At 38.4% G+C, this 557,510-nt stretch overlaps 4 protein-coding genes, 3 long non-coding RNA genes and 1 other non-coding gene across 11 annotated transcripts; 4 read left to right on the forward strand and 4 right to left on the reverse strand.

Annotated features, from left to right (window-relative positions):
* Window positions 1-7,139: 7,139 nt before the first annotated feature.
* LOC125235819 (neurobeachin-like) lies at window positions 7,140-354,982 on the reverse strand. Of its 2 annotated transcripts, none has more exons than XM_048142410.1 (2): window positions 354,721-354,982; window positions 7,140-7,217 (listed from the first exon to the last, which is right to left on the reverse strand). In XM_048142410.1, exons 1-2 carry the CDS (start codon window positions 354,877-354,879, stop codon window positions 7,161-7,163), a joined length of 216 nt encoding a protein of 71 aa, XP_047998367.1. In that variant the 5' UTR covers window positions 354,880-354,982; the 3' UTR covers window positions 7,140-7,160. The 2 variants fall into 2 exon arrangements, with proteins under 2 accessions (XP_047998367.1, XP_047998368.1); XM_048142411.1 differs by lacking the exon at window positions 7,140-7,217 and adding an exon at window positions 332,203-332,289.
* LOC125235822 lies at window positions 121,439-121,840 on the forward strand. The gene is made up of 2 exons (XR_007178137.1): window positions 121,439-121,516; window positions 121,721-121,840. It is a non-coding gene; the product is annotated as an uncharacterized LOC125235822 (long non-coding RNA).
* Trnaa-agc lies at window positions 132,013-132,085 on the reverse strand. The gene has a single exon. It is a non-coding gene; the product is annotated as a tRNA-Ala (tRNA).
* On the forward strand, window positions 148,523-153,850 carry LOC125235820. The gene is made up of 7 exons (XR_007178135.1): window positions 148,523-148,757; window positions 149,432-149,872; window positions 150,252-150,510; window positions 150,645-150,810; window positions 151,429-151,624; window positions 151,712-151,833; window positions 152,932-153,850. It is a non-coding gene; the product is annotated as an uncharacterized LOC125235820 (long non-coding RNA).
* LOC125235821 lies at window positions 235,013-235,748 on the reverse strand. Its single transcript, XR_007178136.1, has 3 exons — window positions 235,654-235,748; window positions 235,440-235,567; window positions 235,013-235,206 (listed from the first exon to the last, which is right to left on the reverse strand). It is a non-coding gene; the product is annotated as an uncharacterized LOC125235821 (long non-coding RNA).
* Window positions 354,983-357,096: 2,114 nt separating the features above from the next.
* LOC125235829 (septin-2) lies at window positions 357,097-377,460 on the forward strand. The gene is made up of 9 exons (XM_048142425.1): window positions 357,097-357,189; window positions 357,561-357,678; window positions 363,780-363,922; window positions 364,862-365,048; window positions 369,782-369,900; window positions 372,705-372,897; window positions 373,124-373,287; window positions 373,828-373,965; window positions 375,043-377,460. The coding sequence occupies exons 1-9, from the start codon at window positions 357,160-357,162 to the stop codon at window positions 375,208-375,210; spliced, it is 1,260 nt and encodes a 419-aa protein (XP_047998382.1). The 5' UTR covers window positions 357,097-357,159; the 3' UTR covers window positions 375,211-377,460.
* On the forward strand, window positions 360,391-363,187 carry LOC125235830. Of its 3 annotated transcripts, none has more exons than XM_048142427.1 (2): window positions 360,391-361,346; window positions 362,877-363,187. In XM_048142427.1, exons 1-2 carry the CDS (start codon window positions 361,033-361,035, stop codon window positions 362,893-362,895), a joined length of 333 nt encoding a protein of 110 aa, XP_047998384.1. In that variant the 5' UTR covers window positions 360,391-361,032; the 3' UTR covers window positions 362,896-363,187. The 3 variants fall into 3 exon arrangements, with proteins under 3 accessions (XP_047998384.1, XP_047998386.1, XP_047998383.1); XM_048142429.1 differs by having other exon boundaries at window positions 362,880-363,187; XM_048142426.1 differs by having other exon boundaries at window positions 360,391-361,216.
* Window positions 377,461-380,409: 2,949 nt separating the features above from the next.
* On the reverse strand, window positions 380,410-540,056 carry LOC125235816 (GAS2-like protein 3). The gene is given in 14 exon segments (XM_048142405.1): window positions 380,410-382,101; window positions 382,104-382,136; window positions 382,139-382,622; window positions 383,070-383,198; window positions 383,968-384,101; window positions 384,964-385,007; window positions 385,245-385,437; window positions 390,015-390,156; window positions 390,993-391,117; window positions 420,542-420,716; window positions 424,881-425,096; window positions 451,073-451,110; window positions 490,229-490,300; window positions 539,883-540,056. Coding segments are annotated over 11 exon segments (2,049 nt in total). The 5' UTR covers window positions 425,085-425,096; window positions 451,073-451,110; window positions 490,229-490,300; window positions 539,883-540,056; the 3' UTR covers window positions 380,410-381,715.
* Between the last annotated feature and the right edge of the window lie 17,454 nt (window positions 540,057-557,510).

Genomic DNA, 557,510 nt, shown 5'->3' on the forward strand with positions numbered 1-557,510 from the left:
ACCAACCGCCGTTTAGACTGTTTAGTACTATTAGTTGTGCGTAATTCATTGCGGTGATTTGTTTCGTAAATGTTTTAACTTATTTACAGAATTATCATTTAGAATAGAAAAAGGAACTAAACATTGTGACATGTGTGTGACTTAATTCAGTAGGCAAATTTAGTGCTGATGCTATTTAGAAGCAAATGCTTTCAAACTGAGTTCCTGAGTCTGTGTTTCCGAATGAGTACAATCCAGGTCTCTTTAAAGCAAGAGTAAATAGGTTTCTCATAGGTAAGCGTGCTCCACCGTAGACCGCATCATCACTTATCGTCAAGTGTGATTGTGGTCAAACTTCTACCTATTCATACAAAAAAAAAACACAAGTATGTAATACATACTGAACAGGCAAATACAAGAAGCTTTTTTAATCTACATTGATGAGGTTGCAAGTTCTTTGTGTCTATTTTCTTCCTCAATGCATAAATCGAACATGAGCCATACAATACATTTGTATTTCGTTCTACCATCAAATCTTTACTCTCAAAACCTCGTAAAAAATTACGAGTAGGTAAATGCTTTAGCTTCATCGAGTTGCATTATCTTAGAATTATTAACGGTGCCGTCATAAGAAAATAGCAAATAAACTCGATTTTCGAAGGACGCTATGACATAACTTTGAATTTTAGAAAATTAAGATAAGAGTAAATAATTTTCAAGTAAGGAAGTTACAGCCTACACCGCTTCGAGAGTGTCAAGTGAGATTGCGGTGAAATGCACATTTATCCAATAAAAAAGTAGCTTAACAAAAAGAGGCAGTCTCATTCCAACTTTCAAACATCCCCCTCGCTACGTGTCGGCAAACCGCCAAAATAACGAATGGCAAAGCCAAGATTCAATTTGCTGTGCACTCCTGCCGCCCTGGTGCGCTGGATCGCTCCGAATTGCCAAATAAGATAATCTTACTGTCGAACTGGGGTTTAGACTTTTTGAATTCAGAATACGAGTATCCGGGATATTCGGGATGTTATGTTCGCATTCTGGCGGAAATTTCAATAAAAATTTAAGCATGACATTGTTATAGAGACATATGATACTGTCATCGACGAAACGAAAGCCCGCAGACTTCGCCGGTTCGGTCACTTAGAATGATAAAATGATCGGACTGTCAAGACAGCATTATGGGGTCAACCGGCTGGTGGCCGTCCGGCGGATCGGCCTAGGTATCGCTAAGAGGACAGTGTGGCGGCCTGGCGGCGGACCTGCGTCAGTGACTTGCAAGAGACTGCGCAGGATTGGGACTTTGGATCACTGAGCCAAAATAGAAGACTATTGTCAGTGTTTGTGGTACAAATTGTTAATTTTGCTTTGTTTCGAACGTATCCTAACCGCAAATATCATTCGTTATTTTAAAGCCAAGATTCCATTTGCTGTGCACTCCTGCCGCCCTGGTGCGCTGGATCGCTCCGAGTTGCCAAATAGTCTTACTGTCGAAACTGGGTTTGGACGTTTTTGAATTTCGAATAGGGATGTTGCTTGTATCTGCAAAAGCAGTGACGGAATTTGCAAACCAGAATTTGAATTTATCAATGCTCTGCCAAACGCATGACTAGCTAACCTACTGGATGAGACATGTTCGCTTTTACTCGTAAATGATTCTGACATTCTTAAATCTGAAGTTTAGGCGTAGATTAATCTAGACAGTTTATTTTACCTACCCGGGATAAGTCTAATTGACGATACCTTGTACCATATTTCAAGAAAAGTAAAGTTATTTTGTGTGTTGTGTGTTTTCTCTATTTTGACAGACAACCACCAAAATATCGTTGCTTTGGGTATAGAGATGGGTAGTGAGTAAATACTCAAGAGTAAATATCGAGTAAATACTCAGTATTTACTCAAAATACCCGTATTTACTCGTTTTTACTCAAATTGATGGGTATAAACTATTTCGCGTGCTGAAATGGAAATACAAATTAGAAATATTGGTGTATTTTGTTATCGACTACTAAGTTAAGTAATCAAATTTATATTAATTTTATTTTAAAGACGTGCTCTCCATACATGTAACTATTTTTCACAAAAATAAAATTCAGAAATTACCAGTGTGTTATACATCATCTGATAGGTCTTTAAAAATTAATTGAATGTTTCTAAAAAAGTTTTTTAATAATATGAACAGTTTTGGAATAAAACGATAATTAAGGCCGAAATAATGTTTATACCTTTATAACTTTCGAATTCGTTGTTGGAAAAATATCCAGAAACCGTCAAATTATTGGCCATATAATACAAAACACAAAACTAGTAATTTAAACGTCACCAGCTGAGCCATTTTTGAGTTTTCTTTAGAAAACCCTTAATAAAAGGTCGTAAGTGCCACATTAACAATCACTTCCGAACGTCATGCCGTTATCTAGAACATCAATTTCATTGAAGTCTCATACTTTTACTGTAAATACCTGCTTTCTTAAAACAAAACTGCTAACTAAACATTATCACTATTTTTTTCTCACAAAGATTACCTTTTTTTCGACAAACTAAGACTCCCATAAGCTTCTAATAATATAAATCTCATTTAAACATGTCCACACAGTTAAAATAAACACGACTAAGTACTTAAATCTCATTTTTTAAATTATTTTTAGGTAACAGTTTATACTCACCCAAATGAGTAAATACGAGTATTTACTCGGTGCTTTGAGTAAATTACGGGTAAATACTCAGTATTTACTCACCCCTACCCATCTCTATGGGTATCAAAGATTGAATTTTCTGTGCACTCTTGCTACCCTAGATCGGCCGGAGTTGCCAAATAGGATAATAATACTATGGAAACTGGGTTTTAGATGTTGCTCGTGTCCGCTTTTGCAACAGCGTTTGTGCATTTATTTGAATCCGTATTATGCTTTGCCATAATATCTACTACATTTATATTATACATAGGTAGTTCGCGAATCGCGATACAACTTTGGTAGTTTTTTCAGAAAGCGATGTTAATAAAAATTCGTAGCACTTTATTGGATATCTCATGATGCAATCTTGAAGCCTTTCTCGGCAGACTTTATTTATTCGAATCCTATTTTTTTTTAACTTGACCGCGATATTTTTTGTTCTTAAAATAAAATAAAATCTCTTTACAAAACAGCTTATCTCTTGTACCTATCAGTTTCTTTCACATAACCAAGTATTAATCGAAGATCCCGATATGAAGAGCTCTCAATGAAAACGGCGACGGAACCCGATCCGTTTCATTAAAGGCTGAATGTGATCCCCAGTGCACGATTCGATCTAATTGGCAACTTCGATACGGCCGATTTCAATTAGCTGTCAATAGCTAATATTGCTCAGCATTTTCAAAGACATATACTTATAACTCCGTACAGATAAATTATAAGAAAAAAACGTAGGTATCTCGAAATCATCAAGAAACATGTATGGTCATCTAGATGGCGCACACGTTTGATTGATTCTCGGCTGGATGCCGCTAATATTAATATTTGACAAGTTTAACACATATCAAGTTAAGAATATGGGTCAAATCGTCAACACTGACTTGAAAAGTTTTAATCCTGTGTAGAGATATGATATACTTTGACAGTAATTTTCTATTATACTCGATCCTCTTTGGTATTTATAAGAGGCTCTCTCGTAACAACAAGCGCCCTTAAATGTCATAATAACGTGTGTATAAAAATGTTCCATTAAGATTGAACATCTTAAAGGCTTACTTTCTTTGCTCGATAAGTCGGTCGATATAAACTGTGCGGGTAATCCCGCAGGCGGTCAAACGACTAGTGGAACTCGTAATTCTATGTTTGAAAATCTCCCGCACCCCGCATGCGGGCTCTGACGACCAATCAAAACGGTACTATATCATCATCATATATAACTGTTTAAAACTCCTTTTGACGCGACCTTATTTTTTCACACCAACAGGTAAAAAGCTCTCTTGATTCTGCGATCCGTTTTCGCAAAATTGCATTTTATGCCCAAGAGTGCAAAGTAATTTCATACAAATTTTAGTTTGATGTCTTAGGCTGGCTGGTAGAATTTGCCTATCATGATTTTGAACCTTCATATCACGTACATTCATGAGAGTGAGTGACCTTTGACGTGACACGCACACGAGTTTAACGTATAAATCTTTTCCTAATTACAAATACGTGTTTAATTTTCGTTTATGAGTTTGTTCGAGTTTTGTTAACAGAGGAACGTTACACGTTAAAGGTCATTGCTTGTTGACCTTTGACCTCAAGCTTTGGAACAGATGAAACAGATCAGTTTCAGTTCAACTTCGCGTTTGATGTTTTTGGGAAAAGCCATATTTGAACGGGGCTGGTATCGGAGGGGAACGCAATTAAAAGTTGGCCAGCAGAAGGGGGAATGACGGGACCTTTAGCGGCTTGACTTAGATACGTTCGCATGGACAGCAAACAGAAGCATAAATATCGCATGAAATGACAAGTTATTAACTTCACAAAGTCCACACATATAGAACAATTATTTACATACTAACACTATGCCCTATAGACAACTAGCGTTTTACAGAGAAAAAAAAAACAGGCGCTCATAGGACCAAGTGCAAAACCCTGGGGTATTATCGCGATATTGATCTGTAAGGTGAAAGAAGACTTTGATATGCAAAAGATTTCAAGTTCGTGAGATCGTTGAGGAAAAACGCAAATTAGAAGACTAACAGCAATCGAAGTGGTGTAGAATGAAACCTTACCTTTTTAAATCTTAAATATTGGGTTGTAAACGTTGTAAAAAGCAACGCCAGCAAAAAAACTGCCTTTTCAGACCGTCAGCCTAATTCACAGCGACATCTACCGGCCCAACCTTCACTCGCCTCTTCCGACGAATCGATCTTGTTTGAGCTCGCGACACTGGTCTGTGTAACCGATGCAAATAACGGCTTCCGCACACAACTTGCTCTAGTTACACGCCTTTATTGCCTAGGCAGCAGGGCTCAGAAGAATCGAGGGGTCAGTTAATAAACACTCGGCACTGGACCTTTTCCGATTTGTTTGGCAAATACGCCTGCAGTAGCATCGTCCACAGTGTCTTCCGCCCTGTCTACGTCCCTACTGCATGGACATAGAGTGTATCAATGGTGTTTAAAATATGGTTGGTACCCTACTAAGAGTTTACAGTGACCGGACTCAATGGATGACAGTTGGATTTGTCGTTTTTTCTTTCGTATATGATATCTATTCAAGTTTAGGTATAAGAATTATACACTTCTCACAGGATTTTTAAAGTATTTATATTTTTTTATGAAGGTTGACGTGATACCAAAATCATAGCACTCAGTGACCAAAGCGAAAAATCCACTTCCAACTACAGTGTATCTAGAATAATCTAGATAACGTTGTAAATGTTAACGATTGATGTTACACGTTTAGTCATATCGTGAAAATCTTTGTCTCGTTCCCAGAGGCTCTTCAGCGTTCGCAAGGCTCCTTTTTCTGGCCAGTTAGGTCTTCCACTAGGAACCACTGAGCTAATCCTGACTGTCTATAGGTTTAATGTGATGCAAGCCAAAACATTACACATAAACATTACAATCTTTCAAAAATTACGTTCGGCCTCAGACATAAATAAAAATCAGGCATAACATAAATTGATTCCATAATGTTTCGAAGCTCAATTACTCGCTATCAAATATTTTTCAACCGCAATTCATGGCGATGCTACAGACACGAGCGGATCGTCCGGTGCAGTCTGTTGATCCAATGCAACAGCGGACGCTACTGCACCACTCGAGCTCGCATGCGGGCGTTGCCGAGTTGCACATAATTGGTGGAATGGGAAACCTGATATCGTCAAGCAAGCTGGGCATGCAGAACGCACAGTGGGGCTAATTTGAAAACACTGAAAATGTTTCAAAAAATGCGGCTCGTTTTGATTTTTCATATTCATTTATTTATTGCAAACATAATTTACAGCATTACAGTCGAAACCAAAGCACTGTACAATTCAGTTTATAGATATTATTAGATGATTAACAAAAGAAACAAACATATACAAAATACGACCACCTTTCGTCCATCACCTCACAATACCGCAGACACATTTGACACACAATCATCCATCTGCTTGCAAACACATCACATTCTGGAGCCCATGACAGAAACGAGTTCAACTGTTTTAGAGGTGGTGAATTTCTATGCGCGTGTAATTGGGCGCGTGTAGTTCGTGTAATTGGGGCTGCTAAAAGGTTGTGATTCATGGCATTTTTAATATAAACTTGCAGTATTGTTTTTGAAGCGCGGAAGCGCTGGTGGCCTAGCGGTAAGAGAGTGCCCCTGTCAATCCAGAGGTCGCGGGTTCGAACCCCGGCTGGTACCAATGAGTTATTCGGAACTTATGTGCGAATTATCATTTGATATTAAATTTACCAGGTGCTTTTGGGTGAAGGAAAACATCGTGAGGAAACCAGACTAATTCCAATAAGGCCTAGTTACGCTTTGGGTTGGAAGGTCAGATGACAGTCGCTTTCGTAAAACTAGTGCCTATGCCAAATCTTGGGATTAGTTGTCACAGCGGACCCCAGGCTCCCATGAGCCGTGGCAAATGCCGGGATAACGCAAGGAGGATGATGATGAGTATTGTTATTGATACTAACAAACATGGACCCATAAATTAAGTTTATTCTTTATTTCTTTATTCTTTATTTCATTTGTATTCACACTAACACACAAAATTGTGAAAGCTAAAGATCTGGGTCATTTTAGGCGCTAGTACCTTTTGCGACAAATATTAGAACTACTCGTAAGTATGAGATATTATTATAGATCAGATACTCCAGTTGCGCAAACACATTAAAGGACTCCATTTTTTCAAAATCAATATTCTCCGCGGTCTTCAGTTCCTCTTAATTCTCTTTACATTATTTCGTAACTACATAGAAAATCTACGTTATCACCGCACCTAGTTCCGCTCCGTACCTAGTATAAGTAAAAATTAAACGTTTCATCGGGGATACAAACGTAAACTATAAATGGATAGTTCACCTCATTTTTTGCGAATGGTCATTAAATGAGAAGATGATGTCAAAAAGATTGCATGCCCACTTCGGAGTAAAGAAGCAATCAATCGGGGCAATTGGATAAAATCGGCGAAAGCCCAACAATGTATTGATAAAGTTACGTACAGTTCGCACCCATATTAAACAGCTACATATTTGCTGAGCTAGAAATACATTTCCCCCGCAGCGGTGTTGCGCAACTTACCTGGAACAAAATAAAGGAGCATGTTATTGGAAAATGAACTGGAGCAACGAAGAAGCCCGTACAGTAATGTGTTAAGTTTGTAATAAATCAACATTTTTAGTAGTAAACTTGGAACCCTTATAGTTTCGCCATTATGGAGTGGAAAGTGGAAAAAATTGTTTTATTAGGGAGCGTTTTTTTTTTCATTTCAACCCTAACGTGTGATATATCGTTGGATAGGTTTTGAAAAATGAATACGGGTTTACGTAAGTCATTTTTTGATATTGTCAATATTTTCGGTAATAATCGCTTCTGAAGTTAAAAAATTTGGTTCCCCTCTCCCCCCCCCCCTTTCACTTTTGAACCATAACTTTAAATAATATTAAAAAACATCATAAAAGGAGAACTTTCTAGAACTTGATAGGTTGAACAGTTATTGAAAAAAAAATGCTTCGAGAAAAGGATGGTACGGCCGTGCCTCTTTTTGCTCGACTTGGCGGGGGCACTACCGTGCCCCCAGATACGGGAAACTACGGAACCCTACACTGAGCGTGGCCCGACAGGCTCTTGGCCGGTTTTATAATAAAGGAAGAAGTAAGTAGAAGTAGGTACGAACATGTAAGGCGGAGGTATTTCCCCAGTTGGGCTCTGCTCTAGATTCGAGCTGCATGATATCCGCTGTGCTGTGCTGTGCTACCACACAAAGCGGAATATCATTCGCTATGCCCTACCTCCTCCAATGATTAAGTAATAAAAACTCCTTGCTATTTTCCTGAAAGAGCATACAAGCACAGAATATACACGGTGTTTCCGGTATCACTCAAAAGCTCAGACACCCCAACTGATTTTTATTTTTTAAACGTATCTAGAATGTTCATTTTTTAATCTGATGATTATTATTTTTTTAAATTGAGTTTTAAATTTTCTGTGCAGCTCTACTCGGCTTTAAACTCTACACTCAATAAAATAATTGCTAGCTACCATCATAAACCTTCAAACTGTTTAATTGTGTACGTTACTGCAACGACATAAGGTTTACCAATAGACAGCTTTACCAACCTAGACAGCTATGTCAATGTAAAGCACTTTAACCTGTGTCACAGTAAACTTCAAATTGGACAGGTGACTCAGTAAGCAAATTTAAACCTAAGTTTCAAAATGACAAGGTTGTAATTAGGTACGAGTTCAATTTGTTATGACTTATGATAACCATTTAAAATTAAACTGACCATCACAACGTCTATCTACATACGACAGGTCTGAAAAAAATAATCGAAGAGGCATCCAAGTAACCAGCGCCATTTCATCCACCCTGTATTAATATATCCCAAGGTTGTAATTAGGTACGAGTAAATACTGAAAACTTTAAAATTAAACTACACAACCTATCTAACAATTAATACCCTTATATGCACAATGTTGTATTACAAATTTGTAGAATGGGCACGTAAACAATAACTAATAATACAAATTAAAACAAAAAATATTACCCCAATCAAGATATAGCTCAATCGATTCTACTTCTTCTGACTCTTTTCAGGTTATTAATTGAGATACTTGAACATTAACATTGTTTATTATGTTTTAATAACGTGAGTACAACCGTATCTCAATTAATTATTTGAATATGTCTCACGGAAGTTTAACGTGTATAGTTTTCAGGTTTTTAGTGTTAAGTGAAACACGGTGTATAATAGTACAAGTACAGAAGGCCCACTGCTTTGTTGTTTCCGAAATGCCGCCTTTTTAAATACCTACAACATTCTTACAAAGAAACGAGCCGCACGTGCGCGGCGTCCGGTGATAGGGTTACCAATGGATCCAAACGAATTAATACTCACATTAAATGTTATATTATTATATTCAAGTCTGAGTACTTTCTAGGTATATACGCTGTATTTATATATTTTTGTTCAAGGTTCCAACATCACAAGCCTTATTGAACTTTTCCGTGGGACTTAATCAGTAGTAGATCTGTATAAGAATGTCTTTTGGTATTTATTTTATTCAATATGTCTGCAATGCCACAGTTTCATTTTCTTTTAACCCCTTATTTGCCAAGAGTGGCACTGAAGCTTTAGTAGTTTCATGTGCTCTGCCTACCCCTTTATGGGATACAGGCGTGATTGTATGTATGTATGTATGTAATACGTCTATTTAACTAAGTATTATTAGCCATTCCACCCGCGGACATCGCTTAAAAAACCTCGCGACGTAAAGTAACAATAGAAAGTGCGAACGTGCATTCCGTGAGAATGTGCGCCACCCCTGAGTAGGCCGCGAACTCGCGGCCGCCAGGATATAGATACTTGTAGCGCGGCGATGGGATCGCGGAGTGAGCCGCCCTGATACAAGTTACATTAAACACTATACGTTAGTAGAGCGTTCATTCTCTAATATTACTTCAACCTAGTTTCGGTTCGTGCCAAAATTACAAACTATAAATTTCCAAAGTTCTTAAACTTAAACAACATGCAGCAGGGTTAAGCAAACTGTATTGATAAGTGGCGTTCCCCATCTAAAGCGATCTAACTATCAGTGGTGAGGAGAGAACCTTATTACAAACGTAAATAAGCCTGTAACACCAAAAGGGCTAAGCAAAATACACCAAAATGATTAAGCAATTAAGACGATACAGGAGGGGTCAATTCTCTATACAAATGCTCTCGACTATTTCCTCCCTGGTTTTTGAAGATTTTTTTCAATGCAGATTATTATTATTTTTATCTGTGTCGGACCGTATTGACGTTTTCGATATTCTTATTTTTAAAGACGCTAGAGTCCATTAAAAATGTCCAAAAACGGCCTTATTGATTATTGCGCAAAAAAAGGTGTGATATTCAAAATTGGTAACAATTAGCCAAAAAAACTAAACGGTCCGACACAGATTTTTCATTGTAATTCAGATTCTCAAATTTCGTTACGATTGCTTAAGTTTTGAAGGAGGAAACAGTCGAGAGCGGAACCTCGATTTTGAAGATTTTTTCGCAATATATTTTAACTGAGTTGTTCTGAATGGACAATTTTTTTCGATAAATCTAGTTAATAACACTAGTATATTTAACTAAAATTCCCAAATGAAGAGGGGGGCTCCTTTCCATTTTAGCATTTTCGCTCCTGGGGGTCGATTTTTGAATCTCACGGCGTTCGAATTCAGAAAATTGTCACTGAAAATAGTAGGCAATTTCGGTGACAATTTTCTGAATTCGAACGCCGTGAGATTCAAAAATCGGCCCCTTGTACCGTTTTAAGGGGCTGAAAGAAAACGAAATTGTGATTGTGACATTACTGGGAGAGGTTGCTACTCCATCGCGCACATCACGATTGAACCCATTAGCCCCACTTACTTATAGCTAAGTTGATCAAATATAAATATAATTATACAGAGTTACTGTCTAAGTAAAATGTGCATAGACTGCCATCTCTCGACAATGGCTTAAAACTTTTAAAACACAGTTTTGACAATTTGGACCATATATATGTGTCAAAAATGTCAAATATTAGCGACATCTAGCCGAGTGAACCAAAGGTGCAGCGCCATCTAGGCAACCGTAAATAAATCTTGATGGTTCTGAGGTATGTTTCTTCCTTAGAATTTATCGGTCTTTTACACAGAATTATATTACCGCTTTGTTCTACAAACATGATGTAGTGTAGATCTATAGCCGTCATATATTCTGCGTTGCGTTCACGGGCGTATTGCGTAAGTTATGAACTTGAGGCGTATGCCTTTTGATCTGAAAACTTGAAACGACAGGTTTCCAGAATAGGCGAAATCGTTTGGCATGACCTTGGCAAGGTCGTTGACATATGGTGCTAACTCGTTCGTGGAATGGATAGAAAAATATTATACATTATCATCATCATCATCATCATATCAGCCCTTTATCGCCCACTGCTGACCATAGGTCTCTTCTAGTACGCCACTTTTCCCGGTACTGGCCTAGTCTCATCCAGTTGTGACCCGCTATTTTCCGGATGTCATGAATAATACATACATACATACATACATACATACAAGTTATGTCAGGGATAGGCAAAGCACAAGAAAGTAATCAAGTCTCAGTGCCACTTGACCTCGACAATTAAGGGCTTGATAGAAAATGAAATTGTGATAGATATTAAACCCTTTATAAAATCCTAGCTTTTGATCACGGCTTCGTTCGCGTTAGAAAGAGACAAAAAGAAGCCTATGTCACTCTCCGTCCCTTCAAATATCTTCACTTAAAAAATCACGTCAATTCGTCGCTCCGTTTTGCCATGAAAGACGGACAAACAAACAGACACACACACTTCCCCATTTATAATATTAGTATGGATACTTCTTTGTTGTTGTTTTGTTTATCCCAATATCAGATTTCGTGCATTCTTAGTGCGTTTCACATTATCCGATCCGATATCGGATGTAGGAAGGATTTCAAAGGCAAAAATCAAAAATGGCGGTTAAAAATATATGGATATCGGTCTTACATCCGATATCGGGTCGGATAATGTGAAAACGTACTAATAAGGTTCACGATTTCACGATATGGCGCCGCGCACTATACATGACGTTTAGAAAGTCTCAAAGTTTCATATTGTGTGCTTTTTTCACTAAAGTTTATCTGCAGTACCATCGTAAAATGTTTGAATCGAAATAAAACATTACAATAAACGCATGTAGAATAAATACATTCATGTTGTTATTCTATTTAGCGAATGTTCTGGTGCAATGATTCAAACGTTAGTTATGTAAACTACGATGCAGATCTCATAACAACAACAACTGCTGGTCTAGATGCACGGTTTAACTGAAATGTTGTTCTCTGATAAATCGCATACCAAGATAGCAAGAACAGTTGCTTATACACAACGACGCAAATCTCGTAAATAACAACATTTTCCGTATGATGTCCATGTTTTCTGACTGCGGTTCTTGCAGGCTGCCTTTATATAGGGGTCTACAGTATGGCGTCAAGAGAGAAGAGTGCAAGTGTTTCATGGGCCAGACCCTTAAAAGCAAAAGGGGAACACCTCCGTAGTTACAGACGCCGGTAGCCTACGTAAGTTCTTACCATTAGATGGGTCGTATGCAACGGTCGTATGCTAGATTGTCACCGTCGTAATATTTAAAAAAAAACACACGTGGAACCTATTGGTGGGACTCTGCAGCCATAATCAGAAAATTGGATATTGCAGATAACAGTAGGAAAACAAGAAAACAGTTCATCAATGTGAAAAATCACTAGACTTACACTCACAGGTTGGAATAAAATTATGGAATAAAACAGCATATAAAAGTTGTTCTTTACAAACATTAGACCTCATTAATAACGAGAACTAGCTCTAGTACCATAGATAACCATTGCATATTTCCGTACAATGTACTATCAATGTCATTCACTTTGTACCAGAAGCCTCAACCTCATTGCTACAACATAAGGTCTTACAGATGGTTATTGAGTGTTACCATTAGAACTAGCTAGTTGCATCCAACGCTAATGATAATGACCCTACAACTACATTTGTCCCGTATAATTCACTTATCTGGTGATTTTCCCCATAGCGAAAATGGAAATAATAATAGTAGGTACGTAACTAGTAATGGACAGGTCAGTATGGGGTTCTTCAAAAAAAGGAGTGTACAAGTTTCTAATGGGTCGGCAACGCGCACGTGACACCCCTTGAGTTGCAGGCGTCCATAGGTTACGGTGACCGCTTTCCACCAGGCGGGCCGTATACCTGTTTGCCACCGACGTGATATAAAAATAAAAAAAAGGGTCATGACATTTCGGAAAATATCATCACTACATAGTATAAAACAAAGTCGCTTTCTCTGTCCCTATGTATGCTTAAATCTTTAAAACTACGCAACGGATTTTGATGCGGTTTTTTTAATAGATAGAGTGATTCTAGAGGAAGGTTTACATGAAGGTATAGTACCCGTGCGAAGCCGGGGCAGGTCGCTAGTAACTTATAAATATCAATGCTTTTTGGTGTCCAATGGTAGATTTTCGATATAAAATTGAAATAAATGAGAGGTGATGTTGAGTTTATATATGTATTGTGTTGAGGATTGATTTTGAAAATCTAAGAGTATCAAATGTAAGATACATCTGTTTGAAGCTATATAATTATGTATACCTATTCTACTCGCTTGTTTGGGCATTTGGGCAGTTTTTTATTTGGGCATTTTCGCGAGTACAATCACAAAAAAAAATTGCTAAGGTTCCCCTTTCGATCTAGGACAAAAAACAAGAGACAAAAAATGGTCCTAAAATATAATATTATTTTGCATACTTTCCACTTTATAACCTGTGCACAAAGTGTTTGAAAAATGGTAACAAAGTAAAAAATTAAATTTGGGACGCTTTTTTTACCTAGTAGGATCGAAAGGGCTCGTGATTCTGAGTAGGAGAAACATCAAATTTACCTATTTTGAAAAAAAAAGTTTTAAATTTTTTATCGCGAAAATGACAATTTCCCAATAATACGGAAGCTTTATTCTTACTTTAAAGATAGTGTTTTTGTTTTTCAAAAGGGCATTCATATTTGCAGTAACTAGGTCAGCAGCAACTCGGAAGCGATGAGAACATGTCGGGATGAGCGAATCAATACGCAATGGAAGTGTCGCCCGCAGACCCGCAAGCATTTTCGAGGGGGACTCGATTTGAGCGCCGCGATTATTTCGTGTCCTTCGGATGTCCTGGTAATGATGCCGGGAAACAATATTTATTTATAGGACGTATATTTATAGATAAATCGATATTATGTGTACAAGGTATATAGTATATTTGATGTAGCCCTACGTTTCAAAATGTGCTGTTTTTGATATTCGCAAAATGTCTGCGACTGCAGTTATGCGGTAGAAAATAAGTAAATATGATACAACGCACGAGAAAAGTTACAACTCTGAAGATTAGTACTATTATATACATCTCGACAGTCTACCATTGGAAAGTTCTTTATATGGACATATTAATAACTAACTTTTGCCCGCGGCTTCGCTCGCGTTAGAAAGAGACATATTAAAAAGTAGCCTATGTCACTCCATCCCTTAGAGTAAGTATCTCCATTTAAAGAATCATCATCATCATCATCATCATCAAAACTTAAGAACTGGGCTCTTGTCGGTGAAGCAATCTCCAGCTATATCTTTCCTGGGCTTTTTCTTTGACAGCCTGATACGACACGACATTCACTTTTTCTTTCACTTGGTCCATGTATGCCCTCGTTGGCTTTCCTCTCTTTCTTCTTCCTTCTACTTTCCCTTCTATGATGATCTTGATGAATTCGTCGTGTCGTAACAGGTGTCCCAACATATTTCCTCTTCTGCATTCAACAGTTCTTAAAATACACCTCTTTTCTTTCACTCTATTTAAGACTTCTTCGTTTGTGACTTTCTCTGTCCAACTTATTTTCTCCATCCGCCGCCAGCACCACATTTCAAATTACACATGCATAATATCTTTGGTTAAATTAAGGGCCCCTCTTACTTAGCGCCTCGCGAGCGTATCGTCGGACCAACCTTATAAGAAAGCTTGACCGCGTTGGCGCGACACCCACGCGGTCTTTTTCCATACAGTTAGCCCGACGCTGCGCCCGCGACATGCTGAGAGGGGCCCTAAGTGACATCGTGAATGACACGCACTACTCAATCTCCAGACGAACCATCCGACAGAAACAGCTGTATCTCCCTCTCCCTCTCACGTCACAGCTCGTGTTAGTAAACAAGGGAAATCAATCACCGCCGGAAGTCGTCCAATGACGTTTATTTATATTTGGAACACTTCCGGCGCTTCCTTGTCGCGTTAGATTGTTAACGCGAAAACAAAACGCTTTTCCGATCTCATTCGAAACGGAGTTTTTTAAAAAAATCAAGTGCTGTGTAACTTTTTAAACTTGAGAGGATTTATGAGGAAAGTTAAAGTTGATGAAAGTAGTTTATTGTTTTTTTTCTACTGAACCATTTTCATTACAAAGATTAGGCTGTTTAACAAAAATACACCGATAATTTTCAACTACGAGTATATGTTTAATGTGTGGCTTACAAAATGGGAATGGGAGGTTTTAGGTCTTGCTTTAATGTATTGATATTATTTTTGAACGTAACAACATTTTGAGGAAAAACATCAAAAAATGTCCATTTAAATTTTAGTTATCCTGTAGGTATACTCGTAATTGAGAATTGCGTTTAATTACATTTCTAAAAGATAAACTGAAATAGATACCATACACTAGAGAAAAAGCGATCAAGCCCACTGGTGGCGAAGCCGGGAATCGAACCCGGGTCTCCAGCTAACGCGGCTGACGTGTTCGACCGCTACACCACCCCGACCGCCGAGGTACCCGTCGAAATTTCTCTAGTGTATGTTATCTCTGAAGGCTAGGCGCCTTTCTAAAATATATTAATATTAAAGACAATAATGTGCGAAATGTGCTAATGTGCGAATATTCATAATTTCGCACTATGAACCCAAATGTAATGATAACTAGATCTCTCAGCCCCTCAAATTTTAATGACCTCAGACATTCAAGTCTGCACTCATTTGCATTAGATTAAATATAGGTATGTAATGTATATAGATACATAGATTACCTAACAATATACTCCACGTTAGGTCAGTTTCCAAAGTCAGACTCAAAATATAATAGTTTACCTGTCTATTTGTACCCAGTAGCAGATGTAACTTTAGAAAAAACATCGGATCTTTACTTTGCAACTCAGAAATACTGTACATTATCTTTGACACTTAATAAAATTTTGTATTTTCTTCTTCAACTAAATCACTGATAATATTTAGCAGGGAAGCTTGAACATCTCCCGTGTTTTATACCAAACTTAGAATATAAAAACACAATCTACAATTTAATTTTGACATCAACTTCATCTCACAGGTAAGTGATCAGTATGAAACAATATCGTATATCGCGTGGTACATTTAGGTTTAGATTAATAATGCTACACGTGTATAATACATACTTAAGCAGATTACAATATATTATGTCAAGATTATCTACAGGTCCACAAGATCAAGTTAACCTGTAAGATGAAGTATCTTAGTTTGTATCTTAGGCGGAGATATCAATGATTCATCAGAGCAGAATTAATAACCTGAAAATAATGAAGAAGTATCGATGTGGTTTAAGGAAACAGTGTGAAAGAGGATAATTATGAGAAATAAAGTGAATGGAAGAGGAAGACAAGTTATACCGACTCTACATAACGTGGGATGATTAAACAAATAAATATAAATAAATAAATATTATAGGACATTCTTACACAGATTGACTGAGCCCCACGGTAAGCTCAAGATGGCTTGTGTTGCAGGTACTCAGACAACAATATACATAATACACAAATACTTATATACATAGAAAACATCTATGACTCAGGAATAAAATCTGTGCTCATCAAACAAATAGATGCCCTTACCGGGATTCGAACCCGGGACCGTGGCATAGCAAACATACGCGCTAGGCCAGACCGGTCGTCAAAAATGGTAGGAATAGGAAGAAGAGTAGTTAAAGTAAATCAATATATAGTTAAAGTAAATTAGAAAGAGATCGTGATTCAACCCAATTCAAATTCATACCAATGCATTTCCTATCTCCAGACAGCGTTGCAGATATTATAACAGCCTACTTATTCAAATTCCGAGGTTTTAATGGACCCCGACCGAATCGGTGTTTCGGGACTCCTTACTTCGGCCATGAATAAAACATGCACCCGAGGAGCTTGATGAATTCTCTGTTTAAGAAATCTTGAAACAATGAGTCGTATTTTAAGTGCAAAGCTATTAATAAGTTAGAGGAATGCTGCTTATAATATTAATGTAAAATTTTGTTATTAAATCATTTACGCTTCGTAGTGTCATTGTAGTTATAAATTTCTCTGAAGCGCTCTTACTCCGTTGTTTGTGTGGACGATGGTCGCGCAACGGCGATCAAATCAAACCTTCGATCTCTATGGAAGTGTCTTAGGTGGGCGACGTCGGTGAACTATCGATGATAGGCGATGCGATGCGATGCGATGCGATGCGATGCGATGAGATGCGATGCGACGCAAGCCACGGCGTTAGGTATCAGCGCTGAAGTCGCCAGCAATATGCTTAGAGGAGGCCATTTCGTTACACTTAAATCTTTTACGTTAGTTCTAAACATCTAAATTGGTTCTTAGATCAAATTAAAATATTTTAATTTGTATTTTTTTAGTAGTCTCGCTACTATTATACTATAAACATTAAATAAATGTCATATACAAAGAAAAAGTGACCAAGGCCTCCAAGGACTCAAGGCTTTGTGATCAGATGGCAGAGTGGTTTTACAGGCATAACGGAGTACGCTGGTTCGATACCAGCTCGGAACACTTGGATTTTAATGATGAATTATATTCCAAATCTAACTTTTGCATGACAATAGAATAAAACAGTCTCTAGTACAAATACATTTTACATAAACCCCGAGACAAAATGTATTTAATAAAATGAAGGTACTTAATGAGAATAATGAGTGTGTGTTCAACTGAAATTTAATAAACCAGTTACAAGAGAAAACAGCACTTCAATAAGTTTTAATGATCTGTCTAGACGTACTGTTGTTTACTGAACAATAAAGGTAAAAAAGGTCAGCATTTTTACGTACATCTATATAAAAAGATAAAAGTTGAAATGTAGTGGACATGACATGGGCTGTCAGTCTTTTGTGTGAACAATTTTAAATGTCAATAAATGTGTATAAAGGTTAAGGGATGAATAATACTTGTAAACAAGAAGAACAATTACTAAATAGAAAATTATTGTACTTCGTACAATATACTTCTCGTTTCATTATCATTAGTATTCTTATGTAATCTAGACGACCTTTACCTTATACTTTTAAACGAGCAATTCTTGTATATTTATTTATTTATATATACCGACGATCTCGGAAACCGCTCTAACGATTTCGCTAAAATTTGTTATGTGGGGGTTTTCGGGGGTGAAAAATCGATCTAGCGTAGCCTTAGATCCCGGAAAAAGCGAATTTTCGAGTTTTCATGACTTTTTATTTCGCGTTAGTAAACGTAAAATATGGTCGTTAATTTCGCCGCGCACGCATCGATTCCGCTTAGCTCAGTCGTACGAGGTCGGTCTAATGTACGCAGATAGATCGTAGGTGTCAGGGTTTCGAATCCCGGCCAGAAATTAAGTTTTTGTTTTTTGTCTTTTTTTTTGTTTTTGTATTTATAAGAGTTTTTTTTATCTAAAGACGTGATATATTAAAATAGAACCGAGCGAAGCTCGGTCGCCCAGATATTAAGTATAATGTATGTAAAACATGGTTAGTTTTAATTTTGTATGATAATGACCCGTCTAAACTACGTATCGCAGGAACAAGTCCGACATAATTTTACGTCAAAATAACAATTACCCAATTAAGTTTATAGCACCTTAACAGGTCATGCCACGTTTTACGAAATTATCAGGTCACTGATAATTGTACAATTTACAAATAATAAAAACAATCCAAACACAAGGAAAAGCAAAATTAAAAACTTCCAGCAATAACCTAACCACAAAATTAAAATTTTGAAAAAACCCCCGACCGCGACCTAGTGGACCGATTTTCATGAAACATGGCTAAGAACACTCCCGACTAACTCAGCTTTCAGACAAAAAAAACTAAATCAAAATCGGTTCATCCGTTCGAGAGCTACGATGCCACAGACAGACACACACAGAGACAGACAGACAAACAGACAGACAGACAGGCAGACAGACAGACAGACAGACAGACATACACACAGACAGACACGTCATACTTATAACACCCCTTCGTTTTTGCGTCGGAGGTTAAAAAGAAAATTTTCGAAAAAAATATAAAGAACTTGAGCAAATTCCATTTTAATTAAAAACCAGCCGTAATATCCAGCTTTTCAGTATATTTTTCACAATTTAAAAAAACAAATTATAATAAAAAAGATGCAACAGTCGTTATTCTTAGTCTATGATCATTACAGTGAGTTGTGTTATTCTTTGCTCGGAATAGAATACACCTATTATTAAAATACATTTCGCTTTAGTTTTTTGTTAAAACTTAAACTATTTGGTAGAAAAACATTGTTTTATTGTAGTGAATGCAAAAACTATGCGTTTAACAGTGCAACATAAGTGAAAACAGTGACAAAATATAATTTAAATGCACGGTAATCAAACGGGTTTAACTTTAACTGCGCGGAAGCTGCAAGCGAAACTCGCGGTTAAGTGAAGTAGATAACCGTGACAGTCGTGTGCGCGGAGGCGCGCGCGTCATCGGTCGTCTTATCGCTGTCCCGTGCGGTGATTAGTTAAATAGAGACTGGTCAATTAGGTACAATCCTCTGTGCGGCATAACTCGGTGTGAGATTGAAAATATGAGGTGCCACGGGTGTCTACAAGTGACAGATCGTAATGACTTTTTGAACTGTAATATGTGCAAGGCAATATATTGCCTTCAATGTTTGGGTGTAAATTTAAACGATTTATCTAAAATTAGTCAGAAAGACCTAGCCTCCATTGGTTGCCCCTCCTGCACCAATATCACCCAGCGCAGGAAAAACACTGATGAGACACCGACTCGCCGCGGACCGTCATTCGTCCTTCGTGATGAATTACAAAGTGCGAATACATCTGGACCTGCTTCTCCTGTCAACGTAAATTTATCATCGCAGCCACTGACTATCGAGACAATCAGTGCTCTACTCGATCAAAAATTGTCACCTTCTTCTGCCTACATGACGAACCTGAGGAGAGTACTAAAAGAAGATATTAAACAGATGGTAGCTGCTGAGGTAAAAGATGTTACTCAAACATTAAGAGATGAATTTACAGCTACAACTGATTTTCTTGGTGCTGAACAACATGACTTAAAAGCGAGCATTGCCGAGCAAGACAAAAAGATTAAGCAACTTGAGAGTGAGAAAGTTAACCTGGTATCGCAGGTAACCGTCCTTAGTAGCCGTCTTGCATCTGTTGAGAACATTTCACGCAGTCGCAACCTCGAAATTCAGGCTGTTCCTGAGAGCAGAAGTGAAAATGTCCTGTTGCTACTAAAGTCTCTGTGTCAGGTCATCAATAGCCCTATTTTGGAATCAGACATCCATGCGTGTCGCAGAGTTGCGAAATTCAACACATCGTCGGAGCGGCCTCGTAATATCCTGGTGACTCTCTCCTCGCCGCGTTTACGCGACAACCTGATCTCCGCCGTGCACCGCTACAATAAATCACACCCGAACGACCTGCTGAACTCGAGCCACCTGGGCTTGACGGGTGAGACGCGCAGGATATTCGTGTCGGAGCACCTTTCCCCTGAAGTCAAGCAACTGCACGCAGCCGCGAGGAAGCGGGCGACGGAGTTGGGTTTTAAATACGTATGGGTACGATACAATCGAGTTTACATGAGGAAAGACGACGGTTCCAGTGCGCTACACGTCAAAAACATGGACACGCTTGCAAAATTAAGCTGATTAACAGAATATTATATTTTTGGTCTTAACTGTGGGATTTGGGTGAAATTGTGGCGTAGGCGAGAGGCTGGCAACCTGTCACTGCAATGTCACAATTTTTCGTTTTTCGTTTTCTTTCAACCCCTTAATTGCCAAGAGTGGCACTGAGACTTTAGTAGTTTCATGTGCTCTGCCTACCCCTTTATGGGATACAGGCGTGATTGTATGTATGTATGGTCTTAACTCAGTCTCTATATCCGGTTATTTCACATTTACCTAGTTATGGTTGTGGTCTATTATCAGAATGTTAATAGGTTTCGCACAAAACTAAATGAATTTAGCCTGAACGTTCTGAAGTTCGAGTATGATATTATATGTTTAACTGAAACTAATTTAAATAACAGTGTGTTCGATAGTGAGATATTTGATCTACGGTACAATGTGTTTCGTAGAGATAGATGCCTTTTGTCCTCTCATAAAAAGGATGGCGGCGGGGTGCTGATTGCCGTAAAAAAGCATTTTAATGTTATTCGTCAGTACTCATGGGATAGTCGATCGGAGGATATTTGGATTAGTGTTAAATCGATTAATCATAATGATCCTATACTTAACTTATGTGTCTGTTATCTACCACCCGATTTGCCACTTTCTGAACTTGAATCTTTTTATTTAAATTGCCAGAAAATTATTTTAAATCAAAGAGGGAATAACGAATTTATCATTGTAGGCGATTTTAACACCCCTAATATAACATGGACCCTGTCTTCCAATTCCACTATACCTGTACCCAATTATCCACAAGATCGTAAATCTGATCTGTTATTAGAAACATTATCATTATGCAATTTAAATCAATTTAATTATTTACCTAATCAAAATAACAGATGTCTAGACCTTGTTTTGTGTACCTTGTCTTCGGTAAAAGTAAGCGGTGTACAGCCTCTTAGCAAAATTGACGCTCATCATCCCCCAATTTCCATCGATATAAAAACTAGTTTTACTACTAAGTCTTTGAAAAATAATGATCTTAAAAAGCTCAATTTCAGTAAGTGTAACATGGATAAAATTCGATCTGAATTACTAGATATTGATTGGGAACTTGTTCTCTCATCAACTGATGTTAACGAATGTGTTGAGAAATTTTATGATATTTTGAATGGCATCGTGGATAAATATACACCTAAGACTAGCAAAAAATCCGAGAAGTATCCTTACTGGTTCAATAATGCTCTTAAAAAATGTTTGAAGGAAAAAATAAATACCATAAGCTATATAAAATGTACGGTAACCCCAGAGATTATGATGTTTTTTCACATTTGCGCTCTAGAAGTAAGATACTTATCGACGAATGCTACACTAGAATGTTAAAGTCTACAGAAGATTCTTTGCTAGTAAATGTTAAAGCATTTTGGCGATTTGTTGGTTCTAAAAAGGGTCACGCAAGCATTCCTGAGACAATGACATACAATGGGAAAAAAAGTTCGGACGGTACTGAAATATGTGAACTTTTTTCAGAATATTTTGGATCAGTATTTGAGAACAATTCGCCTGTAAGTAGCAATTATAATTGTACTATGTCTCCTCGGGATTCTACTCTGTGCTCTGTGAGGCTTGTTGAAAAAGATGTAGCTAATACGATCAAACAATTGGATGGTTCAAAGGGTGCTGGTGCTGATGGTTTTCCCGCTTCATTTATTAAAGCCTGTTGGAGGGAACTCTGTGGTCCCCTTTGTATTATTTATAACAAATCATTGACTAGTGGTGTATTCCCTTTGACATGGAAAACAGCACATGTTGTACCTATATTTAAGTCTGGCGATAAATCTCGATGTGAAAATTATAGGCCAATTAGTATCCTTCCTTGTTTTGCAAAAGTGTTTGAATCATTGGTGTATGATTACTTGTATAACCATGTCAAGCCAGTTATATCAGAAAACCAACATGGATTTGTCAGGAATAGATCTGTCATAAGTAATCTGCTTACATATAAAAATTATCTGTGCAACGCTTTCGCTATTAGAGGCCAAGTTGACGCCATTTACACTGATTTTTCCAAAGCTTTCGACAAAGTTGATCATTCGCTGTTATGTCATAAAATCTCTCTTTATGGGATACATGGGTCATTGTTTCGCTGGGTTTGCTCTTATCTGTATAATCGTAGCCAACTTATTACTCTCAAAGGTTTTAAGTCAAGTCATCCCTTCAGAAAATTACATCTGGCGTACCACAGGGATCTCATTTGGGGCCGTTATTTTTCATAATGTTTATAAACGACCTTGTGAGTCATCTGTCTTGTCCTAGCTTGCTATATGCTGATGATTTGAAAGTATATTCAACTGTTGAAAATATTCAAGATTGTATTAAATTGCAAAACGATATAGATGTGATTCATGAGTGGTGTCTTAAAAACCGAATGTCCCTTAATTCTGCTAAATGTTTTGTAATATCGTTTACTCGTAAATGTAACCCTTTAAAATATTCTTATAAATTATCGTCCCATGTATTGGAAAGGAAGTCTGTAGCTAAAGATTTGGGCGTTCTTTTTGATAATAAGCTATCCTTTCATGAGCATTATGAGTACATAATTAATAAAAGTAACCGTCTTCTGGGATTTATTATACGTATCACTAAAAACTTCAGAAACCCTCAAAGTATGCTGCTATTGTATAATAGTTTGGTACGCAGTGTTTTAGAATATGGGTCTGTTATATGGTCACCTTTCTATGCTATACACTCTAATAAAATCGAAGCCGTACAAAGGAAGTTTCTTAGAACCTTGTGTTATCGATGCCATTATGGGCGGTCTGTCTCGGGATATAATCAACGTATGGCAAAGTTTCATGTCACATCACTTCAAGTAAGACGTAAGCAATCGGACCTTCTACATTTGTACAAAATTGTCCATTCTCATATTGATTCTCCATATCTATTGTCGCTGCTGAATATCAACACAGCTTACAGATTTCGATCTCCGAATACGTTTGCTTTGGCTGTATATAAAAATAATACCTCATACTATAATCCAATAGTTCGCATGAGTCGGGAGTTTAACGATATGGTTCGAGTCTGTAAGGATTTTGATATTTATGTTTCCAAGATATCTCAATTTAAAAAGTCTGTTTATTTGGTCACAAAAAATATTTGATTAAAATTTGTATAGTTAAGCGCGTTTGTAATTACCTTCTGTCTTCTTTTAATTTAAATTAATTTCAAAATTTTGGTATCTTGTTCTTCTTTAAATTTCTTTATTATTGTCATATAAAAATTGTATTAACATGCTATAAATTATAATAAGTATAACTCATAGTCATGTTGTGTACATATAATTTTGGACTGTAATCTAGTTCTTAAGCTAACCTAACCTAACCTGTATCTCTTATGTTATTTCGATTACTGTCTGTTTTATGTACCTTATGAAATAAAATAAAAAATAAAATAAAATTATTTTTCTCCTGTTTTTTTTTTTCAATTTTCATTATTTTTTTTATTTATATAATAATGGCCTATGGTCCCGTTTTTCATACAGAAATAAGATTTTTAATTAATTTTATCTTACGAGCGATAGAACAGTTTAACCGTGTAATATGTAAAAGGGAAGGATGCAACAGTCGTTATTATTTTTCTCCTGTTTTTTTTTTCAATTTTCATTATTTTATTTATATAATGGCCTATGGTCCCGTTTTTCATACAGAAATAAGATTTTTAATTAATTTTATCTTACGAGCGATAGAACAGTTTAACCGTGGAAGAGTGGCCGCTCAAATATTCAGAAGGGTAGCATCCCCCTCGTTTATAAAAATAAGTATGACGTCGGAATACAGCCACTCATATTGCAAAACACATAAATGTTAGGATAAACATCCCTCTCTTTTATGTACTCGTCCCTTTGCTGTTTTACGACAAAGACGTGAGTTATTTTTAAACATTATCGTCATAAAATGATTTGCAACCAAAAATTATGAAATAATATTTTCTCAAACATGCAATGAAATATTGTCTTTACGTTCCTTAAAATGGGCTGGGAAGTATCGCTTTTTGGGCGCAACAACTCGAGAGGACTGTAAAGGGATTTCATATTATTTTTTAGGCCTAGGCCTGCAAAGTAACTTTTTTTTATAAAATATTGTCCTTTAGAGCATTTTTTTTTATTTCATTGTATGTTTGAGAAAAGCACTATACATGCCTCGGCGTGAAAACGGATTCCCGGCCTCGTATCCCTATCCGGCCTCGCTCGCACGCTCGCTCGGCCGTATATACCCACTTGGCCGGAAATTCTCATTTTCCCGGCCTCTGATGTAATGTACTATTTTATATATGGTTCGACTTATGTAGTATTTTTACACAAAGAATTTTAAGCTTTTTTACGACGAATTATCATCTGACTTTTACAAAAAGTCTTCTTTTTAAATTGAATATGTACAAAACAAACTGTCATTTTTCCGTTATTAAGGATGCAATTTACAAATTAGTTTTATGTTATCTAAACATTTTGATGTCTGCAAGAAACACGACCGAGATAAATGAAAGGTGGAAAAATTCTCTGTCTCGAGTGGGACGTGGAGCCACCATCATCGCTAGCCTAGTGCTTTTCCACCCGGTAGATGTCGTTGGGGGTACCAAGAGGCGCATATGATGGTCAAATTCGCCATATTGGTTGATGTTTTGGTAGCTCGATAGAAAGCAAGCCAGTAATTTTTTTCCACTTTTATTTGATCTGCTTCATGCCATCGATTGAAACATTTCTGCTTATTTACCCATGTCAAGGAGTGATGAACTGTAAAAAGTTCTTCAATAAGTATACTCTTTTTATTTGAATTTCCATCGTAATTGCAAGTCCCCCTAAAAAGTTTACATCCGCGAATTCCGCGATACACAACTGCCCTCAAAACGATGACCGGAGGGAACCAACTCCTAACTTCCAAAACGGGGCATAATCACCGGAACCCAAGGAAAAATCATCCCATGATCTCACTGCTGGACCTTAAGCCGTTTCTATAAGGTTTAAAATCTTAAAGGACATGACCACTCTAAACTCACCTTAGGTGGACCTTAACAAGACTCCATTCAACATTGATGAACTTTAAATCATTATCATAGAACTCAAAATCTAGTAGTAAAAACCGCCCGGACAAGGACCGCCTTAAACTGACCTTAGATGGACTTTGACGTCGTTCGTACAAGGTTTATATTGTCCAAGTGCCTGAAACTTCTCGCATCACTCCCAGGGGGCGCGGGGGATACTTGTGACGTCATTATGTCAAATTAAACTTTTTTTGAACGACGGGACGGCTTCCGAATTTGGCGAATTTTAAGTGTCTAAGTAACCATTTTTTTACCTACTTCAATGGGTATTTTTAATTTGGAAAAAGAAGGCAAAAGAACTGTGAGACTGCAAAGCAACACGTTTTTACATAACGCTGGACGACGAGACTGGAACTACGAAAGCGTGGGGTGTTATTCATATTTTAATTCAATAATAAGAGAGTGAAAGACGAATAATAACATAATTATTATTCACTCAACAGATACGTCACGTATCATAATAATACAAAGTTCAACAAATTATAAAGTTGGAATACTGCTCAACGTTCGATCGCCGCGGGGCGAACAGTTTGTGATCTTAAACAGACGTCGGGCTACTATTTTGATAGCCCTCTACTAACAAAAGCTTTAGACGTCGATCAAAACGTTATCAAATTACGCTTTATTTGATGACCTTTGAAAGGCGCCGCCGGTTAGCCATCTTCAGGTAATTCATTTAGCAAATTCGTAAACGTTTGTTCAGAACAAATCTTATTAACCCGGCGTAAAATATAGCAGATCTAAATAATTTTATCAAAAAGTGTGTGATAGTATAATCAGTAATATGTTAACACACGGTTAAATCCGTAATCCTGTAGAAACTTGACAAAGCTTTTTAAAATCTATCGTTTTGAACATCACACGTCGGATATCTCACAGAGATTGATTGATTGACTGAGATTGATTGGAAATGTTTTAATTATAACGACCAACGGTTATCAAGCTTATCGAACTTGGCGTTTATACATATTATGTAGATAAAGTTATCCATACTAATATTATAAATGGGAAAGTGTGTGTGTTTGTCATTTTCTAACGCGAGCGAAGCCGCGGGCAAAGGCTAGTTCGTGAATAAAGGTCCACATGACAACGAATTCATCAATTTCATCATGCACCTAGTAGTTTTAGGTACCAGGCAAGCAGAAGTAAAGGTGAAAGGTTAACTTAATTATATTAGCACCTACCACAGGGGTTTTACACAGTACGCTCGGCGCACAAGCACCTCTTGCTGACAGCTCGTAATTTCCTTTCAACGCTTTCCCGGGTTTACTTATTATACCTAGTGTTATATTGTTAACTGACATATCCACGAATAACATGTTTAAATTCTGTGCTTTTATGTTAATTGTAATGTATGGCTCATTTGCTTGAAATATTTTTTTTGATTGATTTTTTTTTATACCACGTCGGTGGCAAACAGGTATACGGTCCGCCTGATGGAAAGCGGTCACCGTAACCTATGGACGCTTGCAACTCAAGGGGTGTCACACGCGCGTGCCGACCCATTAGAAACTTATACACTCCTTTTTTGAAGAATCCCATACTGTAGTTCATCGGGAGTACCTCGGCAGGGAGAGCTCATTGATTGGGGATTGATTGAATAACACTAAATAAACCTATGATTTCACAAGACAAAATACTTTGAAAGAAAAAATATATAAGTGTACATAGTTACACAAGGCGATATTCCGGCACATTTTAAGGACAAAGTCGTCAAAATTAAATTTTAAAATTGAATTAGACGCGATTCAATCCCATGTTACAATTTTAAGTAATGATACCTGAGGGCTTACTTTAATCATTTTAATCGTTCAATAACCTGCCAGTTCGATTGTAATTTCTCTTTTCATTAGTCCACAGACTTAGTATTGGCAAGTCCTCAATAGTTTCGAGCTCAAAGACTTGGCTAAATTGAACTTATTACTGAGAAGAAAGACAAGCAACGAATTAAATAGAAAATTGCGACGCGAATGTTCCAACTGAACGTTAGTCTGTGAAATTAAATGAAAACTTTAATTTGTTTCCATCAATATTTCTCTAGGTATCGATAAAAAAAAGCGAGCTGACAGACATTGTCAAGTAATTCGTTACATGTACAGCTCACAGACCTTACATACGCTGTTACGTCGTCGCTTAAATTAAATCTAAGTGCGTTCTCATTTCACATTATCCAATCCGATATCGGATGTCGGAGTGATATTCCATACATTACAGGCGCCATCTTAGATTTTTTCCATTGGAATCCTTAAAAATCTTATAAAAACTCCTTCTGAAAGTAAGGCAACATGCAAATGTTTGCTAACTAGCATAAGACAACAACAAAAACTATAATTACTCACTAATTTTCACAGAAAATTTGATTGAGAAATACGAACCGTAGACAAGAACATCCGCGCAACCGAACAGACAAAGAAAAGAATTATCATTCAAACTGAGAACGACACGATTTTGGTTTATCAACATATTTTATAGGGATCACGGAAGGACATTCTGAAGGGGATCCTCGAAAATTTAATCGAAATACTTCGACCGTATTCGACATAATTAAAAGTGACTGACCAATTTCAAACATATTTAATAAATTTGACCTTCCCGGATTTACAGTTAAAACTTTCGTCCTTACTGGGCCAAATATCAGTTAAAATTATTTCCAGCCCGCCATACTTGTGCAGTTTCACTAGAATTTCCAAGGGATATTTGAGAATGCCGAAGTTTGTCAGTGATTTAAGTCTTCCGCGAAGGACTGAAAACTTGCTGTTATGGTACAAGTTGTATCGTTTTCGAAGTACATATGTTTATATTCAATTAGTGTCCTGTTTCTCTCCCCCGGAAACAATTATAGGAAATTGAATTAATTGTATAAGATCTTAGGAATGGTGTTGAGAAAATAACAATAAATTTAACTGTACTCCCATTACATCCCGTTCCCTATTTTAATGTTTAAAATATGCATATTCCAAATTATGTAAAACTAATCATTCAGTTTTGTTTTGATTGTCTGCTGAGTGACGATGATGTGTCTGTCAAATGTGGTTGATGCAACTGGCCCTAAATCAACTTACCGAGAAAGCTTTCAGGATGACGAGGTATAATTCCCTCCGAGGTGTCATCAGTCAGACAAAATGTGCCAGTGAGACAGCGTCTCTTCTTGTCGCCAAGGGCCGGAGCTGCCAGGCTAGCATGTACCAGGGCGCCACAGACTTTCATCTCTCAATACTATTAGTATAACTCACCGAGAAAGCTTTGAGGAAGACGAGGCACTGTATGATCCCCTCCATGGTATCGCCAGTGAGACAGAAGGTGCCAGTGAGATGGCGTCCCTTCTTGTCGCCAAGGGCCGGAGCTGCCGCCAGGCTGGCATGTACCAGGGCACCACGGGGGCGCGCGTCGCGCGTGGCGCCTAGCACGCCGGGCAGCGGCGCGCCCTCCATCAGCCGAGCCAGAGGGTCCATGCCCTCACACTACAACCACTTGGAGGTCATTTCCACCACTACCCTGAGGGTTTAGTAACACACTATACACACTTCACAAGAGTGCTGCTGTAGATTCCCTAGATCGTACGCACTTAAAATACTCTGGGCTCTCAGAGCTACCACCGATTCACTTTACTCACAGTTGATAGTAACACACACTACTCTGGGCTCACAGAGATTTGATCACAAGTTGATCGTTAGGAAACTGTACCCTGGCCATTCTGCAAAGACTAAGAGCTACTTGGCACAAGAGAACTTTCAAGAGTCTTTGACTACAGAATTTGGAAGTTTACTGCTCGATATCGATCCTGGAAGACACAGAGACAACTGTAGGTGCCAACGTCAAGCTCTGGCAGAGGCTCTGGCACTCCTCGCACCTGCAGCGCTGTTCCTTCTTGCTCCAGCACTCGCTGTTCACCACCACGCTCATGAAGGTGTAGATGAGGATAGCCATGCCCATTATTATGTATATTTCCATGCTGGGACTTTGACACTGTATTTGGCACCTGTGGAAGAGACTGCGTTTTCATACCATACCAGTTCCGCGCGTGATATTAGTCGATACACTGGTGCGAGTGTGGTAGCCATAGATAATCGAAACGAGGAAGAAACGACGTTTTTCACACATCTTCTACATATGCCTATTCGTTTTCCGAATAAGAAGTCTTAATGTTACTTTTAATAATATATACGAAGAAAAATAATGCGCTTGAACGCGAGATTTAAATAAATTAAAGAAGCAGTTGATTGATTGTCCAAATTCACTGTCTTTCCCTTATTACAAAACTAGTCCGCGATATAAAACTTATGTTACCTTCAAAAGGAAAAAAAAATATGTTTGAAACAAACTTTGAAACATCAAGTCTTCGGGATCGATATAATTAAGCGATGATATTGATTTCATTAAAAGTACGAACAAAAATATCGTCAACATTGTTTTTGCATCTTCCCTATACCAGAAAATCGAATTTCCGCACGTTCATTTGTCATTTTAACGGCGTTTGTTGAAAACAATAACGAGCGAGCGAGGGGTGTATTCAGATATTTCAAATACGATGCCAAAATCGCATCACCGTAAATATGTTATTGTTATGTTACAAGCTTTTATCTAACTTTGTAAGCAATTCAACTATGGGTCTATGTAGGTAATAATATTTTTTTAAAACTGATGACATAGTAATATTAACATGGATCACCATACCATACCCACAGTACAAGCTTTGATTGGTTTGGGCCGTTTGGGGCTGGGTTGATCCAAGTAAGGTGTCCCCGACATTTATTTATTTTATTCTAAAAGCCTGAATAGGTCCACACAAGCGTGCGGTTGGACCCCACAATTTCCATAGGACGCGCGAACGTGTTCGATTTTAACAACGAAATCATCGGAAACATGCGCGCTGCTTTGCATATAAAAACCGAATATGTCGGCTGGCGGCGCGATTAAACTAATAACGGAAATTGGTTAACCCAGAGCAAGTTTTTTCAGCTATTTTTCACATTTTGTTTTATGGTTATTATCATTTTAAAGATTAACAAGCGACTTAAAATTAATATAGGAAACCGAAAACTTCCCTTTTGACACCGACAGATATGCATAAAGTTGTTCCATCTTTAACGTGTATCAAAATAAGAACTAAGAAGTAATACCGAATGTTTACAGTATATATTACATACAAACTGCAGATTGATCGAAAATCACTAGCAAATGTACCTATTTCAAACTAATTGCAGAAACCAGTGTAAACATTTATGTTATCCTAATATTACACGAGAAGATCGTATTAAAATGATCATATTAGGTTCTCCTGTAATTAAATACTGCATACAAAGCTGTTGTATAGGAATAGACGGAAGCACCCTCAACGCTTCAAGTGAGGCGTGAACTGTACCATTAGCTGATCGCCGAAGGTTTTAATCAGGCCCAGTGGCCTCAAACAATGGCCCGATCGGATTATTCCTAGTCCGAGTGTTGAGGGTCACCACGCAATAACTGGGTTATATGAAGCAATTCGTTGGTAAACTGGAAGTACCAATAGCGCCAGTATCGCGTTTGAGTGGCGGTCTCAAGGAGAAAAGCCAGTCCGCAAACGCCCCGTATTACACACCTGGAGCGGAGGAGCGTATATAGAGAACGAGCTGCAAGAATTCGGATTGAGCTGGAACGAGGCCAGGCGGTGGCTCAAGATAGAAAGGCGTGTAAGGACGTTGTAAAGGCCCTATGTAACTATGGGGTGTACCAACAACAACATGGAGCAATTTCCTTTAGAAATTAGCTGAACAACGAACTGGCTCACGAGGACGTCGCTATGTCATGAATACGTTTGCCATGCCCGAGGATCATCTACTCAGACCGCGGTGCATCACGGCAATTCCTACACGAGGCGACTCACTCTGTCTTATAGTTATATCTGAGGACCACTCGCAGTTTAAGAGGAATTTCCTCCCGCGGATGCTCCGGCTTTGGAATGAGCTACAAGTACTATTTCCCCGAGGGTCTGAAATATAGGGACAAGGCAATGTACAAGAAGGTACAAGAAATGGCATATTTGAATGATAAAACCAGTGTTGATATAAAAAATTTTTTTTTTACTTGAAATATACCAGATAAACCGAACTGGGTACTAGGAATTCAGAACACGCACGGACGACAGCCCTGACCTAAGACGCCGCACCTACGATAAGGGTAAGGAACTCATTTCCGACTGATTGGCCCCATTGTTCGGCGATCGCTCGCGCTGTTCGCCAATACAGCCAATCATGGGCCAGTACAAATCAAATCTTCCATTACGTATTATGGTTACCTAATGTGGCTTTCTACAGAATTTATTGGAATTTCCAATGAAATAAGTCACTATTGCACCCACAGACCGCAATAGGAATAGGGTTGCCACCTTTTTGCGCTCCAAATAAAGAATTTCTTGTCTGGCGGCAAAAAAACAAAGTACTTACAGTTTTGAAATTGCATGTGTCGCTTAAAAAAATAGAATTCAATAATAAAGTATGTAGGCGTACTTTATGTGACATCGTTTTTAGCTTACCGAGCTAAGGATACTGACGGAATGCAATCCATTTACTGCAACTTGTACGGGGACCGCACGCAGAGTGCAGGAGAATCGCATCGTCGTCCTGCAGTTCCCTTACAAGTTATAAGCAGAGATCGGACACAACATAAGGTTCATTATTCCGTGAACGTCATACAAATGACGCCCAACGGTCTCTGGTTATAAGTTAGGTTGCAGTCCGTCTGTATAGACTCTTACACGACAATATCTAGTAATTATTAGTATTGGTATTCTATCACGACAATACGTCGGAAAGGGACAAACGAACTTTAGCGGCTAGATAACTTTAGTGAACGTTAATGATTAAGGGGGTTAGTATGTACTATCAGCTGCAAAAAGTGCATGAAGAAATTATGAGTGAATTCATTGATAAATTCGCCATCTACTTAGTACATATGCCGTTTGGAAAACAAAGCGCTTTTCTAAAATAAAACATAAAATAAAATGATCAGATTTTAGAATTTTAGCTAAAAAGATATTTGTAAAGGCGAATGCACATTGATTTGCGAATACGCCCGGCCGGCGTACGATGCTCATGCTCAATCACCATGTATTCAACGACTCAATTTTTACGCATTTTTGCATCACCCGCCTGCCGGTAACATGAACATCCTGTCTAACAATACAGGGTGGAATTAGAGATGTGATCGGAATATTTTTCTTAGGACCGCTTTTTGAACAATAATTGTGAATCACGTGCAGTCTTGGTTTGCTATCTTAGACTGCATATAAAATAATGGATGAAAGAGGATATTTGTCCATCTAACTGTGTGTTATATAATAAAATAATATAGTTAGGTACTAATATCCAAGCAAATATAAATACAAGCTAAATACATCCACGGGAAATAATATTTTGGTGCCATAGGAGGTAAACGAGCAGACAGGTCGCCTGATGGTAAGCGATCACGCTCTTGGACACCCGAAATACCAGAAGGGTTAGACGTGCGTTGCCGACCTTTAAGATGGACCAAGTATCTTTAGCTATTTTTTTTTTTTTTCAGTAGCCTACCTAGTGTCCCACTGCTGGGCAAAGGCCTCCCCCCTAGATTTCCAATCCTCCCGATTAAGTGCAGCATCCGTCCAGTTGTTAAGAAAGGAGTCCAGGTCATCCCGCCATCTCTTTCCGGGCCGACCCCTCGGGCGTTTTCGTTTTGGCACCCACTCCGTAGCTAGCTTAGCCCACCGCTGTGGATGCATACGCCGTACATGGCCTGCCCAGTCCCACTTCAACCTGGCGGTTTTGACCCCAACGTCGACAATGCCTGTCTTGGCGCGCAACGTAGTGTTTCGGACCCGATCAATCCTTTTCACCCCAAGCATGTAAGCTATTTACTCGTATTATAATCAAGTTTTATTTCTGTTCACTTCCTAAATCTCATGCCGTATACGTATATAAGTATTTCTTAAATCCAAACAAACCCTGCAACAAGCCCGGGTCGTGAGGTGGCGACGTAAATCAGTATTCAGCGGGCGATCCTCGCACAATAGCGCCGGAGCCGACAATCCGATACTGCATCATATTTCAAATGCCACTTTCTCTACTACATGGAGAATAAAATAAATAAAATGTCTTTCAAAAATTTTTGATCGTTCCGTATTTAGACGAATTAGTATTACTAATCAGAGAAGGAAAAGTGTAAAGATAAAGTAATTTCAATACCAATTAAAATATATAATACCCACCGCATTTAAAGATACTAACGTCAATACATACTGTGGTAGCACGTTACACGAACATTTACTTCTTCAGTTATCAAACACGTCAATAACAGATCAACAACAAGCTTATGGAAACCATCAGTTTAAAGTAAAACTGCATAAATTATCATCATAAAAAGAGCACTGAAATGTCAAATTACTACGAATTATTTATAATCCTTGTTTCTTTTTCAAGAAATCAAAGTTCATTTCTGATCACATGCCACATGCCACCCTGTATATCCTCAAGTAGCATTAGTAGGTACGATATAAAATCCCAGTAGTCGGGGCGACACAAATCTCTATTCAGCGCGCGATCCTCACACAATTGTACCAAAATCCGATACAGCATCATAGGGCAAAACAAATACAAACTTTATATGTATTTTTACTGAACGTTTAACTTTGAGGGTAACACAATTTTGTAATAGAAACAATACGCGGAAATTACTTTTCACTGCAACTAGGGAACATATCAAATTATTTTATTGAATGTTTTTTGATTTGTTCTTTTTTCAAGTAGTCATACTACTATATATAAATTATAAATTGAAATAGATATCATACATGAAAGAAAAAACGACAAGGCCCGCTGGTGGGCGAGCCGGGAATCGAACCCGGGTCTTCAGCTTACGCGGCTAACGTCATTACCACTAGACCGCGGCGGGCGGGCTCGGCCACCAGTCGTTTTTTCTTTCGTTTATGATATCTATTCCAATTTATAACATTTCTCTGGTTTATTATAGAATAAACACAAATTAAATGCAACTCGCGACATGCGATGGCCATGATCAGTCGAAGAAGGAAGAAAATGTTGAAATGTTTAGATACATAAAATTGGCAACAGAAAAATTGTCACATATACTTTTTGTTCTTGAACACAATTTATAACATTTCGATGTCAAATTTATGTCAACAACCAGTAGGCCTCACCAGAGTGACACTGAACGCTGACATTCTGTGCCTACTTATTTCTGGGTGGATAAGTAATACTGACTCAGCGTCAATATTGTTGAACAGGCAATGAAGGACAAAGTGTCACTGTCGGACGACAAATTATTGTGAAATAGGCCACAGCACGTCATGTTATTTTCCCTCGGTGTCTATGGTATATCCGCGCGCATAAAATAAACAGTGCAACGTCGCATCAAAATACCGTTAAGTTATAATAATATTGGCGTTGGGAACACATTTTTTTGTTCGAGCGCCGGATTCAGCAGATACATTTATTTCTGTATGTGCAACTGTGTGTGTGCCTTTATATTTATACATTTTCAGACACTATTCCTATTATTTGCAAATATTGAATAACTAGAGTGTTTTTAAAGCAAGCAGTAGATACTCATTGCGGGCAATCGCAGTAAAAACAATGGCGGTCGCGCTCGGCTGAGCGTCGAGGGCCATCGCAGGAAAACAATCGGTCGAGATCCGATCAGGGCCATCGCATTACATTCCCATTTATAAATGAGCTTCGTTTACAGAAATCATGTCCTTGTGTGCCATGATACATTTCAAATAATTAATTAAAATTGACGTTTAATCACCCACAAAACAATTACTTACTAGGAACAAAACACTCTTGATTTGAAGGTTGCCGGGTTAAGGGTGAAAGTGAGAGTAGAGAGAGCAAAAAGAGAAAGCAAAGTAAGAGTGAATTGAACCGGTGAGCTCCATCTTAGACTCTTTGGACCAGATAGACGTAGGTGAAGAGTAGGGGCGGGGCGGGCGCCTGGCCCACATGGTGCGTTCATTCTTGGACCGGGTATGACTATTTGACTAATTTACAAATTTTATTTGCATTTAAAAAGGGTTAACATGATAGGTCTAAGGTCAATCTTCAATCAGTCCACAATAAGAAAAATTTTACAGTGCCCAGAAAAAAATACCTCCTTTTTTACGACCTACCATAAAACTTTATATTTTTGTAGTTCACATTACTGACAAATATATACCTGACAACGCCTGCCAGCCCTGAAGTTTCTGAACCTACGAGTTAAGGATTACGCCAAGCCGATATCCTTAGAGAAACAATACGAAGCCCCCATCTCACTAACGCTAGAACCAAATAGAATAAAATCAATCCAGTTGTTATGAAACTTATAGACGATTCTGAGTAATGAAAAGTGTGAGTGAAGTCGGTTATTGATCGAATTTTAGCTCATCATTAGTAACAAATTGAATAATATTCACAGTATCTAGATTTATCTTCTAAATTAGAATAGTAAAAAAAACTATCTATCGTCGCTGCGCGTGCAAATTTCGCTATGTGTTTTTAACCTACTTTACAGGAGACACAAAAAAACTGTTTATTTCGGCAATTATTTAACATAAATAAATCAATATTTTTATGGCATAAGTATTTTCACTTTTGCATACATTAAGAAATTACTTGAAATTATATTTTAGTTATTATAAGGTTAAAAAAATATTTTTTCATAAATATGTTACATAGCGATTATAATTTGAGTCGTAAATAACCGGTATGTGTCTTACAATCACATAACTAGATTTTATTCTTAAGGAACAAAATACAATTTGTGCACTTTATCCTCACATAGTTATTTAATCATATGATTTGAATTAACTATGTTGTTGTTTATTTGTAATTTATCAATTCATTTTCGAATAAATTATTTCAGAAAAACCACGATTTAATACTATAAGCTTAATACACAATACTATAATAAAAAAACTCGATTTAATTAATATATCACTTTACTACCAATATATTACAACTATAATAATATATTTATTCCATTAATTTTTATGAATGGAGGTTATTTCAGTTACAAAGTTGCTCAATGTGGTATTATGTAAACATTTACGTATTGAATAAGTTTTCATTATGCATGTTTAACTATTGGAAGTGTGCCAAGAATATGCTGTGGAACATGGTTTAAAGTACAATGAGAAGAAAAGTGAATTTATGGTAATTACAGGTAAAAATAAGGGTCCGGCGACTGTGCCTCCTATAATCTTAAATGGAACTGCTTTGAACCGTGTTACCAATTTCAGATATTTAGGTCACATAGTGACTGAGGATTTAAAAGATGATATGGACATGGAGAGGGAGAGAAGGGCTTTATCTGTTAGAGGTGGCATGTTGGCGCACAGGTTCGCTAAATGTAGCATTGAGGTAAAAATTACTCTATTCCGATCATATTGCCAATGTTTTTATACTAGCGGCCTGTGGACCAACTTTAAGCAGAAAACCTTTCACTCTCTTAGGGTTCAATATAATAACATCTTCAGGGCCCTGTTGAGGCTTCCCCGATATTGTAGTGCCTCTGGCATGTTCGCGAATGCGCATGTAGACGACTTTTATGCCATTATGCGAAAGTCTAATGCTTCAGTGGTGCACCGTATGCGGGGGAGCGGCAATGGGATCCTGAAGATGATAGCAGAGCGTTTCGACTCTGACATTTTGGGGCGATATATCGAATTACATGTGTACAAGCATGTGATTCGGTAAATCACTCAATTCACTTTGTAGTCGTTAAAATATGTTAGTAGATTATAAGAACGTAACATAGCATGTAAGTGTACACTAACAACTATGGACTGTAATTGTCTGAAAATAAACAATTTTTATTTTTATTTTTTTTATTTTTATTTTATTTTATTTTAACTTGAAAAAACCGGATAATGCTAGTCTGTCATCAGTAGTCATTTTACTATTTTTTTCTCACAATTATATATTAATAATCATGTATGTATGGTGTAATACGATTTATTTTCGAAATTTTATAGTTTAGGTCAACCGGAAGTACCCTATTAATTTTGACTTCCTTGAGAGTGTAGATTTTTTTTCAACTTAATTAACATATGTTGTATTTACTTAGAAATAAGGTTTTTTTACAGCTTCAAGGAACGGTACAGTACACTTGAGTATAGGGTTTTTCCGAAATAAAGAATATTGACAAATAGATAAACGGATAGACAAGAAAGTACATAATTGTATAAGGGTTCCATTTTTTTCATTTTCATTAATTTATTGTAAAATGTTTCCAGAAAGGATAGGTAGATCTTATCACACAAAATTTCATACAAAACGATGTCTTGCCACTTCAAGGCAATGATAAATCACTTGCTATTTTTTTGAGTTACTTAGCATAAATTTATCTTATTTCGATAGTTTGTAATATACGTTTACACACACTGAACCCTACACGAAATTTGTCAATATACTAAACACTATAAATTTCTGACAGTTAATCTTAAAAATCTATTTGAAATGATTTATTTTTAACTAATATTAAAAAAATAACTATTCGGTCAGAGTGAGTACTTTCAGATATAGTCTCAATAAAAAGGGAAACTACACTCTGTCTCATTTACAGAGGTTATACTTGACGACAAACCCAGCTACCATACACCATTTAAACAAGTTTTAAGAGATTTTTATAAGAAAAGCCTGCTATGTGACGCAAAACACACGATCTGGAAACATTCACGATTTCTACAAATAGTACTAAATTATCGCTATGTATGAGATTGTACAAATCGGGCACAAACATCTAACACATCTTATTATACAATATTTCCAAAAATATAGCTATGTATCATAATTCACATAGCAGGCGCAATTCCAAAACTGCTGTTATAAGAAGATAATGTAGTTATGTGATTTATTGCAGTTAGCGATTATAGGAAGAACATTCAATGTATGGGCGTCACATACCTACTTTTGATAAAACCTGTAATACTGAAATGAGCTCGACGCTGTTTTTGGAGCATATGTATCTAGAAATAAGGTTTAAAATGGCATTGAAAACGAAAAATCGTTAAAAATCACATAGCGAATTTTGCATGCGCAGCGACGCTATGCCGTTTTACAATAGTTATTTGTTATACAAGGGGGCAAAGTTGTATTTTAACGCCGAGTGTGGAATTGAAAAACGAGCATGTGAAAGGATTCTATAGTTGAACCACGAGCGAAGCGAGTGGTTCGAGAATAGAATCCTGAACTTGCGAGTTTTTTAACACACGAGAAGTAAAATACATTTGCACCCGAGTGAAACACAAAACTTTTCCCCTCACTATAGCGAGGAAACTACAACGCAAAAAATGCGTTTATCACTGCTTCCAGTAGTTTCACAGGTGGTAAATCATCTTTATTACTACACTGAGAGAAAATACAACCAGTTTTCATGTTCGTTCAACAAGTTTTTTGGTTAAAATAGCGCCTACGTGCTCTTTGGTTCAAACAACAAGCTACTTGTCATTTGAATCGGCAATATATTTGAATCAACAAGTCGATTTTATAAAAACAACCTGACACATATTGTTTAAAACATACGTTTGGCTGATTCAAACGGATAAACCGCAACAAGTTGAACTTGTTAAATTCACAATGCAAATTTCTCTCAGTGTAGATTCACCTACTTTTATCAATTTTAAAGCAATTAATTTGACTTTATTCAAGGTCAAATTACTTTACCCACTAGTGGATAAAATGCGTTTTTACCCGCTGGTATTAAAGGACAAAACACGTGTTTCCGAGCTAGTGAGGGGAAAAAGTATTTTTTTTTCTTTGCTAAGTCGAGTCCTTATTCAACTGAATGAAGAGAACGAATAATAGATAATTAAATTAACCCTCACAATTTCATTATGGGATTATTTACTTGACAGTCTAAACTTCTCTACACACAGTACATTTTTCTTAACTCTCTTATTTTATTTATCTCTTAATAAAAATAACTCATACGTATATACGTATAGAATGGATCCTTTTCTGATGGAAACGGCCTAAGCTATGCCGCCTAACCCACCATTCCACATAAATTATCCCTTCCTTCCCCTTCTCGGAAAATCACAAATATCCCACCAAACTACTGATAAACCACACGAAACTGTAATTTCGAACCATTATCCAATTACAGTAGGCTCGGCAGACGCTGAATTGAACCAAAATACATACAAAACCATAGACATGAATTCGTAAGGACGTGGCATACGGACACCAAAAGTGGTGACAGCACAGCGGAGTCAGTAACAGCACTGAGCACGAATGCGAGCCGCGAATGCAGTCAATGCACCAATCACGCGCACGATGCGAACTTATCAACCAATCGCGATGCAGCGTTCCGCCATGGCGCATCAAACGAGAAAGCTCCATCGGAATTATATTATTAGATTTGATGTGTGTATCAAATTTCCAGGAATTAGGTATTTGCGTAGCCACAGCGGTTTTGAATGGCTCGGTACACAATTATTTGATCATCGAGTTGGTGCGGACTAAACTCTATAATACTCAGTTATATGGACTACATCGCTTAGATTATACGCGTATAAGTTTTGTTATACGCGCATGAAAGAAAATGTTTTAAGTTCAGAGCCGGTGCCGTTTAACGAAATTCTTAAATTTTCTGCTCTGAATCTATATAAGGACACCAATATAATTGTATACCAATTTTTAAACTTAATAACAGTAAAGATAAAATAGATGTTCTTGGATTATTTGAAAATTTACATACAATTTCAAAAGATATAAATTGAGAAACTGTAATAAGAACCTCTTTTATAGAGACTGTCTATAAAGTTCAAAAGCACTTGAGCAATAAAATTAAAATCTGAAAACCTCAATTTATCCTTAAAGCGGAGGTCGCAAAAGAACTGGAATCTTCCTACACTATCTGGTTATATTGTAGAGTGTGTTCCATCTATTTAGAGTGATCTTTAGCCAAATCCTATCCTTTGGATTTCCCGGTATTATAGCCACAAGCCAGTGATTTTCGAGCTGTAGACCCTTTTACAAGTGGTTCCCGCAATTAAATTATTAACAAACAGAGGATACCTATAGGAATGATCGGGAATTGATATTTAGTTTATACAAAGAAACATACAATGTTAAATAATCATATGAGATAAAATTAAAAAAAAAATGCTAAAAAATTAGTACTAATTTACGAATGTGAGAGATAATACAAGTTTGAATAAGTGGAAGGACAGGACAATTATAGGGTGTGTAATATTTTTCACAAAACATCATTTCGTTCAAATCAGCTTAAATTATACTATCTATCTATATCTTAAGTTGCCATTTTTATTTGTTGTATTTATGTATGTATGTATTCTTTTTATGTATATTTATTTATGTATTCGGTATATATGTATGTGTTGGTTTTCTCTATATTTTTTGTTCTCGCACTGCCTGTTAGCTTTTGTTTCTGTTCCGTTTTTCCAGCTATCCTAAGGTTGTCTCGAAGAGATCGCTTTTTAGCGATTAGACCTGTGTTACCTAGTTATACTCTCACTCAACATTCTGTATATTTTTCACATGTAAAATGCTAAAATGGTGCAATATAGAATATTTACTTACTTACTTACTTACTTACTTCGTTGACTGATGGTGATGTTATTAACCATAATTATATTATACACAACTACTCTCCGCGCAAGTTTCGCATCATGCTATCATTAATTTTATTAATTAGATACCAGGCTATCAGAAATATCTAAAGATAGATTGGAAGTCTACGATCAAGCACCTAATCAATAACTTGCTCCCACATATGATCCGATTATTATCATCATGTCTACATTAACACACACATAATCCATGCATTCAAGACTTTATTACAAGGGCATCAAGTCGATTTCAGCTTACGCTTTAGTTACTGAACAACCAGCCTAGCCAAAATGACAGTCGTTGACGCTAGACAGCTAGCTAGCATTTGTAGACAAACATGGCAAAAGAAAGTAGTATAACCAGGGGCGACTCACTCCGCGATTCTATCGCTGCGCTACAAGTACATGTCAGCGGCCGCGAGTTCGCGGCCCATTCATTGGCGACGACCTTCGCGCGGCGCAATAAAATTCAATGTTGGCTGCTCGCGTGCGGTTCGTTTATTAATGTAGGTAAGAATTTAGAATGGCGGCATTTTGTGAATATCGAAGGAGTGAGCCTTCTGTACTTGTACTATTATATATTCTGTGGTATAACACACCTTATTTAAGTAGCCCAGACACGTTAACACATAATTTACTTAGTGTATACATACAGTTGTCGCTTATACCTTACGTCCTTGGGTACTGCAAACCCTTGGATATATTCGCAGCCCTTTGGAAACATGACCGAAAATACAAAGGGACCAGACTGAAAATCAGCGCTAGTATATACTAGCGCTGATTTTCAGTCTGCATATGCACACCACATATCTAGCACAATCTGAGACTGGGGCCCATTGCCTAAAACTACTTATACCTATATGAATTTGGAGTTTGTTTTCGAATAAGAACTGTTATTGTTTAAGTAATTATTTAGGATAAAGCTGTATTTTAATAATTAATTGTTTAGCTTGTATAGTATTAGGATTTCTAGTTTGTGGCAATAAACTTTTTATTATCTTTTTATCTTTTTTTTATCTAGACGCCGATTGAAACACAGTCTGGCTCTGTCGCGATAATACGGAAGAGCGATAGAGATAGCTGGCTACAATAACGATATTATCGCAAGCGTTTGTGCATTTGGCTAGATATCCAGTAGCGTGTAGATTACTCAGGACTAATGCGTGTGGCGTCACCGATATTTCACAAATAGGACAGATACTATTAGACTCTGTGCTCTATGTGGTAAGGTGCAGTTTGATGGCGATATTATTAAGGTTGGCTCCCGATCCGTCATAGTCTGGGTTTCGAATTTCATCTGATATCTACTTAATTATGTACCTATTACGCGCCGTGCGGTGAGGATTTCATCATTATATCTATGTTTTCAGGTTATATGATTATTGGGAAACTGAATATTAAGTGAACATGTATAATGTGCTTAGCATTAATTGGAATCCCTTCACATAGCCCGGAAACCTGCAAATCAAGAGTGAACAGGCATCTTATGGGCGAGCTCACTCCATCGTAGGCCACGTTTTTGCCTTTGGCTAGTCTGTGGCCAAGAGTAAGCCCATTTATAATTTAAAAAAAAGACGCAGAACATACATGGTAGCGCAAAATGATCTCATTAAAAATAAAACGAAACTTCTCTAGATATTTAGCTTGGATCTTTTTAAATCAAGATTGAATAGACATCTTTTGGGTAAACAATAAACATGCTCCATCCTAAACTGCATCGGCACGCTCCATCAGGTGAGATTGTGTCCTTTAAGCTATACCTGTTTCCAAAAATAAATAAAAAATCTAGTCATCCATGTAATAATTATGTAAACAATAAAAGACTGCTACGAGCTACCGCGTAGCTGCCGCATCTTTGCGTAGCACTGCATCGGTGAGCTACGGAATCAGATAAAATCAAATGTTTCTTTTTGACCCAGTGGTTGACTAGTAGAGAATGCCTTAACGCATTAAGTCCACCATTTGTAGTCATTTTATGTGCAATCTAAATATATAAAAGAAGAAGCTGACTGACTGACTGACATATCAACGCACAGCCGAAACCGCTGGTCCTAGAGATCTCAAATTTGGCACGTAGGTTCCTTATATAGTGTAGAGGAGCACTAAGAAAGGATTTTCCAAAATTCACCTCCTAAGGGGGTCAAATGGGGGTTCAAAGTTTGTATGGGGAAACAAGATTAGTTTGACTATTTTATTCGAAACTTCACAGGAAGATTCCTTAAGACATATGACTGAATACGTGTTTCAGGTTTTTTGAAAATTTAACCCCTAAAAGGGTGAAAATGGGGGTGATAAAGTCAAAAAATCAATATGGGTATCGTTTTTATGGTTTATCGGGTCGCTGATCACGATAAATACAACGTTTTTAAAATCTAACGAGGCGGAAGTGAAATACCTTCTCCCCTGTTGTGGTGCAATGGGGTTTAAATATCAAAAAAATATATAAAAGAAGATATTGACTGACTGACTGACATATCAACGCACAGCCGAAACCGCTGGTCCTAGAGATGTCAAATTTGGCACGTAGGTTCCTTATATAGTGTAGAGGAGCACTAAGAAAGGATTTTTCAAAATTCGCCTCCTAAGGGGGTTAAATGGGGGTTCAAAGTTTGTATGGGGAAACAATGTTAGTTTCACTGGTTTATTCGAAACTTCACAAGAGGGATCCTAAAAACATATGACTAAAGACGTGTTTCAGGTTTTTTGAAAATTTAACCCCTAAAAGGGTGAAAAGGTGGTGGTAAAGTCAAAAAACTAATATGGGTATCATTTTTAGGGTTTATTGGGTCGCTGATCACGATAAATACAACGTTTTTAAAATCTAACGAGGCGGAAGTGAAATACCTTCTCCCCTGTTGTGGTGCAATGGGGTTTAAATATCAAAAAAATATATAAAAGAAGAAACTGACTGACTGACTGACTGACTGACTGACATATCAACGCACAGCCGAAACTGCTGGTCCTAGAGATTTCAAATTTGGCACATATGTTCCTCATATAGTGTAGAGGAGCATTAAGAAAGGATTTTTCAAAATTCCTCTCCTAAGGGGGTGAAATGGGGGTTCAAATTTTGTATGTGGAAACAAGATTAGTTTGATTATTTTATTCGAAACTTCACAGGAAGATTCTCAAAGACATAGACTAAATACATCTTTCAGGATTATTGAAAGTTTAATCCCGAAAAGGGTGAAAAGGGGGTGATAAAGTCAAAAAAACAATATGGGTATCGTTTTTATGATTAATCGGGTCGCTGATCACGATAAATACAACGCTTTTAAAATCTAACGAGGCGGAAGTGAAATACCTTCTCCCCTGTTGTAGTGCAATGGGGTTTAAATATCAAAAAATATATAAAAGAAGAAACTGACTGACTGACTAACTGACATATCAACACACAGCCGAAACCGCTGGTCCTAGAGATTTCAAATTTGGCACATAGGTTCCTTATATGGCGTAGAGGAGCACTAAGAAAGGATTTTTCAAAATTCTCCTCTTAAAAGGGTGAAATGGGGGTTCAAAGTTTGTATCGGGAAACAAGTTTAGTTTGACTATTTTATTCGAAACTTCACAGGAGGATTCCTAAAAACATGTTTCAGGTTTTTTGAAAATTTGACCCCTAAAGGGGTGCAAAGGGGTAAAGTCAAAAACACAATATGGGTATCGTTTTTATGGTTTATCGGGTCGCTGATCACGATAAATATTTAAAATCGAATGAGGTGGAAAAGAAATTTTCTCCCCTGTTGTTGTGCAATGGGGTTAAAATATCCAAAATAGCCATAAGTATAGGTTTAGTTTTTATCTTTACTTCTGGTTCAAGAGATTTCAAATTGACACGGAAGTTCCTTAGAGGAGCACTAAGAAAGGATTTTTCAAAGTTCACCTCCTAGCATGATAATTTGACAGGGGCAAGGACAGGGACAGGGACAGGGACAGGGACAGGGACAGGGTCAGGGACAGGAACGGGATAGGGTTAGGGATAGGGAAGGGATAGGGATAGGGGTAGGGGTAGGGGGTAGGGGTAGGGGTAGGGAAGGGGTAGGGGTAGGGATAGGGATAGGGATAGGGATGCGGATGCGGATGCGGATGCGGATGCGGATGCGGATGCGGATGCGGATAGGGATAGGGATAGGGATAGGGGACGGGGATAGGGATAGGGGAGGGACAGGGGCAGGGACGGGGACGGGGACAAGGATAGAGATAGGGACGGGGATAAGAATAGGGATTGGGGTCGGAATAATCGGTCGGCAATCGATATCTAGGCAGTGTAAAATGCAGGTGGCTCAGTGGGAAGGGATTAGTAAGTATGCATCGGCGAGTATCCTGCATCCGTAATAACTATTACATTCAATGTGCTGTAAGAAGATCGTTGTTTGCTTGCCTTTTATATGTTTACGTTTGCAATAAGTATAAGCAAAATGGAAAAAATTGTAAGCGATAATGCAAGGAAGTACTTTTTACCCTACCGACCATAGCGTCGAGATACTGGCTATGTGGGTTGTATGAAGTTTCCCCAGTATAAATATTTATATAGGTAAAATACATACATATTCGTACCTACTACCTACGCTGTGGTCGCTGTGTAACAATTCTACAATCATTGCAAGAATTTCTTTTAAAACAATAGTAATATGTGTAAGGTACAGTCAGCCAAAAAAGTGGTTTACCACTTTTTGATCAATAGAGTCGAAAAGTGGGAAACCACTTTCATGGCTGACCGTACAGCAAATAGATCAGTTACAATGGCCCCCCCAGTCGAGAATTGCCCCGCTTTACCTTAATCGAAATAATCGCGGACAGATGTATCTACAAAGAAACCTACGGATCCAAATGAAAATCTTATTTTTTGTAAACGTTTCAATAAGAATACTTTTATTACGCGGGCGAAGCCGCGGGTAAAAGCTAGTAAAGTATAAATAAACATAAACATAAACATAATTTTTATTGAAAACAAGTATTGCATATTTACATTACATCCAACAAATACTTAAAATTATCGATGATTTACATTTGCCCGAACTAGGGAAACCCTGTGTATCAAAAATAAATACTTAAATAAAAGAAATATGGTGAAAAATGATTGAAGCAACGCTGAATAGGTATTCACTTTTTTCAACCACTCCCGGCGGTGTTAAAAAAATGCTTTGACGGGGATGCTTTCGAGGAGAAGGGGCAGTTTCTAAGATACCTTCAATAGTTAAAGTTTAACTGTCAAAGCAGCTAAAACAAAGATGAGACGAAACGTGTAAGAATCAAGCAATAGCATAGAATCCACTTACGTCTTCTCAAATCTCATTTTATACAAAACTGTGTGATGTCTGACGCGACAGTGTTATACGTTTTATAGTAGTATACTACACTTTGATCAATTATCAGTAATTATAATACGTAATCCGAGCCGTCGACGGATCGCGTGATGGATCACTCCAGGACATTAGTGTATATTTCACCCCCGCCCGGCTCCCAGTCCTATTGGTCAAGCAAGAAGAGTAGTTTTTTCACCTCAAGGTTCAAAACAGTGGCCCCAGTATACATTATTTTAGAATGCACTGTGTTTGTAAAACTTGGCGCAATGTTCACGCACGCACTTAAATACTAGAAAATATCTAAGTTATAAGACTACTCAACGACCGAAACAAGATTATCCAGGTAAAGAAACAGAAAAAATAAAATAATTTAAAACCTGATTTCATAAAAACTGGCAGTTATATTTCAGAAATGAATACCCTAAAATATCGTTTTGCGTGCCTTATAAATTAAACACGCTTCCTTTTATCCTCGCATGGTATGCATCCTAATTTATTAAAAAAATCCCTTGTCTCTGTAAGTTTCCGGAATGCGAAATATTTACGTGCCAACATAAATATTCGTCAGATCCTTCGTTTATTTTGGCCGTTTCTTCCGAATATTTCCCTCTCATATTTCTATCTTATTCATGTCGCCCGAGGAACTTATTAATCCATGTATCGTTGCGCGTGTGTGTGTGTTTCGTGTTCATGTGTGAGGCTGCAAGTTCCTTTGTAAGAAATCCGGGAATTCTTCAGCCGAGTCCGCAAAAGTTCGTAGTTATTTTCTGTATGCCTTTATATGAAATATATTTATAGACAGACATAAGCTGATTTGATTCCTTTCCTTCATAAGCTTTACTGTTAAAAGCTTCGCAAGCCAGCTTATTAATTATCGAAATCATCTTAAATCATTCTAGGAAAGACGTACGTTGAGTTTGTCTCAAACAAAAAAAAAACAAAACAAAAAGAATTGCTGTTAACGTAGAATGTGTAGTCACTGAACCTCATTTTGGACAATTTTGCCCATATTTTACGCGTCTGTGTCAAAATTACGTTTTTTACAACTGAAAATTTGTGTTAGTGGAGCCATCTCGCCAAGAGTCGACAAAAGGTTTAGCGCCATTACGTACCAACATTTCTCTTGATGGTTTCGAGGTAAGTTTTTCTTAGACTTTCTCTATCTATACAGAATTATACAGGTTTTTTTAATTACATAACAACATTTAAGAAAAAAAAATCCGTCTATTTTCCTTTGAGTCGTCGGCAACCCGAACCCTCGTTGGAACTTGTGCACTCCTTTTTACTGTGTATTTTTGTGTTGTCTGAGTACCCACAACACAAGCCTTCTTGAGTTGACCGTGGGCCTCAGTCAATCTGTGTAAGAATGTCCTATAATATTTATTATTATTATTTATTATTTTATTATTTAACACAGCAAAAGGGAATGTACAAGTTTCTAATGGGGTGGCAACGCGCATGTGACACTCTTTGAGTTGCAGGCGTCCATAGGTTACGGTGACCGCTTTCCATCAGGCGGGCCGTACGCTTGTTTGCCACCGACGTAGTATTAAAAAAAAACTAAATACCTATACCTAACCAGGTCACATTTAATACAATTCTCCGTTAATCTGGAGTTAGTTGTTACCTCTGATATTAGTACCGGCTGTGATCTGATTTGACGTAAATTGCCTTTTACGGGTCACTGCTCATGCTTCCACAATCACATCTACACTACTCCCACATTGTTTACATAAGGACCTCTTCAAAAGCCATTCATATAAAAATACAAAGAAAACTCGTCATTACTACTATAGGGAATTATCCTGTAGTTACTTAAAATAACATACTATGAACGGAATAAAATCCATATCCATACTAATTTTATAAATGGGAAAGTGTGTGTGTCTGCTTCTTTGTCCGTCTTTCACGGCAAAACGGAGCGACAGATTGACGTGATTTTTTACGTGGAGATAGTTAAAGGGATGAAGAGTGACATAGGCTACTTTTTGTCTCTTTCTAACCCCCCCACTTACCTAAAATGGGAGGTGAACGTTTGTATGGAGCATTCCAATTTAACGCGAGCGAAGCCGCGGGCAAAAGCTAGTACCATATAATGATTTTGAAAATATGGAGAGGGAGGAATCGGGTGGGTAAAACCGAAGGAAAGGTGGATGGACTGCGTGAGAGATGATAATATTTCAACCAATGCATGTGAATTTTTTTTTTTTATATACTACGTCGGTGGCAAACAAGTATACGGTCCGCCTGATGTAAAGCGGTCACCGTAACCTATGGACGCCTGCAACTCAAACAGTGTCACATGCGCGTTGCCACCCCATTAGAAACTTGTACACTCCCTTTTGCTGTGTTAAGTACACAGCAAAAAGGAGTGCACAAGTTCCAAGGAGGGTTCGGGTTGCCGACGACTCAAAGGACAATAGACGGAACAAGTTAGTTCCGTAAGTCCTCCCGTCATCAGCACATCGCACCCTCGTATGATGAGATTACCTCCTAAGGTACAGCGGGGCAAATCCCTGCTAGGGGCCAAATGTAACTGATAACTTTTTTCCATGTTTTACAATGTTATTAAATAGTGTCCAACGGTTATATACGGTAGACGTGTTTACTGGATAGATGTAAAACTCAATATCATAGTGTAATAATAGGAAAAATGGATCAGTTAGAATTGCCCCCCTGATGGCAAGCAAACAATGTTAATTATAAGAAAAACTTGGACAGTAGTAATTTCAGACCCAATTTCTATTTTGTAAATCTGATAGAAATATAAAAAGTAATGAAGTGACCGTGACGTCACTATACACGTTCTCATATTAAGCCCATCCCATATTAGCATACTGTTTTGACAGTTCTTAAAAAGATTTGTCCAAGTAGGAATGAAGCTTACTTGTAAGCGACAAAGTAGAAACATAGACTAGGCTTCCACACATTAGAAAGTTAAATCTGCTCAAATGTAACACAATAGCGAAACCTCAATACCAGTACTAATACTAACTTTAATGAAACTCCGAAGTACCTGGCGCCGTAGCCGAATGGCATTTCTGCGACGCGAAACGAAAACGAAACGCCGCGAAAGGTAGTCTGTCTCTGTCGCGCCAATGCGCAAGAGCGATAGAGATAGATATCTACGAGCGTTTCGTTTCGCGAGCGTTTTGTGAGCATTTTGTGAGCGTTTGTGCCATTCGGCTACGTACTCTGGACATTTTAGTACCTGTAGCGTGAAAGTTACACGAATTTCAATGAGCAACGACAATTTAGATTCAAATGTTTAACGATGCTTGGTGTGTCAAATGAAATAGTACATTACACAAATAGTACATACATAAATACATACAACATACATACAATCACGTCTGTATCCTATAAAGGGGTAGGCAGAACACATGAAACTACTAAAGCTTCAGTGCCACTCTTGGCAAATAAGGGGTTGAAAGAAAACGAAACTGTGACATTGCAGTGACAGGTTGCCAGCCTCTCGCCTACGCCACAATTTAACCCGTATCCCATAGTCGCACCCACGGGAAGAAAGGGGGTGGTGAAATTCTTAACCCGTCACCACACAGGCAACGATACATGTTTTTTTTTTAATACTACGTCGGTGGCAAACTAGCGTACGGCCCGCCTGATGGAAAGCGGCCACCGTAACCTATGGACGCCTGCAACTCAAAGAGTGTCACATGCGCGTTGCCACCCCATTAGAAACGTGTACATTCCCTTTTGTACAAATGCGTAAAAAAGGAAGTATGAAACGAGTGGCGATAAATTAAAACACGACCGTGTTTCAAATCGACACGAGTTACGAATTTCCTTCTCGCAAGTGTATCGTACGACGTTTTTCAGTACAGATGGCCCTCCGAAGTTTCGACCTGGCATATAATGAACCATTTCTCGCACTAGTGCGTAAAAAATACACCATCTGTACTGAAAATTAAATTTTATTACCTTTACCGTATTAACAGTTATTTATTAAACATGTTAATAGAGGTACATTCGTTTAACAAGACTTGCATTGCATATACCTATACTAAATAAATAACATATTATATTGTTTTTCTTGTTCTTCAAATCTGTTCAGTGAATTAATGAAAGTGAATCCTACATATTCGACTCGCTCCGGCTTTGCACGTATACACAAAACAACAAATATGACATAACGCCAAACTTTAAACTTTGTAACACAAAGCGGCGATATGTAACGAAAGGACAATATTTCAGTCAACTAAAAAAACATCGGATTAAGTATTGTTCAACTACTTATGTAAACCGTACTCGTCGAAATGGCCGTATGCAGTAAGTCCGCCGTTTCGCAACGACCCAGATACGGCGAAACACATAATTAAAGGCAGGAACTCACAACCGCACAAAGAACCGCTCACCGGCTAATGGCCGCGGCGTATTTTGGCGACGCCACCGCCGGCACAGTCTCGCGGCCTACAATACTGACAGAATAATCATGTACGGCACAATGAAAATGATTACTTTGCTAATCCGCGAATATAATGCTAGTCAATCAGTGAGCTAAGTATTTCACAATACACAACAGTGACAATTGTCGCCCGACAGTGACTCTTCACCGTTCATTGCCTGTTCTACAAGGAAATATTGACGCTGACTAACAATGTTACTTATCAACACAGAAATAGGCACAAAATTCAGTTCAGTTTTTTTAAAATTAATCAGTCCATTAGAACTATTTCGCCAGTGTCGAAGTAATATGAGCTAATATTTATTAGTGATTTTGGTACGGTAAGTACGACAGTGTACAGTGAATTAGCGACAGTGTACACTATTTAACACGTCCGCTAAGTAACGGCTTATCCTAACAAACACATAATTTAACGCTAAGTAGCGATAGCAGATCAGAGCGGCGGGTCGACCCAGGTACCGCTGGGAGGACAGTGTGGTGGAGGATCTGCGTCGGCTTCAAGTCAGAGACTGGCATGAGGCTGCGCAGGATCGGGACAGGTGGCGATCTCTCGTTTCGGAGGCCAAGATTCACTTTGGATCACTGAGCCACAATAGTTAATTAGTTAGCGATAGCAGATAAAAAACGCAAAGCAAACATATTTAAAATTAAACTTGAGATGCTTTAAAAAATCAAATCATCGAATACAAAATTCTAAATAGTATGTCTCCGGTTACCTATGATTCAAGAGTGACACAGGGAAGTATTTTGCAGTGCGTCCTTTGTGTGGTGAAATCCAATTTATGCAAAGCTAATATTTGGAGAGGCCCATTAACAAGTTGGTGGAGGGTTCTAATGAGTCGTGTTAGTTATTCAGGGCCGATAATGGACCGTTTGCCGTTACTTATGTATGAACTACTATTCCAGCAGGACTAGCATATGAATAGCGCGAATTAACAGATGTAGTGAGAATATTTTTCCTTCATATTTTCAGGGAAACTTACAAACGTGTCACGCTTTTTCAGTCAGTCTCTGTACAATAAGTCCTCTGTACATTAAGGCTCAGTCGGTAGTGACCCTGCCTGCTGAGCCGCGGTCCTGGGTTTGAATCCCGGTAAGGGCATTTATTTGTGTGATGAGCACAGATAGTTGTTCCTGAGTCATGGACGTTTTCTATGTATATATTTGTATATTATATATATCGTTGTCCGAGTACCCACAACACAAGCCTTCTTGAGCTTACTGTGGGGCTCAGTCAATCTGTGTAAGAATGTCCTATAAAAAAAAGTACCTACTGATGTTGACCGAACTTGTGCTACTAATACGAACGTTACCGAGAAAATACAAAATAAAGGCAAAGTCGAAGAAGAAAGTCAAGATACACTCATATTGTACTTATAGACTAATAATCAAACATCAATGAAGTTTTTCAGATATTGATTTACAATAAATAATAGAGTTCTCAATATTGTGAAATATAAACTCCCTTTTTCTAATCAAGGTTCACGATACAAACAACCAAAGAAGTAAACAATCTTATGTTTCTTTACAAGGTCGCGGCAAGGAACAACTTCATCCAACCAAGTTATATCAGGCCATACACAACCATTGCTTACACGAGTGCAGCCTCATTCATCCAACGAAACTAGAACTTTACATCTCTAAGGATTATTAGTAGTTGAAGACCATTTTACGCTGGTTTATTGTACTGCGGTTGGAGTGACTTGAGCGACAGAAGCGTAGGAGGAATTGGAAAAAGTTTCATTGTTTAAACGTCGACGTCGAAGTGCTTTCCAGCTCCAGTACCGACATAGTCTACAGATCAGATATACAGAGCAAAACTCGACTTACAGTCAACACGTTTGACCCTATTACTTACGAAAGCGTTATAATTTTTAACTGACATCACAGATGTCATATATACCATTGATCAAGCAAACTTAGCGTGTCAAATGAACTTAGTAAAACCCACTGAGTTGCCCGTTTTTATTCGCATCTTTTCGGGCGTCAATTTTTGTAAGTTGAAGTCAACAAAAAAAAATGCCTTGTTAAAGTGATATTTAATTGCAACAACACAAAAAATATGAACACTCAAGGGCCTGAGATATATTTAAATCACAGGCAAGTACCTAACAACTTCAGTACAAAATCTGACACGCTCGGCCCCTATACAAATAAATAAATTTGTTTCTTCTATTTAAATCTAGTTCTGTGACTGACATAATTTCTGGAGATAATACAAATCTTCTTCCTTCTTTGTCCTACCCATATTCCCAGTTTATCTGGGGTCGGTAATCCAAATCAATATATTTATTTCCGAAATCGACCTAGTATACATCATCCATACTTTGCATCGTATTGTAATGAAATATTAGATTTGTAGTCGTTAAACAGTTCAGTCATTCCAAATACAAAATATCACGAACAGTCTTTTGGGATTACCTAACCAGTATAAGCACACTCTTCGTTTGTTTATTTATTTGTAGATCTCTATTCTCAAGTTCACATTACTCTTGTGGTCTAGAACTCTCGTCCAAGTCACACACGCGACAAATCCTCCGTGGCAGCTAAATGAGACGTCCCGCAAGATTAAATTCCGTTTATATCGGTGACCGTTGCAGTGGCCATTGTAACGTCAAACAATAACGTTACAAAGTACGTTACGATGGTTTCAATTAGAGTTACGACCGGCGGCATTTCTTTATTGTTTCTTAGTGAAGTCAAGACTTAAACAATAAAGAGTTTAATACTAATTTAATATTAACTAGAATAGTTTTAAAATTAATTAGAATAGGTACTTTTTGTTTGCATTGTTTCAAACCTAAGCCGCATAGCCTGTTAATCCGTTATTGCTTCGCCTAGTGTGGGACCATAGAACAAATTGTCTGTAAATCTTTATGTTAAATAAATATTTCATTTCATTTCATTTCATTTCACTTAAGGCGAACAAAGAGGCCAATCATAAAAAAGTTAGTATCACATTGAAATGTTTTCGTGTGTGCCAGTTATTTATAATTTAATGACTTTATTTTTGTTATTTGTCTCTCAAAAACTTAATGGGTGTATGTATATTTTTTTCTAAGATATTAAGCATTTTTTTAAATTGTTTCTATACGTCCCAATAAAGCCAGCTGTAAGTTCCGAGAAATATGGCTGATATCTACCAGCGCTGCAGCTTCATTGTTTGCTACGAGTAGAACACTGATTATTTAATTACTATAGGTAGATAGAGCGTTCACATAATGAGTTTTTATTTTTAATGAGTTAAAAGGCTAAAAATAGTATTCCCAACATTAACGCAAACAATTAATCGCTTTAAAGTAATCACTAATCCATGAAAACGTATGAATCTTTAGATTCTTCGGGATTAGAACATGAATGTACAATTCTTTAAACGTCCAATTCCTAGAATATCCAATTATGCTCAAATATAAAACACACCTAGAACGAAAATGACACAACTCAATAGGGATTCGTTTCAGCATTAGTTCACCTTCGTTCTAAAGATGCTAATCTCGAATATCCATGTATACAAAAAGACTTATTCATTTAGTAATATTACAATTAACACAATATCTAAAGTAGAAAATCCATGTCTACAAACTTCCGAACAATTGTCCCGGCGAAGTGACTTCGACGCAGCTCAGCGGCTAAGCCTAAATTATGGCTGTTGTAAATCTAGGCGTAGATTCACTGAACCAATAAGTTGCGGTATTAACTGCTCCAGTCATTTATCAAGCTTTGGTGTATAGCAAAAGAGCGAATTTTGAACTTATCAGATTTTCATTAATTTTTTATCCGGAAAAACAAATATGACTGTAAGCGCTTTTCCTAGTGAGTACTAGCCTTCTGAATTGTTTTGTTACAACCAGTCTTATATACAGGGTGATTCATGAGTTGTGAGCAGGAGTGAACAGGGTACTGGGGAGGGTCACACTGAGCAACTTTCATAATGGGGCAACACTAAATTGTGATATTTTTTTTTCTTAACTATGACTTAATTGATAGTTAATCATCAATTAAGTCATAATTAGAACATAATTGATAATTAGCTATCAATTAAGTACTTATCAATTAAGTCATAGTTAAGAAAAATAATCACAATTCAGTGTTGCCCCATTATGAAAGTTGCTCAGCGTGACCCTCCCCAGTACCCTGTTCACTCCTGCTCACGACTCATGAATCACCCTGTATGTAGTTTTCAAAAGCCCCAGGTGACACATTAAAATGTCGCATATACTTGAGATAAAGCAACTAATGCCGCTATGGCCCGGATGGTCGAATTGTCCAGGCCCCTATTTCTCCATCTTGACAAATGTCGGCGACATATGTCGGCTGACAATCCGACACATTGTCGACGACATGTGACAATCTCATAGAAAAATTGTGACAGTTGTCCCCGACAAATGTTTCGTGAAACAGAGGTCAACTTTTCCAAGTTGACACTTTTGTCGAAATGTCGCTAATTCTTGACAGGACTTTAGAGAGCGGTCGAGAATTTCTTGACAATTGTCGAGTTTTAGGGATAGTTACAAAATGGCGTTATATAATTATACCTAGATATTTTTCTGGCACGAACGAAGTGACACTAGTGACTTTTAGTATAAGCTTGCTTGCTTTTAGTATAAATTTGCTTCCTTCCGATATTTAGTCCATAGATAACTTACATTATAATATGTCATTAATTATTAGAATTATGTCGTTAATTATTGCCCTGACTCTTGAGTAGTTTTATGTGCTCTGCCTACCCCGTTTAGGGAATATGGACTTGAATTTATGTGTATATAACATAAAAGGTTAAAAACAAATTTCAAATGTTTGTAAATAAATTGACAATAATAATAAAAAGAACCACATTTTAATAGTTTACATAATTTCTTACATGATTATTCAAGATTTTATGTATAGATATTATCATTGGGGGTAATTAATAACCTTATGTTATGTAAGGCTATTTGTCGATAAACGGATTGTCGATGTTTTTGTTTTGTCGAATACTAACAACGACGTTCGTGCCAGAAAAATATCTAGGTATAAATATTATATACTATATATTATACTTTGTGGTTATAGTTCAAATGGATTGGGTAGTATTTTCGATAAAATATTCTAGTCAGCTTAGGTTTTTCCTTTCTTACAATATCGTTTTCAACCAATTCACACAAAAATTAACAAATTATATTAGTACCTAAACCTTCCTCATTCAAATACTTTTGTGATAGATGAAAACCATAAGAAAATGTGTTTAGTCGTTTTTGAGTTAATATCCCTAAGTTTAAAGATATATATTTTGGTGGGGTTTAAAGTATTATTTATTTTATGTTTAGCGTACTCTTTGGTTATTTGATAACATATAAAACGTCCGTGATTAAATTACCTAATGTTATAAATTAAACACGTTCACGTTACAAAAATATGACTATTTAAAAAAGAAAAGATAGTTTATTTATAATTATACCTATAAAACATTACGCGTCTACGTTTAAGAAAGTAAAAATATTTTTTTATTAAAAGTTCCATGAGATTACCCGACGAGTACCCGTTAGCTAATAGATATTTACTATTTTGGCACTTCGGTAGCGACACATTTGCTTTTATATATGGCCGGTATGGATGATTTATTATTTTTGATGGCAAGAAAAAAAAATAGCTAAGATAACCGCTCGCCGCAGACATAACACGACGAATATTAAATGGATTTTCATGATGCCGAATGTTACCTATAGCGAATCCATACTAATATTATAAATGGGAAAGTGTGTGTGTATGTTTGTCTGTCCGTCCTTCACAGCAAAACGGAGCGACAAATTGTCTTGATTTAAAAAAAAAAACATTTATTTCAGACTCAAGGTCCATAAACGGTTAGTAGAACATTAAAACTTTAAAGAACTAATATTAGTGTTAGTAAGACATTTCCTAATGAAGACTTAAAAAACCGGCCAAGAGCGTGTCGGGCCACTCTCAGTGTAGGGTTCCGTAGTTTTCCGTATTTTTCTCAAAAACTACTGAACCTATCAAGTTCAAAACAATTTTCCTAGAAAGTCTTTATAAAGTTCTACTTTTGTGTTTTTTCATATTTTTTCTCTTTTTTTTCCTTTAGGAGCGATTTCCGAAAATATGAATATTATCAAAAAACGATTTTAGTAACCCTTTATTCATTTTTAAATACCTATCCAACAATATATCACACGTTAGGACTGCAATGAAAAAAAAGGTACTCCCCACTTTACGTGTAGGGGGGGTACCCTAATAAAACATTTTTTTCACCTTTTATTTTTGCACTTTGTCGGCGTGATTGATATACATATTGGTACCAAATTTCAGCTTTCTAGTGCTAACGGTCACTGAGATTATCCGCGGACGGACGGACGGACGGACGGACGGGCGGACAGACAGACATGGCGAAACTATAAGGGTTCCTAGTTGACTAAGGAACCCTAAAAACTAAAACAATTCAAACTTAAAACCTACATAGCGACAGCGTGCAGCATTTGCTATCGGTTGAGCATGGGGCCATTTTCACGTGGAGATAGTTGAAGGGATGGAGAGTGACATAGGCTACTTTTTGTCTCTTTCTAACGCGATTCGCTCGCCGCGAGTAAAAGCTAGTATAGGTATAAAGTACCGGGCAATGATAGTACATTAAGTATGACACAAATGTGCTAGTTTGGTCAATGTCAATACACATGAAGTGATATTGTGCGTGCAAGCGAAGCGAGTGCGCATAAGAGAGCCAATGTGTGTAATTTTTATTTATTTAAAACCTGTGTTTAAATAGTCATTTGTTATACAAGGGGGCAAAGTTGTATTTTAACGCCGAGTGTGGAATTGAAAAACGAGCAAGTGAAAGGATTCTATAGTTGAACCACGAGCGAAGCGAGTGATTCGAGATTAGAATCCTGAACTTGGCGAGTTTTTCAACACACGAGAAGTAAAATACATTTGCACCCGTGTGTAACACAAAACTTTTCCCCTCACTAAAGCGAGGAAATTACAACGCAAAAAAACGCGTTTATCACTGCTTCCAGTAATTCCACAGGTGGTAAATCATCTTCATCACTAAATACATCCACTTTTATCAGTTTTAAAGCAGAAAATTTGACTATATTCAAGGTCAAATTACTTTATCCACTAGTGGATAAAATACGTTTTTACCCGCTGGTATTAAAGGACAAAACACGTGTTTCCGAGCTAGTGAGGGGAAAACATAATTATGAATATGTGGTTCGTAGATCAACAAATCCTATCTAAGTAAATGACCAATGCACATGTGTTTCATACGTTTTACGAAAAAACAAACAAAATTTACATATTAATTAGATTTTATTGGCTAAAACAGTTAGTAAAAGTCCAAAATGTGACACGTTGTCCGCCCCACCCGGCGCTTGCTCCACGGGTATAATGTGAGTGTGACCAATTTTAAATGGAGCCGTATCCATGTTGTTAGCGGCTAGTTTCAATATCAAGTCTATCGGGTTATCATACAATACCCGTAACACAAGTGCGGTAGTGTAATAAAAAGCCACACAGTGTAATTTCTTATGAGCCTAAAAACGGTTCAATAATATCATTGTTATGAGCAAGTGTGTTGAAATAGTACATTTCGATATAAGTGCGATTAATAAGAAATTCTAAAAACGAGTGGCGATAAAAGTGGCGTTACACGTTCATACAAAAAAATCAAAAAATGTGATAAATAACATTATATTTATTATATTATATACCTACCCGTCATAAATTTGATACAACCCGGTACTGTACACGTAACGTCAAGCGTAAAAAAAAAATGGGTATACAGTCGAGTTTATAAATATGTGCACATTTTTCACCTTATTGCAACGAGTTAAGGTGAAGAAATGTACACATATTATTATTAATAAACTCGACTGTACACATCTTACCCAAAAATATGTCCCATAGCATCTCAGTCCGGTGTGATAAGAGCGTAGTATATGAGACATATTTATGAGACGATTATTTCGATACCTATTTTTGCACTTGACTGTACTATAGCAGCAAGAAGAGCGCGATTACTATATTTGTCTCGCATTAATAATTTGCGCGTATAATTAGAACGACGCGACGCAGGTACATTGCGGTCCTACTTAGTTGACCGGTTTTTTCTGTCTACGGGTTAATTTATCGTGTGACAATTGTAGATTTTGGTGAAACCAAAACAATATGTCAATGTCAATTTTTCTTGGTATGGCCACAAATAGCAATGGACATAAATGATCCTGTGGTCTATTTCACCACAGTGACATTGACACTTGACACTGACAATTCTGGGCGTATTTCTGGGTTGGTAAGTGACATTGTTAATACTCAGCGATAATATATCCTTGTTGAACAGGCAATGAAGTGTGAATTTGGCCACTGTTTGATTCAAGAGCTGTGCACTCGAGGATTTGCTCAACTTTTGTATCTCTTATATTAAAACCCTTCTTCTTCTTCTTCAACCTAGCGTTTTACCGGCCTAGCGCCAGGGTCCGCTATATATTAACCTATTAATAAAAAATGAAAATGGCCTCCAACCCTTGAAACTTTGAAGATCGATATTACTCTTCTAAAGTTGTTCGGTATTTTTTATCTTTTGATTACTTTGAAACGCGGATGGTAATTTGCAAGTACAATTATCGATAGTCCGATTCCAGCCGGTTTGAGCATAATGTTAATGCTAGATAATTACGCGGTCTAATACGTTTAGTCAGCACTAATGCCAGATGAGTCCATATAATCCGCTGTAACAGTATACAGGGTCAGCCATCTAAGTCCAGCAAAATATATAAGTAAACAAAGAACAAACACTACATCTTATATGTGTAATATAATATAGTAAGTAGCCCCTTCAGTCAAATTTAATTTAAGGAAACGTTTGGAGATTTTTCGACCAAAAAAGAACTTCATTGCATACTTAGGAGAAAGTTATTTAACTCATTTATAAGAACTGAAGATAGAAAATGGTTGGGGAAAAACCCTGAAAACTCATATGCAATACTCAGGGTTAACAATTATTAGTACCTAACTAGCTTTTGCTCGCGACTTCGCTCGCGTAAAATCGTAAATTGCGGAGGGATCTATACAAACTCCCCCCATTTTAGGGAAGTGTGGGGTTGGCAGGAGACAAAAAGTAGCCTATGTCACTCTCCATTCCTTCAATTATCTCCACTTAAAAAATCACGTCAATTCGTTGCTCCGTTTTGCCGTGAAAGACGGACAAACAAACACACACACACACTTTCCCATTTATAATATTAATATAGATGTTACAGGATTAAACATTGTACATTGGGTTATATCAAATATCTAACCCCAATGTGAAATATGTTCTCCACGGTCAGCTCAGTTAAATTCATAATTGTCTAATTATAATAATCAATTCCATTGAATGCAAAGAATCCCATGTAATCCTCAGCAAGCCAAACTAACAGTACCTTATCTCCTATTATCAAGGTTAAAAGTTAATCAACAGTCACCTGACCATTCCAACCGATCATTAAACCATATGCCCTCGAAATAAGATCCAAAATCAACAAACAAACAATGGTGCAACATTAGTCCGTGGATAGCATTACGGCCGCATTCGCTGGTAAGCCCGGGATGAGCGCGATCTATGCCGCGCGGATTAACTGCGCTAACGCCGACGTATTTATGAAATCCTGGTACACGGGCTTGGCTAGGGTTTTCGGGAGCCTGGATTTACGTCTGGGATTTTTGAGGTAAAATGGGATTTACAATCTGCACTAACCCCTATTAATATTTCAACTACTTTCCTGAACGCTTATGACAAAAGTTTTAAATAATTTACAGTTAGTTTAACTAGACACATTGACTGGTTAATCACGTAACTGGATTAACTAGCTATAATTTTTTTAGAATGCCAAAATTTTTCATAATAAAATATCAAAGTCAGATCCTAAAAAGTAACTTAAATATAATTTAACTGCAACTTTAGGTGCTTTTATAAAATTAATATGCATACTTTTTTATTTTTATAGCAAACAACGTTGCATTGTAACAAAATATCATCCTGAGTAACGATGATTAGGATGACTACGTTATTTATTTTAGATGACTAAACTTACATGTTTTGCTGCAAAAACAATTTAATAACCCCGCATACAAAGCACACTCCACATCCCAGTAACCAAACAGAAAATGATTCTCGTATAGGTTTTGCAAGTAAATTTGCGTTGTTACACCCGTTCTCCATATATTTCGCCAGCGAAACCATTTGCGATGTAGGTCGGGAGCGAACGCCATTAAGATAAACCGGAGGATGCAAACACTAAATTCCCTGGAATAATTTATCTCCTTTAATAACACATTTGCCTGGATCTGGACCTAGTGCATTAGTGGACTGGGTCACCTGTAGGATATTTCACCACAGTAACATTTTTTATTTATTTATTTAAACTTTATTGCACAACCTAAGAAACATGTACAAATGGCGGACTTAATGCCAAAAGGCATTCTCTACCAGTCAAAGATTGGGTTAAACAAAGACATATATGTTGGTGCAGGAGAAATAATAGCTAACAAAGACGAATATAATCGTGACACCAAACACAAATTTACAAAACTAAGGTTAAATACTAATACTTATATAAATTTAGATAGAGATAGACTAATATACAGGGTGTAAACCTAATACGGGCGAACCTCTTAACGGTGGTGAGTATAGGACATAAAAAATGGAATTAGATAACTCGAGTCCAATGCGCGCAGCGGTGCAGACGCATTGATGGTTTAATTAAATTATAATTGCGAAAACAGCGCGCGCGCTTTGCCGCGATCGGTAATCGACACTATGGCAGATTCCAAACCGAATCAAACCATCGTAAATGAATTCCTCGCTTTCCTTCAAGAAAAAGACAAGCTGTTACTGGAAGGGGCGATGGATGCGGCAGCTGCTTTCCGGATGTCTTCGCATGCGTCGAAGTTTTCCGTGGACGACATCTGTGAAGCGAAGAGAGTGTTGTGCGAGTCCCTTGGGATTGCCGGCACCTATGTACCTCACCGGAGAGGCGACGAAACCGGGAAGAAAAGTCTCGACGACATTAAGAAGATCCTGAAGGAGTACAAAGACCGGATTCCGGAGTTTGTTGCGACGGATATCATCGTTCCGCCGTACGATCCGGATAACGTCGACGTTCGCAGCTTGTTTAGGGAAATCGTGGCCCTAAAAACAAGTTTAGCCGCAGTTATCTCGAAGTTTGAAGCTAGCATGGAAACGATTACCGAGTTACGCAACGAAATCAAATGTTTGCGTTATGCTCCAGCTCGGTCAGCTGTTTCAGACTTGGAGTGCGATCATCGACCTACGGACACTCGTGTCGTGTCGGTTAGTTTGCACGCTGCTGACGCTGTAAAAATTGCTGCACGTGCCGCCGCCCCGCGCGCGCCCTCCCTCCGCGCGCGCGGCCGACTCCTATTTCGTCGAAATCACGGTGTCAGCGTGCATACGCTGACGTCACCGCCGGCCAGTCTACTGCAACTAGCCGGGTCAATGCACCAACTACAAAGGGATGTGAAGTACGGGCACCTGCCAAGGAAAATACTTCCCGCACCTATGTGGATGAAGAGGGGTTCGCATTGGTGGAAAAGAAGAGCAAGGCGCGCAGAGCGGCTCGCAAGACTATGTGTGGCTCTGCGGAACCGGTGAATTCTGGTCTACGTATTGCCACACCGAGTAGGGCGCTCTACGTGTCTCGCCTGCATTACTCCGCCATGGCTGACGAGGTGGTGGACTACGTTCGTCGGAAGACTGGCTACACGCTGAAGGTGCAACAGCTGCAGTCGCGTCACTACGTGCACTTCAGCTCGTTCGTTGTGCGCGTGCCGCGGCCGCTGCAGGACACCATCGCGAGCGCAGACTTCTGGCCGAAAGGTGTGGTTTTTCGGCGGTTCCGGGGCAACCTGCCAAATCCCACACCGGGGCAAACGACGCAACGGAGCCACGCTGTGACGTCATCGCCCAAATCAATTGTTTAATTTTATTTTTAATTTTGTTCTATTTATTTTCTCTCTTTTTTGTTAAAATCTAAGTTTCGTGACGCATTGGTTTTACTGTAATGTCATGTAAACATGTTTTTACTAATAAATAAATAAATAAATAAATAACTTTTACTTAAAATTGAAATATTTTTTTATCCATACAAATTAATTCGGCCCGCAACGTAATGCAAACACATTCGCGTTAAACGCTCGTCGACAGTTGTCATTGATTGTCACCGCAACCACGTTTACAGTACATTGCTGCTGGGAAATTTTTCAAAAATTAATTATGGGGTGAAAACTAAGAGTAAATTAAAAACACCTCTTAATTAATGATAACTGTACTCTCAAGTATACGGCTCTTCGTCCCCAACGATTATGTGCGAGCGGGCGCTAGACGTCGGCACGCGCTGTTCGCAGTGCCTGCAACGCGCACGCAATACGCGCGCCGAGCGCCTACGTCTAGAGCCCTTTCACTCCTAAATGGCTTCGTCAGCTCGGTCCAGGAGGCTGACCTATTTAACGACAGGTTGGGTGTTTTACACTCAAAACTGTGTACTTTCCTAAATGGTTTTGTTGGTCGACCCTAAGCGATGGTAGGAGCTATGCCATTATCTTATCTTGTGAATTTAAATTTTTCTTGATTATTATTATTATTATTTTTGCTATTGTGATTTTATGTTAATAATTATTGTGAAATATTTTATTTTAATTATTATTTCTTGACTGTTTAATTGTAATTTTGTCTCTGTGTGTTTTGACTTTTGTCCATGTTTTGGCGTTTGGTCCGCTGTAAGCCAAACATTAATGTAATGTAAAAATAAAATAAATAAATAAATAAATAACAATATTGAATTATATGCCTGGTTTCATTAATCGCCCTTATTACGTTTACGCACTGTATATGGAGGTGAACATTATTTGAATTATTCTGTCAGAAGATGCTAACATTGGCACTTGACACTGACAGTTACAGGCCTATTCCAGCCGGCCTACCATGCTTCCAATTTTATCACTTATCCACGTGGATAAGACATCTGTCACTTTCACACTGACATACTTGCTAAAGCGTGACAGACGTCTTATCCACGTGGATAAGTGATAAAATTAGAAGCATGATACGCCGGCTGGGTTGATAAGTAACAATGTTATTCAGCGTAAATATTACCTTGTTGAACAGGCAATGAGCGGTGAAGTGTCACTGTCGGGCGACAATTGTCACTGTTGTGAAATAGGCCACCTGAATACTAGATGAAGATGAAGAACACTACTGTGATGTATATTTTTATTCATATCATATACAAAAGAAAAGTGATGAAAGCTAGAATCGAAGCTAGAAAGAAAAAGTACGCCTTTAGCTTACGGTTTGACCATGCTGTGAATACTTAGGAGGACACTTGAAGACTCAAGCGATTATTTTATAACAACGGATATTTTCAGATTTTAATAATTTGATTTTAATATTTTGTGCTAAGTACTGCAGCATATCTGTTTTTAACCATTTACAAAATAAAACACCCTCGTAATCTCCCGTATAAATCTCCATGTTGATGATCCTAAAGAGTTCACATTGTATATGATTCATAAACAAGCCCCAGCCGGGTAAACGTGCAAACGCAAAAAACACACACTCATCGTGCGTTTAAAAAGGTATCGTGTGTTCAAATTATGACACGAATTTTCTATTTAGATGGTGATATTTAAAATGACGAGTCATTGTCGTCATTTTCCGAGTTATTATGATTTAACTTAATATATCAAAGATCCTATATGACGAGTAATACGATCGCTTTGAACTAAGCTACCAAAGCTTTTCAGCTGATTACAATCTTATTCCTCCCTTTGTTTACAAGCTTCGAGAGATGTATAGCGTCATCTATGTACTGAAAGAAAAAGAACAAGTCATTGTGATTTTTCGTCCTTATGACGGAATAGCAAAGAAAATATAAATATACTTGCTATATTGATTAGATAGTAAAGTATTCAGTAAGCGCGAAGGCTTATATTCAAACTTTGTCAAATGGATAAAAACTAGGGAAGTGTGGTTGTCTGGTAGAGATCGCTCATTAGCGATAAGACCGCCTGTTGTCTGCCTCTATATATAATCATCTGTTTTGTCTCCACTGTATCTTCTTTCTGTATCTTTTGCTGAGGTGTGCCAATAAAGAGTATTCTATCTGTCTATCTAAGCACAATAACCCTATTTCAACAACAACAAAACACATTGCACCTGTTAAAACCTCACGGCGTTTAAGTATCTATAGTACTCATTATACTTATATAAAACATGTCCTTAATTGAATTTGCTCGAACATGTTTGTACATAGTCGCGTCCCGCGCAAGCATGTAAACAGTGCCGCGAAGTGCGGCAAACAGTCTTTGATGTCGGCGTTGTGATTGTGTGATTAGCGACCCCCCTTCCCCCTATTGGGTACTTCACAATACATGCTGGTACACATATTTTAGTACTTACCCACTTTACCTATCATCGTGTAAAGTCACCGTCAATAGAATTTGCGAACAATGTAAACAAACCTTGTAGTCAAAATGTCTTTGATTAGTTTGATTTCCATTCTAACTCATCAGATACTGGCTAAATCCATGTGTTATTTAATCAATTCATCTCACATTATGATCCTCAACCTTTAAAATAATAAAATTGTGCTCAAATATTTATATTGTATACAGAGTGGGGCCTGTAACAAAGGCGAAGAATTGAACTCTAGGCTATTCTCCTTATACTGATCAACATTTGTTCGGCGACTTTTAAAAATAACTTGTATTTTGATTTTTATCACCCTTGAAAGTTTTTTCTAAGAGGTAATGTATTGCGAATTATGTTAAGTCTAAAGTGTGACAGACAACGTCAATGACAACAATAATGGCGTACATTGAAGGTAATATTTATTTTGTATGAAAAATTAAAAATTTAAAGACTTCATAATTTTTAAAAGTCACTGAACAAATGTTGATCAGTATAAGGAGAATAGCCTACAGTTCAATTCTTCGCCTTTGTTACAGGCCCCACTCTGTATAATGGTTTGTTTACATTATTGTCAATTTCTATTGACAGCGATATTATATTTTATATTTTGTTTAAACTTTTAAACATTAAAAAATGTACAAAAGGCGAACTTGAAAGGTCTAAAAAATATGACAATGACGAGATATTATTTAATACTAGATAAAAGGGCATTTGTGGCGGCAAACGAATTTCTGGAGAGAGACGCACCGTTAAAGACTGCCGTATTAGTGCGACAGACATACGATAAGGTGCACGCACGACAGCCGGCCTAGTCGAAATGTCAAACGCTGACGCTACGTGGCAATCAAAACGCAGTCTGGCTCTGTCGTGCCATTGCAGTAGACCGACAGAGAGAGCTGACTACAATACTCATACTCATTTATTCATAATATTCTTAAAATATTACAGGGAATAAATTATCTTATTAAGAGTCAATATTACAATAACAAATATTATGTAGGTTACATTTAAATAAAATTACAATTCGAATAGAATATTTGAATAATGAAATTGATATGATAGTATAAGGATTATGAATAAATTATTGTTTAGTGGATATGTCAATGTCGAATTATTGCGTTACAGTATAAAAACATTTTTTGGTTAGCCAATTTTTAAGTTTGTTTGAAAACATATTGTTACTTTCTAACATTTTTATGTCATTTGGCAGCGCATTGTAAATTTTAGGACCTAGAACATGCATTGTCTTGACAGATTTGCTTAGTCTGTGGGAGGCTGGCAATACACTTACGAAGTGTAAGTAATCGTGACGTTGGCTATGCCCTATCCTCTCGATCAATCGACGTGCGTATTCGCGGCCCGTGCTCAACGCAAATAAACCGTAATTGTAAGTTTACCCCAAACCTAAATTACCATATTCATGAGCTTCACAATGTTCTGTTTGCCAAGACAACTTCTTGCATTGATCAGTTCTTTACTACAATAATTTAGGTGGAACACATAAAACGACCATTAAGGTAAAGCGGTGTTACTATGTATTTAAAAGTAATTCCATTCATAACTTACACTTAACTTTACAAATTCATTGATGAAAGGAAAGTAAACAGCTTACAAATAATTTATCCGCAAATCAGTGCTATATCCATAAATAGTAAATTGATTCAAAATAAGCGTTTTCTAGTTTCGATAATGAAAATCCTTCTTAAGAATAAAAGATGTACGAAAGAACGGCAACTGTTTGATTTTGCGGACAAATATGCAAATGATGTTATACTCGTATGTGGCGGCGTTTTCCTTCACCGAAAAGCGACTGGCAAATATCAAATGACATTTCGCACATAAGTTCCGAAAAACTCACTGATACTAGCCGGGGTTCGAGCTCGCGACCTCCGGATCGAAAGTCGCCCGCTCTTACCGCTAGGCCATCAGCGCCACAGTATAATAAAGAGTACTGTACTATCGTACTGATCGTACAGTATGGCTACTCCTGCTCCCCGCTGAAAGTGCCGCCCACTTCTTCTCGGTTACCTCACAGTTACCGCCTCAAAATAAAATCTAAAATAAAATCACGAACAGTCGACCTGTCATATTTCACTCATCCAAGCATAGTACGCGTTCACCTACACGAGCTTAGACTGTGTGCGTAGTGACGCGCCTCTTTCAAATATTTGATCGCCAGTGTCCCAGGTGTGCCAGCGTGCAGCGCTGAAGAAAACGTCCTTGTGGCACTTAAAGCCCTTTTGTAATAAAGTTTCATATTTTTTGTTAACTCATCAGAATAAGTATTTCCGAAAGGCGCCAGCTAATAATTTACGTAATATTCTTGTTCGGGAGCAAACAACTCAAAGAATCCGAGGATGAGTCCGCAGTTTCTCGCGAAGATTATTGCCAGCGAAGCGAATTTGCAACCTCGCTATATTGACGATGGCGTTTTTAGGAAAAAATACTCGCAGAGAATATTACAGGATCTGTATAAAAAAAAATGTCAGAACAAAAATCAATAATTAGGGCCACTTGCACCAACGAAAATGGAGGGTTGACCCACCATTTTATATGGAATTTGACAGATGACAGCCCACTAACCCTGAGTTAAGTGGTTGGTGCCCGACTGCCCGTGGGTCTTAGAAAGAAACATGAACGGTGTAAAACAGTCCTGAATTAATTTTTGGCTGAATAAAAAAAATCCGTTCCGTAACTAGCCAAAAATTTTACCACCCCCTTTTTTCCGCAGGTGTCGTAGAAGTCGATTGCAAGATTTTGGCGTAGGCGAGAGGCTGGCAACGTGTCACTGCAGTGACAAAATTTTATTTTCTTTCAAACCCTTATTTACCAGGAGTGGTACTGAAACTTGAGTAGTTTCATGTGCTCTGCCTACCCCTTTATGGGATATAGGAGTGATTGTATGTATGTATGTAAAAAAACTAAAGCTGTAAGGTTGTGAAGCAAAGTTGACACAGCTTGCAAAGTGTATTTTAACCGTCAAATTCCAGTAGGCCGGTATTACCCACAGACCGTTTAAGGCAACTAATTGAGCAGCGCCCCCTACCGACGGTTGTAATCACCGCTAAACGATTTACTACCGATGCCGCGGTATTGATTCCTGTTACATGCGATTGTGTGGCATATTGTAAGGGAGTAGGGTGGGTATTGATAGATTTAAGTAACAGTTTGACAAGTAAATTGAATTTAATGTTTAACTATTATTTAACGTACTGAGCGTTTACAGGATTTGTCTAGTTTTGTTTCGAGATACTTATGAAAAAAGAATATTTATATGGATACAACTTTTCAAATTTTTTATTTCTCTGTTTCTTATTGAAATTGAAATTATTTATTGCCGGAAATACATTCCATAGATTATTACTAATATAACATAATAAATTAACTAAATTAAATTAAAATTAATAAAACTAAAACTAAATTAATCTAGTAGGACCCGCGGTTTCGGGTCACCCCGACCCCGATCCCACAGGCCAGTGGTAGGCCCTCCAGCGCTCGTGCAGCGGGCTGGCGTCCCACTCTCTGACCGCGGACAAAAGCGTGTTGGAGGAGGCGAAAATTGCCTTTCTGGCGGTACCACCAAAATCTTATTTACCAGCAAAAAATTGTAAGTCTATTACTTGGTGTTTGGTTTTGTAGCACTAAAAAGCGGTTTATAAAAAACAACTTGTCAAAATGTATAATTACTTAGATACATACATACATATCATCACGCCTGTATCCCATAAAGGGGTAGGCAGAGCACATGAACTTACTTAGATACATGACTTAAATAAAGCAAAACAATGATCGTATATAACTAATAATAATTGATACACATTTTACCTTTTAAAATGACACGTCAAATTCGCTTACATTATCTAATAATTTTCAAAAAAAAATACTCGCATATAACATACTGCACGTGTATATGTAGTATACAATTACAAGTAATCTGTGTGTGCGATGTCAACCCGAATATATCTCTCTGAATAATGCGTTACATTTATTTGAAAAAGTAATTACCCGCGGTTTAAATCAAGCCATTGCGAGTGATATATGAATACGTGAGGTTACTTTTATGCCGGGGTTTTTTTAAACTGGGAACATTTTAAATACTTAAAATAACTATTAAAACATTTTATGACGGACAAACAATATGGATCGTCGATCGATCTCTGTAGTATGTGAATCGCATCTATTCTATCTACACCATATACCTACTTATCGTTTATAATAAATAAAATATGCCAGTGATCTGATCTTCTAGGAAGATTCACAGGCGAATTTTATAAATGAGCATTTGCCATTTTTTCTATTTTGGTTTTTTTAGGGAATTTTAGGTCGATTGTACTCTGAATCACGAGTACTTTCAACCTCACTGGGAGACAAAAAGTGTCCCAGAATTTACATACTTTTTTGTTACTTTCCTCTTTTGTTACCCCACACAAAATGTACGGAAAATGGTAACAAAATAAGAAAAAATCGTATGGGACAAATTTAATAACTACTAGGATTGAAAAAGCTAGTGATTCTGAGTAGAAATAGCACATTTTTTTTTCAAAAACATTTCATAAAAGTGGCGAAAAAAATGAAATGCTCAAATGTGATCGCAAAAATAATTCAGTAGGTAGCATGATTTGGTACATGTCCAACGTTCTTGTGCTTGGTTCAGTAATTGTGACGTAAATAGCCTTATCAATAGTTAACTAATCGAATTACTTTACTCCCTGCTTCCCAAATTATAGCTCCACATTTCATTGACGTTTATAAAAATGTTTTACTAAAATTGTGTTTGCAGGAAATTGATTTTTTTTATATTCTCGAGTGATCTCGAGCGGCCATTGTCGTATTTTCCTCAAAACTTGCCAATTCGGAGTAACACTGATGCCAGAACGAGGTCTTACTGTTGTATTGTCCTTGTCTATTACATTAGTGTGAGCAAGACAGAGTCAGGAGGTACATTTAGACGTTACACTTTCGTGAGACATCCATAACCATACTAATACTAATATTATAAATGGGAAAGTGTGTGTGTCTGTTTGTTTGTCCGTCTTTCACGGCAAAACGGAGCGACGAATTGACGTGATTTTTTAAGTGGAGATGGTTAAAGCGATGGAGAGTGACATAGGCCACTTTTGTCTCTTTCTAATGTGAGCGAAGCCGCGGGCAAAAGCTAGTATTTAAATATACGGATGTTCTCAGGATAAATCCACGTAAAAATAACATGAGCCACGACTTCATTGAGTGTTTATTTGAACAACAGGCGACTTATTTTTTGATGTGATAGGAGGCAAACGAGCAAACAGGTCGCCTGATGGTAAGCGATCACTGCCGCCCATGGACACTCGAAACACCAGAGGTGTTGGAGGTGCGTTCCGGCCTTTAAGATTGGTGTACGCTCTTTTCTTGAAGGTTTGAAGGTCGTATCGGTCCGGAAATACCGCTAGTGACAATTCAATCCACAGTTTAAAATATAAATTGAATTTAAAAATAACTACTGTAGACACGTTTTTCTTATATTAATTATTAAGTTTAGTAGGTACTACTATCGTTATGAACTGAATATCGTTTTATAAGTCTCATTTTGGTGTTAGTTCGAATGGCCCGCTGTCGCCGCTCGTTCGGGTGATGGAAGGCGGTAATTTTAACTTGATGGGGATTTTGGCCGTATTTTTTTTGTCTCGTTCCCATCCTGTGAGGACTCGTGCTTAGTACAAGCGGCGTTGCAATTTATGAGGATTATTGAAGAAAAAAACTGGATCTTATCCACATTGTAGTCAAGCAAATAATGATTTCCAAGGATTAAGAAAATCGATCTAATCCTTACCTAATCATTTACTTGTTTTTAGAGGGCGTTTGGTCGAACTTAGGAACTACAAAATATACACAAACATGTCTTTATTAGTTATCGCACCCATCACGTGCTCAGTGCAATGAATGATAACTATTAAACTGCTTGTATATAGTTTGTATTTTTGGTATTACCTCATATTTATTATATATGACATCTCCAAGGATATGACGAAGCTAGGCCTCACGCCAGCAATGACTAAAGATCGCGCAAAATGGCGATCATGTATCAGGAGGGCCGACCCCAAATAGGGAATGTGCTAGGAGAATGATGATAAGATCTACGGAGCATATTTTCGTATGATTTAATTAAAAAATACTACTTTTATTTTTCCATACAAAATAATTCAGCACGCAATGAATGCTATGTTTGTTAGCCGACTTGACGAACGAGCTGTCAATTAATTTCGCGTCTTCGAGATGTCAAAATACTTAGCTAAACGCAATACATTGCTTCTTTTTTTTTATTAATTACGCTCTGGCAGTTAGGACAGAACTTATAATGTATGTAACTTGTTGTATGAGTTCTTAGCACTACGACTAAAACTTGGTCTGGTTAAAGTTTGAGGAAATATCAAAAATACGCCCTGTATATGTATATCCGTACAGTCACCGGCATAGATATGTGATGATTTCTATACCTTTGTCACAATAACGTCTTGTTTGAAATGTCATATGAAATTGTCAAATGATTTAAAGCAACAAGGTACAGAAATCATCACTTATTTATGCCGGTGACTGTACTGCAATACTTATAGTATTCTAACACAGTCATAAATAAGAACGTGGTCGCTTCACTTGACACTGCTCGTAAAATGTATGTATAATCTGTTCTACCCGTAGCCTTGAAAGACATCGATGAAAACTGTTTTTATGACAAACTGTAAATTTATTTTTACTTTCGTTTGTTGTGTAAGCACAACGCTTTAACAAAATAACATGAAACAATTCAAATTATTAAATACATTCAGCTTAAACCTACTAATTTGGGTAAATCAATGGCTGATCAAATAAAGGATTCCCTTGATCATTAAACTAGCAAAAATGTGCGGCATTTTAAACCAAAGGGTTATTAGCTAACAATAAGCCTTTTCAAATAAAGTTACGCATAATTACAAATTAACCTTATCAGTTACAATGTGACCCATTACCTGAAAATGACACATGGAAAACCAATATTGGGATATAGAATACACAGTGTGCACTAAAAACTTACAAATATTCTGACGTGATATAAAAATAAATGCAGTAATGTTTGATGATTTTTTTCGTATGTTTAATTTCGTGTTATTAATTAGGTGAGGTATATACATATATAGGTACTGAACCAAACATCAAAATGAAATACGGTTTGTTTAAAGTAAAAGTGGCCTTATAGGTATCCATTTCATGATTCCCAAAACATATCCCTGCCCTAATTACAACTTGAAAGTACTCGTAGAAATCATTTGCTATTGTTGGCATTGGCTCTTTATTTACAAAACATTATTTTATCCAGCGAATCCTATTTGTTTACCCAGGCCCAAAGTAAATAACAATGTATAATAAAAGGGGAAATAATAAATTACCCGACACAAAGCGATCTCGATAACGCAAAATAACGATATTAGGTAGATATCGAAATTAAACATATGCGACATACAGTCCTTAGATATATCGAAGCTCCCATAGCTCTCAAAAATATCGGAACAAGCACTCTGACGTCTTGACAATAGAGGCGTGCATCGAGAGCTTCGCCAGCTTCGATATATTCGATGGCGACCGTACGAGGCCCCTGTGTGCGTAGTCGAATGTACAAATGATAATATATCTTTTGTAGGTATCTATCTCTATCGCTCTGGCGTATTGGCGCGACAGAGCCAGACATCGTTTCTGAGGCGTTTGGCGTCGCAGAAATGCCATTTGGTTACGGGCCCTGGATTTGTTCAATTAGGTGGAAAGGGGGACAATAGAAGGGGTTTGTGCCGGCTCCATACATTTTACAGGCTTTTGCGTTACATCAAATTTGGCAAGTCAATCGAATTTATTAAGGTAAAAAAAAATTCTACTGCGATGTTTATCATAATGAAAATATATTTGATGTTTCAACGCTAGCGTCATTACGCTTGAGATTGAGGTACACAACATATTGGTCAAGAGTTTCTATTCGACCTCATTTCACATATTAACATATTGGTCACATATAACATTTAACATATTGGTCAAGAGTTTCTATTCGATCTTGGATCATTGAATATGTTCACATTGGTCATGGTCATGCTAGTTCAGTGTGACCCGTCATTGCATCTCGAACGCAAGGAGCTGCATCCGAATTACGTCATTCAGTACACAAGCGTACCAAACAGTTTAAAAATGGCATTTAATACGATATCTCGTATAAGAGACAATTCCTTATTAGTTTTGTAACTTTTTTTTGTTGAAAATGTTCACGTTTAATATGATATCCTACTGACTGCGACATATAAGGATCGATTAAAACAATGTTTCTTAATGACAGCGGAAAGATATCGTCATATCAAGTGTCTAAACTAACATTTTTACAACTATAAATGACCCTATTGATACACACATATCGTTTTGACATGTTCTAAATGAGCTAAAAGTTATAATTATGCTTGCGAATGGAAGAATATAATAGTATTCGTTTTTTAACTGTATATGTCGGCATATAGGAAGATTACATTAATAACATCACGATTTTACTTGTAATAAACTATTTCCTAATATGCTCATAATACGTTTTGTTCAAAATATGTACTCTATCCTACTGACTGCGCCATATACCATTTAAATATATTCTATCCTAGTTGTCAGAGCGGACCCCATGAGCCGTGGCAAAATCCCGGGGTAACGCAAGGAGGATGAGTATCCTGCCGACTGCCCCCTAGAGTTACGATTCAAATCAAACAATACTTCTAAGACGTCATCTATCTGTCATATCGATCTGTCCGTCATAAGTGACATTTACTCGATTACGTATGCCACTTTTGACACAAAAACAAATAGTATCGCTCTGACATATCATAAAGGTTCTACTAACTATTCTTGCGAATGGAAAAATTGAATAGTGTTGGTACTTTAAACTGTATTTTATGTTTACTATTGATTGCTATGAACAGTCGCATCGTCGCAACCAAATGGAAAACGTGACCGCCATCATTCCATCTCGGGCGCAAGGATTCGAGCTGCATCCGAATAACGTCCCCAGGGAAGTTTACCGAATACATTAATAAGATCACGTTTCATACGTTTTCTTTTGGAACTCCCCGTTTTCTGGTCCCTACTTGTTTTAGTACATATTTTAACGGTTAGAATGCTTTACCGTTTCCTGCTACATAAGGTATGTTTACTCTACCGATTGCGCCATATATCTAACTAATATATGACGTTTAAAAAACTACATTTAAGTTATCGTGACATACTTATTGAAAAACGACCGCAAAAATACTCTGCTGGTGTTTGGTACAGTCACATCCATTAATTTGATACTTTTTTGAAACCTAACATATTTGACAACCTCTTTGAGCCCTAAAATCATATTACACGACACGAGCAATATTTTCAGAATTAACAGTAGCTAGTTTCACTGCAGAACGAAAGGTCCGGCTTTGAGAAAACCGGAAAAATGGGAGAATATAACCCTATCGCTATCAGCTCATCTTACCACAAATCTTTTCCCTCTAACCGTCATAACGCTTATCACAAATCACCAAGGACCCAAAAGGGCAGCACCACACTCGCACCACTGATATCGAATCACGTGTACAACCAACCTTGGGAACAATGCGGGCGCGCTCGGAGGCGTCCCGCTGAACACTGGTACTCGCAGGCTCCCGGGCACCCCTCCCCCTCTCTTTCCGCCTTCCACCCCCCGCCCAAACTCTCAATTATTTTATTGGGAAAGCTAATGAGACGAAAGCCATGCGAATCGTTCTATAGCCATGGTTACAAATGATTACTGGTTTACATGAACGCCGATCGTGTGTGTTTGAGATTGGATCAATCGCGGCGTTCCGGGACGTTCGCCAACATGACTGTACAAGATCGACACTTGAATATTGATGTATGTGTGTTGCTAGCGTGTGAGCAACTTACTTTAGCCTTACTAAGAGTTCGACAAAGATATATTAGATAGTATGTGAGCAACTAACTTTTATATGAATTTCGTACTTTTGGCATTATGGTGAGTTGAATAGGAAGTAATTTACACTAACAGAGACTTGTGGCAAGGCTACAACACAAATGAAGTTCCAAGTACATTTTTGACTAATATAACGGAGCATAAATTTGTTTTTTTTTTTTTATCATGCAGAAACGTCTGCGAGTATATTGCATATTTTTAAATTAAAGGAAAAATGGAAAAATTCATACCTCCGGCAGGACTCGAACCTGCGACTTATGGCCTTGTCCAAGCCCCGCGGGTGTGAATTTTTCCATTTTTCCGTCAAATTAAAAATATGTAATAACGGAGCATACCTATACTCGTATCTCTTTTCAATAAATAAACCCAGTCTATACGTTTGAATATGCTTATCCATTTTTGATATATTCAAAGCTGTGTTAAACGTTTTAACAATTTTCTAGTCAATAAATATTTGGTTACTAAAACAAATGTCCAGTTTTGATTAATTTTCTTGGAATTCGGGCATCGACTTTTTCCAATAGAATACCAGGAATTTTATACAACATTCTAGACTTGTTTTTGAAATTTTGATTATATTTTACATCGGGTTACAGTTGTTATTGTGGGCCAGTTACACAGTCATGTTATTAGAAAATATAAATAAATAAAAATTATAAATAAATGGTTTTTCAAAAGAGAAAATACACTATATTAAGTAAATAAATACCTAATGATTAAGATTGCAAGTTAAACCTTACTTTAATATAAACTTTTCCATTTCTCAGGACCATAGGGTCCCGAACTTTTGGGAGGCGTGCGTGGGGCCGAAGCCAACAGCGCAGAGGCCCTTTAAGACAGTTTAATCTAAAAAGGAATGTGACACCAACCGGCGATTATCCCTGTCCGCACTATGATAGTGCACCCAACGACAAGCCCCGGTTAATGTAAAGCTATTGTAGGAGAAAGTACAAAAAAAACCGGGCTATTGGGTTGAGTTGCTGGTGGATTGGTAACCGGTACTATGGAAAAAACTATGGCACCTGCCTTGCTCATATGTTAAAAACATGAAAATTTAAACGTATTATTTAAATTAGGTACCATTTTCTAAGTAGATAGGCGTTCAGATTTTCATCCCATAACCCAGTATTCAGGATATCGCTTTCACCCCACTTACGTTACAGCACAGTATAATAAAGAGTACTCTCGTACAGAATGGCCACTTCCGCTCCACTGAAAGTGCCACCCACCCGCTCTCGGTACCTCGCAGTTACCCCCTGTCAAAAACGCGAACAGTTGACCTGTCATATCTCACTCATACAAGCATGGTACGCGTTCACCTACACGAGCTTAGCCTGTGTGCTGGAACGCGCCTCTTTCATATATTTGATCGCCAGTGTCCGAGGTGTGGTTACAGTGTTTACCTTGGCGGGTGCTGCGTCAGCGCGCGTTCCATGTCACGTGCGTATCGTCAAAGTGTCAAAAGGGACGTATTGACTTCGGCTCCGCGCACGTCTTAAAAATGTCGGGAATACTATTATTCCGTAATGGGAAAGGCAAACTAAAAGTATGCTTCCTTCTTGATTGGTTGTTGAGGCGAGCGTTACCGTAGTCTACAATTCGTAGCTCTACGCCACCGTTACGGCGTAGCACTTCGTAGTACAGTCACGGCACAGAAGTCACGGACTTTAATTGTTGATCCACTTGTAGCTCATTTCATACTGGAATTTCATAGCTTAACTATGAGATGTCCAGTATAACATGAGCTACAAGTAGATCAACAATTGAAAGTCCGTGACCGTACGAATGGGACATATTATTAGGTTTGTGTTTAGGTATGTCAAGTCAGACGCGTGCCTTGATTCGTGTTGTCATGACACTAAAGGTTAGATTTGTCAAAGGACACGGTCTAGACTATGTATAATTGTATATGATAAATTGATAGTTAAAGTATACTCGTATCGCTCGCAACAGGCAAGTTCATAAAAGCCTTGCAACGCACAAAATTCCACTTTTCAAACAAATCGCTACGCTCGTGGTTCAATATTGGAATCTTTCAAACCGGGAATCAAACCCGCTACACGAGAAAAAAAAATCCTGTAATTTTGTCATACCGATCGATAGGCTTCATCATAAAGATTATCTTTCTCTAAATAACATAGTGTCGGAGATAAAAGGAAGACCATGAATTTTAACATTTTACATGGCAGACTCCTTAGCCTTAAAATTTGTCCATACGTTAAAAAAAAAAAAAATTTTTTTTTGAATGCAGTTTTACCAAGTTTTAAAAATAAAATAAAGTCTTCTTTCAGCAACATATCCTATCTGTGATATTTTAGGTACTTTCCCTTCATGTCCCATGGTCTTGGGACACCCTGTATATCTTTTCTCTTAGGCCACACCTCGGACACTGGCGATTAAATATATGAAAGAGGCGCATTCCTAGCACACAGTCTAAGCTCGTGTAGGTGAACGCGTACTATGCTTGTGTGAGTGACATATGACAGGTCGACTGTTCACGTTTTTGACAGACGGTAACTGTGAGGTAACCGAGAGGGGGTGGGTGGCACTTTCAGCGGGGAGCGGGAGTGGCCATACTGTATGATAATATTCATATTCATATTCATATTCATATTATTTATTCACAATATTTGCAATATTACATGTCATTTTTACATTCAGTAGTAGAGTTAGATTCAGTAATCATATAATTATACATTCGTACAGGGAATTACAATAAAGTAAGATAAAAATAATTGTTGTCACTTAACTATAGCTTAACACTGAGAAATTCATCATAGCTGTAGAATGTGTGCTCGAGGAGCCAAGACTTCAGCCTAGTCTTGAAAGATTGGAGTGACTGTGCCGAGGTCACTGTCTCCGGCAATCTATTGTAGACAGTTGGACCCATTATGTGGGTTACCTTATTGGATCTCGCTAGTCTACGTTTTACAGGGAGGAGTTGATTAGGGTGCCGTAGCGTGGGGGCTAGGTCAGCGCGTTTCTTATATTGCGTTAGGTTGGTATACACGTAAATAGCGACCTGCTGGATTACTATTGACGGCAGGGTGAGTATACCCAGTTCTTTAAAATAAGCCTTCGCTGAGGTATCCTGGCTTACCTGCGCTACACACCTCACGGCTCTTTTTTGTAGACGGAAAACGCGCTGCCAGTCGGCGGCACGCCCCCATATCTCTGCACCATACTGTAGAACGGAATGTATTGTCGCAAAATAACAATTTCGTACGACATGCCGTGGTACAACCCATGCCAGACGGCGAAGGGCAAAACATGCACCGCCCAGTTTCCCACACACCTGGTCGATATGGGACAACCAAGTCAACTTCTGATCTATTCGAAGCCCCAAAAAGGTTGTGAACTCAACCTGCTCCACTTTGATGCCGTCAGCCTGGATCCGAAGTGGCCTTGGTGTCCGACCTCCGACATGAAACTGCAAAAAGTGTGTTTTGGACAGGTTAAGCGCCAAACCATTCGCGGCAAACCACTTAGATAGCTGGTCTGCAACGTGGTTAAGGCGTGTCTCCAAGCCATCTGTTTTATTATACTGTGCTTAGGCTAAGTTTTTTACAATATGAGTAAAATATATTCTATCTATTTATTATTGTTACAATAATATCGAATTATCAACTGCAGAACTCTCTACTCAAGGTAGATTAAAGTTATTCTAGATTTCTAGAACTAGTAATTAGGCATTCAGCTTTGGTAACTGAAAATCCCCGTGGGCCACAAGTCCCAGCTTTCTAATCTCCTTAGAAATCTATCTATAGCTTATTTGTTAGTACAATTTTAGTCTAATTTGTTTTCTAGCTAACTTATGCCATTTTGCCTTTTTAACCCATGACGCAAAAAGATATAGATATCTGTCTATCTGCCTGTTTGTCTGTCAGTTAGTTTATTTTGTTTGAAAGCTGAATTAGTCGGAAGTGTTTTTAGCCATGTTTCAAGAAAAACGGTCCCCTATGTCGCGGTCGGGGGTTTTTTCAAAATTTTAATTTTGTGGTTAATATATAGTGTTATGTGAAATGTGTATAAATGTTAATAAAGGACCCCCTCCCTTTTTCAAATAATGTGGAAATAGTATTTTATGCAACTGGTGGTTAAAAGAGGTCAAAAAAGGTGAGTGGCGTGGGTAACAATTTGAGGCGAAGCCGAAAATTGTTAATAAAGACGCCACGAGCATTTTTTGACTCAGTTAAACACCGTTGCATACAATACTTTTTCTACGACCAAGCACTTATTTTGAAAGAAAATTATAAATTCAACAAATACCTACTTTCAGTCATCTTAGTTATCTAGGTGGACCGTCTACCATTTTGAATATGCAGTTTGAGTGCAAACATGAAAATAAAACTGTCTATGGTATGGTTCTTTGAAGCCTGGCCACTAAGACGAATCGAGCCGAGTTGAATCGAGTTCTATACATTTGAATGCGATTCGACGCGTCGCCAATGAACGCAGCAGAAACGAAGGAGTCTCGACTCTGCGAATTGGTTTGTTAAGTTGGTAGCAATGTATTTACTAAACTGTAAAACAGCTATATCGTGCGACTGCTACTAAATGTTTTCAGGGTATAGACTAGATAGACTTGTCCTGACATCTTTTATGTAGGGTTTTAAAGTTCTATGCACGACCTTGTAACTCACGAATAACAGTACGGGAGTAGAAAAAGTAATTAATAATAATATTGTTATAAAAATGATTCTTCCACGTAAAAGTTCAGTTGCACGAAAGCGTAGCGTAATAACATAGAACAATCGTAATATTACTCACTTGAAATCATGTTTTACAAAATATTGAACAACTGGTAATGACGTGTTATAGACCAGGAAAAATAGCTTGACCTGGACATAATTCGATAACCGTAATTTTCTTTTTCTGTCGTATAAAGTATCATTAGTGATAGTTAAAATACAAATTATTAATCAAATTAGGGTTCTGATTCAATTTAAAAAAAAATAAAAACGAACTTTGAATATTTTTTGATTTTATAACTAAAGTATTAAATGTAATCCGGAAAAAGTGCTTGTATTATGTTGTGACACCTGCATTTCATATAAAAACATCTAATTTTTATAAATAATTCATACAGAACTATCATTTATAAAGAAGGTTTAGTAAGTTACACATTTTCAGGCGTATTTCACTAGAAAATATTGTTAACCGTAATCCTGCAATTTATTATGAATATAATATTACGTGTGTTGATAAATTATTAAAACTTATACCAATACTTTTGGCGCTTGTTCAAAATCTTAAATATTGATAATTTTAGGAAAGGAAAAATACCTAACTAAATTGAAAGATGGTAAATTTTGCCGTTAATATATTCTTAGTACTATACGAAATCAATTAAACAACAAATATGTAAGATTCATTACTTAATTGATATTTTTCTTACTTGCGCTTTAATATGAACGTTATTACCTGCAGAATAAGGTCGTGCACAGAGTAGGTATAGCTAGTATAGTAGTAGCGGGAACGGGCGGCGAGTCGTCAACACGTGTTTCGCTCGGCGATATCAAGGGCGCCGCGTTTTCAAAACGCTTCGATAACAAATATTTCACCGTCCAGTATAAGAGAGCTCCCTTATTACAAGTGACAAAAGTCATACAAATCAATTAGTCCGATAGGTCACGTTAAACTGGTCAAGTCGTTAGCTCAATAATAGTACCTATCGAGCTTGACGAGATGCTTGGATCACAACAACGTAATATGTATGAAAGCTTGCGGCGCTTAAGACTGTATTCTTTCGAGTCGTGTGTAACGTATTTTGGCGAGGCAAATTTGAAGCACAGTGCGTGTCTGTCTCACTCACTCTTACGGTAAACCTAATGAACTGTTTCACTTTCAGAGGATTTTTGAAGTAATTTGGGTAATGTGACATTGTCGCGGTGAGGTCTTTCCGGTACAAATTTATCGGTGGATCTTTTCGGATTTGTGGACGATGAGCCGATGCGATGTCGCTTCATTTTGAAGTGTCGACTCTCGCGAGGGAGTTCTTAGAGGACCGCGAGGAGCGCGTGTGACTGTTGAGTTTTTGAATGATTTGAAGTTTGTGAATGATTTTATTTTGTGTGTATTTGTGTGGGCATGAGGTGTTTGTGTTGCGAGAGTCAAATCAATAATATGAGTGGTACAAATTTTATTAGGGGGCCTCATGTGTGAGAAACTCAACACTCGAATGCTGCGTAACAATGCGAGCCGAAATCGCCTAATCGGAAGTGTCCGACTTGGTATCGACTAATCTATACACGTTGTAACATGAGAAACCAGAAATCAAAACCTGGTTTCTGGTATCTGGTACCCGGTAACCGGTAACCGGTAACCGGTATCCGGTATCCTGTATCCTGTATCCGGTATCCGGTATCCGGTATCCGGTATCCGGTATCCGGTATCCGGTATCCGGTATCCGGTATCCGGTATCCGGTAACCGGTAACCGGTAACCGGTAACCGGTAACCGGTATCCGGTAACCGTAACCGGTAACCGTAACCGGTAACCGGTGACAGGTCTCCGGTATTCGGTGACCGGTAACCGGTAACCAGTAACCAATGACCGTTAACCGGTATCCGGTAAACGGTGACCGGTAACCGGTAGACGGTAACCGGTATCCGGTAAACGGTAGACAGTAACCGGTAACCAGTATCCGATATACGGTATCCGATATCCGGTTTCCCGTGTTCGGTTTCCCGTTTCTGGTTTGGTTTTGGTTTTGGTTTTAGTTTTAGTTCTGTTAGTTTAAACAAAAACAAAACTGAAAACGAAAACGGAAACCGAAACGGGAATGGAAACGAAAACCGAAATCGAAACCGAAACCGACACCGAAACCTACACCAAAACCGACACCGAAACCAAGACCAAAACCGAAACCGAAAAAAATATTTAAGTTCCTAGAAGTAAAGAGTGACAGAGATAGCACTATAATCATTTAAGTTCCTGGTAGTAAAGAGTGACAGAGATAGCACTCATGTTAGTCAAACTCGTGGTATGTGCACTTCCCGCACACAGTAAAGAGTGACAGAGATAGCACTATAATCATTTAAGTTCCTGGTAGTAAAGAGTGACAGAGATAGCACTGTAATAATAAAATTTATGTTCCTGGTAGTAAAGAGTGACAGAGATAGCACTATCATAATTAAAGTTCCTGGTAGTAAAGAGTGATAGAGATAGCACTCATGTTAGTCAAACTCGTGGTATGTGCACTTCCCGCACACAGTAAAGAGTGACAGAGATAGCACTATAATAATTTAAGGTCCTGGTAGTAAAGAGTGACAGAGATAGCACTATAACAATTTAAGTTCCTGATAGTAAAGAGTGACAGAGAATAGAGATAGCACTATAATAATTTAAGTTCCTGGTAGTAAAGAGTGACAGAGATAGCATTTTTGTTATTTAAATTTCTGTTAGTAAAGAGTGACAGAGATAGCACTATTGTTATTTAAATTTCTGTTAGTAAAGACGTAAAGAGTGACAGAGATATCACTCACGTTGGTCAAAGACGTGGTTTATGGACTACTATTTGGACCCCCCAATGTCACGCTTTTTTAATCCTTTAACATGGATTGTCACATTTAGTATGACGTAATATATGAATGACGCCTAAAGATTGAGAGAGACAGCAATATTGTTCTTCAAATTCGTGGTAGTGAGAACAGGGTGCGTAGCCGAATGGCACAAACGCTCACGAAACGAAACGCTATAGTAGATATCTATCTCTATCGCTCTTGCGTATTGGCGCAACAGAGCCAGACTGCGTTTCGTTTTCGTTTCGCGTCGGAGAAATGGCATTCGGCTACGGGGCCTGAACAGAGACAGCACTATGTATCGCGCGGCCGCCGACTACGCAAGTCACCGCGTAATTATAATAACCGTTCGGCTCCTTTTTAGATCGTGTACAGTCAACAACACAGCTGGCAAGACAAAGTGCCAAAAATATGTATAGAGTATTTTATTTCCTGTACAAGTGTTGGTACTTGGTACATTAAGGTGTGTGTATACATATATTTGGCACTTTATCTGTATTCACAGCTGAGTTGCTGACTGTACCAATAACGATCAACTATGAACTTTTGTGGTTTGTTTTAAATAGTTCTATGCAGATATAGATTAGAATACCTATTCTATCGGTACTTTTTGTATAGGTTATTATAATAACTGGACAAAATAATTATAATCAGTGCCGGCGCACTCCGCGATCACGATTCTTTCGCCGAGCTACAGGCCTTGATATATAGGATGTATTATTTTATCAGCAACAAAAATATGTGATGATATTGAATTAAGGCAAAACAAGACATATAAACGCTCTCCATTATTTCCTCCCTGGTTTATGAAGCTAGAACAATGATTTTTAACACATACGAAATTCGTACACTGAAATAAAGTGATGATACTATAAATATACTCGACATTCAAAGTCGATAATCTAGTGACGTGAGAAGTTATTGATATAACAGAATTTTGCACAAAATAGGCTCACCCTTTGATGTTGAAAATGCCGCCACTCTATAAAACAAACAGACCGCACACGAGCAGCCGACATTAAATTCTATTGCACGGCGCGAAGGTCGAAAGCCGCGCCCGCACCTGGGCGTAGGTAGCGAGATCGGGTGCACGTGCGCTTACCTTTGAAATCGCCGACACGCAGGTGTCGCCGTTCGCCCTCTCTTTTCATTTATGTTTCTGTTTCAATCGGTTAGCCGTTTGCCGGCCGGCAATAAAGGTTGTTTTTTAACCGACTTCAAAAAAAGTAGGAGGTTCTCAATTCGACTGAATGTTTTTTAGGGTTCCGTAGTCAACTAGGAATCCTTATAGTTTCCCCCTGTCTGTCTGTCTGTCCGTCCGTCCGCGGATAATCTCAGTAACCGTAAGCACTAGAAAGCTGAAATTTGGTACCAATGTATCAATCACGCCAACAAAGTGCAATAATAAAAAATGGAAAAAAATGTTTTATTAGGGTACCCCCCCTACATGTAAAGTGGGGGCTGATTTTTTTTTCATTCCAACCCCAACGTATGATATATTGTTGGATAGGTATTTAAAAATGAATAAGGGTTTACTTTTACTAAGATCGTTTTTAGGGTTCCGTAGTCAACTAGGAACCCTTATAGTTTCGCCATGTCTGTCTGTCCGTCCGTCCGTCCGTCCGTCCGTCCGTCCGTCCGTCCGCGGATAATCTCAGTAACCGTTAGCACTAGAAAGCTGAAATTTGGTACCAATATGTATATCAATCACGCCAACAAAGTGCAAAAATAAAAAATGGAAAAAAATGTTTTATTAGGGTACCCCCTACATGTAAAGTGGGGGCTGATATTTTTTTTCATTCTAACCCCAACATGTGATATATTGTTGGATAGGTATTTAAAAATGAATAAGGGTTTACTAAGATCGTTTTTTGATAATATTAATATTTTCGGAAATAATCGCTCCTAAAGAAAAAAAAAAGTCCCCCCCCTCTAACTTTTGAACCATATGTTTAAAAAATATGAAAAAAATCACAAAAGTAGAACTTTATAAAGACTTTCTAGGAAAATTGTTTTGAACTTGATAGGTTCAGTAGTTTTTGAGAAAAATACTGAAAACTACGGAACCCTACACTGAGCGTGGCCCGACACGCTCTTGGCCGGTTTTTGATCATATTAATATTTTCGGAAATAATCGCTCCTAAAGGAAAAAAAAGTGCGTCCCCCCCCCCCCCTCTATATTTTGAACCTTATGTTTAAAAAAATATGAAAAAAGATCAAAAAAGTAGAACTTTATAAAGACTTTCTAGGAAAATTGTTTTGAGAAAAATACGGAAAACTACGGAACCCTACACTGAGCGTGGACCGACACGCTCTTGGCCGGTTTTTTTGTATGTATGTTACTCGATATCTCCGAGAATCGTGGACCGATTTTCAAATTATTTTTTTTAATCGAACGGGTATAACCCCGAGATGGTCCTATTGGCACCAAGTCGGGGTCTGATGATGGGATCTTGGAGAAATCGAGGGAACTCTTCAAATGTTATAGGCACATGTAATGTTTTTAGTGTATTTTTAATAGGTACACCAATATTTACGATTGATGGTAAAAATTTTAATGTCGCTGAGCTGATGATGGAAGGTCAACTCCTCAATGGTTAGGAGTTAAAGGATAATTCTTTCACTACTGTACGTATATAATATCAATAGGAACCACTAAAATCAATAAATAAATAAATTTTTCTTTAATATAAAACCGCCTTCAAAAATAAGCGCGTTACAAAACACGGAGAAACTAAAACGCAAAAAATAATAAACCTTTGAATTCAGATTTCTTATCGTATTGCAATAATCTAAACATCCAAATTATAAACAAATCAATTATTTTTGGAGTCGGGGCCAGCCTGGGTATGGTTGGGTGGGGCAAACAGGCATGAGGGATAAGAAATCTGAATTCAAAGGTTTATTATTTGCATTTTTATTTGACATTTTATAAACTGTACGAAAAAGATCCGGATATTCATGCAACTTTTCCATGGTTTCGAAATATCTGTAATGTTCGGATAATTTTCGCATAGGGTGAACCCAATATCTCCTGTGCCTCTGCATATTGAGAATTTGCAGCAAGGCAAACGCATCTTCATCATCGGACGAGGAAGACGTTTCCGCAACGAAATCAGCCTGTATAATGACGCATCGAGCCGTGTTTTCACCTCTTGTGTGTAATTTAGATTGCGTCCGCGCCCCGTCCGCGCCTCGTCCTCGCCACGCCCGCGCCACGCCACGTCCGTTGTGTTTATTTTAGACGTAAGACGCGCCCCCAGGCGGCGCGGCGCGCGCCACGCCGCCGCCACGCCGCCTGGGGCGCGTCTTACGTCCTTCCTATACAAAATGTACTGAGGAGACGATTTTTGAATTACACTCAGGTGGCGTGGCGCGGACGTCCGTTGCGCGCCCCGAGACACGCGACGCTCTGGTGTGGCCGGTACCTTACGTCCCTAACCTATTAACCGATCCGCCGCGGTGACGCGGCCGGTGCGCGGCGCGCTCTCCCAGGCCCGCGCCCCGCGCGCTCCCCCCGCCCCGCGACAGCCGCTCTACGACAACTTTGCACCCTTTTAAATTACTGACATTTACAGTTTCTTAAGCGCGACCTTCACAGTATTAATTTTGATAAAATCATGATTATAGTACACAAAAACCTGGTCTTAAGCAAAAAAATCTCAGTTACAATTTATACCTACTGAGAAATTCATGTTTATTTAAGCGTTAAAAATATATGTTTAAGATCGGTGTTAAATGTCTATATATACTTAATACAATGCAAATTGATATATATATCATGGTCACCATTTTTACCTACCTAGATATTCACATTAAATGAAAACGGTAAAAAAAAGTACACAATCAGATTTATTTTCTGTGTAATATCGCTAATAACTGATCGCATCTGAGTGCACCACAAAGTTAATCTAACAAAGTTTTCGGTTAACTATTTTGCTGTTAGCGAAAAGTGGGATAATGTACTTTATCTCATGATTTTTATAAGATATGAATACGATCGTATTTTTTTTTATCTATGTACATAATTACTATTTGATGCTTAATAATAATACCCAATAAAATATCAAAAAGGACGAGTTATTGAATTATGTCCAGGGTACCTTACTTTTACTCCACTATGAAATTCAAATGATAATCACCCCCCGTGATTTCATAGTAATAAGGGTCCCTTTTCGGAATTTACCGACGGTTTTTGACGTTCGGAATTACCCGAGTACACCTTAAGCATAATTATAGCATAAACTATGGTAGAAAGGTAGAACAGGCACACAATGTTTTTACCTACATATACATACATAAGGTTTTTAATTTGAATTTTAGCGTAGTCAAAAATTAAGTAGGTAAATCATGTATTTTTAAGGCAAAGTACTCATAAAGTAGCCAATTTCTAGTCTGAGAATATAAACAAACCTAAGAAAATATCAATAAAACATTGGTCAAATTATGAAAAGAATTTTCAAGAGGTCTTCTTGTATCATAGTTTAGAAAGGTCGACTAGAACAACGTTTCTTCAAACAATACTATCAATTATCTGTCGGGTTAAACAAGTTATCACAAACCATCACAAGAATCATTAACAAAATATCATTGTTACCTTGCGCTGTATACTGTAGATTTAAGTTAAATCTAGTAATCGCTGGACAATGTTGTTGGTCTCACACCTTACTATTGTTAACACTGTAATTCTCTATTATAACCTTGTGTGTTACTGTTTGTTGTCCCAAATAAATTGAAAAAAAAATGCCCCTTACGCTGACATCATGCCTCCATTCAATTCAATTCAATTTAATTATTTATTGATAAATAAAATATAATTCAAAAGATAAATAAAATAAAACCATAATTTTACACGTAATAATAAAAACAATACGATACAATAATTATTGGTACATGCGTTACAGTTATTAATTATTAAACATTCAAATTGCAGTCCGTTTATCGATATCGTCTTTCATTTATTTGACAATGACCAAGCTTCCTACAAATTCTCAAACGTGCTAACAACAATGTCTCCTGTATCTGTACTGTACTCACCATTGACTGAGCCTTGATACCTCGTCAACAAAGTTTATCCTAGTTTGCCAATACCTCCAAGATACACGACTCGTAATACCCTTCCCAATGATCGAGAGCAACAGTGTAACGATACCGTCTATGGCTCGGATCTTATTTGTGAGCAAATTCACAAATAGAGATTGGAACAGATAGTGCACGTGCAACCCGGTTACGGATTTAGCCAAGATCGAGGCTTAACAACTTACTACAGACTACAGAGGGTTAGATAACTATACTTCGTTATCGCGGGTACAAAAAACGATTTGACAGTACATAAAGTTTATGAAAAACAAGCAAACTTTTTATCAACATTAGTTATTATCTAATTTCCAATACCCAACCTATTAGTATTAAATCATATTAACTATGCAGTCGCAATGCAAACTGCTTTAGTCACTTTTTCTATTTGACATTGTTCGATCAATTTATAAATAAATAAAGTAGATATGTTGTTTTTGTACGTAATGCCAATATTTATGGACTACTTGTAGCTCCTTCTTAGCCAGCGTTCCCACTTAAGCGTCGCGTGTCTCGGGCACGCAACGGACGTCCGCGCCACGCCACCTGAGTGTAATTAAAAAAACGTCTCTCCAGGTGGCGTAAGGCGGGTGGCGTGGTCTCCTCAGTACAAAAAATGTACTGAGGAGACGTTTTTTGAATTACACTCAGGTGGCGTGGCGCGGACGTCCGTTGCGCGCCCCGAGACACGCGACGCTCTGATGTGGCCGGTCCCTTAGACGACCACTATGTTACCAATAACTCAAATCCGTCAAAAATGTTAGTAATGTTGTTTTGAAAACATGCTTTCAATTTTTATAGACCATTTCTAGCGAAAGCTTTCCATATGTACAGAGCTTCTGAGATGCTTAGTAGCTGTAGGCATAATATGTCCGTTTCTACCAAATAGACATTCTGTTTTATGTGCTCTTTATCTGATTTGTTATTGCACCCGCGATAACGACGTACGAGTATGGTTATAACGCACTGCATTGGATTTGTTGTCTACGCATTTGTGAATTCGTATAAAAGCATCGGACGTCGGTGGAGTAGATCTTTAGTTTTGATTTTGCTTTGGTGCCTAACGATCGTCAATATCGCTAGTTAGTATTTAAAAGAAAATGAAAGTCACGTGTAAGATATAGTGCATTGTGCACAGTCATGCAGACCATCAGACGGGACGTATGCTTGTTTCCAACGTGCGTTATAAAAAAAAATACGCGGTAAACAAGGCGCAAGTTTTTAACGTGATCAAGGTGAGCTGACTCGTCTCTATGACGTAATATTTAAATGAATGACGTCACAGACGCTAGTGTGAGATGGGATGAACAATTGCAATGGCGGCCTGTCGATACACGTTTCTCAAGGGATGAATATCTCTCGATATTCATTGGGCTGCGACTTCAAAGAATGAGCATTTGATACGTTTGAGCGCAGGAATATTGGCAAATATAATAATAGAAACGTAGTAGAAACACACTAATGAACAATTGCAACCAGTCTCGATACACAATATTGAAGGAATGAATATTGTTCGATATTCATTAGGCTGCTTCTTCAAAGAAAGAGCATTTGATACGTTTCAACGCAGGAATATTGGCAAATATAATCTCAGAAACGTACTGTATCGTAAAATCAGACTAATGAACAATCGCAACCAGTCGATACATAATACTCAGGAGACGAATAGTGCTCGATATTCATTGAGCTGTATCTTGAAGCGAACAGCTCCGATATATTTGTGCAAAAAGTGAAAACTGTCGCCTTGATAAAGTGTAATGGCAAACACAAGTTGATCATTTATTTTGCTTACATCAATTATCAGGCGTTATAAAACATGTTATAAAAGAGTGTTAAATATGAAGCTGGATGGATACAATGGCAGTGGAAGGCCGAAGAAAAGATTGATGGGATATGTGAACAATGACATGAGAGTGAAAGGTATTAGTATGGAAATGACGGCTGATAGAGAGGAATGGAGGTAGATGATCTGCTGCGCCGACTCCAAATAATAGGAAAAGGGCAAGGGAATTATGATGATCGATTATCAGGCGTTGCATCAAATACCTCACATCCTTTCTGCTATGTTTAATTAAACATACCTAAATTTACTATCTGCATTATTTCAGCGGTTTAAGCATGAAGAGCTGGGAGTAGGTACGAGATATCAAGAGAACAGTTACCATCGCATGTAACATTAAGTAGTAAGGATATTTATTGACCAATAGAATCTCGTTTTATTTATCCTTAATTGCCATTAGTGGCACTAAAGCTTGAGTGGTTTCATGTGCTCTGGTTGCCCCTTTATGGGCACATGCGTTATTGTATGTATGTAATCTTAGAAATAGAACCGTAGGTATTAGAATCAGACTAATGAACAATTGCAATACGAAGAGAGGTCAGTCGATACACAATACTCTCGGGATGAATAGTGCTCGATATTCATTGGGCTGTGTCTTCAAAGGAACAACCGATACATCTGAGCCCACACGAATATGACGTTCTCAATGAAATGGTGCCACAGCCGGCGTATCATGCTGCCAATTTTATCACTTATCCACGTGGATAAAGCATCCGTCACGCTTTAGCAAGTATGTCAGTGTGAGAGTGACAGGTGTCTTATCCACGTGGATAAGTGATAAAATTGGCAGCATGATACGCCGGCAGGGCGCGGTTTATGCTAAGCAAGGCTTTGGCCTTTCGGTTGAGGATGTAGCAAATATTTAATTAGAATAATAGAACTATTTCAGTCACTGCGTGTTTTACTGTTTTAAATTGCTTAATATTTTGCCAATTGCTGATTACAACATTAAAAAAAAAACAGTTTAGGTACCTTAAAATTGTACATGTTAGGAACCATTGAGAATGCGACTCGATCTTAAATTGTCGGCTGAGTTTTTGTTTTACTTATCACTTTTAATTAGAAGTCCATTTATAAGACATGCTTTAATTCTTCAGTAACCGAAACCCAGACAGTAACATTTTAATGCAGCCCTCCTTAAAATGGTGTAGGTAATTGTCCTTCTTCGCAATAGTTATGACGTTAAATTACAAATTTAGTTTCTCCGCTGGTCCGTCAGACCGTCTCCCGGGTCTAAGCCAGTGCGGCTAAGAGTTCGCAACTCGACCATAACCGGATTACACGGGCCGCTCTAATGCGCACACTTATATATTATTCACGTACACTTTGCGAATTGTAAGCCTTTTGAGTCTTAGTTATGATAAATTCGGACGGTGTTGAATAAGTAACAAAGTTTTAAGGACGACTTAATACGGCATTTGTGTCACCTACGCACAGCGTCAAGAACGAGACTACTATTAAGCATCAGTCCAAACAAACATGGCTTAAAAGTTGCCGTACCGATGTACACATCATCGGTACGGCAAGGAAACATAATTTGACTCGATTCGACATACAAGTTGTTTACAAGTTTGGCTCCCTTTATACATATAATATATCGTCAACCGTAACAAAAAAGCATAACATATGACACACACATTATATATAGGTATTATAGATTAACAGGCTCGCTCTTTTATTTAATTATTCCTAATCCTAACTTAATATGACAAATTACGATGAAACTACTAGAGTATTCAATATTAAAAAAGTCCACCATTCTGATTTAAGATAAGTACTGGAGATATAAAGATTTATTATTACATTTGAAATCTAAGTAGCTCAGACAGTAAATTGGATATTTTATTACACATTTTCTTACTTTCAATCCACGTCGCTCGTATTTATTACGAGAAAGGAAATGGGAGACATAAAGACTAATTCAGTATGAGTCTCACAATAGGTTACAGGCTGTCAGAGTAAGTTAGGTTTCGCAGGTGCAAGTCTTATTTCATTAAGGTGCATTAAGGTAACATTTTATAAAAAGGATTTATTTGAAAAATTGCATAAGGGATTCTCCTAGTGCGTCCTGTATAATATTAAACAAAGCTCGACAGAATACAGAACATCGGGTCATTTTCTTACATAGATACACTCACCCCTGTTTCCCAGAGGGGTAGGCAGAGATCACGGATTTCTATTTGCTACGATCCTGACAAACCATTCACACATTTTCATTGTTATTAAATGTAAATGTGCCAGAGTACCAACTGATACGAAGTTCAGTCATATACCATTCATAAATGCATATGTAAGGAACAAAATGTTGCCTATCTAAATATATAAAAGAAGAAACTGACTGACTGACTGACTTATCAACGCACAGCCGAAACCGCTGGTCCTAGAGAGAGTCCTTATAAGGTGTAGAGGAGCACTAAAAAAGGATTTTTCAAAATTCGCCTCCCAAGGGAGTGAAACGGGACGGGTATAAAGTTTGTATAGGAAAACAAAATTAGATTAGTACGCGGGCGAAGCCGCGGGAAAAATCTAGTACAATATACATGTTGCTGATTTTACGAATTAATCTTTGGCACAGTATTTTAGTGGTATATTTTTTCTTTAATACAGAAATCAAGACAAGTCTTCCATCTTAACAAAATACACCTTTTGATAAATCTAACTCGTTAGAGTTTGAACAGTTGCCAAGTAGGCCCAGATTTCGTTCAGTATTTTGGCCTTAAGGCTCATTTATTTGGCGCGCCAATTCGCAAGCGATTTGAGTCACATTACTATTAAGGTTTCATACAATTAACACACTATAAAAAAATCCTATTACGAATTGAACGGAATAAACGTAAACTGCTGTCACTGTCAAAGTAACACGTGCAATTCAAGTAAGGGGTTTTCCATTTAAGGGCCGATAGAAAAATTAATAACTTTGAACTAGTTATGAACGATCACTGAAAATCGTGAATCGATCGAACACGATGACTGTTATATTATGTTATGATCCATGCAAGTCAAAATAAAAATCGGTCCAAAATTGACGAAGTTCTGTCATATCAGATACTTACAAAACCAATAATTAAATTTATAACCACCTTATTATGCACCATCGTATTTGAAGACGGTTTTAATTAGCCATTAATATTCACTACCTGGAAAGTTGATGAAAAATAATGTTTAGCGGCCCGCTACTTGGTGGCCCAGGTACATTTCCACAGTGATACCTGTGCAATAAACAAACTATCCGACAAAAACGATTTTTTAATTTCAATAAATATACCATAACGTTTTGTGTTGGAATTTATTTTCGTTTAAACAGAGTCATCATTTGTGTAATGGAATATGTAAAGATTTTTATTAAACTTGTAAAATATCGGCAATTTTTATATACAAATTTTTTATAGCACCGGCCACACCTTTGTTGACAATAATTCCGGCTAATTCAAAATAGGAATATAATCAGATACCATGAAACTCGTATGCAAGTTCTTACATTCAATAAATGGGCCCTTTCAGCAGGACAGACTATCTGTCCTTTCCTAACTGTATTAATTAAAGTGGGACGGGTGTACTTGCCCTGCTAATAAAGTTAACTCCGCGTTAATTCTTTAAGGATATGAACGCTTCCGTAAACAACTTTTAATGTCCCAAAGTTTATAATGTAATTTGGTTTAAAATCAGTTACAGGTCAATCGGAATGTACATTGACATCTAAATGAATTCGTTCAGATACCATGTTTCATTTTATACGGAGCCGAATCGAACGCACTACACGGACACAGACTTAGACGCGTTCATGTAGATCGAACGCTTCGCACTGCCAGGGCTAAGTGAGCCTTAACACATAGAACTACTAAGGAATTCTTTACTGATGTGTAAGCCCTGAGTGGACGCTCGGAGCGGAGCGGGCGAGCGTACGTTCACGCTATGCAGCGTCGACTCAGGACACTTGTATGAGTTTCAATTTGTTTGATATGCACGCCGTACGCCTCGCCCCGTCGCACGCCCAATATGAGCGTGCACTCACTCTGTGCAGTTTACTGTGCTGGATCAGCGCCGCCGCGGTGCTGGAGTCAGGTGGCTGTGACTTGTTGAGGCTTGGTTAGTTGTACACTCACGTCCGCTCTTTTCACTTACTAAATTGCTTGGCCTATGAGTCGTTTGGCTATTGGCATAAGACTATAATATTGTCTTCGGTTACTTCGATAGTTACTCATGAAATAAAACTATGGAAACGGCTTAAATCGCGTATAATGAATTTACAATTCATCCCGACGTTTCGAACACTTTAAAGCATTCGTGGTCAACGGGTGACCCGTTAAATTCATTATACACGATTTAATCCGTTTCCATAGTTTTATTTCATAAAGACTATAATTCAAAAATAATTCTGACATCAGTAGATACTCGAATAAGCGTAAATTTTAAAACGTATTTTGTTTTAAAACGCCGCAATGGCGTCCAGCGCGTAAATGAAGTGGCGTTAATGGGATCAAACGTGGAGCCAACTGTGGAATCGCTCGGGGCGTAAATAAATCTCTGTATTTATCGCAATAACGAATGATGCCATTACACGTAATGGATACCTTCCCTCCCTCCCCTAAAGGCTATATTGTTTTTTTGGAGCCTGCCGAGTCCCACTGTTAGGTACAGGCCTCCTTCAATTTCTCAACTGATTTCTAAGTATTTACTTATTTCGTGCTATATCTGGTCAGTAGGCCTAGCTGAAACGATATTGTATTGTATTGTATTGTTTTTATTCACCATAAAGTAATATGTGCAATACATGGTATGTCGTTACAAATAATTAAAGTATGTACATTTAAATATAACATTGAAAACTAAATTTGATGACAAGCGAAATATTTTTTTTTAAGAACATGCGAATTTGTTCATGTCAATATCACAGTTTAAATATTCAGTGACAGAGTAGAAGGCATTCTTCCTAAAAAACATAGATATTTTGGTCTTAAAACTATTTGTTTGGAGGTTAGTTATTTCTAGTGGCAATTTATTGAACAGTATAATCGTTGACGCTAGACGCCAGTCGAAACGCAGTCTGGCTCTGTCGCACCAATAAGGAAGAGCAATAGAGAAATTTATAGTAAGCATTTGTGCATTTGGCTGCGCAGAAAGTTCTTCAAAAATGACTAAAAATGGACTTGCCGTCGTCAACGTAGTTTGTCGGATCTCTAATCTTGTAAATCGGACTCACACTGGTATTTCACTAGTTTACGGTATCCAAAATTATCACCGAAAACCGAACCCAACATACATAACCCGTCTAGTTTGTATAAATCAGTAACCTAATTCATCGAGAGATGGCTGTGTACTTTGGGCTACTTCGTGTTGTGAAGATTTTTCCTGAGTTGATAGGGTCGGAAAGGGTGTGAACTACCGTAATTTGTAATAAAATAAACGTCAACACTGTGGAACTACCAATAATAAATTTACTGGACGATCAACTGCGGCCTTCAGGTAGAAATGAGGCGAAATCATTTCGTGGTAAACCATCTATTTATTAATGTTACATTTTCCTTACTTTTGTCTGTTTATCGTGAATCTGATCAATTCTTATTCTTAAACTATAAAAATACAAGACCTAATAACGAGAACAGGAAACCCCAGAAGATATGTTATACGAATACTTGCAAGAAAAAAAAGTAGACGCTAAACATTCTCCTGGTAGTTTTTTGAAGGCTCAGATTTTATATTACTAAACTAGCTTCGAAATTCGCCAAAAAGATTTTTAAAACATCATAAAAACTATAGGTATATTTCTGAATTCATTTATATACTTAGCGCCGATGTAAATAACCTCAGCGGAGCAAAAACAAGACTGTCTGAAAACCTTTTAAGATATTAAGTTGCACTCCGTTGTACTCTCAGCTTTACTTCTGCGAAATTAATAGATAAAAAACGTCTAGTATTTACTCAAGAGGACTTTATAAAGAGGTAGATCGAATTTCCGTACAAAGTTTGTCCTCATTTATCTTCTAATATAATATTGACATTGTTGAAATATTTATTATTTCGATGTACCTATTTATTATACTATATCATCATGAGAGCAACAAAAAACTGGACGCCCAACTGCTAGGCACAGGCCACCTTTCACGCGTGAGGTATAATGGACTATAGTCCACACCTTAGCCCAAGACCGATTGGGGACTTCACATACATTCATATGTAGGTTTAATCACATATTTACGACATTTTCCTTCGCCGAAAAGATGTTTTACGTACGTACAAGTAGGTATATACATCGTATACACGAGGGCATAGCTATAATAAAAACATATCAAGTTGTGTAAAACATTTCCAAAAATATCAATAACCAGGAAGGAATTTGAGCAGTTTGTATGTTCAGCCGGTTTTAGGCTTTCGTCCTTTTCGTCTTAAAGCAAAAATGCTCTAAATTTTACGTAAGATATTTAATAATGTTGAAAATACATTTCATATTCGGATATATTGGAAGCAGACTATATTAGTATGAGAAATATGTGGTTCAACGTTCTCCATATATGAGATTAAATATTAGCTAGATGCCTTTGAGATTCCTGGTATACGTATTGAAATTCAGCAAATGTTGCTGAAAAACATGAGTACCTACCTATTGGCTTCGTGATAACCTAGACAGATTTATTTATGCACAAATATTTTTTAACCCCTGACGCAAAAACGACGGGGTGTTATAAGTTTGACGTGTCTGTCTGTGTGTGTGTGTGTGTGTGTGTCTGTCTGTGTGTGTGTGTGTCTGTCTGTCTGTTTGTTTGTCTGCCTGTGTGTGTGTGTGTGTGTGTGTTTGTCTGTGGCATCGTAGCTCCCGAACGGATGAACCGATTTCGATTTAGTTTTTATTTGTTTGAGCTGAGTTAGTCGGGAGTGTTCTTGGCTATGTTTTATGAAAATCGGTCCACTATATCGCGGTCGGGGGTTTTTTCAAAATTTTAATTTTGTGGTTAGGTTATTAGTTGAAAAATATTGATTTACAGCAACAAATCTGGTTTTAATAGTATTACAGTACATATGTGAGTGTGTTTAGTAAAACGTCCCACTTTGTCGGTTATCATTAAGGCGAGATTTACTTGTATCTTTATATGAATAAACTGACAAAGCAATCGACAAAGTGGGACGTTTTCCCGTGCACACTCACGTATAATGTTAGTCGTCAGTTTTTTTTTACGGTATCAACATATTTCATATTTATTTACTGCATCCGTAGTATTATAATTATACGAAAGAGGCAAGAGTGAACAGGTCCCGTAGCCGAATGGCATTTCTGCGAAGCGAAACGCTACTGAAACGCCGCAGAAATCTAGTCTGGCTCTATCGCGCCAATACGCAAGGGCGATAGAGATAGATAGCAACAAAGAGATATTATCCTGAGCGTTTGTGCATTCGGCTTCGCACACAGGCATCTTCTGGGCGAGCTCACTCCATCGTAGGCCACGTCTTTGCCTTTGGCTAGTCTGTGGTCAAGAGTAAGCCCATTTATAATAAAAAAATAGGTTACATTTTTGCATTTATCGACAGTCCATATTAAGCTACGGTGACTGTTTACCATCAGGCGGAACATATTCTTGTTTGCCACCACGTGGAAAAAAGTAACATTTACCAATGTAAAAAAGTGTGTAACTTTCTTAATTCAGTACGTACGTTAAACCGTTCAAAGACGAAGTAAAATACTTTCATTGTTAAAGACTGCCATTAAAATAGACCCTTTACTTTGTCTCATTCCTTAGAGCGTATTGACGTAGGTACCATTTAGGCACAGACAGCCTTTTGGCTAAAAACCTGGAGCCTTCACATGCCCAATTTACTTCGACGAAGATAAATACAGGCCCGCCTGATGAGATAGGTTAACTCATAAGGTGGGATCAAGAAAGGGGGCCAAGGATGACAAGGGCAGGGTTGCCATGTAGTAGGATATACCCTGAAATGAGAGGTTTTTAGATTTGTTCAGATTGCGGTAAGATAAATCGCGTATTTTTTAGTGTAATCATTTGATTTCACCTCTGATTGTCCTTAGGTTAATGCTGTATGTATACCTATAGAAGATTTAAGGGGTTTGAATTACTTATAGAGGATATTCTGAAAAGAAAGGATTCCGATTCTCATTTTAGCAAGGCACCGGTAAATTGTGGATATAAGTGTCCACGATACTACAAATAAATACCACTGCACTTATAGGTAAGTTACAGCGGGGCAAATATCGACTGGGGGGCAAATGTAACTGGTCCATACTGCGTCGAAATATCGGGAGCTCGACAAAAATCAAAAAGGTAATCACGGTCTATATCCCGGTCAATATAAGTCTAATGAAAATAACCGTGAATCATTCAAAACTCTTAATGTTTTATAATGTTTGCATTATTAAGTGGAGTGTCCACCGGTTATATATGGTAGGCGTGTTCAGTGGATACATGATAATAAAAAAATGGATTATTTACAATTGGCCCCCAGTCGAGATTCGCCCCGCTGTACCTTAACTAAATTTAGAGCAATACTTTATGTTTTTATATTAAAGGAAAAAATGGAAAAATTTACGCTTCCGGCGGGACTTGAACCCGCACCATTTTTGCAATCCGTGCAATGCTCTTACCAATTGAGCTACGGAAGCCACGCCGGACCTCGCAAATCTTTCCATGCCTTTCCTTTTTGTACACACGTCTTGGGGTGACGTCTTGGGGGCCGGAAGCGTAAATTTTTCCATTTTTTCCTTTAATATAAAAATGTTTAGAATCGTTAGCAGACGTTTCTGCTTAATAAAAATTAATTCAATACTTTATGGTTTTATTTACACAGTCTGTAAATATACGATTATTATATCCATGTCCGGAAATTAGAATACACTACATTTCTAAACACGGCAGCCCTATTGAAGGCGGTCCCGCCAGGTATCGGCAATCACTAACGGCACGCGGGCAGCATCCTAATGCGCCGGATAAAAACGGATCGGCCCTCCCTTACACCCGGTCACAGACTACAGATAGACACCGTATCATGAAGCGTTTACGAAGGGCGGGTCACCAGTTAGTTTTATTGGGCATTTTCCGCAAGTCGACAATAGATGAGGTATCACTACTCTAGCCACCTCAGCTCCTCTACGAAACCTAGCAGTGTTTTCATGTTGCTAAATACCTCTTTCAGTGTGTTTGGCGTACCTAATAAGTGCTTATGTCTGTATCGGCGGGGCATATGTACAATTTTACTGGTAAAATTACAAAGATTTGAACAGCATCTTACTTACACCTTTACATAGTTTAACAGCCCACATTCAACTCTAATACTCGTATTTATAAATATTCAAAAATTACACGAGTGCGGTGGCCTATTTCATCACAGTGACACTGACATATTGTGTCTATTTCACTGTAACACTGTGAATGATACGTCCACTGATTTTAAACGTTGACACAACTGGATAAAGTATGTAGTTGCATTCCATACTAAATTACCACGGAATAACGTATGTGTGGTGTCTTTGGCTTGAATGCTCCGTCTAGTAGTTGAAGTGCTCTGTGTCCTCGTACACGACTACCAGAATTGTTATTGTATTGCCATGAATGCTTGTATTCCAACTTTTGGCGGAATTAGATTCCGTGGGCGTGGGCGTATATTGCTGCTGAATTCACAGATTATTCCAAATCAGATACGTGATCGGCAGTATTATAGGTAATGTGGAAACTTATCGGCATATCAATGACCGGTATATAAGAAATGCACGCTTTTGATCGGGAAGCAAGCGGGACATAATACATATAGGTATATTAAGTTCGTAAGGACGTTACCCACAGGAACTAATAGTGGTGACAATGCAGTGGCGTATTTCGTGCACAATGGTGTCAAAGACGCACGCGGTCCAAAGCCGGACACCTTCAGTGTCCTCAAAAGGAATCGGGAGTAGAGACTATTAGTTTCCGCCTTCAGCGTCCTCATACCTGAAGAGTCAGGCGAAGCCCACGCACGCGGACCAAAGCAGAGCACCTCAGGTGTAGCCCGACGCACGCGGACCAAAGCAGAGCACCTCAGGTGTCTGGTGTATCCCGACGCACGCTGTCAAAAGCAGAGCACCTCAGGTGTAGCCCGACGCACGCTGTCAAAAGCAGAGCACCTCAGGTGTAGCCCGACGCACGCGGTCAAAAGCAGAGCACCTCAGGTGTAGTCCGACGCACGCGGTCAAAAGCAGAGCACCTCAGGTGTAACCGGACGCACGCGGTCAAAAGCAGAGCACCTCAGGTGTAGCCCGACGCACGCGGTCAAAAGCAGAGCACCTCAGGTGTAGCCGGACGCACGCGGTCAAAAGCAGAGCACCTCAGGTGTAGCCCGACGCACGCGGTCAAAAGCAGAGCACCTCAGGTGTAGCCGGACGCACGCGGTCAAAAGCAGAGCACCTCAGGTGTAGCCGGACGCACGCGGTCAAAAGCAGAGCACCTCAGGTGTAGACCGACGCACGCGGTCAAAAGCCGGGCACATTCGGCGTCCTCATACTTATAGAGTCGAATAGGGCGAAGCGGTTCAAAGCCGGGCGCCTCCGGTACCTTCATATCATAAGAAATCGAAAGTAGAGTCTATCAGATTGTAATTCAATTAATATATGCGACAAATCGCGCGCGCGATGCGTGCTCATTAACCAATCGCATTGTAGCATTCCACCAACGCCCATCAAGCGAGAATGTTCATATGATATTTTCTTTTATGAAATAGGCAGCAAACGAGCAGGCGAGCCGCCTGATGGAAAGCAGTCATCGCCGCCCATGGACATAAGCACTCACTTATGCGTTGCCGACCTTTAAGAACCCTAAATACCTGCTTCTTGAAGAACCCCATGTCATAGCGCAAGGGAAACACCTCAGAAGGTAGCTCATTCCACAACTTGCATGTTGATTTGGCTTATCCCTCAAAATATTGACTGCCAATCATTTTGGTCGTCCCATCCTTTGTGCCATTATGTAGTAAAACGAACGTCACGTAAATATGTAACTGGTACTTTATCGAGCGGGTGGAGTTTTTTCGTGAACGTCGGAGGCACAAAGGGACGGAAATGGGACGTTTGCCGCTCAGCGGTGTTAATTAAAGGCTCTGTGGTTATTGTCTATGGATTCATTTAGATAACATAAGATATTTATTCAATTATTAAACGCTGATTTTGTAACATTTATTCAGAAAACAAACGCAAAATCGGATTTTCCGGGAATTTGAAAATACTGGGCAACATTTTTAGCAGTGTTTGATATCAGTTATATTTTCGGTAAAATACAAAAAATATTAACACGGACTTGAAACGCAATAACGTATCATCAAGTTTATGAAACAGGTGTGCTTATTGTTATTAATAGGTACATGTTTCTTGATATCCATCAGTTTGGATTACCGATTAACACACCACACACACACATTAATATACACTGGGAACGCACTCTATTTTTTTATACACATTAAAAATGTGATCAATCGTACTATTATACTTAAAATGGTACACTCTCTACTCAGTGCAGTAATAAATTCAGTATACTCCTTATTATCCACTTCGCCCAGTAATATATGAAACAAACATGTAATAACTCAACACAGCCAACCGGGACATAAATATTTTTGCCGGCCTCGGCGCGAAACGAAGGAATGTTTGCAGGAGCTAATTAACACCGCTACGGGACTGTTCATAGATGAACCTAATAAATAATCTCATCAGGCGGGCTATTATGCTTACAATTACACTTATCAACATGGATAAGACACCTGTCATTCTCACGCTGACATACCTACTTGCCAGAACGCGACGAATGCTTTATCCACGTAGATAAGTGATATAAAATAAATAATTAAAAAATTAAAAAACACGACTGCGGTTTTAAAGCGAACTGAAAAGATGAAAATAATCTTTAGATATGCTGGTCAGTCAACTTGATTAATATAAATTAGAATAATGAGTGTTTAGTCAGGTTCATAAATAGCTAAAGCAAAAGTTAATGGTCATGGAGGATATCGTGACCGTACCTGGATCTTTTATTTCCATTGCAGTCGGGGGACAATGGAGAAAAACCTGACAAGAAGGTCCCCCGACTGCAATGAAAATAAAAGATCCAGATACGGTCACGATATCCTCCATGACCATTATCTTTTGCTTTAGCTATTTATGAACCTGACTAAACACTCATTATTCTAATTTATATTAATCAAGTTGACTGACCAGCATATCTAAAGATTATTTTCATCTTTTCAGTTCGCTTTAAAACCGCAGTCGTGTTTTTTAATTTTTTAATTATTTATTTTATTTCTTACATTTTAGTGACCACACAAACGAACCATAATTTAATATTGTCTTCGGTTACCGCGATAGTTACTTATGAAATAAAACTATGGAAACGGATTAAATCGCGTATAATGAATTAAAAATTAATCCGTTTTCATAGTTTTATTTCATGAACCATAATTATTTTATTTAGGTCATGGTGTTGGTTCTTGATATTTTAGCATAAAACGTGTAGGTAACTTTATTTAACGGCATTCGCTTTTAGACACTTGTACTTTTGTTCTGTGCTTTAAGCACTGACAACATATCTATTGCATAGCCATAACTCGAGTACGGAGGACAGAGAGAATGGCACACCGTAACAACAACACTCTTTCTCTGCATCCCCACACAAACAGATCCTTCACTTGCCCGCAAAACTACAAATACTTACGCTTTTTTTAACTAATACTAATGAGTTACCACGTAAAACTCAGCAGAATAGTAGTGACGCAGCCCTGGCCCGGCGTTGGACCTCGTACATGATGGCCTCACTCGATTCTAACTATAGGAGGGCCTTCAACCACGTGCGTCGGGCTTCGCCCGACTCTATCTATGAGGGCGCCTTAGGCGCCCGGCCTTCAACCGAGTGCGTCGGGCTTCGTTCGACTCTATGTATGAGGGCGCCTTGGGCGCCCGGCCTTCAACCGCGTGCGTCGGGCTTCGCCCGACTCTATGTATGAGGGCGCCTTGGGCGCCCGGCCTTCAACCGAGTGCGTCGGGCTTCGCCCGACTCTATGTATAAGGGCGCCTTGGGCGCTCGGCCTTCAACCGCGTGCGTCGGACTTCGTCCAACTCTATGTATGAGGGCGCCTTAGGCGCCCGGCTTTTAACCGAGTGCGTCGGGCTTCGCGTGACTCTATGTATGAGGGCGCCTTGGGCGCCCGGCCTTCAACCGCGTGCGTCGAGCTTCGCCCGACTCTGTTTATGAGTGCCTTGGGTGCCCGGCCTTCAACACCGCGTGCGTCGGGCTTCGCCCGACTCTATGTGTGAGAGCGCCTTCGACCGCGTGCGTCGGGCGTCGCCTGATTCTATGTATGAGGGTGCCTTCGGCGCCCGGCCATGGACCGCGTGCGTCGGGCGTCGCCTGATTCTAAGTATGAGGGTGCCTTCGGCGCCCGGTCTTGGACCGCGTCCCTCGGGCTTCGCACGACTCTAAGTACAAGTATGTGGGCGCCTTCCGGCCTTCGGCCGAATGAAATTGGTCAATATGCTATCTCAGGCTCGGAATAAATAGCTTTGAATAGGTATAGAACTCTCAGATATTTAGAAACTTTTTAGAAAAGTTAAAGGTAGTAGCTTCTTGAATCCATACAACAAATTATACGCGAGTCCCAGAAAACTAGCAGTACCTAATGCCAAATGATCTTCAACTACAGATGAATATTATACTATGCGTAATGAGATTCTTCTAATTGTTATTCAGCCAAAGAAGCCGTCGGCGAACCGCTGTTGGCGTGCCGAAAATGATTGTATTTTTTCCCGGAAACTCAGTCGGGCACCTGCTTTGATCTGTAAGTTAACGCAGATTTCTTTTGTATCTTTATGATCGTATTGCCTAATAAACAGACGTCAATGTACCTAGATTAAGTTTTAACGTTTTCAACCCTATTCGCGCGATTCATAGTCTATTAACTATTAGGTCCCCGAATAACACCTATTGTTATTCCGGATACCTATATTTTCTATTATCCTCTATCTAAAGTCTTCATTTTAATGTCTCATTCGATAATATTTGTTTTTATTAGATTTGTTTAAGTTACATATTTTGAAAACTCTTAATCTCTCAAAACAAGACATAAACGCATATAATGTGTACATATTATTAATCGCCTTTAAAAGCTCTTCATTTTGATACCCCACTCGATAGGTTTGCAAAAAAATGTTTTCTAAAGTTTGCGCATTATGACGTAATACGCCCGCCATATTGAATTTTAAGTGACGTCACATATCCTATGTTCATTGGGGTGACGTAAGGATTCAAATGATATATCATTCATTTAAATCGGTTAAGGCATTCAGAAGTTATGGTGGAACAAAGAAACTCACATACATACATACTTACATACAAACATGAACGCTGAAAACAATACACTCTTTTTTTGGGGCAGTCGTGTAAAAATGTCGTAAACATACAAAGAGATGGACCAATCGATATACTTAATACATGTATTCTTTATGTGAAACAAACCTCCCTTTAGATTGTTCATGGCTATGCTAAATTAAAAGTAAAACTAACCCTTTAATGCCTAAAGTAATCAAACTATATCAACGACCGAGATGTATCAACCCAGTGTTTTAAACACGATGAGTATTTTTAGAAGACATTCCCAAAGAAAAAAACTATACGATATGCATTTAAAGGTTAAGCATTTTTACCACCATAGGGATGGTTTCGTGGGATCTGGGGGCATGGGCACGGCAGTGCACACGCCAAGTCGAGCAAAATGCGGCACAGCCGTACCATATTTTTTACAACCGAATAATTATATTTATTGACAACTGTTAAAGTATGCAACGCTGCACAAGTAGCAGTAACGAACGCATCATTTATTTGCGCCGCGAGATCACATCGGTCGAAAATAAGCTTTGCACAGTAGATTAATTAAATTTTCAGGCGCACTATGCGCTTTAAATCGATTTCCTACCAATTTGCGAATAAATTTGAATAGGGAAAAATTGTGAATGTGTTTAGTAAAACGTCCCACTTTGTCAGTTACCATTAAAACGAGATTTAATTGTATCTTTATTTATGATGAATAAACTGACAAAGTGGGACGTAACATCCCGCGAACACTCACAATTATAAAATTTTTGCAAGTAAGGATTAAATAAGTTTTCTTTACTATTAATAGATATTGATTTATTTAATCTTTATTGCACATCAAAATAAGGTACAAATGGCGGACTTAATGCTCTAAAGCATTCTCTACCATTCAACCAATGGTCTAAATCCGAAACAATAATATGTCTGCGCGTCAAAGTAAATGAAAATAGATTTTTGTCATTTTTTATGAATTTCTATGCTTCTGCAATAATGGAAAAGTACTTATAATAGAATCATTTTCCTACTTTTTGTGTTTTTTTTTATACGATACAGAAGGCAAACGATCAAAACGTTCGCCTTATGTTAAGCGATCACTGCCAACCACGGATCGACTTTTTTATGTTAGATTAATCGTCTCACACACGGATCACAATATTTATCCCAAAAAAGATTTTTATTTTGTTTGCGAAGAAAAATATGTTAGGACAACAGTACCTTTCCTAGCCATCCAGTAGAATAAAACGGAACTTTCTGTAAAGCCCCAACTTTTCCGCAAAACCTTCAGTTCTATAAATAGCGAGTTTCCATCAGGATTAGGTGCTCTGCACCGGAAGTCGCTGCAGTCGTCCGCGGCTTAATTACGCCAGTGCTTCCGGTGCTCATTAAAACACCAATTTCGCGAAAACATTCGGACTTTCGGACCGGCAATGCAGTACACAGTTACGCTGCAGTATGATATAAATAGATAGATAGTATTGTACATGAGTTACAGAGATGTTAATCTAATGCACAATGGTCTTCATGTCCGCACTTGTTCTTGATTATTCACTTTTGCGCTAGGGTTGTCACTTTGCCTACACACAACACTCACGATATCAGCCGGTAACATCATCATCATCCTCCTTGCATTATCCCGGCTCATGGGAGCCTGGGGTCCGCTTTGACAACACCGCTTTGATATCAGCCGGTAACGTCGGGCCAAATATAAATGTAAGTGTTTACGAGATTAAGTCCCGTTTTGTTCTAAAGTTACAATAAATATAACCTGAGAATGATAAGAACAACGTAATATCGAATTGTGTTTTTTTTTCGTCATCATGGGTTATTACTACATTAGACATTCTACCGGTTGAGATCATAAAAAAATTCAAGATTCGGTTGAGGAATGCGACTTTATTATTAAAGAGAAGCGACTTCACTAGGACAGTGCTCGATTAATTTATCGAAACGTAAACTACTTCTACGAGTAAGGTGGATGTACCACTGCTCGACAGGTTAAGGGAAAATATTTATGTGTTTCGTGATATTACGATAATTTACCCATCTATACAAAACATATCCATCTTATTTGGGAGATGTGACCTTTAACTTTGTTAAATGCAATTAGTTTCATACAGTGATAATATAAAAAAATCTCAAAATTAAATAAAACGTAAGTCAATACGCTTGTCCGAATAACTGACAGGTGCTTTTGCTGGCAGTCCTAATAGATGACATCTAAGTATGATTCAGGAAAAACAGTAAAAAACAAGTGTTTTGGGTTAAAATTTACTACAAAATTAAATAATTTAATAAAAAAAACGTATTCTGTTGATAACATTTACTTTTTACGTGTTACATTTATGTAATAAAATAGAATAAGTCGGCTCCGCATTTTGAGCAAAATAAATTATGTAATGAACTAAAATAGGGATTCCCCCAAAATAAAAATTGTATTCCACAGGTTCTGCAATACTTTGCCGGCTACACTTCTTCGTCGTTTAAATCCACCTCTGTATCTGGAAGCATCACGAAGAACAGATCCAGGAAAATGTGACGCGGTAAATCCAGGACAGCAATAATTTCCTTAACTTTTTGTGCCTGAAAAACGAAAGTAAGTTAAAAACAATAATGTGCGAGTAACTAACACAGATTGCTGGGGTTGAATAGGGTAATATAATGAGATGACAAAAACTTTTCTGAACAATACAATAAGTACTACAAACTACAGAGATCTTACTTAATCGTGATATCCTGAAAAAACGGCTCGACAAACATTGGGACTTGGAAAATAACGTAACAGTCCCAATAAATGCCAGCCGTGTCGAGTTTTAGACTTGCGACGGTTTTCAGTCCTAATAAATGACACGCTTGTTTATCACTGTAACAATGAACAAAATCGACATTTAATTACTTAAATATCTTCCCGCACATTCTAGCACCAACATAATTATAGAATATGTTCACAACTTACCGTGAAAGTATTTTAAATAAGTCAGCAAATACGAGCAAAGCTTAACCAAATCGCTAACAAAATTGAGAGATTGATTGCTCATGACAATGTCATCACATATATTATTCATTAATTGAAAAAAGTTTCTATATTTTATAATATGGCGTATGAAATGTGAAGGCTACAAACATTTCTCATCTAATAAATCTAATTACGATGAATGTAACGGTAATCTTATCTTATTAATCGCTATTTAAACCATGGGTGACGAGTACTAGTACCGCGTCGAGCACTAGTACATCCACCTTAGTTATATTAAACCAATATTATTCGATAAGGGCATCCCTGTTGATACCCGTACAGTGTGTTCGTCATTTGCAATTCGTTATAGGTAAGTATCAATTAAAATTATTATGTATATTTCCCAGTGAACAATTTCAACTTATCCCTACTGTCTGACTATAGGGTGGTATGAACTAGCGTGAAATTTTTACCGAACGTCGGCCGTCGACTTGTCCACGAGTATTCGCAAGCTGTTTTGTGGGCCATGGCCCATGACTAATAGTTCTAAAACTATCTTTTGGGCTTTACCGATGAATGTACAGCCAGCTACAAAATTGCATAGTCATTGTATTAAAGGTTTTTCATGTGTCCATGTAATTTTGACGCTAGCTGTACAATCAACACCAAAAGTAACGGGTGGGATTACGGTAATAACTTTACATGAAAAAAATATTATACCAAATCACTTCTAAATATATTCGGTGTTACAAAAGCAATTCATCTCATCACAGGCGAGTAGTTCGTTGGCTTTTCGCTTAATACATAATAATGCATAATAATTCTTTTCATTTGCGAAAACAAAAACGAGTCAACAGAAGGTATTTGTCTAATCAACCCTTGTATCAGTAATATTCTGCATATTTATTCGAGTTTCAGTACTCAGCGCAGCAAATTAGATAACGAAATCAAATTTCCTCATTCCCAAGCACACCCGCTCTCAAAACAAAGAGTGATCTATCTACGTTGAATAAAGCGTTTATCTTAAACCGTTTTAAACACGCAAAATACGTTTCGCTAGCATAAACAAAATCGGTAATTCGCGGAACTCGCGAGACTAGTCATGTACCGTTCCCGAAATTTTCCCGAGAACAGTGCAATGAAAGAGAAATTTCCGGAAACGTTCTCCGTGAGTTGAAACCATTGTCACAAACTCGACAAATATTTTTTTATCGCATATTAAAAAAAACAGCAAAAGAAAAAAGTCAAATAAGTACCATACGTAAATATTTTGTAAAGTTTATAGAAATGTTGAATAAATTAACCAAACCAAACCAAAGTTACCGACATAGCTCACCGGATTAGCAAACTGAAGTGGCAGTGGGCTGGTCACGTTAGTCGCAGGACAGACGATCGGTGGAGCCGAGAGGTTCTTTAGTGGAGACCGCGACTCGGCAAACGTGGTGTAGGACGCCCTTCTTCGCCCATCTTGTCACATGGCACTCCATGTCACTACGACATCCGCAAGTTGGCTGGTGCGGGCTGGATGAGATTAGCTGAAGATCTGGAGCAGTGGCGTGCATTTGGAGAGGCCTATGTCCAGCAGTGGAAGAGGATAGGCTGATAATGATGATGATTAAAGACCTGCAGTAAAACCTCACTAACTTCACAAAAAAACACGTTATTTAAAACAAAAGATGTAAATTGAAGAAAAGAGAATAAAAGTAACATAGTGCACAAATTTTTACTAGTCACAGAGAACGTTCTCGAGAAAGTTTGAAATTTTCTGGAAATAAAAGGAATTCTCCGAAACGAGAATATTCTCATCGTCCCATCACTACGCGAGACGCTGTTATTCTATCATCGCTCGTTGTTATTCTTTATAACGGCCCACTATGCCGCTCACCTCCGGCGATATTCATATTGACGTCTTTCAGCCTACAAGCCCCCACAGCCCACTCTCTTCCTTACACATTTTAGACTAAGGTTGAAAATATAGCGAGAAGTGTTCTTGTTTGTCAAGGCATACTTGTCGAAGTATCGCTTGTGTGGAGTCACTTGACGTTGGAGCGGCCGTGTTTTAAAACAGGCCTCTTGGAGATTGAATGAAGCAGCAATTTGGTGATTGAAATAGAAAAGGAAGTGGTTTATTATAGCACTTTACAAATACCTGTATTTTAATGACGAGAGATTATTGATTAACATAGAATTTACAAAAATAACATTTTGCCCCCCCCCCCATCTATAAGTAGCGTCTCGCGAGCGACGTCGACGCGGCGTCTTTTTCCATACAGTTGGCCCGACGCTACGCTCCCGAGACGCTAGATGTATGGGGGGGGGCTATTCAGCTGCCCGTCGACATCTATCCATCTATCCCAACAAGTACATAGTAGTACGTCAGTTACTGTGCGAGAGTTTTTGTATATTTCAAATTCACTGGTTGTTCCTGCTGTTATAATCTGTCATTAATAATACTAACCCTCCAGGAAAATTTGTCATCTATAAATATTCATAAATAATTTAATTCAGAGATGATTAAAAAGGTACGCCAAATATTAGCTTACTTTGAGGATTCCTGGTACTTTATCGGAGTTGTTTGTATACGTCGTTGTCGGGGAATGTGGGCGTATTATATATACTCAATATAATTCCATTCGAGAACTTTCAAAGAAATATTTATAACCAAATTGTCTTTACGTGGTCTTTACTTACCACATAAAATGGTTAAGTTTCGTAAGTTGTAAACCGGTATGATAAATCTAGAAATCTCCGCTCTTCCTCACAGGAGATTACTAGATAATAACGTAAAAAATATTCAAAACTGCTTTGCAACTTTCAATCCGCTCCAACCGTCAGTCTATCAAACAGAAGTTATTCAAATTTGGATAATGGCCCCGAAACGGATCGGATAAATAAATTATCCGCGCAATTAAAGCGCAAGGAGTTAGGCCTGTAGGACCCTGGGTGAGGGCCCTCAAGGCGCGTTTGTTTAGCCGGACCTCAAGAGGCCAGTGTTGCCAATGCTATCGAAAAGTCCGTAGTTCTAAGGATATGGAAATAAAAATTTTGAGGCAAGAATTCTTGACTATGTCATCTCACTTTTTGTGGTGCCAATTAGAGATCTAAAGCAGAGCTAGAGCTACAGTATAATAAAGAGTACCTACTATCGAACAGTATGGCCACTCCCGCTCCCCACTGAAAGTGCCGCCCACCCCCTCACAGTTACCGCCTGTCAAGAACGCGAACAGTCGACCTGTCATATTTCACTCATACAAGCATAGTACGCGTTCACCTATATGAGCTTAGACTGTGTGCTAGGAACGCGCCTTTTTCATATATTTGATCGCCAGTGTCCGAGGTGTGGCAGAGTTCAACGGGTACACTAGAGTAGGGCTCATAGTGTTCTGTTTCTGCCGGTCAGGCGTTTGTGGGCTACGAGGGCATTCCACGACAATCTCTCTTACCTAATACGATTCTGAAAACGCTGAGAAAGCGGCTGTGTCTGATACTGTTATCAAACAATGATTGTCATGAAACATAAACTTGATTAACAAATTGGCAGTATAATCTCGTGCTTTGCGGATTTTGTTGTACCTACTGACCATCATTCAATAGGACAAAATCATTTTCTATAGGACATTTTCCTGGAACGCACAAGAGCGCTTGCGCAACGCATAAGTAGGTCTACGACGTTACGGAAACTGTTTCAATATTTTTATTTACCAATTAATAGTATAAAAAAAATCGAGACAAAAATCGACAGCATTCCGCTATTTCTGTTTTATAAACCAGCAACCCTGGTGACGTGCTCCAATCTCCACCCCCGCGGGTGATTGCCTATCGAGAAATTGATTACGAAACTAACAAAGGCTCTTTTTATCAACGCGTAATTTGATTTCTAGTCAAATGGGCCCCGTTCCACCCATCTAGTCACGGCGGCCCCGTTCTACCACGGTGAATTATTACTCCATTTACCACTACTTTATTCAGGTATCCGTAGGTTAGTAATTTCTTTGTTATTAGAGGACATCCGTAAATTATGTTAGGGAAAGGAGGAGAAGGGGCAGAAACTTCGTGAAGAAATTTATGAAATTGATCTTATCGGCAACTGACAATGTGGCGCCTTTTAATTGAAGACCGCATATGTATGTTCTTCTATGAAATAATGTAAAGTATTGTAATGTAAGCTTTCGTTAAACCTTACTGTTTTAAGGTCTTTGCCCCACTAGTAGACCGTACCATAGCATGACCCTGCTAGGAGCGTATCAAACACCTTTAAGGTAATATATATGTATGTTTTTTTTACATAAGTTTTAGAAAGAGTTTTTTTTATATCAGTTGTAATTCAGAGTACCTACTGGTTGTTTTTTTTTGTGTTACAAACAAATCATGAACGTAGTATAAGCAAACTACAGCAAAATTGTACATAAATAAAATATAATACTTACCTAACTTTAATGGAATGTAATTTACGGACAGTCATTTCTATAAAATATCACTATGGGTATACCTAACTTAAAACTTCAGTTAAAAACATATTTCAAGCCCATCCCGCAATCGCCCCTAGGCGCTCGACTTGTCTCGTATTAATAAGTCTGCTGCAAACAATGTGATTTAAATTTTCCCGCGGGAGCCGATTTTGCTTTAATAATTTCATACAGATGTCATCTTATTTCTATACGCAACTACGTAGACAGAGTTCGTCGCGTCTTAAATACAAAACGCTTTTGATCCAATCCTTGCAAGTTGCAACGAACTGAAGTCTCTCCTTTCTTACAGATAAACCCATATCAATCTAGAGCGATTAACATTAGTAAATAATAGATGCATTTAGTATTATTACGAAAAACTCTAAAAAACGCGCTATATGCAGGTAATGGCACAAACAAAAATAATAGCCTATAGGGGCATTTCATTGTCCAATTAATTCTGGTTAATATAGCGATATTTTTGTTTATTTCATTCCTTGTAGTTTAAGTAAACTTTTGTCCACTCATATGTAGGTTCCTTATTCTACTCTGCAAATGCTCTCGGGTATAAACTATGGTCAACATAATACCGTGACAACAATCAAATGTTATCTTGGCAAACTTTTTCAAATGCCACATTTTAAAGAACTATGCTTGGTTATTCCGTATGCCTTGTCGCCTGTGAATGTGTTAAAATATTTCGAATCATAATCACGTACATCTCATCACTTAAAAAATCATATGACTCGCGCTTATTAGAGTTATTTTTGTCAGATTTATAGAAACAAAGACAAGACCTTTTCAAAATGTAGAAACAGAATCCGCCCCTGGGAATTCGCACGAAGTTCTCTCATCATTAATATTTATTGAAATATTAGTCCGCGCCGGATAATCCGGAACGCAAACTTTCTAATATTGTCTTGATAACGAGAGATTTTCATTTTAATTCCGATAATGTATTAGATTTGGGGAATCGAGTCTTATGAGTCTCAAAGCAGACTCGACTTAAAAAAAAAAAGTAGTTTATTTGAATAAGGGGTTACACATAGAGATCGGGGTTTTCGAACGCAAACTTTCTAATATTGTCTTGATAACGAGAGATTTTCATTTTAATTCCGATAATGTACACGCGGCGCGACAACAGGGGGTTAGATTTGGGGAATCGAGTCTTATGAGTCTCAAAGCAGACTCGACTTAAAAAAAAAGTAGTTTATTTGAATAAGGGGTTACACATAGAGATCGGGGTTTTCTTTTAAGCAAAATTTTGCTTGTGACAGACTAAATAAAATAGTATTCAAGAGCTCAGGCAGTTTTTCGTCGTGAGTCGAAACCTGTGTCTAAAAAATTTGATGGATTCGAGTCTTTCAGCACCTTTATGGAAACCCAACTCATTAGAAGACGTTATATTGCCTTAATAGAGCGTCGACAGGATCTTGACAGTTAAAGTTGGGGACAATTCGAGTTCTTATGGGTCTACACTTGTGCACCGCCGCACGCCGTTCTATTTCAGTCATAGTTTTTGTATTCGATTTTTTCGAATAATTTATAGACTCGAGTCTCTTTTAATCAATCACTAAACTGTCTGTACTATTCGCATTTGAATGAAATTTGTGCGAGCCGAAGTTATCGATGTTGGATGTTTGCCACTGTTGATGACAGAGCTGCGGGTCGAGCAATATATGGACGTTCATTACTGTTTCGACTATTCATCAGTGAGGTTTCGCGATCAACGTAACGTTAAATAAGTCAACTGTATTTGGGTCATAAAATTAAGTGAAAAATGGCAGTAGTAGACTCACAAACTTTGGGTTACATTCCATCAATTAATAAGTTGCAGAGTTTTTTTAAGAAATGGCAGAAAATAACATAATACGTGCCTAAAAAACCAGCAAGTGAGCTGAATTTTACAGCTGATATTTATGCATGTTATAAACAACTTGAACACTGACCCTTAAGGAAGAAAATAAGTTACTGGTGGCAGAAAGGAAAGTGCTAAGAAAGATCTTGGGTCCTGTCAGGAGAGCGGATGGTAGTTTAAGGCTCCTCAAAAATGCCGAAATTGAAGACCTTGTGGCTGCGCCTAACATCATCGGCGAGACTAAGGCCCATCGTCTCCGTTGGCTCGGCCACGTTTTAAGAATGGAGGATGATCGTGGCGCGAAAAGGGCATACCTAGGTGTCTCAGTAGGACGGAGGCCAAGTGGACGGCCTAGATATCGTTGGGGTGATGCCGTTGAAGCGGATCTGCACGATCTTCAAGCATACAACTGGAGGGACGTCGCTAAGGATCGGGATGATTGGCGTACACTCGTGTCGGAGGCCAAGACTCATTTTGGGTCGCTGCGTCAATAAGTAAGTAAGTATAAACAACACTGACCTATCAACATATGAATGAAATTTGTGAAGGCGAAGTTATCGTTTGATGTTGGCTGTTTGCCATTGTGCCAGGGCGCGGGTTGAGCAATATATGGTCGTTCATTATTGTTCACACTACTCATCAGTACGTTTGCAAATGATATCAATCCTAACGCTAGAACGGACCAAACTAGATAAGACCAAACTACATAGTGGGAATGTTATCATTAGTGCCTTATTTATTTTTAAGAGAGTATTGTGTATTTTATGACACTCATTTTAGCATATTCAAGTCGGTGCTATATTCCTTAGACTTTAATATTGCCATTCAAATAACGTGAAAATAAATATTAAATTCCAATTCATTTGAACACTAAGAACTCACAGGTAGTTTTAACTTCAACCGCGTGGGAAGCAACTTTCATAATCTATTCCATTTCTCGTATTCGATTTTAATTGAAACTAGGTATCTATAAAGTTTTTGAAGTTACACAGCGACAAAATCAAAAGTAAATCACATATTCCACTGCGAGATTATAATAATTGTTTAACTGTAACTATTTAACTACCCTTTGTTCACCGATTCGAAACTAATGCGATTATGGCAGCAGACTAATTAAAATTTCTACTGCGACAGTAGTATGTATAATACATATTATTATTAACAATTCATGGAATTGCGTGGTACAAATTGACACAAAGCGTGCTTACCGGTAATGTCGTCCCACGTATTGGCAAATCAGGTCTTCTAACAAGAGTGTTTGACATTTTAGAATACAATATCTGGGCGATTGAGCTTCGCTTGGTTCTATTTTAATATACCACGAATCTAAAGAATAAAAAAAAACTTCAAAATACAAAAAAAAAACTTTATTTCTGGCCGGGATTCGAAACCCTGTGACACCAGCGACATGCTTGCGAACATTAGAACAACCTTTTACGACTGAGCTACGCCCAGCCGATGCACGGTAGGCGAAATTAACGACCATATTTTGCGTTTACTAACGCGAAAGAAAAACTCATGGAAATTCGCGTTTTCCGGGAACTAAGGCAAAGCTAGATCGATTTTAAACCCCCGAAAACCCCCCTATATAAAAATTTCAGCGAAATTGTTAGAGCTGTTTCCGAGATCATATACAAGAATTGCTCGTTTAAAGGTATAAGATTTAAAGTACGGCCTCTAGATAAGTTTCAAGTCTGATCCAAGGTAGTACTTTTCCACGTTTAAATTTAATCCAAGGTTAGTGGCATCAATTGCAGACGTGTCTGTTTATAAAAAAAAACACTTCGGGAAGTGTGCTCAAGAGCTACACGAGCTTATTCCACGGTCCCCATTCTACCATCGGACTCTTAGACGCACGGCCGGTTTCAATCCTTACTTTCCGCGAATTCGAACGAAGCGTTTTGCTTCTTCTTCTTTTTTATGCGCATTGCCAAGGAGTAGAATTCCTTGCCGGCGGCTATATTTCCGAGCTCATATAACCCGGCAACCTTCAAATCAAGGGTGAACAGCCATCTTGGCGAGCTCACTCCATCGTTGGCCACGTATTGACGTCTACGTCTCCGTGACGTCTACATTAAATATCATAATCTAGATATTATAAATGCCAAAGTGTGTGTGTCTGTTTGTTTCTCCATCTAGCACGGTGATTGACGGGAACTATTGTGATTTTTGAAGTGGAGATAGTTGGAGAGTGACATAGGCTACTTTTTGTATCTTTCTAACCCGAGCGAAGCCGCGGGCAAAAGCTAGTTCATAATAATTTTTAGTAATTTATTGATAATTTAATGTACCAACTACTATCGAGTAACATATTCTAAACTATAGCAAACTCATGTTAGACGATCTGATGAATGCGTGACATATTTCGCACATAAGTAAGGTATTGATCGAGCTTCCGAAACAAAGACAACCCACGTTTAAATATCTACACGTGCCCACTACTTACACTACATTGCGTCACAAAGTGTTTCGAATAATAGGTATCTACTTACAGATGTAGTGCGTAAAGGTTTTCCTTCGTATTCTTACGGAAACGTACGAACGTCTCATGCTATTTCAGTCAGTCTCAGGACACGACTGACACTATTAGAACTAGCATGAAAAAAAATACGAACGTTTCCGGAAAAATATGAAGGAAAACCTTTTCGCACTACATCTGTATAATAAGGGTATATTGTATGGGTTATTTAATTTATTTATAGATAAATTATTTAATGGCTAATGAGTCAAGTGTATAGTTCGTCCGGCGGTGTAAGAGCCAAAAGCCATAAAGATAAGCTATTTAGTCATCTATTGTTAACCATTGTATGCCATTGTAACAAGTTTTATGGCTTTTAGCTCTTAAACCGTCGGACAAACTATAACTATAATTACTTTTTAATACTTAATAATAAGTGTCGGAGTTATCAGTAATAGTATTTTATGCAACAGGCGTTTAAAGGAGGTCAAAAAAGACGAGTGGCGTGGGTTATTAAGACGCCACGAGTATTTTTTGACTCAGTTAAACACCGTTACATACAATACTTTTTCTACGACCATGCACTTAGTTTTTGACGCGTCGGCCTCCCCTCTGTTCCTGCCTCACCCTGTCGCTCGCACTCCCCCGCGCCGCCGCCGCCAGCCCCCGGCGCCCCGCGGCCCGCTATATCCCTTAAAGGCTACCTAACAATGCTTTAAGAGCTATATCGTATGCGTGGGTGCGCGGGCCGCCGGGCGGGGGCGGGCATCTTTTATGTAGGGTTTTAACGATCTATGGACGACTCTGTAAATGACGAATAACAACACGGGAGTAGAAAAACATACATAAAATGAACACGAACGTAAAAACGAATCCTCCTTCTACGTAAACCACTCACTTAAAAATATAGAACGCATTTTATTAATAAGGCGAGTAGGTACCTGTGTATTTTCTGTTTTCGTATTAGGTATGTTTTCTTTTTCATATATCCAATGAAGTATCAGAAAAGTTCACGAAAGTAATCTCATAATTCTAAGAAATCTGCTTAAAATCCAATATGTTCCGCCATTTTCCCCAATCAGCAAAAGAATGACAGAATTTGTGCCAAAAATATTTCTGATCAAGTGTATTTCTAGGAACACAGAAAAAATATTAGTATTATAGAAATATCGTAAAAGAAATCGCCCATTATTACAGTGATGGCGATTCGGCGAGTGACAGCTGGTAATTAACCAATCAGAACTCGCGAACGGTCCGGAGCCAATCTAGCGTACAATGCCGAAAGATGGCAGTTTTTCGAGAAGCCCGCCCTTGGCGCAAGTCAAGAGCGGGAACTTTTGAGAAATCAAGAGCCAATCTAGCGTACAACGGCGAAAAATGGCAGTTTTTGGACGGCTTTGCAATCTTGCCCGCCGGTGGCACAAGTAATGAGAGACAAAAGAATAGAAGAAATATATAAAGGGGATTCATCCCCCCGAAGAAATAATTAGATTACCTGAAAATATGGAACAGTTACAATATGGAATTTACTTACTCAAGAGAGCCTGAGGTCTAATTTTAGTAATCTTCTTCCAGGGTGAAAGATGTATTGAAAACCACTGGAAGAGGTGGTCCATGGTCCATGATTTACACGATGAAGGGCAATCTTCCAAGTCACTTAACACGTTCACTGCGGTAGGGGGTCTTTAGACCTCTTACGAAGTATGGGTAATTACGAGTTGCGTTAATTGCCGTATAGCGAAGGTGTTAAACGGAAGGCACATAAGACGTGGTAATAAGTGCGTTTCCTTTTCTTCCTGCTGAATTTCCGTACTCATATTAACAACGCTTCAGCCTATTCCTTAGGTGATGCGTTGACGCGGCAAACTCGCACAAACTTAAATTGGATCCCGAGCCCGCCGCCGTGCGTATCGGCGTAATCGCAACACAAGTGCCTAATGTTATTGTCTGCTGTCGAATACAGACTTCTTCGTCCTGCCTTGAGCCTTATCCTGTTATCTGAAGGCGGATTTTCTTGAATACCATTCCACTATTCCTAGTTCTGGTGCAGTCCACTCCTAGCTCTTTCGGTTATGTACAGTCAACCAATTGGAACCATAGGCCACTGTAGAACTATATCAAATTGATGTTTAAATCAGATTGTAAGTCTCTTACTGCTTGTCATTTTGACATGGTTGTATGTAGAGAGGTTCCAATTGGTTGACTATACTCTGGATGGTCAACAACCAGGTGGAGGTACGTCTTTCGTCGCCTCGCATTGTTAACTATATACCATACCGGTATGGTATAGTTACACCATACCATTTTTCCGGTCTAGTCAAACCTGATTATTATTATTTTAGTACATAAAAGTTATGAATATTCTCAGGTCTTTAAATTAATTTCAAAAGAATTAAAAAAAAACCCGCAAAAAAAATTCTGCAACTCGTGCATCTACTTGTAACAAGGAAACCAAGTACGACGGCGGAGTGCGGAGTGTCCTTGAGATCCTTTACAGCGGGCCTGAATGACGTCACACTTTATTCTGCCCAGAGTTAGTTATCTAAGGTCTTAACGATTAATACCATGTTATATGTGAAACACTGCAGTGCTTCCGGCATGTTCGCGGAAGCGCACACAGACGACTTCTTCGCAATTAGGCGGAAGAGAATTGCCTCGCTGCTGAGAAGAGTGCGTAGCAGCAGCAACAGCCTCCTTCGTGCATTAGAAGGGCGCCTTAACTGCCCTGTCACTGAATACTGGGTGGCAACTGGCAGTAGTGACGGACAGGAATAAATAAATTTCTGCGCAATTGTGTTGTTATTTGTTAAGTGTACATAGTCTTAGTTTTAGTTTTCTTTAGCTAGTTTGTAGTTATACTAACATAGTCGGTAAGGATTTTTGTGTAATTGTATCTACTAACCTATTATGGACTGATCTGAAATAAAGCAATTTTTTTTTTATTATTTATTTATTTATATAAATTTTTATTTATACTTAGACATCGATTAATACGAAAGTCAAAATATCTTTTTCTGGCTCAATTATGATAAACATCAATATACTTAATTAGTCAACACATGAAAAAAACCCCAAAAACTTAACTAAATTTATTTTAGTCCTTTGAGGTAATAGGCTAGTTTCCTACTAGTCAAATCAGCTTCTTTTTATGAACTGTCAATACGATTTGCTAATATGGAATTACTATGAAATACTGAGGAGCGACGTGGGACCGACGTCACGGCACACCTCGGACACTGGCGATTAAATATATGAAAGAGGCGCGTTCCTAGCACACAGTCTAAGCTCGTGTAGGTGAACGCGTACCATGCTTGTATGAGTGAGATATGACAGGTCGACTGTTCGCGTTTTTGACAGGCGGTAACTGTCAGGTAACCGAGAGGGGGTGGGCGGCACTTTCAGCGGGGAGCGGGAGTGGCCATACTGTACGATAGTACTCTTTATTATACTGTGGTCACGGTCAATTCATTTACTTAATATCAGATCTTTCTCTTTGACATATTAAATAGAATTTATGTTTAAAAATAACTACTGTCCTTATTTTTCTTCTAATTATACAACAACAACAACATACAATCACGCCTGTATCCCATGAAGGGGTAGGCAGAGCACATTAAACTACTCAAGTTTCAGTGCCACTCTTGGCAAATAAGGGGTCGATAGAAAACGAAAGTGTGACATTGCAGTGACAGGTTGCCAGCCTCTCGCCTACGCCACACTTCAACCCATATCCCACAGTCGCCTTCTACGACACCCACGGGAAGAAAGGGGGTGGTGAAATTCTTAACCCGTCACCACACGTTCTTCTAATTATGTGGTGCTTCATTTCGTGCACTGCATAAAATATTTTATTTTAAGTATAGAAAACTAGCCTATTTTAAATAAGAACGCGCAATGGTCACCGTCACCGCTCTCCACAAGAGAGGCTGAATGCTTGTCGGTCAAGATACCTACAACCATATTGTCATTTGTTTTGTATTCCTGATGGTGTGTAAAGTTGCTAGAGGTCAACAATGGCGCAAAGTTTTAGAGTTGGCAACTCGCATTGTAACAACTACAGTTACAGATGCCCATAGGCTACAGATTCTACTTACAACATGCAAACCGCATGCTTGTTAGCCAGACGTAGTGTAAAATATATCCTACCTCATTTAAATTAGTTTTCCCTGATATTCAATTCAGATACCCAGGGACGATCCTTTATTTGTGACCGGCGCTCCAGGGCATTTGTCCCCGCTAATGTGGTGGCAGTAATGAATTTAGTGTAAATTGCCGCGCCTCGAATTACATGTGAGGGCATTCGAGAGGTCTCTGAACCCTTTTTTTATGGCGAATTGAGATAGGCTCGTTAAATAGCGAATGAAGAAACTACAGTACATATGTAGTGCGAAAAGAATTTCCTTCGTATTGTTACGGAAACTTACGACCGTGTCATGCTATTTCAGCCAGTCTTAATACAACACGTACTAACACTGTCTGAACTAGCATGATAAATAAATACGAACGTTTCCGGAAAAATACGAAGAATAAACTTTTCGCACTACATCTGTAGTAAATGTGCAATTGAATGCAGGAGAACATGAAAATGTAATAGGTTATAGAAAAATCTTACTTCGTCGGGAGTTTTGAAATTTCTAGTAACATATTCTTTTATAGAATAGAATAGAAATCGTTTATTCGTGGTAAATTACAATAGGTATTAAAAATACAAACATTTAATTATTAGAACATAATATAAAAATTATCGTTTACCAGGAAATGGTCCCGCCTCAGCATAATGCTAACCATACAGTCAGCGCTGGTCTTCCGGCGACACCATTTGTGGGCCACGGACGCAAACGTGCAACACGTCCTTAATATAACTTGAACGCGCCCATTTGTCATTCTTGGGTCGACGCCATCTTGTTGCGCCTGCGCGCTGCACGATGGGTTAGGTGTCATGATGACATTCATATGAGAAAACGAAAACCATGTTGCACGTTTCACGATTGATATAAAATTACATTTCTACATTTCAAACAGTTCAATCTGCTAAAAAAGTAATAACTACAAGGAACAAGCATAACGTTAACTCGTTTCACGGAAAAATAAGTGCAATAATACATTGATTAAGTTCTTTGTTACAAAAGCGTTTACGTTGCCGAAGCGTGTGTGCTCCGAAGTGCCAAGCAACAATATGCATACAGTTATCACCTATATAAGTGACGATTGGGTTACAGCAATTATACGCACAAGTTACGATGCGGCAATAAATTGCGAAAACGCGGACACGCGGGGCGTGATAGGCTAGTAGACATTCCTACACGTTGATCACGTAGACAACGTAGTAACGTAGATAAACCACCTCTCCATACGATAAGGGATTGCCTCTCAGCACGTAGGTTAACTGTATATAAACTACAAGCACAATGTATCTGGACTTGACTGGAGAGAGTTAGGAGATAGGTTAGGTTATACACCAGAACTAACTAGTGTTTCCATCAACCAACTCCCAGGCTCTCAGCCTATTTCAAGATCAACAAGTGCGCTTTGGCTGTGTCTGTAAAGAAAGGACATAAAACAGGTATGCCTTTTACTACCTAATTAACTAATTAATTGGCTTGCTCATTTGTACAAATTGTAGCAAGCACTTAACACAGTTACTTGAAAGTATTGATTAAGAACACTACAAAAAACTTGTGTCATTTCGGAAAGCTTCCTGCTGCCGCTGGTGCTGAAGTATACATAACTGAAGTTTGGTTTTAAAAGATTTGATACTAATTTGCAGGTTCCTGAGGGGAGGAGGAATGTTGTTCCAGCAGCGACTGGCCAAGTACTTAAAACTACCACGAAATGCTGCTGAGGTGTGTCGAGGCGTCACCAGTTGAACACTGCAGTTACGAGCCCCTAACGATCTACGAGTGGACATCCATGATAGCTTCTCAAAAAGATATGACGGAGATTTGTATTTAATCGTACCAAAAAGAAGACAAGCCAGATGAAGTTTGCGACGGTTTACATATTTTTTATATTACGGAGTTTACATATTTTTTATATCCCAAGTGTCTTTAAGACATCGTTTGTCACACGGGCCATAAGAATATTGAAATGAGACTCTCCGTTACAGAAGGGCTTATCACCTATGTTGTATGTCAAGGACGTCAAGGTAGAATAAAATGACATGCAGATGTGATATTAACGCTCCTTGTAAAATTTTCAACTTTCCAACGTCAAACAAGTCGCAAACTTAGTTTTCACATTCATCAAAAACCAGCAAATAAAGGAGGTAGGTAGTTTCTAAGAAAGCCAGCCCCGGGCACTTCCTTTGAGAGCACTTCGTGCTGCACCAAATTAGTGATATGAGTGTCTTGCTCTCCTGGTACTTTGTATTATGCTGTACCGGTTTTCTGAGTGTAATTTACACATTATAATGGAAAATACTGCCCGTATAGTGACATCTTCTTTGAACATAACTTTATAGTTTATTATAGTTTGACTATATTATAGTTTGACAGAAAAATGTACGATGTATTTTTTAAAGTTGTGACAAAATTATGTTCAAGTTATGTTCAAAGAAGATGTCACTATACGGGCAGTATTTTCCATTATAATGTGTAAATTACACTCAGAAAACCGGTACAGCGGTAATAATATTATTACGGGACTATATTTAGAGTTACTGCATTTCAACTTTTTTCGTTAAAAAGTTTTTTTCAAAGAAGTGACGGCTTGCTGGCTTTAATTGCGGGTTTCCTAAAATAGTAACATAAAAATATTGTCAATATTAAATGTTATTTCGTTAGTATCATTATCACGCCTTAGTAGGTAAAACTTATTGTTTTGGCATTTAATTCTTCAAAACAAAAATGACTGAAAGAAAAAAAGCCAAGCAAAGCCGCGGGAGTATGTCGCCGCGAGATAGATGACACGTCTTTGTCTAATTGTATTAATGACATAAGGACAGGTAGTCTATCTCGCGGCGACATACTCCCGCGGCCATCATGTGCTAGGTCTGCAGAGGTCGGAGATTCGAGTCCTACCGGAGGTGTGAATTTTTCAATTTTTCCTTAAATTTAAAAATATGTAATATCACTGCAGACGTTTCTGCATGATAAAAAAGAAATTTGCATAAAAAACTTTGACAATTTAAATTTACAAAGAAAACATGTTTGTTTTCCTGTGCTAATTTCCGGCACCTGTCAAGCGGATCACCTGCGCCAGCCGAAAGGATGATTCTATTTTAACATTTTGGTCTGGTTTCGACCTCGTTTTCATAAGACCCTGAGTCGAATCAGGATAGCACAAAAATGTAATAGATGATCTTGAAAATTGATCGAACATGTCTGGCGTTATTGTTTGAAGAAACATCACTATACCTAGATATTTTTCTGGCACGAACGATGTGACAGTAGTGACTTCCTTCCGATATTTAATTCATCGATAACTTACATTATAATATGTCATTAATTATTTACTTATCTCATTAATTATTTCCGTGGCAATGAATCTTGAGTAGTTTCAATTTATCGATAAAAGGATTGTCGATGTTTTTATTTTGTCAAGCACTAACCACTTGACGTTCGTGCAAGAAAAATATCTAGGTATAAACATCACATTTGTCGCTGACATACCCAAACCATGTATAACGTATTGAAAATCCTATTTATTGATTTCTTATCTCTGTAAAGTGTTCATTGTTATCGCAGCCAACAATATGTTTTTATTTTTTTGTACCGCGTTTACTATGTACACATTTTTTACATGGCAAAGAAAAAGTGTAAAAAACTCTTTTTTTTTACAATTTAACACGTTCGCTGCGGCAAGCCAAAACCTTAACCCAAAATCTAGTGCGTTACGAGGCCCAATCCGCCCCGTAATAGTTTACACCGTAGTGCGTTACGGGTATAAAAGTGCCCCGTACGCCTAAGTCTGTTAAAAGTGCTGTAAGTTCCTGAAATATTAGATTTTCCAATATTTTTTTCGACTAACTGTAAGAGTATGAAATTTCCTACGTCTCATTATCCCCGCACGTGGATACGATAAAAACTCACAAAATTATATAGAAAAGAAAATACGGGGTTATATTATCCCCGTATCGCACTAAAATTGAAAAAATACGGGGCTTAGTACACTCCGTAACGTATGTAATGTATTAAGGTCGATAAATTAGTAGTGATGGGAAATAAAAATATCGATGTATATTCTGTATTAATAAAAAAATTACACATCAAAAATATGATACATCGCACTCTTGTATTTTTGTGAAAGTAGTTAATATAATTAAGTAACAAAGATACATAAAAGAAGATAAACCACCACCGTTTTTACATATTAAAAACATATATTTAATTAGATGTCAATTTGTGGTGATTTTGACGTTTATTGTGTGGGATAACCTTTGTTTTTGGAATAGAGTAGTTCTAACGTGTGGTTCGAGCGCTTCAATTCAATTCAATTCAAAATATCTTTATTCATGTAGGCCTAGTTACAAGCTCTTATGAATAGTTCATTACATATATATTATGATCTTAATCTAACCTAATTATCAGAGCAATTTATTGTTGTAAATTATTGTTCATAATAATATTGAGTCTATAATATACAATTTCATATAAAAATAATCGTTAAACAAAAAATATATAATTAGGTATATGTATATATAAAAATACATGTCTAGAATATTTCTAGGAAAAATCCAATGTCCAAAAAAATACAATATTAATTTCATCAACAATAATAATAATAAAAAACGTAAAAATAAGAAACCATTTCGAATAACAATTAATCCCACGTTGTTTTATCATTCATGTAGTCTTGTGTTGTATAATAAGCTTTGGAAATGAGTACACGCTTTACATGATTCTTAAATTTATTAATTGACAAGTCAGTAATATGATTCGGAAGTTTATTATAAAATCGAACACAATTACCCATGAATGATTTTTTAATTTTACAGAGCCGTGTGAAGGGCACCGCGAGTTTATGTTTATTTCTAGTATTTATATTATGTACATCACAGTTTTTCTTAAAATTACAAATGTTTTTATGTACATACATAATATTCTCATAAATATATTGACAATGCACTGTCATTATATTAATGTCCTTAAATTTATCTCTAAGTGAGTCTCTATGGTTCATTTTATATATTGCTCGAATAGCCCTCTTCTGCAGAATAAATATGGTATTTATCTCTGAAGCACTGCCCCAAAGTAAAATACCATATGACATAATGCTGTGAAAGTAACTAAAATAAACTAATCGAGCTGTTTTCACGTCTGTTAACTGACGGATCTTGCTCACTGCAAAAGCTGCAGAACTAAGTCTATTCGAGAGGTTAACAATATGGGGACCCCACTGAAGTTTAGAATCTAAAGTTATACCAAGAAAAACTGTACTATCTACCAGTTCTAATTCCTCATCCTTCACAACGACACTTGTTTGCTCATTCCTTACGTTACTATTAGTGACAAACTTAATACATTTAGTCTTTCTTTCATTTAATAATAAATTATTAGCATTGAACCAGTTCACTACTTTAGAGATAGCATTGTTTACATCACTGTGAGCTTGTTGCTGTCGTTTGAGTTTGAAAATAAGTGAGGTGTCGTCTGCAAACAATACTATATCATGGTGGGTCTTTACAAGGAATGGCAAGTCATTTATGTAGATAAGGAACAGGAAAGGCCCCAATATTGATCCCTGTGGTACACCCATAGAGACCAATGACCCAGTTGATCTCTGTCCATTGACATCTACCCTTTGTATTCTACCATTTAAGTAGGACTTGAGTAAATCTAGTGCTGATCCTCTGACTCCATAATAATGTAGTTTCCTGATCAATGTTTCATGACAAACACAGTCGAAGGCCTTAGATAAATCACAAAAGATACCTAAAGCATCTTGTGACTCCTCCCAGGCATCGAAAATATGCTTAATTAGCTCAACACCAGCATCGGTTGTCGAGCGACCCCGTGTGAAGCCAAATTGCTTATTATGCATTAAATTAGTAACGTTAAAATGTCGTACTAATTGAGAAAGAACTAATTTTTCAAATATTTTACTGAAAGTTGGCAGCACAGATATTGGTCTAAAGTTAGTGGGGTCAGAGTGGCTGCCGGATTTAAATAAAGGAGTTATTTTGCTATGTTTCATTAGATCAGGAAACTCGCCGCAGTCAACACTGTTGTTGAATATAACTGCTAAGTCAGGCGCTACAATCTCAACTAAGGATTTTACGGCATGGACGGAGACCCCCAGAGGTCACTAGTTTTTTTGACATTAATTGATTTAAATGTCTTTACTATATCTGAGGTACAAACATGTTCAAAATAAAGGTCTCTACAACACTCAGGAACGTTTTCCTCTAATAATGTGACGGCAGATAAGGGTGATGAATTTAAATCCTTAGTTGTGAATGCTGGTATCTCGGTGAAAAATTTTTCGAACTCTGTTGCTACTTCAAAATTGGAATCTATAATTTTGTTATCAATATTCAGTTTAATATCTTTTACTGCGTGTTTCGAGCGACCAGTTTCCACATTAATTACTTTCCACGTTGCTTTAATAATGTCAGAGCTATTTTTTATTTTATTACTAAGATAATTTCGCTTAGCGATATGACAATCTATCTTGAACTTCTTCGAATATTGCTTAACATGTTCTTTAAACTCATCACTCGTATTAAACCGCCGTTCTTCATACAAGGCATACAATGCACGTCTTCGTTGATGTAACTCTGCAGTAGCCCACTCACTAAAAACTGATGCACCACTAACTACGACCGATTTTGAAGTAAATATTGCATTATAATGTTGCAGAAAAGTGTGAAAGAATGAATTATACATACTATTAGGACTCATATCGGAAGACAGGGAGGGTAGCGCCTGAACCAAACTTTGCTTCATTCGTTCCACGCGGTCGGAGGTTACTGGTACAAAAGTTATTTGTTTTCTCAAAGTATTTTTCCTTAATGTCTCAAATACTATCAATTGGCCTAAATGGTCTGATTCTAAGTTGCTAATTACATCTTTAGTAGTAGGAAAAATATCAGTGAAAATATTATCTATACAGGTGGCACTAGTGGCAGTCACTCTAGTAGGCTCCATAAAAATATGATTGAGATTACATGATTTGAAAAGATTCAACAATCTGATACTTATTGTTGAATTTTCCAAGATATTTACATTAAAGTCGCCGCATATAAGTATTTTTTTACTAGAAGATGATATTTTAAGTAGCACAGATTCCATAATTTTTTCAAAAGTTTCAAAATTACTTAATGGCGGCCTATACACACAGACAACAATAAATTGCTCCAATTCTACAGCACTTAGTTCTATAGTCCGTTCAACAGACATGGAAACAATATCCTTACGTTCCTTAAATTTTAACTGGCTATTTATTATAATTAACGACCCACCATGTATGGAACTATGTCTGGTGAACGAACTTGCCACCTGGTGATTATTAAATTGAGGCATTAATTCATTGTTTTTTAACCAGTGTTCAGTAATACATAAAATGTCTACATAAAATTCGTTCATGAATAGTTCAATTTCTAAATCTTTTCCTCTAATACATTGAATATTTTGATGCACCAGGTGGATATACTTTCCTTGCTCACAGTATTGATTCTTATAGTTACTTAAAATTAAATTGCCAGAGACAGAATCTTTTGTCTTAGAAGCTAGTTTAAATCATTGGTTATGACTGGAACCAATTCCAAGTTCATACTTTGCTGCTCAATAGGAGCAGAGTTGTCTGCCAAATTCTTGGCAGAAATGTCAAATAAATAGGATAGCGATAAAGCTATTTGTCTTTTATAATAATTTGAAAGGTAACATTTACCTTTAGTCAAAAACACCATAGGCATATGGTATTTACTAACAAATTTGTTAGTGTCAATTATGCTAACCTTACTACTATATGTACAAAGATTATATAAAGCTACATTCAACTTATGTCTAGTGTTATTTTCTTTTTTTCTGCCTCTGACATCTGGTTACAATAGGGGAATGTAAAGAAAATAATTTCATGCACTGCCAATGAGTTTAATTGTTCATAATATTTTACTAAATTATTTTTGTTTACATTACCCCTATTCCCCATAAAGATAAGCAGTGTTGTCTTACTATTGATATTACTGTCGTTTAAAATTTGTTTAATGATATTTTCAAAGCTGCTATGAGGCAGACAGTTATTGATTGTACTAAGTCCCTTTAAGTAAAAATTTAAAAATGAGCTCATATTGCTCCCAATCTCATCACAGTACATAACAACATTAGGTTTAGGTGTGCTTTGTTGTGAAGTGTGGAAGGGGCCATTATCATTCATTTGCCCCTGCGGTAAACTGTCACACAGGCTTGGGTCAAGAGCACTGGTCGACAAATCTCCAGTCACTTGCTTACATGCACATGCCTGGGCATTTGTCAACGACTCAAACCGCTCTGAATTATGCTTAATCTGGGATATTAAATCATCCATGGCTAAAGAATATTCACTAATAACTTTTTTGAACTCTCATTTATCACATCTAAAGATTTTATTGAATCCTCTAGGCTTTGAATTTTTAACTTTAATGCCTGTGTGTCAGTTTCATACTGTAATCTACTGTGTTCTAACTGAGCTGTATACAAATCTAACTTATCTACTAAACTTATATTAACTTTACAAAATCTCAATTTTTTAAAAAACAATTTATTAATTTTTGACATCTTTTGATTTTTTTTGATCAGTTTATTTAATTTTATATACTTCTTTAGTTTGTTTCCGCTGCAATTTACTAACCTTGGTGTAGTGGCATCATTGGTTAAGTCTGTAGTTACTGAAGGGTTTTCAATTGCTGCGGTAACCAACTGAGATGCAGGCCGGACCAGTTCCTCGAACAAGGTCTGAGTGTGTGCCGCAGCTGCTTGGTTTTGGGCCTCCCGTAGCTCGTAGATGTGTTCGTGGGCGTCGTGCAGTGCTCTCTCCAATGAGTCGATGTCTTTCAGGGCCTGTTCATATGCAGCATTACACTCCATAAACCTGTCAACCGTCTCCTGAAGCCGGGCCCGCTCCGAGTTTACATTATTAAAATCACTCTCTAGTGTACACAGTTCCTTTTTTAACTTATCGTTTTTATCAATTATCAATAATAGCTCCTTCTCACTGTCTTCTCTTTCACTGAGCAATTGAGCACTAAACTCCTTGGATTGTTTTAATTCCAGCAAGGTAAGTTGGAGCTTATCACACTTCTCAGGCTCCTGCTGAAGAGCCGCTGCTGCAGCGGCGGCAGCTGCTCTGCGTGTTTGCATTGTAAATGGGTTTTTAAAAGAATTAAAAACAAAACAAAGCAAGGAATTGCCTACTCAAGCTCAGCGGTTACTTACATGAAATAGTGACGTTTCACTATGCCTACACTTGTTCTAGCCTTGTACAATGATTAACACTGAAAAAGAAACACAATCGGTACTAACTAGTGGTAATAAGACTCAGAAAGTGTACAAAGGCGAACAGATATTTCAAATTTATAACCTATAACGGCTACAAACCTGAGACATCAAAGACACTTGTAAACGTCACTAAAGCACTTCACTACTTATATTTATACAAAACTTAATGTTAAATATACTAATTTCACGCTTTAAATACTAATTAATACTTAAAATATGCTTAAAAAATAATTATTTCAAAGGGACCTAGCAAAATCAGCTGCTTATCGTTTGACAGCCAGGGTTGCCATCCAATTTGCCTTCATTTTTAATTTGCCGATAACAAGTATTTCAGTAAGCACTGCACTAGCGATACTGTGCCCACAACCCCGTACGGGCCAGCAAATCCTTTTACGGGGTTCACGGAGACCCGTATCGCACTAGAAGGTATTTTTTGTCCCCTGGTCGGTACGGGGTTCCTGAGACCCTGTATATAATTAATATATCAATAAATAATACTTTTGAATAGAAATCCAAATGTATATTTGTCATTTTCGTAGTTGTAAAAATGACCAAAATACAGCTTCCGCACCAGCGGAGTGAACACGATTTTTCTCACCCGCACTGAGTGATGACAGTGTACGGGGTTCAACAACCCCCGTAACGCAGTGAACGTGTTAAGGAAAAATCTCTTTCCTGGAACATCGGTTCATTCGTGTAAAAACGAACTGTCAAACAGCACTGGTCTCGTCAAGTCGTCGTCAAATTATTTATAATAATATTAGACTTACATTACATTCCGAATTGGGTCAACAGTTCATTTATAGTCGTATCAAAATAAGATAAAAATAGCATTCAATTTTAAAAATAGAACCGGCCTTGTTTTGACGACGTAATCCTAATTAGGTCGATCGTCTCGGGACGGACGGACAGACATATTTGCGCAATTATTTATGTCTCGTTTAAGCCTTGACTCAAACGCCGCAAACGTTGACTTATGTGTACAAATTTAACAATTCGTATTTAGGTCAGATGGTATTTTGAGTTGAACTTATCAATCACGCACTGATCCCACCAAAAGAGGGATAGATACGGTGGTAGAAAGGAACAAAAGATAATCGCTCCCGTGTAAATAAAAGAGAGCGAGCGATTTATAGTTCTTCGCTCGGCGACGAACTTTATTATAACTCGCTCGCGCTATCACTGTCTTTTTCGTGGATTTTTTTTAAAGTAAAAGTAAAGTAAAATAGTACATTACGATACAAGTGCGTAAAAAAGGAAGTTCGAAACGAGTGGCGATAAATTAAAACACGACCAAAGGGAGTGTTTTAAATCGACACGAGTTTCGAATTTCCTTTTCGCACGTGTATCGTACGACGTTTTTCAGTACAGATGAGCCTCCGAAGTTTCGACCTGGCATGTAATGAACCACTTCTCGCACTATTGCGTAAAAAAAACACCATCTGTACTGAAAAATACATTTTAGTTTCGCAAAAATGTCTGCAAATGATAAGATATAAAAAATGGAACAGAAGTTAGCATGATTTGAACTTGCTACACAGGGATACCATCCCACCACTCTGCAAACTGAGCTATCCAGAATCACCCGTTGACAATTAATAGAAAAGAGATCAACGTTTATCAGAAACTTCAGTGAAATCACATAAATTTGACGAATAGTATACATAATATTCGTCGTCGTCCATAATTCGATCTTCAATAATGTCCTTTCCTAATCCCATAACGGTCCATAAAGGTCCAATATTCCAAAGTTATTGTGAAGTTACACGTGCCTATAATATTTGCAATTGAGACGGAGGCAAAGAAAGATAACCCTACACGTTTTCTATTCAAATATAACGTATGATTTACAAGAAAAGGAAGTGAAAAGCATGCGGACAATAGAGGAATCCGATTTGAACTTGCAAATTGATGCCAATTTTATCGTTTCGTCATTATTCGCACCTGATTTACTTGTAATGATTAACTACACTATATTTCAAAAAAAATCATGTCAACGTATGATTTATGTTCCGGTGACATCAGGCGAGCCGTATGCCACCGATTTTAAAGTATCTTTATATAAGGTCCTAATTTATTAGATGCAGATATTTTTACAGCTGATAGTACTCGGTCTCTGGAGTATATTAAACCGTGAAACATTATAGCTTTTACGATGTTTTTTTGGAGAAAACGGAAAAACAAATTTGCTACGTAAAAACACCCTGTTTATGTGATTATTAAATGAAAACTCATTGAACAGATTCTAGTACCTCTTTTACGTACCACTTAACTGTAACTGGCCACTTCAATGACATGTGCAGTTTTCCCGCCGAACCTTTACGACATTTACAACAAACAATTGTTGACATGACAGACAGTGTTATTGTGACATGTGATAATGCACATGATGATTTTTTTAGACGAAATTATAATTAATTTTTTTGTTAGGAAAATGAAATCAAAAAAGTTACATGAAAAGATTTCTTAATTTATATTTAAAGTTAATTATTTTAATGTAAAGTATCAATGTGTTAAAATATCTGCAACTAATAAATTAGGACCTTATATTATAAATTATCTATAGCCCTAGTTTTATTTATGAAAATTTTATGCGAGACGCATTTATAATATTAATATGTAATAAAAAACAAACAAAAAGTTTTGGAGGCGCGGGGTATCGATCCCCGTACCTCTCGCATGCTAAGCGAGCGCTCTACCATCTGAGCTACGCCCCCGGTGACGGCAGCAGCGAAAATCGTTACCAGTTAGTTTCTTAGATCACCATAATATGTGACACAAAATCGGGGGCCTTGAGGTTATCAGAGTGATCTAGATAATAATTGTATTATCTGGAACCAACAGATATCGTTAAATTACATTGTATGATATCAAATATTTTTAACAGTTCAGACGCGTTTAAGTGAGGTTTAAAATTGTGCTGATCATTTTTAATTAAAGATAATGTAACGCATGAAATAATAGTTATTTTATTGAGAAGTTATCATAAAAAAGTATTACTTTTATTATTTTATTTTATTATTTTATTATTTATATAATTCAGGCAGGCAGTTGAAAAAACAACTGATATGGCCTGTATCCTGGTATCTTTTTCTAGGTTTATCTCATATTATTATGTTTGTCTAATTTGTTCTTAAAACTGTTGATGTTGGGTGCTGAGACTACTTCCTCTGGTAGCTTGTTCCAAGGCGTGACTACTCTGTTAGCAAAGAAGTGTCTATGTGGGTTGTTGTTTGACATGCAGAGTTTCTGTAGTTTTAAGTGGTGCCCTCTCAGTCGGGTATTGGTGTCTCTTTTGAGTACAGATTTGAAGTCTTCGAGGTCATAGTGTCCATTCAGGATTTTATACACTTCAATAAGATCACCTCTATCTCTTCTTTCCTTGAGTGTAGTCAACTTCAGTGCTTCCAGTCTACTTTCGTATGGTAGTCTCTTGATCTGCCTTGGTATTTTAGTGAAGCTACGCTGCACCTTTTCCAGTAGGTCAATATCTTTCACAAAGTAAGGGTTCCAAATTTGAAAGGCATATTCCAGTATTGGCCTAACATATGTTTTGTAGATCTTGAGCATCATGTCAGGTGTAAGAATCCCAAACGCTTTTCTGATAAGGTAAATAAAGCTCTTAACTTTCTTTGTTATTGTTATTATGTGAGTTTCCCATTTTAGGTTTGAAGCGATAACAATTCCTAAGTCAGTTTGTTCTTCAACTGCCCGTAGATTCACGTCGTTAAGTTTGTATACTAAATGTGGATTTTGGGTTCCTATATGTAGTATTGTACATTTATTGGCATTCAAGTTTATAAGCCATTCCTTCGACCAATTCGCAATTTTATTTAGATCACTTTGCAGTTTATCATAATCTGTCAGGGGGTTCGCAAATATTTTTGTGTCATCTGCAAATATGCTAACCTTGCAGTGCAGGCAGTGAGGAAGGTCAAATGTGTAGATAATGTATAAAACTGGGCCCAAGACTGAGCCTTGTGGAACGCCACTGTGAATATCTCGTTGGCCAGATAAAGTTTCTCCCACTCTTACGCAAAAGGTTCTTTGACGTAGAAAGGCCTCAATCCATTGAAGTAGTTTGCCTCGTATTCCTATGAATTCTAGTTTCCGGAGAAGTCTACTAGTTGGAACCTTGTCGAAAGCTTTTTCGTAGTCAAGATATACAACGTCTACAGGATTTCTTTTGTTGAAGCTGTCCGTCCAAGAAGCAAGGCATGAGAGCAGGTTTGATACTGTGGAACGGTGGGGACAAAAACCATGTTGTTGGTCGCTAATTATTTTGTGCTTCCCTAAGAATGTTCGTAGGTGATAGACAACCAGTTTCTCCATTATTTTGCATACCACACTTGTCAAACTTATGGGTCTGTAATTTGCCGGTTCGAGTTTGTTTCCTTTTTTGAAGATGGGCGTCACCGAGGCTGTCTTCCACATAGTTGGTAATATTCCTGTATCATATGAGGTCTGCATTATTACTGATAAGGTTTCATTCAGGTTACAGTTTTTGAGAACAGTAACGGGAATTTCGTCTGGTCCTGGTGCAGAGTCGGATTTTAGTTCTTTAATGACTTGTTGGATTGTATGGCTAGAAAAAGTTAATTCACCAATAGTTTCCTCGACTTTAAGAGACAAGTCCAGATTGGGCATTTGGCCTGGTGGTTCCTTTTGGAACACTCCAGCAAATTGGTCAGCGAAGGCTTCAGCGATTTGGTGAGAATCTGTGACAGTTTGTCCTTGTTTGTTTTGCAGTGCCGTTGGTGTACTAACCTTTGAGGTTATCTGTTGTCTTATGTAGGAATAGAATCGTTTGGGTCCAACTTGTAGCAGATTTTTTTCATAATTGATTCGTGAGGCTTGTCTATGATTAACTAGTGTGTTGTTTATTTTTCTGTATTTCCTGTAGTGTTCGTCTAGGCCAGTTAATAGGTATCTATTCCACATTTCTTTTTTTGTGCAATAAGTTTCTTAGTTTCTTTAGATATCCAGGGTTTGTTCTTTGCACAAATGTTTATTTTTGTTTTAGGTACATACAAATTTCTTGAATTATAGAATTCAGCAAGAAGAGCTTTAAATTGTTCATCCGGGTTTGTCATATTCTTAATTGTTTCATGTGTTGTCTGTAACTTTTCATTAATTTTCTCATAATTGGCTTTGTTATAGTTCCACCTTGACACTGTTATATCTTGGTTTTTTGCTTCGATCTGGATTGTTGCCACTAGGCTTTCATGGTCGCTTTTACCTATTGGTGCTTCATGACTAATTTGTGCAACAAGAGCCTCATCGTTGGTCATGACCAAGTCCAGGTAAGAAGGTAGGTTGCCTGTACGATATCGGGTGGGTTTGTTAATCAGTTGGGTAAGGTTGCTACTATTGTACCATTGGACAAAGTTGTCTTCCTGCGGCGATAAGTATTCACAATCTTGTAGAGGCCATTTGACACCACGATAGTTAAAATCACCCATAATTAATGTTGTATGCGTTTCAGAGGCAAATTTAATTTTTTCTAAAACTATATTATCTTGATCTATTGTCGAATCGTGACCTCTATATACACCGCACAGTAAGAATTTTTTTGATCCAAATTGAATGTCCAGCCACAAGCACTCCGAGGCCTCATGTTTCAAATTGTAAGTTGTATCAAGTCTAGCTTTTAAAATGTTACAGCTGTTGGCTACATATAGTGCAACTCCACCACTCCTTTTGACAGTCCGATCATCTCTATACACATCATATCCTGGTATTCTTATCATTGAGTCGGGTATTGTTGGTTTTAGCCATGTTTCTGTAAGTACAATCAGTGTTGGCCTTACGTTGTTTACTCTAGCAACGAATAGGTCTAATTTATTATTAATGGATTGAATGTTTGTATAAAAAATGGTAATAGTATAAAGTGTTGGTGACAATTTCCTTATAAAACGTGTGCTATTGGTCGTTGTAGTAATTGCATTTTTCGGGTTATCAGTTACAGAGCTTAGCTGTTTTTTGGAGTGATTTTTACAATCGCCGGTTGACCTCGCACATACTTGATGGTAATATCATCTTCTCCATTCGCTACGCGTTTACTAAGCTCTTCACGAAGATATTTAAGATACTCCCTTTGCATTGGGGTCAGGTCGCCGGTGATGGACTTAGGATTCTCCAGTTTCGATTTTTTACGCAGTACTGCCTGCGCGTCTCTCTTACTATTGAGGACTACCTTCAGAGGGCGCGGACGTGCGCTGGGGTCCGACTTGGGTGCGCCGAGGCGGAAGGATTTGATACCCACGCAGTTGACATCGTTTGTAACTTTAGTAATAATTTTCGAGCATTCCTGTATGTCATGATCCTTTCTCTGTGCCGGTTCGGTGCTAGAGGATTCAGGTACATCGTAAATTATTATATTCGTTGATCTATTTGCTCTCTCCGACATCTCCTGTATCGCAGACTCGGTGGCTAGCATACTTTGGCGTACACGTAGCTGCTGAACTTCTTCAGTAAGATCATTTAGTTTTTTCAAGATCATGGGCAATTGCGCCACTGTGGTTTTACAATCGCCACACAAGAACGTCATTGTGCGAGGAACAGTTTTCAACTCAAAAACACGCATCTCAGTAGGTGACAGTCCGTGACAGTCGCCGCATAGCAGGTTTTTGCACGCATCACACGTTACGGATGTTTTGCTCTTTTCGCCAGGCACTTTTTGACATTTCGCACATTTTTCATTTTTCTTTGCCATTGTGAAGTTTCCGAACGCACTTCTACTGTTATTGCACTAGCAACACTGATGGACTAAATGTCAGTTTGAGAAATAAACTTGTAGGTAGGTTGAGAACTTTTAATGCAGGAACTGTCACTAATTCTTTTAATTCCTGTTTTTTTGTTAGTAATTCACAGTTTTAGACATAAATAACATTAACACAGTTCACACAAAGTCTCAGCTCCACTTTTAAAATGTTTTTGCCGAAAATCTCAACGTTTTACACACAATAACTTAAAAGATTCCCGAGCGCAGTTTCGCCGTACAAGTGACTTTGACAGATATTCTCAGATGTTTTGTGTAGAAATAAAATAAAAACACCGTAGTCCGCCTGCGATTTCAGCAACGACAAGTCATTAAAATTATAAACTTTTTGCCCCATTTTTATTTCGTCAAGAAATGAATTCCCATCAAAAATACGTGTCTACACCGGCATCGCCTCCGGCCGGGCCGTCTGAAATAGCTTGCAACTTTCTCAGCCACACAAACCATTTTAGATCCTTTGAGACTTATCAAAGTAATTCGACAGAGATGCCAAAATGTTTTCGTAAAGACTTTCAAAGTGGACGTATCGATTTTAGACGGAGTCGCAAAGAGATCTAACTTATATAATGTGTTAAATAGGAATCCATTTTCGTTTTATAATTATTATTTGAGTATAACTAAGAAAGATACTTTCGGTTTTGTTTTAAAACAACGATCACACTCTTTAAGGTAAAAGACACAAGTAATAAATAAATAATAATAATAAATAAATATAGGACATTGTTACACAGATTGACTGAGGCCCACGGTAAGCTCAAGAAGGATTGTGTTGTGGGTACTCAGACAACGATATATATAATATACAAATACTTATATACATAGAAAACATCCATGACTCAGGAACAAATATCTGTGCTCATCACACAAATAAATGCCCTTACCGGGATTCGAACCCGGGACCGCGGCGCAGCAGGCAGTGTCACTACCGACTGCGCCAGACCGGTCGTCAAGTAAGTAATCTAGGAAGGTGAAATCCGCATTGTATTTACACATGAACCTACTTTCTTCAAGTATAATTCTAAATTTGCATGTATGGTTTTGATACTATAATAAAGAGCCTTGACAGAAATATGGACGAACGGAAACCAAAGCAAACCTATAAACAACCCGTTCTTTTCTTTTTAACGTACGGAACCCAAAAAAAACAACATTTTCGTAAACACAACCCCGTGTTGTTCCTACCTATATTTAAATTCGTTCGACCACCAGGACACCACGAGCCGAGGAGCGGAATTAAAACCGATATCTACATATTTATGCAGCCGCTGTCATAGCATTGGAATTGCAAAAATGCATTCGGTCCCAAGGAGTCGCGTTTCGAGTACGCGGCGGTACGCTGTATACGGGCTATGCCTGGTATGTGGTGGGGAAGATTTAAATGCATTTCCGTATAGTTTATCCTATGTAAAATAGAGACCCAGCCATGAGTTTTAGAATAATACCTACTCGTTAGCGTAAACGTCAAAGAAAATGTCTCAGCATTCTATACGTAGGTACTCAGAATCTATTCCTGTTGAAATGTTTAATCGAATACGTTGATATGATACATTTTTGATACTATGTTCCTTCCTCCTAGTACTAGTTACGGCCAAAGTAAACGTTGGCTATAAAATGAGAATATACTCAATTAAAGTGTATACCTACAACATTTTGAATGACTCAAAATATCGTTAGATAAATAGATCTAACAGGTAGAAATTAGGGAATAGGAAACGTCGTAAACGATTTGCTTACCTCACTTCATTTTGCTTACCTCTAAAGGTACCAGGCGCTAAAGATACTTTCAGTCTTACCTACAGGGGAGTAAGGTGTAAAAGGGTGAACGTCTTTGAGGTCGAAGTACCAGGGGAACATAAACGCGAGAGGCTTACGCACAATCGGTTTATGCGCAGGTAAATTGCCTAATTACTGACACACCACAAACTAGTGTTGTGCGGTTGTAGGGTAAATTCTCGATCGGAAAGTTTTATAGGGGAATTTAGTTCCTTAAGTTACGAAAGTCCAACTAAGCTAATTTCGCACCAATTCGAAAAGGAAAAGTGAGGGAGTGTATTAACTCCATTCTGAGTTAGTTTACCCCATGTGCGTTTTCACATTATCCGATCCGATATCGGATGTAGGAAGGATATGAAAGGCAGAAATCAAAGATGGCGGCTTAAATATACGGCTTAGATATCGGATTGGATAATATGAAAACGCACTAAGTCTACCTTGCTACGAGTACAAAGATGCTGTCATAGCTTTAGGATATCAAGCGTGTCTGTAAAGTATAGGTACAACTTTGTAACGACATACAGGTTCGCGTATATAATACAATACAATACAATACAATAGTTTATTCTCAAAAACTTTGTACTTAGCCACGTCAGCAAATTTTAATTGATCCTACTTTGTTACCAACATTTAGTGATATAAGTCGACTTTCGTAACAGGATAACGACCAAATAAAACTTACTTAAAATCTCAAGTCATGAAATAAATCTTGGTAACGAATAAGGAATAAAAAAAAAAATAACTTTTTACTTAATTTTTGTACAAACTTTTCGAGAACTGCTGAGTTATACAAAGTGTCCCAAAGATTTGAATTAGTTTCAATTCCATTCCGTTACCATTTTCAAGTATTTTCATAGATTTTATAATGCGGTAACGATATAGATAGATCAAAAAATGTATGGCAATTTTGAAAACTATTTTCTGGTAGCAATACTGAGCCGAACTAAGCCCATATTTCCCGAAGAGAACCGTAGTGTAGCTACCACATTATTCGATGCGAGTACGCCACGAAAAATGTATGGAGAAAGTGTATACGCCCAAAGGCTTACTTTGAATCAAAACCAAACATTACAACCTTCTTTCGCTAAATTTTCACATCCCTAACCGAACTATAGTTCATTCCGAGTTTGAGTTCAAAAGCTGCGCCAATTAGCGCGGCGATTTGATACGAAACTCGCTCATTATTGAAGACTTAGACTTAGAGGAAAGACAACCGCCCTGAAATCAGCTATTCTTGCAACACACGGTCACCATTTTCCTCAATGGATGCTAATTTTGGAAATATTTTCTGTCAGTTTAATGTGTTTGAATAATTGTTGTAGCTTTTCGGCCTTTTTTCCAATTTTTTAACATATTACTAGGAGCGAAAGACATTCTTACTCTTCTAGAAATGGCCTTAAAACACTTTAGTTGTGTTTGTCCACCATCTCCTATTTTCCTCTCTCAGTTATTCTAAGGTTAGCTGGAAGATATCCCTTAAAGGGATAAGCTCGCCTATGTACATAACCATTATAATTATTCTCTGTACTTGTAATTTGTTCTGTACTTGAAATAGTGTTTACTACTACTACTACAAATAATAATTAAAGATTGCAAAAAATCAAACGAAGGGCGAGGGGCATAACTATGGTTAATAGTACATCGAATTTTATTAAGTAAAAATAGTTTTCATGACAATATTTTAAAAAAAAGAGAGCTACGTTTCCAAAGCGAACGGATCTTCTCCCATCCTCTCAAGTTCCAACTGTCAAGTTAAACGGCTCAAGAATTTAATATCGATTTGCAAAGTTTCAGTCGTCTTTGTAATAAACCGGCGTATTAGAGGTTCCCTGATTTCCCTGATGGCGTGCCAAGTTTTAAGGGCGGATGGCGAATTTTGCACGCCATAGGACATTAAAGACGCCACAACGCAAAAGGGGGAATGTTTCAAAAGTTACTTTGTGGTCAGTACAACAAAGTTCAATCATTTTTCGGGGTCGGCACCCAGAAAGGGAAAAAGAGAACCCTTATATCACTCACTAACTCACTTTGTTTTCCTTCCATCCGGCGTGTTTTGTAAGAGTTTTTCAACATTTTCAACGTCTTCATAAGTTTCCGTTTCGGCCGAAACAAATACAGCTAAATCCGAACATTCGGTTTCAACAAAAAACTAGAATATCCGATTTTGGTGGATTCGAAATTCATCAATTTTACACAAAGAGCACAAAAATATATGTATATATAAAGTACTGACGACTCATGGAGAGATATTTATATCCAAGGTAATAAAATGTTTTAAATAGGGCTTTGATCTAGTCTATCATGTAACAAATTTGCGGTCAAGAATTACAAACTTTCAAATTAATTTTGCCAACCAGAGTACTGCAAATTATTAATACTTGGCTGCCAGCCTTAGGGCTTCATAATTAACCCGGGGTCGGTTTTAGCACTAATTAATTATCAAATTGGCCTAATTAGCCCCACTGTACGGCTGGCAACCCGTAAAATAATACCAGGATTTCATAACGAGTATAGCGGTTAGGTGCAGAGGTGCAGCACGTATAATATGGCTTCCAGATTTTTTTTAAACTTGTTCTCTATACATTAGCGCTTACCATGGATTTGTATCTCTCGATATTTTATAGCGTAGGGTAAACTCGCCTTATTGAAACAGCCAAAAATCGTTTACTGTACTATCTCTCGATATTTTATAGCGTAGGCTAAACTCGCCTCATTCGGTGAAACAACCAAAAATCGTCTTTCGGAATAGTGCTTCAAAGCTTGTATAACCGAATTAGGCGAGTTTACCCTACCTATGGCAAGCGACAATATTACTTTTCCACAACAAAGTCACAGAGCTGCAGGCTAAAGTGTGACACAGCACAGTCACTGTAAAGGATCTCGAGAGCTCTCGGCCGTCGTCTTACTTTGTCTCCTTGTTGCCTGGGGCTGCGGCTCAGGCTGTCAACAGAACCGTGGAAAAATATTGTCGGAGCTAATTGAAAGAGATGAGAAGGCTCGACAACTGCATTTGTGGTGATATTATGAAAATAACAATTGTAATTCTCTATTGCAATTATCTTTTGAAATGGTATCAGAAGTAGGTAATATAAAAACAATGTTCAGATTAAATGATAGGGTTTTCAGACTCTCGGGTTGTATTTACTGCGATACACACAAATCGCTTGATGGTAAGCCATTATTGGCAAATTCTACCATCCGGCTTAGGACATCAAGTTAAAATTTGTGTTAAATCACTTTGCACTCTTGTAGATAAAATGCAACATTCTCATCCAGTTTTGAAGAATCAAAATCCCTTTACCAGTTGAAGTGGGGTAAATATTTATAAATATTATTTTCGTTGCTAATTAAACGCCAGAATGTAGGTACCTATTTATGTACAGTCAACGGTACGGTATTAAATATAGATGCGGATAAAGCGTCACAAAAACATGTATCCAGTTCCACGGCTTTATTGCTGACGCGGTAAGGTTGTGGATACGTAATATTGGCGCTCTGTCCGCATGATAAGTGATGATTTATATCACTTATTTATGCCGGTGACTGTACCTTGTCCTTGACTGTACTATTTAATTATGAAATGTAAGTCGCGTCCAATATCAGAGGCTACGTAGCCTACTAATTATATCGATGCGTAATTGGCGATCGGAAATATAATTTCGAACCAATTTAAAGGCTAAAATTCCAGTACTTAAATCCTTCATTTAGAGGCTCCATTTATGAAATAACTAACCGAATGAAGTCAATTTTGGAGCCGAAGCAAATGCCGGTAATTCGTTCGAGCGCTGGTATCACTTAATTCATGCGTCGGTAAAATAATACGTAATTAAAAATCTGTCTTTTCAACGTGAAGAATATTTTGAATAGAATTAAAATGACTTAATGTTATAATGACAAATGTGGTCAGGAATACACTGTCAAAATCTTTCGGGTAATTCTAGCCCACGTCGTTGTATGTACAATTGTGTCGCTTAACTTCAAACCTGGGTAAATCCATTCTGCTATAAGGTTGATTATCTTTCAGATCATAATAATATACCAGATGGCCGCGGGAGTAATAGGAGATAGATGACACGTCTTTGTCTAATTGTATTAATGACATAAGGACAGGTAGTCTATCTTGCGGCGACATATCATGTGCTAGGCCTGCAGGTAGGGTAAACAAAAGAGAAATTTCCATAAATAAACCATTCATATCATATTATATCATATAAAATTTATTATTCTTATAAAATATGTGGTAAAGTTTTTCTGTCAGAGCAGAGATTAGGTCATTTAGTCGGGTATATTTTTTTGATTTCATTTTCTTATATTAAGCCTACGTACATACTACGTACCCATTACCAATGTCTACACATTGAAAGAAAAACAAGTAAGACTTATACGAATGAGCCGATTTCATGCCATAGAAAATTGATTCTTTAATTGTTATTCTTATTGATTACTAAAAAAAGTAGTTACATGAGGTAACTAGTGACATCTTGTGTTTTCTCTCGACTCTAAAATAGAGGGAAACTGAAAACCCCAACCCCAACAATGCCGCAGTAAAACTGACATCAGCGCCATCTACGGGGCTACGTCGGAACTTTTGAAAGAAAGGGGCGCGCTACTTCGTGCGCACCCCAAGCTAAACGGGCTAGAAATGTCCTCCACCTTAGTACGAGAGCTGTTGGTTTCACGAGATTCGGATAGATGGCGCTGTTCTTGAAAATATTTTTACGGGGAATACCACAATTAGGTACATAAAAAAGCTAAATCTTAGTGATAAAATTTATGTGTAAAGCATATAAGAACAATACTTAATATATCTCAAAACAATACAATCACGAAAATTTAAAGCACATGAAACAGTTCTTTCAGATCCTTTTATTTCACATTAATACAATTGTTCTATTTTTATTAAAATTCGTATAATGGTGATCGATTGTTTAACTTTTTATATTTTTTTTGGTTATGTATTTGTCTTCTTTTGTGTCATTTTTTTTATTTAATAGTTTCACAGTGCCTTGGTATTAACTGTAACGCTGTGTTACTGTGATTTAGTAAATAGAAATACGAATTATTTGCATGGCGGATTTTTTTGAAACGTACAGCCTTGTTATGTTTCCACGGCACAATGTCAGTGAAATGACGTGAGCATAATCGATAGCCGTCGATCTACTTACGTGTACGGAGCGCATTGGCCTGTGCTCTGAGTACTTACCTGGGAACAAAACAAACCTATTTAATTATGTTTGTGAGATTTTTTTTTATATCCGATAAATAGACAGCAGATTTGAAAGTTGCGCCTATAACGGAAAAGATGAGGAGTGGCAGGTTGGCGTGGTACGGTCATGTAATGAGGAGGGATGAGTGTCATATAGGCAAAAGAATGTTGGAGATGAATGTTGATGGATGGAGAGGGAGGGGTAAACCCAAACAACGATGGATGGATTGTGTGAAAGAGGACATGAGAAAGAAAGATGTGAGTGTTGAGATGACGAAAGATAGGGGAGAATGGAAGAGGAAGACATGTTGTACCGACCCCACACAACGTGGGATAAGGGTAGGAGGAAGAAGACGAAGAAGAAATAGACAACAGATAAAATACAGCAATAATGGTCGTAATCTCCTGATTAATTGATTATTAAGAAATTAGAAATAGCTTTCATCACTCGAATATCTTAGGATTCACAGCGAACTGCTTTCGTCAAGATATTGGGCATTTTAAGAAAAATTGAGCAAATTAGAGCCGTAAATAGACAACTCAAAAAAGGAATACAACTATCTTATCATTGCCAAATTCGTGTTTTAAACTAGTTAACTTTCGTGCGAAGTATGTCAATGAAAGTGTAGTTAATGATGAATTTGTTTTGTAGGGTGCTTTGGGGTAATTTCGGAGCATAGAAAAGCTTGGGTTATTTCGAAAGGGGAATCTTGATATGATGGAAATACATAATGGTGATTTTTACGTGACATTAGAAATTAGACGACTTTCGAAATTACCCCAATGCAGGGTGCATTATAGTGATTTTCTAATACATCCTCTTTTAAATTGTGTTGAAAATAGAGCCTATAGGTAACCTTACCTATCAAGGTATACTTATTAGGATATGCATAGGATCCAATCCAATATCCAATCTATTTTAAGAGTCTTCTCTTTCCACACAAACTAAACAAATTATTTGGATCATGTTTTCTTATGGTTACCCGAGCTCCTGACAAAACAGCTCGCTTATCTACCTTTATTGCTTCTCCACAAGAAAGTCTAGAATTAAGCTAATATTGTGAAGGCAAACTGCTATACAATTTCAGCATTCAATTACCGCCAAGGAGAACCCAGTCTTCTTACAGATACAATAAAGTAGGAACTTGGATACAAGAGCCAGAATCGCATTTTTGTTAAGCCTGGTACTTAGTAAGAGGAATGTGTTCCGAGTTTATATTATAAGTTTTGCTAAGTTGTTCTTACGAGTAGCTGTAACTTCACTATCGAGTCTTAATATTGTCTTAAAGGGACTCTGCATTGTTGGCTTCGGCCCCACGCACGCCTTCCAAATGTCTGGGACCCCATGCTCCCGAGATAAACGAAAGACATACAAATAATAAAAATATTAAAAAAATATATTAGAACGGCACATAGGAAGGTACTTATTATTTCTTTATTCCGGTACTGAGAACCGTTCTGGCCTTCAGAAGTCTTACATTTTTTTCTCATCAAATTCAAATGCATGTGGATTAACAATGATGAAAAGTGGTAATAAAATTCACCTAAACCGTATGTAAATGTGGAAGCAGAAAATACGATGGACCACGAATATTTCACGTTTTAAAATAGGTTACTTTACTTGATAGGATACCAAAACACGAGTCTCATCATGACTTACATGGTATGAAAAAAGTGGACAGCGCCCCCAAACAGTTACAATACTTACTAAGTCCTAGGCCAAAATATAAAATATTTTTATTTATATTCACGTTACGTCTCGTTACAATAATTTTTTCGCGAAGTTTACACAATGTACTTATATTGACCGGGATATAGACCGTGATTAACTTTTTGATTATTGTCGAGCTCCCGATATTTCGACGCATATCGGGAGCTCGACAAAAATCAAAAAGGTAATCACGGTCTATATCCCGGTCAATATAAGTCTAATGAAAATAACCGTGAATCATTCAAAACTCTTATTATTCTAAATCATCAATATCACATGGTAGCGACTTAATAATAAATATCAATAGTCGAGTACATGCATTGGTTAAAGTAGGATGAGCATTAATCTAAATTCTCACAAACACAATCATATCACACACACTAAGGGTGAACCACATTAACCACACAACGATCACTATTAACATCCTCCTCGAGACCGCCATTTCCCGAAAAACAAACAACTTGTCGGCTTACATTACCCGCAGTAATCACCCGATTATGCATTCACACTCCAGCGTCTCCTGTTCGTCCTGGTCCTGACCCGCTTAGGCCATTATGTAAACAACTAGGGATGGGAACTATTCTCGTGTAACCGTTTCTTGGATCGAAAACCGGTATTTTAAAAAAAACGACTTTATGTCATCGTAAGTGATCACTGCTTCCCATGGAAACCCGAAACACCAGAAGTGTTAAAGGTACACTCAAGGATTTCAATAGTTGAGCCATTTAGAGGCCACAATAATTTTGTTACTTTATAGTTAAGCTATGAAATGTCCAGTATAAAATGAGCTAGAAGTGGATTAACAATTAGGGTCCGTGACGTCACGTTGTCGGTCTTCAAGATTTCTTGAAGGTTACACAAATCAAGAATTAAAACAATCTAAAAGAAAGTAATATATTTCTTGGTAAAAGATATTACTAGTTTCATTCAAGATCCAGTTAAATTTACAATCAAGAATTTAAAAAATCTTAAAGCAAGTAATATATTTCTCGTTAAAAGATATTACTAGTTTCATTCAAGATTCGGTTAAATTAACAGTCAAGAATTAAGACAATCTAAAAGCAAGTAATATATTTCTCGGTAGAAGATATTACTAGTTTCATTCAAGATTCAGTTAAATTAATAACCAAGAATTAAGACAATCTAAAAGAAAGTAATATATTTCTCGGTATTAAAAGATATTACTAATTTCATTCAAGATTCAATTAAATTAACAAACAAGAATTTAGACATTCTAAAAGCAAGTAATATATTTCTCGGTAGAAGATATTACTAGTTTTATTCAAGATTCACTTAAATTAACAATCAAGAATTAAGATTATCTCAAAACAAATAATATACTTCTCGGTAAAAGATATTACTAGTTTTATTCAAGATTCAGTTAAATTAACAATCAAGAATTTAGACATTTTAAAAGGAAATAATAAATTTCTCGGTGGAAGATATTACTAGTTCAATCAAGATTCGGCTAAATTAACAATCAAGAATCAGAAATCCTAAAAGCAAGTACCTAATATATTTCTCGGTAGAAGATATTACTAGTTTCACTCAAGATTCAGTTAAATTAACAATGAAGAATGTAATAATATATAATATGACTAAGGACTACAAATACTACTATAGACAACAACACCCACACTCAGTATTACTATAGACTATAAATTTGTATGATAAGAAGCAAGCAAAGCATTTGTCACGGGTTTTAGTAATGTTTGCTGGAAAAACAATTAGTAGGTACTGAAAAGTATCGAAGTAGCGGGAATTCCCGGTACGACGCAGGTACCGGACATTTTAGTCTGGTACTGAAGATTGTACCGGCACCGCAATCTATATACCTAAATATTGGCTTATATGCGTTGTACAAACCATAGCGAGGATTAAATACTTCGTCTGTTTGCATGTAATTGTATTGTATACCTATATATACTTACCTATGTTACGGAAAAAATCGTTTTTGTCTCAAGACAGTCGAAATATTTGAATCTTAAATCAAGACCTTCGAAAGCAAAAGCATTATTGCTCCAAGATATTATTTCTTGCTAGTTCTTGCAACAAAATTTACAAATCTTGTCTCAAGAAGTTGCATTTTTTGCTATGAGCAGTGTTGCTGTATTCATTTTTTACCCGATAATCTTGGAGAATGGTTTAGCGAACAATCTTCACACAATCTACCACGCTTTTGATATGTTTTTGAAATAATTGTAAAAGGCATAAAAAAATAAACCGTTTCATAAAACAACAAAGGCATAGAGCTACTTAGCGTGTTGCTACTTAGTTTTGCATAGGTACTTATACATTTCGAAAATTCCTTTCTAGTGTTTATCAAAATAATGAAATACGCATTATTTTTAAGTTTGATTAAAATCATGCACCAGTTACTTTTAGAAGTTTTTTTTTATTATTGTTTAATAGGAGGCAAACGAGTTGTAAATAAAAAAAATGTTTATTTCTTAGTATAGACAGTCAAGCAAAAAGTGAGAATAAAAAATGGCGGCAAATTTGAAAACTGCAAGGGCGCGGGTTTTACGTCCCATGGAAAATTTTAATTTCGCTTGTTTTTTACTCTCACGATTTGCTTGATCGTCTATAATTTATTGTATTTTTCGCATAATTTAAAACATACAGTTTTAAAAATAACCATACAACGAACAATTGACATTTAGATATAAAAAAGTTAAGCCTTAACGCGTGGCATTTTCAAGTGTAGGTATGTACCTACCAAGAAAGACACGTTACAAACCATACAAGTGCAATCACATAGATTACATACTGATTATCTATCATGAAGTTACGTATGTTTACTCATAAAACGTACTATTTCTAAATTAAACGTTTTTGGAATTTGCTTACAGGTTAAAAATGTCGTTTTTTTTATAGAAATGTCGATCATTTGTCGTACCTGCACTTTATTACTTAAGAAGAAAAATATTTTTTTCAATGATCTTTGCCTTCCTTAAAAATAGGCCCCCTCCAGAAGTAACTGGTGCATGATTTTATACTTTTGACAAGTAGGAAAATAAAGCCCAATAGGTTAGAAGGCGGGATCGCCCAAGATTTTCTTGAAATAAGGTACCTATTTTATGGTTGCATATAAAACAAAAACAGATTTTATTAAATTTTGCCTCAAATATGCATTATTTTGAAAAATACTACATGACAACTTTTATTTCTTACATAATTTGCCGTCGGGTAGCATTTTTAAAAATAGTTTATCCAAAAAACACCGAATGTTCCCCGTTTCGATCCACTGTGCGACGTATCGCGCCGTGCAATAGCATTAAGACGGAAAGAGACTAAACTTCGGGCCTCTTTCCCATGTGACAGCTTGGCAAAAAAGAGTAGAAATTGAACTATTTTTTTTATCATGGCTACACTTACTGTTTTCATACAAAAGAGACGTCAAAGTGATTCAATAGTTGCCATATGCAAGACGTTTTACATAGACAGTGGTGCCCCTATTATTTTCTACTCTTTTTTGCCAGACTGTATATAGACGGTCAAGCAAATCGTGAGAACAAAATTCAAATTTTCTATGGGACGACAATGTATGAGCACATTATTCAAATTTGCCGCCATTTTTTACTCTCATGCTTTGCTTAACCATCTATAGTTACATTATCTAGGTTGGACTTGTGATTACTGATGTATTTATTGGGTAAAAAAAACTGATACTGGCAACATTCTCAAGTTGTCATCCAACAAACCAAGCTAACGGCCGAATGTGATCTGCTCGTGTACTGTTCTGTGCTCTTTTCGCTCGTTTTTTTGCGTCGTTGTCATTGCTGTGAAAGTGTTATGGTGGTAAAATTAACTTGGTGATTGCAATCGCAAGTATACCTACTAAAATAATGGAAGAAGACACAGAAAACAAATTGGTATCCTGGGATTTGCCGTCAGTAGTCGTCGAGAACTTTAAAAGTAAGTTGTGTATTTTCTAGAATATCGCTGGCAGATCAAAAGGTATGGCAGATAAAATAGTTTCTCTTTAAAGCGTAAAGTAAGCATTTTTGTTTTACCAAGATACATATTAAATGTTAGGTTAAACAAAATTACCTAAGTACATCATTTACATTTTTACTCATTTGCTAGATATATTTGTATGTTACTAAACTATTAAGAACTTAAGTATTATCTTATCAAAACGAGACAATGGGCATTTTGACACGTGGATGTAAATAAAACAAGTTATATTAATACTCGAAGTCCCATTTTGTTCAAATAATGTGTGAAAATCGTGAAATTTTAAATCAAAATAACGAAAGCTTCTTAATCATTTATTTTGCAACTGCCATACATCTCCAAGGTCGATCAAGATGTTCATTTGTCTTCTGAAGTTTTTAAATTTCAAATATATTTTGTCACCATGTCGCAGTGGAAGACTTTGATTCAGCCTGTCTCCAACCGCAAGACTTAATGATATTGTGGTTTTGTGCTATTTTTAGTTATTACAGATATTTATTCGTTTTTGATCCACATATTTCGTTCATTTCCCATTTCAATATACATAGGAGAGGTCCGCGATAGCTATCAAATATGCTTCAATATAAGATATTCATCATTGATATCCAATTATTTAAGTTATTTTTTTACAGAAAATGATATAAGCAAGGAACAGTTCAAATATTTGGTTTTAAATGATACTTGAAAGAGCTTTGCAAACACATTGTGCACCGAATTAAACTAAAAAGTAAACTACAAGATTACTTAGACTCAGTTACTGATACTGAAACTGCATACTTCTTCAATGAAGATTTAATGGTTATTAAAGCGAAAACAAACTGTATAGAAGTGATGCAAGTTGATCAAGATCAGTCAGTTATTCTGACAGACATTACTTTGGATTTGGATTCCTACTTAAGTGTACCAAGTAGGCTTTCACTGCCATAATTTGAATTGAAGAGTATCCGCCAATGTACTCCACAAGTAAATAGTGTTCTAAATTATTATCAAAAATACAAACAATTGAACTCGCAAAAAAGAAGCATCATTGTTGATGTTTTGGTGAAATATCACTACACATTTATTGTTAACAAGTAAGTACTTAGCTAATGGATTATAGGAGACCAGACAGCAGTAGTTTCAGGCTTGGTACAGTCACCTGCAATAATGTCTTACACAACGAAGGCCTCAAAAATATCTTACACACTCTTACAATGTCTCATAAGGTATTAGTGGCAGATATTTTTGCAGCCTTTATTGCGTAAGATATTATTACAGGTTACAGTTGACTGTACTTGCATGTCAATCCAGATAGATTGACGACTAGTGCGAGTTAGATATTCTTTCACAAGGGAGCAAAATTATGCATTTACGTCAAGGGTAGTTGTGATGGTTTTCTGTCTGGTTTCTATAATAAAATTAGTATTAATACTTAAATATGAATGAAGATTATTCAAAATATTTTTTCCTCAGCAACATCAAACCAGAAGAATTCAATTTGCTAGCTGCAAAAATAGTTTCACTTTTCCCAACTGAAAGTATATATACCTACTATATGAAAGCTGTGCCAACATGCAAATCTGCTTCAAGAAAATATGTGTTCGCTAAAGGCAAATTAGTGGACAAGGTTCGAAATCTCCTATACATATCAGGAGAAAAGTGCAGGGGCTTAAACCCACTTGCTCTAATAGGGATTCGGATACAGATGTAGAGTCTGTGGAAAATAATCAAGGTAAAATCCATACTTATATTCGTACCTACTAATAATATAAATGCAATAGTAACTCTGTCTGTCTGTTGTCTTTTTTCCTTTTGATTTCACAAAGTATAGCGAAGTTTCGATAATTTTTTTTTGTTTTATTTCAGGGACTGCTTCAAATGACGACGCTATTTGGCTGAAATATAATGAGCTATGGGACCAAGTTTGTGAAAGGTGGAATAACACCTTTGAATTAAGACACAAACAATTGAAACTGTACATGATTTTCTTGAAACCTGGGCCATTTGAAAAGACAGCAAAGTAGATACTCTGGTAAGACATTCCTCAAAATAACTAGCCACCTCAATTCTATTTATATATGTATACAATTTATATTAATGCTTTTTATGACATCTCAGAATATTATAATAATAATGTTCAATACGATCACATACTATTATTATTATTTTTTGTAATTATTGTTCAACATCTATTTCTTTTTTAAATTAATTATTGAATTTATTTGAGAGTATTTTCTATTTTTAAAATGTAATATTGTATTGTACCCTAATTATGATAATTTAACTTTAACTTTGACATGTAAAATTGTTAATTTTATGAATAAATGAATATGAATATATGAATATGAATATTACAGATAAATTCCATACATATATAAATAGAATTGATTTTAGCATAAGATGTTTATTACTGGCCATGTTATACTAAAATGAATTCTGTGACCTATGAACAAAGCTTATTTCATAGGTCACAGAATTCATTACACCAAAAATGATTTTGGTGTAAGGTGGCCACTGTGGCCAGTTACTACACTAAATACATTAAAAATAAACGCCGTATTTCCTTTAGAACACTTCTCTTAATCAAAGCGTCTTATATTTATTTTAGTAGGTATACTTGCCATCGCAATCACCAATTTATTTTTCACAGCAATGACAACGACGCAAAAAAACGAACGAAAAGAAAAAGAGCACACAAGCAGATCACATTCAGCCATTAGCATTCAGTTTGTTGGATGACAACTTGAAAATGTTCAAATTCAAATGGGATTCAAGTTCAACCCAGGACCTTGTACTTCATAGGCAGAGTCACTACCCACGAAGAAAGATACAGAGGCCGTTAAAACGTAATTAATTACAATGCATTCATAATTGATCATTTTATGAAAATATGTGTGAGTCTAATGTCTCATATAATTTTTTTTAAATTTCAGACAAAATAATTCCGGTGCAGATTTACCTGCTATATTTTTTAATACCACCCAAAGGCCGGAAATCTAGGAAAGTCAAATTCTCAACCACTGAATCAATCCAGGGCTTATTAGTTCAGATAGATGTAAGTATTAGATGCATCCAATCCAAATTTATTCTATTTATTTTATTATTAATATACATTTATATTATTAACTATAAAAGTTGTGTAACTGTTCAGTTAATGTTTTACTATTTTACTCTTCGAGTCAAGCGAGTTCAATATATTTCATTTTGGTAAATATGTTCCCAGAACATATTAAAGTAGTATTCCATTTAATATTTCCCACTCATTTTTTATGAAAATCATTACTAGTGAGTGTGCATGGGACAACGTCCCACTTTGTCGATTGCTATAAAGCCGCTTAGTCAGTTTATTCATATAAAGATACAAGTAAATCTTGCCTTAATGGTAACCGACAAAGTGGGACGTTTTACTAAACACACTCTACGTATGTAAACTGTAAGGCATGCAAAGTTGCCATAGAGCCACCATAATGAAGTCATATTTTACTTACCATGTTTTGGTATTTGTTACTTCTTTATTTAATTACAATAATTAAGGGAAAAATTAAAAACTTTTCACCACACCAACTGGTAAAGGCTTACTTTGCTATTCAAAAATAGATAGCAAAATTGCATTTTATCCACTAGAGTGCCAAATAATTTCAAACAAAATTTCACTTGATATCTTTAATTTTAGCTTCCTGGTGGAAATTACCGAAATATATATGACTATTTTGAATCATAATTATTGAATAAATTGATAGTTTTGATTTAGTTTGATGTTTTATAGTCAGTGTTTTCTTCGTGTTGGTGTGGTGAACATTTTTGTGTTTCACTCGGCGGCAAAGTTTGTTTAACCTTCGTCCCTTGAAACCCTCGCAACGCACAAGATTCCACTTTTCGAACCACTCGCTACGCTCGCGAGTGGTTCAATATTGGAATCTTTCGGTTGCTCAGGTTTCAATATTGGCACGTGCGGTTAAACAACAACTTTGCCCCCTTGTAAAACAACTAACTATTGTGTACCTTAAAATTCCATTTTCTATATGACTAAGTCTCTGCTGTACATATTTTAATGAAGAAAAAAGAACTTATATTTTTGTAGTGGAGCCTCTGCTGAGCAGTGGGATATTCCTGGGAACTATGGCATTACTTTTAAATTATGTTTTTAATGCAGGACGCCGGAGATATCGACAGCGTAATCGCAGCCCAGAAAGCTAAGGCTGCAGCCCGGAAGGATACCGTGCAACCCTCCGTGCTCATACAACGACCGCTACAAAACTTCGCCCAGATATACATCGTTATTCATGATATCAAATACCACGTGCATTCAGCTGCAAAGGCGTTCGACTTGTTGTTTAAGATTTACCACGTTTTTCACGCCAAGTATCCCCAAGTGTGTGAGCACCTCCACGTAATTATTCAAAAAAAGTGTATCAAATCCATACGGCGTATGATACAGTAGGTACCACCGTATATATAGTTGACGTTTTAAACTTAGACGTTTTAATTTTATTATAGTATAGGATCTGTACTAAGCTCGATCTTCACCAACGTGTTAACCAGATGAAAATAAGTTTCTGAACATGTCTCCTCAATAAAAATGAATGGTCAAGATTATTTTTTAAAAATCTTTGAATTTTTTTTTATATAATCTTGACCATTTTTATTGAGGTTACCATAGTAAGACATGTTCAGAAACTTATTTTACTTAATAAAATATTATTTTCACCTGGTTAACACGTCGGTGAAGATCGAGCTTAGTACGGATCTTAGACTATAAAGTTCTTGAAATGTAAAAATATACTAAGCTACAGAAATTGTATCTATGACATTTGGTCTTATGTACCTACTTAAGTATTTGCACCATCTATTTACAATTGACGTGATTTATTCTAAGTTTGACTTGTAGAGAATCTTGGTACTTTGTAGCTCTAATCAATCTTGGTAGCTCATACATTTATGTACCTATATGCTTATAAGTCAAAATGTTTTCCGTTCTAAATTCAATTTTAATACTGTATAGTGATACTGATAGGTTCTGAATTTGTAATTACTTTCTTTAACTGGTGCATAAAATAAATGAGAAACTTACATTTCACTTTCATTCCATTATTTCCGAATAGGTATAAATGTGTTTCAAAATTAATTTGGCTTGTATAAATTAGACTGGAATACTGTCAAAACTCATTCATACTTAAAACGGCACAAGTCTTTTTGTAAAAAGTTAAAGCTTGAGTTGATTAGCACTTCTGTGGGTTAAGATAATTCTTCTTGTAACATGTTCATTCTAGTTGTAAAATAGAACGTATTCTAATTACATACTTACATTAAGCTTTTCTTTTAAGTTTGTATTTCTGGTTCTTGTTGTAAAGGGACACGCACTCCATCAAAATTTAAACCTCTTCTTTAAAAGTGGAAATTTGTGTATTTATCCTAGTTACAAAATATACCATTTTATTATTGTTTTATTAAGGTAGGTAATTTAATCAAGTCATAATTGTCGCAAAGTCTATAGTGATGAAATGACCATAATTATTATAAAGGTAGGCAAACAAAACTAAAGATGTTAAATAGATAAAAAAATACATCATAAGTATTTCATTTGAGACATTAAAATGATAAGAATAAAACAAAAATAAAATGGAAAATTTTGTAAACGCGCCAAATACACAAACGTCCGTATGAAAAGTGTTGTAGCTCATGTTGTGCCGTTCTCGAGAATGTTCTCCATTTTGTATAGGAAACGTTCTCGCTCAAAGCCCATAGTAAACGGAGAACATTCTCGAGAACGGCACACCTTATAGTCGTGATTAAGAAGAGATTTACCTAATTTGAATGGAATACGTTCCATTTTACGACAAGAATGACACTTTTTATAAAAATAATTAAACACTCTTAAAAGAAGAGCTTTACTTCATTTGATTGGAATACGTTCCATTTTACGACAAGAATGACACTTTCTATAAGAAGAATTAAACACTCTTAAAAGAAGAGCTTCACTTCATTTGATTGGAATACGTTCCATTTTACGACAAGAATGACACTTTTTATAAGAAGAATTAAACACTCTTAAAAGAAGAGCTTTACTTCATTTGATTGGAATACGTTCCATTTTACGACAAGAATGACACTTTTTATAAGAAGAATTAAACACTCTTAAAAGAAGAGCTTTACTTCATTTGATTCGAATAAGTTCCATTTTACAACAAGAAAGGAACTATTTTGCAAGAACAATTAATGCTTTTGAGTAAATTATCTCGGTTACTTAGAACAAGATATTTTCGTTCTTGGGTCAAACAATTTAGCTTTTAAAAAAAGAGCCTTACATCATTTGACCGGAATATGGGCCATTTGACAACAAGAACAAAACGCTCTTGAGTAAATTAATCAGCTATTTAGATCAAGATATTTTCGTTCTTGGGTCAAACAATTTAGCTTTTAAAAAAAGAGCCTTACATCATTTGAAGAGAATGATGTACGGCTCTTTTTTAAAAGCCAAATTGTTTGACCCAAGAACGAAAATATCTTGTTTTAAATATTTTCGTTCTTGGGTTAAACAATTTAGCTTTTGAAAAAAGAGCCTTACATCATTTGAAGAGAATATGTGCTATTTTACAATAAGAACTAACGCTTTTGAGCCAATTTTTAATACTATTATAAACAAAATACATTCAATCTTCGTTAAAGATCCTTTCAATGTTAAATTAAGAAAAGGAATAATTATGTCAAAATGCTTTCTCTCTTGAAACAACAGTTATTAGCTTTTAGTGGAAGAGATATTTAAAATGTTGATACAAAAAAGTAGTTCTTGGTCTAAGAACTATAATGCGAAACATTTTATATCTCAATCTAAGTAATTCTCCATTTTCCTTATATCGAAATCCCAAAAGATCTTGACTCAAATAATATTACTTGCTTCAAGTAATTTTTTTTTTCTGTGTACACACGTATAATTGAAAAACAAACAACCTGACGGCTTAAATTACCCGCAGTAATAACATGTTTATGCATTCACACTTCAGTGTCCTCTGTTCGTCCTGACCCGCTTTGACAGTTTTTGAAAACGGAAAACGGTATTTAAAGAAAAAACTGTGTTATGTCATCGTTTACATACGTAGGTAACCGAAAAACAAACAACTTTTTAATCATTTGTTTTCTCTACACTGTCTCTTTTTTCTGTATCTTTTGCTGAGGTGTGCCAATAAAAAGTATTCTATCTATTTATCTATCTATCTTGTCGGCTTACATTTATTACCCGCAGTAATGACCCGATTATACTTTCACACTTTAGCAATTTAGGTCATTATGTAACAACTAGGTTAGGAAAATATTCTCGTATCACCGTTTCTAATAACGAAAAACTTGTGTTATGCCATCGGTTACATACGCAGAACTGAAAAACAAACAACTTGCCCATAACTTTCCCATACCGTTAGCCCAAATTACATGAATCGTTGATTTCTAAATAAAAGTGTTCCTTAAACGGTTCTTTAAAAAATATATCCCTGTAAACCATAACGGTTTCACAAAATCTGTGCATAGCTCGTCTCTTAAAACGGCCGACTTAAACCCGCAGTCAACTATGAGATCAACTCTCACATGCATTTGGTTAAAGTTGGAAATGCACCCCAGGACGAGGTATGACGCTGGAAACGACAGTGAACGATATATTACATGAGGTAAAGTCTAAATTACACTGCGTAAGTCGCGCCAGTTTTGCTAGAATGTTCACGAAGAGTTTGCACTTATGTCGTCAAGTTGCTACTTGCCTATGTAAATTAATTTGTAAACGATTTGTTACAACAAGAAAAACCAAATCCGTGTCGGGACACACATAAAAAAGGGTTCTGTACCATTATACGTCATGAAAAGCTTTTCGAAAAACTCATGAATGGATTTTCCAGGATACTTTTTATCTACATCTGTATCTTTATTAACACTTTCGAAACCGGGCTCTACGCGGCGCTACGACATTTTCGCTACATACGGGGAAACCCATGTAATCGGCTACGCTTCTACGAGCGGTGTGCCCGACAGTCGGGTTCTTGGTAGCGAAAGTGTTAACTTGTCGTACTTGCATTCGTCACTTTGCTGACGCGTCTATTTTCATAATTTTTCATTTAACGCCGTGTCTTGCGTGGGCGACGGTCGCGCGACCGTCGCCGTCGCGTCTCATACTTCCATATCGATAAGGTTTGATTTCGTATGCTGATTGAAAAGTTCGCGGCTTAAGTATGAAATCAAAACCAAAGTTTTTTTATAATATTTTTATTTCTCTACGTAGTCCCCGTTAAGGTCTTTGCACTTATTCCATCTGGATTCCAAAGCCATTATACCACTTTTAAAAAAAAAAATCCTCCAGGCCTTCAAAATAGGTATCCACTTCAGCTTGGACCTCGTCGTTGGTCAAAAATTTCTTACCACCCATGTGTTTTTTTTAAGTTTGGAAATAAATGGAAGTCCGATGGTGCCAAATCGGGTGAATAAGGCAGATGCGGCAATAATTCAAACCCGCAATTATGAATTTCTGCCATTGATTTTAGTGACGTATGCACGCGTGCATTGTCCTGGTGGAAAAGAACTTTCTTTGTCAGCACTCCAGGTCTTTTTACTTTCAAAGTCGACGTAATCGACGTAAAAGTTCGCAATAATAGTCCGAGTTTATAGTCGTACCTTTTTGGAGATAGTCAACCATTATTACACCCTTTGCGTCCCAGAACACTGATGCCATAACTTTATTTGCCGACAAAATGGCCTTTGCCTTTTTGGGTGGCGGAGATCCAGCACGAACCCACTGTTTTGATTGCTGTTTAGTCTCGGGCGTATAGTGGTAGACCCATGTCTCATTCATAGTAACATATCTGTCCAAAAAGTCTTGAGGGTCAGCTTCATACAGGTCTAGACAGTCGCGTGAAATTGTTAGACGAGTGATTTTTTGTTCCACTGAAAGGAGCTTTGGAACCCATCTCGCCGACACCTTGGAAAACCCTAATTCGTTAACTATAATGTTTTGAGTTTTTTCATAGGAGATGCCTACGATGTCGGCTATTTCTCTCACTTTTAACCGTCGGTCTTGGATTACCATTTTGCATACAGTTGCCACATTATTTGGATTGGTCGCAGTAGTTGGCCTCCCGGAGCGAGGGTCATCTGCGATACTGACTCGTCCCCGCTTGAATTCAGCTGCCCACTTTTTTACCATCGTATATGATGGACCGGATTGCCCTAATGTACACTGCATATCTTCATAAATTTGTTTCGCAGTCAATCCTTTTTTATGAAGATATTTAATTACATCACGTTGCTCCAAATTGTCCATTGTGAAAAAACTGCTTACACGTATTTTTAAATGAGAGGAAAAACTTATTTTAAAATATTGCATTTAATTAAAATTTCGCGGGATGACAACTAAATAATGACAGTTCAAAATGACGGCAGAAAAAAGAAACTAAGTTTTTTTTTAATGGTCAGACCGCGAACTTTCCAATCAGCCCTCGTAACTGAGGTAATTAAACCGGTTCTCTAATGAACTCGCTGGCCCGACAGAACCACGGCACAGATAAGCATCTGATCTCGGAAGCCCGCGACAGGGGCCCGTCAGGCCGGCGAGGAAGTAATTATTAGAGATGCCACGGACTGATTTACTTCAACAGAATGTGCCACATGCGTATACTGTGTGTACACGGATTACTGATTCTATTGAATCAGTACCTAGCGGTTTAACACAACTTGCGAGTTCATACTTCAACTAGAAAGAAAAAAAAAATATTTGGTATAAGAAAAACATAGGTACAACACAATACAAAACGAGTGAACCGGTGTACCAAATAGGATGCCGCTCAGTGTAGACCGTGTCTAAGAGACACGGCACTGACTTTCAGGGCACCCATATAATTAAAACTAGACTTAAAACTAAAACTAAACTTAAAACTACATATAACAAGATCAAAACAGACCAGACAAGGAACATACAGATCTAAAATAGAGAGAGAAGAACAATCAAGTATCAAGACTCATTCATAAAGAAAGAGAGAGAGATAGTGCCAATGTTATAATTTAGTTATGAATGTGGCCGCTTAGTAGTATTGTAGTTGGATTTCGAGTAAATACTTTTTAAAGTTACACTTAAAAGAGTTTATCGACTTAGAGTTTATTATTGGTGGTGGTAAATTATTCCAACACAACTACTTCAAGTCGCGCGTCGCGCTAGATGTAAGTACCCAGAGACTCGCGCGCGATAACGCAAGCTATTGAAGCTATGCTAACCCGCCTGGTATTCATATGAAACGAGAAATTATCTCACATTACATTCGGAAAAAATATTGAAACTTCTCATATGCTTACACGCGATGATAGAAGAGAATAAAAAAATCCTTTAATAATGCCAAATTTCCTTAAACATTCCGAGAACTATTGTTTCAGCGAACTCATGTTGTTGACAACCTCTGTCAATAATCAATTTTTAAACGTAGAAAGTCGAGTAAATCGTGGCACTAAGGCACGCCACAGACAGTGTTAAAAAGTCATAATCTTAAAAAATATTTGTATGCAACCTGTCAGTTCGAACTGACAGAATTTTCAGATTGAACTGACAGGTTGCATACAAATCTTTTTTAAGATTATGAATTTTTTAGACTGTCTGTGGCGTGCCTAAAAAAAGCAGCATTAGAAAATAATAATAAGGGTTCTTTATTGTAGTGACAAGATTTGCTTAACCGCGTATACTAATTAACATCTCTAAAATATCAGAAAGATATTGCGAATGCCGCGGTCCCTGTTCTACAGTTAACGAACTCGAAATTATTCAATTATGATCCTCCTGTATTTTTTTTTCAAACCGGCCTCATTACATCACAGCGACATCCGATACTCAAATAACTTCTGGCACGAAACGGGAAAGAATGGAGGAAAATGCAAATATTTTCATACGCAATCGATAAGCCAATTAGTATTGTCATTTTGGAAAAATAATTAACTGTCGGGAATAATATGCCATGTTACAAAAATCATGAATTTTGTAAATAACTTGCAAAGAAATGCTGTGACGTTTTAAAGAACCATTGAGGTGAAAAAAATCTACTACGGAATAATTTTATTGACTAGAAGTCACGACCTCTGGGGATCTATCCTAGAGCCAACTGAGCCACCGACACCTCGACAAAAGCCAGCGAATCTTTCTCACATATGAGCGAAATTTCTTTAACCATAGCTACATATATTGTTACTTTCCCGGCTATTCCGTTCGGAAAATCGGTTGCGACACGATTACTCGGATATATCTCCTATCGGTTATATCTCTCGTCTATTGTCCTTTGAGTCGTCGGCAACCCAAACCCTCCTTAGAACTTGTACACTCTTTTTGCTGTGTACTTAACACAGCAAAAAGGAGTGCACAAGTATCTTTCTAATGGGTTGGCAACGCGCACGTGACACTTCTTGAGACCGCTTTCCATCACCAGGACCATATGCTTGTTTGCCACCGACGAAGTATTAAAAAAAATCTATAATTCTGTAATAATAATATCCTTTATTTATTTCTTTTCTTAGATTAGGTTTTTTACAATATGAGTATAAAAGTAAAATAAAATAAAACACTTACAAAACAATATAAAACATATAAACACATTATAAAAAACCTAACCTAGGGTGCCGCCAGCAGCGGGGCAGGGCCCAAGCTGCCGGTGGTTAGGGCTGCAGAGAGGAACCGTCGGACTATCCGCGCTGTGTCCAAAATCACCGCCTTCTGCATCTGGCCCTTGATCCAACCACCGAGCGAGAGTCTCTTAAGATGTTGGTCGAGACTCTTCGCTATGAGACCGTTCGCTGAAACGACTATCGGGACAATGATCGTTGAATCAACATCCCACATAGTGGTTATCTCGTGAGCCAAGTCTAGGTACTTACTGGACTTGTCCTTCTCGGCTTTCACGAGATTCTCATCATGGGGGATGGTGATGTCAACGAGCACGGCCCGGCGTTGCGGTCGATCTATTATCACAATGTCAGGCTTATTGGCTACAATAGTCCTGTCAGTGATAATAGATCGATCCCAATAGAGCGTGGCACGGCCATTTTCAAGAACTGGCGCAGGTAAGTACTTGTAGTACGGTACTTCGCGGTCCACAAGGCCGTATTGAAGAGCAAGCTGCTGGTGAATGATCCGGGCTACGAGATTATGCCTGTGCAAGTACTCACCGTTAGCAAGATGAGAACAACCGGAAATGATATGCCTGAGTGATTCTCCGGGACGGCGGCATGCCCGACAAATGTCGACCGTGCCGTCCTTCAGGATATATTTCCGGTAGTTGTTCGTCATCATAACTTCGTCCGCAATTGCACAGGCAAAACCCTCAGTTTCTCCGAAGAGGTCCCCGAATCGTAACCAGTTCACCGATGCGAGCAGGTCTACATCGGGTCCCGTGAGGGCCTTGTAGAACCGCCCGTGTAGCTGCTTGCTCTCCCATACCGCCTTGCGGTCCGCAGTACTTAGTACCACAGGTTTGCGCCAGTTCTCTTTCGCCAAGGAGAGCGGCGTGAGGTTTCCGTCCACTGCCACCACATCACGATGCATCCCACACTCGTTGTTAAGGAAGTAATTCCTGAGATTGTACACCTCACGGTTGTGGAGATTTTTGGCGTTTAGGAAGCCTCGACCTCCGCACTTCCGTGGGATGTACAATCTCATAACAGACGAGCGCGGGTGTAACATACGGTGTGTGGTAAGCAGTGACCGGACCCTCCGATCCAGGGCGTCCAGCTCGGTCTGTGTTCACCTTAGTATGCCAAAGGAGTATGTGAGTAGAGGCATTACCCAGGCGTTAAAGGCGCGCACTTTGTTGCCTCCTGACAAAAGACTGTTAAGGACTTTTGTCAGCCGACTGAAAAAGCGCTCCTTCACCGACCGTCTAATGCCAACATCCTCAATACCCAACGACTGTGACATACCAAGGTACTTATAGGTTTCTGATTCAGAGATAGATCTGAACGACATCGTCTCAGAAAGTTGTAAATTTTCTGAATTTACAACCTCCCCCGCTGTACATGCATAACCGCACACTTATCGACACCAAACTCCATTCTGATGGCGGTACTGAAAACTTCTGTGGTTTTCAGTAGCACCATCAGGTCTTGGGTGTTCGGTGCAAATAGTTTGAGATCGTCCATGTACAGAAGGTGAGAGATGACTTCACCCTCTCTCCGAAGCCGGCAACCTAGCCCAGAATCCTTCAGCAGGGTGCTGAGGGGATTCAGAGCTAGGCAGAACCATAAAGGACTCAGACTATCACCCTGGAATATACCTCGCTCAATCCTTATGAAGTCCTGCGGACCAGGGCATACTAAGGCATACTAAGGTGGACACAGACCGAGCTGGACGCCCTGGATCGGAGGGTCCGGTCACTGCTTACCACACACCGTATGTTACACCCGCGCTCGTCTGTTATGAGATTGTACATCCCACGGAAGTGCGGAGGTCGAGGCTTCCTAAACGCCAAAAATCTCCATCCCTACCTCCTGGTTGACGAAGGACTGTGGTCCACTGCCTCATACATGCGGCCCGGAAGGATATTAGAGCTGTATCAAGTTTATACAGCTCCAATATCCGCCTCAGCCATGAGTGAGGCACCGAATCATAGGCCTTCTTATAGTCAATCCAAGCGGCCGAGATGGCCCCCTTGTTCCGCCGAACTTGTTGGCAAATGGTCATGTCTATGAGGAGGAGCTCTTTAGTACCACGGGACCCAACCCTACATCCATTTTGAGCGGTGGCCAAAATGTTGTTTGCGACAATATGCGCGTTAATTTTTGCTCTCAAAATGGATGTAAGGAGCTTGTAGAGTGTAGGCATAAGCCGTGCAACTTGAGAAAACTCAAACATCCGGCCTAGCCCAATGACAATCGTTGACACTAGATGCCGATCGAAACGCAGTCTGGCTCTGTCGCGCCAATACGGAAGAGCGATAGAGATAGATAGCTACGAAACCGATATTAACGTATGCGTTTGTGCATTTGGCTATGTAGTACGTACCCTGATCGGATTTTCTCCCGGCGTCCCGTTGAGGGAAATATTTGTTTGCAAACTGAAATAAAGGAATATGTCCTACTTAGGTACGTAAGTATTTATACTTGACTGGTTTGTTCACATACGGGAAATTTTATTAAAATGTATAAGGTAAATAGGTCGGTAATTGGTAATAAAAGAATGGGAGACATTCCCATATTTAATGGATTTGTTTCCTTTGAACACGGTTTTATTTAATGTGCGTTTCTGAATTTGGTATAATTTATTTAGTACTTCGAACGACCGAGACATTGCACTTAATGATGGGTCATTCCATTGTGACGGGTGGGATATTTATACTCTTTTTTGCCTACATTTTGCTTTATTTCTGCCAAACGGCAACAATTAGCGTATTAAATATGACATTATCAATTACTTGAATAATCAATGCGTACTGTACCTTCAAAAAAAATATGAAAATGTCATTATTATTATGAGAAATTGATGGTATAAGAAGTGTGACGGGTGGGACTTCAAAGTGCCTCTCCTCTCCGACTTGACTTACACAATTCGCAATTGGTAAGAAACTACGAAACTTTTGTTAAACAACCATTTTTTATTTAATTCCTGATATTATATAGATTAGGTATTAGTATAATTTACGCAAATAACTCGTAAAACAAAAATAACTTTGCTTCTCAATGCTTGTGACGGGTGGGACAGCGCTTTGTGACGGGTGGGACGAGTAACATTTGAGTATACAAATATATGAAAAATATAAAGACAGTTCGTTTGTATTTACTTTAAATCAGCTCTTTTATTAATTATTTAATGTTACAAGTAATAATTTCAGTAGTTTTCTTAGAGCATTAAACCAAAAAAAATATTTTTTCAACTTGAATTTTTAAAGGTTCAGAAAATTGTCAAACCTTGTCAAACAGTCTATTACCACATACTTTTATCAGTGGGTCAGAAATAATGTCAAAAATTTTACCAGTTTTAATGAAAAAGACTTCTTCCTGACTCGATCATAGGCCTCATTGCATTCATTGTGTTCTAAAAAGTAATACCACAACCGAATTAAGCAATATTAGACATATAATTTGCTTTAATATAACCCAGTTAGGTTTAACTAAACTTAAAAGAAGGATTTTATACTCATTAACTCAAGTTTTATCAGATAACCCATTTTGCTCACCCGTCACTGTGACGGGTGGGACCTACTTTGAAAAGCGTTAAAAGTATACTTTTATTCACAAGAGCAACGCGTTTTTTAGCTAAAATAACCAACCTCAACCTAATTGTTACTTTCACAAAGTAAGACATCAAGAGTTTAGATACTTTTAGGGTAAACAAGAAAAAACTTTGTTTTATTGTGACGGGCGGGACGTGAGTTACGCATTGTGTAGACGCCCAATAAATCCTAACCATGAAACTTAATTTAAATTTACTTGCCACTGGTTTAAACAGCTTTAAATATATTTTCTTTTACACATATCACTTTCTCCATAATGTTTATTAAAAGCGCGAAATAGCGCTGCCAACTTAGGGTATATATATGCCACCTTAGACAACTGGTGCTAGGGGTACGTTTGGACACATATAAAATGCAAAAAAATGTCATAAAAAGGAAAAACTTAGGCATAATGTTCTATTCATAAAATTAGGCATAATGTTCTATTCTCTAGATGTAGATTTAAATGTAAATTAAGTTATTTAATTTTTATGCCTGTGGTGTCGGTTTCGCTGGAATGACCCTGATGTAAACCTGAACCTGTACGATTTTAAATATTTTCAGCTTACTGTCATTGGATTTGTAATCATGTAGCTTTTTAAGGTCAAAAGCTGTAAAGAACCAAATCAGTAAAGGTTTTCAATGTTTCATTAAAAAATACTCACGATTTGTTTAAAATAATAACGTAGTGTTTAATGCATTTTATCAACGGAATGTAGGGAAAATTACATAACTGCCGAGATATTCCCGGTGAACTACAGTTCTTCAAAAAAGGAGTGCACAAGTTTCTAATGGCCCTTGAAGTTGCAGGTGTCCATAGTTTACGGTGACCGCTTTCCATCGGGTATACCTGTTTGCCACCGACGTGGTATAAAAAAGACACGCATAGTAATTTTCTCATACATTCCGTGTTAGCACACGTTCAACATGTCTATCGCATGAAAGAACCGCGTGCCTAAACAATTAGGTTATTTCAGGCAGGTCTAGGCCATTCTGTTCTGTACCTAGGTTATTACTAGCCTAGTTAATATGCTCTAAAGCTCGGTCTTCATTAGGGAGTGGCGTTTTGGGCGTGCTTAATTAGCGCACGTCTGGCGATGGAGTAGGGAGGGGAAATATTGCTCAGAAAACCGGGTTTATCGGTAGCGGGTTGTCCCGGGATTTTCGTACGAGTATATGTCGAAGTCTTAGTCTGCAGGTACACATGATTGTAGCGAAATATACTACCCATCCTTATGTCATTAATACAATTAGAAGAAGACGTGTGACCTATCTCGCGGCAATCATATGCTAAACATACAGGGGTCCTGCTTTATCGCTTAGTATAAAGAAAAGATTTGATTGTACCCTCATACGATTACCCGCGAATGCGTCCTTTTAATAAGCAATAAAGTAAGTATTTTTGCTGGGAAACGACTCATATTTGCCAAGCCAGGCCTCAGTAGTGGTTTGTACATTCTAGTCTATATTATATCTAGTTTGTACATTCCAATATTTCTAATTGTAATGCAGCATTCAAATGTGGTATTTAGAACTTGGTTAGAATATTCATATTTTAAGATAAAATGTCTCTACAATACGCTCGCACTAATCTTAGTGTTAATTTAATAGAGTATAAATACTTTTTTTTTTTATATTTTAGCACCTACTATTTCAAAAATTTCAAGACAAAAAGCCGAAATACCCCGGAGCCTCCCTTTCCATAATCCCGGAGGGCCAACCCTATCCAAGAGCTACTAAACATGAATGCTAAACTAACAGAGTAACAACTACATACAACCGTACTAAGACATCCACAACTACATACTCACTTACTCAGCTCTTTCTCTGTTAATTCAGTACCCTGTGGCACAGGTTGTAGGGTTACACCTCACAAAAGCATTATTAGTTTGCGAGCTGAATGAGATTATGAATTTATATGCGGTACATTTGCAGCTCATGCATTTCAATTTTACACATTTTCAGAGTGAATTTATTCAGGTAGTTAGTCTGAACACTTAGCTTTTCATCAGCGCGAATGGAAATAAATGGGTTCAAAAGAGAGATATGAATATGAAGTTTATTTGGAACACGAAAGGACATATTATTAGATTAAATTTTAATAATATATAAGTATAAAAATGTTATGTAGGAGAGTACAGTCCACCAATTAGAATCCTAGGCCACTGTAGAACCCTGTCGTATTGACACGCGACTTTGAAAATATAGTTTTAAAGTCATATAGAGTACGTATGCGTTGCTTCTAGAAAAAGTACAAAAGGCATTCTTAAGATTTCTTTACAAGAATATGTACAAGTACTATCCATTCCTATATCCTACTAAATTCTTGTTAGGATGCCTCGATTTCAATTCTTTACAAGTAAGGCGTAATCATAAGCTTCTGGTTATGGCTTGTAGTACTTTGCGGGGAGACTCTGACTGCCCTGATCTAGTGGCACAGATAGTGAGGCTCTCTATTCCTTTCCTGTCCAAGCAGGAGCTACGGCCTAGGACTCCCAACCTTCTTGCCATTCCCACAACGCGTACTGTGGCGCGCCAAAAGTTTCCCCTTGTTCCGAACTCTGAAATTTTTGAACGCGCTTCTGTTATGGGCACCTGAAAGTGATTTGTTTGCGAGTCGATGGGCAAGTGTGTGCAGCGTCTGTCTGAAGTATTGCGAGATGATGGATGGCAGTGCTGTTTTATAAAACTGTATTTGTAAAGTGTTGTCTTGTGTACCTACCTACTCTAGTATCTAAGTCTGAATTGTACAGTTATTTGTAATATTCTGTTATACTGTATTAATTTTTGTTTGAATAAATAAATAAATAAATAAATATTGTTAGTAAATTCGAGATGTTCTATAGTAGATTTACAAGAACATTTATTGGTGTAACTAGTTATAAGAACAGTTTTAGTAAATAATGAATTATGTTCATTTTAAAGTCCCCTAAAATAACCTTTTTAACAAAAAATAAAACCGCCTTCAAAGATAAGCGCGTTACAAAACACGGAGAAACTAAAAAGCTAAAAATAATAAACCTTTGAATTCAGATTTCTTATCGTATTGCAACAATCTAAACATCCAAATTATAAACAAATCAATCATTTTCATCGCCTTGCTATTTCCTGTTTGCCCCACCCAATACGCAGGTTGGCCCCGACTCCAAAAATAATTGATTTGTTTATAATTTGGATGTTTCGATTATTGCAATCCGATTATTGAAATCTGAATTCATCTGGTTTCAGATGATTCAGCGGGTTTATCCGTTTGAAACAAAAGTATTTTAGTAAACGGATCACAATATTGATTACATAATTCGAATTTGTTCGAACAACAAAGTCAAACTTATTAAAAGATATTTGATTGAATCCGCCAAACATATCTTTAAAACAATATGTGTCATGTTGCTTTTATAACATCGACTTGTTGATTCAAATAAAACATTGATTCAATCGTAAACTAGAACTAGAACTTTCCTTTGCTAATCCGCGAATAGATAACGTGCAAGTCAATCAGTGCTAACCTGTTATAATTACTTAATTGCAATTAATTTTCCCACCCTCCCACCGCAAAAATAAAAATAAATACGCATGTAAAATACGCAAGTAATTATAACAGGTTAGCACTGATTGACTTGCACGTTATCTATTCGCGGATTAGCAAAGGAAAGTTCTAGTTCTAGTTTACGATTAACATGGATTTCCGCAAAGTAACGCCTGATTCCATCGATTACATTGATTCAAATAAAATAAAACTTGTAGAATGTACTAGTTACACTTAACAAAATCTAACTTGTTGTTTGAACCAAAGCGCACGTAGTCGCTATTTTAACCAAAAAACTTGTTGAACGAACATGAAAACTGGTTGCTTTATTCTTATTCTCTCAGTGTAATTTTTTACACTTATTCGGCGCCGTCGTTTTACGCTTGAAAACATCAGCTTTCAAAAGTCACCTTTTTCAGAAACAATATTTTTGTTGTGACAAACTCTGTTTTACATTTCGTCGGTTTCGCATTTCTCTCTTTGTCTTTTAACACAATTTGGGAGCGAATTAAAAACAACACGGCGACGTAAAAACTACCTCTTTTATTACAAAAGGCTCACCATTGTTTCAACTGTCAGCCCGGTTCGAACAATACTCATAAGATCACCGCGACGATACCATCTGATCTAAAATGAGAGTCCACCGAGGAAGCACAATTCGAAATTTCTAGCTATACCTAAATATTAGTAGAACCAAATTGAAAAGCAGAACATAATCAAACTCTCGAGTTTGCAAATCGCAATACAAGACGTGCGACAATAAAATTGCAACATGTCACTTCAATTAACTTTTTAGGGCTACAATTTTCATTTCCTTTTGCTACGAATATCATCCAAAAGTCACACTTTGCAGGTTAGTTTGACACCGTTCGCCCATTAGCAACAACATCCCTTCTTACACAAGTAGCCCCGCTGGGAACAGTCAACTTCCCGGCTTACAGTTCAACTTACCGAAACAAAGCGGTCTTTTCCTATTTTGAAATTCAAAACACCTACTCTATATTGTCCAGTTATAGCTACTTATGTATAAACTAGCTACGAATACTATTAGACCACTTAATAACTTTTTAACAAAAAATAAAACCGCCTTCAATAAAAGCGTGTTACAAAATACGGAGAAACTAAAAAGCCAAAAATAATAAACCTTCGAATTCAGATTTCTTATCGGATTGCAATAATCTAAACATCCAAATTATAAACAAATCAATTATTTTTGTAGTCGGTACCAGACCTGTTCGTCGCCTTGCTATTTCCTGTTTGCCCCACCCAACCATACGCAGGCTGGCCCCGACTCCAAAAATAATTGATTTGTTTATAATTTGGATGTTTAGGATTCATTGCAATCCGATAAGAAATCTGAATTCGAAGGTTTATTATTTTTGGCTTTTTAGTTTCTCCGTGTTTTGTAACACGCTTTTTTTGAAGGCGGTTTTATTTTTTGTTAAAAAGTTAATTTATTTGTTGATTTTTAGTGGTTCCTAGTGATATTATATGTATCAGTCCGAATATATGTACAGTAGTGAAAGAATTATCCTTTAACTCCTAACCATTGAGGAGTTGACCTTCCATCATCAGCTCAGCTACATAAAATTATTACCATCAGGCGTAAATACTGGTGTACCTTTGAAAAATACACTAAAAACATTACATGTGCCTATAACATTTGAAGAGTTCCCTCGATTTCTCCAAGATCCCATCATCAGACCCCGACTTGGTGCCAATGGGACCATCTCGGGGTTAAACCCGTTCGATCAAAAAAAAATTTTGAAAATCGGTCCACGATTCTCGGAGATATCGAGTAACATACATACAAAAAAAAAAAAAAAAAAAAAAAAAAAAAAAAAAAAAACATTCAGTCGAATTGAGAACCTCCTCCTTTTTTTGAAGTCGGTTAAAAACATCAAACATCTCATAATCCAACACTCAAGTCCGCAAAATGCGAGCGAATCCATTCTAATATTATAAATGGGAGAGTGTGTGTGTCTGTTTGTTTATCCGTGTGTTACGCGAGCGAATCCGCGGGCAAAAGCTAAGATACATATAAAAGTCGCATCAATCTATATAGACATGGGCCGAATATTCGGCAAAGTCCGTATTCGGTCCATCTATTCTCTTATTAACTAACATGTTTAGACTACTTTTTACATTTCTTTTGCTAATCTGAAAATAACTAACAAAGATCACTTTTTACTGGCTACTCAATCCTACACCGTTAACCCATTATCAACGACAATATTAGGTACTTCTTACTCAAACAGCCCCGCCGGGAACAGTCAACTTCCCGGCTTACAGTTCAACTTACCGAAACAAAGCGCTCTTTCCTGTTTTGAAATGCAAAGTGCTCGATATTTGGGACTTTGCTACTCAACTTTGTTTCACTTAATAACGCTTGTTGGGCTTACAGGACAACTTATACAAGTTTCTTTGTTTCAATTTGAGTGTAAATACAGTATTGGAGTATTTTGGTTACATTTAAACAGCTGCTGTAGCATTACTTATGTAAAGCTGAACTGGAGGTCTCGGGTTCGAATCCTGGTTAGACCATTAATTTGCGTATTCATCAGGATTATTTTCATACAGATTTATGAATATACTCTGTGTAAAAAAATTAATAGTAAGTGCCTATTAATGGATCGATCGATTTAATTAATAATATAGTATTTTGAAATAGATATCATACACGAAAGAAAATCGATTCCCGGCTCGGCCACCAGTGGGCCTTGTCTATTTTTCGTTCGTGTATTATATCTATTTCAATTTATTATTTATATATAGTAGTGTGACTACTTGAAAAATAACAAATCAAAAAATATTCCCTACTTGAATATAGAATTTTGTCAAGTCAAAATGACTAAAATATGAAAGCAGGCACGAAATATTCAACGATAGATTTCGTTCGCATTTGAACGTATTATTCGTCATTATGACAATTTTCGTTCTTTCTCAATTAGTACGACATTTTAACGTTAATAATTTAATGCATAATAAGCAATTTGGCTTCACACGGGGTCGCTCGACAACCGATGCTGGTGTTGAGCTAATTAAGCATATTTTCGATGCCTGGGAGGAGTCACAAGATGCTTTAGGTATCTTTTGTGATTTATCTAAGGCCTTCGACTGTGTTTGTCATGAAACATTGATCAGGAAACTACATTATTATGGAGTCAGAGGATCAGCACTAGATTTACTCAAGTCCTACTTAAATGGTAGAATACAAAGGGTAGATGTCAATGGACAGAGATCAACTGGGTCATTGGTCTCTATGGGTGTACCACAGGGATCAATATTGGGGCCTTTCCTGTTCCTTATCTACATAAATGACTTGCCATTCCTTGTAAAGACCCACCATGATATAGTATTGTTTGCAGACGACACCTCACTTATTTTCAAACTCAAACGACAGCAACAAGCTCACAGTGATGTAAACAATGCTATCTCTAAAGTAGTGAACTGGTTCAATGCTAATAATTTATTATTAAATGAAAAAAAGACTAAATGTATTAAGTTTGTCACTAATAGTAACGTAAGGAATGAGCAAACAAGTGTCGTTGTGAAGGATGAGGAATTAGAACTGGTAGATAGTACAGTTTTTCTTGGTATAACTTTAGATTCTAAACTTCAGTGGGGTCCCCATATTGTTAACCTCTCGAATAGACTTAGTTCTGCAGCTTTTGCAGTGAGCAAGATCCGTCAGTTAACAGACGTGAAAACAGCTCGATTAGTTTATTTTAGTTACTTTCACAGCATTATGTCATATGGTATTTTACTTTGGGGCAGTGCTTCAGAGATAAATACCATATTTATTCTGCAGAAGAGGGCTATTCGAGCAATATATAAAATGAACCATAGAGACTCACTTAGAGATAAATTTAAGGACATTAATATAATGACAGTGCATTGTCAATATATTTATGAGAATATTATGTATGTACATAAAAACATTTGTAATTTTAAGAAAAACTGTGATGTACATAATATAAATACTAGAAATAAACATAAACTCGCGGTGCCCTTCACACGGCTCTGTAAAATTAAAAAATCATTCATGGGTAATTGTGTTCGATTTTATAATAAACTTCCGAATCATATTACTGACTTGTCAATTAATAAATTTAAGAATCATGTAAAGCGTGTACTCATTTCCAAAGCTTATTATACAACACAAGACTACATGAATGATAAAACAACGTGGGATTAATTGTTATTCGAAATGGTTTCTTATTTTTACGTTTATTATTATTATTATTGTTGATGAAATTAATATTGTATTTTTTTGGACATTGGATTTTTCCTAGAAATATTCTAGACATGTATTTTTATATATACATATACCTAATTATATATTTTTTGTTTAACGATTATTTTTATATGAAATTGTATATTATAGACTCAATATTATTATGAACAATAATTTACAACAATAAATTGCTCTGATAATTAGGTTAGATTAAGATCATAATATATATGTAATGAACTATTCATAAGAGCTTGTAACTAGGCCTACATGAATAAAGATATTTTGAATTTGAATTGAATTGAATTTTAACGCAGCTTTATTATAAGAAAATTCAATAGATTTATGGTCTGTCCAAGGTTATATATTTCTTGGTAAAAATGGTTGTTTATTTTTACTTATGACCTCAAAGGTGACTTATGGTTTTCCTGCGGTAGATAGCTTTACCAATCCTTTAAATAAATTCAACATATAAACGGGTAATAATATCAAGCTATATTTAATATCCCTTCGTTCAATCCCCCCATTGTTGGGCAGACATTCGTCTATTCCTTTTATGACGTCACTCAAACGTTTTAACGATCGTTTCTCCTTCCTATTGTGCGGTTTCGCTCGCTATCAGCCAATCCGTATTCATTTCCAGCCGAGAGTGAGTTAAGTTCTTCCAGTGTAATGTGAACTTTTCTGTGATATAGGAGGTAAAGAAACCTGCAGCACAGAATATATAATAGTACAAGTACAGAAGGCCCACTGCTTTGATGTTCACGAAATACCGCCTTTTAAATGCCTACAAAATTCTAACAAAGAATCGAGCCGCACGTGCGCAGCGTCGGACGATAGGGTTGCCTATGGATTAAAACGAATTAATACTTCAGATGAAATGTATGCTATTATATTCCAGTCTTGGGTACTTTATAGGTATATATATACAGTATTTATATATTTTTGTTTAAGTCCCAACATCACAAGCCTCATTGAACTTTTCCGTGGGACTTAATCAATAGTAGATCTGTGTAAGATTGTCCTATTTTATTCATGATGTCTATTTAACTAAGCACCATTAGCCATTCACACGCGGACATCGCATATAAAACTTTAAAAAAACTCGCGACGTAAAGTAACAATAGAAAGTGCGAACGTGCGTTCCGTGAGAACTCGCGCCACCCCTGATTAGGCCGCGAACTCGCGGCCGCCAGCATGTACTTGTAGCGCGGCGATAGAATCGCGGAGTGAGCCGCCCCTGCCTGCAGCACCAGAGGGATTGAAAGTGCGTTATCGGCTCTTCAAGACCTTCAGATCTTTCGCCCCTTTACCGTCGATCATAATCTAAAGGGTGTACCGAAAAGAAACTGTAAATTTCAGGTGAAAAAATCAGGATGAAATTGTTAGTTGGTTATAACTACCGGCTTGAAAAAAAATACCAGGAGGACCTAAATTAGCTTACTTTTACACTTTTTTTTTAATTATAAATGGGCTTACTCTTGGCCACAGACTAGCCAAAGGCAAAGACTTTTTTAGTCGCCACTGTATTTCCCCGTGTGGTGACGGGTTTAGAATTTCACCACCCCCTTTCTTCCCGTGGGTGTCGTAGAAGTCGACTGTGGGATATGGGTTAAATTGTGGCGTAGGCGAGAGGCTGGCAACTTGTCACTGCAATGTCACAATTTGGATTTTGTTTCTTTTGCCAAGAGTGGCACTGAAACTTAGTAGTTCATGTGCTCTGCCTACAACTTTATGGCATACAGCCGTGATTATTGTATGCATGTATGTATTTCCGGTTTTGATCGTTTCGGTAAACCTGTAGTCTCCTGAGACACGACTATCTGAGGTTCATTCGCGATCAACTCAAAAACTGCTGAAAAGATTTTCACGAGTTTTTAACATATGATAAGCAGAAACTTTGAACACTGATTGACTTGCATGTTATCTATTCGCAGATTAGCAAAGGAATCTTCTAGATTTAGATTCTGATGTAATTTGTTTGTTTTGTGTACATACTTGTTATATCGGGATTGCAGACAAAAAGTCATTTTCAAAAACACAGTATTACACAGCGGGACAATTTTCAAATGATAGAATTTTTTCCTTGTACATTTACACCTTTCCTTGTACACGTCCCATAATTTGAGCTCCATATGCATCTTGTATCCACTGAACATGTATATGACCAGTGGACATACAGTAGTTGAAACTGCCCCCCAGTCGTAATTGGCCCACTGTACCTTATTGAAAAACATTTATTTCATTATATAGGCGATTTCTATTTCTATTTATAGATATACTGGCTATGGGTGGTGTGAAGCTATTGTTATCATTATCACGGCACTTTGTACACAACACTGACTCCTTTCAGACCTTAATTATTCACAGTACGAGTATAAGGTATACAATAGAGAACCCTGTATCTGGATGGTAAAGCTGGTCAGATCCAATAACTCGTTGAGTGGTTAACATAATTTACGGTGCCTTTATTACTATATTAGCAATAAACGGCGGTTCGTAACTATGCCATATTGTTGTTATTACGGCGATACAGTAATAAATAAGTTGTTTAATTACTTATGACGCCATCTAACATCTTACACACGAACACTGCTAAAGTAACGTAACGGATGATGAAAGTACTTACCGTACCACAAAAATCACGACCCAAATCACTAAATTTTGTAGTGATACTACATACATCTCATTTTTTCCTCTCATTTTTTTTTAATTATACGTTTTCAGGGAATAATATAACTCGGGTATCCTCAGTCAGAGATTTGGGCGTTACTCTGGATTCACAATTAAATTACAATTTACATATTGATAATATCTGTAATCGAGCGTATAAAAGATTAGGTATGATTCTTAGGATTGGCCAGCCCTTCAGGCGGCCCAACACTTATAAACTATTATTTTATTCGTTTGTTAGGAGCATTTTGGAGTTTGGTTGCGTTGTCTGGACGCCGCAGTACCAGGTCCATATTGATCGACTGGAAAGGATCCAAAATATTTTTCTCAAGTCTCTTTGTTACAGAACTGGTAATTATTTCGAACGAACTTCGTCTGCTGCAAAGCATTTTTGTGTCCCTTCCCTTAGTAGTCGTAGGCATTATTTAGATGCAATGTTTTTATTTAAAATTCTTAAAGGCGTGATAAAGTGTCCGAACCTTTTAGACTTAATTACTTTCAGTTGTCCGCGACACCCCTACGTCCTAGATCTCTATTTCATATTAGTTTTGCTCGTAAAAATTACTCAAAGCACACTTTTTTCAGACGAGTCCCTAGTTATTATAATAAGTATCTATTTGACATTGATCCTTTTAACACTTCTTTGTGTAGTTTGAAAATTTTACTCAAGCCAAAAGTGTTTTAGATTTAGATTTAAAAACACTAGTATTACAAATAAAATACCTAAGTGTACATTTTTGTTCGGTTTAATATGAGTAACTAATATTTACCTCCTCTAATTAAATTAATTATAATTGTATCCGATCGTAGTAAAGAAAATGTATTTAGTATTTAGTCTAATGACTGTAAAATTTCTTAAGTATTAGCTACTGTTCATGATTTCTTTTGCTTACCTATTAGCTTACATACCTAATTTTGTTAGTATGTTAACAATCTTTATATTCAGTAATGAACCTCCAGGTCTTTTTTTATCCAAATTACTTAGTACCTACATTGTAGTACACCAACTCATTTTGTTTATGTGACTGTTTGTGTTCTAAATAAGTAAATTAAAAAAAAAAAATATATGAAAATTAACCTCAATATCACCATCGGTTTTTGATGCCGTTTTTTTCCACAGAAAACATACACCGAAGCTTAACGCCCATATAAAATCGTGGCTTACCTTTTGAACTCCTAATTTTGCATCCCTTTAGGCCAACTAGAAGCCCTGGACTTTAGATATGCCGCGATATAAACACTAGGCTAAGTCAAACTTCTAGGACTCAGTACACAGTAACTATAGAACAGAACTGGACTTTGCGCACACCAAAATGTTCCTTTTTTTAACGTAGAATTTAGTAAATCCGATCACATCCCACATCTTTCGGTATTTCCAAAAAAGTAATTAGATATTGGTTACATGAAATAGGTTAGAGAATGTACGGTAGGAATACGTCAGAATTTGACAAATAGAAAAAGTTGGTGCGTTTCGTTTCACGTAGTTCGGAGGGGAGACACAAATAGAAAAAGGTCAAAGACTTGTTAAGAATTGCTATTAAATCCCGTGTGGTGATAACTATTATTAAATAGTATAAATAATGTCGATACGGTTTGAAGTTTGATTTATTCAAGGTTTTTTAATAGGATTGAGTCTGATATGGAGAGCGGACCGAACAAACGGAACGCAGGTTTTCGTGGGTCGGTTCAGTTGACGGTTTTGACAGAAGAGCACAGGATCGAGACAGGTACGTGCGCGCTCCGTTAATTTTTTTATTTGATCCGGTTCCCGCGCCGCCGCACGCGGCCGACTGCGCCTTGACATGCTGCCAGGCGTAGTCCTTGTATTAGTAAACTAAGAAATGTATATCGTGTGTGAAGTGTGCGTGCGTGCAGTGTGTTGAAAGCCCGCGCGGCTTCTGAGTCTCCACCGTAGAGTACAGCTGACGGGGACGTGGGCTGTATGCCGGGCGCTGCCGTAACGGTAGCGCCGGCGACCTCGAGGTGTTTTACACGTCCCCCCCATCATTCGCCGGCGTCGTCTGACCGGCGCCCTTGGCGCGGGCGCGTCAACGATGCGCTGATAGCGTCGGCGTCTCTCTCCGCAAGCTACAGCTCCCGGACCCGGGCTGTGAGTCGCGCGGCGCCTGTTCTGCCGCCGACCAAGCTAAGGACTTCACGGGTTCACACTCGCGACCTAAACCCGTACCCTGACGGTACCGGCGCTGCAAACAACGAGACCGCGAGTTCGTGAGTGCACAAACATTTTCCCCCCGTTTTCTTTGGACAAAGACGTACGCGTATTTATCTATCGTACGACACCGCGCGTGTAGACCATAAGCGGCTAGATTTTAAGTTTAACCGGCCTTGAGCCCATGTAATCGGCCCCTAGGTTTTTAGTTCCGATGAATTATATTTGCATGAATTGATATTTTGGCATTATCATTCACATCCACTCTATGAAACCCACAGTGTTAGATTAGTATAGCAAGAGGACCTTGTACTACAAAAGTCCGAAGCCTTACCAGAGTTCATTCCGGCATACTTTTCATATAACACCCATTTACTTCCACTCCAGGGAATCTGCAGCGGCGGGTTCCCATTTTATTCACTACAATACATTTTGCAAAATAATAATTAAATAGCAATCTATTCACTACAATTTGTGGTCTGTAGGATACGACGAACCAAACGATACCAGTGTACCCGATGAGACGTATTTTTCTCCTTCATCATCAAGGCCATCATAAGGCCTCGTACATCTTGACAGATGATTTAAACAGCGTCTGAATGTGAGAGACAACTCCTCTCGTGACTATAAAGACCTATCCAGGAGCGACATGAACGTCAGCATTTTTTACATTTAAATTGAGATCCAATCGCCGAGGGGACAGTATGGCGGTTGCGTCTTTTTGCACGCTTTAAGGCTAAGTCTTGAAACCAGCGTGCGACTGCGAGCCGAATGGCATTTCTCCGACGCCAAACGAAAACGAAACGCCGCTCCAGTTAGTCCGGCGCTGTCGCGCCAATACGCACGAGCGATAGAGATTGATATCTACTAGCGTTTCGTTTCGTGAGCGTTAGTGCCATTCGGCTACACACCCAGGTGTTGTCAGCAGTAGCGGATTGCCCTAAAGTGCGCTCGTGCGGTGCACTCCCAAAAATAATCATAATTAAACTATAGTAATACATCAATTATGGTACCTCAAATTAATGTATTATACTATATAAAAACTATTGCAAAAAAGTCCAATCAAACAATTACTTATATTTCTTAAAAGTTCATTATACAGTCTATATTAATCCGCCAATTCCCTTCCTATACAATTTCATACGCACCGCGCTCAACGGAGCGCTTTGAATTGCGCTCCTATGGAGAAATATTCAGTACATTCTCTAATACGAAATTCAGTAAGAGCGAAAGAGAAGTTTAGTCATAGCTCCGCGCGTGAGACAGAAGATTATGTATGAAATATTAGGTAAATCTGGAGCGCCGCTCCTAGGGACGTTTGACCACAGAGCTATATCAAGATAGAAAGAAAAAGTATCATATTTAGTACCGCGAACGGCAGTCTGCTCGACGATTGGATGTCAAAATTAGTTTTCCATTGCGGTTTTAATTTGACGAGCTCGATTTGGCGTGCGTTCAAAACAAACGAGCTATAAATATGAAATAAATGCTACAATAATGTGTATGTAATGATTGTAATGAAAATAAATTGATTTGTTCTTAGAGTACGAGCGATGTAAAAATAAGCCATGAATTCAAACTGTCGAGTCAATTCACAATTGTGGTATCAAGTATTTATCTATTTATTCAACAGATTAAAAAGTATGCAACACTAATTAAATTACAAATACATTCATGCAAAAATCTTAAACTAACTTATATTATAAATATTCTAAACTACATTAATAATTAAATAGGATAATCCAATCATAATAAGAACACCAATAAATGCGAAATGTTACACGATCGGTCTCCCTGTCAACCGCCAAGCTTTTTCCTTCTATCTCGATATAGGTCTGTGGGTTTGTCCTTGATTACCGTCTCGGTTGCATCGCGCAGGCGCGAAATGCGTCGCGGTCATCCGCGAGCCGCGTATTTCGCGCGCTATTTTGTTAATTGTTAGTAAACGTAGTAAACAATAGATAAACAAATTTTATTTTAAGGCACGCGCGGGAATACAATTTTGCCTTATTTTGAAACCGTTTAAATTGTTTTTATTGCAAGTGTGTGAGAATGGATGGATACAATGTGACATTTATAAAATAGTGTGAAAAAACTTTTGCAACGCGATTAGAATTAAAAGCTAAAGGACCACCGCGGCCCGACCTTAAACTTACGCAAATATATTTTTCAAAAACCAAAATTTTACACGTGTTTTTAAAACGGAACAGTATGAAAAAACACCGTGGTTATGTGGATGTGAAAAAAGTGACAAACTGTTTTGCTTTCCATGTTTTTTATTTATAGCGGGCGCGGACGGCGGAGGTGGTGAGTCTGCATGGACCTATACCGGCGTCAAGTGACTTATCACATCTTTCGATGAAAATAAAAAAAAAACATTCACAATCCCGCATTAATTTACTGAATGAACTGCAGTTTTCGTCTATTCATTTTTATGTTTTACTGTTATTAACCCTGAAGCTGGGCAGCTATATAAACTAAATAAAGAATATTTTTCACTGAAATTTAAACTTATAGTTCAGGCATTTGTTGGAAAATTGAAGGAAAGAAAAAAAATGCATCTCTGAGCCAATTTAATATGATTTAAATTTAATCACATTGAGTAAGTACAAACAGGAACACTAGACTTTATGCCGTTGTAATAGGAATTACAAATACACAGTTAATGTAGGCTACATACATGTAGGACCTTGGTCCTTACGATGATTATTTGGGTGAACACCCACAAATTACAGCTGCGAGCCGCCTCTGGTTGTCAGGTAGACCTTTTGAGACTATACTTCTCCACTCATTGCGGTATAGTCCCTATAATTGTGGCTTTTCTTTTTGTAGGCGCCTGAAGGTACAAAACTACCAGAGCAACGATGTTATTAATTACTGTAACTTTACTCAACTTTCCGAGCTCTGAACACTGATTAAATAGTTTTATTTTGACAAACAGTTTGCATTCAACTTTCGAACCTTTTGCATCAGTCAGTAAATTGATAAATTCGACTTTTAGCAGAAAAATATAATCAATCAGATATAGAGGTATATCATGCGTGTAAAAAATGATATCAATCTGAAACGTCCCGTGAGTCCCGTCACTCACCTCGAAACCGACTAATCTACGTAAAAATCCTTAAAATTCCAAATCTCCCTTTTTGCAAATGGTCTTCGGATTTGTTTGACGGCTCGAGATTTTTCAAACCGCCCTAATGGTGGTAATTAATGGCTATTAGTCGGGCCGAAGTTCGAAATACGATCCGGACTCATTAGACTAGGGCCAAGAGTACACTTGATTACACTGTGTTGCGAACCAAAACTCAACTGGCTCTGTCGCGCTAATACGGAAGAGCGATAGAGTGAGATAGCTACGATACGCTCCGGAACGTCAACGATGGTGATTTTGCCTACGCACCCAGGTAATTATGGTTGTAGTAGCCATTCGCAATCGAGCCGTTTTTACAAACTTTTTTCCATAGCGAAGCGATATCGTTTTTTTTAAATCTTATCACATTCCGTACGCCATCGTAAGCAATCAAAAATAAGTACATTTATGGTTTCGTAGACATTACGCTTTACAATGTGATTTCCACCTGTCTTTCTGTTAACGGATTAAATTTTAAAATGTACATTACAGACATATCCGATATTTGAAAATTTTATACTGTATTTTCAGTTACGTAATTTCTCAACTGACAGAAGGTGAAAATTCGCCGCTTAGCACCAACGAAAATGTATAGTTAATCCATTTTACATGGAATTTGACAGTTGACCGCCCACTAACCCTAAGTGGTTGGTACAAGTGGGCTTTAATCATTTTGTCTTACCTACATGTCAGCTTGAGAAATTAAAAGCACGATTTGGGAGGTAAACGTCTTTGTCACAAAAGCGTATGAAACGAAATGCTCCCTAACGATTCTGCACCGAAGTGCAGCTGCACCGAGCCAATGAACGCATTCCCGCAGATGCACTTGCTCACGTACAAGCATCGAGTGCTCCCAAGTCTCCCCACCCGCACAGGTCATCATTGTAGCTTTTCTGAACTGAAGCTTTTATAAACTACGGATTTCTACGAGCATACTAGATACTTTTGTAATTCCTTCATTAGGCTGGCTTCCCATGGATATTTTGGATTTCGACTTTCCAGACATTGTTTAGTGATAAAAGTATTCAGTGTGTCAGTTCCAGAGTAGTTAACCTCAAATAATCGATGGAATCAGGCGTTACTTTGCGGAAATCCATGTTAATCGTAAACTAGAACTATCGTTCGATCGTTGATGGCATCATCAGAAAGAAGCGAATGGTTATGGTTAACAATATGTTGTATGCGGCACGTCCTTCTGAACCGGTTAAGAGGTGTCAAGCGAGCATTACTTATGTTGGCAAAGTGTCAGAGGACATTTATAAGATTTTGAAGTCAAACGGCATTCCTGTGGCCTTTAGGACAAATAACACTTTGCACTCCAAGCTTTGTAACGGCAAAGATAGGATCGAGAAAGGGAAAAAATCTGGGGTTTATAAGTTGAGCTGTGATGTTTGTAACAAAGTGTACGTGGGCCAAACGGGCCGCAATTTCACTACTAGATATAAGGAGCATATGGCATCATACAGGCACAACCATCCAGAGAGATCCAATTTTGCAAAGCATTTGATAGAGAGTGACCATACTGTATCAGAGAATCATTCTTTTGATGTTTTACATGTATGTGAGAAAGGGCTGCGTTTGGGGGTTCTGGAACAGTTGGAGATAATTAGGTACAACAATAGGGGTTAATCCTTAATGAGCAGTTGAATGTTGCGTCATCGCCGTTATTACGAATTTTTCCATCTAACTTGCTTGGTAGGGGGGTGGACAAAGTATAAATATGGCCGACCATTCTGGGGACAATCAGTCAGTTGCGGGACTTCGGACCGTCAACATCAGCTCCTGAGGATGCCTCGTAGAGAGGCGAAACACGTGTCGAGTTTTGTATTTTTGGTGGTGGGTTGTTATATTTATTTGCGTATTTATTTTTATTTTTGCGGTGGGAGGGTGGGAAATTAATTGCATGTAAAAAATACGCAAGTAATTATAACAGGTTAGCACTGATTGACTTGCACGTTATCTATTCGCGGATTAGCAAAGGAAAGTTCTAGTTTACGATTAGTTAACCTCACACCAAAATGTCTCGAATAGCCTCGAGTGATCACTCAGATTATTTTCTTATATTTTTTAACATTATTTTGTACGTATTGCGAAATTGATAATATTTACGTGTCATATCCTTTTTTGCGTACGTATTCTTCAAATTCCATTGCATTTCTTGGAGGTTTCACAATTATATTTGGAATTAACTTGCTTCTATTATTAGTTGACATAAAGTTCAAGCTGAGCAGCGTCATTTGGCCCTTTGGCTCACATAATTTAGTATTCGTTCATGAAAGTGTAGGCGCGGGTACTCTCCGTTCAATCATTCTGCGTTCTCGTTACTGCCCAGATAATCTAAATTTAGATACAGTTCATCATAATTCATAAAGTTACATTTTGTTCGACTATCAACCTAGAATTTTGAATATTGCTTTAATACAATGTCCGATTGCTCGATTTAGTGGCGCAATTTTGTTTAACTTCGAATTGTACCTATATTCAATATAAATCGTTAAATAACATTTTCAATAATGGAGAAAGTGAACAGCCACCAAACGGTTACTAACTAGAAACATACATTAAATATATGTATTTTCATACTGTCTGTTTACGCTGTCGACTAATGTATTCTAAAACACCAAAAAAGTATGGCAGATATAGATTAATAGTAACTGTAATGTAACACGATAAGTAAATAAAGTTATCCACCACCCCTAAAGGAACTCCCCTTGTTTGAGGCAAGCTTACGGCGCGGCAGATCTGATAAAGAGGCAATTTCTCTCGGCAAAGATTGCGCTGGTCCGGGCGGGCTAACTCCATCAATATTTCATTCGCCAATAACGCCATGTGCATGGATGGGGCTAGATATGGGAGAATCTATCATTTGTAGACAGTCTTCTTCATTTAAAGACTTACACTTTTGGTCAATCCATACCAATATTATAAATGGGAAAGTGTGTTTGTTTGTCCGCCTTTCACGGCAAAACGGAGCGACAAATTGACGCGATTTTTTAAGTGGAGATAGTTGAAGGGATGGAGAGTGACATAGGCTACTTTTTGTCTCTTTCTAACGCGAGCGAAGCCGCGGGCAAAGGCTACTATTATATTGTTTCGTAGTCGCTCATATCCTGCGAGTATATAAATTAGACCTTACGAATGATTAATAAAAAACGATTCTAGATGGAGTGGAGTAATTCTCTCTCGAGTTGATTTTTTTTCTCTAGGAAATTAACTTTCCGTATTATATGTGCTTGACGCAAATCATAGTCGCAGTAGATCTAGAAAAAAATGCCAAAAGATACTTAAAAATCGGATAGGATTTTTGCAGCAACATGCAAGAGCTTAAAGCTGATGAGTGGGTTTAAGCTCGAGGTCGTTAGTTGTAACAAGTCCTCAGGTTGTGCCGTGAAATCCCAGTGCTGGCAGGCGCCCAGCAGAGGCGGGTAATGGCGCCCTAAACGCTGACAGTAACGAGGTGTAGGCGTTACAGATATATCGGTTGTTGGACATTTTAACGTCGTCGGGAGAACACAAATGTTTAGCAAAAACATTCAAGATTGGATTTATATACACACGTCATCATCCTCCTTGCGTTATCCCGGCATTTGCCACGGCTCATGGGAGCCTGGGGTCCGCTTTGACAACTAATCCCAAGGTTTGGGCACTAGGCAAAGCGTCTGCCATCTTTTCCAACCCGAAAGCGTCTGCTATTTCTAACCTTAAAATATTATATGCAGTGCAAAATAAAGCCCGAAGGGGACAACTATGAAACCTTTTAATAAGTCAAAGGAAAGATATAAAGTTAATGAATTGACTGTGACGTCACTCCTCAGTATTTCATAGTAATTCCATATTAGCAAATCGTTTTGATAGTTCTTAAAAAGTTAGGAAACTAGCCTATTAGTCCGGTTTCCTCACGATGTTTTCCTTCACCGAAAAGCGACTGGCAAATATCAAATGACATTTCGCAAATAAGTTCCGAAAAACTCATTGGTGCGAGCCGGGGTTCGAACCCGCGACCTCCGGAACGAAAGTCGCACGCACTTACCGCTAGGCTACCAGCGCTATTTATATACACACGTAAAAAGAAGAAAGATAGTACGTGTATTTTACAACAAGCAAAGATTAAAAATAAACACACACACACGTGTAACAACATGAAACACATTGATAACTAGAATCCAATTAGAATAAAAACTACGAATTAAACTCGACACAGAAATAAAATAAAAGGAAGATAAATTTAAAAGTGGAAAATGTCTGCCTTGGGTGAGACTTGAACTCACGGCCTAAGTATATCAGTCTCACCCAAGGCAGACATTTTCCACTTTTAAATTTATTCTAAGCCTAGTGGCATCGATTGCAGACGTTTCTACTAATCAGAAGTTAAAAATAAAAGGAAGATGTTGTGTTGTGTCTGTTACTGTTTGTGAACAATTACATACCCACAAAACTTTTCGAATTGCAATAAGTATGTCGAAGGACGAGCAAAATAAGCTTTAAAGACAAAATCTTAGTAACAAAATCTACAGTAACAAAATCTTTATCGTCAATCATAAGACCCTTCAGAGATCTTACATGTGAATATTTCACGTTTATTATTAATATTATTCAATCCTTTTGGAAAACATCTCATTATGTTCCTCATCTTTATTCAAATAGTAAGTTCAGGCATTACCTTAAAATGCTTTACTAAATGAACCTAAAGGTATCTTACACGTGAATATTCCATGTTTATTACCAAAAAACACACTGAATCCAATCCTTTTACATATGCGATAACATCTCATAGGTATTTTTCTTATTTCCATTTAACTAAATGCCGAGTTCAAAGCATTTTCAATAAAAGGAAATTGAAATGTGTTACTAAAGACGGTTCTTACTGGTACCACGGATCCAAGACCCATTTGAACACAAAAATGCGAGCCAATCACGCAGCCGAACGCAACTAGTTGCGAGTGTTGCGACCAATAGCGAGCGTGATGCAAACGTATCGACCAATCGCGTTGTCCTTTCCACCGATACACACTTGCACACCAAACAAATGTTTAGACGGGATTATACGAGAGTAAATCCTAAAAACGTCTCTGATATTGATAAAAATTGGTACCAGATTTCTAATCATTATCGGCGGTAACAAAAAAGGAAAGTTTCATACAAACTACCGGGGACATTTTGGAAAATCATGGACTCTCATCCTAATTTTTACCAATATCGAAGACGTGATCCAAATGTACAAACTTTTTGGGAATTGCTGACGTTGGGCCTATCTATTTATACTTTTGAAACCAAGTATTTAAGAAGGGGTAAGTAATAAGTATCCTATGATGTGGAACGTTTTTCCTGACACATGTCAGGCTTGACCTTAAAAAGCAGACAAATGACAGTGGATTATGGCTGGAGTATGAGCATTGAATCAGGGTTGCCATGCGTACGATCACTTGCGTACATTTACGATAATTTCAGCCGATTGGAAGGACGCTACTCAAATTATTCTAGTGGTAAAAATACTAGTCATAAAAATATTAGTGTTTTCTTGATAGGCCACTAACTAAAATTACATCAGAAGTATGACATTTTAACCGCCTATTGCGAAGCTGTCAATCGTTGAGAGATAATTAAAATTAGGTATGTCGTGTTGCATACAATTTCGTGGTAAACTATTATTGCTAATGTGTTTTTTGTTGGTATTGTTACGTTTATGTTTGTCAGGAATAAAGGATTTGTATTATATTTTATATGTCTATGACATGCAGTAATATCGAAAAGTGATAGAGACCTAAGAGTGCATATTATATTATTCGAACAAAAAATATTTTGACTTGACTAATCCTTTTCGCTACGTTTTCCGCACCTACCTTTTGCTTTTTGCCTCGTCCCCTGGTAACCCTAGCACGAACGGGTCAGCGAGGGTCGGTAAACACTTACCAAACGGCAGGGCTCCTCATTGTTATGCGCTCCTGGTCGCTCTGAATTCGCGGCGCGGTTTTATTTCACGAGTGCCTTTTTTGCGGGTTATCTACATTGCAGGCTGTGGCGGGAATCGGCATGAATTTTACAACGATTTTTAAAGGTATTTCAAATCAAAAACATTGTAATCTGCAATCACAAACAATAATTTTGACATTCTAGGATCCAAGAAGGAAATTACAGGCACCTCTTGGAAGTACGGCATAGCGTATGATATTCCGCTTTGTGTGGTAGGGCACAGCACAGCGGATATCATCTCGCTTGAATCTAGAGCTCAACTGGGGAAGTAACTCCGTCTTACAGAAGACCACGGCCAAATAGCACTAGACCCTAAGTATAGTGTTGTATTCCTGCCGGTGAGTAAGGCTGCCAGAGCTCAACAAGGGTGCGGTATGCTGGTGACGGAAGGATCTACGGAACTAATTTGTTCCGTCTATTGTCCGTTGAGTCGTAGGAACCCGAACCCTACCTCCTTGGAAGTTTCTTTTTTCTAATGAGTTGGCAACGCGCATGTGACACTCCTTTGAGTTGCAGGCGTCTATAGGTTACGGTGACCGCTTTCCATCAAAAAAAAACTCTCGTTTTATGATAACCAAGATACTCTTTAGTTTTGCTGGCTTCTTATTCCTTAAGGGCCCCGCAGATAACCAATTCACCGGACCGGAAGACATCGTCTTGCGTGTTATTAGGCCCTCTTATTTTTGAGATTACTTATGTAACAGGCCGTTGTCTTCCGGCAAATAGGTTACCTTAGATGTGCAGTTTCAATAAATAAATCCATAACTAACTGCCGGCGTGTCATGCTTCCAATTTTATCACTTATCCACGTGGATAAGACATCTGTCTCACACTGACATACTTGCCAAAGCGTGACGGATATTTTACTCACATAGATAAGTGATAAAATTGGAAGCATAATACGCCGGCTGGACGAAGGATATAAAAGTCACACTCCAATAGTAGACACTAGCCTACTCACACGGAATAGTACATTAGTGCGAAAAATTTGAAGTTCGGAACGAGTGGCCATAAATTAAAACAAGACCGAAGGAGAGTTTTAAATCGACACGAGTTACGAATTTCCTTTTCGCACGTGTGTCGTACGACGTTTTTCAGTACAGAAGGCCCTCCGAAGTTACGATTTGACAAGAAATGGATCACTTCTCGCACTAGTGCGTAAAAAAGCACCTCCTGTACTGAAATGACAGTTATAAAGCATCAGTAATGATCCACAATGAACCGTCTTTAAGCTAAGAGACAAATTTAAAATGTTAAACGTCATCTAAGACACTTCCCATGCACCCCTGGTACTAACTACATCAACCTTCTCTTTATATCGCACTCTGATTTCAAATTTATTCAACTTTATAAAGATAATTCTTTTACAGACTCTCAAAGAGTTTTATACCCTTTCTGGTGGGATATAGAGGTGGTTTTCGTGCGGTCTCAGGTTGTTTAACAAGGGATCTCGAAGCGATTGCTCTTGAAGCTGGATGGTGGCTAGGCATCTCGCGGGTTGCAAGGTAAGTCGCTTTTAAACTTAACTTGAGAATATAGTGGATAATGTTCATTCATGTGACATGGTTCATTCATGTAATATAGTATAACATAGATATTGTTTATACCAAATGAAATAAATATATTTTGAGTTTAATACACAATAATAACATAATATACTATTTAGTACTGACATGTAACGATCTGTTATCAAATAAATTTTTTCATTTCATTTCATTTCATGTCGCGATAATATAGTCTAAAATTTCGCGTAATTTTGGGGAAAATATCCGATCTACGTCTGCAAAGCTCTGCTACTCCAAGGTTAGCTGGAAGAGATCCCTTCTAGGGATAAGCTCGCCTTTGTATCCCTATTCCTACAAATTGTATAAACTGTTGTACACAATAAAGTGATTACTACTGATATTACAAAATGGGAAAATGTCTGTGTCTGTTTGTTTGTCCGTCTTTCACGGTAAAACGGAGGGACGAATTGACGTGATTTTTTAAGTGGAGATAGTTGAAAGGATGGAGAGTGACATAGGCTACTTTTTGTCTGACGCGAGCGAAGCCGTGGGCAAAAGCTAGTAAATTATAAATTTCTATCAAAAAGAAATAAAACAATTTTGATTTCAGAGGATGCTTCTCTTTCAATACAGTTTATAGTGTTACTATTAGCAACTATGGAAATAAATGAAAATGTGATATTGCAGTGAGAGGGTGCCCATCGCCCACACCACAACACCATATCCCACAGTTCACTTTTACGACACCCACAGGTGAAAAGGGGGTGGTAAAATCATCACCAGCAATAACAGCAGTGTAACTATTAGTTACAAATACAAATCTTCAATACCTTCAAATCTAGGGTGAACAGGCATCTTCTGGGCGAGCTCACTCCATCGTAGGCCACGTCTTTGCCTTTGGCTAGTCTGCGGCCAAGAGTAAGCCCATTTATAATAATCAGAGGGCGGAATCGCTCATGGCAAAAATCAAACGTCAATAGAGTTCGAACGTTAAATTTTATCGACATTTTCAGCTATCGATAAATTCAGTCACCTTTTACATTTCTGACTTTAACATGACCTCTGATTAGCTATTCGACCATTTGATTTTGACCTCTTTGATTAGATTAAAAGTAAATTGTATGACCTTTGACTTTGATTATCATTTCTGTCACTAGCCCTTCAACTAATTCACGTTTGAAAAAAATGGTTAAAGTTGTATTGTGTTGTATTGTTAATCCAAAACGAAACACAGACAACATATGGATAAAAAAGTATCCTTGCCTTACTTACGACGAAAACCACTCAACAGTATACTGATAATTTCAGTTTTATCGACAGTCGATAAAAAAATAACGCTCCAACTTTATTGACGTTTTATTTTTGCCATGAGCAATTCCGCCCTCTGATAATAATAATAAAAAATCTCTTTTTCACATTGTCATAAAAAATCGAATTGTATAACGTTTACTTTCTTCCTTCAAACACTTATGACAAAAAGGCCTTCGCACGGAGCACAGAGACTTGTTTACCAACGGAAAGGTCAAGATTTTCTTTTGTACCCAAACGGGCCCAAAGGGTCTCTAGATTATGACGCTTAGGAGTCGTTGAAATACTGTCTATATACACTACCGGACAAAAATGTAAGTTCATTCCTTGTTTTCAGTACAATTGGCGTGTGTATCTGCAAACAATAAATATAATTTAACCAAATAAAACCAACCGAGGACATTTATCGCATTTGCACTGAAATCAAAGGATGAACTTAAACTGAGCGATTCTAAGGTGGAAAATATTACAGCTAAATAATAGGACATCGTTGTTTGCAGGAGTAGGTAAATTTAATTTAATTTATTAAATAATTTTAATATCCTGTCAAGAAAATCCAAGCTCTGACATTATAAATTAGCGTACATTTTAATCTTAAACAACAACGTAAAAATATAAAAGTTTAATAAAAAACTATTTTCGGTTCTTAACACAGTAACAACAATTTGTAGCTATATTTCTTCCATTTCACAACATCTTTATTCTTTGAAATTAAAATAAACTTGAAAGTCACCAACTGCTAAAATAGGCACGTCTCAAAAGCAGGAACCCATACAAAATGTTAATAAAAACAAGTCATGAACAAATAAAAAACAAAAGTTGGATAACAGCCGTAGCAACTGATGAATTCGCTAGTCAAGCCGGAGTAGATAAAAACTCAAAGGTTCCCTATAAATTTGATTCCCTGAAAGGGGTGACTGTAATGTGGGGCAAAAAATCACTCCGCGCGGCGCCGCAAATCTTTCAATTTGGCCCCTTCAGGGGTCTTGCTTCAATAAGGGCTTAGAAACTACACGATATTGTTTTGTGGTTGTTTTCTTTGACGGGATAATTTAGCTTGAGGTTTATTTTTTTTACTACCTACTCCAGAGAATGCGAGGTGCATTTAAAATGTATATAAACGTTGTAACTTTTATAGCAATAAATAAATACAGTAACGAAGAAGGATCTAGCTGTATTCGCTACTTGAGTCTTGTTATAACCCGAGCTTGATATTGTTAAAACAAACTCTAAATACAATCGCTAAGGTTTGGCAGCCCACAGACCTAGCGATGAAAAAAGCCGGAAAATTCCCGGTTTTTTTCCATTTCACTTGTTTTTTTCAGAAATTTATAGAAAGAAACCGCGAAACTTTCGGCTCGTATTTTTCGGAAAAAAACGATTTAAACCGAAAAAAACGAATTGAAAAAAACCGAATGCAGTTTTCAATTTAAAAATTTCAGTTAAAAAGTATTTACTTGACTTTTTAAAGGTTTGGACACCAGAGACAGAAATCGGCTATTGCCAAAGCGTCTTAATCTAGACAAGCGGTAGCGTGTCAAGCCAAGTTCAAGTAACAGAACTGGCGAGCAGCACCGTGTGTTATATTACACGAACCATTTGGAGCCACTTTTGACCCCCTCATAACTCAAAAACTATTTTACATAAACGTGTCAAATTTGGCTCATATATTGAGACATGCGAGATAGACATATTAATTAATAAGCGTTCTCTAGTGGTTGTTCACTTCGACGAAAAAGTCGTCGAAGTGAACAACCAAGGCATTTATCATATTATTGAACTTGGCTCTCATTTCACATTTACGTTTTTGATGGGATAAATTAATCTTTATTCGGGCGAATTTGCACCTACAAACGGACTACACCGACCACATGGAAGAAGAAATAACTGAAGTATATGATGAGAGTGACAGTGATTTGAGTGACTAAATAAATACTTATTTTAATAATGTGCTCGTTTTTTTCCTAAAAAACCCGAAAAAAACCGAAAAAAACGAAAATTTCATGACAGACCTACAAAAAGAGGAGCGGGATAGCCTTTCCTTATTTTAACTTGATCAGTCTATTTGAAATAGAAAAGTTAGGAGTTCGCATTAAAAATAATCGTTTGGCCTACCTATTGACAAGCACAAATATAGATTTTTGCACCCAGTGATCTTATCATCGAAGGTATTTTAATTGTCAACAGAATTATACCTAAACGACAATTTACACAGTTTTTGGACTTCAATTGTAGTAATTGTTAACCCATTAATGCTTTATTTGACTTACACGTTTCGACAGCCAAATTAGCTAAGCCCTACGCAAACAATCACATATAATGCTAAGCTCTCGACACAATAGCAGACGGGCGGGTCAAATCTTGTTGACGTTAGCCTCACTCCCGAGCCTTGACAGTCAGTTCGAACTTAGATTTTTGACATCAATGTTTTGACAAACTAGCACGTAGTGACCCTGTCTGCTAAGCCGCGGTCCTGTGGGTTCGAATCCCGATAAGGGCATCTATTTGTGTAAAGGAACTGATGAGAACAGACATTTGTTACTGGGTCATGGATGTTTTCTAAGTTTATACTTAAGTATTTGTATATAAGAGCTTTGAAGCACTATATTCTGAAAGATGGTTTTTGGTTGTTTCATCGAATTAGGCGTGTCACCGAACGAGGCGTGTTTACCCTATATATCGTTGTCTCAATACCCACATCACATCTTGAGCTTACCATGGGACTCATTTATTATGTGTAAGAATTTCCTATAATATTTATTTAATGATTTACATGTTAACAAAATGACATAATTTAGATATCAATAGTTACGTCTGAATTGTGTTCCCAGTGTTCTCGACATTATAGTAATGTTGCAAAGCCGAGAGATCCCTGGGGGACTCTCCGACCGTACCAGGGAACTCGACGGAGTTTGGGCTGGGGCCACTTTATTGACAAAGACAATACATTTCAAAAATTAAGCTAGAAAGTAGATATCCTTGTTAGAAAATTCTATTTTCCCCTCACTAGCTCGGAAACACGTGTTTTGTCCTTTAATACCAGCGGGTAAAAACGCATTTTATCCGCTAGTGGATAAAGTAATTTGACCTTGAATAGAAGCAAATTGTCTACTTTAAAATTGATAAAAGTGGGTTAATCTAAGTGATGAAGATGTTTTACCACCTGTGGAACTAGTGGAAGCAGTGTTAAGGCGTTTTTTGCGTTGTTTTTTCCTCGCTATAGTGAGGGGAAAAGATTTGTGTTACACACGAGTGCAAATGTATTTTACTTCTCGTGTGTTGAAAAACTTGCAAGCTTAGGATTCTATTCTCGAACCACTCGCTTCGATCGTGGTTCAACTATAGAATCCTTTCGCTTGCTCGTTTTTCAATTCCACACTCGGCGTTAAAATACAACTTTGCACTCTTGTATAACAAATAACTATTACTTAGTTAAAAATCTCCTTCAATATAAAACAGTGAAAAATGATAAATCGTCTTCATCAGATTGAATTCATAAGTAGTGAAAATGTCACAGTACGTATATTTGTTTATTTTACTAAAAATATTTTTTTTCGTAAATTATGAACGATAATAATAGCCTTATATTTTCTACAGGTGTTAGTCCGTTTTTACATTATCTGATCCGATATCGGATGTCGGAAGGATTTCAATTGAAAAAATTCAAGATGGCGCCTGTAATGTATGGGATATCGGTCCTACATCCGATATCGGATCGGATAATGTGGAAGCGCACTTACAGAAGCATCAAAAGTAGGTACTTTATTTGAGATGTCTTTAGTTGTCATAGCCTAGCAGTGTAAAAACCTACTTTCGAAGAGTTATAGTCTGTTACTAAGGAGTAATGCCATTGAAATCGTACCATATTGTAAGTTTGTCATGATTTCTGAAACTATATTTCATTTCAAAGCAATGAAGAGGCACACTGACATTTTATCCCGCCAGGTGGCGCCTGTGCAAGTGCCTAGGCATGTGACTGTCATTCATATGTGAGAGAAAGAAAAAACATATCATCTCGCTCTCACGTATGAAATTCTTTATCTGTGCAATGGACTAATAGGGTGGCGATGGCGCCATCTGTCACAACCTTTGTGTGTGCCTCCTCATTGCAAAGTGGCAAATCTCCCGTGGCCCTTGCCAATTAAACGGTACCAGGCTGGCATAAAACTGCGGCAATAAAGAAAGCACACATTGCACGCCGCCGCCGCCGGGGCGGGATAAAACCCGATTACGGAGCGTTGTTGTTACTTTGTAATCGCTATTTTAGCCCCTGTGGCCTATTTCACAATAGTGTCAACTGTCGCCCGACAGTGACACTTCGTCGTTCATTGCCTGTTCGACAAGGAAATATTAACGCTGAGTAACAATGTTACTTGTCAACCCAGAAATAGGCACAGAACTGTCAGTGTCAAGTGCCAATGTCACTGTAGTGAAATGGTCCCCTGCTACTACCATACCATTTTCTCAAGTATGTCTTAAGGAGCCCATTGGCTATCATTCCGTCGGACGGCAACGGCCCGTCAGGTGACTCGCACTAGCATGGTCGACTTACCTGAAAAGAAATGAAACAATATATTAGTATTTTAAACATAATAATGTGTACAACATGATTTAGATTTAACAAAATTATGAAATTAAAGTGAATTGTGACTTGTTTCATTTATTCAGTTTTAATACATCCATACGAATATTAGAAATGGGAAAGTGTGTGTGTATGTTTGTTTGTCCGTCTTTCACAGCAAAAGGGAGCGACGAATTGTCGCGATTTTTTAAGTGGAGATAGTTGAAGGGATGGAGAGTGACATAGGCTAATTTTTGTCTCTTTCTACCCCCTCCCGCCGCTTCCTTAAAATGGGGGGTAAACGTTTGTATGGAGCATTCCGCAATATTTCGAATTTAGATAAAATGGAAATATAATCACAATATTCAAAAGTAAAAACACATAAATAGGTTTGATTCACACCACCCGCACGTTAAAATGATATGTAGTTTCTACCACATATGTATAGGTAAAAAACCGCCTTCAAAAATAAGCGCGTTACAAAACACGGAGAAACTAAAAAGCCAAAAATAATAAACCTTTCAATTCAGATTTCTTATCGTATTGCAATAAGCTAAACATGGTTAAAAAATAACCTCATTCGATAGCCAAGCCAAATCTAATTGGAACTCCAAAATAAACCACTCAGTAATACGACGTCCAGCTCAACCTACTTCTAGTCTATTATTAGTGACCTAAAATATCCGGACTACTTTAGGTCTTATCGTTCCATAATAAATGAAGCCAATATTGGAAAAACCGTATCTAATCATAATATAATAATCCAATATTAATGTAATTATATACATAATTTTTTGAAATATCTGCAGCAAATTAATATTACAATTAGTTTTCTTTTGACCATATCTGAAACTTCAGCCGTTTCGTGTACTCTGCCTAACCCAGTTAGGAATCAGGTGTGAGTTTATGTATGTGTGTGTATGTATGTATACTACAGCCAGCATGTTGATAACCCCAGAAACCGCTCCTCCATAATACCAATGTCTTCATTTTCTCTTCATCTTGGCATAGGCTTTTTGTATATTATGTAATATACATGATAACGAACTCCATTGCAACAAATTTTGACTAACTGAAAACAGCTATATATTTAGGTATTTGTATAGAATTTACCTATGGTATACAAAGAACTTACTTTGCAGTACAGATGGTGTTTTTATTACGCACTAGTGCGAGAAGTGGTTCATTATATATGCCAGGTCGAAACTAGAGGCTCATCTGTACTGAAAAACGTCGTACGATACACGTGCGAAAAGGAAATTCGTAACTCGTGTCGATTTAAAACACTCCCTTCGGTCGTGTTTTAATTTATCGCTACTCTTTTCGAACTTCCTTTTTTACGCACTTGTATCGTGATATTTCAGTTTCTACAATCTACTCGTATCTCAAAAGCATTAAGTGTGTCAAAATAAGATTTGCGAATATCGAATACAGGTTACGAAGTTGTGAGTGCTCGATCAAAACTCGATATCGGCAAAACTTGGCCGGCTGTCCGGAACAAAAATCTAACACTAGACATGAATAAATTTACCATCTCGCTCGCCGCGCCGGCCGAATAGAACACCTTGAAGTTCTGAACTCCTAGTCAAATAAGATTTAAAAGTCTTTCTAGTTTCGTAATAAAATCATCTTTTTAACTGTTGCAACGAGTAAAACCGAAAATAAATTACACATATGAAAGAAAAAGTGACCAAGTCCTCTGGTGCCTGAGGCTGGAACGTGAGCTAAAGCGACGAGTAAATCGTTGATCAAATGATATCACGCAGCTCAGTTGTAATTATCAATCCGTAAATTGACATTAGAATGAATTTGAAATCATATGTAGCCTTCTATAACAGAATGGCCTTTTTGCTTAGTGCAATACAAACGTTTTTCATTTCAAATTCCATCAGGAATTCGTCCTTAATGCTAATAAAACAGACCGTTTAGGCATTGAGTGAAAATTTTGTATGTATTTAATGTCTATTCTTCAGATTTGACACATCTGTACAAAAGTTTTCCTTCTAAATAATTACCTATGATCAATCAATCAATCAATCAAAATATTCTTTATTCAAATAGGCTTACAATAAGCACTTTTAAATTGTCAACAGTGTACTATATTCATCTTATTCTAAATATCAGAGCAATTTATTGGTGCAATAAACAATATTGTTTTAAAAATTCATTGATTTAATAAAATGATATCAAAAATAATGTATAAAAAAAAATCCTAGTCTAAAAACTTCTAGAATAAATTCTAAATGTCAAAAAAAAATTGTATAAAAATACATTGAATTATCAATATCATCATTAATAAGCTATATAATTAATTGTTTTCAGCAATACTTGTATCCCACTGTGTTGCATGAGCAGCCACCAAAGCCCTTTTTCTCTACGCTTACATCCACATTTACACCGGTCAAATATATTGCAATATAACATTGTATAAAATTTATTTTGCTTTAGTTTTAGTGCAAATAAAGGTCAGTAAGACGAATAGTTACTTTGGTAAACAAAAAAAATCTATTAATAGAGAAGCCAAGAGTCTGGTAGATTGGTTAAGGTAAAATAGTTTACGCTAAAAGTTTTAGGTTGAAAGTGCTATCTATTCGATCTTACTTTCTTTGATATCCGTTTATCTGAAAAAATTGTCTAAGCTAACTTTGCATCGATTTGACTACTACTAATGAAGAAATAAAATACAGTAAAATTTTGAAGTTTAGTAAATTAGAAAAATAAAACAGAATTTGTTACATTTTACTTTTTCCTTTTTGAGGGTCCTGGTTCTGCATCTTGATGGCACAACTCCTGTAGTGATAGAAAGTCCACTTGAGTTGTATTTGACCACCAATTGCTGTGGAATAAACTACGGGAAGGGAAAGCGCCCACGCCAATTATTAAGATACTGGAGAAGTGGTATTCCCAGCAGAAGAACGTAGTAAGATGGAAGTCAACTCTGTCCACAGCCAGCGGGCTAAACTGTGGCGTGAGATAAGGAGGCAGTATATCTCCAGCTCTCTTCAGCGAGTACATGGATGGGCTGTCGCAAGCTTTGACCAGTACCGAGGTTGGCTGCTCCATCAATGAGCAAATGATAAATCACATCGCATATGCAGACGATATGGTCCTACTAGCACCATCGGTGGGAGTTATGCGTAAGTTACTTGCAGAATGCGAGAGATACGCCAGCCAGCATAACGTGAGATACAATCCGGACAAGTCTGAATTTATGCTCATGGAGGCAGCACATATGCCCACACATGTACCACCTCTTTTTCTTGATGGAGTTCAATTGCGGAGAGTATACGAAGTCAAATATCTTGGCCACATCTTGTTGTCCAGTTTAAAAGACCAGGAGGACATAGAAAGGCAGAGGCGAGCCACCGCAGTAAGGGCAAACATGTTGGCTAGAAGATTCGCCAAATGTAGTGACAGCGTAAAAAGACAGCTGTTCCTCAGTTTTTGTACAAGCGTGTATACTGTCGAGTTATGGTCCGACTACACCTGCGCGGCGGTGAGAGACCTGCGCGTGCAATACAACACATACTATGTACTGATATTTCGTTAAACGGAGAATACTATGATTCGGGCACGTCCACGACAACGCTCGTGAGATTGCATCGATGTTATTGACCCTCAGTGATATGCTTTAAAAACCAGTCCGTACAAGAACAATTTCGGATATTAATGAGGGTTTTCTACTCGTAAATATTTTTTTCCGCCAAGCGGCGATCCTGAGCTCTTTCTGACCGTAAACTTAACTTACTAAATAAATGTTGATTTGATATACGCAAATATGTGTCTGAGTAATACTTGAACAGCCCCCAAATAATAATAATTCGTTCTCAGCTACGCCTCCTGTAAATATATGTAAACTATCCCATTTGGCCATTACCATCCACCGATTATTTCTGATCCAGTTATACCCCATTACTATCATTTTGTTTTTTTATTTCTCTTTTTGACCAGCTTTTATTTTATTGCAAGCTGTTAGCTTCACAACAGTTGCATTTTTCTTCAAACCAATCCGTCCATTTCTCACGCATTTACCCAATTCACATATCTACACATTCTAAAAGGTCTTATCAACATAGTGAAAACTACAGACATGTTACCTTGTAGTAGTGTTATTTGATAGATAAGTAGTGTTGGTTTAGATTAAGGTGTTTTGAGTAGGTATTCGTAAGACTCGACTGAGTTTTTTCAGACATTAAGGGCCAGTTGCATCAACCACATTGGTGGTGGTGCGTCTTCATTCGACACCCCTGCTGGGGTGTGAGTGGCCCCTTCCGCGCTGGGCGCTGTGGGGGCTGTGTCGGGGTGCGCCTCACATCATCATGACAGATACATCATCGTCACGCAGCAGACGTCTATGGAACTTTCCAATTCCCATACAGTAAAATTTAACGATGACAGATGGTTTGATGCAACCGGCAATAAGTCATTAAATCAAACTTTGAGACTCTATTACAAGTATTTTGTAAAGTATTCTCAAAGGATGCAAACACATTCCTAAAAATGTCTTTATTAATAGTTATTTGTTATACAAGGGGGCAAAGTTGTATTTTAACGCCGAGTGTGGAATTGAAAACCGAGTTGAAAGGATTCTATAGTTGAACCACGAGCGAAGCGAATTGAAAAGAATCGAACTTGCGAGTTTTTTAACACACGAGAAGTAAAATACATTTGCACCCGAACACAAAACGTTTCCCCTCACTATAGCGAGGAAACTACAACGCAAAAAATGCGTTTATCACTGCTTCCAGTAGTTCCACAGGTGGTAAATCATCTTTATTACTAGGTTCATCTACTTTTATCAATTTTAAAGCAGCTAATTTGACTTTATTCAAGGTCAAATTACTTTACCCACTAGTGGATAAAATGCGTTTTTACCCGCTGGTATTAAAGGACAAAACACGTGTTTCCGAGCTAGTGAGGGGAAAAATAAATATTATTCTTCTAGCCTTACAATCTGATCTGTATGTGTCAAAAAGCAGCTTTTTGTTAAGCCATGAACGTCACGATTGACAGATAGACACACAGAATCGGGCAGGATCTTTTTATCAGATAGCTCGATTCTTTTAAGATGCAGTCAAAATCAATTAAAGATTCTATTCGAGACATGACAGACTGAAAGTATTAAAACCGCCAACTCGTGTCGTGTAAACGATTCGAGTCTTCAAACTCGATCTTAAGAGACTCGAGTACAACACTATTGATAAGTCGCGGCACGTCAGTGCTCAGAAAGCGGAAAATGCAATCTGGCTGCGCCAGTCAACTGACACATCCTCAACCGTAACACCAGGGCATAAGGCCCATGTTTAGCGTTGTACCAGGAGAGCATAATCTAGAGGTTGTGTGTAAGGCACTAGCCCCAGTAGTAAGCTAAAGCACTGGAGACTCGCTGCGCCAGTCAACTGACACATCCTCAGTAAGCATAAATGTAACCAGGAGAGCAAAAGATGGTCCCCCCAGCAAAAGCTAGTAAGCTAAAGTAAACAAAAGATGGTCCCGTGTAAATAAAAGAGACTCGCTGATAACGCGAGTGAGTTATAACGGAGGCACACCTGACATTTTATCCCGCCAGGCGGCACCTGTGCAAGTGCCCCAGGCACGTTTTTTTTTATACTAAGTACGTCGGTGGCAAACAAGCGTAAGGCCCGCCTGATGGAAAGCGGTCACCGTAACCTATGCACGCCTGAAACTCAAAGGTCACATGCGCGTTGCCAGTTGCCACCCCATTAGAAACTTGTACATTCTCTTCTGCTGTGTTAAATACACAGGAAAAAGGAGTGTACATGTACAACTTCCAAGGAGGGTTCGGGTTGCCGACGACTCAAAGGACAATAGACGTCACTGTCATTCACATGTGCGAGAGAGAAAAAACTATCATCTTCTCGCTCTCTCGTATGAAATTCTTTACCTGTGCAATGGACTAATAAGGTGGCGCCACCATCTGTCATAACCTTTGAGTGATCGGTGAACTATAAATCGCTCGCTCTCTCTTTTCTTTACAGGGGAGCGACTATCTTTTGTTCACTTCTATTGCCGATAGCTCATCGCTAAATCGCTTTTGGTGGGACTAGTGTGTAAAGGGATTAGGTGCACGGGGGAAATTAGGGGCGCTGCGATGGCTCCGGAGACAGAATACTAGTACTAGATGGAGTGTTAAGACGGCTGACGTTTATATGAAGTGGCGCTTTTAAGCTTATAGCTTTATCACACTGGCGATTTACGGCAGATATGTCTAGGAAGCGAGGCAAGTTTGCCTATGTTTTTTTTTTCAGAATACTGTGGTAAAAAAAGTATATAGGCTCTTTAAGACGCGCTTCAGACTTTTGGGACACATCACGAACACGTTATAGAGAAACTGTAGTAAAAAATCGAAAAACCTTAGATGTTCTCCAGTTAAAGAAGGTTACATTGCATTGCTGTCGTTTCTTACAATAGGCTAGTTTCCTACTGTCATATTATGTGGGTATATAGCTATGTGTTGGTGTGATCTACCCGTCTTTAGAAATAAAGAATCAGTCATTGCTCGATCTTGTCGTTTGGTTGATATGCTCCCTATACTTTTACACCTACTAGTCAAATCAGCGTCTTTTTAAGAACTGTCAAAGCGATTTGCTAATATGGAATTACTATGAAATACTGCCTGTGTGGTGACGGGTTAAGAATTTCACCACCCCCTTTCTTCCCGTGGGTGTCGTAGAAGGCGACTATGGGATATGGGTTAAATTGTGGCGTAGGCGAGAGGCTGGCAACCTGTCACTGCAATGTCACAGTTTCGTTTTCTTTCAACCCCTCGTATGCCAAGAGTGGCACTGAAGCTTAAGTAGTTTAATGTGCTCTGCCTGCCCCTTTATGGGATACAGGCGTGATCGTATGTATGTATGTATGAAATACTGAGGAGTGACGTCACGGTCAATTCATTTAAATACTTTATGTCTTTCTCTTTGAGTTATTAAATAGAAAATATGTTTACACATAACTTCTGTCCACATTTTTCTTCTAATTATGTGGTGCTTTATTTCGTGCACTGCATAAAATATTTTAAGTATAGGAAACAAGCCTATTAAGATGAAACGGATATAACATGTATACTCGTATGATCTAAGGTCAAATACGGAGTTGGAGGGGCGTAGTCTATGCTCAGCGAACTAGGACCTAACATAGACGGAAGCCGTGCATTGCACATTATTCATACATGTATATACATTGTACATGTACAAGATGTCTTGCTGGATATGCTAAAGAGAGCTGAGATACGACAAACGGAGGTAGGTACAAAACTAGACAACATTTGTAAAATGAACTATGAGTAACGCCAAATAAAAAAGTGTCAATAGAATACCACACTGGGGTTCAGTCGAGTTTATCTCCACATGTTAAAAAAATATTTGAACTCGATTCGAGTATTATGAGCACATTGGGCATATTATAGAGCAATAATATACGTTCGATACGTTCAACAATTATAATAATTATCATTATCTTCCCGACTGCAGTACTTTTATATTTGCAGAAACCTTAATTGTCTTTAAACGAATGGACGTTTCCCCCGCACACCGACTCTAAGCTGTATTTCCCAGCGGTCTTGCTACAATATAATTAAATTTCCAACTTCATACTTCGCCTTTAAAATATTTAATTCAATATAATCCAAGATAGCTGTAATTTCTGTCTCTGGGGGTTGATTATGTTTCACAATTTGAATTATTTTCATCTTAATTTAATGAAACTTTTGAGTCGGCATGTCTCGTTAAGACTACGCAGCGTAAGCATTACTGAAAATAATAGATAAATAGTTTGTTTCACAAGGGGGCAAAGTTGTTGTTTAACCGGACGTATTTACTGGATACCGGATGTATTACGTAGACGCCAATATTGATACCCGAGTAAGCGAAAGATTCTAATATTGAACCGGAGTGTAGAGAGTAGCAATGGCTTTAAGTGAAACGGTTCAGCCACGACATTGGTCTAAGCGCGACAGCGGTGAGCGGCGGCCATACATTGGAGCGAGACACAGCGATGGGACTTTTCATTCGCACGTATGGCTGTCGCTCACCGCTGTCGCGCTTAGACCGATGTCGTGGCTGGGCCGAAAAGGCGAGGCCTGAGTGGACGCTCGGAGCGGAGCGTTCGGCGGGGCATGCAGCGGAGCGAGCGAGCGTGCGTCCACCCTATGCAGCGTCGACTCAGGACACTTGTATTAGCTTCGTGTTTGACATGCACGCCGCACGCCCGATATGGACGTGCATTCAAGCCAAACACTAATATACTTGCTTTCATAATGTGTGATATTGACGAGATTCGGGCTAGTATCAAAGTAATAGTATTTTTGAATTCAAAATCTTCAATATTTTTGGAAGAGATCCCATTAAATATCCGCCTATTGTATATTACCTCTGTAACTGTGTCCCGGCTTATACATACATATTACATATTCAAAATCTCAATATTTTTTAAATATCGGCTATTAGTATTCAAAGCTACGCGGCTCGGAAATGAAAAACAAACTCGACGTTACAATTATTCGTATTGTTTTTTTTTCTTGAACAAAGGGATTTGTTCGCGAACGGAAAGGAAAATCTCGAAGCTTGTTAGAAATTGTATTAAGAACTGGCCCTGTGAGGGAACTGTAGGACCGACTGTGATCAGTTAAAAAAGAAAAGCAAATACATTTTCTCTGCAGAAAAAGATTTTTAGATATACTTTTTATATTAAAAAAAAAACTGAGAACAACACTTTTAACTGATCCCTTAACAGGTAAGGTTTAAATAATGATCAGTTTACCATATCAACGCCTTTCATTTCAAAAATGCCGAATGAATATTTCTGATCTGATCAAAACGACAACAAACCATACATTTTATCTGCTGATATTTTGACTGCAGATCAATTTGTGAACTGTCATGCACAGATAGCACACGTTACATTAAAATTCACTCAACAATTTCGTTAAAAAAATAGACATGGACATGAAACGAATTTGAGCTGATACGTGTCCCGTATCGGAATAACAATACAGTGGTAAAACAAGCAATGTTAGTGTGAGACCATGTGTTTTTAATATTTATTTGATTTCATAACGCCACGGACAATGACATTCATTGTATGGAGAAAGTTAACAACGACTCCAAACCAAACCGTAACGGTACTAGAAAGAAAAAATATAACGTACAAGACAGGAACTATTAATAGTACAGATTTTTTTGGGGTAATCATAGAACGTCTGCTCTAGAGGCCAAAATTTTCAGTTTGGTTTTAAAAAATTGCAGGCAATATTTTGTAAAAAAGTTATTTTGTTAACGCCACGGACAATGACAAATAATATGAAATCCCTTAACAACGTCCTCCAAGTTGTTGCGCCCTAAAAGAAATACTTAACGTGGCCATTTAAGGAATTAGTAAAGACAATTTTCATTGCATGTTTGAGAAAACGATATTTTTCCTTTCCTTGGCCTTCCACGAGCTTCCTGCTATCATCATCATCATCTCCACCGAGCCGTTTTCGGCCACGGCGACTGTGTTTTACGGTTGAGAGCGTCGCTGGTGTGCTCTCAGGTGGCTGACGAAGCCAATTTTTGCTATGAATGTATGACCACACTCGCGGCAGGCCAGCACCCCCCGAAATAATTGTAAGATAGATAGATTTCTTTATTTCATGACAAAAATTACACTATAAATTTGCTACATGTCAAAATTATGTTTACCTTTTCATCATGATCGTCCAAAATTACATAATAGATTCTAAATAAAAATAATTGTGTCTCCCAATAAGGATAATAGCCACAGGTGGGTCTGGCTTTTAGCTCACCGCCTTTAGAGTTGAGTTCTGTGCGCCGTCTAGCTTCAAACAGGTGACGCAGCACCTGCGTCTGCACAATATTGATACATACAGTCATACACTAAAATTAAAATAAAGGAAGTCGACTGTGGGATATGGTTTAAATTGTGGCGTAGAAAAAGGATGGCAACCTGTCACTGCAATGTCACAATTTCGTTTGTTTTCAAGAGTGGCACTGAAACTAGAGTTGTTTAATGCTCTGCCTCCTCCTTTATGACATACACCTATCATATGTATTGATGTACATATGATAGGTACGGTACAGCAAGAAAAAGGTAGTGTAAAATTGCCTCAAAAACGCTTAGAACCCCTAAAACCGGTGGCGCATGGCAAAGTTAGCAAGTAATTTGAGCGGCACCGTCGTATTTTAATCTCGTTGCCCTAAACTCATCATAGACGCATCAATCGCAAAGTTTATAAAAAGCCCCAAAGTTCGCCGGCTGCTGGCCTAGTATTCTCATCGCAGGAGCAAGAGAAACACTCTTCAGTACCAGTTTAAACTGACCTATAGAGTTAGAATGATGATGATATGACCAGTGGCAACCACACAGAGCAACCAAGAACCTAGTCGATCATATCCACCAGAGTAGCAACAGCAGACAACAGTAGTTCATGCAGACCGAAAGTACACAGACATTAACTATATTGAAAAGATAACTGTAATCATAGCTCGTGTGGTGACGGGTTAAGAATTTCACCTCCCCCTTTCTTCACTTATGGCAGGTCACAAGATGATTGTCCCACGCATGGCAGGCCACGAGACGGTAGACGCGGACCATCCCTATAAGTCGCTATAGTTTTATTTTTCCTTGGTCTCGCTTCTGCTCGGTAAGGACAGGGCTGAGCAACGCTGAGCGTTCTAAAATACTTTACAATTTTGCGGTTAGATTCCAACCAGAATTTTTACAAAGTCAAACGATCTTGGGGCAGTTCAACGGCATCATAAGTATTTTTAGAACGAGCGTTTTTTCCCAGAATAAGACCTACCTAGATTGATTTTTCTCCGAGAAAACAGGAAAATAAGTCGTCTACGACCATATAAAATTAATACATTTTATAAAAGCGTTTTTTGTCGCTGCGCTGTTTTCTCCAAAGATCATCTTACATGTCAATAATAATATTTTCACGTATTTTCAATGTTTCAACATTTTTCAATGTTGCATAATGTCAATAATTCACGAATTATTCACTTACAAAATGATTTATAGTTATACTAGCTTTTACCCGCGGCTTCGCCCGCGTAATAAAAGTATTCATTAAGATTTTCATTTGGATCCTTAGGTTTCTCTGTAGGTATATTTATCTGCGATTATTTCGATTGCACATAATACTTTTGCTTGCAATGATTGTAGAAATATTACACATCGACCACAGCGTAGGTAATTCTATATACGCTGGGGAAACCTTTACAAACATCCCACATAGCCCGTATTTCGACACTATGATCGGTGGGTAAAAAGTACTTTTTTCTATTATCCCTTACAATTTTTTACATTTTGCTTATACTTATCGCAAACGTAATCTTCAAGCAAGCAAACAACGATCGTCTTAGAGCACATTGATTGTAAGAGACCGCCGACCGATTATCCGTATCCCTCTAACGATACCCATATTATCCGTATCCGTATCCGTATCCCTATCGCTATCGCTATCGCTAACGCTGTCGCTATCGCTATCGCTAACGCTATCGCTAACGCTAACGCTATCGCTATCGCTATCCCTATCGCTATCCCTATCGCTATCCCTATCCCTATCCCTATCCTTATCCCTTATCAAGATGTTTAATGATATAACACTTTAAGTTCTCGCGCTTTGTACACATATTTAAAGTCACATACAGGTCGAACGCGATTAATTAACATTATTTTTACCTTTTTTCCCAACGTTTCGGCCAGGTTGCACTGGCCGTGGTCGCGGAAGACTGACGTCCCAGCAAAATGTCACCGTTAATGTTTATTTCCCACCATGTTTATTTTAAAGGTAAAAATAATGTTAATTAATCGCGTTCGACCTGTATGTGACTTTAAATATATGTTTAATGATTTCTTATCAAGTGCTAAAATATAAAGTTTCATGGTTTTATCTTTTAAAATTAAGAAATCCCATACAAACTTTCAACCTCTTTTTCAACCCCTTCATCCCTTTTTTCGAAATAAAAAGTAGCCTATGTTCTGTCTCAGGGTCTAAAGATTGTCTGTTCCAAATTTCATCAAAATCGGCTGCGTGGTTTAAGCGGGAAAGCGTAACAGACAGACAGACAGACAGACAGACAGACAGACAGACAGACAGACAGACAGACAGACAGACAGAGTTACTATTAAATATTAGTATTCAATGTTATGAAAATGTAGATTATTGACCAAATTGACATATTTATGAAATACAGATACAGTCTAGCTTACAAAATACAGTCACCGGCATAAATAACTGATGTAGCGAGACAGAATAACATTACCACGCACGAGCGCGCGGGCTCGAATACTTTCTCGCTCGCACACCATCACCCGTCGCGCTCAGCGGATCGACCGGCCCGAGCGCGCGCGAAGTACTCCGAGCGGCGCAGGCAGCGCAGGCGGCGGGGAAACCGTAATAAAAGGCGCCGCGCGGCCGCCGATCAGTCAGTTGTTAGCTAGTGCCGCTAGTGGTCTAGCTTGGGAGACGGCCTCTGCTATGCCCCAAGTCCAACCAACAAATGAAGCACGGGTCGAGACCGTCTACACGGACCGCCCATAAGCTTCATAATCGGTTGGCCTTTGGTCTTGCAGTGGTCGTCCCTGAGGACCTTCAACTCATGTTTAGCTAGGTACTCCACTTGTATGATGATTATTTGTAATATTGGAAGTTAAACCAATAAACAACTGGTTCCTACTTGGCGTCTTATTCCAACCACCCTACATTCTGGCGCCCAGCTTAAAAACAAGTAGGACAATGGAAAAGTCAAGAGGGAACAAAATCACTACAAGAGGCAAAAACTACGCAATTTCTACGAGTATAGTTTTGGTGCAGGGGGAGGGTTCTGGCGAACACCCTCACTAGCAATGCTGCGTCAACGAGAAACTGGAAGACAATTAGCTGTACATGGATCCTGTTATTCCTGGTACTCTTACGGGACGTCACAGAGTACCAGAGGGGAGAATGCAGCAAGACAAACTAATTCAGTTGTGACCTACCGGTCAAGCATGAGAGACGGCCCATGCTATGCCTCAAGCCTAACCACCAAATGATCACGACGGGTCGAGACCGTCTACACGGACCGCCCATAAGCTCATATTCGGTTAGCCGTTAGTCTATCGACAAAGTAAGGGGTGAGAATGCCGATGCGTACCGCCCCCGATCATAACTTTCGCCCAAGTAGGGCCCATGAATGAAATGTACTGTCGGACCTGCGACAATGGAAACTACCCGCACTCGGAAAAAAAAAAAGTCGCTCTTACCCTACAATAAGGATGTAAGTGGCGAATTATTTACAAAGGAGGTAGCAACGGAAGAATCTTCAGATACATCAATACAGAGTTGAATTGCACTATGGACACTATCGGACCAGCTTCACTCCAGGGGGAGGGTTCCGAAGAAAACCTTATCAAGCAGTTCTGTAACATGACGAAACTGAAGAATTTGTTCTACTCACGTACCAGAGGGAGAGACAACAACTCCTGCTATTCCTGGTACTCTTACGGGACGTTAAAGAGTACCAGAGGGGGAGAATGTAGCGAGACAGAATAACATTACCACGCACGAGCGCGCGGGCTCGAATACTTTCTCGCTCGCACACCATCACCCGTCGCGCTCAGCGGATCGACCGGCCCGAGCGCGCGCGAAGTACTCCGAGCGGCGCAGGCAGCGCAGGCGGCGGGGAAACCGTAATAAAAGGCGCCGCGCGGCCGCCGATCAGTCAGTTGTTAGCTAGTGGTCTAGCTTGGGAGACGGCCTCTGCTATGCCCCAAGTCCAACCAACAAATGAAGCACGGGTCGAGACCGTCTACACGGACCGCCCATAAGCTTCATAATCGGTTGGCCTTTGGTCTTGCAGTGGTCGTCCCTGAGGACCTTCAACTCATGTTTAGCTAGGTACTCCACTTGTATGATGATTATTTGTAATATTGGAAGTTAAACCAATAAACAACTGGTTCCTACTTGGCGTCTTATTCCAACCACCCTACACTGATGATTTTTGTATCTTGTCACTTTAACGTCGTGTATGAAATGTCGTACGAAGTTGTCAAACGATTAAAAGCGACAAGGTACAGAAATCATCACTTATTATGCTGGAGACTGTACCATGTATATTTTGACATAAGCAGTATAAATTAGTATTTTTTCGAATTTCAAACACAAAGAGTAAATCCCTTTTTGCAAATGAGTATGCATTACGCCCTCGCCACACTGACGTACGCCTTCCATCAAACGTTAGAAACACCAATTTGTCCTCCCAGGCTAAAACGCAGTATCTCACACACCAATCAATAGAGATCGTTATCAAGGTGCACTTTTCGTGGCAAACGGTACGGTTGGCAAAAAAAAAACAAATACTTACATTTAAATATTCACTTTGTTCTTAACTACAATATAAATACTTACCTTCTTAGGATTACACCTCTACGGTACAAAAGCCTTTTCCGACCAACTATATATTTTTAAAACAATATAGGTACGTAAATGACATTAATTATGTCATAAAAATACATTACACGAAGGGTAGATAATAGTTATTTGTTATACAAGGGGGCAAAGTTGAATTTTAACGCCGAGTGTGGAATTGAAAAACGAGCAAGTGAAAGGATTCTATAGTTGAACCACGAGCGAAGCGAGTGGTTCGAGAATATAATCCTGAACTTGCGAGTTTTGTAACACACGAGAAGTAAAATACATTTGCACCCGAGTGTAACACAAAACTTTTCCCCTCCCTATAGCGAGGAAAGTACAACGCAAAAAATGCGTTTATCACTGCTTCCAGTAGATCCACAGGTGGTAAATCATCTGTATTACTAGATTCACCTACTTTTATCAACTTTAAAGCAGTTAATTTGACTTTATTCAAGGTCAAATTACTTTACCCACTAGTGGATAAAATGCTGATATTAAAGGACAAAACACGTGTTTCCGAGCTAGTGAGGGGAAATATATATTATTTTAATCCAAATAATCAAATGCACTCTAGATACGACTATCTAGAATTGTTATTCAAGTACCTAGTTCAAGTCAAAAGTAGTGCACGAAGCCAAATCTGTTGAACAAATTTTAGTTATTTATTTAATGTAATTTAGATAAGTAATTATAAATATGTATAATATTTCATGATTTGTTAAATATATTTATAATGTTTTAAATACTTGTGTATTTGTTTTTTTGCCAACCATATTCTGCCACCAATACAGCACGCTGATAACGATCTTTACCAATCAACTGCAAGAATTTATCTAAACGTCGTTATATTAGAGTTCAATTTTGCAGATGAATTGTTTCAGTAATGGCAGCATAGGAGAGTAGACATGACGTCCCGGCTAGCCGCGGACCGCGACAAGCGACGGGAAAACTGCCTAAATCAATCCTTGACATGCCATTGTGAACTTTATGGCATAGAGTTAGTGTCTAATAACGTCTGGTAAGGTTAAATTGATAATAAGCTCCCGGATTTTATGGAATCCTGGTAATTAGGACTGGAATTTGCAACCTTAATTATAAATAAAATTATACCAAATATACACACTCGTGTACGTTTTTATTAAGATCAAATTCCTTTTTATAAATCTTGTGTTATATGAAACCAAACGTAAGTACATAGGTACCTACCTATATGCATCAAATATGAAAGGAATCTTAATTTTTCATACATTTTTTAATAAATAAGATACTGTTAAATGATTCAAATTTACAATGTCACCACCAGCCGTTGTCTGCCAACTTTGTCCTTAACGCCGTGTCTTGCGTGGGCGACGGTCGCGCGACCGTCGCCGTCGCGTCTCATACTTCCATATCGATAAGGTTTGATTTCGTATGCGTCGCATCGCCGTCGCGCGACCATCGCGCGACCGTCGCCCACGCAAGCCACGGCGTAAGAGATTGCCCCGCGAAATTCATCAAGTTGAATCATTCCAGTGCCTAATTAAATTTAAAATGTGTTCAATAAAGGGCGAAGTCGTAAAACTGGCAATGATTATATAAGCCCTAAGTAATTCCGCTTTATAACAATCCGATAATCGGTAGCGGAGTAACTTGGGATAAATTTGCATTAGCTTTGATGAAAAACTCTTGAACTAGGTCTTAGAGTTCAAAATAATTACTTTTACTTACTAGATTAGGAGTACGTCACAGAAAATGTATGTTTGTATGTATTTCATTTATTCTTGAAACAGTTTCGGCGCAGTTAAAATGTTCCATAGACTGTATTTTTATATTAAACCAATAGACAGGTTAGATAATAACATAGTAGACTTGCTAAAAATGCCCAAAGTGAAAATATTGGTTAAGGGAACGACACAATGTTTTTCATATTTCCACGACATACCTAAAATTTCATGATCAGGGGGGCTATTTTTGAATCTCGCATACGGGATTTTGTCACTAAAATACCGGTTGAAAACGGTGACTTGCTTATTATTTTCAGTAACAATTTTCTGAATTCGAACGCGTGAGACTCAAAAATCGGCCCGCTAGGGGGCACCGTTTTCAACCGGTATTTTACTTAGTGACAAAATCCCGCATGCGAGATTCAAAAATCGCCCCCAGGCGATATTAGGTACAGTCTGTCAATGATAGGTAAAAAAAGCTCTTTACTATGTAAGCATGCGCTTTTCAACCTGCATCCAAATGTCCATAAAAGTGATAGAAATGCCGCCGAAAGTTGATCCGGGCATAATATTTTAATTTGCGCCCCGTCACTCACCGCCCGTTGTAACAATCACTACCGAAAGTCATGAACTTATGAAGTACCTCTTACCAACTTTCTGTTATTAATCTCTCTTTAACCCCCCAACTTAACACTTGACATTTCGCAAACGCTAACATAAGACATGCACTTACCCCCACCTTACGACTATAGTTTTAAGGTCCACATTCGGTCACATCGCGTGTAAAGTGTAACCTTGAAATATACCAAACCTCTTGCGGTCTTTCAACAAATCAACACTTATGACCTAGATATTAAAGTCCAGATTAGTTCATATCTTGTGTATTATGATGTGGTTGAAAGTTAACGAGTTTTGGTGACTTTTGTCGAAGCAAACGGCAATCTCTGGGTTAGAGTGATGAGAATACACCCCCTTTCCCTTCTTTCCCCTTTGAAGGACTTAATAGAAACGTCAGCATTAAGGGATAAACTAACGTCGATGACCTCTAAATTGACATTATTAAAACAGGAGTCGTATGCTGACTGTAATAAGTACAGATGTAATGCGAAAAGCTTTTCCATCGTATTTTTCCGGAATTTTTCGTATTTTTTATGCTAGTTCAGACAGGGCTAGTCTAGTACGTCTTGTACTAAGACTGACTGAAATAGCATGACACGTTCGTATACTAATGTTTAAACTATGTTTCCGTAAAAATACGTAAGAACTTTTTTTGCGCTACATCTGTAACCGGTGATGAATTTGTCTGGATTTTTTATTGCCAGATGTCAAAAGTGACATTTTTAGGGTTCCGTAGTCAACTAGGAACCCTTATAGTTTCGCCATGTCTGTCTGTCCGTCCGTCCGTCCGTCCGTCCGTCCGTCCGTCCGTCCGTCCGTCCGCGGATAATCTCAGTAACCGTAAGCACTAGAAAGCTGAAATTTGGTACCAATATGTATATCAATCACGCCAACAAAGTGCAAAAATAAAAAATGGAAAAAAAAATGTTTTATTAGGGTATCCCCCTACATGTAAAGTGGGGGCTGATTTTTTTTTTTCATTTCAACCCCAACGTGTGATATATTGTTGGATAATAATCATAATCATAATCATAATCATATTTATTGGTAAAATCATATTACATGTCAAATCACATTTACACTTATGTATAAGTACAATAATATAAAATACAACAGTATAATGAGAGTACAATAAAATTATCTTATTATAAATAACTCATTGTAGTTATAGAAGGCCTGCTCGACAAGCCAGTTTTTCAATTTAATTTTAAACACTGACGCACTAGGAGCCGCGACGACCTCACTCGGAAGATGATTATAAACCTTGCGACCCATGGCATGAACGAGCTTTTTCGATTTGGTGAGTCTGAGAGGTACAAGGGGTAGTTTTCCGGCTCGCGCACTCCGGGTTTCATACCTACGGTGAACCTCGTTTCTGATAGGCATGGATTCCACCTCCTCGCGAGTAATCACAGCCATTTGTAATATTAAAAGCGAAGGGAGCGTTAGAGATAGGTATTCAAAAATGAATAAGGGTTTACTCAGATCGTTTTTTGATAATATCAATATTTTCGGAAATAATCGCTCCTAAAGGAAAAAAAATTGCGTCCCCCCCCCTCTAACTTTTGAACCATATGTTTAAAAAATATGAAAAAAATCACAAAAGTAGAACTTTATAAAGACTTTCTAGGAAAATTGTTTTGAACTTGATAGGTTCAGTAATTTTTGAGAAAAATACGAAAAACTACGGAACCCTACACTGAGCGTGGCCCGACACGCTCTTGGCCGGTTTTTTAGTTACTATGCGGAAATATATGCGGATTTTGTGTGGCATTTTTAATAGTTCACAAGTTCGCTCGATTCTCGCTCGTTCACACAATAAAGTTGGCACGATTTTTTCGGCAAAGCGTTTTTGATTTCAACGATCAGAGATCCGCTGACGTGAACCGCGATGTGCCTAATACGCTGCTGGCGTTGCCACTCTGTATGGCGAGAGAAATTTGCTGGACTAAATAAACCCCAGATCTGGGGTCGCCGCATTTCTCCCGCATTCACTGCCCTAACTGACGAATGTTTTTTTTTTTTGCGTTAGCGCACCACAGGCCGCTTGTTTCTACGGCTACTGAGTTAAAAGCATAGATCTGCTGTATAATATTAATATAAAATATAGCGGGACAAATCTCGACTGGGGGGCAATTGTAACTGATCCATGTTTTCCATTATTACACTATGGCGTTGAATTCTACACGTATCCACTGAACACGCCTACCATACATGACCGCGGAGGACACTCTATTTAATAATGCAAACATTGTAATAAAACATGGAAACAAGAGCGTGTCGGGCCACGCTCAGTGTAGGGTTCCGTAGTTTCCCGTATTTTTCTCAAAAACTACTCAACCTATCAAGTTCAAAACAATTTTCCTAGAAAGTCTTTATAAAGTTCTACTTTTGTGATTTTTTTCATATTTTTTAAACATATGGTTCAAAAGTTAGAGGGGTGGGGGGACGCACTTTTTTTTCCTTTAGGAGCGATTATTTCCGAAAATATAAATAATATCGAAAAACGATCTTAGCAAACCCTTATTAATTTTTAAATACCTATAATATGTTATCTTCTTCTAAAATAATAACGAAAGTTGTTGCTCTAAAAAAAGAGAATGTTTTATTAGGCACAAACAAAGATATTTAAATTATAATGCACATTGAACATGTAACAACCAAAACACTTACCTAAAAAAAGAGAAACAACATTTAATGCTATTATTCCCTATCTTTATATTTTAAACGATTTACAATGTAACGTTATTTATAGAATAAAGCCTTTGACATTTTATGTGAAAAATACAGCTGTCAAAGTCATGGCCATGTCATAGACACTCACAAGAGTTGTAGGCTGAATAGGTAGCAAAAAGGCTTTATTTACATCTCCCCTCCCAGTCTCATAAATATCTCATTATGATATTTATGAGAAAACACATTATATCATTTACACAACTAATTAAATTATTTTGATAACGGAACAAGTTTCGTTATGTGAAAAAAATTCGACTCTAATTTCTTGTGGCCCGTGTTTATTTTATAGATGGAGTCTGATATTTTTTCAATGATTTTATATGGCCCTACCTTTATTTCATCGAGTTTCTTTCTATTTAAGCGGTTTCCATTTTCAACATAAACTAAATCTCCTATTTTGAACTCACATATTTTCCTATTTTTATCAAATTGTTTTTTATTATAATTATGTGACTTTATTGTATTTTCCAACGCAATTTCTCTGTCTTCTAATAAGTTCTTCCACGTTCCTCTTTGTTTCAATTCTTTCGGTAAAATATCCACATTTTGTCCTTCTAATAAATATTTCGGGGAAAACCCTGTCACTGTGTGTTCAGTTTCATTATATCTTTGCGTACATTCGTGAGCAATAGTAGTCCATGCTAGTTTATCCTTTCTTTCATTAATTTTGCAACGGATTTTGTTGACCAAAGTTTGGTTTAACCGTTCGTTTAATCCATTGGAAAATGGAGCATTCACTGCAGTGAACACAATGGGTATATCTTCATTTTCTAAATAAAGTTTGAATTCTCTTGAATTTATACCTGGGTATTGATCAGATAAAATCAAACCAATTTTACTGTTCTGTGGAACTTTTTGAATAAGTTTTATAAAATCGTTAGCATTCTGTGTTTTAGATGTTAAAATATAGGCATGTCTAGTAAAGTGGTCTACAAGTAAATGTAGATATGTTTTTGTAGAGCGTGAGCCACCAAATCCACCAATAGTATCTATAGACACAATTTCGAATGGGGATGTAGCAGGACCCAAGTGTGACATTAATCCATATTTATATTTTCCTCTTGACTTATTTTTTATACATATTTCGCAGTTGTCACAAAACTCTCTGATATGTTTAGATAAATTTTTTGCCACATAAAATGGTTTAATCTTTGTTTCCATTTGCTTTATGCCTAAGTGACAGTAATAATTATGTGTATTTTCAATCACTATTTTACAAAAATCTTCTGTTAATATAATTTTATCTTTTTTTCTAATATTTTTATAGTATACGTTATCTTTTAACTTCAATTTGTCTCTATTTCTTTTTATTTCTTCATTTTTACCTTGATCATCTATAATGTCTTTTAATTGAATGAAATTTACAATTTTTAGTATTTCATCTTGATTTTCACTTGGTTCTAACACCGGATTCCTACTCAAACAATCTGCTTCTACGTTGTATTTCCCTGGAGAATAAACGACTTCAAAATTAAATTGTGACAGATAATATGTTAGGTCTCCTAATTCTTCATCTGTCCTAGCCTTAATATTCATCTTTTCCAGTGGTTTGTGATCTGAGAAAACAGTAAATTTCTTCCCTATGAGCCAATATTGCCAATATTTTACTGCTTCCTTTATCGCCAAACATTCAAGGTATATCGCTTTCTTCTTTTTCTGTGTGTCATTTAATTTTCTTGAAAAATATGCGCAAGGTTTTTCTTCTGTATTATTTTGTGGTTGTTTTAATATCGCTCCTATGCCTTGGATTGATGCATCCGTGTAAATATGTATTGGTAGATCTGGGTCAAATATTGCTAAAATAGGTTTTGAACATAATAGTTGCTTAATGGTCTCGAAGGATTTTTGGCAACTTTCGGACCAAATAAATGCCTGTCCTTTTCTTAACAGATTATGTAAAGGGTCTAATATAATAGATATGTTTGGAACATATTTTCCGTAAAAGTTAATTTTACCCAAAAATTGACGAACATTTTTTTGTGTTTTTGGTGTCGGGAAATCTCTAATTGCAATTAAATTATCCTTAAGTGGAGAAATCGTATTGTTTTGTATCACGTGCCCTAAATACTTGACGGAATCTTGAGCAAAGTTACATTTTGAAAACTTCAGTCTAAACCCTTCCTTTGATATTGCCTCTAAAAGTAAAGACAAGTGTTTGATGTGATCTGCAAATGTTTCCGAAAATATCAAAATATCGTCAATGTAATTCACTGTGAATTCTGATAAACCATGTTTTCTTATAATGCTACTAAGGACTCTTTGAAATATGGCAGGTGACGTCTTCAAACCAAATGGAAGACATGTCCATTGGTAATGCCCTTCTTGAGTGACAAAAGCAGTTTTTTTCCTATCCTCAACCTTCATAGGGATTGACCAAAATGCTGAATTTACGTCTAAGGTTGAGAAAAATTTACACTTCCTAGTTTTAATCATCAAGTCTTCAATTAATGGAAACGGTTGTGATTGAGGAACCACGATTTTATTTAGATCTCGGAAATCTATACATAACCTAGTTTTTCTCCCGTCTTCTTTTTTATATGCCAATGTTACCGGAGCGGCGAAAGGGCTATAAGATTCCTCAATCAAGTTTTTTTGTGATAGCTGTGACACCTGCTGTTCTATTTCTTTTCTATCTTCAATTGTGCACCTATAAGGTCTTTTGCTACAATATTTATCTATTTGGAGGTCAATGTGTGCCTCATAATCTTTCACCGTACCTATATCAAACTTATCTTTTGCAAAAAGTGGTTTATATCTATTAATCAATTCATCTATTTCAGATTGCTGCTGCGAAGTCAGATGACTCACTACAGCATCGAAGTTTTTAACCTCTATGTGTTCATTAAAGTTTATTTCATATATCTTTTCTTTTTTATTTTGAATCTCTTCTTTTATAGATAAATCACTATCTTTTAAGCCATTATTTTGTTTTTCTTCTATTTCGAAACCTACATCGGGATACATTATAGCTCTTCCGGGGTTTTTACCTTGGTCACTTTCTAGGTTTCCTAACATCCGTGTATTTTGTGAAATTTCCAAAGTGTCGTGTTGGTTAAGGTGGAATTGTTTTATACAATCTAACCCAATCAAGAAATCATAGTCAAAGTTTGTCTCATCTATAACGAACACATTAACGTCATGATCCATATCAAAAATCTTTATATTTAAAGTTACCATTCCTATAGGATTTTTAACGCCATTAATTGTTTTCAAGCTAGCAGTTACACCGTTATTATTAATAGAATTATTTTTAAAACGTAATAACTTCGAACTTATTAAAGATACATTTGATCCTGAATCATAGATTCCAAAAAGATGTAAAGTATTATTTAACACTAGCTTTGTTTTAATTAATGGCAGAATAACTAGTTTTTTGGATCAATTTCATTTAATTCTACCTCCAACTCTGAATGGTTAACACTTCTTATCTGCTCTCGTTTCGGCCCATCACTATTTTTATTTTTAAACCAGCATAGAGATTCAGGATGATACCGGTTTCCCTTATTTTCTTTTTCGCAAATTCTACATGGATGATAATCTTTTCCATTCTTATTCTCCTTACCCTTATTTTCTAAACTCACCGGCTTCCTTTCCCAAATCTTCTTGCTCACTAGGTGCTCTAAACCTCTAAGATTGTTAAATAAATCCTCCGTTTCCTTAAGATCTTCTCTGTCTATTCTATCAGCTACAAATATTGGTAGCCCTGTAGCAATAAGGTCTATCAACGTAGATTTATCCATATTTTTATTGATCTCTAGCAGAAGCCTTTCTTTTTTTATAGCATATTCAAGTAATGATCCCTGTCTATATTTAAAGAACATTGCATACCTGACCGGCGACCAACCTTTGTCCGCAAAAGTTTCACAAAACATTTTCTTCCATTGCGTCCAGTCCGAGTCTATTGTATGTTTAATTATCATTGACCGGTACCAATCCAAACAGCAATCTTCTAAAAACAGCCTAAGCGCCTCAATTTTCTGAGTATCTTCTTCAATTGCTACTCGATGGCATTCGGTTTCAAAAGTAGTAAGCCATTGATTTGCATTTGTTGTTTTGTTTGTAAACTTTTCTAAAACCATCTTTTCTGTTAGCTTCTTTATGTTGTAGTTTTTGGATATGTCCCTCTTATTATCAGTAAAATTTTGTAAAATCTTTGCCAAAGCCTCTTCCGAGATACCCGTAGCTTGCGTCTGTAATGGAGGTTCAAGTGTCATTTCTTCTAATAAATAATTTTTAAACTGCATATTTCCGTCTTCGTCCAAATAAACTTTCATCTGTTCTGGTGTCAGTGATATCCATACCTGTCTCTTATCGTGTCTTTTTTGTAACGTAAGTTTGACTCTCTCATATGCCGCGGTTTTAGAAATCATTTCATGCAGTCTCACTGGTTGCAGTTTCTCCGGCATCAAATAAATATTTTTGTCCGTGTCTATAATTGACGTAATGCAGCAGACATTTGTTTTTGGATCTTCGCCCGCTTTAACAACAAATTCGAATTTCAGTTTTTCCATTGTTGTTTAATAGCCGTACAAATGTTGTTTTATAATATGTTATCTTCTTCTAAAATAATAACGAAAGTTGTTGCTCTAAAAAAAGAGAATGTTTTATTAGGCACAAACAAAGATATTTAAATTATAATGCACATTGAACATGTAACAACCAAAACACTTACCTAAAAAAAGAGAAACAACATTTAATGCTATTATTCCCTATCTTTATATTTTAAACGATTTACAATGTAACGTTATTTATAGAATAAAGCCTTTGACATTTTATGTGAAAAATACAGCTGTCAAAGTCATGGCCATGTCATAGACACTCACAAGAGTTGTAGGCTGAATAGGTAGCAAAAAGGCTTTATTTACATACCTATCCAACAATATATCACACGTTAGGGTTGGAATGAAAAAAAATTTCAGCCCCCACTTTACATGTAGGGGGAGTACCCTAATAAAACATTTTTTTCCATTTTTTATTTTTGCACTTTGTTGGCGTGATTGATATACATATTGGTACCAAATTTCAGCTTTCTAGTGCTAACAGTTACTGAGATTATCCGCGGACGGACGGACGGACGGACGGACGGACAGACAGACATGGCGAAACTATAAGGGTTCCTAGTTGACTACGGAACCCTAAAAATGGACCAGTTACATTTGCCCCCCAGTCGAGATTTGCCCCGCTGTATCTTAGTATGGATTATTTCTAAACGGTATGGTTTGTCGATCTGGTAAACGCGGCCTAAGGTAATCGTTATATATGGGTTCATCTGTCAACGGAGACTTTGTTCAGCTGGTTCTGATTTACGATATCACGACATAGATATTTAGAACGGTACCTACTTTTTTAAGTCTGTGAATGTATTTACGAATGACTGTGGTATCACTTTGTTAGTCATAAGAAAATAAATAGTGTAGTTTGCCGTCCGCTAAACCAATAACACAGTATAAAACCAGTAATAACTCTTCTTACAAACTTCACGCCGCGCGGTGTGTCCCCCTCCCACCCCTCGCATGCGGCGAAAACATGCGAAACTGGTGATTATTGGGCTGAACAGTCGGGGCCGCGTTTGCGCGCTGTGTTGACGTGTTGAGTTCGGGAGAAAATGACGTCAGCACCGAAGACATATTTTCGTTACTGTAGTGTTTATGGGTGTATGGAAAGTTCTCAAAATGCGGAAATGTCATTCTTTAGAATTCCTAGACACCCAGAAAAGTAAGTGGTTGTTATATTTTTGCAGTGTTAGGTACATTATTGCTTACGTAAATGGCGTAAAAGTGAGATTTAAAGCTAGAATGACACATTAAAATCAATAAGGATTTATCTGTAACGACATTTAGGTAGATGCTGCCAATAAGGCCAATAAGGGATCTCGGAAAATTTTATACACAAAGAAAACTCGAAAAATACGACAAAAAGGCATAACACCTATAAAACGCACAAAGGGTCTAAATTACTCCATTAGGATCTAACTTTTTTCTACGCATTTAGTTCTTTTCAAAGTTTTTCTAGTTATCACAGATCTAAAGGTCACATCACACGGGTGAAATCTCGCCTCCCTTCCACGAGCGCTATAATTCGAGCATTTTGTGGGTACTCAAAGACCTTTAGAGACAAAGCGAGTACACGCTAAGAAAAACAGAGATTTCGACAGACTTATATTTATCTAGACTACGCTAAACTAGTCTTTTAGAACTGTTTTTGTTTGCCCTAAAGGTGTGGATTGCGGAATGGACAAGATTGCCTGTATACGATTAAAAATGCGACTTAATGAACCGGAATAACGCCAAGTGTAACGACACTTTCAACGGAAAGTACTCAGAATTTTAATCATCTTACAATGGAAAGGTCATTCTAAATATAGTGAGGCAATCAAAATACACCTCGTAAAGGTAAATAGGGAACTTGACTGCAGTTCAAATAAAATGTTTTATACCATCCACGAAATAAAGCATCAGATAATTATAAGAAAATCATGGACAGAATTTATTTTTAATCCAATTTCTATTTAATAAGTCAAGTCGCGCGCGGTCGGCCATTGGTCACTGACGGTCTCGCTTACAAAAAAAGTGTAATAAATCTAGCAAAAATGTGTTTAAGTGACAGTGAAGCTTTAAAAAACCTGATAAGTACGCTCCTTAAACCTCTAGAACAAAAAGTGATTGAATTAACAGCAAAATTAGATCAAATACACAGTGAAAAATGTGAATTGAAACCAATTTCAACAACAAAGAAAATCGAGAGCTCAAGCAAATTAACGACAAATAACAGCGCACCGTCAACACCCGGTAGCAGCGCATCCACACCGTCCAGCCGGCCTGCTCCCACACACGCCCCGGCGCAGCGAGAACAGCGCGCATCGGCCCTGCGCACGAAAGAGAGACTCGCCGCGCAAGTGAAGCAACCGACCAAATTCAAACGAGCAAATGAGCCTCTAATAAATTATAAAGTCTAACTATCTTAACTTGGTATTAGACCTCCTATGCTTATGCTATGCTAGATATTTCCAGTTTTTTTTAATGCGTAATAATATTGTGCATCATAATGAAAAAAAACATTAAATGTAGGTATTTTATTGTAGCCGACTATGCTGTTGAAATATTATGCCACGAGCGACGCTGTCGATATATCACAGAATATCAACAGTAAGAAACAGAAGGCCTAATAATTTCAGTAGCTCATCATGATAACTTTAGTAGCTACGACATGCTACAGCGTAGCACATCAGATACCGTAGCACACCGTAGCGTGGGTAGCGTAGCTACGTCTTTAGCATTAGACTACATCATAAATTAAATGTAACAAGATCATACCATCCCATACATTAAAATGCGACCGCCTACGAACGCGCTTACACTCCACCACACATAGATGGCGCCACACAAAAAGTCTTGTAGCTTTCGATTATACTTGTAGATGGCGTTAAGTATCACTTTTGACATAGATTTACGGTACAAATTAATACAATAAAAACAATTTTACTCGAAAGGGTATAGATTAAGCTCAAAAAACACACAAACTATTATTATTACCCAAAAACCGACGATAATAGTACATTACGAATTTACGATACTAGTGCAAAAAAAAAGGAAGTTTGAAACGAGTGGCGATAAATTAAAACATGACCGAAGGGAGTGTTTTAAATCGACACGAGTTACGAATTGCCTTTTCGCACGTGTATCGTATGACATTTTTCAGTACAGATGAGCCTCCGAAGTTTCGACCTGGCATATAATGGACCACTTCACGCACTAGTGCGTAAAAAAAACACCATTTGTACTGAAAACTCCTTAAAAACCTTCCACACGGCACCTTTCAATTACGCAGTCCCCTGCCCAGTCTACTTCACAAACATACAATTCTACACTTTACATCATTGCAACAAAGACCAGTATCATGACCACTGGGGATCAATGGGCAAATATTAGCTCATGCATGCACCAGTGTTTGAAGAGATTTTGAAGAGATTATTGTTACTTACACTTTGCAAGCACTTTAGGGGCGGTAGACGACTTTATGATACTGGGAGATCATCAACATATGCCCCCATACATGCCCAGGGTCGCACTTTTAGAAGATTATTGTTACTTAAGGCCGGTTACATCGAACCGTCTGTCACCGTTAACGCATTCGTTAAATTTTATTGTATGGGAAGTTCCATAGACGTCTGCTGCGTGACGATGATTTGTGTCTGTCAGGCTGATGCAACTGGCCCTTAGTGTAAGGTCTGAGTGCACGCTCATAATGGGCGGGCAGCGGGGCGCGGGGGGGCGGCGTGCATGTCAAACAAGCTCAAACAAGTGTCTTGAGCCGACGCTGCACGCCCCACGGAAAGCTCCGCTCCGAAGCCTCCGAGCGTCTCTCAGGCCTTACATTTACACTCAACAATGGAATCGATTGGCATCAAATAAACACCAAGTGAAAAAAAAATCATACAAAGTGTATGGGATGCCAAAGCTCTTAGTGTGATAAAGTAGGCATACGCACTGAAAGTGCACCTAACATTCACACATATTAAGAGCTTTAATGAAACTCATTTTCAAATCATTTACATGAAATGCTTCCTTCATACTAAACGTAATTTTATCCCTAATAAGTATCCTTTTAGGATTTTATTACCACAGACGCGTATCTCTCATTTTCATTGTAAGCAATAATGTGTTTTGTCATTACCAAATAAGGTTGCTTATTAAATTACCGCTCGGGGCTTTATAGGAGGTTTTAAGATTAACCCTCCCAAATCGCGTGTAATAAAGTAAATGGGGAAAGAGAAATGACAAAATGTGATTTCACCGAGGACGCTTCTGATGCGACAACTTGTTACGGAATTCATCTCATTTTGCTGCGACCGCGCCGCACCGTTTTTTCAGAGAAAATTCAAACCTAGGTTTCGGTATCTAAATAATCTTATACTATTAAACGAGCAATTCTTGTATATTTATTTATTTATTTATATATACCGACGATCTCGGAAACCGCTCTAACGATTTCGCTGAAATTTGTTATGTGGGAGTTTTCGGGGGTGAAAAATCGATCTAGCGTAGCCTTAGATCCCGGAAAACGCGAATTTTCGAGTTTTCATGAGTTTCGATTCCGCTTATCAGTTTCGGTCTATACTAGATCGTATGTCGGGTAATCCCGGCCATGTTTTTGTTTTTGTATTGTCTAAAGACTTCAATCGCAGAATTGTATTTTTTATACTAGTATCGTACATGTATTGTCGCTTCAATCGCAGAACGGGCGGCCGCTCTTAATCAATTGAGCTACGGAACCCGTGCTGGATTCTCGCGATTCTTTCCTTTCTTTTTGAATATAATAGAATAGAATTCATTTATTGTGTTCCATATCAAAGTACATAGAAAAGAACATGTGCTGACATAAAACATTAGACGCTAATAAAGGACACACACTCAGCAGAGACCGGAACTTCTCATTTCGTAGGCCCTTGTTTAAGGACTAGGCTTCCCGGCTGTTCAAATCACACGTCTTCTTCTAATCGCATTAATGACATAAGGACGGGTAGTCCTAGTCTATCTCGCGGCGGCATACTTTAGCGCCAATCATGTAACCCTGCTGATCATCAAAATAACATCAAAATGCTAAAACAGAACCGGCCCTCGGACCGTCTTTGAGCGGAATTGTTTTAAATCGTGGATTCTTTTGCAAATGGCCGATTTTTGGAGTGCTCTTTGACAGGTAAATACGAGTTTATTTCGTTTTGTAATGCTTTGTATAAGTTTATATCCTCTGGGTAATTAAATATGGAGATCAAATATCATTGTTTGTTTGACTATGAATATTTTAGGCGTTTAACGTTTATATTTCGGTTAGCTGAAGTAAGCCAAAATGTTATTTTTGTAGCTAATTTCTACCTCATTTCTAAGATTATTCTGGAAAGTATTAGCTTAGATGTACAGCTATAGGGTATTATGACAACGTCCATGGCCTAGTGTTCTGTTGGAACAGACAGTTCGTGCAAGCGTTAGTGAGTTTTCTAGCACCAGCGTAACGTAATCTCTATATTAATAAATACATATTATATTCCATAATGATATCCATATTTCACACGTCTTGAATTCATCACTTTGTATATAAATAATACTAGTTCTTTTTAATATCCATAGAATCTTAGTAGATATTACACATTGACGGATTTTCCGAGTGCTTTCTATAACACAGGCAAGGCTAGTAGAGATGCAAAGAAAGTAAGATAAGAAGACAATAAGTATAATAATAAACAATTTGCCACTGTGAACTTGTGGTAGAAGTTTAGTCATATATCATTAAGTGTCTGTTAAAATTGTAACAAAATCTACAGAACCTGTATACTAGTGCTGCCATCTCTGGTAGCAACCATTAAATAGTACAATAAATTTAGTCTGTTTGCAACTGTCAAGGTTCACGAGTTTTATTAGTGTCAAAAAGACAGTGTTAGTCTCGGCTACGCATGCGTTTTCAAGATGTCCGCAACACATTTCGTAGTCATTAACAATCAACCAGCCAAGATGTACTGGTTCGTCTTAGTGCTAGGCAAGCGAATGTTATATCCCCTGCTCGTCACATTGAACAGCCAGGGTTAATGAGCCGTATATTACCCTTCCTCGTTATCGCTTCCATTATATATAAAACTATATGGTATTATGAGTTTGACGTCTTCATATGAAGCTATAAGTATAGATAGGCTATAAACGTAAGGGGAATTACGTGCAATACTTAAGCGTCCCCCCACATCTAGCGTCTCGCGAGTCGCGAGCGTAGTGTCGGGCCAACTGTATGGAAAAAGGCGCCGCGTCGGCACTACGTCGACGCAACGTCGCTCAGGCTTTAATTGGCCCGAATTGCGAGACGCTTTGATGAGAATTGTTTTTCGGTGGGTTGTCGCTCACAACGCTAAGTTTCCACTAAAGATGTGTGAGAATTCAAAGCGAGGAATTAACTATTTTAAGAATTAACAAAATATTGTCCACCACACAAGAGTTTCGCTGAGTGAAGATAGATACAATACAATACAAATACACACCTCAATACAGGAAACAACATAGTAAGTATAAATAACAACTTAGAAAATATGAAACAAGAGGCGGTCTCAACCCTAAAAGCGATCTCCTCCAGACAACCAAGACCCATTTATACCTTAAGATAAATGAAGTTATTCTATTGATTCTGGACAAACACATCACTCTCTGTGCACACTCACACATCTATAATGAGAATGCATTTTAATTTTAATTCTCTACATATTATTATTATATTCGGGGCCGCCCCTGTTTCCTCGACAATTTACTATTGTTAAATTATACTAAGAGATATAATATTTTCTTGTTTGTACTTGAAAAAGCAATATAGAGTAAATGCAAGTTGTAAAAGAAGTGATTTCCCGAAACGTGGCACTGGGCATGCTGCCAACAGTGGCAACGTCAGAATCTAGCTGTGTTGACTGCGTGGTATCAATATATGGAATATATTACTAGTTTTCAATTAAAAACTTTTGGATCCAGCGCAGTTTCAATAAACAGTTATTTGTTTTACAGGGCCGCAAACAAAAACCGCCAGTAAAACACAGTACCAACACGAGGAAAATGCTTTGTAAGATATCAAATAAAATCAAAAATATTTGAATTAGATTTAAATTTCAAATTAATTATTTAGTTCGTTCTACCAATTGAGGCTGAAGTCTCTTATTGGAATTGACATACTAAAACTATTAAAAAAAACCCAGACCAGTCTCTTTGATCGATAATTACAGCATGGTACATTCCAAGCTTATCATTTCTCAGGCAAATTTGCAGCAAATTTCACATTCTACTGACTATATTATTACAATATTGCACCTAAATGTGAAATTTCAAGGAAAAGCACATATCTCTCTCTGGTTTTATGTTTTCCGGAAAAAATATGGTAATGTATTGTATTTTGGACGTAAATAATATCTTACACGAGCTTTCTTAATTACAAGATTTATCATTATATATAATGAAACGAAACTTGAAACCGGCACGTGTCAATTTCTAAATGGGAAAATATTTCGCAAGAACCATAAATGCCGTATTTTATTACAACCATATTGAATAGGACAGTGAAATTTTAGACATTTTACTCCACTTTTCTAATTGAGTGTCAGATTTTGAATACGAAAACCGAATCGACCAATATAAAATAATATATATTCATAGAACCTTGTCACGAAATTTCGCAAGAATCGTTTGAGGATGGCGACCTGCAGAGAAGAACATACTAAAACAAAAAGCGTTGCCAATTGGGGATCATCCACATATTACGTCACACCAAATTTCAGTTTTTGGATCCACCTCCTATGTAACGCTTTTTTTGTATCCCTTTAACTGGGATTGTCACATTTAGTATGACCCCCCCCCCCCCCTTACACTGTGACGTAATATATGGATGACGCCTTGCTGGAGTCAAACCCTCCACGACTTCGTTAACAACAATTGAAATTAGTCTCTTCGCTTCTATCACACGAACACACAAAACAAATGCAATTTAAATTGACTTACATAACAAATAATTATCACATCTAAACTGGAAATGCACCTAATCGCGTGAACTCCTTTTATTAAAGGCAACCTTTATAAATAACAATTACCCGCTTCAAATTATTGGCGTTAGGGGTCGAGCTTTTGAGCCGTTGTTTGTACAGGCTCGAGCCAAATTACTATAGTTGAGTCTTTTGTTTAGGGATGTCACGTTTTGTGGTGCTGCAACTGTTTAACCGTATTCGAATCATGACATTCATTCAATTATTGGTAAATCATATTATAATTAAGCGACACTTCAAATTGTTGGCAACATACTAGAGATTGAGGACCCTGATGATTAGTGAATATTACCATGCTGACCGCCCTTCTTTACCCTTCTAATAAATTCGCAAGTTTTGCATTTCATATTTCAAATTCAATTGTATCGTCCCCTCCGTTATATTAAATTTAAATACACAAGTATCTTAAATTATTGGTACATTGGATAAAATATTTTCCTAAAATGTAATCAGGTCAGGCTTGAGTTTTCCATTATTATAACACTTTATATTTTACTACAATTTAAAAATGTGTAGAAAATCAGTATTTTCGTTCTTCATTTTAACAATACTTAATCAAAAATTCAAAAAATTATCGTAGGAGCACAGCTATAATGAAAAGGTCTTGGATCGTCTCATTAGATTTTTATCAAATTCCTAATTTGTCTCCTTCTGTTCTTCTGTCTCATTCCTCATTCGTCACTTTCGATGACATCTTTGATATTTTTTTTTTGTCATGTTCGCTGTCTAATTTGTTTTTAGTCGCAGTTCCATACGAACTTAAAATAAGATCAAAGACTAGGGACCTTCATTATTCGAAGGCAACGGAGTAAGAAAAATAGACCAAGGGAGGAAAATGAGGACATAGCATTAGTATGATAAACTGCTTTCTAAGTGCCCTCTTTCCTCTTAATTATTTAGCGACATAGTACAAAAGCTCATAAGTAAAGGTACAATGTTATTAGGTTATTAAAATTCGACCGACGCCCCCGCCCTTACGTTTACGTTCAGGTAACTGTAACTTAGGGAGGGAATAAAAAAGATACGACGGCAAAGTGCCTGTTACGTTCCGTTTAATGTGGGTAAAGGCAGGTTTTTTTTTTTTTTTTTGTTATAAACTGGCCAGTGATTGACCTTAGTCGCACCTGATGGAAAGTGACGACAAGGCCGAGGTTGTAGCTCACTGGTTCAGTAATAGGTACGGCGTAATTTTTAGATTTTGTAATTTATTGTTTGTTAATATGTAATTCATTAAAATTATAAGAAATTAGAGTTAGGAGAGGAAAAGGAATCAAAACAGTCATAAATTTAAGCGGATATAATAGACCCAGAGCCCAGGCCCGCCAGACCTTCCTCAAATTCTCAAGGATGAAACTTTGGGACAATGTAGAGTTCATATCAGCGGTTAATGTGTGCATATTTTCTAGTTCGGCCCATCGGCCAATTTTTTGCTATCAAGTGATGAAGGTGAAAAAAAAAAGTGCTTACTTTCCTTAAATTCTCAAGGCTGATTTTTATATATGTGTTAGAGCACGTTGTTAGAAATTCGTTATCATCAATGCCAGACCGTTTCCGCCGGCCATAACTTTTACCAGACGCGACAGGCAAAAAACGACTCTAACTTACCTCATTTTCTCAAGCCTGATTTTGATATATGATACGCAGGGACCTGTAACTAGACCGTTTGTAAGCAGCCAGACCAATCGGATGGACCCAACCATCCGCCAGACCGACTTAAAGTTTCGATATGAGCATTAGTAGAATTGAAATATTCCGGGTCTATAAAAGCTAAAAACTTGAATTTTCTACATTAAGCTACGTGTATATTGTATACTTGACGTAATAAGCGACTTTCAAAAATTTTACTTCTAAGGAAATAAAAAAATGAAAGTTTATATGTGGTGCAAGATTAATTTTAAGCTATGAATTTTATTTACACTGCGTAAGTACATGTGTATTTTATTATAAATATAACTTTTACCAGACGCGACAAAGTTGGCAAAAAACGACTCTAACTTACCTCATTTTCTCAAGCCTGATTTTGATATATGATACGCAGGACCTGTAACTAGACCATTTGTAAGCAGCCAGACCAATCGGATGGACCCAACCATCCGCCAGACCGACTTAAAGTTTCGATATGAGCATTAGTACAATTGAAATATTCCGGGTCTATAAAAGCTAAAAACTTGAATTTTCTACATTAAGCTACGTGTATATTGTATACTTGACGTAATAAGCGACTTTCAAAAATTTTACTTCTAAGGAAATAAAAAAATGAAAGTTTATATGTGGTGCAAGACTAATTTTAAGCTATGAATTTTATTTACACTGCGTAACTACATGTGTATTTTATTATAAATAAAAGAAGAAAAGTAAATTAAACTTTTTTTCGGTCGCGAACAAGGTAGCTTAATGTAGAAAATTCAAGTTTTTAGCTTTTATAGACCCAGAATATTTCAATTCTACTAATGCTCATATCGAAACTTTAAGTAATATACCAAAATCAGGCTTGAGAAAATGAGGTAAGTTACGAGTCGTTGTTTGCCAACTTTGTCGCGTCTGGTCAAAGTTATATTTATAATAAAATACACATGTACTTACGCAGTGTAAATAAAATTCATAGCTTAAAATTAATTTTGCACCACATATAAACTTTCATTTTTTTATTTCCTTAGAAGTAAAATTTTTGAAAGTCGCTTATTACGTCAAGTATACAAAATACACGTAGCTTAATGTAGAAAATTCAAGTTTTTAGCTTTTATAGACCCGGAATATTTCAATTCTACTAATGCTCATATCGAAACTTTAAGTCGGTCTGGCGGATGGTTGGGTCCATCCGATTGGTCTGGCTGCTTACAAACGGTCTAGTTATAGGTCCCTGCGTATCATATATCAAAATCAGGCTTGAGAAAATGAGGTAAGTTAGAGTCGTTTTTTGCCAACTTTGTCGCGTCTGGTAAAAGTTATATTTATAATAAAATACACATGTACTTACGCAGTGTAAATAAAATTCATAGCTTAAAATTAATCTTGCACCACATATAAACTTTAATTTTTTTATTTCCTTAGAAGTAAAATTTTTAAAGTCGCTTATTACGTCAAGTATACAATATACACGTAGCTTAATGTAGAAAATTCAAGTTTTTAGCTTTTATAGACCCGGAATATTTCAATTCTACTAATGCTCATATCGAAACTTTAAGTCGGTCTGGCGGATGGTTGGGTCCATCCGATTGGTCTGGCTGCTTACAAACGGTCTAGTTATAGGTCCCTGCGTATCATATATCAAAATCAGGCTTGAGAAAATGAGGTAAGTTAGAGTCGTTTTTTGCCAACTTTGTCGCGTCTGGTAAAAGTTATATTTATAATAAAATACACATGTACTTACGCAGTGTAAATAAAATTCATAGCTTAAAATTAATCTTGCACCACATATAAACTTTAATTTTTTTATTTCCTTAGAAGTAAAATTTTTTAAAGTCGCTTATTACGTCAAGTATACAATATACACGTAGCTTAATGTAGAAAATTCAAGTTTTTAGCTTTTATAGACCCGGAATATTTCAATTCTACTAATGCTCATATCGAAACTTTAAGTCGTTACAGTACCTACAGACAGACATTTAAAAATCGAGTTTCTTTTCACCGACTTAAACACTGGCCGATCATATTATTCATTAGTTGCGTAAAACAAGAGAATTCATGGGTTCCGTAAAATGTAAAATCTGTTAAATAAAAATACTCTTAATTAAGGGTTTCATAAATACGTACTCACATACAAATAACATCAGGCAACTACTGGATGTGTTTTGAGAGTTTCGACTTACCTGAAAACAATACAATTATTGGTTAATAAGGCCGTTCCTGTATTTTACAAAAATGTTTTTTTTTTTTAATTTAGCGCTTATTTTTTAATTTGGGCCCTTAAAGCGTCGTTATCAAGATCCGATATCCGATGTCAAAAGCAAAAATCAAAGATGGCGCCTTTAATGTATAGGATATCGGTCCTATTGAATAATGTCACTCACTTTCGGATACACTTCTAATTCAACCCACAGCGATCTTTTGTGCAATTGCCCCCTAATTAGGGCTTGTGTGATTTCCATAAATTCAACATAGTGCTAACGTGTGAAACGGGCTAGTGCCTTGTTTGTCTTGCTAAACTCGTCCCGAAACAAGCGTGCCCGCAGTAATCGAGTCCAATCGGCGGACAGAGCAACAAAAGGCGAGTTCGCTGGGAGATTTGGCCTGTGCGCGGTGCATACAAATACTGCACAAAACGTTCACCGAAGTTGCCGCGTGAAACGAATGCAAAGGGATTTAAGCCTTGGAAGGTTAGTACACGTAGATACCAACTAGATTTTAAGGGTAATTTGACCATTCCATGCGACACTGTGTACATCCTTTTACATTTAATAGTTTGACAATTTCGTATGACATTTCAAACACCACGTTAATGTGACAAGGTACAATCATCACTTATTTATGCCGGATTATCGTACCTTTTCAGTCTTCTAGTTGTTTTTGTCCCATTTAGTTTTCGCCACTCATTCTATTCGTCACTTTATCGGTATTCTCTGTCAACATCACTCAAACATCAGTCATGTTTGTTAATTGACTTTTTCTCAATTCGGCACATTCTGTATTAGTCATCAATGCCATCATGTTTTTTGGGCATGCTCGCTGTTTAGTCTATGTATTTTATTAGTTAACCGTAATGGTGTGTACCATTGAAGAAAGTGACGAAATAAGAATGGGTCGAATTGAAGAACTTGTCAAAAAACAGTAGCGTCCGTCTCATACGATACCGATTTAGGTCGGTGGGCAAGTACTTTGTTTCCAAAACGTTCACCTCTGAGTATATTACCACCCAAAAAATATCAATTAAGAAGTTAAAAATCATAGAACACGGAGATATAAATTCATGAAACTTAAGCAACTGCGACTGCCGACTGTGCCAAACTTTTACTAATTTATTACGATACTACTTAAGTTTCGTGAAACGCCGAGAGTTCACTTAGCGCTTGTTTACTTTTAATTAAGCTTTATAACGATATCCATTAATTTGGAGAGAGCTTAAAACTGTAAATATAAAACGATATTAATATTCGTTTGCTGTATAAAAACGAATATTAAAGCAAAATAAAATAAGTAATTTTATTACGTAAGTTAATATACTTATATTACATACTTAAGAAAAGCTTCATATTCATATATTTATTCATAATAATTCATAGTATATGCCAAATACATTTTAACCCTTAAATGCATGACCGTGACAAAGATTTATTTCAATTTGAATTTTGACGTGCTGTCAATAGAGTCAAAAATGCATGATGGATATATACATCACTATGCATTTAAGGGTTAAATACAATTATTTAAAAAGTTCATTCGTAGCATTTAAAATATTTTATGATACTTATTCTAAGCTTATGTACTTATTTAGTAGGTACTCCATAAACGGCATTAAACTCCTTTAAGCTGTAGAAAGTGTGCTCGAAAAGCCATCGTTGCAGTCGCGCGTTGAAGCTTCGACAATCCTAACCTATTACTAAAACATTTCGATTTACACAGAACAAATTATAGGTGCATTGTTTAATGCACTACCATAAAAAATATATATATATACAGCCTGAGCGCAAAGAGAAGATTCACAGAATGTATATTGTTGCATCGTTTGCCTCCTATCCCATAAAAAAAAACATATGGGCCCCCATTCAATCCACAACTCTTCTCTTCCCAGACTCTTCAGCAATAGGGTAACAAAAGATGTTATCGAGCGATGCAGTTTCTTCCCAACACAAATGTTTACCTCTGCATTAACTGCATTAACCAAACCAGGACATTCCTACCGCAAGAAAGTATTTTGTAAATTTTAAAAAAAATGCATAGGCGAGCAAAGCGTCGATCTAAATACACATTCCAACTAACCATTCCACCGTTCAAAACCATTCAGCTTTAAGGTTCTGAATATGATGAATAAGTGAATAATGGAATATGATCTGAGCGAAGATAATCAACCTTATGACAGAATGGATTTACGCCAGCTTTGAAGTTAAGCGGCATTTCACAATTAACAGTAATCGCTTCAAACAGGATGTTGTAGGGAGTTCTTTAGTAACAAAATCTAAACAATATCAAAGTATCGCTTCAAAGCATTTGATAAATGACTTTCAACATTTTTAATATCGGACTGATTCTAATAAATAAATATTATAGGACACTCTTACACTATCGACTGAGGTCCACGGTAGGCTCAAGAAGGCTTGTGTTGTGGGTACTCAAACAACGATATACCTACACAATATAAAAATACTTATACAGAGTGGGGCCTGTAATAAAGGCGAAGAATTGAACTCTAGGCTATTCTTCTTATACTGATCAACATTTGTTCGGTGACTTTCAAAAATAACTTGTATTTTGATTTTTATCACCATTGAAAGATTTTTCTAAGAGGTAATGTACAAATTCTGTTAAGTCTAAAGGTCTCAATGACAACAATAATGGCGTACATTGAAGCTAATAAAAATTAAAAATTTAAAGACTTCATAATTTTTAAAAGTCACTGAACAAATGTTGATCAGTATAAGGAGAATAGCCTACAGTTCAATTTTCGCCTTTGTTATATACATAGAAACCATCCATGACTCAGGAACAAATATCTGTGCTCATCACACAAATAAATGCCCTTGCCGGGATTCGAACCCGGGACCGCGGCTTAGCAGGCAGGGTCACTACCGACTCAGACCTAGGCTAGGGCTAGGGCCACCAGCTGCTCTAGTTACTAGCTGTTACAGAAGAATTATTCAGCAATACATGAACTTACCTCATCGCAAATGTTTGCCCATGTGTTTGCCTCGCAAAACCACAAAAGGATTTAAAATCACACAGCGCTCCGCCGCCCGACCGTCGGGAAATTATTTAACAGAACTTAAACTACAGGGCAAAGCTAGAGGAACGTACTATTTACGGTATAACTTATACTTTTGCAACTAGCCGAGTTCTTTAGGTTTACTTTACGAGATAATTGCGATATTTTCAGCTAGGTTGGTAAATAAAACTGTGTTTCATCTTGTAACATTTCAATGAAGCTGTGTTGTAAATAGTACTAGATCTAATATTGAGGAGCCTAGCCAAATCGGCAGTTTTTAGTTACGAATGTTACGATATATCATGGAGAGTCCAGCTACATCATTAAGCGCTCAAGAATAGTCAAAGCGTACCCACAAAAAAACTGTTTTAGTCTACTAGCCTTGTCGTGGCATTATAGGCTAATGACACTAAAACGCCTGATCACCATTCAAATCTAGGGTAAAAAGGCATCTTCTGGGCGAGCTCACTCCATTGTAGGCCACGTCATTACCTTTGGTTAGTCTGTGGCCAAGAGTAAGCCCATTTATAATTTAAAAAAAAACTAATTTGCATCAAACACAAAATACCTACTGTCAATACATTCAGATCATATTTAAATGTAGGTACTACTGCAAACAATGTAATGTTTTTTTAATAGATAATGGATTTAAAACTTACTCAGTAAAATACCTCTCCCGTATACATTCTTGTTCTGTAAAGAACGTAGCTATTTTCTTTCGATAAACCTTTGCGAAGAATTCATTCCACAAACGGAGCGTCCGCAGAAATTCCTCGGAAAAATAAAACGAATTATTGAATTCAACTGTAAGTAGAGAGGGCAATAGACAGTACTCTTTCTAGACGGGTGCTGTGCCTCGTGGGAACCGAAATCCAATTAGAGTTGGATAGTTACATCTACAATGTTATAGTAATTAAGGACGAACATAACTATTATTGTACCAATACTAGTAGTCTACTTTTATACTTATATAGGTGACTATTTGATTAAGGTACGGCTAATCTCGTCTGGGGGGCAAATGTAACTAGTCCATTTTTTTCCATGTTTTACAATGTTTGCATTATTAAATAGTGTCCACCGGCTAAGGACTGTATCGATAAGTATAAGGACAAAACAAACCTCGTCTAAATGTTGACATGTGCATAATTTTATATTATTATGTTCCGAGAGTATGATCTGAAGGTATTGGTAAGCACTATTTGATATAAGAAAGTCTAATATTTATTTTATTTTAGAGACTTTATGGTACTTTCATAAAGGTCTAGCAAATAAATTTCGGACAACCCCTATCTGGCTTAATTTGAGAATATTTCAATGACTGTTTGCACGATTTCAACAAACAAAGGTTAATATGCTGCCAAAATATATTCTTTAAGAGTCCTCTTCATGGTTTTTCAATTGGGTACTTGCAGAATAAATGCGGTGAATTTATATAATTAAATAAAACGCTATTTTGAGCAACGTTCCGGATTGTCGTAAATTTTTGATGCAAGCAGGATGAGAGAAACAGATAAAAAAATTAGCCATAGGCCAAAGTCTAATTGACATTCACGGTGTTTGAACAGTGCCTAAACCAAATCGATATAAACAGTGTATGATAGTTAAATTCGACATCAAAGTCGGAGTTAGAGGAAGCACCATGCCACATTCTCTAAATGGCCGCCATACACAGATCCTGAACTTTATTTCTTAAAAATAACTATGGCTAGACTATGTCCAGATATTCTGCTTTGTGGATCATATGTCGTTGAGGTTCACACAGTACAATTTTTTTTCGCAATCGTATCGTTTTTTACGCACTTTGTGAATTTTCTAGTAGCATTTGTCCGGAATCGTAATTGTTACTCGGGAGGATTAAGTCAATACTGTCTAAACCACTTGCTTTACGTCGAGTTTCTAGGACAAAATGTGAACCTTATTATGTGCCTTATTAAGCCTATGTCTTGTTTTAAGAAAAAAATATAATAGCAAATAAATACGGCTACTCAAAGTTGTCCTCATACTTAACGATACAGTCTTTATATGATGGTAAGCGTGTTCAGTGGATACATGTAGAACTCAACATCATAGTGTAATAATGGAAAAAATGGACTAGTTACAATTGCCCCCAATCGAGATTTGTCCCGCTGTACGTTACATTCTGAAATCAGAATCGAATGCTTTGCTTACGCTATCTGTGTCAATCTTGTGAGTTACCTTTTCGTGGCACTTCCTCATTTTTATCTGTTCTGAAAGGCGAATATGGACGGCTGTCTATCATTTATTACCATGTCTGTCATGTTCTAACAAATATGTAAGTGCGAAAGTGACGCATGATATGACAAGTGACAAAAAAACGACCATGATACAGCCACTGGTTTGTATAAATTTAGTAAGCCTTTTTACTACAAAAGGGTGTTTTGAAATTCACACCGTAAGGGGTTGAAAATGGAAAGTTTTTACGACTTGGTCGCAAACGAAGGCTAGTTATTTATGAACGGGTCACTCGAGTAATTTTACTCGACCCCACTCCGGATGAGTAAAATATTTAATCGTGTTTAAGTTTTATTTTTAAAATACGTGGTGAAAAGGTGAAACATGTGTCTAATTTTATTTATGGTATATAAATAAACAAATATTATAGGACATTCTTACACAGATTGTCTGAGTCCCACGGTAAGCTCAAGATGGCTTGTGTTGCAGGTACTCAGACAACGATATATATAATATACAAAAGGCCAAAAATACAACGCTCCACATCCTCTAACCCACGCACAGACGTACAGTCAGCGGCAGAAAAAGTAGACCCCCTTGCATACACATTTGTATGCAGGGGGTCTACTTTTCTCTGCACCTGACTGTACCTTGAAATACTATTCTTTTTTTTTATTTCCCTTCGGGGTGTACTAGAGGAGGGGAGGAAAACTGCTCAGAGTAGTAACATACAAAATTTATTTAACTCTGCACCAAATGGGCTTGCTTATTGACAACTACTTATGGCTTAGGGCCTTTTAGCTTATAACTTATCTAATTACGGGAACACAAGGTGATATTTGGTCGATTGCGCTATAGTATGGAGATGTTACAGAACTACTAGGCCGGAGAAGAGAGCGGCAACAACGTTATAAGGCTTAGCTGGTTTGAAGCGGCGAGGCGATGGTCTTCCCTCTCAGCTGGCCGGAGCTTCCAGTCACTCCGCACCTGCCAGTCGGAACCACGAGGAGCTGCAGCGCTGGGTCTGGCCCTCCAACGGCCACGCCTCTACCAAACACCTCCTGAAATATTCCGGACACGGAATTAATTCTAGCCGAACTTCATCAGAGTTCCTGGTTCGCCCTGCGCGAAGCAAGCACGGCGCACTTCAATAAGTACGATCTCCGATACTTGATTTTTCCTCTAAGGTTACCAGGGCGTATCAGTTCAACGTTACGAGAGAGGAACGTGGCACCGCATGGCGCGCCATGCGCCGAAGTTCACGACTATGACAATTATAACAGCGAATGCTTACCTGTCGGAGGAAAATTGTCCTGCGGGGGGTTTACGGTGAGCAAATGTCAACTCCAAGGGGACAGAGACGCGCCCGGCGCCCGCGGAAGCCGGTTAGTCACGGCCCGCTTTTCTGCCGAACAAGGGCAGCTGGAAGAAACAATTCACGTTAAAGATCGATGACACCGATTCGCATTTCGCGATTTTCCTTTACTAACAGCCGTAAGCAAACTTACCAAGGGAATAAAATCGTCCAAAACACTCAAAGGCGGCCTGTCGGCCTATTCTTGGGAGAAAATCTGTCTTCAAAATGGCGTTGGTCCATCTTTTTCTCGCTTCCTCTTCGGTGTTGCCAGGGTCCCAATCCGGGTACTTCCTCGGAACACTCGACGTCGTTTCGTGTTACGGGAATTAATTTAAAGCGCAATGAAATTCGCTGGACAAGCGGAAAATAATATTTATTAGAATAGAGGGAATGTTCAGAGACAACAATCACTCGTTTGACAAGGAACATAATATTTATTTTAATATCACGCGGTCCCCGTCTCGACATAAGTCGAGAAATGTGGACAGAAGGTGCTGGCAACACGACGGGAATAGCTGTCAGTTCAGTGATTCATTGACATTTGACAAGTGTATTTTCCTACCAAACAAATAGCTGTGTTTTCCATTACAACCTGATGCAAAATGTTTTTCCTGCGTGTTTTCACGGAAACTCTTTGGGCATATGATAAAATTTTGCGCTCGTTGTGGTAGTTATCTACAGACCAAACTTTTATCTTTAAATTTTCGACAGTTAATATACCTGCCGAATATTCTCGTGGTTATTCCGAACAAAACCGATCGTCAGCGAAGCCTGAAACGATAGCCGACCAGCGCGCGGTTCAATGGTTTTGTGAACCCCTTGCGATAGACGCCGCATGTATGCGAGATGCCAATGAGTACTCGATATAAATACGCACAGGATAATCGACCTGCCTACCTATCTCATCCGGCAAGTCATGAATAATAGCGTTTTTAAAATAAGTCTATCAAAAATCTTTATGGCTGGTGTTAGTGTTACGAGGAGACCGCGCGGAGCGATCCGCACTGGACTAATATGAGTTAACTTCAGGGAGCGTTTTAGAGTGGCGCGGACGGGTCCGCGCGGACGACAACATCAAATTCATACAAATTGGTCTCGCGGATCGCTCCACGCGGACGGTCCGCGTGACACTGAAACCAGCCTAAAAGTTTTTATGTGCTATATACAAACAAAAACTTTCTGTTATTCCCAAAACTTAAAAAAAAAACAACTACACGGTACTCGAGACTAGTGTTTACAGCTTGTCCGAATATATTATATTACAAAAGTATGTAGTCTTCATAGCAATAACAACGTTTAGGCCGAAAGTACACTATCATATGTTTATCATAGAAATATGATCATAGATCTGTATGCCTCCCTTTTTCTCCAACGTGAAGAAAAAGGACGGCATTTTGCCTATGATCATATTTATAAACATATTATGATAGTGGCCGGCCTTAGGAAAATACCAGAGTTGCTGTACCCAGTGTCCAAATGATCTGTGTTACCCGAATACCCGCCATTCACGGAACTCGGCTCGACGTAAACATTTTGATTCGTCGCAATTGTCCCTTTGTTTCGTTATCGAATCAACGTTTGGATGTCATTACGCGATTGTCGATTCAGAGCGTTTCCCACGCTCCACTTATTTGACTTTACAGCCTTATATTTTAGAACGTTTCTAAATGTAAAGGTAAATTGTCGCAATTTGCAAATGACGTACAATACAATGAACGAAAACTCTCACGCTCCCTCACTTGCATCCGAAATGATATCGAGTGTAATAAATTATATATAATATATAACAAAGATAAAGGTTTTATAACGAGAAAATTATTAAAAAAAGTGTTTCCAGACCTAAACAAAACAAAGAGACGTTCTTTGAGCTTTTCCGTTTCAAAACGTGTCACTAACACAATGCTGACTATGTAAAAACACGTGTTTTGTCCTTTAATACCAGCTTTTTATCCACTAGTGGGTAAAGTAATTTGACCTTGAATAAAATACTTGTCTCCTCCTATACTTTGACAAGTGTATACAATGTCCTAAAATACATTCTAACCAAGTTTAAACCCACAATACTCAACTAAATTCACTTTTGCTTTGCGGTTAAAGCATTCTCATTTCAGCTCCGCTCTGAATTTATTCATTCCCGAGACTCCGCCGGTCCTAACCCTAAGTAATAGCACCCTGGGCCACTATATCATAGTGTTTAGACGAGAGCTAGGTATCCTGCGCTCGTTCGCTAAGTGGATACTTTGTATGAGTAGTTGAGTACCTTCTTTTATTGCTTGAGAAAAGGTTTAGTTTTCCCAATTGTTCGCAGTGAGACTTGGGAGATTAGTGTAGTAGATAAATGTTTGTATGAGCTTTTAAATAAAAAGTTAAAGCTAAAAAAACAATGCGAGTCGAGTAATACTATACATGAATATAATTACATTTAGTACACGACTTCCCAAACAAAAAGACTTGAGTTGTTTTCAGCGTTCAATCGTTCATGTTTGTATGTACGGATACCTACTGAATTACTGACATAATCGTCTTTTTATATTTAGACTAACTTTTACCCGCGGCTTCGCCCGCGTAATAAAAGTATTCATTAAGATTTTCATTTGGATCCTTAGGTTTCTCTGGTATATTTATCTGCGATTATTTCGATTGCACATAATACTTTTGCTTGCAATGATTGTAGAAATATTACACATCGACCACAGCGTAGGTACTTACAATTTTTTACATTTTGCTTATACTTATCGCAAACGTAATCTTCAAGCAAGCAAACAACGATCGTCTTAGAGCACTTTGACACACGTCACGTAGACATTTGCACCTTGCTTGTCTTCTCTTCAGTGTTATAAATTGCAAGTCACCTGAATATTTGTACTCTAAAATAAATCAATCTTCTTTTCACCATCGACACGGCACTAGATCTACTCGACGCTGCATCTTAGAATCACATCCTCATAGGACGATTGCCTTTACAGGTTGTTTTCGATATCTTGCGACCAAGTGCTGGAATGATATCCCCCGCCTTTAAGAGACCTAAAATCCAAAAAATCATTTAAGATTCGATTTAAAAATATTCTCCTCAAGAAGCAAACAAATGGGATTCCATTCGGGTACTTGGTTGCAGATTTCAGAATATAATCTGGTGGGAACAGTAGTCAAACTAGGCTTACATACTTGCGATTTTAACATTAACACTATCCAGAAAACATCACACGATATGCACATAAGATAACATTCACACTATACACTTTACACTTGTTTCCATTTTAATGTTATAGAAATCGTTATTATATAAGTAATTATTTATCTATTGTGATTGTGACCTGGGTTCCGGCAGAAAATCAGTGCTTCGGTCGAAAGAGCGAAGCGTATCACTGAGCCGCGACCCTTTTGTCCTGCTGCAACGCACACAGTTTGTATTTTCTTTTTCTTTTCTCTTTTTTGTTATTGTTTTTTTTTTTTTTACTGTCTCAATTGTATTTTACTGTTCTGTCTCTTTTTTATGTTGCGCCTAATTTGTGTGTTTTAAATTGTGTATTGTATTGTGTGTGTTTGCAGTTTGCCAAATAAATGACTTATCTATCTATCTATCTATCTTTGATTGTAAGAGACCGCCGACCGATTATCCGTATCCCTCTAACGATACCCATATTATCCGTATCCGTATCCGTTTCCGTATCCGTATCCCTATCCGTATCCCTATCTCTATCCCTATCGCTATCGCTATCGCTATCGCTAACGCTATGGCTATCGCTATCCCTATCGCTATCCCTATCCCTTTTCAAGATAACTTTAAGTTCTCGCGCTTTGTACACATATTTAAAGTCACATACAGGTCGAAAGCGATTAATTAACATTATTTTTACCTTTTTAGGGTTCCGTAGCCAAAATGGCAAAAACGGAACCCTTATAGTTTCGTCATGTCCGTCTGTCCGTCTGTCCGTCTGTCCGTCTGTCCGTCTGTCACAGCCGATTTACTCGGAAACTATAAGTACTACAGTGATGAAATTTGATGGGAATATGTGTTGTATGAACCGCTACAAAATTATGACACTAAATAGTAAAAAAAAAAAGAATTGGGGGTGGGGCCCCCATACATGTAACTGAGGGATGAAAATTTTTTTTTCGATGTACATACCCGTGTGGGGTATCAATGGAAAGGTCTTTTAAAATGATATAAAGTTTTCTAAAAAACATTTTTCTTAAAGTGAACGGTTTTTGAGATATCAGCTCTCAAAGTCGTAAAAAGTATGTCCCCCCCCCTCTATTTTTATAACTACGGGGTATAAAATTCTAAAAAAAATAGAGGTGATGCATGCTAATTAACTCTTTCAACGATTTTTGGTTTGATCAAAGTATCTCTTATAGTTTTTGAGATAGGTTGATTTAACTGTAATTTTGGTTAAGTTATTGGTTTATTATATTTGCTGCTACGGAACCCTTTGTGCGCGAGCCCGACTCGCACTTGGCCGGTTTTTTCCCAACGTTTCGGCCAGGTTGCACTGGCCGTGGTCGCGGAAGACTGACGTCCCAGCAAAATGTCACCGGAGATGTAAACAACACAAAACTACCCGATATTAATTTATATAAATGTTCGGGGTAGACAAATAAATATAATTTACCCGCATGTAATTATTTACGACATCACATTAGAAACCTCAAAAATAACAGTACTTCTCCACTATTTAATGGATGTTATTATACATATAAACCTTCCTCTTGAATCACTCTATCTATTAAAAAAAACCGCATCAAAATCCGTTGCGTAGTTTCAAAGATTTAAGCATACAAAGGGACATAGGGACAGAGAAAGCGACTTTGTTTTATACTATGTAGTGACATCGCTATCCCTATCGCTATCCCTATCATTCATTCATTCATTTATTCCTTTATCAAACATAGTTTTACATGTCAACAAAATTACATATAAATACATTCTTCTTTGTTATTTTTTGTTATTAAGTGTCTACAGTCGGCACTTATAACTTACATAGTTAATGCAAACATGCTGTCGAAGATACATTTCAATTTTATAATTCAAAATGGTTGGTATAGTGAACCAGTTCAAGAGTGCACGTCGTTGAAAAATTCGTCAACAGTGTAATACGCTTCAAGCATAAGTTTATTTTTAAGTTTATTTACGAATTTACGATTATCGCTATCCCTATCCCTTATCAAGATAACACTAAGTTCTCGCGCTTTGTACACATATTTAAAGTCACATACAGACAGGTCGAATGCGATTAATTAACATTATTTTTACCTTTTTTCCCAACGTTTCGGCCAGGTTGCACTGGCCGTGGTCGCGGAAGACTGACGTCCCAGCAAAATGTCACCCCATGTAAACAACACAAAACTACCCGATATTAATTTATATAAATGTTCGGGGTAGACAAATAAATATAATCTACCCGCATGTAATTATTTACGACATCACATTAGAAACCTCAAAAATAACAGTACTTCTCCACTATTTAATGGATGTTATTATACATATAAACCTTCCTCTTGAATCACTCTATCTATTAAAAAAAACCGCATCAAAATCCGTTGCGTAGTTTCAAAGATTTAAGCATACAAAGGGACATAGGGACATAGGGACAGAAAAAGTGACTTTGTTTTATACTATGTAGTGATACATTATTAATTAATGTTTTTTTTTCTCTCTACTCTACCTCTGGTATAGTCGAATTAATAAATATGTGAACATTTCTTCACCTTATCTCGTGCAATTAGGTGAAAAAATGTACACATATTTATGAACTCAACTGTACCTACCTACAGTACCTACTCTCGAGGTTGGAACATTAAATTTTGAGGACACACACCAAAGGTGACGATGATTGATACATTATTTTCACAATATTTAAATATGAATGTAAATAGTATTTAAGAAATGAAATAACTTGTACCTAAATGCATATTTTATCTTTCACCAATAAATTACTGTATCACTGTATTGAGAACAACTGAATGTCCCTCCTCGAGTTGCCTGCCTAGTTACTAATTAGTTGAATACTTTTAGTTTTACTATAAATTAATATTGAGAAAAAAATAATTTCCCGTTTTTTACGAATTATTGTGACATTGTTTTTTTTTTTGCTAGTCGAAATACAATTTGACAAACCATCTTGGCTGCGCGAGTAGACGTTAAAATCCTTCAAGGTGCAAGGTGTGGCCGTCAATGCCGCTGAGCAATTCTGTGGGTTATATTCATATTCATATTCTTTATTCAGTATTGATTATACATTGTCAGGTTTTACATGTAACTTTTCTATTTTTCTAAGGCTATAAAAATCGAACAAACAAGAAAAGTATTTTTTTTTTTTTTTAAATAAAGAACAAGGCAGTATTGTAATGGCGGCAACTCTTGCACTTAAGGAACAAGAGCGAGCGCTCGTCGTGAGAAATAGGCCGCGTTTAATCACTCACTCGGCACACCTGTTACTGCACTAGAGGACAATGGAAATGGGTTACTCTGTACGAGTTTCAATCACTCACGGTTCACACGTGTTCTGCACTCAGTGGCAATGGAAATGGGTATGAGGGTTTTATTCACACAAAATTTACACCTGTTATACTGCATCCCAGAGAATAGAAATGGGTCACTTTGTATGAAATTTTTAATTATTCACTCCGCACACCTGTGACTACGCTCATCATAGTCAATGAAAAAGGAAAATATCGTACAGAAGTACACGTAAAAAAGGGCAATTTTTTTTTTCAAAGTTGTCCACCCCACTTTTTTTGGAACATGGGTTATTACGCGATTCATACTCAGAATCGCGAGGTCTTTTGATAGTGATAGAAAAAAAATGTCCCAAGATTTCCATACATTTTTCAAACCTTCCATTCCGTTACCGCCATACAAAATGTATGAAAAAATGGTAACGGAATTGGAAAAAAGCCTTGGGACACTTTTTTTCTCTTATTAGGATTGAAAGAGCTCGCGATTCTGAGTGGAAATCACATTAAAATTTCCAAATCCAAAAAAAGTGGGGTGGACAACTTTGAAAAAAATGGCCCATAAAATCTTACGTTGTCATTCATTTCACGCACGAAACAGACGTTGGCAAATAATTAGTACACACTTACACAAACCTTTATGTTTCATTATATTATGACGCTTATTTCGTACACTGCACCCTTACAACTTCAAACAAATTCGCAATATTTAACGTCGTAGTATATTATTGATAAATCAAACACACATACATACAATCACGCCTGTATCCCATGAAGGGGTAGGCAGAGCACATGAAACTACTCAAGTTCCAGTGCCACTTTTGGCAAATAAGGGGTTGAATGAAACGAAATTGTGACATTGCAGTGACAGGTTGCCAGCCTCTCGCCTACGCCACAATTTAACCCATATCCCACAGTCGCCTTCTACGACACCCACGGGAAGAAAGGGGGTGATGAAATTCTTAACCCGTCACCACACGGCATACAACGGTGACAAACCAAAATACGGTGATAAATCAAAATTAGAAGAAAACCATATATTGTGAGAGAAGAAACTTCCAAGTGTAAATTCTCAAAGACCAAGAACTCAATCACTAGCGCGATGTAGAAATATCCCACGAAACAGCGCCATCTATCAATCCTTCCGTTAACTATTTTAGCCACAACATAGTATTAATCGTACTCTTAAGATGGAGTGCTCGTTGGGGGTGAGAAATAGGCCACACTAAATGACTGTACAAGTACATGCGCACTTGTAACTTTAACTACCTGTTACTCCCGCTGCTCTAAACTCCGCATGTTTACCCAGCTACCGGCGACTAGTTAGTGACAAAGACAACAAGCGTATAAGAAAATGTAAAACAACTTTTTTATTAGAAGGTCCTGAAACTGATCAAACAAATAGCGTATTTCAAACAATGCGTCTAATTTAATTGAAGGTGTGAGTCATAATATCGCTGCTAAATAACATTGATCTCAGTCAGTGCCATGTTGTTCTTTAAAAAACTCAATTTTAGACACCGACATATCCCACTTATATTGTATCTATTTTAATAATTTATGTATAATAAAGTGTGATTACGATGCAAATTTTCCTACGTTAATTTGTATTTTTTGTGTTGCAATTAGTGTATAGATGTCTACCAAGTTGAGTCGATCTACTTTCTATCGATCTACTTAATATAAAAAATGTATAATTATAAAATCCGACTTAAAATAAGTGCAACAGACGAGCTGTAATATTTAGTCTGGGAGGTCGGTCGGTGCTTAGTGTAAAATAATCAGTCTATATTAAATAATTGTCTCCGTTGGCTAATAGTGTAGCTTTATTATAGTTTACGGTTCTCTAAGGGCCAATAAGGCACTTGTAATTATACGTTACAAGCAAGAATTATATACCATACGAGTATAGCTTTGTAAGTAGAGGAAAATTGACTAGTAACTGGAGTTGCCCAATTACGCATCTTTTGTATACATAAGACGAATTTAAACAAGTATTTAATCAAAATGCTTCTTGCAGAATCAGCCGTTTTTGTTGCTCGAATGTATAAGTTATGCAACCAACGCCATCAGGCGATACGGTGGCACCATAAGCATCACAGGGTACGTAGCCGAATGGCACAAACGCTCACGAAACAAACGCTCGTAGATATCTATCTCTATCGCTCTTGCGTGTTAGCGCGACAGAGCGAGTCTTCACGCGGCTAAGCTCTGTAGACAAAGACCAAAGACTGTTCTTTGGCTCATCGGATGTTTTACAGGTTGCACTTCGGGGAGTGTACTCAAGAGCCCGAGTTTATTACACCGTCCTCATTCTACCATCGGACTCTTAGACGCACGGCCGGTTTCCATCCTTTCTTGGTAGATATTCCGCGAATTCGCACGAAGCGCTTTGATTCTTCTTTTCATATGTGCACTGCCAAGAAGTGGAATTCCTTGCCGGCGGCTATACCCATTTCCGAACTCATATAACCCGGCAACCTTCAAATCAAGGATGAACACTTGAACAGGCATCTTCTGGGCAAGCTCACACCATTAGAGTTGTGCCTGCTCGTTCATTGAAAAGATCGCTCCCAACTAGTACGATCTCCGAAGTTCTAGTTCTAATAGTGATGGGTAGGACATCAATTTCAAATGAGTTTGTATGAGTACCTCATTTCCAAAAATGAGGTGTTACAATGTCTTACTTCAAATGAGGTGAGGTACTGATCTGTATATATATATAATTTCTAGCATCGGCTGTTTGACAAAATCCATCGGCAACAAAAACTAGTATGTGTAGTTGTGTACTAGGTAAATATCCTTTATACATACTAAATTTCATTAGTCATAATGAGTACTTGAACATTTAACAAGAGAAAATAGATAAAATTAAAAAATATTTCAAGGACTGTCATAGAGGCCTGCATAACAACTTAATTTGATGTTTTTATGGAACTGGGTCTAATTTTGCCATTGAATAATATTATTTACAGTTTGTTCCATTTAAATTACTGCTACAAATTACAGTGGTTTCATATTATTAACAGCTTAATAATAACATACTTTGATTAGCATAGTTACCATAAAACTGCATGTTTTAAAACAAACTAAAGTTCGTATTGTTTTATAATTAGTACCACTTTTACATAAAAATAACAAACTTACCACTCCATGTGTTTTAAAAGCAATATGATAGTAATTAAAAACACCATCAACATTCGCGACGCCGGTAAGTCTTTTCAGTTCAGTTTCACTATTTTTTTGGACACAAATGACACTAAGGCAGAATCACAGGTATATTTGATTGTGTAAAAGTTGTCACCATTATTACATTTTGGCTCATTTAGGGTCCCCCCACATCTAGCGTCTCGCGAGCGTCGCGTCGGGCCAACTGTATGGGTAAAAAGACGCCGCGTCGACGCAACGTCGACGCAGCGTTAGGCTTTGCCCATACAGTTGGCCCGACGCGACGCTCGCGAGACGCTAGATGTGGGGGGACCCTTATTAGTATTATCACTGTAGGACAAAACTAAACTTTATGCAAATATTGCTAATGCAACTATCGTACAAACTAACTTTTCTTCTGTAAACTGTCATTACTGTCAACGTCAACCGCCTGTGAATTACGTTTCGTGTCGGATTTATTTATCATTCTATTGAATTAAGAAATGAATTATTCTTTCTATTACTGATTAAATACTTAATTAAACTACCATGCTTCACATAATTTATATTATATTTCGGTCAGTAATCTTGTAATTGTTTTTAAGCAAGCTTCGTAAACGCATCTTCTCAATGGTTGGCCCTCTGTGTTGGTATGCTTGGTATTCCGAATATTCTAAACACTTGAGTTACCATTTCAACGTCCAGTCTAAGAGAGCTCCCTGATTACACATAACAATAGCCATACAAACTCTATTGCTGCGGTAGATCATGTTATACTGGTCAATGTGTTAGCACAATAATAGCTATCAAAAAATTCAAAAATGAAGACCTGCCGCGAAAAACAACATTTTGCATCTCAGCTGCATTTATTCATGACTTCACAAATGCGACAGAGACAAAAGATGTGGTTCACGCGAAATCGTCTAATTTTTCGCGCGATTTTTGCAAGCAAGTTAACTATCCTGGGATCAAAAAGGCGTAAAATGTATGAAAACTTGCGGCGCATAAGATTGTTTTCTTTCGAGTCATGTGTAACGTATTTTTGGTGAGGCAAATTTGAAGCCCGCGTGTGTCTGTCTCACTCCCTCTTATGGTAAACGTAACTATCTGTTTCACTTTGAAAGGATTTTTGAAGTGTTGTTGTCACAGTGCCTCTTCTGTCTTTCCGGTACAAAGCGATTTCCGGTACAAACTAGTCAAACGATACATTTTATTTTATCGGTGGACCTTTTGTCACGGCCATAAGGTCTGTAGTTCGGTAACTGAACGTGTGGTTGATCACTTCATTTGAGGTGTCGACTCTCGCGACGGAGTTTGAGGGCCGCGTCTGCCGCGAGGCGCGCGAGTGGATGATGAGTTTTTGACGTTTTGTGACATTTGAAGTATGTGCATGATCTGTGAGGAATGAGGTGTTTGTGTTGCTACTGTTGCGAGCGAGTATTTGAGGGCCGCGAGGCGCGCGTGTGGATGATGAGTTTTGACGTTTTTGTGACATTTGAAGTACGTGAATGCTTTGTGAGGCGTGAGGTGTTTGTGTTGCGACTGTCACAAGCGAGTAAAATGAGGTGCGGTGAGTTGAAGTGTGATGCAATACATTTTTGCCGTGTGACGGTCTAGTAAAAGGTAGTCTGGCTCTGTCGCGCCAATACGCAAGAGCGATAGAGATAGATATCTACGAGCGTTTCTTTTCGTGAGCGTTTGTACATTCGGCTACGCACGCTGTATATCAACCCACGCGATAGACGACAAAATGTCACCATCACAGTACATCAGAATACAAGACAGATGTCAAAGTGGCACTTCACAGTACGGTCAACCAATTTGAATCCTAGGCCACTCTAGAACCCTGTCTCATTTAAACCATGTTCTATTTGCCATAAGAAGTCACATTGACGTTTACTGTGCAAAGGTTCTACATCAGAAGACTCAAAATGTCACCGCCAAGGTACATCAGAGCACATGATAGTAATGCAAGCAGCGTGGCACATCAGGCGACAATTTCCGCAGCGCCGGGGCAGAGGAAATGAGATCATTGGCGCGGCGGGACGATTTAATCGTTTTTCATTTTCTTCCAGCCGCTTCTTTTAGCCGATAAATGAACTATAAAGAAAATAGTTCCGATTTACCTTTTAAATAGAGATTTAAGAGTATTGGAAATAATTAGTACATTATGATAATAGTGCGGAAAAGAGGAAATTCGTACGAAAATCGAAATGAGTGTCGATTAGTGGCGTAGCGACGATACAACTCAATTCTCAACGGGTTCAACAAAGCTCTGAGGTATCTGTAGAAGTCCATACAAAACAGACCCCATAATCCCTTCCGGCTTTACCATTGAAAATCTTCACGCCTCGCCACTGGTGTCAATAAATTAAAACACTGAACAAAGACAGAAGGGGGTGTTTTAAATCGACGCAAGTCACGAATTTGTTCTTCACACGTGTATTGACGTTTTTAACCCCCGACGCAAAAACGACGGGGTGTTATAAGTTTAACGTGTCTGTCTGTGTGTATGTCTGTCTGTCTGTCTGTCTGTCTGTGTGTGTGTGTCTGTCTGTAGCATCGTAGCTCTCGAACGGATGAACCGATTTTGATTTAGTTTTTTTTTTTTGTCTGAAAGCTCAGTTAGTCGAGAGTGTTCTTAGCCATGTTTCATGAAAATCGGTCCACCATGTCGCGGTCGGGATTTTTTTGAAAATTTTAATTTTGTGGTTATTCAGTACATATAAGGTCCTAATTTATTAGATGCAGATATTTTTACAGCTGATAGTACTCGGTCTCTGGAGTATATTAAACCGTGAAACATTGTAGCTTTTACGATGTTTTTTTGGAGAAAACGGAAAAACAAATTTGCTACGTAAAAACACCCTGTTTATGTGATTATTAAATGAAAACTCATTGAACAGATTCTAGTACCTCTTTTACGTACCACTTAACTGTAACTGGCCACTTCAATGACATGTGCAGTTTTGCCGCCGAACCTTTACGACATTTACAACAAACAATTGTTGACATGACAGACAGTGTTATTGTGACATGTGATAATGCACATGATGATTTTTTTTGAGACGAAATTATAATTAATTTTTTCTGTTAGGAAAATGAAATCAAAAAAGTTACATGAAAAGATTTCTTAATTTATATTTAAAGTTAATTATTTTAATGTAAAGTATCATGTGTTAAAATATCTGCAACTAATAAATTAGGACCTTATATATAGCCCACTGAAGTTTCAACGTGACAACAAATGCACTACTCTGTGCACTAGTGCGGGAAAAATGCACCATATGTACTGAAAAATACTAATTCAGTATCTAAACGACACGGGTGGAATGTAGATATAATATACATGTGGCCTGGGTCGGGACCTAACTCGGGACCTAACTCGGCAGCTGTGTGGGAGCGACAACAACTTCCCACCCACTAGTTAGATCTGTTTACGTAACTTTACACTGTCAAGGGTCAAAGTGCTTGTTAAACTTAATTTAGTTGTAATTGAAAATACATGTTAATTGTGATTTGTGCCGTTAACATACAAAAAAAAACAGTCTAATTGAGAACCTCCTCTTTTTTTGAAGTCAGTTAAAAAGGAACAGAAGTAGGAGGAATAATTAAACGTTTCACGATATGCCTATTAAGAATTCCATGATCTGCCGGATCTCCCGATCGGCCGTCGTAAACATGACGCCCCGATAATCCTAAACGCTCCTCGTAAAGCCGAACGGCCGTCTGCGAACCTTTCTACCCGTTTTATCGACTACCGCGCGTAATTGCTTGTAAAACTGAAAATACTGCCGATTTCTTCCAGATTCCAGATTACATTGGGATGAGATAATATTCGGATTTTCGTGTTTAAAATCTATAAGATTTGAGCTTGACAAGATTTGAAGCCAATATTAAATTTTTATAGCTAACTTTTTGTATTATTCATATGATTCATATCTCTATACAATAAAAGAGCCATTTTTTATTTTTATTTATATTAAATATTAGTCCCACAGTAAAGTTGAATATAGCAAAAACAATTGCAATAAATACTTAAATAGGTATCTCTTTAAGTAGAACTACGCTTACGAACTTGTTATAATATAATTTATTGTAATAGTTTTTAACCAGGGCAATAGGCTACTGCTAGCGCTTATTATCAGTCAGACGATTATTTTCCACCGCTGTGATACAAAAAATCACGATAACGTTATTTTCTCAGTGTAACATACAATCTGACAGTTCCACGCCACGCCATCCGTCAACCAAGCACAATACCAATTAGCCAACCTTACACCATCGTCCGCCGTTAATAAACTGACAATAAACCTTATAGCAAACACATAAGATACACTAAAAGTCAACCAAGAGCTGCTGTTACTGTGCACGCAGTGACCACCTCGCACTCATCAACTCTATCACAAACGCATAAGGATCACCGCAGTTAGAAGATTTGCAGTGATTTGTGGCCAGTCCGGTTGCCCTCCTAATAATTTAAGATGCCTTCATTTATCAGAGACGGTCAATTTTCGTGGGTTTTTGACCTTTAACTAGCTCAATTTACTGAAGTAACTTTTGTACTTTCAAAACATTGTTGTTTCATGAATACCTAAACTACAACAGGTTAAACATTTTTGTTCTCTTAATCTAAAGTAAATCATGAGAAGATCAACTATCTAATTTGTTAAATCCTTCCTTAAAAGCTCTTTGATTAATTTTATCTCTTGTTTTAGTATAGTTCTGACTGTGTCAAGACACGAATACAAATACAAAGGTTCTCGGCATATGATGGTCTACTCAACTCGACTAAAAATGTTATAAAATATCTTCACCACTTTAACTATCAAGTAAACTTTGCGTCTAAGCTTAGATGCAAAGTTTTGGTGATATTTTAAAAGCCGGCAACTTATAGACCAGTCAGCTCCTTCGACGCAAAGTTAAAGGAACTAACGTTCCAGGGTTTTATAGTCGTGAAAGTTCTTTGCATGGAGGCAGCAGCACACGGCGGCCATTATGGCAATTACACACGGGCCGCGGCGAGCCGGCCCATTTGTTCATTAAATTCGTGCGCTAGGCGCGGCTACTACTAGTGCTGTGGTGTTTATTTCACAGGTAGGATTATTTTTCACGGATTACCTGAAACACAGTATTTGCAGTCATGGTTTAGTGGGTCAATATTATCGGCAAGGCTTAAGTACGCTGTCTGTGCTAGTTCAACCATGTTATATGATTGAAAAATGACGTTTTAAGACTGAAAAGATATTCCTGGGACGCTGGGATATTGCTGGGAGCAGGGCGGAGGCCGAAAGACCCTGCGTGCCTAGCCGAAATGACAATCGTTGACGCTATATAGACACCGATCAAAACGCAGTCTGGCTCTGTCGCACCAATACAGAAGAGCGATAGAGATATTTAGCGGGTCTAGCGATAACGATATTATCGTGAGCGTTTCTGCATTTGGCTACGTAGGTATCGTTAGGGCAATGCGCATTACGCATAGATGACTTTTATGCCATTAGGCGTAAAAGAATAGCGTCCCTGCTAAAGCGCGTGCGTGGCAGTAGCAACAGCCTCCTGAGGGTGTTGTCTGAACGCCTAGGCCGCCTCACAAAATACTGGGTAGAGGTGGTGATAGGCGCAATGCTGTTGAATTTTAAGTATGTAAATATAGTTATTTTGTATTATTTGTTATATGTATATAGATATAAGTACATACTAACATAGTCCGTAAGTCTAGTATATTTTACTAACAAAATTATGGATCATTTGGTCTGAAATAAACGAATTTTAATTTTTTTAATTTTAATTTAATTTAATGCTGTTGAAGCAGACAGACGTTGAAGAAAAATTTCCGTCAGCACTCGAACCTGCGATCTTCTGATACTCCAAACCAGCCGCTCTGACCAACTGAGCCGGAAACCTGCTGAGTTTGTGTGTTTTGTGTGTTTGACGACCGGTCTGGCGCAGTCGGTAGTGACCCTGCCTGCTACGCCGCGGTCCCGGGTTCGAATCCCGGTAAGGGCATTTATTTGTGTGATGAGCACAGATATTTGTTCTTGAGTCATGGATGTTTTCTATGTATATAAGTATTTATATATTATGTATATCGTTGTCTGAGTACCCATAACACAAGCCTTCTTGAGCTTACCGTAGGCCTCAGTCAATCTGTGTCAGAATGTCCTATAATATTTATTTATTTATTTTCACGCCTTCCCTCAATTCTTAAACGTCTTATTTGTAATTATACCATATAGCAACATCTACCTGTAAGAATGTATCGTAACAAAAAACAATCTTCATTTTTCTCATAGGTCTATTATAAGTATACTCTAGTGGCAGCACTAGTCTTGCATATTGTATGGGAGCGACGCTAGTTAGACGGAGCTACAAACTTCTCTTTTATCCCGGACGTGAGGCCAACTTTCTCGGAACTACCCGTTGTGAAAATACTAGCGCTATGAATAAATTCACACTAAAATATTCATTATTAGCTACGTGCTTCGTCAAACGAAGTGATTATCATCAGTGGGGCTATTTATTTCATTTTATTTCAGTTCAGAATTACCTAAGATAGGAAATAATAACTCATATAACCCGGCGACCTTCAAATCAAGAGTGAACACTGAACAGGCATCTTCTGGGCGAGCTCACTCCATCGTAGGCTACGTCTTTGCCTTTGGCTAGTCTGTGGCCAAGAGTAAGCCCATCTATAAAAAAAATGTTTACAGAAACACGTAGTATGAGTAACGTTCTTCTGTCGGTAGATAGAACAAATGGTAGTCAGTCAATAAGTCGGACGAAACTAGGCCTAGGAGATTAGTACAGTTTTCTCTCGAAAAGATTCATTATTATCAACAAAATTGATACATAATTCCTAATAAATACATAAAACTTGTCAAAAATAACATCACACTGCCCATCCATAAATATTTAAATGTCTTTTGAGTATTTCCCGATAGGTGACGTAAACATAGCGTGCAAAACTACAGAATGGCTCACTTACCATCGATCAGTTTACCATAGGGCAAATTAGATTACCTCTCCTTGAGCACATTCGAAACATACATTTTGATGCCAAAATGAGGTCATTGCGATATATATTGCGAGGACATTTCAATGTTGTATTAACGCGAGCAAACCCGATGGGTGAGTGATACCAAAATCATTTCGTTTTGGTGTTAAAGCATGGTTCGGATTGGCCTCGGGGCTCAGCCAATAGCAAATAAAATATTATAGTTGTTTGACACGCGGTCGCGTGCTGCCGAAAAAGTTCTTGACAATATATCTTCTACTAATTCGCATTGAAGGTGTTTTTACTTTTTAAGGTGAGGTTTTTTTGGTCAATTATGTAAATTCATATTTAGATATATCTGTAGGAAGCAACAGTAATCGGAGATTAAAATATAAGGTCAAATAAGGTACTGACCCGTGTTACTACTCGCATCTATCGTGACACAATTTAAAACAGTTGATAATTCCAGTCATAAGTCATTACGTACAAATTAAAAAAATTAGATCTTTTTTTTTTTTTTTTTTTTAATACCACGTCGGTGGCAAACAGGTATACGGCCCGCCTGATGGAAAGCGGTCACCGTAACCTATGGACGCCCGCAACTCAAGGGGTGTCACGTGCGCGTTGCCGACCCATTAGAAACTTGTACACTCCTTTTTTGAAGAACCCCATACTGTAGTTCATCGGGAATACCTCGACAGGGAGCTCATTCCACAGCCGGAGCGTTCGTGGGAGGAAATTCCTCTGAAACCGTACGGTGCGCGACCATTTAGGTTGCAAGGTGTGTGGATGAGCGCCCTGTCGATGGCGAGCGGTGCGATGATGAAAAGTGGCCGTTGGCATCATGTCAAACAGTTCTTCAGAACACAACCCATTGTACAGGCGATAGAACACACATAAGGAGGCGAAGTCCCTCCTTAGACTTAAGGGTTCAATACCGCCTGTGAGTTTGGGATCGTCGACAATTCGTACAGCGCGTCTCTGGATCGAGTCAAAGGGTCCAAGCTGGTATCCAGGTGCTCCTGCCCAAAGGTGACAGCAGTACTCCATGTGGGGTCTAACTTGCGACTTGTACAAGAGCAGTCTTTGCCCCGGAGTAAAGTATCCCCTCGCTCTGTTGAGCACACCGAGCTTTTTGGATGCCAACGCAGCTTTCCCTTCCAAGTGACAACGGAATTGGACGCTACTCGAAATGTCGACTCCGAGGATCCCAATACTTCCTGACAAGGTAAGGGCTGTGCCTTGAAACTGTGGAACCACAGTAAATGGGGTTTTCTTAGCGGTGAACGCACACACCTGTGTCTTAGTGGGATTGAAACAGACTAGGTTGTCCCGACCCCACACCGAGACTCCGGACAGAATCCTCTCGATGTCCGACACAAGCTTTTCACGACTTTCTAGCACCACTGAACGAGGGATATTAGCACGGCCCGTGTAAAATGTATCCCCAGTACTGTCATCCGCATAGCAATGGATGTCGCCGATAGACAACATGTCATTGATATGCAGCAAGAACAGTGTTGGGGATAGCACAGAACCTTGCGGGACGCCAGCGTTTATGTCCATGCTATCGGAGCAGCTACCGTCTACTACGGCTCGTATGCGTCTGCCGGACAAAAAGCTGGCAATCCATTTGCATAATCCCTCGGGCAGTCCATAAGATGGTAACTTCGACAAAAGGCCCCTATGCCAGACCCGATCAAATGCCTTCGCTATATCTAGGCTAACTGCCAATGCCTCACCTTGACTCTCAATGGCCGAAGCCCAGCGGTGAGTTAGATACACTAGAAGATCACCAGTAGAGCGACCGTGGCGAAAGCCATACTGGCGGTCGCTTATTAGATCGTGTTCTTCTAGGTATCCAAGGAGCTTCGAGTTAATTACACGCTCCATGACCTTAGAGAGAAGGGAGGTAATAGCGATAGGCCTATAGTTTGATGGATCCGATCTGTCGCCCTTTTTTGGGACAGGGTGCACAAGGGCCGTTTTCCACGAAGATGGAACTTCCCGTTTGCTAATAGAAAGCGTGAAGAGATGCGTTAGCACGGGACACAACTCTGGAGCACAGCGTTTGAGCACAACTGCAGGTATGCCGTCTGGCCCGCTCGACTTGTGAACGTTTAAGGACAGTAGCTCCCGCCGAACATCCTTCTGGGAGATGCGGATTTCCGGCATGGAGTATGCGCACCGCGGTATGGTAGGTGGCACGGTGCTACCGTCATCGCTCACAGTCGAGTTCGAGGCAAAAAGAGTACCTAGAAGATCGGCTTTCTCTTTTGCACTATGGACCAGATTACCGTCAGCATTTCGCAGTGGTGGTAAAGACGACCGACAAAAGTTCCCCTCGGCAGCTTTGGCAAGAGACCAGAAAGCGCGACTCCCGGATGGGTAGCCTGCGAGTTTCTCACCAAATCTGCCGACAAAATCGAACTTTGCTCTGGCAATAGCTTTTTTACTAGACCTCGAGGCAGCGTTCAGCTTACGTTTCACATCAGTAACGTTCGGATCCTTATCAGCTACGGCCTTGGTCCAAGCCCTGTAAGCGGCTTGCTTACGTGTTGTAGCTTCCTTACAGGGCCGGTTAAACCAAGGTCGCTTCTTTGCTCCTGCAGCGACTAACGAGTTGGGAATGAAACAATCCATTCCCAGCTGTATTGTCTCAGCGACATTTGTCGCACAGGAGTCTGGATCATCTGATGCGAAACAAAGCTGCCTCCATGGGTACGAAGCGTAAAACTCTCGCAATCCGTCCCAATCTGCTGACCCGTACTGCCAAACGCGACGTAGGCTAGTTGGCCGCGGTGGATCAGGCCGCGCGCAAGGCGCTTTAGTCCGGACGAGACAGTGATCGGACGAGCCGAGAGGTGCATTCACTGTGACGGAATATCCGTCCGGACGCGTGGTCAGCAGGAGGTCCAGTAAAGAGCTCGTATGGTCCTCGATGTCTGGTATTCTCGTGGGAGAATGTACCAGTTGTGAGAGCCCATAGGCCAGAGAAAATTCATGAGCAGACCTTCCCGCAAAGTCGGTGGACCGAGAACCAAGCCACTCAATGTGATGGGCGTTAAAGTCCCCCAAAATCACCAGCTCTGCGGATGGGTACTGCTCAAGAACTCTGTCGGACGTCAATTGTAGGTGCTCGAAGAGTCGGTTTGTCTCCGTGTTGCCGCTATGAGACCTGTATAGGCACGCGTAGACACGGGTGTGGCCGCCGTAGTCCACACGCACCCACAGAACTGACAGGTCCCGGTCTTCAAAGGCTTGAAGACGGCGACAGCATATATCCCGCCGGGCGTACACACATACACCGGCGCGTCTCATGAACTTATGTTCAAGTGTATAGCCGGGGTACGATAGGTATGATGTGTCCGTCGGGCAGGATATCTGCGTCTCCGTGAGGAACAGTAAGGTCGGCTGCGCAGTCTCCAAATAGCAGTGGACTGCGTTCAGGTTGGAGTGTATACCCCTGATGTTGCAGAAATCCACTTGCGTGGATGGAGATTCCGCTGATGGACCAAACTTTCTTTTTCTACGAGCCATTTTTTTTTTTGTGTACTTATTTCTAAGGAGGGTTAGAGGTGCCGACGACTCAAAGGACAATAGACGGAACAAATCTGGCGGGGGACTATGCAGGTAGTGCGGTCTGCAGGCACGGCGTACGGAAGGGCCCCCGGTCCCCCCCTGTGGCAGCAGCCGAGTCCACTCCGGTCTCCTTCTCCGGCACGACCTCTACCCCAGGGATTTTTCGCAGGTTGGTGGTTCAGCCTCCCAAGGCGGAGATTAAGGTAATCCCTGGGTTCGGGAACCCTACTGACCTGCGGGCGGCCAGCGGTCAGCCGTTTCACCGGGTCTCCCTGATAGCCGAGCCTGCAGTCCGCGCCTACACAGACCGAAGCCAGTATTATTAGTTCCGTGGGTCCTCCAGTCGTCAGCACACCATACCCTCGTTGAGCTCTGGCAGCCTTACTCACCAGCAGGAACACAACACTATGAGTAGGGTCTAGTGCTATTTGGCTGCGGTCTTCTGTAAGGCGGAGGTACTTCCCCAGTTGGGCTCTGCTCTAGGTTCGAGCGAGATGATATACGCTGTGCTGTGCCCTACCACACAGAGCGGGATATCATTCGCTGTGCCCTACCTCTCTCATCTTTGTCAATACAATGACATGCAATGTCAATACAATGCAAAAAATAGTTACTTTTTTACTAATCAGAACACAACACAGAATACACTCGCACCTTACGAGGAAGCGAAGTTCTATTAAACACTTCCTTAAATTTATTTCTCGCACTAGGTGGAAACTGTGACACTTACTCTAAGCCACCGCTCACTGAATCAAATATAGGTCAAACTCAAATCCTCATCTCACGTAACCTTTCAATAGGAGTCAAATTCGAGCCGTCACATAGAGCTGAGAGACGCTACTCAATATTGCACATGTCGGGGCTCGAAAGACTCTACGTCTCTACGTGAAATGTTAATATGGAGGCGACAAGGCGAGAATTTGAAATGGAATCGGGTGAAATAAAAACCGGCTAAAGTAGATATGGGTTATATGCTAAGCTGCACAAGCTAACTTGGCGCAGATTCGAACTGAACGAATGAGAATCAGGGACCGGCCCGCTATCCCTTATACGGGGTTTTGTATGGGTATTTCGTTAGGCTTAACTTACCCTACCCTTTTGACGCGATACCCTTTCATTTTGCTTTTAAAGCCCTAACGAAAGCGCTTACCTAAAATAGCCCAATACCCTTTCAAAACCCTTATCATCGGCTCAGCCTAACGCCATAAGGGTAAGCCTTATATTGGGTTTTATTTGCTTTCCCTTATAGAGCATATCGTGCGAGTTTAAATCATGTACCTCGCTCATAAAGCACACATTACTCCGAACGAAATAACATACGATCATTACCTACGGCGGCACTGTGTGTGATATTTGCGCGTTTCTGTTTGATGGAAACGGCTGTAGATAAAATAAGGTTCAATTTTCAATACCAAACTAAATACTTATAGTTATGATAGGCTCCTGCTTGCTCAGGTGTAACACAGGCAAACGCTGCTTTTTTTTTATCGGACTTGTCTTGATGAGTACCCGAAGTCTAGCTGATGCTGAACCCTGGCTGCACCTAGGGGAACTCGGGTTTAGTGTAATACAGGCAAACGCTATTTTCGTCATCGGACTTGTCTTGATGAGTACTCGAGTGAGCAGTACCCGAAGTCCAGCTGATGCTGAACCCTGGCTGCACCTAAGGGAACTCGGGTTTAGTGTAACACAGGCAAACGCTGTTTTCGTCATCGGACTTTTATTGATGAGTACTCGAGTGAGCAGTACCCAAAGTCCAGCTGATGTGTGATATATGTACATGTATAGCAATATACATAGACATGTATCACAGCTGATCGCCGGTCAGTGACCCAGCGGGTAGGTTAAGATTTTTATAAAAATGTTCATTGTCAATTTGGTGGTAGTTGTACATTCACTTTCGAAATACATCTTAATTACGAACGGACGTGCATTTGCCTTTTTAATTAGATATCCTAGTGTTCCTGGCTTCATATACTTCAATTGGCGACGAAATCGAACTATTAAAGCGTGCATCAGTGATATTTAAGACTGTGTAGTGTAAGAATGTCGATTCGTAAACTAGAACTTTCCTTTGCTAATCCGCGAATAGATAACGTGCAAGTCAATCAGTGCTAACCTGTTATAATTACTTGCGTATTTTTTACATGCAATTAATTTTCCCACCCTCCCACCGCAAAAATAAAAATAAATACGCAAATAAATATAACAACCCACCACCAAATATACAAAACTCGACACGTGTTTCGCCTCTCTACGAGGCATCCTCAGGAGCTGATGTTGACGGTCCGAAGTCCCGCAACTGACTGATCGTCCCCAGAATGGTCGGCCATATTTATACTTTGTCCACCCCCCTACCAAGCAAGTTAGATGGAAAAATTCGTAATAACGGCGATGACGCAACATTCAACTGCTCATTAAGGATTAACCCCCTATTGTTGTACCTAATTATCTCCAACTGTTCTAGAACCCCCAAACGCAGCCCTTTCTCACATACATGTAAAACATCAAAAGAATGATTCTCTGATACAGTATGGTCACTCTCTATCAAATGCTTTGCAAAATTGGATCTCTCTGGATGGTTGTGCCTGTATGATGCCATATGCTCCTTATACCTAGTAGTGAAATTGCGGCCCGTTTGGCCCACGTACACTTTGTTACAAACATCACAGCTCAACTTATAAACCCCAGATTTTTTCCCTTTCTCGATCCTATCTTTTCCGTTACAAAGCTTGGAGTGCAAAGTGTTATTTGTCCTAAAGGCCACAGGAATGCCGTTTGACTTCAAAATCTTATAAATGTCCTCTGACACTTTGCCAACATAAGTAATGCTCGCTTGACACCTCTTAACCGGTTCAGAAGGACGTGCCGCATACAACATATTGTTAACCATAACCATCCGCTTCTTTCTGATGATGCCATCAACGATTGATTTATCATAACCGTTCGAAACTGCCAAGTGGTAAATATTGTCCAATTCGGCTCGATAGTGTTCTTCAGAAAGAGGCACAGACAACATCCTATGCACATAACAGTGAAAAGCGGCCAACCTATGCTGCCAAGGGTGTGTAGAAGAAGCTGGTATAACTGTATCAGTATGTGTAGGCTTGCGGTAAATTTGAAATTGATGGCTATTATTAACTCTAGTAATGGTCAAATCTAGAAAATTCAATGACTTTTCTTGCTCTAGTTCCTTCTTAAACTTGATCTTTGGATGTTTACTATTAAGCCCAGTAACAAATTCATCCAGCAGGTCCATACTCCCCGTCCAACAAATAATCAAATCATCTACGTATCTGAAGTAATACAATATATTATCATTCCCTGCAATATGCTGGTTCTCAAAGTGGTCCATAAAGATATCCGCCATTAAAGGACTCAGTGGAGAACCCATGGCTAAACCATCACTTTGCAAATAATACTGTCCCCCGAATCTAAAATAATTATGTTTCATACATATAGCAGTTAGATCTATCAACTCATCTACCTCCCCTGGATGTAAACGTTGCTTTTCAAAAAGGTCCCTTAGAATATCCAAAGTCTCCCCATACGGCACATTCGTAAACAAACTATCTACATCCAACGAAAGCAAGACAGCATTATCTGGAATAATAATATCTTTGATCTTTTCTATTAACTGCAAACTATTCCTCAAACAAAACTTCGGCCGGAACTGAGACTTTTCTCTAATAATGTGATTCAACCTCTTAGCTAGATTATAAGTTGGTGCACCCAAATATGAGACCACTGGACGAACTGGAATGTTATCCTTATGAATCTTAGGTAGCCCATAAAGAATAGGAGCTCGTGGATTCATTGGCACAACCATGCTCTTCTGATGTTCAGTTTCAAAAACAAACATAGAGTTTTTAATTGCCTGTCTCAGATCTTTCTGGAATCCTGGAGTTGGGTCTCTCTGCAAACTCGAAAAGCCATCACCTTGAATCAGATCAAGAACTTTCTGATTATAACTTCCTTTCTCCATAATAACAATGCAATTTCCTTTGTCTGCTTTCGAAACTACCAAATCATTTTCTCGCACTTTCTGTTGAATAGTTCTCAGTGCCAAACCATCAGAACTAAATCCACCACCCTGTGCCGGAACAGTACTCTTAATAACATTGGCCACCATGGTCTTGGTATCTAAATCACCACGGCCCCGCACTATCGCTACCTCTGAATCCACAGCCAAATTCTCTAACGTCCCCTGAGTTATTTTTGGCTGGAAATTATATTTCAACCCTTTTCCTAAAAGCTCTACTTCATTCTCCGAAAACTCCACATCAGTTAAATTTTTCACACGAGGATGGAAGTCATGGTGAGGTGTTGGTTCCGTTTCCCTCCCCTCAAAAACGAACTCGAACTCGACTCCGTTAACCTACGCAATTTGTTTAGCTGAGTAGTATACATCTCATGTGCAAGTTCAGAAGCAAAGTATCTCGCCTTTTGGTCTAGGATATCAAACTCGAGATTATGCAACTTAAATGAGAGTTCAGAATACAACACTTTAAGATGCAGTTTCAAATTATCTCTAACCGAAAACCAATGGCGAGATTCTTCGTTCAACCAAATTCTCTGAGCCCTACTAACAGCCAACTTAGCAGCCCTCGAATTGCTACTACAACGCAACTGGATGTAATTAGGCACAACGTTCAAACGCTTGCACTGTTGATTAAACCACACATTCTGGACAGCTGCACGATGTTGTTTGGTTAGTTTGACATAAAGTCGTGCCTGTTCGGCCACGCTAGCCGTTTTCAAATAATCGATGGAATCAGGCGTTACTTTGCGGAAATCCATGTTAATCGTAAACTAGAACTTTCCTTTGCTAATCCGCGAATAGATAACGTGCAAGTCAATCAGTGCTAACCTGTTATAATTACTTGCGTATTTTTTACATGCAATTAATTTTCCCACCCTCCCACCGCAAAAATAAAAATAAATACGCAAATAAATATAACAACCCACCACCAAATATACAAAACTCGACACGTGTTTCGCCTCTCTACGAGGCATCCTCAGGAGCTGATGTTGACGGTCCGAAGTCCCGCAACTGACTGATCGTCCCCAGAATGGTCGGCCATATTTATACTTTGTCCACCCCCCTACCAAGCAAGTTAGATGGAAAAATTCGTAATAACGGCGATGACGCAACATTCAACTGCTCATTAAGGATTAACCCCTATTGTTGTACCTAATTATCTCCAACTGTTCTAGAACCCCCAAACGCAGCCCTTTCTCACATACATGTAAAACATCAAAAGAATGATTCTCTGATACAGTATGGTCACTCTCTATCAAATGCTTTGCAAAATTGGATCTCTCTGGATGGTTGTGCCTGTATGATGCCATATGCTCCTTATACCTAGTAGTGAAATTGCGGCCCGTTTGGCCCACGTACACTTTGTTACAAACATCACAGCTCAACTTATAAACCCCAGATTTTTTCCCTTTCTCGATCCTATCTTTTCCGTTACAAAGCTTGGAGTGCAAAGTGTTATTTGTCCTAAAGGCCACAGGAATGCCGTTTGACTTCAAAATCTTATAAATGTCCTCTGACACTTTGCCAACATAAGTAATGCTCGCTTGACACCTCTTAACCGGTTCAGAAGGACGTGCCGCATACAACATATTGTTAACCATAACCATCCGCTTCTTTCTGATGATGCCATCAACGATTGATTTATCATAACCGTTCGAAACTGCCAAGTGGTAAATATTGTCCAATGCGTTGATGGCATCATCAGAAAGAAGCGGATGGTTATGGTTAACAATATGTTGTATGCGGCACGTCCTTCTGAACCGGTTAAGAGGTGTCAAGCGAGCATTACTTATGTTGGCAAAGTGTCAGAGGACATTTATAAGATTTTGAAGTCAAACGGCATTCCTGTGGCCTTTAGGACAAATAACACTTTGCACTCCAAGCTTTGTAACGGAAAAGATAGGATCGAGAAAGGGAAAAAATCTGGGGTTTATAAGTTGAGCTGTGATGTTTGTAACAAAGTGTACGTGGGCCAAACGGGCCGCAATTTCACTACTAGGTATAAGGAGCATATGGCATCATACAGGCACAACCATCCAGAGAGATCCAATTTTGCAAAGCATTTGATAGAGAGTGACCATACTGTATCAGAGAATCATTCTTTTGATGTTTTACATGTATGTGAGAAAGGGCTGCGTTTGGGGGTTCTAGAACAGTTGGAGATAATTAGGTACAACAATAGGGGGTTAATCCTTAATGAGCAGTTGAATGTTGCGTCATCGCCGTTATTACGAATTTTTCCATCTAACTTGCTTGGTAGGGGGGGTGGACAAAGTATAAATATGGCCGACCATTCTGGGGACGATCAGTCAGTTGCGGGACTTCGGACCGTCAACATCAGCTCCTGAGGATGCCTCGTAGAGAGGCGAAACACGTGTCGAGTTTTGTATATTTGGTGGTGGGTTGTTATATTTATTTGCGTATTTATTTTTATTTTTGCGGTGGGAGGGTGGGAAAATTAATTGCATGTAAAAAAAAAAATACGCAAGTAATTATAACAGGTTAGCACTGATTGACTTGCACGTTATCTATTCGCGGATTAGCAAAGGAAAGTTCTAGTTTACGATTAACATGGATTTCCGCAAAGTAACGCCTGATTCCATCGATTATTTGAAAACGGCTAGCGTGGCCGAACAGGCACGACTTTATGTCAAACTAACCAAACAACATCGTGCAGCTGTCCAGAATGTGTGGTTTAATCAACAGTGCAAGCGTTTGAACGTTGTGCCTAATTACATCCAGTTGCGTTGTAGTAGCAATTCGAGGGCTGCTAAGTTGGCTGTTAGTAGGGCTCAGAGAATTTGGTTGAACGAAGAATCTCGCCATTGGTTTTCGGTTAGAGATAATTTGAAACTGCATCTTAAAGTGTTGTATTCTGAACTCTCATTTAAGTTGCATAATCTTGAGTTTGATATCCTAGACCAAAAGGCGAGATACTTTGCTTCTGAACTTGCACATGAGATGTATACTACTCAGCTAAACAAATTGCGTAGGTTAACGGAGTCGAGTTCGAGTTCGTTTTTGAGGGGAGGGAAACGGAACCAACACCTCACCATGACTTCCATCCTCGTGTGAAAAATTTAACTGATGTGGAGTTTTCGGAGAATGAAGTAGAGCTTTTAGGAAAAGGGTTGAAATATAATTTCCAGCCAAAAATAACTCAGGGGACGTTAGAGAATTTGGCTGTGGATTCAGAGGTAGCGATAGTGCGGGGCCGTGGTGATTTAGATACCAAGACCATGGTGGCCAATGTTATTAAGAGTACTGTTCCGGCACAGGGTGGTGGATTTAGTTCTGATGGTTTGGCACTGAGAACTATTCAACAGAAAGTGCGAGAAAATGATTTGGTAGTTTCGAAAGCAGACAAAGGAAATTGCATTGTTATTATGGAGAAAGGAAGTTATAATCAGAAAGTTCTTGATCTGATTCAAGGTGATGGCTTTTCGAGTTTGCAGAGAGACCCAACTCCAGGATTCCAGAAAGATCTGAGACAGGCAATTAAAAACTCTATGTTTGTTTTTGAAACTGAACATCAGAAGAGCATGGTTGTGCCAATGAATCCACGAGCTCCTATTCTTTATGGGCTACCTAAGATTCATAAGGATAACATTCCAGTTCGTCCAGTGGTCTCATATTTGGGTGCACCAACTTATAATCTAGCTAAGAGGTTGAATCACATTATTAGAGAAAAGTCTCAGTTCCGGCCGAAGTTTTGTTTGAGGAATAGTTTGCAGTTAATAGAAAAGATCAAAGATATTATTATTCCAGATAATGCTGTCTTGCTTTCGTTGGATGTAGATAGTTTGTTTACGAATGTGCCGTATGGGGAGACTTTGGATATTCTAAGGGACCTTTTTGAAAAGCAACGTTTACATCCAGGGGAGGTAGATGAGTTGATAGATCTAACTGCTATATGTATGAAACATAATTATTTTAGATTCGGGGGACAGTATTATTTGCAAAGTGATGGTTTAGCCATGGGTTCTCCACTGAGTCCTTTAATGGCGGATATCTTTATGGACCACTTTGAGAACCAGCATATTGCAGGGAATGATAATATATTGTATTACTTCAGATACGTAGATGATTTGATTATTTGTTGGACGGGGAGTATGGACCTGCTGGATGAATTTGTTACTGGGCTTAATAGTAAACATCCAAAGATCAAGTTTAAGAAGGAACTAGAGCAAGAAAAGTCATTGAATTTTCTAGATTTGACCATTACTAGAGTTAATAATAGCCATCAATTTCAAATTTACCGCAAGCCTACACATACTGATACAGTTATACCAGCTTCTTCTACACACCCTTGGCAGCATAGGTTGGCCGCTTTTCACTGTTATGTGCATAGGATGTTGTCTGTGCCTCTTTCTGAAGAACACTATCGAGCCGAATTGGACAATATTTACCACTTGGCAGTTTCGAACGGTTATGATAAATCAATCGTTGATGGCATCATCAGAAAGAAGCGGATGGTTATGGTTAACAATATGTTGTATGCGGCACGTCCTTCTGAACCGGTTAAGAGGTGTCAAGCGAGCATTACTTATGTTGGCAAAGTGTCAGAGGACATTTATAAGATTTTGAAGTCAAACGGCATTCCTGTGGCCTTTAGGACAAATAACACTTTGCACTCCAAGCTTTGTAACGGAAAAGATAGGATCGAGAAAGGGAAAAAATCTGGGGTTTATAAGTTGAGCTGTGATGTTTGTAACAAAGTGTACGTGGGCCAAACGGGCCGCAATTTCACTACTAGGTATAAGGAGCATATGGCATCATACAGGCACAACCATCCAGAGAGATCCAATTTTGCAAAGCATTTGATAGAGAGTGACCATACTGTATCAGAGAATCATTCTTTTGATGTTTTACATGTATGTGAGAAAGGGCTGCGTTTGGGGGTTCTAGAACAGTTGGAGATAATTAGGTACAACAATAGGGGGTTAATCCTTAATGAGCAGTTGAATGTTGCGTCATCGCCGTTATTACGAATTTTTCCATCTAACTTGCTTGGTAGGGGGGTGGACAAAGTATAAATATGGCCGACCATTCTGGGGACGATCAGTCAGTTGCGGGACTTCGGACCGTCAACATCAGCTCCTGAGGATGCCTCGTAGAGAGGCGAAACACGTGTCGAGTTTTGTATATTTGGTGGTGGGTTGTTATATTTATTTGCGTATTTATTTTTATTTTTGCGGTGGGAGGGTGGGAAAATTAATTGCATGTAAAAAATACGCAAGTAATTATAACAGGTTAGCACTGATTGACTTGCACGTTATCTATTCGCGGATTAGCAAAGGAAAGTTCTAGTTTACGATTAACATGGATTTCCGCAAAGTAACGCCTGATTCCATCGATTATTAGAATGTCGATTGGTAAATTGCAACCGTTTGATCCCAGCGCGGACGATTGGGCGTTGTATGTGGATAGGCTGGAACAATATTTCATAGTGAATGATGTAAAAGAAGAATTGAAAGTGCCGACTCTTATTACAGTGATGGGCAGTGCGAGTTACGAGTTACTAGTGACATTATGTACACCAGATAAGCCGTCCACAAAGAAATTTGAAGTGCTAAAGGAACTGATGACTAATCACTTACAGCCAAAAAAAAGCATAATGGCGGAACGTTACAAATTTCGTCAACGAGTACAAAATAAAAGCGAGTCACTAGCTGTGTATGTCGCGGAATTGAAAAAAATGACGAAATATTGTGATTTCAAGTCTGAACTGGAAAATAATCTGCGGGATCAGTTTGTGTGTGGCATTGCGGACGATACCATTAGGCAGAGATTGTTCGTGGAAGATGGTTTGTCATTCGCCAAGGCCTGGAAGTTAGCGGTTGCTATGGAGGCGGCAGAAAAAGACGCCGCGGCAGTCGATGGGAGAACGCGTGGTACGAATAAAGACGTCGTGGAGGTGCTGTACACTTCTTCAAGCGGCACGAGGGCGCAAGGCTCGTCGGGGACCTGGAGACCTAAAGGGGCAAGCCAGCCGTGGAGTCACAGCAAGCCGGCGTCAGGGAGCGGACGCGCGACGGCGAGGGCGGCGCCGGTGGCGGAGCGCCGCGCGGCCGCGAGCAGGGCCAGTGTCGCGCGTGTGGGGGCCATCATGACGCGGCGGCATGCAAATTCCGCCTGTACTCATGTCGCGTATGCATGCAACAAGGTCATTTGAAGAAGATGTGTCCCAGGCTACAGAATGGAGCGAGAGTACATGCTTTAGACGCGAATGAGGAAGATGAGGAGCAGATGTTGATCGAGGTACTTATTAACGCTTTATCTACCGGCAGTTTGAGTCGTTATACGCCTTTTAGAATGACGTTGGACATTAACGGAAAATGTATGGAAATGGAAGTGGACACCGGTAGTCCCATTTCATGTATAAGTCTAGACTGCTATAAAAAAGTATTTAAGGATATACCTATTTTGACTTCAAATGTTTTCCTAAATTATTACTCAGTAGGTGGTTTTCGCCCAGTCGGTAAAATTGTCCCAATCGTTAAATATAAAAACAAAGAGATACCTTTAGATTTATTCATTATCGACGGGGGCAAAAATCCATTATTGGGTAGGCAATGGTTGTACGAATTGTTAATTGGTTTAGGGCAGTTTGATTGCAATAAGATCGATACCCAATCAGAACTTACAATGGATTCATTGATTTGTAGGTATAAAGATGTTTTTGCGGACGGGCTCGGGCGGTACACGGGCGGCACGGTGGCGCTGCGCGTGCGCCCGGGGCCGCGCCCGTGTACATGCGCGCGCGCCCGCTGGCGTACGCGCTGCGCGCGCCGGTGGAGCGCGCGTTGGACCAGCTGGAGCGGGAAGGTATTATCACACCGGTCGAGACTTCAGACTGGGCCACGCCGATTGTACCGGTAGTGAAGCGTGACGGAGGTATTCGCATTTGCGGCGACTATAAATTAACTCTTAACAGATGCTTAGAAATTGACCGTTTTCCTTTGCCTAGAGTCGAGGACCTGCTGGTTAAATTACATGGGGGAGAAACGTTTTCAAAAATAGATTTGTCTCAAGCTTACGCACAGTTCGAGTTAGACGAGACATCGAAACCATATACCGTAATAAACACACATAAAGGCTTGTATATGTATAATAGGCTTATTTACGGGCTATCATCGAGTCCGGGAATATTTCAAAGAAAATTAGAACAACTTTTTGCGGACTTACCACGAGTAGGAGTTTTCCTTGATGATGTAATTATAACGGGGGTAGACAGGGACGAGCATTTGCGTACATTACACCAGGTGCTAGGTCGCCTTGAGAAATTTGGTTTAAAGGTAAAAAAAGAGAAATGTTCTTTCTTCGCAGAGTCGGTGACGTATTTAGGGTTCCGCATTAGTAAAGAAGGGGTTCACACATGTCCGGAAAAGATTAAAGTAATAAAGGACATGGCAATACCGGCCAATGTAACTGAGCTGCGCTCATTCATAGGAATGATTATGTACTATGGCAAATTTGTCAAAAATATAAGTATGACGCTATCCCCTTTGTACCAATTATTAAGGAAGGGAGTCTCGTTTATTTGGACCAAGGAATGTACGGAAGCATTTAATGCCGTCAAGCGTTGTTTGGTTTCCAGTTCTGTTCTGGCTCACTATGACCCTGAACTGCCGTTATGTTTGACGACGGATGCGAGTGCTAGCGGAGTGGGGGCTGTAATTTCTCACCAGATGCCAGATGGCACGGAAAGGCCTATTGCGTACGCGTCCAGAGTGCTCAATGCGGCAGAGGTAAATTATTCTCAGATTCAACGAGAGGCCTTGGGAATTGTGTTCGGTGTTAAAAAATTCCACCAGTACCTGTACGGCCGGAGGTTTTTACTGAGGACCGATCATAAGCCGTTGGTTTCCATATTTGGAGATAAGGGAGGTATTCCATCAATGGCCGCGAGCAGACTACAAAGATGGGCGGTCATTTTGTCTGGATACGACTACGACATAGAATACGTGCCTACGGACAAAAATGGAGCTGACGCACTCTCCAGGTTACCAGTGGGGAAGCAGGCAGCTGACAAAACAGAGGTAACGTATGTGAAATTCGTTCAGTTCTTACCAATCACCAGTGAGCAAGTAAGATCCAATTTGAAAACAGATGACGTATTAAGAAGAGTGGTTATGTACTTACAGTCAGGGTGGCCGGCGAAGTGTGATGATCCAGCGCTGCAGCCGTATTGGGTAAGGCGGCATGAACTATACTCAGAAGGAGGATGTGTCATGTGGGGATACAGAATGGTGATACCCACTACGTTAAGAAATGACGTGCTACGTGAGTTGCATACGGGCCATTTTGGAGTGGTCAAGATGAAAAGTCTGGCCCGAAGCTATGTTTGGTGGCCCGGTATCGATGCTGAAATCGAGAAAGCGTGTCGGGAATGCACCACATGTGCCTTGGAAGCATCGGCTCCAGCCAAGTCGGCGCCTCAAGCTTGGCCATATCTTGAAGAAGTTTGGAGTAGGTTGCACATGGATTTCTTAGGACCTCTAAACGGAATGACTTTTTTAGTGGTCATTGACTCAACATCAAAATGGCTAGAAGTAAAACAAATGACAAGGACGACGGCGGAGGAGGTCATCAAAGTTTTAAGGAGATGTTTTCGCATTTCGGCCTACCTAAAATGATGGTATCAGACAATGGCCCTCCTTTCACTAGTGCTGAACTGGCCAATTTTATGCAATTGAATGGCATAAAACACACCTACTCCCCGGCGTATCATCCGTCCTCCAACGGGGCCGCGGAAGGCGCAGTTAAGCTGGTCAAACGAACAATTTTGAAGGCTCTACGCGATAACCAAGACGTGGACACGGCGCTTCAGTCATATTTACTGGCATACAGGAATGCTATCCACAGCAGCACGGAGGAGTCGCCGGCTAGGTTGCTGCAGCGAAGAGGTTTACGCACGAGATTGGACTTACTGCGCGCTGACGCTGGCGCCGCGGCACGCGACAGTGCGCGTAACGCGCAACTCCGTCAACGCGAAAACGCTGGGGGTGCCTCGAGGTCGTGTAAGGTGGGTGAGAATGTTTGGGCTAGGAATTTTAGCAAAGGGGAGAAATGGGTTAGCGGGACCGTTACGGAGCAGTTAGGTTCACGAAATTATTTGGTGCAAAGGGAAGACGGTCAAATTATTAAAAGGCATATAGATCAGTTACGCAACAACTCACGCTTGGCTATAACGGCGTGCCCAGCGACGGACCCGGGTGATAGCCAGGAGAACGGAACGCCGGCACCGCGTGCGCCACCGGAGTCCGCCTCTGTGCCGCCCGATCCTATTCCTAAACGAGTGCCAGTACCCGTAGAAAGATATGGTAATCCCGTATTATATTGACCCCGTACTGTATAACATACAATGTATTGGTTTAAATTTATACTCCAATAGCAATCATAATAAGGTATAATATCGCATTCGCCACCTATGGCTTGATAATAAACATTAAGTTACTTAGCTTCTGTTTAGTAATAGTTTAGTTATAAGTAGATAAGAAAATGCGGGCCTGTATTGGATAAATTGTGTTTTATCTCATCCTTATACATACATAAATTAATAACAGATTAAGACAGTCGATTAGGGCCAATACAGGCTTGTAAGCGTTTATGGAAACGCCATTAAGATGTAAACAAACGGAGTGCCACAATGAATTTTTATTTTGTACCTTTATAACAAACTTTTAAAAACTGATAAATTATACTTGTCTACGATTAATAATTAAGCCAATAAGCTTTAGGTGTTTAGTCTTAGTTAAGTGGTAGGGTGTGATATATGTACATGTATAGCAATATACATAGACATGTATCACAGCTGATCGCCGGTCAGTGACCCAGCGGGTAGGTTAAGATTTTTATAAAAATGTTCATTGTCAATTTGGTGGTAGTTGTACATTCACTTTCGAAATACATCTTAATTACGAACGGACGTGCATTTGCCTTTTTAATTAGATATCCTAGTGTTCCTGGCTTCATATACTTCACCCTGAACCACATACTGAACCCTGGCTGCACCTATGGGAACTCGGGTTTAGTGTAACACAGGCAAACGCTGTTTTCGTCATCGGACTTGTCTTGATGAGTACTCGAGTAAGCAGTACCCGAAGTCCAGTTGATGCTGAACCCTGGCTGCACCTAGGGGAACTCGGGTTTAGTGCAACATAGGCAAACGCTGTTTTCGTCATCGGACTTGTCTTGATGAGTACTCGAGTGAGCAGTACCCGAATTCCAGCTGATGCTGAACCCTGGCTGCACCTAGGGAAACTCGGGTTTAGTGTTACACAGGCAAACGCTGTTTTCGTCATCGGACTTGTCTTGATGAGTACTCGAGTGAGCGTACCCGAAGTCCAGTTGATGCTGAACCCTGGCTGCACCTAGGGGAACTCGGGTTTAGTGTAACACAGGCAAACGCTGTTTTCGTTATCGGACTTGTCTTGATGAGTACTCGAGTGAGCAGTACCCGAATTCCAGCTGATGCTGAACCCTGGCTGCACCTAGGGGAACTCGGGTTTAGTGTAACCCAGGCAAACGCTGTTTTCGTCATCGGACTTCTCTTGATGAGTACTCGAGTGAGCAGTACCCAAAGTCCAGCTGATGCTGAACCCTGGCTGCACCTAGGGGAACTCTGGTTTAGTGTAACACAGGCAAACGCTGTTTTCGTCATCGGACTTGTCTTGATGAGTACTCGAGTGAGCAGTACCCAAAGTCCAGCTGATGCTGAACCCTGGCTGCACCTAGGGGAACTCGGGTTTAGTGTAACCCAGGCAAACGCTGTTTTCGTCATCGGACTTTTTTTGATGAGTACTCGAGTGAGCAGTACCCAAAGTCCAGCTGATGCTGAACCCTGGCTGCACCTAGGGGAACTCGGGTTTAGTGTGTTAGACGCGCACCTGGCTCACTACACAACGTCATGACTACGTCATCGAGATACGTCACAGCGTCGCATCATCAACACTGCATCACGCCTGCGTATTCGCCGCACGTCACCATGATGTCACCCCGCGCCCGCGCATCGCATCTTCGATATTGGGCAATTGGTCCAACTGTGTTAATAAAACGGAAGTGCAAGCTCACTCTGAGCCTTTTTGACACCTAACATCGGGTCTTAGGACAACTCGTTAGATTAAGTTATAAATGTAATCTTTAATATTTAATTAAATCTCTTATATCCGACGCAATCTTGTAATTTATCTCCTCCACTGCTGCCTCCCTATATAATTGGCGCAGTCGTGAGTCGAGTCGATTCGGTACGCGAAATCTAGCATCGATATCCCGTCCAGAGCACGAATCTACGTGTATATCGACTCTACCTCTACAAAGAACCGAGCAGCACAGACGAGGAGATCTATCTACAGTTGGCGCTTGAATACCTCTAGAGAAGAAGGAAACGTGAAATGTGGTGGTGAGTACACATAGGGTTTGGTTGCATTCCTGTGTATTTCCCCCTTTTCCGAAATTCTTCGTCCATCTTCCGCCTTTTCTAGAGATAGAGATTTCAGTGCATCGAGCACATTGATTTATTTATGAACTTAGATAGTAGGCTTCGGCGCATCGAGCGTATTGATTTATTTAGGAATTTAGATAGGATTTTAGAAGAAGACGAAATGGCAAACAATGATTTTAATGACATTTTTAAAGCCCTTAAGGTTGTTCCAGAATTTGATGGAAATCCTAATGTTTTAGTTAGATTTATAAATATATGCGATCAGATAATTGCTAGGTATGTGAGAGCAGAGGCTGGAAATGAATTAAATAATTTGTCAGTCTTAAATGGGCTATTAAATAAAATCACAGGTTCCGCAGCGAGAACCCTAACAAATAACGGAATTCCCAGCACCTGGGCAGGGATTAGAGATTCCTTAATAAATAACTTTTCCGATCGCAGAGATGAAACAGCACTATATACAGATTTATCTATGATGACGCAAGGTAGGGACACACCACAGGTGTTTTACGAGAAATGTCAGCACATGCTTTGTACGATAGTGACTTATGTCCAATTGCACGAAAATATAGAAACCACTATAACAGCAAAAAGAGATTTGTACAAAAAGCTCACATTAGAAACATACCTGAGAGGTCTAGCTGAACCTCTTGGATCTCGATTGAGATGCATGAAACCCGACTCTATGGAACAAGCCCTCGAATTTGCACAAAAAGAACTTAACGTCATTTATTTACAAAATAAAAATAAAAACTACGAAATTGCGCAGAAATCTTACCCTACTAACAAAAAACACAGCTTTTCACCGAATGCTAATACTTATCCAATTAACTATAATCAGCCGCAGTATCAAAATCAGCAGCAGCAGCAGCAGCATCAACCTAATAATAACACGTATCAATTTAGACCTTCCACTAATAATACTAACCCACAGCAAGCTGGCCCGTCTAGGACCCAGCAAATGCTCCGAGCGTTACCTCGCTCAAATATGTCTACAGGATTTAGGATTCCGCAGAGAACACAAGTTCAGCAGCAAAATAATCCTCAACCAATGAGTGGTGTAAGCCACCCCGTAGCTCGCACTCTAGCCCCAACTAGAAACAACTGGAATCAACCCTCTCGTAATAACAATACAGCCGAGACGAACATGCACGAATTACAATCTTACTATGACTACGACTATGACAATAACTATGAGTGTCAACCCCCAGAACAATTTTTGCCATCGGCAGGAAATTTTGAAATAGAACAACCGCAAGAATTTGACCCCCATTCCGATAGTATAAATGACTCGATTTTTTGCCAGGATCTTGTGAAAAACTCACCAAGATAGAAATTAATATTCAAAATCAACAACAGTTACCTTACATACAGATACGGAACCCTCCTCTTAAAATACTGATCGATACGGGCGCAAATAAAAGTTTCCTCAGCCCCAAAGCCGTCAAACAATTTTACGCTCAATACTCATTACAATACGATCCATTTATTGTTACCAACGTACATGCTTCAACTATCCACAAACACTCAGTAACAATACCTTCTTTCCCGGAACTTAACAATGGCGAACCATTGAAGTTATTTGTGTACAAATTTCATGATTATTTTGATGGTCTTATTGGATCCGATTTACTTGATTTGTGGCAAGCTGATATAAGCTACAGAACCCGTCAGTTGATAACACCATTGTCTACCAACCCTATACATATGTATACATCCGGAAATGTCAATTTACTCGAAACAATAATACCGGCTAATTCGTCACAATTAATTGAAGTACCAGTAAACATAACAAATGGTGATATATTCGTGGAACAACAGGTACATTGCAATTGCATCGTAAGTAATTGCATAAGTACTGCAAACAATAACATAAGTACAGTCGAAATTTGCAATAATTTCTCACGCGATATGATATTCACGCTAACTCAGCCGATTAGCGTTGAGTTATTCAATTCGGAGACTGAGTGCTACCGTAGCGGTGACTCACAACAATTCTCACGTGTCGATCACGTACTCTCCCGATTGCGCACAGATCATTTAAATACAGAAGAGACAGCTAATTTAAAACGACTTTGCACTAAATATGCCGACGTTTTTTATGTTGAAGATGAACCACTCACGTTTACTAATCAGATAAAGCACCGAATAAAAACAACCGATGAAATACCTATTTATGCGAAGACATATAGATACCCACAAATCCATAGGCAGGAAGTTAAATCTCAAATTGCAAAAATGTTAGAACAGGGAATAATTCGACCATCGACATCAGCCTGGAGTGCACCTATCTGGGTCGTTCCGAAAAAAACAGACGCTTCTGGTAAAATTAAATGGAGATTAGTTGTGGATTTTCGGAAACTAAACGCCAAAACTATAGACGACAAATATCCTATCCCCAACATAAACGATATATTGGACAAATTGGGTAAATGCCAGTACTTTTCAACTTTAGATTTAGCCAGTGGGTTTTACCAAGTAGAGATGCACCCTGAAGACATCCACAAAACCGGTTTTAATGTAGAAAACGGGCACTATGAATTTCTTAGAATGCCAATGGGAACAAAAAACGCTCCATCAACATTCCAGCGCGTAATGGACAATGTTCTACAAGGCCTACAAAATTCCATATGTCTAGTTTACCTGGACGACATTTTAGTCTTTTCCACTTCCCTCCAAGAGCATATTAACAATCTAGAAAAAATATTTCAAAGATTACGCGAATCTAATTTCAAAATTCAAATGGATAAATCCGAATTTATGAAACAGGAAACCCCTTATCTAGGACACATCATTACCCCCAACGGTGTTAAACCGAACCCTGACAAAATCTCAGCAATTGAAAAATACCCCTTACCACAAACAACGAAACAAATTAAACAGTTTCTAGGTTTACTTGGCTATTACAGGAAATTCATACCAGATTTCGCTCGCATAACGAAACCCTTGACACAATGCTTGAAGAAAGGTGTAGGTATAAATATTAATCAGGAATACATAGAGTGCTTTGAAAAATGTAAAACTTTACTCATGAACGATCCTATTTTGATATACCCGGATTTTTCAAAGGAATTTATTCTTAGAAGTGATGCTTCTAACGTTGCGATTGGTGCCGTATTATCTCAGGGACCTTTAGGTTCGGATAAACCTATTTCATATGCATCACGCACATTAAATAGTAGCGAACAAAATTATAGCACAATCGAACGGGAATTGTTAGCAATAGTATATGCAACCCGCTATTTTCGCCCATATCTATTTGGCCGTAAGTTCAAAATAGTAACAGATCACAAACCTTTGCAATGGATGATGAATCTGAAAGAACCGAATGCAAGAATAACCCGATGGAGTTTACAACTCTCAGAATATGATTTTACCGTAATATATAAAAAAGGCAAGTCAAATACAAACGCGGACGCCTTATCACGTATAGAGATACATAATGAAGTTAGCTCCATTATACCAAATTCACCCGAAATACCTAATGTCCATGAACTAGGAAGCAGATCAACTGAGACAAACCACACAAGTGACGAGAGCCCCATCTTAGAAATTCCAATTTCCGATGAACCACTAAATAAATTTACGAAGCAAATAGTCATCCGTATTCTTGACCGTAAACCACGTATATCCGATACTGTTACAAAACCATTTGAGACACATTCGAAAACATATATCGAAATCTATGAAGGGAATTTAGAACAAGAATTAGTCACCTCAATTAAAAAACATGTAAACCCCAAACACCGCACCGCAATATTAGTCCAACCTTTAGAAAAAATGTACGCTATAGTCCCTATAATTCAAAAAACCTTTAAAAATTCATCCATGAAATTAATATTAGTAAAATCAGAAATCGAAAACATTAACAGTTACGAAAGACAACAAGAAATTATCCGGAACTACCACGAAGGTAAAACAAACCACCGTGGTATAAATGAGTCATACTTAGCATTATCACATAAATACTTCTGGCCGAAAATGCGCGAGAGCATTTCCAAGTACATAAATGAGTGTATTGTTTGCGGACAAGCAAAATACGAACGTAATCCAATTCATCCACAATTCCAGGTAGTGCCACCTGCAAGCAAACCTTTCGAAATCATTCACGCTGACACTTTGACTGTTGAAAATATTAAATATTTGACAATTATAGACTCTTTTACCAAATATGCCCAAGCATATCGATTACCAGATGGTACTGCACCCAGTATAGTTAAAGTTCTATTAAACTATTGTACGCACCATGGCTTACCTTTGACTTTAATAACAGACCAAGGCGCCGAGTTCTCAAACCAGTTACTAGCCGAATTCTTAAGAGTTCACAAAGTAAACCACCATAAAATCGCAGCTAACGCACCAAACGAAAACGGATTAATAGAAAAATTCCACTCGACTATACTAGAACATTTAAGAATATTGAAGTTAAAAAACCGGGACCAACATTCTAAACATTTAATTCCGTACGCTTTGCTAGCATACAACAGTTCAATACACAGTTTAACAAAATGTAGGCCCTTTGATTTAATTACCGGACATTTTGACCCAAGAGACCCGATAGACATAGACACAACGGAACTGCTAATACAAAACTACATCAACGACCACCGAAACAAAATGAAAACTGTATACGATCTTGTACATGACACTTCCTTAACCCAGAGAGAATCTAACATGGAGAGATTAAACAAAAATAGAGACCCGATAATAGATTACTCCCCCGACCAAGAAATATATATACGAAATCCTGCAGCGGATAGACAAAAGTTAGCCCCTAGATATACTCACGACAAGGTCACAGAAAACTTACCTGTTCATATATACACTTCAAAAAAGCGAGGCCTTGTCCCAAAGTCCCGATTAAAAAAAGTACGTAAATCTCAATTGTTACAGGCCCCTGTTACTGACGTGGACATGCATCAACCTGGCCCTAGCTCAAGAGATCCGACTTGAAAGCTACGATAATGGACCCGGACTAGTACCATTCAAAATGGGACCCACTAAAGTTGTATCCCATTTTCACACATTTTTACAAAATATCAATCTCGACAATTTTCGCGACAACATTGACTTAATTAGAGCCCAACTCACTAATGCAAGTAACTCCTTAACAAATAATACTTTTAATTTATTTAAATTTCACATAAAATATTTGTATGCTAAGCTTGAAAAGGCTTCGGCGCAGTTGAGTACTTTTTCTAGCAAAAGGGTTCGTCGAGGGCTCATCAATCCATTAGGTTCAGTTATAAAAAGTATAAGTGGCAATTTAGATTATAATGATGTCATAAAGTATGATCATGCTATTAAAATGCTCAAAAGTAACGAAGGAAAAATATCTAAAAACTTTAATGAGCACATAAGCTTATGTAAAAATTGGATCCTCGAACAAAAGAAAATCTTATCTACGTTATCTAGTAATCATCAGATTCTAAATAACGAACTACTAAATTTGAAAAACAGTACCATTAAATCATTCAAATCACTACACTTAACGCAATTGTTCAGCATTATTAATGAAAATGTCAACGACTTGTATTTAGAGTTATTACGTATAGAAAACATACTAGCTTTTAGTAGACTAGGTAACGTGCACCACTCGATTTTAAGCATTAATGCACTTAAAGAAATGATTAAAACATTACACGAAATCTATGATAAAAATCATATTTTAGATTTAGATATAAGAGAATATTATAATTTTATTAATATAGGTTCGTATTTTTCAAGAAATGAGTTAGTCGTTGTCCTAAAAGTACCAATTATTTATCAAGGCTCATTCGATTTGTATAAGTTATGTCCTTTGCCAAATAAAAACGGGCGAATCCTTATCCCTCCATATCCTTTCATAGCAACCAACTCTGTAGAATATGTGTACACGGAGGCAGAATGCCCTAAATCCGGCGATTGGTATATCTGCGAACAAAGGCTCAGCCATCAAATACGCACTGAACAAGACTGCATCCAGAAACTTATTCACTCTCAGGAGATAGATGAAACGTGTGTAACCACGCCTATCTCTCTGACAAAGGAGGCTCTGCTAGAGCTGGACGATCAACATTACGCCGTAACTTTTCCGCTTCCCACCAAAGTTAAAACCAGCTGTCAACAAGAACAACACCTTATATTAAAAGGAAGCTACATCGCGACCATACCACAACATTGCTCTATAAGATCTCCACATTTCACCATAATAAATATAAACAACAAGATCCGTGGGCAACCACTAAAAATAATGTCAATACCTCTGGAGAGTAAACAAGATGATTCCAACACTGTCCTGAAAATGAGCTCCATAAACTTGGGAAACCTCGATATTATTGAACAGAAGCTATCTATGGAGAAACCGATCGAAATTAACGAAACCTTATCTCCAAGTTTCTATCATACTACAATACCATTATACCTCATCTTACTACTCGGAGCAAGCGCAACAGCTTTTATAGTTTATAGAAGATATCGAGCTACCAAAAAGGTGAACATAAATAAAGCAGAAGACTTAGAACTACAGAAAGCCGCAACATTTGCACTAAACCTAGCAAATAGTTGCTCTACTTAGAGGGGAGGTGTTAGACGCGCACCTGGCTCACTACACAACGTCATGACTACGTCATCGAGATACGTCACAGCGTCGCATCATCAACACTGCATCACGCCTGCGTATTCGCCGCACGTCACCATGATGTCACCCCGCGCCCGCGCATCGCATCTTCGATATTGGGCAATTGGTCCAACTGTGTTAATAAAACGGAAGTGCAAGCTCACTCTGAGCCTTTTTGACACCTAACATCGGGTCTTAGGACAACTCGTTAGATTAAGTTATAAATGTAATCTTTAATATTTTAATTAAATCTCTTATATCCGACGCAATCTTGTAATTTATCTCCTCCACTGCTGCCTCCCTATATAATTAGTGTAACACAGGCAAACGCTGTTTTCGTCATCGGACTTGTCTTGATGAGTACTCGAGTGAGCGTACCCGAAGTCCAGTTGATGCTCAACCCTGGCTGCACCTAGGGGAACTCGGGTTTAGTGTAACACAGGCAAACGCTGCTTTCGTTATCGGACTTGTCTTGATGAGTACTCGAGTGAGCAGTACCCGAAGTCCAGCTAATGCTGAACCCTGGCTGCACCTAGGGGAACTCGGGTTTAGTGTAACACAGGCAAACGTTGTTTTCGTCATCGGACTTGTCTTGATGAGTACTCGAGTGAGCAGTACCCAAAGTCCAGCTAATGCTGAACCCTGGCTGCACCTAGGGGAACTCGGGTTTAGTGTAACACAGGCAAACGCTGTTTTCGTCATCGGACTTGTCTTGATGAGTACTCGAGTAAGCAGTACCCGAAGTCCAGTTGATGCTGAACCCTGGCTGCACCTAGGGGAACTCGGGTTTAGTGTAACACAGGCAAACGCTGTTTTCGTCATCGGACTTGTTTTGATGAGTACTCGAGTGAGCAGTACCCGAATTCCAGCTGATGCTGAACCCTGGCTGCACCTAGGGGAACTCGGGTTTAGTGTAACCCAGGCAAACGCTGTTTTCGTCATCGGACTTCTCTTGATGAGTACTCGAGTGAGTAGTACCCAAAGTCCAGCTGATGCTGAACCCTGGCTGCACCTAGGGGAACTCTGGTTTAGTGTAACACAGGCAAACGCTGTTTTCGTCATCGGACTTGTCTTGATGAGTACTCGAGTGAGCAGTACCCGAAGTCCAGTTGATGCTGAACCCTGGCTGCACCTAGGGGAACTCGGGTTTAGTGTAACACAGGCAAACGCTGTTTTCGTCATCGGACTTGTTTTGATGAGTACTCGAGTGAGCAGTACCCGAATTCCAGCTGATGCTGAACCCTGGCTGCACCTAGGGGAACTCGGGTTTAGTGTAACCCAGGCAAACGCTGTTTTCGTCATCGGACTTTTTTTGATGAGTACTCGAGTGAGCAGTACCCAAAGTCCAGCTGATGCTGAACCCTGGCTGCACCTAGGGGAACTCGGGTTTAGTGTAATACAGGCAAACGCTGTTTTCGTCATCGGACTTGTCTAGATGAGTACTCGATTGAGCAGTACCCGAAGTCCAGCTGATGTTGAACCCTGGCTGCATCTAGGGGAACTCGGGTTTAGTGTAACCCAGGCAAACGCTGTTTCCGTCATCGGACTTGTCTTGACGAGGACTTGGGTGCGCAGTAGCCAAGACAGCGCTGTAGCTGAGCCCTGGCGGTACCTAGGGCAACTCTGGTTTCAGTGTATTATAATATAGAAATATTTCTTGCAATGTCAAGTTAGGCATAAAAACATAATATTAACTAAACAAAAATCCTACCAGAAGTGAATATTAACATCAAGTAGTTAGAACAAATTTATTAATTTGCCATACATGAAACACTTTATTAATGTATAAAAAAAATACGTATGTATATCCATTTGAATATCAAAATTAAGTACAGTCGATTTCACTAATAGTAACACAGGGAATAAAGAGAATACTGGAGTTCCTAGCGTCCATAGACTGCGGTAACTACTTACTATTAGACGGGCTGTATGCTTGATTGCCACTAGAAAAGTACGAGTATTTCTGTTTCAAACGATCTTTATAGAATTCACAACAATCAACAGAAATAGTTTGACAGATTCTATGGTACTACTCAACTCAACCAAGTACCAGTCATAAAGACAAGTCTAAGATATATCACACGAAAAATACTATGAACAGAAAACAGCGTTTATTTATATTGCACCGAACCTGAGTTCCCCTAGGTACCACCAGGTCTAAGCTACAGCGCTGGCTTGGGTACTGCGCACCCAAGTACTCATTAAGGCAGGGCCTATAAGGAAAACCGGGTGTGTCTATGTTGCACCAAACCTATGTTCGCCTAGGTACAGCAAGGGTTCAACATCAGCTTTACCAGTACTCATCAAGACAAGTCCGATTACGAAAACAGCGTTTGCCTATGTTGCACGAAACCCGAGTTAGAATAGAATAGAATAGAATAGCTTTATTTGCATAGAATAAGTATTACATGATTTATGTCTACAGATGTTATTTTGACAATTTGTTGCTTATTCTGCTATATGTATTTAAAAATACTAGCATGCAAAATTTTACAAAATACTTAATAACTATTTTTAATTAATTAACAATTTTGCTCCTGCATATTTTCTTTGAGAAAATCATCGTGGCAATAATAATTTTTATCTAATAAATAACCAACAAGAACTTTTTTAAACTTATTTACATGTAACTCTTTCATGCTTTTCGGTAACTTGTTATACAATTTAATGCACATTGCAAAACACTGTCTGTGATATAATGAAGTTCTTGGAATACTGTCATGCACGAGGCGGCCTTCATTTCTCGTACCCCTCGGAAACACGGATTGAGCCGTCGTGAAAAGGTCCATATGATTTTTGACGAACATGCATGACTCTAAAATATATAAAGACGGAAGTGTAAGGATCTCTAGAGATTTGAACATTTCTCTACACGATTTAAATGGGCGTGAATTACAGATTGCTCGAATACATTTTTTTTGTGCAATAAATGCTCTATCCAAACTTGAACAGGCCCCCCAAAGTATAAGGCCGTACCTTAAATTGGAAGAGACATACCCGTGATAAGCAGCTAATGAGGCTTGTAAGCCAGATGTGCGTCTCAGTCTCCTCAAAACATAGACAAATCTGTTTGCTTTTGAGCACACATGTTCAATTTGTTCACTCCAGTCCAAATATTCATCTAGTTTTAAACCTAAGAACGATACACTATCCATTTCAGCTACGGTTTTATTTTTATAGTGTATATTTAGTTCTTGACTTTTGCCAAGTTTTGTGTTCCCTTAGGAATAGCCAGGGTTCGGCATCAGCTCTACCTTGGTTACTGCTCACTCAAGTACTCATCAAGACAAGTCCGATGACGAAAACAGCGTTTGCGTATGTTGCACGAAACCCGAGTTCCCCTAGGAATAGTCAGGGTTCAGCATCAGCTCTACCTTGGTTACTGCTCACACAAGTACTCATCAAGACAAGTCCGATGACGAAAACAGCGCTTGCCTATGTTACTCCAAACCCGCGTTCCCCTGGGAAAAGCCAGGGTTCAGCATTAGCTCTACCTTGGTTACTGCTCACACGAGTACTCATCAATACAAGTCCGATGACGAAAACAGTGTTTGCCTATGTTGCACAAAACCTTAGTTCCCCTAGGAATAGCCAGGGTTCAGCATCAGCTCTACCTTGGTTACTGCTCACATAAGTACTCATCAAAACAAGTCCGATGACGAAAACAGCGCTTGCCTATGTTACTCCAAACCCGCGTTCCCCTGGGAAAAGCCAGGGTTCAGCATCAGCTCTACCTTGGTTACTGCTCACTCAAGTACTCATCAAGACAAGTCCGATGACGAAAACAGCGATTGACTATGTTGCACGAAACCCGAGTTCCCTTAGGAATAGCCAGGGTTCAGCATCAGCTCTATATTGGTTACTGCTCACTCAAGTACTCATCAAGACAAGTCCGATGACGAAAACAGCGTTTGCGTATGTTGCACGAAACCCGAGTTCCCCTATGAATAGCCAGGGTTCAGCATCAGCTCTATCTTGGTTACTGCTCACACAAATACTCATCAAGACAAGTCCGATGACGAAAACAGCGCTTGCCTATGTTACCCTAAACCCGCGTTCCCCTGGGAAAAGCCAGGGTTCAGCATCAGCTCTACCTTGGTTACTGCTCACTCAAGTACTCATCAATACAAGTCCGATGACGAAAATAGCGTTTGCCTATGTTGCACAAAACCCGAGTTCCCCTAGGAATAGCCAGGGTTCAGCATCAGCTCTACCTTGGTTACTGCTCACACAAGTACTCATCAATACAAGTCCGATGACGAAACAGCGTTTGCCTATGTTGCACGAAACCCGAGTTCGCCTAGGAATAGCCAGGGTTCAGCATCAGCTCTACCTTGGTTACTGCTCACTCAAGTACTCATCAATACAAGTCCGATGACGAAAACAGCGTTTGCCTATGTTGCACGAAACCCGAGTTCCCTTAGGAATAGCCAGGGTTCAGCATCAGCTCTACCTTGGTTACTGCTCACATAAGTACTCATCAAAACAAGTCCGATGACGAAAACAGCGCTTGCCTATGTTACTCCAAACCCGCGTTCCCCTGGGAAAAGCCAGGGTTCAGCATCAGCTCTACCTTGGTTACTGCTCACTCAAGTACTCATCAAGACAAGTCCGATGACGAAAACAGCGTTTAACTATGTTGCACGAAACCCGAGTTCCCTTAGGAATAGCCAGGGTTCAGCATCAGCTCTATATTGGTTACTGCTCACTCAAGTACTCATCAAGACAAGTCCGATGACGAAAACAGCGTTTGCGTATGTTGCACGAAACCCGAGTTCCCCTATGAATAGCCAGGGTTCAGCATCAGCTCTATCTTGGTTACTGCTCACACAAATACTCATCAAGACAAGTCCGATGACGAAAACAGCGCTTGCCTATGTTACTCCAAACCTGCGTTCCCCTGGGAAAAGCCAGGGTTCAGCATCAGCTCTACCTTGGTTACTGCTCACTCAAGTACTCATCAATACAAGTCCGATGACGAAAACAGCGTTTGCCTATGTTGCACGAAACCCGAGTTCCCTTAGTAATAGCCAGGGTTCAGCATCAGCTCTACCTTGGTTACTGCTCACACAAGTACTCATCAAGACAAGTCCGATGACGAAAACAGCGCTTGCCTATGTTACTCCAAACCCGCGTTCCCCTGGGAAAAGCCAGGGTTCAGCATCAGCTCTACCTTGGTTACTGCTCACTCAAGTACTCATTAACACAAGTCCGATGACGAAAACAGCGTTTGCCTATGTTGCACGAAACCCGAGTTCCCCTAGGAATAGCCAGGGTTCAGCATCAGCTCTACCTTGGTTACTGCTCACTCAAGTACTCATCAAAACAAGTCCGATGACGAAAACAGCGCTTGCCTATGTTAAACCAAACCCGCGTTCCCCTGGGAAAAGCCAGGGTTCAGCATCAGCTCCATCTTAGGAACTGCTCACCCAATTAACTCATCAAGGCGAGTTAGATGACGAAAACGGCTTGTTTTTATGTTGGCAATTAACGTTTTCAATGTGTAATGTTAATGATTAATTGTATTGATTTTCGGCCAACACTGTATATTTACATGCATACATACATATTTACATAATTATATTCATACATACATACCTACATACATTCATACATACATTCATACATACATTCATACGTACGAACATACATACTGATCTATGGGCGACGATGATCATTTACCATCATCAGGCGATCCATCAGTCCCTTGTATCCCAGTTCATTAAAAATAATTTCTAGCCGTGTTCTACTTTTATCCAACGAAAACATGTTTCGTTGCAAAATTAAAAATGGGGCGCATAGTGCGGAGTGGCAACAGCGCATTTTCCTTCCTGTTCTTACACTAGCTTAGATTCATAATCCTGTCTCTTTCACGCAAGGCTCGACTACGCTTTAACAAAAGGGAAAGCCTTATAAATAGCGCTTAAAATAAGGGTAACCCTTATTAAAGGCTTGCAAGCCGTATCGGATAGCGGTAAGCCAATGCACAGGGCTAGCTTTATTGTTTTGCTGAGTTTTTTGTAAGGGCTAGTCAAATGAATGGGCTTGCAGTTGGAAAGGGAGAGTCTCTCGTTTGGGTCGTCCTTACGTTAGGGATTCCCAATGAAAGGCTTGTAGCGCGGAAGGGGTTGTCCGGTCCCTGATGAGAATGTCTATATAAAGGTAATAATACTCTATATTTAACGCATTTATTATAAGGTATGTTTAAATTACCCTTAATATTCATTCCATAATTTAAAAATTTCTTCGTATTGCCTAACACCCTATATATTATTTACAAGTTATAAATAATATTTTTTATTATTATTTATTTAATACACTAGCAGCTCTTTGAGCTGATACGTCATACGTCGTGATATGTCGTAATCTCAGTGGGACATAATTTATGTCCCACTGAAATTACATCATAAATGTCATGATCAAAAAATATTGATGTACCAAATAATTTACTGCTTTTTTACTGAAGCACTTGGCACAGCTGCAAACATACATCTGCTTTATACAAATATAATTGACAAAGTGGGTTTTCATCAAAGCGATATGCACGCATACGTGTTTGATCTTTACCGTCTAATTGGCTCCACATACATCTCTTATTAGACATGGATCCACCCTTAAAGGGTTACCCCGTGATGTAGCTTGATTACCCCGACAGGAGATTAAGGGCCAGTTGCATCAACCACATTTGACAGACACATCATCGCAACGCAGCAGACGACTATGAAAATTCCCATACAATAAAATTTAACGAATGCTTTAACGATGACAGACGGTTTGATGCAACCGGCCCTAAGGCGAGATATGCCTCGATTTTGTCTATTGAGTGATCTGAATGTATCGGTAGGGTACAAGGGGTCACTTTAAAAGCAGGTGGATTTCGATAATGGTATCTTGCGCTACTGAATTGATTATCATTTAATATTGTAATCAACTCCATCCCCTTTGCGCTCCAAAACTAAAGTAACCGAAGCCCTAACAGCCGCTAAGCTTAAATGGTACTGGGCAGGCCACATCTGCCGCATGCCAAACGACCTGTGGGCCAAGAAACGTGTCGAACGGTGTGACGTGACGGTAGACCGCGAAGGAGATGGCGGCAAGATCTTGACGTCTTTCGAAAAGATTTTCCAAACATTGCCTTAGACCGAGACGCGTGGAAGAAAGAGAGGGAGGTTTTTGCCCAGTCGTGGGACACAACAGGCTAACAAATAAATAATTACTCAATGTATATTTATTTATTTATTATTTATATAATAAAACATCTTACATAAAAACTTAAATGTAAATATAATGTCCCCCAAAACTTTTTACACAGTTTGACTGTGGGATCTGGGTGAGTCTAAAGGGTCTATTACACTACATATAATTAGTTGTCATGTTAATGAATACAGATCTACATTAAGTACATAAGTAATAGTTATATAGTTCACAAATAAATGAGGCATCTAAATTTTGTCTAGGTAGTGTTTGAACAAAGCCCTCTTAAATCTATTTTTGTTTTTCTCCGTTCTAATAGCCACAGGCAAAGAGTTGAGTAAATAAGGTAACCGTTTTTTAATGAGCCTATCCCCATAGTAATTGCTTACTCTGGGGACAGCATATTTACCTGCAGCTACAGATCTGGTGTTATGTTATTGGCTCATTTCAGATAAGGTATTCTCTTGATTGCCATGCTGATTAACTAATAATAGATATTTGTGTTTAAGAGTGATATGAGCCTAGAGTGGGAGCAGCAGTGGGAGCTGGGTAAAAGCATCCCTTATCCCTTTCCACGTATCCCGGTCTTGATATGATAGTTCTTACCAAAGTATGAAGTGTGTTAAGATCATCTCGCCAAAGTTATCTAGGTTTTCCGGGACCCCGCGAATTGATTACAATATAATGGTATATTCCTTTGTTGTTACAATTAGTGCTTCGTGTTTTGTATGAATACTAGTGGGTATGATACATTTTCAAAACCAGCCATTTTAGTTAAGAACTAGATTGAAACAAAGCGAGAGTATTGAAATCACAGGCGTCTAAATTGATCCGCGATCATTACATTAGTTGGCAGAGCACAATCCAGATCAAAGGCCGTGCTCTTGACGTAATAACCGCGTATGTGTGTGTAGCCATAAAGCACACACACATGACCCATCCGTATACATGAAGCATTTACGAAAAGCACACACACAGGCCAATTCGAGACAAACACTGAGAGACAGTCTGATATGAAGTAAATATGTAGTAATATCGTAAGTGATCTTCGGTGGTTGAGGCTACAAACAATATCTGTCCTATTCGAATTTCAGGTATACGATCTGTTTGGATATGATACTGTCAGTATCTACCAGTCTTAAGGTTGAAGAAATTATATTTTGAACAATATTACTAGGATACAGATATTTTGTTCCTTGCGTGAACCCGGCTTTATGCCACGACTCATGGGAGCATTCGCTTAGCAACTAATCCCAGAAGTCGACCTTCCAGCCCAGAAGATAAACTTCGCTCTGTATAGTTTGACATTAGTCCGGTTTCCGCGATATTTTCCTTCACCGACAATCAACTGCAAAATATCGGAAGATATATTTAGTCTAAGAATACCCTAAAAATTTAATCGAGACGGGGTTTTAACCTGCGACCTACCGCTAAGCCACCATCGAGCACTATTATTATCGAAAACAGATCACACAACTGAAATTTGAATCGGGTTGTAAGTGATGGCACTCACTGAAAATGAGTACACGGGGCGTTGACCTCTCACATTTAAAACAACAGAGTGCTTTCCGCAAACGTGTGACCTTTTTGTTGATCACATTCACTGCCAACAACACGTACCTTGTGTTCATTTTCGTACAAAATGATACCTACTGGCAGGGAATGTGTTGAACATGTTTTTTGTGACTGTACTTAGATTGTTGAACGAGTAAATATTTATTTTTATTCGTTTTTTATATTGTTTTATAGAAATGTATTTTATAGAAGAAAACTTAGACTTTTACCACATATGACATTTAGATAATTTTCATCACCCTCACACACTAAATGTGCTATTGCAAGCAGACGGAGCGTGAGTAATAGAAAAATCGTTCTCCCAAGGGTGTTATGAAATTTCTAGTACTGTACTTAACTTTTTTACATCTATTTACATACTTTTTACATTGCGAGTGTGATGAAAAACATTGTGTGTAACTCGGGGAGTATGAATATTACAAACTCGAGTCTTTAAATCGCTCCGGCAAGCCGTCGCGATTTAACTTACTCTCGTTAGTAACATTCAACTTCCTCCCCTTGTTGCACAATGTACTATTGTTTGAATTTGAACGCAAATAGATGTCAGTAGGTAGAATTTATTACGAACATATATGGAACAATATGCGTAAAAGGGCTAAATTAGTTAAGATCATTTAATAGATGTTTTGATAAAATTTCAATAATATTCAACAGCAATGTACATTTTCTTATAATATACAAAAACATGCATACACCCTGATGGCACTAAATTTCTACCAACAAACTAACGGGTTTAGTTTCACCCCCAATACGTGCTTCGATTCGTCAACGTCTACGTGACGTCACTGCGGTCGTTCACCTCTCTATATCCTCCAATAATCCACAATTTTCACTAGCAACTGCTGGTCTGACAAGGATCTGAATGCTGTGTCTTTACTATGAGAAGTTTTAGAATAGCTGCAGGCGTCCATAGGCACCATAAGAGACGGTGACCGCTTTCCATCAGGCGGACCGTATGCTTGTTTGCCACCGACGTAGTATGTATAAAAAAAATACCAATAGCGTAAACGTTAAAGAAAATACATTCATTCATTTGACAACCGGTCTGGCCTAGCTCGTAGTGACCCTGCCTGCTACGCCGCGGTCCCGGGTTCGAATCCCGGTAAGGGCATTTATTTGTGTGATGAGCACAGATATATGTTCCTGAGCCATGGATGTTTTCTATTATATATATCGTTGTCTGAGTACCTGCAACACAAGCCTTCTTGAGCTTAATACCGTGGGACTCAGTCAATCTGTGTAAGAATGTCCTGTAATATTTATTGGTTTATTTTATTTTATTTTATTTAAGTTAACACGATTTGCACTCATTATCTAAAAGAAAGAAAGAAAATACATTTATTGCAACCAAAAAGATACTAGCTTTTTCCCGCGGCTTCGCTCGCGTTCAGTTCGAAAATTGCAGCAAACTTCCACTCCCCTATTTTAGGGAAAGAAAGGGTTAGAAAGAGACAAAAAGTAGTCTATGTCACTCTCCATCCCTTCAACTATCTCCACTTCAAAAATCACATCAATTCGTCGCTCCGTTTTGCCATGAAAGACGGAGAAACAAACAGACACACACACTTTCCCATTTATATTAGTACTAGCATTTGCCCACGGCTTCGCTCGCGTTAGAAAGAGACAAAAAGTAGCCTATGTCACTCTCCATTCCTTGAACTATCTCCACTTAAAAAATCACGTCAATTAGTCGCTCCGTTTTGCCGTGAAAGACGGACAAACAAACAGACACACACAACCATTTATAATATTAGTATGGAAGTATGGATATATGGATGGATAACAAATGAAGTTTATAAACGTAAGTTAAATTTTGAGATATTAACTAGATCGAACGACGCTATCTCTAGTAGTAGTAATAATGAAGCGCTTCTTAATAAATAATGCTTCTAAGAAGCTTTATTTTAAAAACAAGAAAAACTGCTTCAACACAGTTTATCGGACATTCCACTCTTTGACAGACTCGAGATTATAAATTTTAATTAAATTTACAGTCCTTGTTCGGACAAAGGAGTTTTCTAAAGTATTTAAATCCTAATAATGCTAGAGATCGTATACATTTTCTAAATAAAATATTAACTTTTAAATAACATTACAAATCAACTTTTGACCGAGTGTTTTGAGTGTCTTTGGCGTTATCTAAATGTGAAGAAATCGAAAACTTATTAAAAAAGTTTCAGTTTATTGGATTTAATGGTTAGGGTCGCTAACTAAACGCTCGTAGATATCTATCTCAACCGCTCTTGCGTGGCACGACAGAGCCAGACTACCTTTCGCGGCGTTTCGTTTTCGTTTCGCGTCGGATAAATGCCATTCGGCTACGGCACCTGACCATTGCGGCAGAACGCGGTGCCATTATATTACTTATGTAAATTGCTAAACAAACCTTGGCCGCTATTGTTCAACGTACCACGACCATTGCGGCGTCACTATGTGCGGACACTTCTGACAATAACGCTGAAAAAATAATATTTTTATGCTCTTATGTATATTTAGTTACTCAGTGCTTTGGTTTTTACTGTCATACTGTGTAACATATTTGAAAAAAAAAAAAAATCGCTGAATGATTATTCTTAGGAAACTTACCTGTAACAAAACAAACGTACATTTAGAACATGGTTATTTTTACTACATTCAAATTGCAGACTATAAATAAATAAATATTGGACATTCTAACACAGATTGACTGAGTCCCGCGGTAAACTCCAGAAGGCTTGTGTTGTGGGGACTCAGACAACGATATCATATAATATACAAATAAATATATAAGTATTTATATATTATATATATCGTTGTCCGAGTACCCATGCACAACACAAGCCTTCTTGAGCTTACCGTGGGACTCAGTCAATTTGTGTAAGAATGTCCTATAATATTTATTTATTGAATACTTATATACATAGAAAACACCCATGACTCAGGAACAAATATCTGTGCTCATTACACAAATAAATGGCCTTACCGGGATTCGAGACTATGTATGAACAAAAAGCTGAAATCCTTTTCCACCTCCAACCTTTCGGGTGTCCATGGGCGGTGGTGCTCGCCTACCATCAGCGCACCTTTCTGCTGGTTTCTCTCCTCTCTAATACAAAGCTAGCTATAACACTATAACGGCCTAGCCACGACAATGGTCTAAGGCGGCGAGCGGGGCGGCTGGGCTGCGCGGGAAACGCGCGCGGGCGCTAGCCATGCCACGTACTTTTAGAAGCGGCGGCAGGGCCTAGGAGCGGCCAGGGTGGCTAGCCGAATGGCACAATCGCTCACGAAACGCTCACGAAACGAAGCGCTAGTAGATATCTATCTCTATCGCGCTTGCGTATTGGCGCGACAGAGCCAGCGGCGTATCGCTTTCGTTTGGCGTCGGAGAAATGCCATTCGGCTACGGGGCCTGAACGTTTTCATATTTAAAAACATGTTTTTTACTGTCGAATATGACTCTAAAGTGCATAGCATGCTTTAATTAGTCAATTACGTCTTGTACAAGAGAATATGTGTGATGACTAAGTACATGGAATTTATTTTATGGCTAGGTAAATGATACTTAATATAAATAAACACTTAGAAAAAAATTAACAGTAAATACGAATAAATACTATACAAAAATATGTTTGAAAACATTATTACATACTACATACGCGAAAGTACAATTCAATTTTCATTAAATAAAGGTTTCGGGTTCAAGACGCTCATAATAAAAACAAAATATTTTGTTTCGCGCGGAATCGCTAGACCCATCTAGCCGCCTAGGCCGGTCGCGCCGCTCCAATGTCGTGGCGGTGCCCGCGCGGCGCGCTACAGTTGTTCGAGTCGCGCGCCGCCCCGCGCGCCGCTGCCGCGGGTAGGCCCGTGAAACCCGCGCGCGATTTCGAACAGCGGCGCGAGTCGTGGCATGCCTCGCGCGCGCTGCGTTTTTGTTTTTGTGACTTACCGCTTGCCGCTGCCGCAAAACGCCTTAGACCATTGTCGTGGCTAGGCCGTTAGACCATTGTCGTGGCTAGGCCGTAATACTTCGAATACGCCTGACTTTATAGTAACGCATCCGAGCGAGTGCTACGCCAGTCGCTACGGGCGTAGCACTGCTACGGATTTACGTAGACGCCTTCTCATAAAATACTCGTAACGCGCACAGTTCGAGACGCCTGCCGTCTCAATATTGACTGGTTATAGATAGTTTAGCATATAGGATCGGGAAAATAAACTTGTGCATATAGATTCTATAAATAAAACAAATACCTTTAAAAGACAGATAATACTAGAAAACTATTGTCGTACATTTTTACAAATACAGAAGATTAATATCTTTATCATAAATCTCCATATATAACACAGGATTTTTTTTCAGAATTGTGATATTAGTAGGTAGTTCTATACTAAAAATGTATTGCATAGACACTTGAAACTAGAGATGGGCCGAATATTCGGTAAATATTCGGTATTCGGCATATTCGGCAAGTTTTTCAATGTTCGTATTCGGCCGAATAATTCGGTTGCATTGCCGAATATTTACCGAATAAACAAAGTAAATAACTAATGTTAATCTTACGTATTCCATTGGATAATACCCTCCTATTTCAGTAGCTTTTTAAGGAACTGCTAAAAAGAGAGAAACCTATGCGTCAAAATATAAATACAATTGTTTTGTAAAAAAGTTAAAAAACCTTAGTTTAAGAGTTGAGAAGAGTTCAGAGCGGTTTTAACACTTTTAACAAAGTTTTAGTTATCTACTAAATCATAAAAACAAAGTTGTAGTAACATATATAAGTTCGCCTTTGTACTTGTAATAAGCTCTTTTTCCTGTGTGTTGTATTATTTTCTGGTACAATAAAGTGTTTTACTACTACTACTACTACTACATATGTAACCATTATCAATCATTTAATAGTTTTAATGAACATCCCCTTTCAAAACATGGCGTAACCGAATATTCGGCCGAATGTTCGGTTCGGTAAGAGCTGAACCGAATGTTCGGCCGAATATTCGTATTCGGCCCATCTCTACTTGAAACGTAATATAACAGAAATATAAAGTAAACTAGGTTTAAGTAAAAGGTTAAGGTTAGGTAAAAGGAGCTAGGTTTTTACGAGTTCACTTATTTTTATAGTTAAAATATGTATATTTTTAAATGAAGAGTGAATAGACATTTTTTTGGTAAAGATGCTTCATCCTAGACTGCATCGGCACTTTCTATCAGATAAAATTGTGGTCATAATGTGGTGATGTTTCCTATAAAAATAATCTCTTAACAGCACAGGATACACTGAATTCCGTCTAATTGACACACAAAGGAATAAACAAGAAAATAAGACGAGACACGTGGTCTTTCGTAAAAAGGTTGCACTTTCACCGTCCATCGTGTCATGCGTCCCTCTCGCGCCCACATAGTCAGAAAGAGACAAAAAACCACGGTCATCTCACCCGCTGGTCTATTTACATTTGATTAATGGTGAATGCAGTGACGCCATTTTGGCGCGTTTCATTATTGGTGACGCGCGGATTTTAGCATAATTACCTCCTGGAGGCTTTTAGTGCTTAAATTATAATGTACAGCAGATTTTTGCTTGTTAGGGATGACTGAAGTACTCACCAAAAAGGTAAAAAGTTGACAAATTTTATTCTCATGAATACCTAATTTCTAACCTCACCGGCGATGGCGGGGTAACTTGGTCTCCTTTTTGACAGACTGGCCACTTAATTACATCGAAACCTATCAGTATCTTCTTATAGATAATATTTTATATGTATGTGCTAACAAATGTAAGAAGTGCCTGGCATCCGTTGGCTCGTTTGGTCGACGACATCCGAAAAACTGCGGGTCACAACTGAATGAGATTAGCTCAGGACCGGGAGAAGTGGCGTACTAGAAGCCCTATGCTCAGCAATGGGCGATAAAGGGCTGATATGATGATGATGTGTTTAAGCAACTTGAACTATTTTTAGAATTTTTTTACATTTTTTGAGAGTTAATTTTCTTCAGTACCCTTGACCACCTTTAACACATTAACAGTTTAACTATTCTTCCCTAACTTGTTGTATATTTCTAATTTTCACGTAACTTCCTCCAACAAATCTAATCTTAGTATTAAATCACATTTCAACATTATTACTTCAAGTAACAAAAAGCACTTTCGAATCGAAGAAATATGCCCAAGTCGTAACTTTCAGCAAAAGATCCGCAAGTCATAAAAGTCTCAGCGAAGAATATAAAGAGCAATAATTTATACGCGAGAGCATTCCAAGGTGCCGCGAGTAAAACCTTTATAAATATCGGTAAAGATTATCAGAAGAACACGTAGTCGCGTAAAACTACATTTAGGGCTAGTTGCTTATAAATAAATATTGGGGGACACCTTACACAAATCAACGTAGCCCCAAACTAAGCAAAGCTTGTACTATGGCTGCTAGGCGATGATATACATACTTATATAGATAAATACATACTTATATACATAGAAAACATCCATGACTCAGGAACAAATATCTGTGCTCATCACACAAATAAATGCCCTTACCGGGATTCGAACCCAGGACCGCGGCTTAGCAGGCAGCGTCACTACCAACTATGCCAGACCGGTCGTCATATATTGAGAGACACATCATCGTCACGCAGCAGATCTCTATGGAACTTCCCATACAATAAAATTTAACGAACGCTTCAACGGTGACAGATGGTTTGATGCAACTAAGTCCTGATTTAAAAGTTAACGTGTAATAAAATAATCGCGAAAATTTGGACCAGTGACGATGTAGCTATTAGAGAAAACATTTTTAGACATTTGGATTGTGCCAGGATGCGACGTTTTATGAATAAAGGTTTTAATCCATGCGTGGGACTATACAATAAATAACACCGTGCAACACTGCACCAACTTCCATTGCACCCGTTATTCACCCCCCCCCCTTCTACCTTCCTCCACCGCATGCAGTTTCTGACGGGAGCCGTTAAAACTTTTCCAGTGATCTCAGCACTTTACGGAAAGCTGTCATGAACCTAAAACAATTCACGTCTGAGGTAAGGTATGGGTGAATTGAGGTAAGGGTAAAATATAAAATACAATAGATGCCGTATTGTATTTTACTTTGATGCTAATTTTGGGGTTTGAAGTAGTAGTTAGTAGTACAACACATTATTGTACAAAAAACACATACAACACACACACATTATTTGTACCAAGGCAAACTTATTTTTGCAGGGATTTCTTACAGTTAACCTTAGAGCTTGCAGTGGTACTGAAACTTGAGTTATTCATATTCATATTCATTTAATCCATTGTTATCATGTTCATCAGTACAATAAAGGTCTTACATAGGTCTTAGTAGGTACATGATACCCTGCTAGGGCATACAATATAGAATATGTTACTTATTCACTAACTTAATTAATATATATGATACATTTTAAAATGAGGTACATCAGAATTATCATGCATCGTTATATATCTAAGGAGTTATTTCAGGTGCTCCGCCTACCCCTTTATGGGAGACAGGCGTGATTGTAATTATTTATGTATGTAATTATGTAACGTTATAGCTATGCCTTCCTATCCTAAACCTAATATACTACATATTAAATAATGTTTCGAGTTCGGTTCCTGGTAAGACCGCCTCGCCTGAATCGTTCAGGCTATCATCCATTTATTACTTTGAAAATATGGATAATATTCAGGGTCTTAAATATGGATGATAATTATAGGTTCGGGGTTCGGTTCCCGTCTAATCGGTCTAATCCCGCTGTACAAACCTATCGCCCTGAAGAATGATTGATGACCCTTCCCCTCGCAATTGTCAGCCGTTTACACCCGGCTTTGCTTGCTTTACAGAGGACATTTTAAGTGTAACAAATACCCATTATGGAGAATGAAGAAAAAGAGGCATATTCTTTTCTATAAAGGCTTTTCAGATTTGACAGGTGATTTAAATTCTAATGATCTGTTCTTGGCTTTTTTAAAAGCTCTCTTGAGGTTCTCTATAAAAAATAAAAACCTTAAAGATGACAAATTACCTTGACATCTTGAAGTTTTCTGACATCTGGATTCTGTAAGTTTGCTTTCCATTTATATCCTAAAAAAATATTTCACACTTCACTTGAATCACTTTTAATTATGATAATATCAACAGGAAAAAAGGTGTTATTCTACAATGCAATGTTTTAAAATATAAAGTAAAATATGGGAGACCGAGATTTGATAAGAAAACAAAACGAAAACCTTGTAATCGTTGCAGCCATTTCCGAAAAATACAAATATTATACAAGAATAGATATAATCGTTCACTATACTCTGTGAATTCAAATAGATTTTCCAATGTCACTTACGTAAGTCCAAGCAGTAAATGTTAAGAGTTTCAATAAAAAAACATATTTTTATAGTTCCATCGCCGCCCGGGAGGTAGCGGAGTTAAGGACCATCGTAAACATTTTCGCGTCAAATTCGCCCAATATTCTATATTTACGAGCCAAAGCTTACGAGTTACGAGTATCGACACCTAATCTATTCGCGAGTTCATGGATTTGAGAAAATATTCCCGTGACAGTTCATAATACTTCATAAATAATACGTTATTAACTTATTACGACGAACAGAATAATAAATTAGTATGAATTTAAATATTTAAAGAAATCATTATAAAAGTGCCTGCTTTTCCTCGTCACTCGAAGAACGGAAAATTCTTGTTCTTTAGATGTGAACACCACAGCAACACATTTAACTGGCCTTTTGTAAATATTATGTATCTTCTGCTTTTGTAATAAGGTTTATAATTAAAATTACCAGTTAACCGCACAGACAATCGTCCATAATGATCATTGTCGCATACTTCCATTTGATCCATAAATTTTCAACAGCCATCATTTATTACAAAGAGATTTTATACAGTTCGCTCATGGTTCCAATGAACTAATGAATAACAGCTGTAGGTTCCCAGATGAATATAAATCGCAGTTCACTTCTTTTTAGGGTTCCGTAGTCAACTAGGAACCCTTATAGTTTCGCCATGTCTGTCTGTCCGTCCGTCCGTCCGTCCGTCCGTCCGTCCGTCCGTCCGTCCGTCCGTCCGTCCGCGGATAATCTCAGTAACCGTAAGCACTAGAAAGTTGAAATTTGGTACCAATATGTATATCAATTTGACGACCGGTCTGGCGCAGTCGGTAGTGACCCTGCCTGCTGCGCATGCTATGTTACGTTCGAATCCCGGTAAGGGCATTTATTTGTGTGATGAGCAAAGTGAATTGAGTGTTCCTGAGTCATGGATGTTTTCTATGTATATATATCGCCCCAAAATATTTATATATTATATATATCGTTCAGTCTGATTGCCGCTACCCACAACACAAGCCTTCTTGAGTCGTCTTACCGTGGAGGCCTCAGTCAATCTGTGTTATTATATTGAATGTCCTATAATATTTAATTTAAAATCACGCCAACAAAGTGCAAAAATAAAAATGGAAAAAAATGTTTTCTTAGGGTACCCCTCCTACATGTACAGTGGGGGCTGATTTTTTTTTTCATTCCAACCCCAACGTGTGATATATTGTTGGATAGGTATTTAAAAATGAATAAGGGTTTACTAAGATCGTTTTTTGATAATATGAATATTTTCGGAAATAATCGCTCCTAAAGGAAAAAAAGTGCGTCCCGCCGTCTAACTTTTGAACCATAAGTTTAAAAAATATGAAAAAAATCACAAAAGTAGAACTTTATAAAGACTTTCTAGGAAAATTGTTTTGAACTTGATAGGTTCAGTAGTTTTTGAGAAAATTACGGAAAACTACGGAACCCTACACTGAGCGTGGCCCGACATGCTCTTGGCCGGTTTTTTAACAATGTCTGAGCAAAGTGCCACGAGGCTATACAGGTAAGTCCACAAAGGATAAGATTTATCTTAGAGTATTTGTATAATTGTATATTGTGATGTCTTCTACAAAAAATGCTAGCTAGTTTACTAGACTGTGTAAAGAAACAACAAAGGATCACTGTGTATAAGGTTCATTTAAAGTGTGGACGTATGTAGTATGTACATAGAATAATACTCACAGATGTTATATAAGTATATACCATAGATCAAGCAAACGTATCTACTTAGCGTGTCAAATGAACTCAGCAAAATTCACTGAGGTGTCTATCTTTATTCGCAGCTTGCAGCCTTCGGGCGTCAATTTTTGTAAGTTGAAGTCAACAAAAACATAAAAATGCCTCGTTACGTGATATTTAATTGCAACAATGATGAACATTCAAGGGCCTGAGACATATTTAAAATCACAGGTAAGTAACAACTTCAGTACAAAATCTGACACGCTCGGCCTCTATACAAATAGATCAACTTGTTTCTTCCATCTAAATCTAGTTATAATACTTGTGGACAGCAAAGTACATAACACTCTTAACACACTATGCTAGAGTGGCTATATATTTACTTAATACTTAGTAAACAATACGAAACGTGTTATGAATGTAAACAATCTCGTAGTAACTGACCATCGGTGGGTTTATAGATGTAAACACAATCCACTGATTGTGCTTGGCACTCCAAGCACTCCAAAACAAAATGAACCTTAGGTGGAAAGGCCGTCAAATCACCTCGACTGTTTACCAGTAAAAGCGCGTACACAAACATATTTCTAAGCACTAGAAAAACAATCTAAAGGCCCTTATAATATAATTGGCCATTTGTATGTCCCGCAGTGTGGGGGCAGCACCATGCTGTTTATTTTCCACCGCGGTAATGGTCGGAAGAACGTGGAGAAAGCTTTTATTACGGCATCCGCGATATATTAAAGGATAAAGGATGCTAGTTTCTCGGTTATGTTTATAATAATACGTATATTAAGATGCCTCGTAGCCCTTTCTTTATATTATTAGTTACAATACCTAGTAACGTAATAATTAGCAATAACTACGATTTTGTATCACAGTAAGTAAGCAAAATCATCAGTCCCTGGGCAGTAGGCAGTTGGGAACATAATTATTTAAGTTTGATTTGACGATCACGTATCATTTAGTAAGAGGTATCTTTTGCGTGAACGTTTTCATACAATTCTGAATTTTCTGAAAATCTGGAAAAAAACTGCTTATTTGTTTGAGTACCAAGATAGCAATTGAAACACTTAGTAGGTAGTTTATCTCCACTATAGCACCATTAATACAGTTAAGCCACTCTCGTGTCTTCAACAGAGGTGCAGTGATGTTTATTTCTAGCTGTGAAATAATTCACGACCTAGCATTCTGACTAATAATACACCTTATGGCTTCGCAATAAGCACAATGTGTACGAATAAACCATCGGGCCTAATGCTAATGCCAAACACTGCAATAAACAAACATCTCTATCTATCAAAGAAAGGGATGCACGCAAATTTGCCTAGTGTAGGAACCTCTGTAAATCTTTGATATTGTTTTTAGAGTACTGCTTATTTTAATTTACAATAATTAAAATTGCCAATGACATCTACTGAAATACAGAGAACTGTACACTCGGCTATCCGCGCTAGGCCTCAAGAAACTAATCACATTCTGTCTAATAATACACCCTATGTCTTAGCATTAAGGTTTATGTAGAGGTAGATAATTATAGAAGCAGCAGCGGTCTTATTCAGATATAAAATATACTCTATATCTGAACAATGAAGTTTAGAATGGTAACGGTGAAACTAGCAGTTGCGGGGGGAGAGGGGGATGGATGACATTGAAACTTCCCGGCTTGATTAAACAATCAAATGGGAAGTAACACGGGTTACCGGGATTAGACGTGGCTGACTGGATTATGTATAAGTAAGCTTTGTCTCTAAGTTTATGATCTCTATAGATATACTATATTGTAAAATATGCGATTTGAACTTGAATATACGCCAAAGAGGACCAGATGCGTTTTGAACCTGTCCAATCAAGTTGAGTTACTCATCTCGATTGGTGCCGTGACCAGGATTCAAATTATATTTGTGCCCGACCTTTGCTCAAAATGCGTTCTTCAGCAAACGTCTCGATATTTGTCTGTTGTTAAACTTACAGCGCGCATGCTTTTTAGCTAAACTGAGGACCGTTAAAGTTACAATCAAATACCGCAATGTAATGAAACTCGCATCGAGTTCCTGCACGGTATAAATGGGCCCTTATGCTTGATTTCACGTTGAAATATTAAAGTAAAATCGTTTAGCCGAGATTCTCTTCATCTCAGGTGTATAGGGTAAACGGGTTAATGTATAATTAGAGGTGTATTTATCGCGCCCCTTCAAGCGTGAACATTGCGGTTTTGGGCTGATTCCCCCTAAGATGATCCGCGTAAATATTTCATGGCGGTACAAGTGGACGCGCTTGTCGCAATATAAACTTGCCAATTGAGAAATTATGATAATATGTAGTTCCAAATCCAGATTTAATGGCATACCGTAAGAACTGTATAGTCTGTTCATTTTCTACAATCGTGATCGCCACGTTGACGCGAAAGATCTTAAAAAAGCCTACAAATTATATTATACCTATAGGCTTTGGTGTCAGATGTAAGGCTTACTTCGGATCGTTGCTATATAACAGTAAGGGGTGGTTAAGTAACAAAGTGTAGGCAAGAGCTGAATTAACTGAAGACGAGTTACGCTTCAAATGTCCACATTAGGCCTGTTACATCTTGGCAGATGATTTAAACAGCGTCAGGACAGCTCTTCAAATATAAGTCTATTTTTTTAATGTATACACGAAGTTGAAGGATTTATCTTACATGCAAACATCTAATTCTATCTTTAAAGAGATTATTTTGCTAAGTATTCAAGCAAACGTTAAAAATTTCTTGAACTAGCAGATGAGATGATGCTGAGATGTTTACAACTTATTTTAAGCTACCTTTCTACTAAAAGCAACCCATACATCGTACGTCATGTCCCGGTAACTAGTGCAACGGGAAAATATGCGCATGCAGAATGCACGCTAGATCCCGCCGGCTGAGCTCCAAGCAAATGGAGCTAGAATCTACAAACCACCGTTAAATTAATCTTGAACTTTATTGTAAAGGCGTACAGTGCAACAGGTAAGAATTTAAACATACGGAGGAAAATGTTTGTAATATTTTATAGTGCTCGCATAAGTTGTTGACAAATACATACCTTACATACTCAATGTGTAGCCCTGATTTTGATCTTATTAGTTTAATTAGACTTATATCGACTAGGCTATAGACCTTGTTACCTTTGATTTTTTATCAATATAATTAAGTCGATGATTCTGGTGCATTCATAGAGAAGATGATATCCTAAGTCACATAGTTGGCTCGAAGAATTGAAGTTGACAAAACTGTTTTCATTTCAACCACAAAACTTTAAGAAAGCATACACCAAAATTAGATTGGAAGACAAAAGTACGGAACAACTCTATAAAGTCTACAATGCTTATAAATTTTCGATAAGGTACAGCGGGGCAAATCTCAGCTGGGGGCAAATGTATCTAATCCATTTTTTCCATTATTACACTATAATATTGAGTCCTACATGTATCCACTGAACACGCCTACCATACATAACCGGTGGACAATATTTGGAAAAAATGGATTAGTTACATTTGTTCCCCAGTCGGGATTTGCCCCGCTGTACCTTACCGCAAAAAGCACTCTACTCTCACATGCACATAGAAAATTCTATTAGTAAGAGTGGACTAGTCTCTCGTTAACTCTGCGTTTAATTATTATACTTGTTGTTTTATATCCTTCGCATTCGTGGGTAGTTCGGACGCGGGTAATAAAAACTTGTATTTATTGCGCACGAAAGTCCAGTACAAATGTACAATGTACGATAGAACTGTTCAGGGGAAAAGTGTGGAAGTTTGTTTTCTGTTTTATCGTGAGATTTAGTTAAGTAAGCAGTTGCTTTGTTTGAAATAATGTTCATTAAATATTGAAAGTTTTACAATTACACGATTTTATTAAAAGCTAAATTAACAACTAGTAATGTCCATTATGATGTTAGCTGACGTTAAAACTCATTGCCAAAAACCATTAACAAAAGTGGTGAAAGTCTATAAATAATTGCGATTGATAAAGAAGCAAAAGCAAATAGGCGACATAATATCCACAGCTTAAAACTTTGTCAGTTTTACGCTAAATTTATTTTTAGAGTGATAAAAGTGTAAAAAGAAGTAAGATTGATAAAGTAGCTAGTTCCTGAAGACATTATTTCCACCGGCCGTGCTAACGCGCCCCGCGGGACAGAGTCCACACCTACACTGCACGACTCCAACCAGTGTTTTATACGTTTTCTGCTGGTTCAACTGGACTTAACCTGGCCTAAAATTACACGGTACCTACCTAACGTGACAAACGGACAGTTAACAGTGTTGCAGGTGATATTAAATTCATTTGAGACCCTTTAGCACAACTTGCCTTGTCGCACGCGAGTCCATACATCAACTTCAAGCTCGCGCGCGACAAGGCAAGTTGTGCTAGCTGGACGAAAGGAGCTAAGATTGATAAAGTAGAGTCCATCACATTATTTCAACGTGCGAAGTTGCTAACGCGCGACTCCCCACCTCACTTCACTGCACGACTCCCATGGACTAAAGCGCGCGACAGAATTAATAATGTGCAACATTTTGTTGAAGAAGCATGCAAAATATTCTTATAAGGGTCTAAATCTAAACATTATATACAAAAGTATGTTGTACAAGCCTAGAAATATTAGACAGCAATTATTCATATTAAAATTCTGATTACTGTTAATTCAAATTGAAATTCATAGTTCCTATTATTATTATTATTCATTCATTTACAGATGCATTATTTCAATTTTCAACGTGCAGAAGTTGCTATACTGTCTTAGCATAAATCAGAGCCGTGTCTAGGATAAATTGTGGTTGATGCATTTTTGAATGAATTTATGTTCAATTTGACAAAGAGACTAATCTCACAACACTTTTAACTCGTGGACGACACTTCGACTTCTAGCACGACTCCTCAACTTTCTTTTGTAGTATTTTATATTGTTTACCCCAAAGTGTATCCGTTCAACTGGACTTAACCTGGGATAAAACACCAGTGGCCTCACTGCCAATTTGACACTGATATATTCGCTAGCGTGTGCAAGCAGCAAATATATCTGTCGGTGTAAATCGTACAGGATTAACACTGTCATCTGTCCCACCCTAGTGTCGGTGCCTACGGTCGATATTTGTGACGTTCTCAATTAAAAAGTAACATGTCACTCACCAAATTAACCACACTACCTCATGTACTAATTCGCCGCGTCCTTAACAAGCATCAACTTAACCTTTCGATTGACACGTCACATTTATTCGTGTCCAGTCGCAGCTAAATCTGAATGAGCATTAAGCCTCCCCTTTCCTCCCTCCTCACGTAATGAGTCCCGGGAAGCCTACCGTTTTGTTTCTCTTTGTTTTTCTTTACCAGCTTTAAATGTCGGAAGTAAAAAAGCGGCGGTTTAAAGGTGTACTTTGTTTTGAATTCAGATTTTTCCGTCTGCCGTTTGGGAGTTATATTTTATGAAGTTCGCGCAGTTTAAGAACGCTTTTATCGGGGCGGAAAAATCAGGTTGTGTTTATTTAACACGTGTTTGTTTAGCTACCTACTTAAATGTAATTCAATCCTAGATTAGGACACCCGAAAAGTGTATATGCCTGCGTAGTTTCTCGCTAAGTACTAAGTATTCATGAAAAGAGTTTATTTTTTAGGAATGTTACGAAAAAACATTTTTTTCTTTATTTTATACACTACTGCATGCTTGTAAACTTGTAGCAGCCAGTTTACATACGAGTCTCCTTACCTGAAACAATCAAAAGATAAAACTTAGTAACAAGTTATAGGTACCTTAGTATTGTACGTAACGTATTTTTTTCTCAAGATATTTCACTTCAAACCTTCAAATAACAATTAAAATACCGCATAATGAGTTATTTTAAACGTTAAACTTCTATCTATGAAATTATGACGTTGACGTAAGCAAAGTCTGCCCTATCATAAACATCTGTCAGTGTCGAGTATCGACTTTACTTAGTCTGAATGTATTCATAAGCAGACCTCTTGAGTAACCAATAATTGATAACCGACCCGACCCCTAAAATACGCAATAATATCAAATTAATCCCCTCAATTATCTGTCGTACCTATTTCCAACTAAAACTCGGCGCTAACAAGTTTGGACACGTCGGTACAAAAGCTATTTATTTCATTCAGTAGCCATCGGGTAATCAGTTGGGATCGGCGTAGACTACCGCCAATAGATTTCGCTTTAACCTTAAAAATTATGTGCAACCGATAAAAGGAATTAGAACGAAATACATCTCAATCATGGGTTTTTGACTTTCTTTTACAAATTATTTATAATCTGCATTAAAAACAAATCTATCTATAAATAGTTGCCTAAAAATAAAGGTTCATTTAAACCGCAGTTGTGTTATAGAGAACAGAACTAAACGCATATTCCTTGTTTCCGTGCCGTCATGGATAAAACAGCGGAAAAGTGCTTAAATTACTAGAAATTCGGTCAAACTCTATAGCATACACAAAAGGTTGTTAAATGCGAACCGTTAAAGGTGACCGCTTTCCATCAGGCGGGCCGTATGCCTGTTTGCAACCGACGTGTTATTAAAAGTAAAAAACAGGAAGATGATGAGTTTACGAAACCCTAGCTCTATTTCGAATGAAGGCGAATAGAAGCTCGCTTTAAATATGTATGTATACTAGATAACGGGAGCGCCCATTCCTGCCAGGATTTATTATACTTGCTCTATCTAAGTACAGATTGTCTGTCGATCTGCGTAATCGATGTCGGAAGCGGTGAGCTGTCATTCCTGTGGTCTACCGACGCCATGTCCGACCAGCATTGCCGTGACCGCGGAATACGCACAATAACCGGTGTAACTGTTAGGTACATGATATAATAATTTCCAGGCCTCATTAAGTTCATGACTATGACGAACAAATATCACATACTGTAAAGGACGACCCGATGAATTGGAACCCAACTACCACTTCAATGAGAATTGCAAGCCGACGTTGCATTTCCCAGTAGATTTTGAATCGTCTCTAAGGTACATTAGCCGCCTTTACACAATCGCTCTATCGCGCGTTCCTGGAGCGTACAGGATAGCGCGCGGTTAAGCCTGTGCGCGAAGTTTTTGAGAACGGAAAGAGCGTGCGTGTAAAGGCTACTCGTGCACGATAGACCGCGTGAATCTGCAATTCACACAGTTTTAGTGAAATACACGGTATTAGTTTAGTCCACGAGCGTATGTCCGCAATCTTGCGCGCGCGAATGAACATACGTGTAAAGACAACCTCGCCACTGGCAGACGCTATCGCGCGTTCTTTCCTTTCCCCTCCCGTTAGCTTTACACGCGCATTCTTTCACATTGCTGTATCACGCGCGATAGAGCGTTTGTGTAAAGGCGGCTATTGGGATAACTTCGACAGCAGTGTTTGGGGGATCTACACTTTGATCTCCAAAGACGGCTGACGACGTTAACGAAGTATTTCCAAGGTATCCAACGACATCTTTGTCAATGAAAATTGCAAACACTTACGCGAAAGTCCATAAAATTTGCGATTGGAATCGCGTTAACCTAGCATCTAAAAGGCATACTGCTACGCCGTCTGGCATTCAAAGGGTTATCACATTCACTACCAGACCAAAAAATGGCGCACAACGTCAGAAACCGTTCGTATATGTACAACCGCCCGATTGCATGACAGGTGCTCCGGCATCTGAGCAAAGCTCAGGCGGATTCTTGGTGCCGAACGTGTTAATAAACATCCAGTCACGCGGCAGCGTGTCAATACAATTTATATAATATAGATTAGAGCGTGGAGTACGCCAGGGAGGCCTGACTTCGCCGGATCTCTTTAGTCTATACGTAAATGATCTGATCGTTGAGCTGAGAAGTACTGGGCTGCCATATTGGCACTACATGCACGAATAATTTTAGCTACGCCGATAACATGGTGCTTCTCAGCCCATCAATCAGGGGCTTAAGAAAACTTTTGGCAGTGTGTGAGCAATATGTTCATAGCCACGGTCTAAAGTACAATATTATTATTATTAAAAGAGAGAAATGTCAGAACTAGCGATGTCTCGGCCATGTCAGAAATGTGTGAAGCTGGAGGCGAATCCTCGGTAACGAATTGCAATACTGACAGTGGTCAGGGCGTATCACTTCAATTATCCTGGCCACTCGACGTCCAAGCCACGCGTTTCAAGAGCTAGTTGTCAACTTGTCATTACTCATGTCCACGGTAGTTCCATCTAGTCACATATAGTGTGTTGCAAGCAGACTGGTCATAAATCACCTCCATCGTCTTTGAAAAAAAAATTTGTATTCACATTCAGATTTTTTATACAAGTTTTATTTATTAAATCGAAAGAAAAAGACCCCAAGGACATAAATAAACTATCAAGCCCAAGTAGAAACGGTAACATTTACAAACTCTCGGTCAACAGTAGGGATTATGTCGTTACTAACTGTTCAAGCATTATTAGCTACAAATCACTATAATTAAGAGGATCAACATCGATGACATACATTAAGCAAATGGTACTTACTTACTAGTATTCATTGGAAATTTACCAAATTACGAGTATTAGCAATCGTGATTTAAGTTCGTCTATAAAACTTATTTGACGCGACGTCGACGTGGCGTCTTTTTTAACCCCCGACGCAAAAACGAAGGGGTGTTATAAGTTTGACGTGTCTGTCTGTCTGTCTGTCTGTCTGTCTGTCTGTCTGTCTGTCTGTTTGTCTGTCTGTGTGTGTGTCTGTCTGTGGCATCGTAGCTCCCGAACGGATGAACCGATTTTGATTTAGTTTTTTTTGTCTGAAAGCTGAGTTAGTCGGGAGTGTTCTTAGCCATGTTGTATGAAAATCGGTCCACTATGTCGCGGTCGGGGGTTTTTTCAAAATTTTAATTTTGTGGTTAGGTTATCTATACAGTTGGCCCAACGCTACACTCGCGAAACGCTAGATGTATATAACAACAAAATTAAAATTTTGAAAAAAACCCCGACCGCGACATAGTGGACCGATTTTCATGAAATATGGCTAAGAACACTCCCGACTAACTCAGTTTTCAGACAAAAAAAACTAAATCAAAATCGGTTCATCAGTTCGAGAGCTACGATGCCACAGACAAACAGACAGACAGACAGACATACACACAGACAGATACGTCAAACTTATAACACCCCGTCGTTTTTGCGTCGGGGGTTAAAAACGGACCCTAAAACGTAATACTTTATAATCTTACAAAAGTTATCATTACCTACTATTTGATTTGATATCTGTTTGGTGGCATTCCACAAGAATGTCGCTTTAAAAAAAATGTAAACAGTCAAGTTGTAGAGAATGCTTTCATTTGGCATTAAATACGCTTTTACTTTGTAATAAAGTTAAAACAAAAACTAGACGCGGTACAGAGGATATTGTAAATTCACAAGTTCAGCATGCAGCTAAAATAGCAAGAATATATGGGGCAGCGTCAGCATAAAAAGAAAGGCAAAGTGGCTGCGGCCACCGCACGGCACGCTCCGTGCAACTTTTTCTGCGCACCCTACTTTTTTTGTCATACTTGCTACTTTCCGACACTAGTGCAGAAAGGGCACATTCCGTTTGTACAGCCTGCCAAAAAGAAGAGTATAAAATAATAGGGGCGTCACCGTCTATGGAAACCGTTTTGCATGTGGTAACTATTGAGTCACTTTAGTAAGGACTGTTCAATTTACTAAGCGGACACACTAAAACATCTTTAAAATTTGTAATTTAAAAACAATTGATAAACAGTTGACGGTGACGACATTAGAAAAGCTATCAACGTCGATCGCTGCATAGTTATATTTCCATAGTTAATTATATTTCACGATGCAGCGTATTACTTTGAACGATCGCAAAGCAATCTTGCACAAATGGTGTACTGGAAAGTATTCTCTGCAAAAAACCGCAAATATGTACAATTTTTCAAAATCAGCGGTGTTCCAAATCGTTACAAAATTTGAAGAGCATCAAGCTTGAGGATTTACCGAAATCTAGGCGTAGAAGCGGTCGGGCAAATCCTCAAGTCGAGGATAAAGTTCGGTTCGCCAAATTGTAAAAAAGTAGCCATTCGCGTAGGTACTGTTCAAAATATAAAAAAATAAATAATATAAAGACTTATACGAAGCAGAAAATGCAGAAGAGAAGTGCAGGTAACAAAATTCGATCCAGAAAATGGTGCGGAAACTTTTATGAAAAGTTGCTAAAGAATAAATCTCGTTGCATTTTAATGAACGACAAAACGTACGTCAAATTTGACTGTAGTACATTACCGGGACCCCAGTCCCACAATGACGTTGTAGGAGAGTATGTGCTAGATGAGGAGAAAGCCATAAAAATGGATAAATTCGGGAAAAAAGTACTTGTTTAGCAGGCAATCTGTTCCTGTTGCTTTAAGAGTGTATCTTATTTTGCTACTGGTACTATTGGTGGCGAAATTTACAGAAAAGAATGCATTCAAATACGTTTTTTTGTCATCTATCCGATACATTATATCTCTCCTTTGTTTGGGCCTGATTATCAAGTGCTCACTATGCTGGTCAGACAGTTGAGCTACTAAAACCAAAAAACATGGAATTTGTTCAAAAAGAAGCCTATCACCAAATTGTCCAGATCTCTGACCTATCGAGCGGTACTGGACCATTGTTGAGACATACTTACGAAATAATGTCTGAGAAGATATATTTCTTGATGAATTCAAACGAATGTGGTCTGCAACTTGCCGAAAAGTAGCAAGAAGTGATGTGCAGGCACTCATGTGTCGTATCCGTATAAAAGTCCGAAATTTTCACCGATGTACTTAATTAAGTTCTTTTGTAGGGTTCCGTAGTCAACTAGGAACCCTTATAGTTTCGCCATGTCTGTCTGTCCGTCCGTCCGTCCGTCCGTCCGTCCGTCCGTCCGTCCGTCCGTCCGTCCGTCCGTCCGCGGATAATCTCAGTAACCGTAAGCACTAGAAAGCTGAAATTTGGTACCAATATGTATATCAATCACGCCAACAAAGTGCAAAAATAAAAAATGGAAAAAAATGTTTTATTAGGGTACCCCCTACATGTAAAGTGGGGGCGGATATTTTTTTTCATTCCAACCCCAACGTGTGATATATTGTTGGATAGGTATTAAAAAATGAAGAAGGGTTTACTAAGATCGTTTTTTGATAATATTAATATTTTCGGAAATAATCGCTTCTAAAGGAAAAAAAAGTGCGTCCCCCCCCCTCTAACTTTTGAACCCTATGTTCAAAAAATATGAAAAAAATCACAATAGTAGATCTTTATAAAAACTTTCTAGGAAAATTATTTTGAACTTGATAGGTTCAGTAGTTTTTGAGAAAAATACGGAAAACTACGGAACCCTACACTGAGCGTGGCCCGACACGCTCTTGGCCGGTTTTTCATATTAAATAGTTCGTCGTCGTTGAAATAACATTCAGCTAAATAAGATGTTATACTATGCAGAAAAAAAATGCTTTTTTTAAGTGTCCGCTTAGTAAATTGAACAGTCCTTATGAGTTTAGTAAGTGACTAAGTGTAGCTATGATAAAGAAAATTTGTTTCATTTCTTCTCTTTTTTGCCAAGCCGTATGTATAGATGCAAAATATGTATGTACTATAAAATGCGAATGCAAAGTAATGCAAGACGATCTACGACATACCGTAGGTATACGTACGGTTCTTTCTTCTTTTCAGCAAAAACTACAGCGAAAATTAAATAAATATAAATACAAATATACAAATTGAGCAATATTTAATCAAACTTAAGACATTCCTCAAATCCTCAACCGATATTATTTAAGATCTTAGCAACTAAAGAGACGGGTTAAATCGAGTAATGAAACTTGTACAAGTGCCCTCACAACAGTTTCCAAGCCACTTCGTAATTCTAGGAATTTCGCATTAATATTACTAGAGTTCAAAGTTTAGACTACGGGGTGAACGTCTGGAACTGGAACTGTTGGTATTCTTTCTCAATGCATATGTTTATTTCAACACGATAAAGCAACATAATCCATACTAAGGTAACGGACCCAATCATGGACAGTTTAAGAAAAAAATTCGGCTGTTTTTGATATTTCACTCATAAGTGTAAAAATTCTACCGCTAAGCGTGTTAAATCTTGAATGTCCTATCCTTGTTTTACATTTCAAGCGTATTGCAGAATGGATAGTCCTATTAGTTTCTTCATACTTAACAAATTAAAACTAGGTGTTTTTTCTCCAATTATGGACGGCAGTTCTCCAGTAATGGATCCCCCATTATGGACAGTGAAATAAGTTTAAAATTTTACTTTTAAAGCCAACTGATACTCAATGAGTAAATTTTATATACCATAAATACAATTAGTTTGAGTTATTTTAACATAGAATTGTTTCTTGTAAATTTTGGTTTTGTAAATTGTTCCTTGTCCATCATAGGCAGCGTTCCCACTTATACGTCGCGTGTCTCGGGGCGCGCAAAGGGCGTCCGCGCCACGCCACCTGAGTGTAATTCAAAAAGCGTCTCCTCAGTACATTTTGTATAGGAAGGACGTAAGGCGCGCCGCCAAGCGGCGCGGCGCGCGCCCCGCCGCCGCCACGCCACCTGGGGCGCGTCTTACGTCTTTTCTATACAAAATGTACTGAGGAGACGTTTTTTGAATTACACTGAAGCGGCGTGGCGCGGACGCCCTTTGCGCGCCCCGAGACACGCGACGTATAAGTGGGAACGCTGCCATAGGAGGTAAGCAGTTTTTCGGTTCCAGTAATGGACACTCGCAAAATAACGCCATTTCTTTATATCTTTGGAGCAACAAACTTAGTATGTTTTATACCTTATCTCATGTTTAATGCAGTAAGTAAAACGCATTCAAGTTTACACCGAGTATTATTTTTTTATTATTTTATTCATGAACTCAAATCTCTTAGCAACATTACTAAGAATTCGTCTTGATATTTTTTTCAGTAAACTGATGAATTTTAACTTGTCGCCAAATCCTTCAGAAATAGCCGAATTAATTGAAACTTCAAAATGAAACAGCTCTACAACTCTAGTTTATGGTACATAGCCGTCAGTTTTTAGAAATCAATTTTAGATACATATTTTTAAGGATTTGTGTTTTTTTGTCCATAATGGCATCACCGTCCATTATGGGGTATTTCACCTTAATAGTATAAATGGGAAAGTGTGTGTCTGTTTGTTTGTCCGTCTTTCAATGCAAAACAGAGCGACGAATTGTCGTGAATTTTGAAGTGGAGATAGTTGAAGGGATGGAGAGTGACATAGGCTCTACTTTTTATCTCTTTCCAACCCCCCACTTCCCTAACATGGGGGGTGAAAGTTTGTATGGAGCATTCCGCCAGAGCGAAGCCGCGGACAGAAGCTAGTAATATATAAAAACGCCTCTTGTTATATTAGGAATTTAAAAATAAATCAGTCTAATGTTAACAAAATAAAATTCATTTACGAAAGTGTAATTTTTTTCACAATTTGTCCAATGTCAGTATTTTGGGAGACGATAGCTCAAGATATATATATTGATCTAATGTTTCCTGCTCAATATCCTGAGAAATGTCAAATGAAGCCACAGGGTCGATAATGTGGCGAGGGATTGCAGTACCGGTACTGTTTTAAAGAACCGGGATTTTCGGTACCGAAGCATTATAGAACCGGGATTTCCCGGGATTTTCGGTACTTTCGGGACTGGTCAATTTTTTTCGCTTTTTCAAATAAAACAACATATTTTTGGCATTTTACATCTTTTATTATTATATTACCATAACTGAACCGCACCGCCTTCGCTCGGCGTATTATTTTATATGTCTTTTTTTCATTATAATGAATCGGGAGTCGGGAGAACAAGCAAAAAATCGTGAAGAATTCCGCTTAAACCCGACTATCTGGCAACCATAGGCATCAATGGTTACCGTTACAATACATTGCTTCGATTAAGCTATCTGCCATTACTGGGAGATGTTTAATCGCTTAGTAAGAGAAATAAGACAAGACAAATACTATAAAAGAAATATAATAATTGATTATAGACCGGCAGTAAAACCTCACAAAATTCCCCAAATATTAATTTGAAGCAAAGAATGTAAACTAAAAGGAACAAAACATTTGAGATGGTGCACTATTTGTTTGCTAGTCTGAGGGAAGGTTCTCGAGAAAATTAGTCATTTTCTGGAAATTTCTGTGGAATACCGTAATACCACATTATATGTAAACATTTTTTAAAAGTTAAGCATTTTTATAGCAGTTATCCTTATAAGTTAGACATAAGCCATTGCCGACTTTTTTTCTAGGCCTAAATTTATGTATAAGAGCGACAATTCCACCATAAGTACATTATTTTGTTATAAGTCGATCGGTACGTACTGGCAGGGTTTTCGATTAAAGCTGTTAAGCAGCGTGATTTTTACCGACTTTTAGCACATATAGTCATGATAATAATCAATTTATAATAACAAAACCTTAAACAATCCTCAAGAATCACTCTATTCATACATAGGTGAAAAACGCATAAATATCCTTTTAGTAGTTTTTGAGTCTATCGCAAAATTCGCGACAGTTTTATAACATGCAGAAAAATGAGTCAAATGAGAAATGAGATTGAGAGAGAAAAAACAAATACACAAATTAATATAACAAACCATCACCAAAAATACAGAACTCGACTGCTGAACTGGCTAGTGGGGCTAGCTAGGGTATCGCGTTGGCCACGGCTGCCAGGCTACCACTGCCACCCGCTATTAAATAGTGATTAAGCGCGTGTTACTGTACCTGTGCCTATTTTTTAACTGTTTAAATAATATAAATTTAAATAAATACATTTTGTAGCAAAAAATGTCACTAAAAAGTATTTCCCGAAAGTCCCGAAAGTACCGGGATTTTTCAAGTTGATTTCCCGGTTCTATGCTTGGCCAAAAATCCCGGGAATTCCCGGTACTTTCGGTACCGGTATTTCCCGGGAGCAAACCCTAGACGATTGACGGAACATTTTTATGGTAGACGCGTCTCTATAAAACATGTAGAAAAAAAAGGAATGGAGAGATTGGCACGCATCTGAAATTCTTCAACAGCTTAGTTGGTTAACAGCGATCGGATCAGCGTTCCGAAAGACCACAAGTTATAGGTAGCATATTGCCAAAGCAAGGGAGTTTACAAACGATTGCCAAATAAACTTACCTACGTAGAATTATTGCTGTTGCTGTGTTCAATCTCTTGTTCGAACTTAGACCTGCAGACTCGTAGGGGTAGGTTTGAGGAGGTAAGGCAACAGGGGATTGACAAAGTATTAAATTACATTTTTATCATCGTTTTACTTCAATTAGTCAGAAATGCTTCCTAAATATCATTGTAATTCTAGTGTACCATTTAAATTCAGTATAAATGTACAGGACTAACATGTTTAACCCACCTAATTAAATGAACACGCCCCTGTAAATTATTATCGCGCCGACTTTCATAATTATGCAGCCGCGATCAGAATGACCGGCAATGAACTGGTGTTCAATGTAATGAATCGACCACACGCCGGGCGATGATAAAATTTACCGGAAAAAGAGTCTACTTCACAAAAAATAGTTCATAAACCGAAAGATAGTAGACTTGTAAAGGAATCGTTGCGTTAATAAATATACAAATAAGCTCAGATTTTTTCCCATTTAATAGTTCATTGAAGTCTTACCTATCTATATAAATACAATATTTAGGTGGCCGTGCCTTCGCTTGAACCACTAATGAGATTAACACCTTCATAACTCGGCCCTAATCGAGTGAATTCCTCGACTAGTAGCGCCATCTGGCGCGCCAGTCAAGTACTAGTGTCGCCCGGTTACCAGCGCTCGGCTGCTTTTTCCTCAGTACGCTTTTGTAACTCGGCCGAGCAACACGTTTACAAAAGCAAGTCTTAAAAAGTTCGAGAAATTTAAAACATCGAAAAGATTATGATTACTTCTAACTTCGTGATATTCCGCTCGGTGCCTTTGGCCCAGCGACGAGACGCAGTGACCTCCTGTAGGCACCGTCATAAGTACGCGGATACATATGCCTCACTCACGTGAGACAGACATGGCGTCGTCCCGTGAGACGACAGACATCGCCCCGTGAGACGACAGACGTCGTCCTGTGAGACGACAGACGTCGTCCCATGAGACAACAGACGTCGTCCTGTGAGACGACAGACGTCGTCCCGTGAGACGAAAGATGTCGTCCCGTAAGACGATAGACGTTGTCCTGTGAGACGACATACGTCGTCCTGTGAGACGACAGATGTCGTCCCGTGAGACAACAGACGTCGTCCCGTGAGACGAAAGACGTCGTCCCGTGAGACGACAGGCGTCGTCCCGTGAGACGACATGACGTCGTCCAGTGAGATGACATGGCGTAGTCCCGTGAGACGACAAGCGTCGTCCCGTGAGACGACTGGTGTCGTCCCGTTAGACGACATGGCGTCGTGCCGTGACACGACAGGCGTCGTCCAATGAGACGACATTGCATTGTCCCGCGAGACGACAGGGTTGTTCCTGTGTGGTGGCATGGAGACGATGAAGAAAATTGACAGCGATGGGACGCAGTGTAATCCTATACACCGTCATAAAGAATATAAGGGACAAATGCTACGCTCACGTAAGACGAGACAGAGCGACGTCCCGTGAGACGACATAGGTTCGTCCCTTGAAAAGTTCTTTGCTAGAAATTCACAAACAAACGGACTCTCTCCAAAAAATATCTGATATACACAATTATAACACGCGATCTAGACACAAATTGCTTCTACCTAAGATGCGGCTTAAAAAATGTCAAAAACAGGGCGTTCACTTAAAGATCAAACTGTTCAATAAATTGCCACAAGAAATAACTAACCTCCAAACAAATAGTTTTAAGACCAAAATATCTATATTTTTCAGGAAGCATGCCTTCTACTCTGTCACTGAATATTTAAACTGTGATATTGACATGAACAAATTCGCATGTTCTTAAAAAAAAAATATATATATATATTTCGCTTGTCATGTTTTCAATGTTATATTTAAATGTACATATATACTTTAATTATTTGTAACGACATACCATGTAATGCACATATTACTTTATGGTGAATAAAAACAATACAATACAATACAAGTCATAGCTTCGCCTCGTGAGGTGACAGGACACGAGAGATGTCTTGAAACGACAGATGAGGTCCCATTAGATAACCTGGCCTATGAAAAGATAGGGCCCACGATCCGATAGGGCATCGCCTCGTGATATGACAAAGGAGATCATTCATTGTGCAGACATGATTCGTCATTAGAGACAACATGAGTAAAGTTGTGCTGTGCGAAAAAGTACACTGTCATATAAATTGAGAAGCGTCGCCCCGTAAAAGATTAAACTTTGCAGCGACTTGGAATTTGGATTTCGTTGCCCTATGAGATGATTTACGACATCCTGTGAGAACCCATTGGGCTATTACATGCTATGCACTAATTCGTCATGAATTCGTCAACCTTTCGTGTCATGAGACGAGCGTTATGATCACGAGGCAAAATGTTGTATTTGTACTCGAATCTCAATGAGATTATATCGCTTTAACATCTACTTTACGGTAACTAGCACAACTCTTAACTAAACATACTTTGTATAAGGTATTTCTAAACATATGTACTTCGTAGAAGGTCTTTCGAATCAGAACCACAGCGTACGTGTTAACCTGAGACATACACAATTACACAGTTTAGTCATTGTCTTATTAGACAAAAATCATCACGTGATGGGTTCCCATAAGTGGGGTCGTTTTAGACAGGTAAAGTGAACGACATCGGCGTCGTCTCAATTGAATGATTGTGAGGAATGTCCAAATTTCTCTCACTCGTAAATATCTGAATGGCCATAATGATGACGAATGTGTGATCCAATTACTGTAAAGCAACGCCGTTATTGCCAACCTAATTTGTCATGTCAACTTTTAGAATGCTCGTCATGATAGAGGTTTATTAGCAGGTTTGACGTTGTGAAAATCCACTTCCACATCTAAAAACGTGTGGGTGGAGCTTCGGTAGCAATTAACTAGCACTTTGTTGCCAGATACTAAGCGAATTAAGAAATATACATAATAGTGATGCTAAACAGAATGAAAAACCACTTTATATTACAAAGCCCTTCTTGCCCAATCAGAAAGGGAGAGGGGGCGGCGAAATTACCAATGGGAAAAAGAAAATCCATTAATTTATGCCACTGTTTTACGCTATTCCTCGAGTGCAGATTCTTTTAAATGAATGATTAGAGCTCTAGTCTCATCAGCTCACGGGCGTCAATAATTGACGCATGGTCTTGGGTCTTGATACGGACTTTAGAAATGCAGAAAAACCACTCAGGTACTTAGCAAATGTTGACTATTAGCTACAAAATAACTTACCGCAAAGGAAAATTCTTGTACTAGGCTCATTACTCTGTGAAACCTGGATATTCGTCTGTATTTCAGCAAACTTATAGCTGTCCGGCTGAAACTTCCAGTCGGACTAATGGCGGATAATGTTCCAGTATATGTTGTTCAGTATACCGAACTGACAAAAGTATTACTTCTGTAACAATCGACCCAGTAGAGACTTCTGAACCAATTCATTTAGAAATAAAAAGCTACAGCTCAGAAAGTTTTCTAAGTACGATATATACATATATGTACTACAAATTGACCTCAAACTGCCGTTAATCGACCAATGGTTAGAATACTCAATCATGCATTATTACTAACGTTAGCTAGACCAAGGTTACAGACAATCCTTGAAGAGGTTAATACAAAGACAACAAACTCGTATCGGAAATCTGACTCCCAAATATATACGATATTTTGTGGATAGTTTGGCAAAATGACTTAAAGGATATGTTATTGTACAATAGCATTTTAGTATGCCTTGTTGCATTGTTACTCAGGACGGACTTTCGTCGTAAAAGGATTTGTCGGTTGCCCAGTTCGATGGCGTAATGTTACGAATCCTATGTTTCTATAAATAACTAACGAATTAGATTAAAGAGACGACCGAACAATATTCTCAAACTATTTACAGCGAAGAACTATGGCTTACATCTCTTGACCGAAGTAAATGGAGTTGGTCCTAAACTTTAAACAACTACACAAAACAAAGCAAGAAACCGTGTAGGTAAATTGTATTCAAAGTGCTTATTTGTTGTATGAGTATGATATATCGAAAACACTTTAAGCTCATTAAAACCAATAGGGCAATACATTTTCCGAGAGAAGCCGATTTTTACAATTTGCTAAGGCACTCTTATGGATAAAATGTTGAAAAGTAGTCACTGAATGTGGAGGCCTGTTTCTGAAATAATAAATTAAACGGAAATTGAAGGATGAATCTCTTTCGATTTTTGACCACAGTTTCCTCTTACAAATAAAGAGGCGCTCGCATCCTAAATTATCGCCCGCTACTGCGGTATTACTAACAGAAAGTTCCCGTTTATTTCATTTGACAAATGTTTTCTGAATAGGTTTCTGGGGCCTAGAGAGAGATTAACAGAAGTTGTATATTTACAATTAACTTTTGGAACTCCATTAGCGCGTTGTAGGATCGATACACATTTCCGCAGTTGCTTACTAAGCGCCATTTATTAAAATTTTGCGGCGCGACTATTTGTCAGTAACAGAGGAGACGCCACAACTTATTCAAAAACGGTTCGTAAGGTCAGAGGACGAGTCCCAGTCCCAATTGAATTTAGTGTATGGAACTAGAAATATGATGTTTATAACATTACTGTGCTTATGACTTAATTTAGAAGACTTCGGACTCCTAATATACCTGACATACAAGAATTTGTTAGGACACTCATAAAAGGGAGCGCAGATTCTAGGCAAAATGGGTTTCTAGTGGTAACAGAAAACTTAAAATTATTGCCGTTTAAATAGATATTGATGAACTATATTTATCAGAAGTAAGGTCTTGAAACCTAAATGAAAAATAAAAGCTCAGCGCTTAAGGTACGCAGCTACGATATTTTGACCTATTGGTCTCGAATGACAGGCAAGTGTAAATACCATTGTCATCGTCCGTGGCGATACATGCTACAGCCGTGTGTACGTACGACTTTTAAGAAAATTCTAATTATATGCCATACGATAAATAAATAATTGTCATCTCGATATAATTGTAGAATCAGGTATTACCCTACATAACAGTTGCATCTTGTTTATGGGAAGTCCCGCTGCATATGGATTTTGGGAAATAAGCAAGAATACAGTAAATATTAACCCGTATGTTTATGTGTAAATATCAGTTTATAAAGAACGTGAGACATTTATATTATTCGCACAAAAGAGCAATATAGAATATATTGCTTTGCAATTTGGTGATAAATTACGAAAGTTCTGAAAAGAAAACTATTTACTATTTTAAGCTGATGACTGAATTTTAATTATAAATGGGTAATCGTACATCATTAACCCTTATTTGAAGAGTTATCTGTCGTCTTACGTTCTTATTAGAATATTGAAATGGACTAAAGAGCCATAAGTCGTAATGTTTTAGAATTACTAGCTCACAAATCGTACAATTTTCCCTTTATAAATTCGGCTAGTCAGCACATAAGTCATAAAAATGATAAGCCTAAAAATATATGCATCACATATTCATAATTATTCAAACACAAATTAAATATTTCAAATATCGAAAAAAGCATACTAGCTAGACATAGTAAAAGACTAAATAAAGTTGACGAGTACAGTGTAGAGAGGATTCCCGCATTAACATTCATGTATATTCATGGAAGTATCAAAGTCAATTTAATTAGAAATAATTGCCTTCATTTGACCTTCGCCTAAGTATGTGTGACTCATTAGATCATTGATTCGTTTCAATCGCTTGTATCCCAAAGCTTTTTGCTCAGTTGACCCATTTTAATTTAATAGGAAAAATTTGCATAGTTTCCGTTCTCGTAAAGACTTTGAGTAGGAGCTTACCTTTTATTATATGGATCCTTAGCTAATCATGGCCATGGTATTGTCAATTCAGTCAGAAGCCGAAAATGTATTATCATCTTATTTGCCGTTTTGCTACCAGTCCAGCAGTAACGCATACATTATCGTGATGTGGGTATATATTACAAATTAACATATGATAGCGTGCAATTTCTCCCAACTCAAGCGTCCATTTCAATTGTTTTGACAAATGTATATTTCATATACAGAATTCATATCACATTATGCAATGGGAAACGTTGACATTTGGCAGTGGGCTATGTAACAATAACAATAACAAACAATAACAATATTTATTTTCAAGAAGTACATAATCAAGAAACATATGCAATGGCCCCCACACTAGGCACAGCCTGTATCGTGGGGACCTGAACCTCAAGAGAGTAAGTAATAGCTAGGACAACGAAAGTATTAACATAAATATGTTTACTATAACTAAAAAAAAAAATAAGAAGAAGATATTCTGTAGGTACTCAGTTTGTGTGTGTGTGTGTGTGTGTGTGGTACTCAGTTTGTGTGTGTGTGTGTGTGTGTGTGTGTGTGTGTTTGTGTGTGTGCGTATGTGAATAAAGAAAATCATTTTAGAATGTTCTCTGTTTCTACATAATCCAACGAGAATAGCTTCCTTTGGATATGCCTTTTTGCTTCAGATGGGTTGCAGTGTCTTATATCGCAGTTTTTTATTAAATTATTATATATATGCGGAAAGAGGAAACCTGAGAATCTCATCGCAAAAGTAGATCTAACAAGAGGTATAGGGATTTGGTAGACTCTCTTTTGGGACAAAGCTAATTTGTCAGAAACAGACTCATGACAGACCATCGAGTGTACGTATAGGGAAGCACGCAGTAAGAATAACCTACGAACGCTTAGTACGTGTGCTTTTGTGAAAAGTTCTGTAGTAGAAAATCGGCGGGGCAATCCCAAAGATACCTTCAGAACAGCCCTTTGAGCTCGCTCTAAAGTAATCATTGTTGACTTAACTGAGCCACCCCATGCGAGTATGCAATAGTTTAAAACAGTCTGGCATAGAGCCAAGTACATCATTCGAATCAGGTGAAAATCCCCAACCTCTCGTAAGATTTTCAGGGTATATATTAGTTTGCGAACCCTACCAGCCGTCACTAAAATATGTTTTTTAAAATTAAGGTTTTCGTCAATTATAACGCCCAAATATCTGAGTGAACTGGTTCTATTTATAGTGGCACAAGGACAGACGGAAAGATGAGAGTTAGGTGATGCTATGCAAGAGTGGCTGTGGATTTTAAGACATGAAAAGGCGGAAGGAGGATATGATGCAGCTGTTTTATGAAATCCTATGAATTTAGTTTTGTCAGCGTTCAGAGTTAAAAGATTTTAGTTTAGCCAAACAAATAGCTGTTGCAAACCTGCCGAAGCCAATTCATAAGTATCTCGCCACGAGTCAGCATGAAACACCAAGGCTGTGTCATCGGCATAACAGAAAAAATCACAGTTTTTGAGCTTTAGGGACATGATGTCGTTAATGTAAGAAATAAATAATGTAGGTCCTAGTATGCTGCCCTGAGGAACGCCGAATGATACAGGTTTCACAGTGCTCACGACGTTACTGATTCTTATGTGCTGGCTTCTACCCGTAAGATAGCTAGAAAACCAATCCAAAGATTTGCCACGGATCCCAAAGGCTTCCAGTTTTCTTAGTAGTATTGGGATATTTGGGATTGACACCGTGTCAAAAGCTTTCGCCAAATCGAGAAATATACCTATACAACCTTTGCCGTAAGACAATGTTTAAGCTATGTCAATATTGCTTATTACTCTGTATACTAACAATAATATGTGCATATTCGGAGATACATTACTTATGGTACAGTAATCAATTTACATGAAAAATAAAAATTTCAACATAATGTCATAATGCTCATGGCAGTGCTATGATATAATTGTGTATTATAGTTACATGATATAATTATAGTTATCTTAAGCAGAAGAAGACTAGTATCTGGGTGAATTTATAAGACAAAAAACATGTATATGATCTTCTTCTGACTAGGGACTGTTGTAAGGGAAACGTGAGACAAATTTTGCCGACGTTGATGTAACACCCATTGATGAAGGGAAGCTCTTCAGAGTTTGGGTTGCTACAGATATTTTCTCACAAAAATGTTATTGAAATAACAGGTTTTATTTCCGTAAATATTATAATACCGATCTATTAACTACTGGCTTCCTGTCGGTTTTATGTTATACGTAAATTAAGTGATTCACCGCCATCATAGAGTCATAATGGATAACTGTGATGTGCTGTCAGTTTCAACTCATGAAACCTTAGTGGCTAAATTTTGAAACTTCCCTTTGTATACCTTCCTATTTCTTATTATGAAATTTCTGTATAAATAAAGTATATCAGTCACAGTACGCCCTAACCAGCGCCGGCAGAGGTTTAAACACGTCTCATTAGTGGTTCAAGCGAAGGCACGGACACCTAAATAGAACCGTTTTTCCCCCGAAGGGTAAAAAACGGATATTTAGGTTTATTATGGAAGGTGTTGGAAATCAGTGACAAAACAGCTATTGTAATTACATTGTTTAGGTTTGTTACTGCTTTAAAATGCAGCCAGCGATTAAAGCCTGTCTCAAACATTTATTTTTTACAAGTTTTATTTAGTTCACAATCACTTACGCCGTGTCTTGCGTGGGCGACGGCCGCGACCGTCGCCGTCGCGTCTCATACTTCCATATCGATAAGGTTTGATTTCGTATGCGTCGCATCGCCGTCGCGCGACCATCGCGCGACCGTCGCCCACGCAAGCCACGGTGTTAGATTTATAGTCACAATCTTTGTTCAATATCCGCAAACATCAGTTAAATTAAATTAGAGTAAATTGCGTAACATTTCGTCCCGTCCCGTTTTAATTTAATATTGTTAGTGAAGATCGTTTTAGTTTAAACCAATATAACGCCAGTTAATTCTCCCCTTTATGGCTAGTTGGACAGTAATGTCAGTGAGACAGGCTTATAGCTGTCAACGGCCGCTGACCGCCTGTCAGCTATCACGATCAACCGAATACCAATTTAATCTACCCTGGAAGGCCCGGAAGCATTCAATTTAGTACTTCCTATCGACTTTAATCGGGGGCCAATCTTTCAAAGGAAGGATATGGGGGTAGTTGACTGAAAGTCAAATCTGCTCTTTTCGAACTGCCATAACTAGATATAAACTATGGACATCATAAATAAATAAATATTATAGGACATTCTTACACAGATTGACTGAGGACCACGGTAAGCTCATGCAAGAAGGCTTGTGTTTTGGGTTCTCAGACAACGATATACATAATATATAAATACTTATATACATAGAAAACATCCATGTCTCAGGAATAAACATCTGTGCTCATCACACAAATAAATGCCCTTACCGGGATTCGAACCCGGGACCGCGGCGTAGCAGGCAGGGTCACTACCGACTGCGCCAGACCGGTCGTCAACAGAAAGAGAAACAGCAGTCATAAGAAATACAGGCATGGTCCTTTAATTCATACATGTTGTATATTTTTATTTTTTGTGTATAATTTTCTCATCATTTCATTTCATTGCGTTAATTAGAGGTATAATAGGCTTCCAAGTATCACGTTTCAGGCAGAGCAACTCGAGTGTATTCTAAAGGGAAATGCTTAATTATTTTTACTAGAAAATACAAACGTAACAAATATGTAGGTTTTTCTTATTATATCCAAACGGTTTATTTTACCTATTCTCTTCCTTTTCTTCTTATCCGCCCACATTCCTTCACACCATCACCGAAAGTATCTTAAGTTTAACTATATTCCGACTCGCCTGTCGAACGCTGTCAAGAAAGTTCCAGGCTATTTCGGGTTCCACCACAAATCAGCCGTGACATTTGCCTCGTCGATATTTCCCTCCGAAAATACTAGAGATGCCGCGAATGTTCAGTTGGTTATCGGCATTCGGCGAAGGAATTTTAAACGTTTCACATATTCGGCCGAAAAGGCAATAAGCAGAATCAGAAGAAGATATGTTTATGAATGACAAATTGCATTTATTTACAATATTTTATCGCTGACCGTGATTTCGAAACTATTCTAAAAAGCCGAAATCTTCAGGCGTTGCCTAACCTTAACAAACTTACACATATTGTACCAAGTACTCAGAGTAATCTAACCACCACACGTCAACCACAACGCAAGTCATGTAATTTCTAGAAATGTACACCAAATTTTTGATAATATTTCTTGGACAACTCTATGGTATCTAATTATCTACACTGCTGGGCTGGGATGCTGCATTTAAATCGACCAACAAGCCTGGAAAACAGCCGAAGACCGTGGTAAATGGCGTAAGCGTGTTGTGGAGGGAGAAGGCTATGCGACAATGCCTGGTTTATTGCTTTAGATAGCAAAAGGTGTCGCAGAAAGCAAACCGAGACTGGAATCTCAGGTGGCATGAGTTTTCTCTGTCATAAATGTGGCAGGTCGTGCCTCTTAAAACATATATTAAACATACACACATTTAGCCGAATACTCGGAAATTATTTGAGTTGCTAAATATATGCAAAAACGTTGTACCATCCCTAGAACATACGCTCATTCAATACGCCAGAAAAACGACTGTTTCCCTTTCTGGCACTCGGAACTTTCCAGTTTCAATTTATTTCGTACGTGTCCCAAGTTTGTCTGAAGTTGCTCGGTTTCAATTACTTTATTACTTTGTAAAGAGATAAACCTCTTATACGGTTAAATTATGCCTACCTTTTAGTGTGTGAGGACGCCACGAGAGCAGAATAAGTACAAGTATTTTACAAGGATTTGCTTCAGCGGATTGCGATAGAATTTTATTACCGATACGATGGAAAGTTTGAAATGATAGTTTCTAGTGTATAAACGGTGTATGTAACACGAGGAAACCGAAAAATTTTAACCACACATTTCTGAGGCCAAAAAAGATAAAAGCGGAAGTCATAGCGTGGGCAGACCTTCTCTTCAGAATATGAAGATCGCTGGATACCGCTGGTTGTAGATAGCGCAGGCCCTTGGGAGAGACCTATGTGTAGTGGACGTCATTTGGCTGCCATTTATTTGTTATGGTGGGTACGATGTAGATGTACGGATGCTTGTCAGTTTCAATAACATTTTTCTCTTCCACAATTTGCTTGCATATAAACTAAAACGTTTTCTGTACTAAGGCGCGTCCGACTAGTATATCAACAGAGTGAACTAACAAAGGTGCTTTCAAGGGCGAGGGAAAAAAAGCATAAGTGTTATAAGTAGGCACAACACGCAGCTTCCATTGTGGCGGGTAGTAAACGACGAGGCATAATGTGATGACGTCAGGCATGAATTATTTAGGAGCCGTTGGCGTCCGCTGCCATTCTGTATATTACGTCAATTACTTAGAATATCTTGTTGTTTGGCCGGATTACTAGATTTAGGAAAGAATCAGGTTGGGACTTAATGAATACCCACCTAATAACCTGTACGACGTACGTGTAGCGGAGTTCCGCTCTCTGCTAGTGAGAATAGGCTAGTTTCCTATACTTAAAATAAAATATTTTAAGCAGTACACGAAATAAAGCACCACATAATTAGTAGAAAAATATGCACAGTAGTTATTTTTAAACATAATTTCTATTTAATAAGTCAAAGAGAAAGATATAAAGTAAATGAATTGACCGTGACGTCACTCCTCAGTATTTCATAGTAATTCCATATTAGCAAATCGTTTTGACAGTTCATAAAAAGAAGCTGATTTGACTAGTAGGAAACTAGCCTATTAGCTAAATGAAATTAATGACATGAACTTTTAGAATTAGACCCTGGCCGGCTTCAAAATCAATCTTCATGTCAATGAAGATAAAGAATTCCCTGTGTCTTACGGGTTAAAAAGTTCCTCTAGTGGCTTTCGTAGAAGCCGACTGTGGGATATAGGTTCAATTGTGTTCAGGGATTATGGCCAGTAACCTCTCACTGCAATATCACAGCACCAGTGGCACCAGCTAGCACGTAAATTACGCGACAGTATCTCGTCGCGACATAGGTCACAACTATTTTCGTAACTCCATGAAGTAAGAATGAATAGTCTATGTCGCGGCGACATACTCGCGCCAATCATATGTTAGCCCTGCCGGCGTGAGTTTACATATGTAATTATGTATGTAAGATAAACAATAGCCAGGCAGACGACATATTTTACCCACACGCCTTTCCCATGCACCGCACTAAAGTGGATATACCCGTAAAGAAAATAATTAATTTCCCGCCTAATGAGTCGCGCGATGTCATATCGATCCGTCGCGTGCAGGTAACGGTCATTAAGCTGAGCTATTTTATACCGTATACAGTTCAAAATAAGGTTTGTAAATTACCAGTTGTGATTACGATGGAGCTACTTAATACACAGACACCGGATTATGAAGCGTTTAACACAGACCACGACGAGGTCACCATGCAAAATAACATATTTTCTTTATTGATAATTGGAGCAAGCAAGATTTACATAAGTGGGATTGGGTACATACATTACAATATATTACTTAGTTTAACAGTAGTCTTCACACTAGGTCAAGCCGTAGGTATTATTAAATACAAAACAGTATTATAAACTACAAATTAATGTACTGTTTTTACTAGAAAACTTAAAAGTAATGGTGAATATTTATAAACTTTTTTAAATTACACTAGTACCCCGGTTGTATTTGTCGGGAATACTCGGGAAGCAATAGGATCCAATCCAACCACATAATTATGTACAGAAGATCTGATGATACACGTATCTGATTATTGGTAGAGCTTACCCTTGTGTTGGAGGCATTTTCGTGTCCATGTTAACCTGGCAGTGGACTAACCACGAGGCTTTTAGCTCGACATCGCGCACAGACAGTGTAAAGTGACCGACAACCGCAGAATATACATGAGTATAGAGAGGTGTTGAGTATGATATGAACTCAAGATTTAAAAACAGACCTAATGAAGTTTTCATTCAAAATTATAAGTTATGAAACTTTCTCTGGATACGTAAGCTTTGGTTTTGGTTTGTTCCTCATTCATGGAAAAGCCACTTTTGAAATTTCATAGACATTTTATGTGCTGAAATCTAGAATTACCCGATTGAGATACTTATCATCCCGAAAATCATCTCTTGAGAACGCGAAAACGTATTATGGTAGTACAGTTTACGAGATCTATAGGACATCTCAAATAATTATCATGAGACTTGTCTATTTTTATCAAAAACATACACGCACACATCTATTTTAAAACGAAATTAGTTTTTACTTTATTCTGATTGCCCATAATCGTTCCGATTATATTACTGTGGGTGGATTTACTTTTCACAGTTCACCAAATTCCAATAACATCCGTTGAGCTTTTACAAAAAACCCATCTACATTTAATACGCTTATGGAAATGTTTTTTTTTTTTTTCATTTAAATTTAATAAAACCAGTGTATCGGAATGGAAACGGGGCTCGAGCGGGAGTCAGGATGGCCGTGTCGAAATTGCAAAAGCGAGTCGAGTCGAATGATATCGATAAACAATGAAAGTACAGTAACAAGCACAAGTCATCTCATCTCAACTCAACTACAAGATGAAGCAAAATGGAGAGTAAAGGGCAACTAGCAATATATATGACATAGTAGGTAATAGCGCGTTAGGGCGATCGTTAATTCCAGTTGCGTCTTGCGTCCACATTTGAGTATCTAATAATAGAGAAGAGGGATAATTAATAAAATATATTAGATCGCTACGAAAATACCGCAAGAGGCAGTTCATTTCATAATTTAGCAGAGCGAAGGAAGGAAGGAAGAGGAGGTTCCTGAAGTTACGCGCAGTTCAGAAAGGTTGGGCAGAAAAGATGGCATTATTCCGAGCAACCCCAGAGCTACATTGTGCTCCGTGTAACAGCACGTTTAAAACTAAGTTCGGTTTAGCGAGTCATTTAAAAGCCCACCAAAATAAAAACTCAGACCACACAGACGTAACAAGGAGTCGCCATAACCGGCTTACGGTTTGGACGATGATGATACCTAATGATGACTTGTGTCGTGACTCGTGGCATACCCTGGTCTTCGGCCGATTGTCCACTATCATATGTTTGTCATAGAAATATGATCATAGGCAACATGACGTCCTTTTTCTTCACGTTGGAAAAAAAGGGAGGCATACATACTATCAGTCTTCGTGTAATCTCAACTCGTTTCTCGGCAAGCATGTGGAACGTTCGAGAGATTTATTGCGGACGAGATAGTCCGTCATTTCTCGTTAAAAGTGGCGTCAAAAGCGGGACATTAGACACTGTCGGACGAAATGGGGGGATTATGGACACAGATTGTGGAGGAGGTAATGATTAATATGTGTCACTTAAGTGGTTCGGAAAGACCTTGTACTACGGAGAACGGACTAAGGTCATAGACATTTCAAGGAGACGTTGCGGATATTCATGAATGTCATGACGTATGATCATGTGGATTTTGACAGGTAGGAGTTAAATCATCATATATCCGTACTCAAATCATGTCGGTGTGGTGGGTTTTTCTGACAAAAGAAGAGCCTGGCGTCTGTTGGCTTGGTGGGTGGACCATATCCGGACGATTGCTGGACACTTCTGAATGAGATTGGCCCAGGGCCGGAATAAGTGGCGAATGCGCAGAGAGGACTATGCGTAGCAGTGAGCGAACGAAAGAAACCATGGAATGGGATAAAATTACTTAGATGAAGGAGACATTTTGGGCAAAAAGAAAATGCTCATTTAATTTTAGCATTCTTTTCAATATACCATAGTATATCCTCAAAGGGATAAGTTCGCCTTTGTACTTCACATCTCAATGTATACTATTTTTTAATGTGTTTTTGTACAATAAAGAGTTACTACTACTACTACTATAGTTAAGTATATAGTTAAGAACAAAAAGAGCCCATTAGACGAATGTACAGGATCGTTATTTGTTTATGTCTTTGGAGGAGGCGTATGTCCAGCAACATTAGATCGATATCACGATGAATAAGAATAAGCTCATCATGCACAATAACTTATATACCTTTAACAATCGTGTCCACTTTATGTCATAAAAGGAAATAAAAATCACTGATATTACAATGTACCAATCAGCCGGCCAATCCGTTCGGTTCGGCCGAGCGAACTCAGTGAACAAGCGAATTGAGCGAACAAGCGAATCGAGCGATATAAACAATCTGTCGCAGTGGGACGGAAACCTAATCAAGTGTGCTCGGGGAGATTAGGGGTCGGTTCCGTTCGCTTTACGGACAAAACGGTTGACAACTGCCAAAATGTCCTATTCGAACTTGTCCAAAATTAGCACTGGATACGACCATAGATGGCATTTGTCAGTGTCGTCAAACTATATCGTCTATTTTGACATGGTTATATCGAGAGCTAATTTTAAACGAACATTACAATTCAAAATGGGTGGAACTATCTTAGATCTGACGATAATGTGCTATGTGTTCTGGAAGTAAGTCGGTATTTAAATATCGAACCGATATTCAAAATCGAAAAATATGGATTGAGCGATTTGGACTGAAACTTAATTTAGCAATCTTCGCTCAATAGAAAGTCACTGCTTCAAATTGAGCTGCTTCTTTGGTGATAGTCTCTGAGTGTCATACCTTTGTGCAGTAATTGCTACGGTACGAAGTCTAGAAGTGGATTGGATAGTGCTTTGAACGATTACTCACTAAAAGGATGCCTGCGAAGCTAGGAGCAGCTTTATAGATGAATGCGAAATTCCAGAACAGTTTTGGTGTAACAGAGTTCTCAAATCAGATTTTAGTTTTTCACTTAGATACAACTATTTATTTAAAACTGCAAGTTTACCTTAATGAAAAATACCAAAAGCAGCAATGGTAGTATAAAAAAAAAATCTAACTTACGAGTTGTTCATTTCATACACAGCAGTATTAAAGAGTATGCGGCGTAGCAAGCTCTAGACGCGTAGCCATCGTAGCATACACAATACATCACCGTAACCAAACGGCGTAGCGGAAAATTCTGCGTAGAACCTTGACGCTACGACTGCGAGCAACAGGCCAATTCTGATGTGCACCTGACGGCTAACTGATAAGATTCTAATATCGGTTATTATTATTTGAAGTCACTTATACGTTCGAATTTGCCTGAAGGTCAATGATATTAGAATGAACGTGCCTAAAGGTGAACCAAATTTATTGATAACATGATATTTATTCTGCAGTTTAATTAAGTAAATATTATCTTCCACAAATCTAACTAAAGATTTGGCACTTAAATCACAATATTCAATTTTGTTTATCAACTGGAGTTGCATTGAATACTGAAAGATTACGGCATAGCTTGATCCGGGGATCTCCATCAAATGCCGAGACATCGTCTATCTAAAGATAAGAGAATTCATCATCCCGCTTGACAGAACAATTTCAGGACACCAAATCTCAGCTAAGCAGGACATCGCAGTGAGGACACAAAAGGAATAAGGAGCTTTATATTGATGAAATCATTTCTTAAGATTTTGGTTCATGTAAAATTATAAATTTTGTGAAAGTTCCACGTGATTAAGTACAAGGCGATATCACCAGTCAGTGGTCGATCGATACTCGCACAACTAGTCTGCATTCGCAATAGATAGATTCATGGCCAACTTGAATACTACTAACTACTATTGAGTACTGTAGGTACCTACTCGTGGAACAAGTTTTTGGATCTAGGCCTCTATCATAAGTTATTGACATTTTAAAATAAAATACGAGTACGTTACTCGATTGCGTAAATATCCACGAAAATTTATGTGATTTCTGGTTTTAGTAACTAACCGTTTGGAGGCGCTGTTCACTTCCTCCATACAAATAATGTCATCTTCAATGACGTTTACGATCATCATCATCATCATCATTCTCTTGCCCTCTTCCCATTATTTGGGGTCGGCGCCGCAGATCTTCCTCCTCCATTCCTCTCTATGAGCCGTCATTTCCATACTAACACCTTTCACTCTCATATCATTGTTCACACATTCCATAAATCTTTTCTTAGGCTTCCACTACTCGTACCTTTGTCGCCATCCTCCTTCATATTTACCACTCGTTTTATAACATTGTTTTACATGCCCATACCATGCTAATCTGCTTCCTCTCACTGGCGCTACTCTCAGGCTTCCCCTTATATACTCATTCCGAATCCTATCCCGTCTTGTCACACCACACATCCAGCGCACATGCAGACTTCTCTCATCCTTCTTCTTGACGGCTCACGGCCCAGCACTCACTTCCATACGATATTGAATAAAATGTTCTAATGGTGCTCCCACTGCAGTGGGCTGTTACAAATGTTATATAACACTTATAACAGTCTGTACGGGAGCACCATGAGACGTCGAAACGTATGCTACAGGCTCTAGTAACATAATTTACTTACGATTGTACTGCTCTCTCGTTGCTCCCAATATTCGATTATTGGATCCATAATTCTCGCCGTTGCCAAAAGCAATACTCATATCCTATCGCGCGCCAGAAGTAATTCTATTACACGCAGGAAATGTATGAAGAATTACATGAAATATATTTAGAAAATTCGACAGTACCTTTGTAAATTGAATTACTAAAGGCGAAGTTAGATGGTGCGAAATCTCGTATTCGATATATTGATACATTATATAGTAGGAGTAATATGATCGATCGAATTGCGTAAAAGTCAGCATCAGTGGGGGATCTATCTTCTCAAAGGTGCTTACCATTCGCTAATTGCTTAGAAACTTATTTCAGTTCAGTGAACTTCAGTGTTTCATCAGCTACTATTGATATTGACCGTAACCTCAGTAAGTAATAATAAATGTATAGAACTTGCATGCGTGTTGTAGAAACGCCTGACAAATCTAGGTCTAAATAAAAAGCGTTACAAACCCTACCGTAGTCTAGTGATCAAAGTTGCCTCGTGTATGAGTGTAGCCCCAGTCTACCGGTAGTTTATATTAATAAGAGCATTTCCTCTTGTGAGTTCTATTTAAAGGGTTAAAATAGCTAAAGAGAGATCAGGATTCTGTTAACAATTGAGAGAGAGATTACGAAAATTGACAACAATAAAAGCCTGTACTAAGAAAAGAAGCCTTAATATCATCAAGAAATTAAATACTAAGCGTCATATTTTCTCCAAAAGCCTTCAGAAAAGCGGAAAGCCGAATCAATTTAGCGACAATAGGTATTCGTTAGCGTTTGGACGCAAATTGCTTAAACCGGGAGGTTTCATGCCATTGCCGATTATGCGGGGCGATTGTTTTCCAAAGAGGCAGGAACGTTTCGATTATGTTATAAAGAATAATGGGTTTATTAAGTTAAGCTGTTGTGAAAAATGCATACTATTTTAAAAAATATATTTTAGTTGATGTAAGTTATTATGAAAACTATTGCAAATATACGCAGAAATATGATTGAACGTTTGAGAGAGCACGTTATCTTTTAAAAACACGTAGTGGCTGGTGAATAGGTTGCAAGGGAAGTAGGAAATCCATGTGAAATAAAAAGAAGTGGGCACTGTATCGTAAAAAAAACTAATAATCTGGCGCAGGATAAGAAAATCTAGAAAATACTCCACCTACGGGAAATTCTTTCATGATGAGTATGATGATGTCAATCAAAGGAGTTTGTTCGTTATTTTAATTTGTGATTGAACGCATCATAGACAGTTTATGATGCGTGTGTTTCAAATACATGTTTCACGCTTTTCTAAACAAAAAACAAACCTGAACAAAATTCAATCAGCTAGTTCGGCTAGCCTATTCGGAGTTGCAAAGTCGGGTGCCCGTTGGCCAAATGTCCAATTACGCCCAAACGCTCTTGTCATTTGCGTCGGAACAAACAGTCTGCGGCCGGTAAAGGCTTCATTATTCAGGGCTAGTGAGCCGAATGGCAGACACTGCCGACAAGGCATACCTAGTTGACTATTCGACTAATAGATAGATAGATTTTTATTTAATCACAATTCACATGCTTTGTGACTTGATTAATTTACACGAAACTAAGAAGACAGACGGACAACAAAGGGATTCTAAATGCGTTCCTAAATTTCTAAAATTCTAAATTTAACTTTTTGAGGCAAGAAACTAGAGTTCCAAATTAAAAAACGAGAAAAAGCAACATTCAAAATATAAGTTAGGATCCATTTATGTATTTGCGAAAAAGTTAACTCTCTTCGAATGATTCCTAATGTAGTTACAGCAACAAGTTACCAGTAATAATAACATCTGACACTTATTTTTCCACATAACTATTAGACTAAAAACGTGTGTAATGTACAAAATTTCGTAACGTACTATACTGATAACAATAAAGAAGCGTGTCAAGTGGGGCGTTAGTGTGTGCAGAGCAGCATTCCACTCGCACACGCGACTAAAGCTGAGGCCAACTAGACGGCCTAGTCGAAACATTTCTGTCTCCATCACTCTTAAATATTAGCGCGACAATTGCGCTTCGATAGCTACGGAGCACAAGTGATCGTCACCTTGTTTAGGCCAAGCGGTTTCAACAACTTGACAATTTACATTGTGACCAGTAAGAAAGAAGGTGGTGAAACTGATTTGTGCATAATAATAACTAACATAACTAACGTAATAGGACATACATAGCATGCTCGGTTACTCACCTTAAACATGCTTTTAACGATAAGAAATACTTTATCTCTCAAATCAAGTTAAATTCGCAAATCTTATCTGATCTCTTCGTACTTACGTCCAGTTTTGAGTAAATGCGGCTTTTTGTGCAGGACACACTTTGTACTATGTGTGTAGCATCCCGCAAACAAACCTCGTGTGAACTATTTGGGACGTACACTTCTAAAATATGATTCGGAAAAAAACCGTACTAACAAAAATTGTACATAAATAAGTGGTAAAGAGCTGTAGCCCTATATGTATGTGGGCATTTTCAGAATGGGGCACCCCAATAAGCGTTTGTTGTTAACAAAAAATAACTAACAGTTTTGTGACGATAATTAGGTACAAATTTCAAAAAAAAATTGTTTTTGGTGTTAATTACATAAACTTTAAGCGATAATCATTCAGACACATTGACTTTATGCTTAATTGTCGTCACAAAACTGACAGCGAGTTAGTTTTTGTTAACAACTTACGCTAATTGGGGGGACCCAAATTCTGAAAATGCCCATGTGTGATGTTGCTAATTTCATAATTAAAGCACGAGTGTGTGTAAAAGTGATTCTTCTACAGTAGGCAGTCTCGTTACACTGGCAGGCCGTAAGCCCGAGTCTCCCTAGCCAGTGATAACGAACAAACATGGGCAGAGATTTGCGTCTGCCTGTAGTGTCCTCAGCTCCGCCACTCCGCCGTCTGTAGTCATGCTGCGGACTAGCTCGTCGTACACACACATTCACGAACAATGAAAACGGATCAGGTGCCGTAGCCGAATGGCAGACGACGCGAAACGGAAACGAAACGCCGCGAAAGGTAGTCTGGCTCTGTCGCGCCAATACGGACGAGCGATAGAGATAGATATCTACTAGCGTGTCCCATGAAGGGGTAGGCGTTTCTCAGTGATTGGACACAGTTTGTGCTACTAGCGTTTCGTTTCGTGAGCGTTTGTGCCAATCGGCTACGCACCCTGGATATCTTCTTACAGTGACTGATATGTTTTCATTGTTTTAAACTTCAAATAAAAATTCTAGTAAATTTTGAAAAGTGTATTGTTCTCCTTTGAAGCTGGCTTCCAGACTAGCTACTTTACTCCTCACTTCACATTGATTCCTCGCTCTACTCCACTATCTTCTACCTATCGTCTACTTCTGTCCTCATTACCTAAGCAAAGAAAAAAGAACATTATTATATTGATACTGAAAGAGTAGCCAAAATGATAGTCTGAATTAGCAGACAGAGACTACCGCGGAACACGGAAATGTGAATATTGTTATCTCCTTCTACAGATAAAATACGTAGATAATTCAAGAATTTTTTGTTTCATACAACACAAACTAGTGTTTCGCGGTAAGACTGATTTTCACACTTGCAGGCTCCTATTTCAGAAATTGTAAATTGAGACCTGACACTGAACTGAATATTTATGTATGTACACATTTCTGAAATTACCTATATATAGCGTCAATGTATATCAAATGCAGGGTGAATTATCAGTGTCAGGTGACAATTGTCAGCGTGGTTCAACGGGGACCAAGTCTGGTCGCACACTTCATGGGAGTCATTATTAAACGACTGGCAGGTAATTTCGACTAATCGATTTTTTCCATATTTTTAACTAGAGTGGCATACACACGTATGGCGTTCTAGTTAAAATTGTTTTTTTTTTTTTTTTAATAATTAAGTAGTGACAAAGAAAATTCGAGACACGCGTTTAAGGATTGTTCAAAACAAAATGTGTAAAAAGCAACGTTATATAAGGCAACTAGGCCTAATTAATAATTATTAAATCGCCCCTTTGATTGAGAAAACACATGATTTAATATTAGTTAAAAATCGGAAATATTTAGCACTGAAACTCCAAGAAATTACAAATATTCTAATAAAGATTAGTTTCCAGTCAAGTATTGAATATAGGTCTGTTGTTAATTAGTTATCAGCATGATCGTTTCAATTAAACTTGTCGGTAGAGCCTCTTCTATTCGATTGGTTAAGTTGTCGAGAGGCGGCCGTTAATTGTTCGCAAAGTCATTAACGGGTCAGCAATAATTAGTAGAGTAACAAGGGGCCGGGGTCGATGACTTGCGATTTTGTTATATACCTAAGGAGGATCAAACAGATTCTGTTTTAAGCCCTGGTGCCGTAGCCGAATGGAATTTCTGCGACGCGAAACGAAAACGAAACGCCGCGAAAGATAGTCTGGCTCTGCCGCGCCAATGCGCAAGAGCGATAGAGATAGATATCTACGAGCGTTTGTGCCATTCGGCTACGTGCCCTGACATGTTCGGATTCGAATCAATGAAATACCTAGAAAAAGGGTCTCGTGTTTACTAATGTTCATTTTGTGCGTGTCTTGTTGAACCTCAGAGCATATAGGTAATACTAGAGAGCGGACAACCCGCCGGCGGACGTGTCGCAGTCGCTAGCTCATAGAGCATACAGTTGTTGTTGTGTGCGCGCGTGACGTCACGATTAGTTGTTCGTTCGCATTTCACATGTACACAGTCTTGGAAAGCGCGTGTATTGCGCAATAGGAGCATCCATCTACAAGTCGAATGGTTACATATTCTGTGGTCGCATCAAGAACTTGCGACAGGCGTATTCAATACAAATCATCCGGCATGATCTTGTCCGATCTCCTGCCTTCCTATATCTGTGTTTTGAACAATTGGTACAGGTCAAAATTAACGAGCGCGACGAAAATCAGAATTAGCGATCAGTCCAGTGTCGTAGGACGTATAAAGTTCTAAATCTTTTTTTATTGGTTCGCATGAGAAGCCTGAAAATACAACCCATGATATCAAAATGATATATAAGTACATTTGTTAAAACTGAATAAGCCTCCCTAAGAAAAACGATTATCAGTGCTTTCATTACCTCTTATTACAACAGCAACAAGGTTGATTTTTGTTAAAGAGTAAAATGAAGTATCATCGTATTTTCTGGAAGCATCATTTGTTACGCCTGCTGGCTTTTCCTTAATCAAAATACAGAGTGATGGTAATGACAGTGACCCTGCTGTAATTATGTTTAGAAGATACATTTATTTTTGGATTCATCTAATTTATATAGAGAGGTAAATAGGAACTAATGTTCTGTAATACCTTCAAATAAGGATTTTGTTAATTATTATTTTGATTTGGCATTTAACAATATAACACTTTAAGTTCTCGCGCTTTGTACACATATTTAAAGTCACATACAGGTCGAACGCGATTAATTCAACGATTAATGCAACGTTCAACGTTGGGAAAAAAGGTAAAATAATGTTTATTAATCGCGTTGGACCTGTATGTGACTTTAAATATTGGCATTTAACCTTGAGTATTCTGACGTTGATTATCATCATTTACCTCTTTAGCCTTCGCGTCTACTGCAAACTACACAAACATACAACACAGAGGTAGGGCGTCAGGATAGTGTTTTACCTACGAAAAAGCGTGTTAAAATAGCGTTTGTCCGAAACCAAATTAAGTAGTGACCTTAGTTTGATTACAACTTGTTGCAAATTACGCTACGACACGCTTGAATGCTCCGATCGATCTTGACTCGACCCATCGATAATGTTAATGTCGTATAATCGCCCCACTCGTATCGTTAAAGCGGTAGAAGGCGCATTACGAAATTTCGATTGACTGATTTGGCGCCTTTTTTTTTTCAATAATCCAAATTCATCATATTGCAAACGTAACACAAATCACGCTGCAATACTTTCACACACGCGTTCAGTCATAATAAATTATCTCATTTATTTCTCGCTTGTACATTGTTGACAAGTTGAGGTTAAACTTATGCTGGTTTAAGAACGCGTGGAAGCATCTATATGTGCAGCTCGATAATAATCGATGCAGCTCTTCCACTCGATTACCCGATTAATCGATTCGATGAAGGATAAGTTTAGCATTAGCATGAACATGCCATAATTAATTTCAAACACAGAACTGTTACAGAGGCTATTTAATTATGTTTAATGAATATTAACCGACTTGCTTACTTAGGCACTTTTAGGATGATGTTTTTTTTTCTTATTTTACCAATCAGTTGGAGGTTAATCGAAGAATACTACATGACAACGATGTAGCGTAGCGCAACGAATGCAAACACACATATTGAAGTAAATATCAGTAGACTGTTTCTTTTTTATATATTTAAGAAAAAGATGGATAGGTAGGTACAAAATATTTCATAACATAAGATAACTTGATTTGTTCCCTATTTAATCTTCCACAGAGTTACGAAAAACACGGTAAAAAATAAAACAAGTTGTGATTTTTCCGTCCTTAACGAAAAAAAACACATTCGGCATCGAAATAAAAATCCACATAAAAGAGAGGCGGCCGCGAAAATTTCGTCCACCGGACATGGCGGTCTGTACGCAATATACGTATATCCATTTCTGAACTGACAGCAGAGTTATCCGGATAATTGGATAAATGGCGGTTGCATAACGACAGGAACTCGGCAGGAATGCGGCCTGCAAAAACTGAATGTTCTTCAATTACTACAGCCTGCAAAAACCGCGTTAGTTTGTAATGGCGGGGCGTCAAACACATAGTCGAGTTATTTATCTTATTTCTTCTTTGAGTGTTGCTATATCTTTTAAGACGCTGACAATACCCAATGACCTTGACGCTAGTGTACACTGTCTATTCGCATGGGAGTAAGTGAGAGCGCGATGCCACTAAAACAGGGCGGAGGTACGAAAAGTACGGAAAAATATTAAAATAAAATATAAAGATGCATTATTTGTGCAATATGTTTCGTTAGTGTTTTAGATATGTACATTTTTGTTATTGTAATTTTAATTAAAGGCAACTAAGTGAATAATTGAACGACATAGAACCGTTAAATGACGAACTCGAGACCAATCTTTGCAATTTTTTTCTATAGAGCCGATTTTGTTAAATCGTGTATCAAGTACGGCCATGTTCGTTGAAATATAATGAATAATAACATATAATTTACTTGCCTTTCTAAAACTAATAATTTATCTTATAAAAACTGCGCAAGTAACATCAATTTCGCGCAATTGGGTGTTGTCAGCCCCTTAAGCAATAGGGATTTAAGTTCTAAATTAAGTAATCGTTGCTACTACATAAGTACTGTGATTCTGATTTCACTGGATTGAATGTCTTTTGAACACTGAAATGTATGAAATGTTTGCATTCCATAGCACGACCTATATCCGAAAGTTAGTTATACGAGACCAATCGTAAAACGCTTTACAATTCTTTTCACAACAAGTTTCGTGTAGTTCTATTAGAAAGTAAAAATCACAGGTATTATTTGTTCCTTTAACTTTATGTGACTCGGTACAATATTTCAAGTTTTCTTTTTTAGAAACTTATAATTATAATGTTAAATTTCGTATTTGTATTAGATTTGCGTTGCGGTTTCCAAAGTTGACCGGGTTTCGATACTAACAAAAACTGCATAATTCAGGACCCGCATCAGTCTTAAAAAGGAATTCAGGGTCACTAAAACATTCCCGCGTCCATAGTTTGCGTAATATTGCGTAATAACTCAACATAATATATAATCATAAATATCACCCAACAGCAATAACTAGATATGTGTAAACTGGAGAGAACTATGAAATGAAGCCATTAGTCATTGTAAGTTCGACTGAGCACAATTCCGTATCGCAAGTTATGAGCCAATTATTGTTTGGGATTTCAAACGCGGCTCGATTCAAATTTAAAATATGAACTCTAAATACGACATGGATAGAATAAATTAAGGTCAAAAATGTACGTATTTGAATACTCGTTTTAAAGCCAAGCGACAAAATTATATTACACATTCATTTTTCGCTGTTTCTATAGATAGTCGCATGTCGCTCATTTCTAGATTGCTTCTAGATTATCCTCGGCAATGGGACCAGTGCGTAATATACATACGTGTAAATGTAAACCAGTAAGATACTTTAAATTAGATATCAGTGGCGTAGCGTTGATACAACTGGATTCCCAACGGGTTCCCTAAAATTCTGCAGTATCTGCAGACGTCCATACAAAACAGATCCCAAAAGCCCCTCCGGCTTTACCAACAAAAATTTTCACGCGTCGCCACTGTTAGGTATTTCATTAAAACGACAAAATATGCGTCTACCATAAATCGGTCAACAGTCTCAGTCTAACGATAAATAACATCAACATCATCCACTAGTGACACGTATTACGTTGTTGAAATATGTCAAGATTGTCAAGTTATTATGCCCTCGTTGTAGGTACACAAGTACTTAGTATTCAGCTCAAAATACCGCCTACGCATTTCAGTCTGTCAGCTCACACTCGCGTGGAACACGTTTTCACATGTTATAAAGGCATATTTCAGCATTTTTTTTGATATAACGAGTAGGTAATAAATCTGGGAAACAAAATTTTAACAATAGTAGCGAAGGATATTTCTTTAGGGGTATATGAACCAAATTTCGAATCGCATTTACAGACCGAATCAGGCGGCAAATCGTGATAAGTGGCGGAAGAAAAGGGCCCAGCAGAGGGCCACAAAAATAGGCGAGAAAAAAAATGAGCCAAAAGGTAATGATAATGACGCGACCGCCGCGATTGCCAAATCCGCCGGAAGGTAAGGCAGATACAGACGGACTGCAAGTCAACTGCACCTTGCATGGGAACTGCAAGCCGACGGTCAACGTGTAGTTCCCGTAATTTGTGAATTGTGACCATAGAGGAATAAGTTAACTCCATACATCAGTAAATGCAAGTTATTTGTAGTGACATCTAGCGTCATCCACGCGTCAATCACGCGTCTGCTAGCGTAAATTATCAGCACTGCTTCTTGTCATTAGATGTCGCGACGAACAAAAAGTCTAATGCTTAACAATTTTTAGCTAATATTACAATAGTTATTAATCAGTCTTCTGCGTGTAATATAAGTAGCAAACTGTTTTAATATTACAATTTTGGCCAGCGCGACACTGTTGACACCTAGTGTCGAGTAGTGGTACTGATAATTTACGCTATTTGACGCTAGATGTCACTACAAGTAACTTGCATTACAACAAGTTACAACTCTTTCCATACTTATTCCTCTATGGTTGTGATGCACTTACCCCCTTATTTATAAACGTTCACTAAAGTTATCAAGCCGATAAAGTTCGTTTATCCCTTTCCGACGTACTGGTGAGATCGAAAGGGACAGACGAACTTTATCGGCTTGATAACTTTAGAGTACGTTTATGAATAAGGGGGTGTCTCTATCGCGATATCGGTGCTTAGATGCGGCGTGTCATATCTCTAGTCGTTGTCTGTTCACGCTAAAAATTCACTTAAAGAAATCGAGTTGAGGGCAAATCTGAAATATCAGTAAGAAGCGAGACGCTTTAGCTTGTTATCTCGGTAACACCAGCTTTACGAGCTGCAGTCGGGGGCGTAAAGAAACTCATAACAGTGTTAATGGCGTTCTACGTAATGCAATATACAATAGAGATAACGTTGTTATAAGCTTTATTTTATTAATCTTAATACACGAAGTTGTGCAAAGATTTTGACAAAGAATTAGGATGGGCTTTGTTTTCATCTAGTCAAGAGTTTATGAAGAGAGGATCAAAAGAGAAAGTGGGACTGCAAGGGTGCCAATACTGCCAATGTACTGGCGATGTGTCGTTCTCGATAATTTACCAGATTTACGTGAAAGTTTCTTCGGGAAATATTCCAACAAATTGGGATAATTACCTAGAACGGCACTTCGTCACAATTTACGACACTTTTTTCTTTAAACTCGTGAATATTCAAAAACTGAAATTGTCCTCAATCGAGGCAAAAGGTCAGACATCAGATTAATCCAACTTAAGGCGACGACGTCTATAGTTAAGTCGCTCCACGTGTACGGTCGAATTCACAAACATCTATACAAGTCAACATGCCATTAATAAGTATACTCTAAGACAATAAGTCCGTGTGTACATACATAGCATACATTTGGAATTATAGTTAATAAAGATGTTTGCGAACATGAAGTATCAAATTTCGTAATTATGGTAAGAGACAATGTGGCATTTTTTTATTTCTGAACGTCACAAATAAAAGATAATGATTAAACATACTCGTAGTTCCACTGGACTACATGTGTGGTTGAAAAGCTCACTTTCTGCTTGCATTCATAGCCATCACTCACGGCCTTGTGATCAACTGGTAATCGATATCGATTCGTTCATTTAACTCGGTACAAATACTACAAATATTAAGTATACAACAATAAATGCAATAATACACATTTTGACTATCCTACAGTTGCATATCTAAAGCATCAACCCTTGATTTATACGAATTAACATTGTAACATTGTGATATTAAATAAAGCCATTCTATGTCTATGTCTATGAATTTCTTGCATTGTAGCCCTAAAATCCACACTAATATTATAAATGGGAAAGTGTGTGTGTCTGTTTGTTTGTCCGGATTTCACGGCAAAACGGAGCGACGAATTCACGTGATTTTTTAAGTGGAGATAGTTGAAGGGATTGAGAGTGACATAGGCTACTTATTGTCCCTTTCTAACGCGAGCGAAGCCGCGGGCAAAAGCTCCAGGCGTCCATAAGCTAGACACGGGTTTACCATCGACGCATTATCTAAAAACTGATTTATGTTATGGTACAATTTAGAAACTCAATACATATCTCTAAACTTTCATACTTGCGATAACCTATAAATTCACACTGCCCGCCAACTTTCAGGAGTCGTCAACATTTCTCTAAAGTGCCTAATATAAATCTTGAAAACATCTCCGTCGAGCCCTGAACCGAACACTTATCGAATCGAATTATAAGACGGTGACGGGGACGGTAAATCTTTTCGTTTTCTTTTGACAGAACATTTCTCTTTTAATAAATACTATAGAGGTACTCAATGTTGGAGAACTGTCTGGATTGAAATGTACTACGTTTTAGGTCTGACTTCAGATTTGTTTAGTAGTAGAAATATTTAGTTCTCTATAAACCTGTTTGAGATTTTTTTAATAAATTAATAGTACCTAGCACTCCTGGCAAGAGGGGATCTCTTTTTGTAAAGCTCAGTTTGTCAATACTCCATTATTAAGTACTTTATGTAATCTGACAAATGTGTCATAATTACCGAATGTAAAATAATCTTTATCACGTTTCCTAGTCACTAATAAGCCTATACTTATAGTCGATACATGCAAGCAGTAATGACCTCACAAACATCGTTACCTGAGCCAAACTTTATCGGATGATGTCATGAATAATGCGGCACGTTATCCGCGTACTGGAATTAATCGACGCGTCCTGATGAATTGTCGGTGATACTGAGTACGCTACGGCGGTATTAGGGATTACAATACAGGATTCGGCCGAATCGGCTCCGGTTTCCTATAGTAGTATCAAAAAGATAATGATTAAATTTCTAATTTTTTTGTATGTTCAAATTTATTTGTTATATATTATCGCCGTTATAATAAATCCTCCGTCCGGAATCTTATTTTTTTTTTAACTCACTTTTTTCCGTTTTACTCATATTTTCCATTCATCAACTGCAAGTCATCTTAAACGCATTTTATAAAGCGTATTTTTTACATTCGGCAGTTTCAAAAAAGTGCTACATTCGGCCGAATACCAGACGTCGTATCGGACGCATTTTCGAGCATAAATTTTAGAGGGAGAGCGAATCGGGAAATCCAATGCGTTTTCGATGATTGCATGACCGGCGACCAAAGGTTTACGATCAATGCACCGATGGATCTAGTAATTGCCGTTGTTATTGATTTCAACCAATGACATTCTGTTTTTTCATATAAAGTTATAAAGTTTATGTTATAAACTTTTTATTAACAAGGAAACATGTAAACAGAAACATAAAACTACAGAAGTATCAGTGTATTCAACCAATAGGCTAAATGTATAAAATTACAATGCAAAAAACTAATTCCATGTCATTGAGTCAATATCAAATTAAAATTATAGAACACACACACTTTCCCATTTACAATGTATGGCATCCTCTATTTAAAAAAAAACTAAACGTCTATCACCTGAAAAAACAAACAAAACATAAATTAATACATATTTATCATAAAGAACCTCTGAAATAATTCATGTAACATTGATTGTTTTTGAGAGTACGAAATATTTGCCCAGACTGCCGGCCTCGCCGAAATGATCAATGGTTGACGCTAGACGCCGATCGAAACGCAGTCTGGCTCTGTCGTGCCGATACGGAAGAGCGATATTAGAGATAGCTATACGTTAACGATATTATCGTAGGCGTTTGTGCTTTTGGCTACGTACCCTGGAGAGCACGGGCTGAATTTCGTAATCATTTTGTCAACAGAATGTAGGCCGGCTATTAAATATTCTTAATTACTTCTTAGTAGGCGGTCTTTTTCAATTTCAATTTGTCTTGTAGCTCCGGTATGTCCATACTAATAAGACTTCCTTCCACTGAGAAAATACAACCAGTTTTCATGTTCGTTCAACAAGTTTTTTGGTTAAAATAGCGCCTATGCTCTTTGGTTCAAACAACAAGCTACTTAATCGATGGAATCAGGCGTTACTTTGCGGAAATCCATGTTAATCGTAAACTAGAATTTTCCTTTGCTAATCCGCGAATAGATAACGTGCAAGTCAATCAGTGCTAACCTGTTATAATTACTTGCGTATTTTTTTGCGGTGGGAGGGTGGGAAAAATAATTGCATGTAAAAAAATACGCAAGTAATTATAACAGGTTAGCACTGATTGACTTGCACGTTATCTATTCGCGGATTAGCAAAGGAAAGTTCTAGTTTACGATTAACAAGCTACTTGTCATTTGAATCGGCAATATATTTGAATCAACAAGTCGATTTTATAAAAACAACCTAACACATATTGTTTTAAACATAAGTTTGGCTGATTCAAACGGATAAACCGCAACAAGTCGAACTTGTTAAATTCACAATGCAAATTTCTCTCAGTATGGGAGAGGTCCTCTGGATCAACCCTTCTTTGCGTTATCCTGGATTTTTGCTAATGGGAACATTGTGAACTTGGGGTCTGCTTAGCAAAAAACGGGTGCCATCTGACTAGAGAAACTAATAATAAATAAGCCTTATAGGGATTAGTCCGGTTTCCTCACGATGTTTCCCTTCACCGAAAAACAACTGAATGAAACAATTGACTTCCTGTCTTCTTCAGAAACTATAGAATACTAGCTTTTGCCCGCAGCTTCGCTCGCGTTAAATTCGAAAATTGCGGAATGCTCCGTACAAATATCCACTCCCCATTTTAGGGAAGAGGGGGTTAGAAAGAGACAAAAAGTGGCCTAAATCACTCTCCATCCCTTCAACTGTCTCCACTTTAAAAAAAAACCACGTCAATTCGTCGCTCCGTTTTGCCGTCAAAGACGGACAAACAAACCGAAACACACACTTCCCCATTTATAATATTAGTATGGATTTTTGTAAGGCCAGCCGTAACAAAAATGCACTGAATCTCTTAACCTGTTTTTGTCACTCTGCCAAGTTTACGTCGAGACGACGTCTAAGCATTTTATGTAGACATTGTATATTCTGACATTCGTTTCCAATTCTTCTGTTTACCTACATAGTGATTCAAGTAGTGATTTGAATTCACGATTCCGCCTGTTTTAGTGTAAGGCCTGAGTGGACGTTCGGAGCGGAGCGTTTGGCGTTCGCGTGCACGCTATGCAGCGTCGACTTAGGACACTTTTATGAGCTTCAATTGTTACACATGCACGCCCCGCCAATAGTATAGTATGAATTTTCTAAGAGAACTTTTCGGTTTTGCCCTAATCTGTTAAACAAAGGCCTTTGTTTCTATTATTCGCGGCGGTTAGCTCCCGTTTCCACAGCACGTGCTAAAGTCTCAGTGCAATTAAAAAGCAACTATCATGATAGCAATAAGGTTCAAATTTATTACACAGTTTGCAGTGTGCATGTAACTTTTTTTGAAGATGACAAAACGTGTTATCTCAGAAAGGGCTTTTTATGGATTTGAACCATTGCTATCATGATAGTTGCTTTTTAACTACAGTGAGACTATAGCACGTGCCGTTTAAACGGGAGCTAACCGCCGCGAATAATAGAAACAAAGGCCTTTGTTCAACAGATTAGGGCAAAAGCGAAAAGTTTATCTCAGAAAATTCATACTATATCAATATATGGTTTAGAATCGAAAATTAAATCATTATCGTAAACTATTCCTATTCTGACCCTTGTTGCGATACTAGACAATAACTGAAAGGGTTAAATAACGAAATTGTATTGTTTGACGTTAATCCGTTTAAAATGTGCCGTTAATTAAACTTGAGGTTGTTTAGGCGTGATCGTGACGTCAGCGGACTTTTTCTGATCAAATCTAGGAAATCCTTTAGAACGGCCAGGTAATAAGCACCTTAAACCGGCGACCGGCGAGCGTGTATGACACGTGTTATGATGAAAATAAAGAAGCGAAGAAATATGTCAGGATCATAACGATATTAACGATACCATCATCATTTCTTTGTATTATCCCGGCTTTTTGCCACGGGAACGGGACAGGAGTCGGACTGTCACAAGCTTTGCTTAGTTTGTAGCTAAGTTGATCTGTGTAAGATGTCCCCAATATTTATTTATTTATGAATACCTACAGCCAAAGTGCCAAAATATGTATAGAGAACTTACATACATACAATCACGCCTGTATCCCATAAAGGTGTAGGCAGAGCACATGAAACTACTAAAGCTTCAGGGCCACTCTTGGCAAATAAGGGGTTAAAAGAAAACGAAACTGTGGCATTGCAGTGACAGGTTGCCAGCCTCTCGCCTACACCACAATTTAACCCATATCCTATAGAGAACTTAGAGAACTTCCATTGTAAATATAGAGAACTTTATTGTCTGTAAGTACATTAGAGTGTCACTTTATATTCACAGCTTGGTTGCTAACTGTACGTAAGAAAGTCATGGAAGCCTGAAGTCCGCTAGGCAACGAACTTGCCGGCTTGGCTAATACATATTTCACAGAATTTTAACGCGCAATCGATAAGGGCTTGGATCTTGAAATAGGTTTATTTAAGCATATTATTCGCGAAAGCTTGCCGTTATAAAACAGGGCACGTTTGACATTCCTGGCCCCGTAGCCGAATGGCATTTCTCCGACGCCAAACGAAAGCGATACGCCGCTGGCTCTGTCGCGCCAATACGCAAGCGCGATAGAGATAGATATCTACTAGCGCTTCGTTTCGTGAGCGATTGTGCCATTCGGCTAGCCACCCTGTGGTGACCTTTAGGCCGCCCTGTGATATTTGTCCAGACCTGTTGGGCGTGAATACCCACAGTGTATATGGCTTTCTGCTTAGCAATTTAGGGGCTACATTTTAGCAATCTGAAGCCGAATTTAGGTGTTATACTTATCAATAGCAAGCGTGATTATTGTATTAATGATGAATTGATGACGAGTTAATTTATCTCTTGATAGTACCTAATAAATATGACTGAAGGTAAGTGTACTTTTCAATCCTACATAATGTTAAGAGGATACGATACCGAAGCACGAATTCAAATTTGAGATTTTTAAGTCTTTATCGCCGTCGCGCTGACGGGGGTGGCACCCACAGAGAGGCCCTGTGTGCGTGCGCCGGCGCACGCACACAGCCGCGTCCGCCGCCGGCGCAAGTAGCTACTCGCGCTCGAGCGCTCTCTATATTTCTCTAGTTTCGGACTTCTGATGCGTAATGTTTTGGACTCCGTGAAGTGTGTACTGATTTGACTAAAATGCAAATTTGAAATGTTTTAAGTATTGTAAAAACAGTTCCTTATCTTATACATAATGTGATTATCTTAAAATAAATCATGTTAGCGAAATATAGTTATCCGGTATGTAAAAAGCTAAAACCTTTTCGATGTCAAAGAGAAGCCATATTATAGGAGTAGGTACGTACAGTCAACCAATCTGAATCCTATGTCATAGGCCACTGTAGACCTCTTTCACAGACTTGACAGTAAAAGTAAAACTGACTTCTATAGCAAATAAAGCACGGTGTCAATACGACAGGGTTCTAGAGTGGCCTAGGATTCTACATAATCGGTTGACAGTATCTACCTACCAAAAGTTTATGTGAATCTTATTCATTATTTTTTGCACATGTTTGACAGAAATGACAGCGTAGGAAAATTTAACTGGGACAATTTGGTACCTATTATACTTACCAGACACCAGATTATGTTCCAAGAGTGTACGTAATTAGAACTTTTTAGCAGAATTCTAACAAAAAATCTGCCAAACAAAATCTTATTGCATATGCAGCATAAGGACCTTTTTTCAGATGGAAAGCTACATATGCATCTTATATTTATAATTTTCTAGGGCTGTAGGTGTATACATATTACCTATCTAGCATTAGAAATACAAGGCTTAGCACAGAACAAGACCAACCATAAAAATGCTTAACTAATTTGCCAGCTAAATTTAAACCTAGGTATCGGTACTTAAACGTATAGGTAGATACTTTTGATAGTTTTATTATTTAGAACTTATTGATACTCTTAGATATCAGCATTTCTGTTACCATAGAATTAAAACGTAGATAACACTCATTTCATCTACCAACTAAGGGCATCTGTAATCTACTTACAAATAAGGCCCGGCTAAAAGTCTCGAAATGTTATGTACATTTTATAATTAGATAAGTGTAAATGGGTCAAAAATTTGGGTCCATGTGCAATTGTGCATTAAGTAGGTGCACATGGACCCAAATTGCTGCATGTATGAAATAAGGCCCATCAGTAAGTTAACAAAAATTAAGGTATTTCTTACATACCGAATTTAGCGTAATTGTGTCGCTTAACTTCAAACCTGGATAAATCCATTCTGCTATAAGGTTAATATATATTTTTTATATATTCAATCGTAAAGCAGAATGGATTTAAGTACCCAAGTTTGAAACTAAGCGACACAATTGATAGTATGTATCTAGGAGATATTTTCTTTACAAATACAAATCGTATTATTCAAGAGCGCTATGATAAAACACGTCGAATTAAAGTAAAATTGACAAATATTTACCGATGAGATTGTGCTCTGTGTGTAATGGTAAACATTATTAATATGAAAAATTGTTTCAGTTAGAGCATCTTCACTTGTTCACTATTTGTAAAATTTATCTATCGTCAATTTCGTCTTACTCTTTAGTTGTGAAACATGGGTGACAAAGGAACTGACAAACAAGCTGAAAGTGTTTGTCAATACGTCCTTCCGGTCGCCGGAAGGAAAAGAATAAAAATATATGGATATGTATATTATAATATTTATCCCGTAGGACAGCAGGTAACTCCAAACTACTTTAATTAACTACCTAATTTTAATGTTGTCTTCGGTTACCGCGATAGTTACTCATAAAATAAAACTATGGAAACGGATTAAATCGCGTATAGTGAGTCGTATGTGGGGCAGACAAAACGAAGTATTTCCACACGGGTGAAGGAACACATAGCGGATGTCAAGCACCGTCGGCAAAAGTCTGCAGTCTCTGAACATGTCATGGATAAAGTCAATCATGCTATAAAGTTTGATAAGCCTCTGGTTCTTGCTAAGGAGAAGCGGTATATACCCAGAATGTTGCGCGAGGCCATTGAGATCAAGAAATATCCAAACTTTAATAGAGAAGATGGCTTTACTTTACCACCGGCTTAGGATCCAGTAGTTCATCTGATAATGGAACAAGCACGACGAAGACTGTGAGGCATTTGTGTTCGGTTGTATGGTGTTGGACATTTGCAGTTTGTTTTTGTAAATTTTGTGTAGATTAATTGATTGCTTTTATTAATTTTTTGAACATTGTATAACTAGCTTTATTAATAGTGTGTGAACCTGCCTTAGAAATCTATTTTATTTATAGTCGTGGTTCGTTAATATTTCTTATATGTAGGTAGCTTTTGCACATTGTAATTTTTCCTCAGTCACCCGTTGACCACGAGCGCTGTAAAGTGTTCGAAACGTCGGGATGAATTGTAAATTCATTATATACGATTTAATCCGTTTCTATAGTTTTATTTCACACCTAATTTTATCCATTTAAACTAGATAGTATGAAATAAAGTATGCCAATGTTGTCCGCATTGACCTTAATGCACCACTTGCTAGGACTCGGACCCTCTAAATTTAGAGCACCATAACCTAAATGCATAGTCCTGAATAAATGTGTTTTAGACGACAGACCGTAGTATAAATACTTATTACAAAAATTGATGATTGAATTCATGAAGACAATGTTTACACCAAGTTATAAAACTTAAGAAGTGAACGATGGGCCTTATTTAGAGTAGTAACTATTTAGGGCATTTTTTGATTATGTCTGCGAAGAAAATGTACAAAACGGTATGACTGATAAAACTTAGAAGAATTATAAGGACTAGGCCTTATTAAGAGCAGGTACAGGTACCTACCTGAACAATCTGTGTAATTACTAAATAAGGCGCATCGTTTTTTAAAATATTTTTAAACATGAATTATATCATTAATATTATGTTTGTTTTTATTGTATGTAAATAAGTACATATAATATAACTACTTACCTAATTGGTGTTGGGCAGAATAGTAATAAATAAGCAATGATGACCGAATACCAAACTTTTGGCAAAGTGGCTGAAAAGACCGAATATAAAATACCGAATACCGTTGCCTAATATTCGTGGAATCTATCGTAAATCGTAAAATACAACATAACTTTATAATTGATACTAGTAAACCAATGACGAGAAAAGTTATGCAAGTATAAAATAAACCTATACCTGTATGTAATTGTTACGTACCTATACTTATAAAAATATGGACTTAGTATTTCCACAGAATATATACGTATTTCTAACTAAAAAGTTCGTCAAACACGGTATGTCGATATTTCGACGTAGTATATCGATAACTTTTCACATCACTAGATTATCGACATTAGATGTCGAGTATTACCCATCACTTTATTTTAGTGTACGTATTTAAAAACTTAGCCCCGCCCCTAAATTTGGTGCGATAGGGACAACTGCAGCTCAGGCGCGAAATCCCGCGTAAAACCCGCAAAAATCGAGGTTCCGCTCTCGACTGTTTCCTCCTCCAAATCTTAACCAATCGTTACGAAATTTAGAAATCAGAATGACAAGGAAATTATCTGTGTCGGACCGTTTCGTTTTTTTGGATAATTGGTCTCAGTTTTGAATACCACTCCTTTCTTTCTGGCAAATTCAATTAAGCCGTTTTTGCCAACTTTGAGAGGCTCTAATTCCTTTTAAAACAAAAATATCAAAAAAAGCAAAACGGTCCGACACAGATATTGATAATAAAAACCTGTGTTGAAAAAACCATTGATCTAGCTTCAAAAACCAGAGAGGAAACAGGCGAGAGCGTTTGTATGGAGAAATGAGGGGTATCGTATCGCCTTAAATGGTACCTACAGGATAGCTCAACAATTCATTAAAGTTCTTTAGTTTTATACAAATCTCTAAACTTACTATTTTACTATCGTAAAGAACTGAGTTCCGAAATTTTCTCGTGAGGGAGTTATTGAATTTTTATTTTCTAAGTTCTGATTTATAGCAAAAGTTAGAAGCGTAAATAAAATTGCAGTAGAACATCGATAACACGTATCTCAAAAAAATCTTGTTCTATGTTCATTTTGTGAACTATTAATTTTACGTTTAACTAGCAGAAGTTTTAATAATTCAACGTTAAAATAGTAATGTACAGAACGTACTTTAAGTATCCGAAATTATTTTGCACGAATATTCTGTACCGATAGCATGGTCGAGCGAAAAACGATAAAACATCGGGCCGTCCCTATCGCACTTACAAATAGTGCGATTAGGGACGGCCTAATGTTTTATCATTTATCGCGCGACCATGTTTGCCTGCCTGATCTCTATTATTGTCTAATCTGTAATTACATTCGGTAAATATAAACTAAACAAGTACATACAATCATCCGTTTAAACTGCAGGCTTGCAGAATGTCACATTCGTATTGAAATCGATTGGCATATTGTAGCTATGAATATAGGAAGGCACACCCCTATTTCGCCGCGAGCTGTAAGCCACCGAACGTCTGTTACACCTAGATCTTGACTTCAGTCATATTGTGAAGATATATTGTTTCGTATATCGTTTGGTCATTAAGGGATGTCATACCTTCATGTAACCATATACATTTTGTATGGAATAATATGTAAATTAAATTGCCATTGCGTTGGGCGTCAGTAAATTAAAAAAAAATATCGACATCATGCAAGCAACACAACATCAACTAAAGGACATCTACCTCTATTCCGACAAATTGTATATAAACTGTTTGTACAAAATAAAGTGATTACTACTACTACGACATTGACATTATCATTCTAACACAAAAAAAATCGTTCATTCCAAACGTGCCAGTTTTCGTAGATTAACCTGTACATGTATACACATATTGAGAAAAGCGTTCTTTGAAGACTGAGAAACGTTTTCTTGACTGGCACTGGTTGAAAACCTTTCTTGTAGTAACATTTTTGGCAATGATCAAATGTTCTAATACTTCTAATGTGGTAGTAAGCCTGGGTTGAACATACATAATAAAACACTCGTAAACGTGGAGCTGAAGACACTTCTTATTTGTATATGTAATAAATGAGTCAATTCAGTAAGTGATTGGGATCACTTTCCTCACTTATCGTGTATCGCACATCTACGTGATCTGATTGCAGATTGAGGCCTGATTGATCTACGGAGTCTATTGGCGAGAGATCCAACTACCTATTACTATGTTAATGGAATGATATATTGGTTTGGGAAGAAATCTCTAATTTATCTGTGAGTAACAAACATCTTTACGTATAAAACGCTGAACTGATTTAGATGGAACTTAGTATTAAGACACTTAGTTTGAGGAGTAACTAAAGACATAATAGTCCTTATCGCTAATCATATTTCCAAAAATCTGCATCGCATAAAACTCTACGTAAAATCCATACTAATCCATGCTAATATTATAAATGGGAAAGTGTGTGTGTTCTGTTTGTTTGAAAATGGAGCGATGAATTGACGTGATATTTTAAGTGGAGATAGTTGAAGAGATGGAGAGTGACGTAGCATACTTTTTGTCTCTTTTTAACCTCCCACTTCCTAGAATGGGGGGTGGTGGAAGTTAGAATGGAGTTTTCCGCAATTTTCGAATTTAGCGCGAACGGAGCCACGGGCCGAAGCTAGTGGTACATAAAATACAACCACGGGTGCCCCTACCCCCGGTTGATTACCTGACGTGTTTTACTAAATTCTGTTCATACGGAAGGTTGTTTTGATAATTATAACTACGGTTTTGTTATAATCATGAGGGTTTTAATAACAAATAACTTGACTATAGAGATTATTGTAGGGAAATGTAAAAATGCAAAGTATGTAATAACATTTTTATGAACACCCTATCAATTGTTTTTTGTTATTACTGGACTGGTACCAGATAACTTATTGCTAAGTATTTACAGTCGTGGAAACTGGAAACGAACATAAAAGAGGTCGTTATATGTATTGATGACTTGGCACATGGGCATCTTAACTGACGGTAATGATCCCTGAAGCCATTTTAAAGGGACTATATGCTTGAATTTAACCCTTCAGCCGCCACAGACGGTCAGAAAACGCGTGTGGCTACAGCCCAACCTTCCTGTATTCCGAGACCAGCTCTAGACAGAGAAACATAGAGAAATATGGGAGAGGCCTATGCCAAAGGCAACCAGACAAAACGTCTGCGGAGAAAGGCTAGCAGTAAGCAGTAAGTAGTCCGAGACCATAATTATAATACTACTAGCTGTTGCCCGCGGCTTCGCTCGCGTTCAATTCTAAAATTGCGGAATGCAGCATACAAACGTCCCGTCCCCCCCATTTTAGGGAAGTGGGGGGTTAGAAAGAGACAGAGTAGCCTATGTCTCTCTCCGTCCTTTTAACTATCTCCACTTGAAAAATCACGTCAATTCGTCGCTCTGTTTTGCCGTGAAAGACGGACTATGGATTTAATTTGACGACCGGTCTGGTTCAGTTGGTAGGAACTCTGCCTGCTGAGCCGCGGTCCTGGGCATTTATTTGTGTGATGAGCACAGATATTTGTTCCTGAGTCATGGATGTTTTCTATGTATATAAGTATGTATTTATCTATTTAAGTATGTATATCGTCGCTTAGCACCCATAGTACAAGCTTTGCTTAGTTTGGGGCTAAGTTAATCTGTGTAAAGTGTCCCCAATATTTATTTATTAAAAAAAAAAATCAAGTGGACAAGCTCTGCCGACGGACGTTTCGTAGTTTGTTAGCTCATTGAGCGTACAGTTGTCGTTGTGTGCGTGCGTGATGACACCTTTGATCTTCTGCCTTCCTATATCTGTCATTACGACAAAGGCTTAGAAGGTTAATGCTCTTAGCAGTTGATGAATGTATTTCGCTAGAGCTAGACGTTACAGACTTGGTTTCGGCGAATTGATTGTTCTCTTACGTCTAGGAATGCTGTCGATTCATTAAAGGACAGTATTGTTTGTTTCTAAGATCAATGTATTATAAGATTGAACTAATCATATAATAAATTCTGTCATTGGAGGCATTCCAGATTTTTTTTGGGTACTTGACGTCATTTTTAACCCTTCTGATAAAGCTACGAAGTCGATATTTGGCAGTTAGCATGCTATCGTTTCTTAAAGTAGCTTGATTTCAATGGTGGGTATACAGTTTTTTGCACGTTGTCGTACGGTAGCTTAGCTGCTAATACGCATTACTTTTATATTTATTATCTTAAGAAAACACAAAAGCACATACCTACTTTATTTATTTATTATTTATTTAAACTTTATTGCACAAATTATCAATAAAAAGTACAAATGGCGGACTTAACGCCTTAAGGCATTCTCTACCAGTCAACCATTGGGCAAAACAGAAATAGTTAGTTTGGTGCACAAGATTACTTTACTTAGTTACGGAGAATTAATACAAGATAACGACAAAAAAATGAACAGCCATGCAGTTACGTCGAAGTACGTCTTTCGTGAAATGCCCTAGCTTACATTGTTGATGACGACTGATCCAAATCCAACAGGAATTCGCTTCAATCCAATTTACATTAAATAAGCTTACTGATGACGACTGTACCGAATCTGACCCTACAGCGGGCGAGCGGGCGTAGTACACTAGTGTGATCACGCATCGGAGGACGACCTGTAGGCCTAGCACATGATTGCCGCGAGAGTATGTCGCCGCGAGATAGACCACACGTCTTCTTCTAACTGTATTAATGACATAAGGACGGGTATTCTATCTCGCGGCGACATACTCTCGCGGTAATCATGTGCTAACCCTGCTGACGTGATAAGGTTTATCACGTTAGTCGGCTAGGCCCGCAGGACTCCGCGTTCGTCTAGTCTAGTGTACAATAGATTAACCTGATTATCAATAGGTATTACAGGCTCTATGTTAGCTGGCCGTTACTAGTCGGATGAACGTTTCCTGGAATTGTGTACCATTGAACTGTATGTGGCCTGTGGGTATATTGAGTGTTACACCTACTATGCAATTAAATAGTACCTTCCATATTAAAGTTAATATGTGTGGTAAGTAAGGTAAGGTAAGTTTACATTTAAAAGTAGGTAATTTTGGCCAGAAATGCCAGAAGACTCCAAAAGCATTATTTGTTTACTGTAACATCTATAATGTGGTTGACGTAGGTGACAAGTATGTACCTACTCCTACTAGAGATGGGTCGTGGGTAAATACCCAATCTACCCACCCAGGTATTTACCCGGTAAATACCTATCTACCCGGTATTTACCCGTATCTACCCAAATTGACGGGTAGATTCATTTCATGTTGGACATGCTGATTTGTGTTAAAATGGAGATAAATACTAAGTTAGGGGTTGTAATTATTATACACAATTTAAAACCAAACTGTCAGTTTAAATATACAATTAGGTTTACAGAAGTTTTAATGTATATTTTAAAAATAATATTAAAAAAAATGTTTTATGTGTGCTTTTTAGATCGCATTAAATAGTCGTATTTATACGATAAAGAAAAACTTCCTAGTACTGGTTGGAGGGGGTTATGGTGGGGTTAGGGGGGGTAAAATGTATTTTTTTCATATTTCATGGAAACTATCATTAATATCGAAAAGTATTGTATGTACGAACTAAAGTAGACACAATTTCCTACAAAAAAGTTTATAGGTATGCATTTTTGTCATAAAACATACTATGTATGAGTTATGAGCTTCAAAAAGAGATTTTTAAAATATTTTTATTCACATATTTTTATTTACAGTTTTAATTTATCAGACTTATAATTTATACCAAAAGCATTTGAAATTATTTCCGTATGTCAGAGAATGATATTACACGATTTTTATAGTTGGAGTGATACACTAAAATCACATTTTATCTCATAGCAACCTATTCGTTCCCAATTTGAATAAACATTATGTGTACAATTACAAAGACTGACTTAAATTAATCTATTTTAGCCCAAACACCGTTTAAAAACGTCAAAATTTGAAGAAAAATGAAAATACCCGCGTATTTACCCGCGGGTAGGTAAATATCGGGTATTTACCCGGTAAATACCCACCGTCAGGTATTTACCTGGGTAGTTACCCATCTCTAACTCCTACCCATGTTATGACGAGTACAGAACGTACAAAGTCAGTAGCAAGTTTTATAACCGGTTCATTTAAATTGCAAAAAAACGTGTAGGTAAGTAATTTTTGATCGCTATATAAAGTTATGCCTAACCTCCCTAAGGTACATTTTATTGGTATTATGTTATGGTCAGTGAGGCGTAGACTTTTTCCGATCCTGTGATGATTTGGCAAGTGTGTTAAAAAAAATTATCAGTGGGTTTTTTTGGTTTTCAAATTTAGTTTTTAGAGGATAAGATTATTAGAAAATATAGCCAAGAAACGAAGTACCTACAATTTATCGTAAATTAATATGTTTAATTGATCGAAATGTTTAGGTAGGTATTTTAATCAAATGCATTGCGAAATATCACGCAATAAAACGCGGATCTAATCGTACAAAAGATGTTTGTTATGGTGTGTAAAAATTACACAGGAGCATGAAAGGTGACACCTCATTACAGTGCAACAATAGATTGCAATATGTCACAGTTTAATGGCATTTTCAAGGTGAAATCTTGTCATTACCTCGCTTCAATTAACAGGTACACTAGAAAACAGCGCTAGCCGTGATTTAGTGGAATGCAATATCTGTCCAGTCAGTGTTTTACATGGTTTCGAGTGGGGGGACCGAGGCACCGGCATCGAGCGCGACCAAAACAAACCGCGCGCCGGCGACCCACCGCGCGACCAGATTCACCACCAGGCGATCGATAAAAACAATGAAAATAGACGCGCCACCTCACTCCACACTTAACACCACCCCTCAAATCTCTACACTTACATTTGCTATCGCGAATTTAGGTTATAACATCATTAAAATGTGATTTTAATCTAAATAAACACCATAAATCACCCTCAAAATATTGTGCAAAATGTTACTTCTTAGACGATTCTTATTAGACGTTCATATGGGTTTATAAGAATAATTATTATGGGTGAGTGATGCTAGGGTATTCTAGGTACTTACCAGATGCAGGACGGTGTTCACCAGCTCCCTGTTGGTCACTTGTCCGACTTCAATCAGCCCGATAAGAACTGCAAATTTCAGGCTATCGTTCGTCGTCATCCTGACGACTTCCTCAGGTCTTTTAATATCACTGAACGGCGGTGATTTTAAGTCCGCCATGGTTTATTAGGTCACTTTTCACTATTACACAATTTTATAATCCATTCAACACCAAATATTCAAGAAAACATTATTAAATCGGCTCACATGATAACACACGAAAGTCGCATTCTGCCATTTTGGAATTTTTCAGTGTTGCCAGAGCAACATTTTCCGTAACCCATTCAAGCGAATCAATCATTTGGGGTAAACCGGGGTAAATGGGAGAATAAATAGAATGAGAAAAAATCGGCTATATATGTATATTAGTGCATTTAATTAAATCGCATGTTACAGTTAAATTATATTATGTCATTATCACCTTCTTCGTTTTTTTGCTTCGCTCATGATTTCAAGAAGTACACACTGTACTGGAGAGGCTTTCAGACTTACTGTCATCTTGACATACTATTGACTATAATATTGACTATGACTCTACTCTTTAAGCTTTAACTTTTTTTTATACATCATTCTCATAGTTGCGTCTCAATAGTTACCTTCCTATTCTTAAATATGATAACTCAAAAGGCTTATTGTATGCCCCTACTCTGAATTCATCGCATAATCAAGGATGGGATGGAATAGAATAAAATATTCAGAACTTTATTAGCAATTTCAGTGAATATTACATTACTATTACACTAATTAACAGGTGCAGCTTAATATGTTATAAGTAAGTATGTACATAGATTAAACACGGCAAATTTAAAATCTTACTTTCATTTTACGCGTGTATACGCGTAGGTACTAGATAGTACGCATATCTAGTCATGCGCGGATCCAGGGGGGGAGGTCATGGGGGTCATGACCCCCCCCCCCTGGAGCCTAAGTTGGCCACAAATAGACCACGTGACCCCCCCCCCCCTGGGGCCCCGGGCCTTTAACACGTGACCCGCCCGGGCACGAAGCTGGATCCGCGCTTGTATCTAGTTCTTAAGCCATTATCGTAACACCATTTCTGCTTACTTCAAAAACTGTATGAGCAAAAAAAAATCATAATTATAATCTGGTTACAATTCTTCACGAGAACCGGTCTAGGACACCGTAGAGAAGAACACAGGACATTATGAAATAAAACTGGCCAAGTGCGAGTTGTTCTCGTGTTGCAAGGGTTCCGTACACTACAAGAAGGGCTTAAGCACCTCCTTTTAAGTAGGAACTTAAGTCATTTTTGGGAATAATCGATATTGTGAACAAAACGAAACAGAAATGAGTTTATATTATATGTAATATTCAAACGCGCTCACACAATTTCAAAAGATTTGGTAATTCCTTGCAGTGGCATCGGCACTCGGCAGTGAGTGAAATTCGTAATTTGAGTTTTTTTCTTTTAAGTCCGACTTATGCTTTACTGTAGATTTCTAATAGCTTTTCCTATAATCTATAGATTGAAAACTATCTCGAGTATTTTTACGCTTTGTAGTTTCGGAGTAATTTTTAAGTAATTTAAGAAAAAAGGCAAAAAATTATCAACCCCCCCCCCCCTTAAATTACTTTACTAAAATATATTAAAAAAAAATATTTTTGAAATACTTATAAAAAGCTCTTTCATTTGATATGTAAAACAATATAGTTCTAGAAACTTTGATTTTTAATTTTCACTTTTACTCCCCCTAAAAGTGGCCCCTATAATTGAATTTTCTTAATTTAAATTACATGTCCGTCTTTGGGTCACAGGTTTACATATTTGTGCCAAATTTTAAGTTAATCGGTTCGGTAGTTTCGGAGAAAATTGACTGTGACAACGGATAGACAGACACACGAGTGATCCTATAAGGGTTCCGTTTTTCCTTTTTGAGGTACGGTACGGAAAGTAAATCGAGTTAAACTGTTGACCAACGCTATCAGTCAATTAAAACCTACGACTACAACCTATGTGTATAAAGAAGGAACAATAGGTAAATTAAAAACGTTCATTATTTCATCACAAAAAATATTTATAATCATAATGTTACTTATAGTGCCTGTAATTTGTTTTAATGTTTTTTATTTGAAGTTTTTAATTACCCCATTCGAGATTTTTTTTTGTTTACTGGCTACATTATTACACTTTGACAAGCTATGAATGGGCACTTTGGCTTTATAAAATATACGATTTTCTTAAAAAATATAATTCTTACCCATTTTTGAGGCTAATGTACTTTTATTTATTTATTATATTAATAATACTGTCTTACTACTTTTATTTATAATTTTAACTTAATTTGCTTTTGAATGTTGGCTACATTGTAAAGTGAAGTTGTGCAGGGATGCCAAACGAACTGTATTTTACTTCACACTTGTTCAGTCGTTACCGTAAACATGGCGGCGATGGATGTTGAACCTCCGAAAGTGAGTTTTAAATTGATATTTTTGTGTTCGCTTACCGAATAACTTGTTATTGTTACACTTTTAAATATAATCCTCCTTATGTTTGTGTCGAAAAAGTGTAGTGAACGGTTAAGATACGACGTATGAGATGAATTCTTTGGGCGTTGCTCCATTTCCTTTCCTCAACAGAAAACTGCTTTTAATTGTGTGTCAGTCAGTTAGCGTTCAACTTTTAGAACTGGAGCAAAATGGTAAACAGCGTAACCGTACGCATGCAGGAATGCAAACAGTATACATCCTATGCGCGTAATTCGTACGTTTGAACTACATTTAGTGTTACAACAGCAGTGTGTGTCGGTGAAATTTGGGTAATTAGGATTTGTTTTTTTTAGATGGAGCAGAACCTGCGTACGCTCAAGCTGTCGGGGCACGTCGGATTCGACAGCCTGCCGGACCAGCTGGTGAACAAGAGTGTGCAGAACGGGTTCGTCTTCAATATCCTGTGCATAGGTGAGTGGTGATTCACCTCTTACTAATCACCCACGTACTGTAACATCCATGGCTTATCTGTTTCGAAACCGTGACCTCCTTGCCTTGTATGGCACCTTGGTAATGTGGGTGCAGCTGCACAAATGCATATTACATTTGGTTTCATCTATGTACTAATAACCGATTGTGGTGCTTGCTGTGTCAAGCCCTACGGTCGGTGTCGCGTCACTAGTTGGCGCGGGTGGAGCTGTCAGAGGATCGTCCGCCATTACCGCGTCGTGCTGTAAATTGTACCAAGCTACGCTCTGTTTTCTAAGTGTTATGTATTAAAACCTGTATTTGATGATGTCTGGTGTTTTCCCCTTTAACAGGTCAGAAGTGAGATCCGTGAACTACACGTGCGATATATTGTAATTGGCGTAAAAGCCGTATTTGCCTACTCATTATTGTTCACGAAAGTAACGCCGGTTCTTGTGAATTACTATACTTCTGGCGCCATTCATCATTGAATACTGAAAACAGATAATCGGTAAAGCCTTGGTAAGGCATATTTTCGAGAAGAAAAGGTTAAGTAAGTTACTGATGATCCAGTACGTGATTGAAGGCCATGTCGTTATACGACTTGGATACAATACAAAAAGGTGGTAGAATTACAGAGTACGGTAAGCTTTATCATGTAGTTTCAATTGTTGGAATGATGTTTAAGTCACGTAAGTTATAATTTTATATATGTTGTGACAAGTTCAAGAACTGAATGTTACTGTATGAGATCTTGAATATCATTAAGCAATCAAGGACAACTTGTGAAAGGTTATGTTATACACTTGTTAAAGAAGAGTTTTTACCTATTGCGCATAAGCAGCATTCTTAATTCTTACCTTTATTGACATGGACAGATGTCATTAATAATTTTATTGCCATTGACTCTTAGTCTACTCTTCATAATATTCAAAGAACAGTAATAATAATATTGGACTATGATGCCAACTATGGCAGCTAGATGACTACAATAACATCATAGTCAGGCACCATAATAATTGCCCTGAATCCTAATCATATAAAATCCATTCATCGGTAACAAGCTCAGAAAATTCTGTAGTTGTGTTGGAAATGCTTATGATATTTTATCAGCTAAGGTTTCTGATTTATTATTGAGCTTTATTAAAACACTGTCTAAATCTAATGGTTTTTACCAATATTACTGGATTCTATAATTTAACTTCAAAAAGTATTGCTTATTAATTACCCCATAAGTTACCATTATGAGAGTTCGGTGATTTAATATTGAGTACTTACCTATTATTGTCACTAAAAATATTTTAAGCACTGAATGGTTGTAAGTAATTAGTTGAGAACTACCTGTGTGGTGTGTGAATATTACTCCTTGGATGTTATTATTGCAATTAATAATATAATGGAATCTTAAATACCTATTTATGCATTACCGGCATTGCTGTCATGGGATATTGAACAGCATGTTTCTCTTTTCACAAAATTGAGAGTGTTGTGTGAAGTGTGGCATTATTAATTATGGAAGCATGTTGGTAATAAATGTAATTTCAGGAAAAGTTGTTGCTTCAATTGTATGTTCACAGAATAAACATGTTATCCTGAGTTTATAATTTACCAGAGAGATGAACAAGATGGATGGGTGTCTGCCAATCTGCACACCCATAATAGAAGCCTAGTTCCTGCATTTTGCAGGAATCATTTTGATTGCACAAATATGTGTAATATTGTTCTGTGTAAATGGAGGTACATAAAATATAGTAAGCGGGACAAAATTGAACATGGTAAGGTCAAATTATATCATATGAGGTTTCACTTTTATGTGATTGATATTCACATATGTAATTTGAAGTAATAAATAGTAGTTCATGGTTAAAATAATGTCAATTTATTACTGATCAAATATAAAACTCACATACAAATTATTATATGAGCCTCTTGGACTTCCCAAGAGATATGAGTGGACATGGACACTGAATAACTAAAATAGAGCTAATGTGTCAATGTTTTAGAAATAAAATAGAACAGGCTAGCATGACCACCAAGGGCCTGTGATGTACAAGTAGAAGGATTGAGGTGATATGTATTGTATTGTTAACAAGATCATGTCACTCATGTCATTGATTTATTATACTGTTTTGCTAGAATGTGGCATACGGATATAAAAGAGTGTGTGAGTTGACTTATCCTCACTTTTGTCATCTTTGAGTCAGGTACCAACTGTTAATGTTGACAGTGCTATATCAGGCAGTAATATGAATGAATAAAATAGACAGGGAACATGATTATGTTATGATTTTTGCAGAACATCTAAACCTTAATTGTTGGTCATATGATGTTGTGATGGAAAATTAATATTTCCTTTTAATTTTCGAAATAAATATATTGAATTGAATTGAATTAATATGAGAGCAAAGTCTTGATTAGTGATGAAAATTATTGGGTTATCTATAATCACATTGCCCCAGGGTAGATGATACATCTAAGTTCAGCTTCAAGCGTTCATGAGAGAATCAAGTTAATGAGTGAAGGAAAATAATGTTACTTATTTAATTTTGACAAATTATATTTGTATCTAATTTATGTGAAATGTTATACTTTGTTAGAATTCAAAATAGCTTCACATTGCTCCAGCTGCATGATGGGAGTTGTCACCAAACTGTATGGTGCAAGGAATTATTGGCAGTGAAGTAAATATTTGATGAGAAGCAACTGAAGGTAAAATGTTAATGGTTGCCAAGTCTGATGATACAGCATCAAAGACTGACACAAGTTGAGAATTTTTAACTAAAGTTCTTTGTTTGAATAATTTGAAGTATAAAATTGTCAATGTCATGGGACAAGTGCAACGAATGTACTACTAACTGGTAAAAAGATAAATACACAATAAAATATTGATGTATCAATTTGCATAGAACAATTACATGTCTTGAAATGGAAGTGATTTTAATAGAACAATTGATATCTTGGTATAGCTAAACCATGTTGGAATACATAGTCAACACTGTGAGCATGTACATGTTAAAAAAAAAGATATCAATATTCTTGATAGAGTATCTGAATTTGAGTACCTATCTCATGGTCGTTCATCGGGTTGCATAGGTATCAATCTGTTCGAAGCTGTCATCATTATTACCCCTATAAAATGCTTCATAGATGAGCACAGGTCTCTCTCCTCGAAATTCATATATATAATTAATTCTAAAGAGACAGATAAATTACATTTGTAAAAAAAAATAGTAAGGGTTGAACCTTACCTAAATTCGTGCGACTAATCTAAACATAGAATGTTATGGCGAACACAGTTATTGCCTAAGAATTGTGGTTACAGAATATACTGGCAGGAGTCTGCTCGCCTATGCGGCGATGCGAGTCTGCACGCCTGAGCGGCGGTGCAAGTCTGCTCGCCTATGCGGCGGTGCGAGTCTGCTCGCCTACGAGGCGGTGCCAGTCTGCTCGCCTATGCGGCGATGCGAGTCTGTACGCCTGCGAGGCGGTGCAAGTCTGCTCGCCTATGCGGCGGTGCGAGTCTGCTCGCCTACGAGGCGGTGTGAGTCTGCTCGCCTACGAGGCGGTGTGAATCTGCACGCCTGCGAGGCGGTGCAAGTCTGCTCGCCTACGAGGCGGTGCAAGTCTGCTCGCCTACGAGGCGGTGTGAGTCTGCTCGCCTGCGAGGCAGTGTGAGTCTGCACGTACCACGAGCCCGTGAGGATAAACGCTTAGCGAGCCTAGACGTATCAGCTTAGCGAGCCATGATACAAATGATTAACAAACCTGTGAGGAGTGTCAGCTTAGCGAGCTATGACACCAATGCTTAGCGAGCTATGATACGAATGATTAACAAACCTGTGAGGAGTGTCAGCTTAGCGAGCTATGACACCAATGCTTAGCGAGCCTGTAAGACGTATCAGCTTAGCGAGCCATGATACGAATGATTAACAAACCTGTGAGGAGTGTCAGCTTAGCGAGCTATGACACCAATGCTTAGCGAGCCTGTAAGACGTATCAGCTTAGCGAGCCATGATACGAATGATTAACAAACCTGTGAGGAGTGTCAGCTTAGCGAGCTATGACACCAATGCTTAGCGAGCCTGTAAGATGTATCAGCTTAGCGAGCTATGATACGAATGATTAACAAACCTGTGAGGAGTGTCAGCTTAGCGAGCTATGACACCAATGCTTAACGAGCTATGATACGAATGTTTCTTAGTGAGCCCAATAAATAAAATTATCTTAGAGCCCATGTTAAGTATCAGCTTAAAGAGCTATGATACCAATGCCTAAAGAGCCCCATAAATATAATATAATTTAAAGAGATATGAGGTATCAGCTTAAAGAGCTTATGATACAAATGCTTAAAGAGCCCCATATATTTAAATTAGCTTAAAGAGCTATTATACCAATGCTTAAAGAGCTCCCATAAATATAATTAAAGAGATGTGAGGTATCAGCTTAAAGAGCTTATGATACAAATGCTTAAAGAGCCCCATATTATTTAAATTAGCTTAAAGAGCCCCATATATAAATTAGCTTAAAGAGCCCCATGTGTAATTTAGCTCAAAGAGCCCATATATTAATTAGCTTAAAAAGCCCCATATATAATTTAGCTTATAGAGCCTATATGAGGTATCAGCTTAAAGAGCTTATGATACTAATGCTTTGGGAGCCTATGTGACGTATCAGCTTAAAGAGCTTATGATACAAATTCTTAAAGAGCCCGTGATCTTAATAACCTTAAAGAGATTGTTGTACAAAACTTAAGCTATAGCAGCTTAAAGAGCACAAGTTCTTTTGCTGGTTGTTTTTGTTTTAATTATGTTTCTTGATGAAATAATAATAGTTGTCTACATGAAGCTTACTCTAAAAGCAGAGTATTATCTACATGATGTTTTCCTTAAGACAGCCGCCATTAGTCTAATGTCGTGATGTTATCCTTTAGACTTTGATATTTGATTTAATAGGAAGTTGTTTTAAATGTCTATGATCCTTCCTTAAAAATTGTTGGCTGTGAGTGCGATATTCGCCTACATGATGTTTTCCTTTTAGGCCAAACACTTGACAGTGGATAATATCGCATCAGTTGAAAAAAATACCACACTAGTATTTAAAGGGCCAACAGTAATAAAATCGTAACTCTGATGTGGCCTCAACATTAGGAGATTACTTTCTAAGTGAGAGATGCCAATTGGTATCGTTTTCGTTTGTCTTAGAAGCTATCGGATATGCTGAGCTCCAATCGGCTGCGACACAAGTCTGATGGAACGACTTGGAAGGCGCAGAAGGTGCAGGAGTCCTGTGGTGCTGCTGCTGGTCTTCGTGGGCGAAGAATTCTCATCAGGGAGGCCGAGCTAATAACCGATTGTGGTGCTTGCTGTGTCAAGCCCTACGGTCGGTGTCGCGTCACTAGTTGGCGCGGGTGGAGCTGTCAGAGGATCGTCCGCCATTACCGCGTCGTGCTGTAAATTGTACCAAGCTACGCTCTGTTTTCTAAGTGTTATGTATTAAAACCTGTATTTGATGATGTCTGGTGTTTTCCCCTTTAACAGTACCTATCCTATTGGCATATATTTCAAGTTGGTTTTGATAAGAGCAGCATTGCGTTAGGATGATAAACAAATATAATTATAATGTTTACCATTGTGATTTTAACAAATGTTTATAGGCGGCGGAATGCATTTTAGATTGAGGTCAAGGAACTTTCCAGTTTTAATAACTTCCTGCCTGTTGAAAACCTATTATTTTGGCTTGTTTTAGCATTAGTGTTAGAAAATAGAATTTATATGCTGCGTCTAACATGTAATGTATACCATCTTTAACTGCTGTATCCCTGGTTCTTGAGTAAGATACTCTTATTTCAATTCCACCTTAGCCTCGAGCCTTATAATTTATTTATTTGAACAAGTTAAAAGTTAAACAATATACCTAACTGTATTAATTATCAAGGCACTGCTTACTACAAAACAAAAACATGTACACAAGTCATTGATGACCTACTCCTCAACTCCCTGTTAGTTATAGTCCATCTCCCCATCTTGATAGAGGTATTCTTTGGCACTCATGTTATGAATATTGTGGGGCAACTTGTATAACTAAGGATCTTTAACCACTTTTAGGTGAGACTGGGTTGGGCAAGTCTACACTCATGGACTCACTGTTCAACACCAACTTTGAGTCGGTTCCGAGCCCACACAACCTGCCGACAGTGAAGCTTAAGGCTCATACATATGAGCTGCAGGAGAGCAATGTTCGTCTCAAGGTGGGTAAATTTTACTTGTGACTTCACTTGAAATAGAATCAGACAAAGCTAAGGTATAATAATTTTGTTAGTCCCACAGGGTACAGGAATTTCATGACACTTAAAATAATAGTAGGAGGAGGTAGGGCATAGCGAATGATATTCCGCTTTGTGTGGTAGGGCACAGCACAGCGGATATCGTCTCGCTCGAATCTAGAGCAGAGTCCAACTGGGGTAGTACCTCCGCCTTACAGAAGACCGCAGCCAAATAGCACTAGACCCTACTCATAGTGTTGTGTTCCTGCTGGTGAGTAAGGCTGCCAGAGCTCAACGAGGGTGAGGTGTGCTGATGACGGGAGGACTTACGGAACTAACTTGTTCCGTCTATTGTCCTTTGAGTCGTCGGCAACCCGAATCCTTCTTGGAACTTGTACACTCCTTTTTGCTATGTACTTAACACAGCAAAAGGGAGTGTACAAGTTTCTAATGGGGTGGCAACGCGCATGTGACACTGTTTGAGTTGCAGGCGTCCATAGGTTACGGTGACCGCTTTACATCAGGCGGACCGTATACTTGTTTGCCACCGACGTAGTATAAAATAAAAAAATAAAAAAAAATAATAATATTTGCAACTATGGCTATCAAAAACACTACCAACTTAATATTGATATGACTAAAGAGTTATTTTTATTTATTGAACATAGTGTAAGCTTACAGTTTCAACCAATGGTCATTAAAAAAAACACTGAAAAGATTATAGTTCTACTGAAGTTTGTTGACAAATGGATAGCCATGAAATGCTGAAATCTAACAACAACAACAAACAAAACAAACAACCAAACAAGTATAAATTGTGAGTTTTTGCTTTTCAGTGTCCAAAATATTCCTGTTTCAAAAATATTAGTTGGTTCTCCTTTGACCCTGCAATTAAAATCACTCACAAACTTAATCTTATTGCAGCTGACAATCTGCGACACAGTGGGCTACGGAGACCAGGTGAACAAGGAAGACAGCTTCAAAGCTGTCGTGGACCACCTGGACGCCCAGTTCGAGGCCTACCTCCAAGAGGAGCTGAAGATCAAGCGCTCCTTGCCAGTGTACCATGATTCCCGTCTGCATGTGTGCCTGTACTTCATCTGTCCCACTGGTGAGTCCTTGTAGCTTCATCATCATCATCATATTAGCCCTTTATTGCCCACTGCTGAGCATAGGTGTCTCTTCTAGTATGCCACTTGTCAAGCTAGTTTCATCCAGTTGTTAACTTGTAATTGTGATCCACAATTTTCTGGATGCTGTCTACCTAACTAGCCGATGGATGCTAAGTGCTTCTTACCTGTAAGCGACCACCATCCCGTTAACATTTTAGTCCATCTGTCATTGTCATTTGTCCTTGTAGCTAATAGACTGCTAAGTGGTAAGCAATAGCCCCATGCACTATGCTTTTTCTGTCACTTTTCACTCATATAGTGCTGTTTGGGGAACCATAGCACAACACACAAGATAATTGGCAATGGCAATACATCTTTATATTACTTTGGTAACAGTACAATATTATGATACCAGACATATGGTAAGCCTGATGAAGCGCTTCTAAAATGGCCATACTTAATTATGATTTATGTGTAAAATAAATTAAGCTCAATATTCTTGAAGAGACGTAAGTAGGTATCTACACCAGCAGGCCTAGCACATGATGGCCGCGGGAGTATGTCGCCGCGAGATAGACTACCTGTCCTTATGTCATTATACAATTAGACAAAGACGTGTCATCTATCTCGCGGCGACATACTCCCGGGGCCATCATGTACTGGATCATTTCATTTGGTATATTATGACAATGCTTCGTGTAGGCGCTTTTGCTTACTCTCATCATTTATCTCTATGTCCATCATATATCTTACTGACTGAAGTAACATGTGATGTGGGTAGTTATTGTTAAGAAAATACTAGTTTATAAAACAGTCTGTCTGATGACTTTTAATTTTATTTCAATGATTATGTTCTGTCACAAAAGTTTTGACCGATAAAATGTTAAAGGATAGCCGTGATTTGAAATTGTATTTATAGGTAATATATGAATAACTGTATTGACCATAAATCTGCCGTCCCTTTGTTGCCCACAATACATCAATCCCTTGACACCATCCTGCCTAGTTCCTCGTCACGTATCGTATGACTTTCTCCATCCCACTTTCCCACTAAAACATTTACGTGTCCTTGACACTGGCTCATGTTACTTGCCATATTTATTCAGCGTGCGTGCCTCCGAGCTCCGACAATAACATATCGCCTAACGGGACTCCGACATTTCAAATCCTGTACTTAGCTTGGTAAAAATAGGAAAAATTAAAAAAAGGCAACGTCGTAGTGTCGTCCTGTTACCTCATACGTACTGATTTGAGACGGGTGACTATACAATGGTTGCCACATTTTAATTTATAGATACTCTTTTTTTATCAAACTGTATACCTAATATGGACTCTACCTAATATACCTAATATATTGTTATTTTTATAAGGACTTTCAATCTTGATACAAAGACGAGCTTATAAACAAATATGCTTAAAATCTTCCTCGCGTTGCCCTTTTTCCGTTCCGCTCGACGCTCCGCGGTCCGCTTGGCCACTAATTCCAGGAATAGGCGTAGTAGTTTTTAGGGAAGCGTCTGTCAACTGAAATTCCAATCCAAAGCCATATTCTTTCCAAGGTCGTATTAGGATCAGTCCGGTTTTCTTATAAAAACATCGCGAGGAAGAAGGAAGGAATTTAGGTACAGTCAGCAGCAGAAGTTCCGTAGCAGGCAAGGTGTTCAAAATGAACTTGACACGATCTTATTTTTAAGGCAATAAGAGCGTGTTAGGTTCATTGTGAACACCTTGCCCGCTACGGAACTTCTGCTGCTGACTGTACATAAGTTCCAAACAATTAAAATACGTGGACAATACAAAAAAAATCTCAATAGCGGATGCAGTGATGACCAATGAAAACGTGTCATATTCTAGGAACACATAATGTGACACGATTTTAATACTCGTGTGTGTACGCACTTGCCTTTGCCTTTGTAGCGAAGATAATGGCGTGCTTGGACGGTAAACAACGCATACACACTCGATAAATATATCGCTGCATGTATTAACATTCCACGCATAGTAGCTTAGCGTACCTTTTTTGTAGAAAACTACAAATTAGTGGGGAGACAGATAGTAATGCTTTTGAATTACTTTTTTGCAGTTAACAAGTAAATATATAGGATAAAAGTTTATACCTTTGAAAGTAAAAAGAGAGCAGTTGTTACTTTTAGGGCCTCTCACTAGGCGTCGGCGTCGGGCCAACTGTAAGGCCTGGGGGCCGATTTTTGAGTCTCACTGTCACTAAAATACCGGTTGAAAACGGTGAATTGCCTATTATTTTCAGTGACAATTTTCTGAATTCGAACGCCGTGAGACTCAAAAATCGGCCCCCTGGCCTTTTTTCGTACAGTTGGCCCGACGCCGCCGCTCGCGTGAGGCCTAGTGAGAGGAGGCCCTTATGGATTTAGCTTGTATAATGCACTGTGGATCCTGTGGGATATTTCACAAGTGACATTGACACTTGACGCTGACAATTTTGTGCCTAATTCTGGGTTGATAAGTAACATTGTTTCTCAGCATCAATATTTATTTGGTTGAACAGTCGATGAACGGTCTAATGTTATTGGTCGTGTGACTCGTGTGACAATCAAATTATTGTCACTGTTGTCACAGATTATTAGGTTACTAACCTAACAGATCCTTCATTAGCCCGCAAAACGACAAACGCCTACGCTTTATTTAACTAATACTAATAAGTTACTTCGTAAAACTCAGAAGAATAGTGGGTACGTGCCATGTGACTACACAGGCGGGCGCGTGGCGCCTCTTGGCACTTGTTATCTCGAGGCAACTCCTAGCGGGTAGTAGACATGCGCGAAACAGTGCTTCAAAATGTAATGCCATATCACATCACTTTTCCGAGAAAGTAACATCTCACTGAGATGTCACATCATACATCACTCGAAACGTTACCCGACCTTGAACAGCGCGCGAGATGGCACCATCACAGTCATCACAGATATCAACAAGGCTACGCATCTCATATCAGCGCGTAGTTCCATTACATGTAGCTTTTTGTGACCGCTACGTGAATTATGTATATTTTATAAAATTTGCAAATGGTTACTTATACCATTGAGTAATTATCTCAAAGACTTATACTTACTGGATCATACGATACCACTACCACACATGTACGTAATGTACATCTAGATAAATTATTAGCCGCGAAAGTCAACTAAACATTTCACAACAATAATAATAATATGTTTTGTTTTCGGCGCGCCCAATTTCACAGACAAAATTACTCTGTTTACCCGCATCCACAAAATGATTATAAGAAATGATAATAATAAAATAAGCTCTATGGGGAAGCAATACAGTTTTAAATCTTTTGGACTGTTATAAAATCATATTCGCAAGCGAAATTTGCAACTACGTAAACGCGACCGCGTTCGGCTGAGTGGCGCGTTCCGAACTCTTCCGGAAATAGCCGAAAGCATCGTATGATATTTTGATGGTTAGAACGAGAGCGACCGAGCGCTTAGTGCGGCGCGTGTGAGCGCGAGAGCGGGATAAGAAGTAAGAAAGTAATAAGTGTAATAAGTGATGCTTTCAAACATCTCAGTTGTTACACCATTACAGTTTTCACATGGGGCAGTAAACATTACGCGCACTGTTTTAGTACTTTTAGTAGTTCCCGACATTTGCGTTCGGGTGATACGTAATGCTAGAGGTGATGATGGATTTCTCGGAGTGATACGTAATGCCATATTACGTGTTCAAGTGATATCACATTTGTGATATTACTCGCATTACTTACACATGTCTAGCGGGTAGGTACTTAACGCGCGACCGTGAGCGAGTGACGCGGTCCTGCTATTGTGGGCCACTCATCTATCTATTTACGAATCAATAATAAATCACTGGAACTTTAATTCAAAGAAAGTATTAATAACATTCACATTACTGACATACTGGAATTTCAATTCAAAGAAAATATTAATAACATACACATTTTATGTAGAATAAAGTTTAGTTCATCTACCTAGTTTGAAAGTAGAAAGGCAGTAGATGTTGAAAACTTAGTCCCTATGCCAAATCTTGTGATTACTTGCCAACCTAATCCCAAGATCCCATGAGGAGGAAGATGATGATTCGCATCATTCTTTGGTGAAATATTTATTACCAGCAATTTGGTGAGTAATATTTCCTTATGTCATTAATACAATTAGACAAAGACGTGTCATCTATCTCGCGGCGACATACTCCCGCGCACATGGTCCTACTGTCCTTTTTATTCACACGAGAGCGTCTATCTTCTGTTCAATTCTATCGCCGGTCGCTCACTCACTCGCTTATGGTCGGGCCAGTGCCTTAGGTTGTATGTTTCGGTCTAACCAACTAGGGATGCATGCAACAGCGTTGAAATATCGGGAGCTCGACAAAAATCAAAAAGGTAATCACGGTCTATATCCCGGTCAATCTAAGTCTAAGGCACTGGTCCCACCGCGAGCTAGTCTCGCGAGCTATCGGCGATCAAAAGATGAGCACTCCCGTATGGAAAAAGACGTCACGGCGATATTGATAGCTCACGCTGGTCGAGTAACTAAACATCGCCGTGTCTACATTTACACGGGAGTGATTATCTTTTGTTCGTTTTTATAGCCGATAGATCATAGTTAACTAGCTCGCGGTGGGACCAGTGCCTAAGGGCCATTTGCACCAACGAAAATGGTGGGTTAACCCTCCCTTATGAGAATAACCGTGAATCATTGACTCAAACTCAAATATTTGACTTTACTTTCAGGGCACGGTCTGAAGTCCATCGACCTGGTGTGCATGAAGAAACTGGACACCAAGGTGAACATCATCCCCATCATCGCCAAGGCCGACACCATTTCCAAGACCGAGCTGCAGAAGTTCAAGGTAATTGGATCATTATTACCAATTTATCCTTTTTTTAATTAAATATATTATTATATGTCATTTCAAAATCTGTCTAATTTTTCTATACCACGTGGCTCGCCCGATGGTAAGCAGTCACCGTAGCCCATGGACGCTTGCAACTCCAGAGGTGTCAGTTGCGCATTACCACCGACCCTTTACAGTGTTACAGTAAAAGATAAAATATACATTGAAAAATGTGTACGCTCCGTTTTTTGAAAAATTTTATCCTGCCATCTGTGTTCTGCCTTTGCTCCAGCCCCCAGCTGATGATGTGTCCATTTGGTAGCTAATATATGACCGACCAACCAGGGTACAATTTGTACATATGACTGATATGACAATGATTGTATATCGTACAGGTGTCACTTTTATACAATGGAAGTCTTGTTCAATTTTTGTGAATCAAACCGTACGTGAAAGATTATTTTCATATTCCATAACATCCATTCCTTAAAGTCACATTGAGCCCCTCGTGAAACCTATGACCATGACGAAATAAATACGAATGTTTTACCTACCTGCTGTAGTGTTACCTCGCAGGTAATTGCTAGGAGTAGGGAAACGTAAAATTAATTTCTTCCTTCCGCATATTTATGTAAAATTTAGTTTTCGTCAGTAATAACTTTATTAATATGTGATGTTCTCAAATAAACGGTACCGTGTAAGGATCCTCTGATTGCTTAATTTGTAAAACATACACGCAAATTTCGATCTAGTTGTAAACACACTGTGGTACCTTTTTCTGGAGAATATCACATATTATTATTGACCTCCGTTTATTTTGTTAGTTAAAAACGACGCAAAATTAAATATCCATATGACATCGTCATCTCTTCACGTCTATAATATGTGACAATCCATAAGAAAAGGGCCCTTATGGCGGTTTCTAGTTACGGAGATATCGACGTTTTTGTAAAATCGTTCGAAATTATCGATTTTTGAATTTATGCAAAATAGTAAAATATACGAATAGACGTGCAATTGTAGCTTGGTTTCAGTAGTGTACGTTAAGTATTTCTATATTAAAATTCAGCTCAAAGTTTAGTAGAAAAGGGCCCTTATGCCAGAGCGCGTTCGAAAATATGAAAACTGTTGTTAAAAAATGTTGTAATTACTTACAACTTTTGTTTATAAGTTAGTTTATGTTATATAGGTACGATTCAATGAAGTAAGGACAAAATTCGGCAATTCGTACCTGCTGAGTCGCAAGATATACTTTGCCCTGCACCTTCTATAGTGGCATCTCAAGATCCACTTAGAAGTTTAGAAGACGATGTGGAACAGCCATTTCAAACGGAACCCGAACCGATTCCTAGTACTTCTACTGCAGAAGTACTAGTATCAAATAGAAGTAATAAAAAATCTACCGAACCCGGATCGACTCCTAGTACTTCTGCTGAAGAAGTACTAGTGCCTACAAAACGTAAAAAGCCGACATGTGGCTACTGTGGCGAACACGGCCACAGGAACCAAATACGCAATGGTGTGTATTTCTGTAAGAAACGAAAGGAGGAAAAAAATTAGACAAACAGTTAAGTTAAAGGTGTCTTTTAATAGGATAAAATTGATTTGTCTCTCTAGATTATTAGATAATTATTCTTACCGTAAACTGCTGCAACATTGCCTCGTGGCTTCAACTTAAGGAAACAAACACTTTATTTATAAATGCAATTAGGCACAGTTGATGCCACGTGGCAATGTTGCAGCAGTTGACGGTACGTAGTTTATGAATGGTCCCTTATTGGTGACATTATCGGTGGTAAGATGTGTTTTCTTCCGATATACTAAGGTCTTAAATAATTAAAAAACAAATATTAAGAATTACAAATCGATCTGGTAGGTACTGTGTGAATTAATAATTATAATAAACGTTTTATGAGAATTACTGATTAATGATCAAGATTTTAAGTTTACTTCATATAACATTTTTCTTTGGTATTCTGTTATAATACAAGATAAGTAACTAAAATAATAAAATACATTAGCAATGAGTAATTTTTATCTGTGATGGTCATAAGGGCCCTTTTCCCAAATGTATGGGAGTCAATAATTTGTGATTTTTATGTAACTTTAAAAATTTATAAATAAAAAAATAAGACATGCAGAATAATTCTGACACTTTAGTTATAAATGTGTAGACTGATTAAATATAATTTAGAAGTCTCTATACGAAAATTATTATTATTATAGGAGCAGATGTTAAATATTCTAATTGTGATATTCTGATTAAAATATACATATTTAATGAACCATGGGATTTTATTTCTATCCTTAAATGTAAGTTGAAACATATATAACTATGTACTATAGTTCAGATAGCAACATATTAGAAGAAAAGCCAAAAAAATATGTTTTCCTAATTTTTTCTTATAAGCGACTTGCCCTAATCAAAGCTCGATTTTTCATGATCTGGAAGTCGATGAAACACAATCACAACTGATTCTCAAAGAAATGTACCTTGAGATACACAATCAATCGTCATCTATGTAACTTCCAATGGGAACACCCTTAAAGAGAGTTTCAAACTTCTTTTCACGTTTTCTCAAAAGTGCAATACTTAGCATGTGTATGCTTGATGATTTTTTTAAAAAAAAGTACGTGGCCTAGGGCCATGATTTTTTTTGTATTAGATAGCTTATTTAATGCAGATTTAGGATCTGTGCCTAACTCAATACCTGCCATAAGGGCCTTTCTGTGATGGATTGTCACATATATTTACCTAGCCGTTTTTCTACTAGCAAATAATAAAATAAAATTGAGAAATATGTCATTTCGTTTTCTAGTCAAAGATAATGCAAGAGCTCCAAGCGAACGGTGTGGAGATCTACGCATTCCCCACGGACGACGAATCCGTCGCCGAGGTCAACGGGTCAATGAACTCCCACATCCCCTTCGCTGTGGTGGGTTCTACAGACATGGTCAAGATTGGCAACAAGACGGTCAGAGCGCGGCAGTACCCTTGGGGCACTGTGCAAGGTAATTATATATATATTATATCTAATCTACTCGTTAAACCGTCGGTGAATCTGTGGCTGTAGTGGACGGGTCAATGAACTCTCACATCCCCTTCGCTGTGGTCGGCTCTACAGATATGGTCAAACTTGGCAACAAGAACGTCAGAACAAGTGAGTATCCTCGGAAGCCGTACTAGGTGATTATTATCGATATATGTATAATTAAAATTATCTTTTTAACATTTCAGTGGAAAATGAGTCGCACTGTGACTTTGTGAAGCTTCGCGAGATGTTGATTCGCACCAACATGGAAGACATGCGTGAGAAGACTCATGCGCGCCACTACGAGCTCTATCGCCGCCGGCGTCTGCAACAAATGGGGTTCAGTGATGTGGATGCTGACAACAAGCCGGTATGTAGCCCCCTATTGTTTATGGTGCCTTGGTACATTGTACACCCAATTTGTGGGTGGAAAAGAGTGCAAAACTAAATTTTTCTTTGGGAAATCAAGTATTTGCGTCTCCATTTTATACCCACGACTGAAGCGAACTATAATTTTGATTTGTCTTTCGCGTCAAAAGTCAAACAAACTTGACTAGCCTCTGTTTCTCTTTGCATTGCGTTACCCACACGACACCCGAGGACCTATCGCGAACCACTATCGACATGTTGCCTCACTGACACGTACGAATGTACAAGTGCGGCAGAAACGAGGCATTCCAATATGGCCTGCCATACACATGTCAATATCTTAAGAAATCGATATAAAGCTTGAACAACTGGCATGCAAGCCACGTACAAAATACTTGATGCCAGTTTATTTGCCAGTGATTTTGTACGCGACTGGCATGCCATTGTGTAAGCTACAGGCCTATCTCATCCTGCATTAGTATATGCGTTTATATCAATTTCTTAAGATATTTGTGAAGTAACCTTCGTTTCTTCCTTGCAGGTGTCGTTCCAGCAGACGTTCGAACAGAAGCGCAGCGCGCACCTGGCCGAGCTGCAGCAGAAGGAGGACGAGATGCGGCAGATGTTCGTGCAGCGCGTCAAGGAGAAGGAGGCTGAGCTTAAAGACGCCGAGCGGGAGGTATGTCGCACTTTCCTCACAGGTGCCGCTCCAGCAGACATCACACCTGGCCAGTTGCAGCAGGAAGACGAGATGCGGCAGATGTTCGTGCAGCGCGTCAAGGAGAAGGAGGCTGAGCTCAAAGACGCCGAGCGGGAGGTATGTCGCACTTTCCTCACAGGTGCCGCTCCAGCAGACATCACACCTGGCCAGTTGCAGCAGGAAGACGAGATGCGGCAGATGTTCGTGCAGCGCGTCAAGGAGAAGGAGGCTGAGCTTAAAGACGCCGAGCGGGAGGTAAACTTACAAAAAATACTCTTTCATGCTAAACGAAACGCATTTATCTTCTGCCCAATAATGTTTGGTTAACATTTTTGATCAAGGGCATAGTAGCGGTGCGAAAGCATCTTGTCCGCGATATAAACTGCCAAAGTTCTAATAGTACCAGTTAGAGTGGGACAGGTACTCAATCTCGCGGACGGAATACTGTATCGCCACTCCTGTGCTAGATCTACTGAATAGCAATAATGGAAAAAAAATTGGACAGTGACTTTTTTATACTATGTCAGTGGGAAACAAGCATACGGTCCGCCTGATGGAAAGCGGTCACCGTAACCTATGGACGCCTGCAACTCAAGGAGACTTCTCTAATACCAGTGTTTCGCATACTTTAGCAGCACTGCACCTGATAGTTGCCCATAAAACACTAATGTTTTGTTCATAAAATTTGGTCTGTATGCTTTAGCATAAATGTATTTTAGTGAATCAACTTTTGCTTGCCTGTTATTGGCATGGTCACGGTCCCCTGAGCCACGCCGGTTTTATGCAAAATTATGCTACTAAAATTATGCAAGCATGCATGTAGTCCATGTTGTAGGTGGCATTAAGGAAATGGCTTGTTAACACCAGAAAAATGCATGTTTGTATAGTTTAAGTAGCATAATTTTGCATAAAACCAGCGTGACTCAGGGGACCGTAACCATGGCAATAACAAGCAAGAAAAAGTTGATTCACCCATTTCTTTCATTCGACGTAAAATATTCAATTGTAGTTTTAATAATAAGTATAACAATTAAGGCGTTTTATTTATGATTCCAGCTGCACGCGAAGTTCGACAAGCTGAAGAAAGACCACACCGACGAAAAGAAGCGTCTAGAAGAGCTCCGCAAGAAGATCGAGGACGAAACCATCGAGTTCAACCGCCGCAAGCAGCAGACGTCCCAGTCGCACCACACGCTCACTCTCGGCAAGAGCAAGAAGAAGTAAACTCCTGCGATTTCATGACCTCCTGGTACCTCTGGCATGATAAGCGGCTTATAATCATCGGATGAATCTAGATTTGTACTGACTTTGAAGTGACGAAATGTGGTAGTATCATAGACATTGCATGTATAAGATGACAAATCTACACTTTGTTATTGCAAAGTTAGCTTGATCAACTCATTCCACTTGAAACCATTGAATTCAACCGCCGCAAGCAATAGACCGCCCAGCCGCACCAGACGCTTACTCGTACTCTTGACAAGAGCAACAAGAAGTAAACTTCATTTTAAGTCTACACCGCTTTAAATCAATTAATTTCTTACCAGGAACTTATTCTGCAAACTGAAAATGCCAAACGATTCCTAAAAACAGTTAGCCGTGTATGTAACTATATTACATAAATAATTATGTAACAAGAGGCAGATTTCCCTATGAGATTTTAATTGGTATTTTACTTAATCTAATGAAATAAACTGTCGAATAGATTTTTTTATTTAATAGATATGGTTTTCGCTTCTAGGTTTCTTAATCGAAAAAGAATTCTATTTGTAAAACTTACAACTAGGTAACGATTCTAGGTTGTTTAAGGCAACTTATCCTCCGCCGACGATTAGCAAGAAACTATTAGAGTTTGAATTAAATTTTATTCGGTGGATGTACTTTTTGTAAAAGAGTAGTCGATAACGCTTCGGCGGTGTGACAGTAGACTTAAAGCTTGCTTTACTTAACTAGTATTTGCTTTGTGATGTATTTTGTATTACCAAAACCGCTCACAGACAACCGGCCGTAACCTATTGTTGACCCTAGGCTTAATAATGAAATAGTTCGAGATATGTAGCAATGAGATAGACAGATGGACACACCATAAGGGTTCCTTTTTACCTTTTTGGTAGGGAAGCCTAAAATACGTAGAATAAGCGGCATTATTAAATTGAACCTCGGTATTTTACTTAAAACATAGATGCTGTGCTTTTGAATACTCTTTATCGAGATTTTCTGTTTCGGAAAACTTAAACTTACGACTTAGTTCTCAAAATCATGATTGCTACTGGTATATCGCTAAAAGGAGTCATGCATTTTGTATGAACAAATACATTTTTAATTATTAAATAAAGTTGTCCCAATGAGTTACAATAACAGATATATTTAGTTTTCTGAATAAAGTGCTTGGAGCACGTCTGAATAGGTTCGCTTTCCCTACCTTAAGTAATATGCTTGCTATAGTTGCTATGTTCATTAGATGCCGTACTAAAATAGCTTTTGTAAGACGCTCTAAACATATAACTTTCAAACACCTATTGCCGTATTAATTTAATTATTATTTAATAAGTTAATTTTAAGAAAATTGGCCAAATAGTAAATGTAACCAAGACTATCTGGTTATAAAATATCACTCGACTTACCAAATGTATTATGAATAGTTTATAAAAGGTTGTATTCTGTGCGTGAAGAAAGCGTTGACTAGACATTGGAACTCGAAATAAAACAGAAATATGAAGTGTAATTTCACTTGAATGAATGATTTGTCTAGTTAACGTATCCTGGTGAATCAACTTTTTTTTAGAAACTTAAATGCATCAAACACGTATTTAAATCTAAAATTGGTCCATAACGAGGAGCTGTAACGAGAGCACGATGTGGCAGACCGGGGTAACCATGCGGAGCAAACTTCATCTTAAAAAAAATACGTGCATGTCTCGATGTAAGTCTTCACTTTTTTGGGTTGTTGTCTAAGAGAAGAGGCGCAGTTTGTTAGAGAAATGCAGGTAATTTGTACTAACGTAAATGATCCATTATGGATGTAGGTTTTTACAATTAACATTTAAATGCCCTAAAATACGTATTGAGAGTATTTTTTCCCTGGGACAGCTAAGCGTTACCAAAAAGTTGATTCACCGATTCTAGTATGTATAAGGTCTCAAATTAAACATAAAGTTATGTTTAAATAGTTTATTACACAAAGTAGCCGCAGTTTTTGCTACCGATAGACATTCTTTTGCGTTCTGACATTCTCGGCTTCGTGTAGCCACTGTAGTAATAATAATCAGATTTATATCAATATTTAATTAATTTTAATGAATTTTATAATCGTTTTATGAATGCTCTCTACGTTTTGTACTTGGCAGTAAAAGCTAGTGTAGAAGAGGGCAGTATGTAATTTCCACGCATTTATTTGTTCATTCCTTTTATATATTTTTTATACTTATAATTAATATTTACCTGATTGAGGTATTTAATAAAATCTTAAAATTACCTTTTGTTTTATTTATCTAATATCATATTACCTGACATTTAGCAAAAATGTAGGAATATTTAGATAATGGACGGATTCTACTATGTCAAAAGATCGATTAAAGTTATCATTAAACTGTACCTTCTTTCAAGGTAGTTTGACATTTGAATACATTTCTTATTAATAAAAGTACGTGTGCCCGAAATTTTAAAAATTAGACGGCGACTTCTCACAGGATAAGATTATATTGCCTTAGGCCTGATTTAGACGGCGTGCGAACTCGCATGCGATTTTAGTTACATTGCGGGCTGTTGAGGTTACATACAATTTTCAGCCATCAAATACCGCAATGTAATAAAACTCGCATGCGAGTTCTCGTACCGTCTAAATGGGCCCTTATTGTACTATAAAAGGACCTGTCGATTCTGTTACACTAGCGATATACGCAGCGGCTGCGGTAGAGTATACGCCATGGGCTTGTAGAGTCGGTTGTAGTAGGTGTAGCGCCGCCGCTGCGGGGTCACTGACCCGCGGGCAGAGAGGGCCTCCGCGCTCGGAGGTGTCGGCCGACACTGCGGAAAGAGAACCCTATACAGGTGACTGTTTTAGATATTCGTTTTTTTTAGGTAAGTTTTTGAGCACTTTTCGCATACATGTTACGTTAGTTACTTATTAACACTTTCGAAACCGGGCTCTACGCGGCGCTACGACATTTTCGCTACATACGGGGAAACCCATGTAATCGGCTACGCTTCTACGAGCGGTGTGCCCGACAGTCGGGTTCTTGGTAGCGAAAGTGTTAATAGTACTTATTTGTTTGGATAAAGGTTATTCACTTATTATTATATATACATATCTAATATCTATAATTGTAGGTACTTACCGGCACTGTTGAATATGTCGCAAACGACGACTACTTTTCACAAGCGTGCTTTATCCAGATCGTGAGAATGAAGCTTAGCGATTTTACCTACCTCCTACTAGTAGGTACCTACTACCTACTCTCATAATATAATCGAAAAAAAGTAGCTGTACTATGTAGGAACTCATTAAGTACCGTAAAGTTTCGTATCTTCGCCTGCGCTACCTAACATCGCCGAGCTAGACATAAGTTGTGATAAATTAAATATTTACAGTCCTAGCCTTACAGAAAACTGCTAAACACAATAGTACATTACATCAGAGGCCGGGAAAATGAGGATTTCCGGCCAAGTGGGTATATACGGCCGGATAGGGATACGAGGCCGGGAATCCGTTTTCACGCCGAGGCATGTATAGTCCTTTTCTCAAACATACAATGAAATAAAAAAAAATGCTCTAAAGGACAATATTTTATAAAAAAAAGTTACTTTGCAGGCCTAGGCCTAAAAAATAATATGAAATCTCTTTGAGTCTTCAGTCCTCTCGAGTTGTTGCGCCCAAAAAGCGATACTTCCCGGCCCATTTTAAGGAACGTAAAGACAATATTTCATTGCATGTTTGAGAAAAGTATTTTTTGTGGGTGGCAAGATTCTCCGAACAACCCGCTGCTAACTTCATCTCTCTCATTATTATGTGCTACAACTACTTCTCTTTCATATAGAACTATTATTTAATGGCTAGCTTACGTATAGAATTTACAATAGAATAAAACGTTAGTGAAGGTATAGTTTCGTCCATCGTGTTGCCAAATTTCGCCTACCCGTAGGGTTGTCAAATTCGTTGTGACACGTTAATTTGTTGCATAATATTATCTATTTTTGACATCAAAACCAAAGCTAGATTTAATCTCAATTATGAAAATAATAATAATAAGCGGAAAATTATCAAACGTTTTTGAAATAATCAACATATTTTACTTAAAAACCATTACTGCCCTTGAGCAGTTGGTTAACTTTTGGCAACCCTAGCATCTTTACAGAAAATCTATGAAATAACGTCAGATCGACGCCGAACTTCACGTACTGCCCATATTTTCAAAAATGAACTTAGTTTCGTGTGATTAAAGCCCACTATAAGGATATACGACTTAACGTGTTTGAGTCATAGAAAAGTTCATTCTAAAGTTTGCCATAGGGGAAGTTAGGGAAAAGCACCCAATCTTCGCCGATCACCTTTAAGCGCGTTTATTACCAAGTTAACCAATGAAATCCGAAGCTTTTGAGGACTAATTATACTGAAGTACTAAATAGTTTTTTTGCCAGACGGACTAAAATGTCTCCAAATTTGGGTGATTTTTTAGAAAAGGTGTCAACCCAGGCGAGGATACGAAACTTTACGGTATGTACCACGATTTTTCCGCCAAGTAGGTATGTACCACGATTTACGATTCTTCTCTTTCTACTACGAGATTCTCGTTCCTTTCAACGCTTACTGGTAGTTTTATCGTCACTAATTTTAAAACCGTTACCACACAGGACCTCATAAATGCACGTAGCTATTGTACAACAACAAATGATCAAAGTAATGTCGGTCACTGGTCCACTAGGGTACACAATGCGCGTGAGCAGTGGTCTAAAGTAGGAATGCTCTCATTCGTACACTCACTGCGTGCTTGGACTACAGAGCTCGCGCGAAATCGTTTCAAATGTGAATAGGTGAGATCCGGTATTGTTAAATTGTCACCTTGTTCAATAAAGACATGCTTTGACGGAACTTTGCTGTGTGCTCCAAACGCACATGTGGAGTTGAGCAAACAATCTATCTAAGCGAGCAATTCTTGCATATTTATTTATTTATATACCTATACTGGAGATTTCGGAAACAGCTATAACGATTTCGCTGTAATCTGTTTATCGGATGGGATAATATGAAAACACGGCGATGTTTATAATTACTCGCCCAAGGGTGAACTATGAATATCGCCGTGTCTCTTTTATTTTATTTGCTTACTAGCTCGCGGTGGTACCAGTGTCTTAGTGTGGTAGGGCCGGTATAGGTTCAAATGTAATTGAAAATGAGGCACCTAAATGTGCAAGTGAAACTACAAGCACGTGTCAAACCTTTATTATCAACCACTAGTACACTAACTACTTACATGTTAACTTAGTAAACTTGGCACAGTTTGCTGCTATACGTAGATGAAGTAAAACCACTTGAGCTTTAAGCCTTGAGCCAATAAGTCTTGTCTATTAAGTTTAAAATATGGAGGGTAGAGGTAGTAAGAATTTTTGTTGCAGTGCCATCTGTTTAGGTTTTGTGACGGAAACTTTAAACAAAAAAACTGTATTTAACAATATGTTAAAATACGAAATGGTATTTAAAAAGATCGACTCTGTGGCCAAGGTGTAGATATTAGACCGGTCTTTGAAGTTAATTTAAAGTTTCGAATGAAGCTCGTTTACATTTTTATTTCATCTTAAATTGTCGTATACTCTTAATAAGAAGTACCTAAAATATCACTTGCGTGTATACAGGTAAGCTCTCGATTATATTAGGCGATGATTTCAAAATGTGTTATAAAATTGATGATTTAATAACTACTCGTGTTTAAAAGTTATCTACCTTGACTAATGAATTCTATTCCTAGCTAAAAATTATATAAGGTTAAAGTTTAGTATCTTATAGATGGCGCTACCGTTCGTTACACCTGCAAGTGTCTACTTTTTTTTTCTATTTGCTTTGATGCTAAATTTAATAGAATTAAACTATTAAACTTCTACTAGCGCCATCTATATATGTGTTTGGCAGTTTTCAAACTCACTGACAATTTACCCACTTTTTTACCTGTTTTTTTTGGAAGCCGGGTTCGGTTTGGTTTATCTAGTGCTTGTCTATCTAGTGTCGGTGCAAAAATATCTATCTCGTACGAAAATAGGGATATGTGGGACTATCGACAACGAACATTTGTACCGTCGAGTGTGCAGGCCACCGTCATTGCTAGTCTAAGAATATATATCGCTAAAAACAAGCAGAAAATAATAAAAAACAAAAACAAAGTATCTCTTATCTTTATTATCAAATAATAGCAAACCAAATGAAATTATCTATTTATGGCGGTTCAGTTTCAGTATATTTCATTTGAACATGATAACTTAAATATCTTTAACATAATTCAAACTCGAAATCATAATCAAACATAAAATCAATAAAAATAAAATTAACCAGATTCATTATTGCAAAATTAGGCATTAGATATTAATTATAAAGTTAATTATATCATAATAATTATCATTATAAGTAGAAATGACTGGCCCGAAGGCGGAGATTATCGAGTTAGGAGATCTAACCTTACACGACTTATACTAGAGTTGAACTTCGCGTCCTCTTAGTCAAGAGTTAAAACTAGCGGAATGTTTATCTCGGGGGCACCTCCCGCGGCGGCGGACTCCGGTATTTGGCCTTGATGTGCAGGAAGGGCTTCTTCGTGGAGCACGAGTCTGATATGGATGCCGCCAGCGAGAGGCGGATGCTCTCCTCGATGGCCGCCTGCGTGAAGCCGGCCGCCGACTGCGCCTTCTGCAGCGGGCGCGCCGCGGGCGTGGTCGCCGCTAAACTCATGCTGCGAGTTTTCTTCGCAGCATTCAGTTTCTCGGTCCCGCAGAAGGTTTTTTTAGTATCGTGGACGGGCGTCGAAGCCAAGCTTTGACTGCGCGTCTGCCTGGAAGTCGGCGTGACGGGCGTGGTGGCCGCGCTGGAAGCTTTCCGAGCGTTGAGCCGGTCCGTCCCGCAGAACAGCTTTCAGGCGCCAGCGCCAGACTCATGCTCCGCGACTTTTGGGCACACTTATGGAGCCGAGCGACTTCCTGTGCTCTACGGGCGGTGTTTTGATAGTTCTACTGGGCGTGCTGGGTAGGGATTGCTTGCGTCGTGCGTCGGTTTTCAGCGGAAGGGTGAGGTCGGGTCGAGGTCGAGTCGGTTTGGGGGTGGAGGTGCGTTCGGGAAGCGGCGAGCTCTTTCCGCTGCTAGCTTTGCTGGAGGCGCGAGTGCCGTTCCTGTCGGGCGAGGAGTCGCGGCCGCCGGAGACCTTGCTGGCCGGGGAGACAGTTCTCGAGGAGTCCTTGAGGGAAGCCTTGCTGGAGGCGGGGGAGACGGGTGCGGGGGAGAGCTTGCGGCCGTCGTCGGGGTCGGGCGGGACGGGCAGCACGTCGCGGCGGCCCTGCGTGACGAGGCGCACCTGGCACGGCTCGTGGCGCGACAGGAAGTGCTCCAGCGTGTCCCAGCCGCCGCCCACGCGCACCATCATGTGACGACCCTTCAGCAGCTGTGGATAAGAAGCGACATGATAACTGCCCGTGAGGAAATATGATTATACTTATTCGTAAATACGAGACATAACCCGTAAACCAGATACTCTACCGGTGAAAGGAAAACCGTGTATTTCAAAGATAGAAAGAAGGCAAGAATGCATAAGACTTTAGTACATAAAAAAATCCCTCTCATAGTGCAAAATGTTCTAAAATTACCGTGTATTTTTCAAGTTGTGAAAAGTGTACAATTAGAAAACTTTCTTAATAAATTGTAAGCGGACTCAATCAATTCATTAATTTACAATATTACTCTAAGTTTACACTTCTTTTAACATAAGTTATTTTTAGAGTAGGTTTAGGCTATAGAAAAAAAACAGTCAATCATTTTCTTCGTTGACAATTTTAGGAGCCTTTATAGGTAGGTATGGGAGAAGGGCAGGTATTTCAGGAGAAGTAGTTACCCGTATGAAGACGTTCCTCCCCGCGATGTTGTAGCGGCCCTCGCCCACCTTCTTGACCTTGAGCAGCCGGGAGCAGCGGCCCGCGCCGCAGCGGCAGCCGCGCTCCAGCAGCCGCGTCACCAGCTGCACCTGCGGCCAGGACGCACAACCCGCTATCTACTGTGTTCCACGCTAGACTGCTACTCCGCAACCGACTACTGCACGCTAACTAGGCAACACGCTGGTTATTAAGGTCACCTGCAGATATATCGAAGCGGCCGCGCGAAAAATATCTAAACACGCAGTCAAATGCTTCGATAAGGTGTGTCTTTAGATATTTATTTGAACCTTGGTTGTATATGTATATCTGATGGCGATTGTACCATATCAAATTCTCAAGACACGGATTTTTGGAACAGTACATTTTTGGGTGCGTTTATGTCTCGTGTTGCATAGTTAGCGGACAACAATCATTGATACACGTTTAAAATGTAACTGTACACTAGCCACCTTGTGCGAAATGAAGGAAAATGTGGTTTTCTCTGCCACCACTATTACTATACCTAATTATTAACATTGTCTTTTCGTTAGATACAAAAGTTACTTATAATTTACTGACAATGTTTTTAATGAATAATTTAAAATACCTAAAACTCTTCTGAAACATAATCATAGGGCATTGGCATACGCTCAGAGTGGAAATTGGAATTTTGTTATTTTGCCTCGTTCATCCATACATCACGATGCTCTAAATGCTCAGATACTGTCACTTGCAATAGTATTCTACACAAGGAAGGAAGGCCATAAAAATATGTGACATGATCTTCTTTATAGACCAAACCTTCAGGCGACTTCCAGGGCGAAAAACTGACAAAAATAACGAGACTTTTACAAATGTAGGATTGTGTGGTGTGCATACCCGCTTGTCTAGCTCGTTGGTGGGCCGGAGGGGCACGTCGGAGTCCCCGCTCTCCAGGGAGCCCCCGGAGCGGGTGCTCTCCGCGTCCACGCCGTCCGGAACCAGGTCCCCTGACACCTCCGTCTGCGTCGACACTGGAAACATAACGAACATGTTGACTCAAAGATCCAATGATCTTTGAGTCAACATGTTTTTCTCAAGAGTCTCACTATAAAACCGTTCGCTGATACAATTATCGGAGCAATCTCCGATAATTGTATCAGCGAACGGTTTTATAGTGAGACTCTTGAGAAAAACGGAGGAAAACGACAGCAAAAGTTTATAAATTGAAATAGATATCATACACGAAAGAAAAAACGACAAGGCCCACTGGTGGCCGAGCCGGGAATCCAACCCAGATCTTCAGCTTACGTGGCTAACGTCTTTACCACTAGACCACCCGCCCGCCCAGCCAGTAGTGTAACTACTTGAAAAAAGAACAAATCAAAAATATTCAATAAAATAATTTGATCTGTTCCCTAGTTGAACAAAAGTTTAGTTAGTTACTGAGACTGACATTACGAGGAGCATCCTCAAGGAGCCTTGATATTTAATCATCATCATCATCATTATATCAGCCCTTTATCGCCCACTGCTGAGCATAGGCCTCTCTTCTAGTACGCCACTTCTCCCAGTCTTGGTCTCATCTAGTTGAGACCCGCAATGTTCCGGATGTCGCTGACCCGACGAGCTAACGGTGGTGCTTCTTACATTTGTTAGCGACCACCATTCCGTTAACATTTTAGATAGTTTTAGATATTTAATAGGGAATATAATATAATGTAAAGTAGATTTTTCTTGCAATAACAGAATGGGTAAAGCTTAATCAATATTCGAGGTCTCGCGTCGATAAAACCTGTCGGCCGTATTATTAACCGACGTATTCTAAAAGTAGGTACACTTAAGTATCTTTGGAATTTTTAGTTTAAGTATTTTTACCTACTAATTTTTACTTACTTTCATGTGGTTCTGGTGACGACGGTGGTGGATCACTCTTGGTCCTGAAATTAATAGTAAATTATTATTAAAATTAAATTATCAATCAAACCCATAACCTAGCTATTACTGCTATACGAGTAAACTCTTCATAGTAGGTATTATGAATATCAAACCCATGTTACTTTTCTCTAGATTTCCATCAGAATCGTAAGAAAAATTCTGTGCTGAACGCTCACTCTTTACTGCTCCCTTTATTACTATCAGAGACTAGGAGATCAGGAATCTAAGGAGACACTCACTTCTCAGGCTCAGGCGAGTTATCCCTGAACTGCCAAGCCCCAGACATGGCAGAATCCAGGCCAGAGTCCCGTTCTTCGGCCGCTATCTCCCTCTCCAGAGCCACGAGGCCGGGAGGCTCGAGGCCGAAGCGCGTGGCCAGGCGAGCCACCTCCAACAGGCAGAGGACCACTTGTCGAGGCTGGTTGTGGAGTACTGGAAAAATATTTATAAGGTATTTGACTACTAGACAAATCAAAGATGTGCTGAAATTTTCAGAATGGAAAATGGAAGATATGTTGATGATGTTATTCGGTTTTCCCTCATTAGGGACCTCATAGGGCTCTGAAGAATATTTCATGGAAGACATACTAAAACATATATATTTATATAAACATATATAATCTAAGCAAACACAGCCACTTATGCGTTGCCGACCTTTGAGAACCCTAAACAACAACAACATATTATGACACTTCTGGGCTGGAATTTGCTCAGAAGGGTTACAAAAATTCTCGATAACAGGGGTGCAATTCTTTGATGCGATTTGGTATGTCATTTTACCGTACAAGAACATATCATCCAAGAAAACACAACGATAGCGCGATGCAAAATACAGTCAGAGACATCTAGGGTCAAATGTTATTACTAAAACTGTGCTGTGATGTTTTCCTTCACAGAAAAGTGACTGGTAAGTTTAGCACAGTACTTATACAATAAAGAGTACTATCGTATGCTATTAGTTCCTATAATTTAGTCTCTCCGATAACTTTTTATGAGATTGGATACAATACAATGAAGAGGATTTCACTTAACGTCATCAGGGCGGCATTTCTCGAAGCTACAAGTTACAATTTACAAGCGGTTGTCAATGTCTAAAATGACAAGTTGGAAAGAGACTTCCGCTTGTAACTTGAGAAATAGGCCCCAGGAGTTTGGACATAAATATTATTTGTTCAGTACCTAGTACCAAAGACCTATATAACTTCGTAAAGACCGGTAAAGTCTAAGAAAAAAACGTACCCCAAAACCGTACAGAAAAAGGTACGGTCAGCTAGATGGCGATACACCTTTGGGGTACGCTCGGCTAGATGGCGCTAATATTAATATTTGACATTTTAAAACATATCAAGCTAAGAATATGGGCCAAATTGTCATAACTGAGGTTCAAAAGTTTTAAGCTTGTGTCGAGAGATGGCAGTCTATGCACTGTGATTACACATTTTACTTTGACAGTCATTCTCTATAATACTCGATCCTCTTTGCTAGTATCTACAGATGGTGTTTTTTTACGCACTAGTGCGAGAAGTGTTTCATTATATGTGAGGTCGTAACTTCGGAGGGCCATCTGTACTGAAAAAGTCTTACAATACACGTGCGAAAAGAAAATTCGTGACTCGTGTCGATTTATTAAACACTCCCTTCGGCCGTGTTTTAATTAATCGCCACTCGTTTCGGACTTCCTTTTTATTCGCACTTGTATCGCAATTTACTATTGACACTTCCACGCTAGAATTTGCGCAGAAGAGTCTAAAAATTGATTATCTTTAAAATGGTAGCAGAGCGCAGAATGCATAGTAGCATTTTAAACACTTCATATCATCCAAGAAAACGTAACGATAGCGCGATGCAGAGTACAGTCAGAGACATCTAGCGGCAAATGTTATTACTACAAATGCATGTGTTCTGAGAAGCTATACGAAAGCAAATTAGGGGGCGTCCATTAATCGCGTCATACGTTTTTGGCTTATTTTAGACCCCCCCCCTCCCCCATGGTGATCTTTGGTGATATTTTCAGGACCCCCTCCCCCCCTGGCCAATATGACGTGTAATTTTTTGGTAACTTAAGTAGACTTTTTTCCAACCCACGAATCAACCAAATCTTGGCGCGAAATTCAAATTTTCTATGAGAATTAAACCTTTGGCCCCTCATTTTTAAGGTTCCGTACCTCAAAAAGGAAACCACTGAACCGAAACAACTGAACCAATTAACTTGTTTGGCACACATATGTAAACTTGTGAACCAAAGACGGGCATGTAATTTAAATAAAATAAAAAACAACTATAGGGGCCACTTTTGGGGAGTAAAAGTAAAAATTAGAAATCAAAGTTTTTTGAAATAGTTTTTTAGCGTGTAACATATCAAATGAAAGAGCGTTAATTGGGCCCCACTTTTTTTTTATTTGGAATTTTTTATCTGCTTTTCACTCAGAATCGCGAGCTCTTTCAATCCTAATAGGAGTAAAAAGTGTCCCAAGGTTTTTCTCTATTCCGTTACCATTTTTTCATACATTTTGTATGGCGGTAACGGATTGGAAGGTCTAAAAAAAAGGAAATCTTGGGACATTTTTAGGGTTCCGTAGTCAACTAGGAACTCTTAGGGACAGGCCACACTTAAGAGACGCATGTCCTGAGGTGCGGAACGGACGTCCGCGCCCCGCCGCCTGGGGGCGCGTCTTACGTGACTTACGTCCTTCCTATACAAAATGTACTGAGGAGACGTTTTTTGAATTACATTCAGGCGGCGTGGTGGAGACGTCCGTTGCGCGCCGCAAGACATGCGTCTTATGAGTGTGGATGGTAGCTTATAGTTTCGCCATGTCTATCTGTCCGTCCGTCCGTCCGTCCGCGGATAATCTCAGTGACCGTTAGCATTAGAAAGCTGAAATTTGGTACCAATATGTATGTCAATCACGCCGACAAAGTGGTAAAATAAAAAGTTGAAAAAAATGTTTTGTTAGGGTACCCCCCCCCCTACATGTAAAGTGGGGACTGACTTTTTTTTTCATTCCAATCCCAACGTGTGATATATTGTTGGATAGGTATTTAAAAATGAATAAGGGTTTACTAAGATCGTTTTCGGAAATAATCGCTCCTAAAGGAAAAAATGTGGGGGACACAACCCCCTCTAACTTTTGAACCATATGTTTAAAAAATATGAAAAAAATCACAAAAGTAGAACTTTATAAAGACTTTCTAGGAAAATTATTTTGAACTTAATAGGTTCAGTAGTTTTTGAGAAAAATACGTAAAACTACGGAACCCTACACTGAGCGTGGCCCGACACGCTCTTGGCCGGTTTTTCTCCTATTACGATCAAAAAGACCTCGCGATTCTGAATATGAATCGCGTAAAAAATACCCATGTTACAAAAAAAGTGGGGTGGACAACATTGAAAAAAAATGGCCCTTATACGTACATACATACAATCACGCCTGTATCCAATAAAGGGGTAGGCAGAGCACATGAAACTACTTAAGCTTCAGGGCCACTGTTGGCAAATAAGAAAAATTAAACACTCTTGGCAAACTAAAAAAATCTTTGAGAATTAAAAATAACCGACTGCACACAGCTCTTTTTTTCTCACTTGATGGTCTCATCGGAAGATCAGCGCTGGAAGTCACCAGCAACACGCTGAGATGAGGCCATTTCGTGGCACTTCATTCCTTTCTGTTTGTGTTGTAATGTGTAATTAACTAATTAATCTTGACTGTGTTCACGAATAAATTATATTATATTTCTATTCTGTTCTCTTTGCACTGCACAACGCAAGTTCTTACTGTAAAAGTTGATATAAAAATAGCTCAGAAATGTTTTTTTCTTTACGTTAGTGTAACAAAAAAATTACACGTGATATGTTCCTAACCCCCACCCCCCATGGTGATATTTGGTGATTTTTTCATGACCCCCTCCCCCCTATGCAGTATGACGCGATTAATGGACGCCCCCTTAGGTACCTATAGCAATGTTTGTAAATTGCCTATTACATTACATACAAAAAACCTCATTCTGAGTTTTTGTTTTTGTGCGTATATAATACGATACACATTACGATACAAGTGCGTGAGAAAGGAAGTTTGAAACGAGTGGCGATAAAAAAAAAACGACCGAAGGGAGTGTTTCAAATCGACACGAGTTACGAATTTCCTTTTCGCACGTGTATCGTACGACGTTTTTCAGTACAGATGGCCCTCCGAAGTTTCGACCTGGCATATAATGAACCACTTCTCGTACTAGTGCGTAAAAAAAACACACTTATCTAATGAACTAAGCTCACGAATACAGAATAGACAGATAATGGCACACCAAGTTTGGACTAAATCTCATAAAAACTACAATCCACATGGTCTACTGTGTACTTGTTATTTATACTCGTATAAGGCCGTTTTCACACTATCCGATCCGATATCGGATGTCGGAAGGATTTCAATAGAAAAAATCCAAGATGGCGCTTGCAATCACAGTGCAATGTATGGGATATCGGTCCGACATCCGATATCGGATCGGATAATGTGAAAACGCACTTAGTCGTATAGTATCTACTCATAGTTATTTAGGTATGCAACTGTGATGTGCCAGTTTGTTAATTTTTTTGTGAGGTGGTCCCCACTACCACTACCATTTCATAAAATCAAGTAAGTACCTATATTAAGAGTTACATAGACGAAAACTAGAGGGACATAAGGAGATAAGATGATAAGATTCTATTCAATTGTATTTATGAGTCCTTTATAGAAATCGGATCGGCATGGCAGAACTGTACCTACAAGCGCGGATCCGGCTTCGTGCCCAGGGGGGGTCACGTGGTAAAGGCCCAGGCCCCAGAGGGGGGGGGGTGTCACGTGGTCTATTTGTATGGCCAACCTAGGCTCCAGGGGGGTCATGACCCCCATGACACCCCCCCCCCCCTGGATCCGCGCATGTGTTATTTGAGAATTTATGCACGCCGAGTTCACGGCATAAAGAGGCGCAGTTATTGATGGTGTAACGTGAGTAACAGAGACAACACTTACCCAGGTCATCGCTCTCAAACAGGAGATTCTCATGGACACCCAAGTCGCGACAGAAAGAGAGGAAATTGTCGGCGTTGTCGCGAGAGAAGAAACTGCGGCGCGCCGCGCGCTGCCAGCAGCGCCCGCGCACGGCCGGTACCGGCTGTGGACAAACAGAATATTACAAACATGTTTCCTCTACTCTCTTTCTAAGAATCAAAATGTGGGTTGGCAAAATTTGGATCAATTGGATTTGAATGAACTATCGTTCTGGATGATCGACTTTTCGCCGGGACTTTTTTGTCGCTTGGATGTGTTTCTATGAAAAATCGTGCCGCTACGTGGGCGCACTTTCATACTAGCCCATAGTCCGATGGTGTGAAAGACAAAAAAGTTGCGGCGACAAAGTCGCCTGTGTGCGCATACCCTTAGGGCCCATTTAGACGGTATACGAGAACTCGCATTCGACTTTTATTACATTGCGGTACTTGATGGCTGTGCAAAATTGTATGTAACCCCAACAGCCCGCAATGTAACTACAATCGAATGCGAGCTCGCACGCCGTCTAAATCAAGCCTTAGGGCCTATTTAGACGGTTCGAGAACTCGCATACGAGTTTTATTACATTGCGGTATTTGATGGATGTACAAACGTATGTAACCTCAACAGCCCGCAATGTAACTAAAATCGCATGCGAGTTCGCACGCCGTCTAAATAAGGCCTTAGTCATGGCGACCGTTTAGTTCGGCGCTCGTATCAAGGCAGAAGATAGCTGGTGTAGCGGATCATGTGCACGTAAGGATCTTCAGCACAAAATAGTCTTCAATTGGTGGAGTTTAGAGTCGACGAAAATTTACGTAGCTCCTTTAATCGCGTACTTTGTGGTGCACAAAAGACACAGGACGATGAGCTGCCAAACCTTCCTACATTTTTTTTTGTCTTTCTACAGCATGAGATCTTCAAGAAGACTGACCAACAAATCTATAGAGCTAAACTCACCCCAACGAAGAGTCCCTGGTCTAAAGCTTCACGCGCGCGTTCATGGATGACTGATGCTAGTTGACACAACTCGGCGCCGTTGTCCAGTGCGTCCAGAAAGTTCTCCCCCGTCAGGTATGTGATGCCTGGAACAATAATACACCTTTATAAATTACAGACGTCTATAAGTCAACATAGTTACAGTCAGTCCATGATAAGTTGGCTACGATTTTGACAGCATCGCTGATGCAAATGTCATTTTAAACACTTTAAGTTGACGCGCTTTGCTGGGGTGTCAGTCTTCCGCGACCAGTCGACCACGGCCAGTGCAACCTGGCCGAAACGTTGAGAAAAAAGGTAAAATAATGTTAATTAATCGCGTTCGACCTGTATGTGACTTTAAATACTTATGTCATTTTAAACTTCGATGAACTGCCAATTGGCCAACTTATCTTGACCAGGCAGGCAAGCATGGTCGCGCGATAAATGATAAAAAAATCAGGCCGTCCCTTTCGCACTGTTTATAAGTGCGATAGGGACGGCCTGCTGTTTTATCGTTTATCACGCGACCATGATTGCCTGCCTGCGGGCCGATTTTTGAGTTTCACGCGTTCGAATTCAGAAAATTGTCACTGAAAATAATAAGCAAGTCACCGTTTTCAATCGGTATTTTAGTGACAAAATCCCGTATGCGAGATTTAAAAAATCGCCCCCCTGATCACAGAATATAATTATCATGTTATTTATATATCTACTAGCAGTACTAGCTGACTCTAGGTGCTTAGGTATTTTTGCATATACATATCTTGGATAAGTCGACAATTCTGGGATTGACTATCATAAGGGATTGCACGAATATATGACACTTTACATGTCAGAATCATACACGGACCACAAACGTCTGCATTGCAATTTGCAATAAAGTTAAGACGATACGGTAGGGGTCAATTCTCCATACAAACGCTCTCGACTATTTCCTCCCTGGGTTTTGAAGATAGAGCAATGATTTTTTCAACACAGATTGTTATTATTTTTATCTGTGTCGGACCGTTTTGATTTTTTTGATATTCTGCTTTTTAAAGATTCTAGAGCCAATCAAAAATTTCCAAAAACGGCATTTTTCATTGTGGCGCAAAAAAAGGTGTGATACTCAAGATTGGTAACAATTAACCAAAAAAGCTAAACGGTCCGACATAGATCATTTCATTGTTATTCAGATTCTGAAATTTCGTTCCGATTGATTAAGTTTTGAAGGAGGAAAGAGTCGAGAGCGGAACCTCGATTTTAAAGATTTTTTTGAAATATCTTTTGACTGAGTTGTTCTTAATGGACATTTTTTTTTCGATAAATCTAGTTAATAACACTTGTATATTTAACTAAAACTCCCAAGTTGAAAGGGGGGCTCCTTTCCATTTTAGCATTTTCGCTACCGTATCCTCTTAATCCTTCGTCGAACATAAGCCCGCCTTGGCGACAAATGACTAATAAATAAGTGGCTTTCCACCGGAGAAAGCATTTTGTCCTCGTAGATCGCAACATTCCTTATACACATGAACTATATATACGGACTGGAAAGGTTCTTTACACACTTTAATAAGTGTCTTTTTCTGCTGGAAACCCGCAAAAGTCTAGACCGCTGCATTTTATCGATCCTCTCGCGCTATTCTCTGGTCTTTTACGGCATCGTAAATCCCCTTTTTATGTCCTTCGGTGTACGTGTCACACCTAGAACTTTCAGAATACTATTTTAGACTAAAAGCAGTTAAACTCTACCCCCGACTCTTAAACTCGATGGCAGAATCGTTAAAGCTGAAATGGGAGGTGGCTTTTGGTATTTTTAGTTTACAAAAGAAAATAATAAAATGTACAGAAAATACAACGCCTAAGAGCAATTTGCATCGTTAGGTAAATGTACGCACCTATGGCGGTATTTAAAGTAAACATGTGCTTATAGTTACAAACGAATTGGAGTAGCAAAAGTTACCATTTATTGCGGTCGCCATTTAGGTACATCTCATGAAACCGTATTAGTATTGCAATTGTAACGTTTTTAATAATAACGTAAGCGCCAACCGCCAAAAGGGATCTTTACCAATGAGGACGTCACATTTCAAAACGCAACTCAAACGCATTCTTCTCGCTCGGACGCGCACATCGCGTGACGCTATTTCACACCTCTAAAAACCGGCCAAGAGCGTGTCGGGCCACGCTAAGTGTAGGGTTCCGTAGTTTTCCGTATTTTTCTCAAAAACTACGTACTGAACCTATCAAGTTCAAAATAATTTTCCTAGAAAGTATTTATATAGTTCTACTTTTGTGATTTTTTCATATTTTTTAAACATGTGGTTCAAAAGTGAGGGGGGGGGCACACTTTTTTTTCCTTTAGGAGCGATTATTTCCGAAAATATACTATCAAAAAACGATTTTAGTAAACCGTTATTCATTTTTAAATACCTGTCTAACAATATATCACACGTTGTGGTTGGAATGAAAAAAAAAAATCAGTCAGGGGGGGGGGTACCATAAAAAACATTTTTTTCCACTTTTTATTTTACCACTTTGTCGGCGTGATTGATATACATATTGGTACCAATTTCACCTTTCTAATGCTAACGGTCACTGAGATTATCCGCGGACGGACGGACAGACAGACATGGTGAAACTATAAGGGTTCCCATAGCTGGGCACCGTTAATCAAATAGTTAACTTCGATAATCGTTAATCCGTTACTTAAAAAGTTAACTTCGTTAATCGTTAAAGCGATACATTTCGGTAGATTTAACGGAAGTTAAAGTTAATCGATAATCCGTTAACACGTCATAAAAATAGGAGTCCACTGTAGGTATTATATATTTCTATTTACTAAGTATCCACCAAAAACCATTAAAACCTGTGACGCCAATCGGTATTAAAAAACCGAAATGTAATAATTACGATCTCTTCGGGCTTTTACCGCCGTTGGTTGGCTAAATCCTAGGTTTTACTACGGATTGCTAATTATTGGGATCATGCGATCGCGATCGTGGTGCGTCGGTTCTTCAGATTGAGATTTGAGATGATAACTCGATGCTGTGGGCCACGATAACTTGGAAGAGTAATCTAAGGCCTTCGTCGGACTCTAACTCGATGCGTCGGTTGCACGATTTGTCTGTTATGCCTGATGATTGCACTCTATTCCCAGGTTAGTGATCGATCTAGCACGCCTAATAAGATTTAGAAGATCTCGAATAAGGATCTGCTTTTACCGATAAAACCTAGGTTTTGCCGTACTACGGGCATTTACAGTAGCAGTAAGAATGTGGTTTTCGCGGCGCAGCGAGCCGCTTATTGGGGTGCTGGATTAACGATTAACGGACTCTATGAAATTTAACGGAAGTTAACGAATCCGTTAACATTTTTTAAAGTTAACTTAAAAGTTAATCCGTTAATCGAAATGTTAACTTCGTTAATTAACGATTAACGGATTAACGAGTTAATGCCCAGCTATGAGGGTTCCTAGTTGACTACGGAACCCTAAAAAGGATAACATGCGTCTATACTTACTAAAATTTATAATAACACATTTGAACGTAAAAATAAGAATCATATTCAGTCTATGCCGCAAAATATGAACAAGGAATTCTTGGAATCAAACAATTTATCGTTATAATAGAGGTAAATCAAATCTATAAAATTACATTTGAAATAAGCAGCTTTTTAGAAAACAGTTTATTACGTATTAGGACCGGTGGCACCATATCGTCTGTCACCGTTAAAACATTCGTTAAATTTTATTGTATGGGAAGTTCCATACACCTCTGCTGCGTGACGATGATGTCTGTGTCTGTCAAATGTGATTGATGCAACAGGTCCTTAGTGTACCTATCAATGGATGGTAAGCAATCTAGATCAGTTACATAGAACAGTTATTTCATTCTTCATTTCAAAATACAATGCCGTTGACTACTTAAGTAGAAAAAAACCGGCCAAGAGCGTGTCGGGCCACGCTCGGTGTAGGGTTCCGCAGTTTTCCGTATTTTTCTCAAAAACTACTAAACCTATCAAGTTCAAAACAATTTTCCTAGAAAGTATTTATAAAGTTCTACTTTTGTGATTTTTTTCATATTTTTTAAACATATGGTTCAAAAGTTAGAGGGGGGGGGACGCACTTTTTTTTCCTTTAGGAGCGATTATTTCCGAAAATATTAATATTATCCAAAAACGATGTTAGTAAACCCTTATTTATTTTTAAATACCTATCCAACAATATATCACACGTTGGGGTTGGAATGAAAAAAAATATCAGCCCACACTTTACATGTAGGGGGGGTACCTTAATAAAACATTTTTTTCCATTTTTTATTTTTGCACTTTGTTGGCGTAATTGATATACATATTGGTACCAAATTTCAGCTTTCTAGTGCTAACCGTTACTGAGATTATCCGCGGACGGACGGACGGACGGACGGACGGACGGATGGACGGACGGACGGACGGACAGACAGACATGGCGAAACTATAAGGGTTCCTAGTTGACTACGGAACCCTAAAAAGCAGAATCATAAATCATTCATCAGAATCATATTTAAGAGTATTTAAAGGCGAAACGTGTTAATTTATGGAAAATATCGAATGGGTTTAAGTTAGATAATGAAGTTGAGCACATTTACACTACAGTCATAAATTCAAGCGTCAGAGTAACTAAAAAGTAAACAACAATAGTGCATGTGTGTTTGCTTCCCACAAGTTGGCAAGCAAAGGCGTCACGAGTACGACTGTGCGTCGATTAAGCACACTGACCTACGACAACTGATTCACGTGTAGCTTTCATGCTTATTTTTAAACGGGTGTTGAGAGGCCTTTACCGCCAGCTTAGCCAAAGTGGTAACTGTTCACTCTGCGTAACATTTCATAGACTTTTTTAAGTGACAAAAGAGACTTTGAAACTTACCGAGAAACAATGAAACCCGTTTCCTATTATTAACACAGCTATTGTAAAACAAATATTACATACCTAGAAAAGTAAGCAGCCATACATACCTACAACTACTATTTGATCGAAAGTACTAGGGAAGTTAATTTGCGTTCCGGTCGAGGCAATCGAGTTTTAGAAATTCTTTAAAAGCAGTTTTGTTTCTTTTTAAAAATAGTAAGTAAAATGTGCCAGCTTAAGGATTTAAGGTTGTTTCCCTCCAAGGCCCAATTTATCTTTCCACACTGTATATCAGGAAGCCGCGATACTCCTCTTTCTTAAGTGTCTCAGGGGGTGTCCTGCCGTTTCGCCAAAAAACATTTCGTCAAATTTCATTTCCCAATAATCATTTCGCAATAGTTTCATTTCCCAAAGTATTGTTTGGCAAAGGTATGTTTCGCAATGATTTTGTTTGGTCAAATTATCATTTGGCACAATTTTACTTAGTCAAATTTTATTTAGTCAAAACTTTATTTCGCAAACGTTTTTAATGGCAAAACTTATATCCCAAAAACATGTTTGGTCAAAATTTCACATCGCAAATTTCGAAAATATTTAGGCATTTGCATTTTCATTTCTACGGGATTAATTTAATTTACCGAAGATTTTTTTGCCAAATTTAACTCAAAATTGTCAAATGATAATTTCAGTTTTATTCCCAAGGCTTCAGTTGGACACGAAAAGTTTGCTCAGCTTTATTTTTGTCAAACTAATATTACTGGACAAAATTATTTTGTCAACTATTTTTTTGTCAAAAAATGTTTCTACAAATTACACCATGCAAAACCACGTTTGACAATAAATATTACAAGGCATAAATGTAATGTAATAATTTTTTTAGTATTGTAACAGAAAACTCGTGTGTGACAGGGTCAGTTTAGGTGCGAAGACGAGCGAAGCGAGGAGGAGCGTGTTAGGTTGACAGTGAGCAAATGGCATTTTAAAGTAATTAAAAATTAATAGAACATAATGGTCTTGAAAACATAAGGTTTCTTATTAATAGAATGTATCCGGACATGTAAGTGAAATTGTCATCCTTGACATTTGCAGCCAGAGGAAAAAAAGTAGGTACAACATACACATTATTTCACACAAATCTTGGACACATAGTATAAAATCAACAAACAAATTTCCAGTGCACCATTTAATTACAATATATTGGGAAATGGAAATTTTGCCTAACAATACCTTTGACTAAATAATATTTGGTAAAATGAAATTTGACCAAGTAAATATTTTGGGAAACAAATACTTGCCAAAAAAAGTTTTGCTAAATGTCAATTTGCGATAAGTTGTTTTGCCAAACGTTTATTTGGGAAATGATAATTTGGGAATAATAGTTTGGGATGTGAAACTTTGGGAAACGTTTTTTGGCGAATCGTCAGTAAACCGTCTCAGGGAACATCGACAAGATACAGACTTTTAGTCGAGAAAAGAAAAACTTCTTTAAAACTACAAAAAATATCAGAAAATGTCACAAATTGTCAGTCAACACTTCGGACAACACTTACTAACCATCGGTGAATCTTATACTTTTGCAATAAGGTGGTAAATAGTCCTAATACTTGTACGATCCCGGGTCAGGTCACGGGTGCGCCTTCTCGTGAAAGTTCACCATAATTGACGCCTTATTAGGAGAGGTTATCGGCGCACTCGCCCAACTAGTGCTGACATTTGCTATGATTAACTAGTGTGGCATAATCATTGATCTAGAACAATGACCAGATATTGTCAGATTTACAGTCATGGTACAGAAAGTTCAACATACACTACATACAAGTAATAACACTAATAACAGTCGATCTATTAGGCAACTTCTTGTTTAATAGTGAAGTTAGGTTACTGGTGCACTCGCCCTACTGAGTACTGATATTTGATGTGATCAACGTATCGTAGATTGGGCAAGCATATCTCTTTGATCTGTGATGTAGACCAATGAATATTGTTAGATAGTAGTCAACGTTTATACGTAGTATATATTTATTTATTTATTTATTTATTTATTAGTAAAAACATGTTTACATGACATTACAGTAAAACCAATGGGTCACGAAACTTAGATAACATATGTAGTAGTAGTAGTAAGTAGTACAGAAATGGCAATAGAATTAGCTTTATTAGGTGAGGTTACCGGTGCACTCACCCTATTGACTTTATCGTATCGAATGATGTTGACATTGTTGGGCAAGGCATATCGTTCAGCGATCTGAGATCTACAATCTAGACCAATTTAATTGCTAGCTTCACAATCACGGTTTATACAAGTAGTTGTACGAGTATTAAATTATTACGTTGACATGACACATAATAATTAGCACCGATTCCGAGGAGGTACGGCTTTTTAGGGTCTCCCCAAACTTATCGATGCGTCATCGACTATAGCCGAAACCAAAATCGTTCATTAGCATGAAGTGTCGTCGCTGAACGCATGTTCATACTATAACGAGCGATTTTTGGCGGTTGATAAGTTTGGGGAGACCCTTAGTCTGCGAGATGCTGGGTGCCTAACCATAATAGTATACATGTGACTATCGCTTGGGTACCGACCGTGGAAATACCAATTTAATTTTATGCCTCTAACTGTTCGCTATATTTATTAGTGTTAAATTGTCAGTTGCGTTCGTTACAGAGCGTGAACGATTGGCACGTTGGCTACGCACCCTGCACTCACGACAAGAATGCACACAAGAAGAGAATCGCAATGGTTAGCAAATGCGTTTTTAGTTTTTGCCACACACAGGAAAGCTGATTGAATAACGCGCGGTTATCTAACGTGGACGCCATCGGCACGCGAACGATACGCGTAAACAAAAAATGTAATTGGATCAACGGGGTTTTATTTACATCAGGGTTTTTACAATTTAACGGTTGAGAATAGATTGTGGAAAGGTCATACTCGTATCTATGGATTGACGATGGACCGTCCAGTAGACTCTATATTATATAATATAACATATAACTCTAATCTAGTGACCCATAGGCAGGTGATAGTACGATTTAGAGAGCGTCGCTTGAACATCGAAGATACAACATCATTCTCATTAACTTTATGGTTCGAGAGCTTGAGACAAGGTGAAAATGTATCTGATACTTCTTCTATCATATATGCCCTAATTCCATCTTCCAAAATTACAATGTCAAAAAAGCATGGATGGATGTTCGTGCGACTCCCCTTCTGGGGTGTGAGTGACTCCTTCCGCGAATCTTCGTGGGCCGGTTTTCCGCCATCTTTCTGGGGGTGGCTGTCTAAAAACGATGCCAAGAATTACCTAGTGCCAAAAACGACGTCGTTGTTCGCGACCTCTGGACTGGCGATAGCAAAGCTGCTCATTGCGCAAGCGCAAGCGACGCAGGGGCAGCGTATTTGGTGCGCCGGCGCAGTGCAGGTTCGATAACGAGCCACGAGTGCCGGCGCCGTGGGAAAACGCCGCTCCACCAATTACTTAGCGAGACCGTGCTAGTGCTAGGCCCACACGCTGTAATTGATACGGCTCTTTTAGAGTCGTACCGAGCTAATTTGACAGCCTCGCGTGCAAATGTTATTTTAAACGTCAAACTTCTGAATTTATTAAATTTCATAGAATGAAAATCGCTGCCATCTAGCTGATAAGTATACGACCTTCATCATCATCCTCCTTGCATTATCCCGGCATTTGACACGGCTCATGGGAGCCTGGGGTCCGCTTTGATAACTAATCCCAAGATTTGGCGTAGGCACTTGTTTTTACGAAAGCGACTATCATCTGACCTTCCAACCCGAAGGGTAACTAGACCTTATTGGAATTAGTCCGGTCTCCTCACGATGTTTTCCTTCACCGAAAAGCGATTTGGCAAATATCAAATGACATATATTTCGCACATAAGTTCCGAAAGACTCATTGGTGCGAGCCGGGGTTCGAACCCGCGACCTCCGAAACGAAAGTCTCACGCACTTACCACTACCTACCAACGCTTCAAGACGACCTTATAAAGTTACAATACATAGTTTAGTGACCAAGCGATGCTTTAAATGAGGGTCTGTGACTTCTGTGAGTGACGACAATGAAATGGCAAATGACAATGGAAAACCTCTATAGTGTTGCTGGCTTCCACGACTGTTTGCTTACCATCAGGGGGCCTGGGAATTTTTAATAAAATTCAGATTTGTAGGTAATGGGTCCAAGAGATTTTACCATAGAGTCTTAACTATAAAAACACAGACTTTCTACTCGTGTGTTGTAATAGATCGATAATCGATGACAAACATTGTGGTCACTTCCTCCCCTTTGTTCGTGCGCCGCCGGCCGTGCCCCGTTCGACTCTGACCACTTCCTCTTAAAATAGATTACACTGTTCGCAGGTATATGGGTTGTAAGTAAACGTTGTAGTAACTTCATCACGATTCTAAAACGGATGCTGGTTAATATAAATATTGGGAGACACCTTACAAAGATCGCCCTAGCCACGAACTAAACATTACCTTAAACTAAATATAAACAGCCTTTGGCCGCGGCTTTGCTCGCGTTAGAAGGAGACAAAAAGTAGCCTATGTCACTCTCCACCCCTTCCACTATCGCCACTTAAAAAATCACGACAATTCGTCGCTCCGTTTTGCCGTGAAAGACGGACAAACAAACAGACTCACACACTTTCCCATTTATAATATTAGTATGGATAGTATGAATGAGACACTTTCACTATTTTATTTAATCAATTATAATAAAAAAACACTAATGGATTACATTTGTACAGTGAATTTATCAATGAATTCATTCACAATTTCGCCTATTTAGAAATGGACGCTAAATTTATGCATTGTATGCATTCCAAAAATGCAAACAAAAGTGCAATAACGCGGCAGGAAGCAGTAATCGCATTTTCGAGCGTAACATGTTGCGCAAAGTTTCTAGTATGTGGATAAACTGCTCAATTGCTCATTTAGATGGTAATCTACGAATACTTGCAAAAACTGGCCTCTAAACATATCAAATGTGTTGGTTTATGATCCGCGTACACTATTATAGGTTTTATTAAGTGCTAGCCTGTTAGTTTTGCAGATTGTAGAAACAGTTCTTTTTTTTACTTTTACCATTTTTCTGTTTTAAGTACGTAACCTTTATATTTATATTTTTATTGGAAAAGGGCTTTATCAATATCCTTACGCCCTTTCCTTCTTGTAAGTAATTATAAGGTATATGAGGAGACAAGAGAACTTAGTATTAATATAACATGAAATTAGCATGAATTGTAAAAATGGTCTGTTTTACCTCCCCATGAAAAATCTACTGTTGATAATAATAATGGAACATGTTTACGTTATTCCGATGATATGTGGGTAATACATACATACATATAATCACGCCTGTAGTATCCCATAAAGGGGTAGTCAGAGCACATGAACTGCTAATTTTCAGTGCCACTCTTGGCAAAAAGGGGTTGAAGGAAATCCAATAGAATAGATTACCTATATATAGTACGTAGTAAAGGCTACGCCGCTGTCCTATAATCCTGTTAGGGGCGACGCACTAAGAAGATCAACCCCGTTAGTGTACACAGTACACACAACGAGTATACTACGTCCGTACCAATAACCTTTCACTTATTATATTATACACTAGTAAGCACAAATAAAACCACTAATAGTTATTTGTTATACAAGGGGGCAAAGTTGTATTTTAACGCCGAGTGTGGAATTGAAAAACGAGCAAGTGAAAGGATATTATAGTTGAATCCCGAGCAAAGCGAGTGGTTCGAGAATAAAATCCTGAACTTGCGAGTTTTTTAACACACGAGAAGTAAAATACATTTGCACCCGAGTGTAACACAAAACTTTTCCCCTCACTATAGCGAGGAAACTACAACGCAAAAAACGCGTTTATCACTGCTTCCAGTAGTTCTACAGGTGGTAAATCATCTTTATTTCTAGATTCACCTACTATTATCAATTTTAAAGCAGTTAATTTGACTTTATTCAAGGTCAAATTACTTTACCCACTAGTGGATAAAATACGTTTTTACCCGCTGGTATTAAAGGACAAAACACGTGTTTCTGAGCTAGTGAGGGGAAAATCATTTTTCACCACACCAACTGTTAAAGGTCAGTTTTGCTATTCGAAAACCGATAGCAAAACTGCATTTTATCCACAAGAGTGCAAAGTAATTTCATACAAATTTTAACTTGATGCCTTGAGCTGGCTGACAGAATTTACATACAAATAATTATTTTGAATCGTAAATATTGAATAGACCTGTGTGGTGACGGGTTAAGAATTTCACCACCCCCTTTCTTCCCGTGGGTGTCGTAGAAGGCGACTATGGGATATGGGTTAAATTGTGGCGTAGGCGAGAGGCTGGCAGCCTGTCACTGCAGTGTCACGGTTTCGTTTTCTTTCAACCCCTTATTTGCCAAGAGTGGCACTGAAGCTTTAGTGGTTTCATGTGTTCTGCCTACCCCTTTATGGGATACAGGCGTGATTGTATGTATGTATGTATGTATATTGAATAGATTGCTGGATTTGATTGGCGCTGCGTATGCAGCGTATGGATCGACATAAACTACACACCACACCCTGAGACCTGGCAGGCAATTATGGTCGCGCGATAAATGATAAAATATCAGGCCATCCCTATCGCACTTACTATTTATCATTTATCGCGCGACCATAATTGCCTGCCTGCTGCTAATGAATAGAAGCGTTGCCATATGTATTTTGTTGTATTTGGATTTTTAGTATTCACTTATCATACAGCTTCGTTTCTTTACAAGATAAAAAGTTAATTGTTTGCCGTCTCCATGGATAGTTTCCATTAAAACTACAGGATCTACGAGTCTCTTCCGCGTTCATTATCAATGCAAGTATTCCAGCAAAAACCTATCAATGGACAATGACAAAAACATAAGTTTTAATTGCTGTTCGATGACGTCGGAATGACCGGAGTATGGCTAAAGATCTGTTCGCTAGATGGGTTATTGGAGTCTGCTCACTGATTTATGATAACAACATATTATATGTATGTACGAGTTAACACGTGAACGTTTAGCTAAGAAAAAAAGAATTCTCGATACGAGATATATTTAGCAACGCAGGGGTATTTGAATAAAAAAACTGGAAATGCTGGAAAATTATTTATATACATTTTTATAAGTAGTTGTGTCAATCCATAAATATGCTATTTTAATTTTTTTTTTTTGGTTTTAACTCCTTCTCCATTTAATTAATCACAAAACCATATAAACTAGTAATACCTAAAACAATAACATGAAAACTAAACTAAACCTATGAATAAAATTAAACCTATAAATAAAACTAATAACAAACTAAAACTTACCTACAAAAATACCCCTGTTATAAAAAAAAAAACCCCTTCTAATAGGTCGGACTGCGGCATGGACCCCATGACGCTGGCGGCGTTTCCTCTTTGTATCGCGTCTTACGTCTTTCCTATACAAAATGTAAATACTGGAGGAGACGTTTTTTGAATTACACTCAGGTGGCGTGGCGCGGACGTCCGTTGCGCGCCCCGAGACACGCGACGCTCTGATGTGGCCGGTCCCTTATATCGACTAATGGTTGTACTAATATGTATTTTGTGCTAATGGCCAGCTTTTCTATTGAAATACCCCTATGTGCGACGTGACAGAGAGACATAATCCTAATCATAATAATTTATTTATAAAGCCAATTTCCACGTCAATAATAAATAATTCGTAGTATTTAACTAATATATAACTAATATATAATATACATAATTAAAATTTTTTAGAACAAATTAAATTATCCTCATAGAAAATAATTTAATTTGTATTTTAGTAGACACACTACTATTTTAATTATAAACTGAAATAAATGTCATATACAAAGAAAAAATGACCAAGGCCTCCAACTCCAGCAATCCAGCTTTAGACACTTGGAGGCCTTGGTCATTTTTTCTTTGTATATGACATTTATTTCAGTTTATAATTTAAATTTATCAATTTCCACTACCTTAAGTTGTCTGGAAGAAATCGCTCTTTAGCGATAAGACCGCCTGTTGTTTACCTTTGTTCGTGTTGCTTCCTTGTTTGTGTTGTTGTATTTTATCAAGGTGTGCAATAAAGAATATTTGTATTGTATTGTTGAATATGTAGGTACTTATACATACATATACATATGCCATAATAAGGTTTTTAAGTTTTTGTGGGATCTTTTTTGTAAACATGTTATGTTTTCACATTATGCCATGTCTAAGGGGAGGTCGTCTTTTCTGTATGGCTTGTTGAACATGAAGGAATGGTATTGCGCCTTGCACGACGGAATGCTGTTACCACATGCGATCCAGAACTGCTCTCAGTGCTCCGACACCAAAACTATAAGACTAGACTTCGATCTGTGGCTAACGAAATCTACTAAAAGTAAAGGCGCATTAAACAGCCTACTTAAGAGTGCGAGTTTTAAATGAAATAAAATAACAACAATTTCATTTAATCATGGAAATTGAAAGATTGTTCTTTAAGGTTGTTTTTACGCGAAGGACTCTGAAACATTTTGTTTAAAATTGTTCTAAGTAAGTATTAGGAATATTATTTGCAAGTGTGCTCGGAACAATGCCCGTCAGTTTGAAATCAGTGACCATAATTTAAGACTTAAGACCCATTTAATCCATAATAAGTACTAATATTATAAATGAGAAAGTGTGTGTGTGTCTGTTTGTTTGTCCGTCTTTCACGGCTAAACGGAGCAACGATAGTTGAAGGGATGGAAAGTGACAGAGGCTACTTTTGGTCTCTTTCTAACGCAAGCGAAGCCGCGGGCAAGAGCTAGTATGATATGAGTTGAATTTTTCGTACACAGTCTAGAGTCGTTACAGAATTTAAACGTTGATATCTCGATGTTGTACGGAACAGGGAAAAAATCCAAATAGCGGGCTTTCATCCGAACCTTAATTGTTGATGCCTAACATCCAGGTTCCAAGTGAAACATAAATAGTATTTTATGCAACTGGTGGTTAAAAGAGGTTAAAAAAGGTGAGTGGCGTGGGTAACAATTTGAGGCGAAGTCGAAAATTGTTAATAAAGACGCCACGAGCATTTTTTGACTCAGTTAAACACCGTTGTATACAATACTTTTTCTACGACCAAGCACTTATTTTGAAAGAAAATTATAAATCAACAAATACCTACTTTCAGTCATCTTTAGTTATCTAGTGGACCGCCTACCATTTTGAATATGCAGTTTGAGTGCAAACATGAAAATAAAACTGTCTATGATATGGTTCTTTGAAGCCTGGCCACTAAGACGAATCGAGCCGAGTTGAATCGAGTTCTCATACATTTGAATGCGATTCGACGCGTCGCCAATGAACGCAGCAGAAAACGAAGGAGTCTCGACTCTGCGAATTGGTTTGTTAAGTTGGTAGCAATGTATTTACTGAACTGTAACAGCTATATCGTGCTACTGCTACTAAATGTTTTCAGGGTATAGACTAGATAGACTTGTCCTGGCATCTTTTATGTAGGGTTTTAAAGTTCTATGCACGACCTTGTAACTCACGAATAACAGTACGGGAGTAGAAAAAATATATTTGGCTACGCGTGCAACCAAAACGCAGACCACCCGCGACACGCAACACTTATGCACTTGCCTTGTGGCGAGATGACGCAGCCGATAATGTATGTCTTTAATTAACGGTTGCAGAATAACGATTTATGGCCGGCGAAGAATGGAATTAATAATGTGCGTATAACACAGTAGAGAAACAATTACCTGCAGTACTCTATTTCCTATTTAATTACTTTCTTTAAGCGTCATTGGCAAGTGTCTTCATCATCATCTTACGTAATTAATTATTTGACCTGACTGTTCTTCTGTCTCTTCTGTAAGAATAATTCCTGAACTTTTGTTATTTTTCTTGACACCCTAAACAATCAATCAAGATATTTAATGTTCAACATGAGTTACAGAGAGAGATGTTAATCTAATGTACAATGGTCTTCATGTCCTGCCTCAGGGAGGCGTACAATATGTATACTTAATTCTAAATTGCGATCACTTATTCATTTTATTTACTTATGCTAACAACACATAACACATACACGTACCTATTATTTTCATTCTGTAAAAAAATCCGAAATGTTTAGTAGCTTTTCTCAACAAGCAATTTCAAAGGCATCAATTTTTTTAGGTGGATACGTAATTTATTATATATTTTTGGACACATTACCATAATGCACTTCGAAAATGTGACAAAGATACCTCTTATTGTTTAATACAGCACTATAGTCATAAATGGCCAAGGAAATGTCTATGAGATATTGTTGATAGAAAACGCCATTCAAAACTAAAATCTACGGAAGTACCTACTTTTCAAATATTCGTAACATCTCGTCTTTATATACCTATTTTTTTTTTTTTTTGTTTACCACTTGAGGCCTATGTGATTATCATGCCTTGTTTGTTCAGTCGATCTCAGCATGCCGTTGTTCGAAGATGGACTACTCTCTAAAAACCGACTCTGATCTTAATCAGCAGAACACCACCCACCCTCAAGGGTACTTGTCTTAAAATATCGCACAGGTCTTATACGTAGGTCCTACGTATAGGTCCTAGACCACACGCGGCCGATGCGTTATCGCTACACGCATTAATTGGGGCCCGAGGCGGGGTGGCCATAAAGTTTTTCATATAATGGTGGTAAGCGTAGGGTCTGATCGCACCTAAGATATTGACGGTGCTAATGCCTGAAGCGAACAACTATCAATATAGTATAAGTGATGGAAATTCCAAACCATGATTTTAGAATGATGAAGTTTGCCAAGAATACATTTTAAAATGGAAAAACTTTGGGAAAGTGGTGAGATGAACTTACCGGCCTCTAGATCGGTACTTCAGCTGTGCCAACTGAGCCACCAAAACTCGTTAAGAAGACTCTTAAATATAAAAAAATAACTATATAGGTATGGCTTACCGAGCTTACTGTGAAGCTACAAAGGTACCTACGTCTAAAAATGTTTTAAAAATTTACTCATTTAACTCAAGTGAAATAATTTCTGTGTCTATTTACAGAGTTTTTAAATTGGTCCATCTACCTTTAGAATAAAGGTAAAGAGTTTTTAAATTGGTCCATCTATCTTTAAAAACAGAGTAATGGTAGGTAAAGATATCCTTTTCTCTTGTAAGTGGGTAGCTTTTGCACATTTTAATTTTTCCTCAGTCACCCGTTGGTTTTATAGCGATTGCAAATAAAACTGATGAATAAGTAGAAAATGCGATAACATCTCGCGCCAACCCTCTACTTATTCAACCAATTATTAATTACGTTTTACTTTTTGCAATAATTGCTATCGGTATTTGTATACAAGATGATGAATGCGATACGCTCAAAATTGTTGCATGTAGATTGTAGTTATTTGCTCTCAAGATTCTTTGTCGGCGAGTATATTGAGGTTTTTAAACATGACTTGAAATTTCAATGCATCTTCGATAATGCGCTATTTTTTTAGCATTTTAAACTACTTACTCATTAGCTCTACGTTTTACTATGTAATCAAATTATCTGGAGAGTGCCTTACTTGGAACAGTTGGAACTAACCCTTTGTAAACAGCGCTGTAAAGAGTGAGGATGTTTTTACCTCTTGACAGTGTCTCAGTAGAAGCCACTTTTAATTAGAAGGGTGCCATCTATTTTGGCCATTAGGGCATTTTCAGAACTTGGGACCCCCAATGAGCGTAAGTTGTTAACAAAAATTAACTCACTGTCAGTTTTGTGACGATAATTAAGCATGCAATTTAAATAAAATTATTGTTTTTGTGTTAATATAATCTACATTCAGAATATGAAAAAAGTAATTTTTTAGACAGATTTTATGCTTAATTGTTGTCAAAACCTCACAGCGAGTTAATTTTTATTAACAACTTTTGTTAATTTGGGGGACCCAAATTCTGAAAAAAAATGCTCATTAGCATGTCGAGCACTGGCTACTTTTACCTTAAGTAGGTAAGTACCTACCGACTAAGCACCACAGGAGCAGAGCAGACAGAATTCCGCGTCGGATTTTTCCTGTCTCGTTGAACTCCCGCCAGACGTTCTTTAATTAAAATCACAATAAAAGCAATCGTAATTCGTTCTGCGACAGCGAAAAACAAATAATCGATATGTATGTAGTCGCAAATAGGCGCCAAGGACGGATTCCGCCCAAGTGAGCGGACATTTTTGACATGCCACGAGCGCACATGCAGATATACACTCGATTATTAGGGTTACCATGTGAACATACGGAATAATGCCACAGAAGCACCCTCTAAATTCTGACATTTCTCATTAAAATACAACAGCCTATAGGCCTGGCTTCAAAAGCATTGCTCCAAAAATAACCTCAAATCCTAAATAAAGGAGTGTACAAGTTTCTAATAGGTTGGCAACGCGTACGTGACACTCCTCGAGTTGCAGGCGTTCATAGGTGACGGACCTTCCATCCACTTCTTTATTTAGAAGTTTACTTCATCTTTTAATTTTTATTGGCACTGGTTTACTACGAAAGTTTCATCATTAATATCGCCCATCTTATAGAGTAGCTCAAAACTTTCTTTTTGTTCTACCAAACTCCAAACTTTTACCTAGATTGTAAGTACCTACGCTGAGGTTTCTAAAAAAACCGGAGACTCGTCAGCAAGCATTCCTGACAAAACACTGAAAATTCTGACGCTTTGGCAACCCTGACTTCGATACGTGTACTACATAATAATACATGTGCTCTTATGGCGATTGCAATCTCTCATTAAGAATTCGCCGCCCGCCAACGATTTGTACTGAAACCGTTTTAATTTTATTTCATATCTGTCTTGTCAACTTACTGTTGGTGTTGCTGTAAGAAAAAGTAAAACTAGCGAATCGACTAGTTCCCCAGTCGGTAATTGAGTCTGTTACACTTTTTACTTAACATAGTTTTTAGTCTGCCACTGGTTTACCACAGAAATACGACAGTCTGTTAGAAAAGTATTTTTATAAAACTTGGCTGGGAGCCAGAAAAAGCGTTCATAAGTTTCATATTGAGGTAGATCAAGAACCCTCAAACGCAGCAAAGTATGATTTCCTTATTAGAATACCGAGGTAATTCGAGTAAACTGTGCGAATTGCAAAACAAAAATCCGCTTAGAAGTAGTTTCAAGTATACAAATGAAAATTCTGCAGCAATTTTTTAATTGCTTTTCAGTTTCTTAATTGTTTTATTTCATCTGTTTCATTAGCGAATTCGAAATTTATTATTTAATGACAGTAATTCGGATAGTTATTATTTACCTAGTACAAAAATATGTTCCTTGAAAAAAGCAGCCTTATCTAAGAAATGTTGCTCAAATCCATTTTTGAAGCGATCATGATTCATGAAGGTACAATTTTTAAAACAATACAGCAAAAACGCTGCAGTCATCTGTTATACCCGCCAACATTTACCTACATCCCAGAGCCAGTATGACAATCAACAATATACTCGATCGGCACTGTTAGGTCTGACCCAAATGTGCGCGTAACGGCGCCTGCGTTTGCGCACCCGCACGGCGGGCGTAAACAACAACATTACGATACATCTGCATTGCTTATGCTTATCAAACAGGTCGCAATTCGGTCAATACCGCCTGTGATTGCAGCAAATAGAAGGTGTTCAGTACCTCAGTATAGCGTCATAGAAAATATGTTCTTAAGATGATTTTGACCCCTAAATATTACCAATGTAAATACAGTGCCTCTTTAAAAAGTACCTTTTTTCAAAACATGTCATAATTGCATTTAAATGCACTATATTTAACGATATGCACCAATACGCCTTCTATTTATAGCCAGTATTGACCAAACTACGACTATAGTCAGATAAGTAAAATGTAAACATAACGTAATGTCACTAAAAAGAGTCTAAGTATCTACTTAACTTATAATAAAGGTCATAATTAACATGTACTATAACGCCTACTATTTATAGCAACCTCAGCCGGTACTGACCGAATTGCGACGTATTTGATAACCTATGCAGATTGCAGATATTATTTATTTACACCGAGAACCTAAAATAGTATCTAAATAGCAATACAGAGCCAATTATAGGATCTCACTCAGTAACATGATATATCGTAATGTTGTCACTAAAATCTGCTAAGGGCCTTAATAAGGTATATATATATATATATATATATATATATATATATTAAAAAAAAAAAACTACATTGGATAAAAGCAAAAAGATCTCTGTGTTTTCAAGTAGATAAAACAGGTAACTCAGAAAAGAATGGCGATAATTCTTCGTGACGTACTATCTTACTGCAAGTATTCCACTAAGTCTTATAGTTTCTTAGTGACTAAGAAGTCTAAAAAATATTGTGTAAGTAAAGTAGTATTATTGACCCACATTCATGCAAAGTTATAAAAGTGCAGCTTGTAAGTTAACCTTTTCTTAAACGGTTTCCAATAACTAGTGAGTACAACTATTAAAATAAAGTGCCTATTTTACCTGCTCTTAATCTTCATTTACTGCAGTAGTTTAATTTAGCAAAGTGCAGTAATCACTAATTGCAGGTGCAGCTGGCGCTACTGTAACGGGATCCGCACTTCGTATTCAAATTAAGTTTATACATAATATATAATAAGTGTCATAGTTTGTGTGCCGCAATGTATGAGAAGCAGCGATTTGATGAATCCGTAATGCTCAGACGAGTACTTAAGCCGGGTCCGCTCCGACGTGTTTTTTTGCTTTTCTAACACGTAACATGTTTTCCATTTGTCGCGGGAAACTGTTAGAGTGCAAAAACAAAAACGCTTTAGCCACGCCCCTTTTGTGTTAGAAAAACATGTTAGGTGTTAGAAAAGCACACAAACACGTTGCAGCGGACCCGGCTTTAGTGTATTAGTGTTTTGAAAGAAAATTATTAAAAAAACTAAGCTTGACGAGATCTTCTGGAACAACAGTTTCAACGACCAATGCTACAAAATGCTTGCTCTTTACCGAACTTTTTGTATTTAATAAGTTTCAAAATTTCGTTGCTTTAGAATAAATGCTAATTACATTCAATGGCCACAACATCACAGTACTTGTGAGTTTATGGGAAGTATTATTCTGTATTTTCTGGGTACAACGTTTATGTGTTACTCGTAGTTATTAAAATCGCCTCCGCTCCTCCTCCGGGCCGCACTAATGTATGCACGCCGCGCCGTCTGCGCGCGCGCCGGCTCCTAAAATAGAACTATTATAATTACTTGACCCGTGACTCGACGCCCCATTTCCTTGCACATTCTGTCACTAACAGTATAATCTGCAAATCTACTCGTATATGACCGCCGACCATATAACCATCACTTTCACACCTGCTACGACTAGATAGGTTTGAAAGAGATGTTTCATGATCCAGGTAGACGATCTTCAGTTTGACTTATGTACATATATAAAGCATAATAAATTGGATAATGATTAAAATTTTGAAAAAACCCCCGACCGCGACCTAGTGGACCGATTTTCATGAAACATGGGTAAGAACACTCCCGACTAACTCAGCTTTCAGACAAAAAAACTAAATCAAAATCCGTTCATCCGTTTGAGAGCTACGATGCCACAGACAAACACACACACAGACAAACAGACAGACAGACAAACAGACAGACAGACAGACAGACAGACAGACAGACAGACAGACAGACAGACAGACAGACAGACAGACAGACAGACAGACAGACAGACATACACACAGACAGACACGTCAAACTTATAACACCCCTTCGTTTTTGCGTCGGCGGTTAAAAACGATGGTACAGTCAGGTTTTATATAGATAGGGTATGAACGAACGCACCAGAATTAGGTAGGTAGTGTAGGTACAAACGAAGTTTGAGACATTTATTAACCGAAGTATTATAATATTATCTTTTGTCAATGAGGCTAAGTCTCATTCAATATTTTGGTACTGACTGTGATTATAATCATACATAAACTTGACCTAAGCACTCTAAGCAGTTATGTAGATGATTTTTCCACCGTGACAGTGACAATGTTGACGATGAAAATGATGATATCGTGAACAGTTATACGTGTAAAGAAAATGACCTACTGACAGTTTGTCAAGATACATTTCCATCGTACAATTTAATGTCATGTGTTCATTTGTAACCTGTGGTTGTTCAGAAATAGTATATTAGGATTTGAATAAAACCGGAGAAAAATCTACATAGTTTTGCAATCACCCCTAAAGGCTATGGCCGAATCATCCTAAAAGCATTGAATAGTAGTATTCCAGATTTTCCAGAACTCCTAGAAGGTTGTACAGGATACATAATCTATTAGTGAAGTTAAATAGGTTCCTACCTATATACTCGTATTTATCGACACTTCATTCTAAATTTAGTTAAAGGTCAAGCACTATGAATCACTAACTCCAAATATTGACCCCAAAGTTACACAATAATGATTCAATCATAACACTTGAGTTTGTTTACATATTCAAAAATCACGGTTATTTACGTAGTGTTCTAAAATCAAAGAAGATTATCGTTCTTGAATACTTAATCATTATGAACGCTGACTCTAAAATAAAAATAAAGGTCAAACACATGATCCTATATCTCCGACTATTGACCCCGCGTTACACAACAATGATCCGACACACGAGTTTGTTTACTTCTCGCATGTGTTATGGACTTATGGCTACTGAGCGTGTCTACCGTCACACTTAACTGAACATTTGTACACTATATTTCAATGGACTAAGATCTAAGATTGGTTAGTTTAGCTGTGAGTAATATAATTTCCTTGAAATGGCTTGTCCGACATACGAGCGATTTCTCAGCGGGAATTCGAGTCTCACGAGTGACAGACTGTTGAACGATATAAATGTATAGAAAGCATGCAGTTAGTTGCTTGGAAATAATATTCCACATTTTCAATAATGCTATCATCTTATACATAGGTGAATTTATGACGCATCGCATGTTTAATTTGAAGATATTTAAGACTTGCGCTTGATATCTCTTGACTGGCGTTATTTATTACCTTTCCCATGTCAATCAACTGAATATCCTAACTGCACCTAAACGTGTTCTCGCAAGAAAATCAAATCCATATTAGCTCATTTCCCCTTCACAAAACACAAATTGGTCGAGACATGAGGACAGTATGTCGTGTCGTGACGAAGCCCGCAAATACGAGATAAAACAATTTGTGTGTCAGCACTTATGGCTTTCCATGGTTCCGAAGCTTAGAGGGAACTTTCCCCAGTCTTGGTGAAATCTTGGGTTAATTTAATAGATGGTACCTACAGTGTACAGTCATGTATGAATGCAGTACATAAACATAAACTCATCATGCCTGTATTGCCGAAAGGAAAAGATATGAGCACATGAAACTGCTCCCACTACGTCTCAATGACAGGAAATTGTGATTTGGCAGTGACAGGTCGCTCATCGCCCACACCACAATTTCACCCATATACCTACCATATTTGACTTCTAATGAAATTCTAATAATATAATTCTTAACCGGTCACACGAATGTGATCAAAATATAAAGACTAGTCTCTGAAAGTAATACGCCTTAATTCCCATTGTGTATCACAAATAGTAGATCCAATCTTGGCTGCATTGAGCATTACCTCAATTAGCAAATATATTCGTCAGAATTAGGGTAAGGCTGATGAGTCAGTCCAGCAGTGGGCGGGTGTCAATGAGTTGCAGCTTGCAGTCTATGCAGAAAATGCAAATAGGTGCTCAAGCTACCCATACACTCAGCGAGTCATCTGAGGTGTCTAATGTTTATAGAATTGGATTACATAGAAGAAGAATCTGAATGTTTAAATCGTGAATATACATACTTTTCCTTGTGGTATTAGGCGACTGAGAATAGAAATTTTAAATGAAGTTTCTGCGTTTGATTTGCTGACTGATTGCTGGCTCGAGCTGGCTAAAAGCTTGACTTATATGAGTTTTTCCGAGCCTATGCACGAATATCATTTGATATATTTGGCACTAGATTTTCGGTAGGTATTGGAACATAGCGAGGACCCCTCACCCGCAAGCCCATGAAATCCTTACATTAAAAAAAAAATAAAAATTAAATTTTAAATTATTTATTCAATAAAAGTAAAACAGTTTTTACATAAAACTTTCCGCCAAACTGTAGAACAGTTTGTTGGCAGGAATAGGCTCCCTTTCATCACATTTACTGTTGTTTCTTAACCTTAGGTGCTAAAGTGTTAGTACAAGTTACAAACATAGTTAGTTACTTAATACTAATTACTAAATTATTTTATTTTATTTTAATTACGTAATTTTATTAACTAAAGTTGCTATCAGTTTCAAATTGCTTCAACATAAACTTTTTTAATTTTGATTTAAATACATTATTATTAAGTATTAATGTGCACTTCCTCGCACTAATAGAGCGCAAAGTAGTAGGTACTTTACTTATGTGCCTATGTCGAAACTTCAAAGAGCCATAAATGTTTTGTAAAACGTACTAAATATCTGTTTGTTTATCTAAAGTATTCAAAATGAACAAATGTTAGTATTGCTACTATGGGTGCGCGTGGGCAACGAGGTGACGGATCTAGCGCCTGCGCGCCCTTGCCCTCTGCGTTAAGGTGTGTCCAGCCTAGCCAATACAATCATTTACTTTATAAAAGAACCCAACGAATCTATAATATCTGTGTGTTAGTGTTAAATTAATATTATTTTGGTTATAAATAGTGGCGTAGGCGAGAGGCTGGCAACCTGTCACTGCAATGTCACAGATTCGTTTTTTTCAACCCTTTATTTGCCAAGAGTGGCACTGAAACTTGAGTAGTTTCATGTGCTCTGCCTACCCCTTTATGGGATACAGGCGTGATTGTATGTATGATTGTATGTATGTATAAATAAAAAATATATATACGAAAAGAGACATAAAAAATATACGAAGGGAAAGTGTCTAAGGCTGGAATATATCGAACAGCGGACCTCTACAATAGCAGAAGACAAATTAACCACCCGCCACCATAGGTAACATACTGCAAAGGCAACATTTGAAACATTTCCCCTAGTAGGCCTATTCGTACATGCAAACTTTTGAAAGAATACAAAATAAAAATTGACCTCCAAATAATTTAATTCCTGTCCTCACAGATTCAGTTTGTTCTTTATTACTTAAATTACCTACCACTCATAAGTATCAGCTAATATCGTAAGCCAAAGCCGATAATCGCGTAGTGTGGACACACCTTTATCCACATAACAAACTCTGAAACCACCGCATAAAGCCATAAGTTTCGAGACATCTAAATCAACTCAATCAGACACTCGACGTGATATATTGTCATTAGTTCTGCAACTTGTATTTTACTCGTTCACGTTTTGCTATTGTAAATATAAGTTAACAGGCCAATCCAAACGTAGACTGACATCAGGATGATATTTAAATTATTATTACCTATTTATTTACATTTTTACCTAGCCCGCGCCAATATTATTACCTATTTAGTTACGACGCGTTTAGCCCGCGCCGATATTAACCTATTTAGTTACGCGTTTAGCCCGCGCCGATATTATGTTACAGAATATGAATTAAATCGTGGAAACATCGTAGTGTCGTCCCTTGCCGTTGCTACTACCGTGTTGCCACCACTTTTTAATTTCTAATACCCTTACTCGTACTCTCTGGTAAGGTACAGCGGGGAAATTTCGACTGGAGCGACCATGTTTTACAATGCTTTACAATGCAGTGTCCACTGGTTAAATATGGCAGGCGTGTTCAGTGGATACATGTGGAACTCAACTTATAGTGTAATAATGGGAAAAAATTATCTTACAATTGCCCCCCAGTCGGGATTTGGGTACACAGGTACAGCGGGACCTTACTTTTTTTTCTCAGGCTGCACGGGTGAGCTGCACCGTAAAACCAAAACTGAATGATATTAGATGTCATTTTGATATCAGTTTTCTTCGTATTGACCTCTAAATGCATATATTTGAAGCACATCGAGTAGGTTATGTATATGTACATTTAAGATGGACAGCAAGTTATTTACGATTGTAGTTACACTAGTCACCTCGGGTCACTATCAAGTTTACCTTATTGCTAAACGACTATTTCGCTGGAATGACATGAAAGTAGAATACTCAATCAGCAAAAAGTAAATTTAACTGGATGGCTAAGACTTAGAATGAATGAGTAGCCAAACGTCTGGAAATATACATACTCCGTATGATTAGCATATCTAAAAAGCCAAAAGTGTAGTTAGTTAATTGACGTCAACACAGAACTATTCAGTAGCAAAACGTCCGGAAATATAATGTGTCATCGCCATGGTTTATAAATATGTAACAGAACAGTTCTTATTAACAGTGCGAGAAGGTTTGAATTCTCAAGACACTTAAGCATTTTAAAACCAGACGTTTTGCTAACGGGTCGTTTGGCGTTTATTCTATTTAGCAATAAAAACATTAAACAATCCAGATTTTTTGCTCCTTGACCGTTTAGCGTTCATGTCTGTTTTGTAATACAGACATTCGAAGATGAAGATGTTTTGCAGTTAGATCATTTTAAATTGTTACGTTTTAAGATCCAGACGTTTTGCTAAAGACACATTTAGCATTCATGTCTACGTAGCCACAAAGACATAACACAATCCAGACGTGTCAGCTATATAGTCTTTTAGCGATAAGGTAAATTTGATAGTGACCCGTCAGATCAACCGCTACCATTTTAGGCCCGAGGCCGATTTATGTTGAGAATAAACACAAATTGAGGTTTTACTTGTTTAGCTGTAGATAAATAATTGACAGTTTTATTGACTCTTGTATTGAATACATACGTGTGGTAAGTAAATGAAATATATAGGGCATTTCAATGAAGACATTGATAAGTTTTCAAAAGCAAAGCCGTCATCATAATATCTTTGTAAACGCATGCAGCAAGTGCAAAAGAGACGATGTTACATAGGTACAACTTATAAATAATTAAACGTCAGGTAATGGGGAATAAAAGATATAAGTAGTATACTTTGGTCGGGGTAAGATAAGAAAAATAATAAGTACGACACGACTACGATAGTGATAAAATTAAGTAACCACCTAGCTTCACTTCAATTCACGATATTAGTTATTTATTTATATTTAGGATTACAACTGAACCAACCATTAGTTTAGGTATTACCTAATTAGTTTAGGCATAATTTGCATGTTATATAATAAAAGTTAATATAGATAATAAGTAGATATAAGTTATACATTGCACGCCCATGTCGGGTAACGGTTGGGACTATACTACATATACATTATACACACCTGTTATCTTTTGTACACAGTTTGTCAATAAAGTGTTTCTATTCTATTCTATTCTACGCCACTTTGACTTTACTCCTGTTTCTCAGAAATCAAAAATTATTTATTTGCAATGATTATTGAAATGAAATGATTTATTATCCCAACTTTATAAACAGTAGTTCGTTCGTTCGTTCAGCTTTATCTTCAAACTTGGCTCGACTACAGTCTACAACCCAGATCACGTATAAAAAAATCACGTTAAGCCTTTTAACTCGATTATGTATATTCAATTGATTATTCACACGGTAACTGAACAAAAACACAAACTGCATGATTACAGCAAAACGGCGTTCTTAATTAATTACACTTTATTAGTATTACACGCGAACTGATTATGTTCAGTGATTGTTAAGCAATGGGATTAAAGTATGTAACTGATTAACGCTATTTTGAACGAAATACCGCAATACAATTAATGCCTTGCGTGAATATTTATGCTGATTAAATATTGAGTAAGAGAATCAATAAAGCACTATAGCCAAACTTTGAGTAGGTACCTAGGTTCAAGTGTGTAACCACAGTTAGGCACTTTGAAATAGATCATCCTCCTTGCGCTATCCCGGCATTTTGCCACGGTTCATGGGAGCCTGGGGTCCGCTTTGATAACTAAATATCGAAAAAATATCGGGCTCTAATTGCCTTCTTTAGGATCGCAGATGGTCTTTTGAGAATGCCAATAATGATGCTCTACAAGTCTAATGACACGAAAACTTTCCAAGACGCTGAAAATTGTCTACAGTTCTTGTCTCAATTCTACAGAAAATTAAGGAAGTTTCCATTTTTGTTACGCAACATACTTTTTCTAATAAAATACCTACGGAAATAATGATTACATGATGACACTACCCGTCATTTAATAACTTTATTTTTATATAGTTAGATTTATTTTTTGAAAGATCAATTTATTCAATAAAATAGGTACAAATTAGCCTACAAATAAAACTAAATTAAATCTAAAAAACTCTAAAACTAAATAACTTACATTAGGTATAAAAAGTTAGATTAGGCCGAGAAAGTGTATCTCACTCTCACGGACACCGTCACATTCATCATGTGCTTGTGCTTGCTCTGCCAGGGGGTCAATATTATGTATTTATGTCTAGAAGAAAGGTGAATAATACTACCAAGTTTTTTCTTGGATACGTTTTTGGGGCCCCTAATTAAAGCACCACTGATATGCGTTTGATTGATGGCAGCGACAACTTTTTACGCACGTCCACCGGACAATGTGGTCACGACAAAAACATGTAGTCGTGCGTGGGCTGCGCAAAAACACCGCCAATATGGCGCGATGATACAATACGACGAGGTGTGATACCACATGATATCGCTTTATAACTACTATGTTCCTAATAAAACTGAGGGTTTACCATGTATTTTCCTTATGCCATTTGTTCATCTCCTCGATATATCTGACTTACGAGCTTTCCGCAAAAACACATGTTCGCAAGTTGCGCGCATTTTCTCGTTTACATCAATCCAGGCGTCGGTAATCAATAATTAGAGTAAGTGCGTTTTCACATTATCCGATCTGATATCGGATGTACTATGTAGGGCCGATATCCCATACATTTAAACCGCTATCTTTGATTTTTGCCTTTGAGATCCTTCCTAAATCCGATATCAGACAGGATAATGTGAAAACGCACTTAACAGAGTAAAATTCCCTTAAGAGGATACGGTAGCGAAAATGCTAAAATGGAAAGGAGCCCCCCTTTCAACTTGGGAATTTTAGTTAAATATACAAGTGTTATTAACTAGATTAATCGAACAAAAATTAACCATTAAGAACAACTCAGTCAAAAGATATTTCAAAAAAATCTTTAAAATTGAGGTTCCGCTCTCGACTCTTTCCTCCTTCAAAACTTAATCAATCGGAACGAAATTTGAGAATCTGAATAGCAATGAAATAATCTATGTCGGACCGTTTAGCTTTTTTGGTTAATTGTTACCAATCTTGAGTATCACACCTTTTTTGCGCCACAATTAAAAAGGCCGTTTTTGGAAATTTTTGATTGGCTCTAGAGTCTTTAAAAAACAGAATATCAAAAAAATCAAAACGGTCCGACACAGGTAAAAATAATAACAATCTGTGTTGAAAAAATCAATGCTCTATCTTCAAAAACCAGGGAGGAAATAGTCGAGAGCGTTTGTATGGATAATTGACCCCTACCGTATCGTCTTAATTTGCGATAGGATTTCTCTCTACTCTATCGGTTTCACATTAATTTTGCATGTAAGCAAACGGTACAGATTAGTGCGAAATGATTTTCCTTCGTGATTTCACGGAAACTTTACGAACGAGTCATGTTATATATTGATTTAAACTAACACGATCTTCACTCATATTAAGTGCGGGTAGTTCGAAAAACTCGTACAGCTAGAAGATGTTGATACAACTCCCAGTCAGTCTACCCGTGACCACGGACGTAATGTCATGTCCGAAACGTCGGGTTAAATATAAAACGTAAGTTTTACGCGATTAAGTCCCGTTTTAATTTAATAATATGAGTCATGTTATTTCAGTCAGTCTCAGTACAAAAAGTGACACAACTGAACTAGCATGACAAATACGAACGATTCCGTAAAAATACGAAGGAAAATATTTCGCACTATATCTGTACGTGACGTGAGCGAGAGCCACTCGTACTAGAGGAGTATCTTAAGACCCAATTTATCTGTGAAATACTTTTGCAAAGAGACTAGAGAAAACTAGTTGAAAAATTCCCGTTTTCATGGAATGCTCTAAGATCGCATGGTTACTGGGCGTGTTGGCACTAGGACGCAGCTGACCATGGCTGCACAAAAACGCTAGAAAACGCTGGAGATTACCGCTCCTAACGGCTGATGCGCTACAGAGACCCGGGAATCTAAATAGGCCATCGAAGTAAAACAATTTTCTACACGTTCTTATTACTTAGGTACAAGTCTGAAGGGTAACAAGTGTAGAAATTAATAGTATTATTATACTTTATCAAACTTTACACACAAATAATACACTCGTAACCTGTCATATTCTTGAAGTTTTTTGCTAGTTTGGTCACTGTCGCTGTCAGTGCGATCGTTGTAGATATTCGTCTACATGAAATTGTAGTCAAATGCACACCACGCTTCTTCCCGGAAGGCCTAGAAAGTGTTGTATAATTACGGGCAAAGTCGAATTCACGAGACCTCAGAGCTCCTTATGTTCCTGAACTTACTAAAATAAAACTGCGCAGGCACTTTGCGATGAACAGAGCCTAAGAAGGGAGGTTCGTAAAAGAAGAAGGAATGATGTCACGATCCTTAGCATTAAGGAAACGCGACGAGAAGCTAAGAAACTAAAGCCAGACTCACCGATGGTCTTGTTGATCCAGTCAGCGAGGTCTTCCTGCAGCGGGAACAGCTGGCGGGCCTGCGAGTAGAGGATCTTCTCCCGGTAGTAGTCCTCGTCTTCTGCGCTGGGGGTCTGGGCTGCTAGGGCGCAGTCTGCCCGCTCGTAGCTGCTGCTCTTCTTCCTGTTCACCACCACCTGGGGGCCATCATTGTAATTTTAGCTTTAAAATGCTTTCATGATTTAGGTACAGAATTCCTACCCAGGAGACACCTAAAGACACGATATGAGATGTGTACCATTGGCAACACTGTTACTCCGTTTTCACATTATCCGATCCGATATCGGATGTCGGCAGGATTTTAATGGAAAAAATCCAAGACGGCGCCTGTAATGTATACGATATATCGGTCCGCCATCCGATATCAGATCGGATAATGTGAAAACGCACTTAGCTGTACATTTGTAATCCTTATTACAAGGGCATAACGTCTGCCGATGGCTAGCTAAGAGTGTTGCTGTTAGTACAAGGACATAATTTAGGTTCATTAAAATATTTGTACACCCATATTTTTAAACTCGACTGTAGAAAAACTTGTCATAAGCTCATTGAATATGTAAATGCTTCATAAAAATAATGTACATAATGAATAATTACAACCATAACGGTGATAAACGAATTGTCAAACCCTATTTTAACAACACGAAGGTTTAAAATGGTTAAATAAATATTTCCATTCCATGACCGAACCTACTTATGTCAACAAATAAATAACTGCCGCATTCATGTCATTTAATTAACAATTTGACGTCCATTTGTCAACATCGTGTTATCTATATACGACAGCAAGCGTCGAGACAATGGTTCTTTAATTAACTTACGAGTGATAGTATTTAATTAAATTGAAATAGAACACGTCTACAATCTTACAACTTATTGTCTTCATTAATTTCTTAACGTGTTTTGATCAGTTGTTAATTGTTCTGTTTATTTCGTCAGGAATAAAATTCTATTTTATTCCAAATATTTTGATATACTTAGGCAAATTTATGTCAATGTATATTTTATGGTTTTAAGACTCCTTATTCCTTAGAGCGCTCATCAATTTCACGAAACGGCCATCGATAGATGGCGTTGGCGCTCGGTACGCGAGCACCTGCAACTCAACGCGCGTTTCAACGCCGACACAAATAATCTTGATAGTTTTGAATTAAATTGGTAATAACATAATTTTCAATTTTATACGGGGAATTTCCTGTTCATGGTATGGTAGTAGTAAATAAGGTGTATGAATGTAGTAAAAGTATAGTAGTCTACATATACATATATAAATACAGGTTTCCTAATTAATTGATTCAACAACCAACACCGCTGAGCCGAAACTACGAAAGCTAGAAAGTCGAAATTTGTATAGATTGCATTAACAAAATTTCGAAGAGATAAGAATCGATTATGAAAATTTACACCCCTAGTAGAGGGAAAAAGGGGGTGAAAGTTTGTATCGGGATCAATTTGTTTTTTTTTTATTAGGAAAATTTTAGTTAGGAACTGGAAATTAGAGAATAGTTTAATAGTGATTTCTGTTTTTTTATTGAATGTATATGCATACTGATTGGTCCCATTTTTATCAGAACCCAGTTCTGATGATGGGATCCTGGAGAAATCCAGGGAACTCCTCAAGTCTGAAAGGCATACATATAGCGATTTTTGTGTTTTTATATGAATAGCATGCATTTACGTACGGAACAATGACATTTGGTGCAGTGGAACTGTTGATGATGGTCAGACCGGAACTCCCTAAATCTAAACGGCACAATTATAGTGACTTTCATATTTTTATAAGAACAGCATGCACTTACGTCCAGAATAGTGACATTTGGTGCAGTGGAACTGCTCATGATGTTGTGTCACTTTTTAACCATCGCCTCAAATCTCTCAAGGAAGGACGGTTCTCAATTCGTCTGTTTTTTTTTTTGTTTGTTCCTCGATATCTCCGTCGTTACTGGACCGATTTAAAAAATTTAATAATTAAAGCATTAAAAGCAGTTTTAAAAAATACCTACACATTTCTACATGTGCTCTGCCTACCCCTTTATGGGATACAGGCGTGATTGTATGTATGTATTTGTACATAATCCAACATTCGCAAGTAGCTTTCATCAGAACCCAAAAGGCGGCGGTTTTTTTTTCTTAAAAATTATTAAACGTTTTTTTTATGGGATAGGAGGCAAACGAGCAGACAAGTTGCCTGATGGTAAGCGATCACTGCCGGCTATGGACACCCGAAGCACCAGAAGTGTTGGTGCGTTGCCGGCCTTTAAGATGGATGTACGTTCTTTTCTTGAAGGTTTGAAGGTCGCATCGGTCCGGAAATACCGCTGGCAACAATTCATTCCACAGTTTAACTGTGCATGACGTGACCTGTGCAAAACATTGCGTCTTAGAAACATTTGAAAGGGTGAAAATCAAATTATGTACATGTTCTTTCTAAAAGTAGCTGATCAAACATCGTCGGTTTGGAAAGCCTGCGGTTAAATTTTTGCTCCTTCCTTACTATACATATTTTATTTAGAGGGTTTTGAGATTTAGGTAATAAAACAACGCTTCATTAGGTTTAATAGCATTATGTAAAGTATAATGTCAATGTAAGTGCAAGCAGTCTTATGAATAGAATAGCAGTTCTGTTGACCACCTCCTGACTCCATCATGAGACCTTGGACCTCATCTAGTTCGATGGTGCTCGTCGGCCCAAATCTAATGAGCCCAAACATGATGGGGTTATAATGAGGAGAATAGCAGTTCTGTTGACCACCTCCTGACTCCATCATGAGACCTTGGACTTCGTCTAGATCGATGGTGCTCGTCAGCCCAAATCTAATGAGCCCAAACATGATGGGGTTATGATGAGGAGAATAGCAGTTCTGTTGACCACCTCCTGACTCCATCATGAGACCCTGGACCTCATCTAGTTCGATGGTGCTCGTCAGCCCAAATCTAATGAGCCCAAACATGATGGGGTTATGATGAGGAGAATAGCAGTTCTGTTGACCACCTCCTGACTCCATCATGAGACCTTGGACCTCATCTAGATCGATGGTGCTCATCAGCCCAAATCTAATGAGCCCAAACATGGTGGAGTTATGATAAGTAGAATAGCAGTTCTGTTGAACATCTCCTGCCTGACTCCATCATCATGAGAACCAGAACCTCATCCTGGTCTCAAAATATAATAATAATTCAAACTCTCAACAAACTTCACGTATAACTTAAAATCCAAAATCATATGAAAAGCATGTCGAATGCTAAAATTGCATAAGGTGTAAAAAGGATCAAGATTTGTTTAGTCGCAGTTTACGGCACTTCTCGGAACTATCGCGCTGCTTACGAAAGCTAGGTGCGCCGGACGATCAAACGCAGGTCCGTTGTCTTCGAGCGCTCGGCGCAGACTGAGCGGGCTCGCGTTAGCACAGTGTCTTTTATTCGAATTTTAGGTGTTTTAAAAACATATCTATCGACAGAAAGGTATGTCTTATATGTATGATTTTTTTTTTATAGGTCAATAAGAAGTTCTAGTTTAGGATAATATTATTTAAGAGTTACAAAAAATGCAGGAATCGCAGGAAAAATACATAATGTAAACCTCTTTTTATCGAAAAAATGGGGAGGATACGGAAGGTTATTTATCCACCATTTCAAGTAAATCTTAAAATGTCAAAGTATTAGCTAACTCGTACAGGATATAACAAATAGGATTGTGATCATTTATTACCCCAAATAACATTTTTAACAGCACAATCACGATTCTAAACGAGCTATTCCACTACGAAATTTGAAAACGTCTTCCGAAAAAACTGATTTTTCGGAAGTATAAAAAGACATATTTTAAAGTAGTACCAATTGACTTTCTAGCTTAAGATATGTACTTTTAGGAACATTATCATTTTTTTAATAATCATTTATTAAATTTAAATTAGGCGTATCTGATCGCTTAGAACTCTTAAAAAATTGAAAGGGTAATGAATCTACTGGGAGGCTGTCGCCTGTGAGTCTACAGAGATGTCAGAGATAGATGACGAGAAGTAGATTAATTTACAAAGGTCCTTAAGAAATCCATCTCCACGCTTCGCGTCTCTTTAAAGTGTTAACCTAATCAATGGCGTTAAATGTTGACGATGCGGTCAAAAGTGGCGCTGCGCGGGCGGTCAAACACGTCGGCTCAGTCGATATCAGCAGGCCTAGCACATGATGGCCGCGGGAGTATGTCGCCGCGAGATAGACTACCTGTCCTTATGTCATTAATACAATTAGACAAAGACGTGTCATCTATCTCGCGGCGATATCGATCGAAATCAGGTACAAACCTCTCCGTGTTCCACGCTTCGCGTCTCTTTACCCCCCTGAGTATTAACATACTCGAAGGCGTTAGAACGCTCAAAAGCGTTGAAGATGCGGTCAAATGTCCCGCTGAGGGGGCGGTCAAACGCCTTCGGGTCGACGGAGGGGGACGAGGGGCCCCAGGACGCGCGGCTGCCGATGGCCGTCGGCCCGCAGCGGTAGTACGCCATTGCCTCCCTTTTCTGAAACAAAGAAGCACTCAAAAAAATAATTGTGGAAGGCTATATAATACCATCTACATAATTATAACCAATCTTATTGAGTCTCTCTGTCTGTATTATTATCATAAAGATACCCATACCGGACATGTGTATAATACAGGATTTTATGGGAGATGGCTCAGATGGCTCAGCGAGTATAGGTACACGCACTGCTCCGATATATTATTTAGCGTACAAACAGACAAACACACACAACTGGTCGTTTTAAACACACAGTCCCGCACACACCTAGGTGTGTCCAACACTACTAGTAATTGAGTAATGCGGAATGCACGTTTTCTTTACACGAGGACCTGGTCCCAATACTGTCAATCTGAGGAAAACCCGTACAAAACAAAAACCTCTGCATTCATGAGTTTCACGACATAATAGGTATGTTCAAGAAGCCTATGTTTTACTTTGGTCTTGTTCAATGTCAAAAACAAAAGTGTCTAAGTCTAACAAAGGCACATTATACTTAGTGATTTACAACTCGATGGAAAAATATATGACTTTTAGTATTACCTATACAAAACATTTCCATTCATATCTTCAGCGGTTACTTGCATGTTTAACCATAATACATTGTTTTCAGAGACGTACGTAAATCACCTGAGGATGTTTGCAATAAGCCGACGTCTTTGCACGTCATTAAAATAAACAACGAAACACGTAACAGTATTGTACCAGTCTCCGTTGTTGCCATACGGGTGAAACACCATAAATAAGAACCAGACGAATTTACATCTTATGCGAACTTGACAAAGATCCATCTTTCTCATGGATAAAAAGCCAGCCACTGATCGGTTTTTGCGACATGACATAACTTGTTTAATGACTTGTTAAAGTTGTTAATGTCCGCCGTTGTTCCATGTACGTCTGAGTGGTCGATCGTTCGTGTAAATTTCGGCCGAAACGCATTAGCATTCGGACAGGGCAGTCATTGTTCAAATCCTGGCTAATGGAGGCGATATGACGAGTTGAAACGCCATGATTAGACAACAAAGACACCGGTCGTTTTTACGCCGATCTTTTTCACAATGGCAGGTTGTTTAGACGGAAGTTTTAGTTTCTGCGAAGTCGTTTACGCTCTTATGTCGACTTCGACAAATAGCTATTACCAGCACTTTAGGAAAACTAGTTCTCTTGGAAAATTCAAAGTTAATCAGTGAGAACGGAAACTTGACTTGTGGCTGAAATACCCTGAACCAGTCCATCATGACCTCTGAGTCCTGTGACCAGGTAAGATAAGATATACTAGCACAGGGAGGAGAAGTAGATTATTTTGGAAGGCAAGCAGCAGTGTACAAACAAACACAGACAAACCAAATATTCCCCTATCAGCAGGTTAATAGTTAGCTAGGTATCTTGAAAACCTTTGGGTTTTATAGAGAAGGAAGGCTGGTTAAGAATAGTGCTGCCTAGTTATCACTCTAAATACAAAGACTGTCGATTTATGGAAAATGTTCAGTAACTATCCACTCAAGACGTCCTTTCAAAATGCATTCTGTGCATATACATCAAGTTATTTATTCCATGGAATTTACCCCTTTCACATCTAAAGGCAGACGCGGCAGACCAACGATCCATCACTGCGTCTATTTCGGTGTTGCACGAATGCGATGCGGTGTATTGATTCGCCGGATCCCATTCATAGTTAACTTTACGAGAGCAAAACGGATGGATTGCAGTATTTGCCGTCACCGCAATGCGGGTAAAATTAATTCGGATTTAATTCGGTATAACTTTTCAAATTTGTTTTGAGGCTGACACGTTGGAGTTAGTACAGTTTGGGCAGGTAAGGGTTTTGTTGTATCAATGGACAAAATAGAACCCTTAGAATTTTGTCACATTTCAATGTTATATTTGCAGTGTTTTGACAATAACATCGAAAACCATCAGGAGCGTGATACTCCACTAAAAAGACCCAGTATACAAAAACCCTCTATCAGATAAGAATCTTTGTAAATAGCCGCCGTGTTTTACAAAATACAAAAGAATTGCATCCTACCTTAAGAAGGATCACTACATCGACTTTTACTTAGCTCCCCACATAAATACTTATGCAAAACGGCTCCCATCTTAGAGCCTGCACAATTATCCTCTGCGGCTCCAAATAGGGCTTATCGCCTGGGAATGTCTTCCAGCGCGTGATCACCTAATCTATTACATTAAAATCACTTACCAAAGTCAAAAGAAAACCAATATACAAACGGTTTATACCTAACGCAGAGTTTTTAAGAGCATGGAGATCAGGTTGCGTTGGCCGAGAAATTGACTGTGTGTCGGCGGCGGGGCTTTAAGGAGAAAACCAGTGTAAAAACCGTCTTGGATAACACCGATTTCTTAAGGATGTAAGGCCAAGTTACACTGGAGTTGGACCGGCGTGTGCGCCGGTCGGGCCTTGAACCCCGCCATATATGTATGTGCGCGCATTATGCCTAGCCTATACTGTGATTATGCTGATTATGCTAAAACCGAGACAATGGCGGCTTTTTCAGCGTAATGAAGATCACGGCTGCGGCTTTTGTGTTTATTTCAGTCAATGAAAATAGTTGCTGTTGCTATTATTAACTTTCATTGCCTGAATACCATTGACTGGCTTAGTTATAATTCAGGCAACGTATGTTGGAGAAGAATAATAAAATATACTTTCACAAATGTTTTATGGAGTGTGTTTTTATCCGTGCTTAGGTACAACTTTGTTTCAGCTCAGTACGCGGTTTGAAAGTAATTAAAAAGAAAAGGTTATATTTTCACGAGAAGGGAAAATAATGTACAATGCCATTCTGCATCTAGAAATGAGCTCCAGTTAAGATCTGTTTGCGGGTTTTGCGTGTTCATCAGTGTTCACATAGGATAGCCTAAATGTAGTTATGTCTCATCTGTTTTCATCAGTAATCATCTCTTTTACCTAAGTATTGTAAATACTCCTCATTTCTTTAACCCTGGTTCGGGTAAGTTCGTGTCGACGACTGTCCGCGCGCCGTGCGGCCGCGCACGACGGCATAATCGTACATCGTGCGCTGCGCATGCGACTCATGCGGGACATGATTGTTCTGATGGACAATAACTGCGTGGTCATACTGGCCCGTTGACTATAATACTGTCTCAGAAAGCTTTTTGATAACAGTATCAAAAATAAAGATTTCTCCCTTCCCTATATCGATACAAATATCAAAATACCTACCCAAAGGCCTGCCTGGCCAAGTATGTGAACTATGACAACATATTCCAAATGTTTCCGCGTTTACAGTGCCTATAAGTTATAGTCTTTTCATTGAGTTTTGTTCTCTCCGGGTATAAGAGGGTAAGACTTTGTGACGTAGAAGAGTTTTAATAGTCGTATTTAAATATGTTGGATAAATTTAAATTGTGAAAAAAAAAAAAATAAGTTTACGAAACGAGAACTACTTAGATCGAGAATAATAATAATGCAATGCAATAGGGATTACAAATAATGAAAAAGGAATTCAAAACCAATACCTGAAATACGGTCTTGAGTAATTTGAATCACAAATTGCTTATCTAAGTTTATGAAGCACGAAGCAGCCAGGCGGCATCGGTACCGAAATGCGGAAAACTTATAAAAATCGATCCAAACCAATTTAGGACAATATTTTGCATATCACCCTCATTTGTCATTATAATATCAACCTTACTGTATTGGGAATACAGGACGGTATTGTTAGATAGTACCTGATGGCAGATGGCACGCAATGTTTACAGGCAGTTTTCCTCGAGACGACTGAGGATACGAATATTAAATTCGTCGGGGCTGGCTGCGGAAAGATTGAAGACAGGTGGACTGTACCGATGCAGATATTATAAAGTCTTCCTTCCTACCCTAAATGTGTATTTCATATTTAATAGTGCGAATAGTGTAGTATTTAATAGTATTTAAGAGTGCGAATAGTGTGAGTGTGTGAGTAAGCTTCTAAATAAGTATTCTGTTTCTTGCTCATTTAATACAAATGTAAGATCATGGCAAGCAAGAATGGCGTATTGTTATAATTCATAATCTCACATTTTTGAGATGTGCAGCTTATAATTTACTTAAGGACTTTAAATTTCTTTTGCCACTGTTAATTATAAAAAGGTTATGAAACCTTTTTATAATTAACAGTGGCAAAAGAAATTTAAAGTCCTTAAGTAATAATCCTTAATATGTCCTTAATATGAATTAAAATGGACTGAAAATGAAATATTTATTTTTCAAATAAAGCTACGCCGGTTCTAACCCTACGCCTCAGCCTCGAGAAGATTTCAGTCCCCCTCAGTTGGAAGGGGGTATCCACTATGGGACCGGCAAGAAACTAGGCGGGCAACTTCTTTTCAAAACATTACATATATTGATTTAGACTAACACGATTTGCACTCATAATTTAATGCATTAAGTCCCGTTTTGTTCTAAAATTAAAACATTACATGTTATAATTTTAATTTTATAATTATAATTATTTCTGCCGTCCACGGAAGTCGATGGAATAAGTTTCCATCACATTTCCATCGAAAGCGTGCCATATCTCGTCGTAGATAAATGACAACTGACAAGACATACATAAGACAAGCTGAGGCCTCGTAGCCGCCCTAGCCGAGTGACCATCGTTGACGCCACGTGGCGGTCGTGACGCTGCAGTCTGGTTCTGTCGCGCCACTACAGAAAGAGCGATATTACTAACTATAGGTACGAAGCTTAAGCGATTTTGAAGTTGGCTAGGTAGGATAAACGACAAGTTACGTAAGACAGCCTTCGCTTCGCTCGTCGCTCAACTTGACCTGTCCGGGACATTTGCATAACCCGGGTGAGGACAGGTGGTCATAACAATTACAGTATTGTCCTGAACTAGTTCAACTATAAATAGTTCATGTTTTAAAGTCTGTCAGTTTATAACAAGTATGAATCAAGGTTTGAGAATTAAGTATGATAAGACAAAAGTGTAATCATCATATTATCAAAACTATTGGTAAATATACAAGTCGATTAGTGTGTACCTGCTGACATGTTTTTTGATGATATGCTACAAAAAATACTTCTCTGCCTTGTCTCTTAATGACCTTAATGTTGCGTGAAATCCCGGGAACATCAGCTATGCAGTAAAAGAGATTCTTAAAGCAGTTCATACGTATTCAACGACTTTTGTGCCGAAGCTATACTTGTCACACCTCGTCATTTTGGTGGAAACTTCTGCGCAAAACTCAATGGATATCAATGTTGCAACTCGTACCTACAGGACAGGAGTCATGAATGATACTCGTGACACAATTCAAGCTAATCGAGCCAGGGTATTGGCGGTAAAGGTTGTCTGATGAACTCCATTAAGATGAATGTTGCGCAGAATCCCTGCGCCCACGCAGAGCCCAAGTCGAGTGCGTTGATCCCTTACAGGAGTAACAGGGCTACCACTGTTTTTCATAAATTTGGTTTTTCTTGGCTTCTGTTATCAGATCAGTGTTAGCCCCTAGAAAAAACAAATAGAGCCTAGTAGTAGGTAAGCCACGTGGCCTATCATTGATATTGACATCCTTTCCATGATAATGTAATAAATTAATACATCACCTTCAACTTCAACCCCTGTCTATTATTATATTATCGTTTGTGCATTCGGCTACGCACACTGTTCAGAAGTCCCTAACATGAAACAAAATCATAAATAACATAAGGTAGGTATTACAGTTGGGTGTGCTGAAGCAAACTGCACAGCCCTGGAGACAGCAGGAGCAAGTCTCCATTATTGGTAAGTCCCGGCGAGCCCCAAACCCCGCGGCCTACTCGCGTTCCTCTACCGAATTTTCGGCCAAACTGTATATTTATAATTTATATGTTACAATATGAACGATTTATAATCAATAGTACTACCTACATTACGATACAAGTGCGGAAAAGAGGAAATTCAAAACGAGTGGCGATAAATGAAAAGTGTTTTTTACGAATTACCTCTTCGCACCTGTATCGTATAACAGTTTCAGTAGGTGTAATAGGTATATGTATTATCCTATATGGCCCTTTGACAAGGAATGTACTAAGTAATCAGGTGAAACAAATGTTTATATAACCCAGATACTGACTTCTTATGAATCAGCATGTATGTTGAAACCAAATCGAATTTGTCCATCAGCTATCAAAACAAAATGAAGACCATTCGTCAAAATAAAATGTTGAACTAGGTAACCCACATTGGCAATGTCGATAAACAAGTATTTTGCACGATTGCATTTTATAAAAGTTGCAGACTAGTAGGCAATAATGATGAAGTCGGTTAAACAAGAACAGCGGTCACATTCAAATATAATCAAAAGAATGAGTTCAAACGTGATCGCGAATCGGTGTCACCGGTACGGCTACGATGGCAAATCTGTTCACAAATAATTGTAGGCTTAGAAGTGCCAACTAGTTAGAATCTTTATACCCCATAAAAGACGATCAAAGAAACTTGAGTAGAATGATATAAGTATATAGATTAACTTCTGGCGGTGTTACAAATAACAACTTGTTCGATTCACAAAACATTTTTCTACAGGTGGTCATGGACAATCTTAACAAACGAGTAATTATACGGCGCTCCTGACGGTACGTGATCACAAAAGCTGAAGCGTGAATCTTCGAGGAAATCTCGGCAGTGAGTTAATTTCCTTAAGCGAAAAGAAAGAAAATTTCTTAAAATTTTCGGTTGCAAACGTTGTAGTACTAAAAAGTAGAAGCAGGCATAAAGTATCTATCTTAAATGAACAATTCTGCTGGGTATGGACAACCTCGGCATAATCCAAGAACACATTAGTGTCATTCCATCCCTAAACAAAAAAAATACTAGAAATCGTTTACTATAAGCTAGCTAGCTTGGTGAAAACGAACAACACACCGGTAGCGACTTCGGTACCGCACCAACCCATCTAGCCGCAACATACTGAACTAAGTTCTCTAGCCCGCAACGTATTCGCTTTCCGTCCGCCGACTCGGGTTGCATATCATATTTGTGGTATTTGGCGAGAGGAAATCAGATCGATTACTGATACGCTCTAAACCGGTCAACTGCGTACTTTCAATAACTATAATAATTATAGTATAGTATAGTATAGTATGCTACTAGCCTCATAATTATTATGAGGCTAGTAGCATTTTAGAGTAATGTACCTATCAATTGCAACCACGGCAATAAGAATTAAGTTTTGTTTAGATTGTGCGGCTATTTACTATTTAAAAGCAACATATGCCGAGCCACCAAAATGCCTTGCAGGCACTTTTACAACAGTTAGAGCGACTAGCTTAGGTATTCAAAGATTCACAAGAGCGTGTGACTCTTTGAATAAGATAGATAGATAGATAGATAGATAGAATACTCTTTATTGGCACACCTCAGCAAGAGATACAGAAAAAAGGATACAGCGGAGACAAAACAAATGATTATAAATAGAGGCAGACAACAGGCGGTCTTATCGCTAAAGAGCGAAAAACATAATCAGAAAGAGTAGGTGCTTCGAAATGAAAAATCATACTTATTCTAATTTCCAACACACAAATTGAATAAACATACACATATAAGAGAATATAAATAGACTTACATAAACATACTTAAATAGTAATATACAGCAAGACAGATATATAGTAACAAACCAACAATATACAGCAATCATACCAACCACAGAGTAAAAATAGCAATACGATCACTAAGGGAGAGATAAATAATGTTCTTTAAGCATTTTTTTAAAAACAGAAATAGATTTGATTGTATGTGTAACAGCAATGGCTATTTAAAAAAAATCGACGTACATATAAGCCTAGCGCTTAAAACAAGCATTGAATTTGGTCTGTAGTCTGGTCAAGTTAGCTTCGATAGGATACTTGACGGGCAGAAGTTACTCAATATCCAGCCTCATATTTAAGTACGTCGCAGGAAATCGAGACCGATTCAAACGCGACTAATGTATCGTTCATATCCTTTGAATAGGCAATTCCTTTGAATGGGCAGTTGCTCTCGATGCACCTATGACAGGCTATTCAGCTTGATTCGGATAAGACGTCCTCAGTAGAGAAAAATCATAGAATAGGATACTATACATACATATACCTGCTTTTAAATAAGTGTTGTATTTTTTAGCACTAGCTAGTAGGACTTTTAAATATAGGTATTTATATCATTGGTGATTTTAAAGTTTTTGCTACTTTAATAAAATTTGTTTCATTTTGAATATTAAATTAACTACTTAGTCTTTCTTTTTTCCACTGGTTTACTCGTAAGTTTTCGTATTAAAGACACCTTCCATTTTTTCGTAACTCGGAGGTATTCCGGACAACAATATAATTGCGATTACTAATGTATATTGTAAGGTCAACCAATTTGAATCCTAGGCCACTCTAGAACCCTGTCTCATTGAAACCGTGTTCTATTTGCCATAAGAAGTCACATTGATGTTTACTGTGCAAAGGTTCTGGTAAAAGATATGGTTCAAATTGGTTGACTGTTCAGATAACGAAACTGCTTATACCATCAAATTTTATACTGGTTATGACACTATGACTATGACGAAAAACTTGGGCGAACACATCGTTAAAAAGACTCGTGACTTATTAATCCGCAAAAAACATGAAACAGATTGCTTGGTAATTAAAATTGCAATATTTGCATGCACCATTACCTATCACGTAGGGCCCTTCGCTCCTTCGTAGCTATTTGTTTCAGTGTCAGACAATTGGCATTTACCAGACAGACACACATGCATACAAAGTGCACATTATGGACCTGTTTGCGGCGCCTGTAAATCATTATTGCATATGTGGAGTTTACCTGTCTTATATGCGCATGGATGTTTTTATCGCTGTCGATCACAAATAAACGTATCGGCTATAATATGTATACATAATTTATGTTTACGTAGAGTAACTTTTTCAGAGGAATTATTTTATTCTTAAATATTATTACCACATTTCTTTAAAGCAGCCTTAAAATACCAAATTCAAAAATACAAATCCCTGTCTAGATAAATCATCACCAAAGTTACATAAAATTGTATTTTACACGATTGTTGTTGTGTCTATACTTATTACGAACCGGCCGAAGACTAACCACATGTTTCAAAAACAAATACATTCTTTAAATAATCACAAAGCTCTGGATACCATCCTCGTCGCCTGCATGTAAACATATACAGATTTCAACAACATAATGACCTATTACACTTCATAGCGCAGTCAAATCGAGCCCTTTCTCTATATTGATCTCTCCATTATATTAAATTACATGGCGGCTACCGCTTTACAAAAATGCTTTCCTATCCCTTTCACTCATTTATTTGGACAGAAAGGAGTAAAAGGAACGGATGCTATTGAACTTGAAACATGCGCAGTGCCTTACGCGCATGACATAAGAGCGGGGCGACGCGAGCGCACAGTAGGGCGCCGAGTGGCACAAGCGGTAATCGAAAGCGATTTCAAGCCCCGTAGCCGAATGGTAGCAATACCGACGCGAAACGAAAACGAAACGCCGTGAAAGGTAGTCAGTCTGGCTCTGTCGCGCCAATACGCGAGAGCGATAGAGATAGATAGCTACGAAAGAGATATTATCGTGAGCGTTTCGTGGGCGTTTGTGCATTCGGCTACGAGTTACGACGGCTACGCACACAGAAATAATAAAACCGATGTACCTACATCAATCAATCAATCAATCAATCAAAAACATTTATTCGTAATAAACTACACATTATGCATGAAATGGCTAAGAACTACAAAAGTATAAGGGATGGACAAGTTTATTACGAAATGGTCCCGTCTCAGCATGATGCCGACCCGGAGGACAGCGCTGATCTTCCGACGAGACCATTTGCGAGACACGAACGCAGCCGCGCGGTACCAGTTCATAGTCAAAGAAATACTTGTTCTTAAAATTATTTAAATACATTTTGGGCTTCATCCAAAGGTCATTAATGTCAGTGTTCAATTCAATCAACCCATCAATAAAAAAATATTTCATTTATTTCATTTCATCCTAAATGCGTGTTACGATATCCTGTATATTAAAGGCGCTATCCTTGACATTTGCTATTGATATCCTTCTTACATTAGATACCCAGCGGATCGGATAATGTGAACTCGCGATGCGATAAAACGTTTTTAGCTTCATTTTGAAAACACTTTGAAAAGACTGATGACTACCTTAACACTTTCGCAACCAGGCTAAATTTCGAACAATACCCCAGAAACCGACAGTACCCGATAGTCGGGCAACGACTATCGGGTACGTTGGCGTCGCGTGAAGGTTTGTAGCTCTTGCTCGACTATCGGGTATGCCGGCATCTGAGTAAAGTTTACGAGTACCCGATTGTCGGGTACGCGGTGTCCAATGTGTTAATTTTCTATACAAACTTTGTCTTATATAAAATTTATCTTTGTTTTACACATATTTTTACAAATTCTCATCAAACAAAAAATATGTCTCGCCTTCGCCTGTGGCACGGCCCACGCGCCGGAAGCCCCTACCCGCGCCCGCGCCCGCGTTCATTGATGGATGCGCTGCACTGCTCAATGGGCTGCGCAAGCGCACCCAGACGCTTCGCCTCTATAACTTAAACACCGGCAGACCACTTCGAAGATAGAAGAATGATGTTATTTGAACATACAGCTACGTTGTACGTTTAGGTATGTGTGAGAGAAAACAAAACAAAAACGTCTATTCAGCAAGTAGGCCACAAGGGTTCTTTTACACGTCAATAGGCTCAGCACAATACATGAAATATACATACGTTTGCATTACATCAGCCAATACCTGGGTAAACTTTATTATATAATAATCTTTAAAATAAATAATAATAACAGAGATGTAATAGTCTGTACTCTCTGTAGTTAATAGTCTCTAAACGATTAGCTCTTCAAGTGTAGTGAGTGAACTAGAAAGCAAAACAGACTCACGCCGTGTCTTGCGTGGGCGACGGTCGCACGACCGTCGCCGTCGCGTCTCATCGCATCGTCTACTACCATATCGATAAGGTTTGATTTCGTACGCGTCGCATCGCCGTCGCGCGACCATCGCGCGACCGTCGCCCACGCAAGCCACGGCGTCACCTGCGCAATGCGCTGCGCAAACTGCGCAAAAAGCAACTGCACAAACAGTTGGCGACAAATAAACGCCGTAGACGAGAGTGTTTTGTTTTTTTGTTGTAAAAACACTACTTGAAAAATAAACTCGAGCTTTGCCCTTTGCGAGTACTTACCAGGCAAACATAGGACTGTGGACTGTGTAAGCCTGCCACAATATTTGACTTCATGCAAACGTCTTCTGTCAATTCCACGTCAATTCTCGGGAACGCCTTAGAAGTTAGAACCCACTAAACTCGTATGTACGTTGTTTACAATGTCGTGACGGTAACGAGAAATCAGGCTTCAAGTGTCTCAGGGTATGAATACATTGAGTAGATCATGTAAATAGGTACCGTATTTACATCGTTGCAAATTGTTTTCTTAATAGGTTCGAAATGGAACGTTACTTGACCTTCTCCGTACAAAAGGGGTGCCACTATGTATGTAGTGGTTAATTCCCACATGAACCACATTTTTACAACTTTTTTTACAGTTTGTTCTTTCACATCTCTCATCATCAGCCCGCTGCAGTCCACTGCTGGACATAGGCCTCCCCCAAGGTACGCCACAGAGCCCGGTCTGCTGCTTTATGCATCCAGTTTCCGCCGGCCCCCCTATGCAAATCATCCCGCCATCTAGCCAGAGGGTGTCCCACACTACGTTTACCAAGACGCGGTCTCCACTCCAGAACACGCTTGCTCCAGCGGTTATCGGTTCTGCGACATATGTGGCCAGCCCATTGCCACTTCAACCTACTAACTTTCAGAGCTATGTCGGTCACCTTGGTTCTCTGGCGGATCACTTCGTTCCGAATTTTGTCCCTCAGAGACACTCCAAGCATAGCTCTTTCCATAGCACGTTGAGCGACTTTAAGCTTGTGGATTAGCCCCACAGTCAGAGTCCACGTCTGGAGTGAGAGATGTGAGTCGAGACGTGGACTCACATCTCTCACTCCTTATTAAATTTATGACGCTACAGGAGCAGCGAAAATGCTAAAATGGAAAGGAGCCCCCCTTTCAATTTGGGAATTTCAGTTAATATACTAGTGTTATTAACTAGATTAATCGAAAAAAAAATTATCCATTCAGAACAACTCAGTTAAAATATAGCGAAAAAATCTTTAAAATCGAGGTTCCGCTCTCGACTGTTTCCTCCCTCAAAACTTAATCAATCGTAACGAAATGAGAGTCTGAATAACAATACGTAATAATAAATACGTAATTTTAAGTCAATTGTATGTTTTTTTTCTTCTCTTTTTGTTGTTATGTGTTGCATTTGTAATTGTGTGTTATTGCAGCATTCAAATAAAGCTTTTATCTATCTATCTATCTAATAAAATAATCCGTGTCGGACCGTTTAGTTATTTTGGCTAATTCTTACCAATTTTGGATACCACACCTTTTTTTGCGCCATAATCAATAAATGGAAGGTTTTAATGCCTTTGATGGGCTCTAGCATCTTTAAAAATAAGAATATCAAAAAAATCAAAACAGTCGAGGTCCGACACAGATAAAAATAATAATAATCTCTGTTGAAAAAATCTTTGCTCTGTCTTCAAAACCCAGGGAGGAAATAGTCGAGAGTGTTTGTATCGAGAATTGACCCCTCCTGTATCGTCTACGCGCTAGCTAAAAAACCGGCCAAGAGCGTGTCGGGCCACGCTCAGTGTAGGGTTCCGTTGCTTTCCGTATTTTTCTCAAAAACTACTGAACCTATCAAGTTCAAAACAATTTTCCTAGAAAGTCTTTATAAAGTTCTACTTTTGTGATTTTTTTCATATTTTTTAAACATATGGTTCAAAAGTTAGAGGGGGGGGGACGCACTTTTTTTTCCTTTAGGAGGGATTATTTCCGAAAATATTAATATTATCAAAAAACGATCTTAGTAAACCCTTATTCATTTTTAAATACCTATCCAACAATATATCACACGTTGGGGTTGGAATTAAAAAAAAATTCAGCCCCCACTTTACATGTAGGGGGGGTACCCTAATAAAACATTTTTTTCCATTTTTTATTTTTGCACTTTGTTGGCGTGATTGATATACATATTGGTACCAAATTTCAGCTGTCTAGTGCTAACGGTTACTGAGATTATCCGCGGACGGACGGACGGACGGACGGACGGACGGACGGACGGACGGACGGACGGACGGACGGACGGACGGACGGACGGACGGACGGACGGACGGACGGACGGACGGACGGACGGACGGACGGACGGACGGACAGACGGACATGGCGAAACTATAAGGGTTCCTAGTTGACTACGGAACCCTAAAAACTGAAATGCATTAATAGCGTCAATATTATGCAGGAAAGAATATGGGAATAATGTTTGTATGGAGACTCTGTCTTATTTATTTGTATGGACGACGCTCAAATGACAGAATCGTCGATTCACGATAAACAAAAGACGCGAGTTTACAATGGAATTTATATCGACACGATACAATAAAGATAAGAGCGGAGAGGTTGCGTTTCGTGACATCTCAATTTTTGCTAAAGGTTGCCGTCGGCGTCTTTTGTTTTTGCATTTTGTCTGCCCATATCTAGACTTTTATGTAGGTGAAATATAGGTTTATGTAGTTCAATGGTAGTTTATGATCATGTCAAGAAACAGATGGCTCTATCCAGATGACGCTAAGAATAAGCTATAATATTAAATTAAATAGACTTTCTTCACATCCTCATACGTCAGAAATGTTGTGCTCATTAAACCAAAATCGCAATAAAATAAATAAGAAACCTAATCGTGATCATTTGATTCGAGTATCTTAATTGATATAGGTACTTAGTGGTTAAATAGTACGTGTTGTCGCGTGTAAAATGTATTAATTTCTTACCCACTAATACCTTTTCTGACACGTTAACATTTGTTTTTTCATTGTATTTATCTCAGCATCCATAAGCATTACAGTATTTACAGTGTTAACAAAAGCGCTTTTTTAATTCACTCGCATACTTCATTGCACCGTACCGTACCGTGAGTACGCTTCCAACTCCCCCACCGGCACCGGCTAACGGAAATAGCAAATCGCATTAAACACCCCTCTTGCCAGCCTGGCAACCTTGAGCTTTTGCTGCTTTTTGTGTCAGCCAGAACACTAGGGTTGTGAGTTACCTACACCTGAGTTTGAGTCTTACAGACTCGTGACATTGACACTGCTCAAAGTATGTCCAGTCTAGAAGATTTTCGAACACAAAAAATGCTTATATAAAATCTTAGCCGTATCTACTAATTGAGATAGTGCCGAGGATGTTGACAGATCTGAATCGCAATATTACTCCCGCTCCCCGCTGAAAGTGCCACCCACCCCCTCTCGGTTACCTCACAGTTACCGCCTGTCAAAAACGCGAACAGTCGGCCTGTCATATGTCATTCATACAAGCATAGTACGCGTTCACCTACACGAGCTTAGACTGTGTGCCAATAGGAACGCGCCTCTTTCATATATTTGATCGCCAGTGTCCGACTCCGAGGTGTGGTATTAGGTAGGTACTTACATACTTATTTTGCTACATCTACATACAAGCTGTTTCCTAGTACATCTCTTCAATTTGCACAGGTCAATATTGTATTAACACGTATTAAGCAGGATCTGCAAAGATTTCTTCCTCTCCTGAACTAATGATAAAGATGACAGAGATAAAAGGTTGACTTAGGGTCCCCCCACATCTAGCGTCTCGCGAGCGTCGCGTCGGGCTAACTGTATGGAAAAAGACGTCGCGTCGACGCGACGTCGACGCGGCGTCAGGCTTTGCCCATACAGTTGGCCCGACGCGACGCTCGCGAGACGCTAGATGTGGGGGGACCCTTAGATTCCTTTATTTTTAAGTAGGATCCTCAAAGTTATCAAGTTTATCGGAGCGATCTTTGACAACTCGAGTCTTTAAGACTCGATTCTCTCTAACTCACAGCCCTATCAGTAACATTTAACTGCTACAAGTTGCCGTATAAGTCAATGTGTAAACGATACTCGTTTGAATGAATACCGACCGTAAGCCGTTATATAACTTTAATATTTCTGGCTGCATAACAGATCTAATTATAGACTATTGCCAGTATTCAATGAAAAAGAGTAATTGTTACTAGCATCAATCAGAAAATACCGCATACCTTATATGCTACAGCTTATGTAAATTTGAATAAGTTGGTTTGGATTAAGTAATTATATAATATACGGTAAGGTGATCTATTGTTTTGTTAACTGAATGTAAAACGCAAGTAAGTCACTATTTTATGAAAAATTGCTCATTGTCTTAAAGATTGATTTACCAGCCTTTGTTTTCCAAGTCAGCGAATTTGATGGAAATGGAACTGTACCAGTGGTCCCATCAAATCAAGTTACTTATTCAACTTTTTCATCATAACCTAGCAATATTTGTGTAACCGCAACCGTTATAAGACAATGCAATAAGTGCACGGTACCGGCGGCGCGGCGGCGGCACACCGCAGGGACACAGTTCCCCAGTAGTTCCCGGCGTTACGGTGCGCGCCACTGACCCGCTGGCACCCATCGTTCACTCACCTCCGCCGGTCGGATGCGCTCCTGGTTCTTGCTGCATGAGCAACCAGCGAAGTTTTTGAGAGTTTGCACAAGTTGAATAATAAATTGAGGAGGTGATTTGTAAATTTAGAGCGAAGTTTTTTGAAAACTGCATGACTAATTTCGTAAGGCCCACTTGCACCAACCCTCGGCTTAACCCACCATTTTTGTTGGTGCAAGTGGCCCTAAGTAGCTTTCTAACGTTCCTTTCAAACTATAAATTTAATGTTACACTGATCAATGCTTTGCTTTTTTCACCAACTCAAGCGGAAAAGTTTAAATAATTTTTAAAGAACCCAATAAGCTAATCATTCTTGATATTTTGTGGTTTTGTACTTATGTACTTTTCTAACGGAACGCGAATCTCTAAACATGTATATGTTTTGAAACGATTAAACATTAATCGCATAATAGGTGTTCCTATGAAGCTAATTCTAATATTTCGAATTGTCACTAATTCGCTTATCAAACATCTTAATCATCTCATACTTTGGTGGTACATCTAAACATAGAATTTTATTAGACTTCATTAGATTCTTATTATTCAAAGCCCATCTCGGTCTAAAACGCCGTCCAAGCCCAATTAAGGCACCCATAATTACTTGAACTAAAACAAATATAATCGAGTTAGGCTGCACGTTCGCCGCCAGGTTGGCATATCAGGCGGAACAATCAAACTATTACACGATACCATCTAGTTCCTAACGAGGGAGCTTCACTTACTCAGGGAAATGGTAGGTATTTCACGCTGCCACTTAGAATTCATTGAATTTTCCTTACACTTTTTTGTGCAGAAAAATTCATTTCAAATTTACATTACCTAGAACCTTAATCAAGAGAATTATAAATGATAGTGTAAAAATACATATCAGACGAGTGAACAGACGATTAGACCTCATCCTAATACCAAATGCTGAAATTTTGAACAATTTTTATAATATGTATTTACCATCGCATCACGACAGCCAAAAGAATACGTAACTTTTATTGGACTTGGCATAGCCACTGCCGTGTCTCCATTGAGCTAATAAAGATTATCACGTTAAGACTAACTCTATCACATACACAAACTCTACACTTAAAAACACCCTTTCTCAAGTCAACAAGTGATGTGTTCACTTCAACTGTTCAGTACAGTATCAAACCAATCTTTAATTAATTATAACTATAATATCAACTTTAATATAAAAATAATAACCCCACAGTACCAGGATCACATAAAACACCAGGCCCCGTAGCCGAATGGCATTTCTCCGACGCCAAACGAAAGCGATACGCCGCTGGCTCTGTCGCGCCAATACGCAAGCGCGATAGAGATAGATATCTACTAGCGCTTCGTTTCGTGAGCGTTTCGTGAGCGATTGTGCCATTCGGCTAGCCACCCAGGCCCCGTAGCCGAATGGCATTTCTCCGACGCCAAACGAAAGCGATACGCCGCTGGCTCTGTCGCGCCAATACGCAAGCGCGATAGAGATAGATATCTACTAGCGCTTCGTTTCGTGAGCGTTTCGTGAGCGATTGTGCCATTCGGCTAGCCACCCTAAAGCTTAAACCAAACTTTAAATTAAACAAGCCACCGACAACAGGTGCTCCTCAATGCTCACGTCTCGCGTAGGAGGCCACATACTTCATTTTTTGCCCAATCTCTTGATAACTCGACTCGTACGGCAGATGGTCTGATTTTGATGTTTTTTATTGTTTTGCAAATGGACCGGACAGACCGACATGGGCGTATGATGTTATGGACCCTCCGGGGTGTACTTAAAAGAAACTAGTATGCTAAATAAACTAGCATTGAGTGCAATTCAGAGAACTGAGATAGAGAAAACGGCAAAACCTATGTAAATAGCTCTTATAATTTTTCATGTGTGACCACACCTATTTTGAGTAAGAAGTTCTTATAACAGAAAAATAAGGTAGTAGAATTTTAAAAAAATGCTGCATTATACACTTACTATCGAAATTTTACACAAACTGCACGTTTATAAGAGTATTAATGGATGAAAAGCAACGAAGTTAAACGAATAAACTGATTTTGACAAAAATACCTCTCAAAATCTTGCAGTCTAATAAAAAACCCCCGCATCGAACTTGGTTCACCCGTTTCAGACTACAGTGCCACAGACGGACACGCATACTTTGATACTTAGCGGTCAAAACGACGTCCCTCTTTTTGTGTCGGGCGCTAAAAAGAAGTTTCTAGTAAAGTGCATCCCTTTTTTTGCATTATGGCGCCATCAAGTCAACCCACATGTTGTTCAAGTGGCTACTTCTAATATATATCTTGGATAAGTTACCATTTAATGACTAACCAAACCACAAAATTAAAATTTTGAAAAAACCCCGACATAAAAGACCGATTTTCATGAAACATGGCTAAGAACAATCCCGAGCGACTAACTCAGCTTTCAAACAAAAAAAACTAAATCTAAATCCGTTCGGGAGCTACGATGCTACAGACAGACACACACACAGACAGACAAACAGACAGACAGACACGTCAAACTTATACCCCGTCGTTTTTGCGTCGGGGGTTAAAAAAGGGCTGTTTAAAAAAAACTGAGCTGCCCTAGTTACGCACTTTCGCTAGAAAACAAACATTCATAAATTGAATATGCTCATGTATGTAAAGTGTGGTAATATGAGTAGTATGTGTAGAGAGCAGGTAATTGGACACAGAGCAGAGTTAATAGGCGCAACTAATAATAACTGATGTGGCGATAACGCGGTATCATGCGCGTGCGCCGTACGCAGTACAAGCTTTTGAGACAGTATTTTAACCTGCTAAGTATAACTAGTACATTTTACAAATTACTCGTCATTTGAATCAACAAGTCGATTTAATAAAAGCAACATGACCAGAGGGCGGAATTGCTCATGGCAAAAATCTAACGTCAATAGAGATGGAACGTTAAATTTTATCGACTATCGATTAAACTGAAATTATCAGTACTATATTGTTGAGTTGTTTTCGTCGTTAGTAAGACAAGGATACTTCTTTATCCATTTGTTGACTGTTTTTCGTTTTGGATTAACCATTTTTTCAAACGTGAATTACTTGCAAAAGGACTAGTGTCAGAAATGGTAATTAAATGTCATACAATTTACTTTTAATCTAATCAAAGAGGTCAAAATCAAATGGTCGAATAACTAATCAAAGGTCAATGTTAAAGTCAGAAATGTAATAGATGACTGAATTTATCGATAGCTGAAAATGTCGATAAAACTGAACGTTCCAACTCTATTGACATTTGATTTTTGCCATGAGCAATTCCGCCCTCTGAACATGACACATATTGTTTTAAACATATGTTTGGCTGATTCAATTAAATATCTTTTAACAAGTTTGACCTCGTTGTTCGAAAAAATTCGACTTGTATCATTTATATTGTTATTTATTCCGTTAACTTAAATACTTTTGTTTCAAACGGATAAACCCGCAACAAGTCAAACTTGTTAAATTCACAATGCGAATTTCTCTCAGTGAAGGAAGATGTACATATCTGTCAGACAATGTTGTACGACATTTTAGAACAGTAAAGTGTGGGTTCGCGTAATTGCAATAGATTTTTTTTTGTGTCTGCCACTGCCACAATTATGTCACAAATACTTCCGAATGTATTGTAAGTTAATGTACTGATAATGGCTGTATGTTGCGTATCGCGTAATTCCGAAATCGGAAGTAGCAGTTAATCTTCCTCTATGTCAGTTATCTACCTGTTTGATAGCGCAATACATACACCTGCAAATAAAATGTAAGTTAATGTACTGACTATTACCGTATTGTTTCTCGCGTAATTCCTGAATCGGAAGTGGGAATTTATCCTCCTCTGTGTCAATTAGCTGTCTGATAGTGAGATAGTGTCGCAGAGACTTCCGACCATAATGTAATTCCGACTGTAAATAATGATCGATAGGATGGATTAATGCAGTTTTTGCACCAGTGGCTTTTATGTAAGTAACCGACTGCCTATCTAAGTATATCTACTTAGTTGCTCTATTGAATACCGATCAGGAACAAGAAATTATCTTTAGATAATGGTTTATGTTTAGTTTAAATAGAATTGCTATAAAATTCGGTGTACATTAATATGGTTTGTCTATAATGCCGTGTATAGAAGTGAATAAAATCCGTCTGCCTCAAAGCATATTTATTTTCTTTAAAAACTGACTCGACAGTTAAACCCATATTTATGCCAAGTCAACGCGTATTGCAAGTATCTACTTAGCAAGTACGCAGTAACTTGACCTACATTTGACTGTAGAACAAACTTAAAACAATTAATCGAAATCAATCAATTAGCAGTGATAGGTGAAACGATTGATCCATCAGCTATGGCATGACGATAATCGGCGAGTCGAATCGCCCGTCGCTTCACCTCACTACACCCAAAAATATCTCCACAATTATGAACTTACGCACATTGTGTTAAGGCGAAAGATGACATAGGTATATTTGATATAAGCTGTGTAAGAAATCAATCTAAGTAATTAGATATTTTATTAGGCTGACTCCGGGGTAATTACTTTTGTACCCCGCTGCGTTATGTTATGGATGTCTCTTGTATTAATGTCTTAATCGATTTGTGTCTGTATAGCTTAAGTCGCAAAAATATGTAGGTTAGATTAGGTTTGAACTAAAATAGGTAATAGGTACATATATGTATTTCAGAAATTCAAACAACATCAAATAGGTACTAAATCTCTCGCTCTGTCTGTGGTGTTATATTGTTGTCGAATAAGAGAGCTTTGTTTATAACCTAACCACAAAATTAAAAATTAAAAAAAAAAAAACCCCGACCGCGACATGTAGACCGATTTTAATGAAACATGGCTAAAGGTGGTTTTCCACCGGCAGGGCGTGAATGGACAGAGCGGGGAGGGAATTCAAATCGCCCGGACCCTTTTCCACTAAAAATTGCCATTAATAGCCATCGCGGGCCAGCGCGAGTCCTCTCGAGCCCGCGCGTGCCTTCCGCAAATTGTAAGTTTCATACGATACTCTATGTCGAAAGCAATACGGTACATTTTTACACTAATAAATATCTCAATTCAAGTCTCGCACATCCTCTTCAATCCGCGCCTCGCGATGTCTCGTCGCGCACTGCCGTTAGAATACCACCTTCGAGTTAATTTATACTCTAAAATAGAAAGCAATACGGTTAATTTTTACACTAGCTAATATCTCAAATAAAGTCCCGCATATCCAAGTCAATCTTTACTATTTCCACCAAAGATGCGCTGGGCGAGAATTTAAAATTCGCCATACAAATTTCAATTCCCTCTTCGCTCTGCCCCTTCACGCTCTCCCGGTGGAAAACCACCTTAACACTCCCGACTAACTCAGCTTTCAGACGAAAAAAAACGAAATCTAAATCGGTTTTCTGTTCGGGAGCTACGATGCCACAGACAGACATACACACAGACAGACAGACAAACAGACAGACGATTCGATTTTGCGTCGGAGGTTAAAAATCAACAACATGAAAAACTAACATAATTTCCATTTATCAAATGTTATGTATTTGGTATTGGTATCATTTTTTATTCTTTATAAAATATCTCTTACCTACTTTGACAACCCTAGCGTGGCCGACACACTTACGACACAGCCCCAATTATTTTCCGCCGATCTAGTTGTTTAAGTTATTGCAACAATAATTATGTCCGTACGAGCGTATGCATAAATAATCGATTACTCTCGTTTAAAGTAATGTGGAGCCGCGTATGGTTCAAAATTAATTAGAAAAGTTTCACCCAAATTATAGAGTTTGTCTGACAATCGCTGTTAGGAAAATCGTAACATAACTATGCACCATAAGAAAAGCTATAGGTGCCCTTCACTTCACCAAATAAAACAGTGTCAGCCACACTTATCCGTGTTATTTTAGAGGGCAGCAGATACTTAAATAATATATACTTATTAAGTAAGTATAGCTTTTTGATCCATCTCCTATCTTCTACGTTGGATTAGGTATATGGGGTGTCAGCACTAACTTTAACCTAATAACGGCGAGTACTGGTGAGTCAGACCTCGAATACTGTATGAAGGGGCTCTTGGGCTATATAATAAGTAATCCTGAAGATATAACACTGATTGCCGTGAACTAGACGCATTCAAGCAACAAATATACCTACAGTTAACAGTATCAGCTTTATAAGGTTTTTTTTTTTTAAATCAAATGGTTTCCAGTGAGTCTTTTCAGTATGCACAATTAACACATATGCCTCGTTTATAGCATTAAACCCGCCCATTGCTAATCCGCACGCACTCGACTTACCATATAATTACTACTTGGGCTGCACTTTCTCGCCGTTAATCCAATGTAAACGCCTTCATTTGCAATTAGTCGAGATCCGTCCTCACTGAACGATTCTGGCATAAATGGGTCAATAACCACAATACAGAATTAAAATTCTGAATAAACCCCGACATAGTGGACCGATTTTCATCAAACATGGCTTAGAACACTCCCGATTAATTCAGCTTTCAAACAAAAAAAGAGGAATCGATTCATCCATTCGAAAGATACGACGCCACAAACAGACAGACAGAGACACCGTTTTTGCGTCAAGGGTTAAAATACAAACTCATTTAATAGGTATGAGTTAAAGAAAACTCTTGTGAACACCATAAACAAATTTTGAAGCCTATTTTTTGTACTTTTCCTTACAGACATGTTAAAACCCTTTGCTTCTTAACTTAACATAAGATCTTTATGAGTCTAAAAGCGTACTTTCTTCTTCCTATGTACTAGATGAAAGTCTCGATCCTTTGGAATTTACAGCCAATAAACACATCAATAAAGCTCCTGACCCACGATTTCTTGCTTCTCATGCAGGGTAATGACTGGTCAGTGTCAGTAGTGACTATCTATGCAAATAAAGCTGTGATCTATGATCTTTCTAGAGAGATGGCTGCTGCCCCGGCACACGCTTCGCGCACGCGCCGAGAAAGTGGTAATTATTCGGAGGTTTTCGTCACAATTAGCGCGGAAAGCGGAACGTTGCGTCAGCTGAGCTGGTCAAGTCTTACATGGCCAGCGTGTACGTGACTTGCATCCCCACTAACAGATTAGGTGACGAACCCTGTCTGCTCCAAGTCGTATTCTTCTAGGTTGATCTTTACAAAAGATCAGCGCTGAACATCGCCGAAGAGAAACCAAATGGCGTTTTATCCTTGATACGGTACGGTAGAAAACTGATCTTGCACATCTATTAAAACGATCCTGGAGACCAAGTGAAGTGACTTGCATGATCAAAACAAAACCAGTAGTTAGTTTACCCCTAAATTGTCAGGATTTTCGAGGATTGCCAGTGGACTTCGCAAGGGTCATTCGTGGGTTATGTAGGATACCTACGGAGGCCAGACGATTAGAAAAACTGTACTGTCCAGACTTTCATCAGAATTATTTGACACGTGCTATCGAGTTTTATCAACCGACTGCCACTTACCTAGTCTTTCAACCCAGAGACAAAATGGGCCACAACTTCCAATTTAATATTAGTCATTCTTGATAATGATAATTACTGCAACCTGTGCAAGTGTGCAACAATTAGGCTATTGTCGTATAAGACGATAATCGGCTATTAAATAACCAAATGATTCTATCATACCATTTGCGTCATAACGGACAGTAACTTAACTGTAACCTTATCTCTTTGCAGTATGGTCTACAAATACACGGAGAATATGAATACGTAAGAATGACCAAATACTTAGATTAATTTGCTCAAGCCATTGTATGTCAAACTCAATCGTATGAAAGGGGCATTCTCATAATATTTAACGATGAATCGAGGGGGTTTCGAATTCGCCCATTCAGACTGCATTATGATTATTATGAAACAGTTAAACTCGGGGTAACTGGAGTTGTCACTGCGTAACTGTGGACCAGTCACGTACCAAATTAAACTCTGGTAAGAAATGCTTGGGTGTCGAATCCGGACGTGAACGATTTGTTTCGTCTTTCCTAATACGGTAACTCGTCGATTCTAATTCAAAATAGGTAATAGAATTCCACACTAACTGCACGGATCCACGATATACGAGCTGTGAAGGCCGTTATAAATAACGACCCCTGGAGGCAAACTCCAGGTTAAGCTTTGTAAATCGTCGGCTATCCGAAGCTCTGTCTCGCTTTAGTGTCGCTGTCGCCTGAAGTGAACGTGGACGTTAATCCATCCAATAAATAGCGGGTTTCCCCAATGGTCGTTAACAGGTTATCACACTGGGTCCTGTAGACGAGTGGTCAAGATTCAAGAATCGATAGTCCTTCCACGTCCACGCACTCCAGCGTGGCATACGACAAGCAACTGGCTCTGTCGTAATAATAATAAGTACTTATACGGAAACGCAAGATGGCAACATTGGCAACTATTGTGATCGATTTGTCACTTGTCTACGGTTCTTCTCCGCACTTCGAAGCTCGCTCTAGTGCTTTGGCTTTTACTGTACTGCAAATAGTAGGTACTTAACTTGATTTGTGTGCAAAAGCGGCATGGTATACGTATACCTAATTACTGCAAATTGGACGTGAAAATCGCATTCTGACGGCAATGTGCATAACATGGATCTCCACAGTACCGTACGAATTTTTGTGTCAGTTATTGTGTCACTGTACTGCGTGCTACGACACCAAATACAGCTTACGATATCCAATACGCTACTCGTATTCAGCGCGCGTATCGCACCTACAATTTGTAACTTATTCCAATGGAGAAAGAGCCACAATAACGAGGATTTTCGGTTTCAGTAGGTCAGTTACATAAACGTCCGAATAAGCGGGAGTTTGGACTAACAATGAAACAGTTCCGTTTTGTTTCTAGACAAATCGGGAGGTGTCAGAGAAATCTTCAATTGTTTGCCTGCATGCCTACTTGAGTTCAGGCATAACTGATAGACTATATAAATAATCTCTATTACAACACAACTTTTCGGTTCTGTTTGAACTCCGCGTGTCATGTAAATTAGAAATTAGTTCTTGATTAAAGTTATACGTCCTGTAATATTCATCAGGTCACTGATTTATTACCTTTATTTTGCAGTCGCAAATCAGGAATTTTCTGCCTTCACGGTCATTGGTTCATACAACCAAACTACTGGTCATATTATTTTTCGTTTGCCTTTAGATGGGGTAAGAGAAATTATAGAAAAAGATGATTACTTCGAAATCCTTACACTGTTGGCTGTTGGTCAAACCCCGATCAAAATAAACCATGTTTCTCTTCACCAATGACCTTACTATTTTTCTACTAAATCACCATGGTTTATTGATTTTAAATTGATAAAAACGATACCAATTGAATAAAACAGGAAACGATAAGTCTTCACAAAAACGAATCGCTCTCGTTACGATGTGAATGCCAATTGAGACATTTCCATAGAAGTGTCAAGTCCATTAGTAACGTTATTGTGAGAAACTCGAGCAAAAATCGTCAGCTGGTATAGTAAAAGTACTGAGGCACAGTACAATGTTGCGTGCAGTAGCCCATCTCCGTAAGGAAAGAAAGAAAAAGAAAGAAAATACATTTATTGCCATAACACCGAGTGAATATAAAGAAAGCATTAAACAAGTTACTTAACCTGTAAACACAATACCTAATCTAAAGGAAGGAATACCACCTCTTAACTCGATTCTACTCGGTTCAATTCAAAGGCTCGCTGAATATGATTCGTCGATAATCGGAGACTTATATGAAATCTTGAACCGTTACCTGAAGCATGAAGAGATATTTTGTCCCAAAAAAAAAATTCGATGATACGATTCCTGTGAGACTATTATCATAAGACGGTCCTCGCACTCCTCGAATTCAGTAGGGTTTAGACTAGAACTGAGTATCATTAGTCTATTACTATACTGGTAGATGGCGACTGCTGGGACACCCCAGCAGTGACACCACTGGGCAGTGGCAAAGACATATAACTCTGTATAGCCAGTAAAGTCTGTCTATAACTGAAAAAAAAACGTACCTCAGTACCATACAGAAAAAGGTACGGTGGCCTAGATGGCATTACACTTTTGGAGTACGCTCAGCTAGATGGCGCTAATATTAATATTTGACATTTTAACACATATCAAGCTAAGAATATGGGCCAAATTGTCAAAACTTTGGTTCAAAAGTTTTAAGCCTGTGTCAAGAGATGGCAGTCTATGCACTGTCATTACACATTTTACTTCGACAATAACCCACTATAATACTCGATCCTCTTTTGCAGTGGGCAGTCGTTTCTCCTGCACTAATCTAGTGAAAAGCGCTTTCTTACTGAACACTACACTGGGTTCAGTAAATACTAGATACGTATAAAGCCGATAGGCCATAAAGGAAAGCTTTACTCACCGTCACGCGTGAATCAATGTCATCCTCAGCTTAATGAACTGTAACAAGAAAAAAAAATCAGACGTAAATAAAATAAGGTAATGCGGATTTATCTGCGTGAAATGGAATTCTAATTAATCCAAAATGAGCCGACCAACATGTCGTAATAACGATTAAAACACACAGGCATATAATTTGTTTTATAATCTTAATAAGTCGTTTGTATTTCCACTCAGTCCGTTCCGTAGCACTCTGCCAGAACAATCAACTCATATGTTGTAAAAAAATCTGTGTGTGTCTAATGTTTCGATCCTCTCTGAATACCATATAAATAAGTACCTAATACTTCTCTTTTTCCCACACTATGTATTATTTTTGTCCTTGAAATCCTTCCTACATCCGATATCGGAAGGGATAATGTGAAAACGCAATGCTAATTGTTAGCTAAGCACTAATATAAGACCGCTACCGGCAATCAGCAGCAAGCCAATAAGTGTGAGTACCGTGACCTGCAGTAACCCCAGATCGCTGATTAGTATGTATTCAGTAAGGAGAGCAGTGCCTGTCTCCAATCGCAAATGATCGAGATCGGTCGGCCTTCTCTAACGCTTCAACTGACCACTGGTGTGTCTTATGCAGTTGAAATTGGGATTAATATTGTCCAAGGCCAATGGCGTAGATAGCAGTGTCCATATTTGTCACCTATGTGTGTTTGTTCAATAGTGGATCCAAAAAAGTAACATTTTGACATTCACTATCTATTTCTGCTGACATGTTCGCTATGATTGAATATGTTGGCGACTGATCGTTATAAGATTCTCCTACTTAGTCCTGGTCTGTTTGGAAAGAACCTATCCTACTTATACATTACAGCGACTTTAGCGCCAAAAGATAGATATAAGTATTCTCTTTGTTTGTTTATTTAGATGATGTTGCATATTATTTGTCGATCTAATTCTAACAAAATAAAGAAATCTAATAATATAGGTATAATCTAATAACTTATGTTAGTATGTGTAAAAGTAGCAGAGGAGTTGGAAGCATGATCTCAACTCTGAAACAGGCAGTTCTGCTGGCCTAAACAAGTGACAATCGCATATGCGTACTTGCGCTATGCCATCGAAACGCGCTTTAATGTTATCCATCGACAGTGGCATATCGTTCACCACGGAGTGTAATGCAATGGCACGTTGGGTACGCGACAAAGGAAATGCAGCGGGTGCAACAAACGCATGCAGTGGCACCGCACCGGACAGGTCGAGCAGGAAGGCTGTCGACATCTACTCTCTAATCTCTCTGTTGGGAAAAACTCGAGGAAATCAACCACTACCTGCTTAGGAACTAGACATAAGTTGTAACTTGATACACTGTGTAGTTGATGCAACTATTTATGGGTGTCCTAATACTAATTTATTTTATTTAATGACAATTAACCCCTCAAACGCCTTGTTCCAGATCTGGCACAGACAATTTAAACTATAATTAACAAATTTAAGGTTATTAATTCAGTAACAAACTTTTGACAGCGGCATTCGAGGGGAAATCGAACGAATAGTTATGTTATAGTTTTTTTTATCCTATGCCTTACAAAGGAAGGAAGTTGTTTCATCCTATACCGGAAAAAGGAATTAGTCACTGAAGTTTTTTGTACATTTTTATGGTATAGAAGGCCAAACAGCAGACAGACGAATCGCCAGTTGCCCCCGAGGGTAATAATCAATCACCGTAGAACATGGGCAACCCCACCACCACAGGTACATATATGTTTCTTGATATAATATACACACATACACAACATGTAAAGTAAGAATAATGGGGATTCGTTCAGCAAATCTATATCATTTCTGATAAGGAAAAAGTAGAAGTTTTTTTCTATTATCCGATAAAAATGCACTGCTCATTTCGATAATTCCACTAATTGCAAAGAGCACTCAAGTATGTCTAGCTAAAGCTCGATAGATTAGTTAGTAAGCGCGCGCTCGCGTTTCACTCTCGCTTTCCGCGGCGCGCGCGCAGCCACGGTCAAGGCGAGCGGAGCGCGGCTCCACTACACTGTTGTTGTGAATTTGTGATTTACACCGTTAGATTTATATTTTTTCCGCAAATAAACTTTGAGGAATCCGATAGACACTTACTATAGAAAACATCACCACCAACCCGTCATAGAAAACAATCCGCAATAACTCTGTTTAAAAATCTTCACAGGCTTTTCTTAGTTTTAAATTAATCGGTTCCTGCTTTCTCAAGCAGTCAAGAATGCCGCATAATCACACGAAAATGAAAGACAGGGCTACTGAATGATACCGGATCCGTCTGCTAAAACTATCGATCAAATCAGCCGACTAAATACATAAATAATATCGTATCTTATCGCATGACACTTGACAGTGGGACCGCGTCGTCTTGTCTCCGTGCTATCTAGTCCCGCTAGTTTCCCACGCCACAACTTTGCATGCCATCGCGCTAAATTAACGCGTCCATTGATCTTCCGATCCCGATCGTCTTTTCTCGACCGCGTCACGACCTCGGCTTGTCTTGTGACCTTTGCGGTTGGTCGCGTCGCGTGATATCTGGGAGCGAAATTAGAGTGATCTAGTTTAGAATCTTTTGTGTTCCTTTAGGTTATTTATTAAGTAAAAATTTGTACAATATAATTAAGATTTTTTAGGGATTTTAGCCTCGTCCATGCACGGTTTAAAGAAGTTAAAGTAATTATATTCATAGAAGTTTGACCACAGATATACAGTATCTTATGTTCGCAGAGTTAGATGTTTAAAATAACACTTGTGCGGGTGCCGGCGCAGGAAAATCGCTGTCAACTTAGTTTAGCGTGACGCTACGGATCTAAGATTGAATCGCTTTTGCTTATTTCGTTCTGCCAGATCAACTTTTCTCCAATTTTCATACACAACAGCAAGAACTCTATTATGTAACAATATACATACAGCCATACATCTCCCAAACAGTAGTTCCTCATTTCCATTTTACACATTGCGTCTCTGATTGTCACATTATCCGCCTGTCAAAGTCGACACGCTAAGAATGGCGTGATTGGCGTGACAGGGCCTCTAGCAAAGAGTACAATCGTTGACGTCCCGGTGGAGTATCGTAGTTATCTCTGTCGCTCTTCCGTATTGGCTTGACACAGACAGTTGCGTACAGTTCGCTATCAAGAAGGTCACACGCGTTGGGCTCCAAACGCTCCAGTCCAGGGATAAGTATAGAAAAGCAAAAGATCGGCCTGAGTGGAGGGCACTGCAACGTACAGCGACGTATGGTGGTCACGTCTCCATTTTTACACACGAGCACCAAGATATGTACAAGCGCAGGGGCATTAACTCAAACTATAACCTGCGCAGCAATAGACTCCACAATAGGTTGGTCGCCGAGCAGCACAAACTCGCCAAGTCCGAGCGTTCAGTTTATATTATAGGCCCGTCGATTTACAATCGCCTGCCGAACTCGGTAAGAGATGCAGTTTCCACAGCGGCTTTCAAGGTCAGACTTAAGATGTGGCTAACGCAAGAGTCATTCTACTCGTATGACGATTTTTTTAGTCTACCAATCGTTGACAAATTGTAATTTATTAATTAATGTTGTAATTAATAATATAATATAATAACTTATTTTACTTATACACCATTCCATCGACATGTAACAATTGTTATTAATAAATATATTTCATTTCATTTCATTTCATTTCATTTCACGTCCCTCAGTCATGAGGTTTCGACGAAGAAGAAGTATTAGTTCGCCACTGAACGTCAAAGATTGCACGTTTGGCTAGGTCAAGAAGAATGTTATGTGGATTTCACTTTCTGCGCGACCCAGGGTAGCTGATGGTGTGTAAGTGATTGTTAATGGGCGTGTTGGACACGATTCAACGTGCTACTGGATGGAATTAGCTTTTGGATAGTTTAGATCTTGGATTAGCACTCCGTGACTTCGTGTATGTACGTTCGTAAAAGTAAATTAAGCCCTATTTGCCCTTTTTGAGAAACTTTACGTAATACATTATAAGTTTTAAAACACGATCTTATGTTCAGTAGATTTGATGTCCCGAAATTTTATTTTTCTGGGTCGGTTTTATTTGTATGGATAGCGGGCAATTTTGATTTTTTGCGCCGGCTTTTGGCCGACGAAATGTTGTGCACATCAGAAATGGGGATAAAACTAAAAGAATGGAACCAAATACGAGTAGTTTGGTAAACCTTGGTTTAGCATCTCAAGCAGATGCTATGTTGATATGTTGTGTTTAAGATAAATGAAGGTTCCTAATTTAGAACTCCCGATCTCATTCATCATTGAATTGAGTATTAGGTAAGTAAATTACTAGAAATTATTACTCGTAAACCTACATTACAATTATTTATTGAATCTACGGTTGTACTCACGTTATTATTATATCGCTACTGCTGCGACATGTTTCGGGCCAATTTTGGAGGCGCCTCTTCAGGCATATAGGAGTCGGCGAGTGGCGCGCGCAGTGCTCGGCGTGTAGCCGTCGCGTAAACTATATAATAACGTGAGTACAACCATAGATAGATACATAATATTGTCTTCGGTTACCGCGATAGTTACTCATGAAATAAAACTATGGTCACGGTGACCACGAACACTATAAAGAGTTCGAAACGTCGGGATGAATTTTAAATTCATTATACGCGATTTAATCCGTTTGCATAGGTAGATTCATTAAATATTTGAATATGTGTCACGAAAGTTACGTCTACATTACAATTGTTTAACTACCCGATAAAAAGAATATACATGACAAGATAAATACTTATATCGGACGTGAACATTAATCGATACAGAGAACCGATTGAGCAACGCAATTAACTCGATTAATTAAACCGATAGGCTCACGTTCATCATCGCAGGGAAACATATAAATTAGCACAAAATCGTGTCGCCAAGCCGTCCGGAACACTCGCTCGCTCGGAAAGCTAATTGGTAATCCTTCAGTGTGGTCTAATCGAAGGTTGCGGACGCGACGGCCGGAAAATCTTACCGTCACGCGTGTCGCGTGCGATTGGCCGAGCTGTGCAAAACCAACAGTTACTTTATTATATTATTAGCATTTACGTATAGCTTATTTGATTAGACTTAGTGTTGAGCCTTAACTGAAAATAAAGATGGTTTTGAAAATATTACTGAGCAATGAATGTACAGAACAAAATGTTTGGAAACGTGATAAGTAATATACGCTAGGCTGACCAATATGCTATCTCTATTATACTCCATCTATATATTCGATGTTTTACTACTAGATACAATGGAAACTACCAACTTGTGTTGTCAAATTCTCTCAGTTAATCCATTACCTCGGACAGAAAAGCCAGTGTTACACAACCGGTGTTTGGTAAATTGTCGTAATTGTGGTCAACTGGTCAGCCTCAGAGCCCTCAGCAATCAACATCATGTTGCGGTGCCGAGAGTAGAGTGCGGAAAGTGGCACTGCAGCTAGCTTCCGTACGGATATAATTCATATAATGCTTGGGAGAATAGCACGGATACTAAAACTATTGATCTTATAGATGACAAACTGACTTTATATTAGGGCATCCGTCCATGGTTCTATCTGCAATACGTGCTTAATTATTCATTCATTAGCTTAAAAAAAATTCCGACGCCATAAAAATAAAAATGTAACTTTGCCAATTTCTTGTATGAAAGCCCAGCATAGATATGATATCAAAAGAAAAGAGCTACTTTACGCGTAGCAGTCGTAGCAGACCTGTGAATGAATAGCTAGATAGCTACTTCTTCTTGAGGAGCCCTATATCGAAGCGGAAAAGAAACTCCTCCGGGAGTTGCTCATTCCCACCTCATTCCATAATCTTTCCGTTCCAGAAAGAAACGTGCAAACGTGACACCTCTGTCTTGTGCCTACGAAGTACGAAGGGTAGATGACCGTTGCTTCCTTGGAGGGTTACTTTATAATAACTTATACAGCAAAAGCTATTGACGTTACATATTTTATGACCATTGAAAGAGAAAATATTTAAGTACTTGACAAAACGACTCGAGAAAATTATCTATCTTTTAAAATTCTAAATCATTATTGAATACAGACAGCCGATAATCAGCATCATAATAATGATAATAAATTATTAACTACGCATTTTCCTCCATCAAAAAAACATTATGTAAAGTTGGCAGTTTGTATGCATTTTAACAAGCCCTGCAGAGGTCGTGTCGTTCGGCCATCTTTACGGCCGAATGCTAAAAAGGTTGAGTGAAAAGAAACTAAAGTTACGCCCTTATATTACAATTGCTAATTTTGACATTCGTAAGAGAAAGAGGGAAATCGTAGGTGTTACCAAACCCTTTACTATGTTGTAAGATGAAACTTTTGTAGTTAATACAAACGTTTTTAACAATGACACAGCACAATCCAAATTACCATTAATTACAATTGATTACGAGGATTTTAGTTTTCAATTCGATTTTTATTTGCAATAATTAGAAAAACATACTTCTAACTCAAATCTACGAAATCTTCAAATATCCCTGAAGTGAATCAGTAAAAAAAAAAACATATAAGTAAATCGTAACTGAGCGAGCAAAAGGGTTACGGATACTCTTATCAGATGATAGAAGAACTAAGATCTTTAGAGATTGAAGTGTGACATCACTTTATCCTTAATTCAGAGAGCTAGAATATTTTTAAATCCCTGTTACTAATATATTTATTGAACGCTTCTTTAACGTCTATCACGGGCTGTCATCTCACCTGAAGGACATCATAGCAAGTTGGCGGATTTTCGTCATAATTTCAATCAGGTTCAGTTAATGATGACGTCAAAAACCATAACACTTACATAACATAATCATTCGAAAGCGACATTTTCGTCATCTGCCAGTTCTGATCTCAGCTGGAGGACAGCAAATCGCCGGAGGTGCGCCCCAGCGGGCACGCTAACGAGCCTATCATTCCCAATTCAAATTTCATGCCGCCGCGCACGCGCTCACTGCGCCCGCGCACTCAACAGTACAGCTTATTGATGGCAGTACTGTGACTGCGAATGAATGAAATGTGTGTGCGAATTTTACGAATTCCATGTTAGATAGATAGATAGATAAAAGCTTTATTTGAATGCTGCAATAACACACAATTACAAATGTTGTGTTGAGATCAGACTGAAGTCTTTTAGTTCAACGTCAAGAATTAAGATGTGTAGCAATGACATTAGACTTACGATACAGAAATTGTCCAGAAACTACACAATATAGTTATAACTTTGTAATGTGATGTAAGCTCCAAGTATACGTCAACAAGTCCCTGAGGTCGGTCCTTCGCGTTTTCTGGCCAAACACTATCCGAAATCAAGACCTGTGGAGTATATGCCAGCAAACACCCATTGACGAGGAAATCGCGACACGAAAATGGAGATGGATTGGACACACTCTTCGGAGAGGGGAAAGAAATAACGCGAGCATTGCTTTCGACTGGAAACCGCAGAATGCAAGCCGTGGCCCCGGGCGCCCTGTCCACTCATGGAAGCGGTCCGTCGAAAATGAGCTACGAGCGGCTGGTTTGAGCTGTAGCGAGGCCACAAGGGTCGCTGAAGTTAGGAAGTCGTGGCGCGAGCTTGGGAAGGCCCTTTGCACCTCTGGGGTGCCTTAGGTAGGACTACAACAACAACAACAACAATGTGATGTGGTCAAGATACTGACCGCATTGAACTTGTCGTGTCGCACTCGGTTTGACAACGATCGATCCGCACTTTCCCGACCAATCGCAGTCGCTTTCTATTGTAACCGCCAGGATTACTATTGCACAGCTCACCAAAAAGGTATGTCGTTACAGTTATAGCTTCAGTTGGCCTTTGGCCACTGAGAAATGATGGAGTCATAAAACATATCCGGCTCGGGTTGTGGTTAGGCGTATAGGTTGTCTGTAGATACCGAGGCATTGATAACGCGATCATAACTTAAAAACCGGCCAAGAGCGTGTCGGGCCACGCTCAGTGTAGGGTTCCGTAGTTTTCCGTATTTTTCTCAAAAACTACTGAACCTATCAAGATCAAAACAATTTTCCTAGAAAGTCTTTATAAAGTTCTACTTTTGTGATTTTTTTCATATTTTTTAAACATATGGTTCAAAAGTTAGAGGGGGGGGACGCACTTTTTTTTCCTTTAGGAGCGATTATTTCCGAAAATATTAATATTATCAAAAAACGATCTTAGTAAACCCGTATTCATTTTTGAATACCTATCCAATAATATATCACACGTTGGGGTTGAAATGAAAAAAAATATCAGCCCCCACTTTACATGTAGGGGGAGTACCCTAATAAAACATTTTTTTCCGTTTTTATTTTTGCACTTTGTCGGCGTGATTGATATACATATTGGTACCAAATTTCAGCTTTCTAGTGCTAACGGTTACTGAGATTATCCGCGGACGGACGGACGGACGGACAGACAGACATGGCGAAACTATAAGGGTTCCTAGTTGACTACGGAACCCTAAAAACGAAGGGGTAAGTATAATTGAATAGAAGGAAGGAAAACTTTTATCAACTAGGCGTATCGAACAACATAATTCAAGGCAACTCATTTACTGCTGCAGTCTATCAAAAATCTATCCGTGACCATTAAGCTTATTAACATCAAATTGGAACCATCAGGCAAATATACCCAAATGTAACTGTTATACGATTAAGCTACGTATTTAAAGTTATGAATCCCCAGATCATCTACAAACACACGGATTGAAACATATGAAACCTTAGAAATCACAAAACAAGACAGTTTAATGATTGACACTATTGACAGTGATACCTTAGAACCTTCGAAGTAACAAAAACGCGAGATGAGTTTTGAATTTGAACTTACTGACCAACCTTGACGTTTCGCTTACTCACAGTCATTATTGTAAACCGCTGACGAAGCTACATTTGTACACATACTGTTAATGACAATGACTAACATAAATCATCTTAATTCTGCAGTTGTGTCGGAGACAATAGCGAATTTAAATCTCAAATTATGCTAACCTCCAGTAAATAAATAAATAAAATATTAATTAACAGCCACTGAGGTTGATTAGGTTTTAATAACTTGAATTTGTTTTTTTATCTTATTTTGATACGACCATCGATCGACCAATACTTTCGGTTGACAAAATGTCTCTTTTGACACTTCGTCTCTGATCATCTGTCGATAGGTATCGCTGTAAAACCTTGTACCTTATTATTCGTGCTGCGTCGCTAGCCTCCGCCATAAATCAGAATAGAATAGAAACATTTTATTGCCAAACTTTGTACAAAAGATAACAGGGCCACTTTTATAATTACGAAAACTGATGTTCGTTCCGATTGGCCTCCAGATACCTAGGACGTCTATTATTTTTCCTAATAGGCACGCACTTCATACAAAAGACGATAAAACCATATCAAAGTATTAAAAAAAAGAAGCAGGTCCATGGTCAGTGTTAAGATTGTTAACAGTGAGCGGTCAATTAACAATAAGCCATTTTGATTCGAGCGGTGAAATCGCGGCGTGTGGGTCGGCCGTAACATCTCTCTTCACTGGCCAGCAATAGACCTTAACATTTGTACAGCAAAGATTATTTTAGGTTATAGTGGAGCGGTACTTAATAAACATGGTTTTATGTAAAGTGGTTGACAAGATTGTTGTCCGTGACTGTGTGCATGTTTAATTATAATTCACGCTGTCATCGGAACTAATTGCAATCAAATCAATTCAATGAGGTTATTGATTATCAACTACTAATTAAGACAACTTTGGAAATATCAAGTTATAAACCAAGCGAAGGTAAATTAAATTGCAAATTGGAACCGAACGGCCGCATGTTTACCTCATGATAGAGGACTAAAGAAGTAGGTTAGACTTACTAGTTCGACCGCCTAAGCTGAATAATTCGATTTGAATCCAGTCTTTGCTCCTGTGTATTTTTTCTTGAATTCTCTGTAGTGGAGTAAAAGTAAGGTACCCTGGACATAATTCAATAACTCGTCCTTTTTGATATTTTATTGGGTATTATTATTAAGCATCAAATAGTAATTATGTACATAGATAAAAAAAAAAGCGATCTTATTCATATCTTATAAAAATCATGAGATAAAGTACATTATCCCACTTTTCGCTAACAGCAAAATAGTTAACCGAAAACTTTGTTAGATTAACTTTGTGGTGCACTCAGATGCGATCAGTTATTAGCGATATTACACAGAAAATAAATCTGATTGTGTACTTTTTTTTACCGTTTTCATTTAATGTGAATATCTAGGTAGGTAAAAATGGTGACCATGATATATATATCAATTTGCATTGTATTGGGTATATATAGACATTTAGCACCGATCTTAAACATATATTTTTAACGCTTAAATAAACATGAATTTCTCAGTAGGTATAAATTGTAACTGAGATTTTTTTGCTTAAGACCAGGTTTTTGTGTACTATAATCATGATTTTATCAAAATTAATACTGTGAAGGTCGCGCTTAAGAAACTGTAAATGTCAGTAATTTAAAAGGGTGCAAAGTTGTCGTAGAGCGGCTGTCGCGGGGCGGGGGGAGCGCGCGGGGCGCGGGCCTGGGAGAGCGCGCCGCGCACCGGCCGCGTCACCGCGGCGGATCGGTTAATAGGTTAGGGACGTAAGGTACCGGCCACACCAGAGCTTCGCGTGTCTCGGGGCGCGCAACGGACGTCCGCGCCACGCCACCTGAGTGTAATTCAAAAATCGTCTCCTCAGTACATTTTGTATAGGAAGGACGTAAGACGCGCCCCAGGCGGCGTGGCGCGCGCCGCGCCGCCTGGGGGCGCGTCTTACGTCTAAAATAAACACAACGGACGTGGCGTGGCGCGGGCGTGGCGAGGACGAGGCGCGGACGGGGCGCGGATGCAATCTAAATTACACAAAGAGGTGAAAACACGGCTCGATGCGTCATTATACAGGCTGATTTCGTTGCGGAAACGTCTTCCTCGTCCGATGATGAAGATGCGTTTGCCTTGCTGCAAATTCTCAATATGCAGAGGCACAGGAGATATTGGGTTCACCCTATGCGAAAATTATCCAAACATTACAGATATTTCGAAACCATGGAAAAGTTGCATGAATATCCGGATCTTTTTCGTACAGTTTATAAAATGTCAAATAAAAATGCAAATAATAAACCTTTGAATTCAGATTTCTTATCCCTCATGCCTGTTTGCCCCACCCAACCATACCCAGGCTGGCCCCGACTCCAAAAATAATTTATTTGTTTATAATTTGGATATTTAGATTATTGCAATACGATAAGAAATCTGAATTCGAAGGTTTATTATTTTTTGCGTTTTAGTTTCTTCGTGTTTTGTAACGCGCTTATTTTTGAAGGCGGTTTTATATTAAAGAAAAATTTATTTATTTATTGATTTTAGTGGTTCCTATTGATATTATATACGTACAGTAGTGAAAGAATTATCCTTTAACTCCTAACCATTGAGGAGTTGACCTTCCATCATCAGCTCAGCGACTTTAAAATGTTTACCATCAATCGTAAATATTGGTGTACCTATTAAAAATACACTAAAAACATTACATGTGCCTACTTATAACATTTGAAGAGTTCCCTCGATTTCTCCAAGATCCCATCATCAGACCCCGACTTGGTGCCAATAGGACCATCTCGGGGTTATACCCGTTCGATTAAAAAAAATAATTTGAAAATCGGTCCACGATTCTCGGAGATATCGAGTAACATACATACAAAAAAACCGGCCAAGAGCGTGTCGGTCCACGCTCAGTGTAGGGTTCCGTAGTTTTCCGTATTTTTCTCAAAACAATTTTCCTAGAAAGTCTTTATAAAGTTCTACTTTTTTGATCTTTTTTCATATTTTTTTAAACATAAGGTTCAAAATATAGAGGGGGGGGGGACGCACTTTTTTTTCCTTTAGGAGCGATTATTTCCGAAAATATTAATATGATCAAAAAACGATCTTAGTAAAAGTAAACCCTTATTCATTTTTAAATACCTATCCAACAATATATCATACGTTGGGGTTGGAATGAAAAAAAAATCAGCCCCCACTTTACATGTAGGGGGGGCACCCTAATAAAACATTTTTTTCCATTTTTTATTTTTGCACTTTGTTGGCGTGATTGATACATTGGTACCAAATTTCAGCTTTCTAGTGCTTACGGTTACTGAGATTATCCGCGGACGGACGGACAGACAGACAGACAGGGGGAAACTATAAGGATTCCTAGTTGACTACGGAACCCTAAAAAACATTCAGTCGAATTGAGAACCTCCTACTTTTTTTGAAGTCGGTTAAAAAAACAACCTTTATTGCCGGCCGGCAAACGGCTAACCGATTGAAACAGAAACATAAATGAAAAGAGAGGGCGAACGGCGACACCTGCGTGTCGGCGATTTCAAAGGTAAGCGCACGTGCACCCGATCTCGCTACCTACGCCCAGGTGCGGGCGCGGCTTTCGACCTTCGCGCCGTGCAATAGAATTTAATGTCGGCTGCTCGTGTGCGGTCTGTTTGTTTTATAGAGTGGCGGCATTTTCAACATCAAAGGGTGAGCCTATTTTGTGCAAAATTCTGTTATATCAATAACTTCTCACGTCACTAGATTATCGACTTTGAATGTCGAGTATATTTATAGTATCATCACTTTATTTCAGTGTACGAATTTCGTATGTGTTAAAAATCATTGTTCTAGCTTCATAAACCAGGGAGGAAATAATGGAGAGCGTTTATGTCTTGTTTTGCCTTAATTCGATATCATCACATATTTTTGTTGCTGATAAAATAATACATCCTATATATCAAGGCCTTGTAGCTCGGCGAAAGAATCGTGATCGCGGAGTGCGCCGGCACTGATTATAATTATTTTGTCCAGTTATTATAATAACCTATACAAAAAGTACCGATAGAATAGGTATTCTAATCTATATCTGCATAGAACTATTTAAAACAAACCACAAAAGTTCATAGTTGATCGTTATTGGTACAGTCAGCAACTCAGCTGTGAATACAGATAAAGTGCCAAATATATGTATACACACACCTTAATGTACCAAGTACCAACACTTGTACAGGAAATAAAATACTCTATACATATTTTTGGCACTTTGTCTTGCCAGCTGTGTTGTTGACTGTACACGATCTAAAAAGTAGCCGAACGGTTATTATAATTACGCGGTGACTTGCGTAGTCGGCGGCCGCGCGATACATAGTGCTGTCTCTGTTCAGGCCCCGTAGCCGAATGCCATTTCTCCGACGCGAAACGAAAACGAAACGCAGTCTGGCTCTGTCGCGCCAATACGCAAGAGCGATATAGCGTTTCGTTTCGTGAGCGTTTGTGCCATTCGGCTACGCACCCTGTTCTCACTACCACGAATTTGAAGAACAATATTGCTGTCTCTCTCAATCTTTAGGCGTCATTCATATATTACGTCATACTAAATGTGACAATCCATGTTAAAGGATTAAAAAAGCGTGACATTGGGGGGTCCAAATAGTAGTCCATAAACCACGTCTTTGACCAACGTGAGTGATATCTCTGTCACTCTTTACGTCTTTACTAACAGAAATTTAAATAACAAAAATGCTATCTCTGTCACTCTTTACTACCAGGAACTTAAATTATTATAGTGCTATCTCTATTCTCTGTCACTCTTTACTATCAGGAACTTAAATTGTTATAGTGCTATCTCTGTCACTCTTTACTACCAGGACCTTAAATTATTATAGTGCTATCTCTGTCACTCTTTACTGTGTGCGGGAAGTGCACATACCACGAGTTTGACTAACATGAGTGCTATCTCTATCACTCTTTACTACCAGGAACTTTAATTATGATAGTGCTATCTCTGTCACTCTTTACTACCAGGAACATACATTTTATTATTACAGTGCTATCTCTGTCACTCTTTACTACCAGGAACTTAAATGATTATAGTGCTATCTCTGTCACTCTTTACTGTGTGCGGGAAGTGCACATACCACGAGTTTGACTAACATGAGTGCTATCTCTGTCACTCTTTACTACCAGGAACTTAAATGATTATAGTGCTATCTCTGTCACTCTTTACTTCTAGGAACTTAAATATTTTTTTCGGTTTCGGTTTTGGTCTTGGTTTCGGTGTCGGGTTTGGTGTAGGTTTCGGTGTCGGTTTCGGTTTCGATTTCGGTTTTCGTTTCCATTCCCGTTTCGGTTTCCGTTTTCGTTTTCAGTTTTGTTTTTGTTTAAACTAACAGAACTAAAACTTAAACCAAAACCAAACCAGAAACGGGAAATCGAACACGGGAAACCGGATATCGGATACCGTATATCGGATACTGGTTACCGGTTACTGTCTACCGTTTACCGGATACCGGTTACAGTCTACCGGTTACCGGTCACCGTTTACCGGATACCGGTTAACGGTCATTGGTTACTGGTTACCGGTTACCGGTCACCGAATACCGGATACCGGTTAACGGTCATTGGTTACTGGTTACCGGTTACCGGTCACCGAATACCGGAGACCTGTCACCGGTTACCGGTTAACGGGTACCGGATACCGGTTACCGGATACCGGTTAACGGGTACCGGATACCGGTTACCGGATACCGGATACCGGTTACCGGATACCGGTTACCGGATACCGGATACCGGTTACCGGATACCGGTTACCGGATACCGGTTACCGGATACCGGTTACCGGATACCGGTTACCGGATACCGGTTACCGGATACCGGATACCGGTTACCGGATACCGGTTACCGGATACCGGTTACCGGATACCGGTTACCGGATACCGGTTACCGGATACCGGATACCGGTTACCGGATACCTGTTACCGGATACCGGTTACCGGATACCGGATACCGGTTACCGGATACCGGATACCGGATACAGGATACAGGATACCGGATACCGGTTAACGGTTACCGGTTACCGGGTACCAGATACCAGAAACCAGGTTTTGATTTCTGGTTTCTCATGTTACAACGTGTATAGATTAGTCGATACCAAGTCGGACACTTCCGATTAGGCGATTTCGGCTCGCATTGTTACGCAGCATTCGAGTGTTGAGTTTCTCACACATGAGGCCCCCTAATAAAATTTGTACCACTCATATTATTGATTTGACTCTCGCTACACAAACACCTCATGCCCACACAAATACACACAAAATAAAATCATTCACAAACTTCAAATCATTCAAAAACTCAACAGTCACACGCGCTCCTCGCGGTCCTCTAAGAACTCCCTTGCGAGAGTCGACACTTCAAAATGAAGCGACATCGCATCGGCTCATCGTCCACAAAACCGAAAAGATCCACCGATAAATTTGTACCGGAAAGACCTCACCGCGACAATGTCACATTACCCAAATTACTTCAAAAATCCTCTGAAAGTGAAACAGTTCATTAGGTTTACCGTAAGAGTGAGTGAGACAGACACGCACTGTGCTTCAAATTTGCCTCGCCAAAATACGTTACACACGACTCGAAAGAATACAGTCTTAAGCGCCGCAAGCTTTCATACATATTACGTTGTTGTGATCCAAGCATCTCGTCAAGCTCGATAGGTACTATTATTGAGCTAACGACTTGACCAGTTTAACGTGACCTATCGGACTAATTGATTTGTATGACTTTTGTCACTTGTAATAAGGGAGCTCTCTTATACTGGACGGTGAAATATTTGTTATCGAAGCGTTTTGAAAACGCGGCGCCCTTGATATCACCGAGCGAAACACGTGTCGACGACTCGCCGCCCGTTCCCGCTACTACTATACTAGCTATACCTACTCTGTGCACGACCTTATTCTGCAGGTTAAACGTTCATATTAAAACGCAATTAAGAAAAATATGAATTAAGTAATGAATCTTACATATTTGTTGTTTAATAGATTTCGTATAGTACTAAGAATATATTAACGGCAAAATTTACCATCTTTCAATTTAGTTAAGTATTTTTCCCTTCCTAAAATTATCAATATTTAAGATTTTGTATAAACGCCAAAAGTATTGGTATAAGTTTTAATAATTTATCAACACACGTAATAGTATATTCATAATAAATTGCAGGATTACGGTTAGCAATATTTTCTAGTGAAATATGCCTGAAAATGTGTAACTCACTGAATGTTCTTTATAAATGATAGTTCTGTATGAATTATTTATAAAAATAAGACGTTTTTATATGAAATGCAGGTGTCACAACATAATACAAGCACTTTTTCCGGATTACATTTAATACTTTAGTTATAAAATCAAAAATTAATCAAATTTCGTTTTTTTTTTTTTTTAATTGAATCAGAACCCTAATCTGATTAATAATTTGTATTTTAACTATCACTAATGATACTTTATACGACACAAAAAGAAAATTACGGTTAGCGAATTATGTCCAGGTCAAGCTATTTTTATTGGTCTACTGTTTCAGTTATAATCTTTAATTAAAACTTTACAAAAATTTACTTCACTTGGATTGAAATGATATTTCTGAGTCCCGAATTTCTACCGGCTTAGGTACTTTATTGGAAGGGATGAATTATTCCAGAAACCCCCGTCTCGCTTAATTGGCACGTTTCGCGGTCAATGCCATCAGAAATCTAAAAATGTCTGACATCCATCAACCGTAAGAAATCGCCTAATTAGACGCATTTCAACATTTGCCGCGTTCCCATTTTCGTGAACAGCTCTCTTTCATATGTATATTAGAAAAATACAGCGCAGAGAGCGTAAGATATTCACGCTATGTGAAAGCAGCGCGTGCGCATCGCATCGACTCGCTGGTACGCTGGAGCGCAATGTTATGCTTATGCCACTGCTACAGTCTTCTACAAGTTATGTCATCCTGGTCGGATGAATATAAGTAAGTATGCCTGGAGGTCTTTAACTTTTCTGTTTCGAGACTTTCGAGTAAGGGAGCCTTACGAATTACGGCAGAGATGATCTACGTGGATAGGTCTCCTCCAATCAAGTTTAGTTGGTCGACAACTCGACACGACATAACATAAGCACTGGTGGGAGCGGGTTTAACTAAGTGTAGGTTTTATTTAAGGTTAAGGTTCTGTAGTTCTACGCTAATGAAAGTAATGAACTATGGAAGTAATCTTAAATTAAAAACCAATTCTTTTACAAAAACCGCTTTGTCTAATGGTTAAAGAGTGACTCAAAAAAGCGCCAACTACTTACAACAATAAAATTGGAATTGAACGTGCAACGTTACTGATTATTGTATTAGCCATTCTGTTACTTTGGAGGAAGTTCATAAATTATTTGTACCGCTACTTAAAGAAGACACACCTAAAGTTGAAATACTCAGTTAATTAATTATCTAAATATGATTAAGGATTAAAAGCCACCGAACGGATTTCACCTTCAAATATGAAAGTGCTTGTATCCTGCTTTCTTTTACTGTTTTGTCGTTTAAAATTTGCAATAACTTCCAATTATGACAGCTGGCTGTTATTTGTTTTTACATTTTACCAAAATATTGTTACAAATTACAGTAAAATGCAACGGACGCGATATTTCTTGCATTCCACGCCCGCCGGTTCGCATTTCAATAAAGTACCTACTCATGTATTTTTTTACGAAATATGAAACTGGTCATGCTCTATTTTATTTTATTAATTAGTTAGGTATGCATTTGTTAAATTATTATTTATTAGTTGAATACTAAAATTATGCAGTTGAACGACTTAGAAGAAATTCGGTAATAACTACAACAAGAATGTATTTTTTAGAAACACGTTACGATGTCCAATGTCTAATAATAAGACAAGTTCTCTCCCCTTTTGTCCGGGTATGCCTTAAAACGCTTTATGACTAAGTCGCGTTATGCCTAAACTTCAAGCAACAGGGGCATTAGGACTATGTAGTGGACTGACTATTTCGCTTTTTGCCTAATGGGTAGACTGCCTGTTTAGTCGAATACCTTAAACGTTTTATGACTTAGTCGCGTTATGCCTAAACTTCAAAATTATAAAATAATTCGTTACAAACTCAGATGTATCTGAGTTTGTAACGAATTATCTATATGGAAAGTTACAAATAGGCATAATTGCCATCCTAACCGAAGTGGCGATTGAAACGAAACGCAACTCTGTCACACCAATAGGGAAGAGCGATAGAAAACGCTACGATAACGCTATAAGTCTAATGGATTGTCACTTTGACTATGTTTGTATGTACCTGGCGAACGATCAACTTGCAAAGGAGCAGGGTGGCGAAATTTTGGATCCAAACTTTCCCATCACCATCTTTCAGCCATTAATCGCCCGCGGCTAATCTCATCCAGAAATGCCCCGCAGTTTTTCGAATGTCCACCCAACGAGCCAACGGATGCCAGGAACTTTCCCATATACTTTCCCTAGCAGGCTCAGACGATTTTTTTTTACAAATCGTCAATTCTTGAACGAACGCGTTTGTAGTGTCGTATTTCGAGTGGCCATTGTTTCGCAAATTTACGAGTTCTCGCGCGAGCGCACCAGCACGCTGGCCTTGCGCGTGCGATCGAGTTTCGTTCGTCAAAACATCGCCATTACCCGGCTACGTAAAAGTAAAACCATTGAATGAGAAAAGTAACAAAAAAAGTGAATTCACCCATTAAGGATATTATTACTAGTAAAAAAGAACGAAGTTCGAAGATGACCAAAAGCAGCAGGATGATAAGTTACGGCCTCCTACAAAGTGAACCTAATAGCCAACACAACAGACACTCCTCTGAAGAAAACAATAACACTCTGGCCTCTCCATCTATTGCCCTTCCATATTACCTACTGAACTAGAGATTATTCATTGGTCTGCGAACGATTGCCATCTTGGCCAGCCGGCGTAGCCGAATGGCAATGGCAATCGTCGACGCCAGACGCCGACAGAAATACAGACTAGCTCTGTCGCTCTTGCGTATTGGCGCGACAGAGCTAGACCAGCAGGTTAGATGGCGATAGCTGGTCATGGCGCGACAGATCTAGACCAGCAGGTTAGATGGCGATAGCTGGTCATGGCGCGACAGAGCTAGATCAGCAGGTTAGATGGCGATAGCTGGTCATGGCGCGACAGAGCTAGACAGCAGGTTAGATGGCGATAGCTGGTCATGGCGCGACAGAGCTAGACCAGCAGGTTAGATGGCGATAGCTGGTTATTAGCCAAGATTGGAGGATCCTGTTGAACAAGTGCAATTCGTTGGCGTAATCCTTGATTGGTACTCCAGTGTCCAGAAGTGACGTAACTTACTTACCTAGTTGTTTTTCTAAAAATATGAAATAAAAAGATAAAAGAACGGAACCATAACCTTTGCATAGTGTCAATGTCATAGTTAGAGCGGTTATTAGCGTGACGTCACGCTGCGCCGGCGCCGCTGGTTAAGGCACCCTGCACACTGCACACCGTCAATATTTTTTTTAATAAATATAAATAAATAAATATTATAGGACATTCTTACACAGATTGACTGAGGCCCACGGTAAGCTCAAGAAGGCTTGTGTTGTGGGTACTCAGACACGATATATATAATATACAAATACATATACATAGAAAACATCCATGACTCAGGAACTAATATCTGTGCTCATCACTCAAATAAATGCTCTTACCGGGATTCGAACCCGGGACCGCGGCGTAGCACGCAGGGTCACTACCGCGACTGCGCCAGACCGGTCGTCAAATTAGTTGATCTATCAGTACGGACTGATGAGCATGGATGGGATACTGCATATTTAATACCTATTGTATATTTAAGTATTTATATATTTTTCTTTGAGAACCCACAACACAAGCATTTTTGAGCGTGTTGTGGGGCTTAAATTAAGCCGCTTAATCAATTTGTGTCAGGGATTCCGGATATCGGATGTGGCGCTCATACCCTAAAAATATTTACCCATCAACGAAGTCGTTGTCGATTTGAAGAGCAGATTCAAACACGCAACGAATTAGACAGGATGCTGTCCAAATTCTTACTAGAACTACACTACTCTAGAAGAACGACCTGTGGCCCATTTCTCGAAGCTACACTGAGAGAAATTTGCATTGTGAATTTAACAAGTTCGACTCAAGCGGTCCCGGGTTCGAATCCCGGTAAGGGCATTTATTTATGTGATGAGCACAGATATTTGTTCCTGAGTCATGGATGTTTTCTATGTATATAAGTATTTATATATTATATATATCGTTGTCTGAGTACCCACAACACAAGCCGTCTTGAGCTTACCGTGGGGCTCAGTCAATCTGTGTAAGAATGTCCTATATAATATTTATTTATTTATATTTATTTATTTTGCACAACTACCTATTTCTTTTGAGAATACCAAGAGCGTAGACAAACCGTGAAAGTTTAGTATTTATGTCCTCAACATGGCATTTGCAATATCTAAGTATTCGCTTATAACCAAAAAAGACCACACCACCAAAAAACACCACGTGCAAATCCCTAACGCCCCGTATCCCTGTAGTGAACGAAACACAACTCTGTCGCGCTAATAGGGAAGAGTGATAGAGACCCAAAGCGTTTCGTTGTGTCGTAGCGCGGTCGTCATCTTGGCTAGGCCAGCAGATCTCACTCACACGGGTTCTAAACGTTTGGAATAACATTTAAAATGGTAATTTAGTAGGATTAGCAAGATCGACGTTACTTGACTTCCTATTGCAGTAAAAACGTTATGCGTGCACGCATCACGCAACTAATGATACTCGTATTAATTTATTACAGTGGAATGTAATCGGAGAAAATTATTTTACAGGGTGTCCCAGTCTATGGGACATGAAGGGAAAGTACCTTAAATATCGAGCAGATATTGTGCGATTTTTTTCCGGACACGTTCGTATTTTGTCATGCTAGTTCAGACAGTGTCAGTAAGTCTTGTACTGAGAGTGCTGAGACTGACTGAAAGCATGACACGTTCGTACGTTTCCGTCAACAAACAAAAAGAAGACCACAGAAATAATATCTGAGACGACTGAGACATACCTATATTTTGGAGCCTTGGAAGAGTAACAACATAGGTAATTAATATTGCAGGTGACTTATGCCTAAATGAGATGATGCTTTAAGGATTGATTGGTATTTTCGTTATTTTCTATAAATATTGTGGTCTTGGTGGGTGGATTCTTTTTGGTACCAATCATTTCAACCGCTCACTCCTTACACCGCTAATGGGGTTGAATTCAATTGCAAAATTCATCGATCGGTAGACGTCGTACATAACATAATATTATTATGTTAGAAACAAGTAAGCAGTTTCCGTAGCTTATGGAGGCTGACAATTCCACCTACTCAAATGGTTCTTCAAAAAAACGAGTAAAAAAGCTTCACGCATATGTATCAACATCCATTGAGTTGCAGGCGTCTATAGGCTACGGTACTTACCAATATAGCTACGTTTGTTTTCTACAGACGTAGAATGAAATCTTGAAATCGCCTTCAAAAGATAACCTCAAAATTAAAACACAACCCTTAGGTATTCTCTACTCTACGCGAATTCGAACTAACAAACTATGAATAAAACTCACCATAAATTGTTCTAAGGTCCCCAAATTCACTAACATAAGTACAACCATTCACTATCACAATATTCGCAATCGTCCGGTCAGCTGACTACACCCGACATCGTGTCGTGGCTGTGTCGTGCGCGTGTCGCCGGCGGCGCGTCGCGGCCGGCACTGAGTGGCTGAGTGTTGGCGTACGGAGGACCGCGCGAGACGGAACCAAGCAGGGTCAAGTTCAATCTGACTGTTCAATACGTTCAACAGTGAGAGTGATGGCTTAAGTGGTCGAAAATTTACTAATGCTTGTTTTACAAACATGGGTGTGGGAAAGTTTAAAGAGGATTGTTTTCTAGTTAAGTATCCGGGTGAGCCCAGTAAGCAGTATCGTCGTTAAAAGTTTAAATGCCCACGGTATACTACTTGTTATCGTTCATTCATTATTGTATCGTTATTTATCTAATTTACATTTGCTACTTCTTCACCCAGATCGGGCCCAGCCAAAGCGACAACAAACGTATGTTTATGTACTAATTAATGCCAAATACACAGCTGAAATGTCTTTAATTTACGAATACTACAAAAATTTACGTACTATACCTATTTGCCACCGACGTGGAATAAAAAAAAAGTTACGTGATTATTCATTTACATGCATAATTTTTATCATATGTATCAATTCTGAAACGTTTTTAAAATGCCATTGTCACGCAGTGCATTGTCTAAAAATATATTAACAAGACTTCTGTGAATTCTGTTTAAACCAAAATTAGCTTCAAACTCCATATTTATTATCCTATTTTGGTTCCGTTCAGCATCGCCCGTCCACAGCATCTGCAGCCGCTCTCCCTTTCTCCCTCTGACTTCACCCCTCTCCCACAGGGTTGAAAGGGACGGAGCAACCCTCACCGCGCAAGTCTCCCCTAAGATTCATTAGAATCGATATAGCACGTGATGAGAGTGAAATAGTGAATGGGGAATGGTGATCACATGTTCATAATTTAGTATGAAGTTATAGAGTGAGGTTACCGATACGTATTCTAATTATGATCATTTATTTAAAAAAATCTCTGAAGTTATTTTTATAGGTAGACGTAGATGTTTATGTAAATAAGTTAATATTTATGGCACTTTGTAATAGGACCCACATGAAAAGTCAGCCAGCATGACAATTGTAGGTACTTATATAAAAAAAAAAAGTGTTTAAAAGTCGAAAATTTAACTCAATCACCAGACAGTAAATAGTTCAGTTATCTCCCAATTCGTATACCTAGGGTTAAATATGTACACATCACACATCTATCATTAAGTAATTATTAAGACATCTATCTAGTCTAAGAGTCCTAAGACTTTAGCAAGATTCAAGATAATTGCACCACAGATTATCTCGCGTGGCACCATAGACTCCGTGTGAAGTGGCTAATGACGGATGTGTAAAGTAACCATAACCACAGATCCTGAGAGCGGTCGTTTCCGGCGCCACTCCGCCCACCTCACAGCTTCCGCGTTCGATTTAACTGGGGCCACTGGGGGCTAGCCAACATGACCATCGTACAGCCTGGCAAAACAGGATAGAAATTAAAAAGTGGCATCATCCTTGTTGATGTCCCTCTTCTTACGTTCTTACACAATGGCATTCTCTATCAGTCAACCATCGGGCTAAACAGAGACATGTAAAAATGGTGCAAGGAGAAGGAAAAATGACAATGGTAGAATAATCGAAAACAACTGATTACCTTCATAAAATACTATTAGTGGTTAGTTTTGTATAACTGATAGTGCATGTTAATGAATAGTTATAAGTACTTAATATAAGAGTGCATAACCTCGCCGTTAAACTTTGGTTTGGCGAAATTGTAGCAGTAAGCATCTTTATAGTGTTATTAAAAATAAATTAAATTAAAAAAAAAAACTTATATAGGTAATACGTAAATATTAATAAATGCAAATATACTCACTATATAATTGATATATATTCGCAATATTAATATTAGATTTTAATGTCTAGTCTGTTTTTGCCAGGCTAATCGGTAACGACAAACAAAAAAGTATTGGGATGACAGATGCTTTGACGATTTCCATACCCTATTTAAGTTTCAATTGGTTTTCTATCAAAGGTAGCTCCAAGCGCTAAGCCCAATAAAACAAACCACAATTCTGTCTATAGCCTGTTTATTAAAGTAAATAAAAACCCAGAGCGGGGATCAAGATGCAGCATACGTACTTACACATGTTGCATCCCACAAGAGACAACGCCCCCTCCGCCAAGGGACCAACGTCAAACCATCAGGTCTCTTGCCATCCGTGCGTGACAAACCCGGTGGCTCTAAAACAGGGACCGGCCCGCTATCCCTTATACGGGGTTTTGTATGGGTATTTCGTTAGGCTTAACTTACCCTACCCTTTTGACGCGATACCCTTTCATTTTGCTTTTAAAGCCCTAACGAAAGCGCTTACCTAAAATAGCCCAATACCCTTTCAAAACCCTTATCATCGGCTCAGCCTAACGCCATAAGGGTGAGCCTTATATTGGGTTTTATTTGCTTTCCCTTATAGATCATATCGTGCGAGTTTAAATCCTGTACCTCGCTCATAAAGCACACATTACTCCGAACGAAATAACATACGATCGTTACCTATGGCGGCACTGTGTGTGATATTTGCGCGTTTCTGTTTAATGGGGCTGTAGATAAAATAAGGTTCAATTTTCAATACCAAATACATATAGTTTCGGAATCCTTTGTGAGCTGATAATTAAACATTTTTATTATTATTATTAGTTATGATAGGCTCCTGCTTTGCTCGGGTGTAACACAGGCAAACGCTGCTTTTTAGGGTTCCGTAGTCAACTAGGAACCCTTATAGTTTCGCCATGTCTGTCTGTCCGTCCGTCCGTCCGCGGATAATCTCAGTAACCGTTAGCACTAGAAAGCTGAAATTTGGTCCCAATATGTATATCAAATCAATCACGCCAACAAAGTTCAAAAATAAAAAATGGCAAAAATGTTTTATTAGGGTACCCCCCCATGTAAAGTGGGGGCTGATTTTTTTTTTCATTCCAACCACAACGTGTGATATATTGTTGGATAGGTATTTAAAAATGAATAAGGGTTTACTAAGATTGTTCTTTGATAATATTGATATTTTCGGAAATAATCGTACCTAAAGGAAAAAAAGTGCGCCCCCCCCCCCCCCCCCCTCTAACTTTTGAACCATAAGTTTAAAAAATATGAAAAAAATCACAAAACTAGAACTTTATAACGACTTTCTAGGAAAATTGTTTTGAACTTGATAGGTTCAGTAGTTTCTGAGAAAAATATGAAAAACTTCGGAACCCTACACTGACCGTGGCCCGACACGCTCTTGGCCGGTTTTTTTTATCGGACTTGTCTTGATGAGTACCCGAAGTCTAGCTGATGCTGAACCCTGGCTGCACCTAGGAGAACTCGGGTTTAGTGTAACACAGGCAAACGCTGTTTTCGTCATCGGACTTGTCTTGATGAGTACTCGAGTGAACAGTACCCGAAGTGCAGTTGATGCTGAACCCTGGCTGCACCTAGGGGAACTCGGGTTTAGTGTTACACAGGCAAACGCTGTTTTCGTCATCGGACTTGTCTTGATGAGTACTCGAGTGAGCAGTACCCGAAGTCCAGCTGATGCTGAACCCTGGCTGTACCTAGGGGAACTCGGGTTTAGTGTAACCCAGGCAAACGCTGTTTTCGTCATCGGACTTGTCTTGATGAGTACTCGAGCGAGCAGTACCCAAAGTCCAGCTGATGCTGAACTCTGGCTGCACCTATGGGAACTCGGGTTTAGTGTAACACAGGCAAACGCTGTTTTCGTCATCGGACTTTTCTTGATGAGTACTCGAGTAAGCAGTACCCGAAGTCCAGCTGATGCTGAACCCTGGCTGCATCTAGGAGAACTCGGGTTTAGTGTAACACAGGCAAACGCTGTTTTCGTCATCGGACTTGTCTTGATGAGTACTCGAGTGAGCAGTACCTAAAGTCCAGCTGATGCAGAACCCTGGCTGCACCTATGGGAACTCGGGTTTAGTGTAACACAGGCAAAAGCTGTTTTCGTTATCGGACTTGTCTTGATGAGTACTCGAGTGAGCAGTACCCGAAGTGCAGTTGATGCTGAACCCTGGCTGCACCTAGGGGAACTCGGGTTTAGTGTTACACAGGCAAACGCTGTTTTCGTCATCGGACTTGTCTTGATGAGTACTCGAGTGAGCAGTACCCGAAATCCAGCTGATGCTAAACCCTGGCTGCAGCTAGGGGAACTCGGGTTTAGTGTAACCCAGGCAAACGCTGTTTTCGTCATCGGACTTGTCTTGATGAGTACTCGAGCGAGCAGTACCCAAAGTCCAGCTGATGCTGAACTCTGGCTGCACCTATGGGAACTCGGGTTTAGTGTAACACAGGCAAACGCTGTTTTCGTCATCGGACTTGTCTTGATGAGTACTCGAGTGAGCAGTACCCGAAGTCCAGCTGATGCTGAACCCTGGCTGCATCTAGGAGAACTCGGGTTTAGTGTAACACAGGCAAACGCTGTTTTCGTCATCGGACTTGTCTTGATGAGTACTCGAGTGAGCAGTACCCAAAGTCCAGCTGATGCAGAACCCTGGCTGCACATATGGGAACTCGGGTTTAGTGTAACACAGGCAAACGCTGTTTTCGTCATCGGACTTGTCTTGATGAGTCCTCAAGTGAGCAGTACCCGAAGTGCAGTTGATGCTGAACCCTGGCTGCACCTAGGGGAACTCGGGTTTAGTGTTACACAGGCAAACGCTGTTTTCGTCATCGGACTTGTCTTGATGAGTACTCGAGTGAGCAGTACCCGAAATCCAGCTGATGCTAAACCCTGGCTGCAGCTAGGGGAACTCGGGTTTAGTGTAACCCAGGCAAACGCTGTTTTCGTCATCGGACTTGTCTTGATGAGTACTCGAGCAAGCAGTACCCAAAGTCCAGCTGATGCTGAACTCTGGCTGCACCTAGGGGAATTCGGGTTTAGTGTAACACAGGCAAACGCTGTTTTCGTTATCGGACTTGTCTTGATGAGTACTCAAGTGAGCAGTACCCGAAGTCCAGCTGATGCTGAACCCTGGCTGCATCTAGAGGAACTCGGGTTTAGTGTAACACAGGCAAACGCTGTTTTCGTCATCGGACTTGTCTTGATGAGTACTCGAGTGAGCAGTACCCAAAGTCCAGCTGATGCTGAACTCTGGCTGCACCTAGTTGAACTCGGGTTTAGTATAACACAACACAGGCAAACGCTGTTTTCGTCATCGGACTTGTCTTGAGTACTCGAGTGAGCAGTACCCAACGCCCAGCTGATGCTGAACTCTGTTTGCACCTAGGGGAACTCGGGTTTAGTGTAACACAGGCAAACGCTGTTTTCGTCATCGGACTTGTCTTAATGAGTATTTGGGTGAGCTGTACCCAAGATAGAGCTGATGCTGAAACCTAGCTGTACCTAGGGGAACTCGGGTTTGGTGTAACATAGGCAAACGCTGTTTGCGTCATCGGACATGTCTTGACGAGGATTTGGGTGCGCAGTAGCCAAGACAGCGCTGTAGCTGAGCCCTGGCGGTATCTAGGGCAACTCTGGTTTCGGTACATTATAATATAGAAATATTTCATGCAATCTCAAGTTAGGCATAAAAACATAATATTAACTGAACAAAAATCTTACTAGAAGTGAATATTAACATCAAGTAGTTAGAACACATTTATTAATTTGCCATACATGAAACACTTTATTTGTGTCTAAAAAAATACGTATGTATATCCATTTGAATATCAAAATTAAGTACAGTCGATTTCACTAATAGTAACACAGGGAATAAAGAGAATACTGGAGTTCCAAGCGTCCATAGACTGCGGTAACTACTTACTATCAGACGCGCTGTATGCTTGATTTCCACCAGAAAAGTATTTCTGTTTCAAACGATCTTCATAGAATTCACAACAATCAACAGAAATAGTTTGACAGATTCTATGGTACTACTCAACTCAACCAAGTACCAGTCATAAAGACGAGTCTCAGATATTTCACGATGACAAAAACAGCGTTTACCTATGTTGCACGAAACCCGAGTTCCTCTAGGAATAGCCCGAGTTCAGCATCAGCTCTACCTTGGTTACTGCTCACTCAAGTACTCATCAATACAAGTCCGATGACAAAACAGCGTTTGCATATGTTGCACGAAACCCAAGTTCCCTTAGGAATAGCCAGGGTTCAGCATCAGCTCTCTACCTTGGTTACTGCTCACTCAAGTACTCATCAATACAAATCCGATGACGAAAACAGCGTTTGCCTATGTTGCACGAAACCCGAGTTCCCCTAGGAATAGCCAGGGTTCAGCATCAGCTCTGCCCTGGTTACTGCTCACTCAAGTACTCACCAAAACAAGTCCGATGACGAAAACAGCGCTTGCCTATGTTACACCAAACCCGCGTTCCCCTGGGAAAAGCCAGGGTTCAGCATCAGCTCTACCTTGGTTACTGCTCACTCAAGTACTCATCAAGACAAGTCCGATGACGAAAACAGCGTTTGCCTATGTTGCACGAAACCCGAGTTCCCTTAGGAATAGCCAAGGTTCAGCATCAGCTCTACCTTGATGGTTACTGCTTACTCAAGTACTCATCAATACAAGTCCGATGACGAAAACAGCGTTTGCCTATGTTGCACGAAACCCGAGTTCCCTTAGGAATAGCCAGGGTTCAGCATCAGCTCTACCTTGGTTACTGCTCACACAAGTACTCATCAAGACAAGTCCGATGACGAAAACAGCGCTTGCCTATGTTACTCCAAACCCGCGTTCCCCTGGGAAAAGCCAGGGTTCAGCATCAGCTCTACCTTGGTTACTGCTCACACAAGTACTCATCAAGACAAGTCCGATGACGAAAACAGCGCTTTCCTATGTTACTCCAAACCCGCGTTCCCCTGGGAAAAGCCAGGGTTCAGCATCAGCTCTACCTTGGTTACTGCTCACTCAAGTACTCATCAAGACAAGTCCGATGACGAAAACAGCGTTTGCCTATGTTGCACGAAACCCGAGTTCCCTTAGGAATAGCCAGGGTTCAGCATCAGCTCTACCTTGGTTACTGCTCACTCAAGTACTCATCAATACAAATCCGATGACGAAAACAGCGTTTGCCTATGTTGCACGAAACCCGAGTTCCCCTAGGAATAGCCAGGAATAGAATAGAATAGAATAGAATAGAATAGAATAGAATTTTATTGTATAACTGTGTACATGCATAGGTGTTTTTTTATACAAGAAGTATCAACAGTTGCCTGCTAGGGCGTACAATTATGGTAGGTAACCTACCCATTTTATAACTAAGCTTATTATCTAACATTACATAGGTGTCTTATTAACTAGCAAAAAATTCTTTTGTGTCATAAAACACTTGCTCAATCAGCCAACTCTTGAGCTTACATTTAAACATAATTCCGTCTAGCGCTTTGATATTGAGAGGAAGATGATTGAAAATACGGATAGCCATAATAAACGTGCTCTTTTTGTACATAGAGTTGTTAACCCGTGGAAGATATAGGTCATATTTGTATTGGTCTCTTATATTATTTTTTAATGAAGACTTTTTAACAAAATATGCAGCTTGACTCTTTATAAATATACATAGCTCTAAGATGTAAATACTTGCTAATGTCAAAATACGTTTTTCTTTAAATACGTCACGAAGTGAATCTTCTGTGTACATACGATATACAGTTCTTAAGCATTTTTTCTGTAATTTGAATGTCTTATGAACATCTACAGAATTACCCCAGTAGATAACTCCGTATGTAAGTAAGGGATAGACATTTCCATAGTAAGCATTTAGTACAATATTTTCGGAACATGTTTGAGCAAGTAGAGATAAGGCATAGCAACTACTGGATATCTTATTATTTATATGCTCAATATGAGACTTCCAATTTAAGTGAGAGTCTATTTTCATCCCAAGAAAACTAGCACTGGTAATTTCTTCAATAGGAGTTCCTGCATCCGATACATCTAGTGGAATTGCTGGAGTTTTATAGTGCCTAAATTGAATCAGCTTCGTTTTACACAGATTGACTTTTAGATTTAGAGTGTCCAGCCACTCCAGAAGTGATCTAAGGCTGCGCTTAATTATGTCGTTCATATCTGTGTCCCTATTTTCACTTGTGAACAATATAGTTGCGTCATCCGCAAACATCACACATGGTTCTTCCATTTGATTTGGAAGTTCATTCAAATAAATAAGGAAAAGAAGTGGTCCCAACACACTTCCTTGGGGTACCCCAGAACAACCTTTTGAAAAGTAGATTGGATGTACTCAATCGTTTTGTTTTGCCTGTCATAATTTTCAATAAGCACAGCTTGCTGTCTATTTGTCAAATAACTTTTGATTAGCTGCAATGCATTACCTCTAACTCCAATGTGTTCAAGTTGCAGTAAAAGTACGTTATGTAGGACACAGTCAAAGGCTTTCGACATATCAATTAATAGTGAAATACATGGTTTACGCTCATTAACGTTATCCCATATTTGCTTAAATAAATTGAACACAGCCATAGATGTAGATTTGCCTTTTTGAAAGCCAAATTGGGATGAACTTATAATACAATTTTTGTTTAGAAAACTGCTTAGTCTTTCGTGAATAACTTTTTCAAATACCTTAGAAAAAGCAGGTAATAATGCAATAGGTCTATAATTTCCCATTTCAATTTGACTTCCTTTTTAGGGTTCCGTAGCCAAAATGGCAAAAACGGAACCCTTATAGTTTCGTCATGTCCGTCTGTCCGTCTGTCCGTCTGTCCGTCTGTCCGTCTGTCACAGCCGATTTACTCGGAAACTATAAGTACTACAGTGATGAAATTTGATGGGAATATGTGTTGTATGAACCGCTACAAAATTATGACACTAAATAGTAAAAAAGAATTGGGGGTGGGGCCCCCATACATGTAACTGAGGGATGAAAATTTTTTTTTTCGATGTACATACCCGTGTGGGGTATCAATGGAAAGGTCTTTTAAAATGATATAAAGTTTTCTAAAAAACATTTTTCTTAAAGTGAACGGTTTTTGAGATATCAGCTCTCAAAGTCGTAAAAAGTATGTCCCCCCCCCTCTATTTTTATAACTACGGGGTATAAAATTCTAAAAAAAATAGAGGTGATGCATGCTAATTAACTCTTTCAACGATTTTTGGTTTGATCAAAGTATCTCTTATAGTTTTTGAGATAGGTTGATTTAACTGTAATTTTGGCAGGTGTATAAATTGACATAATAAGTTTATTATATTTGCTGCTACGGAACCCTTTGTGCGCGAGCCCGACTCGCACTTGGCCGGTTTTTTATATAAGGGTTTAATCAACGCTTTTTTCAGTTGGTTGGGAAATATGCCAGTCTCTAGCATCAAATTTATAATATAAACCAGAGGTTCAACAATTAGGTCTATGCACGACTTAATGACTGTCATAGGTATACCATCGTAACCTGTACTCTTTTTATTCTTTAATTTTTTTACTATTCTTTTAATTTCGTAGGCGTCGACGGGAGCTAAAAATATGCTATTTGTAGTACTTAATAGAGATGAGGTATACTTCCGTGATTGATTAGTGCAGTGTAAATTTTGATTAATAAAATATGTGTTAAATGCTTCTGCTATATCAGAAGCATTCGATATATTTACCCCTCCAGCTTGGATCTTAGAAATCATAGTTGGTATAGAATTTGTAGTACACGTCTGTCTCTTAATTAAGCTCCAAGTTGCTTTAGATTTATTTACACTTGTTTTAATAAAAGTATCATTCGTCATAATTTTTGATTGTCGTATTACTCTCTTGAAAATCTTACAATATATTTTATAATGATGTAAAATACTGTCGTCTCGCTTAATTTTTTGTATTCCTAGATACATTTTACGTTTAGATTTGCTGGACTTTAAGATGCCTCGTGATTTCCAATTTTGCTTCTTTTTGTGATAAATTTTAACACTCTCAAGTGGCATGCATAGGTTAAAAATCATATTAAATGTTGTAATGAATTCATCATAGGCGGCGTTTGGATCGGATTCCATAAACACACTAGTAAAATTCACTTGCTGTAAGTATTTCAAAAATATTTCTAAATTGTAATCACATCGCCTAATTGTCTTAAACCAATGTTTTTCTTTGAAACTACGACTCGTTGGTATTATAATTATTTGGCCAGTATGATCTGATATTCCCAAACTTAATATATTGACATTATATTTAGAATAATTGGTTAAGATATTATCTATACACGTTTGAGACTGATGATTAATTCTAGTTGGTTCGTTTATCGTGTGACTAAGGTGAAATTTTCTCATAGTCGAGAGAAAAGTTCTTTGTGCTAAATCATTATTCAATAAGTTTATATTAAAATCCCCTGCAACAACTAGCTTACGCTTCCAATTTTGAACTCGAAGTGTTAATTTACCAAGTAGAGTTTCAAAATTCTTCATAAATGTTTCTAAATCACCGCTTGGGCTTCGATACACACATACAACAACAAGGTTAAGTTCAGGTAATAAGATCCCACAGGTTTCGAAATGTTGTTCAATAGACATATCTGACACCCATTGTATATTATGACACGTTATAGAGTTTTTAACATAAATACAGACACCTCCACGTGTCTTTTTTGATCTACAGAAATATGCGGCCATTTTGTATTCCTCTATTTGTAGGATAGATGCCTCGTGTTTTTTAAGGAATGATTCGGAAATACATAACACATCAATATTATCCGAGTCAGCAAATATTTCTAATTGGCTGACCTTAGACTTTAGACCTTGCACGTTTTGGTGGAAAATGCGCAGATTTCCTTCATTAAGCTTAGGAACATTTAATTTTGTTTCGTTCTGGGTAGTGTTATACTGTATTCTAGTTGCGAAAAAAATAATACGGTATTGTGCCTTTACGTGGTAGAGGCTTCTTATCAGACCTTAAGTTATTTTCTGATTGCACTTTATTGTAAACAGGTGGTATCTGTGACCCCGAGCACAGTAAAGGGTCATTTTCACTAAGTACATTTACATTTACATAGTTATAATATGCATTTTTATAATCTAACTGGTCTATTTTCTGGTGCAATTTCTTACATATTTCACTTAAATATCGTTTTTTATTTGACTTATTTCGTAAGTTATACAAACTTTCAATAAATATTACATTTTCCATGTTTGCAAAACTACACTTAAGCATATAATTAAGGCTATTTACATCAATGTTTGCGTTTCTGCCTACATTTAGCAGAAAAACGGGGTATTTATTTAAAGTTTTCAGTGCATCTCCCAAGTAAGTGAATATATCCATAGGATTGGAATCATGCTCGCCTACTGACAGTACAATTCTGTCACCCTCAATGTACTTACAATTACTAACAGTCTCTAATATTGACTTCGTACACGCACCAGGCTTGATGATGGCACTGATTTCATAATTTACAAGATCAGTCTCTTGCTGTATTTGGTGAAGCCTAGGGCCTACTCCAACGCATTGTTCACCGCCGCATATAAATATTGTTGGTTTTGTTCGTTGATTTTCAGCAGTTTCCTGATTTTTATTTGATTCTATAATTGATTTATTACTATCTTGTATAACTTTTGGTGAACGCATTTGTAAGCTGACATTGTCCTTGTCCGCCGGGATTTCCAGGGGCTCAATGGAAGCTTTAGTAGAGCCAACTTTTGATTTCTTTTTTGTTGATTTGGGAGTTGTTTTATTATATGTTGCACCACTACTGTCTAGTAGGTTCTTCAGGGTTGAAATTTGCCTTTCCATTTCTGATTGTACTCTAGTTAGCCTAGTTACTTCAGCATTTAGATTGTCAATCTCTTCGTGAGCGCTTGTAAGTTGTGTGTTTAATGTCACGATTTGATCTTTTAATTCGCATATCTGGGAAAGTTGAGTAAAATTTGGTAGACTTTGAGAACTATCATTTTGACTTGATTCACCTGATAGTGTTGAATCGAATGAGCTAAACGATGTTGCAACATTTGGTGAGCTAGTAGCAGTATCTGCAGACGGCGATAAAGTGACACATTTTTCCTTGCTGATAGAGCTTGTAGTCGCATGCGTTTGTAATTTTTCTTTCTGTTTTTGTACTGTTGTTTGTGTCACTTGATGACTTGGATGACTTGGAGAGTCCGGTGGAAGAACAACACATTTAGAACATTTCCATTGTTGCTTATTAAGTGTTGTCATTAATCGAAAGCGCGCAGTTGTTACATTTGTACAGTTCAGTTCAAAGAATTTTTTACATTTTTTACATTTCAAAAACTCAGTTGTTTTTATCTCTACAGAGCATACTGAGCAATTTTTTTTCATCGCAGCAACTCGTGTAGGTGCCATTTTAATCGTCAATTTGATTATAATTGCTTTAATATCAGTGTAAAATAAAGCAATAGCAAAAGCAGCAATGTACAGCAAAGTAGCAATGTAAAGCGTCCAATGATCTCGCAGCGGCGCGATAACGTCTGGCGGTGACTCATGCGCGGGCGCAACGGCGCAAGCGAGCGATGCGCTAAGATAACGAAATTGCCGGTAGGATTATTTATTTTAAAACTATTTCACTTAGTACTCACGTTTCTTTGCGAGTTACACAATGCACTAAACGTCAATTTAAAGTTCACAATAGCCGCTACAAAATGATGTATAGCACATATAGCGCCAACTAGTTTTACCACTGATTATGAATAAAATTAACAGGAGAGTAACAGAGAGAAAATTAACAGGGTTCAGCATCAGCTCTGCCCTGGTTACTCCTCACTCAAGTACTCACCAAAACAAGTCCGATGACGAAAACAGCGCTTGCCTATGTTACTCCAAACCCGCGTTCCCCTAGGAATAGCCAGGGTTCAGGATCAGCTCTACCTTGGTTACTGCCCACACAAGTACTCATCAAGACAAGTCCGATGACGAAAACAGCGCTTGCCTATGTTACTCCAAACCCGCGTTCCCCTGGGAAAAGCCAGGGTTCAGCATCAGCTCTACCTTGGTTACTGCTCACTCAAGTACTCATCAATACAAGTCCGATGACGAAAACAGCGTTTGCCTATGTTGCACGAAACCCGAGTTCCCTTAGGAATAGCCAGGGTTCAGCATCAGCTCTACCTTGGTTACTGCTCACACAAGTACTCATCAAGACAAGTCCCATGACGAAAACAGCGCTTGCCTATGTTACTCCAAACCCGCGTTCCCCTGGGAAAAGCCAGGGTTCAGCATCAGCTCTACCTTGGTTACTGCTCACTCAAGTACTCATCAATACAAGTCCGATGACGAAAACAGCGTTTGCCTATGTTGCACGAAACCCGAGTTCCCCTAGAAATAGCCAGGGTTCAGCTCTACCTTGGTTACTGCTCACTCAAGTACTCATCAAAACAAGTCCGATGACGAAAACAGCGCTTGCCTATGTTAAACCAAACCCGCGTTCCCCTGGGAAAAGCCAGGGTTCAGCATCAGCTCTATCTTAGAAACTGCTCACCCAATTAACTCATCAAGGCGAGTTGGATGACGAAAACGGCTTATTTTTATGTTGGCAATTAACGTTTTCAATGTGTAATGATAATGGTTAATTGTATTGATTTTCGGCCAACACTGTATATTTACATGCATACATACATATTTACATATTTATATATTTATATTCATACATACATACCTACATACATTCATACATACCTACATACATTCATACGTACGAACATACATACTGATCTATGGGCGACGATGATCATTTACCATCAGGCGATCCATCAGTCCCTTGTCTCCCAGTTCATTAAAAATAATTTCTAGCCGTGTTCTACTTCTATCCAACGAATACATGTTTCGTTGCAAAATTAAAAATGGGGCGCATAGTGCGGAGTGGCAACAGCGCATTTTCCTTCCTGTTCTTACACTAGCTTAGATTCATAATCCTGTCTCTTTCACGCAAGGCTCGACTACGCTTCAACAAAAGGGAAAGCCTTATAAATAGCGCTTAAAATAAGGGTAACCCTTATTAAAGGCTTGCAAGCCGTATCGGATAGCGGTAAGCCAATGCACAGGGCTAGCTTTATTGTTTTGCTAAGTTTTTTGTAAGGGCTAGTCAAATGAATGGGCTTGCAGTTCGAAAGGGAGAGTCTCTCGATTGGGTCGTCCTTACGTTAGGGATTCCCAATGAAAGGCTTGTAGCGCGGAATGGGTTGTCCGGTCCCTGCTCTAAAACACACGGGACATTAGCCGACACCATAGCCCGACGCACTATATCGTTTATTGAGTGGTGCCTCGGAAAACGTCCAGCACACTTCTGGCAACTCAGCCCATGGTGACCATTCTCCTCCACCATAACACCGCATATACAACGGTGCGCCTCACACACCTTAGCCCCCAACCTCAAGGCCACTGCTATCCTCAAAGAATCATTATCAAGCAGTGTACCCAAATGCGGTGATGGCAAGGCATGCAACCACGCGCCTGACTCCGGCTTTGAAGTTGCTCTCAGACGCGCCAAATCGGCCCCCGAAGCACCACCCAACAAATCTTCAAACCCAAGCTTACACAAAATGTCATCCCACTGCCTCTGCACTCCTAAATTATCAGGACGGTCGTCAGTAGGACAAAGTACAGCCCATCTCTCCAAAGCCTCCGAAGCGTATGGTATTCGGACATCGTTGCCATGAACCGACAATATGCGAGCAACAAGACCCGAAGAACCATGCGCAGATGCTAAAAAAGAGACCAGACCGACATCCTGAACCCTACGCACCCCGAGACCACCAAAACGCACCGGCAAAGCAGCCTGACGCCACTGCTTCTCATCAAACGTTACGTTGAGAATCGACTCTAAAGCAAGCCTAAGCGTATTGTCCAACGCTTCCACGTCTTGCCGAAAAATCCAAGTAGGAGACGTTCGCATTACGTAAACCATCCGAGGCAAAGCAAAGCAATTCCGCAGCAAGATGAGACTCACATGACCCGACAGATGTTCCAAATGTTCACGTGCTGAGGATAGTGCCTGCCGCTTCTCATGAAGCACAGAAGTAACACCCTCAGCAAAAATAGGAGCACCTAACAACCTTAGTTCAGGTTTATCCACCTGTCTTATTCCGGGCAGAATTGCTTCAAACTGTGTAAAGCAGTCCGTGGCCCCACCATCACAAACAAAAATCTCACACTTAGCCGAGTTGACTACTAGACCAATTTCCCTCAAAGCCGGTATCAAAACTTTTAGGTCATCAAGGACCACTTCCGGGCTTCCACCAATTGTGCCATCATCTAGATACCAAACATTTAGTGGTGCTTTCAACCCAGAAATGATACGTTGAATCGCCAGGCAAAACATCAAGGGTCCCAAAGGATCGCCTTGCTGAGCCCCAACTTGTGACTGTAGAAGGTTGTCCATGAAGAAAAGGTTACTAGAGGACGCATAACACTGATAAAGAAAGGGATACAGAGACGGAGTACGCTCTAAAACCTCTCGCAACACCGTATCCCTTTCCACAGCATTGAAGGCATTCTTGATGTCAATTTTGACAATCACGCTATTGGACCCCTGCCGCCCCAACGCAAAAGATCTGGTTGAATGTATCGCCGCCTCACACCCCAAAGTAGTGCCAAACCCCACTTGATGCGGTTGCAAATAGACCGACATCACATCTCTAACCGCTCGACAACAGAGCTTGGCTGTAAGGCGACGAATAACACTGCCCACCGCAATAGGCCGAATGCCACCATCCTTCTTAGACAAAGCGCACAACGATGCACCATATAAAAACGGCCTCACTTCCATGTTTAGCATCCCCTTTAATAAAAAGTTACATAAGGCGGTAAGGGAGTCCAACAAACGATGTCCATTATTCCCCGCAGAGGCAGAAATCAACTCTTTAAGGTGCTGAGGCCTCAGCCCATCTACCCCAGAAGCTGACCCATTGTAAAAAGAAGCAATCGCATCAGCTACTTCCGACGGGGTCACAGACAGGAAAGAGCTAGTAGAATTTGGCTCGGGCGGTAAAACGACCGGTCTCGATGGCTCTGGATGCTTATCCTTCAAAGCCTGCAAAGTAGCCTCATTAGAAGGCGCGAGCACGGAATCCGACATAAGGAGACGAACAGCCCCCCTCAAATCTCCATCATGCACCTTACCCTCAATAGCCCGATATACCGAAGCAGACTTAGAGGCTGACTGAGCCGTTGCCGGGAAGTACAAATTCGAATCGTCGACATTCTCCTTGACCTTTGCCGTCAATGACTTCCGACCAGTAGCATCCGGCACCCTCAAAGCCGAATAGGAAAAGGACAACAAATTGAACCAGTCCTCGACACCGTTGTTACGCAAGCAATCGTCTATAATTGATGACAACTTCCCGGCAACCAAACATCTCGCCCCTTTTGGAATATGCCTCAACACCCTAATACTCGACTTCAACTCCGATAAATCCTTAAGACCAAACGTCTGTGACGCAACCCCTGAACTTCCCGATTCTACATCTGGCAAAACCTGATTCTGCAAAAGCAGATCCCTGTGCTTCTTGCTTATATGGACATTGAGACCCCTGGACTGCACAAACAACTTCGGCGACCCGGGGCAATGGGGACAGCTAACTTTAGGAGGGCTATTCATTATGCTTATGGCACACGTTACAAAAACAACAGCAAAAAAGCACACAAAAAAAAAAAAAATAGTAAGTAAGCATGCAAATATGTATAAAAACCAAATAAAAAAAAACAATTACATACTTATATCACTTGACACATCTAACTTATAACCAAAGACCTAAAATAATACGAAATATAAATTAAAATAAATACATCCACAATAATAATAATAAAAAAAAAACCCAATGACGCAATTGGTAGCGTTCTGGAGCACGACGGCACACTCACAAAAATTGGTATCGGAGCACCATAGTGCAATTGGGAGCGTTCCGGAGCGCTAAGGCGCACTAAAACACTACGGCACGATGGAGCACAGGCACGTGATGGATGGAGCGGCACGGCGCTCCGATGGTAGTAGGCGCAGCAGAACACCCCGGAGCGGACCCGCGCGCAATGGAACACATCGACGTGGACCGGAGTGCAGCAGTGCACTGCCCCAGCAAGACACGGCGGAGCGTCTCGGCGCAATGGCAAAATAGTTGCAACTTCTACACAATATACGACTCAAAATGTCAACGTGTACCCAAATCTCAACATATTGTATTAAACTTAATCATTGAGACTAGGCGATTATATGGAACTCCATAAAACACATATTTAATAATACGTGGGGTCAAATGTTATTTAACTACATTAACCTTAATTAATGGTAAAAATAATTTCGATATTTGTCCATGTAAAACTCCTTCTAATCCCTCCAAATACCGTCCCAAAACCAATGAAAATACCCTTTAGTTCATAACACGACATATCCATGGCCATAAATAACGAACACAATGGCGAATCCCCAAAATATTGTGATCCCGCCACACTAACCAAACAAATCTAATAGATATACAAAAAGAAGTAAGTATTTTCTTAATTCCCACGCGTCCCGAATATCCTGGTAAACAAATATCCAGACATCGACACAACGTAGATCACGCAACTAACCCCATTACAAAATGTGTGATAAGTAAGTATTTAAGTTATCCATTTATTGCCACATGGGAATGTAGTTTAATGTGATTATTAGCAACAACAAGACTCTTATGAGTATATATAGATTATAGGTTATACCTGTTCTGTAACGCTGTGGACGCTGTGGTTAATTAAGTTTATTTGTAGTGCAGCTTGTAGTCAATTGATTACCTGTAAATAAATAAAATTCATATTAGCACTCTAGCATTTTAATTGAAATAAATGAATATACCAAAAAGAATACACCTAGATATAATAGTTAATAAAGCTGAGCAATGTAAAATCACGGATGTGTTTCGCCTATTTATGACTCCGCACGAACACGAATCGCTTGTAGTATCCATTAGTGTCTACCTATACGGATATATGTCTGTGACCAAGTAGCCTATGAAAGTATGAATGCTAGGATCGTTCGATGGGGATCGTATCGGATTAACAGGCGAGGGTGGGATAATCATTCCGCCGGAACATTTGATTGGATTACACATGTCAGATTACTTCTGGAACTGTTAGGTATATGTGATAACCGATTATTGCCGGAGTTTTTTCTTCTAAAAGTAACTGGCACATTGATAACATTATTAAATTAAAAGATAATCCAGTCTTTATTTAATATCATTACAATGTTAAAATTAAAAACACAATTAATTTATCTAAAAAAAAACCATAAAAAAGAATTATTAAATTTGATTTCAGGAAACTCCTAGTTACTATACTTATAAACAAGCGGTAGTTAGCGTTTTTATTTATGAAAGAAGAACTACTTGATATAATGCCCTGTTATGCACTTGTGTTTTATAAAAAAAAGCCCATGGGATTAGGGTTGCCAACCGTACTATATAATATAGTATTGTACTATATTTTGGCCCAGCGTACTATATTCTATATGAAATATATATAGTACGCAAAAGTACTATATTTTGGGGTCCTTGCCAGTGCCGAATTTACACTAGGGTCAAACCGCCAGGGGCGGCTTTTTCATAATGAAAAAAATTTCGCGCTCGCTACGCTCGCGCTTTCATTCCTATTTCACCTCCATTATACATTTCATTACTTCGTTCTGACATGAAATTATTACAGTTACAAATATATAAAGTCACCGTTGTTTGAAAACATTTGTATTTTTTCCACGATAAGTATATTAAATAACAACATTTCTTAAGGGGATTCTCTACTCCGATGAGCTTCGATTTGAATCCATTGGTATTATGAATACTATGATAGTTTCTAAATCCTATCTATCATATTAACAGCATCGTCTTTAAGCAAACTAGTATCCCATAATTACTTCACAGCTCATTGATTTTGTGATATTTAGCATCAAAGTTGAACTATTCTAGGAGCAAAACTGGTTTTTTGGTCAAATCTTTTGCCTTAATTACTTTAAAATTAAAATCGCTCTTGCATTTTTAGAAAAGTCTAGATTTCATATATGTAAGACCCTTCACCAAAACAAAATTTCCAAAAATGTTTTTAAGATAATATTCATAAAAAAATAAGTACATTTTTTTTTCCAAAATAACCCGTTCTACCTTTTCGCAGAATGATTCCCGACCGAGTTTCATTTGCCAACCAACATTTCGTTGAAGTTTCATTTTAACAACAAACGTTCAGAAACTTTTTGTATTGCAACTTTTCAATTGGAATAATTATTGTAAAGCGGATTATTAAAATCCATCTAAACTTATGGCAGATTTGTCATTTGTCAAATGTTTCAATTGGTCAAACAACTCTTGGACAAATAACGTTTCGCAACGAAACATTAGGCAAGTTACTAAAAATTTCCAACATCATCCACAACTAGTTGTATATTCCGCCAAGTAAAACATTTGACAACATGAAAGTTTGCTTTAAAAAAAAGGCCAAATGTTAAGTTGGTAAACGTGAGCTTGGCAAATAAAACAATTATCATAAGTTGGGAAAAACATTCAGCGGAATAAAATTCCGCGAAACTTGAGTTGAGAAGTGTTATTCGGCCGTACAATTTTAGACGATAAAATAAGAGAACCAATACAACACAAATCTTGTCAAAAATAGATGAAAACCGAGAGGAGCCCCTTAAACTGGGCAGAAAAAACGATTTCTACGGTTATCGATTATCTTTACTGTACTATATTTTATTTCGGTGTACTATATTTTATAGCTGGAATTTTCTAAAATACTATATTTCCCTAAAAAAAAGTTGGCAACCCTACATGGGATGTTAAAATAACACAGTGCAAAATATCCAACAGCTACGCGACTATTTTCTGCATAACGCCCGTCACCCGTCACCGTCCAGTCGCCAACCCTTTCCTCGCACTTGCACATGCACAGAAAACGCAAACCTCCCACGTCTCGCGTCCCGGCCCTCCAGTCTTTTGTTTTTGTTGCCTGTTGTTTGGCAAAACAAACGTTCTGAGCGATGCGAGCTGGCAGGAAGGCGTGCGTTAGAATATGAAAAAAAATATCCGCCCCCACTTTACATGTAGGGGGGGTACCCTAATAAAACAGTTTCCATTTTTTAGTTTTGCACTTTGTTGGCGTGATTGATATACATATTGGTACCAAATTTCAGCTTTCTAGTGCTTACGGTTACTGAGATTATCCGCGGACGGACGGACGGACAGACAGACATGGCGAAACTATAAGGGTTCCTAGTTGACTACGGAACCCTAAAAACCAGCCAAGAGCGTGTCGGGCCACGCTCAGTGTAGGGTTCCGTAGTTTTCCGTATTTTTCTCAAAAACTACTGAACCTATCAAGTTCAAAATAATTTTCCTAAAAAGTCTTTATAATGTTGTACTTTTGTGATTTTTTTCACATTTTTTAAACGTATGGTTCAAAAGTTAGAGGGGGGGGGGCACTTTTTTTCCTTTAGGAACGATTATTTCCGAAAATATTAATATTATCAAAAAACTATTTTAGTAGACCCTTATTCATTTTTAAATACCTATCCAACAATATATCACACGTTGGGGTTGGAATGAAAAAAAATATCAGCCCCCACTTTACATGTAGGGGGGTACCCTAACAAAGCATTTTTTTCCACTTTTTATTTTACCACTTTATCGGCGTGATTGATATACATATTGGTACCAAATTTCAGCTTTCTAGTGCTAACGGCCAAGGGATTATCCGCGGACGGACGGACGGACAGACAGACATGGCGAAACTATAAGGGTTCCTAGTTGACTACGGAATCCTAATGAGTCCCGAGTCTACTCAATTACACATTTTATACAATACAGTACAGTGCGGTTAGTATATTTCGACTCCGCATAGACCTAACGTCCAGCCTCTTACAAGTCTTACAACGACATAAGCACAGGTATTTATTTGGTTTTCGTATGTGATAGTATGAAAGTACATCCGTTTATTACGACTCCGATTATCACGACCAGCCGCTTTTTACGACACATTTTACACAGAATCCGTCCGTCAAGACCGGTTGCAACGACGAGCGAACGTTTTTAGTTTTACTAGTAAATTGAGGAAACAAAGCTACTTCCACCCGAGCACGGCCCCCAGTCTTGCCTACAACAAGTAGCAAGATTACATTGTGGCCAAGTAACTTTTTGGAGTATTGCATTTAAAATTTTAACAATTTGTTCGCCTCGGGTCTAATCTTATTTATAAGCTAAATAGAACTCAATTTGTATTTTTCGATTGCGTATAAACTAGCTTTACTTACAAATGATGAGCAAGCACGCATACTAAGAAGGACTTTTCTAACTAAACAAGTCACAATAAAATAAGGTATTAACACTATGATGATAATAATGCCCTGTAAATAAACCTATTGATTGAAATGTTTTAGTAATAGAGATGTAGATATTACTTTTAATTAAAAGAAATGAAATTTGTTTTATTTATTTATTTAAACTTTATTGCACAAATTATCAATAAAAAGTACAAATGGCGGACTTAACGCCTTAAGGCATTCTCTACCAGTCAACCGTTAGAATATAACACAATGTAGATTTTATATTGGTGTTACGACTAAAGTGCTAAATTGACCAGACGTATGTGTAGAAGACGACCAACATAAACAATGTTTTTTATCCATGTAAAACGCGATCAACTCCACCGAGTTATTACTTTGCTACTTTTGACGCTAACGACACAGTCTATGGGCCCGATTCAAACTCTAATGTAGAAGAAACGTCACGTGCAATGCCACTGCTAGTAGGTATCAGTAGTAATATCGTAGTGACATCTTACTCTCATCTTAAAATCATTGTTCGAATATGTTTGTTATGATACATAAATACATAGAATCACGCCTGTAGCCCATAAAGGGGAGGTAGAGCACATGAACTTCTAAGTTTCAGGGTTAAAAGAAATCCAGATTGTGACATTGCAGTGACAGTGCCACAATTTAACCCATATCCCACAGTCAACTTCCACGAAACCCAAGGGAAGAAAGTCGGGGGGGGGGGGGGGGGGGGGGGGGGGGGGGTGTTGAACAATGTATAATGTGAAATTCTTTTCGTTGCGGTAATAATTTACATACCTATACTGGCAACATTATGTTCTTTAAGAAATTTGGTGAGTTGAAAACAACAATACATAATTTACAAAAATGAATCCTTAGAATCAGAACATGATGATTGATATAAATAAGTAAACGAAATAAATGTGAATTACTCTTACTAACGATATAACAACTAGATTTTCGAATCCGCAGAACACTTTGTACGCAAGCTCCAGGCTCCAGGCAACTCACAAAAAAAAAACAAATGATCACTCGACCTATTGTCTTTCGACTACTGAAAATCGGCGTATTTTATTTATTCAATCGGGCACCGTTTGATATGTTATGTTACGGCGCCGTGTGTGATCCTCCCACGCCAATCGTCCCACAATTAATGGAGCGCCAGATGACATCAGTGTAATGCTGATAACGATAACAACTTTACAGCTGCTCCGTGATCTCATAGTTTACATAGAGAAGGTCACAGTGTTATGGAAAACAATTAAGAGATAATTTATAATAAGATAAGACAAGGAGATCGCAATCCGTAATTGATGTCATTGTCATATACGAAAATATTTTCGGGTCTAGAATCGAACCAGCGTCCTCACCATTCGCGGAAGATGCCTGACTACCTGCCCAGTGGGCAGTGCCCACCCATATCATGGCAGTGCGGAGGCTAGGTCAAACTTTCTCAAGTATAGTAAGTATAATATTATATAACAACACAAGGGTTTTGTAAAAAATATGGTTATTCGCGCGCCATATCGTCACTACTTTGAAAAAATCTCGTATCTCACACTGCTCCTCAAAGTTAAAACGCAGTGTCTATATGCATTGCATACATACTTATTACATTTTTCTTTTCATCGACAGAAGAAGATACAAGTGTTTTCCAAAGTAGTGACGATATAACTGTTGTTCTTCCGCAAACTTTTATATTTAATTCTTCGCCTTGTGAACGTGTTAAACCTTAAAACTAGAACAATAATTGCCCTCGATCCGTCGTCATTCAATAATACAAAGAATTTCGTTAGGCACTAGCTGTTTAAATCGTATCGTACACGTACGATATTTGTGTACACGTGCGTACTGTAGGTGTATTGTGTAATTCTGCACTTGTACCTACTGCCTAACTGAACAGGGAAGGGTCACACCGGGTGTCGCTATTAATGAGAGCTAGATCGATTGTTGTAAGCTTGTTTGATAAAACACAGGGCTTCATTAATGCCTTGAGAATCACGTTTGTTTTAAGCTATGAGTGGGCTATCTGCAAACCTATTGACGAGGAGGATTGAATAAGTAGGTACTAGGCATAGTTTCAAAAAGACGAGACAGTATATGGATTCCCCATTCCACCTAGATTCAATAAATCAAGCTCATACTATCGTATAGTAGCAACTTTTAGTGGTATCAATCAATAGTGTCCATGTTACTTATGTTCCTTTCTTCTCATAATTGAAATTTAGAAGCCAGATACGAGTACACTGAACTCAGCAGCACTCACTTAAGAAATCTTATCTCTCAAATAGGTAAACCCTCCCCCGATTTTTCAGAAGTTTACCTCTAATAATGTCTACCTGACCTACCTGTTCTATGTAAATATAAACATTGCCAATGTACTTATATGTGTGTTCTCAATAAACATTTCCAGTGGTTTATTTAGGTGTACCTGCATGTGGGTTAGCGGCATCGCCAGGTGCCAAGAGCCACGGTGCGTTTGCGCAACCCTCGCGAACCGCACGTTTACGTGACCGACTGTATCTACGAGCAGATCTCGAATGTAGTGCACTACTTTCAGTAGATATCACAGTACAGCTACTTTGTAAATTTTACACAAGTTGAGAGTATTGAGCGCCTTGTAGTTTACGAAATAAAACAATTCTAAGACTGGTTTACTTTTATTTTTTAATAAAAATAGGCCCAGTACCTATATCGTTACAGATGTAGGTACGCCTTTATCTTTCTTTGCTTGACTCCGTTGATTGTAAAGACAATCATAAGGAATAGAATATCCAAGCTAGTAAGCATACGAGCAATACAAGTAGTACCAGGCTTAGAATAAATTTAAAAGTGGAAAATGTCTGCCTTGGGTGAGACTTGAACTCACGGCCTCTGGATCGATACTCCAGCGCTCTGCCAACTGAGCCACCAAGACTTCAACCAAGCCAGCGAAATTTTCCACTACTAAGGTCAATGGGACCCGTAGCGACATCTACCGTAAGAGTGTTAAACTTCTTAAACGGCAACCGGAGTTCCAAGTCATATTGGAAATTCACCAGTTACGATGCGCTAACCATGCTAAATTTTTAACTTCTGATTAGCAGAAACGTCTGCAATCGATGCCACTAGGCTTAGAATAAATTTAAAAGTGGAAAATGTCTGCCTTGGGTGAGACTTGAACTCACGGCCTCTGGATCGATACTCCAGCGCTCCAAGGCAGACATTTTCCACTTTTAAATTTATTCTAAGCCTAGTGGCATCGATTGCAGACGTTTCTGCTAATCAGAAGTTACAAGTAGTACCGACAAAAACCACAGCATTTTGGTTCCTGTCAAATTGTTTTTTAAAACTTTTTTGAACTCTTTGTAGTAGGTATGTTAGTTTGGGTCAAAACGTAGAAGCTAAATTTGACCCACTTCCCGGTTCCCGATTAAGCTGAAATTTTGCACACATATGTAAATCACGTGACAATGCAATATTATGATATTATGGAGCTGATCTGATGATGGAGCAGAAAGGTGGTCATAGGAACTCCGTTGTGAAACATCCCCAACGAATAAAAGGTATTTAGAAAAGTCTCGGAGAACAGTAAATGACTGTTGAAAGAAAGGTACAGTCAGCGATAAAAGCTTGTGCCAAAAATATTCTTTTTTTGCATGAAATCTTATTCCATATTCACCATAGTATTGCATAGCAATAACACTAATCCACATAAAAATCAATGAGGTATTTTGAAACTAAAATATTCGGCACGTTTTCTGCAAAACTTCGGCCTTTAAAAATTGGTACCGTTTCCAAATACTGTTAATGAAACAACTACTGTATAATAGTTCTTTAATAGTTATTGCTTTTCGTTGTTACGCATGAAAATAAAATGCGTCAAGAAAGAGGTCAATGTGAATTGAATAAAATGGTTAAAGACCCGTAACGTTTAGTTACGGATAGTGAGCAAGGCTTCAGTTACATTATTCTTGACTATTGTACGCTATCATATTAAAAGCATCAATATAGCGGGCTTGTATAATTATCTGCAACCTAAATAGTTTGTCGATGATGCTTCCAAATAGGCACCTCCGAAGTCAGAACACGACTAATTTATCTAAACTCATCATTTCCGTGAGACATTAACACTCTTAACTCTTAAGTGATTTAACTTTAAAGTTTTCTTTATTACTGAGGTAACTGACGGTAGGTACTGAAAGATGTTTCAATGCCAAATCAACCCATTATTTTTGTTAAAGGTCGGTTGCACCAACCGTACGTCACCGTTAAAAGTTAAAACGTTCACTAATTTTATTTTATATGAAGTTTAATACACAGTCGACCGCAAGGCTGTGACTGTGACGTTGCTCAGTCCGCAAAATGCAATTGGTGCGGCTAGCTCAAACTGCAATAGCGAATCGTCTAGACATGCGTGTGTACTTTACTGTGTTACACCGCCGTACATTATAACCATGTTTTCAGCTGTCCAGCTTAACACCGATCTCTCCTAACCAATAGTTACTAAGGATACCAAGGTCAAAATATAACAGTAATACCTAACGATGATAGTGTCTCGTTTTAAGAATAGTATAGCTGCACCTATGGACACTCCTGCACTTTATTTGGTTTGGGTTGGGTTTGTGTTTTGACCGGCGATGGCGATGGTGGTGAAATGGCCACGGGCTTTCAACGTTCAAATCGATGTTTTGAGTGAATGGGCCATTTGCGATACGACAGATGTATTGCAATGACCAACATGTTAAAACATAGATAGTTGCAGTAGATACTAGAAACTTTATGGTTTAACTAGATAGTTTGTAGTCAGCACCATTCAGATAGGTTTCTGCCGTTCCTGAGCCAGATTTTCAAGTGACAGATTAGTGGCAAGTTCTGAGCATCAATCACATTAAGATATGTTGGTACTGTACCTAACTACTGTAGATATGCTATATTTTATTTTGACAATATTTTTATAGGACAAAACTTAATACTTAACTTGAAATACTTGAATACTTAAATATTACATTCCTTGTTCGGTATTGGTAAAGCTTCCGAACTCTATTCGATTTAAGTAATAAAATAAAAATAAAAAATCGATTCATACATACATACAACAATCACGCCTGTATCCCATATTGAAACTACTTGCCACTCTTGGCAAATAAGGGGTTGAAAACAGGTTGCCAGCCTCTCGCCTACGCCACAATTTAAATATCCCATAGTCGCCTTCTACGACACCCACGGGAAGATAGGGGGTGGTGAAATTCTTAACCCGTCACCACACAGGCCTCGATCGAACATTCTAAAATGGATAAAACAAGCGGAGCGAACTTAAATAGCAAACTATCAACAAGTCATAATCATAAAACAGTTTTCAGCGAGTCTCCGTCGATTCCCGAGAATGCACATACATTACAAATAGTGCTCAACCGCACCAACCTCAAGCTTTCAGTTTAACGACCAGTACCTCATCATCCCGGACATCTCGTGCACTAAGTCAGGGATACACTAGGAACACACGTCTCGCTGCATGTGTTAATATCTGGAGCAGCGACTTAAAGCGAAATTGCGCGATTTCGCGAAACTTCGCGTGACATAGTGCGATACTGATATCAATTGGGAAGTTTGCGGGTCAGATATTCAGAATTCAGAAGCTTGCGAAAGGGTCACTAACTACTGAATGAAATTGATCAGGACAGAGATAAGGGCGTACTCGAAGGGAGACCTGTGTTCAGCAGTGAGCGACAAATGGCTGACATGATGATGACGACAGATAACATCGCTCGACTTACACACTGGCAACTTTGTTGAAGTGGCAACGTGACGCAAACACGTAAGAGCGCTATGACAAAAAATGGCGATATATTGTAAAATTCGCAATATTCAACGATAAAATTGTACACTTTACCCATACTAAAAGACAGTAAAAGTACTTGTTTCAGTTAGAACATGTTATTAACCGTAGGTTAAACAAAAAACATATGAAAGAAAAAGCTTATTCAATTGGTAATGATTTTTTATCTGATGCTCGTTTAGGAAAAACCGCGTGAAGCACTGATTTCGGAGCTCTTATTATGTACAATTTGATAAGCTCACTCTCATAAATACGGTAAATTTAAGTTCCTAATATCTTGTACTTTAGGCCCATTAAACAATATTTATCATTTAATCCTTTGAAATTGAGAAATTGAGAGTAAAACGAACTCAATTTTGTCTTGAAAATACATCGAAACAAGTGATCATTTCTCCGAAAATCTACATGTTATCGAAGTTATTTTAGTATATAAATAATCTGCACAATCTGCTTAAAAATCTGTTATCCAGTTGTCGTTATAATATTTTATAATGATTTTTTTCCAATTTTTTGAAAACTAGCCTTCCTGTCGCTATTTTACCGGCGACGGACGCCTGCGATTTCAGTGCCGCGTCGGAGCTCGTGGAGGTCAGACGTATGTCGCTTCGCTCTCCGAGTTTTCATCGCGAACGTCGAGAATATTTATCGTTGTGTGGGTCGGACACCTTGTTTATACACGGGCTATCCTCGCATTGTGTGTGTGTAAACAGCGACCAACGAATTTGATCCTAGATCCGTAAATATTTGCTTTTGTAATATTTTGTTATGTTTGAATGTTAAAGTATTACAACGTTATGATGATAAATATGTGAAAATTACAATACGGTCAAGATGATAAGACACATCAAGATGGTACTCGGGATCTGATGATGGAGCCAGAAGGTGGTCACCAGTACCAGTGAACCATGTAAGTAAACCACCTCGTGTTTAGGCTCGTTGGGTTCGTCTCAACAAGACCTTTGACAAGATGTGGTACTCAGGGTCTGATGATGGAGCCAGATGGTGGTCACCAGTACCAATGAACCATATGACTATACCACTTCGTGTTTGGGGTCATTGGGTTCGTCTCAACAATACCTTTGACAGGAGGTGGTACTCAGGGTCTGATGATGGAGCCAGATGGTGGTCACCAGTACCAATGAACCATATGACTAAACCACTTCGTGTATAGGCTCAATGGAATCGTCTCAATAAGATCTTTGACAAGAGGTGGTACTCAGGGTCTGATAATGGAGCCAGATGGTGGTCACCAGTACCGATGAACCATGGAACTAAACCAATTCGTGTTTAGGCTCATTGGAATCGTCTCAATAAGATCTTTGACAAGAGGTGGTACTCAGGGTCTGATGATGGAGACAGGTGGTGGTCACCAGTACCAATGAACCATGGAACTGAGCCACTTCGTGTGTAGGCTCGTTGGACTCGTCTCAACAAGACCTTTGACAAGAGGTGGTACTCAGGGTCTGATGATGGAGACAGATGGTGGTCACCAGTACCAGTGAACCATGTAAGTAAACCACCTCGTGTTTAGGCTCGGTGGGTTCCTCTCAACAAGACCTTTGACAAGAGGTGGTACTCAGGGTCTGATGATGGAGCCAGATGGTGGTCACCAGTACCAATGAACCATATGACTAAACCACTTCGTGTATAGGCTCAATGGGATCGTCTCAATAAGATCTTTGACAAGAGGTGGTACTCAGGGTCTGATAATGGAGCCAGATGGTGGTCACCAGTACCGATGAACCATGGAACTAAACCAATTCGTGTTTAGGCTCATTGGAATCGTCTCAATAAGATCTTTGACAAGAGGTGGTACTCAGGGTCTGATGATGGAGACAGATGGTGGTCACCAGTACCAATGAACCATGGAACTGAGCCACTTCGTGTGTAGGCTCGTTGGACTCGTCTCAACAAGACCTTTGACAAGAGGTGGTACTCAGGGTCTGATGATGGAGACAGATGGTGTTCACCAAAAAATCAATTCGCATATGTGAATAACATAAAAAAAACACGAAGTGGTTCAGTTACATGGGTTCATTGGTACCGGTGACAACCATCTGGCTCCATCATCAGACCCTCAGTACCACCTCTTGTCAAAGGTCTTGTCGAGACGAACCCAATGAGTCTAAACACGAAGTGGTTAGTCATATGGTTCATTGGTACTGGTGACCACCATCTGTCTCCATCATCAGACCCTAAGTACCACCTTTTATCAAAGGTCTTGTTGAGACGAACCCAACGAGCATAAACACGAAGTCGTTTAGTCACATGGTTCATTAGTACCTGGTGACCACCATCTGGCTCCATCATCAGACCCTGAGTACCACCTTGAAGTAATTAGAATTGTATTTGACATATTTTATCATCATATTAATATATACTTTTTAGGGTTCCGTAGTCAACTAGGAACCCTTATAGTTTCGCCATGTCTGTCTGTCCGTCCGTCCGTCCGTCCGTCCGTCCGTCCGTCCGTCCGTCCGTCCGTCCGTCCGTCCGTCCGTCCGTCCGCGGATAATCTCAGTAACCGTCAGCACTAGAAAGCTGAAATTTGGTACCAATATGTATATCAATCACGCCAATAAAGTGAAAAAATAAAAAATGGAAAAAAATGTTTTATTAGGGTACCCCCCCTACATGTAAAGTGGGGGCTGATATTTTTTTCATTCCAACCCCAACGTGTGATATATTGTTGGATAGGTATTTAAAAATGAATAAGGGTTTACTAAGATTGTTTTTTGATAATATTAATATTTTCGGAAATAATCGCTCCTAAAGGAAAAAAAAAGTGCGTCCCCCCCCCCTCTAACTTTTGAACCATATGTTTAAAAAATATGAAAAAAATCACAAAAGTAGAACTTTATAAAGACTTTCTAGGAAAATTGTTTTGAACTTGATAGGTTCAGTAGTTTTTGAGAAAAATACGGAAAACTACGGAACCCTACACTGAGCGTGGCCCGACACGCTCTTGGCCGGTTTTTCAGTACAGATGGTCGTTTTTTTACGCACTAGTTCGAGAAGTGCTTCATTATATGCCAGGTCGAAACTTCGGAGGCTCATCTGTACTGAAAAACGTCGTACGATACACGTGCAAAAAGGAAATTCGTAACTCGTGTCGATTTAAAACACTCCCTTCGGTCGTGTTTTAATTTATCGCCACTCGTTTCGAACTTCCTTTTTTACGCACTTGTATCGTAATGTACTATTTCAGTACAGATGGTGTTTTTTTTACGCACTAGTGCGAGAAGTGGTTCATTATATAACAGGTCGAAACTTCGGAGGCTCATCTGTACTGAAAAACGTCGTACGATGCACGTGCAAAAAGGAAATTCGTAACTCGTGTCGATTTAAAACACTCCCTTCGGTCGTGTTTTAATTTATCGCCACTCGTTTCGAACTTCCTTTTTTACGCACTTGTATCGTAATGTACTATACTCTAATACTTATCATATAACAAAAGCAAATATTTGGGATGGGATCTACTTAAATTAAATATAATCATAGTTTATAATTATTACTTTAAATTAAATAATGTTTATTAGAAATCAAAAGTTTATATCGAGATAGTAGATTGTGGTTGTTATCAAAATTCCATAAGAAGGATCAAGATTGTTTTGCCCATTATTGTAGTGCGAGCGAGTGATAAGACGTGCTAGAAAGGGTCGGCATATTGGGCTCGCGCGGCGGGTAAAATACCTAATGTCGCCCGACGCCGAAATGTTATAACGCTCTTGCGCGTCACCCGATGTCGCTGATCACGAGTTACCCGTCCTAGTGTATCCTCGGCTTAAACAAGCAAAGCAGCCATCTTTGATCGGCTCAGAAGCGTCGACGGACACGCTATTTCCATCCAAAGGATGCTTATAATTATAAATCTGCTATTCCTGGGCGTAAATATCGCGTGCTTTGATGCCGTTGATGCAACGCCCTTTAAGGAAAGATGAAAGCAGTAATTCAAATATGGACTTAATGCGCTATTGTTGAGGAGAAAAACGCGCTAGACGGAATGGAAAACGGGTGATTCCATAATAGACAAACAACTTACTTAGCAACAGTTAAATACATGTAAAAGATGATATTGTATAGTCACATAATTTAAATGTCACATTGTACAGTGTTCAACGCGAATAAAACATTATTTTAACTTTTGGCAACGTTTCGGCCAGAGAATCATAGTTCTGAAAATGATGGTCCGAGAATCAAACACTAATAGTTTTCCACCTATACTGATATCAATTTATATCATTGTTCGGGAGGGGTTCCCGGTATTTTAGTGACAGTGGACTCAATAGCACGCTGGAGTTTATCGGCATCTCACTGGGTGGATCCTGTGACACTTGCACCTCTCGACATGCTACACCAGTGGAAAACCAACATTCACTTGACACGGAGATTATACTTATTTCTGGGTGATATAATTGACATTAAATAGATAGTTATTGGCCTGTTCACGGGCAATGACTACTACTCATTTCAACACAAAGGACAATTGTCACTGTTGTGAAATCGGCCACAGTGGATTGAACAGAATGCAGGGAGTTTAGTCAGATCCACCAATGATTCTAGTGTAACCTGTGATATAATTGAGATAAAATAGATAGGTTACTATCACTACATACATACTATGACACGACACTAGTTCAACGCTTGCTCAACAAGACAGCAATGTTTTGCCCAAACTTGGCGTTTGCCCGATTCTCCTCTATTGTATTGTATTGTAATCTCGGCAAGTAAATAGCCAATTAACGTTAACATTCTCTGGCTCTGTGTTTGAACTACATTATCCAACGGACGTATATAATGGACGGGGTAATACAGGTGACAAAGCAACTGTTACTTTATATTAACACAGCACTATTTACAGTAGGTACATATGGCAGTATTTCCGCACTAGTTAGGTAATGAGCTCATTTCGCAACTAAAGTATGTAAACAAATTGAATGGCCATACTTACTGTAAAACGTCGTACGATACGTACGAAGAGAGAATTCGAAACGAGTGGCGATAAATTAAAACACGACCGAAGGCATCTCTTTTAGGCACTTGTAGCGTAGTGTACAATACCTACCTACTGCCAGTGACGTAATGAGGGCGATTTTTGAATCTCGCATGCGGGATTTTGTCACACGACCGAAGGCAGCTCTTTATTTTCAGGCAATTTTCTGAATTCGTAGCGTAAAAAATTGGCCCAAGTGTCTTTAAAAATGTTGTTAAAAACTAAAGCTTGAGACGATACAGGAGGGGTCAATTCTCCATACAAACGCTCTCGACTATTTCCTCGCTGGTTTTTGAAGATAGAGCACTGATTTTTTAACACAGATTATTATTATTATTTTTATTTGTGTCGGACCGTTTTGATTTTTTTGATATTCTTATTTTTAAAGACGATAGAGGCCATCAAAAATTTCCAAAACGGCCTTATTAATTATGGCGCAAAATAAGGTGTGGTATTCAAAATTGGTAACAATTAGCCAAAAAACTAAACGGTCCGACACAGATAATTTCATTGTTATTCAGATTCTCAAATTTCGTTACGATTGATTAAGTTTTGAAGGAGGAAACAGTCGAGAGCGGAACCTCGATTTTTAAGATTTTTTCGCAATATCTTTTAACTGAGTTGATCTGAATGGACAATTCTTTTTCGATAAATCTAGTTAATAACACTAGTATATTTAACTAAAATTCCCAAATTGAAAGGGGGGTTCCTTTCCATTTTAGCATTTTGGCTCTTGTAGCGTCTTATTCAACACGTATAACCCATCCATAACACACCTTTTTCTGTTTTGAACCACGTCATCCAAGGCACTGTTTGACCAGCTGTATCCCACGCGGTGACATAGCCACCGAAACATTCCACCGCGCAATACTTTTATCCATTCCGTGAATTAAACCAATAATTTAAACTGAAAACATGCACACCTGGTAAAGATCACTTTCGTTCTGCCATGAAACTATTGTTGCTAAATGTCTAATAGGTAATAAAATAACTTTGGAATTAGTCATTTTATGTTGTAAACATGGAATGACTAATACTGACAAAATCAGCAAACATCAAATTGTCTTAATTCCTTACAAACAACTTTAAAGCGTACTTTTAAACCAGCTTATCATGCCAACTTAGTCGTCTGCGCCAAAAGTATCGTGATTTATCAGGTTTTAAGAAATACTTATCATAAAACTTTATAAGTCCCAGTTAACGCTTACATATCCAGTAAATATTAAAGCCAGCATTATTAAAAGTATTAAAACGTTAAAACAAAGGAACGTCGCGGAAATGTCGCTCGCAACGGAACGAATAAGAATAATTTCAATGCACTGTGCTTCCTTTTGAGTTCCTTTCCCATATGCTTTCATCCCCCTAGTTGGCAGCCCGTCAGGTGGAGACCGCAAAGCGCGCAGAGTTAAAAGCCCTCCAGTCGAGAGCATGTATCATCATTCGCTATTGTTTCACCAGACTGCAGACTGCCTGTTCGAACTAGGCTACCAGGCTCGCACAACTTTGGCTAGACGGCGTGTTCACACTGCGGTACCAGGCTCCCAGAAATGCGAGAATAATGTTCAAATTCACGATTTCCCATTTTTTAACCCCCGACGCAAAAACGACGGGGTATTATAAGTTTGACGTGTCTGTCTGTCTGTCTGTTTGTCTGTCTGTGTGTGTGTCTGTCTGTGGCACCGCAGCTCCCGAACGGGTGAACCGATTTCGATTTAGTTTTTTTTGTTTGAAAGCTGAGTTAGTCGGGAGTGTTCTTAGCCATGTTTCATGAAAATCTGTCCACTATGTTGCGGTCGGGGGTTTTTTCAAAATTTTAATTTTGTGGTTAGGTTATTAACCCCCGACGCAAAAACGAAGGGGTGTTATAAGTTTGACGTGTCTGTCTGTGTGTATGTCTGTCTGTCTGTCTGTCTGTCTGTCTGTCTGTCAGTCTGTCTGTCTGTGTGTGTGTCTGTCTGTGGAATCGTAGCTCTCGAACGGATGAATCGATTTTGATTTAGTTTTTTTGTCTGAAAGCTGAGTTAGTCGGGAGTGTTCTTAGCCATGTTTCATGAAAATCGGTCCACTATGTCGCGGTCGGGATTTTTCAAAATTTTAATTTTGTGGTTATTCGTAAATAAATACACACAGAACCTTTATATCAACTCTCTAGACTGCGTGTCCTGTCTGAACTACCAACCAGGCTTCCAGAAAGTACTTCATTATACAGACTTCCTTTTCTATCGACTACGCGCTTAGACTTCACTACCAGGTTCCCAGAAATCTGAGACACTGATCACACTACAGACGCTTCCTATCTACTCCTAGACTGCGTGACCAGGCAAGCAGGAAGCGCAGGTGTTCATCCGTGACGTGCATAATTAGATAGCTAAATGCCTATTTAATACTTATTTATTCTTTGGTGTGGGTTTCATTCGCCATAATGTTAATTACTTGAGATCGGCCACCCACTGTTTAATCGCGTCATATCGATACAGGTTAATTATAATTAAATGCCTTTTACGTTTTGTCCTCGTATTCGAACAAGCTTAATTATTACACGCGCAGAAGCTTATTGAAGATCTCTTTTTATTTTAATCCAGTTTATTAAAATGTCCTTACTTACTTTCAATTGGAAACCTTGACTTAAATAACTTTTGTCGAAAAACATATATATTTTAAGAACACAACTAACTATTGTCGACTGAAATATGTATGTAGTATGTACATACATATCTATCTGCTAGAATTACTAGATTATAAGTTAGAATCGCAATAGCTATTAGAATTAATTGACAAGAATGACAAGATCTTATTAGGAACTAGGGTGTGCAAACCGGTTAACCGGTTAACCGAAAAACCGGTTAACCGAGACTTTTTGGCCTCTGTTAAAAACCGGTTTTTATTGTCTCTAACCGGTTAATAACCGAAACTGTATTTATTTCTCAAAATTTGGAAAATTAGGCATTAAAAGGTTCAAAAATACGTAATTATTTAATGTTTTGTAATAATAAAGATTTATTCATTCCTTTTCATTAACAACATTATGATCTGTAATGATTTTATTTTAAAAATTAGTCCCGAGTCTACTCAATTATACATTTTATACAATACAGTAGAGTCCGGTTAGTATATTACGACTCCGCATAGACCAAACGTCCAACCTCTTACAACGACATAAGCACAGGTATTTATTTGGTTTTCGTATGTGATAGTATGAAAGTATACATCCGTTTATTACGACTCCGATTTTAACGACCAGCCGCTTTTTACGACACATTTAGACAGAATCCGTCCGTCGAGTCCGGTTGCAACGACGAGCGACAACGTTTTTAGTTTTACTAGTAAATTGAGGAAACAAAGCTACTTCCACCCAAGCACGGCCCCCTGTCTTGCCTACAGCAAGTAGCAAGATTACATTGTGGCCACGTAACTTTTTGGAGTATTGCTTTTAAAATTTTAACAATTTGTTCGCCTCGGGTCTAATCTTATAAGCTAAATAGAACCCAATTTGTATTTTTCGATTGCGTATAAACTAGCTTTACTTACAAATGATGAGCAAGCACGCATACTAAAAAGGACTTTTCTAACTAAACAAGTCACAATAAAATAAGGTATATGATGATAATAATACCCTGTAAATAAGCCTATTGATTGAAATGTTTTAGTAATAGAGATGTAGATATTACTTTTAATTAAAAGAAATGAAATTCGTTTTGTACGACATCCGGTTAGTACGACGTAATATCAGCGGTCCCTTGAGCGTCGTTGTAACCGGAGTCTACTGTATATTTCAAACTATATTTTTTAAAAGAAAGGTAAATTGGAGATCTTGGTTTTCTTACATCAATTGCTTGTATTACTAGGGGCTCTGGGAGGTGTAGACCTTCGCGACATGCCTAGAAAACGCAACTGACGAATCACATTCAAACCACACAAGCCTTTTTTAGCAATTTCCGCATTTACCAAATTTCCAAAAACTGGATAAAAATGATCTTCATCGTGCAAGTAATACCTGCTACGCTATTATCAACATCAGAATTCTTAAAGGTAATGGTAATTATTGCGTAGTACGGCTTTTTACTAAAAATCTTCAAAACCGGTTAATAACCGGTTAACCGGTTTTGAAGGAAAACTCTCGGTTATTAACCGGTTTTTTAAGTTAACCGGTTTTTGCATACCCTATTAGGAACGTACTCGTATACATAATTACATATACCGTTTCAGATGGAAAGGTACAGCGGGGCAAATCTCGACTGGGGGGCGATTGTAATTAATCCATTTTTTCCATTAATTACACTATGATGTTGAGTTCTCATGTATCCACTGAACACGCCTACCATATATAGCAGGTGGACACTCTATTTAATAATGCAAACATGAAAAAAATGGACCAGTTACATTTGGCCCCCAGGGGGCCGATTTTTAAATCTCACTGTCACTAAAATACCGGTTGAAAACGGTGAATTGCCTATTATTTTCAGTGACAATTTTCTGAATTCGAACGCCGTGAGACTCAAAATCGGCCCCCAGTTGAGTTTTTCCCCGCTGTACCTTTTTCATCATTTTAATTTTAATATCATCATTCGCATATCATCCTCACATTCGTCACATCACTAAGATCGTCTAATCCATTGAAAACCATAAGTATCCCAATTATTCAGTGCAAGTAATTACTTAGCTGACCCTTCATAACCACTCATCCCTGCTGACAGGCGGCTCGCCGACGCCAGCCCACAGTTCCCAGAAGCAGAACGAATAAGCCCTCAGCTATTTATGTCTCCCTGGTTTTTACTCTTTGCTGTCAATCTGGCTTTATTATTAATGGATCTTGGGATTATGAGCAGGTTCATCCTTCATGATTTTATAAGGATTATTATTAGTGCTATAAGTAGATTGTGACGCGACTTTTTCATCACACAATTCAGACTTTTTACATCCAATGTCGGATTATCCTGGCAGGAAACTGCATTATAGTTTTCTCTTGACAAATAATAACTTATTAAAGGAATTAAACTGTAAGGCCTGATTTAGACGGCGTGCGAACTCGCATGCGATTATAGTTAGGTACATTGCGGGCCGTTGAGGTTACATACAATTTTGCACAGCCATCAAATACCGCCATGTAATAAAACTCGTATGTTCGTTGCGAGTTCTCGCACTATCTAAATTGGCCCTAAGGAAGTTGCGAGTTCTCGCACCGTCTAAATTGGCCCTAAGGAAGTAAGTGCAAGACTTTCATATGATATAGTTTTAAACTGTACCTATACCTTTATGATCCGAATGTAATTACTGCATGTATTAAAGTGCTATCACCTATCAGCAATAAACCTCTGTTGTACTTTTTTGAAGTGTCGCGCCCGTGCCCGACCTCCGGTATCGAAAATTGTGAAAAGTTGAAAACGTTCTCAAGCACCATCACAAGTTGGGAACTTTGTTTCATAAATCAATAAACGGTGGGCGATACATCAATCAATCGCTACTCGAAACTCGAAAGTGATCGAGTGAGCACTCGAATTCACTCGACAATTTCCAGTAAGGCGTGGGTTTTGAGACTTTTGAGAGCAACGAGATAATTGTCGACGGATGCGGGTCTAAGGGTCCCCGCTTCCCTTTTCTAGTCCATAACACTTCATTGGTAATGCTGGTGTAAAATAATGGTATAGGAAACTCATGTTACTAACTTTTCATATGTATAGGGTAGTAAAAATCGTGGATTAAAACCTCGCTTAATCGGTAATGTTGTCTATAGGGCAATTCCACGTAACTGTAATGTAAGTGACCACTTCATTGCATGTTTTTTTATTTATTTATGGTGCAAATTGAAATCTTAATTTATCTCTAGATAAGCCTACTTTTAATCCTTAGATATATTGATATTTAAATTAGCACCATGAATAAAAAAACATGCAAATAATTGGTCACTTACATTACTCTGTTACATGGAATTACCCTATAGTAGAAAAAATCTTCTCGAGAAAATTTCGGAAAGAGATTATTTATTTTATAACAATTATTTATTTTATGACAATTTATACAGTCTCCCCTTTCAGTGTCTATGTCAGTTGTCTTGAGTATTTTGGAAAAAAAAAATCAGTTTTTATTAGACACTTTTTGAAATCCACGCAGCATCTTTGAGATCATCGCTATGGTCATCGCTAGTATCGCACACGAGGTATCTACAAGCCGTTTCACTACGATATGTCAACGACCCTGGTTACCCTGCGGATCTCGGCATCCCAACTCAATCTACCACGGACAGCTTATTCCATTTCAAGCGTCCAGAATCAAATTTCAAAAAAAGCATTCTCACTTTCTATTTGCGTTGATTCGTGGAACCCCAGAGGAAGTGGCTATAAATACGGGAGCACCTGAATGGAAGCCGTGACAAATGGACATTTCTCATCCACTCCACTCGGCGGCTCGGGCGGCTAATTGCTCCACTCCATGATTTAATGAGCTACTGAATGCAAAGCAAATTATGTTGTGGTTAGCCGCCAAACTTGGCGCAGCCATCTGACGATCTGTTTTAGGCCAGAATGTACGATTTGAATGCCTCATATTTTGTACACGCGCATAACTTTTTTATGTATGTATGTATGTATAAGCTTTATTGTACATAAAGGAAACAAAAGAGACACAGTTTTTTATTTTAAAATAAAGCATTTTATTTTCTAACAGATGTGACATGTATTCGCTCTCGATCTAAGTTATAGTGGAATGGGAACAGATTTGCGAAAAATAACCATATTTCTAATGTCGAGTTACAGATCGCGAGCGATACTTTTTTTACTACAACAGACAACTTAGTGCCTTGTTTTCATACGGTAGGCACTGTTAATCGTAAACATTTGCCAAAAACGTTAAGTGCAACAAACCTTTAAAATCAAAATATTGTGCTTTCTCTTACCGTTATCGCGGATTAAGCCAAAAGAGTCATGAAGCCGTTACACATATTTCAGTCGTATGGTTTGCAATTTGCGCGTATCGCGTCTCGAGATAATGTAATTTGTGCGATGCACAGATCAATACAAAAGATGGCCCTTACAGGGCGACTCGCGGTCACCAAGCATACGACAAATCAGGTTTATAAAAGTTTGAACGCGTGCGACACCGATCAGTAGCGCCCAAGTATACGACCCGCTAACAGTGTCCGTGTCCGCTCGGGAAAAAATCTTAAATAATCAATTTTGGTTGCAAACAATGGTCTCTTACAGCATAAAGTGGTGTGGCAAGTCTTCTAACACTTCTACATGTAAAAAAGATGGAACAACATTCCACAGTTAAGTCAAATTAATTATTTTGTTGAATATTGTTTATTGTCCGCGGAGTTCATTTATACTGGTCAATATGGTTGTGCTGAGCGGCGCCGAGGCGCGTCCATCCTCTTTACCGAGTTAACAATGTGATATGCTATCCCTTTCACGTAAACGACTAGGCATGGGGCCATGTTAGTTTATGTCTGTTGCGGGAACTTCGTACTGCCGTTCGTACCATGTGCTACCATTTTATGAAATATAAAAGAAAGCAGATTTGTAATAGTGAATAATTATCTAGAACCTGTAGAGTCTGTAGTGGTATTTAGTTCATTGATTAGTTTAGAATATTTAGTTGGTTATTTAACTTAGTAAACGCAAGTAAACGTAAGTAAAAATGCACAGTTTAGTTATTAGTTACTAGAATGATTTTTATTGAGATGCTATCACAATTATCATCCTCCTTGCGTTATCCCGGCATCGGCATTCGCCACGGCTCATGGGAGCCTGGGCTCCGCTTTGGAAACTACTACCAAGATTTGGCGTAGGCACTAGTTTTATGAAAGCGACTGCCATCTGACCTTCCAACCCGAAGGGTAGAGGCCTTATTATAATTTAATTATAATATTATAATTTGTTGCAAAACAAATTCACCACAGTACTGGTACCGGTACCATTGTCTATAATAGACATGTCCCATTCCCATCCCTACTGCTAATCATAAAGGCGCGCCATTATTTGAAACGACCAATGGCAGCACCGTGCGCGCCCGCCTCACCCCGCAACGATTGGTGATTTGCGTCTCGAACAATATCGCTTGCATTTGGCTTCTAGTGGGGTGTTCTGTGGTGCGATGATATCTCGTTGCGAACGGGAGCGACGCGGCGACAGACGGTGTGCGTGTGCGACACGATCTTTACACATATTGCTTATACGGGTCTAGCCGAGTTAAAAATACGATAGTAGATAATATATATCAACAAAAGCAAAAGAAGTCTCATATAACTTCAGAGCTTCCGACATGGAAACGAAACACGACGAAGTGTGGCTTAAGAATCTGACAAAAGGAGGCTTCACAGTGGACTATTTTCCCACAGTGACATTGACACTTGACACTGACAATTCTGTGCCTATTTCAGGGTTGATATGTCACATGTTGCCAAATAGGCCGTCTTATCCTGGTATCATGAGAAGAAAAACCTGACTCCTCCTACGCCAAGTGTAAAGTCGTACATTAAACGTCGATTAAAATAACTTTTAGCAAGTAGTTCCACGGTTTTCCACGCCATATAGTCTCGTTTAATGTTGATGCAACTGGCTATAATGTGTCCGCCGTTAACATTACTGTCAATTAACACACCTCATTTTATAGAGGCCCGGAATACACGAGGATGTCGAGGAGGCTGATTTTCAAGCAGGATAGCAAACTAAATTTATTGCTAGTAAGCAGGTAATAGGTAATACTGTCTTCGCTTGGACTCATGCTAGTGCTGTTTGCAAAATCTACATGATGCCAGCAATTTTAATCCTGAATGGACAAGAGTCAGGACCGCGATATCAGTGTTTCTGGTTATTTAAAACTATCTTTTGTCCGCGGCTTCGCTCGCGTTGGAAAGAGACAAAAAGTAGCTTATGTCAGTTTCCATCCCTTCAACTATCTCCACTTAAAAAATCAGGTCAATTTGTCACTCCGTTTTGCCGTGAAAGACGGACAAACAAACTGACACACACTATCAATATCACATCTTTAAGGCTTGAAAATCTAACCCCGTGCGGTTATTCCGCGCATTAGCTACATTAATAAGTTTTACTCGTATCGTATGTAACGTAATGGACAAGCCTCACAACAGTCACAACTCACAAACCCCGAGCAACCGGTGCGCACGCGCAGGTTTTTCCCTCGATCCTGCCCGACCAGCTCAGAGACAAGGAAGTACACACCTGCACGGGAAGCATGGTCGCGCGATAGACGATAAAATATCAGGCCGTCCCTATCGCACTTACAAATAGTGCGATAGGGACGGCCTGCTATTTTATCACTTATCGCGCGACCATAATTGCCTGCCTGCTCTGATGGTATCTTATCGAGTAACATAACTGAAGAGACAAGTGTTGTGATGTAACACTTGATGCCGTTAGGCAGATTATGATCTTTGAACTGGATGCGTGATTCTGCAAGGTGCAAGGGCTATCAAAATTGCTTTCAACCACAGAACATAATTTAGATAGGAGAAACAAATTCATATATTTGTATAGGGGCCGAGCGTGTCAAATTTTGTACTGAAGTTGATTCTTGCCTGTAATTTTAAATATGTCTCAGGCTCTTGATTGTTCATAATTTTTGTGTTGTTGCAATTGAATATCACGTAACGAAGCATTTTTTATGTTTTGGTTGACTTCAACTTACAAAAATTGACGCCCGAAAGCTGCAAGCTGCGAGTAAAGACGGACAACTCAGTGGATTTCACTGAGTTCATTTGACACGCTAAGTAGATACGTTTGCTTGATCTATGGTATATAATATTATGACATCTGTGCTTTCAACTCATTCTGAGCTATGCCAGATACATGTATGCATTGAGGTTCTTGAGTTTTATAGATAGTGTACAAAATTGTAAAATAATTATAAACAAACAATATCAACTTATAGACGGCATTTTATCATCACTTGGATCGCTCCTTACTATGTCCTTTCTTTCGTTGTTTCCACCCAATAACTTTCTGGTGATCGTGCCCAATTTGACAGTCAACCTTAAGGTTCTGTCCATTAATATAAAATAACTAGCTTTTGCCCGCGGCTTCGCTCGCGTTAGAAAGAGACAAAAAGTAGCCTATGTCACTCTCCATCCCTTCAACTATCTCCACTTAAAAATCACGTCAATTCGTCGCACCGTTTTGCCGTGAAAGACGGACAAACAAACAGACACGCACACTTTCCCATTTATAATATTAGTATGGATGAACACGAGTTATGACGTAGAATGCGCTTTTGATTGAAACCATCATTAATTTACTAATTGAAAACAAACGCCGCGGGCGTGTAAACCGATCCGAGGGGAAAGCGTCATCAAATACGGCAGTAATGATATCATGTGGTTTACGTCCGCGGCCTGAAACCGTACCGCACCCGCTCGCTTTGATGAACCCATCAAAAACCACGGGCCCAGGAGCCGTATTTAGAAACCAACCTTTAATTTGTGTGTGGTTGTCAAAAATCGTGGATGCAAACCTCGAATAATTATGTAGAGTGTATCTAGAGCAAAAAAAAAACATTTCTGAAATGGTACAAAAGATTTCATACTATCTACAAGAGATGGAGTACAGTCAACCAATTTGAATCCTAGGCCACTGTAGAACGTTTGCACAGTCAACGTCAATGTGACTTCTTATGGCAAATAGAACATGGTTTAAATGAGACAGGGTTAGTGATGGGTCGTCGGTAAAATACTCGTTACCAGTATTTTTCCATTTGGGAATATTACCAGTAAAATACCAATCTTACCGGTAATATTACCAAAACCGGGTAATATACAAAATTTGCGATTTTTATGAGACGCGATGGTTATTTTTTTAATTATGTATTACTAAGTCGCCATCATAAAACTTAAAAAAACTCGTAGAGTGCCTCGGGGAGTAAATTACCAATCTTCCTAGTAATATTCCCAATAATACCGAGTAAATTACCAGTCTTACTGGAAACATTCCTTTCCTAATTGTCACCAACTGCAAATATACTTCGCATAATTTTGTGGCAGATATATCTAATATTTGGATATTTTGTCCCTGTTCCATTTAATATAAAAACTATTTTACTACTGGGGTTACTTTGATACTTGGGGTCACATTGATAAAAACTTCGTTTTATTTTTAAACGCAAAATTCTACATGTCCCAACGCATCTGTCCATTTTTTTTAACGGCGTTGGCACTATCGATAGTTACTACCATTAGCTGCTCTAACGCAGTGAACAAAGTATGTTCGTGGGAAGTGCAAATCACTTGTCAAAATGTAGGTATAGTTTATCGCTATTTAACATGTTCAATTAACTTCTAAACTAACTTAGTGGGTATTAAAGTAAAAGGGTTCACAGTGAATATTAGCTTGCCAGAAATATGTTTAAATAAAGTTTATTTTATTATTAAAATGGTTTTTTATTACAATGTTTAGGTATGGTATATCATTGTATTGAGTTTTGTGTTAAAATTCAAACTAGGCATTTTATTACTCATTATTTAGTTTGTGGGGTGTCTTTGATCACCTGCATGGGGTAACATTGACCATACTTACACAAAGTTGATTATTATGTATTATGTCAAGGTACTTATTGAGGCTGATAATTTGATCTCTTTTTGTGATAAATATTGAGACAATCTTAAGTAAAGTTGATTTCTCGAATATGATAATTTATATTTTTGATCAAAGTAACCCCAAAATAGCATTAAACAGTTGTAACTTTTGAACCTGCGAATCGATTTTTATGTTTCCTTGAGATAAAATACTTCTGTAAGGGTTACATTCGATTACCAAAAAATCCTAGTTTTCGTCATTTTTTTCTCCGTACATTATTTTGTTAGCCTTTCTATATTTTTAGCAGCGAAAGACTAAAAAAAGTTGATGTTCCGATTTTTTTTCATTAAATGTAGAATTTAGAGAAGTTTAAACCATAAACTGATCAATGTAACCCCAGTTTACGGTACCTATCTATTGTAATACTTCAAAGCAAGTCTGCATTAGGCACCCAATAACTTTGTGTTAACTAGGTGCTGTTGTACCGAATAGGTAATGTGAAAAAAAAAACCCGGCCAAGTGCGAGTAGGACGGCCAGTTTTTTTGTCTCTCTTTTGTACTCGGAGGTACAGTAAGAAGTGAAACTCCATTATCGGACCATTTTTCTACTATTTACAGTTTAACGAAAATTTTTTAGATGAGATTTAAGTGAAAATAAAATACTACCCTATTAATTTTCTACAATTTTCTACAATACATAAACTAATCTGTGTGCCTACGGCTGTGTAACCCTGCTTTACCACCTTTCGGTTCTATGGTTCTGGTTCTACTGGTGATAGGAAATGTGGAGTATGCAGGAAAATTTCTATTATTTCGCCTTACGGATCTGCGGCCCTGGTACTACAGGTGATCAAAAATATGGTTTAGCTGGAAAAATCATAAATGAAAATGTTTATACAGACAGACACGTTGCTACAGATGTTGTGCAAAGTCAGCGGCTGTCTAACCCCACCTTACCACGTTTCGGTTCTGGAACCGGTTATTTATTGCCTCTTTTCTTAAATTATTTCTACATTAATTAAAAAAAAAAACATTTTTTAGATGCCTATAATTCTATAATAAGCTCTTTCATGTGATATGTAGCAAACTTTCATTCAAAAATCTTTAATTTTTAATTTTTACATTACCCCCAAAAGTGACCCCTATGATTGAAATGTATTAATGTAAGTTACATGTCCGTCTTTGGGTCATAAGGTTACATACGTCTATCAAATTTCGAGTTATTCGATTCCGTAGTTTCGGATAATATTAGCTGTGACTGTGACAGACGGACGGTGATCGTATAAGGGTTCTGTTTTTCCATTTTAAGGTACGGAACCCTAATAATATTGGTACGGTACCCTAATACAACAAATTAAAACAGATTTAACAAATTTTCGTTATATTTTCACCATATTATTCCTTAAAATTATGATTCATTGTAACTTTCATATCATACTACTATAGTAATACTACCAGTAAGATAGGTAAAATACTCGGTAGTATTGGGAATATTACTGGTAATATTGGTAGTTTACTAATTGACGTTAGGTAGGTAATATTTTTTGTTATAATACAGTGCAACATGTATCCTTTGTATCAATAAACACAAAATAAATATTTTTTATCTATTTTTATGTCTATATTTCTCTAAATTACCGCTAAGTGGTAATATTACTAGTAACATTACTGGTAAAATACTCGTTTTAGTAATATTACCGGTAACGACCCATCACTAGACAGGGTTCTAGAGTGGCCTAGGATTCAAATTGGTTGACCGTACCTACTAGTGCTAGAGATTTTGTAAGTGTTGCTAAATGAACAAAAATAGATTTAGGTATACCTACTCGTATGTAAAAAATACAGAAGTGCTGACGAAATTTTATAGGAATCTGTTGTAAAAAAGAACTTGACGGATAAACTACCGAAAGCATTATTTTCCAAGCTGAAACATGAACTTAAGGCTGCTGATAGCGAAACGAGCAGACTGCGACTGAAATGATGCTGGGTGTTATAAAACCGAATACCTGTACTGTATTATACTTGATGACTTCATCGCCCATATAACCAGAGGACAATTATGACTTAATTGAAACCTGAACCGAGGAACAGTTTGAGTTTTACGACCAAGAGCATAAAAGAAAAGAAATCAAGCCGAGTGAAAACTACTTACGATTGGCAACCCGGAGTAATCAAGATTCTAAATGATCGCGGCGTGGCCACGAAGTTTTGACATTTCTGCAAAAATTCACATTTTTACGGCGAAGAAAGTAACGATGTTTATCATCATGACTGTTTACTCTCGAAACTTGATATAATAAATGTAAATATCTCAATTATATTCTGGAAAAGTATCAACAGTTGCAACTTGTATTTAAAATTTTCGACGTTGCTTTGCGTGCGGAATTATTTGTTTCATTAAAAATATTTTATCACAATTGTGTTTCCAAACTGAAAATTGATTAACGAAGCGGCTCCCCTTCCTTTTACATTACGGAAAAGCATCAACAATAAAACAGTTGCTACAAAAAAGTAGTAGCGTTTAATATTTCGACATCGGTTTAATTAATGCCACTTGTTAAATGTCCAAAACGCCCGCCATAGCTGCAATACATTACGACACATGAACCCATTCTTATTAATCGCACAAATACTGATCGATCTAACAAACCAACTTATATTTTCCGTCAAACATTTAACAGTCACTTTTGAAGTCTCATTTTTGGGTGGTAGAGCGAAGTTGGTATTCTTTTTTCTTTGTAATAGAGACAATAGAGTATTGCAAGTGCGTGGGCGGCGTAGGCGGCACAATGTATCGCATTTCGCCGTGATGGATGCGCCGGAGTGGATTACCGTAATCGTGGCTATTGAGATATCGGGGTTAATAAGGGCCGGTTGCATCAAACCGTCTGTCACCGTTAAAGTGTTCGTTAAATTTTATTGTATGGAAAGTTCCATAGACTTTTGCTGCTTGACGATGATGTGTCTGTCAAATGTGGTTGATGCAACTGGCCCTAAATGAGCTTGTTTTCGGCTGATAACTAGATAAGGTGAGAGTTATAACTGTCTTCAATATTTTATTTTATATTAATCTCTTCTTTACTTCTTGACTAAATTCCTTGTTTTACTTTTGCAGTGTATTTTTAAGCTAGGTACTTTATCCACTGAAGTAAGTATGAAGATTGAAGATTATGAAGTGGAGGTGAGAGACGAGAGAAGACTAGCCAAGTTTGATCCCCACCGATTGGTTCACTTCTCCACTACTTTACAACCAAGTTCAGCAGAATAAATGTAGATAAGTCATTCTCAAAAACTTTTACTCACACCAACCTCGAATCCGAGAAATACATGTAGGTAGGTATTTTTTTTTAAGTTCCCTCGTCAAATTAATAAATGCTACTAAAATATCATAATATAATAACAACATTACGATCTCTTTCCCTTTCGCTTCACCAAGAGCAACGGGCCGTCATTATTTAACGAGTTAATACCGTTTTATTGTCCATAATATCTTTATTGGCCTTGGCTTAAGTGTATTGCACCCGAAGTTATTGTTGTCTAATTAACGAGAAAGAGCGCGACGAATCACTCGTTATGCCAGAGAAAAGTTAGTAGAAAGACTGTCAACAATAAATTATTAAGATAGTCGGACGAAGCTAACTCGTCTGGCAATAACAAAGTGAGGCAATGGCACCATTAATGTCAAATTTATAAGGAAATACGATTTAAAATTAACATAAGAATAATTACTAGTCTTTTGCGATTCTGCGTGGGAACTGGGAAGTACTGGGAACGCATCCAACGTGTTGGGCACCCATGCATCTGGAAGGGCTCGGGACGAGCATTTTGACTAGGTTTTTTGAGTTGTCTGATGGAAACGATAGGTATGTAGTTGGTATTTATTTAAGTCCGAGACTGTCCAATTACTCGGGCAAGAAAAATATATCTATGTAGATTAAAAATGTTATCCAGATAAGGCCAAAAGTACATACGAATTTAAACAATAGATGGATTACCTAACTCTCTTAGTGTACTCCTATCTGTCCAAACTCATTTATTTGAAGAATTACGGCAGTCAAGTGGGGCGGTGACAAATGGGAATACCTACACCACACTTTACCAAGTACCTACATCACCTAATAAACAGGTCACCGAACCAGTCATCATCGTCATTAGTAAGACACTGACTTAGAAGGCGAGATATTATTAGGTATATTTGCGTCTATTTATACACATGATTACGTACTTTAATAACACATGTCCTTATCAAACGAGCACATCGCCCTGAGACAAAACTCTTATCGCGTGTGTTCAACAACTGCATGCTCCAAAACAAATTGAATTCACGTACAGAAAATCTCGTCTTAACGAAACACTTGTAGGCTCTAAGCCTTTCTAATAAGGTTTACCTATAGTCGATTGCCTCGACAATAGGTGTGTCCAGATATCTGTGGATACCATGCCCGCGTCGATATATCTGATAGCGACTGCAATCATCGCGAGACCATCAGCATCTATATATCTTATACTTTTAAACGAGCAATTCTTGTATATTTATTTATTTATATATACCGACGATCTCGGAAACCACTCTAACGATTTCGCTGAAATTTGATATGTGGGGGTTTTCGGGGGTGAAAAATCGATCTAGCGTAGCGCTTTTCGAGATCCCGGAAAAGTTTTTCTTTCGCGAAAAAATATGGTAGTTAATTTCGCCGTGCGCGCATCGATTCCGCTTAGCTCAGTCGTACGAGGTCTAATGTACCTGCGTACATTCTGCGTACATCTATCTGCATAGATCGTAGGTGTCAGGGTTCCGAATCCCGGCCAGCAATTAAGTTTTTGTTTTTGTCTTTTTTTTGTTTTTGTATTTATAAGAGTTTTTTTATCTAAAGACGTGATATATTAATTCATAATTCATAATTTCTTAATTCATAATTTCTTTATTGCATCCATGGTTACATCTAGGTGTTACATTTATATTGGTTTCACATGGACCCTGACAGGGTACAGCAAGTCTTAAATCTAAATTATGCTAGGTATTGAATCGATTACAATATTGAATTTTAACACGGTAGTTATGTAAAAGTATATAATAGGAAATAATGAAATAGGACATAAAGGTAGGTATGTCAAAAAAGAATTAAAATTATGAATGTCACTTGAAATTGCTACGTATACCAAAATAGATAATATGTCACAGAAATTTCAATTAAGAGGGTAAGAAAATAAAATAAGATTAAAATTATATTAATTAAATTGGCGTGTGTAAATTTGAACTAAAACTAATCGCATTCATAATCATCATTCTTTTCATCCAAAAAATCATTAAATCATTATTAAAATAGAACCGAGCGAAGCTCGGTTGCCCAGATATTTATACAAGACAACGTCAATGGCAACAATAATGGCGTACATTGAAGCTAATATTTATTTTGTATGAAAAATTAAAAATTTAAAAACTTCATAATTTTTAAAAGTCACTGAACAAATGTTGATCAGTATAAGGAGAATAGCCTACAGTTCAATTCTTCACCTTTGTTACAGGCCCCACTCTGTATATTACTTGACGTATGGTGACGGGTTAAGAATTTCACCACCCCCTTTCTTCCCGTGGGTGTCGTAGAAGTCGACTGTGGGATATGAGTTAAATTGTGGCGTAGGCGAGAGGCTGGGCTGGCAACCTGTCACTGCAATGTCACAATTTGGATTTCTTTCAACCCCTTTTTGCCAAGAGTGGCACTGAAACTTAGTAGTTCATATGCTCTGCCTACCCCTTTATGGGATACAGGCGTGATTGTATGTATGTATGTATGTATATATATATATTACTTATATGGTTATTATTTGAATTGATTGTTATTTTAAAAATTATCAACTTTTTTACGTAACATGGCCTAATAATTGAGATAGTAATGACACTTATGCCATCTTCTAATGAACTATGATTGATAATTAATTGATTGACAATTAAGTAACGACTAACAACTATCTAATAAACACGTCCGTATGTTGCCTAATGCTGTAAGATAATGTGATGGTACCTACAGACGAGAACGTATTTAAAATATGATACAATAATTGATGATGAGAATGATTTACCTATAGTCTTATCTTTACTTTAGGTACCTATTTAAATAAGTGTAAACAAAATCTACCCTCAAAAGGCTTCTTATGCCCGTTGAGCATAACCGAGAACATTACACGACCAAATAAGGTTAAAGACGGGGACACACTGACAGATCCGCTTATGGTTTTTGCATTTGGTTGGTTATTAGTGACAAATGTTGTAACTACCCGGAAATGTCACAATGTTTTACCTAAAAATACAGATTATAAATAGGACTTCCATGATACAATTGCTTAAAAGGTGAAAGTTGTGTGATGCGTCATAATGACCTTATTATACTAAGTGGAATAAGTAATCAACTGATAGGGACACAATTAATCCTAATTATAGCGTAATCTGATAAACTCTTTTGTCGAGACGACAATGTACCAGGGCAATAGTTTATCACTTGTATCAGAGATCGTTTGAGTCACTTTATCGTTGTACTAATTAGATTGTGCAATAGAAGTAGGAAGTAAATTAATAGTGTTATGCTCTTTTTGCTATTAAGTATTATTATGTTTATATGTTAACTATGCTTGTATAAATAGGAAGGAAAACTATCACACTTTGTTTCTTTAGGCGTTTGTATATCAGTATGGATCATTTAGATATTTTATAGCTTAAAATAAGCTTAGAAAGGTGCCCCAATCTCTAAAATACGTGGTTAATTTTAAAATGACAACACCTACTTACTAAACTAGCAGTATTTTCTAATGCTTTATTTTATTAACTTTACTTTATTTACAGTAGGTAAATAAAGTTCTTAGGGAAGCCAGAAGTCCGCTCGGCAATCTAGTGTCTCCATCTACAGCCACTAAAACAAAACGGGACTTGCCCAAGTGTGATTCAATTGGGTGCGAGTTGCAGCAAGCGGCCATAACAATAACACTTACCGCTCGTTTACTGCCTAGCCCCAGTGTTGCCATATGATGGGCTAAAAGGAGCGAAGAGGTCAAACGGATCATTTTATGAATATTATCGGCTGTAAGTTAAGCCTGGCGTCCACTAAGGCGGAATAGGCCGCGTCGAATCAGATTCATAAAAAATGCAGAAGGCGAATTAACGAGGCTCGACTCAGCGCGCCTAGTGGACGCCAGGCTTTAGTTTTGTGCCACAGACCACAGAATAAAGAAGTTCTCTTTCTGATTAGCGTAGGTAAGTTAGCTACTGGTATCACAACTTTATATCGTTCCTCGTCTGGTCTCTGTCTAGCAACCTTTAGGTAGGTCAATCAGTAGAAGTGGGCATTTGACTGCATGGATATCTATTCTAAATATATAAAAGAAGAAACTGACTGACTGACATGTCAACGCACAGCCGAAACCACTGGTCCTATAGATTCAAAATTTGGCACGTAGTAGAAGGTGTAGAGGAGCACTATAAGAAAGGATTTTTCAAAATTCACCTCCTAAGGGGGTGAAATGGGGGTCCAGAGTTTGTATGGGAAAACAAGATTAAGTTTTCATTACGCGGGCGAAGCCGCGGGAAAAAGCTACTAAGGATTATAGTAGGCGTTCAATAAGCGATATGTGATGGTGTCTAAAACTCTTCTTCTTCACACTTAAACGTTGTTCTCTTGTCGGTGGAGCATTTCAAACTCGTCCAGTTCTCTGGCAACTCCTAACTCCAATCCAAAGTACTAAGTAAAAACAAATCTGTGTATAAGATGATGGCCACACAGAGCCCTACACCCTACTGCACTCGGGCTTAATAAAAACTGTCTATAAACGGACGATGTGGGCCGACGGATATAGCCGAGGGGCGCGGGCGCACACATGAGCACATACTTCTAATTCCATGTTTTATTGTATTCCACAGGAGATTACGAACAAGTTGGTGGTAAAGTGTGACAGTTTTTACATTTTTAGCGGTCACAGCCGACATTATGATTTTGTAATTTGGGCCTGAGACATGACAGATTTTTGGAAGCACGAGCCCTAGGAATGTCTCTTCTTAGCAACATTTAAAATTAAAATATTTGTGGAAGAATATACAATTGATTTGGCGACGTCCCTGTTTAACGTTTTGCATTTAAATAGGCCTTGCCATTTCGCCGTGTATGTAGTGTGTATCAATTGTAATTAATTACAGTCCCACAGCAGGTAGATCAAAGACAAACTAATTATGTTTATGACTATGTCGTGCGTGCTTGAAATGCAGCCTGTACATTTCTATTCAAACAGTAGGCCATTTATGAGCAAAGAGAAATTTATCTTTATTATATTATAAGTAAGTCAAACCAGACACGTCCGTCATTAAGTTACCATACATACATACATACATACAATCACGCCTGTATCCCATAAAGGGGTAGGCAGAACACATGAAACTACTAAAGCTTCAGTGCCACTCTTGGCAAATAAGGGGTTGAAAGAAAACGAAACTGTGGCATTGCAGTGACAGGTTGCCAGCCTCTCGCCTACGCCACAATTTAACCCATATCCCATAGTCGCCTTCTACGACACCCACGGGAAGAAGGGGGGTGGTGAAATTCTTAACCCGTCACCACACAGGCACCACTAAGGCATTAAGTTACCAATCTGTAAGATAACCCACAGGTCACGGAAAGAGAGCCCTTTATGCATTTTATCTTGTATTTTTGTAACAGTAGCCATTAGATATTATATCATCGCAGTAAAGGTGCTTAAAAATAATATAACATGCACTTTAACCTCATGATAATAGAAGCGTTGATCACATATTTATGAGCTTCTTACTGCTTCGATATATCTGATGGCACTCCACCCACGAGATCGCCCACAGACTACGTGAATGGAGTGCTGAAAGCGCTTTCAACGAATCGTTGCCCTTTTATAAGCACTTAGACTATTACTGCATTCGTAGCAACCACAGTTTTATAGCATAAATAACGAAGTTTTACTTTTCATATTTATACACCCATTTAATAGGTGTCGGCAGTACCACACTCATTACGTGTTTGACTAAATCACTGTGTTGGGTCCAGTTATTGACATAATTGTTCCAAAGTTTAATTAGATTAGCACAGACAAACTTTACTTTTTAGGAGATAAACTACCATTAGTAACCGATTTACAACACCAAAGGGATACAGTGTTTCATAAACAAAATAATGTACGCCGCATTAAAAACAATAAAAGTCCCAATCTGTCAAACTATAAATAGGAAACGATTGTCCGGCAGACGGCTGACCCAAATCTGCCATAATACGAGCTGATCCTCGTGGGACACTGAACTAAGCTGGGAATCAACAAGATTGGATCGAGTATTGAGACGAGCGACTTGGCTTTATTGGACCAGATTGGCGCAATCAAGGAAAGTGACACATAGTTACATATTCTTGTATCCACAGAACTAGTAACTTTAACGCACAGTGAGCTGCGACGTTGCATGGAGAAATTGTAAATTAATTCATTGATAAATTCACCATGCACTTTTGCAATTCACTGTGCCTAATCCGCTGGTACCGACCCCAACAATCCCAAAGAATAAAATTCACGAATAAAAATCTTCAAGATCGCCATTTGTTTTGTTTGTATCCGTGATTTCAACGGTAGGTAGGTACCTACCGCAAATTCAAAATAGGTACACAAGCATTACTGCTGCATATTGCAGCGCAATATTGTCACAGACTGTATTGCTGCTTCAAATGTCAAAAATCTGAACTGGAATATTATATTGACGTTAACCCTTAACGCAAGCAAAATAATATAAAAATGTACTTAATGACTTAAGACTTCAACTTCTTTTAAAAAGTTGAATATAAGAGCGTCAGTCGTTATCACACACATAAATATTACGATATAATAATGGACAGTAATGGATATCTCCGTCATAAATCCAGAAATATGTGACATACATATAAAATGATTCTGTAAAAATGATACTGTCAAAATTGTCAAATAGACTAGTCCTAGTCGAGTTTATGAACCCGCATACTAAAACTCGCTTCCTTTCCAAGTTTACACTTGAATATACTGGTTCCATTGAATCGCAATTCCCTTAAGGATGTTTACCCGAGTGCCTCCATCATCGGAGCATCAAGAGTCGTAACTGTGAGATGGTCCGCGAACGCGCGGGTGGTCGCTATAAAACGTTCTAAATTTAAATTTGTCTATGAGTGTTTATGGCAAACTGATGCTGAGGGAATGGCATTACTGGGAATATGGCAATGACTGGGGTTGCATGGCTAGCATCCTTTTGTGTAAATGAGTTCAAAGATAAAAAATTAAGGATGCAAGTTCCTTCCATCATCAGAACCATCAAAACTCAAGTCATATATTCAGAGATGATGTGTAAACGCGCGGTGGTAGTTATAAACTTAAATTTGTCTATGAGTATTTATAGCAAAGTGATGCGCTGCGAGAAAGGCATAGTATTATTGGGACTTTTGGCTAATAGTTGGGTTGGAACTGTACATTTAATAAATAAGGCACATCCTCTTTTATAGAAAGGGAGTTACCAAAAATTTTATAGCACTTTTCCTCGGATACGGAAACAACACTAATCGAAAATCGTAGCTTTGACTTCTCATGTTTATGCTCATCACGAGATTTATAATGACAACGACACATCCGCTCAGCTAATCGCTGTGGCATTGGCTGTTGATGTAGCGACTCGTGGGAACTGGCGGATGGTGCTATCATAACACATAACATTTCTTTCCTTCGTGATATAATATTTTGCCAACGCACGTTAGACATCCGTACTCTGTCTGTCAGGGCCGGATTTGGAGCTAAGCCTTCAAAGCCCGACCTAGGGCCCTAAGCAATGTATCAATTGTAAAAGGGATCCGATAAATCTAGGAGGCCATTGGAAATTTAAATGGCATAAGTCTCTAAATCTGGCAATGCAGTCTCCGGCGGCGCACACATTTTTTTGTTACAAAATCTTTCAATGCGTATAGTACGATAGTACTCTTTATTATACTGTGGTCACGGGGAGAATTTATTTAGATCAATAAATTTGGCAAACCGTTCGCATTAAGTATTCAATACGTTTCGGGTTTATCGGTTCAGGATGTGAGTCGGTTTTTGACCGTGTGCCGTTCTTCCTAGTGCCATCGAGTAATGTGGTAGTTTTAATTTTGGGCGCGTTGCCGTCGTCGCGCAACGGATGTTATTAAAATCGAGGTTCCGCGCATTTAAATGTTTTCATTTTAATGTTATCCGCGGCACGGTAGCACTGATGATTTTTTTATGTGAATCCTAATAATTTATTGTTTTGTAAACGATTTTATAAGTATGGGCTACTGCAAAAAAAATATCTTCATGTTATTGTATTAGTGAAAAGTGAAATCTGTTTATGTATTTCTATTTTTATTCTACTTGGGTAATTGACATGTCATCAGCTCATTTACTCATTACATTATTATGAGACGCAAGATTTGCTTATGATCCCTGTCCTGCACGTGGTCGAATGCTTTAGAATAGTGTCCCTGCGGCACTCCACCAAAGGCGGAGACGGAATTCGTTGGTGCACGGTTTTACTGGTTTTTAGACAGTAGTCCTAGACTGGTTAGTCCTTCATCCGCCCCTGGTTCCCACGGACCGGGTGGTAATGCGTAAAAGCATTTCCCCAACGTAAAGAAAAGTATTCCTTCTGTGAATGATTGTTTTATATCGGAGTAAAGCGTCGTACACACGTGCCAATGGGCGTAGAAAACGCCGATAACCTATGTCGCCGGTCACGTTTGTCGTTTATCGCCGCACTAAACTCTCTCTTATATCGCACTTATCGTAATTCCTTGTATATGCGATAATGAATAATACATTAAGAGCATGCTACAAGTACTCAGTTTCTTGGAGATTAGCAAGAAAATATCACAAGGGCCTGTTTAATTTGAGTTGTTTATGAGCGCTCTTTCAATCCTAGGAACAGACGAGATACAAACATCTACTTAAGTTTTTTAACCCATCAAATATTTATGTTCACTTCTTTTATACGATTCGCATCACTTAGAAACAAAATAAAATAGTGGTGTAAAGTTTGAAATAAAACAGCTCACTACACTAATTACTTCTCATAAATCGAGATCGTTTTGCGTCTGCGCAGCCCGCCCCGCACAAATGTCACAAGTAATTTACCGGCACGAGCATACACGAGTAAACATGAACCCTCCAATTTGCTCGACACGGACAAAACGACAGACGAGACGAGAAGGGCCGGTACAGAGACCTTCGGGAGGAATGCCGAATGCTTATCGAAAATGAAGTTGAGCAAAAAACTCGTCCGCGCAAGCCGTTCTGATATGGGCAATATGTTGAGCACTTGTGAATATATAAATGTCGGTGGGAAAAATAGTTTCACCGTTGTATTATGGTGGTTGTACCTATAGTGTTCTTCGCACTCATGAGGTCCAGTTCGACACAACACAGCACAAACACAGTTTGCAACAATTACTTACCTCCAATAAGCAGATCTTATCTCTAAACTAGAGATGGGCCAAATATTCGGTAAATATTCGGTATTCAGCATATTCGGCAAGTTTTTCAATGTTCGTATTCGGCCGAATAATTCGGTTGCATTGCCGAATATTTACCGAATAAACAAAGTAAATAACTAATGAAGATTTTACGTATTCTATTGGACACGAAGCTCCTATTTTAGTAGCTTTCTAAAAGAGATAATAATAATTACCAATGCGTCAAATACAATTGTTTTGTAAAAAAGTTAAGAAACCGTAGTTTAAGAGTTGAAAAGAGTTCACAGTTGTTTTAACTAAGTTTTAGTTATCCACTAAATCATAAGAACATAGTTGTAGTTGTAGTAACCTAGTAACACAATATATGTATTAACCATTATCAATCATTTAATAGTTTTAATCTTAACATTCGCCTTAAAAATATGGCGTAACCGAATATTCAGCCGAATGTTCGGTTCGGTAAGAGCTGAACCGAATGTTCGGCCGAATATTCGTATTCGGCAAAGTCCATATTCGGCCCATCTCTACTCTAAACAATAAAATTCACAAACGAACATAATTCGTATGTTTTTGCTACAGAAATGAATCCGTTGATAGAGTTGATTGATACTCGTCAACAAACACAGAGGGCGGTGCCTTGTGTGTCGCGATATCTCCGCGAGCATCTACACGTCTTGCCTTTGACGTTGCGACGATGTAACGGCTTCTTCAGATAACATCGTTGTTTGATAGCAGACCGCCCAAACATTGTCCGGATGAATGAGGATAAGTCTTGTCTTCTAGGGAGATGCCCACACGTTTTAGCATATTTTGAGCTTCGGCGTTCCGTCAGCGTCATTGACTTCATAGCCGACGTTGCGTCGAACAACACCCGTAGATTTGACTAAATGCCGACGGTCGGTCGCGAGACCGTGGTGGGGTGGCCCTTAAGACTGCAAAGACGATTAACATTTTCCCAAAAAAAAGTTACCCGTGATAAAGAAAATAAATATCTTTACCAGAATTGGAACCCAGTATCTGCTTCGTAAATAGACCGGCTCACTAGGTCACTAGGAGCTAGAAAAGTGAAATATAAAGTATTGTATTAGATAGAAACAAATTCCCATGCCACATCCATGCGTGCCAGTGTCCCGTGATACGAGTATATTGCGATAATCGAGATAAACCGGCGGTGTCGAGTAATTGCGAGTAATTAACCGCATGTCGTGCTGGTGAAGTAGGCGCAGTGTCGCAAACTGCATGTGTTACAAATTCGGCGGTTAGACACTTTGGGATTAGGCACGAATAGCGAACACAGAGTTGAAATGAAAACAGAGGTACAAATAGATAGCTTACACTCTAGCTAGTATGTCTCCAATAGAAGATCCATACTATACCTAGCCATGTTCTAGTAGTCATCTTTTTGCAGTTTTTTTAAACAGCGCCTCATGGTTCGATCGTTATTTAGCACCTTATACATTTGGTTGTGACATTCGCTTATTGGATTTAACGTGGCGCTTATAATATGGCGTCTCTTAGATAATATCAATTTGACCAAGATGACAATACTCGTACCGAGTTGTAAATGTTTGTGTGTCACGCACACGCATAAACACGAGCGTACGCATGTTGAATAACAAGTTTTCATTGAAGATCCACTTTTAGACATCCCTATATTAATTACCTAGAAATGAGTCTAGGCCTCAATAGTCCACCTCTGATCGTTTTTAAACTCTGTGGCTGAGATTTACGGGTGTTAATCTGATTTCTTAAGAACGCCATATTTGTCAAGCAAAGCCGTGAGAAATTGAAACCGCACCAAATGTGGATAATCTTACCAAAAACGAAATAATTCCTAACATTCTCCCGGCTTTTCCCATAGCACAGCTAAGTCTGTAATCCTCTAGGTAATCTTATTCCAAGAATTGGCACAAGTACTTTTCTTTAAACTAGTGACCTTCTGGCCAGGTCACTGGAGAAACTAAGCGTTTGGATTAGTCCAGTTTAATGTATTATTGTAGTTTAATATAGAAACTAAGTTGTTAAACTACAACAAATACAACAGTACATCCCTGTCACACAAATCGCGGGTGGAGACAAAACCGAGGTCGACAAACATGTGATCTGGGACGTTCTTATTAGACCTAATAAGTGTGGATACTATTTGGTACTATTGAACATTCGAAGATAAAAACCAAGTACTACTATTTCTTTTTTTCATTGCATTCTTGATAAATGAATGTTTCTAGTGAGCGTGTCTCTGTTATCGCGAGTTATTGTTCTGGTGCAAGCAAACAATGTGTGCGTGGTCGATGGTCGTGGACGTGCGATAGTGGCGCCGGTGCGGCGGCTCCGGGCACATTAGCTATCTCACTGATAAAATATGGCAAAAAACAAAACAAAAAAATCGAGCACTTAAGACGCTACGGGAGCGAAAATGCTAAAATGGAAAGGAGTCCCTTTTTCAATTTAGGAATTTCAGTTAAATATACTAGTGTTATTAACTAGATTTACCGAAAGAAAATGTCCATTAAGAACAACTCAGTTAAAAGATATTGCGAAAAAATCTTTAAACTCGAGATTCCGCTCTCGACTGTTTCCTCCTTCAAAACTTATTTAAACGGAACGAAATTTGAGAATCTGAATAACAATTAAATAATCTGTGTCGAACCGTTTAGATTTTTTGGCTAATTGTTACCGATCTTGAGTATCACACCTTTTTTTGAGCCATATTGAAAAAACTACCGTTTTTAGCCATTTTAATAAAGACGCCACGAGCATTGGCTCTAGCGTCTTTTTTGAAAAAAATAAAAAACAAATAGCAAAAACCATTTTGAATATGCAGTTAAAACGGTCCGACACAGATAAAAATAATAATTTGAATCTTGAAAAAGTAATTTCTCTGTATCTTCACTAAATGTTTTATTTATTTATTTAATCCAAAAGCAGGGCGGAAATGCTTTAAAGCATTCTCTACCAGTCAACCTCAAGGCTAAGCAGAGAGACTCAGTAGATAGACGAGAGCGTTCGTATAGAGAATTGACCTGCACGGGTAGCATGGTCGCGTGATAAACGATAAAATATCAGGCCGTCCCTATCGCACTATTAGTAAGTGCGATAGGGACGGCCAGATGATTTATCATTTATCGCGCGACCTGCCTGTATCGTATCGTCTTAAGCCCTAAATTTTTTGCCAACACACAACACCGACCACTTTTCTCTAAATGTTAAATCGTTTCACTTACAGATGAGCAAACAGCGCACTCCTACAGACAACCTGTTAAACCTACAAGAAGATCTTGGAAACTTGAATAAAACAAAACATGTCAAACATTTATTATTGGAATAGATACCAGGTCAGAAACTCGTTTATACTGAATTTAAGGGAGTCAAAACTGCTTTTATTTTTTAAAGTGGTATGCAGATTTGTTAGACGTTAGTCTATAAATCATACAGAGAACACATGTTTGACCGGCATAGTTATGAACTAAGTATTGGAGATTGCATAGGCTAATAATTTGTTTGCAAAAAATATGGTACAATAAGGTGTTATTGAAAAGTATTTTAATTCTGAAATATTTGTTTTTAATTCTAGTCTGTTAATTTATATTTGATTACTTTATTAAAGTATCTCGTTTTTAGCTTTAATTATAAGATGTAATGTTTTGAAAAGAAGTGGCCCGCCGTGTTTCTTGCCGGTCCCATAGCCCCCTCCAACTGAGGGGGGACTGAAATCTTTCGAGGCTGAGGCGTAGGGTTAGAGCCGCGTACTTTAAAAAGCGCATTGTAATATGCCTACTTGGAAAATAAATATTTCATTTCATTCATTTCATTTCATTTTATTAAAGTTACTGGCTTTTTCCCGCGGCTTTGCCCGCGTACTAAAATTAATCTCATTCAAACGTTGAACTTTGAACCCCCATTTCACCCCCTTAGGATGTGAATTTTGAAACATCCTTTCTTAGTGCTCCTCTACAACTTACAAGGAACCTACGTGCCAAATTTTAAATCTCTAGGACCAGCGGTTTCGGCTGTGCGTTGATATGTCATTCACTTCATTCAGACAGTTTTTTCTATGTATTAGGGTTCCGTACCTCAAATAGGAGAAACGAAACCCTTATAGGATCACTCGTGTGTCTGTCTGTCCGTCTGTCACAGCCGATTTCTCCGAAACTACTGGACCGATTTACTAGAAATTTGGTACACATATGTAAACCTGTGACCCAAAGACGGACATGTAATTTAATTTAGATAACTACCAACTTCAACAAAAGTTATTAAATCGAACGCCCTCTTTGGCCACCCTCCCCTAATAACAGACGTGTCACTTGTGTCAAACATTGCACTACATGCTGACGTCAGTGAACATGTATAAGTAAGCAACATAAACACACGTCGGCGTCTTATCTGGCTGGCAGGAAAGTCACGAGAAGCTATTACTTCATTTACGCCAATTTAACAACTAAACCGCTAGCGTCGAGATAAAACTAAATTGCTTTATCAACGAAGACCTAACGCTACTCGTATTTTTCTCGACGAGCCGTAGATTATATTTAATATAAATGACACCTAAATAAAATTATAAATACATCAATTTTATGTATTTTGTTGCAATTGGCTTGAGAAGTAGGCATGCATGTAGGCACCTTGGTTGCCTTATCACTATTAAATTAATCCACACTAATATTACAAATGGAAAAATGTGTGTTTACTTGTTTATCGTCTTTCACAGCAAAACGGAGCGACGAATTGACGTGACTGTTTAAGTAGACAATACATAATTAAAGTCCAGAGTGGCATAGGCTACTTGTTATCTCTTTCTAACCCCCCACTTTCCTAAAATAGGGGTTGGACGTTCGTATGGAGCACTCCGCAATTTTCGAAAATAACGCGAGGTCGCGGGCGAATGCTAGTAGGTATTACTTCATATGTTTTATTTTTATTCCAGATTCCAGACTATGCCAGTGCCGTGTGAACTCAAATGTTCCACATACATATGTCAGTGCATATCAAAATTCAAGTTACGTAACCACACATTGACAGTTTCAATACAACGTCACCAATTAATTAAATAAGCCTGATTGATCGCAAAGGCTTATAATTACTATAAGTTATAAGCCGCTCGTATCGGCGAGGTGTCAACACGTTGTGACGTGGAGACAATATGTTTGCGTCACCGACACCGCCGCGCCGGTTCATTATGTGGCGGTGCTTAATCATTTTAATCGTGTTTATTATGAATAAGTAAATAATTGATAATTACCCTTAATAGATAGTGATGACGTGAGCACTTGAGCAGTTAACAGCGCTGCGTTTTAGGGAATAGATATTAGATTACAAACGTGGTCCTCAAATTAATTCCTGGATGACATTAATGAACAAAATTTCCAATGGATTTTAATTAAAGCCTTGTCCCTACGTTTCTTTATTGTTGGTAGGATCCTTTATTTACTGAATTTATGAGATTTAAAACAAAAATTATGGACAAAGTGCATTTCTTTCTCAAAATTTTATTTAAAGGATTCGACAAAAAACTATTTTCTTAAGGAATGAAGTAACCGCGGTGATAGACAACAGGGGTAGTGCCTTGTGTTGTCTACTCCAATAAACAATGGGATATACATTTTAAATTAATAAGTTGAGCACGTCCCGTCCCGTCCCGCATGATATCCGTTCGTCTAGAGGTAGATCTCGGGATAATATTTGTATTTGTTTTCATAGGAATTAATCGTTGTCTATAATTCTATGAAATAATGACGGACACGGTTCTGCTTTTACTTTGTCATTTTGTACCACAGAATATAATATAATGTAATATGCACCAAACGAGCAAACGAGACTGATTGGAAGCAGTCATCGCCGCTCATCATATTTGGAAGCCATTTAGCCGTCCTCCTATGTATCGTTAGTCGTAAATAGTCGTTAGTAGGTTAGTAAACAATATGATGTGTAGTGTCAAACTATACCTAAATACTTAATAGATTTTAGTTATTTATAATACTTAGTTGTGACGATTTGACCCCTCCGGGAAAAGACAATTGGTACCTAACCTACCTCCCGCGCTACGAGAATTAGACCTCAACGCGTTCCGTGCCTATATTTATTTACCTACCTTATCGAATCAAGTATTAATGATTGATACAAATGATAACATTTTTTTACTATTATTTATAAGTATGTCTAAAAAAAGCTTTATTTAAATCAAATTCATTTACTTAACGATAACAATCTAAAACTTTTATTACCTACACAATGCCTACTAAACATTTCGCCCATCATTTTTATGGTGTTTTAAAATACAACCGTAAATTACACAGGTTAAATCGCAGGTTCTAGAGCTATCCAGCCACCTGCGGCTACTGTTCCGAAAATCATTTCATTTCATTTCAACTACAGTAGCTTACACAATAACTATTACCCTATTTAAAATTGCAAACGGGACTTAATCGCGTATTTACTATGTTTTAAACACTAACCTCCGACGTTTCAAGGACGGCATTGCCCCCGTGGTCTCGGAGCAGACACTAACTATTACCCTTATTTATTTGTGTCATTTCCCTATCACACATCAATCAATCAATCAATCAATCTATCATGTCACAATTTCGTTTTCATTCAACCCCTTATTTGCCAAAAGTGGCAAATAAGGGGTTGAAAGGGGCTCTGCCTACCCCTTCATGGGATACAGGCGTGATTGTATGTATGTATGTATTTCCCTATAGGAAATACTAAAAGAATCTGACCTTTATCTGAGAACAATAAAGATTAGAAATAATCAGTTTTTAGGGTTCGTACCTCAAAAGGAAAAAACGGAACCCTTTTATAGGATCACTTTGTTGTCCGTCTGTCCGTCCGTCCGTCCGTCTGTCAAGACCCTTTTTCTCAGGAACGCGTGGAGGTATGAAGCTGAAATTTATATCAATTACTCAGGTCTACTGTCCCTTGAAGCTGTGAAAAAATCAAACTTCTAAGCCAACGCAATCAAAAGATACAGCCGTTTATGCCGCAAATTTTCGACACTTGCAAGGGAATCAAAACCTACAGGGTGCTTCCCGTGAACTCAGAATCTTGAAATTTGGTACGAAGCAACGTCTTATAGCATAGATAAAGGAAAAATTACGAAAACCATAAATTTTTAGTTACATCACATAATATATTTTTTTTAAATAATTTTAACCTTACTACCCATTTCCTCATAAACGCGTAGAGGTATTAAATTGAAATTCATACCAAATACTCAGGTCTATAATACCTTTAAGCTGTAACAAAATCAAACTTCTATGTCAACGCAATCAAAAGAAACAGCAATTTAAGCTGCATATTTTGAAACTCGCAAGTACTCGCAAGGTTGTCTATTGTTTGCCCGACAGTCATTTAACATAATATTCATTTGCCCGAATCTAACTTGCCTGAATTTCATTTGCCCGAATGATTTGTTTACCATAAAAATCATATGACATACTCGTTGTTTATCCGAATATTACCTTCCATAATCATACAATGCCATACTATTTGTTAGCCATATTATTAAGTGCAATAATATGGTTTCATAGAATATTCAAACGCCATAAGCAATTATTGCCATATTAATTGTTGCCCATATTATTACCTAACCTAACCTACTTTCTGATAACAGTTTCATTTTCCAGGGGTCACAGTTCTAACCTAACCTAACCTACTTTTCCAGCAGTTTCATTCTCCAGGGGGTCACAGTTCTAACCTAACCTACTTTCTGATAGCAGTTTCATTTTCCAGGGGGTCGCAGTTCTAACCTAACCTAACCTACTGTCTGATAGTATTTTCATTTTCCGGGGGGTCACAGTTCTAACCTAACCTAACCTACTTTTCAAGCAGTTTCCTTTTCCAGAGGTTCACAGTTCTAACCTAACCTAACCTACTTTCTGATAGCAGTTTCATTCTCTAGTCTTTCTAGTACCTATTATAGTAGTTTTCGATTCTGCCAAAGCACATTATGGAAATTGACTTTTCTGGACGCTAATTTGTATGACAAATGATGGTATGGAATGTGGTAATTACGGATTTCGATGATTCTGACAAATGACATTATGGAAACTGACTTTATGGGAAACAAAGTTTCTGGCACTAGATTAATATAGTAAACAATGATTATGGCATAAGATGTTATGAGAAACAATATTATGATTGTTGAATAGGATGGCAAATAAAATTATGGCAAATGAAATTCTGGCAAATGGGGGTATCCCTATCCAGCCACCTGCGGCTACTGTTCCGAAAATCATTTCATTTCATTTCAACTACAGTAGCTTACACAATAACTATTACCCTATTTAAAATTGCAAACGGGACTTAATCGCGTATTTACTATGTTTTAAACACTAACCTCCGACGTTTCAAGGACGGCATTGCCCCCGTGGTCTCGGAGCAGACACTAACTATTACCCTTATTAATTTGTGACATTTCCCTATCAGGCTATCACACATCAATCAATCAATCAATCTATCATGTCACAATTTCGTTTTCATTCAACCCCTTATTTGCCAAAAGTGGCAAATAAGGGGTTGAAAGGGGCTCTGCCTACCCCTTCATGGGATACAGGCGTGATTGTATGTATGTATGTATGTATTTCCCTATAGGAAATACTAAAAGAATCTGACCTTTATCTGAGAACAATAAAGATTAGAAATAATCAGTTTTTAGGGTTCCGTACCTCAAAAGGAAAAAACGGAACCCTTTTATAGGATCACTTTGTTGTCCGTCTGTCCGTCCGTCCGTCCGTCTGTCAAGACCCTTTTTCTCAGGAACGCGTGGAGGTATGAAGCTGAAATTTATATCAATTACTCAGGTCTACTGTCCCTTGAAGCTGTGAAAAAATCAAACTTCTAAGCCAACGCAATCAAAAGATACAGCCGTTTATGCCGCAAATTTTCGACACTTGCAAGGGAATCAAAACCTACAGGGTGCTTCCCGTGAACTCAGAATCTTGAAATTGGGATACCCCCATTTGCCAGAATTTCATTTGCCATAATTTTATTTGCCATCCTATTCAACAATCATAATATTGTTTCTCATAACATCTTATGCCATAATCATTGTTTACTATATTAATCTAGTGCCAGAAACTTTGTTTCCCATAAAGTCAGTTTCCATAATGTCATTTGTCAGAATCATCGAAATCCGTAATTACCACATTCCATACCATCATTTGTCATACAAATTAGCGTCCAGAAAAGTCAATTTCCATAATGTGCTTTGGCAGAATCGAAAACTACTATAATAGGTACTAGAAGGACTAGCTAGAGAATGAAACTACTATCAGAAAGTAGGTTAGGTTAGGTTAGAACTGTGACCCCCTGGAAAATGAAACTGCTATCAGAAAGTAGGTTAGGTTAGGTTAGAACTGTGAACCTCTGGGAAAGGAAACTGCTTGAAAAGTAGGTTAGGTTAGGTTAGAACTGTGACCCCCCGGAAAATGAAAATACTATCAGACAGTAGGTTAGGTTAGGTTAGAACTGCGACCCCTGGAAAATGAAACTGCTATCAGAAAGTAGGTTAGGTTAGGTTAGAACTGTGACCCCCTGGAGAATGAAACTGCTGGAAAAGTAGGTTACGTTAGGTTAGAACTGTGACCCCTGGAAAATGAAACTGCTATCAGAAAGTAGGTTAGGTTAGGTAATAATATGGGCAACAATTAATATGGCAATAATTGCTTATGGCGTTTGAATATTTTATGAAACCATATTATTGCACTTAATAATATGGCTAACAAATAGTATGGCATTGTATGATTATGGAAGGTAATATTCGGATAAACAACGAGTATGTCATATGATTTTTATGGTAAACAAATCATTCGGGCAAATGAAATTCAGGCAAGTTAGATTCGGGCAAATGAATATTATGTTAAATGACTGTCGGGCAAACAATAGACAACCCTTGAAATTTGGTACGAAGCAACGTCTTATAGCATAGATAAAGGAAAAATTACGAAAACCATAAATTTTTAGTTACATCACATAATATATTTTTTTTAAATAATTTTAACCTTACTACCCATTTCCTCATAAACGCGTAGAGGTATTAAATTGAAATTCATACCAAATACTCAGGTCTATAATACCTTTAAGCTGTAACAAAATCAAACTTCTATGTCAACGCAATCAAAAGAAACAGCAATTTAAGCTGCATATTTTGAAACTCGCAAGTACTCGCAAGGGAATCAAAACCTAAAGGGTACTTCCAGTCGACCTAGAATCTTGAAATTTGGCATGAAGCAACGTTTTATAGCACACATAAAGGAAAAATTCCGAAAACCTTAGGTTTGTACGGAACCCTCGGTGCGCGAGTCCGACTCGCACTTGGCCGGTTTTTTTGTTTTGCCTTCAATCCCGCACAGAGTCTACCGCGAATACCAAAATTAAGAAAACTGCGAGCGTTTTTTTCTGACACTAGTTACGTCTTAATTTGAGTAGGTAAAAGACGAAAATGTCCATATTTTGAAAATATCTGTATGACGAATTGTACGTATGACGGGCAGTCCAAGATCGGTTGTAATCTTATCACTGTTATCACAGTGTCATTGTTTTAACAAGGAGGCAGTTGTAATGGAGTCGTTAACGTTACCTCACTGAACAGCCTCGACGTTGCGGCGTTGACGCAACGGCCTAGGATTCATTACGCTCAATGCTTAGTTAATTACCATTTTAATTAGCTATTACCTAGGTAAATTACATCTAAAGTGAAGGGAAGCTATTAAAACATAGGTGCACTAAATAGAATAGATATTTAGAGTAAATAAAATGCAGTCATTTTGACAGCTCGTTAAACTATGTAGTTAAATACATACCTGCATTGCTACACTTCTTAATTAATATTAACGCCATATATTTAATATATACTTGAGCGATAAGACTGACAGTTGATTATTATTGTTTAAGTTGGTTTTAATAGTTGGTTATACTATAAATATATACCTTCAATATTAAAGTTCATTTTGTTGTTATTTTTGACAAACCTTGTTTCACCTTACATTTTTAGTGATGTAGGTAGAATCACTTCGTTTTATAAGCCTTTTATTTTTAGCGGCTTTGTTTATTTCTAATTTCCAATTCAATTATGATAAATTCTCACTTCAAATTTTTTTTTAAATTGCCAAGCACATAACGTCGTTATGTAATTAAATATCAATTTTAAACACCTAATTAACTACCAGGTCGAACTCAACAAAACTAATGTAAACAACACAACAAAACATAAGTACAAAAACTCACCAAAATTATAAACACGGGACTCCGAACATCACTGCAATTCCACTGAGTAAGCACCACCGGTACCGATATTTAAAATAACTCGAAACTTTAAAGTTGTCCCGTACCGGTAAAGTTCGATCGTTCTGCGCGCGAGTGGCGTGCGGGCTGCGCGGCGCGTGAGATATGACTGCCGTTCCGTTGCATAATGCCGTCGGGCGGGCGGTCGCGACGCAATGTGGCTGATGTCGACCTTATTGACATTTGGAGATCTTTCAGGAGATTGAGGTGTGCTGAAATGGAATGGGATTTAAATTGGATTTTTTAAGTTCAATTTATAATGCCGAAGCCTATAGCCTAGCGACCTTGGGACCTATTTTAAAATTTAGATGATTCGGTTTCGTGTGGCTTCCTTCAATACCTGACCTACTATGTAGACTAGAACTGTCTGAGCCACCGAACGCCCATTCTTGGGACAAGCGGACCCCGGCGGCCGGCGGCCATAAGCCACGCCCACAGAGAACCTTGGTCTGTGGTCGAATAAATGCTGGAATAAATAAATAAATAAATATTATTAGGACATCCTTACACAGATTGACTGAGCCCCACGGTAAGCTCAAGAAGGCTTGTGATGTGGATACTCAGACAACGATATTACATAATATACAAAACAGTTATTAACAAAATGTCTGTGCTCATCACATAAACATAACAAAAAATAAAACCGCCTTCAAAAAAAAAGCGTACAAAACACGGAGAAACTAAAAAGCCAAAAATAATAAACCTTCGAATTCAGATTTCTTATCGGATTGCAATAATCTAAACATCCAAATTATAAACAAATCAATTATTTTTGTAGTCGGTACCAGACCTGTTCGTCGCCTTGCTATTTCCTGTTTGCCCTACCCAACCATACGCAGGCTGGTCCCGACTCCAAAAATAATTGATTTGTTTATAATTTGGATGTTTAGATTATTGCAATCCGATAAGAAATCTGAATTCGAAGGTTTATTATTTTTGGCTTTTTAGTTTCTCCGTGTTTTGTACGCTTTTTTTTTGAAGGCGGTTTTATTTTTTGTTAAAAAGTTAATTTATTTGTTGATTTTTAGTGGTTCCTAGTGATATTATATGTATCAGTCCGAATATATGTACAGTAGTGAAAGAATTGTCCTTTAACTCCTAACCATTGAGGAGTTGACCTTCCATCATCAGCTCAGCCACATAAAATTATTACCATCAGGCGCAAATACTGGTGCACCTTTGAAAAATACACAAAAAACATTACATGTGCCTATAACATTTGAAGAGTTCCCTCGATTTCTCCAAGATCCCATCATCAGACCACGACTTGGTGCCAATGGGACCATCTCGGGGTTATACCCGTTCGATCAAAAAAAAAATTTTGAAAATCGGTCTACGATTCTCGGAGATATCGAGTAACATACATACAAAAAAAAATAAAAAATAAAAAAAAAATTCAGTCGAATTGAGAACCTCCTCCTTTTTTGAAGTCGGTTAAAAAAGGTACTACGAGGTATAGTATTTATTGCTAAATTACTTATAGGTAGGTGTTTTATTCTAGAGAGTAGGTAGGTACTTACTATAGGCACCATAGCCTAATTTTCTTCCTATAAAGTAATGTAAAAATAATATTAATCGGATATTATTGTTATTAACTTATTACTGTAGAAGTCCGCGAATCAAACACAAAGCCCTATTCAAAGAGTTCTCAAAATTCGTGACCATACGTTGACCAATTAAAAACTTAAACAAGATTGTTTTTTATTAGTTTTTTTCAACATCCTGTATTTTGGGACTAATTTCTGGTGTTATAATGTGGTCGTTGTACTCGCACAATGCTATGTTATGTAGTTCGAAAGGGAACAATAGCTATGTATGTAATTTAAGATGCTTTTCATAATTTTTAAACATTTTATACATATATCGGTAGCAAAAACTATTTTGAACAGGATTGAAATAGGCACGTACCCATTCTAATTAATCGAGCAACACAGAATCGGCCTATCAAGTTGATTCCGCAGCTAATACTTTGAATTCATTGAGTTTCATTTCATATGTGACAAAAGTTTATAAATTCTAAAGCCTGCGATACACAATTACACATGGCTGTAAATAGCTTGCACAACTGGCATGCCAGTTTTGTATTTGTACGCGGCTGGCATGCCAGACTGCCAGTTGTGCAAGTTACAGGCATGCAGGCCTAACCGAGTATACCTGTATTGTACCTATAAGATTTTGATAAGTGTAGGGCAGAAAATCTCTTGAACAGGATTTCTGAAGCTCGCTGAACAATATTTTCATATGAGTGCTGAAAGAAGCCTTATAAGTACTAATAAAATAATATCCAGGTTCAAGAATGATGATATCTATCTTCGGCTGTAAGAACAATTGTTCAGCGAGAGCTCGAGTTTCAAGTAAACTATCTTCCAAGACAAAAGCATCAACTCGGCAAGTTTCCTGAAACCGTCAGAACAATCCTTCAGCCTCTCCTCATCTGCATTGTCCTCCACAATGGCGGCGCGGCGGCTGACGCGCTTGCGTGAGAACGGAAGCAAGCGGCCCGAACTTGATAGCTCTATTGTTTTGAACACACTTTACAACAGTGAATATGGACCAATTGATATAGAACAGCTATACGAAGTGACCCGTTATCATTGCTCTGTGGTGAAGCAGTCTTGGTGATACTTGGGAGATGGATTTCGGAAAAATGTTAATCGTTTGATGGAAGTGATATGTGGCTTTTACATCTCGGAAGCTTCTTCAGCTTACAGTTCATGCCAAAGATTTTGTCAGGATTTCTGTTGAAATTTCTGGTGGAAAGAACTTTATTGTACCATTTTGTATGGAAAGTCACATATCAGTTTTAAAATTACAAACCATACAGAATATAAAAAGACTCCGTCTTCGTTCTCGATCATTGCCAAAATGCCAACGGGATTTGGTTGAAATTTAAAAAACCTTAAACAAAGCTCACCATTAGGCTCCTGAATTCTGGAAGCATTTTTTTTTTTTATATATAGGCAGCAAACGAGCAGACGACGAGCCTTCGATGGGAAGCAATCATCGCCGCCCATGGACTGCAACATCAGGGGAACCACATATGCGTTGCCGACGTTGATTTGATTTTGAATTTGGGCGGTTTTGTTCCTCAGTAAAACTTCGAAATCAATTTTGGAGGACAAAAATTTGCACACGAGGACTGAGGAGCTGGACAACAATATAATTCCAACCGTTTAGACTCTGCGCTGTCCTTTAATGTCTATATAACTGTTTCACATATTTGAAATACGAATAACGTACGTACATTTCTCACCGAGTTGACAACAATTAGTTTCAGCGTTAAGTACGTTACCAACCGTAAGTAACCGATCTTACTCGGTTGCCACGCGAGGCGCTGAAGCGCTTTCAAGGCGGCCTTTAGTCGGCGCGTGCGCATGCTAATCCAGCTTCACCGCCACGCATGTATTATCGTCGCTTACCGAGCATTCGCCACTCTAAAGTATAAGAGTTTAACTATAGTCTAAGTATAGTAACTGGTATGTATTTTCCTCCCGTATTTCTTCCACTGCATGCCTTTCCACATAAAACTGATATGACTTGGTTGCCCACAATGCCAACATTTTAGGCGCTGGAATGATTTCAAGGCGGCCCCTTTGTCGGCGCGTGCGCATGCTAATCCAGCTTCACCGCCACTCGTATAATTATCATTACTTAAAGCACAGGTAAACTGGTATCCTGGACATCTTCTCCTATGGAACTACTAAAACAAGTTAAATCTACATGGAACTAATTCAACTTGGTTAATTGACTTCATCGATTCGAAGACACAAAACAACAGCTGTAACTTTTCCTTAGTTTCCACAAAGAAGAAGAAATGCGAAGATCAGAAGAGATTTGCAGAAATCAACCAATATCATTGATTCTCTTCTGGATTACATAACCAATATTTATTGTTTGATTGTTTCACCATCTCAGCTTGCTGATCAGGCCTTGTAGCCGAATGGCATTTCTTCGACGTGAAACGCCACCAAAGCGCCGCAGAAATGTAGCCTGGCTCAGTCGCGCCAATACGCAAGAGCGATAGAGATAGAGCTACGAAGGAGATATTATCGTGAGCGTTTGTGCCTTCGGCTACGCACACTTCTATTCTATGGCTGCTCTGCTGCTTAACGCAGCTATGTAGATGCGCTGACGCTCAGTAGAATAAGTCACTGAAGTCAGAGGGCCTACCATGAACTACGAGTACCTACATTCAACGTTTTGCCCCTCTGTCGCCCTTGTATAACGTAAGTCCTCAGACTCAGCGTACACTGCACAGCTATTTAGAGGGTCTGGAGCTCAAGCATCACTGGTGTTGCCCGTAACGTCGACGCGTCACGCCACCCCACACTATCTGCACCTATAATGAGCACTCGAACAGGCTTCGCCCGTAAATCCCGCATTCGCCCTGCGCCCGCACCCGCGCCGCCCCGCCGGGATAATGTACCGGCGACCATAAATGTGCAGGCTATTCAAAAAACCTGAATTATGATTTGGTGTAACTTGGCCGCATTGTAAATGATGATGATGAAGAATGGATGCAACGCAAAACATCTGTTTTTATGAGATCCAACTCTCGATTGATGATTAACTATGAGTCGAAATACTGCTGACATGACTAGATCAAATGGCTTCCTTTCGCCGTTAAACGTAAGTTTGGTGAAAATATTAGAAACGGTGTAACTGTAATCTTTATTTCCAATAAATTAAAAAAAAACGGAAGATCCTAAGGGTATGTATGTATATGTATTTGAGTCGGTAGTGGACAATTTCCCAATCTCAATCAATAATTCCTTAATTCAAAACCAAGACGAGTATAGAGGTATTTTTAGGACTAGACTAAACTAAGTACTTAGGTTAAACATTAGTTTTACTCAAAATTCAGTTGTTCAGTAAATCGTGAATTCTGAATAGCAACACACATAGCAACCCTGGCGTCCATAACCGCGTATGGTGTGCAGATTTTAATTAACCGCGATAGAAGCGCGTGCAAATTGAACCATCCACTTATACATTACTTCGTAAGGACGAGGCATACATGCACCAAAAACGATACCAACTCAGTGCTGTAACAGTAAGTAATACCGCTGTGCACGTAATGCGAGCCAAACGTGGAGCCTTTTGCGAGCAATTGAGTGGTGATACGAACTGATCTTCAACGTTGTAGCGTTCCTCCCAGGCGCATCAAACGAGAATTTTCAGTCGCAGTTATTATGAATTGCCCTATCCTTACTTTTGAATACTTTGTCAGCGTTTGTCTAGTAAATAATTTGCATGGCGTGGAGGATGAGTGACACCACAATGGGACCCGTGAAGAAAACGTTCCGACGGTGACTAAAGTTACGGCAAAGATTGCGTGGATTTCTGCAGTCTGCACTTACGGATCATTTGGATTATGATTTATGATGTCATCGATTTGGAGGTAATTATGAATATTGTTAACAGGAATTATTGATAAAGTGATAAGAAATAAGGATATTTTGTTGATACAGGTAATTATAATTTTAGATAAATAGTTATCGTAAATGAAATCCCATTCAAATTAGAAAATAGTAAGTACAATTTTAATAATAAAAATCGTTCACAAAATGTTTCTACGATTTCTGCAAAAGCGGAGACTTCGAACAATAATGTTTCAATCAATTGGTAATTAAAGCGACTGAATAATTAACTAATAATAAAAGAATAGGTTTTTAATTACGTCATTAACAGAATATAGTTAACTCTAGGTACTAAAAAGCGGTAATAAAGCCTCTAAGTAGCAAGATTATGCCCAATCTACCACCAGCTTGAAATCTTGGTGTGCAGGTTCTAATGTAACCTAACATACATGTTGCGTAACGATTAACTAAATTAAGTAATTGGAGTAAAAATGAAATTAAATAGGCATATTAGGAAGTGCAACCTCGTGGCACGGTTGCCTCATAACACGGAAGCGTGTTATTTTACTGGAACTGTATTTATGTTCCTAAAAACCTAGGTTTTCCTTTAATGTCTGGCTGGGTCTAAGTAGACAATACGGTATAGAGACGAATGCCCGGCAGTTATGACCTCTCTTGACGTGACGTACCTTGACTGTGGTAATAATATGTAAGACTAATTAATAAGTAATAAGATACCACGTTGATAAATTTTGATGAAGAACTGAAGAGATTCAATGCGACTTCCAACTTCCAACTGACAGCGTTTTTAAACGTTGCCAACTCGAATTTTCAAAAACAACACATTACGAAGTTTCACTCTTTCGCGCGAAGGGACTCACGCACTATTATTTATATTTAAATTTGAGCTTTAGTGCGTTTTCACATCCGATCCGATATCGGATGTAGGACCGATATCCCGTACATTGAAGCCGCCATCTTTGATTTTTAACCGCCGCCTCAAATCTCTCAAAAAAGGAAGGTTCTCAATTCGTCTGTATGTTTATTTTTTTTATTTTTTTATGTTTGTTCCACAATATCTCCGTCGTTACTACACCGATTTTGAAATTTTTTTTTTGATTTAATGTATATGCATAATGCATACAGATTGGTCCCATTTTTCTCAGAACCCAGTTCTGATGATGGGATCCTGGAGAAATCGAGGGAACTCCTCAACGCATAAGTGGCTCCCCTGATGTTGCTTATGTCCATGGGCGGCGATGACTGCTTACCATCAGGCGGCTCGTCTGCTCGTTTGCTGCCTATTTCATATAAAAAAAAAAAAAACTGAAAGGCACACATATGGTGATTTTTGTGTTTTTTAAGGAACAGCATGCATTTACGTATGGAACAGTGACATTTGGTGCAGTGGAACTGCTGATTTACGTCCTCAAATGGAACAGCACGCTTATAGTGACTTTGGTATTTTTATAAGAACAGCATGCATTCTAGAACAGTGATATTTGGTGCAGTGGAACTGCTGATGATGGTCAGAACGGAACTCCTCAAGTCTTAACGGCACACTTACAGTGACTTTGGTATGTTTATAAGAACATCATGCACTTACGTCCAGAACAGTGACATTTGGTGCAGTGGAAATGCTGATGATGGTCAGCACCGAACTCCTCAAATGATGATGACTTTGGTATTTTTATAAGAACAGCATGCACTTACGTCTAGAACTCATTTGGTGCAAATGCTTATGGTCAGAACCGAACTCCTCAAATCTTAACGGCACACTTATAGTGACTTTGGTATTTTTATAAGAAAAGCATGCACTTGCGTCCAGAACAGTGACACTGGTGCAGTGGAACTGCTGATGAAGATCAGAACGGAACTCCTTAAATCTGAACGGCAATCTTATAGTGACTTTGGTATTTTTATAAGAATAGCATGCATTTAAGTTCAGAACAGTGATATTTATTTAGTTATGTTTGTTAAGAATATTGAGTTTTCAAGTCAAATTTTGTCAAGCTTCGATTTTTTATAATCGGATTCATGAGGAATTGAGGAAACTCCTCAAACCTTAAGGCCGTTTTCACATTATCCGATCCGATATCGGATGTCGGAAGGATTTCAATAGAAAAAATCCAAGATGGTGCCTGTAATGTATGGGATATCGGTCCGACATCCGATATCGGATCGGATAATGTGAAAACGCACTAACAGTATACGTATATTCATTTGTGTTGCCATCAAATCATCATCATCATCCTCTTTGCGTTATCCCGGCATTTGCCACGGCTCATGGGAACCTGGGGTCCGCTTTGACAACTAATCCCAAGATTTGGCGTAGGCACAAGTTTTACGAAAGTGACTTCCATCTGACCTTCCAACCCGGAAAGTAACTAGACCTTATTAATCTTTTTAGGATTAGTCCGGTTTCCTCACGATGTTTTCCTTCATCGAAAAGCGACTGGCAAATATCAAATGACAAATATAAGAAAGAAAGAAAGAAGAAAGAAAATATTTTTATTCAGGATAAATGTGTTGCCATCAAATAATTAAAGTATTAAAAGCAGCTTTAAAAATACCTACACATTTCTACATAATCCAAGATTCGCAAGTAGCTTTCATCAGAACCCCAAAGGCGGCGGTTTTTTTTTCTTAAAAATTATTGTCTTTGAAATCCTTCCGTCATCCGATATCGGATCGGATAATGTGAAAACGCACTAATTCGTAGTCGTAAAACTGATAAATGATATCTAAAGGCTTTTAGGTCACGTTTAATGACCCTCAGCTCAGCGGGTTAATGTGGTCGTAACGACAATATTGTCAATATGTAATTACCACGGATGACTTCATGCTAATAACAAATGGATTAGTGGAATGGGTGCGCCGATCCGCGGGGACACGGTGCCAGGACAGACTAACAAATAAACAACTAGACTTAATTCCTTAATCGTGAATTGATTGAGAGGTGGCGAGAAAATCTGCGTCCGTTTTCAGCAACCGACTAAAAAATGTCTAAAACAATCAAACCATTATTGAAAGTCTAGGGGAGAGTCCCTTTTACTTACCTACTTTAAAAGAGGCATATATTTGAAAAGCCACAGAAAACACGAATTGTCAAGAAACACAATAGGTACCTAGGTATGCTTATATCGCTTAATAAATCCATTAGGGTAATTATTTTCGAGCATAAGAAAACCATATGAATCCATGCAGTACAAGAACAAAGTAATAATAATAAGATAGAAGAAATTGGTCCCTTCGTGCTATTTCTTAATCGTCTCACGAGGCAAAATTATGCAATCATCTCCCGACCTGACGCCTGAACCTGTGGATCTACATCTACAACGATCTCAACATTTTGCCCCTCTCTCGCACTTGTAAATTCGTACGTATACGTGACAGGGAGGTAACACGTCGAATTTGGTTCACGTTATTAGGCCGTCTGACCCGACACGCATTCGGAAATGACCAATTGAACCTTCGCGCCGCCGGTAATCATAATTGTATGAATTGTATCATTTACTCGTAATACGAATAATGTTTCCCTTCTTATAGTGTTAACTACATCCTCTTTCGGTTTCTTAATCGACCACTTATAGAGTAAAATTAAATAACAGTACAATTGATGAGCAGAGTTTTAAATTTAGTTATCTAAATAAAAAGGTTATTGAAAGAAAACTAAAGAAAAGCTATTGATTGATATGACTGATATGAGATTCGACTGGTATCCCTACGTCGTACCGTAGTACCACAGTATAATAATAAGTGCTAACTATCGTACTGGCCACTGCCGATGCCGCTCCCCGCTGAAAGTGCAGCCCATGCACCCGCTCTCGGTTACCTCACACTCATACCGCCTGTCCAAAACGCGACCAGTCGACCTGTCACTCACTCATACAATCATGGTACGCGTTCACCTACACGAACTTAGACTGTGTACATAGGAAGTTAGGAACGCACCTCTTTCATAGTTTTCATATATTTGATCGCCATTGTCATTTGTCCGAGGTATGGTAGTACCGTACCTACCGATAATAAATGCTAAGAACCTTTAAATAAGAAAGCCAGTTTGCGCCTTTCAAAAAATGACTTCGTAACGTAAGTCGAGATATTTCCGCATCCAATTTGAATGAATTTGGCTGCGGGCCCGCTGCTTTTTGTATTTTATGCACCTTCAACAGCTGTCGGCGGCTCCCCGGCGCCGCAATGCGGTGAAATATGACGCGGGACTCCGCTAATGCCCTGCAGGGTTCAGCAAACTTTGAGACGAGAGCATTCAGACAAACACTGTCTGTCTTTGTACTACAGAAGATGCTACCTATTTATCTAGAACACATGATTATTTTCGTGATTTACCGCGGGGTAGTCAACTTTAAAAAAATATTCAAAACCACCAGAAATTGATCTCGGGGGTCTAAGAACTCAAAATCTAGAATATTACTTGTTAATCCACGAATAGATATTAACGTGCTAATCAATCAGTGCATATTAGTGCATAGAGTATATTGAATAGTATGGGCATAGTGTGTAGTGCTGGTTGACTAGCAAGCACGTTATCATTTCGCGGATTAGCAAACTAATCTTCTAGATTTTGATTAACATCCTGGATTTCTGGAAAGTAACGATTTATTTCAGCGGTCTAAGAACTCTCAAGGGTGTTAACTTTTTGCGTCATTTGAAGGCTCGCAAGTCGCGGTCAAGCCCTCATATAAAAGCCATTCATCAAAAGCAAACCTCTTGTGGCGTGTTCCCGTTCCCTGCTCCCGATTCGAGCTGCGACAGCCGTACGTGCCTCTCCTAGCGGCGGCTGCGCTGCCAGCCCGGTGACCGACTTTGCTCACTTGAGAGCAAAGCCCTGCTCCACTTCATAACGACGAATGAGTTGTATCTATTTAAGTATTCCTTGATAATTTCGTCACCGAAAGGAAGAGTCAAAATTCTCGAGACACTTTTGGGAGTTTTAATTGTGATAAAAAAATGTAGCGCCAATTTCTAAAACGAATCTAACATTGGCCTCGAAATAGTCCATTACGATACAAGTGCGGAGTAAAGAAAGTTCGTAACGAGTGCCGATAAATTAAAACACGACCGAAGCGAGTGTTTTAAGTCGATACGAGTTACGAATTTCCTTTTAGCACGTGTATCGTGTGACATTTTTCAGTACTGATACTGATGGCCCTCCGAAGTCCGAAACGAACGAACACTTCTAGCAAAAAAGCAACACCTGCACTGAAAAATGCACTAGCCCTAGGTGCGCACTTGCGCTACGGGCTACGCATACCTACGCACATCTTCATTCCTCTACATTCAGTATTGGAAAATAAGTTGTTTTTAAATTGTTTTATGTCAGACCAAGACATATTTTAAATTTATTATATCCTGATTACTAGCTGACTGTAATGTTTTCTAACGCATAAGGTGATTTGCGCAGTTGTGGAAGTGCGTTGAATAAAACTCGGTGTGGGCGCTGTCATGTACGGATTATGCTTTATGACCATTAATTTGCTGTTTCATTAGGGTTCCTTAAACTATGCACATTGGTCAGTGTTTACTTTGTTACACGAGCAAAGAAAACTCATTGTTTTTTTAATGAAGGACTCGTCAAAGCAAAGATCTAGAAGAGGAGTATCTACCTAATAACTATTAGGAATACCTAGAAATATTCTAGTACATACGTTTGAAAATACATTGTATTGTTAAATATACTCACAGCTAGGCATAGGCGTTACATGGCCAGCACCTTCCTCCGTCACCTACGGAAATGAAATTTTACATTAGTCATTACATTACTATCAGTCAATTAATTACCTATTTACCTATTAGGGGCACTTTTGATTGATTGGTAGGTTAGTAAATAGTTTCAGTTTAGTACCCCACTTTACTCGAATCCTAATGCAATAATGAATTTATGACAGCAAATTGTCTTTTGTTTGATTGGGCCTGTCCGACATAGCGTATTTTTACTATTTTCTAGTTAGAGATAGCTGCTCGCCTCTCATTAACATTTCAAACTTATTAATTTCAAGTTGAGGGTCCAATTTGTATGAGTAATATTATTTTATTCAAAGTATTTTGAAGCGTTTAGAAACCCTTCGAAGCCATGGTGGATGGAATGCGGTATCGGTGGGCGGGCGGCGCGTGGGCCCTTGTTTACCAGATCTGACTAATTACTTACTTACATCTTACTGCATTTTATATAAATTACTGCATATATACATAAGTTGGCTAGGCCCCAATCAAGGCTGGAATAAAGGGCAGCGAAGGTTCGTTAGGAATGTAACCATGTCATTGTTATAGAATAATGTCAACTACTTATAAGACCAAATCAAGCTTAAAAGTTAGTGCGTTTTCACATTATCCGATCCGATATCGGATGTCGGAAGGATTTCAAAGGCAAAAATTAAAGATGACGGCTTAAATGTATGGGATATCGGTCCTACATCCGATATCGTATCGGATAATGTGAAAACCCACTTATACCAACTCTATAACTGAGTTGTAGTAAGGCATCACTGTTTAAATTAAGCAATTTAGCTCATTCAAGAAACTTCGCGTTCACTCGAAGCTTAATTAAGTAGAAATTAATTAAGTAGAAACACTACCACCGTGTTATTCCATTCACTATAAAGAATAAACTATTAGCAAGGACCATTTAATACTAGACTGATATAGCCCATACAAAAAAGCGTACCCCTGAAAAAAGCTTAGTTTTTGCTTTAAAACTAGATGGCGTTGTTTCGTAACCCGGGAGTGGAAAAAAACATATTTTCACACATATGTTTACTTGTTTTTATATTATACTATGAATAACTATCAAAAAACTTTATTTTAATATCAAAATATTGGCTCAAAACATAATTTTTACAAATTATATTTTTTGGTCGGCCTCGACGTAGTTGTGATCGCTTCGCTGGCTAAGTTTGTTCGCATGTTGTCTAACTATTGCCAAATAAAATGACTAGATGACGTTGGTGGACTAGGAAAATGTCACATCCGTTTCGTTGTTCATTAATACTAATATAATATACTTAGTGATAATAAACCTATATGTTGAGCTCAAATACGTTCAACAAAACGCAATCATTGTGCCAACAGATGTGACATCCAGTGACTTCTGACATCCATGTCACATCACAAATGTCATTGTATGATTTATTGAATATTCATAATATATGGATATTAAATATTTTAGAATCGCAGCAGCAATGCGAGTAGAGATACAGAATTAATAACTGTATAAATTAATAATTGTATGACCAATGACCTCATACATAAAATTACCAGTTTAGGTGACAGAAGGCGAATCCAATTTGTAAACATTAAATTTAATGTGCTAAGGAAAAGAATCTTTCCGATTTTCAACGGGACACGGCTGAAGGGGCGAGCTGGTTTCGACTGCGCCCATGCATCTCAATTGTCCGGAAAGTTCATTCGAAGATCATTTTGCTTATAATAATCTGAGTAATCACAGTGAATGGTTTGACAGTATTTCAGCTAACATGTAGAGAGACTTGCTAGCTTCGTCGGTCAGGCTTCGTCTTGGACACAACGCCGATAGTTAGGCCGCCAGGTGTGGCACTTTGGATTACGTTTTTATAATAAATTAATGATAGTTTGTATTGTTTTGGTAATATATTTTCTACTCGTATACTATACTCGTTTGGTACTCGTATAAACCTAAACTGAGATAATAAATGAATAAAAGGAAATAATTAGTGAAACTCTGATATAAGTAATAATTAATGAGACTAAATGCGTTTTCACATTATCCGATCCGATATCGGATGTAGGACTGATACCCCATACATTACAGGCGCTATCTTGGATTTTTTCCATTTAAATCCTTCCGACATCCGATATCGGATCGGATAATGTGAAAACGGACTAAGACAATAGATACTTACCTTGTTAGTGTTATATACCTATGCCTATGTATATCCCACCAAAAACATTCTGTAAAAAATAGCCGTCTCGATGGAGCTGCTTGTTTATCTCTAAAAAGTAATGAAATCTACATAAAGTTCCTTACTGCGATTTCTTTATTATTATAGTTAACTAGCCTTTGCTGCGGCTTCGCTCGCGTTAAATTCGAAAATCTCTCCACAAACTTCCATCCTCCATTCTAAGGAAGTGGGGGGATATAAAAAGAGACAAAAAGTAGCCTATGTCACTTTCCATCCAGTCAACTATCTCCACTTAAAAAATCACGTCAATACGTCGCTCCGTTTTGCCGTGAAAGATGGACAAACAAACAGACACACACACTTTCCCATTTATAATATTAGTATGGATGTTGTGTGACTTGGCCGTTGAAGTGTAGCGGTGCTGGCGACAGATTGGTGCAATGGTGTCATGGAGCACCTGGTTATAAACTTCTTACAAAATAGTTATAATTAGGTCTCGTGTAAAGCGATTAAAGAAATCTTTTCTAGGACAATGTGTAGCATTTTACAATAAATTACCAATACAATACAATACAAATGGTTTATTCGCAGTAATATGGTTACAAAATTGTCTTATATACTAGATAGTTCTACATATTACACCTTTCCAGGCGTGCGAATTTTAAACAGTCAAGAATTCAAAATTCTTTAACTACTTATACCTAACATGCAACTTACTAACTAATGTCTTAATAATAAGAGTCCTCATTGTAAGCGAAGAACTCGTTTACTGAGTAAAATACTCTAAGAGTAAGCCATTGGTGGAGTTGAGCTTTAAATCGATTCAAAGGCAAGTTACGTAGTTCAGCAGGCAGTTGATTAAAAACTTTGATGGCCATTATGTAGGCATTCCTTCTACAGTAGTACAGATTTGTTTTCGGTAACACTAATTTTCCTTCATTCATTGTTCGTTGTACTCTGTCGCTAACTTTAGGAAATTGTTCTGGGTTTGATTTTACAAATATCGCTAACTGTTTAATGTATAGACATGGTAATGTGAGCAGTCGTAATTTCTCGAATAGAGGCTTGCATGAGTCTAATACATAGGCACCACAAATTGCTCTTAGACATTTTTTTTGCAAAATAAACAACTTGTTTACATGTACTGAATTTCCCCATAACATCAGTCCATACTGTAGGACAGACGAAACGTAACCATGGTATGCAGTAATACTCGTTTCTTCAGATGCCACTTGTCTTATATGGCGCAGAGCAAATATAAAACTATTAATTTTTTTACAGACATTGTCTATGTGAGGCTTCCAGTCACAGAGACTATCAAGAGTAATTCCAAGAAAATTTGTATTTGTTGCTTCTAAAATTGATTCATTATTATATTGAATATTAAAATTAATAGATGGGGCTTTATAAGTATGAAAGCGCATAAATTTTGTCTTAGAGAGGTTGGCTTTTAAATTATTTTTCTCTAGCCAGTCAATTACTTTATGTACCGTTAAGTTTACTTCATTTTGCAGTTCCTCGGGATCTTTTCCCTTGATAATGACTGTCGTGTCATCCGCAAATAAAATACACTGATGTGGTATAATATCCGGGAGATCGTTGATGTATGTGAGAAATAGTAAAGGACCGAGGGAAGCATTGGATTTACCAATACATTCACTTAAGAAATATGTAAAGTCCGGTCTGTTACGTAAAGCATACTACACTGTTCAAGAATATATCAATGACAAAAATGCATGGCCTTCTATAACTAAAACTTAATGAATGAATAATGAATGATAACATTTATAATATGTTAGAAGCAAATTTCATAGGTTATTTGTTGTTAAGTTATATTGTTTCTGTAAATTTGTTATTTATTTTTTAATTTATTTTAATGTAATTTTGACGATTCGAAAGAGGTTGTAAAATCCTACTTGAATAAACGATATTTTATCTTTATCTTATCTTATCTTTATACCCTTGTGTATAAAGAAGTTTATAAGTTTCATATTCGATGGTCCGAGCTAAGGTTCGTAAAGCCATGAAGCCGAGCTGATAATCATTGACGCTAAACGCCGATCGAAACGCAGTCTGAAGTAGGTGATAAACGTACGATACGAGCAGGTATGCGTACTTATGGCTCGACCACCTTTTTCGATTGTGTGTCACCGTAAGTACGCGTAAAAACCGCTGCGCATAGTAGTCGACCATCCAACGCGTACTTGCTCGTACGCCTATCACCCACTTGACGTCGCGCCAACACTTTATGGAAAAAGCGGGTTTTCGACAACTAAGTACCAATAAGATTTTAGACATTCAAAAATCTTCAATAATGCTCAACTGTTTCGGTCGCACTCGTTCAAATATAGGATAGGATTGGTATGAGCGAGACGGTCAGGAGATTGATTGTCAACATGATATCTATCATAAACACCGTTCGAAATGGCCTCATTAAAATCTAAATTTTAAATATATTGAAAGTAATATTACTAATCATTGACGTCACGCTCAAAATGAAAGAGATAGAAAATTTGACAGTATGGTACTCATTTGCATGATTGTCATAATTCAAAATAAGAACGATGGTTTGCGTTGTAAACAGGGACTGAAACATGACACGGGCCCCTAGCGTCATCTATATACTTTTCACTGTATCACTTGTAATGCCGTTGAACTACCGCGTGCGTATTTAAAAAAAAAACGACATTTTTATTCAAATGACACTCTTAGTGACATCTAGTGACATAGATTTACGGCTGCCAACGGGGTACGGTATTTAGTATGGACTCTGCTGGTCCTTTATAATCGTCCTTGCTATTAGTATCTAGTTTGTATAATAGAGGAGCTTGAAACATGGTACAACTTCGTGTTGCGAAGTTCGTAACGGCTGAAATAGAGGCTGTTTTGTCTCTGGCTGTCAGGTACTACCTAATATAAAGTTGGTCTGCAACTTTGCATCATTTAGTAGCACGGAAATTGTTCACGCTCGCTGTGGGCTCTCAGGAGACTGAAGTCTGAATGTATTCATGGGGTAGATTGTGTTACTTGTATTTCAGGAGGCACTCTAATATCGCTTGATAAGGGTTTCTGGGAGTATGGTCGAACGTTCATACGAATCAAACGCAAAAATTACATAGTTTACTCAACTATTACTAACGTACTGGAGGGTTACTCAGGTACCTTCTTAAATTGAAATAATTAAATTGAAGTAATAACTTTCTTCGAGTAAATCGATTTACTGAAGGCTTGTGATCACGACAACGAATCACGCGACGTCTCGTCTTTGGTTTTTACTTTCAGTATCAATGCCTTGGAAGTAGCTACGTACATGGTCGATACCATAAGTACTTAATAAAGTACTTACCTATATTAGTATCAACCTGCCGAACCCTACGCCGAGTCAGAGGACGCAACGGAGCCACGCTGTTATGTCGTCGCCTACATAAATAGAATATTGTTATGTTTTTCTCTCTGTTTTGTATTTTTTAATATGTGATATATATTGTTTTTTTTTTTTAGTTTCACAGTGCCTTAGTTTTTACTGTTATGTTGTGTAACTTTTATTTGAATAATAAAATAAATAAATAAATTTCGACAAATGACACATAAACACATTAAAACCGTGCAGTGGTCCGCTTTATATAAGTTCTACAGCCAAAATAACTAGGTAGGTTAATAGTGCTTTGCATAACAAGTGGTGTTGATTTCCTGATGATGGTGAGGTCAGATTTAGAATTCTCTTAAAACCTGAATTTGTAATTTAACCGTCAGCGGCGCAGGGTAGCAACATAATTTTCTCGAGTGTTTTGTGTTATAAAATTCTGCCAGGTGGATTTACAGGGACCTCGGACACCTGAGCTGCTCGACGAAACGCTCACGAAACGCAAGATATCTAACGCCTTTTTGATTCGCTTTTAGCCATTCGGCTATGAGCTGCTTGCATATTAGCGGTTGCCGGAAGAACAGAAAGCGCCATTTCAGTAGCTCGAAATCTCGTGACCTTCTAAGGGTCTGAACTAGGTACGCAGCCTACCCCGAGATCTAAATATAGGCCACGTGATACTCAGTGGCACCGCGCCTTGCACCGCCTGCCACGCGTGCCCCTATTACTGCACATCACTACTTGACATGCATGGGCCTGATAACCCGCCCGCACGGAAGGTATAGGTCAAATGGCATAATACGCCCCATTACCGCAGGCTACAGCGCTGTTGACTGCCCTATATCTTGGGAGTACTTATTAAGCCAAGATTCAGCTCTTTCAATACGATGTCTAGAATCTAACCACGCTGAATTTGCGCAAAATTGGCAGTAACAATGATTACATGCCT

This window comes from Leguminivora glycinivorella, chromosome 18, assembly GCF_023078275.1.
Source record: "Leguminivora glycinivorella isolate SPB_JAAS2020 chromosome 18, LegGlyc_1.1, whole genome shotgun sequence".
Lineage (NCBI taxonomy): Eukaryota > Metazoa > Arthropoda > Insecta > Lepidoptera > Tortricidae > Leguminivora > Leguminivora glycinivorella.

Bases quoted from the DNA above. Each gene is read 5' to 3' on its own strand.
- LOC125235819 (XM_048142410.1), bottom strand. From the start codon at position 354,879: ATGGCGGACTTAAAATCACCGCCGTTCAGTGATATTAAAAGACCTGAG. The intron at 7,218-354,720 runs GTAAGTACCTAG...ATTTTGTTCCAG, and splicing joins TGAACACCGTCCTGCATCTG to GTAAGTTGCGCAACACCGCT.
- LOC125235830 (XM_048142426.1), top strand. From the start codon at position 361,025: ATGCGGCGATGCGAGTCTGCACGCCTGAGCGGCGGTGCAAGTCTGCTC. The intron at 361,217-362,876 runs GTGAGTCTGCTC...CGTTTGTCTTAG, and splicing joins CTGCTCGCCTACGAGGCGGT to AAGCTATCGGATATGCTGAG.
- LOC125235829 (XM_048142425.1), top strand. From the start codon at position 357,160: ATGGCGGCGATGGATGTTGAACCTCCGAAA. The intron at 363,923-364,861 runs GTGGGTAAATTT...ATCTTATTGCAG, and splicing joins AGAGCAATGTTCGTCTCAAG to CTGACAATCTGCGACACAGT. The intron at 365,049-369,781 runs GTGAGTCCTTGT...CTTTACTTTCAG, and splicing joins GTACTTCATCTGTCCCACTG to GGCACGGTCTGAAGTCCATC.